Genomic DNA, 576,716 nt, shown 5'->3' with positions numbered 1-576,716 from the left:
TCTTGGGTCAACCTGACAGAGGTTATACTGGATTAGGAAACGTGCAATCAGGCAGATTAATTATTGATGTTGCAGTAAAGGCATCCCTGAATAGCAGTGATCATAATGTGATTGAATTACCAATTCAGTTTGGGGAAGAGAAGTATTTTAAATTTAACTGAAGACAGTCATGAGAGCATGAACATACAGCTGGCGAAAGTAAATTGGGAACTAGGTTCATGGATAGGTTGGTAGGGGTTGAGCGGCAGACATTTAAAAGATGTTTCACAATCGTCAGAAAATATATCTTGCAGTGAGAAATAAAGATTAAAGGAAAGGAACACTCCCTTGGCTAACTAAGAAAGTGCAAGGTAGAATCAGAATTAAAGAAAAAGTGAATAATCCCACAGAGGTAAGTGACAGGACAGAAGATTGACTAGAATTTAAAGAACAGGAAAAAAAGGACTGAAAAATTATGAAGGAAGTGGGGATTAAAGTGGGTAAGAGAGCTAGCTAGAAATTATTTTAAAAGATAATAAGAGTTTCTACGGATATTCAGAAAGGCAAAGTGATCTTTGGTCCTCGAGAGAGTGTGTGTGTGTAAGCCATGGTGATCAGTGCTGGAGCCTCAATTGTTTAAATACAATATCAAAGAATTTGATGAAGGGACAAATATATGTTTGCAAAATTTGCTGATAATACTAAGTTGTTAAAAATAACAATGTGAAGAATATACAAAGAGTCTGCAAAGGAAATAAATAGGTTAAGTGAATGGGCAAAAATTTGGAAGATGAAGTGTGAAAATGTGAATTTAACCACTTTAGCAGAAAGAATAGAAAAGCCATATATTAATTAAATGGAGAAAGTTTGAAGATAGCTGAGATACCAAAGGATGTCACTGTGCATGAATCATAAAATGTTAAGACTCAGATTCAGCAAATGATTAGGAGGGCAAATGGAATATTACTAAAGGAATGGAAGATTGAAGTAGGGATGTTTTGCTATAGTTGCATTGAGCATTAGTGAGGCCACACTGAGGATCAGATTTGATCTCCTTATTTAAGAGAGTGTATAAATGCTTTAGAAATCGTTCAGAAAAGGTTCACACCATTGATTCCTGGTTTGGGGGCTGTTACCTTTTGAAGAATGGTTGGACAGGCTGAGCATGTATTCATTGGAGTTGAGAAGAAACAGAGTTGATTTTATTGAAACATATAAGATCCTGAGGGGAGTTGACAGGGCAGATGCTGAATGATTAACCTTATGGGAGTCACTAAATCTAGTGTTTTGAACACAGTTTAAATGTGGGACTTTCCTTTTTTTAAGTCTCAGAAGAAGAATTAAGATGGAGGAGACAGCAGCTTAAGTCGTGTTCAGGCCCCTGGCCCATCCACTTTCTGTCAGCTGACTGGTTGCAACCCTTTTTTATTATTTCTTATTATTACTTCTTAATTTCATCTTATGTATCATATTCTTCTTTCTTCAGCTGAGGTGTGGCAGTTTCGGTTGGACCTTGGTACTTTTGACAGGCCCTGTCCTTGGCCGTTTCGAAGGACCCGTAATCTTTGGCCGTTTCAGCAGACCTCCAGTCCTCGGCGGTTTCAGCAGGCCCCTAGTCCTCAGCAGTTTCAATAGGCTCAGGTACTTAGCAGTTTCAACAGACCCTGGTCCTCGGCAGTTTCAACAGGGTCTGGTCCTTGGCAGTTTCAATGGATCCTCAGTCCTTAGCGGGTTCAACAAGCCCTAGTCCTCAGCAGTTGTACAGATTCCGGCCTTTGGCAGTGGTCAGTTCGTGAAACCAAGAGGCCATGGAATGAACAAAAGATGATATTTGTCTTAACCGTCTCTTTCTTATATATATTTATGTAACTAAATGATGCTGCTTTTGTGGCAACTTAAACATATTTTACTGTATCTTCACAAAAACAAATAATGATAAGTTTCTGTCATGATTTTTGGGACTCTATTTCCAAACAGCAGTGGAGACAGTATTGTTGAGTATTTTTAAGGCATATGGAGATACCTTCTTGATGAATAAAGAAGTCATGGTAATTGGGAGTAGCAGGAATGTAAGGTTGAGGCTCTGATTAGATCAGCCATGATCTTATTGAGTAGAGAAGACTCGAAAGACCAAATAGCCCACTCCTGCTCATAATTCACATATTTGTAAGCAATTCAAAATAGTTTCCAGAGTAAATGTTGTTCAAGTTTGAGTGGAGATTTGACTAAGTGCATAGAAAATGTATTTGTGAATTCCTCCTCTCAATTTCAACAGCAATAAACATGAAATAGTGAACATCCTTTTAAATAGCTCTGAGAATGACAGCAATGCCTCGTTCACTTGAAAACAGCTGATCACTGTTAGGTGTAGGTTGAAGCTCTAGGCATCAAAATGTTGTGCAGCCATTTTAATATGCATTAGCAAGCAGTTTAATTGTTAATGAGTCTTGAGTTGGTCACTCTACTTTCAGGCTGGTTCCAAGTACACTATTTGTTTTAGATTATTGTATGCATAAGCACAGTGCTTAAAAGATCTCGTTCAGTGGAACGGTCCCTACCTCTGGGTCAGACCGTCCAGGTTTAAATCCTACCTCAGGGTTTGGATGGCCTTAGAGGAATGTCACAATGTCAAACATTTTTTAACATAGCAGTTTGTAATTTTAATATTTCTGTTTCACATGCCTTCTCTTTTCCACTATTTTGTTTGTCATTCCCTTTTCTCTTCTTTCAAAATTTTTAAATTCAAATTATTTTTCCTTTTTCTTTAGGATCATAGGAGGAGAAGGCCATTCAGCCCCATGAGGCTGCTCTACCATTCTAGATCATGACTGATTATTTACTTCCACACCATTCTCTCTCACACTATCCCCCTGTCCCTTGATATCATTAGTATCTAGAAATCTATTGACCTCTGACTTGTACATACTCAACAACTGAGCTTCCACAGCCTTTGGGATAGAGAATTCCAAAGATTCACCATTTATCCTCATCTCAGTGTTGAACGGCTTACCTTATTTCTGAAAACACACCCCTGGTTCTACATTCTACATCAAGGGGAAGCATCCTTTCAGTATTCATTCTTTTCACTGGGCCTCAGTACACATAACAATAAATTCAATTCAATTCAAATTCAATTCTGTAAATCTCTGTGAGATTACATCTCATTCTTCTAGATTCCAGAGAAATCAGGCCAAATATCTTTAATATCTCCTCATCGGACAGTCCCACCATCCCAGAAATCAGTCTGTTGAACCTTGGCTGCCCACCCAAAAACATCCTTCCTTCGGTCAGGGGACCAGGACAGCACTCTATGTACTATCACACTAGTATTCTATATTATAATGCAAGACCTTTTTGCTTCTGTACTCAAAAGTCTTTAGTTATCTGTAATTCTTTAATTAAATCTTAAATTCATCCAATTTTATTTTGCATTTAAGAATAAATTTCACAGCATGCAAAATATTTACATTCCAATGAAAAACATTCTCAAGAGGAGGACTTTCAAGAAAAAATACCTGTATATAATTATGCAAAGGTGGGTGGCAGGTCAGAAGACTGGACAGAATATATTAATAAAAAGAATGACAAAACTATTAATCAGAAAGGAGCAATTAGTCTGAGAGAAAGCTATGTAGAAATATGAAAACAGATAGTAAGAGTTTTCATCGGTGTATAAAAAGGAAGAATTGCCAAAATGAACTTTGGAAGTGTAGAATGTGAGTCTGTATTAGTAATAGAAAATAAAGGGATGGCAGATGAATTGAACAACTATTTTGCTTTGGTCTTCACTGTAGAGAATATATATAATATCTTAGAAAGTTAAATCTCTTCATAGAAAGAGATGTAAATCAGGAAATGGAACAGAGGAAAATTAAAATCACCAGGGAAGTGGTAATGAGCAAATTGCTGGACTGTGCACAGACGTATTACTAGGGTCTTGATGGATTTCATCTTAGCATCTAAGCAGAAGTGGATTGTGAGATAGTAATGTGTTGGTTCTCATTTTTCAAAATTCCCCAAAATTTGGAAAAGTTTCCACTGGATTGGAAAATAATGAATGTAATTACTTTATTCAAAAGGGATTCAGAAGGCAGAAAACTACAGACCACTATTATAAGAAAAATGTTAAAATCTATTATTAAAGCCATCACAGTACTTACAAATGTTCATCATAATTAAGCAGAGCCAAGATGATTTGTGAAAGGGAAACTATGTTTAACTTATTGAAGAAGTGGCATGTGCAGTAGAAAAAGTGGAACTCATGGACGTACGGTATGTAATTTCCAGAAGGTATCTGATAAGGTGCCACATTGAAGGTTATTGCAGAAATTAAAGATTCATTATGCATGGGTAACATATTGACATGGCTAGAAGATTGCCTGGCTAACAAGAAGCAGACAGTGGGCATTATTAGAACTTTTTCTGGTTGGCAAGACATAGGGCAGCATGGTGGCTCAGTGGTTAGCACTGCTGCCTCACAGTGCCAGGAACCCAGGTTTGATTCCAGCCTCAGGCGACTGTGTGAAGTTTGCACATTCTCCCTGTGTCTGCGTGGGGTTCCTCTGAGTTCTCCAGGCTCCTCCCACAATCTGAAGATGTGCAGATTAGGTGAATTGGCCATGCTAAATTGCCTACAGTGTTTAGGGATGTGTAGGTTAGGTGCATTAGTCAGGGGTAAATGTAGAGTAATAGGATAGGGGGGAATGGGTCTGGGTGGGATATTCTTCAAAGGGTCAATGTGGACTTGCTGGGCCAAAGGGCCTGTTTTCACACTGCAGGGATTCTATGTCTATGTCTACGTAGCGAATGGTGTATCACAGGGGTTGGTGCTATGGCCACAATTTGTTACAATTTATATGAATGATTTAGATGAAGGGACAGATGTTATGGTTCCTAAATTGAGTTGTGAGTCTTTGGAATTTGGTTCCTCAAAAAGTAGTAGAAGCAGAAACTTTGAATATCTTTAAGGCAGATATTGATAGATTCTCGACAAGCATTGGCATAAAAAGGTTTTTTGGGTTGAAGAATGTGGAGTAAGCAAATCAGTTATGATCTTAATGAATAATGGAGCAGGCTTAGAGGCTGAGTGATCCACTCCTGCTTCTAATTCATCTGGTCGTAAGTTTGCAATCCCATATGAATACCATCCTTACTCAAGTCACAAAACAAAATGGATACGAGGGGCATGACTACTTTATGGGTCTTAAGAGATCTACAACAAAATCTGCAAGTCTACTCAGCAGGTTTGACAGCTGTAAAGACAGAAATTGAATTAACATTTCAGGTTAATAAACTCTGATAAAACACCATTAATCTGAAACATTAACTTTTGCATCTCCATCCACAGATGCTGTTAGACTTGGTGTGTATTTCCACAATTTCCTGTTTTTACTGCAGATTTCTAGCATCCACAATAGTTGGTTTCCAGAAGTTTATTAATATTTCTGTCTTCCATCAATCTGCAGCACGAAGGGACTGAGTATAGAGGCAAAGAGGTTCTTCTGCAACTGTACAGGGCCCTGGTGAGACCACACCTGGAGTACTGTGTGCAGTTCTGGTCTCCAAATTTGAGGAAAGACATTCTGGCTATTGAGGGAGTGCAGCGTAGGTTCATGAGGTCAATTCCTGGAATGGCGGGATTATCTTACACTGAAAGACTGGAGCGACTAGGCTTGTATACCCTTGAGTTTAGAAGACTGAGAGGGGATCTGATTGAGACATATAAGATTATTAAAGGATTGGACACTCTGGAGGCAGGAAACATGTTTGCGCTGATGGGTGAGTGTCGAACCAGAGGACACAGCTTAAAAATAAGGGGTAGGCCATTTAGGACAGAGATGAGAAGAAACTTCTTCACCCAGAGAGTGGTGGGTGTGTGGAATGCTCTGCCCCAGAGGGCAGTGGAGGCCCAGTCTCTGGATTCATTTAAGAAAGAGTTGGATAGAGCTCTCAAGGATAGTGGAATCAAGGGTTATGGAGATAAGGCAGGAACAGAATACTGATTAAGGATGATCAGCCATGATCATATTGAATGGTGGTGCAGGCTCGAAGAGCAGAATGGCCCACTGCTGCACCTATTGTCTATTGTCTAATGAAGTCAACAAGGAAAGTAAAAATAGCAATAAACTGAAGGTGATGACAGGAGCAAGCAAAGATTGAGTTTCCTACTGAACGAACTGTTCAGACTGCTGTAACCAAGAGTTCAAACCTCCCTTTATTAACTGTTTTACAATAGATATATAATAATGCTGACAATAGTCACTGGAATCCAGAACCTCGGGTTACTGTGCTGGGAACATAACATGATGACATTTGAGTTCAATAAATATCTGGAATAAAAGATTAACCTCTCGGCAACCATGTAATCATTGTCAATTGTTGGAAAAACAATCACAGAAGAAGAAAATCTGCCATCGTTACCTGGTCTGGCCTATATGTGACTCAAGACCAACAGCAATTGGGGAATTAGGAATGAAAAATAAATGCTGCCTAGTCTGCAACTTCCATATGCCATGAATGAATAATAATGGAAGGAAGAAATAAATAATTGAAAGAAAGCTTTCGCTCAATTGAGCAAGACTATGACCAAGCTGGAGAGAAAGAAGGTGCACTGATAATGGCTGGAATGGCTTGTCCCTTGCTTGGCCGGAATGATGTTCAATTTCCTTTAGTTATACATTTGTAACTGTCCTCAGTTTATATCTTCAAGCAAACTGCTGAGTGAACTATCCCACTCTTTTCACAACTCGCAGCAGTAGTAAGATCATGATTATTTATTCAATGTGTGAAAACCACAGTCCAACTCCATGATGCAGTATGCTGTTTCACTTTTCTGCCAATTTTCCCCTCGTCTTCTTTTTGTTATGCGCTCAATACCTGTAGTATCTCTCACTAGTACAGCTATCATTGTTAGTAAATTCATCAAGGTGAAGCAACAGGTTTCTTTCCGACCACAGTTTTCTATCTGCAGCTTCTGGAGAAAAGAAGAAATGGCAAATTCAAACATAAAGATTGTACATTAGTAATTATACTGAGACCACCTAAATATAGAGGGGCTAAAGTAGCCTGAAGCAGCCATTCTTCTGCCAACTCTGCCACAGTGCAAGTTGTACATTCATTATTCCACGAAGGAGAATCTTCAATTCTGAGGAACAATTAGGGAAGTTGGGACCATTTTCCTTGAAGATGAAAAGGCAAAGAGATTGATTAGAAGTTTTTTTAAAAAAAATCATGAGAGGTGTGGACAGAGTAGATGGGGGAAAATGTTCATCATGTAACATCCTTACCCAGTTGCAGGGTGACTCTCGACCCACAGTAATGGGACTGACCTTTAACTGTCTGGTGAAATACCTGGTAAAAACAATGACTGCAGATGCTGGAAACCAGATTTTGGATTAGCGGTGCTGGAAAAGCACAGCGGTTCAGGCAGCATCCGAGGAGCAGTAAAATCAACGTTTCGGGCAAAAGCCCTTCATCAGGAATACCTGCTCAGCAAGCCACTGATTTGGTGGCTGCTCACCACCGCTTGCTCAAGAGCAGTTAGGGATGGGATTTGCCAGCAACACCCACATCCCAAAAATTAGTAAAATGAATAACATCTACAATAATACACCCTTAAACTATAGCTGCAAGTGGCAACTTAAATTCATTGTGGGCTGATGTAAGGAAATGAATGAGTCAGAAACTAAGATAAAAAAATGATACCACACCTAACCTCAGAGTACCTCTGAATTGACCACACCCCCTCCTCACACCATCAATTATCACCTCATTCTCTCACAGCTTCGATGACCATTCCCACTAGTCTTCTATAAACCACGTGTTGCCTTTACTGTAAGTTGATAAGAGAGGATTCCACCTCAGAAAGGGACTGTGAAGTAATACTGGTTACAATTATATGTCCTACGTAGGATTACAGAACCATCACAGCTCAGAAGGCCATTTAGCCCATCGTGACTGAACCAGTTCCATTTCCTACTGTCAACTTCCTGCTCTTTCTCCATATCCCCACACATCACTTCTATCCAAACGTACTGCACTCTCTCTTTGTAAATGGTGGAGCAATTACAATGAAGGACACTTAGATATTATCATCTATTTGCCCACTTACCTCAACTACCTTGGTAAGCCAGAACATTTCTTCCTCATCCTTGCCTAAGTATTGGTCAAAAGGGAAACTGCATTCTCTATCTTCATTCATGCTGGTCTGGAATTGTACATGCTTTGTTCAAGATCACAGATATCAGATAGACGAGTCAATGCTTGTGGATGTGGTGTCAATGAAGTAGGCCATTTTGTCCTGTATGGTGCCAAGCTTTGTGAGTGCTATTAGCGAGTGGGGAATGCCCCAAGCAAGTGGTAGTATTCCATCACACACCTGGTTTATGCCTTGTAGATGATGAATAGGATTTCGGAAATCAGGAGGTGAGTTACTTGCCACAGTATTCCTAGCCTTTAACCTGATCTTGTCGCCACTGTGTTTCTGTGGTGTGTCCAGTTCAATTTCTGGTCAATGGTAACCTCAAGGATTGTTAAAGTGAAGATTTGAGACAGCCCAGGGAATCCCTTGTGGACTCAGACCTGTAAACCTCTCTCTTGGTTTGTCCCGGAGATCGTACTCTTTGGACGTCTGGAATAAAAAACCCTCTTACAGACAGATTAGTTTAACTTTAGTCATCCCCTTTATTTGCCAATAGCACCACTGTTACAACATAACACTGATTCCCAAAAGCTCGACTAACTAGGTTCTGATAACCTAGGAGAGCAGGGTACCAGCTCTTCAAGTGACCCACCAGACTATTCCGATGTACTGATACAAAGTGGCTTCCTTCATACAGAAGTTTTTAAAAAATTGCATGTTCTTAATTAGACAGATAACATTGAAAGACAATAATTTTGTAAGGGAAAAAAAGTTATTTGACAGGTCTGTGTACGCTTGACTAATCACTCCTACAGGCCCTAAGCCATTTATCAGGTGGGAAAAACATATCCAGCCAAGTTAGGCGCCGGCTCGTGCGATAAACTCCTATTGTAAAGAGATACCAGTCTGAGCTAATTGGAGAGTTCATAAGGTAACCTTGCACAGCTCACATGTCAGAACCAATTGTTTTACAAAATGGCTTCTTAGCAAGGAGGGAAAACTATTGATCATAAAATGGCTTCCTGACACATTATGCCAGAATCTCTTCAATGTTAGGCTTAGAATAATTTGTAAACCAGGAGCAAACTCCCGCTTTTTAAACACTGAATCATTTTGTACCTGAGGCTGAGATGTTACCGTAAGGTTGCATTTAAACTGACTCATATAATCTTGAATTAAACATGCTGTCTTTTCAGGGTTGTGATTCAAATTCAAATAAGACGTAAGATCTGATTAGTTAGAATTGACAGTGGGGCAATCTGTAAGGTAGGAAGAATGGTCTGCAAGAACAGGAAGTAAGTTAAAGCTTCATCAATATTACCTTTTACAGAGTTTGTATTTAATAACCGGTAATAGCTACCCAATATCATCATAAAGTCCCAAAATGAAATTAAATTCAATCCATAGCAGATAAGCACTAAAAGTTAATTTTCTACTGGCACCCACAGCCTCAGCATTAAAATGGTCTCTCTCTCTCTCTAGTGTCCTTTTGAACTCTCAAGTCATGGTTTTAACAGCAAAGATTTTTTTTCCTCTCTGTGTCTGCCCCACTTGCAAGGGGTAAAAAGAATCCATTATAATGGACAAGATCCAACCGTTAATTACAAAGCTTTTGATAATACAGAGGTTCGTTTCAGGGTCAGATTCAAAAACTGTCATTAATTTCACAAGGGAATGGCTGTGAATGTTATCACTTGGTGTCCTGTTCGCATAGATTCACCGATGCTAAGGCAAATGTTCTTAATTGCCTTACAGCATCCTGTTATCACTTGGTGAGCCTAGATGTCCCTATCTTCTGCATTCCTTGAGTTCCCCCCTTTTCCTGAGCCTTCCTGTCTATTTTCTAGTGCAGTAAATGTGTTCTATAATTCAACATTACATTTTAGTCTAAATGTTTAAAGACAAGTTTTAAAGCTATAGAATTTCTCAGGATGTTTACAGTGGGGGATTCAGTGATGGTGATAGCAGAGGAGTATCTTTTAAAGAAAATAGAGGTAAGTATTCGCAGCACAGAGAAGTACAGTGCAATGGAAAGATAGCAGGTGCTTGGGTGAGTCCTGAAACACCATATCAAAAGACCAATACAGTTACAATGGGTTGAATGGTCACCTTCTATACTGTAGACATTTTCGGTTGTTTCTTCCAGCACCACTAATCCAGTATTTTCGGTTGTTTGCCTGTTAGCCACTTACCACCATTTCAAGAGCTTAAAACTTAGTTGATCCAACAAAAAAAAAGCAAGAGGTCTGATTAAATCCAAATGTTCTAGAATCAAGAGTTTTCTCAAACTCCTACCTGTACCACAGACAAAAGACAGCCGTAACCCAGAACTGAACAATTGCGAATATAGTTATAGCAAGAGATTGGAAAACACCCCTGTGGCGTTCCAACTTATATTTAGCATGGAAAAAAGAAAATAAATCAGCTCTTGTTTTGTTGATTGAATTACATTTATTTGCTTCTATAGGAGCTTTTGTGACTGACAGATTTTGCTATTGTTTTCAGGGAAAAAAAATCTGTGCTTTATTTTTTCTTATCAGGGAAATTCTAAGCTGAAAAAAATTAAATTGCATATGAAAATTAATATTGCAAGACAAATGAGAAAGCAGCAGCATAGTGTCAATGTAACTGGGCTTCTGCAGTCCTCACTTTCTCCTCCTAATCCAGATCTAGGTTCATACTCTGAGGCCACAGGTTCAATCCCATTTGATGGAATTTAAATTCAATTAATACATTGAGAATATACAGGTAGTCTTAGTAGTGGTCATGATATAACTATTATCAATTGGTATAAAAACCTGTTTCGTTCACTAATGTCCTTCAGAGAGGGAATTCTGCTGTCACGGAGTCATAGAGACATAGAGATGTACAGCACAGAAACAGACTCTTGAGTCCAACTTGTCCATGCCGACCAAATATCCTAAACTAATCTAATTTGCCAGCACTTGGCCCAAATCCATCCCAATCCCTCCTATTCATATACCCATCCAGGTGCCTTTTAAATGTTGTAATTGTACCAGCCTCCAACACTTCCTCTGGCAGCTCATTCCATACACACACCATCCTCTGTGTGAAGAAGTTCCTCCTGAGGTCCCTCTTAAATCTTTCCTCTCTCACCCTAAACCTATGCCCTCTCGTTCTGAACACCCACACCCCAGGGAAAAGATAATGTCTATTGTGCCTTAGAATTGAGCCTTCCACTATCACCTGACGAAGGAGCGGCACTCTAAAAGCTAGTGTGCTTCCAATTAAACCTGTTGGACTATAACCTGGTGTTGTGTGATTTTTAATTTTGTACACCCCAGTCCAACACCGGCATCTCCAAATCATATCCTATCCATGCCCTTCATGATTTTATACACCTCCAAAAGGTCACCCCTCAACCTCCAACACTCCAGGGAAAACAGCCCGAGCCTATTCAGTCTCTCCCCATAGCTCAAACCTTCCAACCCTGGCAACATCCTTGTAAATCTTGTCTGAACTCTTTCAAGTGTCACCACATCCTTCCATTAGGAGGAGGCCAGAATTGCACACAATAGTCCAAAAATGGCCTAACCAATGTCCTGTATAGCTGCAACATGACCATCCAACTCCTACATCAATGCTCTGACCAATAAACCCTTACTGAGTGCATATAAGAATTAGCCATTTGGCCCCTCAATCCTGTCCCTCATTCAACAGGATCTGCCCCATGCCCCAACTCCTCTTTTGTACCAGCCCAGCTAAGCTATCAACTTCCCAATATTTCAAAAACATACCTCCTTCCTCTTTAATTAGTTTAATGTCCTCTTATTCTGTCTTCTAGTTCAAGATTCCCCTACCAGTGGAAACATCACTTCAACAACTACCATGTCACGCCCCCTCAGAATCTTGTATCTTTCAATCAGATCACCCCTCATTTATCTAAACTCAAATGAATGAAGACTTAGCCTGTTTAGCCGTTGCTGATAAATCAAACTTTGAGCCAAGTAAAATTCTTTGAAGAGCCTCCAATATCAATTTATCCTTTTTTAAAAGACCTATATGTGACCCTAACTGACTCATAACTGCCCTCTGAAATTGCCTGGCAAGCCACTCAATACAAGGACAATTAGGGATGGGCAGCAAATGGTGACCTTGCTGATAACACCCACATGACATTAAAGGATTAAATAAAAAGACTTAGAGACCCCCAGGCTAAGATTGTTAAATTGCAAAGGAAGGTTGGGTAAACATGGTTTGTATTCCCTTAGATATAAACAGTTGAGGGGTAATTGGATTAAAGTCGATAATCGGGGTAAATTCAGCCTTTTCTTGATGTATTCGACAGTTAATTTTCAGGTTGCGAGTGCCTGCAATTGACCCAGACATCTGGGGTTGTGATTAATACTTTTGGTCTGTGTGCAGCTGCAGAATTTATAAAACACTCATGCACCATTGAGTTGTCATAATCAATTAATTTAGCTACATTCTCTGCAGAGAAAAACATCTTTCAAAATGCATGTTTCCACTTAAACCACAGGGATTCTTAAACAGCCCAAGATAGCTACCAGTGAAATAAAATAATGGTCAAATTACAACGTCTGGCAAAAGAACAAAACAACAAACCTCACAAATAGGAGGTGATCCACATTAGATTTTGAAACTATTGAATAAATAACAAAGAGTAAAAGCAGAAAATTCTGGAAACACTCACTTTGTGAAATAGTAACCATGGAGAGAGAAACAGAATTAACATTGCAGGTCAATGACGCTGCATGAGAACTGGTAGAGAAAAAACATGACAGAGTACAGCCAGAAAAAGGAAGGGGTAATAGAGAAAGACAAGTGAAAGATCTGTGATCAGGCCAAGAACAGGAGTAATTAACTGGCAAAGAAGATACAGGTGCAGATCAGGGTGATAATGGATCATGGAAAGAAACTATGAAGTCTTTGTCTGATTTCTATGTGCAGTTTGACTTGATGTGTGTGAATCCCTTCCATAAGTACAACCATTTTTCAGATGAGTCAGCATGTGTAGAATGCAGAAAGTGAACAAAAGAAAAGGAGCCCATTGTGACCTGTTCCATCACTTAATTACCTGCTTTGGTTCCATTTCCCTTAATGCTTTTAGCTTACAAACATCAACACTAGATTTTAAACTTTCAGTTAACTTCCTACCAGAATTCCAGATTTCAAGAGAACAGACAAGTTGTAGTACTTGTTCAGGTGTTAGTCTTAGTCAGAATTGGAGAAAAAAATGAAGGACTAAACAGCACTTAAAAAGACGCATAATAAAAGAAAGAGTGAGTGGGTGAACACACAGACATGACAAAAAGATTTTTAAAATATTGTACTTCAACCGAAAACAGTGGCAATAACGTTAACAATTAATTAAGAGTTGATCCTTGTCAGGTCTGCTGATTTCTTTCCCAACAAAAACAGAAATTGCTGGAAAAGCTCAGCAGGTCTGGCAGCACCTGGAGAGAAAGCAAAGTTAATATTTCAGGTCGAGTGACCCTTCCGCAAAAATAAATTCTATGTTAAGTTCAATTTGAATATCTTGAATAATTATTTTTCACTTCTTCATAATTTTGAAAATTTAAAACAGGTCAGTCAGTATGTGCAGAGAGCAACCAGATGAAACAAAAGGTAATTTTCCTTCACAAAGTTCACAAACAGCTTTACTGTTTCCATTTCAGGCTTTCCATATACCAATTACTTCAGCTAATCATATATTCCCTGTGACTAACTTTTTGAATTATGTTCTGTATCAATATTTCTAATGACACTCTGAGTCTCACAACATCTCAAAATTAAAAATGTTAGTCCTTATCTTTAAATCTCTCCATGGCAAAGTTTCTTCCCAGCTCCATAATCTATAAACTCCTTTTTATGCCTCAAATCCCTTCCTCCCCTCACCTTCTGCTGGTGGCCTGCCATTCAGCCATCAATTACAATCCATGTCTCCACCTTCAAGTTCTGCCTGAATCCCACCATTTCAGTCACTAAATTGATTCTGGTTCAGTGTCTGTTTTCCTCAATTCTCTGTGAAACACCTTTAGAATATTTTCTATTACAATGGTTTATAAATGCAAATTGTCATTGAAATGGATTTTGAAAGTATTAACATCAGACTACAGCTCCACCCAGAGGGTACAAGAAGTCTTACTGAGAACAGACATACAGTAATTTAAACCTGAGCATACTTGTACACAGTGTAGCGTCTCTACCGCTAAGCCATGAATGACTCAGTACAAGAACCCTCTACTCCAGAGGTAATGTCACAGCATATCTGAACATTAAAATACCTATAATGTAATTCTTCTACCTTCCTGTTCACTGGGCAGCATGCGAATTGTATCCTCAATGTTTTATCCTATGCTTCCTGAGAGTGCAAATCCTTGCAGGATAATTATTCTAATATATTGGTAATATTACAACTTTCATTGTTCACTCAATGATGTATTCAAATTTTAATTTCACTTCCAATTGGTCGACTCAAACATGTTCTGTATAATTCAGTTATCACAAAGGAATGCTATGATTGGCTATGACCAAGTGCTTATACTTACAAGTGCTCATCCCAGCAAAACAATCTTTGTGAAATTTGTTTTTAAAACCATTGTCCATCACCTACTAGTGAGTATGGGAATACAGGAGAAGACAGGCTAATATGTAGCTAGTGGAAATGGTGTGGGCGGATGAGGGAATGGGGGCTTTGAGCTCCTGAAGCGTTGGGACCAGTTCAAAGACATGAGAAATCTGTTCCTGGTGGACAGGTTGCACTGCAAATGAGTTGGGACCAATATCCATTCAGAAAGGTTTGCCTTTGCTTTTGGAGAGTGTTTAAGCTATTTTGGCAGGAGGACAAGGCACGGCACGGTGGCACAGTGGTTACCATTGCTGTCTCACAGCGCCAGAGACCCGGGTTCAATTCCCGCCTCAGGCGACTGACTGTGTGGAGTTTGCACATACTTCCTGTGTCTGCGTGGGTTTCCTCCAGTCCAAAAGAAAATGTGCAGGTTAGGTGAATTGGCCAAGCTAAATTGCCCGTAGCATTAGGTGTAGGGGAATGGGTCTGGGTGGGTCGCGCTTCGGCAGGTCGGTGTGGACTTGTTGGGCCGAACGGCCTGTTTCCACACTGTAAGTAATCTAATCTAATACAGATTTCAGGATGAAACATTAGAGAGGAGAAGCAAGGTGCACAGAGGGTGGGAGAGACAATTAGTAAAAGAGTAATTCAGAAACAGGAGGAATCAAACGAGAGAAGTCATCAAGCAGTCTCAGATGGGTTTGGAGTAAATGTACTTAAATGCATATAAAGTGATAAATAAAGTTGGTAGACTGCAGACGCAAACCAACATGAGGTAATAATATAGTGACAATAACAGAGACCAGGCTCAGTCAAGGGGTGGAATGACAATTTCATGTTTATTCCTGGCTACAAGGTATTTCTGGAAAGATAGAATCATAGAATAAAGAATAGATATTCTTCCAACCAAAATGGATAACCTCATATTTATCCACATTAAATGCCATCTACTAAATTTTGGCTGGTTCACCTATCCTGATAAAAACAAGGACTGCAGGTGCTGGAAACCAGATTCTGGATTAGAGTGGTGCTGGAAAAGCACAGCATGTCAGGCAGCATCCGAGGAGCAGGAAAATCGACGTTTTGGGCAAAAGCCCTTCATCAGGAATAGTGGAAGGGCTTTTGCCCAAAACATTGATTTTCCTGCTCCTCGGATGCTGCCTGAACTGCTGTGCTTTTCCAGCACCACTCTAATCCAGAATCTGGTTCACCTAACCTATCCATGTAAATTTGTCAATTTCTTATTACCTCATTGCACCTACTTTAGTCTCATCTGAAAATTTGGCGATAGTACTTTCTACCCCTGCATCCACATTATTATACATAATGTAAATAGTTGGCACTCTGGGACCAAACACTGTGGTATCCCACCAGTTACATCTTACCAACCAGAAACAGACCCATTTACCCCAACTCAATTCTCTATCCAAGTTAATAAATTACCATGCCCCAATAAATATTTGCAGGTACTGGACATAAAGCAAGAATATTATGGTGAAGTTTATTGCATAGATTGAACTTTCAAAATGGCTTTGAGTGTTGCTAAGACTTTTCTGACAGTAGAATATTTAACAGTCAACTATTTGTAGTCTTTAACTAAGGTGAAACAGAGTTAGCAGATGTAGAAATAAAAGTGGGATCTTTTAAAGAAGAGATGCTCAAAGTAATTACCCAACATTTAGAATTAAAAGGGAAACCTGAACTTAGCCAGGATTAACTAAGATTCAACTAGAAATGAAATTGTTTGAATTGGAAGAAAAAGGGATGAGTAATGGAAACGGCAGAAAGAAATTAAAAGAGAATTGGAAATAATAGTTTGAAGTGGAACGTGAGGCGAGCGAAAGGCAAATAAAAGCCTGGAAATTGGAATAAAAATGTCAAGGAATTGAATATAAAAAGCTTGAAATCCAAAGCAATAAGGACTTACCTAAAGAAAAGCTGAAAGAAAGAAAGAATGGGTAGTAACTCAGAGGGTGATTCTGATTCTAATTGACCGTTAGTGCCAAAATCAAACAGAAACAGAAAATGTTGGAGAAATTCAGCAGGGCCTGGCAGCATCTAGGGACAGAGAAACAGAGTTAACACTTTGAGTTCAGTAACTCTTCTTCAAAATCCAGTTGCTGAATTTCTCTAGCAAGTTTAGATTAGGTTAAATTAGATTACTTACTTACAGTGTGGAAACAGGCCCTTCGGCCCAACAAGTCCACACTGACCCGTGGAAGCACAACCCACCCAGACCCATTCCCCTACATTTATCCCTTCACCTAACACTACGGGCAAGTTAACATGGCCAATTCACCTGACCTGCACATTTTTGGATTGTGGGAGGAAACCGGAGCACCCGGAGGAAACCCACACAGACACGGGGAGAATGCGCAAACTCCACACAGTCAGTTGCCTGAGGCGGGAATTGAAAGCGGGTCTCTGGTGCTGTGAGGCGGCAGTGCTAACCAATGTGCCACCTTGCCACCCATCCTGTTCTGTTCTGTTTTTGTTTCAGATTTCCAGCATCCACTACTTTTTTGTTTTAATTTAGAAGATATTTCAAGAGCAGTTAGGGATGGGATTTGCCAGCAACACCCACATCCCAAAAATTAATAGAAAGAGTAACTCCTGCAATAATACACCCTTAAAGTACAGCTGCACTTGGCAACTTAAATTTAAGTTTAGATCAGAGTGGTGCTGGAAGAGCACAGCAGTTCAGGCAGCATCCAAGTAGCTTCAAAATCAACGTTTTGGGCAAAAGCCTGCGATGGGCTTTTGCCCGAAACGTCGATTTCGAAGCTACTTGGATGCTGCCTGAACTGCTGTGCTCTTCCAGCACCAGTAATCCAGAAACTAATATATACAGGCAGAGAGATTTGCTAGAGCTGCTCGGGAGGATTTAAACTAGTAAGATGGGAGTGTGGGGGGGATGGAGGAGCCAGGGAGACAGTGAAGAAAGAGATCAATCTGAGACTGGTACAGTTGAGAAAAGAAGTGAATCAAACAGTCAGGGCAGGCAGGGACAAAGCAGAGAACAAGGTAGGACTGATAAATTCCCAATTCCTTCGTCTCCGCTGCATCTGCTCCCAGGAAGACCAGTTCTAATACCGAACAGCCCAGATGGCATCCTTCTTTTAAGACCGCAATTTCCCCCCCAGACGTGGTCAACGATGCTCTCCACCGCATCTCCTCCACTTCCCGCTCCTCCGCCCTTGAGCCCCGCCCCTCCAAACGCCACCAGGACAGAACCCCACTGGTCCTCACCTACCACCCCACCAACTTCCATATACATCGTATCATCCATCGTCATTTCCGCCAACTCCAAACGGACCCCACCACCAGGGATATATTTCCCATCCTACCCTATCAGCATTCCGAAAAGACCACTCCCTCATCAGGCCCACACCCCCCACCAATCCAACCTCCACTCCCAGCACCTTCCCCTGCAACCGCAAGAAATGCAAAATTTGCGCCCACACTTCCCCCCTTACTTCCCTCCAAGGCCCTAAGGGATCCTTCCATATCCACCAGATATTCACCTGCACCTCCACACACATCATTTACTGCATCCGCTGCACCCGATGTGGCCTCCTCTATATTGGGGAGACAGGCCGCCTACTTGCGGAACGTTTCAGAGAACACCTCTGGGACACCCGGACCAACCAACCCAACCACTCTGTGGCTCAACACTTCAACTCCCCCTCCCACTCCACCAAGGACATGCAGGTCCTTGGACTCCTCCACCGTCAGACAATAGCAACACGACGGTTGGAGGAAGACCGCCTCATCTTCCGCCTAGGAACCCTCCAACCACAAGGGATGAACTCAGATTTCTCCAGTTTCCTCATTTCCCCTCCCTCCACCTTGTCTCAGTCCCAACCCTCAAACTCAGCACCACTTTCCTAACCTGCAATCTTCTTCCTGACCTCTCTGCCCCCACCCCCACTCTGGCCTATCACCGTCACCTTATCATCCTCACCTTAACCTCCTTCCACCTATCGCATTTCCAACGCCCCTCCCCCAAGTCCCTCCTCCCTACCTTTTATCTTAGCCTGCTTGGCACACTTTCCTCATTCCTGAAGAAGGGCTCATGCCCGAAACATCGATTCTCCTGCCCCTTGGATGCTGCCTGACCTGCTGCACTTTTCGAGCAACACATTTTCAGGACTGATAAATTAAACTGCATTTATTTCAATGCAAGTGGCCTAACATGGAGGTCAGATGAACTCAGGGCATGGTTAGGAACATGGGACTGGGATATCATAAGTATTATAGAAATGTGGCTCAGGGATGGACAGGACTGGCAGCTTAATGTTCCAGGATACAAATGCTACAGGAAGGACAGAAAGAGAGGCAAGAGAGGAGGGGGAGTGGCATTTTTGATAAGGGCTAGCATTACAGCTGTACTGTGGGAGGATATTCCCGGAAATACATCCAGGGAAGTTATTTGGGTACAACTGAGAAATAAGAAAGGGATGATCCCCTTATTGGGATTGTATTTTCGACCTCCTAATAGTCAGGGGGAAATTGAGAAACAAATTTGTAAGGAGATTTCAGTTATCTATAATAATAGGGTGGTTATGGTAGGGGAGTTTAACTTTCCAAACATAGACCGGGACTGCCATAGTGTTAAGGGTTTAGATGGAGAGGAATTTGTTAAGTGTGTACAAGAAAATTTTCTGATTCAGTATCTGTGTGTACCTACTAGAGAAAGTGCAAAACTTGACTTACTCTTGGGAAATAAGGCAGAGCAGGTGACTGAGGTGTCAGTGGGGAGCACTTTGGGACCAGCGACCATAATTCTATTCGTTTTAAAATAGTGATGGAAAAGGATAGACCAGATCTAAAAGTTGAAGTTCTAAATTGGAGAAAAGCTAATTTTGATGGTATTAGGCAAGAACTTTCAAAAGCTGATTGGGGGCATATGTTCGCAGGTAAAGGAACAGCTGAAAAATGGGAAGCCTTCAGAAATGAGATAACGAGAGTCCAGAGAAAGTATATACCTATTAGGGTGACAGGGAAGGCTGGTAGGTATAGGGAATGCTGGATGACTAAAGAAATTGAGAGTTTGGTTAAGAAAAAGAAGGAAGCATATGTCAGATATAGATAGGATAGATAGAGTGAATCCTTATAAGAGTAAAAAGGCAGTAGGAGTATACTTAAGAGGGAAATCAGGAGGGCAAAAAGTGGATATGAGATAGCTTTGGTAAATAGAATTAAGGAGAATCCAAAGGGTTTTTACAAATACATTAAGGATAAAAGGGTAACTAGGGAGAGAATAGGGCCCGTCAAAGGCGGCCTTTGTGTGGAACTGCAGGAGATGGGGGAGATATTAGACGTGTATTTTGCATCAGTGTTTACTGTGGAAAAGGACATAGAAGATATAGAATGTAGGGAAATAGAGTGGGAGCAGCAGTGGGGGTAAGGCGAACCAGGAAGGCTACAGCTAAGGTAAGGAGATTTTTAAACATTACTTACCGGTCGTGGCCAGAGGTGTTTTCCCTCCAAAGTAGGAGCGGGAGCAGCTGCGGAAGTGACGCGGACCAGAGGGGCTGCCAGGAAGGAAAGTAAGTGACCATATATTAGCAAGGCAGCTAAACCTGAGGCACTACAAGTGTAGTGTCTCCCACCTGCCCTCCTCCTCTAACCAAGTTAATAAGGTACGGTCCATTTCTAAACTTATTTTATTGAATATAAGTTTATTGCTTAATTTTATAGCAATTGAATTAAGCTTTCTTGTTTAGTATTGTGTGGGCGTTCAGATTAGTGGGGTATGGATGCTAGGGCAGTTGCTTGCTCCTCCTGTAGAATGTGGCAGGTGAGAGACATGACACACGTCTCCACTGGCTACATCTGTGGGAAGTGCACCCAACACCAGCTCCTTGAAAACCGTGTTAGGGAATTGGAGCTGGAGCTGGATGAACTATGGATCATTCGGGAGGCTGAGGGGGTAATTGAGAGGAGTTACCGGCAGTTGGTCACTCCTGAGGCTCAGGATAAGGATAAATGGGTTACAGTCACGGGGAGGAAAGGGGACGGACAGACAGACAGTGCAGAGATCCCCTGTGGACATTCCCCTCAGCAATAAGTATATCATTTTGGATACAGCTGGGGGAAGGTGACCTACCAGAGGAAAGCCATAGTGGTCAGTGCTCTGGCACTGAGCCTGACACTGTGGCCCAGAAGGGAAGGAGGCAGAACAGAAAAGCGCTAGTGGTAGGAGACTCGATTGTTTGGAAAATTGAAGGAGATTTTATGGTCAGGATCGGGATTGGCGGAAGGTATGTTGCCTCCCTGGTGCCAGGGTCCGGGACGTCTCCGATCGGGTGTATAAGATTCTGAAAGGGGAGGTGAACAGCCAGCAATCGTGTTACAGATTGGCATCAATGATAGAGCCAGGAAAAGGATTGAGGATATAAAAAGTGATTTCAGGGAGTTAGAGTGGAAGCTGCAGAGCAGGACGAACAGAGTAGTGTTCTCGGGTTTAGTACCAGTGCCATGAGATAGCGAGGCGAGGAACAGGGAGGGGGCGCAGCTTTACACATGGTTGCGCAGCTGGTATAGGAGGGAGGGCTTCAGATATGTAGATAATTGGGATGCCTTTTGGGGAAGGTGGGATCTGTACAAGAAGGACGGGTTGCACCTGAACTAGAAAGGGACCAATGTCCTGGGTGGAAGGTTTGCTCAGGAGGTTGTTCAGGAGGGTTTAAACTAGAATGGCAGAGGGGTGGGAACCTGAGCTATATACCGGTGGTGAGAGTTGATGGAGATGAGGCAATAGCAGGAGGTAGCACAGGCAGCGGGAAGGAATTTCCTGGGAAAGAACCAAGAGATCGGTTAAAGTGTGTTTGCTTTAATGCAAGGAGTATCAGGAATAAAAGTGATGAGCTTAGAGTGTGGATCAGTACCTGGTGCTATGATGTTGTGGCCATAACAGAGACGTGGATTTCTCAGGGGCAGGAATGGTTGCTGGATGTTCCAGGGTTTAGAACATTTAAAAATAATAGGGAGGGGGGGGGGGGAGAGGAGGGGGGTGTAGCACTGCTAATCAGAGAGGGTATCACAGCTACAGAAGGAGGGTCTGCCTATTGAGTCAGTATGGGTGGAAATTAGGAACAGTAAGGGAGCAGTCACCTCATTAGGGGTTTACTACAGGCCCCCCAATAGCAGCAGGGAGATTGAAGAAAGCAAAGGTTGGCAGATTTTGGAAAAGTGTGAATGTGGTAGGGTTGTTGTAATGGGTGAATTTAACTTTCCCAACATTGATTGGAACCACCTTCGAGCAGATGTTGTGGAAGGAGCTGTTTTTGTAAGGTGTGTTCAGGAGGGTTTCCTAACTCAGTACGTTGACAGGCCGACGAGGGGAGAGACCATTTTGGATTTGGTGCTTGGCAATGAGCTGGGGCAGGTGTCAGATCTTGTGGTGGAAGAGCATTTTGGTGATAGTGACCACAACTGCCTCATATTCTACATAGCCATGGAGAAGGAGAGAAGCAGGCACAATTGGAGGATATTTAATTGGGGAAAAGGAAACTAAGATACTATCAGACGTGAGTTGGGAAGCATGGACTGGGAGCAACTGTTCCATGGAAAGGGCACGATAGACATGTGGAGACTGTTTATGGAACAGTTGTTGCGAGTGATGCATCAATGTGTCCCTCTGAGACAGGCAAGAAGGGGTAAGATAAAGGAACCTTGGATGATGAGAGCAGAGCAAAGCAAGAAGGCAGCTTACATAAGGTGGAGGAAGCAAGGGTCTTGCTCAGCTCTAGAGGATTACAGGCAGGCGAGGAAGGGGCTCAAAAATGGTCTGAGGAGAGCCAGGAGGGGGCACGAGAAAAGGCTTGGCAGGAAGGATTAGGGAGAATCCAAAGGCATTTTACACGTTTGTGAGAAACAAGAGAATGATCAAAGAAAGAGTAGGGCCGATCAGGGATAGCATAGGGAACTTGTGTATAGAGTCTGAGGAGGTAGGGGAAGCCCTAAATGAGTTTTTTTGCTTCTATCTTTACTAAAGAAAAGGACCTTGTAGTGAATGAAACCATTGAGGAGCAGGTAAGCATGCTGGAACAGATAGAGATTGAGGAAGCTGATGTGTTGAAAATTTTGACAAACATTAAGATTGACAAGTCGCCAGGGCCAGACCAGCTTTGTCCTCGGCTGCTTTGGGAAACGAGAAATGTGATTGCTTCGCCACTTGCGAATATCTCTGCATCCTCGCTCTCTACTGGAGTCCTACCTGAGGACTGGAGGAAGGCAAATGTAATTCCTCTCTTCAAGAAAGGAAATAGGGAAATCCCCGGCAATTACAGACCAGTCAGTCTGACATCTGTCATCTGCAAGGTGTTAGAAAGGATTCTGAGGGATAGGATTTATGACCATCTGGAAGAGCATGGCTTGATTAAAGGCAGTCAACACGGCTTTGTGAGGGGCAGGTCATGCCTCACAAATCTTACTGAGTTCTTTGAGGATGTTACTAGTCAAGTTGATGAGGGTCAAGCGGTGGATGTGGTGTATGTGGACTTCGGTGTTTCGGGCAAAAGCCAGGGCTTTTGCCCGAAACGTCGATTTCGCTGCTCGTTGGTTGCTGCCTGAACTGCTGTGCTCTTCCAGCACCACTAATCCAGTATTTGGTTTTCAGCATCTGCAGTCATTGTTTTTACCTTGTATATGGACTTCACCAAGGCATTTGATAAGGTTCCCCATGGTCGGCTCATTCAGAAGGTCAGGAGGAATGGGATACAGGGAAATTTAGCTGTCTGGATACAGAATTGGTTGGTCGACCCACATAGCGAGTGGTAGTGGAAGGAAAGTATTCTGCCTGGAGGTCAGTGGTGAGTGGTGTTCCACAGGGCTCTGTTCTTGGGCCTCTATTCTTTGACATTTTTATTAATGACTTGGATGAGGAGATTGGAGGATGGGTTAGCAAGTTTGCAGATGACACAAAGGTTGGAGGTGTCGTTGACAGTATAGAGGACTGTTGTAGGCTACAGCGTGACATTGAAAGGATGCAGAGATGGGCTGAGAGGTGGCAGATGGAGTTCAACCTGGATAAATGTGAAGTGATGCATTTTGGAAAGTCGAACTTGAAAGCTGAGTACAGGATTAAAGGCAGGATTCTTGGCAGTGTGGAGGAACAGCGGGATCTTGGTGTGGAGGAACAGCGGGATCTTGGTGTGCAGGTACATAGATCCCTTAAAATAGCCACCCAGGTGGACAGGGTTGTTAAGAAAGCATATGGTGTTTTGGCTTTCATTAACAGGGGGATTGAGTTTAAGAGCCATGAGATCTTGTTGCAGCTCTATAAAACTTTGGTTAGACCGCACTTGGAATGCTATGTCTAGTTCTAGTCACTCTATTATAGGAAAGATGTAGATGCTTTGGAGAGGGGTCAGAGGAGGTTTACCAGGATGCTGCCTGGAATGGAGGGCTTATCTTACGAAGAGAGGTTGACTGAGCTCTGACATTTTTCTTTGGAAAAAAGAAGGAAGAGAGGGGACCTAATTGAGGTGTACAAGATAATGAGAGGCCTAGATAGAGTTGATAGCCAGAAACTTTATCGCAGGGCAGAAATTGTTAACACGAGGGGTCATAGTTTTAAGCTGTTTGGCGGAAAGTATAGAGGGGATGTCAGAGGCAGATTCTTTATGCAGAGAGTTGTGAGAGCATGGAATGCGTTGCCAGCAGCAGTTGTGGAAGCGAGATCATTGGGGATATTGAAGAGACTGCTGGACATGCATATGGTCACAGAAATTTGAGGGTTCGTACATTAGGTTTACCTCACATAAGGATCAATGGTCGGCACAACATCATGGGCTGAAGGGCCTGTTCTGTGCTGTATTGTTCTATGTTCTATATTACAGAGGAGGAGGTGCTTGATATCTTGAAATGCATAGAGTGGATAAATCCTCAGGACATGATCAGGTGTACACTAGAACTCCGTGGGAAGCTAGGGAAGTGATTGCTGGGCCCCTTGCCGAGATAGTTGTATCATCGATAGTCACAGGTGAGGTGCCAGAATACTGGAGGTTGGCTAATGTGGTGCCACTGTTTAAGAAGGGCGGTAAAGACAAGCCAGGGAACTATAGAGCAGTGAGCCTGACATTGGTGATGGGCAAGTTGCTGGAGGGAATCCTGATGAATAGGATGTGGATGTAGATGTATCTGGAATGGCAAGGACTAATTAGGGAGAGTCAACATGGCTTTGTGTGTGGGAAATCATGTCTCACAAACTTGATTAAGTTTTTTGAACAAGTAACAAAGAGGATTGAATGAGGGCAGAGTAGTAGACATGATCTATATGAACTTCAGTATGGCATTTGACAAAGTTCCCCATGGAAAACTGGTTAGCAAGGGTAGATCTCATGGAATACAGGGAGAACTAGCTATTTGGATACAGAACTGGCTCAAAGGTAGAAGACCTTTAATAGAAGGTGGTGGTGGGAGGTTGTTTTTCAGACTGGAGGCCTGTGACCAGTGGAGTGCCACAAGGATCGGTGCTGGGTCCTCTACTTATTGTCATTTACAATAAATTATTTGGATATGAGCATAAGAGGGATAGTTAGTAAGTTTGCAGATGACACCAAAATTGGAGGTGCAGTGGACAGCGAAGACGGTTACCTCAGATTACAACGGGATCTTGATCAGATGGGCCCATGGGCTGAGAAGTGGCAGATGGAGTTTAATTTACATAAATGCGAGGTGCTGCATTTTCGGGAAAGCAAATCTTAGCAGGTCTTATACACTTAATGGTAAGGTCCTAGGGAGTGTTGCTGAACAAAGAGACCTTGGAGTGCAGGTTCATAGCTCCTTTAAAGTAGAGTCGCAGGTAGATAGGATAGTGAAGAAGGCATTTGGTATGCTTTCCTTTATTGAGAGTATTGAGTACAGGAGTTGGGAGGTCATGTTGTGGCTGCATAGGATATTGGTTAAGCTACTTTTAGAATATTGCTAGCAATTCTCATCTCCTTCCTATTGCAAGGATGTTGCCAGGGTTGGAGGATTTGAGCTATAGGGAGAGATTGAATAGGCTGGGGCTGGTTTCCCTGGAGTGTCGGAAGCTAAGGGGTGACTTTATAGGGGTTTATGAAATCATGAAGGCCATGTTATAGAGTCATAGAGATGTACAGCATGGAAACAGACCCTTTAGTCCAACCCGTCCATGCCGACCAGATATCCCAACCCAATCTAGTCCCACCTGCCAGCACCCAGCCTATATCCCTCCAAACCCTTCCTATTCATATACCCATCCAAATGCCTCTTAAATGTTGCAATTGTACCAGCCTCCACCACATCCTCTGGCAGCTCATTCAATACATGTACCACCCTCTGCGTACAAAGGTTGCCCCTTAGGTCTCTTTGATATCTTTCCCCTCTCACCCTAAACCTATGCCCTCTAGTTCTGGACTCCCCGACCCCAGGGAAAAGATTTTGTCTATTTATCCTATCCATGCCCCTTATAATTTTGTAAACCTCTATAAGGTCACCCCTCAGCCTCCAACACTCCAGGGAAAACAGCCCCAGCCTGTTCAGCCTCTCCCTGTAGCTCAGATCCTCCAACCCTGGCAACATCCTTGTAAATCTTTTCTGAACCCTTTCAAGTTTCACAACATCCTTCCAATAGGATGGAGACCAGAATTGCACGCGATATTCTGACAGTGGCCTCACCAATGTCCTGTACAGCCGCAACGTGACCTCCTAACTCCTGTACCAAACGCCTTCTTCACTATCCTATCTACCTGTGACTCCACTTTCAAGGAGCTAAGAACCTGCACTCCAAGGTCTCTTTGTTCAGCAACACTCCCTAGGACCTTACCATTAAGTGTATAAGTCATGCTAAGATTTGCTTTCTCAAAATGCAGCACCTCGCATTTATCTGAATTAAACTTCATCTGCCACTTCGCAGCCCATTGGCCCATCTGGTCCAGATCCTGTTGTAATCTGAGGTAACCCTCTTCGCTGTCCACTACACCTCCAATTTTGGTGTCATCTGCAAACTTACCAACTGTACCTCTTATGCTCGCATCTAAATCATTTATGTAAATGACAAAAAGTAGAGGGCCCAGCATCGATCCTTGTGGCACTCCACTGGTCACAGGCCTCCAGTCTGAAAAACAACCCTCCACCACCACCCTCTGTCTTCAACCTTTGAGCCAGTTCTGTCCAAATGGCTAGTTCTCCCTGTATTCCATGAGATCTAACCTTGCTAATCAGTCTCCCATGGGGAACCTTGTCGAACGCCTTACTGAAGTCCATATAGATCACATCTACTGCTCTGCCCTCATCAATCTTCTTTGTTACTTCTTCAAAAAACTCAATTAAGTTTGTGAGACATGATTTCCCACGCACAAAGCCATGTTGACTATCCCTAATCAGTCCTTGCCTTTCCAAATACATATACATCCTGTCCCTCAACTTGCCCACCACTGAGGTCAGGCTCACCGGTCTATAGTTCCCTGGCTTGTCTTTACCACCCTTCTTAAACAGTGGCACCACGTTTGCCAACCTCCAGTCTTCCGGCACCTCACCTGTGACTATCGATGATACAAATATCTCAGCAAGAGGCCCAGCAATCACTTCTCGAGCTTCCCACAGAGTTCTCGGGTACACCTGATCAGGTCCGAGGGATTTATCCACCTTTAACCATTTCAAGACATCCAGCACTTCCTCCTCTGTAATCTGGATATTTTGCAAGATCAGTCCTCAGCAAAGGACTCTCCTTCATCCCCCTCCGTCCATGCATCAATGAATTTAATACACGCTGTGACATCGAACATTTCTTCCGCCGCCTCCGCCTCCGAGCTTACTTTCACAATCAGGATTCCCGTCCACCTTCCGAGGACCCCTTCGCCCACCTCCATCCACCTGGACACCCGCGCTGGCCTATTACCTGCCCTCGACCTCTTCATTTCCAACTGCCACCGGGACATTAACCACCTCAACCTGTCTACCCCCCACCCCCACTCCAATCTCTCACCCTCACAACGCGCAGCCCTCCATCCCTCTGCTCCAATCCCAACCTCACCATCAAGCCAGCGGATAAAGGGGGCGCAGTGGTAGTCTAGCGCACTGACCTCTACACTGCTGAAGCCAAACGCCAACTCGAGGACACCTCTTCCTACCGCCCCCTCGACCATGACCCCACCCCCCATCACAAAACCATAATCTCCCAGACCATACAGAACCTCATCACCTCAGGAGATCTCCCACCCATAGCTTCCAACCTCATAGTCCGGGAACCCCGCACTGCCCAGTTCTACCTCCTTCCCAAGATCCACAAGCCTGACCACCCTGGCCGACGCACTGTCTCAGCATGCTCCTGCCCCACTGAACTCATCTCTACTTACCTCGACACTGTCCTATCCCCCCTAGTCCAGGAACTCCCCACATACGTTCGAGACACCACCCACACCCTCACCTCCTCCAAGACTTCCATTTCCCCGGCCCCCAACGCCTCATCTTCACCATGGATATCCAATCCCTCTACACCTCCATCCGCCAAGACCAGGGCCTCCAAGCCCTTCATTATTTCCTCTCCCGATGTCCCCAACAGTACCCTTCTACCGACACGAGAGTGTCGTTTGGCCGAACTGGTCCTCACCCTTAACAATTTCTCCTTTGAATCCTCCCACTTCCTCCAGACCAAAGGGGTAGCCACGTATGGGCCCCAGCTATGCCTGTCTCTTTGTTGGCTACGTAGAACAGTCGATCTTCCGTAATTACATCGGCACCACTCCCCACCTCTTCCTCCGCTACATTGATGACTGCATTGGCGCCACCTCATGCTCCCGCGAGGAGGTTGAGCAATTCATCAACTTCACCAACACATTCCACCCTGACCTTAAATTTACCTGGACCATCTCTGACACCTCCCTCCCATTCCTGGACCTCTCCATCTCCATTAATGACGACCGACTTGACACTGACATTTTTTACAAACCCACCGACTCCCACAGCTACCTGGATTACACCTCTTCCCACCCAACCTCCTGCAAAAATGCCATCCCGTATTCCCAATTCCTTCGCCTCCGCCACCTCCAAACAGACCCCACTCCCAGGGATATATTTCCCTCCCCACCCCTTTCCACCTTCCGCAAAGACCATTCCCTCTGCAACTACCTGGTCCGGTCCACGCCCCCCTACAACCCATCCTCCCATCCTGGCACTTTCCCCTGCCACCGCAGGAATTGCAAAACCTGCGCCCACACCTCCTCCTTCACCTCTATCCAAGGCCCTAAAGGAGCCTTCCACATCCATCAAAGTTTTATCTGCACATCCACCAATATCATTTATTGTATCCGTTGCTCCCGATGCGGTCTCCTCTACATTGGGGAGGCTGGACGCCTCCTAGCAGAGCGCTTTAGGGAACATCTCCGGGACACCCGCACCAATCAACCACACCGCCCCGTGGCCCAACATTTCAACTCCCCCTCCCACTCTGTCGAGGACATGGAGGTCCTGGGCCTCCTTCACCACCGCTCTCTCACCACCAGACGCTTGGAGGAAGAACGCCTCATCTTCCGCCTCGGAACACTTCAACCCCAGGGCATCAATGTGGACTTCAACAGTTTCCTCATTTCCCCTTCCCCCACCTCACCCCAGTTCCAAACTTCCAGCTCAGCACTGTCCCCATGACTTGTCCTACCTGCCTATCTTCTTTTCCATCTCTCCACTCCACCCTCTCCTCCTTGACCTATCACCTTCATCTCCTCCCCCACTCACCTACTGTAGTCCAAGCTACTTTCTCCCCACCCCCACCCTCCTCTAGCTTATCTCTCCACCCTTCAGGCTCTCAGCTTTTATTCCTGATGAAGGGCTTTTGCCTGAAATGTTGATTTTACTGCTCCTCGGATGCTGCCTGAACAGCTGTGCTCTTCCACCACCACCAGTCCAGAATTTTGCAAGATATCACCATCTATTTCCCTACAGACCTATCTTCCATATCCTTTTCCATAGTAAATACTGATGCAAAATATTCATTTAGTATCTCCCCCATTTTCTGTGGCTCCACACAAAGGCTGCCTTCCTGATCTTTGAGGGGCCCTATTCTCTCCCTAGTTACCCTTTTGTCCTTAATATATTTGTAAAAACCCTTTGGATTCTCCTTAATTCTATTTGCCAAAGCTATCTCATGTTCCTGTTTTGCCCTCCTGATTTCCCTCTTCAGTATACTCCTACTGCCTTTATACTCTTCTCAGGATTCCCTTGATCTATCCTGTCTATACGCGACATATGCTTCCTTCCTTTTCTTAACCAAACCCTCTATTTCTTTAGCCATCCAGTATTCCCTATACCTACCAGCCTTACCTTTCACCCTGACAGGAATATACTTTCTCTGGATTCTTGTTGTCTCATTTCTGAAGGCTTCCCATTTTCTAGCCGTTCCTTTACCTGCGAACATCTGCCCCCAATCAGCTTTCAAAAGTTCTTGCCTAATACCGTCAAAATTGGCCTTTCTCCAATTTAGAACTTCAACTTTTAGATCTGGTCTATCCTTTTTCATCACTATTTTAAAATGAATAGAATTATGGTCGCTGGCCCCAAAGTGCTCCCCCATTGACACCTCAGTCACCTGTCCTGCCTTATTTCCCAACAGTAGGTCAAGTTTTGCACCTTCTCTAGTAGGTACATCTACATACTGAATCAGAAAATTGTCTTGTAAACACTAAAGAAATTCCTCTTCATCTAAACCTTTAACATTATGGCAGTCCCAGTCGATGTTTGGAAAGTTAAAATCCCTTATTATAACTATCCTATTATTCTTACAGATAGCTGAGATCTCCTTACAAGTTTGTTTCTCAATTTCCCTCTGGCTATTGGGGGGTCTATATAACAACCCCAATAAGGTGATCTTCCCTTTCTTATTTCTCAGTTCCACCCAAATAACTTCCCTGGATGTATTTCCGGGAATATCCACCCTCAGCACAGCTGTAATGCTATCCCTTATCAAAAATGCCACTCCCCCTCCTCTCTTGCCTCCCTTTCTATCCTTCCTGGAGCATTTGTATCCTGGAACATTAAGCTGCCAGTCCTGCCCATCCTGGAGCCATGTTTCCGTAATTGCTATGATATCCCAGTCCCATGTTCCTAACCATGCCCTGAGTTCATCTGCCTTCCCTGTTAGGCCCCTTGCATTGAAATAAATGCAGTTTAATTTATTAGTCCTACTTTGTCCCTGCCTGCCCTGACTGTTTGACTCACTTCTGTTCTCAGCTCTACCCGTTTCAGATCAATCTCTTTCCTCACTATCTCCCTGGGTCCCACCCCCCCACCTTACTAGTTTAAATCCTTCCAAGCAGTTCTAGCAAATTTCCCTGCCAGTATATTAGTCCCCTTCCAATTCAGGTGCAATCCATCCTTCTTGTACAGGTAACTTCTACCCCAAAAGAGATTCCAATGATCCAAGAATATGAATCCTTCTCCCATACACCAGCTCCTCAGCCATGCATTCATCTGCTCTATCCTCCTATTCCTGCCCTCACTAGCTCGTAGCACTGAGACCTCCTTTTTAAATTCTGCCTAACTCTCTGTAATCTCCCTTCAGAATCTCAACAATTTCCCTTCCTATGTCGTTGGTTCCAATGTGGACATTGACCTCCTGCTGGCCCCTCTCCCCCGTGAGAACATTCTGCACCCTCTCTGAGACATCCTTGATCCTGGCACCAGGGAAACAACACACCATTCTGCTTTTTCTCTGCTGGCCACAGAAATGTCTATCTGTACCTCGGACTGCTGAATCCCCTAACACGATTGATCTCTTGGAAACCGACGTACCCCTCGTTGCATTAGAGCCAGTCTCAATACCAGAAACTTGGCTGTTCGTGCTATGTTCCCCTGAGAATCCATCACTCCCTACATTTTCCAAAACAGCATACCTGTTTGAAATGGGTATATCCACAAAAGACTCTTGCAACCGTTCCATCTTTCGAACATCATTTGGACTTCCCATGATTACAGGTGAAATTAAAACCTGTCAATCGCTACCAAGAAGCAAATCAACTTCATCGACAGATAATTTCTTAACTAACACTGTCTTTATGAAAGTCAAATTCCTTCTGGACTTTGTGCAATGGAACCAGGAAAAATGCTTCACTTATTCCACTTACCAGCTCTTTGGCTTCCATTGCACTCCCCAGATAGAATACCAGATCTTTCTCCAGCTTTGAGAAGCACCTTGCACCTTAATATTATTATGGGTTTAGCTACATCATTTAAAGAAGAAGAAATGAGCTTCCCTTTAGATAAAAAAACCTTCATATCTCTCATCTACCCTATTCAACTCACCTGAACTCATAGCAATTTTTACGTTCAGTCTTATGTTTGTAGTTAAAAATACAAATTTAATCCATTGTATTTTCCTTTTGCATTCCCTTTTCAGACTTTCCCTTACAAGTCCTAATACATTCCATGGACTTCCCTCACATATGAACAAGTTTGTCCCATCTTGGGTCATTCACAGGTATCCAACCCTTACCCTGGCTACACTTCGTTTCACTATCCCATTCTCTATCCCTCTTGAATTTATGGGGAGTGATGGAAAAAATGTTTTGTCTTATGGACCAGTGTCAGGAAGCAGGAAAAAAATGGAAAGGATATTCCCAATGACTGGGAAATCCAGGATTGGGGTCACATTCTAAGGATACCGGGCAGGCCATTTAGGACTGAGATGGGGAAAAGTTTCTTCACCCAGAGAGTGGAATTCTGTGCCACAGAAAGCAATTGAGGCAAAAACATTGAATGTTTTCTTGTAGTGGGAAATAATTCTTAATGCTGAAGGGATCAAAGCATATGGGCAAAAAACGGGAATGGGGGACTGAGTTGGATGATCAGCCATGATGATACCGAGTGGCAGAGTATACTTGAATGGCTGAACGGCCTCTTCATGCTCCTACTTTCTGTTACTATGTCAGAATGGGGAGCCATCCTCTCCTAGTGTCTGTGAAGGTGTCTGCTGCTTTGAACTTTAATGTGACTGGCTTTCCAGGGAGTGACAGGTAACCGTGCAAAGTCTCTCAGTTGTCTACCTACAAATGTATCAGGACAATGATTGATGCCATCTCTGCAGCATCACACCAGTTCATTTTGTTTTCCCATGGTGAGGTCAGTGCAGTAGCCAAGGTGATAGGACTTGGAAACATAGCTAGCTTGCCACAGGTGCAGAGTGCCATTGACTGTACATACACATTACACTCAGAGGGAAATTATGCAACATTTGTAGGACAGGCTTCTGTTCCATCAACGTTTAGGTGATCAGTGATCAATGGTAACACTTTCGGGAGCATGTGCTTGCTACCTTGCCAAGTGCCTTCATTGTGGAAAATCTTTCTGTATCTCTTGTGTTTGAGATCCAGGTGCCCAACAAGGGCTACCCACCGCAATCATGGCTGATGAACCATTATACGCCCCGCAATCTGAAGGAGAGCATAAATACAATGGCGCCTATGTTTTGACTAAGGCTGTGAGAAGCAGACAATAGGGCTGCTGAAAATGCAGGTCCGCTGCTTGGACCAGTTGGGGTGATGGACTTGAGGGGTGGAATTTCTGTAAAATAGCCCAGAGGTTGCTGCATTATTCACCATTTTACACAATTGAAGCAGGTAACGAGGCAACATGCTGGGTGCTAAGAACTGGGTGAACAGGAACAGTCTTCCAAAAATACAGATGAGGACATTGAACTGGTAGAAGCTCTCCTTGTCCATTACAAAGCTCAACTGATCAGGCAATACAAGCCAGAAAATACTTGACTGGCACCCAGTTCCAACAGATAAGAACTGGGTGCAGCAAATAATTGTGTCATTGGTCATGATAACATCTTTTTATTTGCACTGTAGAACAAACTACAGCCTCTGTTAGTTTTCTTTGTGTTCACTCTTGATGATTGCATGTAAAAACTTACCTTTGAAATTGTCTGAATATTAGCCTAACTGTGACAGTTTCCCCACTGAATATTAAGATGCTGGTCTCTAGTCATTGAGAACACAGTAATTGTGAATTAGAGAGGGTGAGAGGTACTAGAATCAGAAAAGCCATGTGGCCTGATGATTAGAGATAGCAACAGAGGCAAGAAGATGGATCTGCACATGCCAGGGAGTATCAACCATGCCAGCTATGTGCCATGAACAATGTGTCCTTGGGGCTGCTATTACTGGTGAGGTAAAAACAATGACTGCAGATGCTGGAAACCAGATTCTGGATTAGTGGTGCTGGAAGAGCACAGCTGTTCAGGCAGCATCCAAGAAGCTTCAAAATCGACGTTTCGGGCAAAAGCCCTTCATCAGGAATAAAGGCAGTGAGCCTGAAGCGTGGAGAGATAAGCTAGAGAAGGGTGGGGGTGGGGAGAAAGTAGCATAGAGTACAATGGATGAGTGGGGGAGGGGATGAAGGAGTCATGGAGGAGAGGGTGGAGTGGATAGGTGGAAAAGGAGATAGGCAGGTAGGACAAATCCAGACACGTCATGGGGACAGTTACTGAGCTGGAAGTTTGGAACTAGGGTGAGGTTGGGGAAGGGGAAATGAGGAAACTGTTGAAGTCCACATTAAAGCCCTGGGGTTGAAGTGTTCCGAGGCGGAAGATGAAGCGTTCTTCCTCCAGGCGTCTGGTGGTGAGGGAGCGGCGGTGAAGGAGGCCCAGGACCTCCATGTCCTTGGCAGAGTGGGAGGGGGAGTTGAAATGTTGGGCCACGGGGCGGTGTGGTTGATTGGTGCGGGTGTCCCGGAGATGTTCCCTAAAGCACTCTGCTGGGAGGTGCCCAGCCTCCCCAACGTAGAGGAGACCGCATCGGGAGCAACGGATACAATAAATGATATTAGTGGATGTGCAAGTAAAACTTTGATGGATGTGGAAGGCTCCTTTAGGGCATTTTATAGAGGTGAGGGAGGAGGTGTGGGCGCAGGTTTTACAGTTCCTGCGGTGGCAGGGGAAAGTGCCAGGATTGGAGGGTGGGTTGTTGGGGGGGGGCGTGGACCTGACCAGGTAGTCGCAGAGGGAACGGTCTTTGCGGAAGGCGTGGGGAGGGAAATATATCCCTGGGAGTGGGGTCTGTTTGGAGGTGGCAGAAATGTTGGTGGATGATTTGGTTTATGCTTCACAATACCAACACCTGGTCAGGTAGTTAGCCATAGTTTAAAGATGGAGCTGGTGCCAGGGATGCCAATCTATTCTGAGACAATTGATGAATGCCAAGCTCTTGCAGTTACAGGAAGATGGCAAATCAGGCTAGCTTTGCATGAGGAAGGCACCTTGAGGCATGGTAGGTAGTTAATGAGGTGGGTTTGGGATGATACAGCAAAAAACCTCACTAGGCATCATGGGGAGAAACACTCTGAAACTTGATGAAGTTGACACTTAGCCAAAATATCATAGAGTCTTAAAGTCATACAGCACGGAAACAGATCCAACTCATCAAAACTGACCAGGTTTCCTAAACTGAACTAGTCCCTTTTGCCTGTGTTTATCCCTCTAAACCCTTTCTATTCATGGACCTGTCCAAATGTCTTTTAAGTGTTATAACTGTACCCACCTCTACCACTTTTTCTGGCAACTCATTCCATACATGCATCACCCTCTGTGCCACTGGGGCCTCTTTTAAATCTTTTCCCTCTTACCTTAAGCCTTTGCCCTCTAATTCTGGACTTCCCTATCTTGGGAAAAAGATCATGGCTATTCATCTTATCTAAGCCCCTCATGATTTTATAAACCACTATAAAGTCACCCCTTAGCCTCCAACACTCCAGGAAAAAAAGTTCCAGCCTATCTAACTTATCCCTATAACGCAAATCCCGGCAACAATCTGAGTAATAGTAAATGAAAAAATAAAAGATTAGTTCAAGGAAAGCTGGGCAATTTAGGGGCAGCTGGGAGATCTTTTTTGTGGAGATGGACATTATGACTGGAAAATTACATTAATGTTTTATATCTGTCTTCACTACAGGATAAGAGTTGAGAAGTGTGGTGCTGGAAAAAAACAGCAGGTCACGCAGCATCCGAGGAGCAGGAGACTCGATGTTTTGGGCAAATGCCCTTCATCAGGAATGTGGGGGGACACTGAGAGATCAATAGGAGGGTGGGAGTGGGGCTGTGGGGGAAGGTAACTGGAAAGGTGACAGGTAGAACCACATGGGGGGGTGATTGTGATAGATCGGTGGGGAAGGTGGAGCAGATAGATGGGAAGGAAGATGGACAGATTGGACAGGTCAAGAGGATGGTGCTGAGTTGGAGGGTTGGATCTGAGATGGGGGGGGGGGGGGGAGGGGAGATTTGGAAACTAGTGAAGTCGACGTTGAAGCTATGTGTTTGAAAGGTCCCAAGGTGGAAGATGAGGCATTCTTCCTCCAGTCATTGAGTGACTTGGATTTGGCACTGGAGGAGCCCTAGGACTTGCATGTCCTTGGAGGAATGGGAGGGGGAGTTGAAGTGGTCAACCACAGGGTGATGGGATTGTTGGGTGCGTGTGTTCCAGAGGGTTTCCTGAAACACTCTGTGAGTTGACGTTCTGTCTCCTTGATGTAGAGGAGACCACAATGAAAGCAATGGACACAGTAGATGAGGTGGGTGGATGTTCAGGAAAATCTCTGCCAGCTGTGAAAAGGATAAGACCATTGGACTCAGGAACGTAAGTAGGGACATTCAGCCCAGCAAATCTGTTCTGCCTCTCAACGAGATTATGGCTTTCCGTTAATCCTCAACTCTCCTTTCCGGCCTTTTCATTATAATCCTTGAGTTCTTTACAGGTTAAAAAGCTGCCTTACTGCCTATTGCAGCAGCAAATGAGGAGACATGACTCTATGATTCTTAATATTGGATGGAAAAAAAATAGTTTAAGAAATCAAGTATCAAGTAACAGTGTGACCACTTCAGCACAGGTTTCACCCTCAGTTACTGAAGTGAACAGGACTGATGTTCCAATCCTGATATGGAGGACTGTATGATTAGAAATATTATACACCTGTGTAGACAAATGGGAGAATGATGATTCTGGTAACTACAGACCAATTCAGTCTAATGTTAAAACTTTCAGGCAATAATCCAGGGCATAATTAATGGACATCTCGAAAAGCTTGGGTTAATAAATGAATGCTAGAATGGATTTTTGAACGTATATTGTGTTTGACTAATTTTTAGTAAGTTCTTTGATGAGCTAACTGAATCCTAAACAAGGGAAAACACAATTTTTGGGGCAGGAGACAGCAGGTACTGAGCAGGTTGACCACAGGATATAAAGCACTCACTCTCTCCACCAGTAATTACCTCATGAAGGAGCAGTGCTCTGAAAGCTAATACTTCCAAATAAGCCAGTTGGACTATAACCTGGTGTTGTGTGATTTTTAACTTTGTCCACCCCAGTCCAACACTGGCAGCTCCACATCATCCCTGAACCACTGACATTCAGTAGCAACGGTGTGTACTATCTACAAGATGGACTGCAGAAATTCATCAAGGCTCCCTAGACAGTACCTTTCAAACCCAAACCCACTTCCATCTAGAAGAACAACAGCAGCAGGTATATAGGAATACAAGCCCTTGCACATTCCCTCCAAGCCACTCACCATCCTGACTTCGAAATATATCACCATTCCTTCACTGTTGCTGCATCAGAAACCTGGAATTCTCTCCCTAAGGGCATTGTGGGTCTACCTACAGCATATTGTCTGCAACAGCTTGCCTTCTTTGGGGGCAATAATTTTTTTTAGAAGTAAGCAGTGAATAAACTTATGTCATGTAGCATTTGTGGACATAGAAACACAACTAACATTTCAAGTCCAATAAATATTATTCAAATGAAGATGAAAATTTCCAGACCAAATTCTCCAGCACTTTCTGCAGCGTCTTTTTTAAAATATATGAGCAATAAATACTGGTCCAACCAACGTCAATTCTCTGCAGTGATCCCACTTTTTGCTCTTGGTGTCGTTGACCAAAGGACAGACATAGACCAGGGGATGGGAGCTGCTGGCCCTGAAATGGCGCCCATCTACCTGACAGCTCAGGTAGGGCCTGATACCACCTCCCGCTCCCTCGGGAGTCCTGTCCTGGCCTCGTGTACCCCATACCTTGCAGCAGGCCATAAACCCAAAGGGTATATGCTCAGTTGGTCATTACAGACAAACAGAAATTGTTGTTGTACTATCTTCATCGCAATTCTGCCTTCCCGGTGAAGGTCGGGCTTTTCCGACGAACGATTCGGGTGTTCCCGCTTAGGGTCGGCCATTTCCGGCAGGTGATTCGGCTGTTCCCGGGAGAGGCTCTGGTCCAGACTCGGTCATTTCCGGCAGGTGATTCGGCTGTTCCCGGGAGTGGTTCTGGTCCAGACTCGGTCATTTCCGGCAGGTGATTCGGGTGTTCCCGGGAGAGGCTCTGGTCCAGACTCGGCCATTTCCGGCAGGTGATTCGGGTGTTCCCGGGAGAGGCTCTGGTCCAGACTCGGCCATTTCCGGCAGGTGATTCGGGTGTTCCCGGGAGAGGCTCTGGTCCAGACTCGGCCATTTCCGGCAGGTGATTCGGCTGTTCCCGGGAGTGGTTCTGGTCCAGACTCGGCCATTTCCGGCAGGTGATTCGGGTGTTCCCGGGAGAGGCTCTGGTCCAGACTCGGTCATTTCCGGCAGGTGATTCGGGTGTTCCCGGGAGTGGCTCTGGTCCAGACTCGGTCATTTCCGGCAGGTGATTCGGGTGTTCCCGGGAGAGGCTCTGGTCCAGACTCGGCCATTTCCGGCAGGTGATTCGGCTGTTCCCGGGAGTGGTTCTGGTCCAGACTCGGCCATTTCCGGCAGGTGATTCGGGTGTTCCCGGGAGAGGCTCTGGTCCAGACTCGGTCATTTCCGGCAGGTGATTCGGGTGTTCCCGGGAGTGGCTCTGGTCCAGACTCGGTCATTTCCGGCAGGTGATTCGGGTGTTCCCGGGAGAGGCTCTGGTCCAGACTCGGCCATTTCCGGCAGGTGATTCGGGTGTTCCCGGCGGGATTTTGGTGTAACCTCGGCTGTTTCCGGACGGGTTCGGTCGGGCTCTGTGGAGGCGGGGTGGGAAGGTCTCTGATTGCTCCCCCTGTGTGATGTTTGCCTTGCTGTGTTAACGGGAGTATTGGTGAGGCTGGTGGACGGCGGGACATGTCGGCTCTCCTCGGCTGCACAGGTAAAAGTTGCCTCCTTCCTCAGTCGGTGTCGATTCACGCCCCTTCTCCCTCCTCCCGGCTGTTACTTGGCTGCGGCCTGTAACATGGCCAAAGCCTGGGCCTCGAGTACAGACCCTGCCGCTTCTCAATCCCCCCCCTCCCGTTCAGCAGTGCCATCATTTGAGGGTTAAAGCATCGGGAGAACTGTGTGTAAAGCGGGGAATAAAAGGCAATGAACATGATCCAGTAATTCTTTAATAAACTTCCTTCATGAAAAGCAACGATTGGAGATTTTAAAGCGATTTAAATGTTTTTGGAAGGAGGTAATGCTGGAATTGTTTGTATTTCGGTTATTTAAAACTTTAACTTTAATCAGAGCTGAAATTGAGAGGGAACAGATCGAATGTAAAGCTTGATAGTTGGCCAAAATAAAAGTAGACATCGGGTTGGCTTCAGGGCTGGGGCTAATTTTTCCGCCTTGATGTTGTTTACTGATAATGTATGACAAGATTGAGTAAAGACTGAAACTATGTACCTGGTCAGTATGTATGTTCATTATAATTAAACACGATGTAAATTGTTACTTTTTCGAGAAAAAGATTTCCCTTAAGTTTTGATTTTAAAAATAATACAGATTTAAGTCTGGAGTAATTTATTGTTTTCACGGATACTCTCGTTGGCTCTATGTGTTGTAACTTGGGGATTGAGTGCGTTTGTTGTTTGGTGGATGATCTGTAGCCTTGTTTATGTAAACAGCCATGAGTTTAAGAATTTTCCCTTCATTTGTTACAGTAGTTGATGTCCACTGCTGAGTTCCTATTTCGTGTGTGTATTTTAGTAGTACCTTGGTTCAAAGTAGCATGTATCTCATTCAGAAGGTTGACTTGAGGATTTGCATTTATGTTGTGTGTTAACATTCACCTGACATTTCAAGCATTTTGCAATCCATCTAATGCTTTAAGTGTAGTCAGTGTTGTACTGTAAGAAGTCACCAACATTGCAAGATGATTGTCTAAGGAATAATAATTATTCATCAGGTAATTGGGCATAACTGCTCTTTGAAATAACTCCTTGTATGCCTGACAGATCACATGGGGGCTCAGTTTATAGCATCGACTGAAGGCATTTGACAGTGTAGCACCCCCCCTCAATATTACAGTGGAGTGACAACCACTTTTTGTGCTCAAATCCTGAAGTCAGACTTGAAGCTAGAAATTTCAAACTTTGAGGTGAAAATGCTACCAGTTGCATTACAGCTTACTCATGAAGTGTTGCGTTGTTGCAGGTACCATCATCTCAAGTGAACTATTAAGCTCAGACTGGATGTATGTCAAAATCCTGAAATTTCCTCCAGCACTGTACTGTGGGTGACCATAAGATAAAGGGTTAGGGACAAAAAAAACTGCAGATGCTGGAATCTAAAATAAACAGGCCGGAGGATTGTAGAATGCAACAAACCAGGTAACATCAAGAGGTGGAGAAGTGGATGTTTCAGGTGTAACCCTTCTTCAGGACTGGGGATGGGTGTGGGGGGAGTTGCACATAAAGGGGGTGGTGGGGGCAGGGTGGTGAAGTGGGGACAGGTGAAAACAGGTAGAGAATACGACCTGGTTGGTCAATGGGAGGAATGAATCCAATTGGTGGCAAGGAGCAGTGGAAGAGATGAGGACGGGCTGGGAAGGGAGTTCAGGTATAGGGAGGGAGGTTATTTGAAATTGGAGAAACTCAGTGTTGAGTTCTCCAGCTGGAGGCTGCCCAGGTGGAAGATGAGGTTTTGTTCCTCCAAAGGGAGCTGTGATTTGTTGTGGCATGGAGGAGACCAAGGATGGTCATGTCGGAAAGGGAGTGAGAGGGGAAATTGAAATGGGTGGTGACTCGGTGGTCTGGGGGGTCAGCCCCTGCGGGCCTGGCTGTGATTCTCAGTGAACCATTCCCTAAGTTTACATTTGGTCTCCCCGATGTAGAGAAAACCATATTGGGAGCTCTGGATACAGTAAATAGGTTGGAGGAGAGGGTGGTGAACATCTGTCTCACCTGGAAGGACTGTTTGGGACCCTGGATGGAGGTGAGGTGAACCGGCAGATTTTGCATCTTTTCCAGTTGCAGGGGAAGGTACCTGGGGGTTCGGGGGTGTTGGTGAGGAAAATGGCATGAACCAAGGACTGTCGAAAGGAGCGGTCATTGTGGAAGGCAGAGAGGGGTGGGGAGGGGAAGATGTTCTTGGTGGTGGGGTCTGATTGGAGTTGGCAGAAGTGTTTAAGGATGATGCGTTGGATACGGAGACTGGTGGGGTGATAGGTGAGGACAAGGGGTCCTTTTGTTGTGTTGCGAAGGGGGTGTTTAGAGCACTGCAACAGGGGTAAGATGATATGGGCAGGGGTGAAATGTGGCGTAATATGATTTGCATAGGGGAGCCAAAGTTGTGGGGCAAAAAATCTGGGGAGGGGCAGGCAGTTTGTGGTGGGGAACAAAGCTATACTGGGTGGGCGCAAAGATTCACCAGCCCAACTACCCAGCCAACCTAATGCTTCGGTATGCTCCTGCCTCACTGACCTCCTCTTGCCCTACCTCGACTCCATCCTCTTCCTCCTTAGTACAGACACTTCCCACCTACATCCACGATACCAACCACACCCTCCATCTCTTCAGCAACTTCCAGTTCCCCTGACCCCAACGCTTTATCTTCACTGTGAACGTGCAGTCCTTATACACGTTTGTATCCCACAAGGATGGCCTCCAGGCCCTCCGCTTCTTTCTCTCCATCCAGTCCCCCTCTTCCATCTCGCTGAACTAGTCCTCATCCTCAATACTTTTCCTTTAACTCCTCCCATTTCCTCCAAATCAAGGGTGTGGCCATGGGCATCCGGATGGGCTCCAGGCACACTTGCCTGTTTCTTGGCTATGTCGAACAGTCCCGCTTCAGTACCTACACAGGCACTGTGCCCCACCTCTTCTGCCATTGCATTGATGACTGTATCAGTGCAGCATCCTGGACCCAGGCTGAACTGGAGCAGTTCATCAACTTCATCCACAATTTCCACCCTGCCCTCAAATTCACTTGGTCCATCTCTGACACCTCCCTCCCCTTTCTTGACCTCACCATTTCCATCTCCGGTTTACTACAAACCTACAGACTCACATAACTACCTGGACTACACCACATCCCACCTGGTATACTGCAAGAACTCCATCCTGTTCTCCCAATTCCTCTGCCTTCATCGCATCTGCTTGGACAAGGAGATATTCCGCTCGTTAGTGTCCCAGATGTCTGCCTATTTTGAACAAGGTGCTTTTCCTCCCTCTGTCATCCAGACGCCCTCTGCTGCACCACCTCCATTCCCCATTCCCCTGTTCTAAACCAATCCCCCGCCAATCATTATCACTAAAACTATCAGTCATTTGTTTCTGTTTGAGGACCTTGTGAAACCTTTCTGCTCTTTCATAATTGATCACTTGCCATTGGGGTTGATTAGCTTAGTCGGCTGGGTGGCTGGTTTGCAACGCAGAATAATGCCAATAACATGGGTTCAATTCCTGCACTGACTGAGGTTATCTTGAAGGACTGTCCTTTTCAACCTCTTTCCCTTGCCTCAGGCATGGTGACCCTCAGGTTAAACCACGACCAGTTGTTGCTTTCTAATGAGAGAGCAGCCCTATGGTCTGGGAGGATTATGGTGACTTTATTTTATTTTTAATGTTGCCATTATACCTTTGGCAGCTGTGCCTTTATCCCTCCCTAAACTGTCCTGCCTTTCTGCCCCTTTCTTAGAAAACTTAGAAATCATTTCAAAGCCTTCAAGGTTTTGTCCGATAATACTCCCGCAAAGCATTGTGGGACATTTGATTTGATAAACAGCAAGATATAAATGTGAGTTGTGAACGTTTACTGCCATGTTTGCCTACAGAACAAGATTTAATCTTACTAGCTTAATGAACTGTTAGGGATAAATTAGCCTTGGAGGGGGAGTATAATGTAGGTTTATAAAAATAATACCTAGACCTTGGGTTAAGTTATGAAGAGGGATTACACAAGTTAGGCATGTTTTCTACAAAATGTATATGGTTAAGGAGTGATCTGGTCAAGCCTTCAAGCTTTTAACAGGAAAAGACAGTAGTTAAAGATAAACTGTCTTCACTGCTTGGGGATTCTATAACTAGGGGGCATACTCTGAGAATTAGGGCTAGACACTTCAGGAGAGTTGTTCGTATGCACTTCTACACCCAAAGGTCAGTAGATTTTTAAACTGTCTTCACAAATGCCAGTTGATGCAGGACTAGTTGTTAATTTTAAATCTGAGATAGATGCATATTGTTAAGCAAAAGTATTAAGGGATGTAGGCCAAGGGCAGGTATGTGGAGTTGGGCTGCAGATCAGCCATGATCTTGTTGAATGGTGGAAAATGTTTGAGGGGCTGAATGGCTTCCTGTTCCAATGAAACACTATGATACTGCAGTATATAAAATATACTATATCACCTCAAGTTTTATAAAGTGTTATGTTAAATGAAAATTTCATGCAATGTATATTGAACTATGAAACCATAATAGTGAAATCACAGATTTTGGGTTGCTCAGAATTAGAGAACTTGAGTTGTATATTATTGGATCCAATGTTGAGATTGAAGAGATTAATAATTTTTAAAGTTAACTCTCGTGATGTGACATTGCTGTATACCATTTTGAGTGCCTTGCCAGGCCACTTTAAGAGCAGTTAAGAGTCATAGAGATGTACAGCACAGAAACAGACCCTTTGGTCCAACCTGTCCATGCCGACCAGATATCCCATCCCAATCTAGTCCCACCTGCCAGCACCCGGCCCAGATCCCTCCAAACCCTTCCTATTCATATATCCATCCAAAGGCCTCTTAAATGTTGCAATTGTACCAGCCTCCACCACATCCTCTGGCAGCTCATTCCATACATGTACCACACTCTGCGTGAAAACTTTGCCTCTCAGATATCTTTTATATCTTTTCCCCTCTCACCCTAAACCTATGCCCTCTAGTTCTGGACTCCCTCATCCCAGAGAAAATACTTTGTCTACTTATCCTATCCATGCCCCTCATAATTTTATAAACTCTATAACATCACCCCTCAGCCTCTGACACTCCAGGGAAAACAGCCCCAGCCTGTTCAGCCTCTTCCTATAGCTCAAACCCTTCAATCCTGGCAACATCCTTGTAAATCTTTTCTGAACCCTTTCAAGTTTCACAACATCAGAAAGGTGACCAGAATTGCATGCAATATTTCAACAGTGACCTCACCAATGTCCTGTACAGCCACAACATGACCTCCCAACTCCTGGACTCAATACTCTGACCAATAAAGGAAAGCATACCAAATGCCTTCTTCACTATCCTATCCACCTGCCACTCCACTTTCAAGGAGCTATGAAGCTGCACTCCAAGGTCTCTTTGTTCAGCAACACTCCCTAGGACCTTACCATTAAGTGTATAAATCCTGCTAAGTTTTGCTTTCCCAAAATGCAGCACCTCGCATTTATCTGAATTAAACTCCATCTGCCCATTAAACTTCTCAGCCCATTGGCCCATCTGGTCCAGATCATGTTGTAATCTTAGATAACCCTCTTCGCTGTCCATTAACCTCCAATTTTGGTGTCATCTGCAAAGTTACTAACTGTACCTCTTCTGCTCGTATCCAAATCATTTATGCAAATGACAAAACGTAGAGGGCCCAGCACCGATCCTTGTGGCACTCCACTGGTCACAGACCTCCAGTCTGAAAAACAACCCTCCACCATCACCCTCAGTCTTCAACCTTTGAGCCAGTTCTGTCCAAATGGCTAGTTCTCCCTTTATTCCATGAGATCTAACCTTGCTAATCAGTCTCCCATGGGGAACCTTGTCGAACACCATACCGAAGTCCATATAGATCACATCTACTGCTCTGTTCTCATCAATCTTCTTTGTTACTTCTTCAAAAAATTCAATCAAGTTTGTGAGACATGATTTCCCACGCACAAAGCCATGTTGACTATCCCGAATCAGTCCTTGCCTTTCCAAATACATGTACATCCTGTCCCTCGGGATTCCCTCCAACAACTTGCCCACCACCGAGGTCAGGCTCACTAGTCTATAGTTCCCTGGCTTGTCTTTACCGCCCTTCTTAAACAGTGCTACCACGTTTGCCAACCTCCAGTCTTCCGGCACCTCACCTGTGACTATCGATTATACAAATATCTCAGCAAGAGGCCCAGCAATCACTTGTCTAGTTTCCCACAGAGTTCTCGGGTACACCTGATCAGGTCCTGGGGATTTATCCACCTTTAACCATTTAAAGACATCCAGCACTTCCTCCTCTGTAATCTGGATATTTTGCATTGCTGTAGAGGTAACCCAAAGTTAGGCTCAAACCAGGTAAGATCAGCAGATTTCCTTTTGTAAAGGACCTCAATGAGCCAGTTGGGTTTATGTCAACAATCCAACAGTTTGATCACTTCTACTGATTCCGAATGTTTATTTCCAGAATTGATGACGTGAGTTCAAATTCTCAATCTTGTACCCTCTACTTTAATAAACTAGGCCTATGATCATCCTGTCTCATTAACACCAAGTTGCTTTTTCAGGTGATATCTTTAAAATCTATCATATACAAAATTGATTGAATAGTTAGTCTTTTCTTCCCCTGTAGTTTATTGGATCAAGTATGCTGAATATGTCTGACTTGCTGCAGAAATCACTGACTTGAACATCTAATTGATTTTGTGATTTCATGGGAGTTTCTTTCCCTTAATCTTGCCATAATAGTATAGTTGATGGCAGGAATTTACCCATGCTGTTTCTGCATAGGATTGTGTAAGCTGTACTACTGGATTAAAAGCAGTTTTAGGTATCTTGGATTTAGACGATTTTCCCCCCCTTTTCCTTTATTATACACAAGCAAAAGCCCGTTTCCATACATCCAGTCCCACCAGAATAAAGGTGGGACCCCTTTAAGTCATTGAACCTAAAAACAAAGGGAGGAAGACCTCTCATCAAAGATGATTCAGGAATCAAACAGCCAAATAAAACAATTGCAAATTTAATCATAGCTTTTATCCATTGCCTAATGGTATCTCCAGATTGACTAATTGTTACTGCAGACTTCTAATGACCTAATATCTCCTCAAACCACAAATCTGCCTCCCAAGAATCAGTCTGGTGAACCTTCACTGCATTTCATCTATGACAAGTATAGCTTTCTTCAGTTATGGTGACCAAATTCCAGTATTCCAGGTATGGTCTTACCAAAGCCCTGTATCGCTGCAGTAAGAACTCTTTGTCTTTGTACTCAAATCCTCTTGCAAGAAGACTAACTTAGTATTTGCTTTCTAACTGCTTGCTGCACCTGCATGCTTGCTTTCAGTGACTGGTGTACAAGGGCATTTGGGTATGTCAATGTTTCCCCAATCCATCACCAAGTAAATAATGCTCTGCCATTCTCTCTTACCTACCAAAGTGGGTAACTTCCCAGTTATAAGACCATAAGACCATAAGACATAGGAGTGGAAGTAAGGCCATTCGGCCCATCGAGTCCACTCCGCCAGTCAATCATGGCTGATGCGCATTTCAGCTCCACTTGCCAGCATTCTCCCCGTAGCCCTTAATTCCTCTAGACAACAAGAACCTATCAATCTCGGCCTTGAAGACATTTAGCGTCCCGGCTTCCACTGCACTCCTTGGCAATGAATTCCACAGGCCCACCACTCTCTGGCTGAAGAAATGTCTCCGCATTTCTGTTCTGAATTTACCCCCTCTAATTCTAAGGCTGTATCCACGGGTCCTAGTCTCCTCACCTAACGGAAACAATTTTCTAGCATCCACCTTTTCAAAGCCATGTATTATTTTGTACGTCTCTATTAGATCTCCCCTTAATCTTCTAAACTCCAACGAATACAATCCCAGTATCCTCAGCCGTTCCTCATATGCTAGACCTGTCATTCCAGGGATCATCCGTGTGAATCTCCGCTGGACACGTTCCAGTGCCAGTATGTCCTTCCTGAGGTGTGGGGACCAAAACTGGACACAGTACTCCAAATGGGGCTTAACCAGAGCTTTATAAAGTCTTAGTAGTACATCTCTGCTTTTATATTCCAACCCTCTTGAGATAAGAGACAACATTGCATTCGCTTTCTTAATCACAGACTCAACCTGCATGTTTACCTTTAGAGAATCCTCGACTAGCACTCCCAGATCCCTCTGTACTTTGGCTTTATTAATTTTCTCACCATTTAGAAAGTAGTCCATGCTTTTATTCTTTTTTTTTAATCCACAGTTAATCCATAGTATAGTGCATCGGTCATTATTTGCCAATTCATCCAATTTATCTAAGTCACTATGAAGCCTCTTTACTTTCTCCTCACTACCCTCAATCCTACCTGGTTTTGTATCATGAGCAAACTCGGAAAAATTATGTTTGCTTCCCTCATCCAAATAACTACAACCAAAGTTTGGGCGGCACGGTAACCCGGTGGTTAGCACGACTGCCTCACAGCGCCAGGGACCCGGGTTCGATTCCAGCCTCGGGCGACTATCTGTGTGGAGTTTGGGCATTCAACGTGTGTCTTTCCTCCAGCTGCTCCAGTTTCCTCCTACAGTCCAAAGATGTACAGGTTAGGGTGAATTGGCCATGCTAAAGTGCCCATAGTATTCGGGGATGTGTAGCTAGATGCATTAGTCAGCATAAATGTAGGGGAATGGTCTGAGTGGACTTTCTAGGCCAAAGGGCCTGTTTCTACACTTTAGGGATTCTATGATTCAAATACCTATCCCTGCAGTTCCCCACTGTAATTTGCCTTCCACTCTACAAAAGACCCATTTATTCCAACAGTTTTCTGTCTGCTAACAAATTTTCAATCCATGCCAGAATATTATCCCAATGTATATTTTTAATGGGACTTTTTCAGAAGCTTTCTGAAAGTCCAAATTCACCATATCCAATAGTTCTTTCTTTTCTCTCTGCTACACGTCGGGCATCCGTTATCCAAATCCAAAGACCAAGCAGACCTAAAAGACAAAGGACTTTTCAAAAGTGGGCCTGAATGGACCCACACAGATCCGTAGACATGCTGAGTTAGGGTCTTTTGGAAAGAAACTTTCATTGGACCGAACTGACCTAAAAGAAAAGGGTTTATTCAAAGGCTCAAACTCAGCGTGTCGTCAGGTCTGTTTGAGAAAATACTTTACTTTTGGGTTCATTCAGGCCTAGCAAAGTTGTTTTTTTTTCAAAACGCCCAAACAAACCCAATGGCCCTAAGTGGTAAGTGTAGCAATAAATAAAGCCAAAAAATAATAAGGTTAGAGATGATGGAAAACAAAGTTTGCTGGAAACCTGATGGTATCTGTAAAGGTAACATGAACCTGTTCCTCACAGACTAGGGTATAATCAAGCTTGAGTTAAGTGAATATTTTGCTTTTGGTTGCGAGATTATTAATAAAAGATCTTGACACATAAGTGTATCTGAATGTCAAAAATACTCTTCGTCTAAGGAACAATTGTGTTCCAACATGGGGTAAACCCCTCCTGCTTAATTTAAAACAGAAACACAGAAACGATTTATACTGTGCAGTAATCTGGGAAAATTCAAGAGGCCAAGAACTATTTAAATTAAAAATTAACAACATTATTTCTGAAGGTATAACAGAATAATTAGCTAACAGTTATTTACAGCTCCTTCCTCTAACCTATCTTTCACCTTTCTCTTCTTCCATACTAGTCCGTTAAAACCCCCCAATTTAAGATTTACCAAAACATCAAGTTTTCAAAACCAGCCAGATGTCGAATCTTCTCTTCCTTGGTCTTCTTTTCTTCTTCGGAATTTCTGTTCCACAGATCACTAATCGATAAAGAGAGCTGTTCTCCGGGCAGTCTGCAGATGCTGGTGGCTTGGCAGTTCTCCTTCAATTATTCAGGTTTTCCCAGTCTTATATCCCCAAAGCATCGGATTGTGTCATTGACTTTTAAGATTGTCAATATACTCAATTCAAACTTGATTGGAGTTTGGTATTTTTGGGCTATAATTTAAACTGATTGGTCGAATTTGAGTTTGTTTTTGTCATCTCCAGGCAACCCAGCTAATCCAGCTTTCGACCAAGTGTTAGATTGTTACCTTATTCAGAACACTTGGTGCTGTGTCAGGTCGTTCTGCTAGTGTTTAACTCTCTTAAAGGTACAGTTCACCCACATCTTCATAACAATTAGTCCTGGGGTTTTTAGATAAAGGGCTGCCAATCTGTAGTTACATCCTCAAATAAAGGTTGTGAAACATAATTTTCCCCTCATAAATTCATGCTGACTTCCTCTAATCCCACCCATATTTTCTCAGTATCCTGTTATCATATCCTGCCTAAGAACTTGAGGATTATCCCTACTATTGATGTTGAGCCAACCAGTCTGTGAGCCCATTCTTTTCTCTCTCCCTCCATTTTCAAATAGTGAGATTATACTGAGCACTAACTCCACCTTGCAAATTGCCAGACCTTTCGCTTCCATTAATTTCTCCAGTACATTTTTTTACTAATACTAGTTTCCTTTAATTCTTCCTTCTCAGTAGACTTGATTTGTTGATATTTTTAGGAAGTTGTTCATGTCTTTCTCTTGTGAAGACAGCATTAAAGTAGTTCTTTAATTACATGGTCATTTCAATGTTTTCTGTAACTAATCCTCCCTTTTTCAGTCTTAATGGGAGCTACATTTGCCTTTCTTTCTCTTTACATACTGATGAGCTTTTACAGTCTCCTTTTGCAGCATTGTTATTTTCCCCTCTTAATCTCTTGGCCCTCCTTTGCTGAATTCTAAACTATTCCTAATCCTCAGGTTTGGAACTGTTTCTAGCAACTTTATATGAGTCCTCTTTGAATCTAATGCATTCCTTAATTTCTTTTGTTTGCTGTGGTTGGACCACTTTTCTTCTCGTGTTTTTATGTTAGAAAGGAATGTACAAGTGTTGCAATGCATTTGTTCCTTAAATATTACCTATGATCTATTCATTGTCATGACACTTAATGAAGTTACCCAATCTTTCATAGCCAACTTCCCCCTGATACCTTCACTGTTTGCTTCATTAAGCTTTCGGACCCTATTTGTGTATTGGATACTTCACTTTATATCTCAGTGAAGAATTCTGTCATGTTCAAATGATTACTGTTCCCTAAAGTATCCTGAGCAAGATTATTAATTAACCCCTTCACATTGCATCATACATTAGTCTGCTATTTGCCTGTTCTTGTCTACATTCCAGGAATCTAGCCACCACTGTACTTGTGTTAATGTGGTTTGCCTAGTCTATATGTAAAGTAAAGTCAGCAATAATTACTGTAGTACTCTTGTTACATCTTGCTCTAATTTCTTGTTTAGAAGTCTCTAGACAAGTTTAACTAATGTTTTCCATCCTTGTTCCTTCTGAGCTCCACCTGGACTGATTCTACATGTAGATTTTAAGCCAATATCCTATCCCACTATTGTACTAATTTAATCTTTCACTAACAATGCTGCCCCCACATCCTTTCTCTTTTTGATTGTCTTTCCTAAATATTGAATACCTTTGGATATTTAGATCCCAGCTTTAGCCACCTTGCAGCCATGACTCTGTAACCACAATCCTATCCTATATGTTTGCACTACTTGCATTCAGAATTTGTCTAATTCATGTGCGGTTTATATTTGTCTTTTTAACATTTTATACATTTTTTTGTACTGCTGCCCTATTTGCTGTTGGCCCTTGTTTCATTTGCAATCCACTTGTACTTGCTGTTTTTCTATCTTTTATTTTTATATTTTTTGCTTTCTTCTGTGACTCAAGATCCCATCTCCCTGTCACTATAATCTAAACCCTCTCCCACTATTAGATACTATGAAGACATCGATCCCAGATCAGATGACATCCAGCTTATACAGGTGCCATTTTCCTCTGAATCATTCCCAATGCCTCGGGACTCTAAATTGCTGTCTCCATAAACCATAGAAATTTACAGTACAGAAAGAGACCATTCAGACCGCCATGTCTGCACTGGCTGAATAAACTAGCTGCCCATTATAATCCCACTTTCTGATACCTGATCTGTGGCATTCCACATTATAGCACTTCATGTGTAAACCCAGGTTCCTTTTAATTGTGTAGAAGGTTTCTGTCCTAACTACTGAACTGGGTGGTGAGTTGCAGATAGCTATCACCTTCTGGGTGAGTTTTTTTTCCTCAAACTCCCTCTAATCCCTTACCAATCACCTTAAATCAGTACACTCTGGTAAATGTTTTTAGGGAAAACAGGTCTTCCCTGCCCACTCTTTCTAAGCCAGTCAACTACTTGTTGATGGTCGAAGCCCCATTCGTAAGCAGCAACAACACCTTCCCTAACCCCCCCACCCCAAAAAAAACCCAACAGCCATGTAATGAGATCTTAAATGAGTGGCAGTCAGGTAATTTGCTTTTAAAATGCCCAACAATTAGAGAAGGCAATAAATGCTGGCATAATCAACAATGTCTTTATCCTGTGAATTAAGTTTTAAAAATCCTTCAACAATCTTTGCATTTTAACCTAGTCCTTTTCCACATTTCAGTCCATAATCAAACATACAGAAAAATAAAAATGTACAGTCATCCTCTTTACAAAACACAACAAATCAACGAAGATCTTATTGGAACAGCAAAGCCATCTCAAGGGACTGAATGGCCTACTCTCTCTCCTAATTGGTGTTATGTAATTTAGCAAGAAGATTAAAACAGCAGCGTATTGTCTAAATGGTGAGAGATTGCGGAGCTGTGGGATAAGGGTGTCTTTGTTCAGGGATTTCAAAAAGGCAGGTACAGTAAATAATTTGGCAAACTAATAGCATGTTTGTGTTTATTACAAGGGGAATTGAATGTACAAATAGGAAGATTATGCTTCATTTATACAGGACACTAGCAAGATCACATCTGGTGTAGTGTGTACAGTACTGATCTCGTTACTTAGGGAAGGATGAAAATGTGATGGAAACTGATCAGAGAAGGTTGACTAGACAGAACTGGAAAAGGCAGGTTGTCTTGTAAAGAAAGATTGGACAGGATTGGCTAGTAACGCTGCAGTTCAAATGAGTAAGAGCTGACTTGATTGGAGTATACAAAATCCTGAGTGAGCTCTTGTGGTGCAGCGAGCATGTCCCTACCTCTGAACCAGGAAGCTGGGGTCCAGCCCCACCTGTTCCAGATGTATGTAATAACATCTCTGAACCGGTTGGTTAGAAAATATCTACAAAATCTGAAGGGGCTTGACCGGATGTGTGTGGAGAAATGGAAGAATCTGGAAATATGAGTCACTGTTTAAAATTAAGCGATAGTGCAGTTGAGAAGGTAAGAAGAATTTTTTTTCTCTTGAGTCAGGAATCTTTCTCAATAAGTAGTTAAAGCAGCATGTTTGAATATTTTTATGATAGAAATGGATAGATTATTGTAAGTAAATGGATGAAATGGTAAGTGGTAATGTGATGTTGAAGCTTACAATCTGTGATGTTATTTAATGTCAGCACAGACTAAAGAAGCTACTCCCAATGTTCCCTCAAAGCTGTGCAAGCATGCAGCCACTTCAAACTTCCATGCACAGTGATCGCCATGACACGCTAATGCGGCAGTGACTTCTGGTCTGGAATCACTGCCAGGCATAGACCTTGTAGGCCTGCAAACAGAAAGAAATTAAAGGGAATCCTACCTGCTCCTAATTTGCATGTCAGTATGTATGCTTTTGTAACTTTATATTTTAAACCTTGTAATCAGGGTCTCTCTCTCCCACAGTACCAAAATTACCTTAACCAAAGTCAAAAATGGTTCCAATCATATTTTTTCCCTTATTAATTACTCTGCAACTGTTGCCCAACTTAATGGGTTTGCATTCAGTTATTCCACTCTTAGCTATTCCTTTAGAGCCAGAGAATCTCCAACAATGACTTTCAGTTCCAAGTTTGCATGATCACCTGTCAGAAATTCATAAAGGTTCAGTGTTGACCCATTCCTCATCGGAATGCAGTCCCTTGTGGGATGATTGTTGTGTTAGAAATAGCAGTATTACATTTGTAGAATTGCTAAACTGCTGACACTGTTTAAAATAGCTTTCTGACTGTAAAACGTTTTAGCAAGGTCCGTTTCTTGCAGCCCTGAAAAGGTGGTAGGGGAACCGCAGCAAACCTAATACAACAATGGTGATGGGTTGGCTGTTGGACCTAGTGACAATAAAGGATCAGTGATATTGGTCTAATAATTGGTCTCATTCATACCTAACGAATCTAATTTTCTGATCTCCTCCTTCTCACTGGTAAAAGTAGTTGGGCTGCATGCTGTTTTTAAATCAACTTGAATCTCTAAAAAGTATTTAACAAACAAATTGCTCATTGCTCAGAAATCTCTCATTGCTTCCCAGAAATGTAATCGGATAACAGTGAATGTTAAAACAGCAAAGGAGACATTGCATTGACGAGCTTACAGTGGAGCTTACAATCACAGAAAAGCCCTTATTTCCAGGGGGTTGGCATATAAGGGTAAAGAAGTCTTGCTGCAACTGTATGAGGTGCTGGTGAGACCACATCTGAAGCTCTGTGAGCAGTGTTTTTAAGGAAAGATATTATTTCATTGGAAGCAGTTCAGGAAAAATTTCCTAGGATAGTCCCTGGTGTGGAGGGATTGTCTTATGAGCAAAGGCTAAATAGACTTGGACTCTACTTACCGGACTTGCAGTGAATGTGAGGTGATCTTACTGACACTGGTCTTGGAGGGGTCTGGAGAAGGTTTATAAGAATGGTTCTGGGGATGAAAGCCTTGTCATATTACTGTGGATTTGTACTCCGATCTTGTGATAAGGGAGACCTGATTGATACTTGCAAAATGCTGAGAGGCCTAGATAGACTGAACACGGAGAAGGTGTTTCCACTACTCGAGACTTGGAGCCAAGGACACAACCTCAGAGTGAAGAGATGATCCTTTAGAATGGAGATGTGGGGGTGTTTCATCAGCAGAGGGTGGTTAATCCATGACAGTCATTACCACAGAGGGCTGTGGAGGTTATTTAAGGCAGAGATAAATAGGTTCTTGATTAGTAAGGGGATCAGAGGTCATGTGGGGAAGGCCGGAGAACGGGTTTGAGAAGCATTTTAGCCATAATCAAATGGTGGAGCAGACTCAGTGGGCCAAATGGTCTAATTGTGCTCCTGTATCTTGTTGTATTATGAAGCACAAGATTCTTAAAGGGCTTGACAGGGCAAATGCTGAGACAATGTTTCCCCTCATGGAAGACTCTGTGTCCTCCACACAGAGGACACAGTCTCACAACAATGGGGTGCAAACTTTAATATTGAAATCTATGTCAGACTCCTATTTTTAGACTTTAGTTCTGCCTTCAACACCATAGTTCAACCAAACTCAGAGACTTAAGACTCTGCTTCCCTCTGCAACTGGACCCTTGACTTCCTGATGCACAGACCACAATCAGTAAGTAAAAAGCGACAGCATCTCCCCAATAATCCTCAAACTGGTGCCCCACAGGCTGCATACTCAGCCCCTTATACACTCATTAGAGTGGTGGTGGAAAATGCGGTCTCCTGTACATTGGGGAGACTGGACACCTCCTAGCAGAGCGCTTTAGGGAACATCTCCAGGACACCCGCACCAATCAACCCCACCGCCCCGTGGCCCAACATTTCAACTCCCCCTCCCCCTCCCACTCTGCCAAGGACATGCAGGTCCTGGGCCACCTCCACCACCGTTCCCTCACCACCCGATACCTGGAGGAAGAACGCCTCATCTGCCACCTCGGAACACTTCAACCCCAGGGCATCAATGTGGACTTCATCAGTTTCCTCATTTCCCCTCCCCACCCCCCCCACCCCCCACCTTACCCCAGTTCCAGCCTTCCACCTCAGCACCACCCTCATCACCTGTCCTACCTGCCTATCTTCCTTTCCACCTATCCACTCCACCCTCCTCCCTGACCTATCACCTCCATCCCCTCCCCCACTCACCTATTGTACTCTATGCTACTTTCTCCCCACCCCCACCCTCCTCTCATTTATCTCTCCACCCTGCAGGCTCCTTGCCTCTATTCCTGATGAAGGGCTTTTGCCTGAAATGTTGATTTTTCTGCACCTCGGATGCTGCCTGACCTGTTGTGCTTTTCCAGCGCCACTCTAATCTAGACTCTGGTTTCCAGCATTTGCAGTCCTTGTTTTTGCCCTCATACACTTATGTCTGTGTGGCCACATTAAGCTCAAACTCCATTTACAAATTTGCTGATGACACTGCTGTAGTGGGTCAGATCTCAAGCAACAATGAGACAGAATACAGGAGAGCGGCATAGTGTAAAGACAACAATCTCTCCCTCAATGTCAGCAAAATGAAGGAGCTGGTCATTGACTTCAGGAACCAGAGTGGAGGACATGCCCCTGTCTGTATCAACATTGCTGAGGTGGACATGGTTGACAACTTCAAGCTCCTAGGAATAAATATCCCCAACAATATATCTTGGTCCATCCACATCAATGTCATGGTCAAGAAAACACAGTAACGCCTCTACTTCCTCTGGAGGCTAAGGAAATTCAGCATGTCCACATTAACTCATTTATTTTTGTAAATGCACCATGGAAAGTATCCCATCTGAATGCAGCTGCTCTACCCAAAAGTGCAAGAAATTAGAGCTGTGAACATAGCCTAGTCATAGAGATATACAGCACAGAAACAGGCCCTTCAGTCCACATCGTCCAGGCTGACCAGATATCCTAAATTAATCTAGTCTCATTTGCCAGCATTTGTCACATATCCCTCTAAACCCTATTCATATACCCATCCAGATGCTTTTAAATATTGTAATTGTACCAGCCTCCACCACTTCCTCTGGCAGCTCATACACACGTGAAAAAAATTGCCCCTTTGGCCCCTTTTTAAATCATTCCTCTCTCACTTTAAACCTGTGCCCTCTAATTCTGGATTCCCCATTGTAGGGAACAGACTTTCGATTATTTAGCCTATCCATGCCCCTCATGACCATATAAACCTCTATAAGGTTACCCCTCAGCCTCCGAAGCGCTAGGGAAAACAGCCCCAACCTGTTCACTCTCAATAGCTCAAACCCTCTAACCCTGGCATCATTCTTGTAAATCGTTTCTGAAGCTTTTCAAGTTTCACAACATCCTTCCGATAGGAGGGAGGCCAGAATTGCACACAATAATGAAAACCAAGTTTCCTTCTATTAACTCCATCTACACTTCCCACTACCTCAGGAAAGCAGTCAACCTCATCAAAGATCCCTCTTGCCCGGGTTGTACTCTCTTCCACCCTCTTTCGTTGGGCAGAAGATAAAGCTTGAAAACACATACCAGCAGATTTAAGAACCGCTTCTTCCCTGGTTATCAGACTTATGAGTGGACCTCTCATATCAGAGTTGATCTTTCTCTGCACTTTCTCGAGCTGTAACACTATATTCAGCACTCCGTTCTGTTACCCTGTGATGTAGTTATGTAAGGTACAATTTGCTTAGCATGAAAAACAATACTTTTCATTGTTTCCCGTTCCATGTGACAATAATAAATCGAATCAGACGAGGAATTTCTTGTCTCAGAAGGTGTCAGCATTTGAAATTTCACATTGCATCATTTCAGTGAGATTCAGTGTCACTGTGGCAGAAGTTCTGATCTGCTTTTCCTTAAATAACAGTCAGTTGATCATTGAGAGTATTAGAGTCGTACAGCACGGAAACAGATCCTTCAGTCCACTAGTCCATGCCAATTAGACATCCTAAACTGAACTTGTCCCGTTTGTCTGTGTTTGGCCCATATTCTTCTAAATGTTTCCTATTCATACACCTGTTGCAATTGTAATTGTACCATCCTCCACCACTTCCTCTGGCAGCTTGTTCCATATACGCATCATCTGTGTGTGAAACTGTTGCCACTCAGGTCCCTTTTAAATCTTTCCCCTGTCACCTTCAACCTATGCCCTCTAGTTTTGGACTCCCCTACCTTGGAAAAAGATGTTGGCCATCCATCTAATCCATGCCCCATGTGAGGTAGAGAACAGTGGTGAATGGATTTTAATTTGGACTGGAATGAACGAGATAGTGAGTTTCCTCTTTGTGGGGGGAGGGGGTGTTGATTAAGCTTTAAGATTCTTGCATTTTGAATGCAAAATGACCGAGATGTGGGTATTGGAGGACTAATTCAGAGTTGAAGAATGATACAAATATGATAACAGAACGACTGCAAAAATGTCTAATTTCATGATTTTTTTATTGTACTTCTTCAAGTGAAGTAACAACGCTCCAAAAGCTTGTGATTTCACACAAACCTGTTGGACAATAATCCGATATCATATGACTTCTGGCTCTGTCCACTCCAGTCCAACAGCGGCACCTCCACAGCATTGTCATACAGGGACTGAATTCTCTTCGAAGTGTAATTAATAGAAGTACCTCTATATAAAAAGCTGGTAAACAGAACTGAAGTGAATGCAATTCCAAGTGTGGCATATGTTAATTTAGCAATTGAGCCAGAACTGGAAATAGGAAAACAAACAGTGCATTGTCCTCTTAGTTTTGAAATTGAGCTGGTGAGACTGATAAAATTGCAATAATCCCTGTTAGAGCTAAGTATATTCTGAGTTGAGAAGGATGCTTAAAGGAAAGAATAGACATTCAGGTATGTCAAGTAACCGACTGGAAGGTAGCTCCAAGACTGACCCAGTTATATACACCTGACAAGTTTTGTTGTTTGTCTTTTGGTTGACCTTGCATTACAGTCTTGATCTAGCTTTGAGTCATTCCGTTTTTATACAGATAATTGCTGCATCTGTCAGTAAGTCCCAGTATGTTTTAATTTGTTTTATCATTTGTATTACATTACTCCACACCTATCCACCTGTACATTGTGATCTTGTTGACTATTTCAAACTAGTTTAATTTGCTTGGTGATTTTACATTTGATTTTAAACTTGTTATTACGCAGATTAAAGAAGGGTCGATTTTACTCTGGGACATAGGTTAATGCTAACAAGAATGGTACTTGTTGCCAATTCTTTGTTGCTCCTAAAGTTGGTAGTGGTCAGTCTTAGTCTTACTGAATCACTATATGTTCAAGGTATTACTACAATGCAAGGAATTTGACTGAGAAATAAAGAAGTGGAGCTGAATTGAATGATCTCAGATATCTGTACTGGTATCAATGTCAACTATCTTGGTTTTTTTCAGTTTTAGGATTGAGCAGTTTATGAAGAATTTGCTAAGTATAATGCTTTGAAATTCCAGACATAGAATTTCTATGAATGTTTTCATTTTGTGAATGCACATTGAAAAGTCAGCAGGAACCATAGCATTCGTGGAGTTCAAGATGCCACTGAAGCAAACAGTATGAAGCAGATGCTATAATTTTGCTCGAGATAATTAAATTAGATTCTGGGTATACAATTCACTGATTGATATGGTGATGAAGAAGGCGAGTGTGGTTTTGAGTACAAGGAGTAGCTTGAAATGCCTATTGTTTTTCTGCTGTGAATTTTTCTGTTGTGCGCCTTCCTTATAGATTTGTTTGCTTACATAGAAAAAAGATATGATTCAAATGTTCTTTTGAAACCTTTAATCTAGTGCTGATGCCTGATTCTTTTCTTTCAGACAGATGTTGAAGTGAGTGGGTCGTGTGCCACCTTTACACCATGTACTCTGAGTGGCGGTCTTTGCAACTCATCATCCAGAGTGACCGAGGTCACATGAGCGTTCTGCATAGCTATCCCAGCACCGTTGGTAAAGATGTAGCTAATGCTGTGGTCCGTCCTCTGGGGCAGGGACTGAACAGTTCTTCTGTAACTAGCAATGAAAGCATTCTAAAAACCGACAAAGAGGCAAGTCACGAGAAGATTGATCCATATGCTATAGTTAAAAATAAACATTTTGTCTGACTAAACACATTTTAAAAATACTGGATTAGTGGTGCTGGAAGAGCACAGCAGTTCAGGCAGCATCCAACGAGCAGCGAAATCGACGTTTCGGGCAAAAGCCCTTCATCAGGAGTTATTTTAAAAATATCCCAACCTATGTACATTAAGGCAAACTAGGGCAGGACTTATACAATTGATGGTAGGGCCCTGGTGGTTGAACAGAGGGACCTAGGAGTGCAAGTGTAAAGACCCTTGAAAGTAGCATCACAGATAGACAGGGTGGTGAAGAAGGCATGTGGCATGCTTGCCTTCATTGGTCAGAGCATTGAGTACAGGAATCGGGTATATCATGTTGCAACTGTGTAAGACATTGTTGGGACCACTTTTAGAATACTGCATACATTTCTAGTCACATTATAATAAAAAGGTTTTTGTTAAGCTAGAAAGGGTACAGAAAATATTTTCAAAGAAGTTGCTGAGACTGGAGGGTTTGAGCTATAGGGATAGGTTGGACAGAAGCCCTACAGTATGGAAGCAGGCCATTGGCCCATTGAGTCCACATTGACCCCCTGAAGAGCATCCTACCCAAACCCACCCCCAACCCTGCATTTCCCATAGCTAACTCACCTAGCCTGCATATCCATTTGCTGGGGTGTTTTTCCCCTGGAGTGTCAGAGGCAGGTGGATGACCTTATAGAATCGTGAGGGACATGAGTAAGGTGAATAGCTATGGTCTTTTTGCTGGAGTAGGGGAGTGCAAAACGAGAGGGCATAGGTTTAAGATGAGAGGGGAGAGATTTAAAAGGGACCCGAGGGGGTAATATTTACACATTGAGGATGATGCATGTATGGAGCTGCTAGAGGAATTGTTAGAGGTGGGTACACTTACAGCATTTTAAAAAAAATTTAGACAAGCACATGAATAGGGAGAGTTTAGAGGGATTTAAGTCAAATGCAGGCATATGGAACAAGTTCAGTTTATTGTACCTGGTTGACATGGAATAGATGGCTGAAGAGTCTGTTTCTGTGCTGTATGACTCTATTACTCTGTTAAAAGGTAGCAAGACTGTGACATGCTGTATTTCTGGATATAGGCTTGCTCGCTGAGCTTAAAAATGTGTTGCTGGAAAAGTGCAGCAGGTCAGGCAGCATCAAAGGAACAGGAGAATCAACGTTTCGGGCATAAGCCCTTCTTCAGGAATGAGGAGGGTGTGCCAAGCAGGCTAAGGTAAAAGGTAGGGAGGAGGGACTTGGGGGAGGGGCATTGGGAATACGATAGGTGGAAGGTGATAGGCCAGAGATTGCAGGTCAAGAAGGAGGTGATGAGTCTGAGGGTTGGGACTGAGAAAAGGTGGGGAGAGGGGAAATGAGAAAGCTGGAGAAATCTGCATTCATCCCTTGTGGTTGGAGGATTCCTAGGCAGAAGATGAGGCGCTCTTCCTCCAGGGGTCGTGTTGCCATGGTCTGGCGATGGAGGAGGCCAAGGACCTGCATGTCCTTGGTGGAGTGGGAGGGGGAGTTAAAGTGTTCAGCCACGGGGCAGTTGGGTTGGTTGGTCTGGGTGTCCCAGAGGTGTTCCCTGAAACGTTCCGCATGTAGGCGGCCTGTCTCCCCAATTTTTTCGAATACACTGTATAGGTGATTTTCCTCTACTCTTCACAGTTCCTCTGTGCTGCAGTGTGTGGTGGCTCATTGAAATAATGTTCTAATGCAGCTTTGTATTTGTGGATGTTGGGATGATTGCTTCTGTAGTTCAGTATTTGGTCTGTACGTGTTTTCCTGTAGATGTTGGTTTGAAGTTCCCCATTGGCTGTTTACTCTACTGCGACATCTAGGAATGGCAGTTTGTTGCAGTCTTCCTCCTCTTTAGTGAATTTTATGCCAGCAAGGGTATTATTGGTTTCTTGAAGGTTTCCTCTAAGTTGTTTTGTTTAGTGATGACAAAGGTGTCATCCACCTAGTGGACCCAAAGTATGGGTTGGATGGTTGGCAGAGCTGTTTGTTTGAGTCTCTGCATTACTGTCTCTGCTAAAAATCCTGATATCGGAACTCTATCCACAAATACTTTGACCTGGATCCCATTTACCATCCCCTGAGAAAAAGGACATGAAATGATATCACAGGAAACAACATCACCACAAAAAATGTCATCACCAACCCAAGGAAACCCAAATACATAAGTAGAAAGCGGGCTGTACCACCAGTGCTTCATCCGGAGGCTCACTGATGATGTTACCTAGTATGGTGACGAAACATCTGAAATTGAACCTCCCAGTTCAACGAGCAAACCTACATCCAGAACCTCAACCTAAGCTACAAATCTTCTCAAAACTCGCTAATGCTGTATTGCATTTATATATATGTAGATATTTATGAATGTATGAAATAGGTACAGAAGTCGACCTTGAGCCTGCTTCACCATTCAATAAGATCATAGCTGATCAGAGCATTGAAACTGTGAAAAGCCACTCTGCTCTTTTCTGCCATCCAATGGGCTCATGGCTGATCTGTGTCCTAACTCCATATACCTGCCTTTGACCCATGACCCTTTTTTTTTTGTTAAACAGAGAAATCATCTATTTCAGATTTTAAACCTGTTGACTCAAATTTCACGTTCCTACCTATCTCCTAATAACACTTGATTGCTTGCCAAGCAAGAATCTATCTACAACTGTCATAAAAATATTCAGTGACCCTAGCTCCAGTGTCTATTGTGGTTGAAAGTTCCAAAATTGTACAACTCTCTTAGAGAGAAAAGTATTCCTTTATCTCTAAAATTTTAAAACAATATTCTCAGTTCTGGATCAATAACCCAGAGGAAACAGCCTTTCCATTTTCACCTTGTTAATGCTATTTAAAATCATTTACTTGTCAATTGAGTCATGCTAACTTTTGTGACTCATGCACTGGAATACCCAAGTCCTCGAGTACCTCTAAATTCTACAGTCATTCTCCATTTAAGTAATACTGTGATTTTTCACATTTTCCCAAATTATAATCCATCTGCCTGATCTTCACCAAGTCACTCAACTTATCTATTTTTATCTGCCACTTTCTTGTGTCTTTTTTACAACATACTTTCCTGTCACTGGAGTCAGGGAAGTGTCTAGAGGACTGGAGAGTATCTAATATAACACTCCTGTTTAAGAAGGGAGGGAGGCAGAAGACAGGAAACTATAGGTTGTTGATAAGATATTAGTGTCCATGATTAAGGATGAGATGTGGAGTACTTGGAAGTGCCTGCTAAAACAGGGCTGAGATGGTATGGCTTCATCAAGGGGAACTCATCCCCAACAAATCTGTTAGAATTCTTTTTTGGAAGTCACGAGCAAGTTGGACAAAGGAGAATCAGTGGCCTTTGGTGAGGTGCAGAACAGGAGGTTGTCAAATACGGTAAGAGGCCATTCTGTTAAGAGCAACATACTGACATGGATAAAGGACTACCTGACTGGCAGAAGGCAGAGAATGGCGATAAGTGGGTCGATGTTGGAACCACAAATATTTACATTGTATAAATATGATCTTCACAAAGGAATTTAGGACTAACGTTTGCTGAGTTTGCAGATGACACGTAGGTGGAGGGGCGAGTAGTGTTGAGAAAGCCAGGAGGCTGCAGAAGGATAGGCTAGGAGAATGGGCAAAACAGTGGGGGACTGTGTGAGGTTATGTACTTTGGTGGAAAGGAGAGAGTTGTAGATTATTTTCTAAATGGGGAAAGGTTTCAGAAATCTGAAGCACAAAGGGTCTCATAAGGTGAACATGCAGGTTCTTTTGGCAGTTAGGAAGGAAAATGCAGTATTAGCATTCATTACAAGAGGATGTACTGCTGAGGCTCTGGCCAGGCCACAGTTAGAATATTGTAAGCAGTTTTGGACCCTGTATCTATGGAAGAATGTGTTGGCTTTGGAGGGGGTCTAGTGGAGATTTGCAACAACGATGCTGGGGATGAAGGGCTTGTCATTATGAGGAGCTGTTGAGAACTCTGGGTCTGTACTCAGAGTTTAGAAGGTTGAGGGAAAGATCTATTTTATTTATTTGTGGGATAAGGATTTCGCTGGCAGGGCCAGCAAGTATTGGCCAGCAAGTATTGCCCATCCTTAGTTGCCATGAGAAGATGGTTGTGAGCTGCCTTCTTAAACTGCAGTGACCCACAATGCTGCTGGGGAAGGAATTCCAGAATTTTGACCCAGCAACATTGAAGGAACGGTGATATATCTCCGAATCGGGATGGAGAGTGGCTTGGAGAGGAGCTTGGAGTTGGTGGTATTCCCAAGTATATTCTGCCTTTGTCCTTCTACGTGGAAATGGTCATGAGTTTGAAAAGGTTTCTGAATGAAGCTGGGTGAATACAGTGAACCTGGAGGCGATGATTCTATGGTAGTTCAGATTAGGATCAGAGTGAAGGGATGACCCTTTTAGAACTGAGATGGAGCGGCATTTCCTTAGCAAAGAGTGGGGAATCAGTGGAACTCATAGCTGCAGAGGGCTGTGGAGGCCAAGTCATTGACAGTATTGAAGACAAAGATACGTTCTTGATTAGTATGGGGAGAAGGCAGGGGAAAGGCGTTGAAAAATATGTCAACAAAAACAAAGAAAATTACAGCACAGGAACAGGCCCTTCGGCCCTCCAAGCCAACACCGAGCCAGATTCTCTTTCTAAACCTGTCACTTATTTTCGAAGGATCTGTATCCCTCTGTTTCCTGCCCATTCATGTATCTGTCTTGATACATCTGAAGTGACGCTATCATGCCTGCCTCTACCACCTCAGGCAATGTGTTCCAGGCCCCCCACCACCCTCTGTGTAAAGAACTTTTCACACATTTCTCCCCTAAACTTTTCCCTCTCACTTTAAACTCATGACCCCTAGTAATTGACCCCCACTCTGGGGAAAAAGCTTCTTGCTACTACCCTGTCTATACCTCTCATGATTTTGTAGATCTTAATCAGGTCCCCCTCAGCCTCCATCTTTCTAATGAGGATAGTCCTAATCTACCAACCTCTCCTCCTAGCTAGCACCTTCCAAACCAGGTAGCACCCTGGTGAACCTCCTCTGCACCCTCTCCAAAGCAGCCACATCCTTTTGGTAATGTGGCGACCATGATCGATTAGTGAAGTGGACGCAGTGGGCCAGTAACTGAATTCTGCCCCTGTTATCTTATGGTCTGTCTTGGTGTTGTCTGTGAATTTAGCTGCTTAAGATGTTTGGATGAAGCCCTAAATGTAGTTGTCACTGTTTAATAGATTGAAATATCTAGCAGCTATAATCACAAATAAAGCGTCTCAAGAAGAAAAACAGTCACCACACACCATGGACTTTAATGGACTTCGTGTCTCCCTGAAATTTTGGAAGGTCTCCATCTCAACTTTACAACACTTATGTGGCATTTTTGGGGTCAATTTCTGACAACAGTTGGAGAACTACCATCTTCCTGCTGGCTGACCAAAAATTGATTGATGTAAATTGACCAGACATGAGGCTGAATGGGGCCATTGAATTCTAACTGGGTGGCTCAGAAAAATGCTTATGAGCACGGACACTGATATTGTGCTTTACTCTCCTGGGCAGGTTAAATGGACTATGGAGGTCCTCTGTTATGGACTGACTCTGCCTCTGGATGGAGAAACAGTAAAGTTATGTGTGGATGTTTATACCGATTGGATTATGGCTTTGGTGGCTCGCCGTGACTCTATCCCTCAGCCCATTGTCAAAGAACCAAATTTATATGTGCAAACTATTCTCAAACACCTGCAGAATCTGTTTGTTCCTCGGTAAGTGTAAAAGACATTTTGCCTCTGTTGTAATATAAAACCAGCAGGAGTGGAACTACGTGGTTATGCATCCAGCCTTGTTTTCCTTTCCATATATTTCACTGGAGAAGAAATCAGCACAGGCTGAGATACTGGATACTCTTCAGCTCCTACCTATTTTATCCTCTTTTACTTTCAAGAAATCGTTTGGTATATTGAGATTATGGTTATTTTTAGCTTTTTGTTTGAATTTAATTTCAGGCTTTGAGTAGGCTCAAAGTCTACTGTTGTTCCGATATTCTATGTTCCTATGCTAAATCGTAGAAAAACCCCACATCAATCACCTCAAATATGTACTCCATTGAAGCATTCAATAAAAGCACAGAGCAGAATCAGCATGGAGTGAGGTCGTGGTATGGCAGCCAAGACATAATTTATATATCCCATAATTGTTTTCCTCAAATACAGACCAAATGGAAAAGTGATTTGGGTTGAATGGTCTTTTGTCATCTTTCTTCAATAAAAGCTCCATAAAATCCCATTTCTGTCACATTTAATTCAGCAGTATTTCTTTACTGCAATAAAATTCGGCGGTCAGTCCAGTGGTATTACATCCATGATAACAGATTACATGACCTTCCTGGCTACCTTGTTGAAGAGCTGAATTGCTAGAGACTTAAATGATATTTCTGCCCATATTTTTGGTCAGGGAATAATATGTGACAAGGGGAAAACAATAGTGAAACTTAATGTTATGACACACTCAGCATCGAGATTTAATAACAAAATCGACAATGGTTGAAAAATAAATTACATTGAATTGAGATATTGCACTTGTTCATCACACATTGTTTCGAAGAATTTTTTTATTTTAAACACCATTGTCTGTCTTTTGTTTTCAGACCAGACTACGCTCATAACCAGATCTCACTGTGCATGCGAGTTCTAGTAGCAGTCCAGAAATTAGCACGTGAATCTGTCAACATGTCAAGGGAAACATGGGAAGTTCTGTTGCTCTTCCTATTGCAAATTAATGACACACTTTTGGCAGCTCCAACAGTTCCAGGTTAGTATACAGGCAACAGCGATAATACTCTATGTTCATTCGTATTGTGTTCTTAATGAGGTTAAAATGTTTCAAGCTATTCCACAGCGGTCTTAATCAGACGTAAATTTGCGACTGTACCTCAAGGAGATATTAACGAAAGTAACTAAAAGATTGGTCAAAGAGAACAGGTCTTAATACGAGTCTTAGAGGAAAAAGAGCAGAGCAACGTAGTTTCGGGAGGAAATTTCAGAGCTTTATGGCCCAGGCATTTGAAGGCAAACCCACCAAAAGTAGAGTAGTGAAAACAGTCAAGTACAAGAGACCAGCTTTAGTGGAGCGCAATATTCTAAGAGGTATGTTGGGGGGTTAGAGGAAATTAGAGATTTTTCTCTCTTATTTCATAATTCCAGCATCCACAGTATTTTGCTTTTGCCAGGGTTTTTAAATTGCTGAACAACATTTTCAGTAGTTTAATATTTTATGAATACGTCTTAAGTAATCTGAAGCACTCTCTTTCTACATCATACTGTGATCAATTCTAATACACTGTTCAAAACTAGGCTACCATAAAGCTACCTAATTACCTTTAATTTTTAGTTCAGAAACCTCTTGATAAAGTTCTTCCAAAGTGGTTAGTTTACAAAATCATTGCACTGAAGATTGGTAAAATACTTGGCATAGTTTGATAATCTCGGGATATGCATTGGGTCATCTTGGGCTGTAGTGAGGAGAAATGCCTTTATACAGAAGGTGATGAATCAATGGACTTCTTTAACACTGAAGGGTGGAAGGAAGGTGACTGAATACATTTAAGAAAAAATTTTTTTTGTGGCTAAAGGTGTCAAGGTATATGGGGACAGAACAGGACTATGGTGTCTTTTAGTTCTCTTGAGGGATAGGGATGTCACTGGCTGGCCAGAATGCATTGCCTGTCTCTAGTTCTCCTTAATGTGGGGATGAGCTGCCTTCTTGAAACGCTGCAGTCCATTCGCTGTAGGTTGGCCCACAATGCTGTTGGGGACAGAATTCCAGGTTTTTCACCCAGCTACACTGAAAGAATGGTGATTAAATTTCCAAGTCAGGACAGTGAGTGGTTTGGAGGCAAATTGCAGGTGGTGGGTTTAGTACTTCTTAGTTTCAGACTCACTCATTTCCTCACGCTGGCCAACATTAAATTTAAGTTCCTATCACCTCCATCCCCACCCGCATTTACCTATTGTACTCTTTGCTACCTTCTCCCCAGCCCCAACCCCCCATTTATCTCTCCACCCTGATGGCTTTCTGCCTCTATACCTGATGAAGGGCTTATGCCCGAAACGTCGATTTTCCTGCTCCTCGGATGCTGCCTGACCTGCTGTGCTTTTCCGGCACCACTCTGATCTAAACTTAAATTTAAGTTGCCAAGTGCAGCTCTACTTTAAGGGTGTATTATTGCAGGAGTTATTCTTTCTATTAATTTTTAGGATGTGGGTGTTGCTGGCAAATCCCATCCCTAACTGCTCTTGAAATATCTTCTAAATTAAAACAAAAAGGTAGTGGATGCTAGAAATCTGAAACAAAAACAGAACTTGCTAGAGGAATTCAGCAATTGGGTTTTGAAGAAGAGTTACTGAACTCAAAGTATTAACTCTGTTTCTCTGTCCCTAGATGTTGCATGTAGACTTTCATTGACCTTCTAATGATTGAATGAGACTGGTTATTAACCAGCTTATACTGAATATACAGTCTTAGCGTCAAGATACTATATTTTAAACATTGTGTAGTCATGATAGTGAAATTTTGATTTAATGGTCACTACATTCAATCGGTTATTCCAAAATTACTGCATTTCATTCAGAAAACATATACATTTCTAAACAATCACTGTAATTGGAAATATGTTCTATTTTTGTAGTGTATTAATCACATACTCTTGCAATACAGTAAAAGAACATACAGCCCATCTTGCCTTTGTTGGCCTTGAGAAAGTTATACAAGTATTCCCAGCCTTTTGCTCCTTCCAAATAAACATGTAATTTTGATGCAGATCTAAAAGTAATTTGTATGCTAATTTGCTTATCTTTAGGAGGATTAGCAGAAAATCTTGCAGATAAGTTAATTGGTGTACTGTTTGAAGTTTGGTTCCTGGCTTGTACGCGATGTTTCCCGACACCACCGTATTGGAAGACTGCTCGAGAAATGTTGGCCAATTGGCGGCATCACCCAGCTGTGGTAGAACAGTGGAGTAAGGTCATATGTGCACTGACCTCGAGGTTAGTATATATAGACATGGCATGTTTGCAAAATCTACTTGGCAAAAGGGGTGGCATGGTAGCTCAATGATTAGCACTGCTGCTTCACAGTGCCAGGGACCTTCAGGAGACTGTTTGTGTGGAGTTTGCACATTCTCACTGTGTCTGTGTGGGTTTCCTCCAGGTGTTCCGGTTTCCTCCCACAGTCCAATGATACGCAGGTTAGGTGGATTAGCCACGCTAAAATTACTTATAGTATCCAGGGGTGTGCAGGTTAAGTGGATTAGCCGTGGCAAATGCAGGGTTACAGGGGTAGGGTAGGGGCAGGTCTGGATGGGATATTCTTTTGAGGGTTGGCGTAGACCTGATGGGCCAAATGCCCTGCTTCCACTCTGTTGCGATTCTGTGATTCTAAACCTTGGACAAAATTGTGATAGCAGCGAGCTTTTAATAAGCTGTATTCTTCATGCTCATGTACTTTTCAAAATCAGTGAACAATCATCCATATGCTTATTCAAGGACTGTTCAAATGCCCCTAATGTGGCTGAGTTAATTACATTGGCAGTCAGGGCAATCCACGCCCTTACCACTCTCTGAGTAAAGAACCTGCCTCTGACATCTGTCTTAAATCTATCACCCCTCAATCTACAGCTTTGCCCCCTCGTACAAGCAGCTGTCATCATCCTAGGAAAAAGACTCTCACTGTCCACCTTATCTAATCCTCTGATCATCTTTTATATCTCTATTAAATCCCCTCTTAGCCTTTTCTCCAATGAAAATAGACCCAAGTCCCTCAGCCTTTCCTCATAGGATGTTGCCTAGTCTGGAGCAAAGGTCTTATGTAATCTCCTCTGCACCTTTTCCAATGCTTCCACATCCTTCCTGTAATGGGGCTGTACACAATATTCCAAGTGCTGCCGCACTAGCATTTTGTATAGTTGCAGCATGATGTTGTGGCTCCGGAACTCAATCCCTCTACCAATGAAACCTAACACAACGTATGCCTTCTTAACAGCACTATCAACCTGGGTGGCAACTTTCAGGGATCTATGTACGCGGTCTCCAAGATCCCTCTGCATATCCACACTACCATGAATCTTTCCATTGATCCAGTATTCTGCCTTCCTTTATTCTTCCCAAAGTGAATCACCTCATATTTAGCTGCATTGAACTCTATTTGCCACCTTTCAGCCCAGTTCTGCAGCTTACCCAACTCTCCCTGCAACATTCTTCCACACTGTCCACCACTTCACCGACTTTAGTGTCATCTACAAACTTATTAACCCATCCACTTATGCCTGCATCCAAGTCATTTATAAAAATGACAAACAACAATGGTCCCAAAACAGATCCTTGCTGCACACCACTAGTAACTGCACTGCACCATCAACCACCACTCATTGCTTTCTTACAGAAAGCCAGTTTCTAATCCAAAATGCCAAACCACCCTCAATCCCATGCCTCTGCATTTTCTCCAACAGCCTGCCAGGTGGAACCTTATCAAAGGCTTCACTGAAGTCCATGTACACCACGTCAACTGCCCTACCCTCATCCACATGCTTGGTCGCCTTCTCAAAAAACTCAGGTTTGTGAGATGTGACCTGCTCTTGACGAATCCATATTGGCTATTTCCAATCAAGTTGTTGCTTGCTAGGTGATTATAAATCCTATCTCTTATAATCCTTTCCAAAGCTTTTCCTACAATAGATGTAAGGCTCACTGGTCTATAATTACCTGGGTTATCTCTACTGCCTTTCTTGAACAAAGGCACAACATTTGCAATCTTCCAGTCCTCTGGTATGCAACCTGTTTAAATAGCATTTATAGCAATTTCTCTCTCTAACAGGCTATTGCGGTTTACCTATGGTCCTTCATTCCCTCCATTCAAAGTTCCAGATGAAGATGCAATCCTGATTCCAGCAGAAATGGACAATGACTGTATTGCACAGACTTGGTTTCGTGTTCTGCACATGCTTAGGTAAGAATGAATAGCTTCTGTGAGCACTTAAGAGCAGTAAACATAGTGGCCTATCGTTTAGGCTGCTGATCCGTAATGATGCCTTGTGCACAGTCACTAATCTTCCTGTTAGATTGTGTTTATGTCTGATGAAATAGTCTCTTGGATTTTGTAATTTTAAAAGCATATTATCTTAGAATCTGCCATGCCTCAGTGCAGTAGTGTGCTAAGTCTCAAACCCCATTATTTCTGAATTCATCATAAAAGCTAGCTTTTATCAAAAAGTCTGCACGAATTCCTCAATTTCCCTGTCTGTTTAGTCCCAGGTTAACAGAAATCACGGACTAGGTTTCTGTACTTGAGAATTACTGCTTATTACAAGTAACTAGATTCAAGCTCTGGGTCGACAGTTAATGAAGAATTGACATATAAGTCTGCGAGTTAAAACACTGACTCCCCTTGTAAAACTCACTGCATACAGACAGACACAAAAACTTTGGTGTTGTGAGGAGAGGGAACACTGGAAAAACAGTCAATGCCCCCTCGTTGCAGGAATTACTGGGATAATCCTTTTGCTGTCTGGACTTGCTGTGTTTCAGTCCCTCTTTTTCATGTACTTTTCACTTCTTTGCAGGAGGTACAGTGCAACTAGTTCACAAATTATTGGTTAAAAACAGTAGTTTACATCTATTAGTGAGGGAAAATAAACTGGCATTCTTCAAACTTCAGGTATTTTCGACTGGAGAGACACAATGCAACTACTTCAGATGACCTAAGGTTTCTGACAATATCGTTAACACCCACAGGCTGCTCAGCTATCCAGGAGCTAACATTTAGTTGTCGGCAGGCAAATGGCCTTTGTCATCTGCAACTCCTCACAACTCGACAAATCAGTCAGCTAATTGTTGCCATCCAAATCTCATTTTGTACACACCCCTAGTGTCAGCCTGTCTGCAATCAGCCACTCCCACTGGTTAGATAAAGTAGCAGCGTAAACAACAATTCCAATGCATTTCTGTAACCTGCTTTTAAAAAATGCATTTTCAAAATAATACTCCTGTTAGTCCAGGATCTTAAATACATGCCAATGAAAGGTTACTGTGTTTACAATCTATTGGCAACACAGAGGAACCCTTCACCTCATTAGCTCTATTGGCTCCTCTTCTGTCTTTCAAAAAAACAAACCTGTCTTTTCCAAAACTGCTCCAAAACCTTCCTCTGCTTCTAATGCTTATCTAGGTTTTTTTCCTTCAAGATCTCTGCCTCAACTATTCATATTGACAAAGCATTCCATGTTCCAAGAACCTGTGAGTTAAAGTGATACCTCATCACAAATATCCCAATCCAAGGAAATCTACCTTGTCAAAAAAAATTGGTGATCATTGTAAATTTTATAATAAATTAGGAAACTAATTCGAATTCTGTGGATTGTGCTCTTGTTCAGAGTAAGTTAAATAAATCAGACCAATTTTACTCTACTGAAAATAAATTTTTAAAAAATGCCTTATTATTTCACTACAGCAATCCAGTGGATCTGAGTAACCCAGCCATAATAAGCACCACGCCAAAATTCCAGGAACAGCTGCTGAGTGTTAGTGGGATGGCACAGGAAATGATACAACATCCATGCCTCAAACAACTGCCTCAGATCTTCTTCCGAGCCATGCGTGGTATTAGCTGTCTGGTGGATGCCTTTCTCGGTAACTTCAGCTTTTGTAATGTTCTGTTTTAAATTATCTGAACACCATTCCTCAACTAAAACCAGGAACAGCTGGCCTTTTCCTGCAAATTTAGTAAGTGCTACCCCAAATTGTGTATAGCCTATGCTCTTTCACTTCAGTTCTCTGACAGTGGAACAATGTCTCTTTTTTTTCATACTCCTCTGTAATGGTGAACCAACATGTTGGTGTACCCAGGCGTGCATTGGAAAGTAATGTCTGCTCGTGATTTAGTTTGGTCCTGTATAATATTTCTACTTTGTGGAAGCATTATTAGAACATGTATTAATGTCCAATACTCCCATTTCGTAAAGGCACTGACATGCAATTCCTTGTTTTCTGTTGGTTCAGATATTTTAATGATTTGAGAAATTAAGGGGATCAAAGGTTTTGGGGAGAAGGAAGGAGAACGTGGTTGAGAAGCATACAAACCACGATCAAATAGTGGCGCTGACTCACAAAAGGCCTAATTCTGCTCCAGCATCTTATGGAGACCTCTTAGCTTTACTACTACCATTCCTGATCATGTCTGGTGTAAAGAGCCAGCAGACCGTACTGTGCATGCAATATTTTGATGTTTCTCTGTTTTCTGCTGTTTTAACAGTTTTCATCAAATGAAGCAGTTACATTTTCGGTACATAAAGTACTTTTTCTAATATTGTGTATCCAGCAATGAAAGTCCAGATGAGTAATTTACATTGCTGCAAAATATCTCATCATACCTCTTCTCAATGTGAACGACAATACAATTTCCCTAAGTGTTTGTAGTTTGGGGGTAGCACAGGGATGCCAGACATTAAACTAAAGCATTTTACATTTTAAATTCCAACTACTTGGTGTTTTACCCAAAAGAGAGTCTCCCTGGAGTTTGGGGAACAGAGGAATAGGCGTAGGCCATTCAGCCCGTTGAGTCTGTTCAACTCTTCAGTGGCTGATCTGTGGCCTAATTCCATATGCCTGCCTCTGGCCCAGATCTCTTAATCCCTCTGCTTAACACAAATGTATCTGTCTCATGTTTAAAATTAACAGCTAATCCTGCATCAGCTGCAGTTTGTGGAAGAGAGTTCCAAACCTCTATCACTCTCTGTGTAGAAGTGCTTCCTGACATCTTTCCTAAACAGTCTGGCCCAAATTTTAGATTATGTTCCCTAGTTCTAGAATCCCCAACCAGTGAAAATAGTTTCTCCTTATCTACCTTATCATTTCCTGATAATATCTTGAAAACTTCTGTTACAACATGGGGTAAATCCCTTGTTTAATTTAAAACAGCAACCCAGAAAAGATTTATCCCTTGCAGTAATCTGTGAAAATTTGAATGGCCAAGAACAACTAAAAAGTAAAAATTAACAACTTTATTTCTTAAAGTCTAACAGAATAATTAACTAACAGCTATTTACAACTCTTTCCTCTAACTATCTTTTACTTTCCTTTCTATAATACTAGGCCAAAAGAACCCCCAATTAAGATTTACAAAACGAAACTTCTTATCTCAAAACCTAGGCCGTTTTCAGTTTTCTCTGTATTCCTGTCATCTTTTCTTCTTAGGGATTTCTGTTTCACAGGTCACTGATCAATAAAGGTACCTTGAAGAGAGCTATTCTCAGGGTAGTGAGTAGGTGTCGTTAGCTTGACAGTTTTCCTCTCAACTGTTCAATTATCCCTGGTCTTATACCCCCAAAGCATCGAATTGTGTTATTGGCTTTTAAGATTGTCAATATGTTAAATTCAAACTGGATTGGTGTTTGGTATTTTTCTTGGGGTATAATTTAAACTGATTTGCCTAATTCAAATCTGTTTTTATCTCCTGGCAACTAGCTACCATAGCAACCCCAGTAGCTGGACCACACGTTTATATTGTATCTTATTGAGAACACTTGGTGCTGTCACTGCTAGCTTTTAACTCTCTTAAAGTACAGTACACCCACATCTTTATAACAGTTCTATCAATTAACCGTATAACCTTCTAAATTTTTATCAAAATTGAGATGAGTTTTGTTTTAACTGGGCAACTTTGCTGACTTCACTTACAGGGCTTACTCTGGAAAGTATCCCGTAAGTAGAAGGGGATCATGATTTCCGTGGGAACAGAATGTCACTCAGGGCAGCCTGAAACCTGGTATTATAAACCCTGGAGCAAATTGCATATTAAATTTACATAATAAACAGATTTAATGTGCAATCTGGTTAGCGATCAGTACCTTTTTTTTAATAGCTGACAAGATGTGAAATCCTAGATACTGGAAAATAAAGACGCGATTTCAAAGTTTTGAACAAACATCAGAAAACTTCGCTATACAAAGTTACAACAGAGGTACAATGTATCCAGTTAGAATTAACCTGAACTAGGATCATAGAATCCCTAAAGTGTGGAAGCAGGCTATTTGACTCATCGAGTTACATTGACTCTCCAAAGAGTGACCCCACCTCTCCAATCCCTGTAACCCTGCATTTTCCATGGCCAATCTACCTAATCTATACATCCTTGGACACTTGGCAATTTAACGTGACCAATCCATCTAACCTGCACATATTTGGGACTGCGGGAGGAAATCAGAGCACCTGGAAGAATCCCACACAGAAATAGGTAGAGCATTCAAACTCCACACGAGTTGTTGCCCAAGGGTAGAATTGAATCCAGGTCCCTGGCATTGTGAGGCAGGAGTGCTCACCACCAAGCCACTGTGTTGCCCATGGTCACCGATGTAACCAATTGTGTTGAACACCTGACCAAGCACATCAAATGCAGACAAGGCAGATCCAATAGATTTCTCAGCAATCCCTTCCCAGGATGTCTTTTTTTAACAAATCACCCAGTTCAGAGATGGCATTATGTACCTCTACAACAGGTGGAACTCACTGACATTATGGGTCATTAAATTTCATTTAAACTTTGCAAGATATTCTATTTCTTCTCTTTCAAAGACTTAGCTCGGACTGTTTTCGGAAGCCACTTTGTCATGGACGACCTCAACCACTGTGTATGTTCTTTGCAAGCATTATGCTCCTGGATTCTGGAAGTGTACTCTAGTGGTTACATGCACAGTTCCAACTCTCCAAGACAGTTTTGCGGCAATTATTTTTCCTGGGCTCCAAATCTATTCACCTACATGGGCATAAGTTGCTTGTGGTCTTTTCAACCATCACTGTTCAGTATGCTCAAGTATTAATTGCTCGCTCTCTTTTGAATCCCCTGCAGCTTTAGCACTGTTGTGTTTCATTGACTTAACCATGGGGGAGGTTCTCAAGACCAACAAGTGCGACTATGTCTGCACTGCACAAAGCTATCCCAGTGCACTTGGGACATTTCCCTGAACCCCAACTGTGCACATTCAGTGGCCTCAAGGCAGCCCTTTTCTGCACAAAACCTGGTTCTGGTGCTGTCTGTCTCAGGAAGGCAATAGCGTGACTGGACTAGTAATCAGGAGACTCGGTAATATTCTGGGGTCATGGATTCAACTTCCACAACCAGATGGTGGCATTTAAATTCAATAAATATCTGGACATAAAAGTCCAATGATGACTATTAAACCATTATCAAAGATTGTGAAAACATGTCTGTTTGTTAATGTCACTTAGGAAAGAGCATCTGCCATCCTAACTTGGTTTGGCCTATATGTGAGTCCATACCCACAGCAATGATTGATTTTTAATTACCCTCTGAAATAGCCTAGCAAGCCACTCAGTTGTATCGAAAATCTCAATAGGAATCAGAGCACTGAAGGAACAGCAATAGATTTCTGAGTCAAGGTGGTGAGTGATGTTGATATTCCTGTGTACCTGCTGCCCTTGTTCTTTGAAATGGTAATGGTCACGGATTTGGAATGTGTTATCTAAGGAGTCTTGGACTGAATGAGCCTTCTGAATAATAGCTTCTTGTGCTATTATATTTTCCTCGAGTAAGGAGTCCAAATTTATACGCTGTATTCGAGCAGTGCTCTCACCAATGTTCTGTACAATTGTAACAAAATAGCCCTACTTTTATATTCCAATCTTCTTGCCTTCCCTGTGCCTGATAACAGAACATTTCTGATCACCATGTTGAATAATGAATTTGTAATTCTGAATTTGTAATTACTTCTGGACATGGTCACTTTTCTTCAAGTATGCTTTTTCTTGGCTCTTGTCCTTTTATAACTGCAACAGAAACTCAGAATTATTTAGCTGCCACTTTGATTCGGTTTGAACAGTTTCATGTTTATAAGGTGCACTTCTGGCAGTTCCTAAGCTGTCAGATTTTAAGACTACTTGGTGAGTAGCTGAAAAAAATATGTTGTGTATTATTTCTGGTCAAGATTTAAGTTTTCGAAACTTTAGTATTGAACTTCACAATGAAAACTTTTGCATTTTTAAACAGTGCCATGCTTCTTTTTGTTCCATAGGCATTGCAAGGATCAATATCATTCGGGAAAGGTTACCCCCTTATGGTATAAAGTCTTGAGCATTTGGCACATTCCATCACTGATCAATACACTGAAACTGATAAGGGTTACCATTGCACTCCTTGTTTCTTGCCAATCTGATTCATTTTAACCACAAGATTTTTAAAGCTGCAGTATTCTGATTATTATTGCCATGCAGAAGCAAGCAACACTGCCATTTTGACATGCTTGTGTTTTCTTACCTAATCCTGCCATTGACAATTTTGAAACTTTTTGAAGGAATTCAAAATTAAGAGACATTACAATAAGTAAAATGTAGCATAACATGTCATCTAGTTCAAGTTGCAGGCTTCCTGCTTTAAGTGGAGCACACTTTAGCTCCGGTTTAAATTCTGTTGAGTGAAATACCAAACTGCTTAGTCTGCATGTATTTGGTATTTGCTACAATATCATCCCTTGTTACTTAGTGTACTTTGCCTCTTTAGAGAACTCCATCCTTCTGCTCCTCTGCCATCTCACTTGATTGACTAATATATTAAACAATATCACCATAAGGAGAATAAATGTCTAAAACATGCCTATGTTTCTGTCCATTTCTGTAGTCAGTATTTCAGTTTCCAAAGATGTTAGCTTGAGTAATGTAAATGATAAACTTTTAAGGAAATGCAAGATTGGGGGAAGAATTACAGACCATATTTGCAATTCCAAACGAAATTGGCTCATTGGAAATCATGGATTTTATTTCCAATTCATATCTTGTCATGCCACAAGTGTATTATCCATTTTCTCCCATAAGTCTAGCCATAAACCTGTACCTTACACTTTGTGTGTGGAAGTGAAATGGAGAGCAGTTGTATTATTTTCATTTTATTAAACATAGATCGTTCTTTAATTTGGCTGCTTATTCAAGTATTGATCCACCCATGCTGAACATAGGGAAACCTTGCACTTCTAAGTTACATATCATAAAAATTTGTAAGGGAGAGTAGGCTTTCAAGGAGTATTCCAACTCACCCAGATGAGTTGGGCTGAATGGTTTATTTCGATGCAGTAAAATTCTATGTAAGGTTAGAGCTTGCACAGCAAATGTTACAAATTTGTAACAATCCTATCTGACGGAGTGTCGATGACCAGCAACAGTCTGACTAATCCATTCAGTGCACATTCTTATCTCCAGTTTCCCAAATAGTTTTTACTTTGGTCTAAGGTGGAGTATAGAAAGCAGTTTTACAAATGTATTGCGAATCAATCTCTAAGAATACTGCATCTTTAAGTTGCTTCCACAAAAGGTAGCAATGCAGGATATCACTGATTTTTTTTTTCCCCTGATTTTCAATTTCTTCTTGTGTATAAATGAATGTTAATTGTTATAAACTGGTGCTGATTCTTATTTCACAGATCAATGGTATTGCTGACTAAGAACTGAGTGAAAGCTATTCCCATATGAAATCTTTGTCCCTTTAATAATTGAAGTTGCTACTGGTGAAGTGACATTACTTTCAACTTTATGATATTTTTGAAGTCAGTATTTCTCTCTCCAGTTTTCTCATACCTACACTTTCCTAAAGGCAGTGGGCCTGCAGGGTATGGGGCAGTTCACAACTCCTCCTGAATTTGAATTTTGACAATGAATATCGAAGGGTAATTTCATTGTTGGAAGGCATCACTGATACATGGAAAGGTGGAGGGAATAATGAAGCGAGCACCCAGTAGAAAATATGGAAACATGTTGTGACAAAAGGAAATTGGATTTTTGTTAAATTTTCAGAGCAATGGAATGGATGTATTTGGAGAGCTATTTCCAAGAGTCAACAAGGGTACAGAAGGCTTGGACCGTCACGATCATTCTAGTTTAAAGATTTACGCTTTCTCTTGATGCTCCTGTGCGGCTTTTAGAATGAGATTAAATTGGGGTGGTGTTTTGAAGCATGTGTGTGTGTAGCCATGGCATTGGGCAGAGAGTTTTGTTACCTCCACATCACACTTCACTAAGATCTGCTGTACGTCTAGGAGTAAACCATTAATCCTTCCTTGTCCAATCTACCATTCACTTAGGTCATGGCTGCGTTTTGCTTCAGTCCATTTGACCCACACCCCTTGATATGTTTCTGATACTTAATACTGTCAACCTCAATTTTGAAAGTTTTTTTTGAGCCCCCACTGTTCACAGCCTCCGGACAGGATTTACTTTTGTATGGAAAAAAATGCTTCCTGGGTTAAGATAAAATTTCTTTGTACTGTACTATTAAATTAGCTGTCAGTTCTAGAGTTTTCAGTCATTGAATCTCAGGGAATGCCAGCTGTGTTTCTGAAGCATAACCCTTAAAGGTCAGGAGCATTATAGCCAATCGATGTTTCCAAGACTAATATATATTAGCAGGTTTTGAGAAGATTTGTAACTCAAGTTGAGGTTCAGGATGTAAGTTTGCTTGCTGAGATGGAAGGTTCAGTTTCAGATGTTTTGTCACCATGACAGGTAACATTGTCAGTGATCCTCTGGTGGTATGGCCCACTTTTTATTTGAGTTAGGTTTCCTTGGGTTGGTGATTTCATTTCCTGTGGTGACAACATTTCCCATGATGTCGTCATTTCCAGTTCTTTTTCTCAGGGGATGGTAAATGGGATCCAGTCAATGTGTTTGTTGATAGAGTTCCAGTTGGAATGCCATGCTTCTAGGAATTCACGTGTCTGTCTGTCTGTCTCGTGCTAGGATGGATGTGTTGTCCCAGTCGAAATGGTGACCTTCCTCATCTGTATGTGAGGATACTAGTGAGAGTGGGTCAAGGACACCACTTCGACTGGGACAATGCATCCATCCTAGGACAAGCCAAACAGACACACGCATGAGAATTCCTAGAAGCATTACATTTAATACCTTTACCTAACAAAAATCTATTAATCTTAATTTTGAAATTTTCAATTGACCTCTTCAACCTTTTCCATGTTATAGGGGGTGGGTTTTTCAGATTTCCACCATCTCTTCTCAAAATCTTATCAACGTGAACAGTCTAGCTTTAGTTTTAAGCTTATGACCCTTGTTCTCAGTTCCCCCAAAGTAGTTTTATAACCATAATCCAACAACTCCCATAATCCTCTGTAAACGAGTGTAATTAGCTCTGGTGCCATTCTAGGGAATCTGTGCTGTGAAAGCTTCAGCATTAGTGTCTTTCCCTGTTTGTGGTGCCAAACTGAATTCTATACCTTAGATGAGGTCTCATTGCAACTGTGTACATGATTGCAGTACTACTCCTACCACATTATATTCTATTCCTTGAGCACAAAAGAAAATATTCTATTACGGTTTTAAATTTTGAGTAGCTGATGACTTATGACTCATCTGTCTGAAGAGGGTCCCCACCCCAACTCTGCATCCTGAAACTTTTAAAACTAACTCCCAAATTCAAAAGACAGACTGGGACATTTTTTCTAATCAATGTGATTCTGCTGTCAAACTGATGCACATGTATATTATCCCCTTTTGTAACAGCTCTCAGTTATCATTTTTCAAGGTTGAAAGGTCCAAGTTTATCAGTCTGTCATTTATCAATCTTCCACCAATTATTCAAGCTCCTGACGTTAGTAATCCACATCATGAAAGATTCAACAGAAGACAGACATTTGAAATCTCTTCGAATACATGGACCCATAAGATAAAGCACCAGAATGAAGCCATTCAACCCATCAAGTTTGCTCCTCATTTGATCATGGATGATATGTTTCTCAACCCCATTCTCCTGCCTTCTCCCTGTAACCCTTGATCCTCATCTTTTCCCTGTCTTAAATGCACGCAATTACTTAGCCTCCATAGCCATCTGGGTCTATAGATTCAATAGATTAACACCCTGTGGCTAAAAAAAATTCTCCTCATCTTAGTTCTGAAGGGTTGTTCCTTCAATCTTCTGTAGTGCCCTTAGGTCTACGTCTCTCCTACTATTTGAAACATCTTCTCACATCCATTCTCTCCGTGTCTCCCAGTATTCTGTAAGTTTCAATCAGATTCCCCCCCCCCCCCCCCCCACTCATCCTTCTAAATTCCATAGAGTACAGGCCCAGAGTCTTCACCTCTCCTCAGATGTCAAGTTCTTCACCACCAGGGTCATTCTTGTAAACCTCCACTGAACCCCCATCCAATTTCAACACATCCATCCTCAGATTTAGGGCACAAAACCCCACAAAAGATTCCAAATGTGGTCTGACCAGTGCCTTCTACAGCCTCAGCAGCGCACCTATGATCTTGTATTCTAGCCCTCTTGAAATGAATATGAATATTTCATTTGTCTTCCTTAAACTGCTAACTGAACCTGCATGTTTACCTTAAAAGAATCCTGAACTAGGATTCCCAAGTTCCTTTGTACTTCAGATTTTCAAAGTTTTCCCCATTTAGAAAATAGTCTACATCTCTATACTTGCTACTAAAATGTATAACCACGAGCTTTCCCACATTGTATTCTATCTGCCACTTCTTTGCCCGCTCTGCTAGCCTTTCCAAGTCCTTCTGCAGCCTCCTAACTTGCTTAACACTATCTGTCCGTCCAGTTATCTTTGTGTCACCTGCAAACCTAGCAACAATGCCCTCGGTTCCTTCGTCAAGATCGTTAATGTATAACGTTGTGGTGTCAACATATACTCTTGCCTTCTGCCAGTCAGCAAATCCCCTATCCATGCAAGTACCTTGTCCCTAACACCATGGGCAGTTACCTTATTTAGTGGCCTCCTGTGCAGCACCTTGTTAAGGGCCTTCTGGAAATCCTTTGTCTAACTTGCCTGTTAACTCAAAGAATTCGAACAGATTTGTCCCCTTGAAGAAGACATACTGACTCTGCCCTATTTTACCATGCACTTCCAAGTAAACTGCAATTCATCTTTAATAATGAAAGTCTTAAAAAATCTTAACAACAACTGAGGTTAGGCTAACCCCCTCTATAGTTTCCTGCCTTTTGCCTCCCTCCCTTCTCAAACAGGGGTGTTCCGTTAACCATTTTCCAGTCCTCTGGGACCCTCACTGACTCCAGTGATTCCTGAAAGGTCACCACCAATGTCACCACAATCTCCTCAGCTATCTTCTTTGGAACTCTGAGACTTAGTCCATCTGGACCAGGTGACTTATCCACCTTCAGACCTTTCAGTTTCCCCTGCACCACCACCTTAGTGATGGTCACTACACTCACCTTTGTGCCCTGACTCACTTGAAGTTGTAGTATGCTGCTAGTGTTGTCTACTGTGAAAACTGATGCAAAGTCCCTCTTCAGTTCCTCCATGATTTCTTTTGTTCCCATTGCTACTTTTGCAGCCTCATTTTCCAATGGTCCAAAGTCACAGTTCTCCCCCATTATTTTTTTTAGTTATTCTCTGCTGCATTTTAAAGACATCTGAATCCTCTGGCTTCCCACTAATCTTCATCACATTGGGACGCTAGGGACAAAAGAAAAAGCATTCAGTTTTTGAATGGGCCAAGTGTTCTACCTCATCTAAAATCATTGTGATCTTCTGTGTTCTGCCTCCAATGCTCGAATTCTTCTGCTCTGTGTGCCAATCTGAACAAGTTAAAAGGGAGCAAGTCTGACACAGTAATGCAGGGCTTGGGACAGGGTTTGGAAAATATGTGAAAAGGATTCATACCTTTCCAAGTATTAAACAAATTATACAACTAAGAGCCTGGTGTGTAGCCTGGTGTATAGCAGGAAGTATTGCAACCAATTTGCCCTAAACAGTTCTGTACTTTGAAATGACGAAGCAGTTTATAGTGATTGTAGCAGAAGACCCATACTGCCTAACTGGGGCATATGGACCTGCTCTCATGTAGCTTTAAAATCATTTCCACTTCACAGTGATACTGCAGCGACAGGATAACTCCGGAGTGTCTCTTTGGAGAGGAGTGGTGTAAGACCTGCCTAAGATTCAGTATGTAACTATCTGAGACCAATGACTGTATTAGATGTTAATTGTTGTGTACCGCATAGAATTTTTGAATTGTCGGCAGGTGCCCTTTGCATCCTCAGATCTCCATATAGTAGTTAACTTGAGAGATGAAGCGATTTTCCCCAGGCAGAATAGAACTAACATTAGGTCCTAAATTCGCACAAACTGTCTGCAAATAATGAATTACTTCCCTAATCAGATCTTCATGATGCTGCCATTGCTTAATTGAGGTTATAGCTCTGCACACTAACCATGTACAGTGCTTGAAATAAATTTATTAACAAAGGCAATTGTCACTTGTTGCATAAGTGAAACCAGCTATTTTAGTCAGCTCTTACTGTTGCTGTATTTTACAAACTGTCCTGTACTAAAAGTTTCCTCATCAAATTGTTACTAAACTGGTGGGCAGGAAGAGATTAATGATTAGCTTGAAGTTAATGCTGGTGCCATCTGCATCTGTACGTTTCTTTTGCAGGTATTTCCAGGCCTCGTTCTGACAGTGCTCCTCCTACTCCAGTCAACAGGCTAAACATGCCGCAGGCAAGCAATACCATGAACACAACCCCCCCTCACAGCAGGAGAATGCGTTCTGTCACTGTTACGAAAGCAACCGTTAAAACAAGTTCAGTAAGTTGGTGCCTGTTTCACTTTTTAATATGATCTGGTACCCATACCTCTGCATGCTGTATACCAGCACCTAACCTGCTGACAGAGACCTGCAATCTTGAAGAAAATATATTAACACTATCATGCCAATAGTTTCTGTTGTGTGTGTATATGTCTCCTGAAATTTCAGCGCTTTCTCATCCTAATCCAGCAGAATGGCAAGGAACAAGAAGCAAAGTTTAGGGAAGAACAGATTATTGTCCAGCTTGGTAAGGGTTTGCTGTAGTTTGGAGATGTGGAATTGGTTTATTTTTATGGAAATGATTGAATGTGGATAAACAAGGAATACTAATGGCGTTTGTTGATTCTTAGTGAATAAAGACTGAGACAAAAGATTGCAGAAGATGGCAAGAAGGAATGAGGAGATGGATGACAGTTACAGTTCAATGTATAGAAATGTGATACCATACTTTTGAAAGAAAGAAAGTGAAATACTGACTATTGCCTGAGCAGATGAAGAGATGCTTATTTTGTTTCAAGATTTTAGACTATAAGACACTGGAACATAAGACAATCACTTGGTCCATCAAGTCTGCCATGCCATTTAGTGCAATCAAGGCTGTCAGATCAGATCTGACGTTATAATCCTCAACTCCACTTTGCTGCCTTTCTCCTTACTGATTAAAAATCTGAGCTGTGAATACACTGAATAACAGAACCTCTACAACCCACTGTAGTAAAGAATTCCACAGATTTAATTCCCTGTGAGAGAAGAAATGCCTCTTCATCTCTGTCCTAACTGAGCTGCCCTGATTTTGTGGACTCGAGAGAAACAACCTTTCTGGATCTATCCTGTCAATTCCCCCAAGATTCTTGTATGTTTCAAAAAGGCCTCCTGTCATTCTTTTAATCTACAATGAATACAAGTCCTACCTACTCAACTGCTTCTCAGAAGAAAATCCCTCTATACCTGGAATCAATCCAGTGAACCTTCTCTGGACCTACCTCCAATGCCTGTAAATTTTCTGAGGAAGGGGCATTCGACCCAAAACATTAACTCTGATTTCTGTCCACAGATGCTGCCAGACCCGCTGAGCTTTTCCAGCAATTTATTTTTGTTTCTAGTAAATTTTCCTTGGCATAGGGATGAGGACTGATCGCAATATTCTAGGTGTGGTTTTGGAGTCCAGATGGTAAGGACCATGTGCAAGGCAAAATGCATTCTCAATTTTAAAATTGAAGCAAGGAAAGGACATTCGTTAGTCCACAGGTCACCCCAGCACTGGAGACATCTTTGAGCCATGAAGGAAATGACAAAGAATCACAAGTTACTTGAGAAGATTCTGAGAGATAGGATATATTTGCATTTGCAAAGGCAGGATTTGATTAGGAGTAGTCAGCATGGCTTTGTGCGTGGGACATCATGCCTCTCAAATTTGTTAGAGTACTTTAATGAAGTGACCAGGAAGGTTGACAAGGGGAGGGCAGTAGACGTACTCATATGGATTTCAGTGATGCTTTTGATAAGGTTCCACATGGTAGGCTGCTCTGGAAGGTTAGATCGCATGGAATCCAGGGGGCATTGGCAAATTGGATACATAATTGGCTTGATGGTCGGAAGCAGAGATTAATGGTGGGAGGATGCATGTTGGACCGGAGGCCTGTGACTAGTGGAGTGCCTCAGGGCACGGTGCTGGGCCCAATGCTAGTTGCTACCTCCTATCAAGGATTTGAATGAGAATGTACAAGGCATGGTTAGTAAGTTTCAGACGACCTTAAAATAGGTGGTATCGTAGACAGTGAGGAAATCTCTGAAAGTGAAATCACAGGTAGACTTAAGAAAAAGAGGTGTCGACCTGATGAAGTAGGTCAAGCATAAACAGCACATGATAGACAGAGCTAAGTGATCCCGCAACCAGCAGATCAGATCTATGTTCTGCAAACTCCACAAATATTCCCATCCTCAATGATGCTGAGTGTGAGAGGGGAGAGTGACAACTCTTGAAATCAAGGCCACATTCAACCTAGTGTGGCGTCAAGGAGCCCTAGCAAAACAGCAACTAATGGGAATTGAGTTCAAACTCTCTGCAGGTTGGAATCATACGTGGTACATAGGAAGATGGTTGTGGTTGTTAGAGATCAGTCATCTCCACTCCAGGACATCTCTGCAGGAGTTCCTCAGGGTTGTGTCCTAGTCCCAACCATCTTCAACTGCTTCAGCAATGACCCTCCCTCCATCATAAGGTCAGAAGTGGGGGTATTTGTTGGTGATTGTACAATATTCAGCACCGTTCTTGGTTCCTCATACACTGAAGCAATCCATCTTCAAATGTAAGAAGAAGTGGGCTTGGGCTGATTAGTGGTCAGTAACATTCATACCACACAAATGCCAGGCAATGATCATTTCCAAAAAGAGACTATCTAACCACAGCCCCTTGATATTCAATAGTATTTCCATCACTGAATCCCACACTATCAACATCATTGACCAGAGAGTCAACTGGTCTCGCCATGTAAATAGAGTAGCTACAAAAATAGATCAGAGGCGAGGAGTAATGTTGCAAATTACTCCCCTCCTGACTCCCAAAAGCATGTCCACTATTTACAAGGCACTTGAGCAGTGCAGAGACAACAACTACTGTATGGCTTACCTCTGATCTCTCAGAATCTCTTCACTATCTAAGGTTTAAATCATGCTGGTGATGGAGTTATCACTGCTACACATATGATAGAACTGTAAAGGTTTCAACACAGTGTCATCCAGGACAGGTCTGCTAGTGGTTGTACAATGTGCAATGTAGCAGCTGTGCTAAAGCATCTGCCAAATTTACTTGGATGACCATAAGATATAGGAGCAGAATTAGGCCATACAACCCATTTAGTCTGCTCCCCCATTTGTTTGTGGCTAATATGTTTCTCAACCGCATTCTTCCACCTTCTTCCTGTAATCTTTGATCCTCCTTACTAATCAAGAATCTATCTATTTATCTATCTTTGTCTTAAATACACTCAATAACTCCACAGCCCTCTGCAACAAAGAGTTCCACAGGTTTGCCACTTTGTGTCTGAAGGAATTCCTCCTTGTCTCAATTCTAAAGGGTTGTCCCTTCTCTGTGAGGCTTCCATGAAAAGCATGATTGCTGTGATCTTGCCTACTTTGGCATCTATGTACAGAAGGTAGCAAACATAAGTTTGCAAGGAGTCAGAAGAGAGATTTGTTAAATGAGAATAGGTCCAGAAGATGTAATGAGCAAAAGTGTTGGGGAAATAAGGAAAGAGAAATAAAGAAATGTAGATTAAAAAAATGTGAAGATACAGTGCAGAAAATTCAATCAATTTTTTTTTAAAAAGCATATCAACGATCTTAGAAAATGACATTGAAGAAATCAAGTTTTAGGGAATCAGCTAGTCTGCTTTTAGGAACAATTGGAAGAATTTACTGGCAGGGAAAGGGAGGGGTCGAATCACTGGCCTTCCAAAGTCTTAATGAAGAAAGAATGACTTTTTTGAATCCTAACCTAAGATTCTTATTGTCATCCCTTATAGATCCCTTTCTATTTTAATTACTTTTTGTTTCCTGTTTTGCCATGTTCTTGTGTCATCTAAGGTTTATGTATATACTTCTTCTAGGGGAGCACTGCACATCCTCCAAAAGTTACTCATCAGACATCCACCACTTCTCCACTGTCCAGCCCAAACCAGACCAGCTCAGAGCCAAGACCTCTACCTGCACCTACTCGTCCCAAGGTCAACAGTGTGCTGAATCTGTTTGGTCAGTGGTTGTTCGATGCAGGATTAGTTCACTGCAGACTGCACAATGGGATGAACAGAGATGGCAGTATGACAGGTAAGGCACCAAAAACCTTTCACTTCATTCTTGCCTCCTATCTACAAAGATACAGGACAAAATCTAACTAAAAAGTCATCTACAGTCTGTGTATTCTTAATTTAGTTTACAGTCCAGATTTATTAAACCCTAATCTAATTTAACATCAGTGTTTCCCTGAGTTTTTAATTTCTTTTTGCATATTTTTTTGCATGTTAATTGTCAAATTCATGGCTTTTACCTGGTTGCCAGTCTTTATATATGTAGTGCCCAGTCTTTCTCTCAAAACTTTGAATTTTAATTTTTAAAACAAAAACAGAAGAAAGCTGCTTATAACTGAAGCTAAAAAAAAACTAATCATCTTAGAGATATTATAACTACTGCTCTCCTTTGATTTGTTTCCATTTTTATTTCTATTATCTTGCAGCATCTTTTATCCAAATTCTTCTTTCTTATAAATCTTGTAAGTAGGAAAAGTAGATTCTATTTTAATTGCAGTCAGCCGTTTTATGATTTTTGCCATAAGCCATTCCTTTTCCTTATAATCGCTCCAGCTGTTTTTCTCTAACATCTGCCTCCTGTCATTGTTGCACTGTTTGGGGGCGATAACTTCATTCACCGTTCTGTGTTTCTCTTGAATGGGGGAGGAGTGTTGCCAAGCCTTGTAATCTGCTCTCTGCAGGTGCTTGTTTATATCCCATCATGCTCATTTCTCCTGCTATTTTGTGTCACGTCATAAACCTCTGAGACTGTGCACTAACTGTTTTAAAATATTTGATATGATTATATTTTTTGTTCTATTAAGTTCTATTTATAAAATTTTACTGTTCTGGGTTTTTTTTGGTTTGTAGATGTAATGCATGATTTGGTTCTATTTTGGCAATGTGACAATAAGATGGTTGCTTCTCACCAGCAACCCTCGTAAACTCTTCCTCACCTTAGGTATTACAACTCCAGCAGGACTGGATGTCCGACGGAAACCCTCGCAGATATCCACTGAAAATATGGTTGCCAATCCGCTCTTCGATGCAAATGAATTTCCAGATAACTATGAAGCAGGGAGAGCTGAGGCCTGTGGAACACTGTGCCGAATCTTCTGCAGTAAGAAAACGGGGGAAGAAATCCTTCCAGTGTACCTGTCCAGGTGCTGTTTCTATTTGCAAGTCGAATTCCATGCTATGACAACAAAAAGCCATAGTTTCTTCTTTAGTTGCAGTCAATTTTATTAGAATCAACCTGACTACAGTTATACGAACATACTCATTAGGAGCGGAAGTAGTCTGTCATGCCCCCCTCTGCCTGCTTCGCCCTTCAATGAGATTGTGGCTGTCCATTTTCCCATCTTTCCCCAATAAACAGGAAAGGAAATCATCTCTCTTCTCATTAAAAGTATTCAACAGCCCTGCTTTCTGAGGCAGAGTTCCAAAGTCATGCAACTCGCTGTTGGGGTAAAACAAGTTCTCCTTATCTCAGTTCTAAAAGGCTGACCCCTAGTTCTGGACTTACCACAAGGTGAAACATCTTTTCCTTATCCATCTTGTCAAGACCATTCATGATCTGCTATATATCAATTAAGTCACCTGTCACTCTTAGTTTCAACCTGTCCAACCTTTCCTCGAGAACTTGTCTATTCCAGATTTCAATCTAACTAAGCTCATCTGAGCTGTCTCTAAGGCATTTACATCCATCTTTAAGTAAGGAGATCAAACTGCACACCATGGAGACAAAAACAAAGTCAATGTTTTGAGTCCAGTCTGACCCATGAATTGTAGAGGTGGAGCTTCACTTTCTTACTTTTACACTTTGTGCCTCTAATTATAAACCCAAGGATCCTGCAAGCCTTAACAACTGTTTCAACTTGTCTAGAAACCTCAGAGAATCATGCATGTGAACCCCAAGGTCCCCTACTCCTGTCCTCCCCTCACAGTTGTACCATTCAGCTTTATTGTCTCTCCATGTTTCTTTGACCAAAATACTGTACCTTACATTTCTCCATATTGATCCATCTGTCAGGTAGGTCAGGTTTCTGCACACTTGGTCAGCTTGTAAATGTCCCTTCAACTTGCTCAGCATCATCCTCACAATTCCTCTTCAAGATGTGATCTCACCAGTGACCTGTATAACCAAAAGAAATCATTTGTGATCCCAAGAGATTGACTTATTAGAGTACAAGTTGTACCTCTGTAATCCAGAAGTTACAAGACTGGCAGGTTTGTGTGTCAGTGTCAGCACAGGAATTTTAAACGTTTCAAGAAAACACTATGCAACGTGCTCACGCTCCTTCTATATTTTCTTTCTAGATTCAATTTTTCTTGCTATAAATTATATTTTGAAACAACAAATATAGAAACTGGGAAAGGATAAAGCACCAACTGCACCAGAGCATTTGTTCCTCTGAGGTTGTAGCATTTAATGTTTTACATCTCACATATCCAATTGTTAACAACAAAATACACCTTTTTACTAAGGGTGTGTGGTGCTGGAAGAGCACAGCAGATCAGGCAGCATCCGAGGAGCAGAAGAGTCGATGTTTCAGACATAAGCCCTTCATCAGGAATGAGGCTTGTGGGCCATGGGGGTTGAGAGATAAATAGGAAGGGGGTGGAGCTGAGGGCAAAGATAGCTGGGAATGCGATAGGTAGATGAAGGTGGGGATGAAAGTGATAGGTCGGAGAGGAGGATGGAGCAGAAAGGCTGGAAGGAAGATGGACAGGTAGGTCTGTTCAAAAGGGCGGTGCTGAGTTGGAAGGTTGGGACTGAGATAAGGCCCCCACCTTATCACTGAGATAAATATAAGTGCAAACCAGGCATGTGTGCAATTATCTTGTGACTTAAAGAGCAATTTTGCATTGACCAATTATGCTGCTGCTTGTAAAAGATGAAAATTACTTAGAAGTTGATCAAAGCAAGCTTTTTGAAAGGTTTACACTGGCATAGCAAGAAACTCTTTTTGGGGAGAAGGGCACAGAGCATTGTGGGTTCATCTCGAAAACTAGAACTGGAACTATACTGAGATTGCCAAAATAGAGTGCTGAGTTAGGGAGGTACAATATGTATAGCCAAAACATAATATCCTTGCTTTTATATTTCAGTTTCTTCCATACTAAAGCAGCTCAGAATTCTGCAGTTGCTCTATAACAGTCTGCAACCTCCTTATGATGTCTTTGCAATATACTTTCTGATCTAACTTTGTTTCATCTGAGCATTTAGCTGCCGTGCTTTTGTTTTCCTCATTTAAGTCATTTATGTAAATCATAAAAAGCTGAGACCCAACATTTTCTCCTGCAAGACTTCACTCTTCACATTCTACCAATCAGGAAAAGACCCAGTTATGCACAATGTTTTCTGTCAGTCAGCCAATCTTGTATCCATGTTATTATGCAGGTGATTCTAAACTAGGGAGAATAGGAATTGAGAGGATGATGCTGAGCAAGTTGAAGGGACATTTACAAGCTGACCAAGTGTGCAGACACCTGACCTACCTGACAGATGGATCAATATGGAGAAATGTAAGGTACAGTATTTTGGTCAAAGAAACATGAAGAGACAATAAGGCTGAATGGTACAACTGTGAGGGGAGGACAGGAGTAGGGGACCTTGGGGTTCACATGCATGATTCTCTGAGGTTTCTAGACAAGTTGAAACAGTTGTTAAGGCTTGCAGGATCCTTGGGTTTATAATTAGAGGCACAAAGTGTAAAAGTAAGAAAGTGAAGCTCCACCTCTACAATTCATGGGTCAGAGTGGACTCAAAACATTAACTCTGTTTTTCTCTCTGTGGATGTTGCCAGACATGCTGAGGTTCTCCAGCATTCTGTGTATTTGTTCTTTGTAGGTTTGTGGCCACTCAGCAATCTGGAGAATGCTGCGCAAGGGACAAATAAATTGGGCATAGCCATCATTCCCTTTTAAGGTATGCATAAGAACATCAGTGTTTTAATGGCTGTGCAATGAAACAAGCCAACTGTGGAGAGCAAACAAATATTAAAGGGAACAAGGATTAACATAGTTACTTCAACCAGATTTTCAAAGCAGGATCTAGATTGCCAAGTTATTGATTTGAAATTTACTATTCAAAAGAAAATACCTGCTTTGGATTTACTCTTCCCTGTGCACTTAGCTAATTTATTTAGAGAACATTTGAATCATACAGAGTGGTAAATGCCCCAGGTTATTTTCAGTCTGCACTGAGTTAGCTAATTGTATTGAGCATGAGACCTGCTACAGTACTTCAAATGTAAGGAATGGTCAAGTTTAATTAGATGCTGTTTCTTCTGCCTCCCCGATGAGTCTGCTAGAAATGGCCCTGTGTGGATGTGAAGGAGGACATGAAGCTGGGGTGCCTTTACATAGGAATAATAAGAGAGAGGACAAAATCAGTTATTTGTTTGTAAACTTCAGTTAATTTGCTCATGGAATATGGTTGTCGCTGGCTTTTGTTCCCGTCCCCAATTGCTCTCGAGAAGGTGGGCATTTTGAACTGCTGCAGTCCATGCAATGTGGGTAAACCCACATTGCCATTAGGGGCTTCCAGAATTTTGACCTATTGACAGTGAAGGAATGGCAACATTTTTCCAAGTCAGAACGGTGAGTGGCTTGGAGGGGAACTTGAAGGCATTAGTGTTCCATGCATCTGCTGCCATTGTCCTTCTAGATGGAAGTAGACATGGTGTGGGAAGTGCTGTCTAAGGATCTCTGGTGAATTTCTGCAATGCATCTTGTAGCTATTAGACACTGGTGCCACTGAGTATTCAGTGGTGGATGGTTGTCAGTATGATGTCAATCAAGTGGGTTTTGTCTTGGGTAGTGCCAAGCTTCTTGATGTATTGTTGGAGTTGTGCCAGTCCAGGCAATTGGGAAGTATTCCATCGCTCTCTTGACTTGTACCTTGATGGTTGACAGACTTTGGGGAGTGAGAAGGTTACTTACTCACAACAGTGTTCCTAGCCTCTGACCTCTCTTGTAGCTGCTGTGTTTATATGGTGATATCAATTGAGTTTCTGGTCAATGGTAACCTCAAGGATGTTGATAGTGGGGGAATTCAGTGATAGTAACACTATTGAATGTCAAGGGACAGTGTTAGATTGTTCTCCTTTTGGAGATTATCTTTGCCTGGCATTTGTGGCATGAATATTACTTGCCACTTGTCAGCGCACACCTTGTCCAACTCTTTTAGTATTTGAACATGGACTGCTTCAGTATCTGAGGGTTGCAAATGTTTGCTGAACATTGTGCAATCATCAACAAACGTCTCCACTTCTGACCTTGTCATGGAGGGAAGGTCATTGATGAAGCAATTGAAGATGGTGGGTCTAAAACACTACCACAATGAGCTCCTGCAGAGATGTCCTGGAGTTGAGATGACGTATTTCCAACAACACTGACCACCATCTTACATGCTGGGTACCTGTCCAACCAGAAGAGAGTTTGCCCTTGATACCCATTGACTTTCTGGTTTTGCTTGGGCATCCTTGATGACTTCCACCTCACCTTTGGAATTCAGCTCTTTTGTCCATGTTTGATCCAAGGTTGTAATGATGTCAGGAGCAAAGTGGCTCTGGTGGTACGCAGACTGGGCATGACTGAGCCAGTTATTGCTGAGCAGGTGCTTCTTAATAGCAATGTTGATGGCCTTCCATCACTTTACTGCTGATCGAGTAGGCTGATGAAGCAATAAGGGTTGATGCAATAAGGCAATGATGAGGGTTGGATTTATCCTGCTTTTTATGTACAGGATGTTTGTAATTCTTCTGAGACATTATATGTGCAATACTTTATACCAGTTATGAGAAAACAAACACTATGTTTGCATGTTCTGCAACTTGCTTAATTAACAGTCCAGGAAACACTTACATCAAATATCTCTGACTAAATTGTTGTTCCACATAATTATAGAAACTATTAAAGCTATGCTTAATACATCAGTGTCAACCTGAGGTTTAAATGATATTAAGAAACCCTGGTAGTATGTTATCTGCATCTTCTCTGAGTATGTCTTGTGATTTATTGCTTGAACTTATTCAGAAATTGTCACTTTGTGTGCAAAACAAGTGTTAAATTTGGTCCTTGGGCAGCAAATATTGCTACACAGGGTAAGTGTTAACAGTCTGAGCTGCAGTGCAGCTAATCACTCTAAATAATCACTCTAATTACTCTAAATGTTTCACTCTAAATAAATTAAAGCCTGTTTAAGGAAAATGCCAGTGCAGTGCCATTTCAAAGTGTCATCTTGTGCTACAGTAATGATGCGATGTTGGTCATTCCTGCCTCTGACAATAGTCCATGAATTCCTAATGTTTGCTGCGTTGCCCAGTGGAGCCCTGTCCATTCATTTCTGTTTGTATCATGGCTGGAAACTTATTAATGATTTGGTTCTGCTAGACATTGAGACCAGATTACTCTGTAGGCTCAGTGAAGTTTAAAGAAATTTCCTATTATTAAACTGCAGAGGACCAATTATATACAGCTGTTCAAGGATATTTTCTCCACATTTTCAAGCAGGTGGTGTCAGATGAAACAGTTATAATGCCCACAAGTCTCATAAATTTTAACCCTGCTCAAGGCTAGGATTAAATACGTATGGCTTAATTGCACCAGACTGAAAGTGAGTAATTCTATGTTAGAACAGTACAATAATTGTTCACTATTTATAACAAACTTTTATAATCAACTTTAGAACCATGTGGTGTCTGCAGAGTGAGGACAGATTGATGCAGGTTTATTCCAGTCTAAAAATTTGAGTGTTACCAACATGAAAATTTGGGCAATGGTGACATTTTGTGATTAGCAGGTCACATTGCAGCTGGAAACCTCCAAGATGAAAAGGTCAGAGATTTGTTTGCAAACTGTATTCTCTTTATATTTGTGTCACATGTCATGCTCACACTCAGATTCTGGAAGAATTGCTGAAAGAATAGAGACAATAAATGTATTGGCAGTTAGGGAGGTGATGGTTTAGTGGTATTATCACACGACTATTAATCCAGTGACCCAGGTAATGTTCTGGGAACCTGGGTTCAAATCCCACCGTAACAAATGATGCAATTTGAAATTTAAAAGTATCTGGAATTAGGAGTCTAATTATGACCATGAAACCATTGTCAATTGCTTTTAAAAAAAGCCCATCTGGTTCACTAACATCCTTTGGGTAGGAAACTGCTGTCCTTACCTGTCTGGCCTACATATGACTCCAGACCCACAGCAAGGTGGTTAACTCTTAACTGCTCTCTAGGTAACTAGGGATAAGCAATAAATGCTGTCCTGACCAGTGACATGTCATGAATAATCAATAAATCCTACACTTCAGATGTATAAAACTGATCTATGATTTTATGCAAAAAGGCTAAATTGAAATGGCTGAATGTGTGGATTGAGGTTGAATGGTGTGCACTTTTGTACAGTTTGAATGTGAAAGTGAAAAGTAATATTTCCAAGTTTGCAGATGTAAGAAAACTAGCTGGAAGTGAGAGTTGTGAGAAGGATGCAAAGGAATTTCAAGAGAATTTGAAGATACTAAGTCAATGTACAAAAGAATGGCAGATGAAGTACCATGTAGAGAAATGTGAGCTTAACCATTTTGATGCGAGGAATAGTATTTCTTAATTGGTAAGAAACTGGGAAGTATTGAGCTTTAATGGGACTTAGGTGCCTTTGTTCATGACTCACTGAAGGTTAATCATTTAGGTACAACAAGCAGTTAAATTGGTAAATGGCATGTTGACCTTTTATTACAAGAGTGTTTGATTATAGGAGTAAATATGTCACCCTGCTGATATACAGAGCCTTGCTGGGACCCCACCTGGTGTATTGTAAGCATCCCCATAGAAAGACCTACTTGTTAGAGTGTGCAGTGAAGGCTCGCGCATCAGTCTAATTCCTGGGATGGAGGGGTTGTCCAATGAGGAAATAGTAAATTCATTGGCCCTTTGTTCTCTGGAGTTCAGCAGAAATTATTTAGTTCAAACATACACAATTCTTGTGGGGTGGATAGGAAAGTCTCTTGATTAAGGGCAAGCTGTTTAGAACTGAAATGAGGAATTCCTTCTCCCAGAGCATGGTGAATCTTTGCAGTTCTGTGCCCAAAGGCCTCAATATTTGAGTATGCTTAAGACTGAGTTAAGTAGATTTCTTTGTATCAAGGGACAGGGGAGGCAAAGAAGGAAAATTATGTTGAGGTAGAAGATCAGCCATGATCTCATTGAGTGACAGCGTACTCGTGAAGACTTAAATAACGACTTATTTCTTATTTGTAAAAACTGAATTAACAATAAAAGCTTGACAGATTATCACATCCATAAAGTTTAATTAACTTTAATTCAGCCCAGTTTCATCTTAAGAATATAAGACCATGAGATGCAGGAACAGGATTAGGCCTTTCGGTCCATTGAGCCTGCTCCACTCTTCGATCATGGCTGATGTGTTTGTCTACCTCATTTTCCTGCCTTCACCCTGTAACCCTTGATCCCTTTACTAATCAAGAAGCTATCTAGCCCCGTCTTAAATACATTCAATGTTTTGGCCTCTACGACATTCTGCAGCAGAGTTCCAAAGAAATCGCACCTTATGTGTTCTAAACAGTTGTTCATTCACTCTGAGGCTGTGCTTTTTGGTTCTAGTCTCTCCAACTAGTGAAAACATCTTCTCCACATCCACTGTATCCAGGCCTCTCGGTATTCTGTAAGGTTCAATCAATTCCCCCCTCATCCTTCTAAATTCCATGAAGTACATATTCAAAGGCCTCAACCACTCTTCATATGACAAGCCCTTAATCCGAGGGATCATTCTTATAAACCTACTTTGGAACCACTCCTATACCAACATGTCATTCCTTAGCTGTGAGTTCCAAAACTGCTCACAATATCCTAAAAGCGGTCTGACCAGAGCCTTGTACAGCCTCAGCAGTATATTCCTGCCCTTGTATTCTGGCCCCTTAAAATCAGTGCTAACATTGTATTTGCCTACTGGACTGCTAACTGAATCTGTGTTAACTGTAAGAGAATTTGAACTAGGATTCCCAAGTCCCTTTGTGCTTCAGACTTCCAAAGCCTTTCACCATTTAGAAGATACTGTACACCTCTGTTCTTCCTATCAAAGTGCAAAACCTCACACTTTCACACACTATATTCTATCTGCCAATTTTTTGCTCTCTCACTGAGCCTGTCCTTGTGCAACTTGCCCACCTCCTCAATCTGTCATTCTACCTATCCTTGTGTCATTTGCAAACTTAGCAACAGTATGCTCAGTTCTATCATCCAGATTGTTCATGTATAACATGAATAGTGGTGGCCCAAATACTGATCCCTGCAGAACTCCACTAGTCATTGGCTGCCATCCTGAAATATACCCCTCTATGCCCACTGTCTGCCTCCTGCCAGTCATCCAATCCTCTATCCATGCCAATACCTTACCCCTAACACCATGAGTTCTTATTTAACAGCATCCTTTGTGGCACCTTGTCAAAGGTGATGCTCAATCTCCATCTCAAAGCTCATCTACTTTCCATTCTGATTAAAATATTTTCAAAGACTTTCAGAGATCCACTGCATCACTGTTTGTGCGGGTTTTACTCGTTTCAGAGGTATTGTTTATATTTATACATGTGTAAAGGTGTTTTTGTGTCCAAGCTAATCCTTCTGTCCCCAACTGGAGAACAGAAGTTTATTTTTCCCCTACCTTGGGGGAAAAACATATCTGTCCTATTTGGGACCGATGATATAGTTGCTACATTTGCACCTGACCAATGGAGTATGATGTCAAGAATTTTAAAAATCAAAAGAACTGCATAGGTTGGAAATCAGAAACAAAAATAAAAATTGCAGAAAAACTCAGCAAGTCTGGCAAGATCTGTAGAGAGAGAGCACAGTTAACGTTTCAGGTCCAGTGACCCTTCAGAACTCAGAACGCTGCTTTCTCCCCACAAATGTTGTCAGACATGATGAAAATTGTGGATATGTCCCATTCTGGAAGGAAGTATAAAAAGAAGCGTAGAATCTAAATGGCAAACAATTGGAGCGTTCTAGAGATGCAGAGGGATCTGGGTGTCCTAGTTCACAAATAGCTCAAGTTTGGGAGGTGCAGGAAGTAATTAGGAAAGCTCATCAAATGTTGTAATTTACTGCAAGGAGAATGAAACACAAAGCTTAGGGAGGATACACTTCAGTTGTGCAGGATGTTGGTGTGATTGCATCTGAAGTGCTATGTATAGTATTGGTCTCCTTAGTTAAGGCAAGATGTGAATTGTGTTGGAATAAGTTCAGAAAAAGTTTACTGGATTAAACTCTTGAATGGGCAGGTTGGGCAAACTCGATATGTATCCACTGGGAGTGGAGAAGTGCAAGTGATTTCTTGAAAACTTAAGATTCTGGAGGATCTTAAAGTGGATGTAGGAAGGATATTTTCTCTTGAGAGAGAATCTGGAACTGGGAATCAATGTTTTAAAAATAAGTGACTGCCTATTTCAGACAGAGTTGAACATTTTTTTTCTCAGAATCATGAGTTTTTGGAACTCTCTTCCTCAGAAGGCAGTGGAGGTATTCTCTTCAAATATTTTGAAGGCAGAGGTAATAGATTCTTGATAAGCAAGGGGCGAAAGCTTGTCGTAGGTAGGAAGGGATATGGAATAATCAGAACAGCCACAATCTTATTGAATAGCAGAGTAGTCTTGAGGGGCCAAGTGGCCTACTCCTAATTCACGTGTATGTTCTCTGATATCTTCCATCTTAGTTTATATGTCTTGTAATATCTCATAGGGGTAGTGCACTGCAAGTCAAGCCTTACTATTCCCAGAGTTATCACAAAAGTTTAAAGTATTATCAAAGTGTACAAAGCCCACAATTTACATGCTAGATAGACCCAGCTTCTTGTACTTGACAAGAACTATATTACGAATAATAAATTTGAATCGCAAGTAAGCAACGCTGAACTGTTAACATGTACAGTACTTCTAGTTAAAACTCCCAACAGCCTTTTGAAGCCACTAGCTATACAAATACGCGCAGACGAAAATGTGTGCCAAGCGATACAGTTCAATAGCACCAGTCCTCAGGATTCAATGCAGTATTCTTTTTTTTGTTTTCCAAGTCCTTCAGTTGTCTGATCTTTTCCTTTAAATTCTTTAACTACTTTACAGGAGGTACAGACAGACTGGTTCCCAAATTATAAAATCTGAGTAAAAGCAACTGCAAACAGCAACTCGTGGGAGAAAATAAATTGTCTTTCTCCAGGCTTTAGATACAGGATCTGACCTTTCAGCATTCTGAAGGCTTCTGCCAGTGTCACAACCAAAATATTTAAGCTACCAAGGAGCCAATCAGTTAGTTGTTGTCAGGCTGATGGCCTTTGGTTTGTGAAGTTCTGACCAGTTGTGGATGTCAATCAGTAATCTGTTGCTGGTTGAAGTTCCCTTAGTGTACACCCTGGTGCCAGCCCGCCTGCAGACAGCTTCCCCAAACAGCTGCTTGAACAAAGCAACAATATCAATGTTGCACATGTTCAGCTACACGTTGTTAAAAGTACAAGAATTGCTTCCACAGTGCTTGGTTTTAAAACAAAAATACAGTCACTACCTTTAAACATTTTAAAAGACCTGGATCTTGGATGCTTTCTGTAATGTAACGAAGTTAATTTCTTTTGTCTTGTAAATGTAAGTCTTAACTTTTTGTGACTTTTTAGCAATCCATCCTAATATATCATCTTATTACTTGATGCAATGCTCAAACAGCCCAATGAATGAACAAGGTTAGAATAACTAGAAAAAAATTGTGAATTAAACAGATGCCCCTGTGATGCATTCTGATATTTGGCTAATTCTGAAATCCAATTTCACAAGTGAGAAAGTCTGAGTGGGAGGTAATTGTACACACACCCTCCTCCTTTTTTGTTCTATTGACTGTTGCTAATGACCCCATTCAGGATAAACACCTGATTGCTTCTCTGCGCCCTTACTCCTCAATTGACTTTGGCTTTCTTCAAAGCAAGATACCTTCATTGTCAATACCCAGTTAATTAGTCACTTTCAAATTACTTAGCCCTTTTGGTTGATAAACATCAGAGAAGTCGATCTTCCTTAATGTTAAATAAAAACTCAAAATACAGGAAACACTCAGTAGTTCTGTTAGCATCTCACCTACTTTCATAATTTGTTCTGATGAATAGATTTATAGTATTTCTGCGGAAAGAGCAATAAAATTTAGAGCGCATGTTTAAAATTCCTTTTTTATATCCAAGCCAAGAGCCATTCAGAGTTTGTTTGCCTACAATTTAACTTGATTTATTTTGATGAGGTGGCAGAAAATGGAAGTGTACAATGGCGAACACGTACTTCCAAAAGGCATTTGGCTCAGTGCCACAAAACAGGCTTGAATATAAAGTTAAAGGCCATGGAATGAAAGGGACAGTGATAACATGGATGCGAAATTGACAGAGTGACAGAGACAAAGAGGAGAAGTGAAAGGTTGTCTTTTTGAACTGGAGGAAGGTTTACACTGGGCTTCCCCAGGGTTCAGTGGTAGGACATGTGCTTGGGTGTGCAGGACACAATTTTAAAATGTGCAGATGATTTAAAATCTTGAAGTACTGTGAGCTGTGAGGAAGATCGTATTAGACTTTAAGTTGGTGGATTGGGTGGAAAAGTGATAAATTTAATGCAGAGAACTGTGAAATGATTCATTTTTTGATAGGAAGAATGAGGAGACACAAAATAACATTCAGGGTTAAATTCTAAGGTGTGCAGGAATAAAGACACTTGGGGCATATGGGTATAAATTATTGAAGGTGACAAGATTGGTTGAGAAAACAATTAATAAAGCAAATGGGTTCCTGCACTTTAAAAGTAGGGGCATGGAGTTTAAAAACAATGAAGTTTTGTTAAACTGGACAAAACACTGGATTGGCTTCAACTGGAACTATGTTTTTTGAATCCCTACTAGAAAGTATATGAAAGCATTAGAGAGATATGCTGAAAGATCCAAAAGAATGATTTCATGCTGAGAATCTTCAGTTACTTGGATAGTTTGGCTAAGAAGATCTGTTCTCCATGGAGATGAGATTAGAAGCAGATTGAGTAAAGGTGTTCAACGTCATGAGGGGTGTGGGTTGGGAGAAGAATTTTTGGAAGATCGAGGACCAAAGGATACTAGTCAAAGACAAGTAGCAAAAGAAGCAGAACCAACACAAACAGCCTATAAATGTAGAAAATAGGTACACAAGTAGGCCATTCAAGCCTTCAAGCCTGCTCCACCAATCAGTGATCATGGCTGAACATCCAACTCAGTCCCCTGTTCCAACTTTCTCCCAATACCCTTTGATCCCTTTAGCCCCAAAGAATTGTGTACATAACTCCTTCAAAGCATGCAATGTTTTGGCCTCAACGAGACAATTCCACAGGCTCTCCACTCTCTGAGTGAAGAAATTTCTCTTCATCTCTGTCTTAAATGGCCTGCCAGTATCATTCAATTGTTTTGCAGGGTTCTGGGCTTGCTAGTCACTGGGAACATCCTTCCTGTGTTTACCTTTTTTGTAATTCTGTTAGAATTTTATAGGTTTCTATGATTCCCCACCTCCCTCACCCCCTGAACCTCATTCTTCTAAACTCCAATGAATATAGTCCCAACCGATCAAGCCCCTCTTCGTAAGCAAGTCCTACAATTCTAGGAATTAGCTTTTTTTTGCATCATTGAGATTTGAAGTGTTCTACCTGAGAATATAGTAGAAACATTTTTCACCAGGGCTCTCAAATCAGCATTGGATAACTATCTGAAAAGTGGCAAGTTGCAGAACTACACCGAAAAGACAGGGGAGTGAAATTAGCTGAGTTTGACGTGCCAAGAGCCAAGATAGACCTAGATGGTCAAATGGTTTCCTTCTGTGCTGTAACCATTCTATGGATCTGTGCTGCTATCTTAGATGAATGAGCAAAAAAATTGGCAGAGGAATCAATACCAAAAACCTTAACAGACAACTGTGATGCTGGAAATCTAAAACAAGCAGGAATTGCTGAAGAAACTCAGCAGGTCCGGCTGCATCTACAGAGAGACAACAGACTATGCTTTCTCCAGCAATTTCCATTTTTTTACCAAAAAATTTATTTGCCTGTATTAACTATTAAACCTTGGAAAATATTGCTAAACTGTTACATGCAAATGCTTTACCCCTCATTTTACTTTGTAAATGGTAACAGATTGTATGTCTTTGTAAGTGGACACTTGTTTTGAAAGCATCTTCATATTGGGCAGTATAGTTTATAGGGTGAGAGGCAAAGGTTTGTGTCAGCTATTTGAACTGCTTTACCAATGATGGCCGTGCCTTCAGCTGCTGAGCCCTGATTCTGGCATTCCACAGCTTTATCTTCCTTTAAAGGAATACCTTTAAAGCTCCTCTTTGACCAATCTGTTAGTCACATGTAATCACATCTAGATTTGTGACTCATAGTTATACAGCATAACCACGCTGACCATGTTCCCAGACTAAACTAGTCCCACCTGCCTGCACTGGCCCATATCCCTTCAAACCTTTCCCATTTATGAACTTATCCAAATGTCTCTTAAATGTTGTAAGTGTACCTGCATCCACCACTTTCTCTGCCAATTCATTCCAAACACAAACCACTTGGTGTAAAACAAAGATTTCCTCTCATGTCTTTTTAAAATCTTTTTCCTCTTATCTCTAAACTATGTCCCCTAGTTTTGAATTTCCCCCACCTTCGGGAAAAGAACTTTAGTCATTCACTTTATCTGTGCCCATCGTGATTTTATAAACCTCAACCTCCTGAGTGCCAGTGAAAAAAGTCTCCAACTTGATGTGAACCTCTGTTAACTTTAAAGGTACTGTATACATTAAAAATGCTGATGTTGAACTTCTTGCACTTTTTAAAAAAAACTTTACAACTTTGGTTTTCAAGGTATTTGCCGCAACAGCTTCAGAAATGTTTTGTTTCTTGATCTTTGGATTTCAACCAAGACCCTCCTTTGTTGGCATCATAGTTTCTTGTTATATGGATTAGTTTAGTGTGTAATATGGATGAAAGTTAAGTCTTACATTCTATGCTAAACTCTAAGCATGTAACAATAGATTGGACTCCTGTGACCCAATGACAGTATCTCTCCTTTTGAGGCCAGGTTTCAAGTCCCATTGCTCCAGAGCTGTCTCATACATCTTGCTAGGTTAATTGAGAGTAAATGGAAGGGTGTAGAATTAATGTCCCTATCTTTGAGCCAGGAGGCCTGAGTTCAAGTCCCACGTGTTCCAAAGAGTTGTGATAATGTCCTTAATTAGTCTGTTTAGAAAATATTTGCAATAGTAAACTTTGACAATCCCAAGGCTAACCTTTGTGATTTAGAAGGCCATACTGTAATCATGAATTTACTGAAGCAATATTAAATGTAAAGGGACATAAATGGAAGGGCACAATTGTAGTTTCCCTACCTTTGAACCAGGAATTCTGGGTTCAAGTCCCACTTATTCCAGAGGTGTGCAATAACTCACTGAACAGGTTAATGAAAATAACTACAATGATTAAATCTGATCTCTGTTTCTACATTGATCATAGGCATCACAACTTCAACTCTGAAGTACAGACACATTGATGATTGCTCCCATATACTCCTATTTATTCTTGAACAATGCAATCAGGAGGGCAGCTTGGATATCTCAAAAAGCACAGTCCCCTCCCTTCTGGAATTTTAGAAATGCAACGTCTCTTCCTTCTGGGCGGCACGGTGGCACAGTGGTTAGCACTGCTGCCTCACAGCGCCAGAGACCCGGGTTCAATTCCCACCTCTGGCAACTGACTCTGTGGAGTTTGCACATTCTCCCCGTGTCTGCATGGGTTTCCTCCCACAATCCAAAAATGTGCAGGTTAGGTGAATTGGCTGTGCTAAATTGCCCGTCGTGTTAGGTGAAGGGGTAAATGTAGGGGAATGGGTCTGGGTGGGTTGTGCTTCGGCGGGTCAGTGTGGACTTGTTGGGCCGAAGGGCCTATTTCCACAATGTAAGTAATCTAATCTAATCTTCTCTTATTCACCTATCCTTCCATTAAAGAACAAAAACTGGCAATTCAGTTTGTAACAAGAGAACACTCATTGTATACCTACATCATGTTGCGTTAATTCAAATGTAATAATGCAGCTTTTCCCTGTCTGGTTGGTGCTGTGTAACCACAAATCTGTATCCAACAATCTGCTCTCAAAACTATTCACATTTTGACAGCGATGACAAATTCCACCATAGCAGCTAAGGCAATCCACAGAAGTCAAAACCATTTTTTTGTTATTATAAATGTCAATTGTCCATATTTCCTAATGTTAACTGAATCTTTAAAAAAAATCTGCACCTGCATCTTTATCAAAAACTGATCGTTCTTCCTTGGGGCAATACCCTAAATCAGCCACGTTTCATTGTAATATATCCAGGAGTATTTGAGGTATTGTTTACAAACAGAAAGAGTAATGAACAGACACCTGTCTATCTACAGCTTTAGTTAGTTTGTTTATTTAATTTTTGAGCCTGATATTCTAAAACACCCAACATTTAACTTATAGGAAGTATTTCCTGGGTATCCAGGTAAATAATATTCACTGAGTAAATCTCATCTATTCCAACCTTGCAGCACAATCTATAGTCCCTACATCCATGGATACTGTATATGATTTTTGTAGTAAAAAGGTTTACTTTGGGCCCATTTCATATAGTCTGAAGAGCATGCTCAAATGTAGATATTGTGTGACACACTTGTAATACCTACCTCTCTCTCTCCTCTGCCCCCACCCAATATGGGACAGCATTAATCATGAAATTCACTGGTGTAAATTCTGTTCCTCTACTTACATATCTTTTTCTACTTAATTTTAAAAGGTCTTTTGATCAAATTGGCGATCTACTTTCAAGATTATTTCTTATGTTCATTACATTTTCTGTTGGCTTTTAATTATTCTTACTTGGTCGCTTATAGTGACAACGCACCTGTAAATAATGATTTCCTTTACAAAAGTAAAATGCCCTCGCACAGCACTCTGATAATCAACCTGCTGCAAACTCAGCAGTTCACAAAGATGGCAACGAGGAATCGGCAATAAGTGCTGGCCTTGTCAGTGATGCCACATCCTGAGGGCGAATTTAGAAAGACTTGAACACACTGGATTCAAACCTTGTGTTTGGTGGCAGTGGCTGGAAACAGAGGATAGCTCAGCGATCAGAAAATGTAAGCTGCTGAGCAAAGCTACTACTTTAAGTCAATGCTATCAGTGCCTCCAAAGCCAACAGAGACATGCACTTCCCTTACTTGCTCCCCAGTGCAGGAGCTCCAGTGGTGGTGCTGTTGGTCATATATGACCTTGAAGCCATTTTTATACAAGGACAGAAGATTTTTTCTTTGGATGGAGAATGTTTTCAATGCTTCAAAACCATTTCAAAAAGACTGACAGAGATATTAACCAGAATTGAGTGAATGCAGCTGTCAGGAAAGATTGAACCAGCTGACTTTTGATCTGGTGCATGTTTAGGAACTGTTTCCACTTTACAGCTGAGTCCAGAACAAGGAAGCACAAATATAAAGATCAAGCAACAGATCAAGTATAACATCTTGAAGGAATTACTTTACATGTGATGCGAATGTGGACCTTGCTGCCATTGAAACTGATTGAAGCATTGACACACAATGGGAGTCTCAATATGCATGAAATATTTTCAAGAGACCATTAGATGTAGTTCTTAGGGTTAAAATGATCGAAGGATATGAGGCAAAAGCAGGAACAGCGTGCTGAGTGGGGTGATCAGCCATATCATATTGAATGGCTGAGCAAACAAGAAGGGCTGAATGGCCTACTCCTATTTTCTATGTTTCTTTGTGAAGATAAGAGTTATTTAGTGTGTGTGGAGATCTGTGTTGGATATAAAAATGCCTAACTGTACTAGATAAAAGGGTAAAATTCTTTTGAGTGAGCAAATTCTGACTGATTGCAGAACAAGATAAAGTATTTTTAATAATATGCAAGAAATGCCCTGTAGAATAGCTTGTGCCACCTGCTACCAAGGCAAGAAATAGGTAGAGAGAGGAGTTGAACATGTGACTACAGGGATGGTGCAGGAGGGAGGGTTTTGGATTCCTGAATAATTGGGGCTCTTTCTGGGGAAGGTGGGTCCTCTACAAACTGGGCGGTCTTCACATGAACTAGATGGGTACCAATATCCTTGGGGGGAAAATTTGCTAATGCTCTTTGGGTGGGTTTAAACTAATTCAGCAGGGGATGGGAACCTAAATTGGAGTTCAAGTAAACAGGAGGTTGAGAGTAGTGCAGTCAGAATAAAGGTGTCGAGGTCGCAAGACAGCACCAGCAAGCAGGAAGGTGGTTTCGGAGACATGGGTAGTTCCAGAGATGGAACAGGATAGCAAAGACGATCTTCAATAGGAGCGAGAGTGACAAGGTAGTTGTTATGGGGTCTTTAACTTTCCAAATATTGACTGGGAATATTATAGTTCAAGTACTTTAGATGGGTCAGTTTTTGTCCAATGTGTGCAGGAGGGTTTCCTGACATAATGTCATTGGGCCAACAAGGGGTGAGGCCACATTAGATTTGGTACTGGGTAATGAACCCGGCCAGGTGTTAGATTTGGAGGTAGGTGAGCACTTTGGTGCGATAGGGTTAGGGTTATCCTGAATGGTTGCAGGGTCCCAAGGCAGAATGAGAGGAGTTCTTCCTCCAGGCAACGGGTGGTAACAGTTTTGTGGTGGAGGAGGCCCAGGACCTGCATGTCCTTGATGGAATGGGAAGGGGAGTTGAAGTGTTCAGCCACGGGGCAGTGGGGTTGGTGGGTGCGGGTGTCCCAGAGATGTTCTCTGAAACAATCTGAAAGAAGGCGTCCTGTCTCCTCTATGTAGAGGAGACCACATCAGGTGCAATAGATATAGTAGATGACATTAGTAGAGGTACACGTAAACTTCTGACGGATGTGGAAGAATCGTTTTGGGTCCTGGATAGAGGTGAGGGGAGTGGTGTGGGTGCAGGATTTGCAATACCTGCGGTGGCAGGGGAAGGTGCCAGGAGTGGGCTAGTGCAAAGTACTGGGCTAATAATAAGATTTTCGGTCATATGGATGAGCAGTGAGATATGTGTTCAAGTACCTAGATCCTTGAAAGTTGTCACCCAGGTTGTTAAGAAAGCTCACGGTGTGTTAGCTTTTATTGGTAGAGGGATTGAGTTTCAAGACCAAGGTCATGCTACAGCTGTACAACACTCTGGTGCGGGGCCACACTTGGAGTATTGTGTACAGTTCTGGTCACCGCATTATAAGAAGGATGTGGAAGCTTTAGAAAGGAGGAGATTTACTCAGACGTTGCTTGGTATGGAGGGAAGATCTTATAAAGAAAGGCTAAGGGACTTGAGGCTGGTTTTATTCGAGAGAAGAAGGTTGAGAGGTGACTTAAGAGAGACGTACAAGATAATCAGAGGATTAATTGGGTGGACAGGGAGAGCCTTTTTCCTCGGATGACAATGGCTAGCACGAGGGGGAATGGCTTTAAATTGAGGGGTGGTAGATATAGGACAGATGTCAGAGGTGGTTTCTTTACTCAGAGTAGGAGCATGGAATGCACTGCCTGCAACAGTTGTAGACTCACCAACTTTAAGGGCATTTAAGTGGTCATGAGATAGACATATGAATGAAATGGAAAAGTGTAGGATGGGTATCAGATTGATTTCATAGGATGGCCCAACAGCAAGGGTTGAAGGGCCTGTACTGCGCTGTAATGTTCTATGTTCTAATTCTCTAACAGTAATTTTAAAAGATCAGTTAGTTGCACATTATTCACTTTGGCTTTCTGCAATCTCACAAAGACCTTCATCCCTTGACTGGGGTGGATTATCTGACTCGGGTGGATTATCATGTATTCTCCTCACAGTTGGCTGTCCAAAGAAATTAATCACTTTTTTTTTACCCCTGCTACACAACAAGCAAACTGTGAACCTCACCAACAGATCCATCATAGAGCCATGTGTGTGTGACCTGTAGTCCAGCAAGATTGTCATCGCACCAGCACTTTTCTCCATTTTCTATACTAGCGGAAGCAATCCCTTGACTTTTGCCCTGACAAGCCTCTTCAGAATCTTGTAGGTCTCCATGAGATCGCCCCTCATTCTTCTAAACTCCAGACATTATTGACCCACTTTACCCATTCCTTTATATAGGACAGTTTTGTTTTTTTTTAAATCTCAGAAAAGATGTCACTGCCCTAGAGGGGGTTCAACACAGGTTCATAAGACTTGTTCTTTGGCTGAGCGCACTACCCTGTAAAGAGAGTTTGAGTAAATCTGGTCTTTTGGATTTTGAGGAATGAGAAGTGATCTCAAAGAATAGATGCAGGTAAAATGTTTTCCCTAAAACTCTCTTAGAAATAAGAGAGTGTCATAATAGGTCTAATATGGGAGTTTTTGTTACTCCAAGGTTTGTGAATCTTTGAAATCCTCTGCCATAGTGGGTTGTGGGAGCTCAGCCTTTGAGTTAAGATAGAGGTTGACAAATTTCTGATTACCAGTGGCATACAGGGTTATTGGATGGGCTGTGTAAAACGTTTGATCAGCCATCATCATATTGAACTTCAGGGTGGACTTGATAAGCAAAATGGACTGCTTCTGTTCCCATGTTCCTGTCCCTTCATCCCAGGAACCAGTTTAGTGAACCATCATGTTGCTGAACAAAGAGATTTTTGAGTGCAGGTTCATAGCACCTTGAAAGTAGAGTCGCAGGTAGGTAGGATAGTAAAGAAGGCATTTGGTATACTTTCCTTTATTGGTCAGAGTATTGAGTACAGGAGTTGGAAGATCATGTTGCGGCTGTACAGGACATTGGTTAGGCCACTGTTGAAATATTGCAATTCTGGTCTCCTTCCTATCGGAAAGATGTTGTGAAACTGGAAAGAGTTCAGAAAAGATTTACAAGGATGTTGCCAGGGTTGGAGGATCTGTGCTACAGGGAGAGGCTGAACAGGCTGGGGCTGTTTTCCCTGGAGTGTCGGAGGCTGAGGGGTGACCTTATAGAGGTTTACAAAACTGAGGGGCATGGATAGGATAAATAGACAAAGTCTTTTCCCTGGGGTCAGGGAGTCCAGAACTAGAGGGCATAGGTTTAGGGTGAGAGGGGAAAGATATAAAAGAGACCTAAGGGGCAACTTTTTCACACAGAGGATGGTATGTGTATGGAATGAGCTGCCAGAGGAAGTGGTGGAGGCTGGTACAATTATAACATTTAAGAGGCATTTGGATGGTTATATGAATAGGAAGGGTTTGGAGGAATATGGGCTGGGTGCTGGAAGATGGGGCTAGATTGGGTTGGGATATCTGGTCGGCATAAATGGGTTGGACCGAAGGGCCTGTTTCCATGCTGTACACATCTCTATGACGCGTGGAGATCAAAACTGCATGCAGTATTCCAAATGAGGTCTCACCAAAATGTGCCAGTTGTACCATGAATTCAGCTTGCAATAAAAGCCAATGTGCCATTTGTCTTCGTTGTTGGTGGTACCTGCTGTCCAATATTTCTATATTCCTTGTACAAGCACACCATATCTCTTTGAACAGTATTACTTCAACATTTCTCAAGTTTAAAAAAAAGTGATTTTCCATTCTTGAGAGCACAGTAAATAGTTTTACCTTACTGTGCAATTCCATCCTGATTGGCATTTTTTTAGATTAGATTAGATACAGTATGGAAACAGGCCCTTCAGCCCAACAAGTCCACACCAACCCGCTGAAGCGCAACCCACTCAGACCCCATTCCCCTACATTTACCCCTTCACCTCACACTACAAGCAATTTAGCTCAGCCAATTCACCTAACCTTTACAAATTTGGACTGTGGGAGGAAACCGGAGCACCCGGAGGAAACCCACGCAGACACGGGGAGAATGTGCAAACTCCACACAGTCAGTCGCCTGAGGCAGGAATTGAACCTGGGTCGCTGGTGCTGTGAGGCAGCAGTGCCAACCACTGTGCCACCGTGCCACCCACAAACATTGTGCCCCGTGTGAGGATCGAACTCACGACCTTCAGATTATGAGACTGACACGCTGCTTACTGCGCTAACGAGGCTATCTACAGCAAATGATTGCAATAGTTCCAGAAGGCAGCTCACCACCACCTTCTCCAGGGGCAGTTAGGGATGGGTAATAAATGCTGGCCAGCCAGCCACACCCATGTCAGCAAACTTAGATAAATTATTCTCTGTCTAAATCGTTGATATAGATTCAAAATCCATGGCTCCAGCTGATCCTTGTGGCACACAACTGTTCATCCATCTTGAAAATGTCCCATTTATGCCCACACTATGCTTTCATGTTGTCTATATTACCTCCACTTCATGAACCCTTACCAATTAAATTTTTGTGTAGCACAATATTAAACATCTTTTGGAAATCCAGCCAAACTAGTGCTTGTTCCCTGTTAATCGATCCTACTAGATAAGTCTTTGGGGGAAAAAAATCACCAATATATCTGTCAGGCAGACTTCTCTTTAGCAAACTGTGCTATTTGCTTCAGTCATACTCAATGCATTGTTAAAACATCCTCAATTAGTCCAGATTTTTCACATTGACTGATATAGGCCAGTTAGCCTGACAGTTCTCAGTTTCCCCTCTCCTTTTTTGAAAAGAGGTGCAACATTTGCCATCTTCCATGCTGATGGTGTTATCAGCTTAGCGTACGTTCAGACTGCTTATCTAAAGCATGCACAGATAGTTAAACTTTAATGTTTTAAGACAGCAAACATATGGAAAGTATTATAAGTTGATAACTTTATTGGTTAAATAAGGAAAGTGCCTCTTAGCTGTTAAATTGAACGTATTGGATCGGAAAATGCTGATATCTGATTTTCTTATTCATGTGCAATGCAAAGTAAAGTGTTGCTCATTTTCTTTCAACTAGGTTCTATATGGTGCTGATCCAAGGCCTGCAGATAAATGATTACATTTGCCGCCCAGTTTTGGCTAGTATCATCCTGAACTCTCCGGCTTTGTTTTGCTCTGATCTGAAAGGCATCGATGTTTTAGTCCCCTATTTCATTTCTGCATTAGAGACAATATTGCCTGACCGGTAAGTTTACCTACTGTTCTTAAGGTAAGTTTACCTACTGTTCGAATTGTTCTGTTAACCAATTTTCTTCCTTATTCTGTAATTCCAGTAGCATAGAATATCCAATGGGACCTTGTCCAATGAGTAGTTAAAAATTTGAGAGCCTCATTTGAGTGTTGTCTATCTATTTGACCATATGACATCACCCTAAGTTCTAAACTTCCAGCTCAGCACTGTCCCCATGACTTGTCCGGACTTGTCCTACCTGCCTATCTCCTTTTCCACCTATCCACTCCACCCTCTCCTCCCTGACCTATCACCTTCATCCCGTCCCCCACTCACCCATTGTACTCTATGCTACTTTCTCCCCACCCCCACCCTCCTCTAGCTTATCTCTCCACGCTTCAGGCTCACTGCCTTTATTCCTGATGAAGGGCTTTTACCCGAAACGTCGATTTTGAAGCTTCTTGGATGCTGCCTGAACTGCTGTGCTCTTCCAGCACCACTAATCCAGAATCTGGTTTCCAGCATCTGCAGTCATTGTTTTTACCTGTATGACATCACAACCAAGTTTAATCTGCTGTTGTGAACACTGACTTTCTCCAGGGATCACTGGTTTCATAAGTAGAAAGAACCTTGGCCACAGGCTCCTTTAGTAGTACCCTGACACAGGTGACCTACCTGCCTAAACCAGCGGGACACCTTTATGGGTTCTAATAGCATTGTCTGTGTTTGTAAATGGAAGACGAATAATCTTTTGTGTTTTCTCTTTCTTTCTCTATTGTCAGAATGTAGACATTTCTAAATCTGCTTCCTGTTTGACGCAACAGGCAATATCGCTAGCCTGCTAATGCAGAAACTCAGCTCTGGGGATCTTGGTTCAAATCCATGGCAGATGGTGGAATTTCAATTCAATAAAGCATGTGCAATTAGGGGTCTAATGACGGCTATGAGCCCAATGTTGATTGTTGGAAATACCCATCTGATTCACTAAGACCTTTAGGGAAGGAAATCTGTCATCTTTACCTTGTCTAGACTCCATGTGACTCGTGACCCACAACAATGTGGTTGACTAAACTGACCTCTGGGCAATTAGGATGGGCAATAAATGCTGGACTAACCAGTGATTTTCACATCCTGTGAATACATATTTTTTAAAATACTCAATTTTTGAGATGCAATATACAAATGAATGCGTAAAGAGCAGAATGTTATTGGTCAAACATGAATCAGGAAACTGGATAATAACTTGACTCAGCCAGTCATGAGCACAACAGAGGACAGGCTAGTGGTACACTTTCTGTATCCTTAACGCCTCTCTGGAACCCAACAGGCATTACTCCAGGGTAGGATGGAATACGGTCTCTATTTGGCTGGATCAGTGCAGCTACAGTATTATTCAAGTTTGAAACCATACGGAAGAAAGCATCAGCTTGATAATATATCAGAGACGACAAAAACTGCAGATGCTGGAATCCAAAGTAGACAAGCAGGAGGCTGGAAGGTCACAGCAAGCCAGGCAGCATTGGAAGGTGGAGAAGTCGACGTTTCGGGTGTAACTCTTCTTCAAGAATGGAGGTGGGGGTTGGGGAAGCTACAGATATGAGAGGGTGGTTTTGGGTTGGGAGAGGGGTGGAATGGTGAGGTAAGTGATAGGTGAATGCAGGAGGTGGGTCTGACCTGATTGGTATATCATGCATTGTTCTAAATAGCCAGCACTTCCAGGTACTACAAAGGCAGTATGGCAGTATCATGTATCATCTGCAAGATGTACTATCACAATTCCCAACGGACTCATTGACATCCCCTTTGAAACCACGAAACATTTGGGGAGTAGATGCATCAGAACGCCACAAACTCAACATTCCCCTCTAGGTCACACAGAGGACATAATGTTGACCATTCATACATGATCATTATCAAAATCCTCGAATTTCGGACACTATGGAAGCACCTACACCCACAGCAGTTTAAGAAGGTAGCTCCCCACCACCTTCTCAAGGAAATGAAAAGGACTATCTCTTTTTTAATATGCAAATCCTGATTGCATTTGTTCAACTGCAATGTAACTCAATAATTTACGGGACTACTTTCTACTCCCCACTTCATAAAACTGCTTGATGTTGCATAGATTGGATGATTAGATAATGGCATGTTTCTGTGCTGCTCAATTCTATTTTAACTTGGATATTAAAATAATGCAGATTTTAAATTGTTTAATCAAGGCCAATCTTCCCTTTGTTGTGTTTGGTTTTAAAGATTTACAATTTTAGAATCTACCTTGTCAGAAACACTACAATATATCCTGTAGAGACTGGTTTAAGTGATTATTTCAAACCTAGCTATTGACTCTAAACTGGGAAATGTGGCAAACAGAATGGTAATGGCAGACTGAAGGAGGGCATAGACTGGTGAAATGGGAATACAAGTAGCAGATTAATTTGAATTCAAAGAAGTGTGAAGTGATTGGGCATTTGTTGACTAGAGCATTGGTGCATGGGGGTACCAGTTGATCTGCTGTTGGATCTCTTTGTCACTAGTGACTTTTGGAATATTCATTATGTCAGATTGATGTAAGATTTGTTTTGGCAATAGTTATGGACAGACCAACTCCTTGCACAGTCAATTAAAGAGATTAAGATGGCTTGCAAATCCCCATGCAGGGTAAGTGATGACATTGCAGTCATCCAAATACAAAAGTACTAGTGTACAGATCAGTGGCTCATTGCAAGGAAAAGGAGCCCAGGAATGGCACTGTGTATCAGTGACAGAGTATGAGTGACATACCACCAGCGAAGCCCCTGCATCCTCCGAATTCGTTGAATAAATATTAATATACTTGAAATCGGATCTACAAGCATTCCAGCCTCTTGCTAGCTCACACATTGTATTGTGAATAATGAACACTGAATATCTAATTAACAGGTATCAGAGAAGGAGTCAATGCATTTAATACTGACTCAAAATGTAGACATAGCTTCATTTGTACAGCAGTGTCGAAATATGTTTTGAAAAATCCAGTGTCTGAGCAATTGATTGTATTGTGTTTTTATTCCACCCCCTCTTTTGTAGAGAACTCTCAAAGTTCAAAGCATATGTAAATCCCACTGAACTTAGAAGAGCATCTATCCACATTCTGCTGTCAATGCTGCCTCTTCCCCATCACTTTGGGACAGTTAAAGCAGAGGTATGGTTCTTTATGCTTAAATGTTGTGAAGACTCCCTACTGGGTAGTGAAGAAAATAAAATGCCAACACAGATTTACTTCCTGATGAGTGGTACACAACAGGCTTTGAATTTTATTGGAGAGAAATGTTGCTTTTGAAATGTTTAACTTGTCTTTACTTCAGTTAAGTTGCCTGTAGAACCAACTTTAAGCAATAAGGAATTTCTAACAATGCAACATGACATTGAACCTCATGCAGAAGCTTCAGTTCTTGGGCAGAAAGGTTGCGTTAATTTTATACAAATTATGTTTATTGTTATATTCTTTTACCTTTTTAATGATTCCAGTTTGTACAGATCAGAAAGTTCCCAACTTTGATCCTCAGGCTTTGTTGCAGTAATTGACCTCAGCCAGACAGCGATTAGGAACCTGTAATTGCTCCTAGTTATGAAATAGAGACAGATTTCTGCTTCTGATTAACATAATCTCTGTTCTTTTTAAAAAAAGTATGGATGGGTAGGGCAGGACTGTCCTTGGCTGCAGTCTTCCCACAGAATGAAAGCTCGCAAAAACACTCTGACTGTTGGGGGGGAAAATATCTGACATTCCAGGAAGGTCAGTCAAGTTGCAGCCAGTGCGAAAAAGGCAGTGATAAAAATTCTGGAAAGGCAAGTTAAAATAAATAAAATTAATAGGATTGTTAGCAGAGCCCACATGCTTTTCTTTTTTTTTCTGTCTAGGTACTTTTGGAAGGAAAGTTCAGTAACGAAGATTCTTCATTACATGACAAGGCAGTTACCTTCCTCTCTCTGAAACTGCGGCTTGTCAATGTGTTAATTGGTGCCCTACAGACTGAAACCGATCCGAACAATACACAGATGATTTTAGGTTGGTAGGGATCCTATTTGGCTCATTACCAGATTTATAGCTGCTAAATATTTTAATCAGTTATCAAAAACATGTTTTCCTTTCAGGTGCCATGTTAAATATTGTTCAAGATTCTGCACTTTTAGAAGCAATTGGTTCTCAGACAGAGCTGGTGAGTTAATGAACAGCTGTGGTACATTTGAAACCTTTGAACGAGGCTTTTGTAGATGATAAAGTTTTCTTCTATAATTGCAAAATTTCTCCTTACTGAACATAACATTCCATCCTTTGGGACATTTGCATTCTCATCAGTTTAAATGCTTAAACCGGAAATGTTTGCATCTCTTGAATTCTGTGCTGTATATTTACAGAGTGTTGGTGATAGCACTCATGTGTCACTCAAGAGTCACAGTCGAAACAGCAGTGGTATCAGTATGACCAGCACGGGTAGCTCAGAGGCCACAACACCAGACAGTGAAAGACCAGCACAGGCTCTTCTGCGGGATTATGGTGAGATATGTGTGATATTACAAACTTATTCTGATTTTCCTGTTCACCTTGATGAACTCAGTCCTGTTAAAAGCAAGCTGTTGGTTACTCTGGTATGTAATTATTTTGAGTATATTCTGTTACAAGTATAGAGCACCCAATTACTGTGCTGTAGTTTCTAAGCAGTTATGGGAATAACTTTGTCAGCAAATTCCCTAAGCAACAGTTGTATTCAGGCATTATTTTGTGAAGTACCAACGGTCCAAGTGCTAACCAAGCACCCGGCCTTTGATACAAGGCTTAGAGGATTAATAAAAGTATGGGATTGCAATAACTGAAGGCAAGCAAAGAGATGTCAAAAGTCCAAACAATATAGTTTCAATAATCCATTCAGATCTTTACACACCTGTCATTTTTGTTGTCTTTTGATGGATGGGCTGAATGATGCTCATTGTTAGGAACAATACTGGATGAGGCTCCTGGAAATAACTGTTCCACTGACCACAAAGCTGAATTTTAGTCAGGCAAATTTCAGTATGCGGAAGGAGTTGCCTACTTATCTATCTTCTGTCATATTAAGAGGACAAAGCTGAAACGGAAGCTCTTTGCTTGATTCAGTTGCTCGATCCTTGGTAAAATCAAAGGTGTGATCCAGAACATACTGATAGGGTTGATAGTTCTGTGTCAGACAAGATGAGACCAAGTCCTATGCTAGAGGATTACATCAGTGCATTGTTGAGGATTTGTTGTAGTTTGTAGCTGAGAGATTAACTGTGGTGCCACCTATCCCCACTAGGAATATAAAAGCTGCCAATGCACTATTCAACGCAACAAAAGGAAAGTTCTCATGTCTTGTCTGTTAATTGGGTGCTGCATTTCCTACACTGTCACAGAGATGATGTTTTGGGAGGGATATCTTTCTGTGAATTATTTTGGATTGTCCTGAGATAATGAGACATGTTCCACTGGAAGGACTCCCTATCTAGTGTAGATTTAAATTCACTGGAAAAGAACAGTGTCAGTACATTATGTACTGTTTTATGAAGTACACTCTAAATAGATTTAAGGAGAGATGCTCCAATATCATCACTGAATTCAGTCCCTCCTGGTGTAGCTCCAGGTTTTCTGTTTGTGGAATGATTGTTTTTAAAGAAACCTTTTTACAACAACTAGTCATGTATTGATGCTCACAAGTGTGGGGATTGTCAGAATTACAACAAAGCATGTAGCTGCATCCCCAAGGACAATCGCTAATACTCTCTGGCCCAGTTGGCGTGATTCATATATCTAATTTTATTTTGTTTTCCTGAAATTCGCAAGTTGTTCAACCTTTTCAAATGAAGTCAATTGGAAGAAAAATGTCTGTTGTCTAAGTGTGTGATTTTGATCATCGAAGAGAATGGTTTAATTTTTAAATGTTTAAGTTGTCTTTGCTTCAGTATTATAGGGCCAACTGCATTGCCTGTAAAACTAACTTAAAGCAATGGGGAATTTCTAACAATTCAGCATGGCGTTGAACTGCATGCAGAAGCTTCATAATTACAATAAGTTCTTGGGCAGTAAGGTTGTGTGTAATCAGATGTGCAAAGCAGAATCACAATAAAAGAATTAACTTGAACAGTTGCAATGTATTGCATAGAGTTTGAAACCTGGTGATCTTGTGTCAGATCCTGCTCCTTAGGAACTTTATATGTAGCTCCACATTATGTACGTGGCTTTAACATATCTTTATGGTTTCAGAGAGATGGTGCACCGAGTTCTTTGCATGAAGCTGATTTACTTGTCAGTGCGAGAGGCACTTGCAGCTTGCTGCACTATTTGGGCCTTGTGGGCATTAAACTGTAATACAATGAAGAATAGAAATGGGGCCCAAGGGGTTCTGCAGTTCTGTTGGCAAATTGCTATGGATTTATTTAATTTGGAAAAGCATTTATGTGGATTCAACAGTAATTAAATCTTCCAGGGTGCCTCTGAGCTGTTGTAAGTTTGAGATTTGATGCACATTCATTGTGGTCTCTCAGTCATTTAAAGAATGCTACAAACTGAATCACTTCCGTAAATGTAGTGTCATTGTTGACAAAGCACAGCTGTAAATGTTTTATCTCAGAAGGACATTTTTAGAAATTGCAGCTGATGACTTTCAAAATTTTTTGCTTTAAATTTTCACCAAATCCTGAGAGGTATTGAGTTGAATATATATCAGTATGTTTCATTTTTTTTTAAAGAAAGCTGCAGTTTAGAAATGATTCTGTGAAGAGAGAGATTGAAAGAAAATGTGTCAATTGTTGTATAATCAAGTTTTGAGAAGATTTATTGGTCAGGTTGAGGTGCTGGATATAGGTTTACTCGCTGAGCTGGAAGATTCGTTTTCAGACATTTTGTCACCATACTAGGTAACATCTTCAGTGAGTCTCTGGTGAAACACTGGTGTTGTGACCTGCTTTCTATTTGTGTGTTTAGGTTTCCTTGGGTTGGTAGTGTCACTTCCTGTGGTGATGTAATTTCCTATTCTTTTTCTCAAAGGGTGGTAAATGGGGTCCAAGTCAATGTGTTTGTTTTTAATTCCAGTTGGAATGCCATACTTCTAGGAATTCTTGTGTGTGTTTCTGTTTGACTTGTCCTAGGATGGATGTGTTGTTCCAGTCAAAGTGGTGTCCTTCTTCATCTATATGTAAGGATACTAGTGAGAGAGGGTCATGTCTTTTTGTCTAGTTGATGTTAGAACATTTTTGAAGTCTGTGTTGGAGTGACCTTGCTTATCATAGTATGGAACTGTCCCACAGAGGTAAATCATTTGAGCATTTAGGATTATGTTTAAAACTGGTTTATGCTGAATGTTTTTTCATTATCAATAACAAAAGCAAATGCATTGTATCCAAGTTTGCCCTTTCACAAATCTGATAACAGGACAAGGAAGGCAATAAGAACTTCTGTCTTCTTGGCTGCACTCCATTAGCTAAATAACAAACTTTTCTTTTGTGCTGAAACCATTTTTCCCAATTTTTAATTGTTTTAGAAGCCACCGTTCTAGAGACAGCAAAAATATCAAAGGCCTAGAGAAAGCAACAATAATATGAAATTGGGTTAAAAATCTCCATCTAAAATCATATTTCATTGCACTGTATTTTACCTTTTGCTCCATTATTTAGTTGTATGCTGTTTTCCTCTTCCATTTGGTATTTGTATAGAGGCTGAGTTATTTTTATTGTCCCAAGCCTTTTCCCTTTCAAGAAACGTCTGCTAACTTAAAAGATGTAACCTTTTTATCTTTTATCGTTTTATTCATTTTTTTTAAATCAGTTTTTATTTTAATTAGCACTCTGTTTAACTTAAAAGTTTAGTGACATTTAAATGACACCCTAGGTAATAACATTAAATGTGGTATGGACCCCTGAAAGAGAACATGAACTATTCATTTTCCACATCTAAAACTTAACAGACTTGAAAGCTAACAATGCTCATTTTAAAACTATTAAAATTGCACTTGTGCTTTTCTGCAGATTCTGATCATGAATAATCTCCAGAAAACGCAAGTTTATCATGTTGGTAGTTGTTTAAATTCAGTGTAGACTGAACCCATAGCCTTGCCATCACACTGCTGTCAGCTTCCTTAGACCTGGCAAAGATGGATCTTATCCCTTGCACAGGAATTCCTACACCACACACTGGGTGGGGCTGAGAGAGCACTCTTGTGATGAGGCCATAGATACCAAGGCTGCCAAGTAACAATTGCAGCCCAAGCTAGCTTTATTGATTCTTTTAACGACGTAATGAAGAGAATTGATGAGGGCAGAGTGGTGGACATAAGCTATATGGACTTCAGTAAGGCGTTCGACAAGATTCCTCATGGTAGACTGGTTAACAAGGTTAGATCACATGGATTACAGGGAGAACTAGCCATTTGAATGCAGAACTGGCTTAAAGGTAGAAAACAGAGGGTCGTAGTGGAGGGGTTGCTTTTCATACTGGAGGTCTGTGACCAGTGGTGTGCCACAAGGTTTGGGAATAGAAGTTGGGAGGTTACGTGGCAGCTGTACAGGACATTGGTAAGGCTACTTTTGGAATACTGTGTGCAGTTCTAGTCTCCCTGCTACATGAATGATGTTGTGAAACTTGAAAGGGTTCAGAAAAGATTTACAAGAATGTTGCCAGGCTTCGAAGGTTTAAGCGATAAGAAGAGGCTGAATAGGCTGGGGCTATTTTCCCTGGAGCGTGGAGCTGAGGGGTGACCTTTTAGAGGTTTATAAAATCATGAGGGGCGTGGTTAGGGTAATTAGATAAGGTATTTTTCCCAGGGGAGTGGGAATCCAAAACTAGAGGGCATCGATTTAGGGTGAGAGGGGTAAAATTTAAAAGGGACCCAAGGGGCAACTTTTTCACGCAGAGGGCGGTGTGTGTATGGAATGAGCTGTCGGACGAAGTGGTGGAGGCTGGTACAATGACAACATTGAAAAGGCGTCTGCATGGGGTATATGAATAGGAAGGGTTTAGAGGGATATGGGCCAAGTGCTGGCTAATGGGGGCAGCACGGTGGCACAGTAGTTAGCACTGCTGCCTCACAGCGCCAGAGACCCGGGTTCAATTCCCACCTCAGGCGGATCTCTGTGTGGAGTTTGCACATTCTCCCCGTGTCTGCGTGGGTTTGCTCCGGGTGCTCCGGTTTCCTCCCACAATCCAAAAATGTGCAGGTCAGGTGAATTGGCCATGCTAAATTGCCCGTAGTGTTAGGTGAAGGGGTAAATGTAGGAGTACGGGTCTAGGTGGTATACGTTTTGGCGGGTCAGTGTGGACTTGTTGGGACGAAGGGCCTGTTTCCACACTGTAAGTAATCTAATCTAATTAGGTTAGGATGTCTAGCCAGGATGGATGATGTGGACTGAAGGCTCTGTTTCTGTGCTGTACATCTCTATGACTCTATGCACATAGACATGAATAGACTGGAGCCTCAAAGATGACCTGGAATCAATTAGATTAGTTTGGTGTGGACACCACCTCAAACCACACCAGAATGCAATTTGTAGCTCAACGCAAATGTATCAGTGAACAGACTTGGCCAAAAAGCACAGAGTTAGTGGCATATGTCTACGACGGATGTTCCTCAGGACCTTGCATTAAACCCACAGTCCTGCATTCTTCTGGTTTGCTCTTATTCCACATTATCTTTGCTTTAACAAAATCAAAGTGTACATTTCTCTCAATTTAAAAAGGAAGAGAGATTACATTTTTATAAAGCATGTTTTATAGCCTAAGGATATTCAAAAGAACTTGGCTTTGTGCATGGGAGATCATGCCTCATAAATTTGTTAGAGTTCTTTGGTGAAGTGACCAGGAAGATTGACAATAGAAAGATGGTAGACGTAGTCTATATGGATTTCAGTATGGCCTTTGATAAGTTCCACATGGTCAGCTGCTCTTGAAAGATAGATGGCATGGAATCCAGGAGGCACTGGCAAATTGGATACATAATTGCCCCGTTGGTAGGAAGCAGAGAGTAATAGTGGAAGGATGCTTGTCAGACTGGAGGCCTGTGACTAGCTGAGTACCTTGGGCCTATTACTCATTGTTCTCTATATCAATGAGTTGGAAGAGATTATAGAAGGCATGGTTAGTAAGGTTGCAGATGATACTAAAATAGGTGATATCATGGACAGTGAGGAAGATTATCGGAAATTGCAGCAGGACCTTGATCAGCTGGGGAAGTGGGCAGAGAAATGGCAAATGGAGTTTAATATAGATAAGTGTGACATCTTGCATTTTGGAAAGTCAAATCAAGGTAGGGGTTTCATGGTGAGTGGTACAGCCTTAAGGAGTGTAGTGGAACAGAGGGACCTTAGCGTTCAGGTGCACAGTTCTCTGAAAGTAGGGTCATAGACAGGGCAGTGAAAAAGACTTTTGGAACACAGACCTTCATTAGTCAAGGCATTGAGTATAGAAGTTGGGAAATTCTGTTGCAGTTATACTGGACATTGGTGAGGCTGCACTTTAAGTATTATGTTCAGTTTTGGTTCACATTGCTGTTAAACTGGAGGTTATTAAACTGGAAAGAGTGCAGAATGAATTTACAAGGATGTTGGCAAAACTCAAGGGTCTGAGTTATAGTGAGAGGTTAGACAAGGTAGGACTTTTTTTTCTTTAGAGCTTTGAAGACTGAGGAGGGGGAATCTTTATCGAAGTGTTTAAAATCACAAGAGGCATGAATAGGATGAATGTACTCAGTCTTTTTCCCAGGGTTGGATAAGAGAGGACTAGAGGGCATCAGTCTAAAGTAAGAGGGAAAGGATAAAAGGGAACCTGAGGGGCAACATTTTTACACCGAGGGTGGTACGCATATTAAATGAGCTGTCAACAGAAGTGGTTGAGGTGGGTACATTAACAACATTTAAAAGGCATTTGAATAAAAACATGGAAGGGAAAGGGTTAGAAGGATATGGGCCAAGTGCAGGGAAATGGAGTTAGCGTGGATAGACATTTTGGTCAGCATGGGCCAAAGGGCCTGCCTCAGTGCTCTATGACTCAATTACTCTATAACCTCCCAACCAGTGAGGAATTTCTGAAATATAGTTGTCATTGTTTTATAAGAAGCCATTCTCTATATAGCAAGCTTTCACAAACAGCAATAATAATTGCTTGATAATGTTTTGCACAATGTTAGTTGAGGGACAAATTCTGACCAGTGTGCACAAGATATCACTCACCCCTTTGAATTGGTGCTAACCCCTCTCCCCAATACTGTGCTAGATGGTCAACTGGATATCCGCCTCAGTGCCAACAACTTCATACCAGGTTCAGAAATATTTGAAACTGTCTAGTGATTGTTCTTGTGAAGGGCCTGTATCAGGTTTATTCACCTAATTTCCCCCCACACCCCCTCCACCATCTTGGCTGCCTTAGTTGAGAAAGTAGTTTGCATCAACTGTACTAAAGAAAGTGTCCAATTATGTGAGACTGACTTGTAGAATTCTGTGAATGCCAATCCCTTGTTGAATGTTTTCCTGAAAAATGCCTGAAATGACTGACCAACTGAAATAGTCATTTCATGTAACGTGTAAATAAACAGCATTGTAGTATTGCATGTTGAGTTAATTTTGTTCTTTGTTTTGTATGTCTCCCTTCCCAATAGGTTGTCCAGGTATTTGTGTCATGAAAACTGTTTGTCAAATTAAATTCATATGTCAATTGTGTTTATCACCATACAAATTAAATTTCCTGTTTTAAAGAGTACAAAGTATACACACATTTCAAATAATACTTTGTATTTGATTGGCACTTGATAAATCTACATCCCTTTAACTGTTTTACTTTGCTATTTCATTCCAAATTTTACATTCGTTCTACACTAGCTACATGTGGATTTCTTTTTGCCTTTCGTGGCTAACTTTTTTTTGGGGGTCTGGGCATTACTTACAGCCCCTTGTCCCAGATTTGTCAATCCTCTGCATCTGTGTGAAACAGAGGTTGAAGAACTTTTGTTGCACTAATTTAAATATTACCTCAACAAATAGAATCAAGATGTTTTTTGTTTGGAAAGAAGAAGAACATTTATTCATTCCTTTAACATCTTGGACCACAAATGGAATTGTACCAACGTTGCATACTTTTAATGAACATAGAACATAGAAAAATACAGCACAGTACAGGCCCTTTGGCCCTCGATGTTGCGCTGATCCAAGCCCACCTAACCTACACTAGCCCACTATCCTCCATATGTCTATCCAATGCCTGTTTAAATGCCCATAAAGAGGGAGAGTCCACCACTGCTACTAGCAGGGCATTCCATGAACTCACGACTCACCTATTTTTCTAATTACCTTGTTCAGAGATAGTATTAAGCACCTCCAAAGCAGGTGGTATTTGAGTCCCAGGGTTATTGGCACTATCACTGTGCCACAAGAGGGTCCCTAAATTATTCAGCGACCTTTCTCTATTTGTTCATGGGATCTAAATAGTGTTGGTTAAGCAAGCATTTGTTGCCTTTCCCTCATTGCCCTGGAGCAGATGATGGTGAGCTATCTCGTTGCACTGTTGCAGACCTTGAGGCTTGGAGACATCAACAATGCTGTCAGGGTTCAAGTTCCAGGATTTTGACCCAGTGACAGTGAAGAAATGGAGATTCAAGTCCAAATCAAAATGCCTAGGAAGCATAGGACACAAGTGATTATCATTTCTGACTCTCTTTATAAAATCTTTTTCATGAAATAGTATGGTGCTAAATACATGATGACTTAATTAAATTTGATTGGTTCTGGGCTCATTTTACTGTTAATTGACTATTGCTGGCTTTCTGTAGAACTGAAAGGCTGTTCAGATGTAATGTGTGACTTAAGGTGTTTCAATACAGATTCCATTGACTTTTATGAACCACAGGAATTCAAGTTGAAATATAAATGTCATTTTGTCTGTGTGTTCCCATGATTTGGTCATTAGCTGAATTCAGGTTTGAGAGTTCCTGGCATGAGATTTTAATCAACTTATTATGACACACCTCAGGGGTAAGTGAGGTTTGTGAACCTTCTGGCCCAGAGGTAGAGAGATTACCAGTGTACCACAAGACCTCCACCCCCCACCCCTTCTCCCTCAAGCAGTTCAAACGCAATGAAGGAGGACAAAATTGATCTGATTTTTCTGGGATGCATAGGGCAAAATCTGCTTGGACTCCTGTTTCTAATTAGTATCCCCCAACAAGGGTGCATATGTATATCTGTACATGCACTTGTACCAGAACTAGTTGAAAATACATAAGCATGCACGTGCACGTACTGGCTGTAGCTGGAAATGTGTGTATACATGTTTATGTGCTTATTGGTTTGTGCCTGGTCTAACTGGATGGTACTTATATCAGGCCTAACTGCGATTGCATTCCATCTGAATGCCCAAACGGCCTTTCCAAGTTGGTGTGAAAAATAAAACCTAAAGTGAGAGGGCAGCAAATGTTTTGCATCCATAAAAAATCAAGATATGCAACGATAAAACTTTCGCAATGTTCATCTCGTGCTATCCCTTCAACAAAAACAAAATTTGATCAGATCAGAATTCCCTGAGACTGCACCTTTCCATGGCAATTCCAACTGCAATTCCAGGAATAATTTGCTGCTGGGAACACACATCCTTTGCATGCTGTGTTTGAAGGCATTGCCTTCCTGTCCAAATCTTTCACATATGTGCAGTGTGAAATACTTACACCAAACTGGAATGTTTTTCACAAATGTTTGTCATCAACTGTTTGGAAGCATTTCCCACCATAGTGTGGGACTACATTGGATTCATTAACCTGCGCCCAGCATATCCATTTCCACCTATACAACCAAAACAGTCCCTTTGATATAAAGTTAAGCATTGGATTATGATAAAGTGACAACAATTAATCAAGGCTGAATGCCCTATTCCTAATTCTTGTGTGTATGGCACAACGTATAATGCCAGAGCCGACATCTCCCGTTTCAATCCGACACGCTTTGTTATAGTTGCCGACTGTGCGTGATACAATGCCCCATTGATAGAAGTCTGGTAGTAATGTAAACTAGCATGATCCACTGGATATCAAGATTTTCAAATCTCCCTTCTCCCTTTGAGAGTTCTGATACTGGTATATTTTTGATATATCCTTATTTAGAAAGGAACTTACTAACCATCAAGCAAAAGGGGGAATTTTAAATTTTAACATTGCAAGCCTTCCCACCATATCCCTGAAAATAAAGTTTTTAAAGCAAGTGTAGCCCTTCCATTGTAGAATTGTTTCTAAAACATATTGTCTTGATCTTTAAATCTGTTATGAAACACTTCAAAGATTTATTATTGATATATATCAGAAACATATATTCAAATTATCATGATCATTTGCTGTGTTGTTACTGAACAGTACCTTGATGGTTCTTCTACTTGTTCACACAAGTCTACATATAAACAATATACAATCACTGTCATTTAGGACAATTGTTTTACTTCCAATTCCCTATTATTATTGGGTAGAAAATGTCTGCTAGCATTCTGATTGGGATATTTGGTACATTTCATTGGAGCTGTCCAGTGAAAAGCATATAATAATTTAGCCAAAGTCTAATTTTTTTTGAATTGGTGCATTGTTGCAGTGGAGGAGTGCAGCTTGTAATTAGACTCCATGATGATCATCCTTTAGGCCATTTCATCCCATTCTACCAGTAACAGCCCAACAATCTGTTCAATATAGCTTAAATGCCTAATTCTGTTATGATGTTCTCCATAGTCAAATTTCCTTCTCAAAGACATAAATATTGGCCACCTGTGAAACTATGCCCCGAAGGAACAGGCAGATGAGTAAACTCCTTCATAGGAAATCTGAAGAGGAATAGTGGTTGTGAACAACTGCAAGATACCTTTTCTGGTCATAGCATCACTTCCATTGTAACTGGTCACATTGCTGAGAATAACAGTTTGTGTTTTGAAATTCCCAAAGATAAGAATTGTAATGCAAATCATGCAAGATCCGGATCAAATTTGAGGAGTGATTGGCTTCCTCCAGTTCCTATGTTCCTGCACTGAATTCTCACTTTATTTCTAGGAGCTAAGATTCTGTCAGACAATGATTATAGTGGAGTGTTTGGCCCATGATTTGGCTTAGGGACGGATCATTCTCATTATAAAACAAAGTCTTTTTATTATTAGTTTATTAGCCAGGCTCGTATCCTGGAACTGGGTGCCTATTCCCTTATTAATATGATTGTTGCTCAACTTTTGAAATACTTTATCTGTACCCTTCAATTTCCACAAAATTCCCCACCCCTTGTTTCACTGTTAACAACTCATTCCTACAGTATTAAATCATTCTATGTAATCGTTTAGGTGAAAAAGTGGGGGTAATTAATATGATTTTGGCCATCTTCAATCAGATGCATTTTCGGGCCTTTGAGCTCTTGAACACTGGATGGAAAAGCTTTTTTTTTTGTGACAAAAAGATTATGTTTATCCAAAACAGCCCTGCAAGTTGCATTTATCTTTCCATCTGTGCTATTTGATGCAAAATTGGTCTGTAAAATGTTACACTTTGTCCCACATTGTTGATATGAAGACTTGAGTTCTTTCATTCTAATACTGTTGTTAATGACTACCAAATCGACACAGCCTCATTGCTACTGGGATGGAGCAGTTTTCCTTTTTGATTGTTCTTTACTGCATGGGTGGTGAGTTTGTGCTTGTTTTGATTGCTTTGCTTGTAGTTACTAATGCCTAGTTGTTTTCCCTCCCCGTGGTGTGTGGTATTGGGGTTATATCATAGCTCTTCATACAGATACAGCATCGGGACTACTGATTCGCAGTATCCATTTGGTGACACAGCGACTGAACTCCCAATGGAGACAGGACATGAGCATCTCGTTGGCAGCACTTGAATTGCTCTCTGGGTTAGCCAAGGTACAGTGGTGCTTAAATTTTATTTTCATTTTATACTTAATTTAACAAACCAACTGAGTGTGGACACAGCTGACCACTCGAACATATTAAACAAGCTATTGTTATAAGTGGAAAGATTCAGAGAGTTGTTAGGTAAAAGGAGTCTTTTAGTTGAAGTGTCTTCAAATTGTAGAGAATTGCTGGTTATGATGTTGCTCTTTGAGATCCAAAAAATGAGAGGGTTTGAGTTGTGCAAAAAAAATTCAAGATAGTTTTCTGTTGATACTTCTCAAAATATGAGCAATAGGTAAAACTATCTTTTTAAGCTACTACTAATATGATGCTCCCATCAAGCCAAAGTGATGTTCTGCCTATCATACAAATGAGTAATATGTTAAATGAATTTCCATGCCGGTGAAATACTGGGTCTGTAGGTTGTACACTCAAAACATTCAAATAAGTTCTGCCCAGTTCACAAGATATCCACATTCTTACGGTGTCAAGAACATTTTCTTAAAACAAGGTTTTTCAGCACATTAAAATTGTGAGGTGATCCAGAATAGCACATCTCAGTAATGCACAATAGTTATATATCTGAATTCTGCATGTGATAAATTCCTTCAGATAATTTGCGCTGGTTTGCACAAATGATCATTTTGGATCTCTGGGAACATGAGGACTTTGAGCAGTTTTTAAATCCACCAATCTGTCATACACAAAAGATAAAAGGTGCATGTTTCAATTTGACTCAAATCCAGAAGGAAATCTGAGAGAAAATTGAAGACACAAAATAGAAATGTGATGAATGAATTCCTTTATAGGTCAGAAGGCAAAACTTAAGTTACTTTCTGTGGGCATCTAAAAGCTAGGGTGCCAGTCAAGTGGGCTGGCATGTTTATGGTGGCATTGAGTTTCACAATATTGCTAGAGCTGTTTTTGAAATCTAAATAAAGCAATTAAAATGAGCAAATGGACAGAATTCTCCTAAATTTTCCTAGGTGAGGAAGCAAGAAAGGGGGCGAAATCAAAATGCACTCAACTCAGCAACTGGAATCAGTTGGGTTAATTCAAAACAATATTGTTTCAGATCTTTTTGGAGAGAGGTTTGCAAGCCCCACATGGTGGCACCATGATGGAAAGTGGAGTGTGCTCCTTTCCTGATCACTCCTCACCATGACCCACTCTGAGAACTTGACTGACAGTAAAAATGGCTTCAGACAGGCTTCCCACCACAAGGTGAGCAGCAAATTTGAAGATTCAGCTGATAAAGGGACCATTTCACCAGGTTTAAATGACATTTTGCCGAAAGCCAGTATGACTGTGGGTTTGAGGGTTTATACAGGGTGTGTAGCTGTCTGGGTTTAGTGACGGGCCTCTCCTTTCTTGGGTCATCAGCCCCCTTGAAGTACCTTATTCAGCAGTTGCTGCCTGTGCAATCAAGAAGGACATCCTATCGCATGGCCATGCCAGTTACCAGCTGCTGCAGAGGATTAGGCTCATTCTCATTGCTTTTTCTAGATTTTAAAAAGCCTGAAGAAACATTTTTATTTACATAGATTTTCCTTTACAGCTTCACCAACTTCAGCCTCCTTTTGCTGATCTTTCTTGCAATCCTTTTCATGATCTCCAAAATGGATGTAAATGATTTGTTCTTTAAAACAGGTAAAAGTGAGCGTGGATTCAACAGACCGAAAGCGTGCAGTTAGTTCAGTGTGCAGTTACATTGTGCACCAGTGTAGCAGACCGGCTCCATTTCATTCCCGAGATCTACACTCTATGATTGTTGCAGCCTTCCAGTGTCTCTGTGTCTGGCTCTCAGAGCATCCGGATATGCTAAATGAAAAGGTATGTTTGGTTTGCATATCTTACTGTGGGCTTTAACAGTAGTTTGATGTGTTGAGTCTTTCCTGCCCTTCATTCTCCCCTTTCTCATCTCAGCTCTGCTTCTTCAAACCAACCATCATCATCTTGAGTTGGGGATTTGTTATTCAGTGTTACACTCGTAAGTTCAAAAGCCAAAAGATGTCCCAGATTTGCTAGAAAATCACAAGTGAAACTTCATCCTACTGTACAGTCGGAACAAAGATTAGAACTTTGACATTAGATGAAGGGAATAATCAAAGTAATGTGCCTTACATCAACACCCTTTACTGAAAATTTAATCTGGTCCATTTAAGAGATTGAGTGAGAAGTGCACGAGGTTGACTTAATTTAGGAAGACTGTCTCTTTCAGTCTAAGAATCTTCATGCTTCCTTAGGATTGTCTGATAGAGGTGCTGGAGATTGTTGAACTGGGAATCTCGGGGAGCAAGTCTAAAACCAGCGATCAGGAGGTGCGGTACAAGGGAGATAAAGAACCAAACCCTGCTTCAATGAGAGTAAAGGATGCTGCTGAGGCTACACTGACATGGTAAGACGTAGAATTAATTTGGGCAATATTGCCCTGAATTAACCAAAGTGATTCTCTGATATTCTTTCGAGAAGGAATGCCATCACCCTTCCTTAATCTCAGTCCCAAACTAGAACAGCACTCTGGCAAATAAAACTATGAAAATATGAAATATTCTATCAAGCCTTCTATCCAGTGGCTTGATGGGTGCAATGGGACCAGTATGTGCTGGTCTTGCCACTGACAACCACATTCTACATGAAAAATTTTCAAAGGAGAAAAATTTCATTTCGATTGATAAACATTGAGTGCTGCGTTTCCCAATATTACTGTATTCCCTACGCCAATTGAAGGGAATTAGACTGCTGTCTGAATAGGAAGAGGCTCGGGGGTTAAGTGGAGGAAACAGGACAATAGCAGTAAGTGAGATGTTGGATGAGAGAGTTGGCATAGTTGTGATGGGCTGAATGGCCACCTCCTACAACTGACACAATTTTGTGCTACATTAGTGACTGCACTTCAGAAACATTTTGTTAGTTGAGAAGTTCTTTGTGACATCCTAAGGAAAGACTAGGTTCAAATATAAATGCAAGTTCTTTCTGATTGTTGTTATTTTCTATGTCTTAATAGAAGAGCTAAAAATAGATGAGATCAGTCAGACCAAAGAGACCTGAATTTTGCTGACTATGCTGGCTGCTTAAGGTTAAGTTTTTTTATTAATGTAGATTTCTATTAACTTGTATGCTGCTTTTCAAATGGGTGTGTGTATATAAAGATATAATGGATATTATTGATTTTTTTTTTGTTTTAAGTATAATGCAGTTGCTCGGAGCATTCCCTTCTCCAAGTGGCCCTGCCTCACCATGCAGTCTTCTCAATGAAGAAACACTAATCAAGTACTCCAGGCTGACCTCAACCAGCAAGAACCATTTCCGGTACTTTGTCTTGGATAACAGCATCATCTTAGCAATGTTAGAGCAGCCACTGGGCAATGATCAGAGTGAGTTCACAATCTCTTTCTAATCCAGTGCTTTGTATTTATGATTTGCTAGGGAGCAGGGATTTCAGTTACTCAAAAACAATGCCTATTGCTCTTTGTAACTCAACCCTGACATTGGTAGAAGCTTAAAGATCTTTCTTTAAGACTATTTTAACCAACTTAGTCCAAACTCTTCAAGGTCTGAATTGGTTCATGGCCTTCTATGGGCCCACTGCACTGGAGAGCACAAGATCCAACTTCTATCTCAACTTTGTAATTATAAGAGACTGGTAGCACGGTGGCTCAGTGGTTAGCACTGCTGCCTCACAGCACCAGGATCCCAGGTTCGATTCCAGCCTTGGGCAACTGTCTGTGTGGAGTTTGCACATTCTCTCAGTGTCTGCGTGGGTTTCCTCCAGGTGCTCTGGTTTCTTCCCACTGTCCAAAGATGTGCAGGTCAGGTGAATTGGCCATGCTAAATTGCCCGTAGTGTGAGCTGCATTCGTCAGAAGGAAATGGATCTGGGTGGGTTACTCTTTGGAGGGTCGGTGTGGACTTGTTGGGCCAAAGGGCCTGTTTCCATACTGTAGGGAATCTTAAAAAAAAACTGTGGCAGCACAATGGAAGTCAATGTAGTAATATCCCTGGGTGCCAGTGCTCAGTCATGATTAACTCTTAACAGAATTTGTAATGAACCAATGCATAGAACATAGAAGAATACAGCGCATTACAGGCCCTTTGGCCCTCGATGTTGCGCCGATCTAAGCCCACCTAACCTACACTAGCCCACTATCCTCCATATGTCTATCCAATGCCCGTTTAAATGCCCATAAAGAGGGAGAATCCACCACTGCTACTGGCAGGGCATTCCATGAACTCATGACTCACTGAATAAAGAATCTACCCCTAACATCTGTCCTATACCTACCACCCCTTAATTTAAAGCTATGCCCCCTCGTAATAGCTGACTCCATACGTGGAAAAAGGTTCTCTTGGTCAACCCTATCTAAACCCCTAATCGTCTTGTACACCTCTATCAAATCACCCCTAAACCTTCTTTTCTCCAATGAAAACAGCCCCAAGTGCCTCGGCCTTTCCTCATACGATCTTCCTACCATACCAGACAACATCCTGGTAAACCTCCTCTGCACCCGTTCCAGTGCCTCCACATCCTTCCTATAGTATGGCGACCAAAACGTCACACTATACTCCAGATGCGGCAGCACCAGAGTCTTGTACAACTGCAACATGACCTCAGGACTCTGGAACTCAATTCCTCTACCAATAAAAGCCAGTACGCCATATGCCTTCTTCACTGCACCATTTACCTGGGTGGCAACTTTCAGAGATCAGTGTACATGGACACCAAGATCCCTCTGCTCATCCACACTACCAAGTATCCGACCATTAGCCCAGTACCCCATCTTTTTGTTACTCCTACCAAAGTGAATGACTTCACACTTAGCTACATTGAACTCCATTTGCCACCTTTCTGCCCAGATCTGCAGCTTATCTATATCCTGCTGTAACCTGCCACATCCTTCCTCACTGTCAACAACTCCACCGACTTTCGTATCATCCGCAAACTTGCTCACCCAACCTTCTAGCCCTTCCTCCAGGTCATTTATAAAAATGACAAACAGCAATGGTCCCAAAACAGATCCTTGCGGAACACCACTAGTAACTGCACTCCAAGATGAACCTTTTCCATCAACTACTACCCTCTGTCTTCTTCCAGAGAGCCAATTCCTAATCCAAACCTCCAACTCACCTCCGTATGTTTTGCAGTAGCCTACCATGGGGAACCTTATCAAACGCCTTACTAAAATCCATATACTCCACATCTACCACTTTACCCTCGTCCACCTCCTTAGTCACCTTCTCAAAGAATTCAGTAAGGTTTGTGAGGCACGACCTGCCCTTCACAAAACCATGCTGACTATCTTTGATCACATTATTCCTATCCAGATGTTCATAAATCCTATCCCTTACAATTCTCTCTAAGACTTTGCCCACAACAGAAGTGAGACTCACTGGCCTATAGTTACTAGGATTATCCCTACTCCCCTTCTTGAACAAGGGAACCACGTTTGCTAGCCTCCAGTCCTCTGGCACTATTCCTGTAGACAACGAGGACATAAAAATTGAGGCCAATGGCTCTGCAATCTCCTCCCTTGCTTCCCAGAGAATCCTAGGATAAATGCCATCAGGCCCAGGGGACTTATCTCTTTTCACCCTTTCCAGAATTTTCAACACCTCTTCCCTTCATACCTCAAAGCCGTCCATTCTAATTAATTGTGACTCAGTATTAACATCGGCAACAATGTCCTGTTCCTGAGTGAATACTGACGAAAAGTATTCATTCAGTGTCTCCCCAATCTCTTCAGCCTCCACACGCAATTTCCTTGACTGGATCTCTTCCTACCCTAGTCATTCTTTTACTCCTGACATACTTATAGGGTTTGGGTTTTGAGTTTTCCCTAATCCTACCAACTAAGGACTTTTCATGTCCCCTCCTTGCTGCTCTTAGCTCTCTCTTCAGATCCTTCCTGGCTATCTTATAACTCTCAAAGTCAAATATTGCAGTAAGACAATATTCGACTTAATAATTTCAGAGAGAGCAATTCCAAGAAAATAATGGTGGCTGTGCTCAAAAATAAAATCTGTGATGAAAGCAAAGACATACACTGGTCACAGTGTGAAAATGCAGATTAAGTGCAGACTTAATAAATGTAGCTCTAAATAGATATACAAGGAAACGAAGCAATGAAGGAATGAAAATCCTACTTTACTGAAACCATTGGGGGTGGGGGGGTGCGAATCTGAAAACTGCAAAAATCTAGCAGTCTCCTAGGATAGCAATAAGCACTGTTGTTGCTGCCAAATGCAGCAGTAAGCAGTTCTTTGAGCTTAACAGCGAGAGGATTAACACAGAAATAGATCCATTAAGGAGGCAACAGAGTTGAACTAAAAGCAGCGAACATTCCAAATGATTATTTTCTAGACCTGTGCATAAGGGAAGGTACTAATCATAAGAGAGAGATATTTTAGAACATAAGGAAAGAGTAAGAAAATGGAGCTAAGAGGTTGCTCTTTCTCTGAGACAGTGCTGTTGCAATGAGGTGTACAATTCTGTGGTTCCTTCCATTGCCACAGGCTTATCAACTCCATCCCTCCTCTCCACCCTGTCCTTGTTGCACAATTCCTTCTAAGTGCTGGTTTACTGTGTAGTCAGTCAAAAAGTGTGGTGCTGGAAAAGCACAGCAGGTCAGGCAGCATCCGAGCAGCAGGAGAGTCGACGTTTCAGGCATAAGCCCTTCATCAGGAATTCTGTAGTCAGCCAGTCTTAGCGATAGAAACCTGTGGCAGCTACCTTCACTGAGCTGAGCTCAGTAATTTTCATTTGCAACTTGATCTTGAAGTTCTAATTTCTGAGATCTGAATTGTGTCGTTGCCTTGTCTCTCAAGTCTTTTATCAAAACAGCTTGTTCGTTTTCAGAGTTTGAAAATGTGTTGCTGGAAAAGCGCAGCAGGTCAGGCAGCATCCAAGGAACAGGAAAATCGACGTTTTGGGCATGAGCCCTTCTTCAGGAATGAGGAAATTGTGTCCAGCGGGCTAAGATAAAAGGTAGGGAGGAGGGACTTGGGGGAGGGGTGTTGGAAATGCGATAGGTGGAGGGAGGTCAAGGTGAGGGTGATAGGACGGAGTGGGGGTGCGGGCGGAAAGGTCAGGAAGAAGATTACAGGTTAGGAAAGCGGTGCTGAGTTCGAGGGATTTGGCTGAGACAAGGTGGGGGGGGGTGGGGGAGGAGAAATGAGGAAACTGGAGAAGTCAGAGTTCATCCCTTGTGGTTGGAGGGTTCCTAGGCCGAAGATGAGGCGCTCTTCCTCCAACCGTCGTGTTGCTATGGTCTGGCGATGGAGGTCCGGGTGTCCCAGAGGACCAACCAACCCAACCACCCCGCGGCTCAACACTTCAATTCCCCCTCCCACTCCACCAAGGACATGCAGGTCCTTGGACTCCTACACCGTCAGACAATAGCAACACGACGGTTGGAGGAAGACCGCCTCATCTTCCACCTAGGAACCCTCCAACCACAAGGGATGAACTCGGTTTTCTCCAGTTTCCTCATTTCCTCTCCTCCCACCTTGTCTCAGTCAAATCCCTCGAAATCAGCACCGCCTTCCTAACCTGCAATCTTCTTCCTGACCTCTCCGCCCCCACCCCCACTCTGGCCTATCACCCTCACCTTGACCTCCTTCCACCTATCGCATTTCCAACGCCCCTCCCCCAAGTCCCTCCTCCCTACCTTTTATCTTAGCCTGCTGGACACACTTTCCTCATTCCTGAAGAAGGGCTCATGCCTGAAATGTCGATTCTCCTGCTCCTTGGATGCTGCCTGACCTGCTGCACTTTTCCAGCAACACATTTTCAGCTCTGATCTCCAGCATCTGCAGTCCTCACTTTCCCCTCGAACATTTTCAGAGTTTGCATTACACAAGCATCTGGCAGCTTTAAGCTAAACACACATTAAATGTTGAGAATCAAAAAAAGAAGAGTTTTTAACCTTCAGCTGCTTGCTGGGAATTGTTTTAGTGATTTATGTTGGTCATCTCTTCTGTCAGGGCAATGTCTCAGATATAATCGACTCTTGGGCTTTTGTGAATCAATGCTAGTCTTACCCTAAAACAGCTTGTAAGCATTGGCAGTGTGCTTGGAAGTTTTCTGATGCTGTCAGCTGCTCCAGTCACTGCTTTAGTCTCAGGGTGTCCCATACAGCAAGTAATTTGTAAATGTCAGTTCACCAGAAACTGTGGCCTTATAAAACTCAATATTCAGTCCACAACTCTATAAAAATGAAAGGGCATTAGGTTGTGTATCTAATTTCTGTCTTTAAAATAAAGTGGAAGAATAACTATAAATGTTGGAAATACACTGTCACTCCAACTGAGACAGAGAGAAAGAGATTTTAATCAGTAACAGAATCAAAGTTTACGGGGCAAAGGCAGGAAAATGGAGTTGAGGATTATTCGATCAGCCTTGATGTTACTGAATGGCAGAGCAGACTCAATGGGCTGGTTGGCCCTTTTTAGCCCCTACATCTTCTGGGACCTATGAGGAGAGAACGGGTTGCCTTTTTAGAAAATGCTTTCCCCCTCCCTATTGTGTTTATCATATAGCCCACAATGTTGAGGAATAGTACCAATATTTCAGAATACTAACGATGGGAAGCTAAGTGCAGCATGTGAAGGGGCGGGCAGCCAACTGGAGAAAGGAAAATTTCGCTAGTGGAAAATAATGTTTTACACAAGCGCTGCCTAACATTTTTTTGGGGAACGTCTTTTGGTTGCTTTCTCCACAGATCCTTGCCCTTCAGTTACTGTCCTGATCAGGGGAATGTCTGGGAGACATGCATGGACCATGCAACTGTATCATCAGCCGAGGGGGTCTCGAGCAAGCCAAAAGGTTTGAATTCAATGCAATAATACTAAATTACCTGATGCCTCAATGTTTTATTCCATGATCAGTCCAACTAAGATTTATGCTGTTACTGAAAAATCAAATTGACCTTTTAGGTAAAAGCAATTAAGTCAACAACTACTGTACTTCTGTTCATTTTGGAATTACAGGAACACTCCAGTATTAGCATATACTGAAGCTTCTGCGCGCACAGTAGGGCAGATGAGTTGCTAGTGGTGTCCTGTGCCAAAAGTGGCAACCAATTCAGTTCACTCTGCATGATATCAAGAATTGGTTGGAGGCGCTGTATACTGCAAAGGCAGAGGGCCCTGACAACACTTCAGCAATCCTACTGTAAACGTATGCTTGAGAATTGCTGCTCCCGTAGCAAAAGTCTTCCAGTACAGTTACAACACTGACATCTACTGACAATGTGGAAAATTGCCCAGTATGTCCTGTACACAAAATGCTGGTATGGATCGAGCTGCCAGAGGAAGTGGTGCACGCTGGTACAATTGCAGCATTTAAAAGGCATCTGGATAGGTATATGAATAGGAAGGGTTTGGAGGGATATGGGCCAAGTGTTGGCAGGTGGGCCTAGATTGGGTTGGGATATCTGGTCGGCATGGACGAGTTGGACTGAAGGTTCTGTTTCTGTGCTGTACATCTCTATGACTCAATGGCAAATCGAACCCAGCCAATTACCACCCCATCAGTCTTCTCTCGATCATCAGGAAACTGATGGAAGGTGTATCAACAGTGCTATCAAGCAGCACCTGCTCAGTGATGCCCAGTTTGGAGTCCCAAAGGGCTACTTAGCTCCTGACCTCATTACAGCCTTGGTTCAAACATGGACAAAAGAGCTGAATTCCAGAGGGGAGGGGAGAGTGACAGTCCTTGAAATCAAAGCTGTATTCAACTGAGTGTGGCATCAAGGAGCCCTGGCAAAACCCCCTGTGGTCAGTGGAAATTGCGGCAAGTTCTCCACGGGATGAAGTCATACCTGGCACTTAGGGAAGATGGTTATGGTTGTTAGAGATCAGTCATCTCAGCTCCAGGACAACAGGGTGGTGTCCTCAGCCTAGCCATCTTCAGCTGCTTCATCAATGATCTTCCCTCCATCATAAAGTCAGAAGTGGGATGTTCACTGATTATTGAGCAATATTCAGCACCATTCACATCTCCTCAGATACTGAAGCAGTCCATGTTTAGATGCAACAAGATCTGGACAGTATCCACATTTGGGCTGAAAGGTCGCAAGTAATATTTGAAAATATTTTGCAATGACCCCAATAAGAGACACAATCTAAGTATCACTTGTTAACATCCAATAGTGTTACCATCACTGAATCCCCTAATATCAACACTTTTGGGATTTCCATTGACCACTGCACTGACCACATTGACCACATCCACTGCACTCACCACATAGCACAGTGGCTACAACAGCAAGTCAGAGGCTAGGAATACTGCGGTGTGTAACTCACCACCTGACTCCCCAAAGCCTGTCCACTGTCTTCCATGCACAGGTCAGGAGTGTGATGGAATACTCCCCCCTTGCCTGGATGGTTGCAGCTCCAACCACACTCAAGAAGCTTGACACCATCCAGGACAAAGCAGCACATTTGATTGGCACCACATGCATAAATATTCACTCTCCCCACAGCTGATGCTCAGTAGCAACAGTGTGTACTATCTACAAGATGCACTGCAGAAATTCACCAAAGAACCTTTCCGAACCCATGACCACTTCATCCACAAAGTCAGGGTAGCGGATGCATGGAAACAAGTACCCCTCCAAGCCACTCACCATCCTAATTTGCAAATACATCACCGTTCCTTCACTGCCACTGGATCAGAATCCTGGAATTCCCTCTCTAATGGCACTATGAGTCAACCTACAACACATGGACTATAGAAGGCAGCTCACCACCACTTTCTCAAGGGCAACAAGGGATGGGCAATAAACACTGGCCAGCTGGTGATGCCAGTGTACCACAAGTAAATTTTTAAAAAAATCTTGTGTAAGTATTGCCAGAAATGGGATGTGGTTCCTTCTTCATTGAGTTGCACATGGAGTGATTGCGGCACTGAACTTGTAGATCTGATTTCACATGCTAGTGTAAAGGTGATACAGTGTCAGAACAGTTTGCAATTCAGTGTGTGTAACTTTAGAGCACCATCCATCAACTATAGATCTTTCAAAGCTGCCTGGAGGTAGTTTGGCCTGACAGGCATTCAATTTGCAAGAGCAATCCAGCGTTAATCCCAAAAACCCTCTGTCCTTCTCTGTTTCAGATATTTGCTTAAGTGTCTCCTAGTGACAAAGCCCTCCATGCAGCAACAATTCTCTGAACAACAAAGTCAATTGTTTATTCTCAATCGAGAATGTGGTGCTGGAAAAGCACAGCAGGTCAGGCAGCATCCAAGGAGCAGGAGAATCGATGTTTCAGGCATAAGCCCTCCATCAGGAATGAGGGTTGTGGGTCGGGGCTGTGAGATAAATGGGAGGGGGTGGGGAAGATAGCTGGGAAAGTGATAGGTGGATGAAGGTGAGGGAGAGGGTGATAGGTCAGGGGGAGGAGTGATGTATGGGTCCGGAGGGCGGTGCTGAGTTGGAGGCTTGGGGTTGGGGTAATGTGGGAGGGAGAGGAAATGAGGAGGAAGCTGTTGAAATCCATATTTATCCTGTGTGGTTGCAGGGCCCCAAGGCAGCATATGAGGCGTTCCTACTCCAGGAATTGGGTGGTAATGGTTTGGCGATGGAGGAGGCCCAGGACCTGCATGTACTTAACGGAGTGGGAGGGGAAGTTGAAATGTTCAGCCACAGGGCGGTGGGGTCGATGGGTGCGGGTGTCCCAGAGATGTTCTCTGAAAAGATCCGCAAGATGATGTCCTGTCTCCCTGATGTAGAGGAGATCACATCGGGAGCAACGGATACAGTAGATGACATTGGTAGAGGTACAGGTAAATTTCTGACGGGTGTGGAAGGATCCCTTGGGGCCTCAGACAGAGGTGAGGGGAGTGGTGTGGGCACAGATTTTGCACTTCGTGTGGTGGCAGGGAAAGGTGCCAGGAGTGGTGGGTGGGCTGATTGAGGGGGGGGGTGTTGACCTGATGAGGGAGTCACAGAGGGAATGGTCTTTTCAGAACGCTGATACGGGTGGGGAGGGAAATCTATCTCTGGTGGTTGGATCCGTTCAGAGTTGGCAGAAGTGGTGAAGAATGATGCGTTGTATGCGAAGGTTGGTGGGGTGTAAGTGAGGACTGGGGCGTTCCCAAAGCAACAAGGACAGAACCCCCCAGTCCTCACCTTCCACCCCACAACCTCCACATACAATGCATCATCCTTCGCCACTTCCGCCACCTCCAAATGGACCCTACCACCAGAAATAAATTTCCCTCCCTACCCCTATCAGCGTTCCGAAAAGACCATTCCCTCTGTGACTCCCTCGTCAGGTCCACTTATGCCCGAAGCGTCGATTCTCCTGCTCCTCGGATGCTGCCTGACCTGCTGTGCTTTCCCAGCACTACACTCTCGACAAATTAAAGATACGTTTGCATTAATTAACTTGCACATTGAGAACCCTTTTACTGTGCATAAGGGCTGGAACTGATCTGATCTGCGCCAGTGAAAAAGGAATAATCATCCTGTTGTCCTGCTTCTGATCATTATCAAGTCATTAAAGTTTGTGAGAAGATTTGTAACTCGGGTGCTCGTTGTTGTGGTTCTGTTCACCGAGCTGGGAATTTGTGTTGCAGACGTTTCGTCCCCTGTCTAGGTGACATCCTCAGTGCTTGGGAGCCTCCTGTGAAGCGCTTCTGTGCTGTTTCCTCCGGCATTTGTAGTGGTTTGAATCTGCCGCTTCCGGTTGTCAGTTCCAGCTGTCCGTTGCAGTGGTCGGTATATTGGGTCCAGGTTGATGTGCTTATTGATTGAATCAGTGGATGAGTGCCACGCCTCTAGGAATTCCCTGGCTGTTCTCTGTTTGGCTTGTCCTATAATAGTAGTGTTATCCCAGTTGAATTCATATTGCTTGTCATCTGCGTGTGTGGCTACTAAGGATAGCTGGTCATGTCGTTTTGTGGCTAGTTGGTGTTCATGGATGTGGATCGTTAGCTGTCTTCCTGTTTGTCCTATGTAGTGTTTTGTGCAGTCCTTGCATGGGATTTTGTACATTACATTGGTTTTGCTCATGCTGGGTATTGGGTCCTTCATTCTGGCTCACCCATCTCTGGACTCATAGCAGAAGCAGTAATGCAAAGAATAGAACGAAGAGTCTTACCGCAAATTCAACCCAAACTCTGGGTGAGATATGTGGATGACACCTTTGTAATCATTAAAAACACAGAAATAGAGAACACACACCGGATCATCAACGCCACACTCACAGGAATCCGATTCACTAGAGAGGAAGAAAAGGACAACCAACTCCCATTCCTAGACGTGATGGTACAGAGAACACCGAACGAAGAATTCACCACAAAGGTTTACAGGAAAGCCACACACACAGACCAAGTCCTAAACTACGAAAGCAACCACCCCAACACACACAAAAGAAGTTGCATCAAGACACTATTCAAAAGGGCCACAACACACTGCAGTACACCAGAACTGCAAAAAGAGGAAGAAGAATACCTTTACAATGTATTTGCCAAAAACAGATACCTCCGCAATTTCATCAACAGATGCCTAAGGGAAAGACAACGGAACGAGGACATGCCACAACCCAAAGGACTAGCCACACTACCATACATCAGGAGCATTTCCGAACTGACAGCCAGACTACTGCGACCACGAGGACTCATAACAGCACACAAACCAACAGCCACTCTCAGACAACAACTCACCAGGACGAAGGACCCGATACCCAGCATTAACAAAATCAATGTAGTGTACAAAATCCCATGCAAGGACTGCACAAAACACTACATAGGACAAACAGGAAGACAGCTAACGATCCGCATCCATGAACACCAACTAGCCACAAAACGACACGACCAGGTATCCTTTGTAGCCACACACGCAGATGACAGGCAATATGAATTCGAATGGGACAACACTATTATTATAGGACAAGCCAAACAGAGAACATCCAGGGAATTCCGAGAGGCATGGCACTCATCCACAGATTCAATCAATAAGCACATCGACCTGGACCCAATATACCGACCACTGCAGCGGACAGCTGGAACTGACAACCGGAAGCGACAGATTCAAACCACTACAAATGCTGGAGGAAAGATCACAGAAGCGCTTCACAGGAGGCTCCCAAGCACTGAGGATGTCACCTAGACAGGGGACGAAACGTCTGCAACACAAATTCCCAGCTCGGCGAACAGAGCCACAATATTATCAAGTCATTCCTATCGGAAAGTCTACATGTGGAAGGTGCACCATGGAATGAAATGTGATTAGACTGCTTTCTGCCAATCATAACTAGAACTGCAGCAAGGTAGGAGGAACGCATGCACAAAAACCGATTGTAATGTAACTGCAGTGTCATCCACAGGCATTTGTTCCTGAGCCTCATCCACCACCAAAGGATGACGTGGGAATCAAGTACAATGTCAAACATCGGCCATTCCCTGAGGAGGTGGACAAAATTCCATTTGTAAAGGCTGACCTGAGCATTCCTGATCTGCATGAGATTGTTACTGATCAGGTAAGAGTATTATCAGGCCACCAGTGAATTGATTCCAAACTCCCAAGTAGCCATTTAAATTATTTTAAATGTGGTGTGTCCATTGATGTTTTCATGAATTCAATTCCAAGTGTGGCTTTCCACGTTACATTGAGAATCTGGTCCTTGTGCCTGGCGTGTAACAAGCATCACTGTCTATCTAATATGGAGTTCCAGAGTCAACACACCTAAGACCGATATCCTTTACTGCCATAAAGGGGGATCCTCAAGTCACAGGCAATATGTGCATGCTTTAGAGTTCACAGTGCAGCGTTCCATTGTGTAGACTTCAAGGTGTAGGGGCTATACAGAGAACAGTGCCATGGTTATATCAAACCACGAATATAAAGGTTGCTGAAGTACATTCCTCTAAGCAATAGCCTATCCTGTATTTGTGCACTTGTATCTATTCTATTAAGCAAATAGTTATTTTTTTCTTCATTTTAGAATATTTATTTCCTTAGCTATGCATTAGCATTCCATCATAGAATCTCCACAGTATGGAAACAGGCCATTTGGCCCAATAAGTCCACACCGACCCTCTGAAGAGTAACCCATCCAGACCCATTCCCCTACCCTTATTACTCTGTTTCCCCTGACTAATGTACCTAACATACACATCTCTGAACACTCTGGGCAATTTAGCATGACCAGTCCACCTAACATACACCTCTTTGACTGTAGGTGGAAATCAGAGTACCCGGAGCAAACCTACGCAGATATGGGGAATGTGTAAACTCCATTCTTCGAGAAATTAGAGGATTGCTATGGAGTGCTTTATAAAATGTGTTTTTCTCAAATTTATGTAATGTGTGAACAAATCTGGATAAACGTGGCACTCCAGTCTCAGCAGCTTCTGATTGTGGTGGAATCCTGGTGCTCTGTAACCCTCCAAGATTTTAAATATTTTGCCTGAAAGAGTACTGCTGCCCTCTGGTGCTTATAACAGAGAAACATTAACAGTGTATCTGAGGTCTGACCGGTTCCACAAAATTCACAATGTGAAAATCTGATCATGGAGTAACATGCCAAATCTCACTTGATTATAATTAATTCCACATCACAGAAAGTGATTTAAGTAGCTGACAACAGGCTAAGCTGAAGCTGGTGAAACTTCCCAGTTACAAATTCTTTGATGCTATCAATGTTACATTTAGTTTCAATCTTCCTTTATCCCTGCTGTGTGTGTGTGTTTTGCTGAATGCTTGCTCTGCTATTTTCTGGGATATTAAGGCAGTTCTGTAGTTAGACTGAAGTGGGGCAGACTAAATGTAGGCAACTGCTTCCCTTCCATCAATAGAATTAGTGAGCTAGTTGTATTGGGGATTTTAACAAGCCAGACCTTTTATTGTGGTTTATCTCTGTGCCAACCCACAGATTATCAGATTTATTGAATTCAATTTCAACAGCTTGCCCTGTGAAATGTTAATCCTATAATCACTAAACAAGCCTATCTGGTACCTTATAATGCAGACTGAAACATCCACCCCACTGGCATGGCTTCATTTTTTCACACTCTCAGCCTCTATAAGCCTATTCGTAAGTAGCTTCACGTAACTAAAGGCAGAGTTTATCTGTTTTCTTTTATACAATTACAAATGAAGTTGTTTCCCTCTCGTTCATCCTTCCTTTAACTTGGGAAATTACACTGATTCTCGAGCCCCATTATTCCTGGGGTTGCCATAAAGGTTATTAATTCATTCCAAGCCCGAAAAATCCCCAAACTACCTGTCTGTTAGAAAACATTGACCGGGTTCCTGAACTTAAAATGAATTGTTATTCATTACAAATAAGTAAATTCTAATCACAAGCAGTTATGAAATTTTAACGAGTTAAATTCTAACTGCCTCTTAAAATCCTATACACACAGGCAGACGCAAATAAAAAATGTTTGTTTCCCTCCAGTCATAAAACTAAGCTGGGAAAAAACCCCTTCAACAGCACAAGTCCACAGGATTTGTTGAGCTTTCCTTTTGCTTGCCAAGACTTTGTTCTTCAATCTCATTTCTCCACATTCTTTCAATACTTTGCAGAAGGCACAGGGAGTTTAGTACACTGAGTGCACAGTCCCTCTGCTGGTTAAAGGCAACAGCTCTCAGCAAATAGTGGGAGAAAGTAACTGGCTTGCTTCTTGCTACTGTGCAGAGAGAGACGCTCACATGCAACCTGCCTTTCAATCCAAAGGCAGCTTTTCCATTTATTTTTTATTTTTATTTGAAATTGCAAGCTGTTCAACTACACCGAAACCAATCAGTTATCACCAAGCTAATGACCTTTAGTATCCATGTCTGGTCACCATTGCCCAAACCAATCATCGACATGTCAACCAAATCTCTCTCTCTCAGTGCGCATGCTCTAGCGCCATTCTGCCTACAAACATCTTCCCTCACTATTTGAAAAAAGAAGCAGTGTATAGACACCGTGCATAACAGGTTTCAGTAACTTAGTTTTAAAAATGCAACAATTCTTTCCAAAATGCTCGGATTTAAAACAGCCCTTTTTCCATTTTAGTCCATGATCAAAAATACAAAAGAAAGCTCTATACAACAGTGTGAGAAAATGATGCCTCCATTTGTGCCCTGTGCCCTTTTTAAAGCAGGATTCCAGCATTAGGCTTTTTGTAACCCAAGCTGATCTGCACTTAGGCTTGCTCGATAGTTTCCATTGCCTCTAGATTTATATTTTGGGTTGAACTCGTACTTGTTACCTGAACAGTCTTAGTGGAACCTCCTGCTTGTACAGTTTTCATATTTGACGTTTTAATTTGAATGTCATATTGTTTCAGAAAAATTCTGCTCTTAAAATGTGAAGATGAATCGCAATCTTCACTCGCCATAATGGCTCGGCTAATCCAGATCCCACTGTTACATTGAGAAAATCGGATGAATTTTATAGATAGGCTTGTTTTCTATTGTATCCTGTACGGATTCAGGAAGTGCTAAAGCACTGAACATTCACTAAAATGCATTTGAAGCGAAGTTGCTGTTGGAATCTAGGAAGATCTCTAGATGGTCCTTGTTTAAGCATGACCCAGGTTAGGAGAGGGAATGGACTCCCTCTTCTCCCCCAAGAAGTCACACAAGTATTTATTTTTCCTTTTAGCATGCAGCTTTCAAACTTAATTGAAATGAATTAACTAGATCACAATGTGGGAGCCAAATTACAAGGTTTTCTTGAGAGGAAGATAAACATAAATTTTATTACCTACTCATCCCAAAAAAAACGACGTCAATTACAGATAATCTCAAATGGGATGTGATAGAATGTTTAGTACAGACATGAAGGTAAAGGTGATTCCAGTTTAAAGTTCTTAAAGTTGTGCAGGAGTTAGATTTTAAACCTAATGTAAGCTGGTTGATTGTTGACTGGTATTCTGATGCTGGTTGTCCCAAGTGCTTAGGTACCAGCACTGACTTCAAGGCTGGGTAAGATTTCTTGCTTGCATGTAATTTTTCCCTGTCCTCCTCCTGCTGAAAAGTAGCTTTATACATATAGTTCAGTGTGTGCTCGTTAGTCTAGTACATTGCCTTAGTTTTATAACTAGCCAGTAATATTAGAAATGATAGCAAAGGTTTATTTCAATACATAAGAAACAAACGAAAGGCAAAAGTAGAAATTGGGCCACTCCAAATTGATGCAGGAAGGCTAATGATGGGAGACAAGGAAATAGCTGAAGAACTTAAATACTTTTTATCGGTCTTCACAGTGGAAGACATGAGTAATATCCCTACAATAATGGAGAGTCAAGGGTCAGAGTTGAATATGGTAGTCATTACAAAAGCAAAAGTGCTAGAAAAGCTAAACGGTCTAAAAATTGATAAATCGCCTAGCCCTAGAGTTCTGAGGGAGGTCGCTGAAGAAATAGCAGAGGCGTTGGTTGTAATCTTTCAAAAATCACTGGAGTCAGGGAAAGTCTCAGATGATTGGAAAGTCGCTGTTGTTAACACCCTTTTAACATCAAGAAAAGATCAAGACAAAAGATGGAAAATTATAGGCCGTTTAGCCTATTTATGTTTTTCTTCCTCTCAAGAAAACCTTGTAATTTGGTTGTAGGTAAAATTCTAGAATCCATCGCTAAGGATGAGATTTCTAAATTCTTGGAAGTGTCGGGTCAGATTAGAACAAGTCAGCATGGATTTAGCAAAGGGGAGGCCGTGCCTGATCAACCTGTTAGAATTCTTTGAAGAGGTAACAAGTAAGTTAGACCAGGGAAACCCAGTGAATATTATCCACTTAGACTTCCAAAAGGCCTTTGATGGTTGGAACGTAAAAGCAGCGATGTGCTACTGAGACATTATAAAGCTCTGGTTCGGCCCCATTTAGAATACTGTGTCCAATTCTGGGCCCCACACCTCAGGAAGGACGTACTGGAGCGTGTCCAGCAGACATTCACGTGGATGATCCCTGCAATGGTAGGCCTAACATACAGTGAACGGCTGAGGATCCTGGGATTGTATTCATTCGAGTTTAAAAGGTTGAGGGGAGATCGAATGTAAACTTACAAGATAATACTTGGCTTAGAAAGGGTGGATGCTGGGAAGTTGTTTCCTTTAGGTGGGGATACAAGGACTCATGGGCACAGCCTTAGAATTAGAGGGGGTCAATTTAAAACGAAAATTAGAAGACATATTTTCAGCCAGAGAGTGGTGAGCCTGTGGAATTCATTGCCACGGAGCGCAGTGGATGCTGGGACATTAAATGTCTTCAAGGCAGAGATTGACAAATTCTTGATCTCGCAAGGAATTAAGGGATTTGGGGAGAGTGCGGGTAAGAGGTGTTGAAATGCTCCTCAGCCATGATTGAATGGTGGAGTGGACTTGATAGGCTGAATGGCCTTCCACTCCTGTCTTATGGATGATCTGCAGGGAATTGCATCCCAATATGGAACTTTCCAAAAGTTGTGAATCAAATGGATGAGGGAAATCAGAGTTTGAGAGCCTTTCATAATGATGTTAATTTTGGTTCAAACTGGTGTTTGTTTACTGATCACTTCATGAGCTTGACTCAGGTGATGACAAATCAAATATATGCTATTTTTAGATCTCTGGCATGTCAATCAGATGATGGAAGTTAAATGTTGATTTGCATTTTTGCTATGATTATAATAATGCTAATAAATCTCCTGCAGCTGGAAGTTCAACATGAGAAGCTGAAGAAATTGATGGCCAAACAAATTCTCTATGAAAATGCACTGGAAAAGATCAGTGAAGAGAGACTGTCCAAGACCGTATTCCCTGATCCAGTGACTGAATGCATCCCCCCTCCTCCCGCACAGGAATTCCAGACTGCTCGCCTTCTCCTTTCACACTTTGGTTTCCTATCTTTGGAAGCACTGAAGGTAAGCTATCTCTTTATGAATCTTGTGGGAACCTTGTCATTTTTGATTACTATTTACATATTCTTTCTTCCTATTTCCAGCCGTGTATTGAGACATTCACTCACTCAAATCAGACTAATTCAGATTTGTTTTCAGTTGCAAGATTTTGACCATCAACACTGCATCCTGAATTTCGCAATAACAAAAAAACATCTAATTATACCACTGTGGACTTTTATGCATGACTGTTCAGCAAACCTTTTGCCATGCCCCTGAATTCTGTAACAATGTATAACTTTAAATTTAATTTTTGTTTTCTATTTACAATGTTAAAACGTGGGCGATATGGTTTTGTCTCATTTTTGAGTGAATATGTACTGGATGTGGATATGGGTCAAAAGCAGGCAAATGGGACTAGTTCAGTGGGGGGAACTTGGTCGGCATGGGCGAGTTGGACTGAAGAGTCTGTTTCCAGCTATATGTTTGTTAGTTGCTACCAAGCCGTGTGTAGGAGTTGAATCTCTTCTGTGGTTTGGTATTCTGATGGAAGTATGTCTCCGAAAAGCTTGAATTAAATAAGTGGTAGAATTTGCACACTGACGCAACCAAGAGATTACAAATCGGTTGAGTACAGTCTGGACTTAGTTGTATTTGACATTATAATGGTGCAATGTATGTGCAATGCATCTACCTCCGCCAACCAGCTGAGTGACATCCTGGGGGAGAGAAATGAACAGCAGAGGTAAGGAGTGAATCTTAGATCAATTTGAGAGAGAGATTCCTCTCCAAGTCCTGAAATTAATCAGACAATTTTAGAGAGAGCACAGTGAATGGTGACCCCATTACCCAGGTAGTTTGTAAAGATGATGATGTTAGATGCAGTCAGAAACCTGCTCAGCTCACATTTTGTATATTTTACATCAAATCTGCAAAAGTATGAGAAACCATGGGGTGGGTGAGTGAGGGAGAGGCTAGTGAGGGAAAGGGAGTGGCCAAGGCCTGGTGGCAGAGACTGGAATCCAAAGCCCCCACGCTAAATTAACAAGGCTATGAATTGACTATTGGGAGATGGCCCAGAACAGCAGGTAAAATCAGAATGGAAAAGCAAATGCACGCTGAGTAAGGCTGACAGTTTAGGGCTCCTCGCTTAAAATGGATCGGGGAAATTCACAAACCACTTGGGAGATTTCAAATTCCTTATTATTTAAAGTAAAAGCTAAACTTGCTTTAAAAGCCTGTTTTTGTACCTCACATCAGAGTAACCTGATCGTCGGATCATTAACTCTTCCCGAAAGCTGCTATCAGCTAATTTAGTTACGTTATAGTCATAGAGATATACAGCATGTAAACAGACCCTTTTGGTCCAATGCAACCATACCGACCAGATATCCTAAATTAATCTAGTCCCATTTGGCAACATTTGGCCCATATCCGTCTAAACCCTTCCAATTCATACACCCATCCAGATGCCTTGTAAATGCTGTAATTAAACCAGCCTCCACCACTTCCTCTGGCAGCTCATTCCATACAAGCACTACCCTCAGCATGAAAATGTTGACCCCCTGGGCCCCTTTTAAATCTTTCTGCTCTCACCATAACTCTATGTCCCCTAGTTTTAAACTCCCCTACCCTGGGATAAAGACCTTAGCTAGGCAAAAAGTGAGGACTGCAGATACTGGAAACCAGAATTTATAGATCAGAGTGGTGCTGGAAAAACACAGCAGATTAGGCAGCATCCAAGAAGCAGGAAAATTGACGTTTTGTTCCTGATGAAGAGCTTTTGCCCAAAACGTTGATTTTCCTGCTCCTTGGATGCTGCCTGACCTGTGCTTTTCCAGCATCACTCTGATCTGAACTAAAGACCTTGGCTATTCAGAGCTGAAAAATGTTTTGCTGGAAAAGTGCAGCTTCCAAGGAGCAGGAGAATCAACGTTTCGGGCATAAGCCCTTCTTCAGGCTTATGCCCGAAATGTCGAGTCTCCTGGTCCTTGGATGCTGCCTGACCTGCTGCACTTTTCCAGCAACACATTTTTCAGCTCTGATCTCCAGCATCTGCAGTCCTCACTTTCTCCACCTTGGCTATTCACCCTATCCTGCTCCTCATGATTTTCTAAACATTGTTCAGGTCACCCCTCAGCCTCCTACGCTCTAGGGAAAACAGCCCCAGCCTACTCAGCCTCTTCCTATAGCTCAACCCCTCCAACCCTGGCAACATCCTTGTAAATCTTTTCTAAACCCTTTCAGCTTCACCGCTATTGTCCATGTATGCACATAGTGCTGATTTTTGACCTAGAGAAACTGAAAGAACCATAATTATAATATAGTGGAATAGCTTGTGCATCAGTGCTTAAGGCTGTGAATGTCTAGGTGGTGAATTAGGTCTTTCAGGTGGGTGGCTGTTTCCTGGATGGTTGAGCTTTTTTTTGTATGTTTCTGGATCTGTACTCATTCAGGCAAATGGGGAGTATTACATCACACTTCAGTGTTGTGCTTTGTAGACGGTGAAGTTTTGGGGAGTCAGTGTGAGTGACATGCTGCCTAATTCCCTGCCTCTGACCTGCCCTTGTAGCTACAGTGTATTACTAGCTATTCCAGTTCAGTTTCTGGACCATGTAACCATCCCAGTAGATGAAATTCCCACATTTGCAGTATACAAAGTTTCAGCTCCCTAATTCTGTTGTGGTACCAGAGGAATTTTAAGCTGCATTTTTCTTTGAACTTACTGGTAACCTTCCAAAGGATCACCAAAAATCATTGGCTGAAAGTGACACTCTTCCCTTGTTCTTTCCTCACCAATAGTTGACCGTTTCAAGGCTAAATTTCCAGGTTGTGACATGCACCCTCAGTTCCTTGGACAACTGTTATGTGTATTTAGGGTCACGTCCCAGGGATTCTTGCAGGTGGTGAAGTGTACAGTGTTATCTATATAACTGATATCCTTAGGTCTGGTGTAATCTCAATAGTTTTCCTATCTGCTGGCACTTTGTTGTGATATAATTTTGTTAAAATGATAAGTTTTAATTTCAAATTCAGTTGTATATTTTGCTGGTTCCTGAAAGTCCATGGGTATAGCTTCCCCATTTGGACTGCAGCTGTTTACTATCACAACCACCTTGAGGACAATTGGGGATGGCCCATAAACATTATCCTTCCCACTGACATTCACTTCCTTATGAATAAATTAAAGGATAGTTGCTCATTACCCCAAGATGACTTGTACACTCCACTCTCCACTAACTACCCTAAGCATCATTTGTTATTCTGGTGTAATAATAGTCATTTATAATTGTGTTTGAACATTTTCCTAGGAGCCAGGTAATAGCTGCCGTCCTCCTAATCTTATTGCGCTGGACTCTACTCTTGCTGGATTTTTTGATGACATCGGCTACTTGGACTTGCTGCCCACCAGACCTTTTGAAACTGTCTTCATATTTTATATGAAACCTGGTCAGAAAACTAGCCAGGAGGTAAGGACCATTATTACCAATTTGCATACTGAATAAAGATAATAATTTCACTGTTTATTTAATATTTATTCTTCTATGGAATCTTCATTGCTTGTCCCTAACTGCTCTTGAACTCGGTGGCTGTTTCAGTGGGCAGTTAAGAGAGAGCCATATTATTGTGGATGTAAAGTCATAAGAAGGCCAGCCTAGGTAAGACAGCAGATTTATTTTCCCTAAAGAACTTTCTTAAAGCTGGGTTTTTACAACAATTGATAATATCATGGTAAACATTATGGAGACTAACTTTCAATTCCAGATTTATTAATTGAATTCAAATTCCACAAACTACCCTTGAACCCAAATAGAATGGGCCTCTGGATTACTAGTCCAGGGATACTACCACTATGCCACTATATCCAATTAGAGAGATGGAAACCGAAATAGTTTGTTGGCATTGAGATTAAATCCTTGCCTAAAATGTATGGCTATATCCGTTACTACTACTTGTACAGATGAACTGCCTGTATTCTATATGAGCATGCGGCCAGTGGCTACTTGGTCTCCATTCTGACTCCAGAATTGGTGTGAAATGCCTGTTCAGGCCACCCTTTTAAAAACCTGCAGTTCTTGTTTGCAATTCTGTTTGTAATAGGTGTGCGGCTGCCTAAACTTTCAGAGAAACAGGAGAAGCCATGGCTCATGTTGGGGGTGGCAGAAATTGTTGAAGAAAGAGTGCAGACAAAACAATCCTGAGGCTGAAGGATGTGGCTAATATTTAAGAGCTGAGGCGAATGGTTTACCTGGATGTAGGTTTGCTCGCTAAGCTGGAAGGTTTGGTTTCAGACATTTCATCACCATACCAGGTAACATCATCAGTGAGCCTCCGGATGAAGCACTGGTGGTATGGCCCACTTTTTATTTATGTTTAGGTTTCCTTCGGGTGGTGATGTCATTCCCTGTTCTTTTTTTCTCAGGGAGTGGTAAATGGGATCCAAGTCCGTGTGTTTGTTGATAGAGTTCCGGTTGGAATGCCATGCTTCTAGGAATCCTCGCGCGTGTCTCTGTTTGGCCGGGAAATTTCTCACCAAAAAACTTTATTCGCTAATGCAACAGACCATGAATGGACAGGCACAGTACAACAAGCCATAGACACAGAAAATGAAAAAAAAACTAGACCTGCAGAAAAAAACTAGACAAACTTAGACAAAATAACAACACAGAAGCATGGATAAAAAGCTTATCTGACCGACCCTTAACAGACACTGAATACACCATCTTAGTAAGAAGATTATATTACAACTTCTGGGATGCAGTCAAGAAAGACTTCTTAGCAGCATTAGAAACAGCACTGAAAGACAATGAACTTGCAGAAGAAACCCAGCAAACTATCAGACAAACAGTTGCACCAACATTAAACAGGGAAAAGGAAAGAAACACACTCAATACACAAGAAAGGAAAGCACGATAATGACTAATGAAAAATAAAAACATTGTTATCTTACCTGCATACCAAAGACACTTGATAGTCATTTTAAATCAAAGAGACTACATTGAAAAAGCGAATGCACTACTTACAGATACCAGCACTTACCAACAAGTAGCGATAGACCCGACCCCAGAACTAGACAACCGAATCACAACCCTACTCAAATAACTTCAGAAATCTGGAGAAATAAACAAAACCAACTTCCAAAAAATGAAGCCAGACAGATCCAACATACCACACTTCTTTGGATTACCCAAAATTCACAAACCAGAAACATCCCTCAGACCAGAAGTCTCGCTACATGGAACACCAACTTAGAGATTAGCCAAGGAGCTACACCAAAAACTAAAACACTTAGTAGAAGACCACGCGCACATCCACTCCACCCAAGAATTCCTGAAGACCATCAAAGATACCAAGATAGAAGAGGATGAAATAATGGTCTCCTTTGATGTAACACCCATCAACATTAACCTGGCCAAGGAAACAATAACTACACTATTAGAAGACCCAAAGACACATACGCCAAACACCACCAACTTCTTCAGCAAGGACAGTATCGTCAAGCTAGTGGACCTATGCCTTACCACCCACTTCACCTTCAACAACAAAACCTGGAGACAAACCAACAGAACGCCCATGGGGTCTCCGATATCGGGGTTCTTAGCAGAGGCAGTAATGCAGAGACTTGAACAAACAGCTCTGCCAACCTTTGTCATCACTAAACAAAACAAATCAGAGGAAACCTTCAAGACCATCAATAATTCCCTTACTGGCATAAAATTCACTAAAGAGGAGGAAAGCAACAACAAACTGCCATTCCTAGATGTCACAGTCGAGCGAACAGCCAATGGGTAACTTCAAACCAGTGTCGACAGGAAAACAACACGTACAGAACAAATATTGAGCTACAGAAGCAATCATCCCAACATCCACAAACTAAGCTGCACCAGAACATTATTTCAATGAGCCACCACACACTGCAGCACAGAGAACTATGAAGAGCAGAGGAAATACACCTATACAGTGTATTTGAAAAGAACACAGTCTGCCGATTTCTGAGTAACAAACCCAAACAAGCAGACAAAACACGTCCAGAAACCCTAACCATTCTCTGTTACATCAAAGATATCTCGGAAATGACTGCCAGACTACTCAGACCCCTTGGCATCATGGTAGCCCACAAACCCACCGACACACTAAAACAGCAGCTAATGAACTTGAAAGACCCTTTACAGACAATAAGCAAAACTATGTCATTTCCAAAATACCTTGCAAGAACTGTAACAAGGTAAAAACAATGACTGCAGATGCTGGAAACTGCTCCTCGGATGCTGCCTGAACTGCTGTGCTTTTCCAGCACCACTCTCATCAATAACTGTAACAAGCACTACGTTGGACAAACAGGCAGAAAACTTGCCACCAGGAGACATGAATAGCACCTAGCCACAAAACGACATGACCCACTCTCACTGGTAACTTTACATACGGATGAGGAAGGACACCACTTCAACTGGGACAACACAGCCATTTGGACAAGCCAAATAGAAAGATACACAATTCTTAGAAGCATGGCATTCCACCTGGAACTCTATCAACAAACACACTGACTTGGATCCCATTTACCACACTGAGAAAAAGAACAGTAAATGACATCACCCCAGGAAATGATGTCACCAACCCAAGGAAACCTAAACATATAAACAAGTACTGGGCCATACCACCAGTGCTTCATCCAGAGGCTCACTGATGATGTTACATAGTATAGTGGTGATACGTCTGAAACAGAATCTTCCAGCTCAGCAAGCAAAACTATATCCAGAACCTCAACCTGGCTACAAATCTTCTCAAAACTCGCTAACGATTTATCTGTCTGAATCATTTACAGTAATGCCTTGTAAACTAAAAATTGTGGTGAGCATTCTTGTTCTTATTCAGCAGGGCTGTTTGTGACAAACTTCCCAAATTAGGCTAAAAGGATAATTTTCAGCTCCTGGCTGGAATTAGTTTACAGTAATGCCTTGTAAACTAAAAATTGTGGTGAGCATTCTTGTTCTTATTCAGCAGGGCTGTTTGTGACAAACTTCCCAAATTAGGCTAAAAGGATAATTTTCAGCTCCTGGCTGGAATTAGTTTTTAGGCAGAGCAGTCGAGTCTTGAAATATCTGATTAATCTCATTGATGTGGCTACCTTTGCTCTTTGACTTGTTCAGCATGAAAACAATTTTTGTAAATTACAAATAGTGATTCATTGTATTGAGATGAGTAGCCAGTTTGTGATTATAAGTTCACAGTTACCAATTTCTTTCTTTAACATACAATTTACCATGCACCCAAACTGCAACTAACAGGCAATTGTCCTATAAAGATATTTATACACAAAGCTTGGTGCATATGAAGATACTAATGTAGGCTGGTAAACTGTCCTTGCTGAAAATGAAATAGCACAGAATGAAACCACATTGAACTTTGCAAAACTTGTAAAAGTCATGTTTGAAATATTACTGTGCATTTCAGCAAATCTCTTCAGCCAGTAACCAGACTGATGAATATAGTTAATCTCTGAACCTTCATAACATATTAAACATGTATAACGAAGCAACTTAGATGAGTGTGTCATGGGAGCTGAGTCATATGTGCCATTTGATGATCTTAACCTTGTATTCCACCTGCCATGAATGAGCACAGTAAAATGTTGTAATTTGATCTTAAAAATTATTGCAGTGAAATGGAAATCACTTCAACTTGAATAAGAAGATAAGCATGAGAATTTGGAACAGAAGGAAGCCATTGAGCCTGTTCCCGGATTCACTAGGATTATGGCTGATCTGTTCTTGGCTTCAACTCTATGTTCTTACCAGTTTCTAATAAATCTTGACTCACTTTTGTTTAAAATTCTACCCATCTCAGCCTTGCATATATTCAATAACTCCATCACCGCACATCTCTTGAGCAGAAAATTCCAAAAACTCATGACCCCCAGAAAAGAAATTCCTCCTTACTCCCATCTTAAACACTTTCTAATTGCTTTTCAGATTCTGAAGAACGTGGAATCCTCCAGTAAAGTGCAGTCTAATTTCTTGGAATTTCTCCTTTCGTTGGGATGGCCAGTGGATGTTGGAAAGCACCCAGGCTGGACAGGACACGTGTCAACCAGCTGGCTAATTAATGCATGCAATGGCAGTGAGGGAAAAGAACAAGGTATGTTGCCAAGATGACAAGAATATCCGCAATCTCGGGAAATCTAACAATATAAATACTGAAATCTGGAAATTACCTTTTGTCAGTGAACACCTGTAAAAGCTAATTTTGTACCATATGACCACATACCACATTAATGGGGAGGTGATGACCTGGTGGGATTACTGCTGGACTGTTAATCCAGAAACCTAGATAACATCTGGCGACCTGGGTTCGAATCCAATCATGACAGATGGTAGAATTTGAATTCAATAAACATCTGGAATTAAGAATCTAATGGGACCACGAATCCATTGCCGATTATTGGGAAAAACCCATCCAGTTCACTAATGTCATTTTAGGGAAGGAGACTGCCATCCTTACCTGGTCTGACCTACGTATGACTCCTACCTTTCCTCTGGGCAATTAGGGATGGGCAATAAATGCTGCCCAGCCAGTGACGCCCTCATCCCGTGAATGAATAAAGAAAACAATTAATATACTTCAAAAAGTATTCCAAAGGTGTTCAATTACGAGGAACCATTTTGAAATGTGGATTGTATTTTGTGAAAGGCAGTTGTGCAAAGAATGTTGGGATCAGTAACTAGATTTGTTTTGCTATTTGCAACTGTAGGCCATTCATTCTGCAGTCCCCCTACTGACTCCTAAAGGGTCTCCATTTAGACCTTTTCCCCTTCTCATTTCTGAATACTTTTTAATGTTTCTTTTACATGTTCAGTAATCATCAGTTGTCATTCCAAGTAATTCCGGATTCTCCTTTCACCCACTGAGAATGGAAATAGGAGGTCTTGCAGCCTCTCAAACTGGTCAGTAAACTTGTGCCTGATCTGTATCTTAATTCTACTGATCATTCTTAGTTCTGTAAGCCTTATTATGCTTATCTAATAAACATCTCAAAACTGAGATTGATAAATTTTTAAGAAACTACAAGACTGCAAATGCTGGAAATCAGAAACAAAAGCAGAAATTGCTGGAAAACCTCAGCAGAGCTGGCAGCATCTGTGGAGAGAAAGCAGTGTTAACATTTTCAGCGTCCAGTGACCCTTCCTCAGATCTGGCAGTTCTGGACCCAAAGCGTTGAACCTTTTCTATCTGCAGAAACTGCCAGACCTATTGATAAATTTTAATTTGGTTCCCACCGTTTTTGGTGTAGTGAGTTCCAGTTTTTCAGTACCATTTGTATGAAGAAGTGCTTCCCAACATTACCTGTGAAGGGCCTACTTTCGGTTCGTCAACAGCTGAAATACTCTTTGAGGGTGTAGATGGAGAAACATGCTTATCTGCTTAAATACCTCAATTGAATCATCCCATAATCTCCTAAAGGGAGAATACAAGTTCCGCCTTTACAGGGCAAAAAACCTTCATCTGAAAATCTCAGGACTAACTGTTTTTGGGTAAAGGATATTTTTGGGCCCATTATAGTTCATTTGGGTCCATTGGAAAATAGCTTCACTGAAACCTAAAAGCAATTCTTTTTCCTCAAAGGACCCAAACTGTCCTGTGGACAAAACGTTTGGGCATTTGGGTTTGTAGGTCTGTGTGGGTTAAGCAAAGTTTTTTTTTCAAAGGGCCCAAACTTAGCCTGTTTACAGATCCATTCCAAAAAGACCCTTGGTTTTTAGGTTTTTTGGTTTTCAGATGTACGGATAATGAATATCTGACCTAACAAACTGTCCCAATTCTCTCACAAGTCACACCATCCCTGTTTCTTACTGGGTCAGTCATATGCACTTCTCCATCAACTGAAATTGTGGTAGCGTCAACAACATAAGGGCTGCTAATAAAAGCAAAATATTATGATGCTGGAATGTAAACTACAATTTAGAGAAAATCAGGTCTGGTGGCACCTGTGAAGACAGAAACAGAATTATGTTTCCAGTCTGATATAACTGTTCCAAAGAAAAGTCAAAACTGCTTAGTTCTGAGGAAGGATCACTGGACCTAGAATATTAATTCTGATTTCTCTCTACAGATGCTGCCAGACCTGCTGAGCTTTTCCAGTAATTTTTGTTTTTGATTTCCAGCATCCGCAGATCTTTCAGTTTTTATTTAGTGGCTATGTGGAGTTAAGTTACAGATCAGTTGTGATCTCGAATAGGCTTGATGAGCTACATACTGTACTCCTGTTCCTGAAATACTAGTTTAGCCATACCGGTTATTTTGAGCAGGTCTTCTATGTTCCTCCTGACCTTTTCCATTCTTTTACTTGCAGAGGAAACAGTGGCACCAGCAGACACTGGAGGAGGTATTTTTAATGGAGAGAAGAAAGCACTGTATTATGCTGATGCCTTGACTGAGATTGCTTTTATCGTTCCCTCTTTCATGGAGTCATCCAGTAAGTCACAAATCGGGAAAACCCTTTCTCATCCGAACACAACTGTGTGTTTAGTTTGCTCTTCTATCACACTGCTTTATCCTTTCTCATATAGTATCTCTGTTAGCCATAGCAATATGCAGTGTGCTTCCACGGAGATTTCAGTTTTCAGTTATACATCCAGATTAATGAAGTTAAAACTCACACAACACCAGGTATAGTCCAACAAGTTTATTTGGAAGTACAAGCTTTCAGAGCACCGCTCCTCCATCAGGTAGCTAGCTCTCATTCCAGCATCATAATATTTTGCTTTTATTGGCAGCCCTGACGTTGTTGATGCTACCACAATTTCAGCTGATGGAGAAAGGTGGGATCGGGGACAGAGATCATTGTATTGTAAGGTTTTGAAATGGCTTTGATTAAACCAAAGAAGGAAGAATGAATTGGTGGAGCGCTTCATTAGGGCAAGCGCGGAGTTGGGCCAGAGAGACTGGAACCAAAGTTTGGCAGGAAAGACAGGAGCTGAACAACAGGCTACTTCAAACTGGAGATGGTTTGGACACAGTTGAGTTATATTTCAGCAAAAGGCAAAGGAAAGATAAACAAATCCAGAACTCCCTGCATGACCAAGGAGATAGAAATTAAGTTAAAAGAAAAGTATTAATGAAAGGTGTCAAGAAGTAAATAAAATTAAGAAACAAGCCTAATGCAGAAGATTCAGAAAAGAGGTGAGAAATCAAATAAGACAAGCAAAGAGGGATTATGAAAAAAGACTGGCCGCTAACACAAAAGGAAATCCCAAGGTACACAATAAACACAAGTACAGAGGAACATTGATTATCCGAAGGACACAAGCAGGAAGTATTTCATTCGTTGAATCAAATTCTGGATAATCGAATGCTGGATAACATAGTTTAGCCAAGCATTGGGACCTTACAATCTTGCTGAATAATCCAATAGATAGATAATCAAATGCCGAATAATAGAGGTACCTCTGTAGTAAAAGATGGTGAAAGGAGGAGTCAGGACCAAAAGGACATTTAGAATTGCAGGCAAGAAGCATGGCTGAGATGTTAAACAAAAGCCTTCCATCTGCCTTTACTTATAACGCAAATGCTATCCGGACCATGATGACTGAGGAGGAGGCTCTATCGCTGGAAACATTCAGAATTAATAAAGAATTGGTATTGGATAAGCTATCAAATTTCAGTGTTGATAAGGAGACAGGACCTGATGAGATGTATCCAAGGAGTAGAAATTGCACGGGCACTAGCAATTATTTTTGTCTTCACTGGTCTTGGGTGATGGCAAAAGATTGGAGATGTACAACATTACAAACTTTTTTTAAAAAGTTTGTAAAGATTGATCTGGAAATTACAGAGCTCTCAGTTTAACTTCAGTGGTGGGGAAGCTCCTATGAACAGTTATCCAGGACAGAATTAATAGTCATATGAAAAAATGTTGATTGATACAGAAGAGTCAGCCGTGGGTTTGTTGAGGGTAAATTGTATTCAACTAATTTCCTGGAGTTTTTTGAAAAGGCAACAGAGTGGGATGATGAAGGTCAACCTGTTGATGTCATGCACAAGGACTCCCAAAAGGCTTTTAATATAATGCCACACAACAGACATGTGAAGGGAGTTATAGCTCACGGAATAAAAGGGACAGTAGCAACATGGATACAGAATTGCCTGAGAGATTGGAAACAGTAATGATTAGTGAATATTTTTTGGACTGGAAGTTGGTTTGCAGTGAAGGAGCCCTTGCTTTTCCTGATTTGTAGATAAATGATCTAGATCTCGGTTTCAATTTTAATTGATGAGAATAAGATGACTTCTCAACATCTTTAATTGCAGTCTAATGTGTTTTTTTATCAGAAAAGCTAAATATCCATAACTTTGCTATGTACTTTTTTCCCTTCCCACCTGCGAAACAGGATATTTTTCATATGAGGCATGGTTCATCTGCACATTTCCAGTAGGGGCACTGGTTATAGTCAGTAGCAGGAACCCAAACTGTTTTTTGTTTCCTTTCCACTTCTTTTCAATTCACTGGAGGTCTAAAGTTCCTACTGCTTCCCAGGTGTAGAATGTCTAACTGCACAGCCACAGCGATTTGAGTCTGCACTAACTGTGGTTTGTAAGAATCAGGTGCCATTCTTAACTATTAGGGGACTCCGTGAAGCTCCATTATTTGTAAAGGCAAATCCTCTCAATTGAAGTAAACGTCTGTTGAGATACAGAATTGTTTTAGAAATGGTTTAGATCAAGATGCTCCCTGGAAAGCAATGCATTTCATTTGGAATTCAAGTTAAATATTCATGTAATTGTTAAATGTTTATTTAACAATTTGTAAATTAATATCAGGGCACTGGTTATCATAGTGCAATCATTTGAATCCATAATTTCCAGTCCTTCAGTTTTGCAGAAAACATTCATTTCTTTTTATTACATTTGTAGCTGACTCCTCAGAAAGTGGTCTCACATTCCAAGAAGCAGAGACACAGATGGACTTATTGCCAAGCCTCCTGAAACAAACCCCATTAACCTTGGAGCTCTTCCCAAACCATTCTGAAAACCTTAGCAACTCACAAAGGGTAAGGTTCTCTCAATATAACACCAGGTTGCATGTTTACTCTTAGAGTAATTGAGAAGATGGTTTCAGATTTGTATTTAAATGTGGAAGGGTGTGTACTCGTATGAACATCCATCCCAATCTCTTCTCTCTCACCCACCACCACCACCAAAAACAAATAAAGCACAGTCACTCCATTACGTTAGCAGGACTTCTTGATCATTCATCTTATTTATCTCCACTTTCCTAATTAAGAAACGCTGTATGTTATGGTATTATTCAGGTGAGATGTTAGACTGAAATGTGTGATTCCTTCCTCCTAATTTTAAGATTAAAGATTTTACAATGCTATTCATAAGAGACTTCTCTATGTAACCTGGCTAATATTTGTTCCTAAATTAAGGTCACTGAAAATTGGCCATTTAACTCCTAGATGTTTGTAAGATCAATTAGTGCAAACTTCCTGCCACCTTTTCTTGTACCTGGCAGTCCCCGCTCCTCAAAATAATTGTCATCATGAGTTAGTGTGAGCACTCTCTCTTGAATCAATGTTCTGGGTTTAAATGCTGATACTCCAGGTGCAGGGCTGAGGATGTGCTGCACAGTCATTGGTAGTATATTTCAGTTGTATTTGAAAGTGGATCTAAAATATCCCAAGGAATTCTGCACAGAAGAGTGGATCATGTCTTCCCCAGTGCATTGGGCAGTATATGTCCCTAGCCGACGTCACTAAAAGCTACTACCTCTCAAACTCTTCTCAAATATTCCTGGGATCATAATCTGTATTTTTTAATTCATTCATGGGGCGAGAGTCTCGCTAACTAGGCCAGCACTTATTGTCCATTCCTAAGAGTTAACCGCATTGCTATGGATTGGGAGTCACATGTAGACCAGACCAGGTAAGGATGGCAGATTCCTTCCCTAAAGGCCATTAGTGAAACAGATGGGTTTTTTTTTACCCCTAACAATTGACAATGGATTCATGGTCGTCATCAGACTCTTTATTTCCAGATTTTTACTGAATTCAACTTCCACCATCTCCTGTGCCTGGATTTGAACCCAGGGTGTCACCTGGGTTTCTGGATTAACAATCCAATGATCATACCACTAGCCGTCGCTTCCCCATGCAGATATATTGCTATGTTAGAACAATACAGCACAGAACAGGCCCTTCGGCCCTCGATGTTGCTCCAACCTGTGAACTAATCTAAAGTCATCCTCCTACACTATCCCATTATCATCCATGTGCTTATCCAAAGATTGTTTAAATCTCCCTAACGTGGCTGAGTTAACTACATTGGCAGGTAGGGAATTCCACACCCTTACCACTCTCCGAGTAAAGAACCTGCCTCTGACATCTGTCTTAAATCTATCACCCCTTGTACAAGCTGACATTGTTTTGTTTATGTTATGCAGTGACTTTGCTTGAAGAGCAGTTTATGTGAATGTAAAGTACTTTGGCAAGTCCCACACGATCTGAAGAATAGGGTATATAAATACCATTTTTGTTTTACTGTGAATCATTAAAGCTGCCACTCCATGTTACTGATGTTATTTTTTTCCTTCTAAAGCTGAGTCCCACACAGAAATCGAAGCGGTTGCCAATTGGGCGTACTGTCCCTCCACTGGGTCCTGAAACAAAGGTCATTGTTGTGTGGGTGGAACGCTTTGATGACATAGGTATGGTATATCTGAGAAGCTGCATTACCAAGTACTGCTTTGTATCGCTGGTCCCTTTTCGGTTATACTGTTTTGATTCACTACGGTTGTACTCAGGAAAAGATGTTCTAAATTTCACTATGAAAGGAATGTGCTTAATCTCCACTGCAAAATTCTAGTGTGGGTATCTGACCAGTCCTGTGTTATCTCTTGTGGAATTGAAGGAAATATGAAGCAACCAGGATGGCGAATTTGAGGGAGAAAATCAGCAGAGATCAAAGTAGGCTTGATCTCTGTTGTTGTGTTCTTGTAGATTCTCATGTTCTCACTTCCTGTCAAATAATGTGTGCCAAGTCCTGTCAACTTAAGATTTCTTCAAGCACTTTACAGCATTGCCCAAAATCTTTTCTGATATGGTTTAACATGTTTAATATTTAGTTATCTTTTTCTAGAGAATTTTCCTCTCCATGATCTTCTACCAGAGATCAGCACTGGAGTAGAGACCACTACAAATAGCAGCACCTCTCTCAGGTACTTTCCTTAACACTTCACCTTTGATTTTTCTTTATCAGAAGCTACAGAATTGACTCATACCTTTCTTTCTGCAGACTAGTTGAGACCCTCTTTCTCAATCAGATTTTGAGCAGGAGTTTCACTCGCTCTGTGCTAGGTCATGAAGGGTTTGTTACTTTGTATTGGAAACGTCATTCGGATATTAGAAAGTAAAACAGAAATTGCTGGAGAAATTCCACAGGTGTGGCAGCAGAAAGAAAGCAGAGTAAACATTTCAGGTCCATTTGTCCTTGGATTCGGAACATTGACTCTATTTTCTCTCCATGGATACTGCTAGACCTGCTACGTTTCTCCAGCAATTACTGCCTTTGTTTCAGATCTCCAGCATTCACGGTTATTTGTTTTTCATGAGGATATTATTTGGGGCTTACCTTTGCTACTCCTGGAAGCTGGCTATATCACATTTGTAGCTCAAAGGATGTATGTGCACTATTAAATGTTGTGCTAAAGCTCAGTCCTGCATAAGCACAATCATGAAGAGGATTTCTAGACCTTAATTTTACAGCTATTTTTGGGTGTGTCTCTGCTTTTTGTTCCCACTCTGGTTGCCCATTTGTTTGTTTGGATTGGATCTTTGACCTCTTTGCGTGTGTTAATGTACATTTTGCTCTCCCTACTATCTAAAGGTACCTTGCCTAAAACAGTTGCAATGTGAGTGTTCATTTAGACACTTCCATTGCTTTTGGAAACAGAGAATGAAAAACATGTTTGTATTCATGATTGAGACTAACTGATTTCACCAATGCCCATCTCTGAAATTTGAGGGGTCTGGGGCTGGAGTTATGATCACATTTTGCAATAGCACTGTGGCTCAGTGGTTAGCACTGTTGCCTCACAGCGGCAGGGACCCGAATTCCATTCCACCCGTGGGCAACTGTCTTGAGGCATTTGCATATTCTCCCTGATACAGTGTAGGCTTCCTCCAGATGGAGGGGTTATGTTTGCTACTTCCAATCCGATGGAACTTTTTTTTAATACAGGGAACTTGGAAAATTAACCCCAACACACCTACTACCTTATTAGTAAGCTTTAACAGCTTATATGAACAGGCCCTCTGAAATACGTAGCACACTTTCCTTACTCCCTTTAGTTTTAGACAGTTCCTTGAAGGCTTTATATGTTTTCAGTTTATGCACAAGCGTTCATTTCCTGAATCCCAAGAGGTGCCTCCCACATTCCAAAGATGTGTTGCTTAGGTGGATTGGCCATAGCAAATTGCCCATAGTATACAGGAATGTGCAGGCTAGTTGGATTAGCCATGGGAAATGCAGGGTTATAGGGACAAGGTAGGGGACGATGGGTCTGGGTGGGATACTCTTTGGAGACATTGGTGTGGTCTTGATGAGCTGATTGGCCTGCTTCCACACTGTAGGGATTTTATGATTAAAAAGAAAATCTGACCTGACGCACGATTTTATGGCTACCCATCTTCTCTATAAGTTATGTCTCCGAAGAGCGCAAACCGAACGAAGCATTTAATATTTCTCTGGTCTCGTTATTTAGGACCACCACGTCAGACAAGGATGTGCCGGTCATTTTTATCCACCCCCTGAAGACTGGTCTCTTCAGAATCAAAATTCAAGGGGCTACAGGGAAGTTCAGCATGGTGATTCCATTGGTCGATGGTATGGTAGTGAGTCGGCGGGCATTGGGTAAGGGCACCAATTGGCAGAGAATTAAATGTTCTATTTTATGTTTTGACTTCAGGTGAATGATTCTATGCCTACACAAATATAACAGCTCCTACCTTTAACCCAAATTGTTTTGAGTTATTCCCATTCACTTGTGTCCTGAAAAAAATAAGAAAGATGTTGACAATGTCAGTGTTGCAGAACCAGGGTAAATTTTCCTCAAGTCTCAGGTGCAGTGTTCATTTATGGCCTCTCACTCAATGTTTCCCATCTTTGCCATGGTTCACTTGATCAGTGCAATGAAGCAGAAAGTCCCAGGTTGCATTTATGTCGTTGAGATTGGCCAAAGGGAGATGCAATGGTCATTGGCAACAGATAAAATCCCAAAACAAGTTTCTTGCCAATTTTGTGTGTGATACTGCTTTGTGTGGCCTCGTTCTATCAGGACAGCACAGTAAATCACATTAGATGTGGGTATCTGTATTTCGATAATGAGCTGTGTTGCAACTGTACAATATCCCATCTAAGAAGTAATATAACTTAGGTTGCAGAAGACTACATTGATATACTTTCAGCTGTTGGTACCATCGACAGATCCTCCAGTACCAACATGCTGAGTGTTACCATTAACCAGAAAATGAACTGGATAGGCCACATTTCAATAGGTGGTCACCTGCAGCTGGAAGGATGAGTCCCCTGTGGTTCCACACTCACGTTGGGTTTCCATTTTGGAAGCTGATGTCAGGGTGAGGGATGTCACAGGGCATCCTGAAGGGGGAGGGTGCTAGGACAGAGTTCATTTTTCAAAATAATACCCATGATAGAAGTAGAATGAGGGATGAGGTCTTGCATCAAGGTGTGTAGATGAGGATAATGCAGTTGGTGTGGTTAATATGGATTTCAGCAAAACCTTTGACAGGGTCCCACATGGGAGACTGATTAAGAAGGTAAAGGTTCACAGGATCCAATATAGCTTGGCAAGTTGGATCCAAACTTGGTTTTGTGACTGGAGACAGAGGGTGGTGATAGAGGCAGTTTGTGTGACTGGAGGCCAATGTCCAGTGGTGGAGGTGAGAATGTAGAGGCGTTTGATAGTTTGTGGATGACACAAATATTGACAATGAGGAAGAAGGTCTTGGGTTACAGGAAGATATATCTGGGTTGGTCAAATGGGCAGATCAGTGGCAAATGGAATTTAACTGTGCGAAATGAGGCTTGAGGAATTTTCTTTTCACCTGAAGAGTGGTGGGGGTCTGGAATGCACTGCCTGGGAGGGTAGCTGAGGCAAGAAACCCATTAGTCTTTGATACTTTCAACTAAAGGAAGAAGAATACACTTGAAAGAAAATGACCAGTCCTTATTGACAATGCTTTGTGGTGTCTAATAATCACTAATTGAGAGAAATCAGTTTTTGGCAGGAGGAAGGCACGGCCCACCCCCCATCCATGTTGACTTTTGCGATAATCTCGAATCATCGATTCTAAAACCTTCCCTACGACTGACCTCAAACTGACTTACAGTTTCCTGCTCTCTGCCTGTCTCCCCCTTTGAAGGGAGGGGCTAGGTTTGCTACTTCCAATCCGATGGAACTTTTTCTTAATACAGGGAACTTGGAAAATTAACCCCAACGAATCTACTACCTCATTAGCAAGCTTTAACAGCTTATATGAACAGGCCATCTGAAATACGTAGCACACTTTCCTTACTCCCTTTAGTTTTGGACAGTTCCTTGAAGGCTTTATATGTTTTTAGTTTATGCACAAGCTTGCATTTCCTGAATCCCAAGCTTTACCAAAGGTGTCCTGAGCTCCCCTGCAGGGGTACTTTAAATCTCCAAGTATAACCCTGACTATCCAAGAGAAATACATTTAGATCAGAACAGCTCTTAAGTTGGTTTTGTCTCCATACACCAGCTTCCAGACACCTGGGACGCTCATATCTGATTTCAGTAGGAGCAGCTTATCGTATAAGTGGCCAGCTGCCTCCAGGAATTGCACGTGCATAGCCTATCCCAACCCTGTCCCCGTGTATATGTGAAATGCCCTGGTTTGGGGGCAGGACTCCAAATTCCCAATTTCTTTCAGTATTTTTGCCATAGTAGCAATGCACTCTGTTGTGGTGAAAATGGTCTACCTGAATACAGCTTCTCATCCCAAGCCTGTCCACTGAAACATATCTCTCTTGCTGTGAGTGTAAATGTCAGTAGGACCTTAAACGGACTATCCCGGCTGGTGCATGTTGTGAAGGTGAGAGGGGGCCTGACCTCTGGGCTGATCCCTGATATGTAAAGTTGAACACCAAAGCTGATTTGTGGTGTGGAAGGGGTCTGTTGGTGAAGTGTGGTGTACAACCAATAGATTTGACTGGATATCCACAGCGTCGAAAGAGGAGTCAGTCTAGGTTCATGGGCTCCCGTATGGAGAAGAGAGATTTGGGACAGATGCCACACTGATGAACAGATGGTGAGCAACAGCTGAAATCAGTTTCTGGGGAAGAGTGCAGTTGAAACTTATGAAGACAGCTGGATGTTGTCATGACAACATGTTGTCTTGTTGTCAGCTGGATGTGAGAAGTAGGGTTGGTATTAAGATTAGCTTTCGATGAATTTCTCTTTCCCTTGGTACAGTATTTTGGGTATAGAGCAGACGGCTGGAAGAAACAAACAAGTAACTTGAAACTGCTTTAGAGCATAAAACAGTACAGCACAGAACAGGCCCTTTGGCCCACTATATTGTGTCGAGGATTAATCCTAAACTAAAATAACTTACACACCCCTCAACTCACTGCTCTCCATGAGCATGTCCAGCAGTCGCTTAAATGTCCCCAAGGACTCTGCTTCCACCACCACAGCTGGCAACGCATTCACAACTCTCTGCGGAAAGTACCTACCTCTGACGTCCCCTCTACACCTTTATCCTAATATCTTAAAACTATATATGGATTTTAGTAAGGCGTTTGATAAGGTCCCCCATGGTAGGCTACTGCAGAAAATACAGAGATATGGCATAGAGGGTGAGTTGGAGGTTTGGATTAGGAATTGGCTCTCTGGAAGAAGACAGAGGGTAGTAGTTGATGGCAAAGGTTCATCTTGGAGTGCCGTCACTAGCGGTGTTCCGCAAGGATCTGTTTTGGGACCATTGCTGTTTGTCATTTTTATAAATGACCTGGAGGAAGGGTTAGAAGGTTGGGTGAGCAAGTTTGCGGATGATACGAAAGTCGGAGGAGTTGTAGACAGTGAGGAAGGATGTGGCAGGTTACAGCGGGATATAGAGAAGCTGCAGAGCTGGGCAGAAAGGTGGCAAATGGAGTTCAATGTAGCTAAGTGTGAAGTGATTCACTTTGGTAAGAGTAATAAAAAGATGGATTACTGGGCTAATGGTAGACTATTTGGTAGTGTGGAAGAGCAGAGGGATCTTGGTGTCCATGTCCACAGATCTCTGAAAGTTGCCACCCAGGTAAATAGTGCAGTGAAGAAGGCATATGGCGTACTGGCTTTTATTGGTAGAGGAATAGAGTTCCGGAGTCCTGAGGTCATGCTGCAGTTGTATAAGACTCTGGTGCGGCCGCATCTGGAATATTGTGTGCAGTTTTGGTCGCCATACTATAGGAAGGATGTGGAGGCACTGGAACGGGTGCAGAGGAAGTTTACCAGGATGTTGCCTGGTATGGTAGGAAGATCGTATGAGGAAAGGCTGAGGCACTTGGGGTTGTTTTCATTGGAGAAAAGAAGGTTTAGGGGTGATTTGATAGAGGTGTACAAGATGATTAGGGGGTTAGATAGGGTTGACAGTGAGAACCTTTTTCCACGTATGGAGTCAGCTATTACAAGGGGGCATAGCTTTAAATTAAGGGGGGGTAGATATAGGACTGATGTTAGGGGTAGGTTCTTCACTCAGCGAGTCGTAAGTTCATGGAATGCCCTGCCAGTAGCAGTAGTGGACTCTCCCTCTTTATGGGTATTTAAGCGGGCATTGGATAGGTATATGGAGGATAGTGGGTTAGTGTAGGTTAGGTGGGCTTTGATCGGCGCAACATCGAGGGCTGAAGGGCCTGTACTGCGCTGTATTCTTCTATGTTCTATGTTCTATGACCCCTCGTGCCAGTCAATCCTGCCCTGGGGAAAAGTCTCTGGCTATTGACTCTATCTATTCCTCTCATTACCTTGTATACCTCGATCAGGTCTCCTCTCTTCCTCCTTGTCTCGAGAGAGAAAAGTCCGAGCTTAGTCAACCTTTCTTCGTAAAGGTAAACATGCAGGCTGAGTCCATGATTAAGAAAGCGAATGCAATGTTGTCAATTATCTCAAGAGGGTTGGAATATAAAAACACCGTTGTGCTACTGAGACTTTATAAAGCTCTGGTTAGGCCCCATTTGGAGTACTGTGTCCAGTTTTGGTCCCCACACCTCAGGAAGGACATACTGGCACTGGAGCGTGTCCAGCAGAGATTCACACGGATGATCCCTGGAATGGTAGGTCTAACATACGAGGAACAGCTGAGGATCCTGGGATTGTATTCATTGGAGTTTAGAAGGTTGAGGGGAGATCTAATAGAAACTTACCAGATAATACATGGCTTGGAAAAGGTGGACACTAGGAAATTGTTTCCGTTAGGCGGGGAGACTAGGACCCGAGGACACAGCCTTAGAATTAGAGGGGGTAAATTCAGAACAGAAATGTGGAGACATTTCTTCAGCCAGAGAGTGGTGGGCCTGTGGAATTCATTGCCGCAGAGTGCAGTGGAGGCCGGGACGCTAAATGTCTTCAAGGCAGAGATTGATAAATTCTTGATGTCACAAGGAATTAAGGGCTATGGGGAGAATGCGGGTAAGTGGAGTTGAAATGCCCATCAGCCATGATTGAATGGCGGAGTGGACTCGATGGGCCGAATAGCCTTACTTCCACTCCTATGTCTTATGGTCTTATGATCTATGCACTTGAACACCAAAATCCCTCTGTTCTTCCACACTGCCAAGAATCCTGTCTTTAATCCTATATTCGAGTTTGACTTTCAAAAATGCATCACTTTGCATTTATCCAGATTGAACTCCATCTGCCATTTCTCAGCCCAACTCTGCATCCTGTCTATGTCGTGCTGCAGCCCTCTATACTATTAACGGTACCTCCAACCTTTGTGTCATCTGCAAATTTACTAACCCACCTCTCAACCTCCTCATCCAAGTCATTGATAAAAACTACAAAGAGTAGAGGCCCAAGGGCAGAGTCATACAGGACACTGCTCACCACTGACCTCCAGGCAGAATACTTTCCATCTACAACCACTCTCTGCCTTCTGTCAGCCAACCAATTCTGAATCCAGATAGTCAAATCTCCCTGTATCCCATACTTCCTGACTTTATGAATGAGCCTACCATGGGGAACCTTAAGAAATGCCATGCTGAAGTCCACATGCACCACATCCACTGCTTGACCGTCGTTGACCTGTTGTCACCACCTCAAATATCTCATTAAGATTTGTGAGGCATAACCTGCCCCTCACAAAGCCATGCTGACTACCTTTAATCACACTATGCTTTTCCAAATATTCATAAATCCTATCCCTCAGAATTCTTTCCAAAACCTTGCTGACCACAGACGAAAGACTGACTGGTCTGTAATTGCCAGGGATTTCCTTATTCCCCTTCTTGAAAAGAGGAACAACATTTGCCTCCTTCCAATCCTCCAGTATGACCCCCGTGGAGAGTGAGGAAGCAAAGATCTTTGCCAGCAACTTAGCAACCTCCTTTCTCGCTTCCCAGAGCAACCTGGGATAAATCTAGTCTGGCCCTGGGGACTTATCAATCTTAATGTTCCTAACATTTCCAGCACATCACCTTCATCAATCTTGATCTGTTCAACCCCATATCCCAGCTCCTTAAGGTTCTCATTGACAACAAGTCCCTTTCCTTCATGAAAACTGAAGCAAAAAACTCATTTAGGGCTTCCCCATCTGCTCAGACTCCACGCACAAGTTCCCTACACTATCCCTGATCAGCGCTACCTTCTCCCTAATCATTCTCTTATTCCTCACGTATGAGTGAAATGCCTTTGATACAGTAAAAGGGGCAGGCCTCAGATTTTGGGTGTCACAACATTAGGCTGGCATTTATTGCTGATCCTTGAGTATTTGGTTTGGACTGGAGACTGTACATACAGACTCCTCTCAAGTTAGATTGGGAAGTTCCACACTCAAAAGAATAATAGTGAATCAGTTGGATTTTTACAACCATCTAGTGGTTTTATCTTTTGTTTTAAACTGAGTATTTGGAGTAGAACGTAAGAGAGTCTTTGACTGAGGTGATCATTTCCAGACACTGGAAAGAGCAAGTGTGATGGGGTTACATGGCTTTTACTTGCAATGTATTCTTCAGTTGCACTTGTGCTTGGTGTGCAGTGCAGACTGCTCAGCATGGGGGCATCAGAGTAAATGGTTATGTGGAAAGAACGGAAGTTATGGTCCCCAATAAAATATAAAACCTTTTAATGACCTGTGTGATGTTTCTGCACCTTTTATTTCAGGGTTTTTGGTCCGCCAAACCATTATAAACATCTGCCGAAGGAAGAGGCTGGAGAGTGACTCCTACAACCCTCCTCATGTGAAGAGGAAGCAGAAGATAGTGGATATAGTCCACAAATACCGCAACAAGCTCCTGGAACCAGAGTTTTATACCTCACTGTTCCAGGAAGTGGGGCCAAAATCTCTGAACCCGTAGACACACTGAGATCTTTGCCGAGAGTATTTATAAGCTATTTTACTACTTAGTCAGGCACTTGGCTACTTGCGAATGTGATGTGATGCACCGACTGGTATCCAGAGCTCTGGAAAGCAGTATATCCCAGCTGGTTCTGTGTAAATGTGTATTAAGGACGTAATGTTGATTTTTGAGAAATATATAAAATCCATTTTATACTGAACTGCAAGACAGCCTTACTGAACATAATCGAATTTCTGTACAATACTTGAAATCTGTATTATGTAGTGTATCTTCGATCAACTGTGTGGCAAGGTGTGCAATAGTGCTGTACTCTTAGCTCCCAGACCTTGCACTGAATCCTACATGGATAGACAGTCATAGAGGAGGAGAGAGTTTGGGGTAGTCTCAATCCACATACTGGTGGGAATGATTCCACAGCACAAAACTGCCCTTACAGTACATAGTTAGCACTAAAACTATAAGGAATGGGGCTAGGGCTTTGAAGGACGGAGTTATCTTTTTCGTTTGTCAACCTTGGTCAGTGATTTTCATTGTTGAGACACCAAGATATGTTTAGTTGGAATCTTAGTCCCAAGTCATGTGTTTTTTCCTTGTTGGAACACAAGCACAATATTAGTGCAGTTATCAGTTTCACACCATCCCCAGCATTAGCACAGTACGCAGCACAAACAGAGGGCATCCACTTGCTTTTTAGTCTTCCTGATGTCCTCCGCCTGTGAATGTTTGTACTGAAATGACATTTATCAGTCTCTATGTTGATCCAAGAAAAATGAAAGGAATGTAGAAGGAGGTTAGCAATGTAAGGAATGGAGAAATATGAGGGAGTGAGGAATTGCACAGCTATGTCTGAACCAGTCTTTGTGGTCAGACTAATGATCGAACCCACAGAAGTTGAGTTTATATTTGGCAGTGGAATTGCTTTATTTTGTCTTGGATTTTTTTCCCCTTGTAGGACCTCACTACAATTCCCCCAAGTTTTCCTCTGTTCCTGTCAACTGAGAATGGGGTCAAATTTGCAATTTCTTTCTTCTCAAAAAAAACTAGATGATTAATTCATTGTCCACCTGTGCATTGGTAACTTACATTGGTTCTGCATTAGTCTTCTCATGATGTCTGGAAACTGTCCTTACTAATTCTGCCCTGAATCTAGATGCAAGAATTCCCCCTAGCCAATTAAACTGACTAAGGATAACTTAGTGTTCCTGGCCTGTGCGCTGGAAACCACTGACCTAGGCTGTAGTTCAAAATAAAGTTATCCTGAAAGTGCCCGCATTTGTTTTAAAGCCGTCCACACACCACGCAGAATTGTTTTTATTTTGTTCATTAATCACGAAGCATTTAAAATATTTTTACAGGTTTTATTTTTATACTTCATTGCTTTTGTCATTGCCATTTGGGGAAATAATGGTTATTTTTAAAACAGTGTCTTTGTTCCCAACACATTTGTCTGATTGATAAATGAGTCTCATTAGAAATCCTTACTCTGCAATCAATGATCAAACAAAGCAAATAATGTACCTTTAGTGAACAGAGATCAATGCCGTCAAACTCAAGATCTTGTACTGTACAGGATCAAAATATCAAGATTCTCCCATACCCTTCAATGTCCTTCATGTTTATTACACTTATTGGTGAGCAAGCACCTTCCTACATTAGTTTTATGCTTTATTCTAGTTGGGTGTTTTTAAAAGAAAATTAAAGACTATTTTAAAAAATAATTTAAATGTCATGATTAGATTTCTTTCCCTAAGCAATTTAAAAAGCTGATGCTCGTTGATGTGCTGATAGCCAGGTTCGTGAACCTCCGCAATTGAGGACAAAGCTGACTGATGAACCAACTTTGCTGAGTTAGTGATACATTGGAGAGGTGCTTGACACTGGAACTCTGTCCAGTCAAATCCCAGAAATCCTTTAAGGCAACCTCCAAACAGTATCAGTGTTTCAAGCGGTCAGCTTAATGACAACCTGATTTGGAGCAAGACCTCTGAGGTTAGTGCAAAGACTTAGCTAGTTGCACCTCAGCTGATGTAGGCCTCTTTGTGCATACTTAGTATCTGCCTCACTTGGTCTATGTTAACTGGGCCCAAAGGGTTTAACACCAAAACAAATGCTTTCCCAACAGTCAGCAGAAGCTACATTCATTTGGACTTCTCATGGTGATTGATTTCTGTGCAATTCAGACACTGGGAAACAGACTGGTGTAATTCCTTCCTCCTCTTCTGCAGTGTCTGTGTGACGAACATAGTGAGTTAAGCAACCCTTTTGATGGAGAGAGATAATGTTGGCAATACATGATTGCCAAGGAGTTTTAATACTTTCTGTTACATTTAAAAATTGCAGCATTCCCAATTTTTGTGTTGAATGCATTTGGTGGGCTAAGAGGGGGTGAAGTAAATGCTAGAGATTGAAGAGCTTAGAGAGATTCGACAGGTTATTGGCTGTTCTCACAGAATAGATATATTAAGTTTTAATTTTGTGCATGATGAGCAATTCTCTTTTTAATTACATGTCTTGCCTGCCAAAGTGGTGAGATATAGTTTGACTTGCGCCTTTTCCTTTTTACTCCTGTTCCTTACTGAGGCTGTTTCCTGGTTTTTGAATTCTGATCCGTTGAGATAAACCCATAGCAAAATCCTTCGATATGAAATCATAATTTATTAACAGAACATTCAAAACATGGGGAATTGCTTTGCTACTTCATACTTATATATACACACACACATACATACATACATACATACATACACACACACACACACACACACACACACACACACACAACTCAGGAAATTAAGGAAGACAAAGGAGAAGTTTATCAATTACAAGTGTTTGGTAAATCCAGAGGTATTAAAAAAAAATGAGCCCACGAGTTCCCAGATGTTAATGTCTAATAATAGCTTCCTCAGTGAGCTGTGCCCTGTAGACTTTACTGTTTGCAACGTAGGCATCTTTCCCATCAGCAAATTGGGGAACTAGTGATAGAGTATTCAAGGAAGGCTGCCAACTCAGCCTGGAGTCCTGCTTTTTTGCCTCGAGACATCCAGCAGCAACTCACTTAGAATTCCAGAATTGTATATTCAAGCAATTTAGCCAGATTTGATTTCAACACACAACAAGGGCAGATATTTGAGGAGCTGGGCGGACTGAAAGGTCATTAAGCTAGTGACAAGGTAACTGTTAAAGTATGTTTAGCACAGGTTCTTTTATCCAGAGCTATCTGGAAACAAGTGTCTCACCTCCATGCCCTTTGTCAGGTGACAATGCAGGGGTTTCAGAAGTCTCTGAAAGTATGAATCTGATTGACCTCTGCCATTTTGAGTACCAGAATGCTGTCAAAACAAACAACATTTAACCATGAAAATGTAGAAGTTTCTTGTCATACCCTCTAACTGTGACATACCCAAAGAGCTATTCTGAATGCACATGCTGCAAAACCCAGAGGTTGAGGTATTCAAATTGATTGGATAATGCACTATAACCTGCAGGTTCTCTCCAATGTTGATTGTTCAAAGTAGCCTGTTATCTGGCCAACTGTAAAGTTCAGTTTTCATTCCTGCATTTAAACTCATGATAATTTGAGTGATCTGTAACTAATAAAGGGATATACCAGGTTGAGTGCCCTGGTAATCGATCAGTGAGATTCTGATCCATACCTTCCTCTTCAAGGTTTTGTCTAACCACTCCTTGGACTTTCTATTCTTAAACTTTCTCCAGTGCAAACATTGAATATTCCATTCATCCACAATGCCATCCACTCCTCTTCCACCCCCCACGCCCCAATCACTCTCTCTCTCTTCCCTTCTAACACAGTTAAATGTAGAGGGTGGAATCCAATTATCTGCGTTTTACTTCATTGATGTTGGGAGTGCTATGCATTAATTTCCTGGTGAGTTTTCAAGGTTGCAACATTGACCTTACTTTAAAAGTGTTTCATTGTCTGAGGTACTTTGAGGTACTTTAAATTCATGAAAAGTGCTACATAAATGCATATCTCCCCACTGACAGTTGTCTGTATTGGTCGCCCTGGGGTTCCTGCAGTAGCACTGTGTTCATGTCAGTTTGGACTTCCACCACCCACAGACTATTCCTAGCAGACCAGTGAGATCTGTCTGTTCACAACCAAGCCATTGGTCCATATCTAGATTCTCACTTGTCCAGTTTTATTTTGTTCACACCTGAATTTATTTCCGATAGCTGTAACTGTCATCATCTTTAGTAAAGGAGTTTACTTGGGTAAGTAAAGGACTGAAATCTTGTCTGCATGTTTCTAGTAATTGTTTTTTTTAAGAGGTTTGAGGCACGGTAATCCGCAAAGACACTGACTCTGTTAAAGTGACATGGCTTCATATGAGAGGCTAGATTGGAGTGTTGGGCTGTTAGTTTTTGGGATATAGAATCCAAGTCAATGAGCACTGTCCCATTGGAGTTGGTGGATAGGATTCTCTTCCATCTTGCTACTCCTGATAACCAGGATCAACAAAATCCATTTCCATTGCAGGCAGCCCAAGTTAAATCAGTGAATTCAGCAAAAGCTTGGAATCTGACCTTGGACATCACTGGGCATGTGTTGTGTTCCAACTTCAGAGCTGTATTCCACTGTGCTGGGCTGCTGTTAGTAATACATACTGCAAATAATCAAATACAGTTTGTGCAGAGTATTGAAGAGCACATTTACAGTCCATTGTGCGCAGTCCATTTGTTCAATGGTAAAGGCAGTTTACTATAACACAACAGTTGTGTTCCTGTGCAACCCCACACTATATAAAATTGCACTGTGCAAGATCACCATAGAAAATCACTACCCATTCAATAGAAAGTTCGCGTTATCTAAAGTGTCCACAATGCATTAATCGTGATTATAGACAATTTGTGTAAACAAAATGTGTTCATTAAAATATTGAATCAGAGGTGGTTTACAGACTGGAAAACAGCCCCTTGATCCATCATGTATGCATCAGCTGCAGAAATAAGCTACCCCACCGAATTACACTTCACAACTTTTGGGTTATAGTATTCCTGCAGCTGGTGGGATTGGGAGAGATGAGGGATGACAGGGATTTTCTACTTGTACTGACAACTCCCCCCAATTCAGGACCAGTAATCTAGGACCAGCTCTCTTTATAATGTCATGCACCATGTGAGGAAGCATTCTCCCAACACTGGGTTTCATTTTCTGTCTTTTGTCTTTCATGCCGTGTGCCATTATTAGCTTGGCCAACTTTTGCACATTCCTAATTGCCCTTGACCGTTTTGGAAGCCAGTTCACCACAGTCATAGGTAGGCAGGCTTTTTACACCTAACGAACATTAGTGAAGCAGGTTGGTGTTTGTGATAATGGATATTCAATTAAAATTGTCAGGAGTGTTGCTAAAATTTATACTCTTTTTGAATTCCAGATTTATTGATCAAGTTGAAATTCGATTTACTGTGGTGGGATTTGAAACGTGTCCCTAGGTTTCTGAATCACTGTTGTTTTTATTCCTTTGTGGTATGTGGATGGTGCTGGCACCTCTGTTGTCTGTTGCTCTTCGGTTGAGTGGCTTCCTTGGCCATTTTAGTCCTTACCTCTAAAATTTCAGAGTCCAATTAAAAGTCAACCACATTGCTATGACCAGATAAGGACAGCAAATGTGACTTTCCCTAGAGGACATTAATGAGCCAGATACATATTTTTGACACAATTAGAAATTGCCATAAAATCTCAGCAGATCTGACAGCAGCAGCTGTGAGTGAAAGGGTTGATGTTTAGCAGTTCTGGATCCAAACGTTAACTTGTTTCTCTGCAGATGCTGCCAGACCTGCTGAGTTTTCCCAGCAATTTCTGTTTTTGTTTCTGATTTCCAGCATCTGCAGTTCTTTGTGTTTTCTCGTTCGGTAATTTTGACACTTGGTAAGGTTATCTGGTTGCTATTAGACAAGCTTTAAATTCCAGATTTTGAATTCATAATTCACCACCTGTAATGATAGGGCTCAAAGCCACGTCCCTAGAATAGTAGACTGGGTCTCTAACTAATTACATTACCAGCAAGCCAACTTCTTCCCCTCTTGACAAGGTATGAACCTGATTGTGCATGGTGAATGAAACAAGTCATTAGTATGCAATCATGTTTTCTGTATGTTGCTGGAGTGATGGGGATTTATATTTGCATTGTAGCGTTGGCAACTGCGCAGTGGACAGGTAGCCAGACTCCGAACCTCCCTGCATCCTCATACCACTCTTCATCTAAGGCTTTGAGATCCTCCTTCTAAAACAAAGTTTGACCGGCTGAATTTCCTTTTACAAAAATTGGTCCTAACTCATTGTCCTTTGTGGAGAGATGGCCCTGTAAATCAGTTCATGCTGGCCACACAATTTACCAATTCATAATTTCTGAGAAATTCACAGAAAATATTCACCATGACCACAGCCAAGAAAAAGATAACAAGACAGTGGCACTTCAGCTGAGTGTGTGATTCAGGATAGATTCACAGTTATTGCTGCTCTTCCAATTGCATTTGCCCTGGGCATCTTTAGAAAGTTGGTTTTTCTGGTGTTACATTTTATAATTCAAAAGTTGAGCTTGGTGTCCGAGAAAAACATTGTGCAATCATTGTGAAGTTGCACATCAAGGTAATCTGGTATGAAGGATAATTTAAAAGTTGTTGTATCTTCTGTAAATAAAGCTGACTTCAGCTGAGATGTACACTATCAAGGAGGGTTTGTGTAAATGGTGATCAGCACGTCAGGTTGTTTCTGTCTTCAGTACTTTATCTCTCTGCTTGCTAGGATCGGCAAAAAGCACCTGTTTGTATTTATGCCAATTCAATGTTATCAAAGAGAAATGTACTGATACTGAATGTATCTCATTATATTCAATAAATCATTGAGTTTCTTTACCCCATACCCTTAATGGAAAGGTCTGGTGCCCTTTCAGCTGATAGCCTTTTTTTGAGATCCAATTCCATATTAATTAGCAATGAGTGTAGATGACTGGTTTGATTGTGTAAGGTACCATGTATACAATCACTGTGGAAATCTAAAAGGGGAAGCCCTGGCAGATGATTTTAAACTTGCCTCACCCAGGGGTTGCTGGATATCAGCTGATGTGTGAATAGAGTCTTTGCAATTGGGAGTTGATTCTGAGAATCTTCCTGGTGTGTGTGGTCTGATCATATGCTTTGTCACCATCATTGTATCAAACAATCTCAGAGTACTCCATTGTGGGAATATCAGCACCACAGGACGGCAGTGGATCCCTCAGGTGACCTGGTACTGACTGTCGGGTATTGGGCATCAAGAGAAGGCAAGTATCTGGGAATGACTCTACTTCAACGAAACCCAGCAATTGATATTTATCAGTAAAACAGCAAAATAATTTGGGAATATTCCAATATAAGCTATTACATACATTCAATTTGTAAATGCAATCATTGAAACCCTCCCTGTTTTGCTTGTATACCTCAGCAAAATTGCATTTATTTTTGTTTTGCTACTGATTGAAGGTTGATCTGTTTGATTAAAGTGAGGAAGTTATATTTTTCTCTTCTGCTGAAGTTTTACTTGCGTCTTCTTCCTTCATTTCTTCAAAAGTCTTTTATTTTTCTCCAGGAGATGGCATTACCAGAAATGGGACACTGGGAATCATGATCCTTGCTCTAGAAGGTTGGCACAACTGGAGTTTCTCAGCCTTCTTTGGCCAACCTTATACAAAATTCAACTTTAACTGGACTAGTCGTTCTGGCCTTGCTGGTCAGTGCTAGTCACTGGCTCCACCTGCCTAACTTATTCAATATCAAATCCTTCATCTGTATTCAAATCACTTCTTGATTTCAGTTGACCACCATAAACTTCCCAGTTCTGGTTTACACTCTGGTTCACTCTTTCAGACTGTTCTCTTTAATTAATTCATGGGATGAGGGCCTCACTGGCCGGTCCAGTATTTATTGCCCATCCCTGATTGCCCAGAGGGCAGTTAAGTGCCAAACACATTGCTGTGGGTCTGGAGTCACATGTAGGCCTCACCAGGTAAGGATGGCAGTTACCTTCCCCAAAGGACATTAGTGATACAGATTTTTTTTTTTACTGATAATGGTTTTAGATCATAGAACAATACAGCACAGAACAGGCCTGTTGCGCCGACCTGTGAACTAATCTAAGCCCATCTCCCTACACTATCCCATCATCATCCATGTGCTTATCCAAGGATTGTTTAAGTGCCCCTAATGTGGCTGAGTTAACTACATTGGCAGGTAGGGAATTCCACACCCTTATCACTCTCTGAGTAAAGAACCTGCCTCTGACATCTGTCTTAAGTCCATCATCCCTCAATTTGTAGTTATGCCTCCTTGTACAAGCTGACGTCACCATCCTAGGAAAAAGACTTTCACTATCTACCCTATCTAATCCTCTGATCATCTTGTATGTCTCTATCAAATCCCCCCTTAGCCTTCTCTCCAATGAGAACAGACTCAAGTGTCTCAGCCTTTCTTCATAAAACCTTCCCTCCAGATTAGACAACCTCCTGGTAAATCTCCTCTGCACCTTTTCCAATGCTTCCACATCCTTCGTGGGGCAACCAGAACTGTACACAATATTCCAAGTGCTGGCGTACTCGCGTTTTGTATAGTTGCAGCATGACATTGTGGCTCTGGAACTCAGTTCCTCTACCAATAAAACCTAACACGCTGTAAGCCTTCTTAACAGCACTATTAACCTGGGTGGCAACTTCTAGGGATCTATGTACATGGACTCCAAGATCCATCTGCACATCCAAACAATCAAGAATCTTTCCATTGACTCAGTACTCTGCCTTCCTGTTATTCTTCCCAAAGTGAATCACCTCACATCTAGCTGCATTGAACTCCATTTGCCACCTCTCAGCCCAATTCTGCAGTTTACCCAAGTCCCCCTGCCACTTGTAACATTCTTCCACACTGTCCACTACTCCACTGACTTTAGTGTCATAAGGTTTTGTGGCCATCATTCAGTTCTCTTGAAAGAATTAAATTTCTTTCATCTGTTGAGGCAAGATCTGAATCCAGGTCCCCAAAATGTTAACTGAATAGTGAGTTCTGAGAAGATTTGTAGTTCACGTTGAGGTTCTGGATGTAGGTTTGCTTGCTGAGCTGGAAGGTTCATTTTCAGATGTTTTGTCACCGTACTAGGTAACAGCTTCAGTGAGTCTCCGGATGGAGCACTGGTGGTGTAGCCTGCTTTGTATTTATAGAAGCAATCATCCCAACATCCACAAATAAAACTGCACTAGAACGTTATTTCATGAGCCAACACACACTGCAGTGCAGAGGAAAATCACCTATAGTGTATTCAAAAAGAACGGGTACCCAATGAACACAGTCTGCCGATTTCTGAGCAACAAACCCAAACAAGCAGACAAAACACGTCCAGAAACCCTAACCATTCTCTGTTACATCAAAGACATCTCGGAAATGACTGCCAGACTACTCAGACCCCTTGGCATCATGGTAGCCCACAAACCCACCAACACACTAAAACAGCAGCTAATCAACTTGAAAGACCCTTTACAGACAGCAAGCAAAACTAATGTCATTTACAAAATATCTTGCAAGAGCATAGGTTTAGGGTGAAAGGGGAAAGATATAAAAGAGCCCTAAGGGGCAACTTTTTCACACAGAGGGTGGTATGTGTCTGGAATGAGCTGCCAGAGGATGTGGTGGAGGCTGGTACAGTTGCAACATTTAAGAGGCATTTGGATGGGTATATGAATAGGAAGGGTTTGGAGGGATATGGGCCGGGTCCTGGCAGGTGGGACTAGATTGGGTTGGGATATCTGGTCGGCATGGACGGGTTGGACCAAAGGGTCTGTTTCCATGCTGTACATCTCTATGACTCTATAACTGTAACAAATACTACATTGGACAAACAGACAGAAAACAAGCCACAAAATGGCATGACCCTCTCTCACTAGTATCCTTACATTCAGATGAGGTAGAACACCACTTTGATTGGGACAACACATTGGGATAAGCCAAACAGAGACACACCGAGAATTCCTAGAAGCATGGCATTCCAAGTGAAGCTCTATCAATAAACACATTGATTGGATCCCATTTACCACCCCCTGAGAAAAAGAACAGGAAATGACATCACCATAGGAAATGATGTCACCAATCCAAGGAAACCCAAACATATAAATAGAAAGTGGGCTATATTACCAATGCTTCATTCAGAGGCTCACTGAAGATGTTACATAGTGTAGTGATGAAATGTCTGGAAACAAACCTTCTAGCTCAGTGGGCAAACCTACATCCAGATGTTCTCTGGATTGATAGCTTAGGAGCAATGTCACTAGGTTATTATCTCCCCAGTGGGGAGGCTTTAGCATATTAGCTGGATATCTAGATAAATAGTCTAGCGATAGTCCCACTCCACCTTCCTGCCTCCCAGAATCCATGACTCCCTTGTCAATCGAATATCTAACACAGCTTGTAAGTATTAAATGACCCAGTCTTCACTGCTGTCTGGGAGAATTCCAAACACTAACATCCCTCTGATAGAACAGGTTCCTTCTTATCTCCACTTTAAACTAAACTGAAGACCCTGTGTCTGTAGTTCTACATTCTGCTACATGAGGAAGTGTCCTCTCAGCATCCACCCTCCAGCCACTTCAGCATCTCATGCGTTTAAAGGAGACCACTTTTCATTCCACTAAACATCCAGTGGGGAATTGGTCCAGCCTGCTCAACATTTTTTTAATCAGAAAGGCCCCTGATCCTGGGAATTAGCCAAGTGCACCTTCTCTGAACTACTTCCTGTGAAAGTTCACTCATTCTAACGGTGACAAGTCTATACTCTAATCCAGGAATAGTCTGATCGATTCCCTGTGTAGTTAGAGCAATACTTCCCTATTTTTAAATGCTATCTCCATTGCAATAAGTTCCAATATCCTATTTGCCTTCACATTAGTTTGCTGTACCTAATACTAATGACTATGATACATGTTGAAGGACATTCCAGATCTCTCTGTGATGTTGCATTTTGCAGTTTCTCCATTTAAGTAATGTTCTGCTTTGCTATTCTTCCTATCAAAATGAACTTCTCATTTTCCCCACATTGTTTCACCTGCCAAATCTTTACTGATTCACTTCACCCACTTAATTCACTCGACTATATTCAGAATCTAGGGAATTTGGGAGATTATAACCAATGTGTCGATTTTCTCTTGTAGCCTTTAAGGATGTAAGCCATCAGGTCCACAAGATTTGTCCTCTTTAAATCCCATACTTTTTTCTTCAGTTATTGTTTTAAGTTCCTTCAACCCCTTTGTCTCTTGGTATTTTAACTAGTCTTGAGATGTTTCCTATGTCTTCAATTGTGAAGGCAGATACAAAATGCTTGTTTAAAGTATTGCCATTTCCTTATTTCCCTTCATTAATTTCCCAGGCTCAGCCTCTAAGAGAAAAATGCTTACTTTCACTACTCTCTTCACTTTTATATACTTGCAGAAGCTTTTCCATTTCTTGCTAGTTTTCTCTCATACTTCAATTTCCTCTTTTTATAAGATTTTGTCATTCATCACTAATCTCTAAAATATCTCCAAATTCTGTCTAACATGAAACTTCACTGTATTGTGCACCTGTCCTTGCTGTTTGATGTGATCTTTAATATCCTTGGGAACAGCTTGCCTTAAGCTTATGAAATGTCTCCTTAACTGTCCACTATTGCTTCTCTATCATGTTACCATTTAACCTATTTACCTCGTCAACTTTAGTCATTTCTCTTTGCATGCTCTTGTAAAAGACTTATGTTTAACTTTAAGACATGAATTAAGGACATTTATTTCTCTCTCACTGTGAACGTCTCTTGCCTCGAGGAACCTTTAATGTGAAGCCCTTGGTTTTTCCTGTCTTGTTACACACTGCCATTTTCAAAGTACCCTATTCTGTCATATATTCCAGAACATATTATTCTAAGAAGCTGCCTGAAATACACTCCACTAACTCATTCTTCAGACTGTGTGCACCACTGATTTGTTCAGTTAATGTAAAGATTGAAGTCAGAGTAATATAGCATGGAGACAGGTCCTTTGGTCCAAACTGCTCACCATGGTGCCCATTCAGCTATAGTCCATATCCCTCTAAACCCTTCCCCATCCATGTCCCTACCCAAATGTTTCTATTGTACCTGCCTCAACTACTTTCTCTGGCAGCCCATTCCATATGCGCACCACTCTGTATGAAGAAGTTGCCCCTCAGGTCCTTCTTAAATCATTCCCCTGTCCCACCTTAAGCTGATGCCCTCCAGTTTTCAATAACTCATCTCTGGGAAAAAGATTATATGCATTCATCCTATCTATGGTAAAAACAATGACTGCAGATGCTGGAAACCAGATTCTGGATTAGTGATGCTGGAAGAACACAGCAGTTCAGGCAGCATCCGATGAAGGGCTTTTGCCCGAAACGTCGATTTTCCTGCTCCTCGGATGCTGCCTGAACTGCTGTGCTTTCCCAGCACCACTAATCCATTCATCCTATCTATGTCCTTCATGATTTTAAACACTTCAATAAGGTCACCCCTCATTCTCCTACATTCCAAGGAATGAAGTCCTATCTTGGCCAACCTCCCCCTATATCTCAGGCTGACTAGTCCTGGCAACATCCTCGTAAATCTTCTTTGCACTCTTTCCAGTTTAATTATGTCTTTCCTATAACACGGTGACCAAAACTGTACACAACACTCCCAAATGTGGCCTCACCATTGATTTATAGAAACGTAACATAACACCCCAACTCTTATACTCGGTGCCTTGACCAATGAAGGCTAGCGTGCTAATTGCCGCCTTCACCACCCTGTCTACCTGTGACACCCCTTTCAAAGAGCGATGTACTTTACTTCTAAGTCCCTCTGTTCCACAGCACTCCTCAGGACCTTACCATTTACTGTACAAGTCCTACCTTGGTTTGACCTTTCAAAATGCAACACTTCACACCTATCTGTATTGAATTGCATTTGCCAATCCTCAGCCCACTTCCCCATCTGATCAAGATCCCTCTAAGTTTTGATAACCTTCCTCGCTATCATTGATATCTCCTAACTTTATATCATCCACAAACTTAACAATCATGCCTTGTAGATTCACATCCAGCTCATTTATGTAACTAACAAAGGTCACCCATGGTTATTTCAGTGTGTTTCAAGTCCCAATTTGTCTTGATGCATGTTAAGTCCTCCCATGTAGTTATTGTCTGGGCCTAACGACTACGACCTTTACCCTTGTATTTCTTTTTTTTCTACCTGAATTGACTATGTTTTAGTCTTCTGAACGAAAATTGTTTCTCACTATATTCCAGATCTCATCTTAACAGAGCCACCCCAATCTTCTTTTGCCTTTCCTTCTGTTCTGAAATGTCCAATGTCATGAGATATTAATCTCTCAGCCTTGCTTGTTTCACAGCTGTATTTCCAATGGATATTGTATCATGCTCATTCCTTCCTATTTGTTCATCAATTCACCCATCGTATGTGCATTCGGGTGAAGACATTTAGATTGTGTCTTTTTACTGGTTGTCTCTGTTGTGACCTTGTGTGCTGGTGAATCCTTATCTTTATGTGCACTCTCCCTTCCTGTCACATTCTAATCAACCATCTCTCTGCCCTGCACTATTGCTTTATCTGTTCTCTTAAATATGCAGATCTCTTCTCATTCTGATCATTCTCACATGCCCAGACAGGCGCACTCTTTTTTTTAAAAAAAAGAGACTCTACGGTCTTAATTTAAAAACAAATGATGCTCCCAGTTCAGTTCAGATGAAGGGTGTGTCAGTGTTACAGTTCCCAATTCCCACAGTACCTTGGCCTGTGCCCATTTACCCCACATCAATTTTTGAGCCAAGTATTCAACTCTCTGTCCTCATTTGCTCCACACCAAATTGCATAAGACTCAGAAATACCAGCATAAGAGCCAGGAGCTGGAGTAGGCCATCGGATCCCTGGAAGAAAGTGAGGACTGCAGATGCTGGAGATCAGAACTGAAAAATGTGTTGCTGGAAAAGCGCAGCAGGTCAGGCAGCATCCAAGGGGCAGGAGAATCGACGTTTCGGGCATAAGCCCTTCCTGAAGAAGGGCTCATGCCTGAAACGTCGATTCTCCTGCTCCTTGAATGCTGCCTGACTTGCTGCGCTTTTCCAGCAACACATTTTTCAGCATCTGACCCCTGGAGCCTGCTTCACCATTCAACAAGATCTTGGCTGATCTTTTCAAGGAATCGTTTCAGCTCCACTTAGCCACACTTTCACCGTATCCCTTAATTTTTTGAACAGGAAAGGAATTATCTATCTTAGCTCTAAACACTTTCAATGAGAAGCCTCAACTACTTCCCTGGGCAGGGAATTCCACAGATTCACAACCATCTGGGTGAAGAAGTTCCTTCTCGATTCGGTCCTAAATCTGCTCCCCCTAATTTTGAGGCCATGCCCTTTTGTCCCCTTTTCCACCTACCAGTGGAAACATCTTCTCTACTTCTATCTTTCCTGTTCCCTTCATAATTGCTTATGTTTCAATAAGATCTGCCCTCGTTATTCTAAATTCCAATGAATATAACCCCAGTCTCCTCAGTCTCTTCTCATAAGCCAACCCCCTCAACTCCAGAATCAACCTAGTGACCCTCCTCTGCACCCCCTCCAGTGCCAGAACATTCTTTCTCAAGTAAGGAGACCAAAACTGCACACAGTACTCCAGATGTGGCTTCACCAGCACCCTGTACAGCTGTAACATAACCTCCCTGGTTTTAAACTCAATCCCTTTAGCAATGAAGGACAAAATTCCATTTACCTTCCTAATTACCTGTTGCACCTGCAGACCAACCTTCTGTGATTCATGTACAAGGACACCCAGGTCCCTCTGCACAGCAGCACGCTGCTACTTTTTAATCATTCAAATAACACTCCTTTTTACTGTTATTCTGAGCAAAGTGGTGACTTCACATTTATTAACATTGTACTCCATCTGCCAAACCTTTGCCCACTCAATTATATTATCTATGCCCCTTTGTAAAGTTTCACAGTCCTCTGCACACTTTGCCACTCATCTCAGTGTCATCCGCAAACTTTGACACACTACACCTGGTCCCCAACTCCAAATCATCAATATAAATTATAAACAATTGTCCCAACACTGATTCCTGAGGCACACGATTAGTCACTGAAAAGCATACATTTATCCCCAATCTTTGGAGCCATAGAGATGTACAGCACAGAAACAGACACTTCTGTCCAACCTGTCAATGCCAACAGATATCCTAGCCCAATCTCTTCGCACCTGCCAGCACTTGGCCCATATCCCTCCAAACCCTTCCTATTCATATACCCATCCAGATGCCCTTTAAATGTTGCAATTGTACTAGCCTCCACCACTTCCTCTGGCAGCTCATTGCATACACGTACCACCGTCTGTGTGAAAAAGTTGCCCCTTAGATCTCTTTTGTATTTTGCCCCTCTCATCCTAAACCTATGCCCTCTAGTTCTGGACTCCCCCACGCCAGGGAAAAGACTTTGTCTATTTATCCTATCCACGCCCCTCATAATTTTATAAACCTCTATAAGGTCAGCCCTCAGCCTCCAATGCTCCAGGGAAAACAGCCCCAGCCTGTTCAGCCTCTCCCTATAGCTCAAATCCTCCAATCCTGGCAACATCCTTGTAAATCTTTTTTGAACCCTTTCAAGTTTCACATCTTTCCGATAGGAAGAAGACCAGAATTGCAAGCTGTATTCCAACAGTGGCCTAATCAATGTCCAGTACAGCCGCAACATGACCTCCCAACTCTTGCACTCAATACTCTGACCAATAAAGGAAAGCATACCAAACACCTTCTTCACTATCCTATCCATCTGCGACTCCACTTTCAAGGAGCTATGAACCTGCACTCCAAGGTTTCTTTGTTCAGGAACACTCCCTAGGACCTTACCATGAAGAGTATAAGTCCTGCTCTGATTTGCAAATCCAAAATGCAGCATCTCACATTTATCTAAATTAAACTCCATCTGCCACTTCTCAGCCCATTGGCACATCTGGTCAAGATCCCATCGTAATCTGAGATAACCTTATTTGCTGTCCAGTACACCTCCAATTTTGGTGTCAATTGAAAACGTACTAACGACATCTCCTATGTTCACATCCAAATCATTTATATAAATGATGAAAAGTAGAGGGCCCAGCACCGATCCTTGTGGCACTCCACTTGTCACAGGCCTCCAGTCTGAAAAACAACCCTCCACCACCACCCTCTGTCTTCTACCTTTGAGCCAGTTCTGTATCCAAATGGCTAGTTCTCCCTGTATTCCATGAGAACTAACCTTGCTAATCAGTCTCCCATGGGGAACCTCGTTGAACGCCTTACTGAAGTCCATATAGATCGCATCTACTGCTCTGCCCTCATCAATCTTCTTTGTTACTTCTTCAAAAAACTCAATCAACTCCTTGTACCTGCCTTTGACCCATATCCATTAATACTCTTTCTTAATGAAAAGTTATGTATCTCAGATTTAAAATTAACAACTGATCCAACATCCACTGCCATTTGTGGGAGAGAATTCCAAACATCGCCCACCCTTTATGTGTAGCATTGCTTCCAAACATCTCTCCTGAACAGCTTGGTCCTAATTCTCAGACAATGCCCCTAGTTCCAGAATCTCCAATCAGTGGAATTGTTTTTCTTTATATACCCTATCTTATAGGGTACAACACCTCATCTTCCACCTGGGCAAGCTACAGCCTGGAGGACTCAACATTGAGTTTTCCAATTTTAAATAACCTCCCTTCCCAGCCCCTTCCCCTCCCCCCCCCCCCCCCCCTTTCCACTGCTCCCAACCACCAACTGGATTCATTCCTCCCATTGACCAACTAGGTTGTACCCTCTATCTGTGTTCACCTATCCCCATCTCACCACCCTTCCCCCACCCCCTATATCTGCAGCTCCCTCCATACCCACCCAGTCCTAAAGAAGGGTACCCCCAAAATGTCGATGTCTCCACTGCCTGATGCTACCTGGCTTGCTGTGTTCTCCCAGTCTCTTGCCTGTCTGTAGGGGATGGCTTCTTTAACATGTTTAAGGTGGAAGCTAGAGAACTGCAGCATCATGTGGTTACCTGAAGACAGACATAGGGTTCAACCGATAGAGTATCCCTGATTGTCCAGTACTTCTCTGGAGCAGAGAAACTGCACCATGTTCTTTGCAACCTTCAACATGTCATCAATGATGATGAGCATCCTGCCAAGATCATCCCTCGGCCTCCACTTCTTACCTTCAAACAACTGCCAAACCTTAAACAGACCATTGTTTGCATCGTTTACCCAGCCTTCAGGACAACATCGACCACAACACCACACAACCCTGCCACAGCAACCTCTGCAAGACATGTCAGATCATCAACGCGGATATCACCATGACATGTGGGGACACCACCCACCATGTACTCCGCCAGTGTTTGTCTACCTCATACGCTGCAGGCAAGGATGCCCCGAGGTATGGTACGTTGGTGAGACCAAGCAGACACTATAATTGATGAATGGACAACGTACAACAATTGCTGGACAGAGGTGTTCCCTCCCAGTTGGGCAAGTGTCCTCTAAAGCAGCCTTCGCAATACACAAGAACACTGAATCGCCGAGCAGAAACTGATAGCCACGTACCTATGAAGCAGCCTCAACTGTAATCCTGGGTTGGTGTTGCGCTACACGTGACCCCACCACACTGTTGTGTTCCTGCTTTCTCTCCATACCCATTGATCCTTTCAGCCTGAGGAACTACATCTATCTCCTTCTTGAAAACATTCAATGTTTTAGCCTCAACCACTTTCTGTGGTAGAGAATTCTACAGGCTCCCCACTCTCTGGGTGAAGACATTTCTCCTCATCTCAGTCCTACCCCCATCTCCTCAGGACTCCCTGCACATCAGGAACATTCTTCCTTCATCCACCCTGTCCAGTCCTGTCAGAGTTTGAGGTTTCTATGAGATTCTCCTCATTCTCCTGAATTACTGTGGATATAATCCTAAACTCAATGTCCCCATATATCAGTCCAGGAATCAGTCTGGTACATCTTTCCTGCACTCCCTCTAGAGCAAGAACATCTTCCCTCAGATAAGGAGACCAAAACTACATACATTACTCTTGAGTATGGTCTCACTAAGACCCTGTATATTTGCAGCAAAATATCCCTGCCCCTGTACTCGAATCCTCTCGCTGTAAAGGGCAATGTACCATTTTCCTCCTTCACCTCCTGCTGCATCTACACACTTACCTTCAGTAACTGGTGTAAATGAACACCCAGGTCTCATTATCATTCCCTTACCGAGTCTGTAACCACTCAGATAATCAACTACCTTCCTCCCAAAGTAGACTGAATCTGCCATGTAAATGCCCACTCCCTGTCCCTGTCCAAATCACACTGCACCGTCTCTGCCTCCTCCTCACAGCTCACCCTCCCGCCCAGCTTTGTCTAATATTACATTTAGTTCCCATTTCTGAATCATTGCTATATATTGGAGTACAGACACTGATTTCTGTGATACCTCACAACTTACTGCCAATCACTCTCTTCATCTCAGTAGAACATAGAACACAGAAAAGTACAGCACAGAACAGGACCTTTGGCCCACAATGTTGTGCTGAGGATTATCCCTAACCTAAAATAACTTAACCCACCCACCCCTCAACTCACCGCTCTCCATGTGCATGTCCAGCAGTCGCTTAAATGTCCCCAATGACTCTGCTTCCACCACCACCGCTGGCAACGCATTCCATGCATTCACAACTCTCTGCGTAAAGAACCTACCTCTGACATCCCCTCTGTACCTTTCTCCTAATATCTTAAAACTATGACCCCTCGTACCAGTTAATCCTGCCCTGGGGAAAAGTCTCTGGCTATTGACTCTATCCATGCCTCTCATTATCTTATGTACCTCGATCAGGTCTCCTCTCTTCCTCCTTCTCTCCAGAGAGAAGAGTCCAAGCTTATTCAACCTCTCTTCATAAAGCAAGCCCTCCAGTCCAGGCAGGATCCTGGTAAACCTTCTTTGCACCCTCTCCAAAGCCTCTGTATCTTTCCTATAGTAGGTTGGCCAGAACTGGACACAATATTCCAAGTGTGGTCTCACCAGGGACTTGTAGCAAAACCTCGTAGCTCTTAAGCTCGATCCCCCTGTTAATGAAAGACAAAACACCGTATGCTTTCTTAACAACCCTATCCACTTGAGGGGCAACTTTGAGGGATGTATGCACTTGAACACCAAAGTCCCTCTGTTCCTCCACACTGCCAAGAATCCTGTCTTTAATCCTATATTCAGCATTCGAGTTTGACCTTCCAAAATGCATCACTTTGCATTTATCCAGGTTAAACTCCATCTGCCATTTCTCAGCCCAGCTCTGCATCCTGTCGCGCTGCAGCCTGCAGTCGCCCTCAATACTATCAACAGAGGACTAGCCCCAGTCCCACATACTTTAATTGTCCCTCTCTTTCTCCCTCCCCCCCTTCCCTCTCTCCCTTCCCTCTCCCTCCCCCCCCCCCCTTTCCCCCTCTCTCTCTCTCTCTCTCTCTCTCTCTCTCAGTAAGCCATGCTGTACACTAACAGCTCCTGCCCAGTTTTATTGCCTGTTCTTCGCCAGGGTGCATGTTTGATTTGAACCTCTGGATCCAGATGTCAGCGTATTACTTGCTGTGAATTTTATTATCAATCCCAAACAAGTTATCGGCGTTATTGTAGCTCGTTAACCAGAGCTGAGTGTGAGATAAAAGCTGCAGCCAGGCCCAGAACCAGATTGGCTGAGACTGATCAGCTGTTTATAAAACACATTACCTGCTGCCCAAGGTCCCTGAATCATTTACAGATAATTGATAACTTTGGAAGGGCAGTTGCTCTGGAAAACATGGAAGGCCATTTGTACTCAGCAAGATCCCACAAACAACAATGAATAAAATGGCCCAATAAACTGTGTAAATATTTGCTGGGACTCTGGGGAGAGTTCTCCTGCTTTTTGTCCGGCTTCAGTCGGTTGAGGTGATAGTGTATTTCAGATGTTCTCTGGGTTCTTGCAGTAGCAAATACAGGCCCTGAGCAAAATCTTTCTTTTTATCCTCCCCTGGCTGTGGACCACAATGGCTGGGTCAATATTTATTACCCATCCCTAGTTATCCTTGAGAAAATGGGGGTGAGTTGCCTTCTTGAATCACTGCAGTCCACACGCTTGACCATCAATGCTGTAATCAAGGCAATTCCAGGATTTTGACCCAGCGACATTGTGCATCAGGTCCCAGTGGCACCACTGGCGAAAGTTAGAGGGCACTAGCAGGCAATATGTTAATGTGAGGAGGGAATCGTCCAGGTGAACAAGACCCTGCGTTGTCCCAAAGCTGGAAATTACTGCAGAACTCCCTCAATAAAAACTTACATTCACATAGCACTTCTGCACAACAAAACATCACAAGACTGAGGAAGGGTCACCAGACCTGAAACGTTAACTCTGATTTCTCTTCACAAATGCTGCCAAACCTGCTGAGCTTTTCCAGCATTTTCTGTTTTTGTTATCACAGGAGCATCATCGAAGGAACATAAGAAGGTTCTGGGTCAGGTGGCCAAAAGCTGGCCAATCCGGGCAATTAGCAAGGACGTTGATAGAGAGATGGAGAGGTTTAGTTGCTCTGAACACTGTTAGCTGTTAACAAACACAAAGCTTTCTCAGCTCTGAATAAGTTCTAACTAATTGCAGAAATAATCTTCCTAAAGTCCAGGATAGCTTTAAGTACCACAGCTATCCCCAACCCTGGGGCACCTCCCCAGCTCTATCCCCAACCCTGGGGCACCTCCCCAGCTCTATCCCCAACCCTGGGGCACCTCCCCCAGCTCTATCCCCAACCCTGGGGCACCTCCCCCAGCTCTATCCCCAACCCTGGGGCACCTCCCCCAGCTCTATCCCCAACCCTGGGGCACCTCCCCAGCTCTATCCCCAACCCTGGGGCACCTCCCCCAGCTCTATCCCCAACCCTGGGGCACCTCCCCAGCTCTATCCCCAACCCTGGGGCACCTCCCCCAGCTCTATCCCCAACCCTGGGGCACCTCCCCCAGCTCTATCCCCAACCCTGGGGCACCTCCCCAGCTCTATCCCCAACCCTGGGGCACCTCCCCCAGCTCTATCCCCAACCCTGGGGCATCTCCCCCAGCTCTATCCCCAACCCTGAGGCACCTCCCCCAGCTCTATCCCCAACCCTGGGGCACCTCCTGAGGATAGCGATTTAGCAGGTTTCCCATTTCACAGAAAACCCAGGCACCTCATGACGGTTGTGTCTAGAATTCCTTTCCTTGTAGATCGAGCTGTTCTGTTCACTTTAACAACTACCTGTGTTTTAATTTGCTGGGTCCAGTATTTCTCACAGTTAGTCTTCCTGCCAATACCCATTCTGTTGTAACCATTTTAATTGTGGGTTATTGTAACGGCTGCAAATGGACAGTTTTGGTTTCATTTTAATATAGAACCTCCTAGAGAGGTTCTGTATTTCCAGATTGTCTTATTGTGCTTGTGAGTGTGAACAAATAAGGGGACTTTTTGACACAGCTGGCAGAATTATGTGTGCTTATAAATAATTTGATCCAGCTGAGAGGCTTTTGGAACCAAGAAAGTCCCGTGGTTGCTATGGAGATCATTCCTGTGGGGGGAGCCATGCTCTGAACAAAATCTGTTGGATTAGAGTTTAAAATCAAGTCAGTGAGAGAAAAGCAGAGCTGTCGACTGACGCCACCAGGTTGTTGGTTTTAATGAAAGAACTCAGTTTTACGTGTTTGAGAGAGAAACAGTGTGTTCTAGTGAAATGGGTAGGACCAGCTAGTTCGATAATGAAATGGAACATTCAGCTCCCGACTAGGCCGAAGGTGAGTCCAAACGTGTCTGCTCTGTCATAGCATGTGTCATATCTTTGGGCCAGGAGATCACAGTGGTTGGAATACCTCATAGAGCTGAGCAGGACAAATTCAGAGCTATAACAAGATCAAAAAAATTCCGTTAAACCTTGATCCAATTCTGGAGTCAGTAATTCAAGGGATCTTGGAATCTAAAATAACTCCATAGAGACAGATATTCCCTCACCAAGTCACCCTTTATTTATAAATGAACAGGCTTTACTTTAGTACTGCCCCATTCAGAGCCAGCTCTCAGAGTGAACAGGACCCCTGACCCACCTGTTTGAATCTGTCAGCCAGGGCTCCCTGATTGGACCAGATTAAAAGCCCCAATCAGGGAACTCAGGTTCTATGGGATCCAGCTGACTGACCTTGTTACAATCACTACAGAGTCTATATCAGATCATAAGTAAATGGGACCACGGTGGAATTGAGCAACAGGATTCCACCCTACTTAACCGTATTCATTTGAAAGTAAGTGGCTACTTTTAACACTGAGACATTTCTGAAATGAGGAAGTTTGGTGATCACTGATATACAATATGTAACTAAAGTTTATTTAAAGTTCTGGCTAAAACGTTGAAAGTAGAATTGATAGCTGGAATTTTCAAAGGCAGAGATTATTGAAATTATAACTTCACACTTTAATCTCAAAGGACAAGATGCTGACACACATTAAACACCAAGTGAATTGTTTAACCTTTAATTAACTATGAACATCTGAAATAGAAGGGGGGCTGATCACTCACATCTTGTGCTTGTTCTGCTATCCAGTAAAGATACGGCTGATCTGTTTGTGCTTCGAATTCTATACTCCCGTCTTCTCCCTGATAATCCCTGATTCCCTGGCATCATGAAAATCCATCCAACTGTATCTTAAATGTATTCAGTGGCTTCCATCTTTCCCAACATCTGAGGAGTTCCAAAGGTGCACCCGTCTCTGAAAGAAAAAAAAATCCCTCACCTCTCTCCTGAAAATGTGATTTAGTTTTAAAACAGCATCCCCTGGTTCTGGACTGACTGCCCAAGAGGAAACTTCCTTCCCACATCCACCTTGTCCAGACATTCAGAATCTTAGACACTTCAATCCAGTCTCCCCTCACTCTTCAGAACTCCAGGGGAAACAAGCCCAGTCCACCCAACCTTTCCCCATCAGACAGCCCACTCACTCCAGGGACCAATTCTGATTATGGATGAATTTCAGGAATAACATTCCAATAGCAATTCTGTCCCAACTGGATGAATGGCAGGTACCTAAAGTCAAAGAGGCAGCAGTTTTGATAGATGCATGTGCTATTTCTAACAGACACCAGTGTGAGTAAGTCACCAACTGGAAATTTAGAATTAGAATTACAATTAGAATTAGCTTAATTGTCACATGTCCTTGCATGAGTACAGTGAAAAGTTTACAAGTTGCCAATTAATGGCACCATCTTGGGTGCAAGGTACCTAGTTACAGATTCTAGAGAACAAATTCTGAGGAAAGAAGTTAGAAAAGTAAAGAAATTAGAGAGTCCAGCATTACAGACCTATCGTAGTGTGTCTTAGGTACAACATCAACCCCAAAACTAGAGAAAGAGAAAGTTGAAAGGTACAGAGAAAGGACAGACGTGGGTCAAGTTAGCAAAAGTAATCATAGAATTCTAAAATCATTGAATGTGGCATTTTACAGAACAGAAAAATGCCATTTGACCTATTGTGTCAATATCAGCTCCCAAAAGAGCCACCAGCTAGTCCCACTCTCCAACCCTATCTCTGTAGCTGTCCATATATCTCCAGGTCTCTTTGAAGCCTCCGATGGAATCTGCTTTCACTCCTCTCCCAGGAAGCACATTCCAAATCTGAACAACTCTCTGAGATTTTGGTGTTCAAGTGCATACATCCCTCAAAGTTGCCCCCCAAGTGGATAGGGTTGTTAAGAAAGCATACGGTGTTTTGGCTTTCATTAACAGGAGGATCGAGTTTAAGGTGGGCGGCACGGTGGTAGTGGGCGGCACGGTGGCACAGTGGTTAGCACTGCTGCCACACAGCGCCAGAGACCCGGGTTCAATTCCCGCCTCAGGCGACTGACTGTGTGGAGTTTGCACGTTCTCCCCGTGTCTGCGTGGGTTTCCTCCGGGTGCTCCGGTTTCCTCCCACAGTCCAAAGATGTGCGGGTCAGGTGGATTGGCCATGCTAAATTGCCCGTAGTGTCGGTAAGGGGTAGACGTAGGGGTATGGGTAGGTTACGCTTCGGCGGGGCGGTGTGGACTTGTTGGGCCGAAGGGCCTGTTTCCACACTGTAAGTAATCTAAATCTAATCTAAAGAGCCACGAGGTTTTGCTGCAGCTCTACAAGTCCCTGGTGAGACCACACTTGGAATATTGTGTCCAGTTCTGGTCACCCTACTATAGGAAAGATACAGAGGCTTTGGAGAGGGTGCAAAGAAGGTTTAAGTGAGGACGGCAGATGCTGGAGATCAGAGCTGAAAATGTGTTGCTGGAAAAGCGCAGCAGGTCAGGCAGCATCCAAGGAGCAGGAAAATCGACGTTTCGGACATGAGCCCTTCTTTAGGAATGAGCCCTTCCTCATTCCTGAAGAATGGCTTATGCCCGAAATGTCGATTCTCCTGCTCCTTGGATGCTGCCTGACCTGCTGCGCTTTTCCAGCAACACATTTTCTGCAAAGAAGGTTTACCAGGATGCTGCCTGGACTGGAGGTTGACTAAGCTCGGACTTTTCTCACTGGAGACAAGGAGGAAGAGAGGAGACCTGATCGAGGTATACAAGGTAATGAGAGGAATAGATAGAGTCAATAGCCAGACACTTTTCCCCAGGGCAGGATTGACTGGCACGAGGGGTCATCATTTGAAGATATTAGGAGGAAGGATAAGAGGGGACGTCAGAGGTAGGTTCTTTACGCAGAGAGTTGTGAATGTATGGAATGTGTTTCCAGCGGTGGTGGTGGAAGTGAAGTTATTAGGGACATTGAAGCGACTGCTGGACATGCTCATGGATAGGTTATTTTATTTTAGATTAGGAATAATCCTCAGCACAACATTGTGGGCCGAAGGGCCTGTTCTGTGCTGTCCTGTTTTGTGTTCTATGTTCATAGCCCCTGATCTGAGCAAAAACATATCAGGAACAGCATGTGACTGTCGAGCCCTCATTCTGTACCTTTGTGAGGTCCTTTCATTCTCATTGTGGGCTAAGATGAGAAAAGGAGTGTTTTGAAAACAAAGACCTCAGTAACTAAGTATCCATCAACCTTGGCTATACTGAGGAGTCTCATGGTCATCATCACTGACATAATCTATCGAATAAAACTCATTTACATTCTGAGGCTGCAATGCTGGGATCGAAACGCATAACTCTTAATTAAAAGTCAAAAACATAACCATGACATGAAGATACTTTCGAGAATTAGAATGTTCTAGTACATTCTAGTAGGTTGGGCGTGTACACATTCAGGTGACAGGTGAGCCAGTGTGTCGATCTCACAGTTCAGTACACTGCAGGGAGCTGCTTTCAAAATATTACCCCCAACTGCAGATTCATACCCCAATGCAAACCTGAGACACCACCACAATGTCAGAGGGTCAGTGCTGAGGGAGTGGGCACTGTCAGAGGGTCAGTGCTGAGGGAGTGCTGCACTGTCAGAGGGTCAGTGCTGAGGGAGTGGGCACTGTCAGAGGGTCAGTGCTGAGGGAGTGCTGCACTGTCAGAGGGTCAGTGCTGAGGGAGTGTCACACTGTCAGAGGGTCAGTGCTGAGGGAGTGCTGCACTGTCAGAGGGTCAGTGCTGAGGGAGTGCTGCACTGTCAGAGGGTCAGTGCTGAGGGAGTGTCACACTGTCAGAGGGTCAGTGCTGAGGGAGTGCCGCACTGTCAGAGGGTCAGTGCTGAGGGAGTGTCACACTGTCAGAGGGTCAGTGCTGAGGGAGTGCCGCACTGTCAGAGGGTCAATACTGAGGGAGTGGGCACTGTCAGAGGGTCAGCGCTAAGGGGACACCACACTGTCAGTGGGTCAGTACTGGGGGAGTGCCACACTGTCGGAGGGTCAGTGCTAATGGGGTGGGCACTGTCAGAGGGTCAGTGCTGAGGGAGTGGGCACTGTCAGAGGGTCAGTGCTGAGGGAGTGGGCACTGTCAGAGGGTCAGTGCTGAAGGAGTGGGCACTGTCAGAGGGTCAGTGCTGAGGGAGTGCTGCACTGTCGGAGGGTCAGTGCTGAGGGAGGGGGCACTGTCGAAGGGTCAGTGCTGAGGGAGTGGGCACTGTCAGAGGGTCAGTGCTGAAGGAGTGGGCACTGTCAGAGGGTCAGTGCTGAGGGAGTGCTGCACTGTGGGAGGGTCAGTGCTGAGGGAGGGGGCACTGTCGGAGGGTCAGTGCTGAAGGAGTGGGCACTGTCAGCGGGTCAGTGCTGAGGGAGTGGGCACTGTCGGAGGGTCAGTGCTGAGGGAGTGCCGCACTGTCGGAGGGTCAGTGCTGAGGGAGTGGGCACTGTCAGAGGGTCAGTGCTGAGGGAGTGGGCACTGTCGGAGGGTCAGTGCTGAGGGAGTGGGCACTGTCGGAGGGTCAGTGCTGAGGGAGTGCTGCACTGTCGGAGGGTCAGTGCTGAGGGAGTGGGCACTGTCGGAGGGTCAATGCTAAGGAAGTGGGCATTGTCGGAGGGTCAATGCTAAGGGAGTGGGCACTGTCAGAGGCTCAGTGCTGGGGGACTGCCACACTGTTGGAGGGTCAGTGCTAATGGAGGGGGTACTGTCAGAGGGTCAGTGCTGAGGGAGTGGGCTCTGTCAGCGGGTGAGTTCTGAGGGAGTGGTCACTATCAGAGGCTCAGTGCTAAGCGAGCGGGCACTGTCGGAGGGTCAGTGCTGAGGGTGTGGGCACTGTCGGAGGGTCAGTGCTGAGGGAGTGGGCACTGTCAGAGGGTCAGTGCAGAGGGAGTGGGCACTGTCAGAGGGTCAGTGCAGAGGGAGTGGGCACTGTCAGAGGGTCAGTGCTGAGGGAGGGGCACTGTCAGATGGTCAGTGCTGAAGGAGTGCCACACTGTCAGAGAGTCAGTGCTGAGGGAGTGGGCACTGTCGGAGGGTCAGTGCTGAGGGAGTGGCACTGTCGGAGGGTCAGTGCTGAGGGAGGGGGCACCTTCGGAGGGTCAGTGCTGAGGGAGGGGCACTGGCGGAGGGTCAGTGCTGAGGGAGTGGGCAATGTCGGAGGGTCAGTGCTGAGGGAGGGGCACTGGCGGAGGGTCAGTGCTAAGGGAGTGGGCACTGTCGGAGGGTCAGTGCTGAGGGATTGGGCACTGTCAGAGGCTCAGTGCTGGGGGACTGCCACACTGTTGGAGGGTCAGTGCTGAGGGAGGGGGCACTGTCAGAGGGTCAGTGCTGAGGGAACACCGCACTGTCAGTGGGTCAGTGCTGGGGGAGTGCCACATTGTCGGAGGGTCATTGCTGAGGGAGTGCCGCACTGTCGGAGGATCAGTGCAGAGAGAGTGGGCACTGTCAGAGGGTCAGTGCTAGGGAACTGGCACATTGTTGGAGGGTCAGTGCTGAGGGAGGGGGCATTGTCGGAGGGTCAGTGCTGAGGGAGTGGGCACTGTCAGAAGGTCAGTGCTGAGGGAGTGTGCGCTGTTGGAGGATCAGTGTTGAGGGAGTGGGCACTGTCGGACTATCAGTTCTGAGGGAACACCGCACTGTCAGAGGGTCAGTTCTGTGGGAATGCCACACTGTTGGAGGGTCAGTGCTGAGGGACGGGCACTGTCGGAGGGTGAGTGCTGAGGGAGTGCGCACTGTCAGAGGGTCAGTACTGAGGGAGTGGGCACTGTCGGAGGGTCAGTGCTGCGGGACGGGCACTGTCGGAGGGTCAGTGCTGAGCAAGTGGGTACTGTCAGATGGTCAGTGCTGAGGGAGTGGGCATTGTTGGAGGGTCAGTGCTGAGGGAGTGCCGCACTGTCAGAGGGTCAGTGCTGAGGGAGAGGGCACTATCGGAGGGTCAGTGCTGAGGGACGGGCACTGTCGGAGGGTCAGTGCTGAGCGAGTGGGCACTGTCAGATGGTCAGTGCTGAGGGAGAGGGCACTATCAGAGGGTCAGTGCTGAAGGAGTGCCGCACTGTCAGAGGGTCAGTGCTGAGGGAGTGGGCATTGTTGGAGTACAATGATGAGGGAATGGCACTATCAGAGGGTCAGTGCTGAAGGAGTGCCGCACTGTCAGAGGGTCAGTGCTGAGGGAGTGGGCATTGTTGGAGTACAATGATGAGGGAATGGCACTGTCAGTGGGTCAGTGGTGAGGGAGTGCTGCACTGTCAGAGGCTCAGTGCTGGAGGACTGCCAAACTGTTGGAGGGTCAGTGCTGAGGGAGGGGGCACTGTCAGAAGGTCAGCGCTGAGGGAACACCGCACTGTCAGTGGGTAAGTGCTTGGGGAGTGCCACACTGTCGGAGGGTCAGTGCTAATGGAATGGGTACTGTCAGAGTGTCAGTGCTGAGGGAGTGGGCATTGTCGGAGGGTCAGTGCTGAGGGAGTGCCGCACTGTCAGAGGGTCAGTGCTGAAGGAGTGGGCACTGTCTGAGAACAGTGATGAGGGAATGGCACTGTCAGAGGGTCAGTGCTGAGGGAGTGCCGCACTGTCGGAGGGTCAGTGCTGAGGGAGGGTGCATTGTCGGAGGGTCACTGCTGGTTGATTGGGCACAGTCCGAGGGTCAGTGCTGAGGAGTGGGCACTGTCGGAGGGTCAGTGCTGAGGGAGTGGGCACTGTCAGAGGGTCAGTGGTGAGGGAGTGCCTCACTGTCGGAGGGTCAGTGCTGAGGGAGTGCCTCACTGTCGGAGGGTCAGTGCTGAGGGAGTGCCTCACTGTCAGAGGGTCAGTGCTGAGGGAGTGCTGCACTGTCGGATGGTCAGTGCTGGGGGAGTGCTGTGCTGTCAGAGGGTCAGTGCTGGGGGAGTGCTGCACTGTCGGAGGGTCAGTGCTGAGGGAGTGCTACACTGTTAGAGGGTTAGTGCTGTGGGGGTGCTGCACTGTCAGAGGGTCAGTGCTGAGGGGGTGCTGCACTGTCTGAGGGTCAGTGCTGAGGGAGTGGGCACTAGCGGAGGGTCAGTGCTGAGGGAGTGCCGCATTGTCAGAGGGTCAGTGCTGAGGGAGTGCCGCACTGTCAGAGGGTCAGTGCTGAGGGAGTGCCGCACTGTCAGAGGGTCAGTGCTGAGGGAGTGCCGCACTGTCAGAGGGTCAGTGCTGAGGGAGTGCCGCACTGTCAGAGGGTCAGTGCTGAGGGAGTGCTGCACTGTCGGAGGGTCAGTGCTGAGGGAGTGCTGCACTGTTAGAGGGTTAGTGCTGTGGGGGTGCTGCACTGTCAGAGGGTCAGTGCTGAGGGGGTGCTGCACTGTCTGAGGGTCAGTGCTGAGGGAGTGCTTCACTGTCAGAGGGTCAGTGCTGCTGTCTGGGCAAGTGCTGCTATCAGTGGGTAGTTATGAGATCTTCCTGCGTCTAAACTGACTGCTGTGATTCCAATGTTCTAAACATTTTTATGATCCCAGCTAATGTCAATACAGGGCTAATCAGATCCTAGAGTGGAACCAGGTTCATTACATCAGAAATATCATTTTATTTGCAATTAGATACTATGGAGATTTGTAATATTTAACATAATCACACACTGAAACAAGCAAAACCGCTACCAGCAGGTCTGTAAGAGGTAGGTGTGTAAGAGGTAGGTATGTAACAGCCAGGCATATAACATAGAGGGGTGTCACACTGTTGGTGTTTTTACAAGGTTAGTAAGCCTTGGAGTTTGTTTCCAGAGTCGGGGTAATAGGCCAGGCTCCAACTAGGCTGGGTTTGAAAGGTTTGTTGGGGCCCTTTTTGTTGACCCCTAACAGGTAATGTATCGGGCTAAGGCTTTCATGTCTTAAAAAAAACTGGTATAATCAAAGGGGAGTGGCCAGCTAGCTGTGTAGCTAGCATTCATTTAGATGAGAGTTTTTGATTCGGTTCAGCCCCAGTGTGTGTGAGGATAGGCTGTTGGTTCTCTCCCTCCCTCTGCCCTTCTGACTTCATAACCTGTCATCCTTTTGTTTCATTTATACTCTTTGTACTAAGGGCCCTGTTTATGGGGATTGTTACAAGTATTTTTGGACCAGCATCATTAAGTCAGGTTAGCCTGTCGGGTTTTCAGATAGGATAAGTTATCTAGTATTCTATTTTCTGTTCTTTGTCTTTCATTCCATAATTTTGTAAATAAATTCTGTTTCTTTAAAACTTGGCAGTTGAATCAGCTAATTCACTCCAGGAATATCCACCAAACATTTACCTAAACAAATAGCAAGGATACAGTCTGGGCTACCTGCTTAAGGATGTTTTGAGGGATCGGGACTCGTCCATGGCAGGTGTGTAAGAGGCAGGTGTGAAACAGGCAGGCGTGTAAGAGGCAGGCGTGTAAGAGGCAGGCGTGAAACAGGCAGGTGTGGGACAGGCACGTGTAAAACAGACAGGCGTGAAAGAGGCAGCTGTATAACGGGCAGGTGTACAAGAGGCAGGTGTACAAGACGCAGGTGTATAACAGGCAGGTGTATAACAGGCAGGCGGGAAACAGGCAGGTGTGGGACAGGCAGGTGTGGGACAGGCAGGTGTGGGACAGGCAGGCGTGGGACAGGCAGGCGTGTAAGAGACAGGTGTAAAACAGGCAGGTGTGTAAGAGGCAGGCGTGTAAGAGGCAGGCGTGAAACAAGCAGGTGTGGGACAGGCAGGTGTGGGACAGGCACGTGTAAAACAGACAGGCGTGAAAGAGGCAGCTGTATAACGGGCAGGTGTACAAGAGGCAGGTGTACAAGAAGCAGGTGTATAACAGGCAGGTGTATAACAGGCAGGTGTGGGACAGGCAGGCGTGGGACAGGCAGGCGTGTAAGAGACAGGTGTAAAACAGGCAGGTGTGTAAGAGGCAGGCGTGAAAGAGGCAACTGTATAACGGGCAGGTGTGTAAGAGGCAGGTGTATAACAGGCAGGTGTGTAAGAGGCAGGTGTATAAGACGCAGGTGTACAAGAGGCAGGTGTGAAACAGGCAGGTGTGTAAGAGGCAGGCGTGGGACAGGCAGGCGTGGGAAAGGCAGGCGTATAAGAGGCAGGCATGTAAGAGACAGGTGTAAAATAGGCAGGTGTACAAGAGGCAGGTGTACAAGAGGCAGGCTTGTAACAGGCAGGCGTGGGACAGGCAGGCGTGGGACAAGCAGGTGTGGGACAGGCAGGCGTGTAAGAGGCAGGTGTGCAAGAGACAGGTGTGAAACAGGCAGGCGTGAAAGAGGCAGCTGTATAATGGGCAGGTGTGTAAGAGGCAGGTGTATAACGGGCAGGTGTGTAAGAGGCAGGTGTATAAGACGCAGGTGTATAAGACGCAGGTGTATAAGAGGCAGGTGTATAAGAGGCAGGTGTGAAACAGGCAGGCGTGGGACAGGCAGATGTGTAAGAGTCAGGTGTGCAAGAGGCAGGCTTGTAACAGGCAGGCGTGGGACAGGCAGGCTTGTAACAGGCAGGCTTGTAACAGGCAGGCTTGTAACAGGCAGGCGTGGGACAGGCAGGCGTGTAAGAGGCAGGTGTGCAAGAGACAGGTGTAAAATAGGCAGGTGTACAAGAGGCAGGCTTGTGACAGGCAGGTGTGTAAGAGGCAGGCGTGTAAAAGGCAGGTGTATAAGAGCAGGTGTGGAACAGGTAGATGTGTAAGAGGCAGGTGTACAAGAGGCAGGTGTACAAGAGACAGGTGTGTAAAAGACAGGTATGGAACAGGTAGGTGTATAAGAGCAGGTGTGTAGGAGGCAGGTATGTAAGAGGCAGGTGTAGTGGACAGTGAAGAAGGTTACCTCAGATTACAACAGGATCTTGATCAGATGGGCCAATGGGCTGAGAAGTGGCAGATGGAGTTTAATTCAGATAAATGCAAGATGCTGCATTTTGGGAAAGCAAATCTTAGCAGGACTTATACACTTAATGGGAAGGTCCTAGGGAGTGTTGCTGAACAAAGAGACCTTGGAGTGTAGGTTCATAGCTCCTTGAAAGTGGAGTCGCAGGTAGAGAGGATAATGAAGAAGGTGTTTGGTATGCTTTCCTTTATTGGTCAGAGTATTGAGTACAGGAGTTGGGAGGTCATGTTGCAGCTGTACAGGACATTGGTTAGGCCACTGTTGGAATACTGTGTGCAATTCTGATCTCCTTCCTATTGGAAGGATGTTGTGAAACTTGAAAGGGTTCAGAGAAGATTTACAAGGATGTTGCCAGGGTTGGAGGATTTGAGCTATAGGGAGAGGCTGAACAGGCTGGGGCTGTTTTCCCTGAACGTCGGAGGCTGAGGGGTGACCTTATAGAGGTTTACAAAATCATGAGGGACATGGATAGGATAAGTAGACAAAGTCTTTTCCATGGGGTGGGGGAGTCCTGAACTAGAGGGCATAGGTTTAGGGTGAGATGGGAAAGATATAAAAGAAACCTAAAGGGCAACCTTTTCACACAGAAGGTGGTACGTGTATGGAATGAGCTGCCAGAGGATGTGGTGGAGGTTGGTACAATTACAGCATTTAAAAGGCATCTGGATGGGTATATGAATAGGAAGGGTTTGGAGGGATATGGGCTAGGTGCTGGCAGGCGGGACTAGATTGGGTTGGGATATCTGGACAGCATGGACAGGTTGGACCGAAGGGTCTGTTTCCATGCTGTATGTACTCTATGATTCTAAGTGTGTAACAAGTAGTTGTGTAAGAGACAGGTGTGTAATAGGCAGGTATATACAGGCAGGTGTGTAAGAGGCGGGCATGCTCAAGAGGTCAGTGTGGGGATTGGTTAGGATTGATTATATCCACAGAAATTCTGGAGAATGTGGAGAATCTCATAGAAACCTCTGAAACTCTGACAGGACTGGACAGGGTGGATGCAGGAAGAATGTTCCTGATGTGCAGGGAGCCCTGAGGAGATGGGGGTAGGACTGAGATGAGGAGAAATGTCTTCACCCAGAGAGTGGGGAGCCTGTAGAATTCTCTACCACAGAAAGTGGTTGAGGCTAAAACATTGAATGTTTTCAAGAAGGAGATAGATGTAGTTCCTCAGGCTGAAAGGATCAATGGGTATGGAGAGAAAGCAGGAACATTGGACTGTGTTGGATAATTGGCTGTGAGCGTACTGAATGATGGAGTAGGCTCAAAGGGGGCCAAATGGCCTCCTCCTCCTATTTTCTAAGTTTCTGTCACATGGTGACCATTTAACTAGAATAAACTCCAAAACAATAAACTCTGCTACAGACATCACATGTTCCTACTCCCCCTCACCCATAGCTTAGGTCGGGATGTTAGGGAGTTTCCAATGAACCAATGGTTCAGTCAGAATGGAGGAATTCCCCACTGGCCCTGTCTATATAAAGCTGGGGCTAATCACTCTGCTATACATGTCTATACCAAGAAATGTGTGAAAGTCTCATTGTCTTACTGAGTGCTGCTTGAGTGTACAGCATTTGTAACCAGAATTGGGAAATTGTGGAGGTGAGGGAAGGGCAGTCAGTGAGGAGGGGAAGTATAATTTATTTGATAAATAATAATGTGTATTTCACACAATGAAATGGCAGACCAGGTGATGCATCACAGCTGCAACATGTTGGAGCTGCTGGATACCGTTTCAAACCATCACGACCACATGGTGAGAAGTGACGATAGTTTGAGGAATTGTCACTGATAGATTTTCTGAGCTGGAAGCTGAGCTACAGACACTGCATTGCATAATGGAGGGGAACGTTAACCTGGATACCATGTCCCAGAAGAAGTCACCAGCCCCCAACTCAGACTAGCATCATCTGTTTTGGTCGGTGCTTATTGACAGGAGGATGTACCGATGAGGCAGGGGATCAAGCAGATTTTCTTTTCTGTTTTCTTGTTTTTGTAACTACATTCATAATCAGTGGGGGCAGGAGCAGACCAAAGCCCAAGAGCTGGGAGACGATTGAGGGATTAACTGAGAAGTAGCAGGGATAAGTAAAAGTCAGAGAATAAGCGAAGGAGACTAAAGTTAAGGTAAAGGGAGTATCCAGACGATTAAATAATCAGAAACGTCAGTAAGATGAAGGAAGTTTGAGTCCTAGCAGGTGAGGTCAGCTGAGTGGGATGTGTAACCTGTCACATGTGGGAGGTCATAGACCCCAGCAGCATCCAGGATAACAGCTTCTGCAGGAAATGCTCCCAACTGCACAGGCGTGAGCTCTCGGTGTTTCAGAGCTTGAGGGGGGATAGCTGGAGACATAGTGGCACATACTCAAGGCTGGGAGTTACGTGGATAACATATTTACAGGTGGGCACACTGCAGATCAAGGGTAAGGAGGGAAGAAGGGAATGGGTGACCAGCACACAGTCAGAGAGAGTCAGGCAGGGAGAGTAGGAAACCCTTGGGGTCCTATTCTCAACTTGCTTTTCCATTTTGGAAACTGAGGAGAGCACTGCTTCCTCAAGGGAGAGCAGTCTGAGCCAAGCTTCTGGCACCACAAGCAGCCTGACTTGTACAGGAGGGGAGTAAGAAGAAAACAGGAGTGACAGTGATGGGGTTCCACTTGTTAGGGGAACAGACCGGCCTTTCTGCAGCTACAGACATAACTCCAGGATAGTGCAATGTCTCTCTCTGGTGTCAGGGACAGGAGGTTACTTAGCATATTCAAGGCATCCTGTAGGGGAGGGTGCTAAGATAAAGGTTGTGGCACACACTGGTACCAACAGTATAGGTAGAATGAGGTCCTTACATTGAGAATTCTAAGAGCAAGACAGTAGCCTAAAGAGCAGGACCTCAAAGGTTGTAATCTCTGGATTACTTCCAGTGTCACGGGCGAGCATATACTGAAATAATTTGGCAGATGAACACGTGGCTCAAGAGCTGTTACAGGAGGGAGAGGTTTAGATTCCTGGATCACTGGGACAGTTCCTGGAGAAGGAAGGTGGGATCTATAGAAGCAGGATGGTCCGCACCTGAACCAGAATGGGACCAACATCCTTTCAGGTGGGTTTGCTGCTGCTATTGGGAGGAATTTAATGTAGTTCAGGAGGTGGAGGTGACAGTCTGTTAGGACAATATGGACACATCATACTTTAGTAAAGGAACCAAGGCAGTGAGTTCAGCCACGTTGGGTTTCAAAGGAGTTTAACATGAGGAGTATTAAAGGTAAGACAGAAGCGTTAAAGATTTGGATTAACACACACACAATAGAGATTTTGTTGGGATCACAGAGACATGGTTGAGGGAGAGCGAGGACCAGAAACTCAACTTTCCAGGGTACAGCATCATCAGGGGAGGGTGTAAAGAGGTGGCAATGTCACAATATTAATTGAGGGCCGAGTTACTGCAGTAAAGAGCAAAGATATTTCGGAAGGGTCATCAAGTGAGGCTTTGTGGGAGAATTTAGGAATGAAAGGGGGGCAGTCACACTGTTAGGGGTGTATTATAGCCCACCCCCAAAACAGTCAATGGGCAATGGAGGAGCAGATATGCAGTCAATTGACTGAGGTGTGGAAACACTATAATATATAATTACATAAAGTGCTATCAACTTCCCCAACATTAACTGGCGTTGTCATAGTGTAAAGGGTTTACAGCCCCTGAATAATTTCTTGAAATGTATTCAGGACAGCGTTTCCTATCAACATGTAGATGGTCCAACATGGGACAGTGCAGTGCAGGACCTCATTCTGGGGAGTGAAGCCCGACTTGAGGAGTTTGAGGTGACAAGGATGGAGCATTTTAGTGAGAGCGATCACAACAATGTGTGTTATAGATCATTACAGAAAAGGAGAAAGAGGTTCTGCAAGAAAAGGGTTTTGGATTGGGGAAAGGCAGATTTTATTAAAATATGGCAGGGTCTGCACAGATTAGACTGGGAACAGCGACCGGAGGGGGAAAGCACAACAGAATAGAGAGGGGCATTCAAAAAGGAATTGGGGAGAGGACACATCCAATATGTTCCCTTTAGGGTGAAATGCAGGAACAACAAGATCAGAGAGCTGTGAATGTCCAGGAATATTCAGGATTAGATAAGAAGGTAAACAGAGACAGGTATAACAGGTACAAGGGGAGCAAATGCACGGAAGTCTGACAGGAAGTACAGCGGGGATCTTCAGACAGTAATTAGGGAAACAAAGAGGAGGCATGAGAAAACACTGGTGTGAAAGAGTAGGGAGAATTTGTAAATGTTCTGTAAGTATGTCGAGGGGAAGAGGATAACCAGGAAGAGAGCCCATTGGAGATGAAGAGGGCAATGTGGGTGTGGATCCAGAGAACATTGGTCGGAGTTAAACAAGTACTTCCCATCTGTCTTCACATTGGAGGTACAGAATTCAGGAGCAGTTTAACATAGTGTGAGGAGGAATTGGAGGTTTTGGCGAGCTTAATGTGGATAAATCTCCCAGTCAGAGTGAGTTGTTCACCCTAGTTAAAGGGTCACTAACAAGGAGGCACACCTTCACGTGAAAGGCAGGAAGTTTAGAGGGATTTAAGGAATTTGTTTCTCTGCCAGAGGGTGGTGGGAATCTGGAATGCACTCCCTGGGAGGAGAGTTGAGGACAGAAACCTCACAACCTTTAAAAAATACTTGGATGAGCAACTAAAATCTCATAACATTCAGGCATTGGGTCTCATGTGGGCAGATGGGACTAGTGTAGGTTTAGAGTGGTTTAGTCAATGCAGACTCATGGGCCAGAGGGGCTCTTCATTACTGTATGATTCATGGAATACAATGGCAAAATGTTGAATAAATTCAATGGAAATGATAAGGTTATGGATGAGGTTAGTAATAAACATCGTGAGAATCCAAGTATCATGGGAAGAGACAGTGATTGAGTTTGCCAGAAGTTAGGTTGAGACTTGACAAATACAATTTTAATATCCAAATGTAAGGCTCTATATCTATATGGCTGCTGCATTTGTTTATAAACAGGTAAATTGTCAGCTCTAATAGAAATTCATATGTATGACCTGACAGCCATTAGTCTGAGGACTGGAGCGAGGCAAATGTAATTCCTCTCTTCATTGGGGATATTGAAGAGACTGCTGGATATGCATATGGTCACAGAATTTTGAGAGTTCGTACATTAGGTTTACCTTACATGAGGATCAATGGTCGGCACAACATTGTGGGCTGAAGGGCCTGTTCTGGGCTGTACTGTTCCATGTTCTATAAAGACTGGCCTACAAAGAAAATAATGCTGGAACGTAAATATCCATAGGTATCTTTCATTCAGGGAGGATAGAAACATGGGGAAGAAAACTGGTGGGGTAGCTCCATTCATTAAAGAGGCGTTAATATTATAGTGAGAGATAATCTTCTTCCTCAAGTTCAAGGAATGGAATCAGTCCAAGTGGAATAAAAAATAGCCAGGGATTGAAATGTCATTGGCAGCTGTTTATTGGCTACGAAACAGCAGTGAGAATATAACTTACAACACAAATCAAAAAATGATCGATTGTTTAACAAGGGTAATCAAGTAATAATGGGGAAATTCAATTTATGTATGGACTGGTTAAGCCTACGCCATAATGTTGTGGAGGTTTTTGAATTCTAGGATTACATGGGTGATGATTTTTCACAGCAGTTTATTAAGGAGTCAATCAGGGAATGGACTATTTTAGATCTAGGAATGTGCAATGATAAAGGGCTAATTGATACATTGTTGTAAAGGAATGTTTCAGAAAGAGTGACCATAATATAAGATTCTTACATTAAGCTTGAAAGTGCTTTTCAGTCAAAAACTAGGTTCTGAAATCTGAACAAAGAAAACTATGAAGCTATGAGGGACAAATTGACTATGGCGGATGAGGAAATGATATTAAAAGGTATGATGGCAGACAGGCAATAACTAACTAAAAAAATCATAGTTACAACTAAAATACATTTCTTTAAAGTGCACAAACCTAGCAGGGGAAGTATTCTAGCTGTGGCTAACAAAAGATTATATGAGATCAAAGGAAAGGGTCTATAAAGTTGCCAGAAAGGCAAGCCTGAGGATTGGGAGGATTTTAGAATTCAGTAAATGAAAACCAAGAGAAGCATTAAGAAACAAAAAAAAGCATATAAGATTAAACAATTGAGAAAAATAAAAACAGACTGCAAAAGCTTCTATAGGGATATGAAAATAAAAAGGTTAGCAATAACAGTGAGGGTCCACGACAAGCAGAGTCTGGAGAAATTAGAAAAGGCAAAAAACAAATGGCAGGAAAATTAAAAATAGAACTTCATGTCTGTCTTTGCAGGGGATAGTTTTAAAAACCTCCCAGACCATAATATAGAGTCTAGCACCTAGGGTAAATTAGGAACTGCAGGATACGGATGTTAATTTTAACTAGTACTTGAGGAATTACTTAAAGTAGGTAAGTCCCCTATGGCTGATGACCTACAGCTAGGGTGTTGAAAGAGGATGCTACAGAGATAGGAGATGGTTTGGTGCTTAACATCAATGAGAGAAAATGCTAGAATCTAGAATAAAGGATGCGATAACAAGACACTTAAAAATAATGGCAGGACTGAGCAGAATCAACGCAGATTTCTTGTGAGACAATCTAAATCTAAGGTTCTTATTTTAATAATGAGGGGTGCCCATTCAAGTGAGACATGAGGAAACACATTCTTCTCTCAGAAAGTTTCAAAACTTTGCAATTTCCTTTCTCAAAAGGCAATGGATGCAGAATCTTTAAAAAAAAATTAAGGCAGGAGTTAGATAGATTCTTGATTTCCAAGAGGATGAAATAATCTCATTTTGAATCAACCCTACTCAGACATATTACAGCACTCCTCCCAGACAGCTGAGGCTTAAACCCAAGTCTCCTGGCACACAAGCAAGGACACTACCACTGTACCATAAGAGCCTTTAAGAACATCAGGAATGCATAGAATTGTAGAGTTAATGTTCAAATCAGATCAGCCACAATCTTATTGAATGGCAGAGCAGGCTGTAAGGGCCGAATGGCCTCCTCCTGATCATTGTTGAAAGATGTTCCTAAGAGTTTTCTGATTTTTCCTTGCTGTTCCTCCACAGTCCTGCAAACCTTTTACATCTCATCAAGCAGGTTCTGAAGGTTATCACTGAATCTGCTCCCAGTCTCTTTTCAAAGCAGTATATTCCAGAATACATCTCACTGTGTAAACAAACTCCTCATCTTCCTGCTCACTGCTCACCTGCCTAGGCTTTTTTAACCAATTGTTTTAAACTTATGTCCCCTGGTTGCCACCTGTTCTCAATTGAAAAATAGTTTCTCTACATCTATTCTATTAAACTCCATAGAACTATCACATCATTTGAAAACCCTTTACATGTAAGCGGATCGTTTACAGCATTTGGCGGAGATCTTGATGGATTGGTCTTCAGACTAGTGGGTCAGCAAAGTCCCAGCATTGTGGGCAGGTCCATGGCTGTGAATCTCCACCACAGCATCAGGATTGATGTGCTCATCGTATGTTTATAAACAACACAGAAGGTTTCCTCAGCATTTCCATGAAGACTGTGACCTGTTGAAGCAAATCACAGCAGAAAATATTTTCCAGAGCTGTGGGTAACGTCACTGGAGTGATACCCAGAAACCTGGATTAATAATCTGAACAACACGAGGTTAAATCCAGGCATGACAATTTGAGAATTCAGACTCAGCTTATCAAATTAAAATGGAAACATGAAAAAAACTGATCTCAATAAAAGTAACCATGATGCTGCCTGATTCTCATAAAAACAATCTATTCATTAATGACCTTTAGGAAAGGAGGCTGTCACACTTAACTGGTCTAGATTGTTTTCATGTTTCCATTTTAATTTGATAAATTTGATAAGCTGAGTCTGAATTCTCAAATTGTCATGCCTGGATTTAACCTCGTGTTGTTCAGATTATTAACGGGATCCACAACCACCTGATGAAGGAGCGTCACTCCAAAAGCTAGTGCTGTTGGACTTTAACCTGGTGTTGTGTGATTTGTAACTTTATTCTCATTGTTTGTTTACTCCTACATCTCGCTCATGGTTTCTTCTCACAAGTCAGTGTTGTCAAAGCTGCAGAGAATCCTGCTCCTCATCATCCAGAGCAATACTCATCCTAATTGGGCCTAGACTTGAAACAAAAACAGAAAGTGCTGGAGAAACTCAGCAGGAGGCAGTGACTGTGGAGAGAGGAACATAGTCTTAATGACTCTTTGTCAGAACTGAAAATATCTAGGGAAGGATGATGTATTATGCTGATGACAGAGTGGGGGAGTGAATGGAGTACATGTGGGCGGCACGGTGGCACAATGGTTAGCACTGCTGCCTCACAGTGCCAGAGACCCGGGTTCAATTCCTGACTCAGGCGACTGACTGTGTGGAGTTTGCACATTCTCCCCGTGTCTGCGTGGGTTTCCTCCGGGTGCTCCGGTTTCCACGCACAGTCCAAAGATGTGCAGGTCAGGTGAATTGGCCATGCTAAATTGCCCATAGTGTTAGGTAAAGGGGTAAATGTAGGGGAATAGGTGGGTTGCGCTTCGGTGGGTCGGTGTGGACTTGTTGGGCCGAAGGGCCTGTTTCCACACTGTAAGTAATCTAATGAAGATGGGGCTCAGAGAGAAAGGGATACATAAACAAAGAGATTGCTGATGGTAAGCCAAGATAGAAATAAATGCTCAATTTTTCATTAACAAGGAGTCTACTCTAATTCTCTTGAATTCGATTTTTTTCACTCCAGATTTTTTCTTTAGTCACTCTTTGTGCTTTTGTTCTAACATGTCCAATCTTCTGGTCTGCCATGTATTCTCTTTTATTTTTCCATGGGTTATGGACATCACCACACCAGCACTTAACACCCATCCCTAATGACCCAGAGGGCAGTGAAGAGTGAACCCTATTGCTAAGGGTCTGGACTCACATGTAGTCCAGACCAGGTAAAGATGGCAGATTTCTTTCCCTAAAGGTCAATAATGAACCAACTAGGGAGATTTTACAACAATCAGCAGTTGTCAAATGGTCACTATGAGGCTGGCTTTTGTGAGTAATTACATGCTTTTTCTTCAAGTTTCATACTATCTTTCACATTTTTCAATTAACTACAGATGGTGGGTCCTCTAAGATTTTTTTCTTTTTGAAATGTATCTATCCTGTGTATTCTGAAATATTCCCTTAAATGTCCACCAGTGGACCTGTATTAATCTATCCCTTAACCTAGTGGTTAGCACTGCTGCCTCACAGCACCAGCGACCCAGGTTCAATTCATGCCTCAGGCGACTGACTGTGTGGAGTTTGCACGTTCTCCCCGTGTCTGCGTGGGTTTCCTCCGGGTGCTCCGGTTTCCTCCCACAGTCCAAAGATGTGCAGGTCAGGTGAATTGGCCATCCTAAATTGTCCGTAGTGTAGGTAAGGGGTAAATGTAGGGGTATGGGTGGGTTGCGCTTCAGCGGGGCGGTGTGGACTTGTTGGGCCGAAGGGCCTGTTTCCACACTGTAAGTAATCTAATCTAATCTAATCTCTAATTAACTAGTGCAAGTTTACACTAATCCCATGCTCCCATATTTGTCCTTATTTAAGTGTAAAAAAGTAGTCTTGGATCCATCCAGCTCTCTCAAACCAAATATCAAATTCATAGTCTGTGCCTTCATTATGATGTTGTCAGTAAATCCTAAACTCTCACACACATACCAGGTGTAGTATTGTCTGTTCCTGGATTGGCTTTGGAACATGTTACTCTAAGAAAATATCCTAAAAATATTTTATGAACTCGTCATTGAGGACACCTTTGTCTATCTAATTTTTCCAGACAACATGTACATTAACTTATTGCCTCACCTTTCTGACAAACTCCGAATCTGTATTTCTTTATACTCCATGTTTCCATGTGGATACCATCAGGGGTACAACTCCCACAAGTGTCTTCTTATTTCTCATCTCCACCCAAACTGCTCCTACATCCTAGGCAGTCACACCATCACCACTAATGCTCAGTGTGTACTATCTACATGATGCACTGCAGAAATTCCCCAAATATCCTTTGACAGCACCTTCCAAACTCATGACCACTTCCGTCTAGAAGAACAAGGGGAACAGATACATTGGAACACCACCCTCAGCGAGTTCCCCTCCAAGCCACTCACCATCCTGACTTAGAGTCATAGAGATGTACAGCATAGAAACAGACCTAGGGTGTAGGTTTGCTCGCTGAGCTGTAGGTTTGATATCCAGACGTATCATTACCTGGCTTGGTAACATCATCAGTGGCGACCTCCAAGTGAAGCGAAGCTGTTGTCTCCTGCTTTCTATTTATATCTTTCTCCTGGATGGGGTTCCTGGGGTTTGTGGTGATGTCATTTCCTGTTCGTTTTCTGAGGGGTTGATAGATGGCATCTTGATCTATGTGTTTGTTTATGGCGTTGTGGTTGGAGTGCCAGGCCTCTAGGAATTCTCTGGCATGTCTTTGCTTAGCCTGTCCCAGGATAGATGTGTTGTCCCAGTTGAAATGGTGTTTTTTTTCCTCCGTGTGTAGGGCTACGAGGGAGAGAGGGTCGTGTTTTTTTGTGGCTAGCTGGTGTTCGTGTATCCTGGTGGCTAACTTTCTTCCTGTTTGTCCTACGTAGTGTTTGTGGCAGTCCTTGCATGGAATTTTGTAGATGACGTGGTTTTGTCCATGGGTTGTACTGGGTCTTTTAAGTTTGTTAGTTTTTGTTTGAGAGTGTTGGTGGGTTTGTGTGCTACTAGGGTTCCGAGGGGTCTTAGTCGTCTGGCTGTCATTTCTGAAACTTCTTTGATGTATGGTAAGGTGGTTAGGGTTTCTGGCAGTCCGCAGATTCCTCAAGAACAAACCACAACAAGCAGACCAAACACAGCCAGAAACCCTAACCACCTTACCATACATCAAAGAAGAGGCCTGGCACTCCAACCACAACGCCATAAACAAGCACATAGATCTAGATACTGATGATGTTACCCAGCCAGGTAGTGAAACGTCTGGATATCAAACCTACAGATCAGTGAGTAAACCTAAACCCTAAACCTCAACCTGAGCTACAAACCTTCGCAAACCATGGAAACCGACCCTTCGGTCCAACCCGTCCATGCCGACCAGATATCCCAACCCAATCTAGTCCCACATGCCAGCACCCGGCCCATATCCCTCCAAATCCTTCCTTTTCACGTACCCATTTAAATGCCTCTTAAATGTTGCAATTATATCAGCCTCCACCACTTCCTCTGGCAGCTCATTCCAAACACGTACCACCCTCTGTGTGAAAGAGTTGCCCCTTAGGTCTCTTTTATATCTTTCCCCTCTCACCCTAAACCTATACCCTCTAGTTCTGGACTCCCCAAACCCGGGGAAAAGACTTTGCCTATTTAACCTATCCATGACCCTCATGATTTTGTAAACCTCTATAAGGTCACCCCTCAACTCCAACGCTCCAAGGAAAACAGCCCCTGCCTGTTCAGCCTCTCCCTGTAGCTCAAACCCTCCAACCCTGGCAACATCCTTGTAAATCTTTTCTCAACCCTTTCAAGTTTCACAACATCTTTCCGATAGGAAGGAGACCAGAATTGCATGCAATATTCCAACAGTGACCTAACCAATGTCCTGTACAGCCGCAACATGACCTCCCAACTCCTGTACTCGGTACTCTGACCAATAAAGGAAAGCATACCAAACGCCTTCTTCACTATCCTATCTACCTGCGACTCCACTTTCAAGGAGCTATGAACCTGCACTCCAAGGTCTCTTTATTCAGAAACACTCCCTAGGACCTTACCATTAAGTGTATAAGTCCTGCTAAGATTTGCTTTCCCAAAATGCAGCACCTTGCATTTATCTGAATTAAACTCCACTTCTCAGCCCATTGGCCCATCTGGTCCAGATCCTGTTGTAATCTGAGGTAACCCTCTTCGCTGTCCACTACACCTCCAATTTTGGTGTCATCTGCAAACTTACTAACTGTACCTCTTATGCTCACATCCAGATCATTTATATAAATGACAAAAAGTAGAGGGCCCAGCACTGATCCTTGTGGCAGTCCAGTGGTCACAGGCCTCCAGTCTGAAAAGCAACCCTCCACCACCACCCTCTGTCTTCTATCTTTAAGCCAGTTCTGTATCCAAATACAGTTCTCCCTGTATTCCATGAGATCTAACCTTGCTAATCAGTCTCCCATGAGGAACTTTGTCGAACGCCTTACTGAAGTCCATATTGATCACAGCTACCACCTTGCCCTCATCAATCCTCTTCGTTACTTGTTCAAAAACTCAATCAAGTTTAAAATCACACAACACTAGGTTATAGTCCAACAGGTTTAATTGGAAGCACTAGCTTTTGGAGCACTGCTCCTTCATCAGATGGTTGTGGAGTACACGATTGTAAGACACAGAATTTATAGCAAAAGTTTACAGTGTGATGTAACTGAAATTATACATTGAAAAATACGTTGATTGTTTATTAAGTCTCTCATCTGTTAGAATGATCATGATAGTTTCACTTCTTACATATGCAAATCACAAAACTTGTTTTAAAAGTCACATTCTCAAGTGAACTCAAGTGAACTCCCTTCACCTTTTCCGAGTTTCGTGTTCTTCCTAAATGTCAATGCCCTTCAAAATTCCAGTCCTAACCATTTTTTTTCTAATCATTTGTAGGATGTGTGTGTCATTTACTGGTCAGCATTTATTGCCTGTCCCTAGTTGCCCTTGAGATGGTGGAGGGTGAGCTTCCTTCTTGAACTGCTGCTGTTCCCCTCCTATGGGGTTGACCACAATGCCATGAGGGAGGGAATTCTAAGGGAGGGTTCTTATCTTGGAGGCAGTTACACACCTTAGAATGAGGCTTTTTGATTTGATTGGAGGTTGGGGATAGGAGGGGATAGGGAAGGGACTAAGTAGGAGTGTCAGCCTTTGTAATCATCCAAAAGGTTTGAGGTTCTTTCAGCTTGTCTGGTTGAGAGAGAGGGCTACGGGGGAAATGAGGTAACTGATCATTGCAAAGTGGTACAGAACTCTGTTCAACAAAAGGAATGTAGTTAGAGTAGGGGACACTATACTGAGGAGAACTGATACTGTTTCCTGCAGCAAAGAGCACGAGTCCAGGCAACTGGGCTGTCTGCCCAATGTCACAGCGAGAGAGGAACCTGCAGTGGGATGGGGAGGATCCAGTCACTGTGGTCCATGGAGGTACCAGAGGAGGTTCTGCATTGTCAGTCTGAGGGCCCAGGTGCCCCATTAAGAAGCAGATCCTCAAAGATTGTAATCTCTGCGTTACAATCCAGGCCACATGCAAATTGGCCGGGAACAAATTGGATTAAAGAGATGAATGCATGATTGAAAGACTGATGTGGGGGATGTGGATTTTGGTTTGTAGGGCACTTCTGAGGAAGGGTCACTGGATCCAAAACGTGAACTCTGATTTCTCTCAACATATGCTGTCAGACCTGCTGAGTTTCTCCAGCAAGTTCTGTTTAGTTTCTAGTTTGTAGGGCCCTGGCACCAGTCCTGGGGAAAGTGGGAGCTATATATTGGGATGGTCTAAACTTGAACCATGCTGAGAGCAGTGTCCCAGCAAGTACCCTAACTAGTGAAGTAGGTAGGGGTTTTAAACCTAATAATTGGGGCAGGGATTGAATTTTGGAAGCTATTGTAAATCCTAGAGACGAAGCAAGAGAGAAAGGTACAGGAAATGATAAGCAAACCAAGACAACAAGGAATAGGGAGTACAAATGAAAGGGTAAATAAATAGGTAAAGGTGGAAGTTACAAAAATCATCATAGTACAAATGTAAAGGCATTGTATCTGAGTGTTCCCCTCACTCAAAACAAAAACATGTATTAATGGCATAAATAGAAATAAATAGGATCTGATGGCTATTCTCGAGACATGACTGCGGGATGTCTTATTTTCCCCATCCTGGTGTACTATAGAGTCAAAGGTTTGGCCTTCAGCTATTAACATTGGAGATAAATGTATTGCAAATATATTTGTCTTAGTCCCTACTGGCATCCAGGATCTCCCACATTCTGCAATTGCCATGCATCATCGGCACTGTCATTAGTTAAATAATTAATTAATTATACGAGACATTGTTTATTTATCATCTATAACTGGTCACTTGTCCAATCAGCTCTTTGTTTCCAGCTGAATCTCCATTTGGTCACACCCCTTGGCTCCAGCTCATCTGCAAGCCATTCACTAGTGTCTGAACCAGCAGCTGTGTAAACATCCCTTATAATGAGGATCAGGTTCCTTTTACTTTCCAAAAACCACTGACCCACTGCAATGTGGTTGACTCTTAACTGCCTACTTGGATGGAAAAAGTGAGGACTACAGATCCTGGAGATCAGAGTCGAGTGTGGTGCTAGAAAAGCACAGCAGGTTAGGCAGCATCTGAGGAGCAGGACAATTGACGTTTCAGGCATAAGACCTTCATCAGGAATATGATGAAATCCTGATGAAGGGCTCATCCCCGAAACGTCGATTGTCCTGCTCCTCAGATGTGCCTGACCTGCTGTGCTTTTCTAGCAGCACACTCTTGACTCTGCTTCTGGAATGGGCAATAAATGTTGGCCCAGCAGTGATACCCTCATCCTATGAATGAATTTAAAAAACAGTCTTTACGTGTTAAAAAAATTAATGTCTCTGCCCACAACCACTTACTATACTAATTTGAACCCCTGAATCCCATAAAAACAATTGGAAGAATCCAACTAGAATAAGATAAATAATGAAATCACTAACTTCTTACTTTTCATCAATTAGAATCTCAGAATCCTCTAGATGCTGCTGACTGCCTCTCTCAGCTCCTCACATACCCTTCCTCTAGGTGCTGCTGAGTGTCTGTTTCAGGGTTACTCTGCCCTTCCTCTCCTCTGGAAGTGGGAAAGTGGAAAACGAGGGAATGTCAACACTCCCAATCCAATGGTGTAGCGAGGAATGAACAAACACCAGGAGGATGAACTTGGAGTCCAGGGATTGGGTCATGAGGCCTTCCAAAAGCAGAATGGTTGACTGCAAAACGATGAGATGGAAAGAGATCAAAACCCTAAATCAGCCCCCCTCCCCATTCCCCTTTCTGGTGTCACTGGCTCAGTGAGCAGATCTGGGATAAAGGAAATCCGGGGAGGCTGCAGGAGAACAGAAGTCAAGGAGCAACTTGTACACAAGTCAGGGTGTCCCAAAACATTTATAGCCAAGTCAATACTTTTCAGTTGTAGTCATGTTATAATGTAGGAAACGCAGAGGCAATCTGCATACTCCAAAACCCCATAAAGCAACATGATAATGCTTCTGTTTTTGAAACATAAGAACATGGGGTGGTGGTGGGAAGTGACTGAATCCAGGCATCACCTGGGAGTTCCTTCTATCAGGCCAAGAAACACCTCATTCCTTGGTTGTTCCTTGGTCCACAATGCCAGGCTTGCTGATATCTCTGCTTGCCCCCACTGGAGAAGCTTTCATGCTACCCTGACCACAAGAAGGTAATTGGCCAATGGCACCTGGTAGCAGTACAATCAAGGATTGAGTAAGGTTTGCCAGCATCATAACTCATTCCTGCTTGTAAACTGCCAGCCAACGGCTTCTGTCTTCCTGAAATATAGTTCAGCGATGAAGAGAAATTTCATAGGATAAGTGAAATTTCCTGCTCATTGAGGAACTGAACATCCACCAAACAACAAGAGGGATCAGAGGGAATGAGGAGTGGACAGAGTGATTAATGAACATCCCTCAGATAGAAGGGAATAAAGCTCTCACAAAAAGATACTCACTGAGTCATAGGAATTTTACAACTTGGAGCGAGCTCCTTCAGCACATCATGTCTGTGCCAGTTATCAAACATCTGTCAGTTCTAATCCCATTTCCCAGCATTTAGCCGTGTATGCTTATGTATTTCAAATATTTATTTCAATACTAGAATATAGAACATATAATAGAACAATTCAGGCCCTTCGGCCCTCAATATTGTGTCAAACTTTTATCCTACTCTAAAATCAGACTAACATACAGACCCTTCATTGTACTATCCTCCACGTGCCTATCTAAGAGTCGCTTACATATCCCTAATGTATCTGACTCTACTCCCACTGCTGGCAGTGCATTCCACACACCCATCACTCTCTGTGTATAGAACAGACCTCTGACATCTCCCCAAACCTTACTCTAATTACCTTAAAATTGTTCCCCCTTGTGATAGCCATTTCCCCCCTAGGAAAAGATCTCTGGCTATCCACTGTATCTATGCCTCTCATCATCTTGTACACCTCTATCAAGTTACCCCTCATCCTTCTTCACTGCAATGAGAAAAGCCCTAGCTCACTCAACCTTTCTTCATAAGACATACCCTCCAATTCAGGCAGCAGCCTGGTAAATCTCCTCTGCACCCTCTCTAGAGCTTCCACATCCTTCCTGTAATGAGGGAACCAGCAATGAACACAATATTCTAAGTGTGGTCTAACCAAGGCTCTGTAGAGCTGCAGTATAACCTCCCGCCTCTTAAACTCAATCCCCCTGCTAATGAAAGTCAACACACCATATGCCTTCATAACAACCCTATCAGCTTGGGTGGCAACTTTGAGAGATCTATGGACATAAACCCCAAGATCCTTCTGTTCTTCCACATTGCCAAGAATCCTAGCTTTAACCCTGCATTCTGCATTCTAATTCTGCATTCTAATTCGACCTTCCAAAATGAATCACTTCACACTTTTCCAGGTTGAACTCCACCTGCAACTTCTCAGCCCAGCTCTGTATCCTGTCAATGTCCCATTGCAACCTAAAACAGTCTTCAACACTATCCACAACTCCACCAACCTTTGTGTCATCGGCAAACTTACTAACCCAGCCTTCCATTTCCTCATCCAAGTCATTTATAAAAATCACAAAGAGCAGAGGTCCCAGAACTGATCCCTGCAGAAGGTCGCTGGTCACCAAGCTCCAGGCTGAATGCTTTCCATCTACTACCATCCTCTGTCTCAAATAACTTAAATAACTTGAGATCTCCAGCCTCCACCACCCTTTTAAAGCAGTGAGTTCCAGTTCAAAAGCTTCTGAGTGAAAGATTAAGACCATAAGACATAGGAGCAGAAATTAGGTCATTCGGCCAACTGAGTCTGCTCTGCCACTCAGTCATGGCTGATAGATTTTTCAGCACCATTTTCCCACTTACTCCCGTAACCTTTGATTCCCTTGGCAATCATAAACTTATCTATCTCTGTTTTAAATATACTCAATGACCTGGTCTCCACAGCCTTCTGTGGCAATGAATTCCACAGATTCACCACTCTCTGGCTGAAGAAGTTTCTCCTTATTTCTGTTGTAAAAAGTCTAAGGCTGTGCCCTCAGGTCCTAGTCTCTCCTGCCAATGGAACCATCTTCCAAACACCCACACTGTCCAGGCTATTCAGCATTCAGCATCTAAGTTTCAATTAGATCCCCCATCATCCTTCTAAATCCATCAAGTATAGTCCCAGAGTCCTCAAATGTTCCTCATTTGTTTAGCCTTTCATTCCCGGGATCATTCTCATGAATCTCCTGTGGATCCGTTCCAGGGCCAGTGCATCCATCCTGAGGTATGGGGCCCAAAATTGCTCACAATTTTCTAAATATGGTCTGAACACAGAGCCTTATAAGGCCTCAGAAGTACATCCATGCTTTCATATTGTAATCCTATCACGATGAACGACAACATTAGTGGGCGGCACGGTGGCACAGTGGTTAGCTCTGCTGCTTCACAGTGCCAGAGACCCAGGTTCATTTCCCGCCTCAGGCGACTGACTGTGTGGAGTTTGCACGTTCTCCCCGTGTCTGCGTGGGTTTCCTCCGGGTGCTCTGGTTTCCTCCCACAGTCCAAAGATGTGCAGGTCAGGTGAATTGGCCAGGCTAAATTGCTAGTGTTAGGTAAGGGGTAGATGTAGATGTAGATGTAGGGGTATGGGTGGGTTGCGCTTCGGCGGGGCGGTGTGGACTTGTTGGGCCGAAGGGCCTGTTTCCACACTATAAGTAATCTAATCTAAATCTAATCTAATCTAATCTAAACATTGTATTTGCCTTCCCAACACCTGGACAGATGCATGAGTAGGTGGGGAGCAGAGGGATACAGATGCTTAGGAATTGACCGACAGGCTTAGACAGTACATTTGGATCAGCTCAGGCTTGGAGAGCTGAAGGGCATGTTCCTGGGCTGTAAATTTCCTTTGTTCTTTGTTCTTTTGTTAACTATTGACTCAACCTTCAACCTTGGACTAGGATTCCCAAATCCCTTTGCACTTCAAATTTCTGAATTTTCTCCCCATTTAAAAACTAGTCTATGCCTCTATTCTTCCTACCAATGTGCATGACCTCACACTTCCCCATGCTGTATTTCACCTGCCACTTCTTTGCCCACTCTGCTAGGACATAGAATAGTACTGATGAAGGGCTTCTGCCCAAAACGTCAATTTTCCTGCTCCTCGGATGCTGCCTGACCTGCTGTGCTTTTCCAGCAACACATTCTTGACTCTAATCTCCAGCATCTGCAGTCCTCACTTTCGCATAGAGCAGTACAGCACAGGACAGGCCCTTCGGCCCACAATGTTGTGCTGAGCATTTATCTTAATCTAAGATCAACCAAACCTACACCCCCTGAATTTTACTGCCGTCCATGTGCTTGTTGAGCAGTCGCTTAAATGTCCCTAATGTCTCTGACTCTACTACCACCGCTGGCAGTGCATTCCACACACCCACCACCTATCTAAATCTTTCTGCAGCCTCATCACCTCCTCAATAACACATGCCCCTCTACCCATCTTTGTATCATGTGCAGACTTAGCCAGTATGCCCTCAGCTCCTTCATCTAGATTGTTAATGTATAAAGTAAAAGGTTGTGGTCCCAACACTGATCCTTGCGGAACTCCACTCATCACTGACTTCCATCCTGAGAAGGATACTTTTATCCTCTTCTGCCAGACAGCCAAGCTTCTGTGCATGCTCGCACCTTATCTCTAACACCATGGGCCCTTATCTTACTCAACAGCCTCCTGTGCAGCACCTTATCAAAGGCGTTCTGGAAGTCCATATAGTTAATATCCATTGGTTCTCCTTGGTCTAACCTGCTTGTTAAATCCTCAAAGAATTCTAACAGATCTGTCAGGCATGACCTCCCCTTGATGAAACCATGCTGACTTTGCCCATTTTACCATACACTTCTAAGTATTCAGAGATCTCATCCTTCACAATGGACTGTAAAACCTGACCAATGACTGAGGTCAGGCTAATTGGCCTATAATTTTCCATCTTTTGCCTTGCTTGCTTCTTAAACAGGAGGGTTATATAAGAGATTTTCCAGTTCTCTGGGACCCTCCCTGACTCCAGTCATGCCTGAAAGATCATTACTAAAGCCTCCACGATCTCTTCAGCTATCTCCTTCAGAACTTGAGGGTATTGTTTCCTCAAATTCCCCTCCATACCGCCTGCTCCTTCCATAAAACTGTGGTTTTTGGTTACTTACCCCTTTACTAAAGGGGAAGGTTTCTCCCTGTCTGTGTCCCTCAAATCTTTGTACACCTCCAACAGAACTCCCTTCTCTGCTCTAATGAAAACACTCCCACCCTATCCAGCCTACCTTCATCGCTAAAATGTTCCATCCCAGACAGCATCCTGATGGATTTCTCTCTGCATCCCATTCAGTGTAAGCACATCCACCCTATAGTGTGGTGCCCAGACTTGCACACAATACATCAGATGTTGTCTAATTACAATGTATTTTTAATCAATACCTTCAGAGACATTATTGCACACTGCTTTGTGCTGGTGGGATTTGAACTCAGGTTTCTTGGGAGTTTTTTTATTTTAGAGTCGTAGAGTCATAGAGATGTGCAGCATGGAAACAGACCCTTTGGTCCAACCCATCTATGCCGACCAGATATCCCAACCCAATCTAGTCCCACCTGCCAGCACCTGGCCCATATCCCTCCAAACCCTTCCTATTCATATACGCATCCAAATGCCTCTTAAATGTTGCAATTGTACCAGCCTCCACCACTTCCTCTGGCAGCTCATTCCAAACACGTTCCACTCTCAGTGTGAAAAAGTTGCCCCTTGGGTCTCTTTTATATCTTTCTCCTCTCACCCTAAACCTATTCCCTCTAGTTCTGGATTCCCTGACCCCAGGGAAAAGTCTTTGCCTAATTACCCTATCCATGCCCCTCAATTTTATAAACCTCTGTAAGGTCACCCCTCAGCCTCCGACGCTCCAAGGAAAACAGCCCCAGCCTGTTCAGCCTCTCCCTATAGCTCAAACCCTCCAACCCTGGCAACATCCTTGTAAATCTTTTCTCAACCCTTTCAAGTTTCACAACATCTTTCCGGTAGGAAAGAGACCAGAATTGCATGCAACATTCCAACAGTGGCCTAACCAATGTCCTGTACAGCCGCAACATGACCTCCCAACTCCTGTACTCAATACTCTGACCAATAAAGGAAAGTATACCAAACGCCTTCTTCACTATCCTATCTACCTGTGACTCCACTTTCAAGGAGCTATGAACCTGCACTCCAAGGTCTCTTTGTTCAGCAACACTCCCTAGGACCTTAAGATTAAGTGTATAAGTCCTGCTAAGATTTGCTTTCCCAAAATGCAGCACCTTTCATTTATCTGAATTAAACTCCATCTGCCACTTCTCAGCCCATTGGCCCATCTGGTCCAGATCCTGTTGTAATATGAGGTAACTCTCTTCGCTGTCCACTACACCTCCAATTTTGGTGTCATCTGCAAACTTACTAACTATATCTCTTATGCTCGCATCCAAATCATTTATGCAAATGACAAAAAGTAGAGGACCCAGTACTGATCCTTGTGGCGCTCCACTGGTCACAGGCCTCCAGTCTGAAAAACAACCCTCCACCACCACCCTCTGTCTTCTACCTTTGAGCCAGTTCTGTATCCAAATGGCTAGTTCTCCCTGTATTCCATGAGATCTAACCTTGCTGATCAGTCTTCCATGGGGAACCTTGTCGAACTCCTTACTGAAGTCCATATAGATCACATCTACTGCTCTGCCCTCATCAATCTTCTTTGTTACTTCTTCAAAAAACTGTATCAAGTTTGTGAGACATGATTTCCCATGCACAAAGCCATGTTGACTATCACTAATCAGTCCTTGCCTTTCCAAATACATGTACATCCTGTCCCTCAGGATTCCCTCCAACAACTTGCCCACCACCAAGGTCAGGCTCACTGGTCTATAGTTCCCTGGCTTGTCTTTACCGCCTTTCTTAAACAGTGGCACCACGTTTGCCTACCTCCAGTCTTCCAGCACCTCACCTGTGACTATCGATGATACAAATATCTCAGCAAGAGGCCCAGCAATCACTTCTCTAGCTTCCCACAGAGTTCTTGGGTACACCTGATCAGGTTCTAGGGATTTATCCACCTTTACCTAAATTTGGTTTTAAAGTATCTAACCTATTTTTCTAACCAACCTGTTCAGAGATGACATTACAGACCTCTGGAGCATGTAGGGACACTAACACTGCATTATAAGATTTTATACTAACTTGATCATAACCCCTATGCTCTTGCATTCAATGCCTTGACTAATAAAGGCAGGTAAAAGGCTCCTTTAGCTTATCTCTCCACGCTTCAGGCTCACTGCCTTTATTCCTGATGAAGGGCTTTTGCCCGAAACGTTGATTTCGCTGCTCGTTGGATGCTGCCTGAACTGCTGTGCTCTTCCAGCACCACTAATCTAATAAAGGCAGGTATCCCATTTGCCTTTTTAAGTACCTTATCTACCTGTTCTGCTGCCTTCAAGGATCTATGGACATGTACACCAATGTCCCTCTGATCCTCAGTACTTCCTAGGATCGTACAATTCAATGCGTACTCCCCTTGTTTTGTTAGTACTCCCAAAAGCGTGGCACCATAGCTCAGTGATTAGCGCTGCTGCCTCACAGTGCCAGGGATCCGGCTTCGATCCCAGCCTTGGGTCACTGTGTAGAGTTTGCACATTCTCCCCGTGTCTGTGAGGGTTTCTTCCCACAGTCCAAAGACGGGCAGGTTAGGTCAAATAGCCATGGTAGGTGTGGGGTTACAGGGATAGGGTAGGGGACTGGATCTGAGTGGGATGCTCCTTGGAGGGTCAGTGTGGAGTTGATGGGCTGAAAGGCCTGCTTCCATACTATAGGGATTTTATTCTAAAGTGCATCACCTCACACTTTTCAGAATTAAATTGTTTACCAGTGTTCAGTTCATCTGACCAGCCTATTTATATCATTCTGTAGTTTAAGATATTGTTCCTCTATATTTATTACACCATCAATTTTTGTTTCACCTGCAAACTTAGTGATCATCTCTTCTACAGTCTACACTGTGTTTTCTCCGTTCACCATTTTACCAACAAACACAGTAGAAGGTTAAAGTTCATATGCATCTACTTTGTGAATACGTGTTGAGATCACATGAGCAATGATGGTGTCTGTTACTCATGTTTATTTATTAAACAGGAATGCAATTAGTCTGCATTTCCAGTTGTCTCTGTGTAATGGGTATTGAATGCCTGACTTTGGTGGTGCAAAAGGCAAGGAATGTCTAGGTAAGAATATTTATCATAATTTAGTTCAGAATTAACAAATGGTTTAATATTTTCCACTGAGAGAGGTGTTGGAAAAGGTTAATATAAAGCAACAATGAAATATAACTAACATACTTACTTTTATTGCTTAATAAAATTCAATGTTAATTACAATCTACATCAAAATGTGGTTCTGTGCAAATTTGCCATTTTCTGAAGGATTATTGTTGCTGGGTCAAAATCCTGGAACTCTCTCTATTCACACTGTGGTGTTATTACACCCCAAGGCCTGCAGTGGTTCAAGAAGACTGCACAAGATCACCTTCAACATCCACTACCTTTATTACCAATGCATTGTAGCAGCGGTGTGTACCATCTACAAAATGTACTGCAGCAACTCACCAAGACTCCTTTGATAGCATCTTCCAAACCTTCAACCTCTTAAAGCCAACAGTTCAAGAAGACAGCTCATCCCCATCTTCTCAAGGGGAGTGATAAAGGATTGGGAAATAAATGCTAATCTTATTAGCAATGCCCAAATCCTGAAAATGTAAGTTAATAAATGTTATAAGTGCAGAGTAAATCCATAACTGAACTAAGCTGCAGGAGGCTCTCCACCCAGTTCTGAACACATTGCAAATTGTACCTTGGTAATTAGTAATTTAAAACACTCTGGGCATATGGAACGAGACCGATCCATAACTAGGTGGAAAAATATGAACCCTTGAGTATACAGCACCTTATTTTCTTGATGATAGTAGACAATGATGATATATTTTATCAACTGTGTCCAAAAGATCACCCTTCATGAGAATGTGCACTGTGAGTAACACCAGAATCTGACCCTGGAATCCTGTGTTTTCTACTTGCTATGGTTTAATAAATTCTGTTTGCAACGGGTTCCCTCAAGCATTGGGAGATCAATAAATGATCTGATTGAGGTGTTTAAAATGTTAAAAAGATCCAGTTGAGTATTCAGAGGGTAATTATTTCCTCATGTGAATGAACCAAGAATGAGGGGACATTATTCTAACATTAGTGCCAGAAGTTGAGGAGTTAGAGACGTTCTTTTGGATGCTGAAAGTTTGGACTCTCTTCTTTAAAATGCTGTTGATATTGGGAGTCAACTGAAATTTACAAGACTGGGATTGTAGATTTTTCTTGAAATAAAAGTGCCAAGGCATCAACTGGAGTTAGTTTGCAGATCCTCCATGATCTAATGGAATGGTGGGGCAAACTCAAGGGGCTAAATAGCTTTATCCTGTTCCTTTGGGAAGGTATGGAGTTTTTTGCTCTTCTCCCTAACCCATGAATATTAAAGCTAATTTACACTCAGTTCTTGTACAATCCTGATTTTGAGCAGTGGACTCAGCACAGAACAAGGTTTGGAGCATTCTGGACCAAGTTTCAAAATGACAGCCTTTTCATCTCCTGAACTTAGAACAGGTTTGTTGTCATGTGTACTCAAGTACAGCTATACAGGAGTACAGCGAAAAGTTTACAATGTTGCCCCCCCCAATACACCATCTTAGGTGTAAAGTACCTAGGTACAGATTTTAGATAAAAAATAGAGATAAAAAAGTTACATTACCTTACAGTTACAAATGAATTATAAGCTTGTTTCAAAAGAGTTTACTCTTAACTTTGGTCAGTAAACTTGTAGAGCCTGTTTCATTTGTTCCATTGACTGTACATGGAATATTAAGGTGACTTCTGGGGTGTGGTTAACTTGCATTTAATCTAGTCTGGTGAAAATATTAAATTGGTCAGTGTCTATTCTCAATAGTTTTAAACTCGATATGGAAGAAATGCCATGCTTATATATATATTTATTTCCAGTTGCATTTAACACAGAAAAGTATTGAAAGTAATATAATTTAAAATGTTTTACAGCACAAGGTATTGTATTGATGATGGTATCCTGAAATAATCAGAAAAATCCAAATATTAGATTATAATAGTAAGTCTACTCAAGGCTCTTGAAGCCTCTGTTCCCAAAGACAATTGTTCATGAATGTTCTCCAAAGACCATCGCTGCTAAATCAATGTTCACAACAAGGTTTATTTTGATAATAGGATGATTTTGTAAAATCACTGAACCCCGTACACAGAGTTACACCAGTGGGGTGAAATTGAAATGACATTATTAACATTCAAAAGATTAATTCAATTGTGTAAAACTCATTGGGTCAATATTTGTCATAGTGACACAAAGACACTTTCACAAAGCAAGGCAATAATAAAACAACAGGCAGAGGAATGCCAAGTACCCTATACTCTGATGCAGGCAGTTAATTTATGATACCTTGAGATTTCAATGTGTTCAACAACGGGTAGTGATGCTACAGCAACATCCTGTGCAAAGACAAATTAAATGAAATTGCAGGAAATAAAGCACTTTTCCAATTTGAACAGTATTCCTGGGTCACAGCAAGGTAATGTTCAGGGTAACATTTATTCAGCTCCAACATCAGACTAATCCATGCACCAGCAGTGTGACATCTTCCATTTGCCATCTGTCTGGTAACAAATCCCATAGTGTTCAGAGTCTCTGAGGGTGATCAGTACTCTGGATATATTTTCACTGAGGAGAAAGTGAGGTCTGCAGATGCTGGAGATCAGAGCTGAGAATGTGGTGCTGGAAATGCACAGCAGGTCAGGCAGCATCCAAGGAGCAGGAGAATCAATGTTTCAGGCAAAGGCCCTTCATCAGGAAATTCCTGATGAAGAGCTTTTGCCTGAAATGTTGATTCTTCATGGGAATTCTCCAAAGCCATTTCTCATAAAGTCTTGACAACCATCTGAAGAATGAAGACTTTGGATGGACATGTCCCGGAACCCAAAGATACAAATCACCAAGGTTAAGTATTCCAAAGTGCAGTCACCTTTTGAGCAGGTGAATTCAAATTCCACCATGAATTCATCAATCTACCTGTAATAAAACAATTTTACAGTACCTACCACAAGGTGTGGACATTTAAAGTGCTTTATAGCCAATGAAAACATTATATTGAATATGTATAAAGCAGCAAACCTATGTCCTGCATTCTCTCCTGGACAGTTATGGTAAAGATTGAACTATCTTGTTTAGAGACATTGGTTAGGGATAAATATTGGTCATTAGGGAGAATTATCTTGTGCTTCTTCAAATAGTGTCCCTTGTGAAACGTTGTTCCTACTTGAAAGGGCAGACAAAGCCTTGATTGAATGTCTCAGCTGATAAGTGGCAGCCCCCGATGGAATAGCATTTCCTCTGGGAAAGTCAGCCTTAACTCCGGCTGAAATCTGTGGAATTTAAAGCCAGGACTCAGAGGAAAGGCTGCTTCCTTGGGTCAAGACTGTTATGTTCATTAATGGATTAGCAGCAAAAGATATCCCATGAAATTCAAACTCCATGTAGGAGCAAATTACTGCAGGTGCTGGAATCTGTATTGAAAACTAAAAATGCTGGAAATCACAGTGGGTCAGGCAGCATCCATGGAGAGAGAGAGAGCAAGCTAACATTTCAGGTTGAGAACACCCTAGTTGGTTTGAGGTCAAGGTCCTTCCTAATCTACCTGCTCTGGCTCTCAGGTACTCTATTACCTAAAATGGTGCTGAGAGGCAAAATTATAAACTTTTCACTACACTCATTGAGTGCTCCTGATAACAAAGGCTATTCTATTCTATACATTTGAGATTTCAATCCCACACAGCACGCTGACTCTTCATTGACTTATGTCATTAGGAGTTGAGAGCAATGACTGACCCATTACTCTTGCCCACATTCCAAATAGGCATGAGCATATCCGGGACCAATGGCAGAATATGAATGAAAACAAATTAAATCAGCAGTAAGTTCTTTATCAGGAAGATAGTCATGAGATGTACAGCATGGAAACAGACTCTTCCATTCAACTCTACCTCACCTACCAGATATCCTAAACTATCTAGTCCCATTTGCCAGCACTTGGCCCATATCCCTCTAAACCCTTCCTATTCATATCCCCATTCACCTTTTAAATGTTGCAATTCTACCAGCCTCCACCACCTCCTCCGGCAGTTCATTCCATACATGCACCATTCTCTGCATGAACAAGTTGCCCCTTCAAGTCTCTTTTAAATCTTTCCCCTCTCATGTTAAAGCTATGCCCTTGAGTTTTGGACTCACGCACCCCTGGGAAAAGACCTTGTCTATTTATCCTATGTATGATCCTCATGATTTTAACCTGTATAAGGTCCCCACTTGGCCTCCAATGCTCCGGGGAAAATAGCCACAGCTTATTCTGCCTTTCCTTAAAGCTCAAACTCTCCAATTCCAGCAACGTTGTAAATCTTTTCTGAACCCTTTCAAGTATAACATCTTTCCTGACCAGTAAAAGCGAGCATACTAAACACCTTCTTTACCACTCAGTTGACATGCAACTCCACTTTCAAGGAACTATGAACGTGCACTCTTCAGTGTCTTTGTCTCAAGACGCCCCAGGACCCTATTTGAAGCAGCATGCAGAATATTTGATTTTCAACTGTCAAGGAAGGAGTGGTTTAGTGTCTGTGTTTCACCTGAAGGGTTTATTCGTTTTAACGTGAATAAAAGTATATTTGTGAGTTGCTGCTTGGGAACGTGGGGTGCAGCTAAGCTCAGACCATGTGGGGAAGGGGGAAAAGTGGATGTGAATATGGTTCTACACATGGAGCTGCTGGTGCTGCACCTTTTTAGTGGGGGCTGTGATATTAAACTTTCCAGAGCTTTCTGCAAAAAAAAACAAAACCGACAACAAAATGCAAGCATTCTCCTTACATCCGGGAAATGAAACATGAGCAGGACGTGGATATTGCAATGGGGATTTTGCTTTGTGTATGATGTCGCTGATCAATAAGAAGAGCCGACAGGAGCAGGGTTTGCAGAAATGGGGAAATGCAATGAATTTAATGGGTTTGTTTGCATTTTCTGCAAGTGCATGAGGAAGTGTGGTTTGCATTGATGGGTTATTTGCTCTTTGTTGTTGTGTGGACTGGATCAGAAAGCAAAGCCCGCACAATGGGAGCCCGGCAGCGGGGGGGGGGGGGGGGGGGGGGCCGCTGGCACCTCCTCCTGGCCCCCACTCCCCGCGCACCCTCCGGCGTGCCCCCGATCCCCTTCCCCACCTCCAACAGGCCCCTACCCCCCCTCGCCGCGCGCTCCCGCTCCCCGATCCTCACCCCCTCCCCCCGCCTCCTCCAACTCCGCGCTCCCGCCTCGTTCGGCCGCGCGCACGCTTTTACCCTGCTTTGCAACGGGAAGCGCCGCCCCACTCCCTCCACCCCTGACCCCTGTGAGTGACAGCGGCGGCCGACCAATGGGAATCCCGGGAGTGTTGACGGGCGCGCAGCCGGCCCAATAGGGTGTGTAAGTGTGTGTGTGGGGCGGGGCTATGCGGGGTGTTGGGCGGGACTATGTGGGGTATGGGGCGGGGCGGTCAGTGGGCTGTCCGGGCCGCTCTCTCTCTCTCTCTCTCTCTCTGTGTCTGTGTGTGTTGAGGGGGGGAGGGAGGGGGAGGGTTTCCGCTAGCAGCCTGCGCGCTGGAGCCTGTGCGAGCACCGTCGGCAGTAAAGTTCCCAAATAATAGCTGTTTGTATTTTGGCTGCAGCAGTGGCCATTTTAGGTAAGTAGTTGTGGTAACTTTGCTGTTCCAGTCAGTGCCGTCTCCCTCCTCACAGCATCTTTCTCCTCAGTTTACCTGTGAGGGAAACTATCACCTCGGGCTCTGGGCAATGGAAGTGGTTGGAAAGCAGAGGTAGACTTTTCTTCCCCTCGCCCTCTGTCTGAATCATCACCCCCACCTTTCCTTAATCCAAATGGAGTGTGAAATGATGGCTGAATCCTCCTTCCATCAGCTGGGCTCTGAACTACTCAGAGGTTTGAGGGTTTAAACCTACCACATTGCTTTCTCCCAATCCACAATTACTCGCCTCTAGTCTCAATCAGCTTTCCCCCTCTCAATTCCCTTATTTTCTCATTGCCCCATTCCCACTCTAGTTGCCCCATTCCTGCCCATCCCCACTCCCACTGCCCCATTCCCCCTCTTTCCCACTACTTCCATCATTTATTCTCCATCTTCCACTCTCATCACCCCATTTCCTTTTTGCTCATTCCTGTTGCCATATTAACACACTCCATACACTCCTTATCTCATTCCCATTCTTCCCCCATTCTAAATAAAAACTGAAAGAACTGTGGATGCTGTAAATCAATAACAAAAACAGAAGTTGCTGCAAAAGTTCAGCAGGTCTGGCAGCATCTGTGAAGAGAAATCCATATTAATATTTCAGTTAATATTCCTTCTGAGGAAGGGTCCCTGGACATGAAAGGTTAACTTTGATTTCTCTGCCACAGATGCTGCCAGACCTGCTGAGCTTTTCCAGCAACTTCTGTTTTTGCTTCCCCCAATCTGATTGCCCCATTCCCACTCTTTCTCTCTGTTGTCGCTGTATTCCTGCTCTCGTCTTCCCAGTCCTGTTCTGCCTGCTCGTGTCACCTGTTCCTCCTCTGTCCCATTCTCACTGTTCCCTGCTTTCCTTGTGCCACCCACCTATTCCGACTGTACCATGGTCTCATCTCCTTCTCTTGCTTCCCCTTCCTCCGTTCTTGTCCTCCCACTCTCGATACCCATCTCCCTCACCCCCCACTCCCTGGATTCTTCACGATCCGTCTTTGCTTCCACCAAAAGCCCACCCCTTTCTGTGGGGGAAGACTATTTCTGGGTCTGGAGCAATGAAGTAACATGAGCATCTTTGCTCTAATTACACAGGTTTACGTGGAAACAAACAAATTGCACTTTTTGCTTTTCAGAGGTTTATTTCCCTCAAAGAAAGAAAGCCATTAAATCGAGTGCATGGAGTGTATAAGATAAGGGGGAGTTGAATTTTGATAGTTGGGATATGGGTCGGGTGCTGACAGGTGGGACTAGTTTGGGTTGGGATATCTGGTCGGCATGGACAATTTGGACCGACTCTATGTCACCTCTATTTTCTCATGCATGTGGTAGTGGACTTCAGAGTCTTTTTTTTAAAACAACTCTCCTTTGTCACTTTGGTTCCATGTAGTTTCTTTGCGGAGTTGTCAAGGTATTTTGCATTGAAATTGTACATTAACTTGCAGTCTTAAATAAGAATGTATTTTTCTGTAAAAGGGGCATTTTTAAAAAGTGTAATACTCTTGTGCCTGGGATTGTACAGTTGGGATAAAATTTTGTGCCTGTGTCACTTGGTGACTTCACTGATTGAAGGGAGATGTAGTGTTTTGGATCTGTCTCTTACTGCTTTAAAGATTTAGAAACAGGGAAGAAGAATAATTCATTTGCACTAGGGATAAAGCTGGAGTTTGTATGTGGTTGTACAGGATATTCCACAGTTCATATATATTGCAGAGATTAATTTGCAAATAAAATTTTAGTTTAAGGGGGTAAGTTATATGAAATTTTACTAAATAAGAAATTTCTACAATTCTTTTGTGCTCTCATGGAAGATTACATATATTTTACTGATCAGCATAAGAGTTGATGAGTTTCTGAAAAGTTTATTTTATCTCCAAAATCTAGATTGATTTATAATTTAGGCACATTTTGAAATGCTTCCTAATATTTAAGCATTAGTAACTCTTGAGATTTGTTTAACTATCTATATTGTCAATTCATATGCTACTTTGATTTTTCAGATTGACATGTTGAGTAATATTTTGTTATTGGAAGTAAAGGTAAAATATTTCAGGGATTTCTCAGTTTTTCTTTTCCAAAAGCTAAAAATCCTATAAAAGCTTACTCATTAAATAAGGGAACACTCACCAGGCCAGGCAGCATATTTGGACAGAGAAGCAAAGTTAATATTTTGTCTTTATATTAAAATCTAGATGTTTAAAAAGTTATATTTTGTGCTTTTGAAAGCAAAGTATGATACATTTTTAGTATGACTTCAGAAAAATTTGCTGTTGCTTTGAATTTAGATATTTCTTTGACCTCCCTCCTCCCATCCCTTACCCCAACCCAACAGAAGTTGCAAACTCCTTTGACATATCAGTCCATGACCATTGTTGTCCCTTTAGTGCTTCACTGAAGTTGTTCTTCATTGCAAGGCAGGACCGTGTGTGTGCACTATTCAGCTGCAAAGGGTACCACAGCAAGTCTGATCCTGTCTCAATTTTGCATATGATTTTCAGCAAGGGTTCAGTGATCAAATACATGTACTCATCTTGATTTTAAATTTTATTTTGACTGCATCTGTTCATTTTCCCTGGCCTAACACACCCAAAATGATATTTGGAAACAGTTACATCTTTATTCTCAGTAAATATATTTGAAGGTTTCAGCCTGTCCTCAATACCTTTTGTTTATGGTGCTGCTTCATTACTTTGTTCCTTGCCAAGCAATGTGCATTCATGTAAGAGCTCAACATAGAGTAGTAAAATGCAAGTAAATTTTAAAAGCTTTTAAATACATCCCTTGTAAGGCTAATGTGGGCAGTAAGACTTTATTACAATGATGTGAGCATTCCTCTAGGTAAGTTTGTGCTGTGACATTCTAAGTACTCACCTCTTGCACTCATGCTACTCCTTGTGTGCAGTACGTGTTAGGTGAATGTGTGGTCAAGTTTGCTGTGATGCCCATTAAAGTCAAAAAGCATGTTTGCACTTCTGGCACAGTGGGCCACCCGGATCCTGAGATCTCCTTTGTCTGGTCCCAGCTTCAGCTTCAGCTTCCTGCATCTTGATTGTTCTGTCTTCTGGTGGACTGTCTCTGTTAATGTCAGATGACGATAAGATATCATGACTTAGAGTCATAGAGATGTATAGCATGAAAACAGATCCTTCGGTCCATGCCAGCCAGATATCCCAACCTAATCTGGTCCCATTTGCCAGCACTTGACCATATCCCTCTAAATCCTTCCTATTCACCTACACATCCAGATGCCTTTTAAATGCTGTAATTGTACCAGCCTCCATCACTTCCTCTGGCAGCTCATTCCATACACACACCATCCTCTGCTTGAAAAGGTTGCCCCTTAGGTCCCTTTTAAATCTTCTCCCTCTCACCTTAAACCTGTGCTCTCGGTTTTGGACTTGATGGGAATGCAGAACTCAGAGGAAGTGTCTTTACCTGGAGAATAGTGAAAGTGTGGAACTGGCTACCATAGGAAGTGGTTTGGCTGAACAGTTCGGATGCATTTAGGGGAAAGCTAGATAACCTGAGGAAGAAAAGAATAAAAGGAAAGACTGATATATGGGTGGGAGTAGGCTTGTTTGCAGCATAAACCTTGCCATCAACCTCTTGGGCCATGTGACCTGGTTTCTAACATGTAAATTCTGTGTAGTCCTGTAGACCCTCATCTGATCAAGCTGGTATGTTAGGGTATTAGTAGGATTGGTTATATTAGATACAGTTCAGCTTTTTATCAGTGCCTTGCGTAGCCTTAAGCAAAATTCCATCTGAAATCCAGCTTTAAAGTCCGTCCCACCTGCAGTACTGCATGCTGCTTCACAACATTGAATAGAAGTTATGCATTTTCATCTCATGGCGACCTTGATTCCTTTTGTAGAGGATGCTTTCTACATTCTGAGGACAGATGTAATGGTCAGGAATATTGAGCATATTTTCGGGCTTTTGGAGAACTGGCTCCAAGTACTCTGGATGTGTGGGGCAGTCTGTCAAAGGCTGACCAAGCAACAGTTAATGTTTCTGCAGTTGTGATGTTTGTTGTTAAGGTCAAATTTCTATGATAGGTGTCATGGTCAACATAAAGTGCGGCACATTCATGGTCCTGATTAGTTATTATTTACCTGGTTGACTTAAAAGATAGTTCAAGTCTCCAAGCCTGCAGGCGAAGTAGAGTGAAGCAAACGTATCATACAGCTATTGTTGTTGGCACTATGTATGATGGCTATATACTTTCAACAAGGTCCATAGTGTTGCAACTCCAAGAGAAGGAAATACATGAGTGAGCTAGAGAAGCTGGGTGAGTGCAGAGGGGGCCAGAGGAGATTCTGAGTTGTTCAGAAATGATAAAGGGTTTTGATTCAACAGAAGAAAATTCTTTTCACGGTCAAAGAGCTGTAACCAGAAGCTTCACTGTAATTGGCTACAAAAAAAACAGTATCTATATAATGCGTTAAGATCTCGAATATGTGACCTAAAAAGTATGTTGGGAGAAGATTTGGTAATAACTTTAAATTGGAATTGATGGTTTAGGACTAGAACAGAGAGAGTGAAAATAATTGGAAAATTTTCTAAGAGTTGGCACAGAAGTGATGGGCCAAACAGCATCTTTGTGCTTCAGATTCAGAAAAAATGGGGTAAAAAACATGAGAAAATGGGATATTTGAATGAAATTTTTATTTACTACATAAGAGTTATATTTTTCACAGCTGGCCTGGTATTCATATAATGTTCTAACTTTCAGGTGTCCGAGGATGAGAGTCCACTTAATGATGTCTTGTGGCCCGACCTCTCCGTACTACTGATTGTAGGTTGTTGTTGTCATTTTTCTTGGGGTTTTTCATCATCTGGTTATGGAGAATAGGAGGTGGGGAGAAAAAGTAAAGGAGCTATGTGATATAATTCTGCATTCAATACGTACACACTTTGGTAACCTTGAGCAGTCCTGGGGAGTTGAATGGAGTTTTATCTTGAAATAGTGGGCGGCACGGTGGCACAGTGGTTAGCACTGCTGCCTCACAGCGCCGGAGACCCGGGTTCAATTCCCGCCTCAGGCGACTGACTGTGTGGAGTTTGCACATTCTCCCCGTGTCTGCGTGGGTTTCCTCCGGGTGCTCCGGTTTCCTCCCACAATCCAAAAAAAAAATGTGCAGGTCAGGTGAATTGGCCATGCTAAATTGCCCGTAGCCTTAGGCAAGGGGTATATGTAGATGTACATGTAGGGGTATGGGTGGGTTACGCTTCGGCGGGGCGGTGTGGACTTGTTGGGCTGAAGGGCCTGTTTCCACACTGTAAGTAATCTAATCTAATCTAAACAGCAGCTCCCTCAAAAAACACAGAATCTTCGGTTGGGGTCTTGAGACTAATAGCCCAAATAAACTATCTCGGAAGTGAGAGAGCTTAAGAATGTTCTGGTGTTTGTGTTTGAGGTCTTCTAGATATGGAACTAGTTACTTAAATTATTTACTTTGTTTTAAAACCTTGACTGGGACCTATGGTTTTTATTTGATTAAATAAATGATATTGAAGTGTGAATGAATTAAAGGCTGAATTTCCATTACATTATTTTGAAGAACAAGATGTTCTCCCTGCTGTCCTGCAGCAATTTACACAGTGTAGTACAGTATAGAATTTACAGCACAGGAACAGTCCATTCAGTCCAACTGGTTCATACATCTCACATACCTCTTCCGATAGTCACTTTGTCAAGCTATCAGCCTATATTTTTAATTCACTTGTGGGATGTGGGTGTTGTTGTCTTGTACAGTTTTGGTCTTCCTCTTTCAGAAAAGGATGTGAATACACTGGAAGCAGTTCCATGAAAGTGGATTTGACTGATTGCTGGGATGTGGGGCTTTGTTTCATGAGGAACGTTGGACCAGCTGGACCTGTATCCAATGTAGGAAAATGAGAGGTGATGTGATTGAGATATACAAGATCCTGAGGGGAATGGATAGGCAGGATGGTCAATGGATGATTCCTCTTGATGGAGTCTAGAATTGGAGGATGCACTTTAAAGGTAAACAGTTTCCCATTTAAGATGGAATGAGGAGGAAATTTTCTTTGAGAATCCTGGGTTTTTAAGAATAGTGCTCCCAGAGAGTTGTAGTCGTTGACTTTTTAAAGACATGGGAGATGATTGATAGATTCTTGACCAACAAGGGAGTCAGAGGTTATTGAGAATAGGTTTGAATGTGGAGTTGAGGCCAAAATCAGATCAGCCATGATTTTGTTGAATGGCAGAACAGTTGAGAGAGGCTGAATCACCTACTCCTGATCTTAATTCATTTGTTCGTATTTAATGTAACTGTAAATTCTTTCTTGGGATGCAGATGATGAGGCAGGCTAGCTTACAGGTAGAACTCACTGAGTTCAAAGTGAGAATCTTATTATCATGGATTGGCAAAATAAATGGTCAATCATTCAATAATCTTAGCAGGACTTCTACACTTAATGGTAAGGTCCTAGGGAGTGTTGTTGAACAAAGAGACCTTGGAGTGCAGGTTCATAGTTCCTTGAAAGTGGAGTAATAGATAGATAGGAAAGTGAAGAAGACGTTTGGTATGCTTTCCTTTATTGGTCAGAGTATTGAGTACTGGAGTTGGGAGGTCATGTTGCGGCTGTACAGGACATTGGTTAGGCCACTGTTGGAATATTGCGTGCAGTTCTGGTCTCCTTCCTATCGGAAAGATGTTGTGAAACTTGAAAGGGTTGAGTAAAGATTTACAAGGATGTTGGGAGGGTTGGAGGATTTGAGCTGCAGGGAGAGGCTGAACAGGCTGGGGCTGTTTTCCCTGGAGCGTTGGAGGCCGAGGGGTGACCTTATAGAGGTTTACAAAATTGAGGGGCATGGAGAGGGTAAACAGGCAAAGTCTTGTCCCTGGGGTGGGGGAGTCCAGAACTAGAGGGCATAGGTTTAGGGTGAGAGGGGAAAGATATAAAAGAGACCTAAGGGGTAATGTTTTCACGCAGAGGGTGGTATGTGTATGGAATGAGCTGCCAGAAGTGGTGCAGGCTGGTACAATTGCAACATTTAAGAGGCATTTTGATGGGTATATGAATAGGAAGGGTTTGGAGGGATATCGGCCGGGTGCTGGCAGGTGGGACGAGATTGGGTTGGGATATCTGGTCGGCATGGGCGGGTTGGACCGAAGGGTCTGTTTCCATGCTGTACATCTCTATGACTTTATGAACTCATGGTTGATCTGTTCCTTTGTCTAATTATGTGCCATTGATCCATACCTCTTGACAACTTTATCCACCAAACTCTTAGTAATGTTGATCTTAAATTATGGCTAGCATCCGGAAACTTTAGGAGACAAATTTTAAATTTTGCATTTAGCAAGGGTGGCTGATTGGTTTTCTGTGCAGACTTAAACTTATCCTAATTTATAAAAGATTTGTAATATGCCAGTCTTGGGCATGTTTAAATGTGATAGAATATATACAATTAATTAAAAAATGATCATGTGCATTTCTGTAGAACCTTCCAAGCTGTCAGGATGTCTCAATATATTTTACAGTTAGAGAAGTGTGATCACTAGTGCAATTTAGGAAATGCATGACTGATTTTGCCCAACATATGGCAATGAAATAATTAGTGCAATTGAAACAAGGGGCAACCATTTCTCGATGGTGCCTGGAGATCTCTTAGACCATCGTGAGGGGTATACCAATGTGAGTTTAAATATCACTTTTGAAAGGCAGTATCTTTGACAATGTGGCATTCACTCAGAAATGTCAGCCGAGGTTATAGACTTAAATCTCTCGAGTGAGGCTTGAACCCGTTTCCTTATAACTCCTAGACAAGATTTTTAAAATCTGAAGCATCGCTGGTGCTAATTATCAGATAATTTAATCTGTTAAACATTTAATTCACATTACTCACAATTCATGTTATTATACTGTTTAACTTGAATTTTGTATGGTTCAGAAAAGGTTTTGGCATTTAGATTAGATTAGATTAGATTAGATTAGATTCCCTACAGTGTGGAAAGAGGCCCTTCGGCCCAACAAGTCCACACTGACCCTCCGAAGAGTACTCCACCCAGTCCCATTTCCCTCTGACTAAAGTACTTAACACTGTGGGCCAGTTAGCACGGCCAATTCACCTGATCTGCACATGTTTGGACAGTGGGAGGAATCCGGAGCACCCAGAGGAAACCCACACAGACAGTCGTCTGAGGCTGGAATTGAACCTGAGGCAGCAGTGCTAACCACTGAGCTACTGTGCCACCCCTTGAGCCACCATGCCGCCCCTTTTATTAACTGGAAGATTTGGGATTGTATATGGGGAACTTTACGTGACTATTGTTCCCCATCTGGGCCACCTTAGAGGGAGTTTGGCATGGTTACCTGCCCTGGGAGTGTTTTTTAGGGACGGTATCGAGGGCACATTACTTCTGGTTTAAAAGTGTGGATGGAGCTTTTCTCCTATCTAATCCTGCGATGTGCCTGTGGTGGGGGTGTTTGATGGGAATGGTGTAGAGGAAACTTTACACTCTCTAATCTTCTGCTGTATGTGCTCTAGGATTGTTTGAAGACAGCATAGACAACTTTGCGCTATTCCCATCAAAGACTCCAAAGACAGATATATATTGAGGTTAGATACAGTCTAGAAGGTATTTTACTCTGTATCTAACCTGTACTCTGTCATTAATCGATAGATAATGTTAAAAATATACAGTTTTTTTGCTTGTAGACATGGAGGATCAGGCTAAGATCTAATTGGGGTTTTGAAGGGGAATGTCAAGAGTGGTTTGCAAGATGTAAATTATTTGAGTAATTTAAGAATGGGCCCTCTTGTGTCCCTACCCCTGGGAGGCTAGAGTTCAAGTCCCACCTGCTCCAGATGTGTTTAATAAGATCTCTAAATAGGTTGATTAGAAAACATGGGTTAATTTTTAAAAAAATCTTAAAGCTAATCTGAAAGCTTGACTAAATCGTAACTGTAATCATTTCTTGGGATGCAAATTTTGAAATGTACACCATATTATATTTTGCTGGAAAAGCGCAGAAGGTCAGGCAGCATCCAAGGAGCAGGAGAATCGACGTTTCGGGCATGAGCCCTCCTTCAGGACTTATGTCCGAAATGTCGATTCTCCTGCTCCTTCGATGCTGCCTGACCTTCTGCGCTTTTCCAGCAACACATTTTTCAGCTCTGATCTCCAGCATCTGCAGTCCTCGGTTTCTCCTACCATATTATATTTTAAAGTGGTTTATAAATCATGAGGGGCAAGGATACGGTAAATAGACAAGGTCTTTTCCCTGGAATGGGCGAGTCCAAAACTAGAAGGCGTAGGTTTAAGGTGAGAGGGGAAAGGTTTAAAAGGAACCTAAGGGGCAACGTTTTCATGCAGAGGGTGGTACGTGTATGGAATGAGCTGCCAGAGGAAGTGGAGGATGCTGGTATAATTACAGCATTTAAAAGGCATTTGGATGATATATGAATAAGAAAGGTTGAGAGGGATATGGGCCAAATGTTGCCAAATGAGTCTAGATTTATCTAGGATATCTGGTTGGCATGGACGAGTTGGACTGAAGGGTCTGCTTCCGTGCTGTAGAACTCTTACACTATAACTGGACATTAAATTTTTCAGCTTGTTTTTCAGGGTGGAAGACACAGACTGAAGCAGTGTTTAACTACTTAAGTAGATTAAAAGTCTGATCCTAACAATTTCAAAACATGTTGTTCACAAAAATTTGAACTGTCATATAATTTGCATAGGTGTTGGAAACAGCATGGCAATGTAGAAATTTGGTGCTCAAATGAATTTGAATGAAATGATTTGATTGAGTAACTTGAATATAGTTTGAGTTTTCCACCTCTATTAATGACCATACACCTAGATCAAAAGAATATGGCCATTACATGAGACCTGTATTGACTAAATATACTGCCTGGCGCATATTGAATAGGGGAGTGATGTAAGGTGTGGAAATTATTTTTCAAGAAAGAGTTGAAGAGTTTTTCTGATCAATATTTCTCCCTAAGCACATTCATTCATTGTTGTTTGTGGAGTTTTCTCTGCAGACTTTCTGCTCTTTTTCTTACGTTACAGCAGTGAATATATTTGAAAAATACTTTATTGCTTATGAAATAGTTTCTGACATCCTGAGGTCACAAGTGGTACTGTATAAATGCAAATCTTTCTTTCTTTAGTTCTGCCAGCAGATTTAATTTTCTGGGCTGGGCTCAGAACTAGCCTCTGATTCTGTCAATAAAGGCTCCAGGAGCTGGAACACAAACACTTGGGCTTTTTATCAAGCAATAACACTTAAGCTTTTATTATGTTGTAACAACTGTAATGAAAATGTTGTCTGCGTAACTTGGTTGTACAAAGCCCAAATCTGCCTAGTTTTGCAGTTCACAGATGGAATTTATGGTTTTCGATTTCTTGTAAAACTTCATGAGAGGACAGAAACCTAATGTGTATCTCTTGTCTTCAAATAACTTTGGGAGTAGGCTAAGGGGCTCAGTTGGTCAATGTACTCTCTGTAGTATTTGGTTTAAAGTCAGACTTGATTTGCAGCACCTTGCTGGCCTTGGGAGCAACTCTCCTGTAGGCTCTGTTGTTATTGGTATACTGATACGATTAGATGGAGCATCGTGGCCACTTTGTGGTGCAGTGGTAGTTTCCCTAACCTTGGACCAGGGGGGCCTAGGTTCAAGTCCCACTCCAGAGATGTGTAATAATATCTGAGCAGGGTGATTAGAAAAAATGGCTATAAAAAGTAGATGAAGCATGGGGAGTTGTGGTAAATAAACACCAGTGTGGGACGTTTTGGCCAAATGACCTTGATTAACTGCTATTCTTTCTCCCCTCTGAGTGTATACCTGCAACATCACTGCCTATTTCCACCTTTGGCAATGCCTTGGCTCATCTGTTAAAATCCTTGTCCATATCTTTGGTAACTCTAGACTTGACCAATCTAATGTGCTCCTTGCTGGTCTTCCATCTTCACTGTTTATAAAAGGAACTTCATCCAATCATTACTCTGCTTCAGATACATGGATACTGGACATTGAAATCCCCTCCCTAAATTTCTCAATTCTCTCCCTACTTTTCCTCCTGAAAACCCTGCTTTATACCAGACATTTGGTTATCTGCCTTAATATTTCCTTACATGGATCAGTATTGACGTTTTTTTGATAATGATGCTATACTATGTAACTGCCATTTTGATGTTCTAGTTGAATATTTACATGTGAAGCTCATAAAGCAAATTTGATGTCAGGGAATTCTGGGACTAAAGAGGTATGAGTAACATTGAATCACTTGGATCTGTGGCTGAATGGAAGGGAGTTGATCATGGGAGGTAGGCTTTAAACAACTGCCCTTGGTGAGGTTAAACATGAACTGGTAAGGCTGAATGGCCTGATTCAGTTGAGTTATTTTGAAGTCTGGCAGAAAAGAGAATAACAGACAGGATAGGGGGAGTGAGAGGAGGGAAAAAACAACTAATACTGTGGGCAGAAAGCAATGAGAGCCACAAAATTCTAAGCTGAAGTTTGTTGCTTTTCAATAAAAGCAGTTTCCAATAATACATAGCTGTAGAAATCCTGAATATCCCTAAATATCTGAAAAGTTGTGGATGGTACTGAATAGTGTGCAATCATCAGCAAACATCCCCACATCTGACCTTAGGATGGAGCGGAGGTCATTGATGAAGCATTTGAACCTTTTTGGGTCTGAGGAGCTCCTTGCAGAGATGTCCTTGAGCTAAGAGTACTGGATTAAACTGTATCTCTGACTAATTCAATGGTTAATGTTTAGATGTTTAGTTCCTATCCTTTCTGACCGAGCATTTCAGATCATCATAACCTTGAGTCAAATAATTCTCTTCATGTCACTTGTAGCAGTTAGCCATTAATCAACGGTGTTTTTTGATTCCTCTGCAACTAGGAACAGTTTCTCCTTATTTGTTCCATAAAAGCCCTTCATCATTTCAAGAACGTCTATTAAATATTACCTTATCCATCTCTATTCCATGGAGACCAATCCCTGCATCTCAACTTTTCTACCTAACCATCCCTGGTATCATTCTAATAAATCTCCCTGTATATCCTCTGCAAGGCTTGATACGCTTCGAGTGTGGTAGATGGAGGTGGACAGAGTATTACAACTGAGGCCTAACCTATAAAGGCTTAGCATTCTAACACTGAGGGAGCTCTGCACTGTCTGAGGAAAGATGGTGTAAAGCCTTGTGTACCATTTCAAGACGATATGAAATATCCCAAAGCATTGTTCAAGGAAAAGCAGGGGAGTTCTCCCTGGTGTGCTGGCAAAGAATATAGACAGATGAACTGTTTATTTATGTGGGATATTTGCCAATGCAGAATACATCACAGCAGCCTTTGCACTTTAGAAAAGTGAGAAATTAGAATCAGTACCCTTTCAACCTTCTGCACCTTAAAGAAAGCAGCCCATGCTTATCCAGCCTCTCTTCATGGATGAAATGCTTCATTCCAAGCAGCATCCTGGTGAATCTCCTCAGTGCTTCCCCAACCACATCCTCCTTATAGCGTGGTGACCAGAACTGCACATAGTACTACAAAGTTCCGTACTGCTCCAACATAATCTCCCTCCTCTTATTGGTACCTTGACTGATAATGGCAAATGTCCCATTATTTTATAAATGATTGGGTTGTGGGGGTAGAAGGATGGGTTAGTAAATTTGCGGATGAAACTAAGGTAGGCAGCGTTTTAGGTAATGCCGAAAGATGTTGTGGGTTACAGAGGGACATGGAGAAAATGCAGAGCTGGGCTGAGAAGTGGCAAATGGAGTTTAATGCAGAAAAGTGTGAGGTAGTTCATTTGGAAGGAGTAAGAGGAATGCAGAGTACCCAGCTAATGGTAAAATTCTTGGTAGTGTAGATGATCAGAGATCTTGTGTCCTGGTGCATAAATCTCTGAAAGTTGCCACCCAGGTTGATAGGGTTGTTAAGAAGACATATGGTGTGTTGGAGTTTATTGGTAGGAGGATTGAGTTTTGGAACGATGAGGTCATGCTTCAGCTGTACAAGAGACTGGTGCGGCCGCACCTGGAGTATTGCGTGCAGTTGTGGTCATTGCATTATAGGAAGGATGTAGAAGCTTTGGAAAGGGTTCAGAGGAGATTTACTGAGATGTTGCCTGGGATAGAAGGAAGGTCTTGCAAGGAAAGGCTGAGGGAACTGAGGTTGTTTGCGTTGGAGAGAAAAAGGTTGAGAGGTGACTTAATCGAGACATATAAGATAATCAGAGGGTTAGATAGGGTGGACAGGGAGAGCTTTTTCCTCAGATGGTGAAGTTTAACATGAGGGGACATAGCTTTAAATTGAGGGGTGATAGATTTCGGACAGATATCAGGGGAAATTTCTTCACTCAGAGTAGTAGGGATGTGGAACGGCCTGCCTGCAACAGTAGTCGACTCGCCAATATTCAGGGGATTTAAATGGGCATTGGATATACATATGGATAGTAATAGAACGGTGTATGTTAGATGGGCATCAGATTAAATTCACAGGTTGGCGCAACACTGAGGGCCGAAGGACCTGTACTGTGCTGTAATGTTCTTTTAAAAAAAATGCTGCGCTAACTACCCTATTAAACTATCAAACCACTTACAGGGGTGTGTGACAACACCCCAAAATCTCCCTGTTCCTTTTGGGTAGAGTGGACATGAGTGAGATGTTACCTCTCGTAAGAAAGTCTAGGACCAGGAGAAACCATGACTAACACAACCTCAGAGGGAAGGGACAATCTTTTAGAACTGAGATGAGGAGGAATTTCTTCAGCAAGAGGGTGGTGAATCTGTGGAATCCATTGCCACAGAAGGCTTTGGAGGCCAAGTCATCGAGTGTATTTAAGAATTAGATAGGTTCTTGATTAATAAGAAGATCAAGGAGGCAGGAGAATGAGTTTGAGAAACATATTAACTATGATTGAATGGTGGAACAGACTCGATCAACCGAATGGCCTAATGCTCTTATATATCTTAAGGTCTTCCTAGTGTCTTGTCATTTATTGAGTACTGCCTTGTCTCTTTGGAGATGGTCATTGCCTGGCGTTAGTGTGGCACAAATGTTACTTGCCACTTGCCAGCCCACGCCTGGTAATTGAGTTGAACCAGGTGGTGCTCGAAAAATACAGCAGGTCAGGCAGCATCTGAGGAGCAGTAGAGTTGATGTTTCTGGCATATGTCCTTCATCACATTCATAGAACCCAACTTATTCAGACCCCAACTCTAACCGTGTCAACATTCTTGTAAATCTTTTTCTGAACGCTTTCAAGTTTCACAACGCTCTTCCTGTTAGTGGGGGGGGGTCATAATTGCATGCAGTATTCCAAAAGTGGCCTAAACAATGTCCTGTACAGCCGCAACATGACCTACCAACTCTTGCACTCTATGTACTGACCAATAAAGGCAAGCATACCAAACGCCGCCTTCATTATCCTATCTTTCTGCGACCCTATTTTCAATGAACTATGAACCTGCATGCCAAGGTCTGTTTGTTCAGCAATACTCCCCAGGATCTTGCCATTAAGTGTACAAGTCCTGCACTGATTTGTCTTTCCAAAATGCAGCATCTCTCATTTATCTAAATTAAATTCCATCAGCAACTCCTCAGCCCATTGTCATATCTAATCACGATCCTGTTGTACTCTGACATAACCACCTTCACTGTACACCACACCTCCAATTTTGGTGTCATCTACAAACTTACTAATCATGCCTCCTATATTCACATCCAAATCATTTATATAAATGCTGAAAAGCAATGGACCCAGCAGCGATCCTTGTGGCACTCCACTGGTCACAGGTCTTCAGTTCGAAAAGCAATCCTTCATCACCACCCTCTGTCTTCTATCTTCAAGCCAGTTCTGTATCCAAATGGCTAGTTCTTCCTGTATTCCATGTGATCTAACCTTGCTAACCAGTTTCCCATGAGGAACCTTGTCGAAGGCCTTACTGAAGTCCATATAGATCATGTCCACTTCTCTGCCTTCATCAATGCTCTTTGTTACTTCAAGTTTGTGAGTCATGATTTTCCACGTACAAAGCCATGTTGACTATCCCTAATCAATCCTTGCCTTTCCAAATGCATGTAAGCCCTGTCCCTCAGGATTCCCTCCAACAACTTGCCCACCACCTATGTCAGGCTCACCAGTCTGTAATTCCCAGCTTTTCCATACTACCTTTCTTAAGTAGTGGCACCACCATAGCCAACTTCCAGTCTTCAGTCACCTCACTTGTGGCTATCGATGATAGAAATATCTCAGCCAGTGTGGGATATGAACTCTGCATTGCAAACCAGCCGTCTAGCCAACTGAGGTGAAAGTGAGGTCTGCAGGTGCTGGAGATCAGAGTCAAGATTAGATTGGTGCTGGAAAAGCACAGCAGTTCGGGCAACATCCGAGGAGCAGTTTCCTGATAAAGGGCTTTTGCCTGAAACGTTGATTTTCCTCCCTGACCTGCTGTGCTTTTCCAGCACCACCCTAATCTTGGCCCAGTCAACTGAGTTAACGAACCATCGATCCATTGTTCATTTTGACCTGATAAAGGTCAACGTATTTATTACCATCATTATTGATTGTTCTTTATTGATCAAATATATGGTGCAGAACTGTGAAGTTACTTATTTTTATTGGAAAAATAGGTGAGAATATTTTTCAAATGGTGGGAAACTAGGAATATTTTGGTATTCAAAGGGATCTGGAGGGACTTAAAGAACAAAGAATTTTTACAGACCAGGAACAGGCCCTTCGGCCCTTCAAGCCTAAGCTAATCCAAATCTACTGTCTAAACTTGTCACCCAATTCCTAAGCATCTGTATCCCTCTGCTCCCCACCTTCTCATGCATCTGTCCAGATGCATCTTAAATTAATCTACTGTGCCTGCCTCTACCACCTCTGGTGGCAATCCGTTCCAAACGCCCACCACCCTCTGTGTGAAGTACTTACTGCGTGTATCCCCCTTAAACTTTCCACTCTCACCTTCAAACTGTGACTTCCCATGATTGATTCCTTTACCCTGGGAAAAAGCTTGTCTCTATCCACCTTGTCTATACCCTTCATGATTTTGTAAACCTCAATCAGGTCCCTCCTCAATCTCCATTTTTCTAATGTAAACAAACCTAACCTACTCAACCTCTCTTCATAGCTAGCACTTTCCATACCAGGCACCATCCTCGTAAATCTTCTCTGCACCCTCTCCAAAGCGTCCACATCCTTTTGGTAATGTAGTGACCAGAACAGTATTGTAAATGTGGCCGAACCAATGTCTTGTACAATTTTAACATGACTTGCCAGCTCTTACACTCAATACCCCATACAGTGAAGGCAAGCATACTATATACCTTCTTGACCACTCTATCCACCTGTGCAGCAACCTTCAGGGTACAATGGACCTGCACTCCCAGGTCTCTCTGCCTATCAACTTTTCCCAAGGCTTTTCCATTCATTGTATAATTTGCTCTAGAATTAGACTTGCCTAAATGCATCACCTCACATTTGTCTGGATTGAAATCCATCTGCCACTTTTCTGCCCAACTCTCCAGTCTATCTATATCCTCCTGTATTGTCTGACAGCCCCCTATGCTTTCTGCTGCTCCACCAATCTTTGTGTCATCTGCAAACTTGCTGATCATACCACCAGTGCCCTCTTCCAGATCGTTTATGTGTATCACAAACAACAGTGGCCCCAACACTGACCCCTGTGGAACATCACTGGGCACCTTTCTCCATTTCGAGAAACTCCCTTCAACTACTACTACTCTGTCTCCTGTTGCTCAACCAGTTCTTTATCCACCTAGCCAGAACACCCTGCACACCAGGTGACTTCACTTTCTCCATTAGTCTACCTTGGGGAACCTTATCAAACACCTTACTAAAGTCCATGTACATGACATCAACAGACCTTCCTTCATCTATCAACTGGGTCACTTCCTCAAAGAACTCTATGAAGTTGGTAAGGCACGATCTCCCCCGCATAAAACCATGTTGCCTATCACCAATAAGCCCATTATTTTCTAAATATAAATAGATCCTATCCCTCAGTACCTTTTCCAGCAACTTTCTCACCACTGACATCAGGCTCACTGATCTGTAGTTACCTGGAATATCCCCACTACCCTTGAATGAACCACTTCAAGCTTCCCTTTAATATTAATGATTAGGAGGAGCAACTAAACAACTATCTCTAGGGAAGTAATATTAGATAAACTAATGGGGCTAAAGGCAGATATGTGTCCTGCCCTGATGCTTTGCATCCTAGGATCCTAAAAGGTAGTTGCCAGTTGGTTGTAAATTTCAAAAATCCTTGGATTCTGGAGAAGTATCAGAGGATTGGAAAACTGCCAATGTGACACCCCTATTCAAAAAGGTGATGGGAAAAAGTGGGTAGCTATAGATTGGTTAGAGGTAAAGGGATTTATTCACAGGTAATCAGTGGAGTTCCGCAGGGGTCCGTGCTGGCATTGCAATTGTTTATAAGATATATTAATGTCTTAGAGGCAGGGAGTAAATGTACTGTCGCCAAATTTGCACACGATGCAACAATAGATGGAAAGGCAAGTTGTGAAGGGGTTACAGTTTACAGATAGGTAAAGTAAGTGTGCAAAAAGTTGGAGTATAACATGGGAAAATGTGAAGTTATTCAGTTTTTAAAAAATTCATTAATGGGATGAGGGCAATGTTGGCTAGGCCAGCATTCATGGCCCAGAGTGCAGTTAAGAGTCAACCACATTTCTGTGGGTTTGGAATCACATTTGGGTCAGACCAGATAAAGAGAGTGGTTTCCTTCCCTGAAGGACATTAGTGAACCAGGTGGACGTTTTTTTCCCTGACAATCGACAATGGATTCTAGATTTTTATTGAATTCAAATTTGACTCAGATTTATACAACATTACTTGGGTCTCTGGATTAATAGTCCAGCGATAATACCATGTGGCCATTGCCTCGCAATCTCCCTCTGGCAGGGAGAACAAAAGATCCAAAAGAAAAGAACAAAAGAGAAGTATTATTTAAATGGAGAAAAGCTGCAGAAAGCTGTCAAGCAAAGGCATTTGGGATCGTGTTGGCATTCGCGCACACAACACAGAAAGCTAGCACCGAGGTAAGGCGAATGGAATGTTGGCCCTTATTTCGTGGGAGTTGGAGTAGAAGAGTAGGGAAGAGTCGAAGAGTGTGGTGCTGGAAAAGCACAGCTGGTCAGGCAGCATCCGAGGAGCAAGAGAATCGATGGTTCAAGCATAGGCTGTTCATTAAGAAGAGCTAATGTTCAAAATATTGATTCTCCTGCTTCTCAGATGTTGCCTGACTGGCTGTGCTTTTCCAACACCACAGTCTTTGACGCTGACCTCCAGCATCTGCAGTGCTCACTTTCTCCCTGTAAGATTAGGGAAGTCTTACTGCAACTGCACACGATGTTGGTGAGACCACATTTGGAGTATTATGATCAGTTATGTTCCCTCTATTTAAGGAAGGATATTATTTCATTGGAGGCTGAAGATTCACTAGGATGTTTTTGGGTATGGAGGGAATGTCTTATGAGCAAAGATTCGAACAAAGAACAACACAGCACAGCCCTTCGGCCCTCCAAACCTGCACTGACACATTTTGCCCTTCCATGCTAAAACTGTCTTCACTTACAGGATCCATATCTCTCTATTCCCTTCCTATTTATGTATTCATCCAGGTGTTTCTTGAATGCTGCTATTGTGTCTGCTCCCACTACCACCTCTGGCAGTGTGTTCCAGGCACTCACCACCCTTTGTGTGAAAAACTTGCCTTGCACATCTCTTTTAAACTTCCCCCTCACACTTTGAACCTGTGTCCTCTAGTAATTGACCACTCCACCCTGGGAAAATGCCTCATACTTTCCACTCTATAAGATTGTGAATGGCATTGGTAAACTTCTGTTACGTTGCCCCTCAACCTTCTGCGTTTTAGTGAAAACAAACCCAGTCTACCCAACCTTTCTTCATAGCTAAAATCTCTCATACCAGGCAATATCCTGGTCAACCTTCTGTACCCTTCCCAAAGCATCCACATCCTTTTGATGGTGTAGTGACCAGAATTGTATGCAATATTCAAAGTTAGACCACACTTAGAATATTGGGACTCTATTCACTGGAGTTTGGAAGAATGAGAGATCATCTCATTGGTTCTTAAGGGACTTGATGGGATAAATGCTGAAAGGATGTCTTCCCTCATAGAAGACTCTAGGACCAGAGAACATAGTCTCAGAATAAAGAGGTGCCAATTTAAATCTAAGATGAGTAACTTCTTCTCTGAGGTGTGAACGTCTTTGGAAAGGACTCTTGCCACAGAGAGCTGGGGGTGCAGAGTTCTTGTGTATATGTAAGTCTGAGACAGAAAGATTCTTGATCAGATAGGGATTGAAGATTATGGGGAAAGGGAGAAAAATGGACTTGAGGAATGTTAGGTCAGCCATGATCATGTTGAATAGCAGAGCAAACTCAAGGGGCCAAATGCAAGGGAATTTGAAGTATGAGTGAAATCTCACTGAAATGTTTTAGGATCTTGATGAGATCACACCAGAGTAATGTGTGCAGTTTCAATCTGTTTACCTAAGGAAGGATTCATATGCCTCAGAGTGAATGCAGTGATGTTCAGAGATTGAGTAGGATAGTTTGATATCCCCTGCAGTTTGAAATGTGAGAGATTGTGGAGTCTGTACAATTTGTAAGGTGCTTTACTGGGTAAATTTCAGGTGGATACTCCTCTTGGCTGTGGAGTCTAAGCTGGAGGTCACAGGTTGTGTAAGGTTCAGCCATTAGGACTGAGATGGGGAGAAATACTCCACCCAAACAGAGCTGTGAACGCTTGCTTCATTGCTGAGAATATTCAAGACAGATTGGCAGATTTATGAATGGATTAGTGGTGCTGGAAGAGCACAGCAGTTCAGGCAGCATTCAAGGAGCAGCAAAGAGAAGTGGTGTGGTAATTAAGTTGAAAGGTCTTATTGAGCGAGGAAAAGGCTAAAAAGGCTGAATCCCCTACTGCAGCTCTTACTTCACCAGACAGCTTTCAGGCTTCTTCCTTGAAACTCATTTCAGGGGCTTCAAGTTCCCACGTTCTTTACTGACCAGAATTTGATTCAATATTTCAGTAGAGTGCTTTGTGCAAGCTTATTAATTCCTCGCTCCCCAAATCTGACGCCTGTGTGTTGGTCCAATTTAATGCCATTGTCCATTTGATGAAATTCTACGAGTCACTTTCTCCTTCATATTTGAAATTTTTTTATTGTGTGTGCCCTCCAAACTAATAGCCTAATCTCCTGTTGGATTTCATACTGAATTCTAAGTGTAGAATTGTGCTTCTGTGATCCACAAAGGCCATTATCTGAGTGAACTCAGTAGTTGCATCAGACGTGACTACATCCTCCTCATCTTGCCTCAAGTAGAGAAGTTTAAGGAGTGACCTAACTAAGCAGTTCAAAATGATCCAGGACGTTGATTAAGATATGTATTGCGAAACAATTTCCCCTCATGAGGAAAGTAGAAGTTCAAATATCCATGAACATGCACATATTACAAGCAGTAAGGAAGACCACCATTGATTTGTTGGAGTATGCAGTGAAGATGTTTTGCTGCAGCTATGTAGAGCTTTGGAAAAGACTCACCTACACACAGATTTCATCTCTTTTTACTTCAGGAAACATACATTTGTATGAGAGTAGATGCAGTGAAGATTGATTCCTGTGGTGGGACCATTGTCTTACAAGGAGAGAGAGCTGAATGGCCTGTTTTCTCTAGAGTTTAAAAGAATGAGCAATGATCTTAATGAGATGTATAATGTTTTTAGAGGGTTTAACAGCATAGATTCTGACAGATTGTTTCCCTGCCTAGTTCTGGAAGCAAAGCTTCCTGTTAGCTGCGTGGCCAATCAGAGGTTGTGCTCATGCTGATAAAATCATTCATTCATTCAGTGCACTTCAGGAAGTCACTGCTGCACGAGGAACTTGGAGGTATCATTTTAGGATAAGAGTTTGTCTGTTTAGGGCTGAGATGATAAACAGCTTTTTTTCGCACTGAAATGGTTGTGTGGTGTTGGAAAAATGCAAACTGTGGCTGCTCAGCGATTGAGGCATTTGGAGATTGCAATTGGTAAATTTTGTTGCACTGGTTTGCGCCATCCATGATCTTGTTGAATGGTGACGCTGGGGAAAAATGACAGTCACAAACCAAAGTCTTTCTGTTCCGTTCATCATTTCTAGATTTCTTCAAGTGCATCGTTAGTTCTGCCTTCCAAGATCTAACCTTACATTGTACCCATTCTATGTATCAGTATAGCTGTCTAGGCTTTCTTTGTCTTTTTGCTGCAAACTGGCATTTTATTTGGCTGTCTGCTGCTGTCAGCATGATTTTGGCTAGACTTCCAACATTTCTATAGGTACATGGAGAACACTCATGTTCACAAACCTTACTCCTTGTTATGTTAGTTATTGTTTAACATAGCAATTTACTATGTCAACATTATTATTCAATTCTGTTTTCAACTGTCACAATATTTGGCTCCAACACTAGGTGGCTCTGTGGGCAAGTTATCGAGTGTATTTCATTGATTGACCATTGCTATTGTATGGGAAATTTGCAATTGAATAACATTTCTTTATATATCTGCTAACTTTAACTGACAATTCATGTGATTCTATCATTGCAGAGACTAAGCTGGCTGTTTGAAAACTACATCATGAAAATACAGAAAAAAGAAAAACTGGTGAGTGTACCGATCTGATTTCCCCATTTCCTGTTTTATATCAGGAGTTAACAGTATGTTTTTATGAAATAGTCCTGCCTTCTGACTTTTTCCACTCCCTGGTTTCCACTGTGGCGTTGACTACATGCTGGTTAGTCTCCAGTGCCGCTTTCTTCACGTGTGTGCTTTGGCAGTCTGTGTCAGTTGCCTGCAGGGAAAGTGGGTGTTACGTCATGGACACACTCTATCCTATCCCGTTCACTTGACTGCTGTGCAAGCACTTTTGATAGGCAGCTGGAATCTGAGCCCAGGCCCTGGCTGAGGGAGTTTATTTTTTTTTCTGTGCTTGCTTTGTCTTTCCAAAGCAGAGCAGCAAAGGCCAGTTATGACTCAACTCACTAAGATCATGGAACGCAGTGCAGACTGGGAGTTTTCATGGTTCTTGTGTATTAATCTATCGACCTGAATAACATGAGATGGTAGATGCTAATTCAGGAGTAAACTTCGACAGGAATTTAAAAAACATCACAGGAATATGGGAAAAGATCAGAGGAGATGGACTAATTGATTGCTCTTTGAAATAGCAAGTGCTATTTGCTGAATGGCCTCCTGCATTCAATATTCTATGATTCTATAATTATCTGTGCTCTTAATTGCAGTTGTTGTCACGGCGTTTTAGGTTTCCCATGGTAACAACTTACAGTGGTATCTGACGGAGTACAGAATGTGATTTACAATGGATTGCTGCATTGTGCAGGGTTCAGATGTGAAGGTTCTTTGTTGTCTGTCTAATATATCAGACCACTACACAAAACATGTAAATATTTTTACCTTTTATATAAGGAGACCATGAAAGTGTGGTGTGAAATTGACAGGACAAGTTGATAAGGCAGTTTATTTTCTTTTAATATATAAGATCCTGGGCTTTATAACTAGAAGCAGAGAGTACAAAAGCAAAGAGGTAGTCTTGAACCTTTATAAAACATTAGTTAGGCCTTACCTGTATTATTAGTGTCTGACTGCCACACTCATGATGGAGTGTCAAGGCTTCAGAGAAGATGCAGAGGACATTTACTAATAAGGGACCAGAAACAGGGGGCCTCAGTTACGGACGAGTTACAGTTTACCATGGAGCATAGCTTTAAAGTGAGGAGCAGTAGATTCAGAGTGGATGTAAGGACATTTTTCTTTCACCCAGAAGGTGGTGGAAATCTGGAACTCACTGCTTATAAGGGCGGTAGAGGAAATATTCATTGCATGTAAGAAGTATTTAGATGTGCAGTTACAATATCAAGGCATACAAGGCTGTGGGCCAAGTGCTGGAAAATGGGATTAAAATACTTAAGTGGTTGTTTTTGACTGGTGCAGACTCAATGGGTCAAAGGGCCTCATCCTATACTGTAGACCTCTGTGGCTCTGAAAAGCTCGGAGAAGCTGAATTTGTACTTGCAGCAGATTTAAGAGAAGTGTTTAGAACAGTGAGGGGTTTTGACAAGAATGAATAAGCTGAAACTGGACAGGAGGAGGATTGATTAGCAGAGAACATACGTTTAAGATAATTGGCAAATGAGGATAAATAATTTTTAAGCAACAAGTTATTCTCATATTGAACGTGCTGATTTAAAAAGGAAATATATCTGGAGAGATCTGGGAAAGAGCAGAAAGTTGGCAAATTAAATAGTTCTTTCAAAGAAGCAGCTTAGTTATGGTAGGCCAAACAGGAGCCTCCTGTGCTGTGTCATTCTATCTATAAGAAAGATTTAGGCTTTTATAAAGGCTTATCAGGTTTCTGAAAGTTTGTTTTGTACAGTGACTTACTGTGTGTAACAACATATATATAAATCTTTTACAAAGTAGTGAGATGAGTCACCAGTTAAGGTTTGTTCATCGATCAGGGAATTACCTTGGTCTAGAGGACCTCCAATGCTTCTCTGAACATGGGGTCTTTAGCATCCAGTTGAAATAGTGTTGTTGGCAGATAGAGTTGTGTTTTTGACAGAGATGAAATGTTTTTGAGGGAAATAAAGATATATAACATGTATCTTGACAACACAGTAAGATTCTAGTATACTGTATCCAAGGCATATTGCAGAAGGACCTCTGTTAGTCCTGTGAGCACATTAACAATCTGTTGTACTTGCAGATGATCATCCTGTGAGATCTGTTCATTGGTAATTTCTGCATCTGGTGGACAAAGCTTGACAGCTTGGCTCCTGTCATCTCACCTGGTGTAGAAAAGTGTTGGTTCTAAAAGATAGCTAATGATCATTTGAACTCAGGTTGAATAACTCACAAAGCCCTGAGCCCTTGGCTTTTGAAAGAAATGAGAGGAGTTGGCACAGGATCTGGCCATATTTTTCTGTACATTACATTGTTGGCAGGAGAGTAGCTGAAGGACAAGAGGTGTAAATTAAGGGAGGGAATGGCCTTGAGGTAAAATCCCTGAACTGCTAAACCAGAGATCCAGGTAATGTTCTGGGACCCCATGTTCACATCCTGCCAAGGCAGAATTTGAATGGAATAAAAATCTGGAATTCAGAGTCTAATGATGACCATGAATCCATTGTCGATTATCAGAAAAATCCATCTGGGTCACTAATATCCATTAGGGAAGGAAACTGCCATCATTACCTGGTCTGAATGACATGTGACTCTAGACCAACAGCAATGTGATTGACTCTTAACTGCCCTCTGGACAATTAAGGAGGGGCAATAAATGCTGACCAGCCAGTGATGCCCATTAATGAAAAAAGAATCAGCTAACAACAGGATAGTTGGTCTAATGTCATCTCTGGCTAAACTCTTCAAAACTACATGCATGAGTTAATTGAGCATAAATTGATTTGTGCAAGGCAAGTTGTATTTGACAAATAAAATTAATATTATTATTTTTAGAGGTTGCCGATTAAATAAATGATGTGCTGTGTAAATTCAAGAGATTGGATGTAGTGTTTTGTAATGATCAGGGATCAATCATCAGGGAAATGGTAACAGAAACTCTAACAGCTTGAATAAAGTGTTGAATATAAGATTAGGGAGAAAGGGTCAGTGTAAACAGGTGTTGCTTGGCCTGCAGAGATGGAAGTGACATTCCCAGGAGCTGTTGATCTCCGCTTATGCATTAGTAATTTTGAGTTTGGTGTAAGCAGTGCAGTCACAGGATTCACTGTTAATACAGAAGTATGGGGTTTAGCAAACTGTGCAGTGAACTGTAGAAAGCATTTGGAGGATCAACAGCAATGGAATGGGCAGAAAGTTGTCATTTTTGTTATATCTGAGTAACACAGTTTGGGAAATTTAAATAAGGATTTGCAATTGATAGTGTTTTTCATAACTTCAAGATGTCTCAATGAACTTCCTAATTAGTAAAGTAATTTTGAAGATTGAATGCTATTATAATGTAAGAAATGCAGCAGACAGTTTACACACAGCACACTGTCTCAAACAGCAACAAGATAAATTAGATAACCAGGGGTTGGGTGGGGGGTGAGGGAAAACTGGGGAGGCCGCTGGGTTAAATTCCTGCGCTCTGTTCCACTCCTAGCCGGTTAGTGAAGGAACAATTCAAACCAAGTCTTTACTAAGCATATAGCAATGATGTATATCTGCTGACTATTGTAAATGTTTCTTTAAGTACTTCTTTAGATGTTTAGATGTGTTGCAGCGTGTTCAGGACAGGTGGGATCTCAACCTGAACCTTCTGGTATTTTGTCATGAAGCCTTAATATGTGTCTTTAAGTGTGAAAAAACAGTAAAGCCAAATTAAACTAAATTAAACCAAATAAACAAGTGACAGCCCCTTGGTATTTCTTACTAATTAACCTGTTCATCGATGTATTGAACCTATCTCAGAGGCAGGGCCACTACCACTACACCACGAGCACTCCACAGCTATTGGGCCCTCAGCGCTGTCCCCCCTCTGTCAGGGCAGGGGCCCTCAGCGCTGTTTTCCCTCTGTCAGGGCAGGGGCCCTCAGCGCTGTCCCCCCCCTCTGTCAGGGCAGGGGCCCTCAGCGCTGTCCCCCCCTCTGTCAGGGCAGGGGCCCTCAGCGCTGTCCCCCCCTCTGTCAGGGCAGGGGCCCTCAGCGCTGTCCCCCCCCCTCTGTCAGGGCAGGGGCCCTCAGCGCTGTCCCCCCTCTGTCAGGGCTGGGAATGCCTGACCCATTCCTGCGCTGTCATAATGCCCCAAATATCTGAGAATTTAATTGATTCTCTCTGTCTGTGACCTTTTAAGGGTTTGATGCCTTTTTATCTCCTCCAAACCTTGCTCCATTTTGTCAGCTGTATCCCCAGCTGCAAATGTGTGTACAGGTGATTAGCATCATAAATCCTTGTGAAAGTAACATGTGGGTAATGTGTTTTTATGGGTGACCTGCCTGTTACAGTGCCATACTAGCCAATGTTTTGTACCCCATAGCCTCCACTGATCCTCTTCACAATAAAATAACGGAGCTGTATTTATCTGCTGATCTTGTAATCTAATCAGGAAGGTAGCAATGGATTGTGTTCCCTGGAGCCTCCAGAGTTGCATCCTGTATTATTAGAAATGTTCTCATTTTTTTAGTTTTCCTAAAGTTTAATTTCCCAAAAGGTGTCAACCTTTGACTTCTGAACTGTAAAGGTCCCTTCACACATATCACAGCTAATCCCAGTTTTCACCTTAAAACCTACGTTGTAATGCACAAGGCTGGAAACAGAGGAGTTAAAAAAATTGCTTGTATTTCTGCAACACACTCCCTTACCATTTACCACTGGGAACTGTACCTTGAGAGGCTTCAATGCTGAGCTCTGCAATTCTGTCTCTAAACCTCTTGTTTCTTGTTCCTCTTTTGCTATGCTCTTAATATCTGCCACCTTCCTTCTGGTTACTCACTCTAAACATCTCTGGTGACTTAATGTCACGTTTGCCTTGCCTCCAGTGATGCAAGGGAAGTTTTCCTAACTTAAGGGTGCTGTATGATACCAGTTTATTTCACTAGGCCCTGGAACAAAGATCAATTATTCCAATTGTCAGCCTGCATGAACTCTGCTAAATCATCAGACTGTGAACTGACCTTTATATATAAACACAAAGAACTGCAGATGCTAAAAATCAAAAGCAAAAACAGAAATTGCTGGGAAAACTCAGTAGGTCTGGCAGCATCTATGGACAGAAATCAGAGTTAATGTTTCAGATCCAGTGACCTTTCCTCAGACTGACCTTTGGTCATTCCTGATCTGCACTGGTTAGTTTCACAAAAGAGAGTGAACGTACCGTCTGAATGAGATGTTAGGTGCATTTTTAACAGTGGAGAATAATTTTTTTAACATTTATCAGTGCTGGATTGTTCTGTAAATAACACCTAACTGGTAAAGTGTGTGTATGTTTTCTGGGAATTCAGTCAAAGACGACCAGGTTTTTGACGTCATATTTTAACCTGGAGATTTATATTTAGCTGTTGTAAGCACCTGCTGTTAATCTCTTCCCATCTTCTGCAAACCTGTGAGCTGCTGCAAAATAACCCTACCTGAACTATGAATATATGAGCAACAACTTGAATTTATATAGTATCTATTGCGAAGAACTTCACTGCATCATTATCAAACAGAAATTGACAGTAAACCATGAAATATTGTGGCAGGTGACAAAAACTCAGCAGTAGGTCTTATGCGTTGTCTTAAAGGAGAGAGCTGGACAGGTTTGGGAAGAGAATTTGACTTTACATGCATTCAAAAATACAAATTAGGAGTAGGCTATTCAACCTCTTGGGACTCAGCTGCTATTCTATAAGTTTATGACTGACTCTCAAATTATCAGCTCAGTCAGAATCTGGGAAAAACTCTTCACTAGTATGGAATCATACAAAGCTTGTAATAAAATGTTTATGCCAGGGCCACTCAACTCATTATAGCCTTGATTCAAGAAGAACTGAACTCAAGGGGATGTGAGAGTGACTGCCCTTGATGTCAGGGTCACCTTTGGCTGAATGTGGTGTCAAGAAGCCCCAGCAGAACTGGAGTTGATGGGAATTGGGAGGAAAGCTCTCTGCTGGTTGGAGCCATACTTGGCACATAAGAAGATGGTTGTGGTAGTTGGAGATCGGTCAGCTCCAGGGCATCTCTGAAGGAGTTCTTCACATAAGTGTCCTAGGCTCAACCGTCTTCAGCTGCATCGTCAATAACCTTGTCTCTTCCATAAGGTCACACGGGATGTTTGCTGATGAATGTACACTGTTAATCACGACTCTGATACTGAAGCAGTACCAAATGCAACAAGACCTGGACAGTATCTAAATTTAGGCTGACTTGGCAAGTAACATTTATGTCGTCTCTGAAATGAGAGAATTTGACCATTGTCCGTTGATATTGAATGGCATTGCCATTACTGAATTCACCAAGGTCAGCCTCCTGAGGGTTACTATTGCCAAGAAATTGAATGCCAGCCATATAATTACCATGGCTATCACAGCAGTTCAGAAGCTACAATTTCTGTGGCATGTTACTAACCTCCTGACTCCCCAAAGCTTGCTCACCAGCTACAAGGTACAATTCAGAAGTGGATGGAATGCTCTGTACTTATCTTCATGAGTGCAACTCCAAAAACACTTAAGAATCATGACACCATCCAGGACATTACTCATAGAAATTAGGAACAGCATTAGGCCATTTGGCCTTTCGGAGCCTGCTCCACTATTCATTGTGGTAATTGCATCATCGAACTCATAGCCTCTTCCTCCATTCCCTCATGTCCTTTGACCCCTTTCATCCCAAGTGTTGTATCTGACTCCTTCTTGAAACTATACAATGTTTTGTCCTCAGTTGCTCTCTGTAGTAACACATTTTACAGGTTTACCAATCTCTGGTTGAAGAAGTTTCTCTTCCTCTAAGTCCTAAATGGTTTACTCTGTATCCTTAAACTATGACCCCTGCTTTTGACTTCCCTGCCATTGGTAATATCCTTCCTGCTTAATCCTATTAGTATTTTATAGATTTATGAGATTCCCACCTCCTTATTTTACATTCCAGGAAATATAATCCTGATCTATTGAAGTTTCATCAAATATCACTCATCAAATCGTTGCAGTTCACCCTGGGTGCATTTTGAATGTTTGCTATTGCCTTTCCACCATCATCTGTCGAAGAAACATTCCCCAACCTAGCATAGCCAACTTGCACCTCATATCATCGTAGTTTCCTCTGTTTAGATTCAGGGTTCCAGTCTCTGAATCAACGATGTTACCCTCTATCTTGCTGAAGAATTCAATCATATTATGGTCACTTATCCCCAAGGTCAAAAATTGTGGTGCTGGAAAAGCACAGCAGGTCAGGAAGCATCCCGGGAGCAGGAGAGTTGACGTTTTGGGTTTAAGCTCTTCATCAGGAATGTGGAGGGTTTTGGGGATGGGCCTGGGAGAAGGTAGGTGGGAAGGGGATGCAGGTTGGGGGTGTGGTATTTGTGATAGGTTGGTGGGGAGTGTGGAGCAGATAGGTGGGAAGGAAGATGGATAGATCAAGATGATGGCGCTGAGTTGGAGGGTGGAATCTGGGATGAAGTTGGGGAAAGGGAGGTTTGGAAACTAGTGAAGACAGTGTTGACTCTGTGTGGTTGCTGAGTCCCAAGGCGGAAGATGAGGTGTTCTTCCTCCAGTTGGCGGGTGGTTTTGATTTGGTAATGGAGGAGACCCAGGACTTGAAGTGGTCGGCCATAGGGTGGTGGGGTTGTTTGGTGCATGTGTCCCAGAGATGTTCCTTGAAACGCTTCGTGAGTTGGCACCCTGTCTCCCCAATGTCGAGGAGACTACATCGAGAGCAATGGAGACAGTAGATGAGGTGGGTAGATGTGCAGGAAAATCTCTGCCAGATGTGAAAAGATCCTTTGGGTCCTTGGACAGAGATGAGCGGGGCGATATGGGCGCAGGCTTTACACCTCTTGTGGCATCAAGGGAAGGTGCCGGGTATGGAAGGTGGGTTGGTGGGGGCGCGTAGACCTAACAAAAAAGTCATGGAGTGAATAGTTTCTACGGAATGCAGGTAGGGTTAGGGAGGGAAATACATCTTTGGTAGTGGAGTCTGACTGAAGGTGGTGGAGGTGGTGAAGGATAATGCACTGTATCTGGAGATGAGTGGGGTGGAAGGTGAGGACTGAGGAATCTATCCTTGGATGGGTGAGGTTTGAGGGCCGAGATGCGGGAAGTGGAGGAGATGTGCTGGAGGGTATTGTTGAGTGCGTGGGAGGGGAAATTGCAGTCCCTGAAATAGGAGCTCATCTGGGATGTCATCTTAATGTTTCTTGTCCTGTTCCCACTATTATTTTCACTGTGTCCCTACTTGATCCTGGCCCTTGGTTTCTCTGGGTCACTTTTCTGATTCCCCTTTCTGAATTTTGTTCTTGACCTTGAATCCTGTTCCTCTGACTCCTTGCATAGGTCCCCTTTTCCTCTGCCGTTTTAATTTAAAGCCTCCCCAGCCACTGTCGGAAACACTGTCCCAGGACATCAGTTCCGGTTTTATTCGGGTGTAGCCCAGCCAATTTGTACTGATCCCACCTTTCCTCAGAACCAGTCCCCATGTCCCCAGGAATCTGATACCCTCCCCCTTATACCATTTCTTCAGCTACATATTCTTATGAAATATCCTGCTGTTTCCACTCTGACAGCATGTGGCACTGTTAGTAATCCCAACGTCACTACCTTTGAGGTCCTACTTTTCAGTTTATTTCCTAGCTTCCTATATTCTGCTTTTACAACCTCAACACTTTTTGTTAACCTCTGTAGTTGGTACCAACGCGAGCCGCGAACACTGACAATTCGCCCTCTCCCTCCACAATGTCCTGTGGTTGCACTGGGATTTCCTTGAGCCAAGCATCAAGGAGGAAATGTACCGTCCTGTAATCTCTGATGAAGAGTGATCTAGACATGAAACGTTAGCTTGCTGTGTCTCCATGGATGCTGCCTGACCTGCTGTGACTTCTGGCATTTTTTGTTCTTATCCTGTAGTCTCTCATTCCCTTCCCACCTGTGGAGTCATAGCCTGCAGTGTCACTGTAGTGATTGTAACAAGGTCAGCCAGGGGACTATGTTGAATTAGAGTTACATGACTGGGGCTGTTAATCTGATCCATTCACGGAGCCCTGGTAATAGATAGAAACAGGAGTGTCAGGTGTTCTGTTCACTTTTGAAGCTGGCTTTGAGGAAGCCGGACCAGTGTCAAATCCTATGCACGTGTAAATAAAAAGTGACTTGGTGACAGGATACCAGCCTCTGTGGAGTTATTTTAGTGACCACCTCTCTTTGTGCTAACAATGGCTCTTTCCATCTCATGGATGCTCCGTAATATCCCTATCTGCCAATCTAGCACAAAAACCCAGTCTTCCAGGAGCTGCAGCTGGAGACACTTCCTGCACACATGCTGGTGCTGTGCACTGGAAATATTCCCATCCTCCCACATAGAGCAAGAGGAGCACACTATAGCTTTGAGCTCACCCGCCGCATCTTATCACTTTTAAATAAAATCTTTTTGCTTAATATCAAATAACATTGTTTACTACATGGCCCTTATTCCCTGGGTCCTTGTTACTCTAGAATAATATATGCCTTACGAACTATATACCTTCTTAAGAAAAGGAGCAAAAAGCACATCTTCCATCTTGTAGTGAATTCTCACTGTGCTCCAAATTCCCAGAAGCATTCCCACACTCTGGGCTGTGTCTTAATCAGGATGGTTCCCAAGGTCTCATGTGGAGCTTACTGATCATGAGCCTCCAACAGTTCCTTTCTTAAAAAAGCACATCTTAAATATAGTATAACAAAGCAGCCCACTTGATTGGGATTACATTGTTAAACATTCTGTCCGTCCACCATCCCTTAGCAAAGCTGTGTCCCATCCAGGTGATGCACCCTCCTTATGCAGCAGCTGCTTATGTAATATTTTCCAAACACACAACCATTACAATAAGGACATGGGCAGCAGATAATGGTAGAGCATTTAGAAATGTATAATTTAGTCATACAGTTTCATGAATGGGGACATCACACTTGATAAATTTGATGCAGTTCTTTGAGAAGGTAACAAGCAGGAGAGAAAAAGGGGAAATCAGTGTATCTAATGTATTTGCATTTCAAAAAGCCATTTGGTAAGGTACAGCACATAAGGTAACTTAATAAGATAAGAGCCAATGGTGTTGGAGTTATATATTAGCCTAGATAAAAAAAATTGGCTATTGGATAGAAGAAAAGGTTTGAGGGCATCTTTTAACTTGTGGTGCACTACATAGGCATCAGTACTGAGGCCACAGTTATTTTCAGTGGAATGTTTTTAACTCATGGGCTGTGGGGATTGCCAGTTGGCCAGCATTTATTTCCTATCATTCATTGCCCTGGAGAAGGTGGGGGTGAACTGCCTTATTGAACCATTGCAGATTGACCCACAATGCCCTCAGAGTGAAGACAACGATTTTGACCCAGCCAGAGTGAAGGAATGGTGATATATTTCCAAGTCAGGATGGTGAGTAGCTTGGAGGTGTTCCCATGTATCTGCTGCCCTTGTCCTTCTCGATGGAAGTGCTTGTGGCTTTGGAAGGTGCTGTCTGAGGATCTTTGAATATATTTCTAACTTGAATAATGGAAGTGAACTTTCTACCACCAAGTTTGTGGATGACACAAAGTAGGTGGGAAGGCAAGTGGGCATGATGACAGAAAATGTCTGCAGAGGAATATAAACTGGTTCAGTGATTGAGCAATGGAATATAAGCTGAAAAAATGTGAGGCTATACATTCTAAGAGGAAGAGTAGAAGGCCTGTTATTTAAATGAAGAAATATTGCAGAAAGCTGCAGCGCCCAGACATTTGGGAGTCCTTGTGCAATAATTGTAAAAAGCTAGTATTCAAATTCAGCAGGTAATGGGGAGGCAAATGGAGAATTGGCCTTTATTTCAAAGGCAGTTTAATTTATTATGGTCACGTACCGAGATACAGTGAAAAGTATTGTGTTGCATGCTATCCAGGCAAACCATACCATACGTAAGTATAGGAGTAATAGAACAGAATGCAGAATTATAGTGTTTACAGCTACAGAGAAGGGCAGAGAAAGATCAACTTTAATATGAGAGATCAGTTGAAAACTCTGAATGAGGGGAAGAAGCTATTCTTAAATCTGTTGGAATGTGTTTTCAAACTTCTGTGGCTTCTACCCGATGGAAGAGACTGTAACTGGAGTGATTATATTGGCTGTTTTCCCAAGGCAGAAGGAAGTATAGACTGAGTCAATGGATGGAAAGCTGGCTTGAGTGATATTGGCCAAATGCTGGCAAATGGGGCTGGGTTAATTCAGAATATCAGGTCAGCATGGAGGAGCTGGACTGAAGGATCTGTTTCCATGCTGTACCTCTCTATGACAATAACCCTATGACTGGGCTGCATTCACAAATCTCTTTAATTTCTTGCAGTCTTGGGCAGAGCTGTTGAACCCAGATGGGATGCTTTCTATACAAAAGCAAATTACTGTGAATGCTGGAATCTGAAACCAAAAGAGAAAATGCTGGAAAATCAAAGCTTTGACAAAGGGTCAGTTAGACTTGAAACATCAGCTATTTTCTCTGCTTACAGATGCTGCCAGACCTGTTGAGATTTTCCAGCATTTTCTCTTTTGGTTTGGGATGCTTTCTATGGTGCATCTACAAAAAATAGAGGAGTCATTGTGGACATGCTGAATTTCCTTAGCCTCCTGAGGAAGTAGAGGCATTGGTGTGTTTTCTTGACCATAGCATCGATGTGGATGGACCAGGATAGATTGTTTGGGGCTATTTACTCCTAGGAGCTTGAAGCTCCCAACCACCTCCACCTCAGCAACGTTGATCCAGATAGGGGCGTGTCCACTGCACTTCCTGAAGTCGATGACCAGCTCCTTCATTTTGCTGGCATTGAGGGAGAGATTGTTGTCTTTACACCATGTCACTGTGCTCTTTATCTCTTTCCTTTATGCTGTCTTGTCATTAGTTAAGATCTACGGTGGTGTCATCAGCAAACATGTAAGTGGAGTTAGAGCAGACTTTGGCCACACAGTCGTGAGTGTATAAGGAGTATAATAAGAGGCTGAGTACTTAGTCTTGCAGGGCATCAGTGTTGATAATTATTGTGGAGGAGATGTGGTCGTCTATCCTTACTGATTACTGTTGAGCGTCAAAATAGGTAAAGTCTTACTAAAACTGTGCGTGGCACCCATCAGACCCCACCTGGAACACTGAACACTTCGCTCCCCTTATTTAAGGCAGCCCAGAAAAGGGGGATTTTCTCATGACAGGTTAATTAGGTTGTACTCCGACATATAGCATGAAAACAGACCCTTCAGTCCAACTCCAACATGCCGATCAGACATTCCCATCTGACCTAGTCCCATTTGTCAGCATTTGACCCATATCCCTTTAAACCCTTTCTTTGTATACCCATCCAGATAGCTTTTAAATGTTGTAATTATAACAGCCTGCACCACTTCCTCTGGTCGCTCATTCCATAGACAAACCAAATTCTGTGTGAAAAGGTTACCCCTTTAGTTATTGGGTTTAAAAAAAATGAGGACTGACATTATTGAAATGTATAAGACTTTTAGGAGGCTTTACAGGATAGATGCAGAGAGGTTGTTTTCCCCTTGTGAGGAGAGTCTAGAATCAGAGGGCATAATTTCAGAATGAGGTGTCTTCCATTTCAGATAAAAATGTGGAGAAAGTTTTTCCCCCAAGGGTAATGACTATGTAAAGCTGTTTACTGCAGAGGGCTACAGAGGTTAGGACATTAAGTATATTCAAAGCTGAGAGATTGTTCATCATTCAGAGAAATCAAGGTTGTGGGGGTAAAGCAGGAAGGTGGAATTGATGAGTATCAGATCAACCATGGTCTCATTGAATAGTGGAGCAAGCTCAATGGACCGAAAGGTTTACTTCTGCTCCAGTGTCTTATGGAAACACCACCATCCGCAAGTCTGCCTCCATGGCACTCCTCATCCTGGCTTGGAAATATATCATCATTCGTTCAGTGTTGCTGGGTTAAAATCCTAAAACTCATTCCGCAATGGCATTACGGGTGTACCTATCCAAATGTACTGCAGTCAGTTCATTACAGTTCATAGTTCCAAGAGCATAGAACATAGAACAGTATAGCACAGAACAGGCCCTTCAGCCCACAATGTTGTGCTGAGGATTATTCCTAACCTAAAATGAAATGAGCTGTCCATGTGCATGTCCAGCAGTTGCTTAAATGTCCCCAATGACTCTGCTTCCACCACCACCGCTAGCAACGCATTCCATGCATTTACAACTCTCTGCGCAAAGAACCTACCTCTGACGTCTCCACTATACCTTTCTCCTAATATCTTCAAAATATGACCCCTCGTGCCAGTCAATCCTGCCCTGGGGAAGTCTCTGGCTATTGACTCTATCCATGCCTCTCATTATCTTGTATACCTCGATCACCTCTCTTCCCCCCTCCTCTCCAGTGAGAAAAGTCCGAGCTTAGTCAACCTTTCTTCATAAGACAAGCCCTCCAGTCCAGGCAGCATCCTGGTAAACCTTCTTTACACCCTCTCCAAAGCCGCTGTATCTTTCCTACAGTAGGTTGACCAGAACTGGACGCAATTTTCCAAGTGTGGTCTCACCAGGGACTTGTAGAGCTGCAGCAAAACCTCGTGGCTCTTAAACTCGATCCTCCTGTTAATGAAAGCCAAAACACCGTATGCTTTCTTAACAACCCTATCCACTTGGGGGGCAACTTTGAGGGATGTATGCACTTGAACACCAAAATCCCTCTGTTCCTCCACACTGCCAAGAGTCCTGTCTTTAATCCTATATTCAGCATTCGAGTTCGACCTTCCAAAATGCATCACTTTGCATTTATCGAGGTTAAACTCCATCTGCCATTTCTCAGCCCAGCTCTGCATCCTGTCGCGCTGCAGCCTGCAATAGTCCTCAGTAGTATCAATGGCACCTCCAACCTTTGTGTCATTTGCAAATCTACTAACCTACCCCTCAATCTCCTCATCCATTCATTTATGAAAACTACAAATAGCAGAGGCCCAAGAACAGAGCCCTGTGGGACCCCACTCAACACTGTCCTCCAGGCAGAATATTTTCCATCCACAACCACTCTCTGCCTTCTGTCATCCGGCCAATTCTAAATCCAGACAGCCAGATCTCCCTGTATCCCATACTTCCTGACTTTATGAATGAGCCTACCATGGGGAACTTTATCAAATGCCTTGCTGAAGTCCATATACACTACATTCACTGTTCGACCTTTGTTGACCTGTCTCGTCACCTCCTCAAAGAACTCATTAAGATTTATGAGGCATGACGTACCCCTCACAAAGCCATGCTGACTACCTTTAATCACGCTATGTTTTTCCAAATAATCATAAATCCTGTCCCTCGGAATTCTTTTCAAAACCTTCCTGATCACAGACGTACAACTGACTGGTCTGTAATTGCCAGGGATTGCCGTATTCCCCTTCTTGAAAAGAGGAACAACATTTGTCTCCTTCCAATCCTCTGGTACGACTCTCATGGAGTGAGAGGAAGCAAAGATCTTTGCCAGCGGCTTAGCAACCTCCTTTCTTGTTTCCCAGAGCATCCTGGGATAAATCTGGTCTGGCCCTGGGGACTTATTAATCTTAATGTTTGCCAAAGTTTCCAGCACGTCAACTTCTTCAATCTTGATCTATTCAAGCCCATATCCCAGCTCCTCAAAGCTCTCATTCACAACAAGGTCCCTTTCCTTCGTGAAAACCAAAGCAAAAAACTACTTTAGGGCTTCCTCTATATGCCCAGACTCTAGGCACAAGTTCCCTCCGCTACCCCTGATCGGCCCCACCCTTTTTTTTTAGATTACTTACAGTGTGGAAACAGGCCCTTTGGCCCAACAAGTCCACACCGCCCCACCGAAGCGTAACGCACCCATACCCCTACATCTACCTCTTACCTAACACTACGGACAATTTAGCATGGCCAATTCACCTGACCTGCACATCTTTGGACTGTGGGAGGAAACCGGAGCACCCGGAGGAAACCCACGCAGACACGGGGAGAACGTGCAAACTCCACACAGTCAGTCGCCTTCTCCTTGATCATTCTCTTGTTCCTCATGTATGTGTGAAATGTCTTTGGTTTCTCCCTAATCCTTCCTACTAAGCCTTTCTCGTGCCCCCTCCTGGCTCTCCTCAGTCCATTTCTGCGCTCCTTTCAAGTAAGCCTGTAATCCTGCAAAAAAAGCTGTGCCAGATCCTTGCTTCCTCCACTTTACGTAAGCTGCCTTCTTCCTTTTGACGAGAAGCTCCTCTGTTCTTGTCATCCAAGGCTCCTTAATCTTACCCCTTCTTACCCGTCTCAGAGGGACAAATTCGTGCATCACTCGCAACAACTGCTCCTTAAATAGTCTTCACATGTCTGCTGTGCCCTTCCTGTGGAACAGTTGCTCCCAATCTGTACTTCCCAACACCTGTCTAAAGTATCATAGTTTTCTTTTTCCACAATTAAATATCTTCCCTTGGTAACTGCTCGTTTCCCTCTCCAAGGCTATGGTAAATGTGAGGCAGTTGTGGTCAATGTCACCAAAGTGCTCTCCCATCGCAAGATCTGACACCTGTCCTGGCTCATTGCCGAGCACCAAATCCAAAATGGCCCCTCTCCTTGTCGGCCTGTCTACATACTGAGTAAAGAAATTCTCCTGAGCACACCTGACAAAAACAGCTCCATCCAAACCATCTGCACGAAGGAGATTCCAGTCAATATTGGGAAAGTTGAAATCACCCATAACAACAACCCAAATACATCTGCATTTTTCCAAATTCTGCTGGCCTAGGAGTAGTTCAATCTCCCTCCTGTTATTAGATGATCTGTAGAAAACCCCCAATGAAGTGGCTTCTCCCTTTGCTGTTCCTAACTTCGACCCGTTCTGACTCAGTAGACAAACCTTCCTCAACGGCCTTCATTTCTGTAGCTGTGATGCACACTTTGATTAACAATGCTACACCCCCTCCTCTTTTTCCACCCTCCCTGTTCTTTTTAAATGTTCTAAACGCTGGAACATCTAGCAACCATTCTTGCCCCAGTGAAACCCACATCTCTGTTATGGCAACAACATCATAGTCCCAAGTACTGATCCATGCTCTAAGCTCGTCGCTCTTATTTCGGACGCCCCTTGCATTAAAGCAGACACCTTTAACCGATCCCTTTGTTTCTTCACAAGAAAAATCTTCCCGATAAATTCACTATATCCTGTCACTTCCCCATATCTAACTGGCCATTTGGCGATGTATTACAAGGATGGATGATAGTCCCAAAATAAGGTCTTGACTGTTTCTGACTGAGATGTGCAACTTCCTTCATAGAAAATGGATGTTCCATCTATCATGGCTGTGCCACCCATTCCCATCCCACTTGCATGATCCTGACCCATAGGCTCGCAGGTTGCAACCTTTCATGCATAGATCCAGGTTCTTTTTAACTGATTTGAGGTTTTTTTGCCTCAACCACCAAACTGCATAGTGAATCCTACACACCCACCACTATCTGGGTGAAAAGGCTTTTCTTCAAGACCTCTCTAATTCTTCTGCTGAAAATGTGTTGCTGGAAAAGTGCAGCAGGTCAGGCAGCATCCAAGGAGCAGGAGAATCGACGTTTTGGGCATGAGCCCTTCTTCAGGAATCATGTCCAAAACGTGGATGCTGCCTGACCTGCGCTTTTCCAGCAACACATTTTCAGCTCTGATCTCCAGCATCTGCAGTCCTCACTTTCTCCCCTCTAATTTCTCCTATCAGTCAAATTAAGTCTGTGCCCTCTGGTAATTGAGCTCTCATTGAAGGGAAACAGGTCTTTTCTGTTCACATTGTACAAACAACGCTTATTTTGAACATTTCAGTTAAGCCACCCCTCAGACTTTTCTGGTTTAAGGAAAACACCCGTGGCTTATTCAATCTTTCCTCATATGTGTACATAGAGTCAGAGCAATGTACAGCACAGAAACAGACCCTTCGATCCAACTTTCCATGCCAATCAGGTATCCTAAATAAATCTAGTCCCATTTGTCAGCATTTGGCCCGTGTCTTTTTAAACCCTTCCTGTTCACCTACCTATCCAGATGCCTTTTAAATGTTGTGATTGTACTAGCCTTCACCATTTCCTCTGACAGCTCATTTCATACACGCACCACCCTCTACATGAAAAAGTTGCCTCTTAGGTCCCTTTTAAATCTTTCTCTTCTCGCCTTAAACCTATGCCCTCTAGTTTGGACACCCCCATGCCTGAGAAAATACCTTGTCTATTTACCTTATCCATGCCCCTCATGATTTCATAAACCTCCATAAAGTTACCCCTCATCTCCAGGGAAAATAACCCCGGCCTATTCAGCCTTTCCATACATCTCCAACCCTTGGAAACGTCCTTGTAAATCTTTTCTGGACCCTTTCAAGTTTCATAACAGCTTTCCTATAGCAGAGAGACCAGAACTGCGCACAATATTTCAAAAGTGGCCGAACCAATGTCCTATGCAGCAGCAACATGATCTCCCAACTCTGATACTCAATGCACTGACCAATAAAGGCAAGCATACCAAATGCTTTTTTCACTATCTTATTCGCCTGTGACTCAACTTTCAAGGAGTTGTGAACCTGCACTCCAAAGTCTCTTTGTTCAGCAGCACTTCCCAGGACCTTACCATTAAGTGTACAAGCTCTCCCCTGATTTGCCTTTACAAAATGCAACACCTCACATTTGTCTAAATTAAACTCCATCTGCCACTCCTCGGTCCATTAGCCCATTTGATCAAGATCCTGTTGTACTCTGAGGTAACCACCTTTGTTGTCCACTGTATCTCCAATCTTCATCCAGCACTATGGGCTTTTTTACCTTATTAAGTTGCCAAAAAAGTTCACTTATCGAATGCCTTTTGGAAATCTTCTGGTTCCACTACCTATAACCTGCTTGTTACCTCCTCAAAATGCTGTAATAAATTTGTCTCATGATAGTCCCCTCATGAAACCATGCTGATGATTTCATTATGCATACATCAACCTCAGACTGTCCTCTCAAATGAAATCTGTGATGTGCACTGTATTGTAAATTGTGATCTGAGTGGTGGTGAAAATGAAAGCTTCCCTCTCTTCAGAACCATGAAGTCTGTTCAAGGTTCAATGTTAGGTAATTCCTTACCTTTGATCACGGAGGCATCTCTGAATTGTTTGGTGTAATAATATGAAACGCTTGGCAAGACCTCACCACCTGTGGTAAACTAAAGAGTGAACATTTGCAGGTTTGCAGGTCTAGCAGTTTCGTGTACCAATATATTGCTTTCATATCCATCTGGGATATTTATTTGAGGTTTGGTCCCTAAATTAAGTAGTCTGGTTCGCAAATTGCTTGCAACACAAAAAAAAATTACACTGTCAAGAACTAATTTCCACTGGCTGGAATTCAGGGAACTCATTTTCAAAAGCTGTGCAGAATACAATCGCCTCTTAAAAGTAGTCTCTTTACAACGGGAGAGTTTGAGGAGAGAGAGCAAGCGAGAAAGAGAGAAGCACCACACTTCTGACTTGTCAAGCATGGGATTAGCCCAAAGGAAAAAGAAACACTCGGTGGAGGATATGGCCAGGAGAGCTCTGCTTGCCCCTTGGGACCAATCATCTCTTTTTTTGAAAACATGTCTTGGTCATGGTTTAAAGGGAGGTGTAAGCAGCCCTGCATTTTAAAGAGGGATGTGTTGCTCAGATGCTGCAGTTGAAAGCAATCTCTTTCTGGCAGGTGGTGATTCTTAGATTCCTACCTTGCAGAAAAGGCCCTTCTGCCCATCAAGCCTGCACTGACATAACCATCACTAAAAGTGCACGAATACTAATTTCCTGCACATGTGCCATATCTAGAACGTTATGATATTTGAAGTGCACATCCAAACATTTTTTGATGATTGTAAGGTTTCAGGCCTCCACTACCTTTCCAGGCAGTGCATTCCAGATTTCCACCACTTGCTGAGTCAGAAGATTTTTTTTTCCTCATACCCCCTCTGAATCTTCTGCCCCTTACCCTTAAATTATAATCTCCCATAAGCAGGTTTTGAGAAGATTTGTGGCTCAGGTTGAGGTTCATAGAGATGTACAGCATGGAAATAGATCCTTTGGTCAAACTTGTCCATGCCAACCAGAAAGCCCAACCCAATCCAGTCTCACCTGCTAGCACTTGGCCCATATCCCTGCAGTAATGCAGAGACTAAAACAAACAGCTCTGCCAACCATCCAACCCAAACTTTGGGTCTGCTACGTGGATGAAACAAATTAGAGAAAACCTTCAAGACCATCAATAATACCCTTACTGGCATAAAATTCACTAAAGAGGAGGAAAACAATAACAAACTGCCATTCCCAGATGTGGCAGTAGAGCGAACAACCAATGGAGAACTTCAAACCAACATCTACAGGAAAACAACACATACAAACAAAGTACTGAACTACAGGAGCCATCATCCCAAGTTCCATAAGCGATGCTGCATTAGAACACTCTTTCAATGCGTCACCACAGAGTGCAGCACAGAGGAACTACAAAGAGCAGAGGAAAATCATCTATACAGTGTATTCAAAAAGAATGGGTACCCAAGGAACACAGTCTGCCGATTTCTGAGCAATAAACCCAAACAAGCAGACAAAACACGTCCAGAATCCCTAACCATTCTCTCTTACATCAAAGACATCTCGGAAATGACTGCCGGACTACTCAGACCCCTTGGCATCATGGTAGCCCACAAACCCACCAACACACTAAAACAGCAGCTAATGAACTTGAAAGACCCTTTACAGACAGCAAGCAAAACTAATGTCATTTTGAAAATACCTTGCAAGAACTGTTACAAACACTACATTGGACAAACAGACAGAAAACTACCCACCAGGATACATGAACATCAACCAGCCACAAAACAACATGACCCTCTCTCACTAGTATCCTCACATACAGATGAGGAAGGACATCACTTCGATTAGGACAACACATCCATCCTAGGACAAGCCAAATAGACATGCGTGAGAATTCCTAGAAGCATGGCATTCCAACCGGAACGCTATCAACAAAAACATTGACTTGGATCCCATTTACCACCCCTGAGAAAAAGAACAGGAAATGACATCACCAACCCAAGGAAACCTAGACACATAAATAAAATGTGGACCATACCACCAGTGCTTCATCCGGAGGCTCACTGATGTTACCTAGGTATGGTGATGAAACGTCTGAAAACAAACTTTCCAGCTCAGCGAGCAAACGTACATCCAGAACCTCAACCTGAGCTACAAATCTTCTCAAAACATCCCCTCCCCCCCCCAAATGTTCCAGTTACCTGGAAATCTGTCACATAGTTATTCAGAGGAAGGAGGCCTCTGTCTTTGATAATTGGTCACTATTCCACATACCAATCAGCGACTTGTTGATAAAAGCTCCATTTGTACTGTGAACCCTGACTCCAGCTTGTCTGCAACTAAGCTTTCTCCACTGCTTGTAAACAGCATTTTCAGTGGGTGTCAGTAACTTGCTTTTAAACAGTGAAGCAATCTTTCAACAGTATTTGGCTTTTAAGCCAGTCCTTTTCCCATTTTGGTTGACCAGTGGTGTGCTGCAAGTATCAGTGCTGGGTTCACTGCTTTTTATCATTTATATAAAGGATTGAATATGAATATAGGAGTTATGCTGAGTAAGTTTGCAGGTGATGCCAAAGTTGGTAGTGTAGTGGACAGTGAAAGAGGTTATCTCAGAGTACAGCAGGACCTTGATCAGATGGGCCAGTGGGCCAAGGAGTGGCAGATGGAGTTTAATTAAATAAAAGTGAAGTGTTGCATTTTGGTAAGGCACAGTAGGGCAGGATTTATCCCGTTCATGGTAAGGCCCTGGGAAGTGTTCTGAACAAAGACACCTAGGAATGGAGGTGCGTAGTTTCTTGAAAATGGAATCACTGTATATAGGGTGGTGAAGAAGGCATTTGGACAATGCATTAAGCGTAGGAGTTGAGACTATTTACCACCCCCTGAGAAAAAGAACAGGACCTGTATAGGACATCAGTGAGGCCATTTTTAAAATACCGTACAATTCTGGTCTCCCTTCTGTCGGAATGATGTTGTGAAACTTGGAAGGGTTCAGAAAAGATTTACAAGGATGTTGCTGGAGTTGAAGGGTTTGAGCTGTAGGGAGAGGCTGAATAGGCTGGGGCTTTTTTCCCTGGACCATCGATGGCTGAGGAGTGACCTTATAGAGGTTTATAAAATCATGAGGGGTATGGATCGCATGAATAGCCAAGGTCTTTTTCCCAGGGTAAAAGATTCCAAAACTAGAGGGCATAGGTTTAAGATGAGGGGAGAGATTTAAAAGGGACATGTTGAGCATCATTGAAAATGGCTTTGTCTTTACAAAAAACATTGGACAACCATTGCCATTTGTTTCCTGTCACTGAACCAATTTTGTATCTTATTCACCACATTCCTTTAAATCCCATGGACTTTCATTTTTCTGACTGGTAAACACTGAAAATAAGTGCTGGAGTAGGCCATTCAGCCCTTTGAACCTGCACCATATTCAATATGATCATGGCTGATCATGCTTTCTCAGTATCTCATTCCCACTTTCATCTATACCCCTTGATCCCTTTAGCAGCAAGGGTCATTTCCAGCTCCCTCTTGAATATGTCTAGTGAACTGGCCCCAACTTGTCCAAGCCCAAATACGCAACATCTAATGATTCACCATTGTTTTACTCTGCAGGTAACATCCTCAAAAAGTCCAGAAGGTTCATCAAGCATGGTTTACCTTTAGTAAATGAATGCTGATTAGGGCCAAGTCTGTGACCACTTGCCAAATGCTCAGTTATTATATACTTAATGATTGACTGCAGCATTTTCCCCACCACTGATGTCAGGCTAACCCACCTATAGTTCCCCGTTTTCTCCCTCCATTCTTTTATAAAGAGTGCTGATGCATTGACTACCCTCCAGTGCATTTCCAGAGTCTATACAATGCTGCAAAATGATCACCAATGCACCTGCTATTTGTAGGGCCACTTCCAAATGTACTTTGGGATGCAAAGCATCAGGCCGTAGGTGGATGATATCAGATGCCTTCCTAAAATCCAAATAGACATCATTCACTGCACCACCTTCGTCCCTATTACTTACCCAAAACGTTCAATTAAGTTAGAAAGACACAACTTTCCATAAACAAAACAATCCTGTCTCTCAGTATCGATTCTAGTAATTTGCTCAACATAGTGGCCAGGTTGACCAGCATATAATTATTTGGCCTATTCCTCTTGCTCTTTTTAAATAATGGTACAATGTTAGTGGATGTCCAGTCCCCTCTTACTAGTATGTATCCAGTGAGGATTGGAAAATAATCCCCCAAGCATCTGTGTTTCCTCCTCTTTTATGGCCTAGGAGACAATTTATTGGCACTGGGTGTTTGATCCACCTTCTTGGAAGTCAGTTCCTGTAGTATTTCCATTTATTTTAAAATAATGATGGAAAAGGATAGACCAGATCTAAAAGTTGAAGTTCTAAATTGGAGAAAGGCCAATTTTGACGGTATTAGGCAAGAACTTTCGAAAGCTGATTGGAGGCAGATGTTTGCAGGTAAAGGGACGGCTGGAAAATGGGAAGTCTTCAAAAATGTGATAACAAGAATCCAGAGAAAGTATATTCCTGTCAGGGTGAAAGGGAAGGCTGTAGGTATAGGGAATATTGGATGACGAAAGAAATTGAGGGTTTGGCTAAGAAAAAGAAGGAAGCATATGTCAGGTATAGACAAGATAAGATCGAGTGAATCCTTAGAAGAGTATAAAGGAAGTAGGAGTATACTTAAGAGGGAAATCAGGAGGGCAAAATGGGAACATAGGTAGCTTTGGCAAATAGAATTAAGGAGAATCCAAAGGGTTTTTACAAATATATTAAGGACAAAAGGGTAACTAGGGAGAGAATAGCGCCCCTCAAAGATCAGCAAGGTGGCCTTTGTGTGGAGCCACAGAAAATGGGGGAGATACTAAATGAATATTTTGCATCAGTATTTACTGTGGAAAAGGATATGGAAGATATAGACTGTAGGGAAATAGATGGTGACATCTTTCAAAATGTCCATATTACAGAGGAGGAAGTGTTGGATGTCTTGAAACAGTTAAAAGTGGATAAATCCCCAGGACCTGATCAGGTATACCTGAGAGCTCTGTGGGAAACTAGAGAAGTGATTGCTGGGCCTCTTGCTGAGATATTTGTATCATCGATAGTCACAGGTGAGGTGCCAGAAGACTGGAGGTTGGACCGAAGGGTCTGTTTCCATGCTGTACATCTCTATGACTCTTATTTTCTCTAAATTTCAATGATCTCTTTATGCAGAATGTCTGTATCGTTCCCCTCCTTTGTGAAGACAGAGGCAAAATACTGATTAAGGATAAAAGCAAAATGATATGGATGCTGAAAATCTGAAACAAAAACACACACATCTGGAAAAATGCAGCAGGTCCAGAAATGCCTATGGAGAGATGCACAAAGTTACTGTTTTGAATCCAGTGTCCTGAAGATTTGGACTGGAAATGATACTTTTGTTTCTCTCCCCACAGAACATGTCAAATGTGTGGCGTTTCTCCAGGTTTTCTGTTTTTCTTAAGTACTCTGTCCACATCTCTGCATTCATAGAGAAGTTACCTTGTACATCTCTGGGCTCAACCCTTTCCTTAGTCATCCTCTTGTCCTTAATGTATTTATAAGACATCTATGGATTTCCTTAATTTTACTGGCCAATACCTTTTTGCATGCTCTTTTTCCTTTCCTGATTTTCTTTCTCTTTTCTCCCCTGTACTTCCTTATACTCCTTTATGTTTCCAATAGTGGTACTTGTCTATTTTGCTGCTTTGTGTTTGCTTATGCATGTGGACTCCTAGGGGGCCTCGAGATTTGGTGATACCAATCTTTCTGTGTCTACACTGTGCCTGTAGAATCTCACTTTCCAATGCATCCCAGGGTTTGATACTGACTTCTTTCAGCTATTTTTGCCAGATCATCTCTCAACTTTGTGAAGTTGGCCTTCCCTTGATTTAGAACTTCTAATTCCTTTTATTTGTAGTTTTGTTAAGCCTTTGTCCCTTTCTGTAATGATATTACATCTGATTGTTTTAAGATCACCACCTCCAGAATGGTCACCCACTGCTACTTCATCCAACCACCAAGCTTCATTTCCTAAGGCTAAATGTAGAATTATCACATCTCTTTTTGAGCTTGTTACATGTTGGCTAAAAAGAAATTCTCGAATGCAGTTCAAGAATTCTTTGCTGTTTCACAATGTTTGTATCCCAGTTGACGTTTGGATAGTTGAATCTCTAACGATTGTTGCTCTGTTGTTTTCCCCTCATAGATTTGTCTACATTGTTTGCTCCTGTTCTCTTTCCCTTATCATTTGGGAGTTATAGTACATAGTTATCAGTGTGGCTGTTTTTTTTTGTTTCTGAGCTCAAACCATGAGGCCTCATTTGATGCTTTGTTTAATATATCACCGCTCCTCGCAGGTGTAATTGATTCTTTAACCAATAATACTACACAGTTACTTTCTTTAAATCCTCTTCAGTATCCTACCAAAAAAACATTCTAACAGGGATGTTGAACTGCCATCCTTGCCTGTCTTTCAACCACTGTAGCATTTACATCATGCTGTCACATGATTATCTGTACCCTCAGCTCATTGGCCTTATTCATCAAACACTTTGTGTTACATACTACGAATTTTGGGCTATGCTGTTTCTAACCTCCTGGCTTCTATGGCTTTCAGAGTCACTTGTTATGTTTTTGCCTCCTTTTTACTGATCTGAATTTGCTCCTGATTCTCTTTTATTCACTCGCAGTCTGGGCCAGCATTTATTCCCTGTCGCTAGTTGACCGTGAGAAGGTGGCGGTGAGCTGTCTTCTTAAACTGTTGGAGTCCATATGCTCTAAGTTGAGCCATAATGCCCTTAGGGAGAGAATTCCAGAATTTTGACCCAGCAGCAGTGAAGGAACGGCAAAATGTTTCCAAGTCAGTCTGGTGAGTGGCTCGGAGGGGAACTTGTAGGGATTGAGAGTTTAGAAGGTGCTATCTGAGAAACCTTAGTGAATTTCTGTGCTGCAACTTGTAGATGGTAAACACTGCTGTTACTGAGTATCAGTGTTGAAGGGAGTGCATATTTGTGGATGTGGTGCTAGTCGAGTGGGCTGCTTTGTCCTTGATGGTATAAGCTTTTTGTGTTGTTGGAGCTTCCCTCATTCAGGCAAGTGGGGAGTGCACCCTCTCACTCCTGACTTGTGTCTTATAGATAGTAGACAGGCTTTAGAAAGTCAGGACGTGAATTACTGGCTGCAATATTTCTAGCCTCTAACCTGCTCTTGTAGCACCGTTTACACGGCAAGTCCAGTTGAGTTCCTGGTCAGTGGTAACCCGGGGCTGTTGGTAGTGGGGGATTCAGTGATGGTAACACCATTTAAAGTCAGAGGATGGTGGTTAGTTTGCCTCTTATTGGGGGATAGTCAATCCCTGGTATTTATCTGGTGTGAATGTTATTTGACACTTGTCAGCCCAAGCCTGGGTGTTGTCCAGGTCTTGCTGCGTTTGAACATGGACTGCTTCAGTAACTGAAGAGTTATGAATGTCATTGAAGATTGTGAAATCATCGATGAACTCCCCCACTCCTAAAAGGAAGATTTATTGATGAAACAGCTGAAGATGGTTGGACTAGGACATTACGCTGAAGAACTCCTGTAGAGATGTCCTCACCTTCAACAACTATAACTATGTGACAGGTATGTCTCCAACCTGTGTAGAGTTTTTCCCCAATTCCCATTGACCCCAGTTTTGCTTTGACCCTTTGAGGCTCTGTCATGTATACCCAGTCTTTTTGCTGTTTCATCTATTCTGAATCTGTCCCATTTTGCATGCTGGTAATGTCACACAACATGTCGGATAGTATGCTTACTCAAAAGAACATCATCGCCATAAGAACTTTGTGGCAGTCACTCCTGTCAATACCGTTATGGACCGTTGCATATGCAACAGGTTGGTGAGGATCAAGTCTGGTAGATTTTCATTCTTGTTGGTTCCCATATGACCTGTTGTAGGCCCAGTGTGGCAGAAAATTCCTGATCACCTGGATTGGTGGTGGTACTATTGAGCTACTCTTGGTGATGAGCTTTGAAGTCCTCCAACCAGATTGCATTATGTCTCCTTGCCACCTCTGTGTCTTTCAAGTGCTATTAAACATAGAGAAATACTGATTTATCAGCTCAGAGAGGGCAATAGGTAAACATCAAATTTCCTTTCCCATGTTTGACCTGATACCATGAAACTTCATGGAATCTGCAGTCAATTTTGATTATTCATAGAGTACCTCCCTCCAAACTGGATACCACTGTGCCATCAACTCAGCTGCGTATGTCCTGCTGGTAGACGGGATGTACATAGTGATGGTTGTCTTGAATGTTTCTACAAGGTATGTTTGTTAGCCTATTGCTTGACTAGTCTGCGCAGCTGTCCTGCTGTTTGAGCTCGGCACCATATTTGAATCAGTGTTTTCAGAGTATTAACTTTGGCTTTTGAATTACTAGTCCAGTGCCATTACTGCATGCTGCATTCTCACTGACATTAAATCCCTTCATCAAGAGCAACCTTTTGGGATAAGTGGCTGTTGGAAGGTCAACGTAGGTGACCAGGTACGGGTTGATATCAGGTTTTGGTTTGATAACACTCAAGTCCAGCATTTCCTATTTGTGGAACTGAATAGGTCAAGAATGGCTGGCAGATCACCTCTGCAGACTGTAAATAATGCATTCCTCCTGTGGTTGTGAGGTAACTGATTTGAGTTTGTTAATGACTGTAGTACAACATTCTGACACGAGAGGCCCACAGTGAACTGTTGTGTTAGAGCTCCTCTAGTGGTTGTACACTGGCACTGCTCAATAAGCTGGTTTTAATCATTTCTCACAAGGCTGCTGGACTTTGGACTCTGATTCTCTTACACTTTGGTGTGTAGACACATAACTCCATAACAGATCCTGTGGTTTGGATTGGTGTCATTTTAGAGGATGAAGTAGAGACCTCATCGTAGAATCCCTACAGTGTGGAAAGAGGTCACTTGGCCCAACAAGTCCACAACTACTCTGCAAAGAGCATCCCACCCAGATGCTCCACTACCCTATCCCTGTAACCCTACATTTCCCATAGCTAATCCACCTAACCTGCACATCTTTGGACTATGGGAGGAAAGCGGAGCACCCAGAGGAAATTCACATAGACACTGGGAGAATACGCAAACTTCATACACCTCATTCATAAAGTCAGGAAGTATGGTATACAGGGAGATTTGGCTATCTGGATTCAGAATTGGTTGGCTGACAGAAGGCAGAGAGTGGTTGTAGATGGAAAGTATTCTACCTGGAGATCAGTGTTGAGTGGGGTCCCGCAGGACTCTGTTCTTGGGCCTCTGCTCTTTGTAGTTTTTATAAATGAATGGATGAGGAGGTTGAGGGGTGGGTTAGTAAATTTGCAGATGAAACAAAGGTTGGATGTGCTGTTGATTATTTCAAGGACTATTGCAGGCTACAGCGTGACATAGACAGGATGCAGAGCTGGGCTGAGAAATGGCAGATGGAGTTCAACCTGGATAAATGTGAAGTGATGCGTTTTGGAAGGTTGAACTCGAATGCTGAATATAGGATTAAAGACAGGACTCTTGGCAGTGTGGAGGAACAGAGGGATCTGGGTGTTCAAGTGCATACATCCCTCAAAATTGCCACCCAAGTAGGATAGGGTTGTTAAGAAAGCATATGGTGTTTTGGCTTTCATTAACAGGAGTTTTGCTGCAGCTCTACAAGTCCCTGGTGAGACCACACTTGGAATATTGTGTCCAGTTCTGGTCACCCTACTATAGGAAAGATACAGAGGCTTCGGAGAGGGTGCAAAGAAGGTTTATCAGGGTGCTGCCTGGACTGGAGGGCTTGCCTTATGAAGAAAGGTTGAATAAGCTCGGACTTTTCTCTCTCTGGAGAGGAGGAGGAAGAGAGGAGACCTGATCGAGGTACACAAGATAATGAATGGAATAGTTAGAGTCAATAGCCAGAAACTTTTCCCCAGGGCACGATTGACTGGCACGAGGGGTCATAGTTTTAAGATATTAGGAGAAAGGTGTAGAGGGGACTTCAAAGGTAGGTTCTTTATGCAGAGAGTTGTGAATGCATGGAATGCGTTGCCAGCGGTGGTGGTGGAAGCAGAGTCATTGGGGACATTTAAGCGACTGCTGGACATGCACATGGATAGCAGTGAGTTGAGGGGGTGTGTAGATTAAGTTATTATATTTTACATTAGGATTAAACCTTGGCACAACATTGTGGGCCTAAGGGCCTGTTCTGTGCTGTACTTTTCTATGTTCACACAGACAGGGAGCCTGGGATTGAACCTCGGTCTCTGGCTCTCTGAAGCAGCAGTGCTAACCACTGAGCCGCTGCTGCCCCTGATGGGCATTCATAAAAATAATGATGGTGGCAGGGACGAGACTCCCTTCCTTTTAAGGGTGGTAGAGGCTGAAACATTGAAGAAGTATTTTAATGTATACTTGCTATACCAAAGCATACAAAGATATCGGCCAAATGCAGGAAAATGGGAGGTTAGGTGGGGTTGGCAGTAGCCTGGTGGTGTTAACACTAGACTCATCTTTCTAAATTCCATTAAGCACAGACCCAGAATTTCAAGTGCTCCATGTATGCCAAGCTCTTTGTCTCTGGGATCAGTATTGTGAAACTTGTCTGGACGCTTCCGCCCGAGCCAGCACATTATCCTTAAGATGCAGGGCACAAAACTGCTCATACTATTCCGAATGCAGTCTAGCCAGATCTTTATGCAGCCTCAGCCATACATCTGGGTCAATGACTCAATGGAAAGATTCTTGATAATGTGGATGTGCAGAGGGAACTTGGAGTCCAAGTACATAGATCCCTGAAAGTTGCCATCCAGGTTGATAGTGCCATTAAGAAGGCATATGGTGTGTTTGGCGTTATTGGTAGAGAGATTGAGTTCTGGAGCCGTGATGACATGTTGCAACTATACAAAGCGCTAGTATGGCCACACTTGGAATATTGTGTACAGTTCTGGTCGCCATGTTTCAGGAAGGATGTGGAAGCATTGGGAAAGGTGCAGAGGAGATTTACCAGGATATTGCCAGGTCTGGGGGGAAGGCTGAGAGATTTGGGCCTTTTCTCATTGGAGAGAAGGAGGCTAAGAAGGGATTTGGTAGAGACATACAAGATGGTCAGAGGATTAGGTAAGGTAGATAGTGAAAACCTTTTTCCTAGGATGATGATGTTAGCTTGTACGAGGGGCATAGCTACAAGTTGAAGGGTGATAGATTTAAGACAGATGTCAGAGACAGGTTCTTTACTCAGTGGTAAGGGCGTGGAATGCCCTCCCTGCCAATGTAGTTAACTCAGCCACATTAGGGGCATTCAAACAATCCTTGGATGAGCATCTGGATGATGATGGGATAAGTGTAGGGGGATGCGTTTAGATTAGTTCACAGGTTGGTGAACATCGAGGGCCGAAGGGCCTGTTCTGCGCTATATTGTTCTTTGTTCTATCTCTGCTCTTGTATTCTAGCCGTTTTGAAATTTATGTTAACATTACATTGACCTTCCTAATTGCCAAATGAACCTGCCAGTTAACCTTAAGAGAATCCTGAACTAGGATTCCCAAGTCCCCTTGTGCTTCAGATTTCCAAAACTTTCCCCAATTTAGAAAATAGCTCATGCCCCTATTCTTCCGAACAAAGTGTATAACCTCACACTTTGCCACTTTGTATTCCATCTGCTACTTATTTGCCCACTCTCCCAGCCTGCCCCAGTCCTTCTGCAGCCTAGCCACTTCCTCAACACTATCTGTCCCCCCACCATCTTTATATCATCTGCAAACTTAGCAACAATGCCCTCAGTTCCTTCATTCAGATCATTAACATATAGCATGAATAGTTGTGGTTCTAAAGAGGGCCCCCTATGGAACTGCATTAGGAACTGGCTGCCACCCAGACCCCTTTATCTCCACTTTCTGGTAATCCATCAGTCCTCTATCTGTACCACAACCTTGCACCTGAACATCATGGACTCTTATCCATGTCAGCGGCCTTCTGGAAATCCAAATAGATTGCATTCACTGGCTCTTCTCAAAGAATTCTAACTGATTTGTCAGGCATGAGCTCCCCTTGATAAGCTGTGCTGACTCAGTCCTATTTCACCATGCACTCTCAAGTACTCTGAGAAAATAAGGACTGCAGGTGCTGAAGATCAGAGTCGAAGAGTGTGGTGCTGAAAAAGCACAGTTGGTCAGGCAGCATCTGAGGAGCAGAAAAGTTGACGATTAGGGTATAAGCCCTTCTTCAGGAATGCTTGATGAATGGTTTATGCCCAAACCATCGACTCTCCACCTTGAATGCTGCCTGACTGGCTGTGCTTTTCCAGCATCACACTCTTCAACTCCCAAGTACTCCTCAATTTCACCCTTAGTACTGGGCTCTAAGATGTCGCGATCAATCAAAGTCAGGCTAACCAGCCAATAGTTTCCTGTTCTCTCCCTCCCATCTTAAACAGAGGTGTTACGTGCCATTTTCCCATCCTTTGGAACACTCCCTGACTCCAGTAATTGCTGAAAGATCACCCAAAAGATGTTTCGACCATCTCCTCAGCTATCTCCTTCAGAACTCTGGGGTGTCCAGGTTATTTATCCATGTTCAGTCCTTTCAGCTTCCTCAGCAACGGCCACTACACTCAGCTTTGTCCTTATCTCTCTTGAGGTTCTGGTATGCTACTGGTATCTTTCGTTGTGAAAACTGATGTAAAGTACCTATTCACCATTGCTTTGTTATTACTTTATTGTACTCCGCTATTATTACTTCTCCAGCCTCCGTTTCCAGTGGTTCAATGTTGACTCTGGCTTCTCTTCCCATTTAGATAAGTAAAAATAATATTTGCAGTTGTGTTCTATATTATTTGCTCGCATACCCACCTATTTCTTCTCTTCTTATTGCTATTTTTGATATTTTCTAGTTTTAAAGGTTTCCCAATCCTTGTGATTCCTACTAAAATTGGCTTTTTCTTTTGCTTTACTACTGTCCCTGACTTCCCTTTGTCAGCCATGGCTGGTTCGTCCACCCTCCACCCCCCCGCCCAGTTTGCTGTTTCTTCTGTGGGATGAATTTTGTACCTGCTGAATTACTCCAAAAACTCCTGTCATTGCTGCTCCACTGTCTTCCCTTCTATTCAACTCCAGCCATATCCTCCCTCATGTCTTTGTAGTTGCTTTTGCTCAATTGTAATACAGTTACGTGATTCCAGCTTCTCCCTCTAAAACTGCAGGGTGAATCCTATCACATGAGAGCCACTGCCCTCTAGGGGTACCTTAATTTTAATCAAATCTGTCTCATTACACATAACCAAATTCAGTATTGCCTGTTCCCTAGTGGGCTCTACCACAAGCTGCTCCAAAAGACATCTTGTAGACATTCCACAAATTCCGTTTTTTAAAATTGTCGAATTGCTTCAAGTGGAAGCAGGCCATTTTACTCATCGAGTCAAGACTGATCCCATTCATCTACCCTGTTCGTGTAACCCTGCATTTCCTATGGCTAGCCTGGACACTGTGGGCAGTTTACCATTGCCAATCCAACTAACCTGCACATCTTTGGATTGTGGGAGGAACCCGGAGGAAACCCATGCAGATGGGGAGAATATGCAAACTTCATCCAATCACCCGAGGGTAGAATCGAACCTGATCTGTGGTACTGTGAGGCAGTAGTGCTACCCATTGTGCTGCCTGTTGAGGATGGGCAACCAATACTGGTCTCATAGACATTCCACAAATTCCTTTTCTTGAGATCTGCTGCCAACCTAATTTTCCCAGTGCACCTGCACATTGAAGTCCCCTGTGATTATTATAATAGTGTCTATCTTACACATCTTTTCTATTTCCTGATTTATTTTCTTCAAGTTCTCTCCACTGCTAGGAAGCCTGTACATAACCCCATCAGGATTTTTTTTTACCTTTTGTGGTTCCTCAACTCTACCCACACTGATTCTACGCCTTCTGACTTCTTGCTGTTACCTCAATTTAATTTCATGCAATACCACTCCATCTGCCCATCTGTCTCTGCTTTCCACAGGTTGTGTATTCTTGGATATTTAGTTCCCAGCCCTGATCCCTTTCATCCACATCTCTGATACCTACAGCATTGTACCTGCCAATTTCAATCTGTGCTACAAGCTCATTTACTTTGTTTCATACACTGTGTGTATTTAAGTACAACACCCTCAGTCCTGTATTGCCTGTCCCCTTTTCCATAGTTGTACCCTTACCTGCTGTGCCTGAAGGTAGGTTTCTGACCCTTTCCATACACTGTCGAATTACTTGTTCTGGAAACTAATAACCTCTGCTGAGTGCTCACCTTACTTTAACCTTTTCCGTAAATTTCCATGCAACTAAAACACTATTCCTCTTCGCTCCCTGCTCTTCCCCCCCCCCCCAAAAAAAACATGCACACGTGTTTAGTTTAAAACCCTGTTCACAGCCCTAGTTATTTGATTTGCCAGGACTCTGCTCCCCATATGATTCAGATGGAGCCCGTCCTATCAGAACAGGTCCCTCCTTCCCCAGTACTTCAAACCCATTTCTCCCACACCAATCTTTCAGCCACACATTTACCTCTTTAATCTTGTTGACCCTGTGCCAATTTGTTTGTGGTGCAGGTAGTAACCCAGCAACAGTTACCTTTCTGGTTCGGCTTTTTAATTTAGTCTGAGCTGCTCCTATTCCCTCAGCAGAATCTTTTTCCTCCTCCTGCCAATATCATTGGTACCTACATGGTCCACAATTGGATCTTCCCCCTCCCACTCCAAGATCCTCTGCAGCCCAGATCAGATATCCTGAACCAGGGCACTAAGTAGGCAGCACAGTATTTGGGACTCTCGATCCTGGCCACAGCGAACAGTGCCTATTCCCCTGACTATACTCTCCCTGATCACAAAATCATTTCTCTTTTCTCCCACCTCTTGAATGACTCCCTGTATGTTGTTGCTGCGGTCAGTTTGTTCATCCTCCCTGCAGCCCCTACTCTCTCCCCCACGGGGCAAGAATCTCAAACCTGTCAGACAAGCTCAAGAGCTGAGGCTCCTTCATCATTACCTCCCGGATCCCTCTACCTGCTTGGCTGGTAGTCGCAGCCTCCTGTCCCTGATCACTGACTGGATTTGAGGTAGTTAATGTAAGGGATGTAACTGCCTCCTGAAATACAGCATCCAAGTAACTCTTTCCCCCTCCCTGATGTGTGGCAGAGTTCGATGCTTAGACTGCAGCTCATGCATTTGGAGCCGGAGTTCCTCAGGCACTCAGCACTTATTCCAGCTGTGGTCACCCTGAACCCCAACGGGGTTCACCATCTCTCACATCATACAGGCTACGACATGTTGCCTGATCTGGCCTCCCTGTTTTAATTACTTAGTTCTTAACTGTGTTTTTACAAATTTTGTACTAGTCTTAGTTTGTTGCCTGTAAATATTTCCTCTATTTACCTTCAGTGTGAGTGTGACCAGCATATATAGTCAAGTTAGCAGCTGTCCCCAACCAGTGAACTTACAGTTTACCTGTGATGCCACTTTTTTGTGTTGGGCCCCGATCCTGGACTTCAGTTTATGTTGTTTAAAAAAAATAGCCTTACAAACTATGAACCAAAAAAAAGCAAGCATAAAACACCTCTTCTGCTCTGCACTGCATTCCCATGCTGCCTCCAGATTCCCCATTCAGTATACTCACTCTGGCTGTGTCTCACTCTGGATGGATCTCTCCTTCCTGACCGTGTGAAGCTTGCTTACGTGAGTTAGAATCTTTGCCAATAGTTCAACATTCTGTCTGAGAGTATTTTTTTTTACAAAGTACAGCTGGCTCCTGGAGCTGTTAGTTAGAGGAGGAGGAATGTATTGATAGTGTTTCTATCTTTAACTGTCTACAGGTGGCGTTTCTATGTGCATGAGTTTCAGATCCTGTGATTTCCAGGTTGGTGTACTTTGTTTGTGCCCATCAGGCCTGGATTGGTATTGTTATTCTCTTTAAATTAAAGTGAAATTTTCAAATGACTGCAAGTTGTGTTTAACTGCAGTTCTGGAGACATGGAGATTTTTCCAGCTTCCTCCTTTTCTAAAATGTTTATGTATTAATGCAGGGATGAAATTTCAATTCAATTTAAAACTGCTGATGGTGACCGTGAGCTCTTTGTCAATTGTGGGGAAAAACCCCACCTGGCTCACTCGTGTTCTTTCGGGAAGGAAATCTGCTATCCTCACGTGGTCTGGCCTATATGTGTCACTGGACCAATAGCAATGTGATTGACTCTCAACTGTCCTCTGCAATAGTCTAGCAAGCCATTCATTTGAATCAATTATTGCAAAGTCTCAACAAGGGAAATGAAACAGTGCAGACCACCTTGCATTGACTTAGGCACAAGAAAAGGCAATGTCAGAAAGAGCCCTGTCAACCTGGCAAAGACCTCCTTACTAACATTTGGGTTCTATTGCCTAAATTGGTCTCTCAGACTAGTCAAGCATCAGCCTGGCATGGTTTTACTCATGGAATCGTACTTTACAGACAATGACCGACTCTACCATTACAATCCCTGGATATCTCCACTGGCAGAGTTGGCAGGACAGTAGCATACAGTCGGAAAGAGTTGTCCTCAACATTGACTCCAGGTCTCATGAAGTCTAATGGTTTCAGGTTAAACAAGGACAAGAAAACCTGCTGATTATCACGTACCGTCCTCTCTTGGCTGATGGATCAGTACTCCGCCATGTTAAACAGCACTTAGAGGAAACCCTGAGAAGAGCAAGAGCACAAAATGTATTCTGGGTGTTGAATTTCAGTGTCTACCACCAACATTGGTTTGGCAGCAGCACTACTGATCAAGCTCGTTGGAAACTGAAGGACACAGCAGTTAGATTGGATCTGCGGCAGGTGGTCAGGGAATCAATGAGGGAAAAACATACATGACCTCAACCTCACTGGCTGCAGCCGCAAGGTATGAGTAACCACCGCACAATCCTTGTAGAGACAAAGTCCTACCTTCACCTTGAGAAGGCTCTCAATCAGGCTGTGTCTCTCTATCACCGTGCCAAATGGGGAAGACTTTGAACAGATCTAGCAACTCAAGACTGGGCATCGATGAGGTGCTATGGGGAAATCAAAAACTGCAGAATTGTACTCCACAATCTGCAATGAACCAACAAGCCAGGGAAACAACCCTGTAACGGCTTATGCTAGGACTAACACCAGGCATACCTAAAAGAGGTGTCAGTCTGGTGAAGCTTCCAAACAGGACTATCAGCATGCCAAACAGTATAAGCAGTAAGTGATAGACAGAGCTATGTCATTGCAGAACCAACGGATTAGATCTAAGCTCTGCAGTCCTGCCCCATCTAGTCTTCATTGGTGGACAACTAAATACTGAATGGAGGTGGAGGTGCCACAAACATCCCCATTGTCAATGATTTAAGAGTCCAACCCATCAGTGCAAAAAGATGAGACTGACGTGTTTGCAACAATCTTCAGCCAGAAGTGCCAAGTGGATGATCCACCTCGACCTCCTCCAGTGGTTCCCCCGCATTACAGATACCAGTCTTCAATTCAGTTTACATGATAGCAAGACATGGTTAGATGCACTGGATACTGCAAAACCTATGGGCCCTGATGACAATAGTAATGAACACTAATGTTCAAGAACTTGCACCTCCATTAGCCAGGCTCTTCCAGTGCAATTACAACACTAACATCTATTGACCAATTGCCACCCTAAGCATCCACTCTTGATCATGAATAAAGTGATGGAAGGTATCGTCAACAGTGCTGTCAAGATGCTCTCAAGCACAGCAGATGGGCAGATGGAGTGGTGTTGTGCTGTTAGCAAGAACTTAAAATGAGGCAACAGCAAGAAGTCAGAAGGCGTAGAATCAGTGTGGATAGAATTGAGGAACCACACTTGCTCAATGACGCCCAGTTTGGGTTTTGCCAGGGTCACTCAGCTCCTGCCCTCATTACAGCCTTAGTTCAAACATGGACAAAAGAGCTGACTTTCAGAGGGGAGGGGAGAGTGGCAGCCTTTAACATCAAGGCTGCATTTCATCAAGTGGGACATCAAGGATCCCTAGTAAAATTGGAATCACTGGGTATCAGGGCAAACTCTTGTTTGGTTGGAGTCATAAGTTCATGGTGGGTCTACCTGCAGGACATGGACTGCAGCAGTTTAAGAAGGCAGCTCACCACCACCACTGCAAGGCCAGCTCGCATTGGACAGTAAATGCTGGCCCAGCCAGTGATGTCCACATCCCGCAAGTGAATAAAAAAAGTACTTTGACAAGTATTCAAAGTTGACATTTCTGAGCCAAACAGGTACTTCACAAGGAGCTTTAACAATTCAAAGTCATCCACAGGTTGAAATTCTTAAATGAAGAATATAACCGGGAGGATCTCCTTGACTCTTGGACAATCTGTTTCTATGGGATCAATGTTATCTGTTTGAGAGGTGTTATCAATGAGAGGATCCCAGAATATTAAATGGATGTGTTAGGTGAACTCAGTTTATGGGAAGTTATTGAAAACATGAAGGTCTTTAGTCGAGTAAATAAGGATAAATTATTTCCACAGGCAGGAGAATTGGCAGCCAGAGGACACCGTTTTAAGGTGATTGCTAAAAGAACCAGACATTGTATACGGATTTTTTTAAATACAGTGCACAGTGTGATCAGGAATTCTCTGCCTGAAAGGGTGTTTTAAACAGATATGTGTTTATTATGGTCAAAAGGAAACTATAAAAATGTGCAAGACCAACAGATCAACTGTGTTGTTTGATTCTGTTAACAATTTTTACTTCTGTCTGTCTGTCCTGGACTTAAGGACTATTGACTTAAAATAGAAAACTTTCCCTATGTAGGCATCCAAAGGCTAGGTTGTTATGAGATGGGTTCTAGAGATTTCTGATGGGATGTGCTAGTTAGAGAGAACACAAGCAATAAAAAAGTTCTCGGTAATGGAGGAGGAAGGTTGTTTGTAAATGTCATCAAGAAAAGCAACAGATTTGGATTGACCACATTATGACACAACATAGGATATAGCAAAGTTAAAAATCACACAACACCAGGTTATAGTCCAACAGGTTTAATTGGAAGCACACTAGCTTTCGGAGCGACGCTCCTTCATCAGGTGACAATCACCTGATGAAGGAGCATTTCTCCGAAAGCTAGTGTGCTTCCAATTAAACCCGTTGGACTATAACCTGGTGTTGTGAGATTTTTAACTTTGTACACCCCAGTCCAACACCGGCATCTCCGAATTAGGATATAGCAGGTTTATTTGGGTAGAGAATGGCCTGTCTCTGGTGAGAGGGACCATTGCATCCCACTGGTTAGCCACTGTCCAACTTGAATTGGGCCTTCTGATGGGAAAGATGCTGACCTGCCACATTTGCATGGTTTTAGTGGGGCATATAGGCTTAGTCTTGGCTGAACAAGTGGATCAAATCCACCACATCAGCTGAGTAGAAAAGGTGTCAACTGGCAAAAATGCAAAACTGGTCATTGGTGTATTGCCTTGCAATATGGTGAACTTTAATTTGAGCAACAAGTTTTGCTTCATCACATAAAAAATCAAATGTGTGGAACTGACATACAAATAGTTGATAATGCTCAAGAGAGCTGTAATGGAAGTTAATCAGCTGAACATTGATATGGCTTCCCCACATTAGGTAAAGTATACCAAGACTGGATCACTCAAACATTTTTTTAATCTTACTGGCAGGGGAAGAGATTGGAAAAATAGTCTGTGCAAGCTGTAGGCTTCTCTGAGGAGTTTACTCTTGATGGTCAACCCACTTTCCTTATTAGATTCATGCAGCCCCTCACCCAGTTTTGAAACTTCCATCTTTGCATTTCTCAACTGGGACAAAGCCACTGAATTAGGTGAGTATCTACCTCTTAAACATAATGCTTCATTACAGAGATAGCACCAGTTCTATAAAGAACTTGATAGACCTGCAGAATTCATGATTTGAAAAAATTAAATGAAAATTAACAGACTACCTGAGCTTTACTGCTGCTGCAAGCATTGTGTAATTAGCACCTTCTCACAGAACAATATATGTCATGGGATGTCCTGAAGATAACTAAGTTTGGGGCATTGGTACCACACATCTGAGTGCACCTACATCTGCAACAGCACTGATTGTAACACAGATCAAATTCTGGTTTAGGATATGACCTTTGAAGTTTTTCCATTTAAATCAGAGAAGTCGTCTTTGTATTGATATCAGCCATGTTGTCTGTGCAGAGAGGAGTCAACAGTTCATCAGCTTAGTTAAACCGGTGCTCTGCAGCATTCCCAAATAGAGTGCAGCAATGAAATAGAATAGACTTCAAGACACCATCTACTATCCAACACTCTAATATAAGAAGCAAGACCAAAAGAAATCACTATCGTGGAACCTTAAACCAAAAGATCCTCTTTCGTGAATGTCAAGAGACTGGGCTGAGAAGACTCTAAAAACAGAATTGTTTGAAATAAAGTCCAACATGTTGAGGCAATATGCCCAGGACTGCTGGTTGCAGCATTGTCAGAATGTTTAGATGTTCTTTAACACACACAATGCTAGAGCATTTATTTTGGGGTCAAAAAAGCGGTAGGCTTGTGACTGAAAATTGCTTCATTGAAAACAAGGCAACAAAATATGTGAGTGGAGCACTGCCTTGAATTGTACTCCAGAGAGAAGAGCGTTCCCATGAAGCTGTGGACACCATAGAGATCTGCCTTCATCAAACAGCAACATATCAAACCCACAGTGGAGGTCATGGATGAAGCTGCTGGGGCTTACACCATACAGTCTGAAATCATTAAGTGCAGGTAACTAGTGCTTCTGCAGATCTGTCTCTGCTGAGGCAGAGAGCATTGCCCCAGGATATGCCTGAGTCAAAGATTCTGACTCTATCCAAGAGCAGTGACCACCATGCTTGCAACTGCTATTGAGACCGTTCATCATTGGAAAAATATTTGTCCTGTTTCCCTTGTCAGACCACATATCCTGGCTGAACGCATCTACTCTGAATCCCAGTGTGGTTTCAGAACAGTAAGATCCACATTCAGTCCAGCAGCTGCAAGAGAAATGCTGTGAAGAAAGGAGACTTACTATATATCACCTCTTCAATTTTATCAAGGCATTTGACCATGTGAGCATATAGAGTTTATTTAAGTTGGTAAAGAAAATTGGCTGCCCACTGAAGCTGCTTCTTGTGATTTCCTGTATTCAAGAGAATGTTTTAGGTAATGTCAATGTACTGGGTATGGTGGGGCATTTGTGGAACTCTGAGATCTTCAGTGATGTTGAATAGAATTGTGTTCCAAACCTAACTTTCTTTGACACGCTCTTTGCTCTTATAATATCCCACCTATCTACAAGCTTATCTACAAAGGGTGTTTACTTGCAAACCAGATTGGTCGAGAGCTGTCAGCCTTGCTCATCTGGGAATGATGTGAATTTCCTTCAAAAGTGAATGCATGTCAGAGAAAAAAATGCAAGGAGAGAAAACCTCAAACCAGCAACTTGTCCAAAGCCCAATTATCTGTGTAAGATATCCTTTTTCTGGGTGCTGATAGGCCTTTGTAACCTAGGTATCCACCAGAATCCAAGAAACACCACAGACATGGATGTGTTTGAACTCTGCGACAGAGATGACCAAGGAGCCAAGGGGGAAGAGTATTCCTTGTTGAGGATCACCTTCAGTAGCAACTGGAGAAAACACTCTCTTACACTTGGGAATAGATTTGATTGACCCGCAGCTTCAGGAAAGCAATTGGCATGGTCCAGGATGTTTCCATGTTGCTGTCTGTCAACATTGAGAATGTGGCACTGGAGATTGTTGATAGACTCACACAGCAAGGCTTCACAATCACTTGTGATCTGTCACTTGATGCTGAAGTCAACATACACAATGCAAAAGCTGCAGCAGCAGTTATTTCCCAGCTGAATAGGAGAGTGGAATAACAGCAACAAATGTGAGGTGCTGCAATTTGGTAAGACATATCAAGGAAGGACTTGTACACTTAATGGTAGGGTTTGGGGAGTGGTGCCAAGCAAAGAGACCGTGGGGTCACATTCATAGTTCCTTTGAAGGTGGAGTCACATGTAGACTGGTATGTGAAGAAGGCATTTGGTACGCTTGCCTTTATTGGTCCCTACACTAAGTATAGAAATTAGGATGTCGTATTACAGCTGTATAGGACATTGGTTTGGAAGTGAATATAGGAGGTATGGTTAGTAAATTTGCAGATGATACCAATTAGGTGGTGTAGTGGACAGTGAAAGATCATCTCAGAGTACAACAGGACCATGATCAGATGAGCCAATGGGGCGAGTTGTGGCAGTTGGAGTTTAATCTAGATAAATGTGACGTGTTGTATTTTGGAAAAGCAACTGGGGGCAGACTTATACAATTCATGGTAGTGCTCTGGGGAGTATTCAGAACAAAGACACTTCAGCATGGATGTGTGTAGATCCTTGAAAATGGAATCACTGTAGACATTTGATTTGTTTACCTTAATTGGACAGTGCATTGAGTATAGTAGTTGAGATGTCATGTTGAGACGGAACAGGACATTGATTAGGCCACTTTTTGAATACTGTGTGCAATTCTAGACTCCCTTCTTTAGGAAAGATGTTGTGAAACTTGGAATGGTGCAGTAAAAAATATACAGGGATGTTGCTGGGATTGGAGGGTTTGAACTATAGAGAGAGACTGAATAGATTGGGGCTATTTTCCCTGGAGCATCAGGGACTGAAGGGTGACCTTGCAGGCGTTTATAAAGTTGTGAGGCGCATGGAAAGGATGAATAGCCAAGATCTTTTTTCCCAGGGTAGGGGAGTCGAAAACTAGAGGGCATAGGTTTAAGGTGAGAGGAGAAGGATTTAAAAGGGACCCAAGGGGCAACTTTTTCATGCAGAGAGTAGTGCGTGTATGGAATGAGCTGCTAGAGGAAGTGATGGAGGTCGGTTTAACCACAACATTTAAAAGACATCTGGATGGGTACATGAATAGGAAGTGTTGAAGGGTAAAGGGCCAAATAGGGCTAGATCAGTTTTGGATATATGAGTTCAACTGAAGAGTCTTGTTTCTGTGCTGTGCAACTCTGACTTTATTACCTGACTGAGAGCACGAGCTGAGAGTTGATGAAACCTCCATTGTCCTTGCACTCATCCACAGTGATGAAACCTGGGCAAACAAATGCTGGGCAGGGGAATAGGGTGAACAATTTCTGTTTATATTGACTCAGATGCATTCTCTGTTCTCTTGGCAAGACAAGATCACTGACTGTGGGATCCTACTATTCCATCAGTTATGCTCTTTGCTTAGCTAATGTCTTTGCTGGCTTGCCAGCATTCTTTGGATCAAAGGCTCAGTAGATTCAAAGACCTTGTCAATTTCTTTAACCCAGGACAGGTTAATTAATTGCCAGGGAAACTGTTTGGGGCCTTGTCTATGCAGGAAATGGTTAGATCCTGTAATGGAAGATAGTATTCTTGGAGCATGAAATCAAACGGAATCAGATGTCTTTTTTAAAATCTGAATTTACCTTGATTTTTCTGTGTACTCTTGAGGTTTGAACAGATGACTTGGACATGCCAGGCTTCTGAATGAAAGTTCTGAAACTCCCTAACCTCATAGCAATATTAGGAATGCCTTCACCTCAATGACTCAAGGAGGAGCTAATAAGTGCCATTGCATCTGTATAATCAAACTTCCCTGATTATACAGAGTCATGCACCTTAGAAACAGGTCTTTCAGCTCACCGCGTGTATGCTGACATACAAACTATACGAATCCCATTTACCTTCACTTGGTCCATTGTCTAACTGTGCCCTGGTATTTTAAGTGTTCTTTGTCGATAACTAACCACAAACTGCCTTTAATTCGAAAACTTATTAAGAAATCTCACAATCAAATACTGAAACAATTATTTAAACTTTATTACATGCATCAACTAAAATAAGACCCATCAAGTAAGCAAGTAAAGTCCTACAACCCAATGGCTATTACCTGATTAATGGTGGAATTTAACTCAGATTTCAACAAACTGTCTGTCTCAAAAAGTGTGGTATTCAATCATTGTGTGTTGCTGATCTTCGAAATTCTGTTGCTGATTTGTTCTGGTGTTGGATTTTTATACAGATTTTTGTCCTTCCGGTCTGTGGTATGACCAAATTAATGATTTTTAAGATTCTTTCATCCACAATATTGTTATCTTATCAGAAGTAGCTTCATTGTTCCTTGTTAGATTTAGCGTTGACTGACTCTTTGAAGACACAGGGAGACAGTGAGGTTTTGCAGATGCTGGAGATCAGAGTTGAGGGTGTGTTGCAGGAAAAGCACAGCAGGTCAGGCAGCATCCAAGGAGCAGGAAAATCGACGTTTTGGGCTGGAGGTCTTCATCAGGAAAAATTCTGATAATTTCTACTGCTTTGCCCTTGTCTATCTTTTTGGTATGTCCTCAAAAAACTTAACCAAGTTTGAGGGACATGATTTCCCACACACACAAGTCATGCTGGCTATCCCTAATCTGTCCATGCCTCTCCAAAATCATGTGAATCTTGTTTCTCAGAATCCCCTCTGGCAACTTAGCCACCACTGATGTTAGACTCACAGGTCTATAGTTCACAAGTTTCTCCTTACTGTCCTCCTTAAATAAAGGCACAACACCTACAGACTGGAACAGTTTAGGGAAGCAGCTCGCCAACATTTTTTTGATGGCAATTGAGGATAGTCAACAAATACTGGTGTAGCCATTACGCCCAAATAATGTGAAAGCATTAATAACAAGTACATGCACACTGAAAGAACAGATATTTCCAACTCTGAATTATCTCACTTGAAAGTGAGCTTGCAGGTTGTGGTAGAATGTGCACGCTGCAGCTGTAGTAGCTGATGGTAGAGTGATGAATATTTGAGGTGAATTGGATGCCAATCAAGTAACCCTGGATGGTATCAGTCTTTTGACAAAGAATTGTTAGAACAACACGCAGAAAAATAGGACTTAAGAGTAAACTTGCTACACCATTCAGTAAGGTCATGGTTGGTCTGATTGTGGTCACAATTCCACCAACTTGTCCACTCATAGCTCTTATTGATTTAAATTCTGGCTATCTCTGCCTTTTGAATTGAAGGACCCAGCCTTCGCCATTGTTGAGAGAAGAGAATTCTCCAGACTAATTGTTGTCCTAGAGAGTAAAATTTTCACCTTTTTCTTAGAAGCGGTATCCTTTTATTCTTTAACTGTATCCCATAGTCCCAGTCTGTCCCACAAGAGGTTACATCCAGTTCTGAACAACCATCGTCATGGATTCCAAATGTTAGTTCCCTGGATTCATTGCCTTGAGAGCCAATACTAACTTTAGTTACTCTTTTCCTGTTTAAATACTTGTAGAATCTGTGCTATCATTTTTATTATTGGTTAGCTTTCTTTGTTGTTATACTTTCTCCCTGTATTATTTTTGATCATTCTTTGCTGATGCTTAAAATCTGACCAATCCTCTCATCCACCTGTAATTTTTGCAGATGTGTGAAGTGTTCCTTTCTGTTTGATGCGATCCTTAATTTCTTCAACCATGAAAAATGCATCCGAAGACCTTTTTTTCTCACTGATATAAATCTTTGCTCCAAGTTATTCATATCATGTTAAAAGTCTGCCATTGCATTTCTACTGTCCCACCTTTTAACCTAATTTCCCTCTTCACTAGTCTTAGACCCACACTTCTCCCCTTCAAACTGTTTGTGAAATTCTATCCTGTTATGATCATATCACCTGGGGGCTGTTTTACCTAGAGATGGGTTATTGCTTACTTCTGTCTCATTGTACATTATGTATTCTTGGATAGCTTGCTTTCTGTTTGGCTTTAGTACTTTTCGAAGAAATTATCCATAAAACACTGTATGAACTCATTGTCCAGTTGTCTTTCACCAATCAGATCTGCCTAATTTACAGAAAGATTGAAAGTACCCTTGATAATTATAGACCTTATACGCACCAATGATTTCTTCCTGTATGCTCTGACCACGGTATAACTCCTTTCTGAGGCCTATTAACAATTAACGCATTTAAGCTCTTTCTTTCCTATTTCTTACCTTTACCCAAATTGATTCTACATCTTGTTTCTTTGATTTAAGGTTATCTCATGCTACTGTACTCATGATTCCTTAACTAACAGAACTATCACACCACCTTTTCCGGGATTCTTGTCCTTTGGGAATGTCAGATACCTTTCAATATTCAAATTCAACCTTACTAACCTTGAAACCATGTCGCTGTAATGCCTATCAGGTGTACCTTGTTATTTCTATCAGCGCTAGCAATTCATCCCTTTTGTTATGAATGCGTCTGCATTCAAATCCTTTAACTCTGTCTTTTTCCCGTTTTTGTATTCTCTGGCCTTATCCACTAGTGCAGTGTTAAAATTGTATTCAATCCCTTCCTGCCAGACTCAATCAACCTGTTTGAACATGTTATGGCAGTCCTGCATCTTATGTCTTAGATTAGGTTAGATTCCTTACAGTGTGGAAACAGGCCCTTCTGCCCAACAAGTCCACACCGAACCTCGAAGAATAACCCACTCAGACCCATTCCCCTACCCCATATTTACCCCTGACTAATGCACCTAAAACTATTTAGCATGGCCAGTTTACCTGACCTACACATCTTTGGACTGTGGGAGGAAACTAGACACCTGGAGGAAACTAACACAGACATAGGGAGAATGTGCAAACTCCACACAGTAGCCCGAGGCGAGAATCAAACCTGGGTTCCTGGCGCTGTTTTGACATTTCTCTTCTCATTTTCCCTGGGAATAATGTGCAATGTCGACAAGCAGGAGGCTGGAAGATAGCCAGATTGACATTTCCATCTCCTGATGTTATGTTTCAGGTGTAACCCTTCTTCAGAACTAGGGGTGGGGGTAAGGGGAACTGCTAATAAAGGGAGGGATGTTGAGAGATGGACAAGGTGGTGAGGTAGGGATAGGTGAACACAGACATAGACATAGGCTATGACCTGGTTAGTCAATGGGAGGAATGAATCCAGTGGTAGCTGCAAGGAGGGATCAGTAAAAGGAATGGGAGGGAAGGGAAGGGCTGGAAAGGAAGTCGGGGGGTGGGAAGGGAGGTTATTTGAAATTGGAGAACTGAATGTTGAGTCCTCTGGGCTCGAGGCCCAGGTGGAAGATGAGGTGGTGTTCCTCCAATTTGCGGTCTGATTTACTGTAGAAATGGAGGAGGTTGGTGTACGGGCAGGTTTTACATCATTTACAGTTGCAGGGGAAGGTACCTGGGGGTTTTGTGAGGGGAAGGGTTTACTGGGGAGAGTGGCACGAACCAAGGATTGGCAAAGGCAACGGTTCTTGTGAAAGGCAGTGAGGAGTGGGGAGAGGAAAATGTTCTTGTTGATGGGGTCTGATTGGAATTGGCAGAAGTGTTTAAAGATGGTAGGTGAGGACAAGGGGACCCAGTCTTTGTTGCATTTGGAGTGGGGGAGTGGTTTAGACCAGTGGAGCGGAGACTGGAGGAGGCACAGTGGAGGGCTGTCAGGATGATGTTCGATAGCAGGATAAAGCAGATCTTCTGGAACAATTCCATTATCCTTGTATAATGCCTAAGCAGCAACTATGGAGCGTTGCACCAAGTGTGCAGGTGTTGTTTTACCTTTGTGGAATAAAGTTAAATGTTCTTGTGCCTTTGACTTCTTGGAATAACAGGACTTCAAATGCCCATGTGTTACTGAAAGAGCTTGTCAGATTGAGCCCTGTGTTTTTATTTAAATGGTGGTGTCATTGCTATTTGTACGCAATTTGGTTGCATTTCCACTTTTCAAAAAGTTCATTGTCAATGAAGTGCTCTGGGTTGTCTGAGATTGTGGCAAGATTATACTTGGCATGGACTGATTGGACTGAAGGGCCTGTTTCTGGGCTGTATGTGACTCTATAAGCTAGTTCTGTCTTTGTTCTTCCATTGTTCGATGGCTGTTTCTGAAAATCTTGCCAAATTTCCTTGATTTGAGTCAAGATATAAAATTCCATCTGCACCCTGCAGGGCTGAGGGAGTATCCCTTGTTTGTACAAAGTTGGCAAAGCATTTGGTGTCTATGAATCTTTGACTATATATAAATTTAAATCTGCATTCCATTCATCTGCGTGCATATATATATATATATATATATCTCAGGATCTTAGTACTCTGACCCTAAGTGAGGCCACATTTCTAAAAATAGTAATTTCCAAACTTCTAACCTCTCAATATTCAAAGACAACAATCCAGCAAATAGAAACAGGAATGCAAATATGGCTGTAGCCTTGGTTTTAAAAACTTCTGTTCCAAAGTTGAGTGGGTTTGAATGTGTACCTTGTGCTGGTGAATTTCATTCTGGATAGGCTTTTCAATTGTCAGTTACCAACAGCACCATCTCAAAATTATCTTACTATTTATTTGCTGAGATATTATTCTATTGCTACATGCTTAAAAACTGTCCTGCAAAATTAGCATATTCTTTTCATGTAACAGTTTTATTTGGAGGCTAGGATGCAGGGTTCAGGACTGTCTATATTTTTGTGGTCCCAAACAGGTATTTGAAAACGCCATTGTGTTAAAGACATGAAAAGTCTTTGAGTGGTCTGAAATGGTTGTTTTTATCCCAAAGTCACAAATTCTTGTTCCATCTGTTAACATGAGAAATTGGTACCCAGGATTATGAAATCAGGAACACGCTGTGGATGTTGGGGATCAGTAGAACGTTACAATACGAAAATCAACAGACTTTAGTCGGGTAAACATCAAGGAAATTAGTGGACGTGAGGTGAGTATTAGTGCCATTGACATCAAGACAGCATTTGACAGTATGATATCAAAGAGCTGTAGCAAAACTGAAGTCAGTGGGAATTGGTTAGTTGGGTGGAAGGGGTGGGGCATGCTCTGTGCTGGTTGAGTCATACCCGGCACGAAGGAAGATTGTGGTTGTTGGAGGTCAATCATTTCAGTCCCGGCACATCTCTGCAGGAGTTCCTCAGTACAGTGTCTGAGGCCCAATCTTCAGCAGCTACATTAATTACCTTCCCCCATCATAAGGTCAGAAGTGGGCTGCTTGCTGATGACTGCACAATGTTCTGCATCATTTGTAACTCCTCAGATACTGAAGCAAACTATGTCCAAATGCAGCAAGACCCAGACAATATCCAGGCTGAATTAGCCTAGATTTTAATTGGTCCTGAAATATCAAGCAATGGCCATCTCTAACAAGAAATAATCTAATCAGCTCCCTATAATATTCAATGCCATTAACATGGCAGGTCAGAGGCGAGGAATTCTGCAGCATGTATCTCACCACTTGTATTCCGAGTGCCTATGAACCATCTAAAAAGTGCAAGATAGGAGTGTGATGGAATGCTTTACATTTGCCTGGATAGGCTCAGTTCTACAACACTCAAAAAGCTCTGCCACTCAAGACAAGTCATGATTGGTACTACATCCACCACTTTCAACCTTAACTCTCTCCACTACTGAAAGAGTGGCTGCAGTGCCTACCCCCACCTATAAATTGCACTGCAGCAAATCATGCGGGCAGGTCCAACAGCATCTTCCAAAACTGCAACCTTTCCCAACTAGAGAAACAAAGACAGCAGATACATGGGAAATCTGTCACCTGCATGTTCCCCACCAAACTACGTGTTGCTCTGCCTTGGAATTATATTGCTGTTTCTTTGTTGTCACCAAGGTAGAATCCTGAGCGTCCCTTCCTTACAACACAAGAGACTGCAGGAGGTCAAGAAGGCAGCTCACCACCACCTTCTCAAGAGCATTTAGTTGTTGGCAATAAATGCTGGTTCAACCAGTGAAATCCACATCCCCTGAATAAATAAAATTAGACAGGTTCTAGGGGCTGAATTGTCTGATCTTGTTACCATACTCATTGCTGGAGATGGTATCATTACAATTAATTGCCAAATATCTAAAATACAGATGGTCTATCTGCATGCGCAGAAAAGTGAACGCTCACATTGATAGACTTGATTTTATTGGCCTAACCAGGTACTAGCTACTAGGAATTGAATTATAGGTAGAAAAAAGACCTCTCAAACGGTGACAATTATTTAGAACATTATGGGGAATGGACTAGATCAGCATGAGAGGCCAGGAGGCAGTATCTATTTCTATGAAAGTTTTGCTTATAATCACATGATAAACTTGTTGAGGTATTGGGGAAAAGTCACATTTTTAATCATTTTGTACCATTTTGCTAAATTAAATTTTATTCTTCTGTACACCACCCAGTAGGATTGACAGGTTCTATTTTATTGTGTCATCCAAAAAGACAACACATCCAACGGTGAAACATCTCCTCAGTTATTGCACTGAATATCATTTTCTGGAGTTAGAATCAAGGCCACAACTTTCTGATTCGGGGGCAACAGTACTTATTGCTGACCTAAATAACCTCAGATAGATGGTGTGTTAATGCTTTCTGGCTGCTTTCATTCCAGAAAAAAAATCACTGCGACTGCTCTTCAATTATTTATATATACTTAGCACAAGTTCTTAATTTTCTTGAAGGAAAATTAAGTTGAAAAAAAATTGATTCAAGTTATGACCATCTTCCTCAGACTATCTCAAAGGAGGGTGTTTCAGATGCCTTGGAATTCTCCAGCAAACTGATCTCTTTCTCTTGAAGACTCCATTTAAATGGGGATTTTCATTTATAACTAGAGCTCCCCTTAATCTGGAGTCTGTGTTTGAAGGGTAGAGGAAGCGGGCAGTGAAATGTTTTTTTTATTAAGGGGTTTGTTGAGTGAGCAGATCAAAGCCTGTTTGTGTTGAGCGGGAAGGTATTGATTTAAGTGCTGGGTCCTGCATTGATTCTCGTCCCCTACTGTGTATGCAGCGTAATGCTGCAGTATATCAGGAGGAGGAGAAAATGCAATTTGTGCAGTGATGTAGAGAGAGAGAGAGAGAGAGAGAGAGAAAGCATCAAGTGTTGACTGTGATGCAAACGTCTCGCTTTCCCTGCTGAAATAGAGACAGAGTCTGGCTAAGGATGGTTGGAAATGGCCTGCTTTTTAATGGGGGCAGACACTGCACTAGCTTACCCCGGTGAAGTTAGATATCAGGTGAGCATTGCTGTGTGAGTTGCAGTGGTGACCCGAGGTGTTCTTTGTGTGTATGTGTGTGTGTGCAAGAGAGAAAACGAGCCCCGGCAGCCTCACTCGGAGCGTAAGGCCCACTGGGCCTTCTAAACAAAAACAAATAGCAGGCTCCGTGAGCTATCTCCTCTCTGGAGGCTTGTTCAGTGCACTGAATGAAAGATTTCTTTCAAAACAGAGCTCCATTCTTCTAGAAGAGTTGGAGTGAATTTCCGGGTATCTGCTTTGTGTAGGGACAGTGACCTAATGAATAAGAAAGTGATCCATTTCATGATTTCCTTAACTGGCCACGTTTCTGTTGAGTCAGTGAGTATCTTCTAAGACATTGTTAGTGCTGTTGTTTTAAGTGTTTTGTAATTTGATGGTATTTGTATATAATCTAGGCCCTACACTGCCATGTGTGTGTTCAAATGTACTTTATGCTCAGCTTTTTCATATAGAGCCTTATTTTTTAATGTTTTCTTGGTTGTTAATTGTTAAGCTGTAGAATTGTGTGGGCCACATTTGAAACTTAAATGAGGCTTGTGTTTCTAGACTCTGAATCTATTCATGTTGTGATTGCTTGATAACTTGAGGGAGGGGTGGTGTCCTGTATTTCCTATATACAGTGAATATTGCAGTCCATGTCTAGGTGTCGGTTTTTTGTTTAAATGCATCAAAATTTTGACGTTAACATTCATATCCTTTCATTCAAACCCTCCATGAACTCCTTCCTGCTGGGTGTCTCCAGGCACTGGAATTTCCTCCTTAAACCTCTGCTCTTTTAGCTTTGCATTGTTTAACACCTTGGTCAGACTTATAGCCACCTGTTCCAAAAACTCCTATTATGGTTCATTATTATTTTGGTTTCAAGTTTTTGTCTGATCACAATGTTGTGGAATGCCTTTGACCATTTCACGATGTTAAAGGTGTTATATAAATGCAAGCTGTCCCATGTTGCAGTGGGAACTGATCAGATTCAAAGTCCTGATTGTTGACCGCAAGGCCTTTTCCTGAGTTTCCACGGTGTTAGTTTGGCTCAGTCAGCGACATTGTTACTTACAGGTCAGAAGTGAACAGGACCAAACCAGTGTAGTTTGATATTCAACAAGAACAGCTTGGAATTATATAGTGCTTTTAAAATAGTGAAATATTTTAAGGTGCTTTACTGAGGCATAATTAATGGATTATTAGCCGAGAATGGGAGATTTTTGGAGAGCGAGCCAAATGCTTGTCTAAAGAAGTCAATTTGAAGGAGGGTTTTTTGAATGTAAGTTTTGGTCTGATAAATTCATGCATCCTCACATGGGTTATAGAGGCATTATTTTGAAAAAAATTATTTAACCTATTTTCCTAGTCAGCCTGTTCAGAGATATTATTCTTCACCTCTGGAGCAGGTGAGACTTGAATCCTGGTCTCTTGGCTGGTGGGTAGGGATGCGACCACTGAACCACAAGAGACCCAATGAAAGAAGGTGTTAAAGATGGAGAGTGAGCTGAAAGTAATTGGGAAGGGAATTGTGTTTGGAACTGAAGTGGCTAGCAGTACCTACCACCATTAGTTGTGGACAGTTGTGGTGGGAAGATGCACGAAAATAAAGTTATAGGACAAATGAGTTCTAATGCGGGGAATTGTTCAGCAACAGGCAGTTGCATAAACAGAGGCTATTTTTGTGCAGTGGACAGGTGGTGGGATTGAGAGTGTTTGAACAGAGGATGGGAATTGAAAATTTGAGACGTGGAGGGAGTGGAATTTCAGAAGTAATAGGGCAGTGGGCTAGCAGGATTTGGGGGAGGGAAGGATGCACTGACAGACTGCAGAGGGGTGCATTGTTAAAGTTGCTGCTCAGATGAGTGATTAAACCAAGGCTCTGTTCAGTGGATGTTAAACAACTCCAGGCACAATTTGAAGAACATGTATGGTCAGCATTCCTCCTTGAACCACCAGCAATGCTGCTCCCAAAAGTCACAGCTGCCAACATTCAAGCTTCAAAAAAATAATGTTACTCATTGTCGGAATGTTCTCACCTGAGTCAGAAAGTCCAGGATTCAAGTTCCATTACAAAGAATGGAATATATAATCCAGGCTGATGGTCCCTCTGCGGTACTAGAACGGTATTATCTGAAGGTGCCATTTTTCAGGTGAGATGTTCAGCTGAGACCCATCTGTTCTTTCTGGCAGGCTTCAAAGACTGGTGACACTGTTTGCAGATGAGCAAGGAGTTTTCCTCCCTGTCCTGAACACTGTTTGTCCCTCCATCAGCATCACTAAAACGTATTACCTGGTTATGATCTGGCTCTCTGTAGGGCATGGCTGTACACAAATTGCCTCTTTGTATAATGATTACCCTTCAAAAATGCTTCATCGTCTATGAAATTCTTTGGGGCACTTGAGGTTGTGATAAATGTTATATAAACATATGCTGTTCTTAAGAATAAATACCACCAATACATTACCTTCCTTAAGATTTTTCTAACATACTGTCTTCCTGTGGATATTTTTAAACTAAGTAAGACCATTGACATCATGCATAAACTCCTTTGTCCCTCTGACAACTCTTGATCTAAGTCTATAGTTCTCAACCATTTTATTTCTGAGGCTCCCCAGTAGTCAAAGTTATTAAAATTCTTCAGATCACTCTGTCAAACAACACAATCATTTTTTGAATTGCCACATTCATAGAGTCATAGAGATGTACAGCATGGAAACAAACCCTTCAGTCCAACCCGTCCATGCTGACCAGATATCCCAATCCAATCTAGTCCCACCTGCCAGCATCCGGCCCATATCCTTGTAATACCCTTCCGATTCATATACCCATCCAAATGCCTCTTAAATGTTGCAATTGTACCAGCCTCCACCACATCCTCTGGCAGCTCATTCCTTACACGTACCATAATCTGCGTGAAAACGTTGCCCCTTAGGTCTCCTTTATATCTTTCCCCTCTCACCCTAAACCTATGCCCTCTCGTTCTGGACTCCCTGACCCCAGGGAAAAGACTTTGCCTGTTTACCCTCTCCATGCCCCTCAATTTTGTAAACCTCTATAAGGTCAACCCTCGGCCTCCAACGCTCCAGGGAAAACAGCCCCAGCCTGTTCAGCCTCTCCCTATAGCTCAAATCCTCCAACCCTGGCAACATCCTTGTAAATCTTTTCTCAACCCTTTCAAGTTTCACAACATCTTTCCGATAGGAAGGAGACCAGAATTGCATGCAATATTCCAACAGTGGTCTAACCAATGCCCTATACAGCTGCAACATGACCTCCCAACTCCTGTACTCAATTCTCTGACCAATAAAGGAAAGCATACCAAATGCCTCCTTCACTATCCTATCTACCTGTGACTCCACTTTCAAGGAGCTATGAACTGCACTCCAAGGTCTCTTTATTCAGCAAAACTCCCTAGGACCTTACCATTAAGAGTATAAGACCTGCTAAGATTTGCTTTTCCAAAATGCAGCACCTCATATTTATCTGAATGAAACTCCATCTGCCACTTCTCAGCCCATTGGCCCATCTGGTCCAGATCCTGTTGTAATCCGAGGTAACCCTCTTCGCTGTCCGCTACACCTCCAATTTTGGTGTCATCTGCAACCTTACTAACTATACCCCTCAAGCTCGCATCCAAATCATTTATGTAAATGACAAAAAGTAGAGGGCCCAGCACCGATCCTTGTGGCAGTCCACTGGTTACAGGCCTCCAGTCTGAAAACTAACCCTCCACCACCACCCTCTGCCTTCTACCTTCGAGCCAGTTCTGTCTCCAAATGGCTAGTTCTCCCTGTATTCCATGAGATCTACCCTTGCTAATCAGTCTCCCCATGGGGAACCACGTTGAATGCCTTACAGATCAGCAAATTTTCACATACTAAAATCCCATAAGAGAAAATTGGATGTCACCAATGGTGGGATTCTAAAATTGTGATTTAGGAGTTGTTCATCTATAGGAATATACGAAGGAGAGTAGGCCATTCAACCCCTTGAGCGTTTTCCGCCATTCACTGAGATCATGGCTGATCTGTGACTTACCACCAGGGATATATTTCCCTTTCCACCCCTATCAGCGTTCTGGAGAGACTCACTCACTCTGCGACTCCCTCGTCAGGTCCACACCCCCCACCAACCCACCCTCCACTCCCGACACCTTCCCCTGCAACTGCAAGAAGTGCAAAGCTTGCGCCCATACCTCCCCCCTCACCTCCCTCCAAGGCCCCAATGGATCCTTCCATATCAGTCGCAAATTAACCTGCACCTCCACACACATCATTTACTGTATCCACTGCACCCGATGTGGTCTCCTATACATTGGGGAGACAGGCCGCCTACTTGCAGAACGTTTCAGGGAACACCTCTGGGACACCCTGCACCAACCAACCCAACCGCCCCGTGCCTGAACACTTTAACTCCCCCTCCCACTCCACCAAGGACATGCATATCCTTGGCTTCCTCCATCGCCAGACCCAGACCACATGAAACCTGGAGGAAGAGCGCCTCATCTTCTGCCTAGGAACCCTCCAACCACACAGGATGAATGTAGATTTCTTCAGCTTCCTCATTTCCCCTCCCCTCACCTTATCTCAGTCCCAACCCCCGGATTCAGCGCTGCCCTCTTGACCCGCAATCCTCTTCCCGACCTCTCCGCTCCCACCCCCTCTCCGGCCTATCATCCTCACCCTCACCACCTTCCACCTGTCGTATTCCCAGCAGCCCCCCCCCCCACCCCCCCAAACCACCTTTTACTCAGCCCGCTTGGTACACCAGCCTCATTCCTGAAGAAGAGCTTATGCCCGAAACGTCGACTCTCCTGCTCCTCAGATGCTGCCTGGCCTGCTTTGCTTTTCCAGCACCACACTTTTCAACGCTGATCTGTGACCTAATCCTTATCCCAGCCTTGATTTCCAACTTAAAATTAACAATTAATCCGGCACCCATTGCCACTTCTGGATGCAACTTATTGTCTAGTTTCAGATTCTGTTCTTGTTATTTCCGTGCCTTTCCAACGAAACTTGACTAGCTTATCAATTATTTCTAGACTAGAAAGGGAGAAAGATAAATCATAAGCTAGTCAAACCTGGTGGCTCAAACTCTAAATTCACAAAAATAAGAAACCAACAATGTTGCATTTTTATGTAGAAATGGTATTTACTGGAGTTTAAATGTACTTTGATAAGATGCAGTATAGGAGACTAAAAACTAAGGTCAGAGGATAGCATTTGAATGAATAGCAAGCCTTCTACAAAATAGTAAACAGATTGAAGGCTTTTAGTCTGATTAGCAAATGGAGAAAGTGATGTTCCAAAGGGATTAACGCTGGGATCACTGGTTACAGATATCGGGTGGGATTTGAAAACAGGTTGGGAATCTTAACACCTAGTAACAAAAGCAAATTGCTGGCAGCATTCTAAAGAAGAATCATCGGACACAACATGTTAACTTTGCTTTTTCCCCATAGGTACTTCCAGACCTACTGAGTTTGATTAGCAATTTCTGTTTTTCTTTCAGATCTTCAGCATCTGGTGTCAGTAGATACAATTGCAAGACAACAAGTTTATATGGGTCAATTCCATTAAAAACATGGACAAATTTATGATAGAAATTTATGACAGTTTAATGTTTTATTTAGAATCTACTAATCTGATTGACCAATAGCTTTGGTACAGGGAGAGTAATGTTGGCTAACATTTGTCGACTTAATCCACTATCCAATGAGTTTTAGTCGAAAATGTGTGTTGGGTGAGGGTGGAACTTAGTTTTAATTTGCTTTCTAACACCCCAATCCCAATCATGTGTTCTTGCCGTATGTTTATTCATAAAGAATAAGCTCCAGGGTTGAAGGGTCATCGGATTGCTGTCATAAACAATCAGTGAAAGAGAAAAGAAATGGAGCAAACAAAATCATTCCTATGTACTAAAATAATGTCACTGCAGCGCCTAGTCACATTTTCTATCATAAATTTGTCCACGTTTTTAATGGAATCGACCCATATAAACTTCTTGTATTGCAATTGCATCTACTTGTCAATGGAGGAGCTCCAGTGCCACCAGTAGTAGCAGGGTGTCATTACAGTATGAGATGTTTACATAGGCAGTTTCCATTAAAAACATAGAAGTATGAATTCATAATGGAAATTAAAAATCAGTTTGTATGAAATCAGTATTATGTCTAAATGTTCAGTTTTAGTTATTTTATCCCCTGTAGCTCACTTCACTTGAAGCCTGCACTTGGTCTTAATACCCAGTGGGTAACATCATATAATTAGTGTTTAAATAAGAAAATTAAAGTTTAAAGTAATTAACTTGAATTAATGTTTAAAGGATTTAACTTTTTAAAAAAAAATTTCTGTTTTATTTTGCAGCCTTCCACTTCAAAGGCATCCAAGCATCCGCTGACGTCAGATGCCTCGCATGTTGATGGACACACAGCACAGCTCTCGCACACAAGCACCAAGGACCAACCAACCTTACTCAATCCAGCAAAAGCTCCAGAACCAGCTGGACCCTTGATTGAGACCAGCAGCAAGAGTGATGCTCAAGGTGCGCTGGCAGATGTGAACGTGGACCAAACACTAACCCTTTCCAAGGCCGAGGATGGAGGCACAAGGGTTAAGAAAAAAAGGAAGAAAAAAGAGCCAAAGGAAGAGGCAGGTAGTGAAACAGCAACCGGCGACAGTGCACCCAAACCAAAGAAGAAGAGAAAGGAGCCCAAAGGAGACAAGGAACCTAAAGAGGGCAAAGTGGCTAAGGAGCCAAAAGGTTCTAAAGGACCCAAGGGCATCAGAGAACCTAAAGGGGCCAAAGGGGCCAAAGAACCGAAGGAGCTTAAGGGTGCAAAGGAACCCAAGCAACCTAAAGAGCCAAAATGCAAATCCAACACTACCCCCAAAACTAAGAGCAGCAAGAAAGCCAGGTTTGGAGCTTTCATTGTATTGGTTCTTGCTCATTTGAGTTTTCCTGATGGGACTTGTTAATTCACAGGCTGTGGACATCTCTGGCAGCATTTATTGTACATCCCTAATTGTCCTTAGGTTGGCAGTGAGATACTTTCTTGATGGACTACAGTCCCAAGTGGTATCGGACTCCTGAGAGTTGTTGGGTACGAGCTCCAGGATTTTGACGTGGCACTAATGGAATGGTGATAGATTTCAGAGTCAGAATGTGTTACTCTGAGGTGGTGATATTCCCTTGCTGTTCCAACTGGGCGGAGTCTTAAGTTTCCGAGATGATGAAGCCTTGTTGAGGTGCTAAATGCATCCTTTAAATGATATGTCTACTGCCTTGTGTGCCTCTGGTAGAGCATTTATGGTCGTGCATTGGTGTCAATTTGGCAGGCAGTTTTAACTTGATTTGATTGGATTTTTTGTAGTCACATGTACTAAGTACAATGAAAAGCTTTGTTTTGCAAACAGTACAGGCAGATTGTAGCAAGCAAGGACATAGAGGTCAAAGGGTGCTTAGAGAGAGCGAGACATACAGGTTACAATGCACAGGAGGTGCGTAAAGCAAGCTCAACATTATTTGATAGAGAATCCATAATTAGTGTGGAGCCCCTTGACTACTTTCAGAGCTGGACTCGCCCAGACAAGTACAACAATTTAAACAAACGTAAAGTACTGAAGAAACTCAGCAAGCCTATGGATAGAGAAACAGAGTTAATGTTTCAAGTCCAATATGAGTCGTCTTCAGAACTGGTTTGTACAATGTAAAACATTTTCCAACGTGCCGTTGACTTACACCTTGTAGACAATGGACAGGCTTTGCAGGAGTCAGGAGATGAATCACTAATTGGAGAACATCTATCTTCTCACCTCCTCTTCTAACCATAATTATCTGGTTGGTCCAATTGGGTTTCTAGTCAATGATGATCTCCCCAGAATATTGATAGTGAGGGGATTTAATAGTGAGGTTTAATGACGATGGTAGGTAGTTAGGTTCTCTTGTTGCAAATTTAACTTGCAAGTCCTTAGCCCAAGTCTCTATGCTAGACAAATAGGAGGCTGGAAGAGTTCAGCAAGACAGGCAGCATCAGGAGGTGGAGGTGTCAAAGTTTCGGGGGCAACACTTCTTCAGGACTGTCGCTATGCTGTGCACGTCTTGTTGCTGGTGCTGATTCAGTAAAAGAGGAATTACAAATGGAACTGAACATTTTGCAAACATCCCCACTTTGTCCTTGGGGTAAGAATGTAATTGTGGTCAATCTTTAAGATTCTGTCCTAACCAGACCCTTTGATTGAGGTGTTTGACTTCGAACAACCATTACCATCTTTCTTTATGCTAGGTGTCATTCCAACCATCAGAAAATTTTCACTGATCTCTATTAATTTCAATTTTTCTGGGCTCCTTGATACCACCCTTGGTGAAATGAAGTCAGAGTCAGTCTGTGTCACTTTACCTCTGGAGTTAACTTTCTCATGTGAAGACTGTGGTGAAATTTGGAGCTAACTCTTCTGACAGAATGTCACGTGTATATCAGAGTAATTATGGCTTGGTAGCATATATGACCGCACTTTGAGACTAAGAAGATTAGTGGGAGTTTGTTAGAATGTCCTCCCAAACTAAAACAAATTGCTGGTAAAGCTCAGGTCTGGCAGCATCTGTGGAGAGAAATCAGAGTTAATGTTTCGGGTCCAATGGCCCTTCTTCTGAACTGACAGTGGCTCGGAAAAAAATGTTTTTTTTAAATGTAGAAGATAGGGTGGAGGGAGGGGATAAGGAGTAAACGATAGGTGGACATACTGCCCAAAGAGAGTGGATAATTATTAGCCTTGGAGAATGAATGGCTGCTAGTGGGGACAATGAGTGGCTAACAATGTGCAGTGTGTAATTGCTGTTCTTGTGGGTGTTGGGGTAACTGCATATGAGAGGGTGCCTCAAGCCTGTTGAACTCTGTATTGAATCTAGAAGGCTGTAGAGTTCCCAATTGGAAAATGAGGTATTGTTCTTCCAGCTTGCACCGCTTTGCTGGAGCACTGTAGGAAGTGTGAGACAGAGATGTTGGCCAGGAAGCAGGGTGGGCTGTTGAAGTGGCAGGCAACTGGAAGCTCAGGGTCTTTATTGCAGACAAAACATAGGTGTCATGCTTTGTTTCCCCAATGTAGAGGAGACCACATTGTGAGCAGCAAATGCAGTAGACTAGGTTGTGTGAGTTGCAGGTTCACTGCTAGATCTAGAAGCTAAGGACAAGGGGCACCCAGTTGCTTTTGTGGGAGGGAAGAGGGGGGTGGTGAGGGCTGATGTCAGACCCAGCTGACAGCCCTTGCAACAACAGTGCTGAGGAATGCTTGGTTGATAAAGAAGGTGGACGTTTTCAGAGGTCCCCTTGTCGAAGTTGGTATCATCAGAACAGAGACGGAGGAACAGGGAGAATGGAATAGAGTCTTTATAGAAAATAAAAATGTGAGGATGTATTGTCAAGTTAATTGTAGTTGTCGGTTGGTTTACAGTGGGTATTGGTGGCCACTCTGTCCCCAGATGTAGAAACCGAGATGTCGAGGAAGGGAATGGAGGAGTCAGAGATGGACCAGGTGAAGATGAGAGGAGGGTGGAAATTGGAAGTGAAATTGATAAATGAGAGAGAGAGGAGCAGCACCTATGATATTATCAATATGCCAGAGAATGAGTTGTGGGTGGGGGCTGGAATAGGACTGGAGCAAGGAATGTTCCATGTACCCTACAAAGAGACAGGCATAACTGGGGCCCATGTGAGTACCTCAGGTCACCCCTTTGACCTGAAGAAAGTGAGAGGAATTTTAAAAATTCGTTCAGAGTGAGGACAAACTCGATCAGGAGGGGGAGGAGGAGGGTGGCGGATCGGAACTGTTCAGGCCATTTTCTTTCAGCAAGAAACCAAGAGCCCTGAGACCATCCTGATGGGGGTTGGACAAGTAAAGGGATTAAATGTCCATGATGAAGAGCACGTGGCTGGAGCCTGCGAACTGGAAATTCTGAAACTGGTTTAAAGTTTCAGAGGAATCCTGGATGTAAGTGAGAAGGGACTGGACAAGGGGAGAAAAAAAACAGTTGAGGTATGAAGATGAGCTCTGTGGGGCAAGGGCAGGCAGAAGCAGACTGCCTGGGCAGTCCTTTTGTATTTAGTGACCTTTGTGAACACAGTAGCCTGTTGTTCTAAGGTGGGAATCATGGTCTGGGTGATAGGAGGAGGTGTCTACAAATTGGCACTTCGAACTAACAGATATTAGAAGAGCTCCTCATTTTCCATTTGACACCTATACAGCCTGCTGCATTCAATATCAAGTTCAATAATTTTAGAGCACGCGGCACCTTCTCCCAAGTCCTTACCCCAAACTCCACATACCAGGCCTTGTTATCACATGGTCTGCTATTACGCATTACCTATTGTTAGCCACTAATACTCAGTCTGTTAACATCCATTCATTTTCCTAAGCTAACCGTTATCCACTCCTTTGTCTTGCTAATTATTCTTCTGTCTCTTTGGGCTTGCATTCCACCTATCATTTATTCCTTACCCCCTCCTCCCATTCTGTCTTCTGCACAAAAACAGCTTTTTCCTAGCTACTATAAATTCTGAAGACAGGTCACTTGACCTGAAACGTTGACTGATTTCTCTCCACAGATGCTGCCAGACCTGAGCTTTTCTAGCAATTTCTGTTTTTGTTTCTGGTTTCCAGCATCAGCAGTTGCGGACACAGCTCTTTTGGTTTTTTTTATTGAGTGTTAGATTGTCCTATGACTCTAGTAAATGGCACTGCTTTAGCTGTACGAATTTGACGAGAGGCATAACTAGTTTTTGAGGACAAATTTTAGGATTGCAACAGGAATGCTGTCAGCTGATAACTTTGCTGTATCTGCTACCTTCTTTGATGTAATGTAGTGAATCACATTGGCTAAAGATTGGCTTCAATGATGGTGGACCTCAGGAGGAGGCAGAGATGGATCAGTAACTTGACATTTCTTCTGGTTGAGATTGTTTCCAAGTGTTTCAGCTTTGTGGATGGAGTTGTTCATGGAGCTTTTGCTGTTGTGTTTAATTTCTTACCATCATTCACCGTGCACAAGTAGATTTATTATTTGAGTTGGTTCTGTTGTCTGCAGATCCACTATGGCAACTGCATTTTTCCAGTCTTGACCATTCAGTCACTCGGCGCTCTACCAAGTTACTCTTTGTGTCAAACATAGAAGCCCTTCACCCAGAGTACATTATCTGTCCTTGTCACCCTCTTGGCTTCTTTCAAGCGATGCTTAACATGGAGAACTGATTTTTGTCAGCTGAGAGAAGCAGGGAGTTGGTAACTTACAGGAATTTTCCATGTTTAACTTGGTGACATGGATTGTGCAGTCAATACTGCGATTTCCGAGGGTCATAACCTCCTGACTTCTGATATTGCCAGTACCTGTGATGGATCTGTCCTTGGAGTGGAGCAGAATATAGGTAATATAGGTAATTGAGATGTCTGGGGACATTGGTGATGAATACAATTTGGAGAGTCTGACTGTGGTCTAGTTTATGGAGTAGATTTCCTATTTTGAAGCTAGACCTCAGATGTGGGTGGGTTGCTGGGCTTAGTGTCTTGGTCAATGTGCACTCCTGGCTAAGTTTTGGATAGTGTATCGGGTTATTTCTTGTACGTTTTTTCTTAAGAGGTTTTTCCTGTGATCTGTAAGATGTAGGAGCAGAAGCAGACTATTCAGCCCATTGAGCCTGCTCTGCCATTCAATGAGATCATGGCTGCCCTGATAATCCTCAACTCCATTTTCTTGATTTCTCCTCTTAACCTGTTTTCTTCACTGATTAAAATCTGTTAATTTCAGTCTTGAATACACTAAATCCCATCAGCTGTCTAGTGAGATTTGAGCCCATGTCCTCAGCGCATTAGATTCTATCTCTGTATTATTAATCTAGTGACATTACCACTACATTACCATCGTCCATTGAGCTCAACAATCAGAAATCACTTTGAATGTAGAGCAGAGAGCCAGACTACTTAATTCATATGGTTTGGAGAGGCCGGTGCTGGGGTGTACAAAGTTAAAAATCACACAACACCAGGTTATAGTCCAACAGGTTTAATTGGAAGCACACTAGCTTTCGGAGCGACGCCCTTCAACAGGTGATCACCTGATGAAGGGGCATCACTCCAAAACCTAGTGTACTTCCAATTAAACCTGTTGGACTATAACCTGGTGTTGTGTGATTTTTAACTTAATTCATATGGTATATTCAGGAACATCCTTCCACCTTCGGTCAACTGACCCTATCAGCATGTTCTTCTGTTTCTTACTCCCTTATGTCTTATCTGTTTTCTCCTTAAATACACCTCTGCCTTCCTCTGAACTGGTTCACGAGGTAGTGAGTTCCACATTCTCTCCTTTCTCTGGGTAAAAAAGTTCCCCTGAGTTCTGTATTTGACTAAGTAATGGTTGTTGTACATTTGTTTATCCTATTTTTGCTCTGTCCACATGTGAAACAACATCTCTGATCTTTAAAATTTTAAAGTCCTCTTAGACCACCACCTGCCTTCTGTTTTACAGAGAATTACATACAACATGTACACTATTTCCGGATTTATAGTTATAACGTCTCATTTGTGATAACATTATTGTTCATCCTTTTTGTATCAGCAATTACACCTCTAAAGTTTCCACACTTTCAGGACCAGAGATTTGCATACTATTCAAAGTTGAACAATTTTCTTAGACTATCTCTGCAAAAAATTTATTCTGCTTGTTCCTAAAATATTAATCTCCATCTTTTCACCTTCTGGCAATGATACCTGTTGTTGGAGTGCCATTAGCACAGTTCCACTGTGTTTTATTTCCCAAGCTGGAATTTTTGCTTCAATGTAGTTGTTGAGCAATAAAGCTTATTGTGTTTGGTAAGCAGGAAGGGAAGTTGTTGTAGTTAAATCAAATTCTGTCTTTATGTATTAACAGCAGCTCGACAATACTGTCTTGGTCTCGTCTTCCTTTTCTTTCAAATTTGCTAAAGTTAGCTGTAGAATCTTAGCTAGAGACAAAAAATTACAGATGCTGGGATCCAAAGTCAACAAAGAGGAGGCTGGAAGAACACAGCAGTTCAAGCAGCATCAGGAGGTGGAGAAATCAATGTTTCGGGTATAATCCTCCCTCACCCGAAACGTTGACTTTACCACCACCTGATGCCAGGCTTGCTGTGATTTTCCAGACTCCTCTTTGTCCAGCTGTAGAATCTTCACATCCAGACAGGCTGAGACTGGTTACCTCATTTCATGTAGCCAGAGTACAAGCTTCCTTTGAAGCTTCATTACCCCCTCCATAAGCTGAAGGTATTAATTTTCACTTGTTGGGTTGTGGTAGGGCTGATGGGACTGTCAGCCTGGGGAAGTTCAGCTTTACCTGAGCATTTTGTGGTATGAGAGACCTTGGCTTAAAAATGTGTTGCTGGAAAAGCGCAGCAGGTCAGGCAGCATCAAAGGAACAGGAGAACCGACGTTTTGGGCATAAGCCCTTCAGGAATGAGGAGGGTGTGCCAAGCAGGCTAAGATAAAAGGTAGGGAGGAGGGACTTTGGGGAGGGGCAGTGGGAATACGATAGGTGGAAGGAGGTTAAGGAAAGGGTGATAGGCCAGAGAGGGGGTGAAGGCGGAGAGGTCGGGAAGAAGATTGCAGGTCAAGAAGGCGGTGCTGAGTCTGAGGGTTGGGACTGAGATAAGGTGGGGGGAGGGGAAATGAGGAAGCTGGAGAAATCCGCATTTATCCCTTGTGGTTGGAGAGCTCCTAGGCCGAAGATGAGACGCTCTTCCTCCAGGCGTTGCCATGGTCTGGCGATGGAGGAGGCCAAGGACCTGCATGTCCTTGGCGGAGTGGGAGGGGGAGTTAGTGTTCACCACGGGGTGGTTGGGTTGGTTGGTCTGGGTGTCCCAGAGGTGTTCTCTGAAACATTCTGCAAGTAGGCAGCCTGTCTCCCCAAGGTATAGGAGGCCACATCGGGTGCAGCGGATGCAGTATATGATGTGTGTGGCGGTGTAGGTGAATTTGTGGCGGATATGGAGGGATATATTTCCCTCCCCACCCCTATCAGCATTCCAGAAAGACCACTCCCTTCGCGACTCCCTCGTCAGATCCACACCCCCCACCAACCCAGCCTCCACTCCTGGCACCTTCCCCTGCAACCGCAAGAAGTGCAAAGCTTGCGCCCACACCTTCCCCCCTCACTTCCCTCCAAGGCCCCAAGGGATACTTCCATATCCGTCAGAAATTCACCTGCACCTCCACACACATCATTTACTGCACCCGATGTGGCCTCCTCTACACTGGGGAGACGGGCCGCCTACTTGCGGAACATTTCAGAGAACATCTCTGGGACATCCACACCAACCAACCCAACCGCCCCGTGGCTGAACACTTTAACTCCCCCTCCCACTCCGCCAAGGACATGCAGGTCCTTGGCCTCCTCACTTTCTCCTATGATGAGACCTTGCACTTGTTCATGTTCAGACTTGGATTGACAGGGTCCTGCTGCAGACAGTCACCTACTATTTTTTTAACCAGAGGAGATGGGAAGGGGAATTGAGATTCCTGGCTGCAGTCTCCCAAATGAATCTTTAGAGTGTTCAGATGACATGATTGATCAAGCAAGAATGGAGCAGGGTTATATCACAGGAATATCACAGCTGATTTTATTCAGTGTCCAAGTGCTTGCTATTACCTTTGATAATTGGGGATTGATTGAGGGTAAAATCATCCAAGATTTGACTATCTTTTGATGCATGTATGCCATTGCTAATTTCTTTTGGGGTATATTCTTGGGTATTCATGTGTGTTAGTGGTACAGAAAATGGCCATCAGAGAAACCTTCAATATGCATTATTGCAGAATAAAATTGCAGTGCCACAGTTTAATTGTTACCAGTTGTGGTGATGCCCTCATTTATAGTCTGTATATTTTAACAAGACTTTTAAGCACAGGCTTGTAATTTCTTGGAATTTGATTCCAATCATTGCCACAGAAGAGTGTGGAGGCCAGGTCATTAAGTACATTTAAGACTAAGACAGATAGGTGCTTGAGGATGAAGAGTTACAGGGAGAAAAGAGGAGAATGGAATTGAGAAACTTATCAGCCATGATTGAATGGCATAACAGACTTGATGGGTTGAATGGCCTAATTTCTGCTCTTATGTCTTATGGTCTAAAGGTTAAGAACTGCAAATTTTAGATCCCTCTGGTCAGTGAATTTTCTCTCACTCCAATGGCAGCTCCTGATAGGTTACTCATACCTTCAATTCTCAGGTACAAATCCAGACATCAGGCATTGCCAGCTCAGGTAGTACCAGGAGGTTAGAGTAAACCAAACTTTTCTACTCCTGTATCTGGCCCGCTATTTATCTCAAACTGGAGCTGTGTGAAAATTCCCTGCCAGAGTTTTTATATTATAACTATTGTTAATTTGATCAAAGTTTGAGAGAAGATTTGTAGCTTGGGTGCTCGTTGTTGTGGTTCTGTTCGCCGAGCTGGGAATTTGTGTTGCAGACGTTTTGTCCCCTGTCTAGGTGACATCCTCAGTGTTTGGGAGCCTCCTGTGAAGCGCTTCTGTGACCTTTCCTCCTGCATTTATAGTGGTTTGAATCTGCCGCTTCCGGTTGTCAGTTCCAGCTGTCCGCTGCAGTGGCCGGTATATTGGGTCCAGGTCGATGTGCTTATTAATTGAATCTGTGGATGAGTGCCATGCCTCTAGGAATTCCCTGGCTGTTATCTGTTTGGCTTGTCCTATAATGGTAGTGTTGTCCCAGTCAAATTCATGTTGCTTGTCATCTGCGTGTGTGGCTACTAGGGATAGCTGGTCGTGTCGTTTCATGGCTAGTTGGTGTTCATGGATGCGGATCGTTAGCTGTCTTCCTGTTTGTCCTATGTAGTGTTTTGTGCAGTCCTCACATGGGGTTTTGTACATTACATTGGTTTTGCTCATGCTGGGTATCGGGTCCTTCGTCCTGGTGAGCTGTTGTCCGAGAGTGGCTGTTGGTTTGTGTGCTGTTATGAGTCCTCGTGGTCGCAGTAGTCTGGCTGTCAGTTCGGAAATGCTCTTGATGTATGGTAGTGTGGCTAGTCCTTTGGGTTGCGGCATGTCCTCGTTCCGTTGTCTTTCCCTTCGGCATCTGTTGATGAAATTGTGGAGGTATCTGTTTTTGGCGAATACATTGTAAAGGTGTTCTTCTTCCTCTTTTTGCAGTTCTGGTGTGCTGCAGTGTGTTGTGGCCCTTTTGAAGAGTGTCTTGATGCAACTTCGTTTGTGTGTGTTGGGGTGGTTGCTTTCATAGTTTAGGACTTGGTCTGTGTGTGTGCCTTTCCTGTAAACTTTTGTGGTGAATTCTCCGTTCGGTGTCCTCTGTACCATCACGTCCAGGAATGGGAGTTGGTTGTCCTTTTCTTCCTCTCGAGTGAATCGGATTCCTGTGAGTGTGGCGTTGATGATCCGGTGTGTGTTCTCTATTTGTGTTTTTAATGATTACAAAGGTGTCATCCACATATCTGACCCAGAGTTTGGGTTGAATTTGCGGTAAGACTGTTCGTTCTAACCTTTGCATTACCGCTTCTGCTATGAGTCCAGAGATGGGTGAGCCCATGGGTGTTCCGTTGATTTGTTCATATATTTGGTTATTGAATGTGAAGTGTGTTGTGAGGCACAAGTCCAGTAGTTTGAGTATGCCGTCTTTGTTGATTGGTTCACCGTCCTGTTGTCTGTTCTGTATGTCCAGCAGGTTGGCTATTATTTCTCTGGCTAGGGTTTTGTCAATAGAGGTGAACAGTGCCGTTACATTGAATGAGACCATAGTTTCTTCCTTGTCTATGTGTATATTTCTGATGATGTCCAAGAATTCCTGTGTTGACTGTATAGATTGTCTGGATCCACTGATCAGGTGTTTCAGTTTCTGCTGTAGTTCTTTAGCCAGTTTGTGTGATGGTGTCCCTGGTAGTGATACTATGGGTCTGAGTGGGATGTCTGGTTTGTGCACTTTAGGTAGTGTATAGAATCTGGGGGTGTTGTTGCTTTCAGGTTTCATTCTTTGTCAGTCAAACCTGGTTATCTGTCCGTTTTTTTTGTAGATTCCTCAGTGTGTTGTTTATCCTATTGGTGAGCTGTGGGGTGGGGTCAAACTCCCTCTGGTAGGTGTTGGTATCTGCAAGTAGTTGTTGCGCTTTTTGGATGTAGTCTGCTTTGTCCAGGATGACCGTCATTCTGCCTTTGTCTGCTGGGAGTATGATTATGTTCTTATCATTTCTGACTGATTTTAGTGCTTCCCTCTCCTTGGTGTTGAGGTTATGTGTTTGTCTTTTCCTTGTTATAAGAGGTACGATATTTTGTCTCACTGTTTGTTGTGTTTCTTCTGTCAGTCCATTGTTCCTGAGTGTACATTCTTGTGCTGCTAGGAAGTCTGCTGTCTTGGCGTCCCTGTGGTTGTAGTTGAGTCCCTTGGCCAGTATTGTTCTTTCCGTGTCTGTGAGCTGTCTGTGGGAGAGGTTTCTAACCCAAAAAACGAACAAGTCAACGGAACACCCATGGGCTCACCCATCTCTGGACTCCTAGTAGAAGGGGTAATGCAAAGATTAGAACAAACAGTCTTACCGCAAATTCAACCCAAACTCTGGGTCAGATATGTGGATGACACCTTTGTAATCATTAAAAACACAGAAATAGAGAACACACACCGGATCATCAACGCCACACTCACAGGAATCCGATTCACTAGAGAGGAAGTAAAGGACAACCAACTCCCATTCCTAGACGTGATGGTACAGAGAACACCGAACGAAGAATTCACCACAAAGGTATACAGGAAAGCCACACACACAGACCAAGTTCTAAACTATGAAAGCAACCACCCCAACACACACAAAAGAAGTTGCATCAAGACACTGTTCAAAAGGGCCACAACACACTGCAGTACACCAGAACTGCAAAAAGAGGAAGAAGAACACCTATACAATGTATTCGCCAAAAACAGATACCCGCGCAATTTCATCAACAGATGCCGAAGGGAAATACAATGGAACGAAGACGTGCCACAACCCAAAGGACTAGCCACACTACCATACATCAGGAGCATTTCCGAGCTGACAGCCAGACTACTGCGACCACTAGGACTCATAACAGCACACAAACCAATAGCCACTCTCAGACAACAACTCACCAGGACGAAGGACCCGATACCCAGCATTAACAAAACCAATGTAGTGTACAAAATCCCATGCAAGGACTGCACAAAACACTACATAGGACAAACAGGAAGACAGCTAACGATCTGCATCCATGAACACCAACTAGCCACGAAAAAACATGACCAGCTATCCTTAGTAGCCACACACGCAGATGTCAAGCAACATGAATTGGACTGGGACAACACTACTATTCTAGGACAAGCCAAACAGAGAACAGCCAGGGAATTCCGAGAGGCATGGCACTCATCCACAGATTCAATCAATAAGCACATCGACCTGGACCCAATATACCGACCACTTCAGCGGACAGCTGGAACTGACAACCGGAAGCAGCAGATTGAAACCACTACAAATGCTGGTGGAAAGGTCACAGAAGCGCTTCACAGGAGGCTCCCAAGCACTGAGGGTGTCACCTAGACAGGGGACGAAACGTCTGCAACACAAATTCCCAGCTCGGTGAACAGAACCACAACATTGTTAATTTGAGGATGGTGTCTACTTGAGGTTGAGTTTCTGCTGATCCCACCCCCCTATCTAAACCTGTTGCTTATTTTCTAAAGGTCTGTATCCCTCTGCTCCCTGCCCATTCATGTATCTGTCTTGATCCATCTTAAATGACGCTATTGTGTTCGCCTCTACCACCTCCACTGCAATACGTTCCAGGCACCCACCACCTCTGTGTAAAGACCTTTCCACGCATATCTCCCCAGAACCTTTCCCCTCTCACTTTGAGCTTGTGACCCCTAGGAATTCAGTCTCCCACTCTGGGGGGGAAAAAGCTTCTTGCTATCCATCCTGTCTATACTTCTCATAATTTTGTAGACCTCAAACAGGTCCCCCCTCAACCTCTGTCTGTTTAACAAGAATAATCCTAATCTACTCCAGTATCTGGCCCACTGTTTTATCTCAAACTGGAGCTGTGTGAAAATTCCCTGATGGATTTTTTTACATTACAATCTTGTTAATTTGCGGATGGTGTCTACTTGAGGTTGACTTTCTGCTTTGGGTCTTCATGTAACTGAACAGATAGACTCTAAACTGCAGACCTTGGGGCACATGGGGCAGCATGTACCATGAGATAGTGGGATCTGTAAGGGGAGGATTCTCTGCCTCCTCACTACCCTATCATTAAAATGTGACTCAAAGCATATTTCAGTTTGATGGGCAAGTTGTTGCATCCTAAGCAGTTGGTAAAAAGCTCCTTCCAGTCATTCATGTCAATGCTTCCATGCTTCAGGGAGAGCTTCAGACTGTCTTTGATGCATCCCCTGTAAACCACCTGCTCCTTACCTTCAATTTATGATCATTATTTTATATTTTTATATTTTATACATCTCAATCATATCCTCTCTGTCTTCACTCCTCCAAGGAAAATAATCCCAGTTTGCAAAATCCCTCATAGTAACTAAAATGCTCCAGTCCATGCAACATCCTCATAAATGTACTTTGCTCCCTCTCCAATGTAGTCGCATCCCTTCTAAAATGTCTACTTGAGGTTGAGTTTCTGCTGATCCCACCCCCCTATCTAAACCTGTTGCCTATTTTCTAAAGGTCTGTATCCCTCTGCTCCCTGCCCATTCATGTATCTGTCTTGATCCATCTTAAATGACACACAATACTCTAGCCATGGCTATTCAGAATTTACACAGTTTCTGCATAACCTCCCTACTCTTAAACTCTCTTCTTTGGTTAATAAAGAACCAAACATCCCCTTAACCACTTTGTCTACCTGTCCTGCTTTCTTAAGGCACAAGTGGACATGGACCCCAAGGTCCTTACGATCCTCGGTGCTTCCCAGGGGCCTCCTATTCATCATGTATTCTCTTGCCTTGTTTTCCTGCCCAAATGGATAAACTTATCCAGATTGCATTCTATTTGTTGCTGACCAGCTATCTGATCTAGCCTGTCTGTATCCTCTTGTCCTACAATAAAGTCACACTGACTTCGTTACCTAGTTCCTTACAGGCTTTAGTTACTATCTCCTGACTGTCTACTAATCTCTTCATTTGGTTCCCATCCCCCTGCCACATTCGTTCAAACCCTCCCCAACAGTGTTAGCAAAAGCACCCTCAAGGACATCAATTCCAGTCCGGCCCAGGTGTAGACCGTCCAATTTGTAATAGTCCCACCTCTCCCAGAACTGGTTCTAATGTCCCAAAAATCCCTCCTGCACCATCTATCAAGTCACGCATTAATCCTGCCTATTCTTTCACTTCTACTCTGACTAGCACGTATCACTACTACCTCTGAGATCCTGCTTTTCATCTTGGCTCCTAACTCCCTAAATTCTGCTTGCAAGACCTCATCCCATTTATTACCTTTGTCATCAGTGTCTATATGCACTATGACAACTGGTTATTCATCCTTCCCTTTCAGAATGCTCTGCAGCTGATCTGAGATATCTCTGACCTGTGCACCTGGGAAGCAACATACCATTCAGGAGTCTCATCTTCGACCACAAAACCGCCCACCTACTCCCCTTACAATTGAATCCCCTATGCCTCTGCCCCTTCTATTCTTTTCCTGCCCTTCTATACAGCAGAGACAGCTGCTGCCTTCCCCTGGTGAGCCATCTTTCCCAACAGTATCCAAAACGGAATACCTGTTTTGGAGGGAGATGACCGCAGGGGACCCTGCTCTTTCTCTGCCTTTTGATCACCCATTCCCTTTCTCCCTCTGCTATCCTGCTCACTATTTATCACCCTACCAATTTTTACATCATTTGCAAACTTAATGATCCTTAATTCAATATATATATATATATACCATTAATAGCACAGACCCCACCACTGATCCTTGTGAAACCCCAATAGACACAGGCTTCCAGTCATAAAACAAAACACCCTTCAACCAACACTGTATCCTTCCATTCAGCCAATTCTGGATCCAATTAGCCAAATTTCCTTGGATCCTATGGTCTCTTATCTTCACTAACAGTCTTCCATGCAGGACCTGATCAAAACCTCGCTGACGTACAAGTAGATTACATTAAATGCATTGCCTTAAATCAAGTTGCTCAGACATGAACTCTCCTCACAAAACCATGCTGACTGTTCTTGACTAATTCCTCCCTTTCTGTGTATTTCCATCTGTCCTCACCTTTACGAGGATGTTGCCTGGTATGGAAGGTGCTAGCTATGAAGAAAGGTTGAGTAGGTTAGGTTTATTTTCATTAGAAAAAGGAGATTGAGGGGGGAACCTGATTGAGGTTTATAAAATCATGAAGCTTATAGACAGAGTGGATAGAGACAAGCTTTTTCCCAGGGTGAAGGATTCAATAACGAGAGGTCACGCTTTCAGGGTGAGTGGTGGAAAGTTTAAGGGGGATACACGCGGCAAGTACTTCACACAGAGAGTGGTGAGTGTTTGGAACGCTTTGCCAGCAGAGGTGGTAGAGGCAGGCACGGTAGGTTCATTTAAGATGCGTCTGGATAAATGCATGAGTAGGTGGGGAGCAGAGGGATACAGATGTTTAGGAATTGACTGATAGGTTTAGACAGTACATTTGGATCGGCTCAGGCTTGGAGGGCCGAAGGGCCTGTTCGTGGGCTGTAAATTTTCATTGTTCTTTGTTCTCTTTGTACCACTGAGGTTAGACTGATCTGCCCAGTAGTTTCCTGGTTTATCCCTTGCTCCCTTCTGGAAAAACACTGCTGAATTGGCTTTCTTCCAGTCATCTTGCACCTCTACCTGTGACCAGAGAAGAATTGAAAATTATTGCCAGTTCCTGCTATTTCCTCCCTTGCCTCACTCAGCAGCCTGGAATACATTTTATCTGGCCCTGGGGATTTATTTACTACTAAACCTGTCAGGCCACTCTCCTCTGTCTATGCTAATTTTTTCAAGTGTACCATAGTTCTTCTCCCTGATTTCTATACCCACCTCGTCTCTCTCATGAGTGAACATGGACATAAAATTCATTTAGAACCCTTCCTAATTCCTCCAGCTCCATGCGCAAATTACTACTGTGGTTCTAATGGGACCCACTCTTTCCCTTGTTATTCTTTTACCCTTAATAGGAGAGCTCCCTGTTTGTTCTCCTTCTTTCCTTTTTAACTTGCTCCCTGCACATTGTGTACTCCTGTACTGCCTGACCATTGGACTATCTGAACCAAGATGTTTTCTGTGGTTAGTGAGCCTAGAACCTAAAGATGTAACCTCAGGATGGGGAAGGGGCTGAGTATTTAAGACGGAGATGAAAAGGAGTTTCATAACTTGGGTCTGTGATGGCTCAAGCATGTTCAAGACAGAAATCAATAGACCTCTAGAGTGTAATGACATTAGCAGACATGTGGAAAGGGCAGAAACTTGACATCGTGGTAGATGACCAGCCATGATCTATTTGAATGGCAGAGCAGAATCGACAGGCTGATTAGCTACTCTTATTCCCACGTCATTTTGGGATCTCTGGGATTTTTTAATTCATTCGTGGGACACCAGTGTCATTGGCTGGGCCAGCATTTAATGCCTGTGCCTAGTTGCACTTGAGAACATGGTGGTAAGCTGCCATCTTGAACAGCCACAGTTTATGTGGGTCTACCTACATCACAATGCCCTTGGGAGGGAATTCCAAAATTTTAACCCAGCAATACTGAAGCAAAGCTTTTTGAAAGCTACTGAATACTAAAATTAACTGAAAAGATCCAGACTTCGTGGTCCCTAAAAATGTTTGGCAGTCGACAATCCCCAAGTAGGGCATCACGAGTCTGCATAATTTACAAGGGATATGTGGGAGAGTGAGTTTGATAGGATGACTAATGGCTTGAGAGAAGGCAACCCTATTTGGTCGTGCTATGATGGTGCAGCCTGGTGATGCTCACAGTCTAAGCTCCATTATTGGTTTACATAGTCAGCAGTTTATAATTGAATATTTCCACATTGCTTTGGCACTAGATGATTGTCCCCTACTCCACATACAGGAAATGATGCTAATAGTTTGTTCTTGGATGAAACAGTGGTTTGAAAATTTCATTTTCAGTTATTTGAGAAGTTGGATCCCTGGATACACAGTCACATGAGGATTGAGAGTTGCTGGCTCTCTAGTTACTGTTTGCATTCCTCACATTCCAGCAAACCAGCAAAGAAAGGGGCTCTGATTATATTGCAGGATGGTTTGCCTAAACCCATTTCTTGGCTGCAGAACCTTAATTTAAACTGTGTCACACACTAAGGGGCAGTATTACCAATAATAAATGCAATTTATGCAATGTTCACAATCTCAGGATGTCCTTTGTGCAGCCAATGCAGTGTGATAATCATTGTTGTAAAGGAGTGAAACATAGCCAGTTTAGCACAACAAGCTTCTTTTAACAGCATTGAGGTAAATAGCCAGATGATCTGTTTTAGTGGCATCTTTTGAGTGATAAATACTGACCTAGGACTTGAGAGCAAACTTCCTTTCTTCAAAGTACTGCTATGGGATCTTTAACACATGCCCAAGAAGGCAGATGGTGCTTTAGTTTTCTGTTACATCAGAAAAAAGTACCTGTAACAGCATGGCATTCCCTCAGTACTGAACTGGAACGTCCATTTTTGGAGTGGACGTTGATCCAAGACCTTCTGACTTAGTGAGAGTGAGACTTTTGCCTTCGGTCCTGCAGACTAGTTAAGAAGCAACCTGGCATAATTATGCTGTCGATCTATGTTCCTTTAAATTCTCCCAGCTCTACATGGCAGGGTTTTTGTACTGCTCAGTCCCTTTTAAGGTTGTCTCATGGTCACGTATATCTTATCGGAGGCATTGGTTGTGTGGCCTGTTTGTTTCATAGAGCATAGACATAGAACAATACAGCACAGAACAGGCCCTTCGGCCCACAATGTTGTGCCAAACATTTGTCCTAGCTTAAGCACCTATCCATGTACCTATCCAATTGCCGCTTAAAGATCACCAATGATTCTGACTCTGCCACTCCCACAGGCAGTGCATTCCATGCCCCCACCACTCTCTGGGTAAAAAAACCTACCCCTGACATCCCCCATATACCTTCCACCCTTCACCTTAAATTTATGTCCCCGTGTAACACTCTGTAGTACCCGGGGAAAAAGTTTCTGCTTATCTACTCTATCTATTCCTCTGATCATCTTATAAATCTCTATCAAGTCACCCCTCATCCTTCGCCGTTCCAATGAGAAAAGGCCTAGCACTCTCAACCTATCCTCATACGACAGTTTCTACACAGTGACATCATCTGCACAATTTTTGGATTTGATTGTTCACAAATGTTCCCTGCATTGGCCAGCTTTAAAACCGGGTACATCCCTGTTTGGTCCCGCTGGCACAGTTCACAATCAGGTGGAAGTGCCCCGGGTCTCCTCGGACTTGAGCTTAGCCAATGGGCAGAGCTTATAAAGAATCCATTGCCACAATGTCAGGATTTCACTGCAGGAATTACTTAAAGAAGCTGTTCAGGTGAATTTTCTTTGGCTGCGCTGCTAATATTTACCATTTGGAGGTGTGGCAGAAATGGATCGGTAAAAGCCAATTTCTTAAGGTTTGCTTCTGATTGTATTAGTGTAGGGTAAGGAAACGGGAAGTTGGTTACAAAACTAAAGCGTCGAGTAGCGGTTTAGGGCATTACTATTTAAGGTAAATAATTTATCCAAAGAACAGCTGTATGCAATTTAAATGTTAAATGATTTTGTTTCTGCAATTGAAGGGGAATTGATGGCATAGTGTATTGTCACTACACTAGTAACAATAGTTAGTAAATGTCCCAAGGACTGAGGTTTGATTTCACCATGGCAGATAGCAGAATTTGAACTCAATAAAGTCAGGAATTGAAAGTCTGATGATGAATGTTAATCCATTATTAATTGTTATCAAAATCCATCTGCTTCACTGATGTCCTATAGGAAGAAAATGTGTGTCCTAACCTGTTGTGGCCTACATGTGACTCCAGAACATTGACAATGTTGTTTGTTCAGTCTTCTGAACTTATCGAGCAAACTCACTCCAAAAAGGCATGAAACTGAATAGACAATCAGGCATCAGCATAGCCACCAGAAGGTTGCTGGCAAACCCAGCCATGTTGACCTTGCCAAGTCATCGTTACAAACATTTGGGGCTCATGCCAAGAGTGAGAGTCTCACTTCTCAAACCAGTTAAGCAATAGCCTGACATAATCACACTGATGGAATCATACCTTACAAAACCATCACGGACCCAGTGATGTCCTACCTATTGGCAGGACAGACCCAGTAAAGATGGCAGCACAGTAATATATCCTGGCAGTCTTCAATCTTCACTTGGGACGTCATAACGTCTCATAGCATCAAATCAAACATGGGCATAGGAATCTAGTTGCCACTCTCAGTCCTCTGTCAGCTGATGAATTAGAATCATGTTGAACCTCACTTGGTGAAAGCACTGAGGAAGACTACTCTGGGTGGGGGAACTTCAATGTCCATCACCCCAATGTGGCTCAGTAGGTGCATTACTGCCCAAACTGGTCAAGTCCTAAAGGACATTGCTGCTAGACTGGGACTGCGGTACATGGTGAGGGGACCACCAGAGGTAAAAACATACTCAGTCTCATCCACACCAATCTGTCTGCTCTAGATTTGTCCATAGTCATGAGTTGGAGGTGCCAGTGTTGGACTGGGGTGGACAAAATTAAAAATCACGCAACACCAGGTTATAGTCCAACAGGTCTGATTGGAAGCACTGGCTTTCAGAGCGCTGCTCCTTCATCATATGGTTGTGGAGTATTCCTGGTGTTGTGTGATTTTTAACTCTGTCCATACTGATATCGGTAAGAGTGACCACCACAGAATCTGGAACAGTCATCCTGTAAGGGTGAAGAGGCAGAAACCATCATAAATTTTTAAGAAGTAATTAGATGTGCATGTGTGATGCCAAAGAATACAAGGCTATGAACCAAGTGTTGTAAAATGAGATTAGATTGTTTTTGACCAGCGCAGGTTCAGTGGACTGAGGGCCTTTTTTCTGACCAATGGACGTCTGACTCAATGGAAAAATTGGTGAAGCTGAGATTCTACTTAAAGCAGATTTAACATAGACGTTGAGAGTTACAAGAGGTTTTGATCAGTAAATAAGCTGAAACTGGTTCTACTCACAGGAGGATTGACACTAGGTTATTGTCCAACAAGTTTATTTGAATCACAAGCTTTTGGAGCACTGCCCCTTTGTCAAGTGAAGTGAAGAAAAACATACGGGCACAGACTTTATAGGAAGGAAGGTCAATGGGCAGAGAGATCCACCTACGTGCAGCTCCAACAACTCTCTAGAAGCTTGACAGCATCCAGGAGAAAGCAATTCACTTGATTGGTACCATAAACGTTGACTCCCCCCAGCACAAATGCTCAGTCGCAGCAATGTGTGCCAACTGCAAGATGCACTGCAGAAATTCACCAAGGCACCTTAGCACCTTGCAAAGGGCAGCAGATACTTGGGAAGACCACGACTTGCAAAATTTCCTCCAAACTATTCATGATCCTGGAAATCTGTCATAGTTCCCTAAGTGTCATTGGTTCAAAATCCTGAAACTCCCTCCCTAAAAGTATTGTGGCTCTACAATGTTAATAGATTAACGTTAAACATTCATCACTTTAAGTGGACAGAAGCAGTTCAAGAAGACAGCTATTGACTGAGTCCAATGAAGGTTCACCAGATTGATTCTTGGGATGGCAGGACTGACACATGATGAAAGGCTGCATCAACTTGGCTTATATTTGCTGGAATTTAGAAGCATATGGTGGGGGGGGGGGGGATCTTATAGGAACGGATAAAATGCTAATGGGACTGCTCAGGCTAGATGCAGGAAGAATGTTCCTGATGTTGGGGAAGTCCAGAACTAGGAGTCACAGTCTAAGAATAAGGGGTAAACCATTCAGGACTGAGATGATGAGGAATTTCATCACTCAGAGCTGTGAACCTGTGGCTGACTCCACCGATTTTCAAAGTATTTCTATTAATATACCCATCCAGATGCCTTTTTAATGTTGTAATTGTATCTGTCTTTACCACTTCTTTTCGCAGCTTGTTCAATGCACACACCCCTCTCTGTATGGGGAAAGCGTTATTCCTCAAGTCCCTTTTAAATTCTTCCCCTCTCAACTTAAACCTGTGCCCTCTAGTTTTGGACTCCCCCGCGCTGGGAAAAAGACCTTGGCTGTTCACCGTATCCAGGTCCCTCATGATTTTATAAACCACCTATAAGGTCATCCCCCAGCCTCTGACACTTAGGAGGGGAACAGTCTGTTCAGCCTTTCCCAATAGCTCAAACCCTCCAATTCCAGCAACCTTCTTATTAATCTTTTCTGCACACTCTCAAGTTTAACAACATCCTTTCTATAGAAGGGCGACCAGAATTGTAGACAGTATTCTAAAAGTGGCCTCACCAATGTCTTGTACAGCCGCAACATGAGGTTCCACCTCCTTTATTTAGTGCACTGACCAATGAAGGCAAGGATGCCAAATGCCACCTTCACCAGCCTATAAGACCATAAGACAAAGGAGCAGAAATTATGCCATTCAGGTCATCAAATGTGCTCGCCACTCAATCATGACTGATAAGTTTCTCAATCCCATTTTCCTGCTTGCTTCCAGTAACCCTTGATCCCCTTTATCATCAAGAACCTATCTATCTCCGTCTTAAATATACTCAATGATCTGGCCTTCACAGCCTTCTGTGGCAATGAATTCTATAGATTCCCTACTCTCTGGCTGAAGAAGTTTCTCCTTATCTCCATTCTAAAGGATCTTACCTTTACTCGAAGGCTGCCCTCAGGTCCTAGTCTCTCCTATCTGTAGAAACCTCTTCCCAACATCCACTCTGTCCAAGCCATTCAGTAGTCTGTACGTTTCAATTAGATCACCCCTCATCCATCTAAACTCTCACCAGGTGTAGACTTAGAGTCCTCGTATGTTCAGCTGTTCATTCTTGGGGCCATTCACCTGGGAATCTCCTCTGAATGTGCTCCAGGGCCCGTACATCCTTCCTGAGATATTGGACCCAAAACTGTGCACAATACTTCAAATGTGGCCTGGCCAGAGCCTTATAAACCCTCAGAAGTACATCTGTGCTTTTATATCCCTGTCTATCTATGACTCCACTTTCAAGAAACTATGCACCTGCACTCTTGCTGCTCTGTTCAGCAACACACCCCAGGGCCCTTCTATTTACTGTATAAATCTTGCTTTGATTTGCCTTACCAAGACGCAACACCTTACATTTATCTAAATTAAACTTCATCTGCCATTTGTCAGCACATTGACCCATCTGATTAAGGTCCGATTGTGATCTGAGATACCGTCCATTACGCCACCAATTTTGGTGTCATCTGTAAACTTACTAACGATACCTTCTATATTCATATCCAAATCCTTTATATAATGGGGCTCAGTGGTTAGCACTGCTGCCTCACAGCTCCAGAGACCCGGGTTCGATTTCTGCCTCAGGAGACTGTCCATGTGGAGTTTGTACATTCTCCCCGTGTCTGCATGAGTTTCCTTCCGCAATCCAAAAATGTGCAGGTTAGGCGATTTGGCCATGCTAAATTGCCCAGAATGTTCAGGGATGTGTAGGTTAGGTGCATTAGTCTGGGGTAAATAGAGAGTAGTAGGGGAATGGGTCTGGGAGGGTTATTCTTCTGAGGGTTGGTGTGAACTTGTTGGGCCGAAGGGCCTGTTTCCACACTGTAGAGATTCCAGGATTCTATGAAATGAAAAAAGCAGTGGACCCAGAACTAATCCTTGTGGCACATCACTGGTCACAAGCCTCCAATCCAAAAAGCAGCCCTCCATCACCATCCTCTGCCTCCTATGTTCAAGCCAATTTTGTAACCAATTGGCGAGCTCCCTCTGGATCCCACATGATCTAATCTTTTTAATCAGTCTGCCATGTTGAATCTTGTCAACACTTTGCTGAAGTCTAAACAAACAATGTCTACTGCTCTGACTTCATCAGTCTTCTTTATTATCTCTTCAAAAAACTCAATCAAGTTCGTGGGACACTATTTCCTATGTACAAAGCCATGCTGACTATCCATAATCGGTCCTTGCCTTTTGAAATGCATGAAAATCTCCATCCTTCAGAATTCCCTCCAACAACTTTACCCACTGACGTAAGACTACCAGTCTGTAGTTCCCTGGCTTTTCCTGACAGCCTTTCCTAAATAATGATGCCACATTAGCCAACCTCCAATCTTCTGGCACCTCATGCTCATCTAACGATGATACAAACATCTCAGCATGGGGCCCAGCAATCTTTTCCCTTGCTCTCTTAAAGTTGTGGAAACACCTGATTGCGTCCTGGGGATTCATCCACCTTTATGCGTTTTAAGACTTCCAGCACCAGCTCTTCTGTAATATGAACTCTTTTATGTAGTTCCTCAAGTTCCCAACGTTTCATGTCCTTCACCGTGGTAAATACTGATGCAAAATGTTTGTTCATTTAGTATCTCCCCCGTCTCCTGTGGTTCCATGCACAGATGGCCACGTTCATCTTTATTCTCTCCCTATTTAGTCTTTTGTCCTTAATGCATTTCTAGAATCTCTTTGGATTCTCCTTAACTCTATTTGCCAAAGCTATTTTATGTCCTCTTTTTGCCCTCCTGGTTTCCCTCTTGAATATACTCCTGCCCTTATACTCTTCTAGGGATTTATTCAAATCTAGCTGTTTCTACCTGATATATGCCGCCTCCTCTGCTTGACCAGAGCTTCAATTTCTCGAGTCATCCAGCATTTCCGAAATCCACGCGCCTTGCCCTTCACATTAACAGGAGCATTCGGTCTCTGAACACTTGTTATCTCAGGAGTTCTGCAAACTCTTTCCATTTAGATAGCAAACCAAACCAAATCAGTCTCTTAATCATTGAACCGTGAAACTAAAATATTCAATGACCCTCAAAATTGCTCATTTGTGCCTCACCAGATTTTATAAATAACAAATCTTTGACACAAACAAGTTAACAATTTTTAAAATTAAAAATGTAACTTTAGCAGAACTCAGACAAACTACAAAACACTCCAAATAGTATCTACAATGTAAGCCCCACTCTCGCCCCAATGGACAGACAGTTAAGAGATGAATTAAAAAACAAAATAAAACAATTGTAATTTGCCGGTTTGATATCTGTTTTAGTGATGAGTATTTGGTCTTCCATGAAATCCTTGGACCATGGTTTGCATAACAGATGCACAGGACTGTGTATCTTGCTTGAATTCCAAAGTCGCTGGTCAATGCAAACAGCTTTTGCAGACTTCTGGAAATTTTTATTTATATCATGCAGACTGGGGTTATTTTCTGAGAACTTTTAACACTTTTAACTGGCGAATAACTAGAGAGAGCATAACTTAAAAAAAAGTCCCCAGTCTGGATGCTTTCAAAATAGAGAACTACCTCCTGCCCAAAACTCAGTCACAGCCAGTTAACTCCGAATTCTGGTTTTATTTTCAGTATTGCCTGTGGTTGGCTGGCCAACGCCAGTCCTTCCTTGATTGACTGATTCAACGTCCAACCAACTGCTAGCACCTAAGCATAGCAACATCACGGTGCCTAATCACCTGCAGTGTCATTCGAGCAGTAATTAACCTGCGTTATCTTTCCAGATTGGTTCCCAACAGCAAGCATCCAAACTTGTGGTTTTTTTAAAAATATGCTGCTATTCAGAGTTAAATTCTCAACTTGAACTCTGCCTCAAACCAAAAATGACAAAAGTAGAATAAAAATAATGATGGTTTCAATATATCCTTCTTGTCAAAGCAGAAAAGTTCATATTATGAACGAAACAGAAACTGCCAGGTGCCTTGTCGATATCTCTCCTTGACCTGCGCTACCTAGAAGGAAAAGAGCACCTGCACGTTTCCTTCTCATTTACATAGAGTCAGAGAGATGTACAGCATGGAAACAGACCCTTCGGTCCAACCTGTCCACGCCGACCAGATGTCCCACCTGCCAGTAACCGAGCCATATCCCTCCAAACCCTTTCTATTCATATACCCATCCAAATGCCTCTTAGATGTTGCAATTGTACCAGCCTCCACCACTTCCTCTGGCAGCTCATTCCGTACACGTACCACCCTCTGTGTGAAAAAGTTGCCCCTTAGGTCTCTTTTATATCTTTCCACTCTCACCCTAAACCTATGCCCTCTAGTTCTGGACTCCCCGATCCCAGGGAAAAGACTTTGCCTATTTACCCTATCCATGCCCCTCAATTTTATAAACTTCTATAAGGTCACCCCTCAGCCTCTGACGTTTCAGGGAAAACAGCCCCAGCCTGTTCAGCCTCTCCCTATAGCTCAAATCCTCCAATCCTGGTAACATCCTTGTAAATCTTTTCTCAACCCTTTCAAGTTTCACAACATCTTTCCGATAGGAAGGAGACCAGAATTGCACGCAATATTCCAACAGTGGTCTAACCAATGCCCTATACAGCCGCAACATGACCTCCCAACTCCTGTACTCAATACTCTAACCAATAAAGGAAAGTATACCAAACGCCAACTTCACTATCCTATCTACCTGCGACTCCACTTTCAAGGAGCTATGAACCTGCACACCAAGGTCTCTTTGTTCAGCAACACTCCCTAGGACCTTACCATTAAGTGTATAAGTCCTGCTAAGATTTGCTTTCCCAAAATGCAGCACCTTGCATTTGTCTGAATTAAACTCCATCTGCGCATTGGCCCATCTGGTCCAGATCCTGTTGTAATCTGAGGTAACCCTCTTCGTTGTCCACTACATCTCCAGTTTTGGTGTCATCTGCAAACTTACCAACCTCTTATGCTTGCATCCAAATCATTTATGTAAATGACAAAAAGTAGAGGACCCAGCACCAATCCTTGTGGCACTCCACTTGTCACAGGCGTCCAGTCTGAAAATCAACCCTCCACCACCACCCTCTGTCTTCAACCTTTGAGCCAGTTCTGTATCCAAATGGCTAGTTCTCCCTGTATTCCATGAGATCTAACCTTGCTAATCAGTCTCCCATGGGGAACTTTGTCGAACGCCTTACTGAAGTCCATATAGATCACATCTACTGCTCTGCCCTCATCAATCTTCTTTTTTACTTCTTCAAAAAACTGTATCAAGTTTGTGAGACATGATTTCCCACGCACAAAGCCATATTGATTATCCCTAATCAGTCCTTGCCTTTCCAAATACCTGTACATCCTGTCCCTCAGGATTCCCTCCAACAACTTGCCCACCACCGAGGTCAGGCTCACCGGTCTATAGTTCCCTGGCTTGTCTTTACCACCCTTCTTAAACAGTGGCATCACGTTTGCCAACCCACAGTCTTTGGCACCTCACCTGTGACTATCGATGATACAAATACCTCAGCAAGAGGCCCAGCAATCACTTGTCTAGTTTCCCACAGAGTTCTCGGGTACACCTGATCAGGTCCTGGGGATTTATCCACCTTTTACTGTTTCAAGACATCCAGCACTTCCTCCTCTGTAATCTGGACATTTTCAAGATGTCACCATCTATTTTCCTACAGTCGATATTCTTTCCACTGTAAATAGTGATGCAAAATATTCATTTAGTTTCACCCCCATTTTCTGTGGTTCCACACACAGGCTGCCTTGCTGATCTTTGAGGGGCCCTATTCTCTCCCTAGTTACCCTACATACCACCTTAGCCGAAAAATATGTTGGCCTGTATTTTCTGATGACCAGATAGTTGTTCTCGCAGCCTAAATGGGAGTTGTGTACTGGGACTCTGGGATTCTTGACATTGCAGATTCTGAGGAAATTACTCTGAGGGAATGAAGATTCTGGTAGGCAGTTCCCCTGCGCACCGAACCCTACAAATGTATCCACTTAAATCAGTTAAGTAAATAGTTACTCAGAAAAAGTTGAACAGTTTCAAAAATTAACTCCTGGATAACTATTGAACAGACATACAGTTCAACTTAACAAACCTACATCTATACCTTCCCTGCACTCCTTATACCCTCTGGGCCCTGACCCAGTGTATCCTTTCTGCTGGACTGGGCACCATCCTCTCCCTACTAATCTGACTGCCATTCCTCTCAAACAACATCTGTTGTCGTTCCTTCATTATTGTTAGATCATAACCCTCGATGACTAAAAGTACTATGGATGTGTTTCACCCAAGTTAAAGTTTAAACATGACGCAACTCTCTTCAAAGGATAGTTAAGAATGGCCTTGTCATTGATGCCCTCATCCCAAGAACAATTCTTTCTTATTCTTATTACTTGCCGATTATATCTGTTGTTTGGCTCCAAGTTATTGAGGCCAGCCAAGTCTCTACTTTGAGCTAGAGTCTGGTCTCAGTTTGGTGTCAGCCGTGACGTGGATGGTATGAATGAAAATAAAATTGAAAACACCCTCATAATTGCACATCAGGTGCTTCCTAGGTTATGGAGAATTAAACAAGGTCCTCTCCTGATTACTGTTTCAGATTGTTAATGCTTTCAGCAAGTATAGGACACTTAAACAAGGGACACTGCACAAAGTTTTTGTACTGTCATGGTTAGAAATAATTCTGATGAACTTCGTCCAGTTTCAATGGGACAGGCAATATGGAACTAGATCAAGGGTGAAACGATTAGGAGAGAAGATTGGAAAAATGTGGAAGTATCTACATGTTTTAAAAACTGGTTCATTGTCAGAGATTGAGTTTGGATTTTGTGAGCAATAAATTGGAGTAAGAATTTTCTGATGACTTTATCAGACTCTTGCAGTTGGTGCCCTGAATCCCGCAACAAGGTTACTGTGTGTAATTTACTTTAGTTAATAAGCTTTTTGTATGAAGATAAGTAGCACACTCTGAAACAGAAACATCCAATGTACAGAGGAACCTCGATTATCTGAACAAGATGGGTGGGATGTATTTCATTTGGATAATTGATTATTTGGTTAATTGATTCAGTTGCTCTCCTCTGGGGCTCTGAGTTTTCTGAAGTTTTCTTTTACCTCGCTCTGCCTGCACCCTCTCTCAGGGTTTGTTTCTGAGCAGACACAAAGTTGAGTGTAAAGGACCTGCAGCAGTTCAACAGGATTGACGCAGCGCGCATTTGCTATGTCTTCTCCCTGTTCAGGAGACTAGGCAGCAGCACACCACGCGTGAGCCCATGCCCCAATGTGCCCTCACCTCCACCCACCGTGCTCACCCCTAACCCTGTCCAAACCTGCCCATGTCCGACCGTCTCACCCCGTCTGCCCCTGCACCCAGTCCGCCCCCAAACCCCATCCAACCCTGCCCCTGTCCTCCCCCCGAACCTGGTCTGCCCCAACACCGTCCAACTGCACCACCTAGTCTGCCCTCAGCTGCCCCCCCCCCCCCAAACCCTTCCAACCATGCCCCCCTGTTTGCCTCTGCCCCGACCCAACTGCTTTCCCTCCCCCCTCTGTTGATGTTGCCTCCTCCCATCCCCACCCTGTCTCCACCAGCAACCACCACCACCACCCCCCCCCCCCCCCCCCCCCCCCCACTCCTCCCACCTGGCAGTAAGGCTACTGCCGCCTTTGGGGAGGTGAGTCTCCAAATAGCGTGTGTGCGCACACATTTTTACTGCAACTTTTTGACAAGTTCCACCTTTGCCCCATACAGGACAATGTTGGAGAGATTATCTGGGGAAGGGTGGGGGGTGGGGTTTAGGCTACAGCCCTGTGTGTAACTCCAGGGAAGGTGGGGTGGGGAGAGAGAGAGAGGGCAGGCAGTCAGTGATGTGGAGATGGTGCCTGGTATCCCATCATGTCCAGGACTGGTCTCGGCAACATTTCAGTAAGCCAAGTTTGTTTTTAATCATTGGAAACAAAAGGCGCAATCGTGTTGGAAACAGCTCTTTGATTTAGTGTTTGTATCAAAACCTCCCGATTTCCTTCAGATAAACCGAAATTTGGATGATTGATATTCGGATAATAGAGGTTTCTCTGTATTGAAATTCTTAGATCTTTAAAACCTCTTTGTCCCCTTAACAATTTGTTGTCATCTGCTTGCAATCCACAATACTGTTGATTTTCCAGGACCTTTTTATTCAAACTGAAGGTACTGAGTATAATTCCAAGTAAAGTTCATAAAGATATTTTACTAAAGATCAGTCCCTATTAGTGAACACTGAGTATCAAGTTTTAATTAGTCATACTTAGGTCTTCTGAAATACGATTGTTGTGTTCTTGTGCAACCCTGCATTACAGAAAAATTGGGCTTAAAAAGTTGGTGCTGTAATTGTGTTACAGCCAACACATTTTAAAAGTTTGCGCTTTAGAAACTGTATTGTCATTTTGTCAATCACGTTATAGCGAATTTGCGTTAATGAAACGCGCGTTATAGCACAATGACTGATATAGATTACAGACTAGGTCCATGTTAGCGTTTATGCTCCACATCGTTCTCCTCCATTTCTGATCTGTTGTACATCTCCTGATTTTAATTTCTCTGCACTTTACTGCAAGCTGCCTCTTTCTTAATAATATCCAGAGTTTCATCCCCAAACCTTGCCTTCTTCCTGTGTGTTACTCCATGAAACTTAGCTCTATGAACAAGCTTTTGGTCCACCTGTCTTAATATTTGTGTGGCTGTCAAATCTTGGTGGATAACATTACTGTGAAGCATCTTGTGGCATTTTACTGTGTAAGGTGTTATAACAATGCGAGTTATTGCAAAGTGGACTTAGCTCAAACCATATTGACTAATTGAAACATGAAATGATGTGCACTGAAGAACGCCATTTGGCACCTCATTTTGGTGCAACTATTTGAAAGAGGCTAGAATACTAAGACTGAGCCATGGCCACTTTGAGATTCCAGAGCAGTACTGCATTATGCACAGAATCCATACTGTGTGGAAACAGGCCATTTGACCCATCAAGTCCACGTTGACCCTCTGAAAAGCAACTCACCCAGATCTGCCCTCCGACCCTATCCCTGTCATCCTGTATTTCCCATGGCTAACCCATCTAACCTGCACATCCCTAGACATTATGGGCAATTTAGCATGGTCAATCCATCTAGGCTGCACATCTTTGGACTGTGGGAGGAAACCGGAGCAGCCGGAGGAAACCCAAACAGATACAGGGAGAATGTGCAAACTCCACCCAGACAGTCACCCGGGTGGAATTGAACCCAGGTCTCTGGCGCTGTGAGGCAACAGTGCTAACCACTGAGTCACAGTGCTGACACAATGCAATTATTCCCAAGCCCTGGTTTGATTCTGGGTTATTCAGATATATTGTCTTTGCTTACACGCTATAAACTGTCTATGATTCTATTAAAACAAAGACTCACTAAGAATTTTTAACTTCTTTTGTAGCAAAGAGCAAGGCCCAACGCCAACTGAAAAGAAGAAGAAAGGTAAAAGGAAAAGTGTTGTTCCAGGGGATAATTCCGAACAAGAACAGTCTACAGCAAAAGCTTCACAGGGCACAGAAGAACTAACAGATGCACAGGTAAAGCTTTACCCAACACCCCAGAGACCCATTGACCAGACTTCTCCAGCTGAATTGAGAGGTTTATGGGTTCTGATGAAGTTTTGAATGCAAGACTGGCCATAAAGAGAAGTAATTAAAAACTTCTTTCCAGTCAGAATTTGAGAGCTTCAAAAGTAACTGCAAGGATTGGCAATTGTTGCATATTGGCATTTTGCAAAAGAAATGACAAATGTTAACTCAGAATGATGCTGGACCGCACACACTTCAGGAGTACTTACAAATTCCAGTGGTATTGTCTGGCTGGTGGACTGGCAAAGGCGCTGGCGTTGATTCACTGCTCTGTGCTTGTTATTTGGTGTCTTATGCAGTGTTTTCATGCCATAATTGGCTGACCTTGTTGCGTTAAGCAAAACTAAAAATCAGCCATTGTTTCTGTTCCTAGTGACTAGACAGTGAAGACTATCTAATGCTTCAAAGTAGACCAATGACCATACTCGGACTTAGTTGGGATTGTCCCTGATGATATCATCTGTTGTTACTAGCTCTCTAGATTATCCATCTAGCTGACTGGGGAAATCCCTAGGAACTGAAATGTACAGGGAGAGCACATGTGTCTAGTATCTTCCAATATTGTATGAACAGTGAACCCATAAACCTCTTAATGCATTTGGATTGACTTGACTTCATGAAATTTCCGTATCCTTGAATCGTGTATTCCTCAGAATTTTGTGTTTGAAGAAAATTCTGATGAAATATTAACCTGAGCATCATTTGTCCCCTTGAGTGGATGTAATAGATATTGTAATACAAATTTGAAGACGACCAAGGAAACCTCCTGTGTCCTGGCCAATATTTATAGTTCAACCAACATCACTAAGATTATCTGGTCAGTTATCTCATTGCCATTATTGGGATCTTGCTGTGTACAAATTGACTGTCTCATTTCCTGCAAAGTTGATTCCAGTTTAGAAACATTCTTAATTGGCTGAAAAACAGTTTGGGACAACCTGAGATCAAGGAAAGTGTTGAGTAGGAGAAATCATCTTTGCAAATTGAGAGGGAAAATCATCACCATTTCTGCTGCTGCACTCTGATTGTGAGATACAGAACACATTGGTGATGCTCATTTGTTTCCAACAAGCAGCTTCCTTGTGGACCCTGAGCAAATGTATTAGGAGGAGCTACAAGAACAGGGTTCAAAAGGGTAGAAGAAAGGAAGGCAATTTTAACCTGTTCTAGCATTTGGAAAATCCATAGGAGAGGGTTGAATTGATGGATTTTGCATCCTGTCTAACATTACTGATGTTCAGTGGAGGGTAAAATCAACGGCAGTAGAGTATTCCTTGAAGATGATTAGTGTTTAAATCAACATTGCTCCTTGTCAGTTTTCTGACTTGCAGCATGATTAAAATTGTCCCAATGGGTGGGTATAAAAATAGGTATTGTAGTTGATGAATGTGGACAGAATTATCCCTGAAATCTGTGTGCTGATGGATGTGATTGGTCCTGGTGAATTATGAAGTTATTGAAATCGCATTGATCCAAATATGGGCAAAATGTAGGTTCCTATTATTCTTTTGCTGATGTCACTCAAGCAAACTATATGCCACTAAGTCTTTAAGTTGGTTTTCCATTTGGTGACAATGGAAGAATAATTTATTATTTAACAGTAGACTGGATCTGTGAAACACAATATCAGAAACTATCTTTTCCTTTTGCAAGTTCGGTTATTCTAGCACTTTGTTTTATTTGGTTCTGGCAGTTCTATTTATTTTGTTATTTCTGTCCCAAATTCTTTGAAGGTATAACAATGCACGAAGTGCAGATGTGTGCCAGTGAAATGATGCATATGCTGTTTTTGTTTTGTAATGGTGATATTACAGTGATCCTTAGTTCAAATAATCTTCTGATGTAATGGGTATGCTTTAGATTTAGACACAGTTTACTGTATGTGAGAAAGCAAGACCCGGTGCTACAGTGAGCTGAGCCTTATATTGTAGGATTATGCTTCATTTTATGAAGAGCAAATTGAGTCAAACTGCAAAGTAAATGAATTTCATTATGATTCTAGGTATCTTCTATACCTGCTTCTAGATATTATCTTAAGGTTATTATTTTTATTAGATTCCCTACAGTGTGGAAACAGGCCTTCGGCCCAACCAGTCCACACCAACCCTCCGAAGAGTAACCCACCCAGACCCATTTCCCTTCGACTAATGCATCTAACCATATGGTCATTTTAGCATGGCCAATTCACCAGACCTGCTCATCTTTGGACTGTGGGAGGAAACCGGAGCACCCGGAGGAAACACACTCAGACACTGGGAGAATGTGCAAACTCTGCACAGACAGTTGCCAGAGGCTGGAATTGAACCTGGGATTCTGGTGCTGTGAGGCAGCAGTGCTAACCACTGAGCCACCATGCCATCCCTGAGAAGCATGCCTCCATGTAGGGAGAAAGTTGAGACTGGTGAATGCAAATTTTGACAAAACTGACATCCATGTTTGGATTTGAAATATTGCTTATCCTTTCATTGTGTAGAGTCACATAGCACAGAAACAGGCTCTTCGTTCAACCAGTCCATGCCGAACATAACCCCAAACTAAACCAGTCCCACCTGCCTGATCCTGGCACATTTCTCTCCAAACCTTTCCTGTTCCTGTACTTCGCAAATGTCTTTTAAGTGTTGTAATTGCGCCCACTTTGTGGGAATTTATACAAAAGGGTTTATAATTAGTATTCTTTAGGAAATGGGGAGGAGGGCACTGTTCTTGTCTTCCAACCCAGTTACCTTTTTGACAAACTGTAAAGGCAAGTGTAGTAGAAAACTCCAAAATGTAAAGGATGCCTTTCTGCTGCAGTCTGGATATACCTGTTGAAGCAGAAAGTATCCGACTTTACATTGAGACAGGTGGAATGATAAAACCCCTCTTTGAAACCTGGTGTTTGTGAGTTATCTTCGCATAACCCAATGATTTCGGTGTGTTGTCAGCCTCACTTGTATCCTGGAGGAAGAAGTCAGTTTCAGAACTCTAAGGCCTAGATTTTGACAAGGCTGTTGAATCCTAAACATGAGTTCCTGTTTCAAAGAGGACTTCTATTGATCTGTCAGACATCCCCTGCTATGAGAAACAAATGCAGAAATTGCTGGAAAAGCTCAGCAGGAACATCAGCATCTGTGGAGAGAAATCGAGAGTTAATATTTTGGGTCGAGTGACCCTTTGGAATCCCCTTGTGTTGACTTTTGTAATTTCACAGCTACCTCGTGTGGGCAGAGTTCTTATTGCACAATTTATTTAATGCCCCCAATCTGACTTGTCACGTTCCAAGAAAATAGAAGCAAATTAATGCGGATGCAGATCTGACAATATTTATGGAGAGAGAAACAGTTAAAATTTTGAGACTGGTATGAATTCTCTTAAGAGTTTTCTCGATTCCACTCCAGTCCCTCTTTCTGCATAGTTTTACAGATTTTTGTCTATTCAAATACTACTTTGCTGACTTCTGATACTGGTAAATAAGTGTTGATTTTTCCTCACTGATAATGAAGTTTTGCACAAAGGTTAAAATAAACTAGATTCTCAATTTCATGCCTTTGTTGTCAATGAAATAGTGTCTAGATTAGAGTGGTGCTGGAAAAGCACAGCAGGTCAGGCAGCATCTGAGAAGCAGGATCCTGCCTGACCTGCTATGCTTTTCCAGCACCACTCTAATATAGACCCTGGTTTCCAGCATCTGCTACCCTTGTTTTTACCTAGTCAATGAAATAGGGTCTATTAAAAGCAGCCCTTCCATTGAATAGCGCATCTGTTGCTCACTTCTCCAAAAAAACAAAGGAACTGCAGATGCTGAAAATCGGAAGCAAAAACAAAAGCAGAAATTGCTGGAAAAACTCAGCATGTATGGCATCAGTTGTGAAGAGAAATTAGAGTTAACGTTTCATAACCAACTGAAGAGATTTCGCCAAACCATGGTCTGAAATTTTCTGTCCTGAAACTTTCTGTCCCCTTACCCTGAGGTTATGTTCGGTGAGAATACTGAAAAATCTTAATAGGTCTAGCAGCACCTGTGGAGAGAGAAACCAAGTTAACATTTCAAGTCTGATATGACTCCTGTTCAGAACAGGCAGGATGAGTAGCTTCTCAGCATCTACCCTTTTTAAGTCCTTTCAGAATCCTAAATGTTTCAGTAAGGCCAAGTTTTATTATCCTTAACTGTTTATAGTATGTGGCCATTCTACTCGATCTCATAGGACAAACCTCATCCCAGAAATTAATCTTGTCAGCAGGTCAGGCAGCATCCAAGGGGCAGGAGAATCGACGTTTCAGGCATGAGCCCTTCATCAGGAATGGGGCTTGTGAGCCGGGGGCTGAGAGATAAATGGGAGGGGGTGGAGTTGGGGGGAAGGTGGTTAAGAAAGCGATAGCTGGATGAAGGTGAGGGAGAAGGTGATTGGTCAGAGGGGGGAGTGATGGGCAGGTCAGAAGGGTGGTGCCAAGTTAGAGGCTTGGGACTGGGATAATGTGGGGGAGGGGAAATGAGGAAGCTGTTGAATTCCACATTTATCCCGTGTGGTTGCAGGGTCCCAAGGTGGAATATGAGGCATTCCTCCTCCATCTGTTGGGTGGTAACGGTTTGGTGATGGAGGAGGCCCAGGACCTGCATGTCCTTGACAGAGTGGGTGGGGGAGTTGAAAAGTTTAGCCACAGGATGGTGGGATTGGTGGGTGCGGGTGTCCCAGAGATGTTCTCTGAAACAACCTGCAAGAAGGTGTCCTGTCTCCCCGATGTAGAGGAGGCCACACCGGGTGCAACGGACGTAGTAGATGACATTGGAGAGGTCCAGGTAAATTTCTGACTGATGTGGAAGGATCCCTTGGGGCCTTGGACGGAGATAGGGGGAGTGGTGTGGATGCAGGTTTTACACTTCCTGCGGTGGCAAGGTAAAGTGCCAGGAACATAGAACATTACAGTGCAGTACAGGCCCTCTGGCCCTCGATGTTGCACCGCCCTGTCATACTAATCTGAAGCCCATCCCACCTACACTATTCCATGTACGTCCATATGCCTGTCCAATGACGACTTAAATGCACTTAAACTTGGCGAACCTACTACCTTTGCAGGCAAAGCATTCCATACCCTTATTACTCTCTGTGTAAAGAAACTACCTCTGACATCTGTCTTATACCTATCTCCCCTCACTTTAAAGTTGTGTCCCCTCGTGTTTGCCGTCCCCATACTTGGAAAAAGGCTCTCCCTGACCACCCTATCTAACCCTCTGATTATCTTGTATGTCTCTATTAAGTCACCTCTCAACCTTCTTCTCTCTAACGAGAACAGCCTCAAGGCCCTCAGCCTTTCCTCGTAAGACATTCCTTCCATACCAGGCAACATCCTAGTAAATCTCCTCTGCACCCTTTCCAAAGCTTCCACATCCTTCTTATAATGCGGTGACCAGAACTGTACACAATACTCCAAGTGTGGTTGTACCAGAGCTTTGTACAACTGCAGCATAACCTCCTGGTTCCGGAACTCAATCCCTCTATTAATAAAGGCCAAAACACTGTATGCCTTCTTAACAACCCTGTCAATCTGGGTGGCAACTTTCAGGGATCTGTGTACATGGACACAGAGCTCTCTCTGCTCATCTGCATTCCCAAGAATTTTACCATTAGCCCAGTACTTTGCATTCCGATTACTCCGGCCAAAGTGTATCACCTCACACTTGTCCACATTAAACTCCATTTGCCACCTCTCAGCCCAGCTCTGCATCCTATCTATGTCTCTCTGCAACCTACTACATCTTTCATCACTATCCACAACTCCACCGACCTTAGTGTCTTCTGCAAATTTACGAACCCACCCTTCTAAGCCCTCATCCAGGTCATTTATAAAAATGACAAAAAGCAGTGGACCCAACACTGGCCCTTGCGGTACGCCGCTAGTAACTGGACACCAAGATGAACATGTTCCATCAACTACAACCCTCTGTTTTCTTTCAGCGAGCCAATTACTGATCCAAACTGCTGTGTCTCCCACAATCCCATTCCTCCACATTTTGTATAATAGCCTACTGTGGGGAACCTTATCGAACACCTTGCTGAAAACCATATACACCACATCAACCAGTTTACTCTCATCTACCTGTTTGGTCACTTTGTCAAAGAACTCAATAAGATTCGTTAGGCACGACGTACCCTTCACAAAACCGTGCTGACTGTCCCTGATCAGATTATTCTTTTCTAGATGGTTATAAATTCTATTTCTTATAACCTATTCCAACATTTACCAACAACTGACGTGAGACTCACTGGTCTGTAATTACCAGGGTTGTCTCTACTACCCTTTTTGAACAAGGGAACCACATTTGCTCTCCTCCGGTCCTCATGCTATCCTCCAGTCCTCAGGAGTGAGGTATGGGCTGGTGTGGGAGGCATGGACCTGACGAGGGAGTCGTGGAAAGAATGGTCTCTCTGGAACGCTGATAGGGGTGGGGACAGAAGTATATCTCTGGTGATGGGGTCTGTTTGGAGGTGGTGGAGGATGATGCATTGTATGCAGAGGTTGGTGATGGAAGGTGAGGACTGGGGGGGGTTCTGTCCTTGTTGCTTTGGGAGGGGTGGGGTTCAAGGGTGGTGGTGGGGTAAAGTGGAGGAGGTGCGCTGGAGGGCATCGTCACCCACGTGGGAAGGGAAGTTGCAATCTTGGAAGAAGATGGCCATCTGGGACTTTCTGATGTAGAATTGGGAATAGATGCGGTGGAGGCAGAGGTATTGGGAATAAGGGATGGCGTTTTTACAGCAGGTAGGATGGGAGGGGGTGTAGTCTCCGTCGCTGTAGGATTTGGTGGGCTTGTAATAGATGTCTGTGATTAGTCAGTCGCTGGAGGCGGTGATGAAGAGGTCCAGGAAGGGTAGGGAGGTGTCCAAGATGGTCCAGGTGAATTTGAGGTCGGGGTGGAAGGTATTGATAAAAGTTGATGAACTGTTCAACCTCTTCTTTTGTTGCAACACCATTTCATTTTGTTTTAATATGTTCCTCTTTAGTAATGTTATTTGCTCTATGTTTCTCATTTGATATAGGCCTTTGGTTTCTCTCTGTTCCTGGTATATTCTTTGTCTTCTCCTGTGCCAAAATGCTTAACTTATTTTTCTGCCATTTCTTTATTTTCTCTTTTGAGGCTGGGATAGAAGAAATTATAAGAAGAAATAAGTTTATTTTTGCTTCTCTCTCTTTTTGTATTTTAATGTTTTTATTCAGTCTGCTGCTGTTGGCTCTACTTTATTACCCCTTTGGTGCTCCATTTCAGTTATCTGAAACACTGCCTATCTTTGGGCCTACTGCTTTAAGTTTTCTCTTCTAACCTAATACCATCTTGACCTGTAGCCACAAACAAATTAGTTTTCCCATGGAGTTAGTTTGTCAGAAGAATGTGTTCATTGAGAATCATGCCATTTTAAAAAGAAGTCCATCATTGTTCAAGTGTACAGGTCGTTCTGCTAGAATATGCATAAATTGGCTATGATGCGATTCACCAGTTGTGGAAGTTGTTTGGATAATGCAAATTTTCTTCTGAACGGGTATAACTATTTTCTGTTAGTGGTCTTCTACAGCATAATTTTCTGTAGCGGCTTCCTATCGCGCTATTTTCTATATTGCAAGGTTGCAGAGGAACACAACTGTCGAATTATAACAGAACAACCCGTAGATATATTTTTAATCTCACTTTCCCACTCTACTTTTAGGCAACTTGACCTCCTTACCTCTATAATTGACCTCAAGTTAGTGCTCAAATATAACTTTCAAACTCAATATGTGAAATTCATCGGATTATGATAATTTCTCCCATACAAAGTGCCTTACTGAGATCGTTCATAAACCCTGTTCCATCACACACAATGCAATCTAAAACAGTCTCTCCCTAGTGTTGTAACATACTATGTGAGGGAATCATCTTGAATGTATTCCGTGAACTCATTCCTCCAAGCAATCTTGGTTGATTTTGATTAGTCCAGTCTATATTAACAGTATTGCATTTTCTTAGCTAAAAGCTCATTTTATTTGTTGATTGATAACCTATTGAATAGCATAAGAATTGTTAGACGGCCTGTGAACTATTCTAATTAGCATTTACTGCCCTTTTTTATCTCTTATCTCCATCTATAATTTGTTCTCTTTATCCGTACTGGCCATATGTCATCATTTGTTATTGGAGTTACTCCTCCTGTTCAAAAATGTCAAGGTCCTGATCTTGGTCACCATTCAGTCACCTTCCTGTAATGGCTGTTGGTCCAGATGGCTATTACCATCTTATGCTGCTTTTCTATCTCATTGTAAATCTTCATTATTCTGACAAAGAACTTTGACTTTTTGTAGTTTAAAATATGCTTCAATTTACTGTTTGACTAAGCTATTGGTTATCTCTTCAAACATCATATTGCCTGGTCTGATGGCAGTTTACTTTGATAGTCTTTCTATGCAGCACGTTGGTTAAGAATGCAGGTAAACTATTTAGGACTAAGATGAGGAGAAATTTCTTCACCCAGCGTGGTGAGCCTGAAGACTTTGTTACCACTGAAAGCAAGCTAAGCCAGAGCATTACATGATTTCAAGAAGGAATTGGACACTGCACAGGGGCCAAAAGCATCAATAGATATGGGGAAAGAGTGAGAACAGGAGTTGGGTGATCAGCCATAATCAGATTGAATGGCGGATCAGGCTCAGAGCGCCAAATGGCCTCCTTCTGCTCCTGTTTTCTATGTTTCTTTGTTTTACCATAGTATAGACACTACAAGCATTGAAGTTGGTGTTATCGTAATGTCATTCCAGTCCACATTGGTGCAGAAAATTTTCAGGTTAAATTTTAAAATTTGAAGCTTTCGATGGAGAAGGATCCGAGTGAGTTGTAGTGGTATTTTGACCCTTAGGAGCAAGAGTAAAGCATACAATCCTTCCAGCTTGTTCTCCCATTGACTGATTTACCCCATAACGCCACTTAACTACCTTGACTCCATATCCCTGAATATTTTAAACTAACAAAAACAAACTAGGTTTTTAAGTTATCAGTTGAGTATAAGATCTGCGTTTTAGTTGTAGCAGTGACTAGAAATAAGATCCATTTAAATGGAGTTATTTTGCTGAGGTATGTGGAAGTTTTTCATTTGTACACTTCATTTATTTTTGATTTTGGTGAAGTATATATTTGCTCATTGGTGATATTTTCCTTTTTTTTTCTGTATGTGTATTCCATATATATTGAGCATGCATATATGTGTATGGTAGTGGTTGTTATGAATGTCTGTACAGGATTCAACTTTGCATATGAAGAGCTGAAAATGTAGGGCTTTGATTTCAGGTTATGGTGAATTGTTTACTTTAGGTTGGTTTGATTATGTCTGTATGGGTTTACAAATAATGCTTTACCCTCTGAGAGGCTTTTGGAAGCATTAAACCTTGAGGTTGCTGTTGACATAATTATTCGGGTGAAGCTTTGCTCTAAATGAAAACTGGTGGATTTATGTTCTTAAAAATATAAGAAAGTAAGTTAACTAGGGCACAGATATTCAATGCCATGTGTTTAATCAAAGAACTCAGTTCTGCATATTCAAAGGAAAAGAAAGGGAGTTCGACAGAATTCTGTAGGTCTGTATATCTCTGTGCGAGAGAAGTATAACTGAAAAATTGGTACCATGTGAGTGACTGTGTCTGGTAGGTTGTGGTATGGACCGGGAGATCATATTGCTGGACTCTACCATGGATGCTGCTAATTTCTGTGTGTGTAATTAAGTTTACTGTAATGGCTTGTATTGTTTAGAAACATTACCTTACTGGTTCAGTGTATGCATTTGGTCAATAATGATTGTAATTGTTCTGTTCAGTTTGTATAGTAAAGAATTTTTAATGCTTCAAATTAATCCTGGAATCCTGCCATCGCATTCTTCCTCTGAGTTCTTCCATACATTCTTAAAATGATAATGAATTATCAAACCAAATCTAGCACAATGTGTTGTGAGATCACAACACATTGAAATCTGTAGTCAAAATTGTGAAGTTTCTTGCTTTAATTAGTAAGGCTCTTAATTGAGCTAAGGATGATAGAACAGGAAAAAGAGATTTTGAATGTTGGAATCTAAAATTGAATGACTTGAAATGGGACTATCTCAGAAAACAGTGCCAAGCTTGCTTTCACTTAGACTGAGTGTGAATTTCTGGGGTCACCTCTTTGTAATTATCTAAAGAGCAATATCATCACGAATGTCAGAAGTGTGGAAGGTGAAAGTTGGGATTGGAGTGAATGTGTAAGATGGCAATCAGCACACACTTTCTACTGTGTTGTACATGAGGAACACCGTTCAGATTGAAATCCACCAAGCTACTTGATAAGTTGGAGTGAAAATAATTCTAGAACCTGATGGTTGACAGTAGCGCTAAGCTCATCGACCATTTTAGCAGGTTTGAATAGAATTTGTCATGTTGCCACGACAGAAAGACAAACACTGACTGCTATAGCCTGACCTGTATCACTTGGCTTCTCATGTCTAGGTTATTGTATGTATCCCTAACATGCCTTAGTCTGATCTAAGAATTGTGAAGGTTTCGACCTTCAGTATATTGAAGAGGGTTACATTTGGAGATTAAACAGTAAATCCATTTTACTGTCTTGGTATGACTCTTGTCATGCCATAAATTGAATTGTAAGTTTGTAAACTATCAAGAAAGACTAAAGAGTTTTGAGACTGCTTTCTCTAGAAAAGCAATAATTGAGAGATGATTGGATAAAGGATGTAAAGGGTTTGAAAGGTTTTGATAGGTTACCTGTGTCTTTCCATTTGTGGTTGAGAAGTGGATGAGAACTAAACTGGGGGCAATAAATAGAAGTGCATCGCTTCAACCCCCACCAGGAGAATGCAGGAGAATCCTGATCCAGAGAACAGTGAGTATGTAGAATTCATTATAGCAATATGTAACTGAAGTGAATACTGTAGATGCATAATAAGCTAAATGAGCACCTGAAGAATAAAAAGATATGCTGATAGACTGAGGTGATGGAATCTGGGAGGATACTGATGTGGGTCAAGACTGGTACAGATCAATTGTGCTGATAACTTGTTGCTGTTCTGTACTTTCTATTAACTGCTAATGTAATTGATAAAATCCATGATCTCAGTAACATTAGTGAAGAGGAGACCAAGACAGCTGTCTTACTAATTGTACCAGGAGTGAAGATGTTTGCTTTGTTCTTAGATAATTGTCTCACTTTTGTTTTAGTTGTACAAATTTATAGTTGAAGGATATAGTCTGTTTTTGCAGCTTACTTAGGATATGCATTTAAGTGTAGCTATCTGTCAGTTGATTGGGGAGTTTGGTGCTAATAGTTGGAGTTTATCCAGTTTCAAGGGTGTGACTTTATTAATACGGAGTCCTTGACCCCATGAAAGTGTGTTGTGCTAAGGAAGTTAGTGAATGTGAACCAGAAACTTTGTTAAACTTGCCTGTGTTAACTTCCAAGCAACCTATTGTTATTGAAACACTGGCTGGGATAAACAAGCTGCTTGAAAAATTAGCCTTTGCTGTTTGAATTTGAGTAGCCTTTAAGAATAGAATATTGAGAGAAATAAAGGAGGAAGAGTACGTGTCCACCTGTAGACAGTTAGAGTTGCTGGTGAATTGCTGGAGTTGGTCGTTGTTGGACTTTTTAAATAGGATAGTTCTTTCCTTCAGCCAGCCAAAGCTTCAGTACAATTGGCCCTTGAAGACTGAAATATTCTAATATTTGTCCAGCCCTCCCGCCCAAACTATGTAGACTGTGTTTAGCGTAGTTGTGACAGTTTCTGAGATGCTGTCTTAATGACGCAAGTTTCTTGTTTGTTTGGTAGAAGCGACGATCAGGCCGTCAAGTAAAACGAAGGAAATACAATGAAGACTTGGACTTCAAAGTTGTCGATGATGCCGGTGAAACAATTGCTGTACTGGGAGCAGGGCGGATTTCTCCGAACTCTGGGTCCTCACAGAAAGGAAACCAGACGATGGTAAGATGTTACAGTAGGGAGCAGATAGGGTCATCACAAAACCATTGAATCTTTTGGCGAGGGTATGGGCCATCTTAGAATTCAAATCATTAGTGCACTGTGCAGTCTGAGAATCATAATGTCAGGAAGTGGAACCAAAAGCTGTATCGAATGGCTGATTCTAGTGATGACTGGGTTTAGTGATCCTTTCCAATGAGGAAATGTTGAGTTAGGAGGAAGACCGAGACTGAGCACACTTGTAGTTAAGGTTTTCTTTTGCATCAGACTGGAACTTGAAGCGGTTTTTAGATTGATTACCAGGAAGAGGAAAGATTATTGGAGGTATGTAGAGTTGAGGTTAAAGTCAAAAGAACTGTGGTCTGATTGAATAGCAGAGCAGGCTTGAGGGACCAAGTGGTCGCCTCTTGCTCCTTGATCATATGATCCATACCTTTGTTGATCAATGGCTTCAGGGATGAATAATTGGAGCAGGTGCTACAGATTGGTCTCCACTTTTGAACTCAAGTGATTCAGATGGTTTTAAACCCTTCAACTTCAACCTGTCAGTGTATGGCTTTGGTGTCCGTCTTTCTGTCTATTGTTGTGGAGTACTACATCAATGGCTCTATGCAGTGGTGCTCCTCATCACTGGAAGGCCTTTATCCAAAATCAGATGAGAAACTGATTTGTAAGGAAATCCAGAAAGTTTGATGGATTTCCCTGTCTCCTAAATAATAATAATGTGGTTACACTAAATTTGATGTTCATGTTTCTGGTGAAATTCGAGATCACTGTGTGTTGGTTCTTTGTGCTACATGAGAAATCATCAATAACGTTGACAGAAATTTCAGTCTGTTTATTCTCAACAGAAGAAATAGAACTGTTGTAAAAAGTTCAAGAAATCTGTCAAATTAGGTTTGATCATCTCAATTACTTTGATTCAGTTATCCAGATAATCTAAAGAGCATTGTATTAATGCATGCCACAACTCTGATTTACCTGGATGAGTCACATTTTGATGTTCCTGGAATGCTATTGACTGTGGTCAATAGTGGGTACTGTCAGTGCTACAATAATCCCAGCAAGGTCCTTCATATGTGAAGGGCATCTTACAAATCAATTTGCGTGTTTGAGTTTGGTTTGGAAGTCCTGTTCCTTGGAATGCATTGTAATGTTTCTGTATCTCTCACTCTCCGTCCTAATCAGTTTAGCAGTGTGTATTTTCAGTTGCCTAGACACTAAGTTCTGGATTTCCCCTCTATTTTGTTACAATATATATTAACATATTAGATGAGGGAACTGAACATACTATTGCCAGGTTTTCGGATGGCATAAAAATAGTTGGGAAGATGACAAAAAGTCTGCAGGACGATATAGGTAGGTTAGGAGTGGACCAAAACTTGGCAGATGGACTGTAACGTGGGGAGATGTGACACCATGCTCTTTGGAGGAAGAATAGAGGAGTTGAATATTAGATAGAGAAAGACTGCAGAAAGGTATGGCACAGGGATTTGGAATCCTTGTGCATAAATCACTAAATGCATTGAAATTCAGCAGCAAATAGGGAAAGTACACTGAGTATGGCTTTTATTTCAAAGGGGATTGAATATTAAAATTGTGTAGTTGTCTTAAAATTATGCAAGGCACTAGTTAGACCACAGCTAAAATACTGTAAACAGTTTTAGTCCCCTTATCTAAGGGAAGAAATACTCTCATTGGATGCAGTCTAGTAAAGATTCTCAAGGTTGATCCCGGATATGGAGGGATTGATTTATGGGAAGATGAGTAGTAGTTTGGGCTTTACTTATTTGAGTTCAGAACAATGTGAGGAATTCACTTTATTGAAGCCTTAAGGGGCATGACGGGGTAGATATGTGAGTTTGTTTCTTCTTGTGGGAGAGTTTAGATACAGAGGTCATAATCTCAGAGTATAAGGTCACTCATTAAAGCTAGAGATGATGAATTTCTTCTGAGTGTAGTGTATCTATGGAATTCTTTACTGCAGGGGACTGTCGAGGCTAGGTCATTAAGTATATCCAAGGCTTAAATAGACCGATTTTTAATCAAATAAGGAAATCAAGGATTACAGGGAAAAGTCAGGAAAGTCACGTTGAAGATTATCAGATCAGCCATGATCTCATTGAACGGCAGAGCAGACTTGATGGGCTGAATGGCCTCCTTTGGCTCCTCTGTCTTATAGTCCAAACCTCATTGGCTGTCTTCCTCTCCACTTTTAAACACTGATTAAGATCTACCTCTTCTTGGTTACTTGTTCTAATATCTCTGTATATGACTTGTCTATTGGGGGGGGGAAAGTGTTGCGTTAAGATAACGTCACTGAACTAGTTGTCCAGAGGCCAATGTTAATGCTCTGAGGAAAGGGGTTCAAATCCTATCAAGGCAGCTGGTGGAATTTAAATTCAGTTCATAAATTTGAAATTAATCTCAGTCATGATGACCATGAAACCATTGCTGATTGGCATAAAAGGTGATGTCCTTTAGGGAAAGAAATGTACAGACTTTACCACGTATGACTACCGACCCACAGTAATGTGATTAACTCTTAAGTGCCCTCTGAAATGGCCAGCAATCATCAGGGTTCAGATTAGGGATCTGCAACAATGCTGTCCTTGCAAGCAGCACCCACATATAAAGGAAGAAAAAGAAAGTGCTTGATTATGTTCTTGTGATATGCGTTGGCATGTTTTACTACGTTGAAAGTGTTATATAAGTGCATGTTATTTCTGCTTGGTGTAGGCTCTGCAATTGGGGATCCCATATATGTCATAGATTTTCGATCTGAAATTCAAATAAGGCCAACTGACTGAAGCAGCTGGATATTTTAGGATTTTAGCAGCATGTATTTGTAAATTAGAGGATAAAATGTTGGTATTAATTGGGCCATATGTATATTGATCACATGAGTGAGCCTCATTCATTCAGACTTTAGAAACTAGCATTGCCTGTTTGGAATGCAGTGGAGCTTTCAATCTGTATGTGTCTGTTGAAATGGTCAGAGTATTTAGTATTTTGTGCATGGGTGGTAGGATTAGAGACAGTGTTGCGTGTTTTTTGGTTTGAAGTTGTTGTGTTGCTACAACGGTTTGTGATAATGAAGTGAAGGGTCTTGGTTGCCAAAGGTGCAAAGAGATGTTGAGAGATAGCAAGCTTAGATTTTTCCTAAAAATATAGATTGCAGGAAGGTAGGAGAGCTGAACAAAGTAAGTTCTCTAATCCTGAGAAAGAAAGACAGGATGAGAAATAGATGTGCCTTAGTTTCATCAAAAGTAAGATGTTATGCACAAGGGCTGAGATGTGTTTAGATTTTTGAAGAGCAAGGGAGGGAGTTAAGAGGAAGAAAGCTGATGGAATGGAGATTCAGGGGAGGTTGGAAGCTGGCAGTTTCTTCTACTCAGCTGGAGGAGTGGAGGATTTATTGGTGTTGACTCAGTTATGGAAGCAATGTTTGAATTATAGAACCATATATTCATACAATAGAGGAGGAGGTCATTTTACTTTTTATGCCTGCATTGGCTCTTTGAAAGAACTGGTCAGTAAGCCCTATTCATCCTGTAGTTGATCTTAATTTCTGCAGATGATGCAATATTTGCTACAAGACTAATTTCCTCGTGAAAATGTATTACTAAATTTCCTTCCTCTACATTTTTAGGCAATGCATTCTCAGATTTGCGTCTTTTTAAAAAGCCTCTACTATCTGGTTCTTTTGTTAACTGTCTTTAAATTTGTGTAAAAGGTAAAATACTGCAGATGCTGGAGATAGAATATGATGGAGAACCTTAGGTCTGGTAGCACCTATACTAGGCTCAACGTTAACTGTGATTCTTTTTGTTCAGATGCTACAAGACCTGCTGTGTTTTCTCTAGCACTTTGTTTTTGAATCTATTCTTTCTGGTTACTGACCCTCCTGCAAGTGAAAGGTTTCACTTTGTTTACACTACCAAATCCCCTCATACTTTTCAATCCTCCCTTTAAATCTTCCTATAACCACTTTTATTATAAGGAAACCAATCCCAGTGTCCACATATACCTCAGGTCTTTCACATTTCATTTATTTCCCTTTCTAATTATGTCAAATTAAAACAGAAAATACTGTCAATACCAAAGAGGTCAGACAACATTCACCACCCAAATACAAACAATAATATTTCAAATCAATGATACTTCACCAGACCACACTAAATTAGGTGAAGCTTTGTTTTATGTTCATGAGTTATACTACTGGGTCAGGGTCACGGGGAATACTGTTTTTATTAACTCACAGGCTGTGATCATTGCTAGTTGGGTAGTTTTCCACATTTTCAGGTACATGCCTGTGTTGTAGCTGCTCTGAAATAGTCTAACTAGGGAATGGCAAATTTTGGAGCATAAGTCTTCAGTACTCTTGGCACAATGTTGTCAGGGTCCACAGCCTCTGCAGAATCCAGTTCCTTCAATGGTTTCTTGATGTCATGTGAACTGATTTGAATTTACTGAAGATTGTAGTGCTAGGCCTGTTAGAGGAAGCTGAGATGGACCATCCACTTGGCACTTCTGCCTGAAAATTGCTGTGAATGTCTCAGCATTACCTTTTGCACTAACATACTGGGCTTCACCATTATTGAAGATGGGGATGTTTGTGGTCTCTCAGTGAGTTGTTTATTTGGTCATCCCATTGACGAATGGATGTGGCAGGACCACAGAGGCTAGATGTGATCTATTAACTGTGGGCTCACTTAGCTCTGTCTATCACATGCTACCTTCACTGTTTGGCATAGGATCACCAGGTTGCTAGAAATACCTGGTGTTGCTCCTGACATGCCCTCCTGCACTCTCCATTGAACTAGGTTTGATCCCTTAGTTTGATGGTAATGGTTGCACTCAACTGTTTGGCTATGAAGTTGTAGATTGTTCTGGAATGCGATTTGGCTGCTTCTCATAGTCCAAAGCCTCTCATGAATGCCGAGTCTTGACTTGCTAGATCTGTTCAAAGTCCATCCCATTTACCACAGTGATAGTGTCACACAATACACAATACAGTGGAGGACATTTTCAGTGTGAAAACAGGACTTTGTCTCTACAAGGACTGTGTGGTGATCGTTCTCACCGATGCTGTCATGGGCAGATGCATCTGCAGCTGCTGGTTAGTGAGGATGACCATGTGTATGCTTTTCCCTCTTGTTGGTTTCCTTGCCACCTGCTGCAGATCCAGACTTTAGCAGTAATGTCCTTGAGGATTCAACTGGCTCGGTCACTCATGATGCTGTCGAGCCACTCTTGTGGACATTGAAGTCCCACCCCTAGTGTATGTTCTCCATCCTGGCAACCTTCCGTGCTTTCCTTAAATGTTTTTCAGCACAGCAGGGCACTGATTCATCAGCCGAGAGGTAGAAATCAGGTTTCTTTGCCCATATTTGATCAGATACCACTCAATAGAGGGCAAATAATGATCTGTTTATTTGATCATCACTTTGGCAAAAGATGTGCATTGTTTTAGAGAGTCATACAGTCCTACAACAGAGACAAATCCTTCGGCCCAAACTGGTCCATGCCAATCAAAATGTCCATCCACACTAACCCCATTTCCCTTCACTTGGCCCATTTCCTTCAAAACCTTTCCTATTCATATATTTGTCCAAACGCCTTTTAAATGTTGTTAATGTAACTGCCTCAACCGCTTCCCCAGGCAGCTCATTCCATATGTGTACCACCCTCTGGTTCCCATTTATCCTTTCCCCACTTATCTGAAACTGATGCCCTCTAGTCCTCGATTCCCCAACCCTGGGAAGAAGACTGAGTGCATTCACCCTCTCCATGCCTCTCATGATCTTATATACTTCTGTAAGATCCCCCTTGAGTCTTCTACGCTCTGAAAAAAAGGTCCTAGCTTGGCCAACCTCTCCCTAGAACTCAGTCCCTTGAATCATGACAGCATCTTTGTAAATTTCTTCTGCACTCTTTCCAGTTTATTAACATCCTTCCTATAGCGAGGTGCCCAAAACTAAACATGATACTCCTAAGTGTGGCCTCACTAACATCCTGTGTGACTGCAACATAACTTCCCAACTTCTGACTGATGAAGGCCAGTGTGCCAAAAGCCTTCCACACTGCCCTATCTACTTGTGACCGCCCACCCCCCCCCCCCCCCCCCCACCCCCTTTACGAGAACTGTGAACCTGACCTCCAAGATCCCTCTGTTCTATACACTCCTTAAGGGCCTACCATTCACCATGAAACTCCTAACTTTATTTGAATTTTCAAAATTATAAAATCTTAATGAAAGCTTTTATCTAAAGAAGCTGAATTTGGAAAGATCATTCATATTCCATCCATTGAGAGAAGAGGAAGGATTCCTTGAACAGGGCTGTGCAAAAGTTATGTAGGGATCTCGAAACATAACAAATATGACACCTCCCCTCGACCATAAATGTGAGTTCCTCTTCTTCTGCGGACACACCATTGAGTGAGATGCAGTATTAATTCACTTGAATGCTGTCAGTTTCTGTATGCTGTCCTTTATCCCTTGATTATGCAAAATTAAAGGAATTACCCAATTGAGTTTTAAAAGTGAAAGCAGTTTCTGGGTAATTGAGAAAATAATTTCTGTACAGGAAGAAAATTGGGAAGAGGGTGATAGATATTTACAACTGTTTCTCTCCCAATCGTCCCTTTCCCTCAAAGACTCTGGCTGTGGCATCAGTTGGAACTCTCAAAACTGAGATTAGTTGATTTTTGGTGGGGTTAGCCTGTTAGGGGATAAGGAGCAAAGGAAGTAAGTAGAGTGGAGATGAAGATCAGCCATGATTTTGTGGATAGTGGTGCAACTCAGAGGGATTGAATGGTCACCTACTGTAACTAATCTTTCTCCATTACTACCCAGATAATCCTTTACTGTAAAGTGAGATCACATCCCCTGCTGATATCATGGTGTATTTCCTCCACCTTTAGAAACCTGAACTCCACTAGAGGGGACTCTCCACTTACCTGTGCTCACTTAATATCTGTTTGCAGATGTTACTGACATAAAATACTGTGTTGGCTTCTTGGTTCTCTGTTGCCCTTCTATCCCTCACTTTCTCTACCTCCTTCTACACCCAGCATGTTCTCCCTGCTGCTCCCAAAGTGCCTCTTTGTCTGTCCCTATCACAGTTTGGTCTTTCCCCCCCCACTTCCTCCCTCTCTTGAGGCAATAAACCTGAACTCTTATCACCTTGAGAGCTTTGCTTTGCAGTTTCTATAACTTTGTTTGATTTTAGGTAAACAGCAAGCAAGTGACAACATACATTAAGCCGCTTTATTTCCAAGAAACAGCTTGGCTAAAAACTCCTTTTCAATCTGAGAATGTTTGAATAGTTTGAATTCTTTAATTGTTTTTCCAGCTAGTGTTTAAATATATAATGCTAACAATTGTCTGACATTATACTGTCATCTGTTGCAGGAGAATCCAGAGGAGGATGAATCTGCTGTCATTGAGAAGATACTGGCCATGCGCACTGTGCAGAAGGAGGTGAGACAACAATTATAATGCACCATGACAAAGCAGGTTATTGACTAGGACAGAAGCAACTTTATATATTCAACATGTATTTGTATACAAAATCCTGTTCCAAACCTTCCCTGTATATCCTTCATTTAAAAGATAATATCTGGTTTGAGGGGCTATTAAGTTGCCTGTAAATCTTGTTCCTATTATATGGCAATGTAAAGTGTGTATATATAACATACTTCAAGTTTGAGATGTGTAATTGGGTACCTTTGTGAAGGGTTCTTAATATTTAGGTCAGACAGTTCTTCTGGACCAGTGAACAAATCTGTGTCAGTGCAGGGATCACCCTGGAGTTTTAATAGAAAAGAGTTCTGGTTGGGCATCATTTTATGCAGCATGCGAATAGTGTCCTGACTAGTTTGGCCATCACTTGGACAGCAGTCAATGTTAATTCTCAACAAATAGATAAATTTTGATTGGTCAAGATGTTGCTATGGTGATGTAGCGGAGAATTGGCTGTCTCCATCACCCCTGTCTAAACTATGTAAAGAAATTGTTTGCAGCTGGTTTCAAATATCTCCGACATGTCTTTACGTTCTCAGAAGTATGCAAAGAGGAGATGGTTAATAGTCAATCCAATAGAGATGTGTTTCTCATGGTACCAACCATGGTAAACCATGCATCGAAGAATATCTTCACGCAGCTTAATAAGCTCCATCCTGCACTCAGGTTTACCATTTGAAATGAAGCAACCAAATGAACCGTGTGTCATAGAATCATACAGTATGGAAGAGACCCTTTGGTCCATTGAGTTTGCACTGACAAAACTACTCTAAATCTGTACTAATCCCACTTCCCATACCCTGGCCCTTAGCCTTGACTGTTGGGACATTTCAAGTGCTCATCCACATACTTTTTAACGGTTGTGAGGTTTCCACTTCAATTACCCTCTCAGGGAGTGCATTCTACACCTCAACCACATTATGATTTTTTTCCCCTCAAATCCTCTCTAAACCTCCTGCCTTTCACCTTAAAATTATGCCCCTTTCTTAATGACCCATTAAGGGGAACAGTTGCTTTCTATCCACCCTGTCTTTGCCCTTCATAATTTTACATACCTCAATCATGTCACCTTTTGATCTTCTTTGTACTAAAACAAAACAACGTGAGCTTATTCAGCCTTTTGTCATAGCTAAATTGTTCCAGCCCAGGCAAGAGCTTGATGAATCTCCTCTGCACCACCTCCAGTGCAATCACATCCTTCTTGTAGTGCAGAGACCAGAACTGCACACAGTAACCCAAGTTCTGTACAACTCCAACGTCACCACCTTGCTCTTACAATTGTACTGTAATTGAGAAAGGCAAGTGACTCTGATAATTTCGTAATCACCATGTTAACTGGTCCTGCTGCCTGCAGGGATGCTTGGACAAGCACTCCAAGATTCCTCTGTTCTGAATTTCCTAGTCTCCTACTATTTGACAAGTACTCCAAAGTCTTGTTAGTTCTTCAAAAGTGCATCCCTTGCACTTTTCTGGATTAAATTCCATCTAGAAGAAAGTGAGGACTGCAAATGCTGGAGATCAGAGTTGAAATGTTTGGTGCTGGAAAAGCACAGCAGGCCAGGCAGCATCTGAGGAGCAGGAGAGTCGATGTTTCGAGCACAAGCTCTTCATCAGGAATGAGGGGGTGGCCCAAGTGGGCTGCGAGATAAAGGAGAGGGGAGTGGGGCTTGGGGGAAGGTAGCTGGGAATACGACTGGTAAATGGAGGTGGGGGTGATGGTGTTAGGTCGGAAAGGAGGGTGGAACGGTTAGGTGGATAGGACAGTTCAAGGGGGCAGTGCCAAGTTGGAATGTTGGTTCTAGGATAAGATGGGGGAGGGGAAATGAACAAACTGGTGAAATCTGCATTAATCCAGTGTGGTTGGAGCGTCCCAAGGTGGAAGATAAGGCATTCTTCCTCCAGACTTCAGGTGGCGAGAGATTGGCAGTGGAGGAGGCCCAGGACTTTCACTTCTTGGCGGAGTGGGAGGGAGAGTTAGTATGCGGCCACAGGGCGGTGGGGTTGCTTAGTGTATGCGTCCCAGAGATGTTCTCTGAAATGATCCACAAGTTGGTGCCTTGTCTCCCCAGTGTAAAGGAGACCACATCGGGAGCAATGGACACAGTAGATAAATTGTGTGGAGGTACAGGTCATTTTTTTGCAAGGTTTGTAGCTCAGGTTGAGGTTTAGGGTGTAGGTTTGCTCGCTGAGCTGTAGGTTTGATATCCAGACGTTTCATTACCTGGCTCGGTAACATCATCAGTGGTGACGTCCAAGTGAAGCGAAGCTGTTGTCTCCTGCTTTCCATTTATGTTTGTCCTGGATGGGGTTCCTGGGGTTTGTGGTGATGTCATTTCCTGTTCGTTTTCTGAGCGGTTGATAGACGGTAATTCTTTCTGTTTTTGCAATTTTGGAAAATGTGTTTCATGGAATGTGTGTCACTGGCTGTTATTTATTATCCCGAAATTATCCTCAAGATGAGTGCCTCGCTTAGCCATTTCAGAGGACAGTACAGAGTCACCCATATTGCTGTGGGTTTGGAGTCAATGTAGGCCAGACCAAGTAAGGGTGATAGGTGGGAGGATGCCAGCTAAGGTTAGCAGACAGTAGTGAAACCAGATGGGATTTTATGACAATCAACAGCAGTTATGCGGTCCCATTGGACTGTTTTATTTTCAATCCAAATTTTTGCTGAACTTACAGTCCGTTATCTGCTATGATGGGATTCAAACCCACGTCTCAGAATCTTAGTCTGGAGCTCTAGATTGCTGTTCAAGTGTGCACACTGTGCCATCACCTCCCCATTATCAGAAAGTAGTGAAGGATGAAGGGATGTGGGGAAAAGCTTCCTTAATATTGCAGTAATTCATTTCTGCTAGCAGCTGTTGAAAACAACTAAATCTGTGAGGTTTAATAGAAAATTGGAAAAGATAATTTGGGAAATAAATGCTTTTGGGGACCAGGAAATGGATTTGAGTCTGGAACTTTCTGGAGTCACAATGGGTCGCATGGATGCTGCCTCTGCTGAAGTGTCAGGTTTTCTGAAAAGATGATTTGAGTCCTGTGGGAGAACAATTAAACAAGTTGTTTCAGCATCATTAACTTTAATTTTTATGTATTTTCACAGACTCCTGGTGGGAAGCCGCAAGAAGTTGAAGAATTCTATGTCAAATACAGAAATTAGTAAGTATTAATGGGAAGGAGGAAACAGGATGCTTTTCACTCCAGTTCTGTCACACTGACACATGTTCACTGTTTAGTGCAGAAGGTTTGTCTTGGACATTTTGACCATAGTCCCCTGTCAATCCAGGTCAATGGCACACTGCCTACACAGAGTTTTGTAGAGTCCCACAGTAGTTATGGTGAATGTAAGGTAGATGTTATCAAAAGTTTCATAAAGGAATAAGTCAGGTCACTGTTCAGCTGAACATGGAAATTGAGCTAAGGAGATGGTCGGAATCACATTTGAGACAGATTAGATCATTGTGGGACAGAAGGACCTTCCATCAATTGAGCATAGTCTGTGGTGGGACTATTGAATCTTGGGACTACAGAAAATAAAAAAAAATAATGCTTAAAGCACTCACTGGAGAATGAAGAAATGGGCAGTCCTTATGGGAAAGCAGTAGGGAAATACAGTCATTAGACAGTTCTTTTAACGAGCTGGTGAAGATACAATGGGTTGAATGGCATCTTCTTGATCCTGATCATGTTATAATCTTTGAAGAAACGTTGTACTTAATTTTATTTCTGTTCTGTGTTTACCATCCTCTAATGATGGCTTTCTTCTCGTATATATATATAGTCACTTTGCTGACTCAAAATGTTGGACCTCCCTCCCTAACAGCACTGAGAGTGTAACATTCCCCAAGACTTAACAGTTCAAGAAGGTGGCTCTCCACCACGTATTCAAGATCAACTAGAGTGGCGCAATAAATGCTGGCCCAGCCAGCGATGTCCACATCCTAACAATAAATAAGACATTGTTATAAAAGCTACAATGGGCTTTGCCTCCCCTGATATTTCTTGTTTCTTTGCATGAAAATCTTTATTCTAACCTTTGATCTTGCTCTTTTTTGTTGATCGTAAATGTATACGTTCCGATTACAGATTCAGGGACCAAAACACACATCCCTTTCGATCTCGTTGAAATCTCCATTGGATTTACTAATACCTTTGTTCATTAGATTCCAGATTAGACTCTTAGAGTCATTACAAGAGAGCAGGTGTAGACTGCTGGTCTTTCAAGCCTTTTTTGACATTTAATACAATAATGGCTGATTTTCAGCTTAATTGGAGTTTCCTGTTTGCTCTCAAAATGCCTTGGTTCCATGAGACTGAAACATCTGCCAGTCTGAAGCTTTAAATGCACTAAATGATAGTTTGACTGTGGCCTTCTATGGAGAGAACTCTGAAGACTTGTAATACTTTGATTTTTTTTTCCTTCATCTCAGTCCTAAGTGATCAGCCCTTATCCTAAGACTCTGCCCCCATGCTGTTGATTCCCAGCAAGGAAAAACAACCTGTTGGTGACAATCGTGTCATGTCCAGTCAGAATACTGTAAGTTTCAGTGGGACAACTTTTGATTCTCCTCAACTCCAGAGATTGTGTGCTCAATTTACTTAGCCTGATATCTTCATACAACCCTCCCATACCAGTGAATCTTTTTTTGTACCACCTCCAATGCACATTGGTATGTTTCTTTAAATATAGTGATCAAAGTGTACTCAGTGTACTCAGTGGCCTCACCAAAGCCCTGCACAATTGTAATCAGAATTCCTTACTCTTTTTGTACTCTAGTCCCTTTGCAATAAAGGTCAGCATGCTATTTGCCTCATCAAATGTTTGCAGTACCTGCATACAACTGCATTTTAACTTTGTTTCTCTGAGTATAGTCAAATCCGAGGCAACACCAACATTTACAAATTTAATGCATCTCAAAAAAAAAATCTGCAATACTATTAGAGCCGTGGAGTCTCAGAGATATACAGCACAGAAACAGTTCCTTTGGCCCAACTAGTCCATACCAAACAGATATCCCAATCTAATCTAATCCCATTGACCAGGACTTGGCCCATATCCCTCTAAACCCATATTCGTATACCCATCCAGATGCCTTTTAAATGTTGCAGTGGTGCCTACCATTTCCACTGGCAGCTCGTTCCATACATGTACCATCCTCTGCATGAAAAAAAAGTTGCCCCTTAGTTCTCTTTTATAGGTTTCCCCTCTCACCTAAACCTATGCCCTCTAGTAAGACTTTGTCTATTTATCCTATCCATGCCCTTCATGATTTTGTAAACCTCTATGAGGTCAGCCTTCGATGCTCCAGAGAAAACAGCCCCAGCCTGTTCAGCCTCTCCCTATAGCTCAAATCCTCTAACCCTGGCAACATACTTGTAAATCTTTTCTGAATCCTTTCAAGTTTCACAACATCCTTCCGATAGGAAGGAGACCAAAATTGCACGCAATATTTCAAAAATGGCCTAACCAATGTCCTGTACAGCTGCAACATGACCTCCCAACTCCTGTACTCAATCCTCTGACCAATAAAGGAAAGCATACGAAACGCCTTCTTCACTATCCTATCTACCTGCGACTCTACTTTCAAGGAGCTATCAACCTGCACTGTAAGGTCTCTTTGTTCAGCCACACTCCCTAGGACCTTACCATTAAGTGTATAAGTCCTGCTAAGATTTGCTTTCCTGAACTGCAGCATCTCTCATTTATCTAAATTAAGCTCCATCTGCCACTTCTCAGACCATTGGCCCATCTGATCAAAATCCTGTTGGAATCTGGGGTACCTTCTTTACTGCACCTCCAATTTTGGTGTCATCTGTAAACTTACTAACTATCCCTCTTATGCTCACATCCAAATCATTGATATAAATGACGATAAGCAGTGGACCCAGCACTGATCCTTGTGGCACTCCACTGGCCACAGGCCTCCAGTCTGAAAAACAACCCTCCACCACCACCCTCTGCCTTCTACCTTTGAGCCAGTTCTATATCCAAATAGCTAGTTCTCCCTGTATTCCGTGAGATCTAACCTTGCTAACCAGTCTCTCATGGAGAATCTTGTTGAATGCCTCACTGAAGTCCATATAGATCAAATTCACCACTCTGCCCTCATCAATCCTCTTTGTTACTTTTTAAAAAAACTCAGTCAAATTTGTGAGACATGATTTTCCACGCACAAAGCCATGTTGATTATCCCTGATCAGTCCTTGCCTTTCCAAATACATGTACGTCCTCTCCCTCAGGATTCCCTCCAACAACTTGCCCACCACTGACGTCAGGCTCACTGTCTCTAGTTCCTTGGCTTGTCCTTACCACCTTTCTTAAACAGTGGCACCATGTTAGCCAACCTCCAGTCTTCCGGCACCTCACCTATGACTATTGATGATACAAATATCTCAGCAATCACTTTCCTAACTTCCCACAGAGTTCTAGGGTACACCTGATCAGGTCCTGTGGATCTATCCACCTTTATGCGTTTCAAGACATCCAGTACTTCCTCCTCTGTAATATGGACATTTTTCAAGGTGTCACTATCTATTTCCCTACAGTCTATATCTTCCATGTCCTTTTCCACAGTAAACGCAGTGATGCAAAATACCCATTTAGTATCTCCCCATTTTCTGCGGTTCCACACAAAGGCCGCCTTGCTGATCTTTCTATTCTCTCCCTAGTTACCCTTTTGTCCTTAAGGTATTTGTAAAAACCCTTTGGATTCTCCTTAATTCTATTTGCCAAAGCTATCTCATGTCCCCTTTTTGCCCTGATTTCCCTCTTAAGTATACTCCTACTTCCTTTCACTCTTCTAAGAATTCACTTGATCTATCCTGTCTATACCTTGCATATGCTTCCTTCTTTTTCTTAACCAAACCCTCAATTTCTTTAGTCATCCAGCATTCCCTATACCTACCGGCCTTCCCTTTCACCCTGACAAGAATATACTTTCTCTGGATTCTCGTTATCTCATTTCTGAAGGCTTCCCATTTTTCAGCCGTCCCTTTACCTGCGAAATTCTGCCCCCAATCAGCGTTTGAAGATTCTTGCGTAATACCACCAAAGTTAGCCTTCCTCTGATTTAAACTTTAACTGTTAGGTCTATTCTTTTCCATCACTATTTTAAAACTAATAGAAATATGGTTGCTGGCCCCAAAGTGCTTCCCCCCACCCCCCACCCTTCCCCGACACCTCAGTCACCTGCCCTGCCTTATTTCCCAAGAGTTGTTTTGCTCTAGTAGGTACATCCACATACTGAATCAGAAAATTGTCTTGTACACACTTAACAAATTCCTCTTCACCTAAACTCTTAACACTATGACAGTCCCAGTCGATGTTTGGAAAGTTAAAATCCCCTACCATAACTACCCTATTTTTCTTACAGATAGCTGAGATCCCCTTACTAATTTGATTCTCAATTTCCCACTGGCTGTTAGGGGGTGTATAATTCAATCCCAATAAGGTGATCATCCTTTTTGTATTTCTCAGTTCCACCCAAATAACTTCCCTGGATGTATTTCCGGGAATATCCTCCCACAGTACAGCTGTAATGCTATCCCTTATCAAAAGTGCCACTCCCCCTCCTCTCTTGCCTCCCTTTCTGTCCTTCCTGTAGCATTTGTATCCTGGAACATTAAGCTAGCAGTCCTGTCCATGCCTGAGCCATGATTCTGTAATTGCTGTGATATCTCAGACCCATGTTCCTAACCATGCCTTGAGTCCATCTGCCTTCCCTGTTAGGCCCCTTGCATTGAAATAAGTGCAATTTAATTTATGAGACTTACCTTGTTCTCTGCTTTGTTCCTGACTGTTTAACTCGCTTGTAGTCTCAATTCTACCAGTGTCAGATTGATCTCTTTCCTTTGTATCTCCCTGGGGTCAGCAGCCCTCCAACCCTGCAACTAATTTAAATCCTCCTGACCATACTCTATCCAATCTCCCTGCCAGGTGCAATCAGACCTTCTTCTGCAGGTCACTTCTATTCCAGAATAAATTCCAATGATCCAAAAATGTGAATCCTTCTCCCATACACCAACTCCTCAGCCATGTAGTCATCTGCTCTGTCCTTCTATTCCTACCCTCACTAGCTCATAGCACTGGGAGTAATCCAGATATTGCTACCATCGAGGACCTCCTTTTTAAATTCCTGCGTCACTCTTTATATTCTCCCCTCAGAATCTCATCCTTTTCCCTTCCTATGTCATTGGTATCAATGTGTACAATGACCTTCTGCTGGTCCCTGTCCCCTTTGAGAACATTCTGCACCCTCTCTGGGGAATCCTTGATCTTGGCACCAGAGAGGCAGTACACCATTCTAATTTTTCGGTATTGGCTGCAGAAACATCTGTCTGTGCCTCTGTCTAAAGAGTCCCCTAACACAATCGATCACTTGGAACCCAACATATCCCTGAATAACCTCATGTTTCTCAAGCTTAAATTGCATGCGCTACCTTGCCCACTTACTTACCTTCTTTGTAGCCTTTATGTCCTCCTCACAGCTTGTATTCCTACCTAGCCATGTATGACCAGCAAACATGAGCGCATTAGGTGGATTGGCAGTGCCAAATTGCTCATAATGCCCAGGGATGTGTCGATTAAGTGGACTAATTGTGGGAATGTAGGGTTACAGGGGTAGGGGAGGTGGGTCTGGGTGGGATGCTCTTTGGAGGGTCACTGTGGACTCAATGGGCTGAATAGCCTGCTTCCAGTGATTCTACATATAAGTGTTTTTGTACTTGTTTGAGAGTATGGGTATCAGTGTTAAAGTTGGTGTTTATTGCTCATCCCTAACTGCACTGGAGAAGGCAGTGGTTAACTGCTGACTTAAACCACTACAGTCCTTGGGTGGAAGAATACCCAGTGCTGTTAGAAAGGGAGAGCCAGGATTTTAATCCAGTGACAGTGAAAGAACAGCGATAGAGTCTTAAGTCAGGATGCTGAGAGACCTGGAGAAGAACTTGCAGGTGGAGGTGTTCCATGTATCTACTGGCTTGATGGTAGAGGTCAGGGGTTTGGAAGGAACTGGTAGAAAGCCCTTGTGAGTTACTGTGGTGCATCTTACGCTGCTGCCATTGTATATTGGTGGTGAAAGATGTGGATATTCAAGATGGTGTATGCAGTGCCAATAAAATGGGCTGCTTCCTTCTGGATAAAGCAAAACTGAAGTGTTGGAGACAATAGGGAGTATTCCATCCTATTTTTGATTTAGAATCATAGAATACCTATAGTGCAGGTAGAGGCCATTTGGCACCAATCCTTTAAGGACCATCCCATCCAGACCCACACCCTCATCCTCACGGTGGCACAGTGGTTAGCACTGCTGCCTCGCAGCGCCGGAGACCCGGGTTCAATTCCCGCCTCAGGCGACTGACTGTGTGGAGTTTGCACGTTCTCCCCGTGTCTGCGTGGGTTTCCTCCGGGTGCTCCGGTTTCCTCCCACAGTCCAAAGATGTGCAGGTCAGGTGAATTGGCCGTGCTAAGTTGTCCGTAGTGTTAGGTAAGGGGTAGATGTAGATGTAGATGTAGGGGTATGGGTGGGTTACGCTTCGGCGGGGCGGTGTGGACTTGTTGGGCCGAAGGGCCTGTTTCCACGCTGTAAGTAATCTAATCTAATCTAATCTAATCTAATCTATATCCATAATCCCACATTACCATGGCTAACCCACCTAGCCTGCACAACCCTGGACATTATGGAGCAATTTAGCCTGGCCAATCCACCCTAGCCTACACATCTGTGGACTATTGAAGGAAACTGGAGCACCTGGTAGAAACTCACGCAAACACTGGGAGAATGTTCAAATTCCACACAGTCACTCAAGGTTGCAGTTGATCCCAGGGCCCTGGCACTGTGAGGCAGCAGTGTTAACCACTGAGCCACTTTGTACCTTATAATGATGGACAGGTGTTGTGGAAACTGGAAGTGAATTCATTGCAGAATTTGACAGATTTGACCCATTTCTAACCACAGTATTCCTGATGGAGGGCTTTTGCCTTTCCTGCTCCTTGGATGCTGCCAGACCTGCTGTGTTTTTCCAGCACCACACTCTCAACTCAAATCTCCAGTATTTGCACTCCTCATTTTTGCTTATAGTATTTATAAAGTTGGTCTAATTCAGCTTCTGGGGCAAGTCTTCTGTACTATTGCTGGAATGCTTTCTGGCCCTTTAGCCTTTGTATTAGCCATCGAATTCACCCATTTCTTAATCCCGTGGAGATTAAGAAATTATTAAATTTGCTGAAGACTCGTATCTTTGATAATGGTGACCTCCAGAAGGAACCAAGATCTCTCGTCTGCTCCACACTTCAAGCTAAAGATTGTTGCATGAGATTGCAAATTGTAGTTGAGTACAATTCTGTTGCTGCAAATGGCCCACTGTGCCTCATGGACACCTAGTTTGGAGTTGCTAGATCAGTTCAAAGTCTGTCCAATTTAGAGTGGTGGCCATCCCAGGTAACATGATGGGATAACTTCTTCAGAATTGCTGTAATTCGTACCTGTTATTGATGCACCTGAGGCAGCTAGATTGGTGAGGGTGAGATCAAGAAGATCTTTCCCACTTGTTGGTCTCTCTCACCACCTATCAGATCTGTTCTCACAGCTATGTCCTTCAGGGATAGAACATGTGAAACGTGTGTACACATTTTTTCAGTTTGCAAAGAACAGGGCCCTGCATATTGAATGTGCAGCTTCTAGTATACAGTGTAATTCAACTTAACAACTATCTACTGGCTCATTTATCAGGGCATTGTCTTCACCAGAGTCAACCTGCCTGATTTAAAATTTAACCAAAACTTGCCAAGCCTTTGGCTTGACTTTTGACGTCATTGTCTACAGGAATAGCGCCAGAAGACTGGAGGATAGCAAATTTTGTTCCCATGTTCAAGAAGGGGAGTAGAGACAACCCTGGAAATTATAGACCTCTGAGTCTTGCTTTGGTTATGGGTAAAGTGTTGGAAAAGGTTATAAGAGATAGGATTTATAATCATCTGGACAGGAATAAGTTGATTATGGATAGTCAACAGTTTTGTGAAGGGTAGGTCATGCCTCACAAACCTTATTGAGTTCTTTGAGAAGGTGACCGGTGGATGAGGGTAAAGCAGTTGATGTGGTGTAAATGGATTTCAGTAAGACTATTGCAGAAAATACAGCAGCATGGGATTGAGGGTGATTTAACAGTTTGGATCAGAAATTATCGAATTGAAAGAAGACAGAGGGTGGTGGTTGATGGGAAATATTCATCCTGGAGTTCAGTTACTAGTGGGATACTGCAAGGATCTGTTTTGGGTCCAATGTTTGTCATTTTTATAAACGATCTGGATGAGGGTGTACAAGGATGGGTTAGTAAATTTACAGATGACATTAAGGTCAGTGGAATTGTGAATAGTGATGAAGGATGTTGCAGGCTACTGAGAGACATAGATAAGCTGCAGATTTGGGCTGAGAAGTAGCAAATGGAGTTTAATGCGGAAAAGGATGAGGTGATTCACTTTGGAAGGAGTAACATGAATGCAGAGTACTGGGCTAATGGTAAGGTTCTTGGTAGTGTAGATGAGCAGAGAGATCTCTGTCTCCAGGTACATAGATCCTTGAAAGTTGCCACCCAGGTTGATAGGGTTGTTAAGAAGGCATACAATGTGTTAGCTTTTTTTGGGTTGGGGTACTGAGTTTTGGAGCCATGAGGTCATGTTGCAGCTGTACAAAACACTGGTGCGGTTGCACTTGGAGTTACATGCAGTTCTGGTCACCGCATTATAGGACGGATGTGGAGTCTTTGGAAAGGGTTCAGAGGAAATTTATTCGGATTTTGTCTGGTATGGAGGGAAGGTCTTAGGAAACGCTGAAGGACTTGAGGCTGTTTTCGTTTGTGAGAACAAGGTTGAGAGGTGACGTAATTGAGGCACATAAGATAATCAGAAGTTTAGATAGGGTGGATAGTGAGAGCCTTTTTCCTCAGATGGCTAGCACATGGGGGAAAAGCTTTAAACTGAGGGGTGATAGATCGAGGACAGATGTCAGAGGTAGTTTCTTTACTCAGAGAGTAGTAGGGGCGTAGAACCCACTGCCTGAAACTTTATTAGACTCGTCAACTTTAAGGGCATTTAAATGATCATTGGATAGGCATATGGATGAGAATGGAATAGTGTAGGTTAGATTGTCTTCAGATTGGTTTCTCAGGGCGGCACAACATCGAGAGCCAAAGGGCCTGTACTGCGCTGTAATGTTCTGTGTTCTACCTGTCCGTGAGAAAAGTTGTGTAGCAGAAGACCAAAGAAGAGACGACCCAAGAAAATCTACAGAGGAAAATCGACAAAGCTGACTGGTTTTGAAACGTGATTTTTTTAAAAAATAAATCTTAATTTTTTTTATCAGATCAGTGTTGTAGACTGGGGGATAAAAGGTAGGTTTAAGAGAAAGGAGTTGTAAATAGTTGTTGTTTTAATTTTCTCTGTTGGACTTAAAGAATAAAATTGTTAATTTTTACTTTAAATAGTGAAATCTAGGATAGTTCTTTGCCTCTCGAAATTTAACAGATTATGGTTCGAGGTGAGCTTCTCTGTCTGTCGGGTTTAAATTAGCAGAGGGGTTTACTCCATGTCATAACAGTTTGAAATTTTACATGACAAAATTCCATTAAATCTTCCTTCATATTAGATTCCAGCATTCTCCTGAAAATGACTGTCAGGCTAACTAGCCTGTGGTCCTGTTTTATTTTTCTCTCTTTCCTTTCTTGAATAATGAACGTTAGGTTGGCTCACTTCTAATCTATTCCAGAACTTAGGTCATTAAAAAAATATAACTAGTGCATCCACCTCCAACGGTCTCTTCTAGAACTCTAGGAGGCTGGCTGTCAGGTGGGATAATTTCTGATTTTAGTCCCTTCTATTTCTCCAATACTTTATTATCCACTTTAGTTTCCTCATTCTTCAGTCCCTTGGTTATCTTTGATTTTAGGTATATAATTTCTCATATTTAGAGAAGGCAGATACAAAGCATTTACCTAATATTGAACTAACCCAGCTTCATTGCACAATACATCTACAAAAGATTGGTTCCGAGTTGTCTTCACAAATGGAACTGTTTATTTGTTGATGGGATGTGGGTATCATTTGTGAGGCCAGCATTTATTGCTCATCTCTATTTGCCACCTTGAAACATTGCATTTTATGCCTTGTAGGAACACTCGCTATTTGTTCAGAGGGTGTTTCAGGATTTTTGACCCAGTGATAATGAAAGAACAATGATATGGTTCTAAGTCAGGATGGTGTGTGAATTGGAGGGGTGTGGTATCCTGATGTATCCCCTTGTCCCTCTATAAGGTAAGGATCATTGGTTTGGAAGGTGAAGTCAAAGGGGTGTTGTGAATTATTGCAGTGCACCTTATAAATGGTGCATGTTGATCCCATTGTGAGTCAGGGATGAATGGTGAAGTGATGCATAGGATGGCTCATCACATCACAAATTAAAACCTGTTTCCTGCAATGATATTAGTGAATGTGCTCTACATCCTCAATGGCCTTGTCAAACTTGGACCACATTGCTTTTGGACAGATGTCAATCTGTCCTCAATGCAGTCTAAGTGATTATTTTCTGATTTAATGTTGTTTAATTTTATTCTTTATTCCCTGTAAAGCTTTCTTACATTCTTGATTTTCTTCTCAGTTTTCTGAACTGGTTCACGTACATTTGAAGGGTGCACGTACATACACAGGCGTATGCATGTGCACATATGTAGTCGTCTCATGAGTGATGACCTTGTATTCCAGAAAATGTCTGTATATCTTTTTGAAAACCCATACGCACCATTCCCAATACACCAGTGAAGTCCGCTGCATTTCCTTAATGAATGCATGGTGTATTTGTGCATCCCACCATACAACTTCACATCAGTCAAATGTGATTTTCATTTTATAGCAGGTAGATAAGGTTCAAAGTTTGTGAGAAGATTTGTAGCTTGGGTGCTCGTTGTTGTGGTTCTGTTCGCTGAGCTGGGAATTTGTGTTGCAGACGTTTCGTCCCCTGTCTAGGTGACATCCTCAGTGCTTGGGAGCCTCCTGTGAAGCGCTTCTGTGATCTTTCCTCCAGCATTTGTAGTGGTTTGAATCTGCTGCTTCCGGTTGTCAGTTCCAGCTGTCCACTGCAGTGGCCGGTATATTGGGTCCAGGTCGATGTGTTTGTTGGTAGAATCTGTGGATGAGTGCCATGCCTCTAGGAATTCCCTGGCTGTTCTCTGTTTGGCTTGTCCTATAATAGTAGTGTTATCCCAGTCGAATTTATGTTGCTTGTCATCTGCGTGTGTGGCTACTAAGGATAGCTGGTCATGTCGTTTCGTGGCTAGTTGGTGTTCATGGATGCGGATCGTTAGCTGTCTTCCTGTTTGTCCTATGTAGTGTTTTGTGCAGTCCTTGCATGGGATTTTGTACACTACATTGGTTTTGCTCATGCTGGGTTTCGGGTCCTTCGTTCTGGTGAGTTGTTGTCTGAGAGTGGCTGTTGGTTTGTGTGCTGTTATGAGTCCTAGTGGTCGCAGTAGTCTGGCTGTCAGTTCAGAAATGCTCCTGATGTATGGTAGTGTGGCTAGTCCTTTGGGTTGCGGCATGTCCTTGTTCCGTTGTCTTTCCCTTAGGCATCTGTTGACGAAATTGCGGAGGTATTCGTTTTTGATGAATACATTGTTCTTCATGGTACAGAGAATTCGCCACAAAGGTATACAGGAAAGCCACACACACAGACCAAGTCCTAAACTACGAAAGCAACCACCCCAACACACACAAACGAAGTTGCATCAAGACACTATTCAAAAGGGCCACAACACACTGCAGTTCACCAGAACTGCAAAAAGAGGAAGAAGAACACCTTTACAATGTATTCGCCAAAAACGGATACCCGTGCAATTTCATCAACAGATTCCTAAGGGAAAGACAACAGAACAAGGACATGCCGCAACCCAAAGGACTAGCCACATTACCATACATCGACCTGGACCCAATACACCGGCCACTGCAATGGACAGCTGGAACTGATAACCAGAAGCGGCAGATTCAAACCACTATAAATGCCGGAGGAAGGATCAAAGAAGAGCTTCACAGGAGGCTCCCAAGCACTAAGGATGTCACCTAGACAGGGGACGAAATGTCTGCAACACAAATTCCCAGCTCGGCGAACGGTAGATAAGGTAGTTTAAAAAAAACCTTTGGCATGCTTGCCTTCGTTCAAAAGATGTGTGTGAGGCAAGTTTTTCTCACAAAGGGAGGCGAGTGCCTGGAATGTGTTGCCATAAGAGGTGGTGGGAGCAGGTACAATAGCAGCATTGAAGAAGCACCTGGACGAATACATGAATAGGAAAGGAATGGAGGGATGCGGATCCTGTAAGTGAAGACCGTTTTAGCACGGAAGGGCAGAATGTGGCGGCACAGACCTAGAGGGCCAAATGGCCTATTCCTGTGCTGTATTGTTCTTGTTGTTTTTTCTTGTTCTTCACTCTGACTGTCTTCATTAAACCCATGTTCTTAATGAAATTCCTGTCTTCATTTTGGTCTCTGGATGATTATCCATTACAAATACTAGGTAGACTGGCTTACTAGCTGATTCATTTCACAGGGTCTTTTCAAATGATGTCTTTTGCTTTGTAATATCACCAAGGCCTAGTGATTTGCATAGGTTTTTCCACTCCGACAACTCAGGACTACTGAAGGACAGAAACGCATTTCATTGATTCACCAAGATCTCCATAGCTTGCTAACGGATTTTTTAAAAATCACTTTGTGTTCTTGATTAATAGCTTCAAGGTATAAATGCTGAAATGAGATTTTTCCCTGGAAGGCAGTTACATTTGTACAATTTTTGGGAGTGAGTTAGTTGATCGCATTGCACCATTGGTAAGTGCTTATGCTGTAGAAACAGAGTCAATATCCATGTTGTGACATGCTGTTACAACTCCCTCAGAATGGTTTGGGCAAACCTTTACTGTTCTGTATGAGAACACGAGGGAGTTGTATTCACTGTTAGCCTTGACCTAGTGATAGAGCTAAAGGGAGGATATTATTAAGTTGCAGAGTTCAGAAAAGATTTACTAGGATGTTGCTGGGAATGGAGGGTTTGAGTTATAAAAATATGCTGAGATTTTTTTCACTGGAGTATAGGAAGTTGAGAGGTGACCTTATAGAGGTTTATAATATCAAGAGGGGCATAGATAAAGTGAATAGCCAAGATTTGCAGGTGCCGGTGTTGGATTACTTGGGTGGACAATGTTAAAAATCACACAACACCAAGTTATAGTCCAACAGGTTTATTTGGAAGCACGAGCTTTTGGAGTGACACTCCTTCATCAGGTGGTTTCGTTTCCCTGAGGTGAGGGAATTCAAAACTAGGGGGCATGTTTTTAATGTGAGGGGACAAATATTTAAAAAGGACAAGAGGCGCAATATTTTTTTTCAACACAAGAGAGCAGTTAGTGTGTGGAATGAACTGCCAGACAGAGTGATGGATCCAGGTACAGCTACAACATCAAAAAGACACTTTGATATGTGAATGGCTAGGATGGATTTGGAGGGATATGGGCCAAATGCAGGCAAGTGGGACTAGTTTAGTTTGGGATCTTGGTCAGCATGGACTAGTTGGATCCAAGGGTTTATTTCCCTGTGAAAGACCCTGTGAAATGAATCAGCTGGTAAGCCAGTCAACCTAGTATTTGTAATGGATAATCATCCAGAGATCAAAATTTAGAAAGGGATCTCATTAAGGACATGGATTAAATGAAGACAGGCAGGAGGGAGGAAGTGTTGGGTATTGTAAAAGGCATTATGGTGAACAAGGCCCCAGGCCTGATAGGATCTATCCCAGGTTACTGAGGGATGGGAGAGAGGAAATAGCTGGGGTTTTAACAGATATCTTTGCAGCATCCTTGAACACAGGAGAGGTCCCGGAGGACTGGAGGATTGCTAATGTTGTCCACTTGTTTAAGAAGGGTAGCAGGGATAATCCAGATGATTATAGACCGGTGAGCCTGATGTCAGTCGTAGGGATATAATCAACTAGGAGAAAGTGAGGACTGCAGATGCTGGAGATCAGAGTTGAAGAGTGTGGTGCTGGAAAAGTACAGCTGGTCAGGCAGCATCAGAGGAGCAGGCTAATCGATGTTTTGTACATAAGCCCTTCAGCAGGAATTCCTGATGAAAGGTTTATGCCTAAAAGGTCAATTCTCCTGCTTTTCCAGTGTCACATTCTTTGTCAGTGGGAGGGAAGCTGATGGAGAAGATACTGAGGCATAGGATCTATTCCCATTTGGAAGAAAATGGGCTTATCAGTAATGCGCAACATGGTATTGTGCAAGGAAGTTCATGTCTTACCAACTTAATAGAATTCTTTGAGGGAGTGACAAAGTTGATTGATGAGGGAAGGCTGTAGATGTTATATATACATGGACTTCAGTAAGGTGTTTGATAAGGTTCCCCATGGTAGGCTGATGGAGAAAGTGAAGTTGCGTGGGGTCCACGGTGTACTATCTGGATCAATAGAGAACTGGCTGGGCAACAGGAGACAAGAGTAGTAGTGGAAGGGAGTTTCTCAAAATGGAGAGCTGTGACCAGTGGTGTTCCACAGAGATCCGTGCTGGAACCACTGCTGTTTGTGATATACATAAATGATCTGGAGGAATGTATAGGTGGTCTGCTTAGCAAGTTTACAGATGACACTAAGAATGGTGGAGAAGCAGACAGTGAAGGGGATTGTCAGAGAATACAGATATAGATATAGAATATTGATAGATTGGCGAGTTGGGCACAGAAATGGCAGATGGATTTCAGTCCACGCAAATGCGAGGTGATGTATTTTGGAAGATCCAATTCAAGATTAAATGGAAAAGCCCTGGGGAAAATTGATGTGTAGAGAGTCTGGGTGTTCAGGTCCATTGCACCCTGAAGGTGGCAATGCAGGTCAGTAGAGTGGTCAAGAAGGCATACGGCATGCTTTCCTTCATCAGACAGGGTATTGAGTACAAGAGTTGGCAGGTCATGTTACAGTTGTATGAGACTTTGGTTCGGCCGCATTTGGAATACTGTGTACAGTTCTGGTTGCAACATTACCAAAAGGATGTGGATACTTTGGAGACAGTGCAGAGAAGGTTCACCAGGATGTTGCTTGGTCTGAAGGGCACTAGCTATGGTTAAGTAGTTTAAGCTTATTTTCATTAGAAAGTTGAGGGGGACCTGGTTGAGTCTGCAAAGTCATGAGAGGTATAGGCAGGGTGGATAGCGAGAATCTTTTTCCCAGAGTGGGCAACTCAATTATTTGGGGTCATGAGTTCAAGGTGAGAGGGCATAAGTTTAAGGGCGATTTGCGTGGAAGTTCTTTATTAGATTAAATTCCCTACAGTATGGAAACAGGCCCTTTGGCCCAACAAGTCACACCGACCCTCCTAAGAGTGACCCACCCAGAACCATTCCCCTACCCTGTATTTACCCCTAACTAACGCACCTAACGTCCACATGCCTGAACACTATGAGCCTTTTACCATGGCCAATTCACCTGACCTGCACATCTTTGGATTGTCGGAGGAAACTGGAGCATCCGGAGGAAATCTACACAGACTCAGGGAGAATGTGCAGACTCCACACAGACAGTCACACAAGGCTGGAATCAAACCTGGGTCCCTGGCGCTGTGAGGCAGCAGAGCTAACCACTGACTCACTGTGCCACCCTTATGCAGAGGGTGGTAGGTGGCTGGAATGTGTTGCCAGCGGAGTAGTAGAGACTGGCACGATAATGTCATTTAAGATGTGTCTAGACAGATACATGAATGGGCAGGGAGCAGAGAGATACAGATCCTTAGAAAATAAATGACAGGGTTAGATAGAGGATATTGATCAGCGCAGGCCTGGAGGGCCGAAAGGCCTACTCCTGTGCTGTATTGTTCTTTGTTCCATGCTGTTTGGCTGAGTCAAAAGGTCATGGGTCCAAGCCCTCACTTTCTCCAGTACTCCAATGCAGTACTGACGACGTTAGAGATGCAGCCTTCTTGATGTGATATTAAACAGTGTTCCCATTTGCAGCTTTGAGGAGACCAGTAAAAGCAGGAGAGTTTTACCGGTACTTATCCCTAAATCAGCATTATTAAAACAATTATCTGCCAAGCTTTGCTGTTTGTGGGATGTTGGCAATGTAGGTTCCTACTTACCCTAATGTCTACTCTTCATTGGCTTTAGAAAACATTAGAATATCCTCAGAGTTTGACTATATGAAGATAAGTTGCTTCATTGGTCAGCATACAGTAATTACGATCTTCCTTTACATTACAGCTCTTACCTGCACTGCAAATGGGCCACGGTGGAGGAGCTGGAGAAAGACAAAAGGATTCACCAGAAAATCAAACGTTTCAGGACCAAACGGGCCCAGATGAAAAATCTTTTTGTTGAGGTAAAGGGGTGGCAGAAGATTAGTTGTTTTTTTTTTAACAAGGCTATATGCTCAGAGTGCATTCAGATTATAGAATTACATCAATTTCCTTCATTCTGGAATGGATCTTTATTTGTTAGTAAAGGCTGTTAGCTGTATTTTTCAAGCAGAGGACCATCATTCATCTGCTCCCATAGCCATGTTTGATTGGTGATTTGAATATACTTCACATTCATAGATAAAGAGGATAATTCAGCTGATGGATAATGACATTGATCATATACCTTCGCAGAAGTCTTTGCGATCACAAGGCTGCTGACACTGCGGTCAAATTGCTGAAGGGAATGGCTTTTGCCATGGGTTTTTCATGAGACCATAAGACATAGGAGCAGAATTAGGCCATTCAGCCCATCGTGCCTGTTCTGCCTTTCCATCATGACTGATATGTTTCTCCACCCCTTTCTCCTGCTTTCTCCCTGTGACCCTTGATCCCCTTACTAATTGAAAATTTCCCGAAACACAAAACTGCAAGAATCAACAGATGCTGCAATCTGAAACAAAAACCAATATGGCTGAAAAACTCAGCAGGTTTGGCAGCATCTGTGGAGAGAAAACAGAGTTAATGTTTTGGCTCTGGTGACCCTTCTTCAGAACAGATGAAATAGAATTAGGTTTGTTGTCACGTGGACTCAAGTTATAAAAGAACAGGAGTACAGTGAAAAATGTACAATGTCAGCAGCAAACAGTGACATCTTAGGTACAGAGTATGTAGGTATAAATATTAGCTACAAAAATAGAGAAAATAAAAAAAAGGTTACTCTACTTTAAGCTATACTTAGTATAAGTTAGGAAACTAAGAAATAAAGCTAAAAAGAAAGACCTATTAGGGCTACCAAGTGGCCTGACCGGGTTCCCAGCTGTATTTCTGTCTGCCCCCCCCATTTGGGGCCTGCTGTCTCTCTCGCTCTCTCTCGCTCTGCCTCCCCCCCCCACCACCCGGGGCCTGCTGTCTCTCCCTCCTCCACCCCACGTGGGGCCTGCTGTGGGAGAAAAAAAGAGAAAAGAACTGGATGAGCTCTGGCTGGAATGTCCTTTGCCGCCGCCATTTTGGAAATCCTTGCCAGCTTGGAAGAGATTGGTATTTAAGCAGTGCCCACTATCCTTGTAATGTATAACGTGAATGGTTGTAGTTCCAACACTGAGCCCTGCAGAATTTCACTAGTCACCAGCTGCCATCCTGTAAAATACCCCTTTATACCTATTCTCTGCCTTTTGCCAGTCTGCCAATCCCCTATCCATGCCAGTACCTTACCTCTTAACACTATAGGCTTTTAGCAGCATCCTGTAACACACCTTATTAAAGGCCTTCTGGAAATTCAAATAGATCACATCCACTGACACTACTTTGTCTAAATTGCCTGTTACCACCTCAAATAATTCTAACAGATTTGTCAGGCATAACTTCCCCTTGACGAAGCCGTGGTGACTCAGCCCTATGTTACTGTGCACTTCCAAGTACTCCACAATCTTATCTTTAATAATGGACTCTGATAACATACCAACAACCAAGGCCAGGCTAACTGTTGTACAGTTTCCTGTCTTCTGCCTCCCTCCCTTTTAAACAAGGGTATTACATGAGCCTCTTTCCAGGCCTCTCGTATCTTCCCTGAATCCAGTCATTTGTGAAAAATCAGCACCAATGCCTCCACATACCTCCTTCAGAACTCTGGGGTATAGTCTACCCATTCTGGGTGACTTATCTGCCTTCAAACCTTTCAACTTGTTCAGCACCTTGTCCTCAGTGAAGGCCACTACACTCATCTCTGTCCCCTGACTCTCTTGAAGTTCTGGTTTGTTGCTGGTATAAAGGACCTATTCAGCTTTTCACTCTTTTTGCCCTGTGGCAATTTGTTGGTGGCCCAGGTAGTAATCCAGAGATTACCTTTTTGGTTCTGCTTTTTAATTTAGTCCCTAACTGCTCATGTTCCCTCAGCAGAACCTCTTTCTAGGTATATCATTGGCATCTACATGGACCATGACAAATGGATCTTTCCTGTTCCACTCTCAGTTTCTCTGCATCTCAGATGAGATATTCTGATCCTGGGTACCAGGCAGGCCACACAGACTTCGGAACTCTAGAACCTGGCTTCAGAACGATCTTTTCCCTTGACTGTACTATCCTGATTACAACTACATTTACCTTTTCTCCCCTCTCTTTACTGACTCCTAGTACCATGGTGCCATGGTCAGTTTGCTCATCCTCCCTCAGCCCCCACACTCATCCACACAGGGAGCAAGAACCTGAAACCTATTAAATAAGCTCAAGGGGTGAGGCTTCCTCAGCACTATCTCCAGCTCCCTCTACCTGCTTTGTCACGCTCTCCTGTCCCTGATGACTGACCAAATTTGAGGTAGTTCAGGGTAGTGACTGCCTCCTGAAACGCAGCATCCAGGTAACACTTGCCGTCCCTGATGTGTTTGTGTTTGAAGCTCAGACTCTGAGCTCACCAACTCTGAGCTGGAGCTCCTCTTACTACAGAGGTGGTCACTCTGAACCACAATGGAGTCCACAAGCTGTCAGATCGTGTGTTTGCATCGCCTTGCCCAACATCTCTGTTTTAATGACCTAGTTCTTAATTTGATTTTTAAAAAATTCCTGCTGCTGTTGTGGGTTGTAGCCTGCACATAGTTACCCTATTTACTTTAATCTGAAGTAAGCTATAATAGCCAAATTAGCAACTATAACCAAACTATGAACTTACAGTTTACCTGTGATGTCACTCTCTTGTGCTGGGTCCCTTATCCTGGATTTCAATTTATTCTGTTTTTAAAAAAAAACATACCAACTGTGAGCCAAGAAAAGCAGAAAGCACCTCGTTCCTCTTTGCACTGTCTTCCCACGCTGCCTCCAAATTTCCCAGTGATTTACCCACTCTGGCTGTATCTCATTCTGGATGGGATTTCTTCTTCCTGACTGTGTGGGGCTTATTGATTTTGAATATTGCTCCAACATTTCCTGTGGCCCTCTTCCCTCATTGTCTGGGTTTTCATACTTATTGGCTTCTGTTTGTATCAAGGCAGTTCAGACCAATTTACTATGTTTCTTCCCAAACACACTCATGGTCAGAAGTGCATCCCAGAGGTTAGTGATCTGAGAACTCCTTGATGTTTGTTTGAAATCTTTGAGTTGGAAGGTGTGTTAATTAACTAAAGAAGCCAGGACCTTCTCTTCACCTATCTCAATGTTTAAATAATAGACCTGTGAACCTTGGAATCACCTTGAGGTGTAATAGTTGATGCACATTATGGGGCAACTGGGAACTTGAAGGGTCATTGTCAGATTAGGAGCATCAAACATTTTTCACTAGATTTAATTTTTTTTCTTCGTTTATGGGGCCAGTAATACTTGGATCATGTTAAAAATTACACAACACCGAGTAATAGTCCAACAGGTTTATTTGGAAGCACTAGCTTTCGGAGCGCGGCTCCTCCTTCAGGTGGCTGTGGAGTAGAACCATAAGACATTGGATTTATAGCATAAGATTACAGTGTCATGCAGAAGGCATTGGAGGCCAAGTCTCTGGATACTTTCAAGAAAGAGATGGATAGAGCTCTTAAAGATAGTGGAATCAAGTGTTATGGGGATAAGGCAGGAACAGGATACTGATTGTGGATGATCTGCCATGATCATAATGAATGGTGGTGCTGGCTCAAAGGGCCGAATGGCCTACCCCTGCACCTATTGCCTATTGTCTATCTTCACTTTTAATTGTGAAGACTTTTAAAAAATTATTTGACAGTCTTTAATTGTGGTCAATCAAATTTTAAAAATTTGCTTTGAAAATATCCTCGTTCTTCACTCATCAGTGCATGTTGGAAGTGACTTTTTTTTAAAGATTACATACTTACTGCACCAATTAATTGGAACAGAAGCAAAAGCACAAAATAATCTCCCACAGAATATTACATGTGTGGTAATAGATGATGCTGAGATTCCTGGCTGGTTCTGCAGTCCCGCCTGCATTCTGGAATATTCTGCTCAAATTCACTGACGACAAACATTATCCACCTTCAAATTTCTCCCTTAAATTTTCCCTCTCCACCTCCTACATCTTTGATTGTTCTCTCTATCCTTTTTATTGTCCCTTCTGATAACTACATGGTGTGCATGCAGACTGGTGGAGCGCTACAAAGAAATTATTTCAAACTATCAGCTTAATCACAATTCATAAACGTGAGGCAATTTCATAGCGTCAAGAGTCTCCCTCATCTTTAAACAGAAAAATTGTCTCAATGGATTTAATCATTCATTCATTTCAGAGGAGAGCAGGTTTTGTTGTCAGTCATCAGCATAGTGTGGTCTGCCTCGGTTACCCCTCCCTCACTCCAGGGGCTGGGCAGTTACACTATGCCCTTCCAAGAAGGGGTGGTTGTTGTGGGGTTTTCCCCTGTTTCAAAAGCAGAGCAGGCTCAGTGCCTTCAGGAGTGAGAAATGGCGAACTGGAAAGAAATGAAGATTGAAGATACTATTGGGAGCTGCTTTCCTGCGATAACCTTCTGTTTATATTTGTTCAAAATTGTTGCTCGCCTTCACAGCTCATTCAACTATTCAAAAGCAACAGTTGAAGCAATGTGAACCTACTTCAGGTGAATTTGTAAGTGAGGACAAATTAATGCCAACTCCTGAAATGTTGAATCTTTATTCTATAAAGTAAATTAATAAACAACTACAACTACACGACCTGAATTTTTAACAAATTGTGTATTACAGGGCTACACCGATTATCCAAACAACATGGGCGGGGATATTTTGTTTGGATAATCAAATGTTTAAATCATCAAATATTCAGATAACCAAATGTTCGGATAAACCAGTTTACCCAAACATTGGGACCTTGGGATCTTGTTCAGATAATCCGACATTTGGATAATCAAAGTTGCCCTGTATTTTGATTTGAGAGTGTGGTGCTGGAAAATCACAGCTGGTCAGGCGCTGCCTGGTCTGCTGTGCTTTTCAAACACCACACACTGTACTCTAATCTGCAGTCCTCACTTTCACTTGTATTTTGGTTGCTTATCCTGAACCTAAACTGAATACATTGAACAGTGCACAGCAATATTTCTGCTCAATTAGCATTTGGTTAAAAAGGTAAGAAGTTGGAAAGTGACTAATCAGTTTCTCTGGATAGTGTAGTGGAGATGATGACCCATTAACAGTGACTGGACTAAATTCATATTCCAACAAAATCTTCTCTACATATCAATTGTGTTTTCTCCTAGCCGGATGAGGAACCATTTAATCCAGACTATGTTGAAGTAGACAGGATCCTGGATGTGGCACATACAATAGATGCTGAAACTTCAGAGGTTAGTAATGGCATTATCTTGGTTCCCTTTCCTGCTGCTTCAGACGTAATCTAATTGAGTATTCAAAATGGTAGATAGAGGGGAAATTATTTCCTCTGGTGGAGGAAACAAGAGACAACAAAGGACTTGTATCATGATATTGTTTGATATCGCTCCTGTGAAGTGACTTGAGATGCTATGTAAATGCAAGTTGTGTTAGCTGTAGAGTCTTTGAGAAAATGAAAAGCAAGAAAAACAGGACAGCCCACATTCTGGTTCAGTTCTACTACTCATGAAGGGAAATGGCACACCTCTTTGACAGCTGTTAAAAGCAGTATCTTAATTACTACAAAACATGCAGTAAATTCAAAGCTTCATTTTGCACCACACCTGTCATCACTTTTGTTTTGAATGAGGATATATACATTCAGAGAATTTAGAATATTTTTAATACTGTATCTTACATTGAAGTTTACAATAGAGACATTCTATGAAATATATTCTATTTGCCTTGAGAAAGTAATTGCTGTTTCCAAGTTCACAAAATGTACCAGTGAATCAACAACCATCCATTTATAATGAAATTACTACCCACTGTCTGAAATCAACTACAGTGATGGAAAATTCTTTCCTCACATGAAGTGACTTACTCTTGGTTCCTGCTCTGACTCAACCTCATAGACCCATCACGGAACGGAGTCCATTTAGCCATTATGCTCATGCTATCATTTTAAAGAGGTTTCCAGTTCCATTCTCCTGCTCTTTCCCCATCATGTATTTCTCCAGTTTCCTCTTGAATGTTATGTTGGGGCTGTTTCCACCACTGTTTTTGACCACGCATTCCAGATCACAACAATTCACTGTGTTTAAAACCAAAATTGTTTTCTACATGTCAAATCTGATTCTGTTACTGGTCCTTGTGCAGCTGGAACAGATTTATCTTCATTCACTGTCAAATACTTTTCTTCAAATTTTGAATACCTACATCAAATTATCAATAATTTTTACTTGTATAGCACCTTTGACATAAACAAACCCAAAACATTTCAGAGGAGTATGACGACTCCCCCAGAGGAGACGTGAACTTAGAGTTTTGTTGTTTAGAAACAAAATCGGGCAGTGATTTTAAGGACTGAAATTAATAGATTGTTATTGTGTAAGGAAATTTTCATTTAAAAACTGAAAGAACTGCAGATGCTGTAAATCGGAAGCAAAATAGAAGTTGCTGGAAAGGCTATTTTATTTACTTTGGGGGTATAGACATCACTGACTGGCCAGTATTTATTACCCATTCCTAGTTATCCTTGAGAAGGTGGTGATGAGCTAGCTTCTTAAACCACTGCAGGCTACTTGCTGTACATTGACCCACAATGCCCTTGGGGAAGGAATGCCAGGATTTTAACTCAACAACTGTGAAGTAACAGCAGTATACTTCCAAGTCGGGACGGTGAGTGGCTTGGAAGGGAACTTGCAGGGATGATGTTCCCATGTATCTGCTGCCCTTGACCTTCTAGATGGAGTGGTCCTGTGTTTGGGAGGTGCTGTCGAAGGATCTTTGGTGAATTTCTGCACTGCATCCTGTAGGTGGTACACACTGCTGCTACTGAGCATTGGTGGTGGAGGAAGTGGATGTTGTACCAGTCCAGCGGGATGCTTTGTCCTGGATGGTGTCAAGCTGCTTGAATGTTGTTGGAGTTGCCCCCATCCAGGCAAGTGATGAGTATTCCATCACACTCCTGACTTGTGCCTTGTAGGTGTGGACAGGCTTTGAAGTGTCAGGAGGTGAGTTACTCACTGCGTATTCCTAACTTCCAACCTGGTTTTGTAGCCATTGTGTTAATGTGACAAGTCAAATTGAATTTCTGGACAATGGTAACCCCAAGAATGTTCATTGTGGGGGATTCAGTGATGGTAAAATCATTGAGTGTCAGTTGACAGATCAGATCGTCTCTTATTAGAGATGGTCATTGCCTAGTATTTGTCATTGAAGGATTTGCCAAGCAGCTGGGTGAATGAACCTGAGGTACACATCAGTGATCCAGTACAATGGAGAATAGACCAGTGTTTAACATTTGATATTTTGTCTTCCAAGCCTGTGACTCATTACCTGGTGAAATGGTGTTCTCTACCCTACGAAGAAAGCACTTGGGAGCTAGTGGAAGACATTGACCCAGTCAAGATTCAGGAATATGAGGATTTGCAAATCATTCCCGAAGTCTCAAACTTGGTAATCATATTTGGCTTTATTATTTATACATGTGAATAATGTTTATTAACCAACCTAATCGCAGATGAGTTGTACTGAGCGGTGTGTGATATGGCCAACTTCTTTTGTAAAAAAATTAATTTCATTGAATCAGTGAAATGGAGAATCAATTTGTACTGGTTGCTTCTGGAAGTTGTCTTAAAAGGAATTTTTCATCATGAAACAGCATCTTATTAATATGCCAACAATCATATCTTTCAATGGCAAGTGGTAACTTGTTATTATGTGTTCCGTGATTATGTTTAAAAGATAATTTAGTGAACTGGGGAACAAAACATTCAAGCAATAAATGCACTCTGATCTGTGATGTTTCTTGATTTATAAATACTAATATTTATTAAAATGAGTATTGATAATCAGAGAGGAGCCTTTGATCTGTGGTTTCCAACACTCTTCACCTTTCAAGGCTGGCTTCCTTGCCCATGCCAGGCTCTGCTGTGGACTAATTCTTTGATATTGACTACTTGGATTAATTTATAACGGCATTAAGTAACGTGATTGCCAGGAGGGTCAAAGGTGAGCTATATACTGGGAGGACCAAGTTTCTGATGAAAAAAAATTTAGGAACACTGGCATGCAGGCCCAAGTGACTGATGCGGTGGCCCTGAGAGAGCAGGTGGGTTGGTGTGTTTGAGAATGGGGATGAAGATGCTGGTGAACCTGAGAATTTGGGAGCTGGGGAGGGTGCTGCAAGTGTAAGTTATAAATATGCAGGACAATCAGCATCCCAATGGCAAACAACCCAGAGCATGGGAATAATATTTTGCTTCTGTCTTTACGAGAGAAACGAACGTTGTAGTGAATGAAACCTTTGAAGAGCAGGTGTGCATGCTGGAATGGATAGAGATCGAGGAAGCTGATGTGCTGAAAATTTTGTCAAACATTAAAATTGACAAGTCGCCAGGGCCAGACCAGCTTTGTCCTCGGCTGCTTTAGGAAACGAGAAATGCAATTGCTTCGCCACTTGCGAAGATCTCTGTATCCTCGCTCTTCACTGGAGTCATACCTGAGGACTGGAGAGAGGCAAATGTAATTCCTCTCTTCAAGAAAGGAAATAGGGAAATCCCCGGCAATTACAGACCAGTCAGTCTCACGTCTGTCGTCTGCAAGGTGTTAGAAAGGATTCTGAGGGATAGGATTTATGACCATCTGGAAGAGCATGGCTTGATTAAATGCAGTCAACATAGCTTTCTGAGGGGCAAGTCATGCCTCACAAACCTTATCGTGTTCTTTGAGGATGTGACTCGAAAAGTTGATGAGGGTGGAGTTGTGGATGTGGTGTATATGGACTTCAGCAAGGCATTTGATAAGGTTCCCCATGGTAGGCTCATTCAGAAGGTCAGGAGGAATGGGATACGGGGGAACTTAGCTGTCTGGATACAGAATTGGCTGGCCAACAGAAGACAACGAGTGGTAGTAGAAGGAAAATATTCAGCCTGGAAGTCTGTGGTGAGTGGTGTTCCACAGGGCTCTGTCCTCGGGCCTCTACTGTTTGTAATTTTTATTAATGACTTGGATGAAGGGATTGAAGGATGGGTCAGCAAGTTTGCAGACAACACAAAGGTTGGAGGTGTCGTTGACAGTATAGAGGGCTGCTGTAGGCTGCAGCGGGACCTTGACAGGATGCAGAGATGGGCTGAGAGGTGGCAGATGGAGTTCAACCTGGATAAATGTGAAGTGATGCATTTTGGAAGGTCGAATTTGAAAGATGAGTACAGGATTAGGGATAGGATTCTTGGCAGTGTGGAGGAACAGAGGGATCTTGGGGTGCAGGTACATAGATCCCTTAAAATGGCCACCCAAGTGGACAGGGTTGTTAAGAAAGCATATGGTGTTTTGGCTTTCATTAACAGGGGGATTGAGTTTAAAAGTCGTGAGATCTTGTTGCAGCTCTATAAAACTTTGGTTAGACCGCACCTGGAATACTGCGTCCAGTTCTGGTCGCCCTATTATAGGAAAGATGTGGATGCTTTGGAGAGGGTTCAGAGGAGGTTTACCAGGATGCTGCCTGGACTGGAGGGCTTATATTATGAAGAGAGGTTGACTGAGCTCAGTTTTTCATTGGAGAAAAGGAGGAGGAGAGGGGACCTAATTGAGGTATACAAGGTAGAGTCGATAGCCAGAGACTATTTCCCAGGGCAGAAATAGCTAACACGAGGGGTCGTAGTTTTAAGCTGTTTGGAGGAAAGTATAGAGGGGATGTCAGAGGCAAGCTCTTGACACAGAGAGTTGTGAGAGCATGGAATGCGTTACCAGCAGCAGTTGTGGAAGCAAGGTCATTGGGGGCATTTAAGAGACTACTGGACATGCATATGGTCACAGAAATTTGAGGGTGCATACATGAGGATCAATGGTCAGCACAACGTCGTGGGTTGAAGGGCCTGTTCTGTGCTGTACTGTTCTATGTTCTCTGTTCAAATATTCAAATATGAATGATCCCTTAAAATCAGGGATGCTGGTTACCCTGCCTAGATGGACCGTGGTCTTTCTGTGACCAACCAGTTTCCTATTTTGCTGTTGGCTTGTGGAATGAGAATTCTGCTTTCTCACATACAGCTGCTAACATGCATAGTGTTACTTTCATTTCGGAGAACAATGGAACTGTTTATCACAGTGCTTTCCTCAATTCTTGACAGGATGCTTGTTCTGTGCACAGAAAGGTGATCCATGACACTTGTTTCGTATTATACTCCTCACACATGTACTTCCTTTACTCGAAACAGGAACGTCCTCCTGCTGAAACTTGGAAAAAACTGGAGCTGTCACGACCATACAAGGCAGACAATAAACTCAGGGAGTACCAGCTGGAAGGAATGAACTGGCTGCTCTTCAACTGGTACAACAGGTGAGTGTTGCACTGTTCCATTCATTCTAGAGGTTAAGGTTTGTACTTGAGAGCGAGCCCACAAATATCTATTTTAATCTAAACTCCTCACCCATTCATATTTTATTTTCAGGTTAGAGGGCTTCAAGTGTTTGGAAAGATGGAAAAGAATTTTCAGATTCGAGCATATGCTGATTGGGGCCAGTTTAGGTCACAAAGCACAGGGAGAAGCCTAATGCGAATGGGGTGCAGGCAGTGGAGGTTTGAATCAGTTGAAGTTTGTGGAGGGCAAAGTTTAGGACCCGAGTCAACTGAGTGTTAGAGAAGTTTAGAGGTAATAAAGTTCCAGCTGAACTGGGATGGGGCAGAGATTAACAATGTTGTAAAGTCAGTTCTCTTTGAGATTATGCAGAAACATTTGTACCATATAAGTTAATGGTCATTTCCAACAAGACTGAATCTTATTGTTCTCTTGGCATTCAAGTTGATATTCATTGCTGAATTTCCTACCAACGAAATGCTAGAGGGTTACCATCGAATTCAAATTTAACTGGACCAACCATGTGCTATGGCACCGTGAGTTTTTGAGAGACTGTGCATTCTGTAGTATGTAAGTTACTATTCACTTCCTAAGGATTGTCCATAAGGCTAAAATCAGGAGTGTGATGGAATACTCTCCACTTGCCTGAATGACGATATTCAAGATTCTCAAGGCACAGGCTCGATGGACTGAGGGCCTTTTTTTCTGTGCTGTAGACTGTATGACCATCCAGGAGAAAACAACAGCTTGATTGGCACCCCTTCTACTATCTTTCCCATTCACTGCCTCCACCACCACACTCAGGAGCAGCAGTGTGTACTGTCTACCAGATGCACTGCAGCAACTCAACAAAGCTCCTGCAACAGCACATACCAGACTCATGATCTCTGTTGCTTACAAAGGCAATATAAACTGCAGATGCTGGCAATCAAATAAGAAAATAAGCTGGGAGAGCTCAGCAGGACAGATAACACCTGTTGAGAGAAAGAGTTAACCTTTTCAGATTGATGACCTTTCATCGGAACTCTTATTTGGATTAGTAATTGAAGTTAACGCCAGTTCTCTCCACAGATGTGCTGCGTTTTTCCAGCTTTTATTATTTTTACATGTACCATCTAAAACTTAATCAACTTTGATAGCATGAAGAGGAATTTTTTAAAATGTTGTCAAAAAATGCAATATTTTATGAGCTACAGTGCTGTTATTCAAATACCAATCGTAATAAGAAAACATCGGAGATGGGTATATTTATTTCTGTAGATGTAAGAAAATATACAATAAGTTTTAAAAAAGAAACTAACTAATTGTCTTTCATCACAATGTGATTTCTGCTGTTGGATTTCTCTGGGGGTGTCGTTTAATTATCTGGAAGGCTGAAAAATAAGTTTGATCAAGCTTGAGAACAGAGCGAATCCATAATGAGCTGTAGGTTTCCATCCCCTGCCTGAGAACAATAAGGGCAGCAGATATATGGGAATATCACGAGCTAGAAGATCCCCTCCACGTGACTCACCATCCTGACTTGGAAATCTATATAATGTGGGAGGAAGGAATGTGGCTGTGAAGCCGCGGTCAGATCAGTCATGATCTTAAGGGTGGAGTAGGCTAGAAGGGTGCAATAGCCTACTCCAAATTCATATGTTTGTATTTATTCTATCATTCCTTCAATGTCACTGGGTCAAAGTCCTGGCAATCCCTCCCTAATGGCATTGTGGTTCAACCTACAGCAATGAACTGTAGCAGTTCAAGGTGGTCGCTCACCACTACCGTTGCAACAGCACTTGGAAATGGCCAAAAATGCTGGCGCTGTCATATTCTATGAACAACTAAAGGCGATAGTTGCCAATAATTGGTAACAAATTGCGCAAAGATTTCCATCATGTCTGCGGGAGAAACTGAGCTCAGTTTGCAGACCAATGAGTTTTTTGCAAGACTGAAAGCAACATCTAGTCTGCTGCTGCTATCCGTGTCAGCAGTTTGTCAGTAAGCAATTATGAGCAATGCAGAGTCGGAAAAAGTCATTGTTGCGCTCATGTGTCAGTTTGCAATAGTGTCCCCTCTCTCAGAGGTTTCTTGTGGGGAAGTGTGTATGGGGTTGGGGGTCAAATAATCCACCCCCATCCACCACCACCATCCTCCACCTTGCTGAGCTCATTCTCACTTGGAGCAACTTCTTCTTTAAACTCGTCTCCATTTCTTCACATCAAAGGTGTGGCCGTGGCTAGCTGCAGTCTTCCAGTTATGCCCGTCTCTTTATGTAGTATATGGAGCATTCATTATTCCACTACTGCTTAGGGCCCTCCCTACAACTTCCCTCTGCTACGTTGAAGATATCATCTGCACTGCATTCCCTTCTTGTCCAGAATTGGAAGAATTCATCAACGTCGCTTCCAGTTTCCAGCTCTTACCTTCACTGGTCTGTTTCGGACTCCTCCCTTCCATTCCTTGTTTCAGAAATAGTTTCAGAGGAATTGGAAAAAGATTGTATTGAGTTTCAAGCTAATTCTTGTTCCTCTGATCTGCTCACTGCCCTCCTTCCCTTACTCACTCACATATGCTCTCCAACTAGTTTTTAACATTTGTTTTCTTTTCCTTCTTATAACAGGTTTTTCAAACTTTTATATTTTTCAGGAAAAATTGCATTCTGGCGGATGAAATGGGTCTGGGGAAGACGATCCAATCAATTACATTTCTGTATGAAATATACCTGTTGGGAATCCGGGGGCCTTTCCTCATTATTGCACCTCTCTCCACGATAGCCAACTGGGAGCGAGAGTTTCGAACGTGGACAGAGGTGAACGTAATTGTGTATCACGGCAGTCAGATCAGTCGACAGATGATTCACCAGTACGAAATGCACTACAAGGATGCTGAGGTGAAGTCTTCAGACCTGTAGCTGAGTATCTGTATGTGTTTAGTTAAATATTTTCTAATTCGAGGCTCCTGATGCCATTGTAATCAAAAGGAGATGAAGTAAATGTTGAAACTCTGAAATTGAAACCAAGAGACTGAAAATCTCAGAGGTTTTGGTTTGAGACAAATTATCAGAAATTGAGTTGCAACCTGAAATATCAGCTGATCTCCAGATACTGATTTGCCTGTTTATTTCTAGAACTTTCTTCTTGTATGTCTGTGAAACATAGTTTAGCCTTGAATCTGTAAAACTTCTTATTGCCAAATATTCCTTTATAGCTGTCTCATCTATGTATGAGAGATGGCCCAGAATGAGAAATGTTAAAGTATTAGAAAGAAATTATCTGAAAACCAAACACAGATTGATTGAAAGTTTGTGAGAAGATTTGTAGCTCGGGTGCTCGTTGTTGTGGTTCTGTTCGCCGAGCTGGGAATTTGTGTTGCAGACGTTTCGTCCCCTGTCTAGGTGACATCCTCAGTGCTTGGGAGCCTGTCAGTTCCAGCTGTCCGCTGCAGTGGCCGGTATATTGGGTCCAGGTCGATGTGCTTGTTGTTTGAATCTGTGGATGAGTGCCATGTCTCTAGGAATTCCCTGGCTGTTCTGTGTTTGGCTTGTCCTATAATAGTAGTGTTGTCCCAGTCGAACTCATGTTGCTTGCATGAGTTCATGAGCCACTATGCTGAGTACAGTTCTGGGGCACTGTACTGTACAGTCTCTATCAAATTTTTGGATGGTTGCTGATCACTGGCCACGTTTTAAAACTATTCATAGCAGCAGGTTTGGGTGGTACTATCAGTTGCTGGCTTCTCTTAGAGTATGTAGTGAATGAAGTGAGTTGAGGAAAAGTTAACATAGAACAGTATAGCACAGGAACAGGCCCTTTGGCCCAGTACGTCTGGGCTGATCATGATGCCATCAGTCTGCACATGGTCCAGATCCCTCTATTCCCTGTCTGTTCATGTGTCTGCACAAATAGAACATAGAACAGTACAGTACAGCACAGAACAGGCCCTTCAGCCCACGATGTTGTGCTGACCACTGATTCTCATGTATGCACCCTCAAATTTCTGTGACCATATGCATGTCCAGTAGTCTCTTAAATGTCCCCAATGACCTCGCTTCCACAACTGCTGCTGGCAACGCATTCCATGCTCTCACAACTCTCTGTGTAAAGAACCCACCTCTGACATCCCCTCTATACTTTCCTCCAACCAGCTTAAAACTATGACCCCTCGTGTTAACCATTTCTGTCCTGGGAAATAGTCTCTGGCTATCGACTCTATCTATGCCTCTCATTATCTTGTATACCTCAATTAGGACCCCTCTCCTCCTCCTTTTCTCCAATGAAAAAAGTCCGAGCTCAATCAACCTCTCTTCATAATATAAGCCCTCCAGTCCAGGCAGCATCCTGGTTAACCTCCTCTGAATCCTCTCCATAGCATCCTCATCTTTCCTATAATAGGGCGACCAGAACTGGACGCAGTATTCCAAGTGCAGTCTAACCAAAGTTTTATAGAGCTGCAACAAGATCCCACGACTCTTAAACTCAACCCCTTACATTTTTACTATTGCATCTGCTTTCCCCTTTAGTGTGTTCCAGGCACCTCCCACTCTGTGTATTTAAAAAAAAATGCTTCACACATCTCCTTTCAGCATGGTCCCCTTCAGTTATAGAGTCATAGAGATGTACAGCATGGAAACATGCCCTTTGGTCCAACCCGTCCATGCCGACCAGATACCCCAACCCACTCTAGTCCCACCTGCCAGCACCTGGCCCATACCCCTCCAAACCCTTCCTATTCATGGTACCCATCCAAATGCCTTTTAAATGTTGTAATTGTACCAGCCTCCACCACATCCTCTGGCAGCTCATTCCATACACGTACCACCCTCTGTGTGAAAAAGTTGCCCCTTAGGTCTCTTTTATATTTTTCCCCTCTCACTCTAAACCTATGCCCTCTAGTTCTGGACTCCCCGACGCCAGGGAAAAGACTTTGCCTATTTACCCTCCCTAGGCAGCAACCCTCCCTAGGACCTTACCATTAAGTATACAAGTCCTGCTAAGATTTGCTTTCCCAAAATGCAGTGCCTTGCATTTATCTGAATTAAACTCCATCTGCCACTTCTCAGCCCATTGGCCCATCTGGTCAAGATTCTGTTGTAATCAGAGGTAACTCTCTTCGCTGTCCACTACGCCTCCAATTTTGGTGTCATCTGCAAACTTACTAACTGTACCTCTTATGCTCGCATCTAAATCATTTATGTAAATGACAAAAGTAGAGGGCCCAGGACCGATCCTTGTGGCACTCCACTGGTCACAGGCCTCCACCACCACCATCTGTCTTCTACCTTTGAGCCAGTTCTGTATCCAAATGGCTAGTTCTCCCTGTATTCCATGAGATCTAACCTTGCTAATCAGTCTCCCATGGGGAACCTTGTTGAATGCTTTACTAGATCACATCTACCGCTGTGCCCTCATCAGTCCTCTTTGTTATGTCCCTGGTATTTTATATTTCCATCCTGAAGAAAAGATTCCAACTATTTACCCTATCCATGCTTCTCATGATTGTTTTTACTTCTATTCTTCAAAGTCTCTGAAACTCCAGTGAAAACCTCATGTCTTCTATTTTAATTTTATAGGGAGCTCCAGTTCAGGGACTCTTCAAGTTCAATGTAATTATCACTACATTTGAAATGATTCTGGCTGACTGTCCTGAATTGCGAAAAATCCAGTGGAGTTGTGTGATTATCGATGAAGCCCACAGACTGAAGAACAGGAACTGTAAACTGCTTGAGGGTCTCAAACTCATGGCACTGGTAAGGATACGGATAATCTTATGTGCTCCAAGGATAATTGATGGAGCTGTAGGACATGGAACTTCGTGGAGTATGCCATTGGGCACTTTGGGCTTGCTCTGCCAATGTACAAGATCGTGGCTGAATATTTTCTGTTCTAGGTATCTTTCTGGACCCCAGAGCCCTTGATTCCTTTGTCTATCAAAATTCCTCTAATTCAGTCTCAACTAATTTGTGTAATCATACTCCACTGATTTTGGGGGAAGAGAATTCCACATATGAATGATCGAGAGAAAAAACTTCTCATCTTAAACTGTGCCCGAGTACCGCTGTCCCCTGCAACGTTCCTGTTTATACAGTCCAGTTGAATGGTTTCCTCTATGTTAATGCTGAGGGCAATTTGCTCATCTACCTCTTTAGTTTGTATATATTCAACACAGCAGTTTGCAATTATATAGCACACTTGACATTGTAAAATGTCCCACAGTATTCCAGAGGTATCTAATCAGGCAAAATCTGGCACCAAACTCTTTAGGGCAATGTTAGGACAGATCATCAAAAGCTTTTTAAGGAACTTTTTAAAGTTGAGGAAAAAGGTAAAGAGGTAGAGATTTAGGGAGAAACTTCTGGAACTAGGGGTTTTAGGCAGCTGAGGGATGACTGCCAACGATGAGGTAATTAAAATTGAGGATGTTTCTGATTTACAGGAGTGTAGATATCTCTGGTTGTTGGGCAAGAAAACATTACTGAGAATGAACACGGCCAAGGAGGTGTTGCCATCCTGTGAGCTAATGTAAGCTGGTGAGAATGGGATGAAGGGAGAATGGAGTAAAAGTACAGGTGTCAGAGTTTATCGAAAATGTGAAACGAAGCTTGCCTGGAAGATACTGGTGTAGTTGAGTCTGAAGATAACAAAGAGGAAGAGAAAAGAGAAGCTCTCTTTGTCTTGTATCTTGGAAATGGTTGCAGTTGGATAATTTAAGCTGGCTTCAGTGATGTAGTAAGATCCTCTGTGATTTTTTTTCCAGTGCAGACTGAAACTGACAGCTGCTGAAGTTTATAATGTTTAAGCTTTGGCTCTAGAAATGTTTTGAAAAGAGAAATCATTCAAAGAATTTGAAAGGAAGCAGAGGCTTATTGTGGACTGTTGTATCTTGGGAAAGTTCCTTGACTAAGTGTGTACTGATGTGTTTTGTATCCCTCACAATCTCCCATCTTCCTTGTCCCTATTCTTCCTCCCAATTTTAGGACCACAAAGTACTTTTGACTGGAACCCCTTTGCAAAACACAGTGGAAGAACTCTTCAGTTTGTTGAATTTTCTTGAACCAGGTCACTTTCCTTCTGAGGCTACCTTCCTGGAGGAGTTTGGAAACCTGAAGACTGATGAGCAGGTATGAGAGATCTGGTTTTGGTGATTGTTGACCATTATATTCCTCTGAGAGCACGTGCACGCACGCACACAGTCTTGTTCAACCCCATGAACCTGATTTGCTGTTCCCATAGATCATGACTCATCTGTATTTTAATCTCATCTACCTGCCTTATTTATGTAACCATCAATTTAGAAGTTAAGGAAACATCTATCAATGTCAGAGTGACATTTTTAATCGACATGTGCCATCTTCTCAACGATCTATCTTGGCCTCCTCCAGTGGTCCCCAGCATCTCTCATATAGTCTTCAGCCAATTCAATTCACTCGACATGATATCAAGAAATGGTTGGAGATACTGGAAAGTCTAGGGGCCCTAACAACATTTCAGCAATAGTACTGAAAACTTGTGATCCAGAATGTGCCACTCTCTCTCTTGCCAAGCTGTTCCAGTACAGTTACAATACTGGCATCTACCCAACAAAGTTGAAAATTGCCCAAGTATGCTCTTTACATAAGGAACAGCACAAATGCAACCCAGCCAATTACTGTCTCATCAGTCTACTCTCGATTGTCAGTTAAGTGATGGAAGGTGTCATCCACAGTGCTGTCAAGCAGTACCTGCTCAGTAATAACCTGCTCAGTGACACCCAGTTTGGATTCTGCCTGGTCTCTCAGCTCCAGACCTCATATAGCCTTGGTTCAAACATGGACGAAAGAGCTAAATTCCAGAGGTGAGAGTGACAGCCCTTGGCAACAAGGAGCCCTGGCAAAATTAGAATCTGGGGGCAAACTCTCCATTGGTTAGAGTCTTACCTGCTGCATTGGTAGGTGCTGGTGGTTGTTGGAGATCAGTCATCTCATCTGGGCTGACAAATAGCAAATAACATTTGTGCTCCACAAATGCCAGGCTATGACCATCACCAATAAGAGACAATCTAATCACTGCCCCTTGACATTCAGTGGTGTTACAGTCACTGAATCCCCTGCTATCAGCATGCTGGGGGGGTGGGGGGGGGGTTACCATTGACCAGAAACTCAAGTGGACTCACCACATAAACACTGGCTACAAGAGCATGCTAGGAATACTGCAATAAGTAACTCACTTCCTGATTCCCCAGGAATAGATGGGTGCCGCTCCAACAGCATTCAAGAAGGTTGACACCATCCAGGACAAAGCAACCCGCTTGATTGACAATGCATCCACTCCCTCCTCCACCGACACTCAACACTTTTCAAACCCACAACCACTTCCACCCAGAAGGACAAGGGCAGCAGATATATTGAGACACGACACCCCCTTCCCCACACATCCGACTCCCAACCCCTGTAAATTCCCCTCCAAACTACTCTCCATCCTGACTTGGAAATAAATCACTGTTCCCTCACTGTCACTGGGTCAAAATCCTGGAATTCCCTCCCCTCAGGGCACGGTGGGTCTGTCTGCCTACAGCATGGTTGCAATGGTTTAGGAAGGCAGCTCACCCCCACCTTCTCCAGCACATGTTGGCATAGCCAGTGACACCCACATCCACAAATGAACAAAAAAATGTTTTGGGCTGAGAATCCCAGATTTCTACCAATGTGTGCCTGTGTGATACCTTAATGGTCTGACTCTAATATTGAGTCATGAAGGCTGCAGGGTCCTCAGCTGCTGTGCTTTGCTTTTCCCTAGTTGGATTCAGTGTCAAGGTCAATAATCTGAGAACCTGAAAACCACCAGCTACATCTTTCACTCCAGACGTTGTCATGATACAAGCTGCTTTCAGCACAGCCAACCTATTTTCACCTATTTATCAGCTTTTCCCCTTCCATGGCTTGTCTTTGTTGATACCTGTGTTTGCCGCTCTCACACTAATACTTTTTTCCGCCCCCCATCCCCCTCTCTGTTTTTGTTTCAGCTTTGCAGCATCCACATTCTATGTTGTATTTGAAAGTCTGAAACCCAGATTTGAACTGCTACTTTAAACCGATGTCAGTGCTGTTGTCGAGCAGTTACCTTTTCTCCCAAGTACAGCTTTTGTCATTGTGGCTGTTCAAAAGTATCTGATCTAGTTTTAGCAAAAGATTACCACATAGTTCCACTTTACCTTCTAATTGTGGAACAAAAATGACTAATAATGAAAATCCTATTTGCTGGGGTTTTTTCCCCCAAATAAAACTAATTTTGTGGCACTCAATAAGATTTCTGGTCCTAATAAAGTATCAATGTTAAAATGAAAATACGCTAAACAGGCTGACTTTAAAGACAGACTCCCTGTACAGGCTTTTAGAACCCAGACCATCGTTACTAAATCAACACCCTATCCTGACTGTACTTTTTAAAGATGTGTAATCATGACTTTTTCCTGCATTCTGTCATTGTCCCTTGAATTGGTTTTCTCAGTTCCACTCATTGTTGATGCCGCTTGAAATTTTCTTCAGTTTCTTCAACTCAAATGGTAAATGGTCTTTGTGCGAATTTGAGATTCACCTCTTGTCCCAAACTGGCTTCTGCTGACTATATCCTTATCTTGGTCTTTTCCTCCTGTGACAGGTGAAGAAACTGCAGGCAGTGCTGAAACCCATGATGCTTCGAAGACTGAAGGATGATGTGGAAAAAAACCTGGCTCCGAAGGAGGAGACCATCATTGAGGTGGAACTAACCAACATTCAGAAAAAGTACTACAGGGCCATCCTTGAGAGAAACTTCTCCTTCTTAGCGAAAGGAGCTAACCAGGCCAACATGCCAAACCTGCTGAATACCATGATGGAACTGAGAAAGTGTTGTAACCATCCCTACCTGATCAATGGTGAGTTCAGTGGATTACACTCCATTTTATAGTATCAGTGTTTCTCATCTGCATGTTCAAGTCCTTCCATAACCTCAGCCCTTCCCATCTTCATAATCACCTCCCTCCTCTTAACCTTCCTGCGATCTTAGCGCAATTCCAATTCTGGTTTCTTTCTCTGGTCAGAAAGTTAATTAGAAAAATATCTATATCCTTGGATTGAAATAAATGGTGTTCTCACAAGCAAAGTGACTAGATTGGGGTGGCTAAGAAAGGTGATGATATTCCTAACTCCCTATGTAAGTGAGCAGTCAAATTCCATGATTTGATAATATTAAATAAAATTATCCTGTGTGTGCTTAAATTTATGCTAACAACCAATTTAAGATTGTCATTCAGGCCCACATTATGGCACACTTTCGTGTACTGCAAGTTGCAAATATAATAATACACAGGACCCTGTCCTTTGCAGATGGAAAAAACATTTATTCAAATTGTACCTGTTCCAACTTAACAACAAGGAGGACAGTCATTCTCTAGTTCATTCCTCAGGACAATATCTGATTAGTGAGACTTAGCTTTGTCTGGTTTAAATTTAAACAAAGGTTAGCAGTTACTTGTACTAAAATTTAACTGGTGCCTTCTCCATAATATGCCTCTTATGGAGTCCACTTACCAACCAGTCAGCCTGCTTTTCTTGCAAAGTGTAGAGTAAATAACGGAAAGTGAAGTGGAAAAGTTTGGAGAAGGAGAGAAAGTGTGATAGAAGTATGCACAGCTGATCAGAGTTCCTGGAGATATATAAAAAGGAAAAGAATTAAGAGTGAGCAATGGTCCTATGGAAAGTGAGTCTACAGGAATAAGAAGTGAAAATGAGTTGCCTGATGAATTGAACAAGTATTTTTCATTGGTCTTCATTCTCCAGGATGTACATACTCACCCAGAGATAGCTATAAATCACAAAATAGAAGTGAGGGTGAAGCTGAAGAAAATTACAGTCACCAGATAAGTGGTGCTGAGCAAAATGTTGGAGCTGCAGCCTAACAAGTCTCTGTGTCCTTTAGGACTAGTGAGATATTTGATGTGTTTGCTCTAATTTTCCAGAATTCAATGGATTCTAGAAAGGTTCTTTATAATTGACAAAAGCAAATGTAACTCCTTTATTCAAAAAGGGAGTGAGACAGAAAACAATAAACTAAAGGCCTGTTAGCTTAACACTTGTTTTGGGAAAAAATATTAGAAGCCATTATTAAAACAGATATTATAGCACAGCGTTTAGAACAATTCAGGATATTCAGATCGAGTCAACATGGTCCTGTGAAAAGAAAAACATGTTTAACCAATTTGTTGGAGTTCTTTAGAAGTAAGCTGTGCTGTGAAGAAACTGCTGGATGTACTGTACTTAGACTTTTGAAAAAGCATTTGATAAGGCAACATAAATTAGTTAATAAAATTATTTCAAAAAGTAAAGACTCATTGTGTAAGGGATTGACATTGATAGAAGATTAGTAGACAAAAAGGATAGAAGGCATGAATAGAACATTTTCATGGTAGGCGGGAAGTAATGAGTGGTAGGCCACAGGGATTAGTGTCAAGGCATCAATATTCGACAGTTTGTATAAATGATTTGGATGAAGGGACCAAAGGTAAGACTGCTAACTTTGGTGACATGCAGATAGGAAAGTAAATTGTAAGAAAGTATGAGGAATTTACAAAGGGATATAGATAGGTTAAGCTAGTTGGTAAATATAGAATCATTGAGATGTACAGACCCTTCAGTCCAATTCATCCATGTCCACCAGATATCCTAAATTAATCTAGTCCCATAATCCCTCTAAACCCTTCCTATTCAAATGTCCATCCACAAGCCTTTTAATTGTTGTAATTCTAATCGTTTCCACCACCACCTCTGGCAACACATTCCATACACGCACCACCTTCTATATGAAAAAATTGCCCCTCAGGTCTTTTTTAAATCTTTCCTCTCTCACCTTAAACTTATGCCCTCTAGCTTTGGACCCCACTACCCTGGGGGAAAGACTTTGACCATTCACTCTATCCATGTTCCTCATGATTTTATAATATCTGGCAAACAAGTATAATTTGTAAAAATGTGGAATTGTCCATTTAGCAAGAAGAATAAAAAAGAAGCCTGTTAACTAAATGGTGAGAGATTGCAGATCTCTGAGATGCAGAGGAATCTAGATGTTGTTGTGTATAAATTGCAAAAAGCTAGTATGCAGTTACAGTAGGTAATTAGGAAAGCTCATAAAATGTTCTCATTCATTGTAAGGGGAAGTGAACAATAAAATAGGGAAATTATACTTCAGTTGCACAGGGTGCTGGTGAGACTGCGCCTGGAGCACTATGTACAGTGTTGATCACTTTATTTAAGGAAGGAAATAAATGGAGGCAGTTCAGAGAAGGCTTACTATACTATTCCTGGACAGATTGTCATTATAAAGAAATGTTGGATTGTATCTGGTGAAGTTTAGAAGAGTAAGAGGTGATTTGATGAAAATATATAAGATCCTGAGTGGCTTTGCAGGATGCCTGTGGAAAGGATGGTTCCTCTTGGGAGAGAATTTAGAACTCGTGGCCATATTAAAATAAGGGTTCACCTTTTGAAGATTCAGATGGGAGAAATGGTTTACGCAATACTGCTTTCATATCCCCCAATGGGGTAAGAAATGGTTCTCGCTCCTGATTGCTTTAAAGAACTCTGGGGATGTGAGATGCTGTGAATGTCAGGAGACATTCAGATCTGGAGCAATTATGATGCTCATCAGGCAACATATCTACTAACATTAGCTGCCCATATGAGTAATGGTTACTTAGTTGAAGGTTAAGGAGAGATTTAACCAAGCTGTTCACAATCATTAGTGGAAATTGTTTGTGGGTGTTAACCAGAAGGCATAGTTTTAAGGTGATCAGCACAAGGACCAGAGAGCAGATGGTGTGAATTTTTCCTAAACCAAGTAAGGGTGATCTGGAAAGCACAACTTGAAAAGATGGTGGAAGCAGATTCAATGATCACGTTTCAAAGGGAATTGAATAATAGTTGAAAAGGAAATGGTTATAGAGGTTGCAGACAAAGTGCAAGGAAGTGAAATGAATTAAAATCTCTCACAATCACCCAGAACTTGTATTATGGTCTGAATTCTGAACTCAGTCCTGAGGAGTCTGTATGAGCCATTGCTTTCAGCAGAGAAGAGTGACTACTGTGGAAGAGAGAAGGAGCAAAAAGAAAAATGTGAATGTAGGATTAGATTCCTGGAGTAGATTTCTTTACCACAGTAAGGTGTTTAATCCGAATTTGGATTTTGATTCCTGGTAGGTGCCGAAGAGAAAATCTTGGATGAGTTCCGTGAAGTGCACAATCCTGATGCTCCTGATTTTCAGCTGCAGGCCATGATTCAAGCAGCGGGTAAATTGGTGCTGATCGACAAACTGTTGCCCAAACTGATTGCTGGTGGGCACAAGGTGCTGATCTTCTCTCAGATGGTGCGCTGCCTGGATATATTAGAAGATTACCTCATTCACAGACGGTGAGAACCTCTCTAAAAGCTGGGCCCAAGCTTTCACCTCTCTAATTGGCATTGCTTAAACATTTTAAAAATGGATACCATGAAGAATTATTCTGAACGGCTGGTGATCTAGACTAAAATGAATCCTTTTTCTTTAGTTTTGAAATTACAAGTGTTCTCCATTCTTTTCAAATATTGTGATAGTAGCTCCCTTCCTGATCTCGTGACTAAAGGCACTAAATGACTCTGATCAAATTTAATACCTAGTTTTAGAACATAGAACAATACAGCGCAGAACAGGCCCTTTGGCCCTCGATGTTGCACCGACCTGTGAACTATTCTCAGCTCATCCCCCTACACTATCCCAAAATCATCCATGTGCTTATCTAAGTATTGTTTAAATCTCCCTAATGTGGCTGAGTTAACTACATTAGCAAGGAGGGCATTCCACACCCTTATCACTCTCTGAGTAAAGAACCTGCCTCTGACATCTGTCTTAAATCTATCACCCCTCGATTTGTAGTTGTGCTTTCTCATACAAGCTGACGTCATCATCCTAGGAAAAAGACTTTCACTGTCTGTCCTATCTAATCCTCTGATCATCTTGTATGTCTCTGTCAAATCCCCCCTTAGCCTTCTTCTTTCCAATGAGAACTAGACTCAAGTCTCTCAGCCTTTCCTCATAAGACCTTCCCTCCAGACCAGGCAACATCCTGGTAAATCTCCCCTGCACCTTTTTCAATGCTTCCACATCCTTCCTGAAATATGGCTACCAGAACTGTACACAATATTCCAAGTGTGGCTGCACTAGTGTTTTGTATAGTTGCAGCATGACATTGCGGCTCTGGAACACAATCCCTTTACAAATGAAACCTAACACACTGTATGCCTTCTTAACAGCACTATTAACCTGGGTGGCAACTTTCAGGGATCTATGTACATGGACTCCAAGATCCCTCTGCACATCCACACTACCAAGAATCTTTCCATTGACCCAGTGCTCTGCCTTCCTGTTATTCTTCCCAAAGTGAATCACCTCACATTTAGCTGCATTGAACTCCATTTGACACCTCTCAGTTAATTCTGCAGTTTATCCAAGTCCCCCTGCAACCTGCAACATGCAACGTTCTTCCACAATGTCCACTAGTCCACCGACTTTAGTGTCGTCTGCAAATTTACTAATCCATCCACCTATGCCTGTGTCTAAAATGACAAGCAGCAGTGGTCCCAAAACAGATCCTTGTGGAACACCACGAGTAATGGGACTCCAGGCTGAATATTTTCTATCAACCACCACTCGCTGCCTTCTTTCAGAAAGCCAGTTTCTAATCCAAACTGCTAAATCACCTCAATTCCATGCCTCTGCATTTTCTCCAACACCCTACCGTGTGGAACCTTATCAAAGGCATTACTGAAGTCCATGTATACCACATCAACTGCCCTACCCTCATCCACATGCTTGGTCACCTTCTCAAAAAACTCAATGAGGTTTGTGAGACATGACCTGCCCTTGACGAAACCATGTTGACTATCTGAAATCAACTTGTTGCTTGCTAGGTGATTATAAATCTTATCTCTTATAATCCTTTCCAAAACCTTTCCTACAACAGAAGTAAGGCTCACTGGTCTATAATTACCTGGATCATCTCTACTGCCCTTCTTGAACATTTGCAATCCTCCAGCCCTCTGGTATCAAACCTGTAGACAATGATGACTCGAATATCAAAGCTAAAGGCTCTGCTATCTCCGCCTTAGCTTCCCACAGAAACCTCGGGTAAATCCCACCTGGCCCAGGGGACTTGTCTACTTTTACTCCTTCTAGGATTGATAACACCTGTTTGTAACTAACCTTGATCTTTTCTAGTCTAATATCTCGTACCTCATTCTTCTCCTCAACAATATTCTCCTTTTCCTGAGTGAAAACTGATGAGAAATGTTCGTTTAGCACCTCTCCAATCTCCACAGGGTCCATACACTTTCCCACTTCTGTCTTTGACTCGCCCTATTCCTACCCTAGTCATCCTTTTATTCCTCACGCACCTATAGAAAGCTTTAGGGTTCTCTTTTATTCTATTTGCTAAAGACCGCTCGTGTCCTCTCTTTGCTCTTCTTAACTCTCTCTTTAAATTCTTCCTAGCTGATCTGTAACTCTCCATCGCCTCATCTGAACCATCTTGCCTCATCAACACATAGCCTCCTTCTTCTTCGTAACGAGAGATGCAATTTCTGTAGTAAACCACAGTTCCCTGACCTTATCACTTCCTCCCTGCCTGACAGGGACATACCTATCCAGGACACACAATATCTGTTCCTTAAACCAGCTCCACATTTCCATTGTCTGCATTCCCTGCATTTTGCTACCCCATTCTATGCATCCTAATTCCTGCCTAATCGCATTATAATTGCCCTTCTCACATCTCTAACTCTTGACCTGTGGCATGTACCTATCCCTTTCCATCGCTAAACTAAACATAACTGAATTATGGTCACTCTCTCCAAAGTGCTCACCTACAACTAAATCAAACACCTGGCCTGGTTCATTACCAAGTACCAGATCCAGTGTGACCTCCCCTCTTGTCGGCCCTTCGACATACTGTGTCAGGAAACCCTCCTATACACATTGGACAAAAACTGATTCATCCGATGTACTAGAGCTATAACATTTCCAGTCAATGTTGGGGAAGTTAAAGTCCCCCATAATGACCACCCTGTTCCTTTCACTCCTACTCAGAATAGTTTTGTTAATCCTCTCTTCCACCTCTCTGAAACTCTGTGGAGGCCTATAAAAAACTCCAAGCAGGGTGACTTCTCCTCTCCTGTTTCTAACCTCAGCCCACACTACCTCAGAAGACGAGTCCTCATCAAAAATTCTCTCAGCCACTGTTATACTATCTTTGACTAACAAGGCCACGCCTCCCCCTCTTTTACCGCCTTGCTGTTTTTAATGAAAGATCTAAACCCTGGAACCTGCAACATCCATTCCTCACCCTGCTCTATCCATGTCTCCGAAATGGCCACAACATTGAAGTCCCAGGTACTTATACGTGCTGCAAGCTCAACTACCTTATTTTGGATACTTCTGGCTTTGAAGTGGACAGTCTTCAAACCACTTTGCTGTCTGCCTACACATTTCTGTGACCCTGAAATCTTGTCCCTGTCCTTCCTACTTTCATCCTCCTGTGCACTGGAACTACACCTCAGGTTCCCACCCCCCTACTGAGCTAGTTTAAACCCACCCGAATAGAACCAGCAAATTTCCCACCCAGGATATTAGTACCCCTCTGGTTCAAGTGAAGACCATCCTGTTTGTGGAGGTCCCACCTTCCCCAGAATGAGCCCCAATTATCCAAGAACCAGAAACCCTCCCTCCTGCACCATCCTTGCAACCACGTGTTTAGCTGATATCTCTCCCTATTCCTTACCTCCCTATCACATGGCACGGGTAGCAAATCGGAGATAACAATTCTGTTTGTTCTAGCTCTCAGCTTCGACACTAGCTCCCTGAAATCCTGCCTTACATCCCTATCCCTCTTTCCACCTATGTCATTGGTACCTACATGGACAACGACTTGAGTTTGGTCACACTCCCCCTTCAGAAACCTAAAGATACGATACATCACGGACTCTGGCACCTGGGAGGCAACACACCAACCGTGAGTCTCGTTCGCTCCCAACAAACCTTCTATCTGAGCCTCTAACTATCAAGTCCCCAATGACTAACACTCTCCTCCTTTCCCTCCTTCCCTTCTGTGCAACAGGGACAGGCTCTGTGCCAGAGACCTGGGCCCCACTGCATACCTCTGGTAAGTCGTCCCCCTTAACAGTATCCAAAATGGTATACATGTTTTTCAGGGGAACGACCACAGGGGATCCTCCACTGACTTTTTTTTTCCCCCTTTCGAACAGTCACCCAGCTTTCTTCACCTCACTACAATGAACGCTAGTCTTTTCTGGGCTAGAGGAAAGAACAATAATCAGCTGGTATCTATTCTCAATGACTGGCCAGTCATTCCCACTGGTTGTACATTGACCCAGCAATGATAAAGGAAATGATAAGTAGCCAAGTCAGAATGTTGCATGCTGCTCTTGCAGGAGCTGTTGAAGCAACCTTGGTAAGTTGCTGCAATACATTCATCCAGCTGTTGTTATAGACAGCACGTGGAATGAATCAAACACCTTCATTGATGTTCCATACTCATTAGTTTAAATATCCAGTCATTGTCTGTTTTAAATGTTTAGGTACACCTATGAACGCATTGATGGCAGAGTAAGGGGGAACCTGAGGCAGGCTGCAATCGACCGCTTTTCCAAACCAGACTCTGACCGCTTTGTGTTTCTGCTGTGCACCAGAGCCGGAGGCCTTGGTATCAATCTTACTGCAGCAGACACTTGTATCATCTTTGATTCGGATTGGAACCCACAGAATGACCTGCAGGTGAGTCTTACAGTGAGCAGCACAGTGCATGTTCCTTCACTGGTAGTGGTGATAATTGATCTGCTCTTGTACTCTGCTTCTAGTAATAATCCTCACAAAGCATTTTTTAAGCTTAATGTATCTCGCCTCTAAGTTAGTTGTGGTCTTTAAGGATTTCCAATAGATTTTCTTCCTGTAAATGCTTTAAAATAGTTGATAAAGGAGTTAAAAATCACACAACACCAGGTTATAGTCCAACAGGTTCATTTGGAAGCACCAGCTTTTGGAGCGCTGCTCCTTCAACACAACCACCTGATGAAGGAGCAGTGCTCTGAATGTTAGTACTTCCAATTAAACCTGTTGGACTATAACCTGGTGTTGTGTGATTTTTAACTTTGTACACCCCATCCAACACTGACTTCTCCAAATCTTGATAAAGGATGAATACTAATTGAGAATTCTTTGAATCACATGAACAAAAGAGAAATAATCAGACTAATTATTGTGAGGGATGAAGAGTTGTGATATGGGCTTGTTCGTGACAAGGCAAGTTGCTATTACTGTTTTACAGATTAAAATCAACAAGGAAAACAGAAAATGCTGGAAATACTCAGCTGGTCAGACAGCCTCTGTAGAGAAAGAAACCAAACTGATGTTTCAGGTTGATGACCTTTACCCAAACGGGAGAAACTAAAAGTTTAATAGGTTATAAGGAAGTAAAGAGCTCATAGAGTTCAGAAAATTGGGAACTCAAAGGTTATTGGGCCCTGTGGGCTGGGAGGGGCAGTTACATCACGTCTTGACAAGTTCTAGGTAGGGGTGATGGCATGTGTAGCCTCTTGGATTGGGGCATGTTGCTGTCACTTTGCGACATGACCAAGGTGGGCAGCAGCTCTGGAAAGGGATCTGATGTGTGTATGTAGGGGCCAGTGTTTCCTTATGCAAGCATTGAGAGTTTGCATGATCAGCATACAGATGCATGTCCATCCAGTTACAAAGGTTGCTTCTGCGCACACACATCAAAGATCCACAGAGTGGCAGGAAAAATGAGAGAGAATGTAGGTGTGGGCTCTCTGATGAGGACCTTGACAGAGGTGTGACATGGGAAGTCTGAAATGTAGACTCCTGTAGATCTAATATCTTTAAGGGATTTTAAGAGACTCTGAGCCTATCCATTGATGTAAGCCTTCCTTTGATCTCTAGCAATCAAACTGGGCAGGCTTATTGTCAAGCAGACTGCAGCACGGATCACATCACTCCTTTAATTTACTCTAATTTTAAAGCTCCAGTCCAAAACTCTAATAATCTTACGCTGGCCTGGAACAATATTTTTTTAAAGAAAAGTTCTGTTCCTGTAAATACAATGAAATGAAGAAATGTTAGAACAGAGGGTGACCCTACAGTTCTTGGTACTGTATGTTCCATCCATTGAATAACTTGTCTCACTTCCCCCATTGTATTTGGTGATTCAAAAGTTCTGTATATAGCAGATATCTACCACATAGACTCAGTCCTTTTCAACATTTCCAGGCTCAGGCCCGTTGTCACCGGATAGGACAGAATAAAGCAGTTCAGGTGTATCGACTAATAACTCGGAACTCATATGAGCGAGAGATGTTCGACAAAGCCAGTCTCAAGCTGGGTCTCGACAGAGCTGTGCTGCAAGCGATGAATCGCAAAGGAAACACTAATGGGGTAAGGTAACCTACTACATGACTGAAATCTCAACTTGCTCATGTTGTTTTGGTAAGCATTTGTGATATGCTTGCTGAGGTGGGACCGGTTCGGAGACTGGAATGGATTTCTGTTTCAAGGGCCTGTTATTCCAGGCCAAATACAGCATAGGCTAGACTTCTCACTTTGCTGTCCCCATCAAACACACTCAGAACAGGTACAGCATGGAGTTAGATGCAGAATAAAGTCCTCTCGAAACTGTCCCCATCAAAAACTCCAAGGACAGGTACAGCACGGAATTAGCTACAGAGGAACCTTGATTATCCAAACATCACAGGCAGGAAATATTTTGTCTGGATAATCGAGGTTCCACTGTACAGAGTAAAACCCTCTCAAAAACACTCGCAGAACATATGCAGAGTGTGAAAGCAGTTTCCCATTACCTTTTTGCTCAATACCTTACACTAAATTACATTATCACTGATTCCAGAGTAGTTTTGAGCTTCTGGGGTCAGCACATCCATTTACTTGTTCTCTTGGCCCCAGAAAATGAAGATATGGATGAGAAACATAAGCTAAAGAAAAGCTGCTTCTTGTAGCATTCTTCCACACCTGTTTCACCCTGTTTCTGGCTTTCAAATAGCTCCCTTGGGTAGTCAGGACCGTTTAAGTTTTTTTCACAGTATGTGGGTGTCTCTAGCAAAGCCAGCATCTAGATTGATGGCATTAATTGTGGTGTAGACATGCAGAGGGCTGTTAGCGAGGGAGTTCAAGGCTATCACCCTATGATGCTGAAGAAGTGATGAAATATGTCCAAATCAGGTTGCAGTAGGTTGTGACTATCACACTGGAAACCTTGGTGTCTCCCTGTGCAGGTGCAGCCATTGTCTAAGATCGAAGTGGAAGATTTGCTTCGTAAAGGAGCGTATGGAGCCCTGATGGACGAGGAAGATGAAGGATCAAAGTTTTGTGAAGAGGACATTGATCAGATATTACTTCGTCGAACTCGCACCATCACCATTGAATCAGAAGGGAAGGGGTCTACATTTGCAAAGGTTGGTAGCTGCTGTCTGTCACAGCTTTACACATCCCACTCAAAGCACTTGCTCCTTTTCTCTCAGAGGATGATTAAGCTACTCATGATCACAGTATGCCCTATTCATGGATTCTGCAGTTAGTGGCTTGTCAGCCAAGAAGTAGTAGTATGTTCTAACTGCTGGTGTTATTGGAAGAAATCACAGTCAACTGTTTGTGCTGCATCAGACGCATTGCACATCACATGACCTTTGAACCATGTAGAACAGAAAACGTGTTAAGTTTAATCTTGGTGTCTCGCTGTGCTGACTTCAACAGAGATGCCTAAGGGTTCTCTAATGTAGCTCTAACTTGTAGTTTGGAGATGGTGAGGAAGTAAGTCAGCCACAGTTCCAGCTCCTGATCTCAGCAATGATTTGTGCTGGGAAGTGCCCTGCAGTGGGTATTGGATGGATGGGCTCAGCTGCTATGTTCTCTCTCCAAATCCCCACCATTGAATGATTTGCTGACACTTACTGTGAGAGATATGGGGAGAAGATTTAATTATTATTTACTTGGGTAAACACTGTAGACATTTGAATCTTACCGCAGAAGTGGAGAAGTACTGCTCACAAGGAGGTAATTTGTCCCATCGCACCTGTGGCAACCAGTTGCCAGAATAATCCCAAACAAATCCACTGCCTCCCTCTCTCTATCCACTCCCTATGACATTGCATTTCATGCCCCAGCACCACTGTGTAAAGATAGTTCTCCTAAATGCCTCACTTAGTGATTTATTTTAAATTGTAGGCTCCTCACCAATAATTCTCCAATTAGGGAAAGTCATTTTAAACTGTTGTCATGAGGCAAGGGGCACATTGGGAAGAAAAACTTAAGATTGAAAACTTGGCTTAGTTCCTCCATTTAGTTAACAGATCAGAGCCTCAGTCATCTAATTTCAGGCACCACTTACAGAGAGCATTGGAGGCGTTCCTCAGACTGGACTCCTTGGGTCCCCCTTGTCAGAGTTTAAAATGGCTAACATTAGTCCCTGTTGCTGTGTAGTATGATTTAATCTAGGATGACTTTGAGATCCATAATATTGCTAGCATTGGTTCCCTAACCCATACCTCAGTGTTGAATCAGAACATACTCAGTGTGCTAATTGTGCATCTGCAAGTTCTGAATACACTATAGTGCCCTTGAGGCACTATACCATGACCCAAGCGTGTGCTAATTAATTCAGACCTCCTCAGGTTCAGGATCATGGTCAGTTTGTGGAGTTTTACGATAACCTTATGTTCAGCTCCTGTAGCCTGTAAAGATCTACTCCAGGAAGTGTTGTTTTGATCACCTCTACTGTGACTTGTTTCTGTTGCAGGCTAGTTTTGTGGCATCAGGGAACAGAACCGACATCTCTTTAGATGACCCCAACTTCTGGCAAAAATGGGCCAAAATTGCAGAGCTGGATATTGAGTCAAAGAATGGAAAAGTAAGTTGCTTCATTAAACGCGAAAGTACAGCAAATGTTGGAAACCTGAAATAAAAGCAAAGTGCTGGAGAAGTAGTCGGTGTGGCAGCATCTGAGGACAGAGAAACAGTCGTCGTTTCCGAAGAATAATCATATTGTATTTGAAATGTTAACTTGAAGAGAGAAAGGGTTACTGTTTCGTGTCCGGTATATTTCAGATGCTTCCTGACCTGCTGAGTGTCTCCAACACTTTGTGTTTATGTAAGTTGCTTCATTGCTTATCTTGGACATGCCATCATCTCAAAAGAAAATTTAAAAGTAAGGTGATTGAAATAGTAGCAGCTGAGGCCAGCCTCCAGCTGAATACTGATGTTCTGGACTAATCCTTCTGGTTAGTGTTATTCAACTTTCCTTTTTCATTCTCCCTGTCTTGATCAGTGATTCAATCACGTGAGACAGATTCTTCTCTGGCCTCAGCCATGCTGTGCCTTTTCCCCTCAGGAAAGAGCCAGACTCAGTCTAGACACAAAAGGAGTCAGAGGTTGATGGAAGTGGGAATGTGATGGGAAAATGGTTATGAACTTTTTCAATAATGTAATAGCTCATTGGAAAGAATGAGCTATTCATGTTTCTATTAAGTCTTTATTTTCAATGTAACTTATGTACCTCAGCCAGAACAGGGGTGGCAGTTGAGCATACCTTATTGTGGAACAGAATGAGAGTGGTGACACCTTGGTTAAGATGAAATTTATGGAATGTAGGTGAGAGAAAATGAGTGAGGAAAACATCAGAACATGAAGTAAAGTGAAACCTGTGAGGATGCTAAAAATTGGATGTGGAGTGGTGTGTCAATAGGAACAAGTGGTATTAATGACAGAATGTCAAGTTTAAAAGTTGAGAATCGAGCAAAGTAATTGTCAAACTGGGGATCCAAAGAGTCTTTGCAGGGTGTTCTGTATTATACTTGCTGTATGTTGTGTTAGAACAGTGACCATTTTAAGTAGTCAGTCAACATCCAGCACTAAGAGGCTTGTTCAGATTTGTTTGGTGCATTTACAGAGTGAAGAGGTGCAGATAAAAATCTCTATGCTAGTTGTAGCAAACGTCAAGTTTGTATGTTCTTTAGTTCTGATTGTAGCCTAGTAACTGGCCAGTGTAGAATACAGGAATGCTGCAATGGTGGGTTTGCATTGGGTGACACAATTCCTCTCTGCTTAAATGGGGAATAAATTGATTTGAGTTTGAGTAAAGAAAAGGTCTGACTTAGGTTTCTCCTGTGCCTTTCTCAGTGTGGCCATGGGTAAACCTGCAGCAATCACAGGCATATTCTGTTTGCAGCTCACTGTTTGCCTATCCCGTGTGCTCAACCAAAACGCACTCTGCACCAGGCACAACCATCTTTTTACCAGCAGCTATCACTATCTTGTAAAAAAAAGCTTTACCTAAGTAATCTTTACATGCACCATTTTAATATTATTAGAATTACAATCTGGATGTTGGGTTTGAGAAACCAATTATAAATCCACTTGAAAAGTGTTTGAAAATCAATGGTGTGGTAGAGCATCCAATTTGATTTTGCTGAGCCTGAATGAATTGGTGGCTGGTGGAGGTGTTGCTGGGAAGAAGAAAATGAAGTACTTGTCAAAGGGGGTAATGATGAGAGTGTGGTGCTAGAAAAGCACAGCAGGTAAGGCAGCATCCAAGGAGCAGGAGAATTACATCAATTTCCCTGCTCCTCGGATGCTGCCTGACCTGCTATGCTTTTCCAGCACCACAGTCTCGATTCTAATCTCCAGCATCTGCAGTCCTCACTTTTGCCAAAGGGAATAATGATGCACATCTCTCTCTGTCTGACAGGACAGTTTGGTGATTGACACACCACGTGTCAGGAAACAAACTAAACATTATAATTCGTTTGAGGATGACGAGTTGATGGAGTTCTCTGAGCTTGACAGTGATAGTGAAGATAAGCCTTCAAGATCTCGCCGTCTTCATGACAAGACCCGCCGATATCTCCGAGCAGAATGCTTTCGAGTGGAAAAGAACCTGCTGATATTTGGGTTAGTGTGCGCACAGGATTCTGCTAGGTGTTAATTGGATAAAAAGTGAAATAGTTTGAGTAAGAGAAATTGACTTTCAATTCCTTTCATGACTTCACAAAATGTACAGCCAATGAAGTATTTTGAAGTGTAATATAAGGCCCGCAGTAGTGTGATGATAATCAGATGTAATGTAGTAATCTTATTGATTGGGGTGATAAATATTCACCAGGATACAGGATATCTGCAATTAGAAATAGTAAAGTGGGGAAACTTACATCCACTGGATCAACTAAAAATGGATGGGACAGTAGAAGAGATTGGAAGAGAGAAGCAAATTTATGTCGTGAAACAGTCTTTGACATCTTTTAATATTTCATGGGCGAAGTGTGTAGCCGGCTGGGCCTGTATTTATCACCCTTTCCTCGTTACCCTGGAAATGTGGTCATGAGCTGCCTTCTTGAACCACTGCAATCCATCTGCTGTAGTTAGACCCATATTGTCCTTAAGGAATTCCAGGGTTTTGCCCCAGTCACAATGAAGGAATGGGAGGCTGGTGAGTGGCTTTATCCTGCTGCTTCCTGTGGTCAGACGGGTGAGGCCAACACAATGGTACACCAGAATAGAGAGGGATTTATAGGTACCGTTTAGTTACAAATTTGAACAAAAACACCTGGATTTAAGAGTCTACTGAGGACCATGAAACTATTGTCGATTGTTGAAAAAATATCATTCATCAATGGCCTTCAGGGAGGGAAATTACCATCCTCACCTGGTTTGGTGTACAAGTGACTCCAAAGGTGCAGCAATATGGTTGACTCTCAACTGCCCTCTCCAATGGCTTAGCAAACCACTCAGTTGTTGCAATCTCTACAAAGTCTTAACAAAGCAATGGAAGCTGACAGGTCACCAGGCATTGATCGAGGCATTGGGAAAAGACAACGGTAAAAACAGCCAAAGCGGCATGGTGGCTTGGTGGTTAGCACTGTTGCCTCTTAGCGCCAGGGACCCTGGTTCGATTCCAACCTTGGGTGACTGTGTGGAGTTTGCACATTCTCCCTGTGTCTGTATGGGTTTCCTCTGGGTGCTCCAGTTTCCTCCCACAATCCAAAAGATGTGCAGGTCAGGTGAATTGGCTATGCTAAATTGCCCATAGTATTTAGGGATGTGTAGGTGAGGTGCATTAGTCAGGGTTAAATGTAGAAAATGGGGAATGGATACTCTTCGGAGAGTCAGTGTGGATTTGTTGGGCCGAAGGACCTGTTTCCACACTGCAGGGATTCTAAATCCAAGCCCTGTTGACCCTGCAAAGTTCTCCTCCTCAATAACTGGAGCTAGTGCTGAGGTTGGAAGAGCTATTGCACGGACTGGCCAAGCAACAGCCTGACATAGTGATACTCTTAACAGAAATCATAAATCACAATGTCCCAGGCACCACCATTATCATTTACAAACGTGATGGGCCTTGACAACATTCTGGTAGTAGTCCTGAGCAATTATGCTCCAGAATTTATCCCTCCCCTAGCCAAGCTGTTCCAGTACAGTTACAACACTGGCATCTATCCAATAACTGGAAAAATTGCCCAAATATGTCCTGCATACAAAAGCTGGACAATTACTGCTCCATCAGTCTTTTCTTGATCATCAGTGAAGTGATGGAAGGTGTCATCAACAGAGCTATCAAGCAGCACCTGCTCAGCAATAACCTGCTCAGTGATGCCCAGTTTGTGTCCTGCCAGGGCCCATCAGCTCCTGACCTCATTATAGCCTTGGTTCAAGCATGAACAAAAAAGCTGAATTCCAGAGGGGAGGTGAGAGTCACAATCCTTGACATCAAGGCCACATTTAACAAGAGGATGGCATCAAGGAGCTGTAGCAAAGCTAGAGTTAATCAGTATCATAGGGTAAACTCACCACTGGTTAGAGTCATACCTGGCATGTAGGAAGATGGTTGTTGTTGTTGGGGGTCAGTCATGTCAGCTCCAGGACATCTCTACAGGAGTTCCTCAGGGTAGCGTCCTAGGCCCAACCACCTTCATCTGCTTCATCAATGATCTTCCCTCCATCATTCGGGCAGAAGTGGGGATGGTCACCGATGATTGCACAATGTTCAGCACATTCATGACTCCTCAGATACTGAAGCAATCCATGTTCAAATACAAGAGGATCTGGAGAATACCCAATCTTGGGCTCATAAGTGGCAAGTAACATTTGCACCACACAAATGCCAGGCAATGACCTTCACCAATAAGAGACTATCTAATCAGTGCCTCATGGCAGTCAATGGTGTTGCCATCACTGAATCCTCCCCTGTTAACATCCTGAGAGTTACCATTGCCCGGAAGCTCAACTGGACTCATCACATAAAACACGGTGGCTATAACAGCAGGTCAGAGACTAGAAATAGTATCTCGCCTCCTGGCTCACTAACATCTGTCCACCATCCACAAGACTCAAGTCAGGAGTGTAATGGAATACTCCCCACTTGCCTAGATGGGTGCAGCTCCAACGACACTCAAGAAGGTCAACACCATCCAGGACAAAGCAACCTGCTTGATTGGCACCACATCAACAAACATCTTCTCCCTCCACCACTGATACTCAGTAGCAGCAGTGTGTACTATCTCCAAGATGCACTCAGGAATTCACCAAAGATCCTTAGACGGCACCTTCTCGCCCATGACCATGGACAAGGGCAGCACATATGTGGGAACACCCATTCCCCTCCAAGCCACTCACCATCCTGACTTGGAAATATTTTACTGTTCCTTCAATGTCGTTAGGTCAAAATCCTGGAATTCCCTCTGCATAGCATTGTGGGTCAACCTACAGCACATGGACTGCAGTGGTTCAGAAAGGCAGCTCACCCCCACCTTCTCAACGGCAGCTAGGGATGGGTAACAAATGCTGGTCCAGCCAGCAGTGCCCATGTTGCATGAGCAGATTTTTAAAAATATCCACGAGAAGTAGGATGTGAGCTGGTGTTGCTCTCTGTTCACTTTCAGTTTGATGGCACATTAAACTCTCAAACTCTACTGGTTGTTGCATTTGTCCCTGTGACTCATGGTTTGAAGCCATTTGTCAGTGGGACTATTAACAAACATTAGTGAAGTGGACAAAAGGCCTAGAGTTCTTGACATGATTACAACTCTCTTACAATAGACTTTGTTAAAGGTGTTAACTCTGCTGACACTGGTTCCAGTAACTTTCAATCACTGACAGCACTTGTTTTGATCACTACAAATTAAACTTCAGCTCTTCATAGTCTCATTACTGTTTAATCACTGTTTGTAGACTTGATTTATGGTAGTACATTGTCACTGTCTCTCGTGATAGAACAGCAAGAGATGCCACCTGTCTCATTATTAAACAGTTGTAGGTCTAATTACAAATATTCTTTTAATTCAATGGATAATTGATATTCTAGAAAATAAATAAGTGGCTGTCCTGACCCTGCCTGCACACCCAAACCCATGCCTATTCCTTGATTCAAAATTTAGGTTCCATCGGGGAAATGGCTTTTCAGGAGATTACAGCTTCAGCCTCATGTTTCTACTTGCTAGAATTGTTTTTATTGGCAAGTTGTACGCAGCTACTTGAACAACGCTGTTGTGAAAGTGGTGGTGGAACACTCATCTTCCTGTTTTGCAGGTGGGGAAGATGGAAGGACATTCTTTCACATGGACGATTCAAATGGCACTTGACAGAGAAGGACATGGAGATTATTTGTCGAACTCTCCTGGTTTATTGCCTGAAGCACTACAAAGGCGATGAGAAAATTAAAAGCTTCATCTGGGATCTTATTACTCCCACAAAGGATGGACAAAATCAAGCATTACATAATCACTCGGGTATGTGAGAACCTGAGGCTAATTTAGTCCTGAGTCGTTAGTTGAGACCTCATTCCAATATCCGTTCTCTTGAACCTGTCTCAGGCACAATCAGCAGAAACTCAGATTGGTACTAGGACTGTTGGGGAGAAAAACTGAAGGGAAGGTTTTATATCTCAAGACACAAAGGTTGCTCAGATATGGAATCTTTCACCTCAATTCGAGGTGATACATTTGGGCTCTAAATAATCAAGAGTATGATTAACATGAGATTCTAATTGGTAATTCTGATTTGGAGCAAATATTAGCGTTAGCTGATGCAAATGATCTTTGTCTATGAATATGTGTACAATTTAAAAGCTTACCTAAATCCTCTGACTCCATCCATTGTTTTCTGTTTAATTCCTAATGGGTGCCACTTTTTTCTTGTTTATCCTCTTGCCCATAATGTACCTAAAAAATGTCTTTGGATTTTTCTTTATTTTGCCTACTGATGTTTATTCCTCAGTACCCCCTCTTCACTTTCTTAATTTATTTTTTAAATACCCCTCTGTACTTTTCACATACCCTAATGCTTCTTGACCATTTGACAAATTGAGTCATCAAAATCAGCCCTGGCTACATTATAGTGTGAGCGAGTTAGGCTGAATGATGTGAACTGTGAGATTTACTCAATTATACAGCAGATCAAGAGGGGAGATCACAAATATTGGGTCACTTGAGGCCAAAGGAGGCATTTGAAAACCGGATTGCTGAGCAGATGGTAGAAACAGGTGACATTGGTAAGAACTGTAGAATCTTACAGCACACCAAGCTTCTGCTGATTCTTTGAAGCATCTATTTATTCTGACTCTCTACAACCCTGTAGTTCTTTCTTTTCAAATGTTTATCCAGTTCCTTTTCGAAGTCTATAGATGGCTTTGCTTCCAGCACTCTTACATTGTAGAAACCCTTCCATTCATTTTAGAAATTTTAAATAAAAGCTAGAAATATGTAGTATTTAAGAAGAAAAAAATGGGTTCAGACTTGGTTGAAGATCCCTTGTCATAATATTGTGTTTGAATTCAGGGTGGGCAGCAGTAAAGGTGAAACTCCTGGAGCTGAAACGTAATTGATATTTTGGAATCAATGCATTCAGTAATGTAAGGCCTTAACTCTTTGCAGGGTTATCAGCACCTGTACCCAGGGGGCGGAAAGGCAAGAAGATAAAAACACCACTCTCCCAACCAGAGCTGAAGAACGCTGATTGGGTGGCCAGCTGTAACCCTGATGTGCTCTTCCATGATGATGGCTATAAGAAACACCTTAAACAACATTGCAACAAGTGAGTGCATAGTGGGCATAGTGTCTGAGCCAAGAAGGGTCAACTCAAAACCTTGCTTACAGCTATGAATTGAGTCAACAAAATATTTATTACACAGAGAAGGAGATGGTGTTTATTTTTAAAACTGAGTAGTTTCTTGGTTGTTCTGTCATCCTGTGGTACTAGACCTCACTCCTCAGTAACTCCCCTCCCCAACCTTGTACAGCACTGTTGTAGGTGAGACGCAGCATGTAAATGAGTGCATGATGCTTCATTTCTTTTTCTCGAGCTTGATTTTGTTTTATTCTGTACGGTTATTTCCAGGGTCTTACTGCGCGTACGAATGCTGTATTACCTTAAACAGGAAGTGCTAGGAGAAGCTGCTGACAAAGCTTTGGATGGTATTGATGCAAGGTATGTCATCTGACAGAACTGTGGCATTATGGATAAGTGTAAGGTCTGATGCTGAACCATATTGAATGAGAAGATCCCAATCTCAATTTGTTGTTTGGAAAGTGAAGTTCCTGGTTTTAACCATGATGAAGGGGAAACCAAATATGAAGGCTTAGAATTGGTCCCCAGTTCGAGGAGAGCATTGGATAAAGGTGGGGTTAGGCTTCACTATTTTTTTTCACCCTTTATATCTTTATGCAGCAAACCAGAATGTTTTTCTGTATTTAATCATGAGGGACTATGATTGAGCAAGTAAAGCAGAGATAGTTTTCAGTGGCAAGAGCAATAGTGGCTGTAGCAAACAAGGTTTAAGGTGATTTCCAATAGAAACATAGAAATGAAACAGCACAGAAAGGGGCCAATTGATTCATCTTGTCCATTCCAACCCAAAGACACTCAGGTGCCCTTCCTAATCCCATTTTCCTGCACACAGCCCATAGCCTGGCAGCTTATAGCACTTAAGATACAGATTCAGATACAACTTACAAGAGTTGAGTCCCTGCCTCCTCCACCAACTCAGGCAGCAAATTCCAGACCCCCCCCCATCCTCAGCTGGGAGAAAAGACTTTCCTCACGTACCCTCTAATCCTTCTGCCAGTTCATTTTAATCTGTGACCTTGGTTTTTGAACTTTCTGCCAAGAGAAACAGATTCTTCCTGTCTACTCTATCTCTACACCTCACAATTTTATATACCTCAATCAGCCTTCCCTGTTCCAAGGAAAACAACCTCAACCTTGCCCATCTCTCTTCATAGCAACAGTTGTTCAGTCCTGGCAACATTCTAGAAAATCCAAAGCAGTTATGTCCTTCCTGTTGGAGCCTCACCAGACTCTTATACAGTTTCATCAATATATCCATACTTTTGTATTCTGTCCCTCTGCCAATGAAGGAGAGCATTCTACATGCCTTCTTTACAACCTTATCTACCTATACTGTTGTCTTTATGGACATGTACACTTGCTAACCTTGATTTCTCACTTCATCTATGCCTCTCGGTATATACCCGTTTATTGTGTATTCCCCTTTTCTGTTTAATCTCCATAGATGCATTTACCTCCGATTTATCAGAGTTGAACTCCATCTGTTGCTTTCCTGCCCACTCCCCCAACCCATCAACATCAATCATATCCATGACATGGCCAATTTTTGTGTCATCTGCAAATTTCCATGTGTGCCACACGTTCAAGTCCAAATCACTAAAATGAGATTTGGTAGCAGGGCTACCAAAACCCAGCCCATGGAGCATCACTTGAAACAGCTTTCCATTTGCAAGGGCAACCATTACCGTTTGCTTCCTTTTACTAAGCCAACTTTAGATTCAATTCAGCACCTTACTGTGTATCCCATGGGTTTTTTCTTGTTGACCAGTCTGTCATGTGTCTTACTAAAATCCATGTAGACAACAGCTATTGCACTGCCCTCATTGATCCCCTATGTCACTTCCTCAAAGCATGACCTACCCTTAACAAAGCCCTGCTGGCTAACCCTGACGAGGGCTATGTCTTTCTAAGTGACAGTTTATCACATCTCTCAGGATTGATTCTAACAATTTACGTACCACTGAAGTAAGACTAACTCACTTAAATTGTTTGGATTTCCTTTCTCCCTTTTTAAACAATACAACCGTATTTGCATTTTCCCAGTTCTCCAGCTCCTCACCTGTGTCTAGTAAAGACTGGAAAATAATCCACAGGGCATCTGCTATTTCCTCCCTGACTTCCTTCAGCATCCTAGGGAGCAATGCATCTGGCCCTGGTGACTTATCCACTTTCAAGGTTTCCAACTCCCCTAACACTTCCTCTCTTGTTACGTTATTTTGTCCAATATTTCACATTGCTTCTCTTGGATTACGATATTCACACCTTCCCTTTCCTTTGTGAATACAGAGACAAAAAATGTTGTTTAAAATTCTTCCCATATCCTCTGCATCTTCACACAAATTCCCTTTACCTTTGATGGGTGCTCTTTAGAACAAGAGGGAAGATGATGCTTTTTTAACACCGTGAATTGTTGCAATCTGGAATATAAAACCTGACCAGATTGGTAGAAGTATAATCATAGTTTTCAGAAAGGAGCTGATTATGTGCTGGTAAAGAGAAAGGGATTGGCAGGGCTTTAGGGAAACCGAGGAGAGGGATGAATTGGAAAGGTCTTTTAAAGAGTCAGCACAGGCATAATATTTGAATGGCTTTGCTCTGTGTGGTAGCATTCTGTGAATCAGTGTGCAGTGCGAATGCACACACCCTTTGAACTGCCTGTTTACAGTCAGCAGCAAAAACGAGTTATTGAGGTTATAGATACTATAAGACTGGAAACCAGCAAGAAACAGTGACCTCGACAGGAAATTGATAGAAAGACAGAAATAGATGTATTGGAAGTGCCAAAGACGTTTAGCATTATTGCTGACGTTTATGCTGAAGTTACCATATCTACTTGTGTGTAGGTTGATCTTTTGGCCAAAGGTCTGGTAGTTTTCACATAACTCGTGCATAAGTTGACCCTAGGTTTTCAAGAGCCTCTTCCTGACTATCCCATAACATTTGTGGTATACACTGAGAAGAGTTTTTTGTTGTGAATATCAGTTTTTTGATGTAAAGTGTGTATTATATGTTATTAACAGCTTCTTGTGTTTTTTAAAAAATAAGTTATGATCAGTTATTTTTTGGCTTTTACTGCTCTTTTTTATTTCATGAATTGTGTGTTGTACAAATCCCCCTAGTAGATGGCCTGACCACCTGCTAGTATGTATATTTACTTTTGTCCATAGGTGTAGATCTACATGGATTTACGGTACTGGTAATTGGAATACGGTACGAGAGAACCGTAGCAGGCAGAATAGAGTCATAGAGATGTACAGATCCTTCGATCCAACCCGTCCATGCTGACTAGATATTCCAACCCAATCTAATCCTACCTGCCAGCACCCGGTCCATATCCCTCCAAACCCTTCCTATTCATATACCCATCCAAATGCCTCTTAAATGTTGCAATTGTACCAGCCTCCACCACTTCCTCTGGCAGCTCATTCCATACACGTACCACCCTCTGTGTGAAAAAGTTGCCCCTTAGGTCTCTTTTATATCTTTCCCTTTTCACTCTAAACCTATGCCCTCTAGTTCTGGACTCCCCCACCCCAGGGAAAAGACTTTGTTTATTTATCCTATCCATGCCCCTCATTTTATAAATCTCTATCAGGTCACCCCTCAGCCACCAACGCTCCAGGGAAAACAGCCCCAGCCTGTTCAGCCCCTCCCTATAGCTAAAATCCTTCAACCTTGACAACATCCTTGTAAATCTTTTCTGAACCATTTCAAGTTTCACAACATCTTTCTGGAAGGAAGGAGACCAGAATTGCATGCAATATTCCAACAGTGGCTAACCAATGTCCTGTACAGCTGCAACATGACCTCCCAACTCCAGTACTCAATACTCTGACCAATAAAGGAAAGCATACCAAACACCACCTTCACTGTACTACCTACCTGCAACTCTACTTTCAAGGAGCAATGAGCCTGCACTCCATGGTCTCTTTGTTCAGAAACACTCCCTAGGATCTTACCATTAAGTGTGTAAGTCCTGCGAAGATTTCCTTTGCCAAAATGCAGTACCTCACATTTATCTGAATTAAAGTCCATCTGCCACTTCTCAGCCCATTGGCCCATCTGATCAAGATCCTGTTGTAATCTGAGGTAACCTTCTTTGCTGTCCACTGCATCTCCAATTTTGGTGTCATCTGCATATTTACTATCTATACCTCTATGCTCACATCCAAACCATTTATATAAATGATGAAAAGTAGTGGACCCAGCACCAATTCTTGTGGCACTCCACTGGTCACAGGCCTCCAGTCTGAAAAACAACCCTCCACCATCACCCTCTGCCTTCTACCTTTGAGCCAGTTCTGTATCCAAATGGCTAGTTCTCCCTGTATTCCATGAGATCTACCCTTGCTAATCAGTCTCCCATGGGAACCTTGTTGAACGCCTTACTGATGTCCATATAGGTCACATCTATCACTCTACCCTCATCAACCCTTTTTGTTACTTGTCCAGCGATATATGAATTCAAACAGCAAAGGCAGTAACTGCGCAGGTTCTCTGCTGTGTCAATTAGCAGTGTGGATTCTCTCTCTCTCTCTCTCTCCCCTGCACTGACCTCACCATGTGCTGCCTTTGCCTGTTCCTCTCCCTTTTAAAAGTGCTGTTGTTTTGACTTTTCTTTTTCTCCAAAGTTCCAAAACAATGCAACAGCATATAAAACAATAATTGCTGCTCCTGGAATTCAAGGAAATCATCTCCAGCACCTAAAATATCTCAAAAAAGGAGCAGCCTGCTACAACCAGAAGTTTTCCCGTTGTCCATCTTGGATTACCCAGAATCCTTATTTTGTAGACAAAAGTGAGGTCTGCAGATGCTGGATATCAGAGTCGAGAGTGTGGTAATGGAAAAGCACAGCAGGTCAGGCAGCATCTGAGGAGCAGGAGAATTCACGTTTCAGGCCCTTCCTGGTGAAGGGCTTATGCCCGAAACGTTGATTCCCCTGCTCCTCAGAGGTTGCCTGACCTGCTGTGCTTTTCCAGCATCACACTCTCGGCAGTTATTTTGTAGAAAAATATTCAATAATGGCCATAATTGGTTTTTCCTTTGGTTTATTATTTTATATAGATGTCTGGCTCTTGTCCGTTTTTTGACTCCTGCCAAGCATGAATTTCCTCCCCTCGAAAACAATACCTTGTGTAATTTCAGCTTTAAAAAGGTCTTCAAAATTTGACCTATACACAAACATGTATAGTCTTTTAAGAGCAGACTAAAACCTATATGAGTCCTTGTATGAGTGTTGCAAACGCAGCAGTGAAGATTGATATTGGGACTAAAAAAATTATATTATGGGAGGAGAGTTTCATAAATGCGGCTTATATTTCCTTAAGATTAAAAGATTGAAAGGTGATCTAATTGAAGTAATTAAAAGGATTAAAATTTCATCAGGTAGATAGTGAAGTATTGTTCCTCTGGGAGACAGAATACGTGGGTTGAATCCTTCAAGAAGCACTTCTTCACACGGCTGCTGATGGAAACCTGGAACTGTCTCCACAAGAGCACTATTGAAGCCAGGGATAGGTCGGAGAGTGTCAGTTCACTGGAGTTAATAGGTTTTGTTGGATGAGTGTATTAAAGGATGTAGAGAACAGAAGGGTAAAAATGGGTTTGAGATACAAATCAACTGTGATCTAACTGTGTTTGTCTCTCTTGCTCCTTTTCTGATTCTCTCCCTCCTTCTCTGTCACTGCCCCCCTCTCTGTTCTGTCCTGCTGGCATTTTACCCTCTCTGCCCATCCCCTCCCGCTTCCTCATCCCCCTCTTTCTTAAACCACCCCATTCCCCTACACCTACCCATGGTATCTTCATCTACCCCTGGTGTGCAGTAAGCTGGATGTCTGGATTCCTGATGTGGACTACAATGATATGCCAGTCGACTGGTGGGGTGGAGACTCTGATAAGTCCCTGCTGATTGGAGTTTACAAGCATGGTAAGACTGTGTTTATGGTCCCCAGGAATGTGTCAGCATCGAGAGTTGTTCTTCAGGAATATGTTGTTTGTCCAGGTGGTTCCCAACAGTATCTCCAAATTTAATGTTGTTTTTCGGAAAGATTCATTATCAATATGGTGATCCCAGGGCCATGTCCATTTATTCAGGGAGTTCCCAGGAGTATGCCTGAGTTTAGAAGAGACAGTGTTGTAAATGAAGATGTCTTTAAGAATGAACATGCTCGAGAAGTTATAGCTGATGCTTATTGAATTATCTATTTGTAAAGCAGTTTTATGAACATATGATGGAGTAGTATACCATTCAGCCCTTCAAGCCTGGTCCACTGTTCAGTAAGACTATTGCTGATTTGTTTGTGTTTCAAATTACACATGCCCATCTACCCCGATAAACTTTGATTCCCTTTCCTAACAAGAGTCTATGTAACCTAAAAATATTCCATGGCCTGCCTTCCCCATCTTTGAGGCAGAATGTTCCAAAATCTCTCACCATCGGTGAAAAATAATTCCCTGACATCAGTCTTAAAACAGTGCCAGCCCAGTTCTGGACTGACCCACGATAGGAAACTTCCTTTCCATGTCCGACTTGTCATGATCTTACAAACTTCAGTTAAATCACTCTCATTCTGCTGAACTTAAATAGGCCACGGATTTCACAGGGGCAGGAATGGTTACTGGATGTTCCAGGGTTTAGATATTTTAAAAAGAACATGGAGGGGGGTAAAAGAGGAAGGGGAGTAGCATTGTTAATTAGAGAGGGCATCACAGCTGCAGAAAAGGGGGTTGTTGAGGAGGGTTTATCTACTGAGTCAGTATGGGTGGAAGTCAGTAACAAGAAAGGAACAGTCACTTAATTGGGTGTTTTTGATAGACCCCCCAATAGTAGCAGAGAGATGGAAGAACAGATTGGACAGCAGATCTTTGAAAGGTGCAAATGTAACAGTTGTTGTTATGGGTGACATCAACTTGCGCAATATTGATTGGAATCTCCGTGCACTTGGGCTGGATGGAGCCGATTTTGTCAGCTGTATCCAGAAAGGATTCTTGACTCACTATGTAGATAGGCCAATGGGGGAAGTCATATTGGATTTGGCAAAAAAACCAGGCCAGGTATCAGATCTCTCGGTGGGACAGCATTTCAGTGACAGTGACCACAACTGCCTCCCCTTTACCAGAGCCATGGAGAGGGATAGGAGCATATACAGTATGGGAAGATATTTAATTGGGAGAGGGGCAATTATAATGCTGTTAGACAGGAGCTGTGGAGTATAAATTGGGAACAATTGTTCTATGGGAAAGACTCAATAGAAATGTGGAGGCTGTTTAAGGAGCACTTGTGAGTATTGGATAGCTTTGTCCCACTGAGACAGGTAAAGAATGGTAAGGTGAAGGAGCTTTGGATGACGAGCAGAGGAGTTTCTTGTCAAATGGAAGAAGGAAGCTTTCTTAAGGTTGAGGAAACAAGGATTTGGCACAGCTTTAGAGGATTACAGGGTAGTTAGGAAAGAACTCAAAAATGGGCTGAGGACAGCTAGGAGGGGACACGGAGAAGTCTTGGTGGGAATGATTAGGGAAAACCCAAGGGCATTCTACACTTACGTGAGGGATAAGAGAATAATCAGATAGCATAGGGCCGATCAGGGATTGTGGAGGGAACTTGTGTCTGGAGTCTGAAAAGGTAGGGGATGCCCTAAATGAGTGTTTTGCTTCAGTATTCACTAGAGTGAGGGACCTTGTTGATAGTGAGGATACTGTGGACCAGGTTAATAGGCTTGAACAGATTGATATTAAGGAAGTGGATATGTTGGAAATTTTGGGAAGCATCAAGATAGATAAGTCCCCAGGGCCGGACCAGATATAACCAAGATTACTATGGGAATGAGATTGCTGCACCTCTGGCGATGATCTTTGTATCCTCACTCTCCACAGGAGTAGTACCGGATGATTGGAGAGGGGTGAATGTTGTTCCTCTGTTCAAGAAATGGAATAGAGAAATCCCTGGGAATTACAGACCAGTCAGTCTTATGTCTGTGGTAAGCAAGGTTCTGAAAAAGATTCTGAGAGATGGGATTGATGACTATTTAGAAAAACATAGTTTGATTAAAGATAGTCAGCGTGGCTTTGTGAGGGGCAGGTCATGCCTCACAAGCCTTATTGAATTATTTGAGGACCTGATGAGACAAGTTGATGAAGGTCGAACAGTGGATGCGGTGTTTATGGACTTCAGTAAGGCATTTGCTAAGGTTCCCCATGGTTGGCTCATTCAGAAAGTTAGGAGGTATGGGAGACTGAGAAATATGGCTGTCTGGATACAGAATTGGCTGGCCGAAAGAACACAGCAAGTGGTAGTGGATGGAAAGTATTCCATCTGGAGGTCAGTGACCAGTGGTGTTCCACAGGAATCTGTACTTGCGCCTCTGCTCTGTGTGGTTTTTATAAATGACTTGGATGAAGAAGTGGAAGTGTGGGTTAGCAAGTTTGCCAATGATACAGAGGTCAGTGGTGTTGTAGATAGTGTCAGGGGCTGTTGCAGGCTACAACAAGACATTGACAGGGTGTAGAGCTGGGCTGAGAAGTGGCAGATGGCGTTCAACCTGGATAAATGCTAAGTGATTCATTTTGGAAGGTCGAATTTGTATGCTGAATACAGGGTTAAAGACAGGATTCTTGGCAGTGTGGGGGAATAGAGGGATCTTGGGATCCATGTGCATAGATCCCTCAAAGTTGCTACCCAAGTTGATAGGGTTGTTAAGAATGCATATGGTGTTTTGGCTGTCATTAACAGGGGGATCGAGTTTAAGAGCTGCAAGGTTTTGCTGCAGCTCTATAAAACCTGGTTAGCCCACACTTGGAACATTGTGTCCAGTTCTGGTCGCCTCATTATAGGAAAGATGTAGATGCTTTCAGGTGGGTGCAGAGGAGATTTACCAGGATACTGTCTGGAATGGAGGGCTTGTTTTATGAAGAGAGGTTGAGTGAGCTAGGTCTTTTCACACTAGAGAGAAGGAGGAACCGAGGTGACTTGATAGAGGTGTACAAGGTAAGGAGAGGCATAGATTGAGTCGATAGCCAGAGACTTTTCCCCCAGGGCAGAAATGGCTGTCATGAGGGGTCATAATTTTAAAGTGATTGGAAGAAGGTTTGGGGAGATGTCAGAGGCAGGGTCTTTATGCAGAGAATGATGGGTATGTGGAGTGCACTGCCAGCAGTGGTAGTAGAGTCAGAGACATTAGGACATGTAAGCAGCTGCTGGACAAGCACATGGACTGTAGCAAATTGAGGGGTGTGTAGGTTGGGTTGATCTTAAATTAAGATAAGTGCTCAGCACAACATCATGGGCTGAAGGGCCTGTACTGTTCTATGTTCTATGAAACAAGCTTGGCCTGTCTGATCTTTCCTCATATCGAGTAAATCTCATCTGAACTGCCTTCAACATGTTTAAGTTCTTAAATAAGGAGATGAAAACTGCATACTATCCCCTGGATGTTCATACCCATGCCATATACAATTGAAACATGACATCTTTACTTTTATAAATGAAAACCAAAATTGCTGGAGAAACTCAGCAGGCCTGGCAGCATTGGTGGAGAGAGAAACAGAATTAAATTTTGAGTCCAGTATTCCTTTTATTTAATTTATTTTATCCTTTTATGTTTCCCTCATAAATAAAGGGTAGCATTCTATTACCCTTCTTAAATCACTTAATACACATGTAAGCTAATCTTTTGTAAATCCTGTACTTTGACATCTAGACCCCTGTGCACACTAGAATTCTGTAGCCATTCCCCTTTTAAATAATACGGTACATTTTTATTTTTCCTACCAAAGTGAGCAACTTCACATTTCACACGTTCTACTCCATCTGCCAAAGTTTTACCCACTCACTCAACCATCTGCTTTCATGTGCAATCTCCTTATGATTTTTTTTCACAGAATTGTTTTTTTAACCTATCTTTGTCATCAGCAAATTTAGCCACCATGCCTTCAATATCTTCTTGTAAATCATTGATGTAAATTGTAAAACGTTGACGGCTCAGACACATCTCTGTGGGACCCTACTTGTCACATACTGCCTATCTGTCGAAGAACCATTTATGCCACTGTGTTTTCTGTCAGCCAATCTTCTATCAGTGCTAATGTGTTACCCCATACACTCTAGAGCTCTTACTTTGTGCAATAAGCTTTTCTGTGGAACCAAGACAAATGCTTTCTGGAAATCCAAATACAGTGCATCAGGGGCTTCCTCTTTATACACAAAGCATGTTACCTCTTCAAAACATTCCAATCAATTGGTTAAACACCATTTCCCTTTCACCGAACCAGACTGACTCTTCCTGATCACATTGAGCTTTTTAAAAAGTATGGGAAATTGGTCAGGAAGGGGAATGAGCATTCTAGAGTTTGTATGGAAATATGAAATGCACATGATCAGTTGCAGACCCCTGCTTCGATAAACAGATTAGAAAAGAATAGAATCCCTACAATGTGGAAACAAGCCATTTGGCCCAGTGGGTCAACACTGACCCTCTGGAAAGCATCCCACCAAGACTCATCCCCCATCTTGCATTTCCATGGATAAGCTACCTAGCCTGCATATCCCTGAACACTATGGGCAATTTAGCATGGCCAATCCCCCTAAGCTGCACAGTTTTGAACTGAGAGGAAACTGGAATACCCGGCAGAAATGGGAAGAATATGCACATTCCAAACAGAGTTGCCAGAGGCTGGAATTGAACCCGGTTCCTTGGCACTGAGAGGCAAAAGTGCTAACCACTGAGCTGTAGTGGCATTAGTAGCTTTAACAACCAGGCATGTGTCAGGGTCTATGTGGGGCCATAGCAGTTTGATGTTGGGGTACCCCAATGTGCATCAGTATTTACATGGGTTCAATTTGTGTTTTAGTTTGGAAACCACTGACATAGTAGCAATGACTTAAAGAAATTCTTTAATAGTGAGCTAGAACTGTGTTCATAATGAAACTTGTTTGGATTGTCATTGTTGAACCAATTCCTAGTAAAATCATGTCATTGCTGTGACGACAGTTTCTTAGCCGAAACTGAGTACAAAAGACCCTTATGTATGTTTAGTAGATTAGGCCATACCTAGAAGTAGTGGAACTCCCCAGGCCTCAGCTGCTAAATGTACTGTTCGTTTCTAGTGTACTGCACAGCCCAGAAAAGACTAAGGAGTCAATCCCAGGTCTTGTTCTGTGGTTACCCTTGATAACTTTGTGTTGATGAGAAAGTGGGTAGGATTCAGCTGGTGTTCTTTCTTCAAGACTGCTCACCAGAAAAATGTATGAATTACAGACATATATCAGGTTAGGCAGCGTCTGGAGCGAGAAAAATAAAGTTTCAGCATGATGACCGTTGTCAGATTTCTATCACCTAGAGCTTATTGGTATTGTGTTTTAGGGCCCCTGCACTCTGTGATACAATATTTAAAACATTATTTATGATTACTGAGTCATTTGAACACTGTGCCAACTTGTCATGACCTAATGACATTTCTGTAAATGTGGTGTAGAGCCTCCTCAAGTTCATAGTCATGACAGCTTGCTGTGACCCAGCTGTTTTTGATTCTTTTCAGGTTATGAGCGCTACAACGCTATGAGAGCTGACCCAGCACTCTGCTTCCTCGAAAGGGTTGGCATGCCTGATGAAACCTCATTAGCAGCTGAGCAAGGAGGTGCCGACCTGTCATCAGACATAACTGAAGGGTAAAACGATGGCAGCTGTGGCGGGACAGCTTGGGGAAAGATGTTCGGCGGAAGGCACCCTAACTCCCTAATTCAAGCATTGAGCTTTCATTTCGATCATAGTCATCTTCAGCCCAACTAGTGCATACCAACCATATTCCCAAACTGAACCAGTCCTGCTTACCTGAGTTTGACCCAAATCCCTCCAAACCTTTCCTATTCATGTACTTACTCAAATGTGTTTTAAATGTTGTCACTGTACCTGCATCCACCACTTCCTTTGGCAGTTCATTCCACACGCCAACCACACTCTGTATTTAAAAAAAAGTTGCTCCTCATGTTTATTTTAAAACTTCCTCCTCTCACCTTAAAGATATGCCCTCTAGTTTTGAAGTCCCTCACCCGACAGAAGCGACATAGAACATAGAACATTACAGCCCAGTACAAGCCCTTTGGCCCTCGATGTTGTGCCGACCAGTCATACCAATCTGAAGCCCATTGAACCTACATGTCCATGTACGTCCACATGCCTGTCCAATGACAATTTAAATGCACTTAAACTTGGCGAATCTACTACCGTTGCATTCCATACTCTTACTACTTTCTGATTAAAGAAACTACCTCTGACATCTGTCCTATATCTATCACCCCTCAGTTTAAAGCTATGCCCCCTCGTGTTTGCCATCACCATACTTGGAAAAAGGCTCTCCCTGTCCACCCTATCTAACCCTCCGATTATCTTATGTCTCTATTAAGTCACCTCTCAACCTTCTTCTCTCCAATGAAAACAGCCTCAAGTCCCTCAGCCTTTCTTCATAAGACCTCCCCTCCATACCAGACAACATCCTAGTAAATCTCCTCTGCACTCTTTCCAAAGCTTCCACATCCTCCTTATAATGTGGTGACCAGAACTGTACACAATACTCCAAGTGTGGGCGCACCAGAGTTTTGTACAACTGCAGCATTACCTCATGGTTCCGGAACTTGATCCCTCCATCAATAAAAGCAAAAGCACTGTATGCCTTCTTAACAACCCTGTCAACCCTGACACTTAACTATTCACCCTATCCATGCTCCTCATGATTTATAACCTCTATAAGGTAATCTCTCAACCTCCGATGCTCGAGTGAAAATAAGCCCAGCCTGTCCAGTCCCTTGTCATAACTGACTCTCCAGCCCCTGGCAACATTCTGGTAAATCTCCTCTGCACACAATGCTGTAGCTCTGGCCTAACCAGTGATTTAAACAGTTCCAGTATAAACTTCTTGCTCTTAAGCTCTGTGTGTCTCAGCAAATAAAGACATATCCTATATGTCGCCTTAACCACTCTATCTACCTGCCCAGATAGCTTATGGGGCCAGAGTATGTGCACACCAAGCTCCCTCTGATCCTTGGTGCTTCCCAGGGTCCTACAGTCCTGACCACGCTGAGTGGAAACATTTATTCTCAGTTTTCTGGTTCTTTTGAGTCTATGATGTCTGGTAATTGACTTCATTCACCAGAAGAAATCCCTTTCTCATTCAAAACTTCTTTTTAATTTGAAAACCTCTGTTAGCTATCCTCAACCTTCTCTGTTCCAAGGTGAATAAACCTACCAATCATTTCTGATTGTTTCTCATGACTGAAGTCCCTCATCTAGGGTAAAATCCGAGTAAACATGTCCCATACACTTGCTTTTGTAATCAATGTCTTTGTTTATAAGTACATAAGAAATAGGAACAGGACTAAGCCATTCGGCCCCACCATTCTATGTCATCAAGACTGATCTGCCCAGGCGTCAACTCTTCAGCTTTGCTCTCAACTCCCTGCAATTTCAAAAGCCTATCTCTCTCTCTTCAAATGCTTTCAGTGTCTAGCCTCCACAACTCCCTGGAATAGAGGATTCCAGACATTCACTCCCCTCAGAGAAGAGATTCTTTTCAATCACATTTCCAAATGAATATCCCCTTATTTTGTAACAGTTTCCACAATTTGAAATTCCCCTACTAGTCGAAACATTTTATCAACATTTACCCTATCAGGCCCCCTCAGAATCTTCTAGGAGAAATTGAGGACTGCAGATGCTGGAGATCAGAGCTGAAAATGGGTCGCTAGAAAAGCGCAGCAGGTCAGGCAGCATCCAAGGTGCAGGAGAATTGATGTTTCGGGCAATGATTCCTGAAGAAGGGCTCATGCCCGAAATGTCGATTCTCCTGCTCCTTGGATGCTGCCTGACCTGCTGCGCTTTTCCAGCAACACATTTTCAGCCCCCTCAGAATCTTGTATGTTTAATATAATAACCCTTCATTCTCCTAAATTCAAATGTATAAATGGAACTTATAAACCCAGTTAACTATTTCTTCTGTTAACCACCAAACCAACTTGCATCTGCCACCTTTACGGATTTGTGTATATGAGCTCATTTGCATTGTTCAAAATCTTGCCATGTATGATATATCATCTTTCCATATTAATCCTTCTAAACTGCATCACCTCACACTTCATCACATTGAACTGTGTCTACCCCACACCTTGCCATTTCACTATCCTTCCTGTTATCCTAAAGGCTGTAACTATCTCAGCATGTCTTATCAGGTTACTTCATGAAGTTATGGAATGGTTACAGCACAGAAAGACATGAGTTACCTTGTATTCTTTCTCTGTGCCAGCTTTGTACATAAGCAACATAGCAACAGCCATTCCCCTGTCTGTTCCAGTACTCCTCAATTTTTTTTCTCTTCCAGTAATTAGCTTTCTGTTGAGTGATGGTTTAAAGGGATAATGAACAAAAGTGGGGAAAAAGGAATGAAAGCAGAAAATATTGGAAACGCACTTTGCTCATTCTTCACGACTCTTCCTTACCTCACCCAAAAGAGGAGAATCATATGTCCAAAACATCCATTTATTTTAAAAATACAAGTGCAGATTGTCCGAAACATTGAGGTGCAGGCTGCATGAGCACAGAATTTGGAGCATTTTGATACAGTTATATCTCTGCAGTCCACCTAGCCTGTACATCCCTGGACGCTGTGGGCAGTTTAGCATGGCCAATCCACCCTCACCTGTACAACTCTGGCCTTGGGAGGAAACCCACGCAGACATGTGAATTGAGGTCATAGTTTCTCTGGTGTTTTCTTGTCAGGGGGTGATAAATTGTTTACTATATTTCAGGGTTGACTTGTGTAAGGGAGATGACTCAGAGTTGAAGTCAGATGGACAATTCAAGGATGTGCCTGATGTAAGTATGATCCCTTGAAGTTGTTGGGTGTATGATTTTCTTCCTCAATCTGAGATCATCTTTTCTATGTCAATTAAGAATGGTCTCCCTCTACCTCTGAACCAACTTGCTTTTTTTGTTGGAGTATATTTCCATATCCAAAAGACCTCCCCAGAAATCATACTGTTTGCTCCAGTGTGTGGATGCTGACTAATTGACTGGCTGCCAATTGTAGCGGGTATTGAAGGCATCCACAAATGTTGCAACACGAGATCAGTCAATAGTGAGCAGGAGCTTTGCTTCATGATCTCCCAGGAGTATAGAAGCTAGCTGTAATAGTGTTGTTTTTTAAAAATTCATTGATGGGATGAGGGCATCGCTGGATAAATTGGCATTTATTGCCCAGGGGGGCAGTTAAGAGTCAACCACATTTGTGTGGGTCTGAAGTCACATGTAGGCCAGACCAGGTAAGGGTGGCAGTTTCCTTCCCTAAAGGGCATTAGTGAACCAGGTGGGTTTTTTCTAACAATTGACAGCGGATTCACAGTCGTCATTACACTCTTAATTCCTTACTTTATTGAATTCACATTCCACTATTTGCCATGGCAGGATTTGAACTCAAGTGCCCAGAACATTATTTGGGTCTCTGGATTAACAGTCCAGCGGTAACGCCACAAAGCCATCACCTACTGCTGTGGATAAGACCATATGATGTCGAGGTGGTCATTTACCCCTCAGACTTGTTTGCCTGTTTAATTGGATGTCAGATGAAATGGTATGTAGTTGTATGGCGAGATTGGAAGGCCATCTTAAGCATAGCAGCAATACCTGAGCAGGTATTAGCAATGATGCTCATGCTCACGTAATGCGAAGCTAACATTGGATTTGCAAAGTGAAGAACATTCACACAGAGATTAAACAGCAATGAATTATACTTCAAATACATTTGTCAGCCTTAACACCATATTTCATGATGCCCTCATCTGGCAAAATCTGTCAATCTTGGTCTTGAAGGCTCCAATTAATATTGAGCATCCAGAGCTTTTTGGGGACCAAGTTTTAGACTTGCACACTGCCTTTTCTGTGGCAAAGTGCTTCATGATTTCAGTCCATGACAGATATGCTCTGATTTTAAGATTATGCTTTTTTTATTTAGCATTTTAAATACCTCAGTTATAATATCCCTAGAGCCCACCAGGCAAGTGAACACTGGATGAGTCGAGAAACCCACCTCCTAATTTAATCCTTTCAGCCCTGGTATTGCTCTGGTGATTGTGTGCTATTCCCTCCAAAGCCAGTAGCATTTCTGAGGTGCAGTACCCAGGACTGAACATGGTGGGAACTTGAGACTTAAGAACAGGAGTGAGCAAATTAGCACGTCAAACCTGCTTCATTGTTCAGTAGCATTATAGCATATCTTGCAGTCTCCTGTCCATTTTCTTGTCAGCCCCATAACCCTTAACTCCCTTATCTGTCAGTAACTTTGATAGGCCAGCTCTCCACAATGCTTTTAATTCAGTTTGAAGACATTTGTGCAGTCTGCTTCGGTAGACACCCCTGCTAATGTATTCTACAGCTATATTATTCTGGAACAAACTTACACCTGAATTTTTGTATTAGTATTTAATCTCTTGATTTTGCTAGAACTATCCAGGAAATAAGTTTGTTGTTTCTTGCAGTTCTTTCTAACTTTGGGAAGACATCATAGATTTATAAATAATTGTTTGCAAACAAAAAGTTAGTCTCCAATTGACGTAAGGATGTGCCTGTTTGTGGCAGTTTGAGGTGGACTTCGATAAAACATTCAACTAGGTTCCTCATGATAAACTACTTAGCAAGGTTAAATCACATGGAATACAGGGAGAACTAGCCATTTGGATACTGAACTGGCTCAAAGATAGAGGACAGAGGATGATGGTGGAGCGTTGCTTTTCAGATTCTAGACCTGTGACCAGTCATTCACTACAAGGATCGGTGCTGGGTCCACTGCTTTTCGTCATTTATATAAATTATTTGGATATGAGAATAGAAGATATAGTTAGTAAGTTTGCAGATAACACCAGAATTGGTGATGTAGTGGACAGTGATAGTGGTTAGCTTTGAGTACAATGAGATCTTGATCAGATGGGCCAATGAGCCAAAGAGTGGCAGTTGGAGTTTAATTTCAATAAATGTGAGATGCTACATTTTGGGAAAGCAAATCAGGGCAGGATTTATACACTTAATGGTATCCTCCTGGGGAGTTTTGCTGAACAAAGATGTTGGAGTGCAGGTTCATAGCACCTTGAAAGTGGAGTCGCAGGTAGATAGGATAGTGAAGAAACGTTTTGTATGCTTTCTTTTATTGGTCAGAGTATTGAGAACATGAGTTGGGAGGTCATGTTTCGGCTGTATAGGACATTGGTTAGGCCATTGGTTTGGAATATTGCATGCATTTCTGGTCTCTATCCTATAGGAAGAATGTTGTGAAACTTGAAAGGGTTGAGAAAAGATTTACAAGGATGTTGCCAGGGTTGGAGGATTTGAGCTAAAGGGAGAGGCTGAACAGGCTGGGGCTGTTTTCCCTGGAGCATCGGAGGCTGAGGGGTGACATTTACAGAGGCTTATAAAACAATGAGGGGCATGCAGAGGGTAAATAGACAAGGTCTTTTCCCTGGGGTGGGGGAGTCCAGATGTGAGGATATAGGTTTAGAATGAGAGGGGAAAGACATAAAAGGGCCTAAGGGACCTTTTTTTTCATGCAAAGGATGGTGCATGTATGGAGTGAGTTGCCAGAGGAAGTGGTGGAGGTTGGTGCAATTACAACATTTAAAAAACATCTAGATGGGTATATGAATAGGAAGGGTTTAGAAGGATAGGGCCAAGTGGTGGCAAATAGGATTAGATTAATTTAGGATATCTGGTCGGCATGGACAAGTTGGACAGGAGGGTCTGTTTCCATGCTGTACATCTCTACGACTCTGTAACAGCCTGGTACAATGCTGCCAACCTTAGTAAATACATAAATTCAACTTCCCAGGTGATCAACTGCTGAATATTACATCTTGCCTGGATTGGCCTGACCAGTTTTCTTCAAAACCTTCAAAATTAGGAAATGTCTGTGACAGTGAAAGAACTGGTAGAGCAGCAGGCATTTGAGGATAGGGTAGCGTTTGTCATTAGTATAAGATAATGGTGATGACAAGAAGCTAGTGTTGTTTTACCCCTTCCCCATTCCTAAAATAAATTATGTTCTGACAGTTAATTAAATGTGTTGTCCTGCAGGAAGATGTAAACTCCTGCAATGAGTCGGGGATTATGGAGAAAGGTGAAGACTCTCATCTAGGTAAGAGATGTAAGCAGTGAATGAGTTGTGTTATAGTTGCATTGAGTGTCCACAGAATTGAGCCACTTGGCCCAATTGCTCTAATGCTCTGCTGTTGGTTCTTCAGGAAATCATTTCACCCTATCATTATGGCCTTCCTGTCTCATGTTTATCTAGATTTCTTAAAATAAACCATAATATTTGCCACAACCCCTCCCTGGTGTAGCAAGTTACTTAGTCTAACCACTCACCTGGTGAAGAACGTTCTCCTGATCTATTATTAGATTTCTGAGCATAAGATATCTTATTTATGATCCCTAGTTCTTGTTATTTATGTAATAAGGAATATAGTCTCTATCTGCACTATCAAAGCCTGGTGTAATCTTGCAGAATTGTATCAGATTCCCACCACCCTCTGGGTGAAAGAACATTCCCCAAATTCCCTCTAAAAGACCTGCTTTTTATCATTAAATTATGGCCTCTTGTTATTGATCCTTTGTCTAAGAGGAACAGCTGCTTTCTATCCATTCTGTTCTTAGCCCTGATAAGCTTATACATGTCAATCAGGTCCTCTCAGCTTTCTCTGCTCTAAAGAAAATAACCTGAACTAACCAGTCTCTCTCCAAAGCTGAGTCATGTGGTTATTCATCAGAACTGCTCCCAGACTTGCCAGCAATTTGTTTTTGTTTCCGATCTCCAACATCCACAATTCTTTGTTTTACTTTCCAGACAGCTAAACTGCTCCATCTCAGACAACATCCTTGTGAATCTCCTCTACACCCTGTCAGGTGCTATCACATACTTCCTATAGTGTGGTGACTAGAGACCTAACCAGAGTTCTGTTAGCATGTCCTGCTGCCTTTAGGGATCTGTGGACAAGTACCTCAAGATACCACTGTTTCCCAAGCTTTCGATTGTCCTCCCTTGAGTATTCCCTTGTCTTAATCTTTCTTCCGAGTGCATCCCTCACACTTACCAGAGTTAAATTTCATCTGGTATTGATCCCCCCCATCTGACTAATCTGTCTGTGTCCTCCTGCAAAGTAAAGCCTTCTTTCTCAACTGTCAACCACCTAGCCAATCTCTGCGTCATCCATAAACGTAATTGTCATCTCCCCCACATTTTCTTTCATGTCGTTTGTATGTACCGTCGACAATAAAGGACCCAACACATTCCCTTGTGGTAAACTACTGGACACTGGCATCCAGTCAATCAAATAGCCATTTACCACCACCCTCTGTCCTACCACTAAACCAATTTTGGATCCTATTCACCAAATTGCATGAGCTTCTACCTTCTTTATCTGTCTCCCATGTGGACCTTATCAATAGCTTTGCTGAAATCCCTATAACCTACATCAATTGCACTCCCCTCATCCACAGACCTCGCTACCACCTAAAAATTCCATAAGATTTGTTAGGTATGACCGCCTTCTGTCAAAACCATGCAGACTGTTCCTGATCAAACCTTGCCTGTCTGTGTGGAGATGAATTCTCTCCTTGAGAACTTCCTCCAAGTTTCCCAACTTCTGATTGAGATTCCCTGGTTTATCTCCACCTCCCACATAATTGGAAGCACATTAGCTATCCTCCAGTCATTTGGCATCTCCCCTGTTGCCAGAAAGGAATTTTAAAAATGTGTCAGAGCCCCTGTATTTATTTCCTCCCTTGCCTTCCACAGCAGCCTGGGATGCAACTCATCTGGACCGAGGGATTTGTCGACATATAAGGCCACCAAAACCACCTTGTTCCCAATATCAAGCTACTCAACGGCCTCATACTTCCCTCTTCCCAAATTCTGTACCGCATGTGCCTTCTCCTGAGTGAAGACAGATGTGAAATACTCATTTAACACTCTACCAGAGTCCTCTGGCTTCACACTGAGGTTGATCCCTATTGGGCCTTACTCTGTGACTGGTTACACTCTTCCCCTTGACATGTTTTTAGAATATTTTGATATTCTCCCCAATCTTACTCACCAGTGTTTTCTCATGCCCCCTTTTTGCTCCTCTAATTGCTTTCTTCAGTTCCCTACCTACACATTCTGTACTCCACTAAGGCCTCCATTGATATGCTCCCTTTGTACTTGTTATAGGTCTCTCTCATCCTTTTTTATCCAGCCGTGAATATTAATGAAGATCCAGGGTTCTCCGGGCTTCTTACCCCTACATTCCACCCTAAAGGAGACATGTTGGGCCTGTAGTCCTGACGATTACATTTGAATCTGCCCCGCCCCAACTGTTCTGTTGTGGATTTTCCTGGAAGTGGCTGCTCCCAATCTACTTTGATAAGATCCTGCTTTATTTTAAGAAAATCTCACTTCTCCTCATGCAAAACTCTATTTTTTCAAATTATCATTGTCCTTTTCCATAATGAACTTAGCAACCACAATGATTAGCAAGGTTAGATCTCATGGAATACAGGGAGAACTAGCCATTTGGATACAGAAGTGGCTCAAAGGTAGAAAAAGACAGAGGGTGATGGTGTTGGAATATTGCGTGCAATTCTGGTCTCCTTCCTATCGGAAATATGTTGTGAAACTTGAAAGGGTTCAGAAAAGATTTACAAGGATGTTGGCAAAGTTGGAGGATTTGAGGTACAGGGAGAGGCTGAACAGGCTGGGGCTGTTTTCCCCTGGAGCATCGGAGGCTGAGGGGTGACCTTATAGTGGTTTACAAAATTTGAGGGGCATGGATAGGATAAATAGGCGAAGTCTTTTCCCTGGGGTCGGGGGAGTCCAGAACTAGAGGGCATAGGTTTAGAGTGAGAGGGGAAAGATATAAAAGAGACCTAAGGGGCAAAGATATAAAAGAGACACAGAGGGTGGTACCTGTATGGAATGAGCTGCCAGAGGAAGTGGTGGAGGCTGGTACAATTGCAACATTTAAAAGACATTTGGATGGGTATATGAATAGGAAGGGTTTGGGCCAGGTACTGGCAGGTGGGACGAGGTTGGGTTGGGGTATCTGGTGGGTATGGACGGGTTGGACCGAAGGGTTTGTTTCCATGCTGTACATCTCTATGATTCTATGTTTTATCTCTAAAATGATCCCCAACACTCTCCTTGAAAACGTGTCCAACTTCATTTCCTACAATTACGTCCTGCACTGTACCATCCCTTGTTGGACCATCGACATGTTGATAGAAAAAGGTCTCCTAAATACATTTTAAAATATCAGCCCCCTCTAAACCCTTCACACTGAGTATACCAGGTAATGAAATCCACTAATATAATTGCCCTCTTATTGTTTTTACATACCCCAGAGAATTGTCTATATATCTGCTCTATTGCTTGTTGACTGTTTGGACACTCCTAGCTGTGTGACTGCTGTCTTTATATTCCTAAACTCTATCCACACAGCCTCATTTGATGACCCTTCGAAAATACCAGAACTTGGGTGCCATGGAGTTTCCAGGCTTTATTTCAAAATATAAACACGATGGTACATCATCCGTTCTTATTGCATTAACTGATTCCTTAATTAATAATGCAACACGACCACCTCTTTTACACCCTCCCCTGTCTTGCCTGATAACCCTGTGCACTGGATTGTTGAGTTCCCAGTCCTGGCCCTCCATGTGTTAATCCTAGCTTTTAACTCAATACTCCTCATGTTAAAATAGAGTCCATCCAGCCTCGCCAAACTCCTTTGAAACCCAACGTGGCTGAACTCACTGCCTTGGTTCCTTTACTAAAGTATGATGTGTCCATATTGTCCTAACAGACTGTCACCTCCACCTCCTGAACTACATTAAATTCCTCCCAATAGCAGCAGCAAACCCACCTGAAAGGATGTTGGTCCCATTCTGGTTCAGGTGCGGACCATCCTGCTTCTATAGATCCCACCTTCCTTCTCCAGGAACTGTCCCAGTGATCCAGGAATCTAAACCTCTCCCTCCTGTAACAGCTCTTGAGCCACGTGTTCATCTGCCAAATTATTTCAGTATATGCTCGCCCGTGACACTGGAAGTAATCCAGAGATTACAACCTTTGAGGTCCTGCTCTTTAGGCTACTGTCTTACTCTTGGAATTCTCAATGTAAGGACCTCATTCTACCTATACTGTTGGTACCAGTGTGTGCCACAACCTTTATCTTAGCACCCTCCCCTACAGGATGCCTTGAATATGCTAAGTAACCTCCTGTCCCTGACACCAGAGAGAGACATCGCACTATCCTGGAGTTATGTCTGAAGCTGCAGAAAGGCCGGTCTGTTCCCCTAACAAGTGGAACCCCATCACTGTCACTCCTGTTTTCTTCTTACTCCCCTCCTGTACAAGTCAGGCTGCTTGTGGTGCCAGAAGCTTGGCTCAGACTGCTCTCCCTTGAGGAAGCAGTGCTCTCCTCAGTTTCCAAAATGGAAAAGCAAGTTGAGAATAGGACCCCAAGGGTTTCCTACTCTCCCTGCCTGACTCTCTCTGACTGTGTGCTGGTCACCCATTCCCTTCTTCTCTCCTTACCCTTGATCTGTGGTGTGCCCACATAACTCTCAACAACATAAATTATCACTACTTACTTTGCCTCCATATCCTCCTGTTCCCATCTCCCTCATATATGGATCAAATCTCCCTCTTAAAGTGGATGGCATCTCGACTATGTGGTTTTGCACATTCTCCCTGTGTCTGCGTGGGTTTCCTTCAGATGCTCCAGTTTTGTCCCACAGTCCAGAGATGTGCAGCTCGGGTGAATTGGCCATGTTAAATCGCCCCAAGTGTTAGGTGCATTAGTCAGGGGTAAATATAGGGAGGCAAACAGGTCTGGGTGGTTTACTCTTCGGAGGGTCGGTGTGGACTTGTGGGCCGAAGGGCCTGTGTCCATGCTATAGGGAATCTAATCTAATCTAATCTTAAACTTGCAATTAAAAATATCTTTGGGAAAATCTCCTTCATTGTAGGTTGACATTTTGCCAGTTTGTGCTCTATACAGCTTTCTTTCTGTGCCAGTATTTTGCAGTTCCTTTCTGCGGTCTCTCATTATCCTCAGTATTGGAGCAATATGTTTAAAATTTAGCTTTAAGACTAAAGTAATTCTGATAACTGAGGTATGGAACTAAGCTGAATTGCCAGCACAGGTGTGATTGGCTGAATGGCCTCTTTTGCACTTTGAGATCGTATGCTCAAAATGTTAACCTGTGTGTTTCTCTAAAACATCAGGATTGTAATTACCTGGATTTTCTGCTCCATATTAGCTAACTCATTATCTCCAATGGTTTCTTTCTGATGAAGCCCAGGATAGTATGGACATTGACCGCCCACAATGGCCAGTTGCTTCAGTGCTCACCGCTCGGCTCCGACGTCTCATAACAGCTTACCAGCGCTGCAATCGCAAAGAGATGGTGAGGATGGAATCTTTAGCTCGCAATAACCGGCGTCGTTGGTATCCACAGGACGAGATCTGGGGAAGAGTACCAGAAATGGATATTGTTACCATGGATATCCAACAACGGTAAACAGTTGTGGATTTTAAAAACACAGATGATTCCTTACGTATAGTTGCCAAAGGCACATTTTACTGAAACTTTCATTTTGCATTCAAGAAGATATTTCACAAGAATGAGTTTAAGAAAAGACCAACATTTGTACTGCATTAAAGGAGAGTGTTGGACTCTCCAGTGGACTTCACCAGTTTCCTCATTCCCCCTCTCCCACATCCCCCCCCCCCACCTTACCCCAGTTCCAACCTTCCAGCTCAGCACTGTCCTCATAATCTGTCCTACCTGCCAATCTCCCTTCCCATCAATCCGCTCCACCCTTCTCTCTGACCTATCACCTCAATCCCCACCCCCATTCATCTATTGTCCTCTTTAGAGCCCTACTCCCCAGCTCTCCCCTGCCTCATTTATCTCTCCACCCCGGAGGCTTCCTGCCTCTATTCCCGAAACGTCAATTTTCCTGCTCCTCGGATGCTATGTGACCTGCTGTGCTTTTCCAGCACCACTTTGATCTAAATTCTGGTCAGTGTCTTTGCCTTGGAGAATGTACCTGTTTAATGTTACTTGACATTTAACTGCAAAGCTTTGTTTAAATTTTAAATGAGTCCCATTGACACTGTTTAATCAAGGCATTACCCTGAGAAATCAACTAGCTCACAAGTGTCACCATTTTTTTTTGAGTTGAAATAGGTGCTGTGTATGTAAGTGTTCTTTCTGTCTGCAAAGAACAGAGCCCTGTCTACTAATATGTTTAGTTTCCAGGAGATGAAAGAACACTGCAAAGCGAGCCCAATCTAAATTGGTTGTCAGCACAATTTTTCTCTTTGCTCATCATTTGCCAACTGATAGTACTCTCCACTCACGCAACATAAATGTTTGTTTTCTCTTTGAATTGGTTTCCTTGTGAAATGCTCTGATAAGTGCAAGATGAAAAATGTTGACAAAATGCTTCTTTTTTCAGTCTCATGTTTTCTGACTATTTATGAATTATTTACCAAGATTATGATTTGTCCGTAAAATCGAACACTGTTAGCACCACAAGCAGCATCCCAGAATCAACTGACCCCCTGCTTTCACTAAGGTACAACCTTTATTGGGTAATTGTGCACTGTTCGCTTCATCCCTTGTATTGCGATTTACAAAGTCACTTGAATACCTTTAATTTTTTTTATATATAAAAACAAAATTTTTAAAAAACACACTTTCTACCAGGAGCAGTGAAGTTATTTCTGAATCTGCTGCTGTTGCAGGAACTATACTTAGAGGGATATTTACACTGATTTAGTGTGGAATATTGGGATTTGGAGAAGCCATTTTCTCCCCTGTTTTCACTGGTCTTTCTTCGAAACATTGAGGACAGAAGAGCTCCTTCAGACCACCGAGCCTGGACCATCAAACTACACTAAATCTACATAGTCCTACATTCTAACACTTGACCTACTGATTTGATTGCTGTGACATTTCAAAAGCTCATCCGAGTACTTTTAAAACATTGTAAGGTTACCCGCCTCAATTACTCTCCCAGACAGTGCATTCCAGACCCTCACCACTCTGGTGAAAAAGTAGTTCATCAAATTCCCTCTAAGACTCCTGCTTTCCATCTTAAGTGTCCCCATAATACTGACCTTTCAACTAAGTGGAACAGCTGCTATCTATCCAGTCTGTCTATACCCCTTATAATTTTACACACCTCAATCAGGCCCTCCCATTAATCTTGTGTGTTCTGGAAAACAACCCGAGCTTATCCAATCTCTTTTTAGCTGAAATGCTCCTTCACAAGACTTGTGAATCTCCCCTGCACCTGCTGCAAGGCAATTATATCATTCCTCAAGTAGTTTCCTTACCACTGATGTGAGATTCACTGGCCTGTAATTCCACATTTATCTCTGCCTCCCTTCTTGAAAAATGGACCTGGCTCCTCCCCTGTAGCCAAAGAGGAATTATAATTTGGCTCATGACCCCAGTGATTTCCTCCTTCGTCTCCCACAGCAGCCAGGGGTACTGCTAATCCAGACCTGGAGATTTACCCACTTTTCAGCGTGCAAAATCCTCTAGTACTACTTCATTCCCAATGTCAAACCTCTTGGGAGTCTCACAGTCCCTCTGCCTGAATTCTGTAACTACATCCCCCTTTTCCAAACTGAAGATAGGTGTGAAGTACTTCTTTAACACTCAATTGAACTTTGGCTCCAGTACAGATTTCCCACTTGGTTGCTAATGGGCCCTACTCCTTCCCTGGTTATCCTCAACACTTGGGTATTCTTGTGAAATATCTTGGGATTCTCCTTAGTTTTACCCGCTAATGTTCATTTCATGACCCTCCTTTGCTTCCCTAATTGCTTTAAGCTTCCCCTCTCCATTCTATACTTCATGAGGACCCTTGTTGATTTGCTCCTTTTACCTGTTATGTGACCCTCCTTTTCCATTTTATCCGGTGCTGGGCTTGTTGTTGCTAAGTTTCACCCAAAAGGGAACATATTGGAACTGTACTCTCTCTAATACATTTTTGAATACCTCCCACTGTTCTGCTGTGGATTTACCCTCAGCTGTTCACAGTCTACTTTGGCCAGATCCTACCTTATTTGAACAAAATCTGTCTTCCTCACCAATCCAAAAACTCCTTTTTTTACAGGCCATCTTTTTCTTTTCCTTTACAAAACTTAAAACTTCAACATTTTGTGGTTGCTTTCAGTAAAATGCTCAGCCACTGTCATTTCACATCAAACTCCTTTCTGGCTTCACTCCCAGTACTGCACTGTCCCATGCTGGACCATCTACATGTTGATGGAAAAAGCTTTCTTTAATACATTTCAAGAAATCTGTCCCCAGCAAACCCTTTACACTATGACAATGCGAGTTAATACTAGGGAAGTTGAAATCCCCTAATATCATCACCCTGTTATTGGTTTTATACACCTTGGTAAATTTAGTACATACCTGCTTCTCCATTCCCTGCTGACTGTTTGGAGGCTTATAATACACTCCTAACAGTGTGATTGCACCTTTTTTATTCCTAACTTGAATCTACAAAGCCTCACTTGATGACCCTTCCAAGATATTGTCCCTCCTTACTGTAATAACTGACTCCTTTAAAGATATTCTGATGTGCTAATCCATACAGTAAGTGATAACCACAGAAGATTTTACATAAGGATTATGACCAAAGAACAGAATTAGGTCATTTAACCCATTGAATCTACTCCGCCATCCAATGAGATCATGGCTGATCTGATATTCCACAACTGCACTTTCTTTTCCTCTTAACCTTGATTCTCTTCCTGATTAAAAATCTTTCTATCTCAACCTTGAATGTAATGGATGGCTCAGTCTCTACAGCCCCATATGATAAAGAATTCCACAGATTCCGAACTTGAGAAGAAATTCCTCATTTGTCTAATTGGGCAACTTCTTACTCTGAGATGATGCCCTCTGGTCCTAGACTGTCCCATAAGGGGAAACAACCTTTCCACATCTATCCTGTCAAAGGTCCGAAGAATCTCTCTGCTGTAGCTTCCAAATCTCTGTTATGTCTTTTTTATAACCTTTCTCCATTTAAATAATATTCAGCTCCTCTATTCTTCCTGCTAAAGTACACAACCTCCTATTTGCCCACATTGTATTCCCTGTACCAAGTTATTGCCCACTCCTCATCCTGTCTATATCCCACTACAGGCTCTTTGTCTTCCCTTACCTTCCCACCTATCTCTGTGATATCCACAAACTTGGCAACAGTGCATTCACTTTTCTCATTCATATCATTTACAGGACTAAAGGAGGCCATTCAGAATCAGATGCATCTACTTCGCCCCATTCTGCCCTCATTTGGTAATTGCAAAATGGGGTGCTTCTTGCTCTTGTCCAGAATTATCAACTTGCATTTCTTGTTCCCATTTAGCTGGACAAGGAGGGAGCAGACAGATTTCTATCGTGTGGTTTCAACATTTGGCGTGGTGTATGATCCTGACCGGAAACAGTTTAACTGGAACCAGTTTCGCAGCTTTGCCAGGTTAGAAAGGAAAACAGATGGGAGCCTGGAAAGGTATTTTCGAAGCTTTATGGCTATGTGCCGGAGCGTGTGCCGTTTGCCTCTGAGGAAAGAAGGTGAGTTCTGTTCCATGGTGTCACATTTCAGTCAGTTCATGGTGCTAGGTCATGCAGCCAGCTACATTGATGCAAAAGGGAAGGCGTCCATGTTCCTTTCCTCCACTAATAGAAGCAAAATACTGCAGATGCTACAGACCTGAAATAAAAACAATGATTTAGAAACTCAGCAGGTCTGGCAGCACTTTAGGAGAGAGAAATGTTTCAAGCCCATCATTTGAAATACCATGAGTTCTGAAGGTGAGAGAGAGAGAGAGAGAGAGAGAGAGATGGGACTTGAAACATTATCTCCTGCTCCTCTCACCACAGACACTGCCAGATCTGCTGGATTTCTCAGGAACTATGTTTCCTTTCTACCCTGTGTTGAGTTGTCTGATGTCAGTTGGAGTAGTGATAGAGATCTACCGTTGACCATTATTGGCAAGTGGAGATGATAAGTCAGTTGTAGATCTTGTTTCCGATCATTATCAAGTCTTCTTTCTCAAAAGTGAACAGGTAGATATGGGGTTATCCGCACTTGTCAGCTGGTCCAGTAGGCTGTTCAGTTTTGCAAGTGGATGGAGGATAGTCTCATGGAGAGAGTGGATCATAACTTACCATGAGTTAATGCTTTAGAGGGAAAACCTGAGAGGGTGGAGAGAAATTCCATCTTTAAAAGCAGGTGGACTCTAATCCACATCCGAGTGAGAAGCTGAGCTCTGTGTGGAAGGTTTGTGTTTTTCCATAGTCTCTTTTCTGTTACAGCCCCATTAAATATTTGGATCCCCAGACTTTGCACTGGATGGGTGATTTGGTAGGCAGTTGCAGCTCAGTTTCTAATGTCTCTGGGTTCTTAGTTATACTGAATTGGTGCAAATATTGGAGTTGGGACATTAACTCAGTTCCTCTCTTTCCACAGATGTTTCCAGACCTGCTGAGGTTTTCCAGCACTTTCTATTTTGATTTCAAATCTGCAGAATCTAGTTATTTTGCTTGTACCTATTCCCTTTGCTGCTTCAATGAACGAGGAGAAAGTGAGGACAGCAGATGCTAAAGATCAGAGTCGAGAGTGTGGTGCTGGAAAAACAGGAGCTCAGGCAGCATCTGGGGAGCAGGGGAATCGATGTTTCAGGCAGGAGCCCTTTATCAGGAATTTTCCAACACCACACTCTTGACTTTGTCAGTGAACTATCCCTTTATTAATTACTTGGATGAGGGTACTGAATGCATTGTAGTCACTTTTGTTGACAATACAGTTAGAAAGCAAGTTGTGAGGAGGACATTGAGTTTGCAAAGAGACATAGATAGATTAAGTGAGCCAGAAATCAAAGAGAACAAAGAAAATTTACAGCCCAGGAACAGTCCATTTGGTCCTCCAAGCCTGAGCCAATCCAAATCTACTGTCTAAACCTGTTGCCCACTTCCTAAGCATCTGTATCCCTCTGCCCCCCACATACTCATGCATCTGTCCTGACACATTTTAAATGAATCTACCGTGCCTGCCTCTACCACCTCTGCTGGCAACACGTTCCAGATGCCCACCACTCTCTGTGTGAAGTACTTGCCGTGTGTATCGCCCTTAAACTTTCCACCTCTCACCTTGAAAGCATGACCTCTCGTTATTGAATCCTTTACCCTGGGAAAAAGCTTGCCTCTATCCACCCTGTCTATGCCCTTCATGATTTTATAAACCTCAATCAGGTCCGCCCTCAATCTCCTTTTTTCTAATGAAACCAAACCTAACCTACTCAACCTCTCTTCATAGCTGGCACCTTCCATACCAGGAAACATCCTTGTAAACCTTCTCTGCACTTTCTCCAAAGCGTCCACATCATTTTGGTAATGTGGTGACCAGAACTGTACACAGTATTGTAAATGTGGCCGAACCAATGTCTTGTACAATTTTAACATGACCTGCCAGCTCTTATACTCAATACCCCGTCCAATGAAGGTAAGCATACTATATGCCTTCTTGACCACTCTATCCACCTGTGCAGCAACCTTCAGGGTACAATGGACCTGCACTTCCAGATCTCTTTGACCATCAACTTTTCCCAAGACTCTTCCATTCATTGTATAATTCGCTCTAGAATTAGTCTTGCCTAAATGCGTCACTTGGCAGATGGAGTGTAATGTGGGAAACCGAGAGGCTGTCCACTTGCACATGAAGAATAGAAAAGCAGAACATTATTTAAATGGAGAGAGACGGCAGAATGTTGCAGTACAGGGGATCGGGTGTCACAGAGTTGTCAAGCTCCAGAATGAGACCACTTAGCTCATCATGTCTTCTCCAGCTCTTCAAGTGCACATCATCTCCTCGTGCCAATCTCCTGCCTTTTCCCCATTCACCTTTCAACCTGTTTCCATTCAAAAAAACCATGTCATGCCCTCTTGACTGCCTGAATTGAACCTCCTTCCCCTCGTACATTTCCAGACAATGCATTCCATGCACTCACTCTCAATCTGCGTCTTCTCGTTGGAGGGCTCTTCTCATTGGAGGGCTTTTCTCATTGGAGGGCTCTTCCTTTCATGAGCAGAGGCAGCCACTCATGATTTTGAAAACTTGTGTTAAAACTCCTTTTGCCTTTTGCCTTCCCAAGGAGTACAGTCCTTGGACTGGATGGGCTCAGGTCAGGGTGGAGCCCTGTACTCCGATTTGGGCCTTGACCAGGAGCAGCACTGGGACTGTAACTTCTGTCCCTTCCTGCATTGGAAGTAATAGGGGAGGCAATGGCCTAGTGGTATTATCACTGGACTGTTAATCCAAAGACCCAGGGAATGTTCTCACTCCCCACATTCAAATCCTGCCGTGGCAGATGGTGGAATTCAATAAAATTCTGAATTAGGAGTCCAGTGATGACCATGTAAGCATTGCTGATTGCTGGGAGAACCTACGCAAAAGTGAGGACTGCAAATGCTGGAGATCAGAGTCTAGATTAGAGTGGTGCTGGAAAAGCACAGCAGGTCAGACAACATCCAAGGAACAGGAAAATCAACATTTCAGGCAAAAACCTTTCATCAGGAAAACCTGTCTGGTTCACTATTGTTCTTGAGGGAAGGAAGCTGCCATCCTTACCTGATCCAGCCTACATGTGACTCCAGACTCATAGACTCTTATCTGCCGTCTGGACATTTAGGGACGGGCAACAAATGCTGGCATGGCCCGTGACACCTTCAAATGAATACGTTTTTAAAACATTCAGAGAACATTCATTCAACTGATACCTGGGATGAGGGGTCTCCTTTATGAATAAAATTTGCACAGGTTTGACCTGTATTCATTAGAGTTGAAACGAATGAGTGATAATCTTATTGACAAACCTAAGATTCTGATGGCCCGTGACAATGTAGATGCTGAAAGAATGTTTCCACTTGAAGGAATCCAGAACTAAAGACTCTGTTTAAAGTTAAAGTGTTTCCTATTATTGATGGAAAAGAATCGGAATTTCTTTTCTGTGGAATTCTCATCCTCAGAGAGCAGTGATGACTGCATAATTAAAGAAACTCAAAGCTGAATTTTGATTATCAAAAGAATTGAGGGTTACAATTTATGGATTGAAGGCCATAATCCGTTTAGTACAATCTTATTGAATGGTGAAACAGGCTTGAAAGCTCTAATGACCTATTCTGCCCAGTTCTTCTGTTGCTTCCAAATTAAGTCTGGACTGTTAGTGTGTTTTGAGAAGACTTGTAGCTCAGGTTGAGGTTCTGGATGTAGGTTTGTTTTCAGACCTTTCGTCACCGTATTAGGTAACATCCAGTGAGCCTCCAGATGAAGCACAAGTGGTATGGCCTGCTTTCTATTTATATGTTTAGGTTTCCTTGTGTTAGTGATGTCATTTCTTGTTGGAGATGTCATTTCCTGTTCTTTTTCTCAGCGGGTGATAAATAGGATCCAAGTCAATGTGTTTGTTGATAAGAGTTCCAGTTGGAATGCCATGCTTTTAGGAATTCTAGAAACCTTGCAAGAACTGTAACAAACACTACATTGGACAAACAGACAGACAAACTAGCCACAAAAAAAAAATGACCCTGTCTCACTAGTATCCTCACATACAGATGAGGAAGGACACCACTTTGACTGGGACAGCACATCCATCCTCGAACAAGCCAAACAGAGATATGCACGAAAATTCCTAGAAGCATGGCATTCCAACCGGAACTCTTATCAACAAACACATTGAGTTGGACCCCATTTACCCCTGAGAAAAAGAACAGAAAATGACATCACAGTGGGGAATGATGTAATCACAAGAAATGACATCACCAACCCAAGGAAACCTAAACACACAAATGGAAAGCGGACCATGCCACCAGGGCTTCATCTGGAGGCTCTCTGAAGATGTTACCTAGTATGGTGACAAAACATCTGAAACCAAACCTTCCAGCTCAGTGAGCAAACCTACACCTGAAGACTGTTTCAGCCCAAGTTTCTGTCTCTTATACATGGGCTCATGAGGACAACCTAGTGCAGTGAGTTTACAAAGCACGAGTACCTAACGGCCCATTTCTTTTACTGTTTCAGAGCCTTCAGACCCCAGCATTTTTGTTGAGCCCATCACAGAAGAACGTGCTTCAAGGACTCTATACCGGATTGAGCTGTTGCGGAAAGTTCGGGAGCAGGTACTCCGGAGCCCACAACTGAATGAACGGTTGAAACTGTGCCGCCCTAGTCTGTACTTGCCAGTGTGGTGGGAATGTGGCAAACATGATCGCGATCTGCTGATTGGTGCTGCCAAACATGGCCTCAGTCGGACAGACTACTATATCCTTAATGACCCTCAACTTTCTTTCCGTGAGGCCCACAGGAACTATGTACAGAATGGAAGCAGTTACTTCCAGAATGTCCCAGCACCTTACAGCCAATCCTCACTCAACCTCAGCCAATCTGCATCCCCTGCATCCACTGTACTGACTCTAGGAGAGAAAGACAATATTGAGCAGATGGATATGGAGCAAGAGAAGATGGAAGAGGCTTTAGAAGAGCCGAACCCAGAAGCAGGAGCCCTTGCTGTTTGCTTGGAAGTGAAGAATGAAGAGGATGCTGCTGATTCCACAAGGAGGTGTGATGCTACCCAAGCTAAAGCAAGGCCACCTGACCCAGTGGCTGCAAGGAATGAATGGGGGGCTACCAGTTGCATTCAGGCTGGATTTTTTAGTGTTCCAGATTCACACATGGAGTCTAAAGGAACAAGAGAGTTTGGTGGAAACTGCAGTGACAACAATGGGGGAGACAGTTTGCAAAATCCTATCCTTAAGTGCAGCTCTCCAATGGAAAACTTGCAGGCTGTGTGTGGTGATGCCAACCAAACTAGAATAAACTGTCTGAACTTTTTGCAGGTGAAATCCAATGGTATATTGGAATTGCAAACTATATCTGAGAAGATGGCAGACAGTGTAGTAGCACCTGTGTGTAGTGTGGCTGGAACCGAACCTGTGAAAGACACAGTACTTGGTGTGATTGCAAAACATGACCTTAAACAGTGCGAGATGCTTAAAGATGAAAATGGATGTTCAGAAGATAAGCAGTCAACAGAGATACTTGATCGTGAGAATGTAATGATTGAACATACCTATGACATGCAGGCTAAGTATCTGGCCATGGGTCATATGCAGACTGCTGCAAATGGCCTAGACAAACCACAAGTTGAAATCAACCAACTATCTGACCCAAACTCCCCACCTGCAACGCCCAAACATTCAGATGTCTCTGATGATTTGAAGCTGATGGAAGCTGTGCCAGGCTGTGAACAGCAAGCTGCAGCTGTGAATGAGAACAGCTCAACAAAGGAAGCTGGAAACATGACCAATGTACATCCTGAATCAGATCATGTACCATTTGAGGCAGTTGGTGTGAAATGTCTGCCCAGTGGTCTTCAGTCCTTCAGACCAGCCCATTCCATTGTGAAGATAGTGGATGGTGCACCAGGGTCACCATCAGATCAAGTAGATGTGGCCCCCATAAAGCAGGAGGTGACCTTCAGACATCTCCTGGAGGACTGCATCAAGGAACATGACAGTCCATGTGAAACGGAAGAGAAATCTGAGGAAGATAGCTCTCAACCTGAAGGTGGTTGGTATTCATTTTTCTTAAATGTTTCTGCAAACCTGCATGTATCAGGGATCCTTAAAGCACAAACTGCATGGGGGAGCGTCTCTTAAATTTACCTTTACCTTATACTGTTCTTTAATAATCGAATCCTTAAATGTCTGGAGATTGCACCAGTGAACATTTAGCTTGTGTTTTCAACCTGTTAACCATGAGAGCCATCATAGCTGTGCTTCATCCTGAACATGGGGATAGAAAGGCATGTTTAAAAGATATATTTGGAGCTAAAGGGCTTACATTGTGAGAGCAAATTGCACAGATTAGGCGTGAGTCTGGAAAATATAGGGTGACCTGTGAGAGGAGAAGCATCAGGCATTCCTAAAAGTAAGAAACCAACCCGGTGAAGTTACCAAACAGGACTGTTTGCATGCCAGGCCGCAGAAGCAGCAAGTGATGAATAGAGCTAAGCACTGTACTTCTGCCACATCCAGTTGTGAATCGTAGTGGACAATTAAACAACTCATTAGAGGAGGAGTTCCACAAATACCCCCTTCTAATATGATGGAAGGGCCCAACACATCAGTGCAAAAGATGAGGCTGAAGCATTTGCAGCAATCTTCAGCCAGAAGTGCCGTGTTGGTGATCCAGCTCGGCCTCCTCCAGTGGTCCCAGCATCACAGATGCCAGCCTTCAGCCAATTTGATTCACCCTTTAGAACTGAGATGAGGAAGCATTTCTTCACCCAGAAGGTGGTTAATCTGTGGAGCACATTGCTGCAGAAGGCTGTGGAGGCCAAGTCATTGAGTGTATTTAAGAATGGGGTAGACTCTTGGTTAGTAAGGGGGATTTTTAGCCAAAGCAAGAGGTGTGGAGATACATTGACTTTAGAAATTTTGAGCTAACATTTTGATTGTTTAAGGAAAAGTTGACATTCCTGCAGAAACATGACAAGTCTAGACCTACATTTCTCCTCCAATTAATATCAAGAGAAAACCTTTGGCCTGTCTATCTGAAACCCAATGCATTTCATTGAATTACTTCGAACTTACGCAGCCTAAACAGTTGCTGTCTTCCACTTGAGCTGCATTAAATCCCACGCACCTGAGCTGATCCTGTATCACTTTATACTCTACGTTATCCATCTGTAAATATTGATGTGATTTCTGTACTATCACAAACTTTTGCAGTGAATTCCATATCCTGCCAGTCACTGCAAGCAAAAGTGTTTTCCCTGCACTCTGTCCAAAAATTCATGCATTTAATCCTGTATTATCCACGTTCCTTTAAGTTAAATCCCAAAAATACAGGGAACTTTAGAGGTCGGTGCCTGGGTCAACCTGGCAGCGCCCTGAACCCGCTCCAATTTTCAATACCATAATTTTGATTTCTGGTCTCAATTTGCCTTCCTGCTTACGTGAATATATTCTCAATGATGGTGCATCCACTATTCATCGGCTAGACAGTTCCAAAGACTTGCAGTCTTCTGGGTGAATAAATTTCTTCACATCTTAGTCCCAAATAACTGGCTTCTTATTTAATTGTCCAGCTAGGGGGAAAGATCCCTCAGTGCCTACCTTGCCAAGCCCCTTCAGAATCTTGAATGTCTCAATAAGATCACCTCTCATTTCTCTAACCCCCAGAAGAGAGATTAAATTCGCTCAGCTTTTTATCGTAGGACAACCTTCTCATCTCATATCTGGGATGTAGGCATTGCTGGCTGGGCCAGCATTTATTGCCCGTCCCTAGTTGCCCTTGAGAAGGTGGTGTTGAGGTGTTTTCTTGAACCACTGCAGTCACCTGCTATGGGTAGACCCACAATCCCCTTAGGGAAGGAATTCCAGGATCTTTGACCCAGCAACATTGAAGTAATGGCAATAGCTTGGTGGTGCGGGGGAGTGGGGAGAGAATCTGAAAGTGATGGTGATCCCATGTATCTGCTGCCCTTGTCCTTCTAGTAGGGGTCCTTCAAGGGGTGGTGGTTAGATACTTCACTCTACTGTCTCTGTTGCAAGTGTATCCATTTTTAGATAAGGAGTCCAGATAGACTGAACAATTGTGGCAAGACTTGTGTATTCTTGCGCTCTAATCATCTTGCAATAAAGGCTAACATACTATTTGCCTTCCTAATTGCATGCTGTGTACCCTTGCATACTAACTTCCTGTATTCTTTGAATGAGTTCGCCAAAGATTCTCAATATCAACATTTTCAAATTTCGTATCTTTTCAAACATATTCTTTTTTTCTATACTTCGAGTTGATAACCTTACTTTTCCCACATTATATTCCACCTGTCACCTTGTTGCCACTCTCACACCACCTCTTTCATGTGTCTTTCTCACAGCTTATCACCTAACTATAGATTGTCAGCAAATGTAGATATATTCTTCTCTTTTTCCAAGTCTAATTCATTAATGTATTTTATGAAAGCTGAAGCCCCAGCACTGACCCTTGTGACATTTCACCAATTACAGACTATCAATTTTAAAATGCTCAATTTATCCCTACTCTGTTTCTTGACAATCAACTAATCCTGTATCCATGCTAATATATTATCCTTCCTTCCTTATTTTGTATGGTACATTATCTTTTGACAAGATAATAATACAGGGAGAAAGTGAGGACTGCAGATGCTGGAGATCAGAGCTGAAAATGTGTTGCTGGAAAAGCGCAGCAGGTCAAGCAGCATCCAAGGAACAGGAGAATCGACGTTTCGGGCATAAGCCCTTCTTCAGGAATAAGCCCTTTCCTGAAGAAGGGCTTATGCCCGAAACGTTGATTCTCCTGTTCCTTGGATGCTGCCTGACCTACTGCGCTTTTCCAGCAAGATAATAATACAGTCTGTTTCTGACCAGTGTCCCAATCGCTAATCCTGAACAGTTCTATCAATGTCATGTTTCCCTGCACTTAAAGCAGATAAAAAGTGTCATTGGAACACTTTTGAAGCCCTTCAATGTGTGAGGTATTTGTTAAAAATATTGTTTATGGGATTTGGGTAGCACTAGCAATGCAGCATATCTGTCTTTAGTTACCATAATGACATTAAAAATTAAATTGAAAACGCGGTAATATATCAGTCATTTCCCTGAAAAACATTGGTAAAATTGTTGGTCCTTAGTGATAGTTGAGCAATTGACAAAATTGAAACTTGCCACGATGAGGTTTGAAAGTGAAACCTCTAGCTTACTAAACTGTGATTATAAAAAAGCTAAAATTATACATCCCTGCCATTATTACAACAACAATGTTGATCTTCTCAGCTATCGCATTGAAGAATTTTGATGAGGAAAGTAATACGTCTACCAGCCTGGGTCAAGATGAAATCCAGGACAACCTCCTTCAGGATATCAGAGAGCCAACTATCGCTCAGCTACTTCAAGAGAAAACACTCTATTCTTCTGCAGAGTGGCCAAAGGTAGTTTGCAGACTAGGGACAGCTGCTTTATGGATGGACAACAGGCTGCTGGGAATAGGGGTTGTACTGTAATCTAGACAGTGCAAGAGTGGACTGTCAGTCAGAATGGCCAGCTTTCACATGAAATTTCAAATCTGTCTGCTCTCTTGGGTTAACCTAAAGATGCCATGGCCAAACTTTGAACCTCGAAGAGCTGTTGAGGTCCTCTTCGTGATCTGTTCAATATTTAGAACTCAACCAGAACCCTAAAATATATTGAGGAATTTATGCTCTTGCTGTCTTGGAGATGTTGCTATCTACGCATTAGCTGCACTGTCTCTGACTGTGTAGGAGACACAGCACTAATATTCCAGATGCCCAGGCTAATGCTCTATGGACACTGGTTCATGGTGGATTTTAAATTCATTTAATAAACCTGGAATTGAAAATTAGTCTCGGTAACGATGGCCATCATATTATTGTTATTGTAAAACCCACTTGCTTCACTGTGTATAAGGAAGGAAATTTGCTGCCCTTACCTTCCATGGCCACCGTGTGACTCCAGATCCACGTCAGTGTGGTTTAATTTTAGTTGTCCTTGCAAATAACCTCACAAACCATTTCATTCACGGGCAATTGGGGATGGTCAACAAATGCTGGCAATCACATCCTTGGAAAATAAACAAAAACAAGTACAATTCAAAAGTACTTCCTTGACTGTAGGGCAAATTTATTTGTTCTTCTGTTAGCTAGCTGCTTAACAACAATCTTAAATTGATAAAAAACAAATTATTTTCTTGCAATTAAGCTTTTTCTGCTTTTAACACCCTTAGGATCGAGTCATCATAAACCGCATTGACAATATCTGTCACGCCGTGTTAAAAGGGAAATGGCCATCAGCACAGCAGCAGAGCCTTGAACCTCAGAGTGGGATGTATTCCATGGCTACTCCGACAGAAACTCTGAACATGAGAAGCTGCCTGAGTGTTCCAGTGCAGGCCGCACACACCCTCAGCATTGCTGATGGCTCCTTATCTGCCCAACACCTTACAAAGGTACGCTATCACCACTCCAGAACTTGCCCGAGATAATCGATTAATTTGTGTCATTATTGAATTTCTGATGCAGATCACAGTTGGTGGGATGGTGGTGTTAAGGAGAGGAAGAAAACAGGAAATAAAACTGTATATTCCTTGAGTTGTTCATAGTGACATGAATATAAGGCCTAAGAGAATGTACAATGGGGCTACAGAATCATAACTTATATGGAATATCCTTCATTCCTGTTCCGGACCTTTAAATGTGATTTCTGATTTAGTTTCACTCCCATTATCTTTTATTGTAGCCCTTTAAATCTTTCCTCTTCTTATAACGTGCCATTTTCTGCTTTGACATATTTGTCCAAAGTTCACCTGTTTCCACAGCTCATTTGAGCCAGCACATTTCAGATCATCATTACTTACTGTATAGAAAGCCTTTTGATCCTGACCTGAGATCATGGACATGTTATGATGCATAAGGAGGCCATTAAGCCTGTTGTACCCACACCAGCTTTCCAAATGAGCATCATAATTTAATGCCATCCTCTACTCAATCCAATCCTTTCATGATTGTGAAAAAGTCAATCAGATCCTGTCTTCGCTGCCTTCTCTCCAGGAAGAATAGTCCCAACCCCTCAATCTGTTCTCATAGCTGAAGTTTCTCAAACCTGGAACCATTCTTGTAAATCTCTTCTGTAGCCTCTCCAATCAGTTTGCGTCCTTCCTAAAGTGTGGTGCCCAGAACTGTACTCCAGGTGAGGTCTAACTAGTATTTTACACGGGTTCAACACCTTTTGCTTGTCTCTATTAATAAACAAAGTCTACTTAGTGCTGTCTCCACCTGTCCTGTCATCTTCAATGATCTATGTACTTATGCGTCCGGGTCCCACTGCTCTTGTACCCTCAAACTACAGCACAGAAAAAGGCCCTTTGGCTTGTTGAATCCACACCAGTGAAATTTGAGTACCTAACTATTCTAATTCCATTTTACAGCACATGGTCCATTACCTCGTATGCCTTGGCATCACAAGTATGTGTCTAAATATTTCTTAAATGTTATGAGGGTTTCTGTCTCTACCACCCCCACAGACAGTGAGTTTGAGATTTCCACCACTATCTAGGTGAAAACATTTTTCCTCCTGCCCCTTACCTTAAATCTGTGCCATTCCAGTCATTGATCCCTCCACCAAGAGGAAATGTTCCTTCCTGTCTATTTTGTTAATGCCCCTCATAATCGTATACATCTCAACCATGTCACCCTTTCAATCTCCTCTGCTCCAAGGAAAGCAACCCCAATCTCTCCAAGTTCTCTTCACAACTAAAACTCTCCAGCCCAGGCACCATCCTGGTAAATCTTTTGTGCACCCTTTCCAGTGCTAACACATCCCTCCTATAATGTGGATTGCAGAACTGAACACAGTGCTGTAGCTGTGGCCTAACCAAAGGCCTGTACAGTTTCAGCATAGCCTCCTTGCACTTAAACTCTGCTTCATCTAATAAATATGATATGGTTATACTCCAATAGGTTTATTTGGAAGTACAAGCTTTCAGAGCACTGCTCCTTCATTGGGTAACTACCTGATGAAGGAGTAACGCTCCGAAAGCTTGTGCTTCCAAATAAGCCTGTTGGTTTATAACCTGGTGTTGTGATTTTTAACTTTGTCTAATAAAGGCAAGTATCCCAGTTGGCTTTTTAACCAGTTTATCCTACTACCATTAGGGACCAGTGTACGTGGAGCCCAGGCCCCCTGTTCCTCGGTGCTACCTTCATTATATATTCCCTTGTCTTGCTTACCCTGCTCACGTGCATCATCTCACTTATTTAGATTAAATTTATTTTCTTTGTTTAAACTTGTACTCTTTTGTCTCCCTATGTTCTTTCTACCAAAATGCATTACTGCACACTTCTCTACATTGAACTTCATCTGCCATCAATCTGTCCATTCCACCACTTTATCCAAATTTGTCGTCATCACAGTTTACAATTCTTCCAAGTTTTATATCGTCTCAAGTCTTTAAAATTGTTACCTGTGTACCAAGACCTAGGTCATAAATACGAATCAGGAATCTTTTATCTGAAAACCCTGGGACTGATTGGTTTTCAGAGAGAGGATAGTTTCAGTTTTTAGGTACATTTGCTGTTATTGGTCCATTCGGAGTCCATTCAGACCCTTTGGGGGAAAATCTTCATTTTTAGGTCCATATAGGTCCACTTTAGGTCTTTACAGTTTTCGGACATGTGGATAAAGGATACCCGATCTGTTATCAGTAAAAGCAAGAACCCCAATATTAACCAATGGCTCAATGTGATATGACACACATATGATTCCTTAAAAATATCCAAACTCCAAACTGTTCTCACATTACCCATGTTTACTTTATTGTATCTGCGGTTTAAAAGGGCGGCTTAGGACACATCTCATAGAGAGAACTCATACTCAATAAATTTCCATCAGTTGCCACATCCCACAAATTAATTTTCAGAAGTGTAAGAGAGAGGTCCTGCAGAATTGGACAATACAGAAAGAAGGCATAATGGACTATCTCAAAAGTTGTGGGGAATTTAATAAATTTAAAAATGGAGAAGATATCAGATCTTTAATTGCTATGTTCAGGGTCACAAGAAAGGCAGAAGTAGGCTGGAGGGATTCAAGCAGAAAATCAGCACATAGCAAAATTTGAAAACCCTGGAGTGGAAAAGGGCAGGAGCAGTGTCCACAGTTGGTCAATGTTTGAGGAAGGGGGCAAAATGACAAGAGTGCTAAATGAAGACACTGTTCGAGGGATGAGGAACAATGTGGCTTATAACATTGACTTTTAACAGGATCATGGGGGGAAAAAACTGCAAAGTGGTAGAGAATCAAATATCAAAAGGTTACACTCACATGGTGAGTAGAGATGATTTAATTCCATGGTGCATATGGTTATTAAAGTACTTTATATCCTTCCCCTTAAGCAATACTGAAGCATGATCCACTGGCAAGTGGAAGGGGAGGATAATCAGCTGGGACTGAAACTCAGCACTGGATTCTTAATTCCTGAAGGAAAATCCTACAATTATTTTTACCTCATTTAAGAAAATAAATCACAGTCCATTAAAACAAACATGGGAAATGTGAGTGGAGTTTGGAACAAGGAACAAGAAAAGACCTAAAGTGGATCTGAAAATGGATCTAAAAGTGAAGTTTTTTTCTCGAAGGGTCTAAATGGTTTGCTCAATCAATTCAGAGTAAGAAAGAGTTGATGTTAACGTGTGACTGGCATCATGACCAAGTTCAGACAGGGTCTATCCGACCGTGAAGGATATTTCACCTGTTGGTCTGTGCACGACTCTGTACAATTCTTGTGTATGATTTTACTTTGTGAACAATTTTGTTATGACTGTTACTGACACAGTGCAATTCTGTTTGGAAAACAGGAGAGTTTACTCACATTAACATTCCCAAGGGATCAGAGAAAGAGACGGCGAAAATATGAGTTTGAGACAGACCGAGGAGCAAAGAGGAAGAACATGGAAGAGGTTTCTCCATCTCTTACTCGCCCTCCTGTAATTTTAAACGGGTGGCAAGAGACTGCTATGGACCTCTCGAAGGCTTCTGAGGAGGCATCCAGTTCAGTGCCAGTCGTCATCAGTGCAAGCACACCAAAGCTGGGATCACTAGAGCCTTCGAGTGCTTTCAGGGCAGACATGGCTGGGGTCCTGCAGGCAGGCCTCGTCCACCCAGTCACTGGGCAGGTGATGAATGGCGCCTTTAGAGGAGATGACACGTCGAGGAGGAGACGAGGACGAAGGAAGAATGTTGAAGGAATTGACATCCTCTTTATGAAGGAAAAAAAGCCAGACAACTTGGTATGTAGAAAACAGTGGCATGGTGTGGTTGGTGCTACATAGCAGCAAGAGCCAATAGCAAAAGGAAATGAAGCCCTCTTGCACTGTGCAGCTTCTGATTGTGGCAAGCACTATGTGGCTGGCCTCCCTATTTCTGTATGAATTCATTTTGGGTTTGGGTGCTGAGCTTGAGATCTGCCAATGGAGTAATAGCCATGAGCTCCTTAAATGTAAAATTAATCATAACCAGAAAGAGGAACAGAGCATCAGAATCTCAGCAGGTCAGGCAGTGAAATGTAATAGATTTTAACTTTGAAAGTTAGAAATGTGGGGTAAGAGCAAAAGAACAGAAGCAGAGGTTAAGTGACAAAGTTGGTAGAGAAAGAGTAAAGGAGTGGCGATAGATGTTTGGGCAGTATATTAGCATGGATAGAGAATGGGCTAATAAAAGACAGAGTTGGGATAAGGGAGGTACTTTCAGAATGACAGCCTGTAACTAGTGCAGTGCTACAGGGACCAGTGCTGGGGCCATAATTATTTACTGTATATAAATAACTTGTATGAGGAAAGGGAATGTACCAAGATCAAGTTTGCAAATGACATAAAAGTAGGTGGGAGTGGTGAGGATGATATGAAGAGTCTACAGAGGGATATAGACAGGCTGAGTGAGTGGGCAAAACCTTGGCAGATGGAATATAATGTGGGGGAATATGAGGTTGAGAGTTTTGACTGGAGGAAAAGGGGAGTTGAACATTATTGAAGTGGAGAAAGACTAAGAAAGCTGCATCAGAGAGGGATTTGGGGACCTTTGTGCATAAATTACAAAAAGCTAGCACCTAAGTTCAACAACTAATAGGGAAGGCAATTGGAATGCTTGCCTCCTTTCTTCCAAAGGCAATGGAGTATTAAAAAAAGGGGAAGGCTTGTTACAGCTATACAGGGCACCAGTCAGACCACAGCTGGAATACTGTGAACAGTTTTGGTTCCTTTATCAATGGAAAGGGAGAATCTAGGACCAGAGGGTGTAATCTCTGCTTAAGGCATCCCTCACTCAAGACAGATGAGGTTTTTTCCTGAGGATAGTGAATCTATGGAATTCTTAACAATGAAAGACTGTACAGGTTGGGCCGTTATGTAAATGCAAGGTTGAGATAGACAGATTTTTAATCAGTACAAGAATCGAGTTATGGGGAAAAGGCTGGAAAGTGGAGTTGAGGATGATCAGATCAGCTATGAGCTAATTAAAGGTGGAGCAGACTCGATAGGCCAAATGACCACCTTCTGCTCTTACATTTTATAGACAAAAGAAACAAACGTCTGAAGGAGATGGAGTGAAAGTGATGAACATCAGCCATTTGAGAGCAAGAAATGGAAAAGAATGAGACTAAAGACAGAATTGCAAAGAACAGGGAGACAAAATAGAAACAGATTATGATCTGAAATTACTGAAGCAAATGTTAATTCCAGAAAGCTGTAATTTTGAATAATAGAAAGATGAGTGCTGTTTCCCAACCTTGCAATAAGTTTCAATCTGACACTGCAGGAGACTGAGGACAGAGAGGTCAGCCTGAGGGCAAGATGGAGAATTAAAGTGACAGCCCACTGAAAGTTCAGGGGAAGCTTGCAGACTGAACGATGGTGTTGTACGAAGTGATCACCTCATCTGCATTTAGTCTTCAATGTTGATAAAACCACAATTATGCAAAGCAGATATATTACTTTGAAAAAGTATGTGTGTATAATTGTTCCATCCAGATGAAGTGTTTGGAGTCTGACACAGTGGACTGATGGATAGTGAATGGGTTGGTTTTGCAGTTCCTGCACTTGAATGGGAAGGTGCTGAGGGAAGGGCAGGGAGTTTTGGGGATGAATTGAGAAGTGGACCAGACTGTCACAGATGAAATAATCCTTTTGGACTGTTGAAAGGAACGAGGAGGTAAAGATATGTTTCATGGTGGAATTATGTTAAGAGGTTGTGGAAATAATGGAAAGTGATCAGTTGATTTTAGAGGCTCGAGGGGCAGAAGCTGTGAACAAGGGAAACCGTTACATGGTTCTGGGATGCAGGGGAAAGTTGCAAGCACAATTATGGGAAAAAGAATGAACACAAATTTATCAATCAGTAAAAGATAGAGAAATCTTCAGTCGAAGAGAAAGGAAAATGTGTCAGAAACAGGTCATGGTAGAGATCAGAGCAGATGTATGGTGACAGATAAACTTAAGCAGTGTTGGGATCCTTTTAGGATTTGGTGGGCTTGTAGTCTGTTCATTTATGACCCATTCTCAAAACTGAGGGAGGGGAAAAAAGAAGAGTGGGTGTTTTCTTTGGATGGGAGAAGGGTGGAAATTTGCAGACATAACTTGGATCCATGCAGCTAACAATAGCAACCTTTTATTTAGAAGGAAGTGAGTGGAGTGAAAAGAGAAGTTGTTCAGTGCGCGGACAAATACAACCAGATGAAGGCGGCTGGTGGTAACTGGAAACTTGGGCCTCTGTTCAAGGGCAATTCATGGAACTCAAGACTGTCCCTGGTGAAGAGTTACGCCTGAAATAAACAGAGTCCTGATGAAAGGTTATGCCTGAAACATTGACTCTATTGCTCTTCAGATGCTACTGAACTGCTGTGCTTTTTCCAGCACCACACTTTTATCAACTTTAACTTCTTCAGCGTCTGCAGTCCTCACTATCTCCTGGTGAAGAGTGAAGGTGTAAGGAGTTTTGCTGCCCTTGACAAACATAGAGAACAGTGGAGGAATTCAGTAGGCCTGGCAGCACCTGTGGAGAAAGAAACATTTCAAGTCTGGTATGATTCTTCAGATCTCAGCATTAATTGTTTCTCTCCTCACAGATGATACCAGACCTGCTGAGTTTCTCCAGCATTCTGTATTTATTTCAGATTTCCAGCATCTTCAATATTTTTCCTTTCTACAAGTAGACTATTCAGGTCAGGAAACTGGAAACTGTTTAAGTGAGACAGTGTGCTGGAAAAATCTCAAATCTAGGTAACATGAGACTGGACAGTGGGATAGATTACAGTTTAGAATAAATCTGAAAGAGGACCCCTAACCATAGATGGCGAGGCAATAGTGTAGTGATATGGTCATTGAACTAGTCATTTGTTACCCTGGTGCAATTTTCTGGGGACATGGGTTCAAATCCAGCCTTGGCAGTCAGTGAAATTTGAATTCAACAAAAAGTTTGGAATAAAAAGCTCATCTAGTTGTTGATTATTCTGTTGAATTGATTGAACCCATCTGGTTCACTCATGTCCTTGAGGGAAGGAAATCTACCATCCTTACATGGTCTGCCGTAGTGTGACTCCAGACCCAAAGCAATGTGGCTCACTCTTAAGTGCCCTCTGGCCAATTAGGGATGGGTAATAAATGCTGGCCTGGCCATCGATGCCCACATCCCATAAACAAATTCTAAAAAGTAAGTAAATAAAGACAATAAAACACTGATTTAATAAATTCTTGTCATTTGTTCAGTCTTGGGAATGGGGCAATTTTCTGCACTCACTGTCAACTCCTCTTCTGTGAGGCTCTCCTTTACCATCTGAATGTACAGTTGCAGCATCTCAATGACTGACAGATTACTGCTGCTTTTGTGAGATTGCAAGTGAGTGATAGGTTCATCTTGGCTACTGGCTGTCGCTTGTATAGAATTCAGAAATAAATTTCTAATTGCCAGTTATGAGGACTTTTGTCACCCGAAGCAATTGGTGATGTGATAGAAATGTTTAAAATTATAAATGAATTACACAGAGTAGATAAAAACAGTCTTCCGAGTGTTTAAAAGGAGGAGGACCTGGGTATGAGCGAATGTAATAAATTTACAGTTGAACAGGAGAAACATTATTCACAGCATGGCTCAGGAGTGAAATTCATGGGTTATTGAGTAACACAGACACCATGTCACCATAAAAGTATAGATTAGGTCAAGGAATTGAAAGGAGTATAGAGAATTAGGAACACAGCAGACACCTGGCATTAAGTTACTGCTGATGGAAGCATAAGCATTAACGTGACTGGCTGAAGGGCTTATTTCTATACTGTGTTTTTATACAGTTCTGTTATTTACAATGTTTGAGCTAGAATGCATTGGGATAAAGTTCCAATGGGCAGAAGAATTTTGTATTTTATGTGCAAGGAAACTGTCCAAACCTTTTCCTTGCCTGGTCTGGTCCAGCTGCAGCCTTTCAGACTCTATAGCATTCAGTGAGGTAACAGCTCATCTGCATATTAACTTTGCTCTTCTGCCTTGACGTCACCTATCTTTTTATACAAAATCAGTCTCAGTTGTAAAGTTATAAATTAAACTATGATCTCCTGCTTTTTATGGGAGAATTATACCTTTCTAACATCCTTTAGTTGGTGAAATGTTTCTTCACTGCTCTCCTGAATGACCTGGCTCTGATTGTTTTTGAGAGTTGTAGCTCCTTGTCCTTGCTTGTCTCCAATGGGAAGATTTCTCCCTGTAAGCAGAGGAACCTGGGTTTATTTGTGGATAAGTTCCTACAGGTTGGAGGGAGAAGGCAAGAGAATATCACTAGGTGACATGCTCATTTAGAGAGTCCACGCATACACAAGGCACTGTAACAATTATATGGATTATGAATTCAGTCATGTACCTGATCAGTTGCTTTTGAGATCCTTGATATCTCAAGTCACCCATCCTGGGCTATGTCTATTATGGAACTGCATAGAATTTAAATATATTTGCATAAGTTGCTAACATATCTCTACTGTAAATTCTATCCACCAATGACAATACAATTCCTTAAGACCACTCAAATATTCATGCTGGAGAGATGTAAATCAGAAATATAAAAATAAAGACTGAATGCTTGTACTGTGGATTTTCCAAGTTCAGGAAAAAGATAAAGGCTTTAAAAAAGGGTAGACAGAAAGTTTACCAAGTTTCACCAGGGATGAGGAACTTGAGTTAAGAGGAGAGTTGGAGAAGCTGGGGTTTTCTGTCTCTGAGCAGAGAACGTTAGGAGAAAACTAAAAGTGGCAGAAATTGTTTTTCTGGCAAATGAGTAACTAACCACGAGTTAAATGATTTAAAGTAGTTCACTCGAGGAAATGGAGAAATAACTAATGTGCTCAATTATGAGTTGATGTTGAAGAAATTTGGCATCTTCTACTTGGGGCGGACAAGGTTCAGAACTGACTACATAGCAATTTCCAAATGATGAAATGTTTTAAAGTATTGATAAAGATTTTCTCCAGATCAATAATTAGAAGTCATTGATTTAAAATTATCAGCAAAAAATCTAGGAATAACATTAATATTATCAGTATGGAGAACTGCCAGGAGTTAGAATGAATTAGGAACTGAAAAGGTGGTGAATCCTGATCTTGAAAGGGGTATCCTAACTTTGTAAGATTGAGAATCTTACAAAGTTAGAAGAAACGAAGACGTGTGGGATGAGACATTTCGTAAGATAGGCCCAGTGAACTGAATTGAAAGGCCCTTGTATTGTACATTACTTTGATTCTGTTAGTAAGTCGGGGAACACGTGCCACACAAATACCAGGCACCTCCCATTTCCAAAAAAGAGAAGCCAAACTTCACCCCCTGACATTGGATGATGTCGCCTCTTAACTGAAGTTCGTCATCCCTGGTGAATTATGGTAAACTTCCGGTCTGCACCTTTTAAGGCCTTTACATCTTCCCTGAACTTGGGAATCCACAATGTAAGCATTCAGTCTAATGTCTGCTTATTCTGTTTGTGTTCCTGACATGTTGCTTTCTCTAGTATGAAAGTTTGAGTGTTTCTAATGTTGCGAAAAGGCTATTCCTTACTGGTGGAGAGAAATATAATCAACCCCTTGTCTTGATGAGTGCAGCTCCATTAACATTCAAGAATCTGAATATCACCGAGGTATCGACAGCTTGATTTGATTCCCCCTACCACAACTTCAGTGTTTATTCCCTCCACTATCAATGCCAAGTAGCAGCATTGTGTACCATCTATAGGATTCAGATCAGCAGCTCATTAATACTCCTTCAACAGCACCGTCTAAATTGTTGACCTCTACCATCTAGAAGGACAAGGGCAGCAGATACTTGGGAATACCATCACCTTCTCCTGCAAGTCACTCACCATCCTGCCTTGGAAAAATATCACTGTTCCTTCACTGTTACTGGTTCAGGATCCTGCAAGGCCCTCTGTAACAGCATTGTAGGTGTATCTAACTCCCATGTACTTCAGTTCAAAAAGGCAGCTCACCACTCACTACCTTAAGCAAAGCCCACATCTGGCAAATGAATATTTTTTTTTAAAAACTCTTGCCGCTCTCAGAACGCTTAATAATCCAGTGTCACACATTTAAGGCAACTGTTAGTTAACATGGTGAATTGTCCAACTTCCTTTAACACAGCAAGTTGTTGTGATCTGGAATGTGCTACTTGAAAGGGAAATGGAAGCCGGTTCAATGATAATCTTGAAAACTAGAAATTAGTCGAATTACTCAGAATTTCATCAGCAACAACAAAAGAGCAGGCCAGTTGGTTTAAGCCAGAGTTTATGCTTGAGCCTTCTCTCAGCCTATTTTGTCTAAACTGTACAATATATATTTCTGATCCTTTTTCTCCCTTGTATTTATCTAGCTCCCCTTAAATGCCATTCATCTCAGCCACTCCTTTTGGTCACGTGACACCTTCTAAATACCCTTTATCCAAAGAAGTTTCTCCTGAAATCCTGATTGGATTTATTGGTGACCCTCATATATTTATGGACCTAAATATTGGGCTGCCTTACACTACCTTCCTCTGTTTTAGCAATAAGTGAAAGGTTTAATCTATGAAGCTTGAGTGCTGTGGGAAAGAGCAGGGAGTTGGGGCATTAAATAGTTCCATCAAAGAGTCAGCGCAGGCACGTGGGGCAAGTGACCTCCTCCTGTGCTGTATGATTCTATGATTAGGGATTTTCTTTTTCATAAAGGAGGTGGACCTATCGAAGCAGCTTTTCTCTGGAGTGGCTCGCTCTGCCGACAGCATGTCCAACATGATGATTAAACTCCCCCAAGGCAAGCAGCGACTGCCAACTGAGGAAGAGCAGAAAAACAAGAGTCTGATCGAGTGGCTGAGGCAACATCCCACCTACACTATGGATGTGTCCAACCTGGCTCCTGTAAGTATACTGTCGGTCACACCACTTACATGCTTGCAGGCTGAAAGGGATTGTTTCTGGTGATGAAGCAGACAGCTGGAAAAATTGCAGCTGCTGGATTACCATTTGTTGCCTTTCATACCAGACAAAGCAGCCTGCACCACGTTAAAACACCCACTCCTTCCACTGCCAGTGCAGTGTGTATCATCCATTTGATGCATTGCAGCTATTCATCAAGGAGACTTTGCAGCAAATCCAAAGTCCACAACTTCAACTCTTTTGGGCACTCAATGGCAGCAGGCACAAGGAAACGTCCTCAATTCCAGCTCCATCTCCAAAGTGCACATCACCCAAACTAGACACAAATCTTTGTGTTCTCTTTGTTGCCAAATTAAAAAGCAGTTAAAATGCAATAGTCTGAGGATGGGATTGCCTGAATATTTTGCATACTTGACACTTGCATGTGACATATCTCACTCACTGTGGGAGAGCAGCTGTTGCCCATGAAGCTGACATAACCTTAAGAGGAGGGGGAGGGGAGGTAACAAAGAAATAACAGATCACTATTTTCCTCAGCTCTTCATCTACATGCCGAGGTATGTTATAGGGAGAACATCAGACACTAACCAGTAATTTTGGCCACTGAACAAATATAATGGTCAGAGGTACGTTCTGAGAAATAATTTGAAGGTGGGGAGAGAAATAGCAAACCAAAAGTTTAGGAATAGACTTAAGAGCTGAGGTGTTCTGGCTGAATGTTCTATTATAGAAGATGAAATAGAGAGATGTGGATGAAATACAGCAAAGACGGGCAGATATTTATGTGATAGTGTCATAGACACAGAAATGAGTGTGTGCAATGCATTCAAACACAGGCCCTTGCTGTTTGAGAGATGTTTATTAAAGTCTGCATAGCATCTTCTATCTGTCTGTCTCAATCTTTTTCTATCCACCCCTGCTCAAAGCTGCATTGTCTGATTATTCTGTTTTCGTGACAGAATTGTACAGCAATTTTACACGGCCTTTCAGAACGTCCCAAACAGAGGAGGCATCGGTGCAAGGACCCCAGTAAACTGGACATCAATACACTGACCGGGGAGGAGAGAGTCCCAGTTGTTCATAAGGGGAGTGGAAGAAAGGTAAGATCTTGTGGGGCTGAAGGTGGTATTCCACAGGATTCACCAGTTTGAATGGTTGCAAAGCCGCATAAAATGAAGATGAACTGTGATTGTTGGACCTGTAAATTAAAGCCACAATCTTCCTTGTGGCAGGTGTTGGAGCCTAAACACTTGATGTCCTTTTTTGGCTTCCTTCCTGGACACTGTCTATTGAAATGTGGAAGCATTGCTACCTGACTGAGTCTCTCCAGTGGAAAAATTGCAAATGCATGTTAACGAATGAATAGGAACAATTTCTTGACCTTTCATGAAGACTTGAAACCAATATGAAAATATGTTTCTGAATTTGTATTATTTGAATAAAACATTTCTTCGTTTCGCTGTCACGGGCATATTCAGAAGTTTCCCATTCTCCTGAATTCCATGAAGCATTAGCTTCAGCTCTGTGGTATATTCTGCTGCAGTTTAAGAATCCACATGATCCAGGTGATCCTTCAGTACAGCAATGAGGGAGGGCAGCTCACCACCACCTTCTCAAGGGCAATTAGAGATACGTGCTGGCCTATCCACCAATGCTCAAATCCCATGGATGAATGAAAAGGAGAGGCTCCCCTGTTGAAGTGCTATCTTTGGATAGAGTCCATGCTATTAGGGCAAGATGACAGGTCATTATTTCTTTCAGAAAGCAGTAAAGTGATGTGTTTAATGAATGGAATATGCACAATGGCAGTGAAGCTAGCCACAGAAGCATGGAAACAAGTCTATATCCCTCTTAAACCCTTCCCATCTATGTACCAATCCAAATGTTTTTTAACTTGTTTCTATTGTACCTGCCTCAACCACTTTCTCTGGCAGCCCATTCCATATGCGCACCACTCTCTTGTGTGAAGAAGTTGTTCCTCAGGTCCTTAAATCGTTCCCCTCTCTCACCTTAAACTGATGCCCTCCAGTTTTCAATAACCCATCCCTGGGAAAAAGATTATATACATTCATCCTATCTATGTCCTTCATGATTTTAAACACTTCAATAAAGGTCACCCCTCATTCTCCTACATTCCAAGGAATGAAGTCCTATCTTGGCCAACCTCCCCCTATATCTCAGGCTGACTAGTCCTGGCAACATCCTCGTAAATCTTCTTTGCACTCTTTCCAGTTTAATTATGTCTTTCCTATAACACGGTGACCAAAACTGTACACAACACTCCCAAATGTGGCCTCACCAATGATTTATAGAAACGTAACATAACACCCCAACTCTTATACTCTGTGCCTTGACCGATGAAGGCTAGCGTGCTAATTGCCGCCTTCACCACTCTGTCTACCTGTGACACCCCTTTCAAAGAGCGATGTACTTTACTTCTAGGTCCCTCTGTTCCACAGCACTCCTCAGGACCTTACCATTTACTGTACAAATCCTACCTTGGTTTGACTTTTCAAAATGCAACACTTCACACCTAAATGAATTGAATTACATTTGCCGATCCCCAACCCATTTCCCCATCTGATCAAGATCCCTCTAAGTTTTGATAACCTTCCTCACTATCAATGATACCTCCTAATTTTGTAAACTGCAAACTTATTAATCATGCCTTGTACATTCACATCCAGATAATTTCGGTAAATAACAAATAATAAACGTTCCTGTGGCACACCACAAATCAGAGGTCTCTAATCTGAGAAGCAACCTTCAAGCATCACCTTCTGCTTCCTGCCATCATCAATTTTGAACACAGTTAGCTAGCTTTCCCTTAATCCCATGTGACCTAACCTTCATGATTTAGCCTGCCATGTGGGATCTTATAGACATCCACTGCCCTACCCTCTTAGCTACCTCTTCGAAAAATTCTAAAAGATTTTTAAGACATGACTTCCTGAGCACAAATCCATTCTGGCTATCCCTAATCAAACATTGACTATCCAAATGTTGGTTGACCCTGTCCCTCAGTATCCTTTCCAACAATTTGTCTACCATTGATGTCAGGCTCACTGGCCTGTCGTTCCCTTGTTTTTCTTTGTTACCTTTCTTAAACAGTGGAACAACATTAGCCACCCTCCAGTCTTCCAGAATTTCACCAGTGGCGAAAGATGAAGCAAAAATCTCTGCAAGGGACTCTGCAATTTCTTCCCTCGCCTCCCACAACATCTGAAGATGGACTTGATCAGGCCCAGGGGACTTATCCACCTTTAATATGCTTTAAGGCTGCAAACACCTCCTCTCTGGTAATATGTATGCAGTCCAAAACACCACCACTTGTTTCCCTTATTTCCTTAGCATCCATGATTCTCTCCTCAGTAAACACTGAGGAGAAATATTCATTAAAACTCTGCCCCACCTCCTTTGGCTCAACACATAGACAGCCATTCTGATCATTAAGGGGACCTATTCTCTCCCTTGCCACCCTTTTACTCTTAATATAGCTATAGAACCTCTTGAGCTTATCTTTAACCTTATCTGCCAGATCCATTTCATAACCTTTTTCTGCTCTTTTGATTTCCCTCTTAAGTGTGCTCCTATATTTTTTATAGTCATCTAGAGATTCATTTGAGCCCAATAGCTCAAATGAAGATGTATGTCATCTTCTTTTTCCTAACCAGAGTGTCAATATCTCTCGTCAGCCAGTGATCCCTAAACCCACCAGCTTTTCTCTTCATGCTAACGGACATACTGGCCCTGGGTTCTTGATATCGCACTTTTAAAAGCCTCCCATTTGCCACTCATTCCTTTTCCATCAGACTCATCTCATCAACCTCTGCTAGATCCTGCCTAAAGGCCTCAAAATTGAGCCTGCTCCAGTTTAGATCCTTAACTTGTGGAACTATCCTATCTTTATTCATAACTCTCTTAGTTGCAACATTGTTATGGTCGCTGGACCGAAAGTGCTCTCTGACTGACACATGAGTCACTTACCCAATCTCATTTCCTAAGCGAAGGTCCAGTGTTGCACTCACCTGAGTAGGGCACTCTGCATATTGATTGAGGAAACTTTCTTTGACACATTTGACAAATTCCTCTGTGTACAAGCCTTTTACACTTTTGAGTGGCCCAGTCAATACAGGGGAAATTAAAATCTCCAACCAATGCTACTCTCTCATCCCTACAGGAATCTGCAATCTCTCTACACATCTGCTCCTTTAGTACCAGCTGGCTATTTGGGAGTCTGTAATACAATCCTCATTCCCCCCCCCTCCCCCCACCTTGTTCCTAAGTTTTAACCATATGGCCTCATTTGATGACCCCTGAAGAAAATGCTCTGTAAGCATTGTTATGTCCTCTCTTATCAAAAGGCCAACTCTCCCTCCCCATTTACTTATACTTCTTCCACATCTGTAGCTTCTGTCTCCTGGAGCATTGAGCTGTCAGTCCTGTCCTTCTCTCAACCATGTTTCTGTTATGGCGACAATATCCCAGTTCCCACAGCCAATCCATGCTCTGAGCTCAACTGTCTTATCAAGTCAGGCCTCATGTGTTGAAATAAATATACTTTAAACCAGAAGTCTTTTCTCTCCTTTTACTGTGCCCTGACTTTCCTGAACGGTAAACTTGCTGTCAATGGCTAATGTATTTTCCCCTGACTTCTCGATGGCCCCTCTCTTATTCAAAGTCCCACCCCCCCGCCAAATTAGTTTAAACCCTCTTGCGTAACACTAGCAAATCTGCCCAGTCCCCCTCCAGTTTAAGTGCAACCTGTTCCTCTTGTACAGGTCACCTCTACCCTCGAAGAGATCCCAATGATCCAAACAGTGAAAAACCTGTCCCCTGCACCAGCACCTCAGACTCGTAATCATCTGGCCTGTCTTCCTACTTCTATCCTTACTGTTGCGTGGTACTGGGAATAATCTGGAGGTCAGAGTCGAGAGTGCGGTGTTGGAAAAGCACAGCGGGTCAGGCAGCATCCAAGGAACAGGAGAATCAACCTTTCAGGCAAAAGCCCTTCTTCAGGAAGGTGTGTTAGAACATAGAACATAGAACAATACAGCACAGAACAGGCCCTTCGGCCCACGATGTTGTGCCGAACTTCTATCCTAGATTAAGCACCCATCCATGTACCTATCCAAATGCCGCTTAAAGGTCGCCAATGATTCTGACTCTACCACTCCCACGGGCAGCGCATTCCATGCCCCCACCACTCTCTGGGTAAAGAACCCACCCCTGACATCTCCCCTATACCTTCCACCCTTCACCTTAAATTTATGTCCCCTTGTAACACTCTGTTGTACCCGGGGGAAAAGTTTCTGACTGTCTACTCTATCTATTCCTCTGATCATCTTATAAACCTCTATCAAGTCACCCCTCATCCTTCGCCGTTCCAACGAGAACTCTCAACCTATCCTCGTACGACCTATTCTCCATTCCAGGCAACATCCTGGTAAATCTTCTCTGCACCCTCTCCAAAGCTTCCACATCTTTCCTAAAGTGAGGCGACCAGAACTGCACACAGTACTCCAAATGTGGCCTAACCAAAGTCCTGTACAGCTGCAACATCACTTCACGACTCTTGAATTCAATCCCTCTGCTAATGAACGATAATACACCATAGGCCTTCTTACAAACTCTATCCACCTGAGTGGCAACTTTCAAAGATCTATGTACATAGACCCCAAGATCCCTCTGTTCCTCCACCTGACTAAGAACCCTACCATTAACCCTGTATTCTGCATTCTTATTTGCTCTTCCAAAATGGACAACCTCACACTTGGCAGGGTTGAACTCCATCTGCCACTCCTCAGCCCAGCTCTGCATCATATCTAAGTCCCTTTGCAAATGACAAATGCCCTCCTCACTGTTCACAACTCCACCTATCTTCGTATCATCTGCGAATTTACTGACCCACCCTTCGACTCCCTCATCCAAGTCATTAATAAAAATTACAAACAGCAGAGGACCCAGAACTGATCCCTGCGAAACTCCACTTGTAACTGGGCACCAGGCTGAATATTTACCATCTACCACCACTCTCTGACTTCGACCGGTTAGCCAGTTTTCTATCCAATTGGCCAAATTTCCCTCTATCCCATGCCTCCTGACTTTCCGCATAAGCCTACCATGGGGAACCTTATCAAATGCCTTACTAAAATCCATGTGCACTACATCCACTGCTCTACCCTCATCCACATGCTTGGTCACCTCCTCGAAGAATTCAATAAGACTTGTAAGGCAAGACCTACCCTTCACAAATCCGTGCTGGCTGTCCCTAATCAAACAGTGTCTTTCCAGATACTCATAAATCCTATCCCTCAGTACCCTTTCCATTACTTTGCCTACTACAGAAGTAAGATTAACTGGCCTGTAATTCCCGGGGTTATCCCTATTCCCTTTTTTGAACAGGGGCACAACATTCGCTACTCTCCAGTCCCCTAGTACCACCCCCGTTGACAGTGAAGACAAGAAGATCATTGCCAACGGTACTGCAATTTCCTCTCTTGCTTCCCACATAATCCTAGGATATATCCCGTCAGGCCCGGAGGCCCGTGTTGCCTTGCAGTCCTCACTTTTGCATAATCCGCAGATCACTGCTGTTGAGATCCTGCTTTTTAAATTCTTACCCAACTCCTTATACTCATTTTGCACGACCCCATCTCTTTGTCTTCTAATATTATTTGCACCGATGTGCACAATGACCTCTGGCTGTTCACCCTCCCCCTTCAGAATGGTCTATAGCTGCTCAGAGATATCCTTGACTGTGGCACCCGGGAGACAACACACCATCCTGCTGTCTCTTCTGAAGGCACAGAATCTCCTGCCTGTCCCCCCTCACAACTGAGTCTCCTATCAGTATCACTCTGTCTGACAGCACCTTTTCCCTCTGAGCCAGTGATATTCTAGTTTTTTTTCCTTTGGAAAGGGGCAGAATGGTTAAGCTACATTTCAAATAAAATATTATCTTTTGCTCAGTAAATAACACACTCCCCTGAGTCAGAAAATTATGGGCTCCACTCCAACGATTGTACATGTATTCATGGCAGTCCTGGGGGAGTGCTGCACTATTGGAGGTGCCATGTTTTGGATGAAATATTATTCCAGAGCCCTGTTTATCTGTGCAGGTAAAGGGTTTCAGTGCACCAGTCAAAGCATTTTCTTCTGTGGCCAATATTCATTGTTCAATCACCATCTCAGAAAAGCAGATTTACTGGTCATTTGTCTCTTTTGGTGTTTGCTGTGCTTAAATCTAAAGTATCTAATAGCAATGATGATGGTTAAAAAAATTATTAGATAATTGTGAAGTGCTTTGGAACAATGTAATGAGCTTTATGTAAAAATGATTTATTTGTTAAAATCTTTCTGCTGTATTGTGGCTGTTCAGCTAGGAGGAGCTATGGCACCACTGATAAAGGAGCTGCCAAGGTGGCTCGATGCAAACCCAGAGTATGCTGTTGCACCAGAGTGGGCAGAAATTGTGAAACATTCGGTAAGTGCTCACAGTGTGTAGACTAACTCCTGGGCATCACATGCTATGTAGAAGGGAATTCATTTCTTTTTCTTTCTTGCTGTTGGGTACTCAAAATTTAGGCAGTTTGTAGGGTGTCATGCTGAGCCATTAGGAGCAAGAAGGTTTTAGTTTTGACTCTTAAGAGTTAAATCCTCCTGATTGGAGTCACGTTAACGACTCTTAAGGCTGTTCTTTAGTCAGATCCTGGGAGCTAAGCCATGGGAGTTCTGGAAAATTTGATGACGAGGGGATTAGGTTTGTCCTACACACATTACCCAAGTTCAAATGTAAAAGATTGCCAACTGGATCCTATTTTGGAAATTGCTTTCATTGTCTGTATGTATATTTTATAAAAAGAGAGAAGCCTTCAAACTGTACATTAGTGTGTGCCCAGCTCCAATCGGAATAATATCACAAGAGCATTTCAAACTCTTGTCTCTCCTCCATTGTTCCATTTGAATTATGACTGATTTGCATCTTGCCTATACTTGGGCTTTTATTCCATATTTCTCAATACACTTCATCCATCAAAAATCTAGTCACTCAATCTTAACAGGAAGAAAGTTACCATTAACCAAACTTTGTTTGGTGCCTCTGAGGATTGAGGCAGAACACTTCTTAAAATTGAGTGAAGCTGCTGATTTCCCTTAAATTGCTTTTAATTATGTCTCTTCAGGGCTTTCTGCCAGAGAGTAAGTTCAGCCGCATCCTGACTGAGCCTGTGGTGAAAGAGGCTGGTGGTAGAAAGAGGGGAAGGAGGCCAAGGAGTGAAATGGCGAAATCAGGTGGAGTTTTGACAGAGACAGCTACGGCAATGGGACCGATGTTCATGAATGGGCTCATTGCTGGGATGGACCTGGTGAGCCTGCAAAACCTCAGAAATATTCACAATCTTCAGCTGGCTGGGCTGATGGGATTCCCAGCTGGCTTTGCCGCAATTCCTTCTGGCGAGGATGGAAAGAGCAGTCTGAACATGTTGCCTATGATGCTCCCTGGCGTGACGGGGATGTCTCACGTGTTTGGAGTTGGGGGGTTGTTGAACAACCCCTCGGTGGTGACAAGTGCCAGCAGTTCGAGTTCATCTACCTTGACGACGAGCACTTCGTCAAAAGAGGATGTGGGCGGTGAACAGAAGGGTAATACTGCAGAGTCAATGAAACAACAGGAAGGATCTTCGACAGGAGATAAACCTGGTCCAAGTTCATCTTTCTCTGACTCTGGTGAAGCCAGAGTCACCACCAGCAATCCGTTGTCCTTCAACCCATTCCTGCTGCACAGCATGCCTGCTGGATTAATTTACCCATCTATGTTTCTTCCACATGGCATCGGTATGGCAATGCCTAGCTTTGCACAAGCTGGACACTCTGAAGCAGATGGCACCGAGAGCCCAAAAAAGAAAAGGAAGAAAGCCAAGGAGGAGACTGCACGTGATGGGACTGAAGCCAGCCCACAGCAAACAACTGCTGAAGAGAGCACAGGAAAATCGACAGACTCCACTGCCGTGCAGGACAGTTCTGGGCAGGAGACTGAAAAAGACTCTGTAGAGGGTACCCAGAATGCTGAGTAGAATTTGTATTTGCTTTTAGGTCAACTCTAGGTTTTCTTGATTTCCAAATTCAAACCATGTTTATGACCCTTTCCCTCCTGCCTGGTCTCTTTTGCCCCCAACCCCGTGCTGTGTGCGGCTTAGGAACATAAATATTAAATTCATCCATTGATTTCATTTTTAATGTTATGTTTTTAATTGGATAGCCACAATCTCCATGGCAGGGATTATAATTCAGTTTCTGTTGGAGGTTATGGTTGACTGATCTTTGGGGGAGAGGGAGAGGTGGGGAGGCCACAAGTGTGTTGGTTTTCCATGCACCATCCAAAAATATCATGCAAGGGGATTGGCAACAATGTATTCGATGCCTCTTGTTCTAGTTTTGTCAGTATTTCACCTTTTTTTTTGTAAAACAGAGCAGGGGGATTCTGTCAGCTTTACCCTCATTGACTGGTTAGATGGAAAGGGTTTATGTGCTTATCCTGCCTTTACACAGTACCAGTAGCCTGTTGGTGAGTTTGTTGTTAGGGGACACAGTGTGGCTGTGTGACACAGTTTATTAAATTCTATCAGGAGAGTGTATGTCGTACAGTAGCTGTTCCACTCTTAGTATGTCAGAACAAATCGAACCTATTGGGGATGGGGGTAATTAAAAATGACAACGATGCCTCTTCAGGATTAAACCCTTTGAATGGTTTGCAAATTAGGCTTCTAAAAGCTGCATAAAGCAAAGATTTTGGAACAGTTCCAAGCATTTTTGTTATGTCTGTGAGTTGCAAAACCACTAGTCATGCTTAATTCCTGAGATTGAACATAATATCACTAGCACCCTCATTGTGCCAACATGGTCCAGTGTCTGTTAAGATAATGTTTGTAACCCAGTGTCCAGATCATGTTTTTTAAGTCACAGAAATGTCAAAATACTGGTCCCCTGATTTACAAAGGTGAATTGATGCTGTGAAACTTGAGTTAAGATCCCATTGGGTTAGCTTTCACTGGTATTAGTTGAAGAACACCAGTTATGAAACTGAATTGAGATGGTTGCTGAATATGGCATCTTGCTTTATCCACTGTCAACATCAGTATTGGTACCAGTTCTATCCCTGTGTCTGCTCATCAAACCAATCCGCCAGCGATTCTGTGCTGGCTGACTATACATGCCACAGGTTTCATCTTGCTTTTCTCTCACCCTATTCAAAAAAATAATCAGTACTAATTTTAGTCCTTCCAAATTTTTAGGGCAGCATTTTAGAATTCAAAGCCTTAGCTTCTCAGAATGTGATGCCTAAAAATAAGTGAAGTATTGGGACATTAGTTCCCCTATAGTGAGAGGGGAGAAGATTCTGATTCCTACTGTAGTTTTTTTGTGTAATCATAAAGTTAAGTGTGCGCAGTAGGTTTGTGGAAGATGACCTTTTCCTGTTACAATATAACACTTAAGTTTTGGCGATTCTAATTTTGTTTTTATGAAGGCTTGGGAGACAGAATTATAATCCCCAGAAAGACTTTTTCAATTCTTTTAGCATTTAGTTTAGTTAAAATTTAGTGAACTGTATCAATAAATTGTTTTATAAAAAAACATGTTTTAAAAGAGGGTCACCATGGACCAACGTGCTTGTTCATTCATCCTGAATTCATATCCTAACCCAGTTCATTACCAGTTGGTCCATTGTTCCAAGGTGGATGGCAGTTTAAGTACAGTCTGTTAGCTTTGATAGGACACTCTACCAAGTAACGTTGACAATGGATGCATGCATCACATTAGTTATTACTTGACAAATTGCCCCATCTTCACCCCACACTCAATGTTTGCTAAAAAGATGCCAGATTGCAGAGTAATTGTGGCAGATCAACAGGTAAGGAGACCCTGTGTAGAAGTATCACAGTGGCAGTTTGTATTGAATTAAGTTTTTAACTTGCCCAGCAAATTTCCTCTTGCCCTTCCCTTCTATTTTCCTTAACATTTTTGACAATACAAGCTGACTGACGCAGCAGGTGAACACTCTAGCTTCAGTTAAACCAAGTGAAGTCCCCTGGAGCTGAGCATTACATCAGATCCTGACTGAACTTCAATATGAAGCTTTTAGTTGATGGTTTATTTCCAAAGGGAATATCAAGTCTCGAAGTATTCACAAAGTTTACTGTCCACTGAAGTTTTTTTTTAAAACAAGTGTTGATTTTCATTTTCTTTACTGTTACAACCTTACGTAAATTGTGGATTTGTACCAAGGTCCAAATGTTGAGTCATATATTTCGTTATTGCATTATTTATTCATCTGTTGTACGTCAATGTGTTTTTTTTATTATATATAATAATTATTCTGAATCACTAACTAAAAAATCCTGGCTCTTTTTTTTGTTTTAAATCTTGAAGATGAGCAAATGGTTTCTGAATTTTGCATGGCAAATTCATGTAAAGCTTATTTTTAATAATTTCCAAAGCTTTAATGAATGAACTTTTTGTCCCAATAGGTACTATGTTTATTGAGACAGTGTCCCATCTGTTAGTCTGCACCGAGTTATAGAGCATGGAAACGGACCTTTTGGCCTTACCACTCCACACTGAATGTGTTTCCAAACTAAACTAGTACCACCTGTCTGCATTGGCCCACATCCCTCCAAACCTTTCCTCTTCATGTATTTCTCCAAGTTTCTTTCAAACATTGTAGCTGTATCTGCATCCACCACTTTCTCTGGCAGTTCATTCCACGTATACTAACCACTGTCTGTGGGGAAAAAAAAAGAGTTGTCCCTCATGGTCCTTTCTTAATCTTTCTCCTCTCACCATAAAAATATGCCCCCTGGCTTTGAACTCCCCCACCTTGGGAAAAGACCTACACTATTCACCTTATCTATGCCTCTCATGATTTTATAAACTTCTATAAGGTCACCACTCAACCTCCTGCACTGCAGTGAAAAATGTCTTAGGCTATCCAGCCTATCTTTATAACTTAAACTTTCCATTCCTACCAACATCCTAGTAAATCTTTTCTGAACCCTTTCCAACTTAATCATATGCTTCCCATAACTGGGTGACCAGAACTGCACACAGTACTCCCAGAAGAGGCCTCATTTATGTCCTGTACAACATCAACATGTCGCCCCAACTCCTATACTCAAAGGTCTGCGCAGTGAAGGTGAGCATGCTAAACACCTTAACCACCCTGTCTATCTGTGATGTGAGTTCTGATAACCAGGAATTATTTTTTGAGAATAAAACTGCAACTATGTACAAGGTTGCCCTCAGTTTGTTATAGAGGTAAGCACACACCATGAATTGCCCCGCACACAGCAAAGGCTTCTGTTTGGTTACATTATGGCTATTTCATTATTGTCAAAATGAATCTGACATTACTTTGAATCCAGTGAAATGTTGCTGAAATGTTACCGAGGAATGGTAGCGGAGATGCAAAGTTCAATGCTTCTAATTTCAGGTGACTCCAGTATTGGCCAAATGTCCCCCCACCACCTCCAGCTGTGTGTTGTGTATGTATTTTTTATATATACATACAAAAACGCATGAGCACACTCTCTTACATTCACTCTTCCTCTCTCTCACTCACATTCTCTCTCTCTCTCTCTCTCTCTCTCTCTCTCTCTCTCTCTCCCCACCCAGCATCATATTGGAGTCTGCTACCCTCTTGTCCATCTGTTAGCCACAGACCTTACATCTATTCTTGCCCTCCTTTGAATCATTTTTTGAAAACAACCTGCCAATATCTGGCAAGTTATACTGAGCAAAGTTAAAGTAACCTAACACAATAGAGGGAATATGGACACCGCCAAGCACATAACACCTCATACTTACTGCTCAATCATCAGGAACAAGGCAAATTATCATTACTTAATGTTTTTAGATACTAATGGTATGAGTTTGGACTCCTTGAGGCATATCTTGACAACAAAGTTAAACGATATATTGTAGTTCTACTTTATGGCAGAATGAAATGTCAGTTCTGGGATAATACAATGAACGGACCTCTGTGAAAAAATGATGATTTTTGCAGTACTGTACATTTTTGGCTATTGTGAGGTTTGTTCTCTAGGAGATGCAGGTTTACAAATTTCAAGTGATGGTATATGGTAACATGAGGATTTCAGACTAATCTCCTCTGTTCCTAATCTGAGAGGCCGACATGTTCCTGTTCAGAAACTTCAAGCTGTACATTTCTTTTTTTAATTTATTCACAGTGGGGCTTCATTAAAGGCATTGCTGACCAAAGGACAGTTAAGAGCCTTGAGTCACATGTAGGCCAGACTGGGTAAGATTGACAGTTTCCTTTCCTAAAGGACCCAGTTGAGTTTTCCTGACACTCGACTCATGGTCATCATTAGACTCTTAATTCCAGCTTTTTATTGAATTAGAATTCCACCATCTGGCATCGTGGGATTTGAACCTGGGTCCCCTGAATATTACCTAGGTATCTGGATTACAGGGAGAAAGTATTATCCCAGAACTGCAAATGCTGGAGATGTGAGTCAAGAAGTGTGACACTAGAAAAGCATACCCAGTCAGGCAGCATCCAAGGAGCAGGAGAGTTGATGTTTCGAGCATAAGCCCTTCATCAAGAATGTCACTGTCTGTGCTTTTCGGCTGCCACACCTTTTGTATTTGGATTAAAAGTCTAGCAATAGGCTGTCACCTCCACAGTGACTTGGTTGGTCATTATTTTGCACCATCTCATAGCTTGCAGAAGGGTTCTAAGAAAGGTCTTGGAATAACTTTTGCACTTCAAGGATAGGAAGGAAATGCCAACATTAGTTCCTGTTGTCTACAAAAGATAAAAACAATTTGACTGTTATTTTGTTTCTCTGCTGTTGTAAGCTTCTTTGAACAACAAGAGTCAGTGACAACATTAGGACTGGACGGAGCAGTCTGTAACTGAGGAGTATAATTCATGGAGAAAATCCATTTATCACATTCCAACAATTCCTTTATTTATTTCATTGCAGTGCTGAGGGTGTGTTGTTTCAGATTAGATATTACTCTGAGTCCCATCTTTCTTTTCAGATGGATGCAGCAGATTCTATGAGGCTGTTTGAAGATGATGACCAGGAAAATCCCCTTAGTATCCTGGCCAATATCCATCGCTAATGCAATATCACTTTATAAAGAAAATATATGGGATCTTTTGCTCAAATTCACAATTGTTTTCCTACGTTTTTCTCTGCATGTCAAGCATTTTAGAAGTTAGGTTATAACTGGCACCTTTGTCTATGAAAGGTCTTTCTTTCTCCAAGCAGTTGCCTACCCAATTACAAGGTTGTCTCCAATTCAATGCTTTAATATTGTCTGCTAATCTCCAAAGTAGAACCTTATCAGGTATCTTCTGAAATGTTATATAGTATTTACAGCCAGATTAGTAAAACCTGGTCTGTTCTCAAATCCATGCACACACACTTTGATCAGCTTTGGAAAGAGAGGGAAAGAAAGACTTTCCTTTTGATAACACCTTTCACAATTTTGCGATGGCCCGAAGTGCATTTACACCAAGTACTTTTGAAATGTAGTCACAGTTGAAATGTAGCTGCTAATTTGCATGCAGTTAAGATTCCACAAACAGCAATATAATAATGACTAGGTAATCTGTTTTCATGATGTTGATTTGAGGGATAAATATTGGCCAGGACTTTGCGAAAACTCCCCTGTTCTTCAAATAGTGCCATGAGATCTTTTACATCTGCCTGATGGAGCACCTCTGTTTAACATCTCATCAGAAAATACAATACCCTTTTGTGTTGTGCTTTTGCAGGATTTCACTAAAATGTCATCTTAGTTTTTTTTTAAATGTTCATGTCCCTAGAATGGAACTTCAATCCACACCATTCCAAGTTAGGTGAAAATTATGCCACCTAACCCAACAGCTGTTAATCCAGAATCTTTCCTACAGTTGATGTTAAACTGCCTGGTCTTTGGATTTTTGGTTTGTCCCTTTTTAAATAATAATTGATCAATCCAAAAGGCATAAATCCTGAATCTGGAACATTTACATTTTGTCTTCTCTTCTGTTAATACCAGGTGTTAGGTGACATCATGCCTAGAGATTGGTGTGCCTTACGGCCCATTATGTGCTACGTTGTTTTTTAGAGGATCATACCAAATATTTCAAAACTTTCCGCATTTGGTCCCCCTGTCCAAATGCTAAGGTTAAAGCTTTTCAGCATGCTTTTGTATTGGGTCAGCCATGGATTAATTAGTAGCACGTTTGTACCTCAGTCAGAGGGTTGTAGGTTCAAGTTCTGGAGGAGCAGCTAAATCAAGGCTGACACTTCAGTACAATTTGGAGGGACTATTGTGCTGTCAGAGGAGTTATCTTTTAGATGAGACATTAAACTGTAGTTCTATCTGCTTTGTGCGGTAGGCCCCCTGTACTATTTCAGAGAGCAGACGAGTTCATAGAATCCCGACATTATGGAAGCAGGCTGTTAGGCCCATCAGGTCCACACCCACTTCGAAGAGCATTCCACCCAGATGCATCACCTACCCTAGCCCTGCAACCTTGCATTTCCCATGACTAATCCATCTAGCCTGCACATGCCTGAGCACTGTGGGCAATTTGGCATTGTCAATCCACCTAACCTGCACATCTTTGGGAGGAAACTGGAGCATCCAGAGGGCATTCCTGGCCAGTATATCCCACATTCTTCATCACAGAAAAGAGATAATCGGTCATTATCACTTTGCTTTTTGTGGGAGTATATGCTGTATGTATTTTCTATATTGCAACAATGACTACACTTCAAAAATTACTTTGTTAGCTGTGAACTGTTTTGGTTATGAAAGTCACTACACAAATAGAAGTTTTGTTTTAATATCTCCAATAAATTGTTTGATTGAAATATTCTTTAATGAGCAAAGATTCTCTAATGTTCTCTAAATTCCACTGTCCCTAGTTTCTGAACTAAGCAGTATTTAGTGTTAGCGGCAGTCCTTTGCTATTTCTTGTACTACTTAGTATATTCCTGTTATTGCCAGCAACACAACCCAGTCGCTTGTTATGGGCCTCCCTTTTTGTTGGTGTCTAGTAGTGTTGCACTGAGTGCTGTAATGTTAGGAGAATGTTGGGATCATGTTTTACTGGCACCAACATCGAGTCTGGAATGATAGAGCTAATGGCACTTCAATCACAAGCAGGTCCTAGTGAAATTCCAAAGAATGGGCCCATTAGTCAGGAGGAGTTTTGATGAGAAGTGATGTGATCACTTATAATGTAGAGGGAGGTCATCTAGCCCAAGAGGCACATGCCAATTCCCTGTGGAACAATCGGTCTTTCCTATTCCCCTCTTGTTCCTCATGTCCTACAAGTTTATTTTCTTCAAGTGCCCTTCTAATATTCTTTTATTTTACATTGATTGTTTCATATTCAGCAGTATGTTCTAAGTCATTACCACATGTTGCATATAAAACATTCTTCCACTTATCAGCTCGCGCTCTCTTGCCCAAAAATATAATTCTCTGCCAATGAGATCTTGAGCCATCAGCTAGTAGTAAATGCTTTTGTCAGCCTATGTTTTTTAATTTTGTAGGGAGTCAGTTGACTGGATGACTGGTTGTGATGCAGTATGATGTGGGTTCAATTCCTGGACCAGCTGAGATTACCATGAAGGACTCTCCTCAAACTTTTCCCTTGCTTGAGGCATGGTACTTGTCTGGTTAACCATCACCAATTGTCTCTCTGTAATGAGAGAGCAGACCTATGATCTAGGGAGTCTAACTCACCATTATTTAATTTTGTAGCCTCTATCCAATCTCTCCTCAATAACTTTTCTCCAAGGAGAACAACCTCAGCCTTTCCAACCATCACTGGACTTTTAATCCAGCCAGGTAACGTTCCGGGGACCCAGGTTCGAATCCTACCACAGTAGTTGGTGGAAATTGAATTCAATAAAAACCTGGAATTAAGAGTCAAATGATGACCATGAAAGCATTGTTGGAAAAACTAATGTTCAGTAATGTCCTTTGGGAAAGTGCCATCCTTACCTGGTCTGGTCTGCAAATGACTCCAGACCCAGAGCAAAATGGTTGACTGTCAACAGCCCTCTGGGCAATTAGGGATGGGCAATAAATGCTGCCATCCTGTGAATGAATAAAAAAAACCTCAAGGATCCTAATGCTGTCTTTAAAATGTTGTGACCAGAATTGCATTCAGTATTCTAGTTGTAGCCTAACCAGAGCTCTAGATAGATTCAGTGCTACTTCCTTCTTTTTATTCTCTATTTCTTTGTTTATGAAGTCCAGAATCCCATACACATTGCTTTCAATATGTGCTGTCAGTTTCAAAGATCAGTGTACACTGCCTTTCACTGTCTCTACTGCCAAAATGTATCAACTCTCACTTCTCTGTATCAAATTCTATCTAATTTGTCTGCTTATTCTAGCCTATTTATATGCTATTACATGTAAAACATATATCATCCTTGTTTGCTGCTCCAAGTTTAGTATCATTAGTATCATTTTTAATTTCTATATTCCAAGATTAACATCATTTCTTAAAGGCAAAAAAGTGGACTGACCACTGACCGTTGGGGAACATCATTATTTGTCTATTACCTGCTATAACTCTTGTTTCTGGTCCTTGAGCCAATGTGCAGTACTGGTGATACAAGAGCTTTGGAGTGGAATTGTTAGGTTTGAATGGTCTTTTCTGTTGCTTAAAAACATTTATCTGTTGGTTCATTTCTTGATGTCAGAATTTGCCAGTATTATTGGTTGGCTTGAGAAGCAAAAGTTAGTGATACGTCCAATCTCAATAACACAGCATAATGATGGCAATTGATGCTCAATTTGCTTTGAGAGCAGTCTTTTTGGTTTGAGCAGACCAACAGATGGGAATTAAGTCTCTTTCTAACATAACTTGTCTGCACAGTGCCCTGTGCAGACTTTACATTTCCTGCTACAAGACTTTCAACACTAAAAACTTTGCAAAGAGGAGAAACAGTGAAAACTCTCAAACCATTCCTGCTTGTAGACAGTTAGCCCTTTTAATTATTTGTGTGTAATGATGAGTGCATCTTGTGTTTTTAGATGAACAATGAATCTTGAGAATTTCATAGAGATGAACGCACTACAGGGAGCCGCTTTGAGTCAACCCTGAAGTCCTTTTACTTGAAACCAGCAGAAATCTTTCATAAAACCAATTGTATGAATCAGATCCATGTCGAAAGAGCACTTTTAAAAGTGTCATGCAATTCCAATTAATCTCTAAGTTAGTCCCATGATGTCAAGTTTCTTTTTGCTCTTTATTGACTAAAAGCTGATAAACATTAAGTACCTGGTAACAGAATCGAGGAGGTTGAACACATCAATAAGCTGAACCTGACCAGGGTGAATAAATTGTCTTTAAAGCTGTATGTGCAACATGAGGTTACATTTAACTACAAGGCAAGCTGTACATTATGGGTAAACGAGCACAAATTGAGAACAGTAAGAGATGGGCTACATATCACATGGTCAAATCGTTTGTAAATATACAAATATACTTGACACTCTATTTAAAATGCTGAGGGACTCTAGAGAATTATAGCAATAAATTAGAGAACTGTTATGTGTTGTATAAAGAAATTGTGAAGTATATTTCTGTTCCTCTGTTCATTTCAGTCAGCTTTATTTTATACTGAGGCCACCATAGAATAATGAGTAAAAAAAAATTAAAACTAGAACTGCTTAGATACTGAACGCTCTGTTACACAATGGCAGTGGAAAGTGAAACTAGACTGTATGTAGTTTCTTCTATTTATCCTTTTAATTTGAGTTTTACTTTTTTATGGTATACCTTTTGTGTAATTTATATTGATGTACAGACTATACAGGTCACTGAGAGCAGTTTCACTTTGAGAGACATTTTTAGTTTGTACCAATTTTCTTCAGATCAAATAGCAACATTAAAAGACAAGACCTATGTCGACAGATCCATTTAATCACAGATTTTAGATGTTCAGTGTTCATAAAAGGTTTGTGTGTTCTTGTTACCTTGTGCTAACAAAACCCAGAAATAGCTGGGAGATTCACAGTTTCTAATTGCACCCACGTATTAATGCAAGATGTGAAGCTGGAATGTAAATCTTCAGCGATTTTAAAAGCATTGAATATTGAACTGTGAAGTTCAAAATACATATGGATACAATTGCCCAGGAAATGTGTTTTTAAACATACCTGCTTCACCTCTTTCCGTCTGTCTGAGGTAGTGTTTACACTTCGAGTCTCAGCAACACACGGGTGTTCTATTTACCAAACGCTAACTGTGAAGTGGCAATGGATTTGGTTATCCAAAACTTTGATTTCTAACAGTGATATCTGTTTTTATTTCTCTCTTTCTGCACCACTAAAGTAATCCGCATCCCACATTCTGGAAGAGGCATTTGCTTCAGTGAATGCTAAAGGGGTCCTGCAGATCATACCAGCGAGTAACAGCATCATGATGTAGTTTGTTTATGATTGGATATTCCTTTTAGCCCTTTTTCCCCCTAGTCAAGCATTTCCAGTAGCCTGGCTTTAGGTACAAACTGTTCAGTGATGATTCAAGCACTGTGTTTTATTAACTTTTGTTTCCACTGTTGTTTCCATTGTGTCGGAAACAGAATAAAATTTAACTATCAATAAAAAAAATGGAAGTTGGTAAATTTTATATTTTTAGATGTCTTAAGTTTTGAATGATAGACCAGTATATTCTGTATGTGTTGTACTGCAGTTCTCAAGACCACACTGTTCCAGTTGTCAAAAATGGGTGCTCAGTTGCCTATTACCAAAAGACTATCTCCAAACTCTCATTCTGGAACTTCATAATGGTTACCAGCTATAATTGAGGAAGAGCTTTGTCTGATATCAGCCAAAGTTAATACATTGAATATCTTAAGTGTAAAATCTTTTTTCTGGTGTGCTTTGGGGAAAGGATGACCTAGATATTACTCGTCTTGCCATTTTGTGTGTGTGTTTGATGGTCCTAGTTGGTAAGCACTCTTGAACAAGGCCTTGGCCTGCATTGTTACTGCCCTGTTAGTTACATGACAAGAGTTCCCTAACAGGAAGGGGAACTGAACAATAATATTACTGTAACGGTTGCCCAATAGCTTAACTCGAGATGCTTGCATTCCTATTACTGAATGATTTTCACATCCACCAAGCAATACTTTTTCCCAGATTAATCCAGGACGTAAGTTGGAGCTGGCTTCCAAAACCAGGAGCAGCGTTGACGTTAAATTTGAAGAGTTCATAATGCAAGGCTTCTGTGGCTAAAAGAAGGCTTCTTCCTGTTGTGCTTTCCCCTGTCTACACTAATGGCATCCTGGCATGGATTCCCTCTGCTCTCAAACGTTTCATCCTGGTTCCTAATCTTAAAACGAAGCCTTAGAGGACGTGACATTGTTTTCAAATTTAGTTGTGATGCAATGCTGAGTACTGGATACCTCATTTATTTTGTATCAATATCCCCAAACCTACTGATATGATTGCTCTTGTATCTAAATACTGTACCTGATTTGTTGAAAGCCTCAATAAAATGTTAACAACCCGGCAGAGAGCGGTGTTGATGTCTGAGGTCATGCAAGAGTTTTCATCTCATTTGCTCAGTGGAAGAATCTGCTATTGAGGTGGGCTTTTCTTTTTTTTAAAAAAAATTGTGTTGAGACATATCTAGTTTCTTTCAGTTTTGTTTGTAAAAGGAACTAGCATCTATTTGTGGTTCAGCTTTTCCCCTGGACTTGCAGCTTCAGTTTTACCTGGCTAGGAGACATTTCCAGAGTTGGAAGGTAATGATTTTAGGAAACAATTATCCAACAAAGGGAATCTGTAGTTTAGCATAAATAATGATTGTTTTTGCTTCCGTCAGAGGAAGTGCCTGTTATTGTCATATTGTTAGGCTGGAAGTTAAGAATTCACAAACTTGTGTGAAATGTCAAAAGAAAGAATCCTCATTTAGTTCTCTAGTGCTTTGTGTTGAAGTATCTGCAAAAGTCTACCTGAGCAAGATGCATGATTTGAAAGTGTCCAACGTCTTGATTAATGACTCATTTTGATAAGCAAGACACACCTTTGCTCCAAAGTGTTGTCAGTTTCATCAAATGCTTTTACAGGATTTATGTAATGCTGGCCTGTGCCTTTAAATAGGAACAGGAGACCATTTAATCTTTTGAGACCTTGTTCAAATACACAATTATATCATGCCATAAACTATCTCAGCTTTACACATCTTTGATCCTTATCTCCTGATACCTCTAACTAATAAAAATCTATTGTTCTGAGCCAATATTGTTCCCAGTCACAATTCAATCAACACAACATTTACAGTCTGGAGGAAATAGTCCAGAGTCCTGCTACACCATGTCGTAGAAATCCTTCTTAATTTATTTCTTAACTGATTCAGCTTTAATTTTAACATTGTTGTTTTGTTCCTAATTCCTGTTGAGGAATTTTTTTCTGAGCTATTAAATACATCATTTTTATATTCAGCACTTTGCACTCCATTGACTTTAATACTGATTGTCAGTTTTGGAATTTAGGTATAATTAAGTTTGTCTGTGATAGTTAGCATGATGCGGAGGTGCCAGTGTTGGACTGGGGTGGACAAAGTTAAAAATCACAACACCAGGTTATAGCCCTGTTGGATTATAACCTGGTGTGTGATTTTTAACAGTTAGTGATGACAGTGGAGGCTAGACAGAATTGGGAAGAGGTGAGGCAATGCACAGTATGGGGCGTGAAAAGGTGCACTGATGCTATCGACTTAGCTTTTTGATTTACAGACAATTGGTCAATGGGAGCCTTCTCTGGATGGCCAAATATTTAATGCCATGCTACCTATTTTCCCCACTGCTGTATGTTGACACCGGTGGAATTCAGCATTTTGATCTCTCTTTATTTTCCATTGCTGAAAAGCAATAATTTGGGGAAGCAAACCGAATGCTGGAGAAACTCAGCAGGTTGGCAACATCTTTGAAGAGAGAAGTTCTCCTATGTACTTTGGACAACCTATAGCAGGCATTTCAGAATATGAGTGAATTAGCACCCAGTGTTGTGTTCACAAGATCCTCCAAATCAAGTGACAAGAAAGGCAGTACAACAGCAGAATGTGGCCTGCAGTGAGATGTTAAACACCAACTGCTCCTGGCAGGACTATAAAACAAAAAAACTGTGGATGCTGGAGACTGAAAACAAAACAAATTGTTGGAGAAACCCAGCAGGTCCGGCATCTGTGGAAGAAAATACATAATGTGTTGAGCCCAGTGACCCTTCCACAAATCCTCTTGGCAGGATGTCATTCATTAACCTGACGGACTCCTGAAGCAGCTGCTCTGATCTGAACTTATTTTTTTTTGCAGGGGTCTCCTGGGAGGGCAGTGGAAGTGGTTTTTTGGATGTGCAGAAAGCACCCCTATCAATTTGTGGAATCCATGGCTCCTTTTTGACTGAAATGGGGAAGGATCATTTGGAAGGGCACAAATGCATTGAGAACACGTGGATGTGAAGTTCAGGCATTGGTGAGAGCACACAAACTCCCAAACAACAATCTACCCAAAACTTCAACAAGCATCTGTTGTCCCTGTGTTAGAGTCTGCTAGTGCTTCCAGAAACTATTGAAAAGGAGTACGACCAAGTCATCCCCAGTTGTATTGTATATAATTCAGCTGTTTTTGGGAAATGAATGCTGCCAGTTGACCATCACTGAGATGGTGAGGGACACTGGGAGAGATGGTACAGGGTGAAGCCTGTTTGCTCCGCGGTGATCCGGCTGTGCGAACTATTTCCTCCGGACTTTTTGTGGAATGGGCGGAGTGATATAGTAGCGCATGCGCGAGTTTTGGCGCCACCGGCGCGTGGAATTGTGGGATTAGTGTCCGACTGCAGCCGCTTCAGATACGGAGAGACCCGGGGGGTGGGGCGGGGGGAGAGAGAGACCGAGACTGACACTGACCCGGGATAGAGAGAGAGAGTGTGACTGACCCGGGAGAGAGAGAGAGACTGTGTCTGACCCGGGAGAGAGAGAGAGAGACTGTGTCTGACCCGGGAGAGAGAGAGAGTGTGTCTGACCCGGGAGAGAGAGAGAGTGTGTCTGACCCGGGAGAGAGAGAGAGAGAGAGTGTGTCTGACCCGGGAGAGAGAGAGTGTGTCTGACCCGGGAGAGAGAGAGTGTGTCTGACCCGGGAGAGAGAGTGTGTCTGACCCGGGAGAGAGAGAGAGAGAGTGTGTCTGACCCGGGAGAGAGAGTGTGTCTGACCCGGGAGAGAGAGAGAGAGAGAGTGTGTCTGACCCGGGAGAGAGAGTGTGTCTGACCCGGGAGAGAGAGAGTGTGTCTGACCCGGGATAGAGAGAGTGTGTCTGACCCGGGATAGAGAGAGAGAGAGTGTGTCTGACCCGGGATAGAGAGAGTGTGACTGTGACTGACCCGGGATAGAGAGAGAGAGACTGTGACTGACCCGGGATAGAGAGAGAGAGACTGTGACTGACCCAGGATAGAGAGAGAGAGACTGTGACTGACCCGGGATAGAGAGAGAGAGACTGTGACTGACCCGGGATAGAGAGAGTGTGACTGTGACTGACCCGGGATAGAGAGAGAGACTGTGACTGACCCGGGATAGAGAGAGAGAGACTGTGACTGACCCGGGATAGAGAGAGAGAGACTGTGACTAACCCGGGATAGAGAGAGAGAGACTGTGACTGACCCGGGATAGAGAGAGAGAGACTGTGACTGACCCGGGATAGAGAGAGAGAGACTGTGACTGACCCGGGATAGAGAGAGAGAGACTGTGACTGACCCGGGATAGAGAGAGAGAGACTGTGACTGACCCGGGATAGAGAGAGAGAGACTGTGACTGACCCGGGATAGAGAGAGTGTGACTGTGACTGACCCGGGATAGAGTGAGAGACTGTGACTGACCCGGGATAGAGAGAGAGAGACTGTGACTGACCCGGGATAGAGAGAGAGAGACTGTGACTGACCCGGGATAGAGAGAGAGAGACTGTGACTGACCCGGGATAGAGAGAGAGAGACTGTGACTGACCCGGGATAGAGAGAGAGAGACTGTGACTGACCCGGGATAGAGAGAGAGAGACTGTGACTGACCCGGGATAGAGAGAGAGAGTGTGTGACTGACCCGGGATAGAGAGAGAGAGACTGTGACTGACCCGGGATAGAGAGAGAGAGACTGTGACTGACCCGGGATAGAGAGAGAGAGTGTGTGACTGACCCGGGATAGAGAGAGAGAGACTGTGACTGACCCGGGATAGAGAGAGAGAGTGTGTGACTGACCCGGGATAGAGAGAGAGAGACTGTGACTGACCCGGGATAGAGAGAGAGAGTGTGTGACTGACCCGGGATAGAGAGAGACTGTGACTGACCCGGGATAGAGAGAGAGAGTGTGTGACTGACCCGGGATAGAGAGAGAGAGACTGTGACTGACCCGGGATAGAGAGAGAGAGTGTGTGACTGACCCGGGATAGAGAGAGACTGTGACTGACCCGGGATAGAGAGAGAGAGAGAAAACTGACCCTGGCGAGGGGGAGAGAGGCGGCGCCATGCCCAGCGGAGAGAGCCGGGACGGCAGTGGGCAGTCACTCCGCGACAGCTTTGACAAGTTGTGTCAGGACCTGAATATGGACTTGGAGAGTGGGGCTGAGGCTTGGGAGAACCTTCAGAGGATCCGCCTCAACTACACCCTGGAGGTGAGGGAGGGTGGGGGTAGTCACAGATCCTCCCCACCCCCAGGGCACAGTCAATCTCGACTATACCTTGGAGCCGAGACGATAAGCTCTCGGAGCAAAATTAACCCTGTCAGCCTATCAAGCCTATTTGATTATGGCTGATACGTTTCTCAAACCCATTCCTGTGTTCTCCCTGTAACTTTTGATCCCCTTATTAACTACGAACCTATCCCTGTCTTAAAGGCCCTCCACAACCCACTGCAACAATGAGTACTTTGGCAGGAAGAATACAGGCCTAGACCACTTTCTAAATGGGGAAACACTTTGGTGTTCTGAAGTCCTACTTCATGATTCTGTTACGAGTAATATGCAGGTTCAGTTGTCAGTTAGGAAGACTAATGCAATGTCAGCACTGATTTCACCAGCGCTGTATAAGGCTCAGATCAGAATAAATTTGAAATAGTGAGAGCCATGTTGGGCCCCGTATCTACGGAAGACTGTTCTGGCCTTGAAAGGCATCTAGAGCAAGTTCACAAGAATAATCTGGGGATGAAAGGCTTTGGTTGAGGAATATGGGCATGACCTCAGACTGAAGAGTTGACCCTTTAGAACAGAGGAGGAATTTCTTCAGATAGAGAATCGTTAATCTGTGGAACTCATTGCTGTTTTTGATTCACAAGCGTAATGATTATGGGGAGAGAAGGTAGGCGACCTGGGGGTTGAGAAACGTCTCAGATATGTTCGAATGGTGGAGCAGATTTGATGGGCCAAAGAGCCTAATTCTGCTCCTGCATCTAATGGTCTAAAATGTTAACCATGTTTGTGCAGAATTGCTGGTGTCTATGGAATTTAAGTTTTTAAACTGCGAATTTAAATTCCTCTTGGTCGATTAATGCAGTACCATTACCACATCCAATAAATAGAACAGTTGAAAACACAATTTGTGGTCAGCTAGTATGTTGCTGATCGCTTGTATGATATGTGATGTCCTTTTGATTCGAGATGAAGTGGTGTTTCTACAGGTTAGTTTTTAAACACTGGATTAGTGGTGCTGGAAGAGCACAGCAGTTCAGGCAGCATCCAACGAGCAGCGAAATCAACGCCCTGAAGGGCTTTTGCCCGAAACGTTGATTTCGCTGCTCGTTGGATGCTGCCTGAGCTGCTGTGCTCTTCCAGCACCACTAATCCAGTATTTGATTTTCAGCATCTGCAGTCATTGTTTTTACCTAGTTTTTAAACACACTAGTTGTATGCTTCTGTTCTAGAACTTGTTTTATATTTGTACTTATTTCCAATTTGGTCACTGCAGGTTTCACTTGTTTCCTTTCAATTGATGAAGATTATTGCTGAGCAAAGATAGTTGCATAATAAACATCTTGAAAGGAAAAAATAAGTTTGAAGTCAATAAATTTTTTTCAATTTACAGTTAAACTCATCTTCCATTTGTAATTTCATTATATTGTGCTGTAAATTGGATTATTTTTATTTGTACCTGCCCATTTGCTACAAAATCAAAGTACAAGACATTTCACTGGATAGTGATACTAGCATGGATACCCAAATTATTAATTCTATGTTGATATTGCACCTGGGAAACTATTGTCTGTTGACCCAGTGAAGACCTAGATAGAGTGGAATAGGTTGTAGAATTTGAGGGTTAATTCAGTGATTTTAAATTAATTTTGCAGAGATCAGGGCTTTGGTGTGAGCACATTTGTGTATTGTATACATTTCTGGACTGCAGATTTAAGGACAAGTATATCTATCTCACTGAGTGCAACAAAGGTTTGCAAGATTGGATCCTAGAATGTGAAGATTCTCTGATGTGGCGACATTTTTAATGAGATTTCCCCTCATTGCATGGGATAAGTGTCACTATCAAATGTCAGCATTTTTGTTTATTTATTGCTGTTCAGGTGATGGTGAACTGCTGCAGTCCACCTAGTGTAAGTGCACACCATCATGTGGAAGGAAGAAGGAAAGTTCTTAGCACTTAACGCTGCCAAACTATCTGATTGTTACCCTAGACAGGCTAGAACTGGGAGTCTAATGTCAGGATAAGGCATTCTACTTAGAATCAAATTGCAAGGACAGATTACTTCACTCAGTTTGTGAATTTTCAGCAATCTCTACCCTAAAGACTACAGATGATTTGTCATTGGAAGACTGAGATAAATAAATCTCTGGACCCTGAAGAAATTGGGAATAAGGCAGAACAGTGGTGTTGATGTAATAATGCAGCTGCAATCTTATCGAATGGAGGAGTAGTCTCATGGGGCTGTATGGCTAACGACTGCTCCCATTTGGGAAATCTAGGTGAAGGTGTAAAAAGAACCTCTGTAATTTCAGATTAAAGAACAATTAAGTTAGAAATTCCATGGAAGGTGGCAGTAATAAGGAAAATCGACATATTGGGTGGCGGAGGCATTGCAAAGATAATCTTACTTCATTAAATTTGTTCCAATCTTTGCATTTTCAAAGTGTTAGCCCATTAAAGTTTTCAGTTTTACAGCAATTAGTTTGGCCAACCACCTGCACAGAGTATTCTAATCAGGGGCAGACAAGACTGTACGCAGGGGTTGGATGCATTTGTATGAGTCCATCGCTCCTACTTCCAGGGTACCTTGTGAATGGAAATGTGCCATCTGATGGCGACAAGATTAGACCTAGAATATTTGAATAGATTCACTGTCCAGATGCGCACATGAACAAAAGATGGTAGAATGAGATATATCAGGGCTTTCTGCATGAGTCAGAGTCTGGCAGAGTGTTGGGGTAAATTTTTAAAAAATATATTTTCCACGTTACGGCATTGATGAAATAAGACATTTAGTTTATTTTAAAAATCCATTTAAGAAGGTTCAATTGAGTTTGTTTCACAGTTGTAGAAATAGTCCAGGGTTGTCCATTAATAAGGGGCTAAATAAATTGAGCTTATACGTGTAAATTTTAGAAGATTGAGAGATATACAGGAGTCTGAACATAGTAAACATTGTTTCAGAGATTGTTTCCCCTGTCTGCAGACAAGGGTCCCGTTATTAAGACTTGAGATGAGGATGTTTGTGGTTCTGTCATTGAATATGTTCAAGATGTGGAGGTTTTGGTGTTGGACTGGGGTGGACACCAAGTTACAATTCAGCAGGTTTACTTGAAATCATAAGCTTTCGGTACGCTGCTCCTTCATCAGTTGATGTCATCTCACTTCACCTAATGAAGGAGTAGTGCTCTGAAAGCTTGTGATTTCAAATAAACCTGTTGGACTATAACCCGGTGTCTTCTGACTTGGAATATGTTCAAGGCTGAGACAGATTTTTGGTGTTTCAGGATCTCGCAATTTGGGGAGCAAGTGGAATTGTGAAGTTGAAATGAAATGAAAGGTTAGCCAAGACCATATTGAGTGATATGCCAGTCTGGACAGACTGGTCTGTTTTGTGTTCCTATTTTTAATGGACTTGATTCGTAATGTTCATTTCAGGGAGAAACTCTGCACTGGCTTGCTTGTGCCTTATATGTAGCCTGTCGAAAAAGCATCACGCCAACTGTCGGCAAGGGGACAATGGAAGGAAACGGTGTGTCACTGACAAGAATCCTGCGCTCATCAAAGTTAAGGTAACATCCTTTTTTGACAAGAGTTAGATGTAGGGAACAGGAGAAACATTTCCACTTGTATGGAAGTGAACTGCTTATTGACTAGCATGGAGCAGTATTGATCGTCATTCAAAAGACTTACTGCCCTGACTGATGAATTGGTACTCCATTCTGTTGTACAGTTTTAAAAAGGTGGTCTGTTTAAAATAGAATGCACTGTTTTTCAGATTGTAGTGGGAACTCTGTCTACATTCTAAATTTAGAAAGTACAGCTTATTAATATATCACATCCCTTTGAGTGCACAGATCATTGACTTTTTTTCTTCATTCATGGGAAATTAACATAGTTTGCTGGCCAGTGTTTATTGTCCATCCTTAGTTGCCTTTGAGAAGGTGGTGGTGAGCTGCCATCTTGAACTGCCATAGTCCATATGCAATGGGTTGACCCACAATGCTGATAGGGAGGGAATTCCAGGATTTTGATCCAGCAGTAGTGAAGGAATGGTGATATATTTCCAAATCCGGATTGTGAGTGATTTGGAGGAGAACCTGCAGGTGGTAGTGTTCCCATGTACCAGCTGTCCTTGTCCTTCTCAGTGGAAGTGGTCATGGGTTTGGAAGGTGCTGTCTGTGGATCTTTCTGCAGTGCACCTTGTAGCTTGTAGCAGCAGTGTGTACTGAGCATTGGTGGTGGAGGGAGTGAATATTTGTGGATGTGGTGCCAATCAAGCTGGCTGCTTTGTCATGGATGGTGTCAAGCTTCTTGAGTGTTGTTGAGTTTCATCCAGGCAAGTAGGCAGTATTCCATCACACTCCTGACTTGTCTTGTAAATGGTTTACAGGCTTTGAAAAGTCAGAAGATGAGTTATTCTCAGCAGTCTTCCTAATTTCAGATCGCTTCTGTAGCCACAGTATTTGTGTGGCAAGTCCAGTTGAGTTTCTGGTCAGTGGTAACACCAAGGAGGATGATAGTTGAGGATTCAGTGATAATGACACTATTGAATGTCAAGGGGTGGTGATTAGATTGCCTCTTATTGGAGATTGTCATTGCCTGGCATTTGTGGAATGCAAATGTTACTTGCCATTTGTCAGCCGAAGCCTGGATATTGTCCAGATATTATTGCATTTGAATATGGATTGCTTCAGTATCTGAGGAGTTGCAAATGGTACTGAACCTTGCACAATCATCAGTGAACATCCCATTTATGACTTTATGATGGAGGGAACGTTATGTTGGAGGGAAGATCGTTGAAGCAGCTGAAGATGGTTAAGAAACTCCTGAAATGACTGACCTCCAACAACCACAATCATCTTTCTAACTGCCAGGTATGACTGCAACTAGTGGAGAACTTTTTTCCCCAGTGCCCATTAATTCCAGTTTTACTCTGGCTCCTTGATGCTACACTCAGTTAAATATGCCCTTGATATCAAGAGTGGTCATTCACCTCATCAAACTGGGTGTCCCTGTGCAGGTTATTACTGAGCAGATGCTGCTTGATAGTACTCTTGATGAGACCTTCCAACACGTTACACATGATTGAATAGACTGATTGGGTTAGCAAGGTTAGATTTGCCCTGCTTTTTGTGTACAGGACAAACCTGAATAATCTTCCCTGTTGTCAGTTAAATGCCACTGTTGTAATTGATCTGAAAGAGCTTGCCTACGGCAGTGGAAAGTTCTGGGGCACAAATCTTCAATACTGTTGCTGGAATGTTATCAGGACTCAGTCTTTTGAGGTCACCTATTGTGCTGGAGTACAGTTCTGTTGATGGCCCAGATGCCTCATGGATGCCCAGTCTTGAGTTGTTTGTAGTCTTTGATTTAGCATGGTGTGTGTGCCACACAACATGATGGAGGGTATTTTCATTGTGAAGGTGGGACTCTGTCCACAAGGACAACAAATGGATTTTAATTTAGATAAATGTGAGACGCTGCATTTTAGAAAGGCAAATCAGGGCAGGACTTATAAGCTTAGTAGTATGGTCCTGGGAAATTTTGTTGAACAAAGACCTTGGACTGAAGGTTCATAGTTCCTTGAAAGTGGAGTTCCAGGTAGACAGGATAGTGAAGAGAAGGTGTTTGGTTTGCCTGCCTTTATTGGTCAGTGCATTGAGTATAAGAGTCGGGAGGTCATGTTGCAGCTGTACAGGGTGTTGATGAGGCCACTTTTGGAATATTCTGGTCTCCCTGCTATAGGAAGTATGCTGTCGGAAGGATGTTGTGAAACTTGAAAGGGTTCAGAAAAGATTTATAAGGATGTTGCCAAGCATTGGAGGGTTTGAGCTATAGGGTCAGGGTGGATAAGCTGGGACTTTTTCCCTGGAGCATTGGAGGCTGAGGGGTGACCTTGGAGGTTTATAAAATCATGAGGGGCATGGATAGGGTGAAAAGCCGTGGTCTTTTCCCCAGGGTGGTGGAATCCGGAATTAGAGGGAAACTTCCTCCTGACTGTATACCACTGTGCCACCACCTCTGCTGGGTCTGTCCTGCCTGTGGGACAAGACATACCCAGAAATGGTGATCTTGGTGTCTGGGGCATTGCCTGTCAAAGAATGTTGCTTGACTAGTCTATGAGACAGCTCTCCCAATTTTGGTACTGGCCACCAGATGGTAGTAAGGCCAGGGCTGTTGTGCTGTTGTTTACTCTGGTACCTTGGTCAATGCAGGGTGGTCTGTTAGGTTTGATTTCTTCCTTGAGACTCGTAGTGATTGATACACCTCACTGGCTTGTTCAGCCAATTCAGAGGGAAGTTGAGAGTGAACCACATTGGAGTCCATGTAAGAAGTTTTCCCTGGAAAGCATTAGTGAGCCCGATGGGATTTTCCAACAATCGACAGTGGTTGAGTGGTCTTCAGTAGATTCTTAATTCCAGATTTTTCTTTATTGAATTCAAATTCTACCATCTTTCATGGTGGGATTTGAACCCAGGTCACCAGAACATTAGCTGAGTTCCTGGACTTTTAGTCTATTGATAATACCACTGTGCCATCGCCTCCCTGTTAACATAGAACAGTACAGACCCTTCGGCCCTTGATGTTGTGCCGATCAAACTAACCTACACACTCTATGTTTTACTATCATCCACATGCCTATTCAAGAATTGCTTAAATGTCCCTAATGTATCTGACACTACTACCACTGTTGGGAGTGTATACTATGCACCCACCACACTCTGTAAAGAACCTAACTCTGACATCGCCCCTAAACCTCCTTACAGTCACCTTAAATTTCTACCCCCTCGTGACAGCCATTCTTCTCCTCCCCCCAGGAAAAAAGTATCTAATTATCCAGTCTATGCTTCTCATCATCTTGTACACCTATATCAAGTCGAGAGTGTGGTGCTGGAAAAGCACAGCAGGCCAGGCAGCATCTGAGGAGCAGGAGAATCAATGTTTCGGCCATAAGCCCTTCATCCTGCACCAAACTCTCGACACTGATCTCCAGCATCTGTAGTCTTAATTTTCTCCCACCTCTGTCAAGTCACCTGCCATCCTTCTTTGCTCCAGTGAGAAAAGCCCTAGCTCCCTCAACCTTTCTTTGTAAGACATGCCCTCGAGTCCAGGCAGCATCCTGGTAAATTAAACAACTTCAGATTGCACAGTATTTAGCTGAATTGTGCTGCTTTTAAAAACTACTTTCATAATCCTCATCCATTTTCAAAATACAACCATTTTCAGATAATTCTCATGAGTGTTGTTAATTTCTGTATTTTAATTTGAACAAAAGCTTTTCAAATAACATTCACTTAACATTTTAAGTCCTCATTACAAGAGTTACAAAATGCGTGGGAGTATATTTAAAATTGGTAGAAGTTATGTATATTGTGCTACCATGGACCAGACTACTATGGTACATCCAAAATGCAAACAAAAAACGTGCCGTGGTAAATTTTATTTGGAACTCCTTGAACTCTTCTAATAACCCCAGTAGTCAAAATTTGAAAGTTCTTTAAGGGGCAAAAGAGTAGAAGCTGAACACTTCTCATCTGTATCGTAGTTCATTTCATTTGTGATTGCCTTGAACCTTCACAATAAGTCTTACTTCTCCTCACATTGCTCCGCTTTCACTCTGTTTACAGCCTAATTCAGTTTTTTAGCAAGATGAAGAAATGGGCAGATATGGCCAATTTGTGCCAAGAATTCAGGGAACGCGTGGAACAGTTGGAAAGGAATTTTGAAGTCTCAACTGTAATTTTCAAAAAATTTGAACCTATATTTTTGGACATGTTTCAAAATCGTCATGAAGATCAGTCTCGCCTTCAAAGAAGCAGAAAGCAGCGGTATGTTATTTCTGTATATTAGGCATTTGGAGGTGATGAGCGCTGACTAAATTGCTCCAGCAAGGTTCCAATAAGAAGCAGACATGAGTTTAATTTGAGTGGGAACTTTTGTTTGCCTGAATTGGCAATGTTCCCTTAATGTATCCTTTTTTCTCGCATTCTACCAATTTATATCCATAATAAATCCAGAACAGGGTTAAAAAATGCTTTCCTAATGAATTTGTGACTTGACATAGTAAATAATTAAGTTGTGTATATCAGCACTTCCAACATTAACGTACATGTTAACCTGCATGAGCCATTCAGAGAACAGTGCTATAATTGACCTGTCTGCAGATAGTACTTTGGTTAAATCTAAGTGTTGTATTTGATGTCATTCTAGATGAACAGGTAGTTTGAAGTTGCTCCCAACATGAATAATGCCTGCTGGGGTAAATTATTGATGTCTGAAAGGTGTCAATGAAACTTTGCACCAGCCACAAATCAACACTTTTGGAGAGAGAATTAAGAAAAATTGCTAAAACAAAATTCAAAGAAGTAAAAGATATTCTGTTTATTGCGATTGTGCTCCTTGTCTTACAGGCGCCTTCCATGCAGCACATCTGATGCTTTTAGTTTTTGCTGGACCTTATTTGTATATACTAAAGGTAAGGGACATTGCTCTTCTGTTATCCATTTTATCATATATATTGGTTGCTAGCAATATAAAAGTTCGTGCCAGTATAGAGCCATACTATTCCCTGAATATTATTGTCACATCATTTCATTTCAGACTACTTTGTTTCAGATGTTAGCTTGGCTCAGTAGTAGTGTCTCTAGTTTCTGTCTGAAGATATAAGACTAAATTCCATTCCAAAAGCTTGAGCACGTGGGAATGTTGCCTCACAGCACCAGGGACCAGGTTCAATCCCAGCCTCGGGCAACTGTCTGTGTGCAGTTTGCACATTCTTCCCGTGTCTGCATGGGTTTCCTCCGGGTGCTCCGGTTTCCTCCCACAATCCAAAGATGTGCAGGTCAGATGAATTGGTCATACTAAATTGCTCATAATGTTAGGTGCATTTGTCAGAGGAAATTGGGTCTGGGTGGGTTACTCTTTGGAGGGTTGGTGTGGACTTGTGGGGTCAAAGGGCCTGTTTCCACATTGTAGGGAATCTAATCTAATCCAGTCTGAAGCCCTGCTTTTCCTATTGCATGAACCTTAGACATTTATCCCACAGGTCAAGGCCCTTTGACTCTCTTCTGCCTCTCCATACAATCAAAAGATACTGATTGTCCCTGCTCTTTTGTTTCTGCCAATAGCCTTTTATCTTCCTCTACTTGAAATAGTTATCCAGTTTTCTATTAACTCTGTCCCTGTTCATACAATGCTTTATAAGAAATTTCTCCTTTTTTCCCTTCATGTGGGCTCGTCGCTGACTCCTATCATATTGTGTGGTGGTATGACTAAGCTAACTGAGATTTGTTAGAGATCCCTTCCCACTAATTTGAGTCTTTTGAAAAGATGATAAAACATATTGAATTTGAAAAATCTAACAGCTCAAGACTGGGCATCCATCATCCATGTGGCATTGAGGGCCATCAGTAGAATTGCACTCAAGCACAAAAGATAAGGCTGAAGCATTTGGAGCAATCTTCAGCCAGAAATAAACCATCGATGATCCATCTCTGCCTCCTTAATGACCACTAGGTTTGGGGGTTGGATGGGTGAAATGACCTTTCAAGGGAAATAGTCAAGTTTGTAGTCCCACTGTTGACTGTGCTGCATAACAGGAAAGGAAAAAAATTGGGAGAGATTTAGTGATGGGAAGCTGACAGATCGGTTCTGTGGCAGCAAATGAGTTTCGAGTGGTATGTTGCCTCCCAGGTTTCAGGGTCAGGGGTGGCTCAGAGTGGCTGCAGGACATTCTGTAGGAGAAGGGAAAATGGCCATCAATCATGGGATGTTTAATACCAGTGACATAGATTAAAACAAAAGATCCTGCACCAGGAATTGAGAGAGTTAAGTAGTAGATTAAAGAGGAAGGAATACTACGGTTGTAATTTCTGGAATCATTCCAGTGCCATGCATGAATTAATATGTGAATAGGAAAATAGAACAGATGAATGTGTTGTTAAACACTGGCTTCACCTCAAGACTCTCAAGGCCAGGAGTTTACGTTGAGGTGCAAAATCTGCAGGCTCGTAGTCTGACATATTTTCCCATTGTCATTACCATCTAATCAAGATTTGTTATCAGTATCAGTTTAATGATCATTAGATTACTTGAATTTTAAAAATTTTTAATACCACCATCAGGCAAGTTATAGTCGAACGGGGTCTGGATTGCTAGTTCAGTGGAAATACAGGTATGCTGTTGCCACCACTTGAGGCAGAGAGGGTGAAGTACCGATTGATTAGAATACTGCTTAGTTTAAAGAACAATTTGGGGACTGTGTGCAAGACAGAAATAAATCCAGTCCAAATATTTAAAAGAATAAATATTTTTATATATGCAAAAGTTGATACTTGACCAAGATTAAGTAGCTCTTTATGGAGCTGGTACAGAATGGCTGAGCTCAGTGGCCTTTTTCTTTGCTTTATCATTCAAGGATATAGCACTTCAGGGTGACTGAAAACATCTCACAACAAATCAAGCGCTGTTGAAATGCTGTCAAGGCCCCAAAAACACCTGTGATTTAGATCATCTCTTCGTGGTGTTGTTTGAGGGATGACTATTGGCCATGGCATTGGAATAAGTTTTGCTTTTTCTCCCCCACTAATACTGGAATCATGTTAGACTTGTTCAATCAGGGGATGCTTCAGATTAATTTCTAACCTGGAAGATCCTCCTTAAATGCAGCTCCAATTGCTTAACACTCCCTTAGTTTTACCCAAAAGGACCAGCCTATATTATGTGTTGAAATTTTTAGTGTGGGACTTAAACTCTCAACCATCTGATTCTGACAAGGATAATTCCACCAAGCCAATACTAATGTTTAAAATTACAACATATACAAATGTAAAGATTACTTACCAATGATGAGAGGCTCTATACCAAGGGGCATTGGATTGCCTTACATTTTAGGTTATAGATTTTAAAAAACCAAAGAGTTAAGTCTTCACAGGATCGTGAGGCTGCATAATTTATTTTAAGGGTTACTGATTAAAGGAGAAATGATGAAAGAAGAATGAGTTATTGGAGAAGTTCAGGTCTGGCAGCATCTGGAGAGAGAAAGAGTTAACATTTGAATCCAGCGACCCTTCGTAAGAAATGTTTTTACTAAAGAGGCAATGATGGAATTTACAGCTAGATTAGATAGCTGGTTTGATGAAAGGAAATAAGAGAAGGGAACAGGGTGGGCACATGGAATTATTCTGAATGCACAAACTATCATTAAAGCTAACCACAGCTGACCCCTGACTTATATTATTTGACTGTTTTCCAGTCCAAGCCATGACCATTTACCCTAATACAAATGCAAAGTACAGTAAAGCTGACAGTCTTGAAATGAAAATGGGCAAGGCTGGAAACACTCAGCAAGTCTGACAGCATTTGTGGAAAGAGAAATGGTTAATGTGACTGATCTTAACCATGTGTAATTTTGTGCTTTTTAAGTGTGTTAAATTTGGGCCTATTAATTCAGCTGATAACCTTTTACCCAAATTAAGAGGTGTGAGGTTGTAGACCTAATGTTGTCCAAAGATATTTCCTGACTAGTGTCCCTAGCAGTTTATCAACAAAGTTTGTATAAATTGAGCTGCATTGTTCGTCCACGTGATTTCTGAATTTGTTTATCAAACAATGCACCTTATTCAAAAACAGAAATTGCTGGAGAAACTTAGCAGGCCTGGCAGCATCTACAGAGAGAGAAACTGTTTTCAAGTCAGTTTTTTTCAAGTAAAGTGACTTAAAAACAGAATAACATTTGAATTCCCGTTATCCATCCAAACATTCATTTCGAAACTTGCTGGATACAGAAATGAGAAAATTGTTTCATGTCGCAGGGAAATACTAATTATGAAACTCTCTCCAGTCTAAAGAATGAGTTCTGGTATTTAAATCCATGAAAATCAGAAATACCAGACATTTTCAGTCAGCAAGCAGCATCTGTAGAGAAAGAGAAATAATGATCTAGTGTTTCAGGTCAATCCTGTTTCTTTTTTGTGTATTGCAGGCAATTTCCGTATGATTGGAGATGACCTTGTAAATTCTTACCATCTCTTGCTTTGTTGCCTGGATCTCGTGTTTGGAAATGCTTTACTGTGTCCTAATAGAAAAGAACTGCTTAACCCAAATTTTGAAGGTAAGAGGTGATATTTTTGTCCCATGTATTTTACACAGCATGACATATATCTTTTGTGAAATGATGTGGCAGTAAATCCTAATCGAGAGTCTTCCATCACAGCAGTGCTGCCAGGACTTGCAAGCCATGCAATTTCCTTTTAATGTTTCGATCCCACTAAATTATTTTTTCCCAATGGGATTTTCTATGTACATTTCCCATTTGACTCACAACATTTAAAATATTTCAAAAATTGTGATTCAAATGAATGATGTTAGCAACTTAATGACATAATTTGGAGTTTCACAGCAACCAGTGTATATCATATATCATGACTCATCAAGATGAAGTTTAATTCTATTCAGGGCATCTGTTAAAGCTGTCCATACAATATCGCCGCCAAGGTCTGAGAGGCAGTAATCAGAGAGCTGTTACTGGTAGTTGACTATACTAGTTGTCTTCACCAAGAAAGACATCCAAATGAATTGCCAAGTACTGTCAAAAATTTTCAAATTTCAGTAATTTTCAAATCTGTGCATCTAATACTGATGCAGAGTCATATTGGAATCACCGAGTCCACTCTTTCTGTCTCTTCAGATCCTGGCAATCTGCTGAGTTCCTCCAGCACTTGTTTTATTTCAGATTTCCAAGACTCAAATTTTGTTTCAGCTAGCACCAATCGTGTGTTATGCAGTTCTAGATATAATCATGAATGATACCAGCTGTAGAAAGATTGTCATGCCTTGGGTTGTTTATTCTCCAGGAATGTCAAGATATCACTACATGCACCCAGAAATCTAGTTTCACTATGCTGACTCCATGAATGCTAGAAACTGTTTTTAGATTTTATATTTATACCAAAACTATCTGCCATTTCCTTTCCCCCCCACCTTTGTGTAAGGGGCAGAATACTGACTCTGCTGTAGGTGTAAAAATCTGCAATGCTTCCATGCAAGGTTCAGAAATCCATTGCAAGAATCCGATTGCAAGACAAATTGCAGCACTGATCTTCTCCATTGTGCTGGGCTCAACAACATGGAAACCACACCCCATAAAATTCAACTAGGCGACAAGTCATGTATGCTGCAAGGATGAGTTCACACTTTGTAAGTGAATTGTCATGATATACATCAAGGTGATTGGTATAAACAATACCAGGACACCCTAAAAGGAGAGTGCAAGCCTCTGCGTTGCTGATAACTTCTTTGGAAACTTTCCCTCTCTGTGACATACCCCGTCTCTATATCCCTCCCTCTCTTCCCTCTCTCTCTCCCTCCAACACAATATCGTTGTGAGTTGTGACAATGGAGGCAAGCATTATAATTGTTTTTAGTGTGCATTAAGCACAGACTTTGGCATAGACCTCACAATATTCAGTGTGTTCAGACAAGACCAGAAGTAACAGAGTTGCTGCAGACATTCCTTCAAGCACCCAGAAAGGCCCTTTCTTTGGATGGCCATGCTGATTTCACATCCAGTTGGTATTAATAGTTTTAAGCCATTTTCCACCTTCCTTTACATCCTTTCTGCTAGGCCAGAGCTCCCATCCCAGTTCAGGTGAACAACAATCCATCGTAACTGCAGTGAAGACACATGTTGGAATGTAATAAAACATCACTAAATTAACATTGTGGGCTTGAAAGAGTTAGGTTATGCATATGGATTATATAAATGTCGTTTGTATTCTGTTTGAGATATAAAAAAAACGAATTTAGTAGAGTAGATAGAGTGACAGTATTTGGCTAAACTTGAGCAATTTATCTGTAAATTGGAAGCCATTGTTTCAAACACCACCATCTGTTCAAGTGAAGTAAAGGTGGGACAACAAATGCTGACTTTATCAGAGGTGGAACCCACAAGAAACTGAATGTTCTGCACCAGTCCTTATATTGGAGTCCACATCCATTCTATATCTTAACTGTTTTTCATGTTAGAATATTTAATGTGGAACACTGTGTCTGAGAGTTATTTTTTCTTCAGGTTATAATATTTGTGTTTTAGCAGGTTTGCCACCAGAGTTTAACAGCCAGGACTATAAACCCCCAGTGCAACCTCCATGTATTATTGACAAGCTATGTGACTTGCATGATGGACTCACTGTAGAAGCAAAAGGCATCAAGGAGCACTACTGGAAACCTTATATTAAAAAGCTGTTTGAGAGAAAGGTAAACCAGGATGACAGTGAAATGAAGTACTGGTGATAACATATCATTTCATATACTATTCTGTAAACTCAGGAAAATTTCATTATATAGGAATGTACAAACCAGGGAGCATTTTTGTCTGATTCTGTTTGAAATACACTGTGGTGTACTTGGACTCTTATACCCTCCAATTGCTTCTCAGAAAAAGTGCTACCCAGCTTCTCTTGTGAATTTTTTGATGCTGTTGGCCTTCATTGTTTCCACGTGTTCGCTATAATCTGTATGTTGTAATTAAATGAGTTATTTATTCACTCTGTTCTGAGTTCATGTCCATTCCTTTATGGATTATTTACCTGCACCCAATAAATGTTTCAAGAGGCACATTATAACTACAGTTTTTCGATTGTAAATATTTCCGATCATTTGTTATAGTTTAGGTGACTATCGCCTGTATGTTTAGTCACCTCTTCCTCTATATCCTCACCACAGTGCAAAATTTAACATTGTCAGGGGCTTGGATAGGGTAAATAGACAAAGTCTTTTGCCTGGGGTAGGGGAGTCCAGAACTAGAGGTGTAGATTTAGGGTGAGAGGGGTAAGAAATAAAAGGGACCTAAGGGGCAACTTCTCACACCCATAGTGTGGTGCATGTATAGAATGAGCTGCCAGTGGAAGTGGTGGAGGCTGGTACAATTGCAGCATTTAAAAGTCATCTGGATGGGTATATGAAAAGGAAGGGTTTAGAGGGATGTGGGCCAAGTGCTGGCAAATGTGACTAGATTAGGTTAAGATATCTGGTCGGCATGTACGCTTTGGACTGTTTCCATGCTTTACATCTCTATGATTCTATAATGAGCTTATTTGGATATGAGAAGTTATTTGCGCGGTTTTATACTTTGTGTAGGTAAGAGCTTAGCAATAGCACTTAATGTCTTAATTTGTTCTGATGGCTATCCAATTTATTACCTCGCAACTTATACCCCACACACACTTTCCTTAAGTTAATTCTGTTTCATTTGCACAGCTGCCAAGAGAGTTTAATGCCCTCTAACATTGAGGTTTTGATTTCAGATTCTGAAAGGGAACAGTGAGCTCCTCGTAGGACTTCTGGATGTAAACAATTTTACAGACAACAAGTGAGTTAAAAGCTTGATTATGAATATGGAGCAACAATAGCAGATTAAAAGTGGACATTAGAAGTGGTATCGTCAGGAGTTGATCTTAGAATTGCTGCTTTTCTCAATATACAGCAATGATCTGGACTTGAGAATAGTTGGTGCAACTTGCAGCTGACAATAATGAGCAGTGTTAACAGAAAAGGGACTTAGATGATAATGATTAAGGCTTAACGTACTGGGGCGAGGTTCATTTGTATGTATCCTGCAGCAACTTCATGCAAAGGATTTCATTTAATTCACTTGATTATTGAAAGTATCACCTGTTGTTGTTTAATGTTTCAAATCTCTCATTTATATATGTAGAAATACCAGCAAATAAAAGATGTCCAGTGTAAGCCAGGCAAGCTAGTATGGGAAATGTGTTCATGAGGATTAGATTACTTACAGGCCCTTCGGCCCAACAAGTCCACACCGACCTGCCAAAGTGCAACTCGCCCAGACACATTCCCCTATATTTACCACTTAACCTAATACTACAGGCAATTTACTCTGGCCAAATCACCTAACCTGCACATTTTTGGATTGTGGGAGGAAACCGGAGCACCCAGAGGAAACCCACACAGACATGGAGAGAATGTGCAAATTCCACACAGTCAGTTGCTTGAGGCGGGAATTTGAACCCTTGTCTCTGGCGCTGTGAGGCAGCAGTGCTAACCACTGTGCCCATAAGGTTGAGGATGGTATAGGAAAAAAAAGATAGAATAAGGGGATGGGATGAAAATAACGTGGGAATGATTGGAAGGATGAAATGATGTGCGTAGGAGAATTTCATAGAATGGGGACACTGTAACAAAGCAGGGGAAAAAATGTAATGGCGTGTGAGGGCGGCAATGACGTTTAAAGTCACAAAATGGGTGAAAGAAATTATGGTATTGTTTCACTATATACGTCTAACCTGACAGCAAACAATTTTCAGATCTCTGCTAGTTAACAAATAGTACCCCAGCCCAAAGTAATGTTTTAAACTTTTTTTTTTCTCTATGATACTACTTATACCTAAGCTTTGTATCTCGGTACCTTTTTACATAAGATGGCGCTGTGTCTGTGGCGACATTGTACACCTTCTGCTGTACTTGAGTACATATGACAATAAAGTTTAAATCACTTATGGAAAATATCTGGAACAGCTGATACTTTTTTTTCTGAGGTGAAGTGCAAATGACTGTTTTTCTATCCAGTAAGTCTTATCAGGTACCCCAGTTCACCAAGTATATATCTCCAGCGCTTTGTTTTTTTTAACGTCAGTTCACCACCTCATTTAGGTCAGTGGGCACAAAAGCTTGCTATTGGAAATAGGATATTGCATGAGGGACAGAGTGATGAAGGGTTTGTGCCTGAAACGTCGATTCTCCTCCTTGGATGCTGTCGGACCTGCTGTGCTTTTCTAGTGCCACACTTCCTGACTCTGATCTCTAGCATCTGCAATCCTCACTTGCTCCTAGAGACTGGATGCACCAGGAGTCCACTAACATGCCAAATTGACATGATTGAACATATGCTATTTTGTAGCTTTATTACTAACTTCACAATCAAATTTTAGCTTTAGAATAATCAGTTCAGCCAGCTCCAGATGCACTGTTTCTATTCCCTCCTCTTCAAAATATACATTAGATGGTGCATTTTTCATGTATGCTTAGTATAACCTTGGCAGAACCAAGCCATAATTCTAGGTCCAATTATTGTGAAAAGTTGAGAGAGTGCCAAGCAGGGTGAACTGCAATTGCTTGCTTCAAATCAGAGACTTATATTCCAGCCTGCTAAGTTATAAAGTTTTGGAATGTTGGTTAAAAACCACTGCTCTTCTGATGGTGAACTGCTGTGTCACCTGAAGATTTGAGGGCATGTCAATTTGCATTAGAGCAAGCCACTAGAAGCAGAAAGGCAGCAGGTGAGACGAAAAGAAGATGCAACAAGAGTTTACATGGATTGACATTGTTCTTCGGGTGAACTACTGGTTCATAACAATGATGCTTGCTAGGAGCAATAGAGGAGAAGACAAACAAAAATATTTTACCTTTTTAAATGGATGTGTCTGAAGATTTATTTCCAGTTGTGTAGCTTCAGATGTTGAAAGTTAAAATATAACCAACAAAATATTGTTAGAAAGTAGCTTCGTATTTAATACTTACTGGAAAACTTGGTTTTTGAAGAATTGTGGAAAAATGAATTTATTTTCAGGATTTGTGGAAATACTTGGGGTGGTTTCTGCAAAAGAGGTTATTGAAAGGCCACTGTGAGCATCAAAGTTTTTTGTGACAAACTGCCTAGAAATTTCAACTAATGATTGGCCCTTGCTGGGGCTGTTTGAAGAGGGAGTGGATGTAGAGTGCATCGGTGCCTGGAATTAGTTGAGGAGCAAAAACAAAAAAGTCTGCAATCTGCTGATTACTTCCATTTCTGAAAAGAAAAGTTTTGTTGAGTTCATGGTGAAACTTCTCTGTCCTTGTTCTGAATGAATGAAGGAAGGACTTCTCAATGGAATATTTTCTGGGCAAAGACTCCAGAGACAACTGTGCATGATTTAGTGACTTGACTATATGTGCCAATACATCAGAGCAGCGGACTTCAGAAGATGATATGCTTTATCGTTTTGCCTTCAAGAATTAATTCATTAGTTCAAGGTTTTCTTCAGAAATTCAGGCTTTGACTCAAGATATTAGCTTGCTGTCTCTACAGCTTGCCTGACCAAGCTGTGATCTCCTTTTGTTTTCCGTTCAGATTCCAGCATCTGCTGTAACTTGCTTCTGCAGGAATTCATGGTTTTTTTCCCCCTGAAGTGGGTATGTTTGCATAGGGATATTTACAGTGGATAAGCATTTATCCTTCTATATTATTGACTGTCAGCCAATTATTGAACTTTCATTCAAGATATTGTGTTTAAAAAGAAACCCGGTGGATGCATTTTCTTTTCAGCCTAATATGGCTAAGATGTTTACTTGGTCATTTTGGTGTCTATTGAAAATTTTTCTGTTAATGTTGCAACCTGTGAAGTAGTAGGACTTTGCTACCCTTGGCTGTAGTATGGTAACTGAAACCTGAAGTTTCTGGAAAGTGGATATGTATTGAGAGCTTTAGCACAGTTAAAATGGATCAGTACTTGGGGCTATGATGTTGTGTCCATAACGGAGACGTGGGTTTCACAGGGGCAGGAATGGTTGCTAGAGGAGAGGGTGAGCCTTGCTAATCAGAGAGTGCATCACCGCTACAGAAACGAAGGTTGTTGAGGAGGGTTTATCTACTGAGTCAGTATGGGTGGAAGTTAGGAACAACAAGGGAGCAGCCACCTCATTGGGGGTTTTCTGCAGACTCCCTAATAGCAATAGAAAGATTGCAGATTTTGGAAAAATGCAGATAAAGTAGGGTTGTTTTTGTGTTATTTCAACTTTCCCAAGATTGACTGGAACCTCCTTTAGTGCAGATGGTTTGGATAGAGCTGTTTTTGTCAGGTGTGTTCAGGAGGGTTCCTTCTTCAGTATGTAGACAGGCCGATGAGGGGCAAAGCCATTTTGGTTTTGGAGCTCAGCAGTGAGCCAGGACAGGTGTCAGATCTCTCGGTGGGAGAACACTTTGGTGACAGTGACCACAGCTGTCTCGCATTTACCATAGCCTTGGAGAGGGAAAGGAGCAGTTACCAAGGGAAGATATTTAATTGGGGAAAAAGAAATTATGATGCTATCAGACAGGAGTTGGGAAATACAGACTGGGAGTAATTGTTCCACAGGAAGGGCACAGCAGACATGTGGAGACTGTTTAAGGAGCAGTTGTTGCAAATGATGCACGAATTTGTTCTTCTGAGACAGTTAAGAAGGGGTAAGATGAAGGAACCTTGGATGGCGAGAACAGAGGACCTTCTCGTCAAAAGGAAGAAGGCAGTTTATGTAAGGTGGAGGTAGCAAGGATCTAGCACCGCTTTAGAGGATTACAGGCTTGTTAGAAACGAGCTCAGAAATGGACTGAGGAGAGCCTGGAAGGGGCACGTAAAAGGCTTGGCAGGAAGGATTAGGGAGAACCCAAAGGCATTTCACTCATACATGAGGGATAAGAGAATGATCAGGGAGAAAGTAGGGCCGATCAGGGATAGCGTAGGGAACTTGTGCGTGGAGTCTGAGCAGATAGTGAAGCCCTAAATGAGTTTCTTTTTGCTTCAGTTTTCACGAAGGAAAGGGACCTTGTTGTGAATGAGAGCTTTGAGGAGCTAGGTATATGGGCTTGAACAGATTAAGATTGATGAAGTTGATGTACTGGAAACTTTGGCAAACATTAAGATTAATAAGTCCCCAGGGCCAGACCAGATTTATCCTAGGCTGCTCTGGGTAGCGAAAAAGGAGGTTGCTAAGCCGCTGGCAAAGATCTTTGCTTCCTCTCACTCCATGAGAGCCGTACCAGAGGATTGGAAGGAGGTGAATGTTGTTCCTCTTTTCAAGAAGGGGAATAGAGAAATCTCCGCATTTCCAGCATTTTCTCCTTTGGTTTCAGATTCCAGCATCTGCAGTAATTTGCTTTTATCCATTGTTAGATTAAGCTGTTGAGTCATCATTGAAACTTCATATTTTTTGTTAGCAAAGGTTAAGAATACTTGAAGTGGGAAAGTATTCTACTTCTCGCTCCCACTATTGTTATTACATATACCACATACACTATAGAAGTGCCTTACAAAGTTATTATAAAAAGAAAATGCTGGAGAAAGGTCTGGCAGCTTCTGGGAAAGAGAAATAGTCCAATGCTTCTAGTCCAGTATAACTCACCTTTGGAACTCTGTAGTCATACTTGAGTCAAGATGTTTACTATTTTAGTGTCATCGCAGATGCTGCCAGACCTGCTTAGTTTGTCCATGTTTTTATTTCACATTTCCAACTTATATGATGTTTTGCTTTTATACACAGTTAATATTCTTGTATACTTTCCTACTATACATGGATTTTTTTTTTCTTCCTTGATATGGATAAGTTGGGAGCACTGAAATAAGGAAACTATGGGTGGTTATGTGCTTTAGGCGCATGACCATTAGGAATTGGATTGAGACTGACCAGTTGCACTTTATATAAAATCATTAACCAACAAAATACATAAATCATTGCATTTAAGAGCGAGAAATTTGATTTATTCCAAGCTAGAGTTCAAAACAAAGATCAGGAATCCTCATTCCTTTTCCCCATTGCGCACCTTCTTTCTATGTGAGATAATCATGAATGATGCTGTGGTGATATAGAGTATAAAGTGGGAGTTTTGTCAGGGGTTAGGAGGAAGGGCTCCTTCAAACTTTTTCAGTCTCCTTTAGTTAGCTCTTCATTAAACAGAAGAAAACTGAGTACTGGCAAGTTAATCTAGCTGTAATAAATAAATAATAAAGTTGCAGGATGGTAGATCAATTCAGTCAAGTAAGGGGGCATTCTGCAGCTTGTGTGTGAAGTCATGGTTACAACGTTTCCCAGTCAGGCATATCTGCAGAAAGTGTCACCAGCAACGTAAGCTTGAACTCCAGGTTTTGGAAATGAGTAGAGTCTAGAGTTACAATTGTGCAACACTGAGGCAGAGGACTTACATGTTTAGCGTGGTCGAGATGTTCACATCACAGGTTACAGGCAGAGGGGGAATGGGTCGTCACCAACTGCTTCAAAAGCACAAGGCAAGTATTGCAAGGATTCTCTGAATTAAGCTTGCTTTAGTAATCAGTATTCCATTTTGAATACTGGTGCAGCTGGTGATTCTATGGAAGACTACAACCGTAGCCAAGTCACAGGTACCACAGGGGTTGGGGGATGAGATCCTGAAGGCAAATTTCAGGGAGCCAGGTAAGATGTTGAAAGGCAGGACCTCTAAAGCAGTAGTCACGGGATTACTTTTAGTCCCATGTACTATGGAGTATAGAAATAGGAGAGTCGAGCAATTGATCACAGCTGACAAGCTGGTGTAGGAGGGCGGGCCTCAGAATTCTAGAGCGTTGGGAATAGTTCTGAGAAAGCTGGGACCAAACAAACCAGACGGTCTACATCTTGCAGAATCTGGATAAATATTCTTATAGGGAAGTTTTTGGTATTTGCAGGAGAATGGGAACTTCCGGACAAATTCCAAGTAGTGAACGTAAGGCAGAAATTTAAAAAGCGACATTGAAAGACAGAGGAAGCAGAAGATACAAATATCGCAATGGGGCAGGAAGGGGTGATGTGGCCATTGAAATCTGCGAATATGATTATTTGAGTTCCTCATTCTACTTTTCTATCTATCCCTGATAACTTTGATTCCCTTGGCTAACACGAAATTATTTATTCACTCTCAAAGATTCTCTGCCTTTGACACCTTCTGAGACAGAGAACCCAAAAGTCTCTCAACCCTCTTTAAGAAAATAAATTCCCCTAATCTCTGACCAAAAAAGGGCAACCCCTAATTTTAACGGCCTTAAAAAGTGTACAGCACAGGACTTCAGCAGTATTAAAGGGTACATATGTGTGTACAGCTCATATGGAAACCTAAAGTCAGTGAGGTGCACACATGTGATAATGAGATGTTGCAATTAAAATGAAGCTATGCTTAAAGAGTTGCAAGGATAGCAGCACAGCATCCCTATGTATAGCTATTCCAGGTAGGGTAGAGAAGTGGGTAAGACAAGGTAGGAATATTGCTGGTTTAAGAATCAATTAGGGCTGTGTGGAGAGATGGTATACTAAATGAGGATTCAAACTAGGCCATTTGGGTTTATAGCAGAAAGAAAAAGGGTGCACCTGCACACTTGGACATGTCCTTTATCATGTCCAGATCCCAAAATATTGGGAAAGTGTTCGAGGAGCAAATATTGGGAAAGTGTTCGAGTTTATGTGTCAAAACAAGCGCAATAATAATTGAGGCACTGGATGTTGTCTGCTTGGATTTTATTTAGACACTTGATAGGGTCCCAAATGGCAGCCTAGTCAGAAAACTTAAAGCTGATGGGATGCAGGGAAATGTGACGCATTAAATCCAGAATTGACTCTGACCAGAAACAGAATAATGGTCGATGGATGGTTTTGCGACTGGAAAGGAGTTTCCAGTGGTTCTCCCCAGGATTCACTATTTGGTCCTTTGCTGTTTGTGCTGTATATTAGTGAGTTAAGCTTAAATGTGGGAGGCATAAAGAAAGTATAAGTTTGCAGCCGCTATCAAGAAAACAACCAGTATTTTAGTGAAAAGAAGTGTTGGCACCTGGAGATCATCTTACTGGTTGGTGAAGTGTGCAAAAAAGTGGCAAGTAGAGTTCAGTCTGAATAAATGCATAGTTATGCACTCTAATCAAAATCCCTTCAGTGTGTAAATAGGCCATTTGGCCCAAGTGGTGTCCTCACCAACCCTCTGAAGAGCCTCCCACCCAGATCCTTTCCCTGTAATCCACCTAGCCTGGGCAATTTCCTATGGCCAATCCACCTAACCTGCACATCTTTGGACTGTGGGAGGAAACCAGAGCACCAAGCAGAAACCCATACAGACAAAGGGAGAACATGCAAACTCCATACAAACAGTTGCACAAGGGTGAAATCAAACGTAGGTCCCTGGTGCTGTGAAGCGGCAGTGCTAACCACTGAGCCACTGTGCCACCCTGGGGAAGACAATCCAAGCAAGGGAGCATACAATAAATGGGAGAGTATTGAGTAGAGGAAATGAGACATTGGCGCTTGCAATTCTCTGAGATGGCAGAACAGGTAGATAAGGTGGTAAAGAAGGTGCATGGAATGGCTTCTTTCATTGAGCGAGGCTTTGAATATAAAAGCTGGAATGTAATGCTGGAATTGTATATTTTCTTTAAAAAATCTGGTTCATTCAGAGAAGACATCTTTGCTGTAGCTGGAGTACAGAGATATTAGTAATCATGTTGCGAGGGTTTGAAAATACAGCTGTGAAGAAATCTTGGATAGCCAAAAGTCTTTTCCTTAGAACAGGGATGTGGTGGTTGACTTAATTGAGATGTACAAAGTAATGAGGGGCTTAAATGGACTGAACAGGGAAAACCTGTTTCCCCAGCAAAGAGTTCAGTTGCCAGGAGTCACCGATTTAAGGTGATTGGTAAAACAACGAGAGGAGGTCTGAAGAAAAGCTTTTTAGCCCATGGGTGATGTCTGTTTGAAATTTGCTGCCAAGTTTGGAGTTTGAGGAGGAAACCTTCAACTCGTTCAAAAATAACGTGGATCTGTACATGAAGGAATGTAAGTTGCAAGATAACAGGCCAGGAGCTGGAATCTGGGATTACAATGGGTGATTGTTTTATTCGGCTAGTGCACATAAGAATGAACTGGTCACTTTCTGCGCCTGAATATTTCTCTTGTTGTATGGGTACTACCGAGAAATAGAGGTGCTGGGCTCGGTTGTAATGATTTTTTCTTGTCATTGTGCTTATTTGCTACAGCAAAGCAATAAACAAGGAATATGAAGAGTATGTCCTGACCGTGGGGGATTTTGATGAGCGGATATTTCTGGGAGAAGATGCCGATGAAGAAATAGGGACTCCTAGCAAGTCTGCAGTGGATGTTTCAGTTGGGAAACTGTCAGCAAGAATCCAAGTAGAGTGCAACCTTCAACAGCACTTTGAAAAAGTAATTAAACTTTCTTTAGTGCTTAACAATTGATGGCACTATTGACAAGTTTATCTATAGTTGTTAATATCTTCAACTTTTCTTGATGTTTCAGTCTCAGCTCTGAGTGAGTTGTACTGGTCTGTTTATTTTCTCTTAACCTTGTAATCAGTCAGACCTTCGTGGCCCACTCCAAAGATATGATTTCACTAACTAGGCTGATAATTCAGTGCAATATCAAAATGTAGCACTGGCAGTTAAGATGTTAACCAAGGGCCTGCCTGTTTGTGACCATGTGAAGTTCAAGTCCCAAAGTGTCAATGATAACTATAGTCTTTAGGTTGATGCTTTAAGATGTTGCTTATATTGGCATTTATCCTGCATATTTTAGGTGAGGGAATTAAATATTAATCTCTTCCTTGTGACGTTTTAATAGACAAAATCTTTAGCACCTTCAACACCCTTGACAGGAAGACGGTACTTGAAGGAGAAAGAACTGGTTGTAACACCAGTGTCGTCAGCCACACAGAGCGTGAGTCGTTTACAGACCATGGTAATGGGACTCAAAAATACCCCAAGTGAGCTTCTGCTGCAGGTTTTCAAGTGAGCAAAGAATATTTTTTTTAACTACCTTCATGGCTTTTTGTATTGTCACTTAAACTCCATAAAGATAGGATGCGTTTTCTTTTCCTCCGTTCTTAATTTTCTCATCTTCACTATTTGGAGTTAGCTTGTACAGTTCAGCATTCCGCAAAAGTGGAGAGGAAAGAACGCTGATGAGAGTCATTATCAAGATCCTCTGAGTCAGTTTCCAACCAGTATTCCATGCTAGACTCCCTGCTAGATTAAATAGTATTTCTGTGCATTCCTTCAGCATTCGTCTCCTAGCCACAGAGGCACTTGGCACTCATTAAAAGTGACAATCTCTTCTACATCCTTGTTGACTTTGCCAACCATCACCACTGGTGGTATTAAACTTGCCAGTCATCTTCCCAATCCAACCCTGCTCCTGCAGATTCTGCCAGTGAATCAGCTCTCACTGCTGCTGCATGCATCTCATTCTGGAATGCCCATTCATTTGTCTGATCGCATAGAACTTAAATATAGAGGAACCTCAATGATCTGACATTCGATTATCCAGCAAGATCATAAGGTCCCGATGCTTGGCTAAACTCTGTTATCCGGCATTTGATTATCCGACCAAATACTTCCTGCCCGTGTCATTTGGATAATCAAGGTTCCTCTGTATTGTGTTTTTTTTTAAAGTTGCCATAGCTGTTGGGCCAAACACAAGAATGCCAAATTGTGATAATACATACTGTGTAGCCGCACTGACAGAAAAGGCTTCCAAGTTGGAAGACCTTTTGCTAGCCCATCTTGCCATATCTATAACTTTTTACAGCTGTAAGTAAGGTGTGAAATTTGTAAATTAAACAAAATGACTGGGGTCTTTTTATGACGGAATTAAGTCTTACAACATTTCATGAAATGTGGATAAACACGTATCTGGTACAATGTGACATTACTTGATATTGCGCACACTTTTTTTTTCCCCCAAACCCTCCTTTAATTCATCTTTTGTGCAGGTTAACAATTATAAAGAATTATTCTCTGATTTCAGCTCCTGTTCACGGAACCCAGTTGAAGCTATAACAGCCCGCGTGAAAAAGATGGGTGAGACTTTCTGCCATCACTATGTACAACCAATGGAAAGCCAGGCTGGTTCTCATATAGGTGAGAAACACATCAAAGCTGATTAGCTTTGGTATTCCATTTTGAGAATGCCACAATTTGACAGACGAGGTATAATGTGGAAAAATGTGGCTTTGGGATTCCCAAAAAGGAACAGGAGTTGACCACTTGGTCCCTGCCAAGTTCACTCTGCCATTTGATAAGATCATGGCTGCTCTGATTGTGGCTGTACTTTCCTGTCTACCTTCTAAAATCTTTCCCTTCACTGCTCTCCGGGGACTAGAATTCCACAGATTAATAACCCATGAGAAAAGCATTTTATCCTTAACTCTGTCTCAAATAGGAGGCTCCTACTTTTATCTCCCATGTGTGGAAACACCCTTTCGGCATCCATCCTCTGAAATACATTCAGGATCTTATGTATTTAAACATTGCATCTTATTTATCTCAGCAAAAGTGGATTCAAACCCAGCCTGTCCAGCCTTTGCTTGAAGGAAGATTGTTTTCACCCAAGAATCAGTCAAGTGAACTTTTCTGGCCAGCTACAGTACTCCATCGTTACGTGAGGAACCAAAAGCATGAGACCAATGTGACTGCCACAGAACTTACCTAATTTTATATTTCATTTCATTTACAATAAACGTTTCTAACTGTCTCCTTTGTTTGCATACTAGCCATTCAGGAATCCTGTATCAGGAAAATGAGATCCATCTGTCCCATAAAGGCTTGAAGTCACTACTTTCTAATTTATTTTTCCTGCCAATATGAACAATTTCATATTGTTTTCCCTTATAATGTTTCATCTGCCAAATTTTTGTTTGCCCTCGAACCTATCTACGTTCCTCTGTAGATTCATCATGTTGTATTAACTTACTTTTCTGTTTGTCGTTGTCATCAGCAAATTCAACAGCAATGCATTCTATCCTTTCACTTAAGCATTAAATATAGATTGCAAGTTGTTGAATCCTTGTTGCTGTCCACTATTTTCAGCTTGCCAATCCCAAAAAAAGACTCAGTTGCACATATATTCTCCTTCCAATTAGTTAACCAATTCTTTGTGCGATGATGTTTCTTCCCTTCTGCTTTCACCTCTCAATTATAAGATACTTATTTGAGGCCCTTTTAAAAGTTTGTTATTCTAATTTCCAGCTATTTAGTGACAGTCCCCAACAGCTGTAACTAATGAATCAATCAACTTCTAGCTTTCCTGTGATGGCATCACCTTTTAATCATAAAATATTATTTTTGAAAGATTGTTATTAATACTTTGATCTGTCACAGGAACTGCTTCTACAATCTGTTGATAGCACACAATTCTAGACAGTAACATTTGTATAAAATATACCTTTCAGATCTGTAAAATTGCAGCTGCTTCGGTACTATTTCTTGTCCTGACTTTCAACGATTCCTGCATTTGAAAAGCGTGGGGGCTGCACGTGTACATGAAACTAAATCTCAGTATGACTCACTACCTTTGGGACATGAAGGGAAAAGATTGCAAGAAAATGGATTCAGATCCATTTTTTAAAAATTGACTTTATGAAGAAATCTTTGAAATTTTGCAGCATTCCGCAGGCTTATACTGAAGGCATAACACTGCAAACATGTAACTTTTCCTGCAGCTTCAGTATTGAGTTGTTCCTGTTCAGATCTAATGTTTAATAGGGATACTGGGTGCCTGAAGTACAATAAGTCTTTATTTAATGAATACAAAAGCAAATTACATCAAATCTGCAAAAGAATTCAGTTGTCCATTTCAAACATAATTTTAGCACACTTTGACAGATTGGCCCAACACATTTTTTTTGTTTTATTCATTCGTAGGCTGTAGGCATCACTGGCTAGGCCAGCATTTATTTCCCGTAGGCAGCTAAGAGTCAACCACAATGCTGTAGGGCTGGAGTCACATAGATCAGACGAGTAGATGGCTGCCGATTTCCTTCCCTGAAGGACATTAATGAAACAGATGGGTTTTTACGACAGTCACCAGTACTGTTAGGCCACACTTGTGTTGAATTCAAATCCCACCGTCTGCCATCAAATCCGTGATGCCTTATGCATCATGTTCCTTGGTGTCAAATAATCTCCTATGAAAAACCAGATTTAAAATGCAAGAATGATATGAATAAAATCTGTAAATTTTTAATGCTCCTTGCCACTAGGAGCTACACCAGCCAGAAAACAATCCCAACCTCTTTAAAGCTGTGCTTCCCAAACTTGTTTCCACTTTGACCCATTTCAAGGCTTGGAAAATTGTTACAACCCCTCGGTAAGAACTTTGAGAGCGAGGGTCTGTTGGAGCAGGGACAATTGTAATTTGGTCAGAACTCCATGGCACCCACCAAGAATTTTAGTTTGAGATGTCATTTGGGGTGCCAGCCCCAATTTTGGGAATCCCTGCTCTAAAAGGTATACAGTGCATGAGAAAGCAACATTCTATTTCCTTGAAATGCTCTGAGATGTTTGAAAATGAGACATTCCATACAATCCAAACTAATTTCCTCTAATTGTTGTCAATATAGCCATGTGTTTGCATGTCAGGCTTTTAGTCATTATTGCTCAGCTCATGTTTTAATAAATGTTCCCTTTATTTCATATTGACAGCCCACAGCAAAAGCATTGTGACAGTATGTGCCTACAAAAACTGAATGATGTTATGATCTCACTTTGTAATTGAATCGTTTTGAAATAGATTTTGCTATCCGGCGGCTGAGACTTGCTGAAATCTTGTATTGGAAAATCCTGGAGACAGTGATGCTGCAGGAAAATCGCCGAAACCCTGGGAAAGACATGACTGTGAGTAGCTGTTGCAGCTTGGAGAGAGAGATATCACTATTCTGCAACACAGTTCATTGGCTGATGTATTTAATTGAATTTTAATTCTCTAGGTTTTACTGGAGCAAGATATTTTCCATCGGTCTCTGATGGCTTGCTGCCTGGAGATAGTTCTCTCCTCTTATAGTTCCCAGCGTATATTCCCATGGATTATCACCATCCTGAATCTTAGTCCTTTTTACTTCTACAAGGTAAGTGAGGAATGTAAGATCCCAAGATAAATATTAATATGAATGCTCATTTAGGCAAGTTTTACTTTACCAGCATCTATTTTACATGTAGATAAGAATTTGTGTGAAGAGTTTTTTGATATTCAACTTACATCCGACATCCAGACTACTGTTTGGGGGCCTGTAGATAACTCCCAAGAGGGTCACTATCCCAACATGGCCACCCCATCCCCTCTGTCCATCAGTCTGTCCTTACGATAGCACGTGTAGCCTTGAATATTTATTTCCCAGGCCCTGTCCACTTGAAGCCACGTCTCAGTTATCCTCATATCTGCCAATTTCCAAAAGAGCCTCAAGCTCATCCATCTTATTTCTAATGCTTCATGCATTCATGTATAGTATTTTTAATTTGTTACTGCCCTCACCCTTCCCATCAACTCCTATTTCACTCAACGTTACAGCATGATTCCTTTTTGAGTTTTCTGCCTCAATGATACAGTTGTCTTTCTTGACTTCCCTTGTTCTAACTTTCCCTTCAGTTTCCTTCTTAAATATCCAATTTGTCCCGTCCCCCCCCCCCCCAACTACTTAGTTTAAACATAGCTGTGTTGCAGTAGCAAACCTGCCTGCCAGAATGCTGGTCCCTAATCTATTAAGGTGCAAACCGTCTCTCTTGTATAATTTATGCTTACCACAAAACATACCCCAGTGATCCAAGAATTTAAATCCTTGCTTCCTGCACCAGTTCCCCAGCCACACGTTCAAGTCCATTATCTCCCTGTTTCTGGTCTCACCACCCCGAGGAACTGGAAGCAAACGGAGATAACCACCCTGGACATCCTGCTTTTCAGCCTTCTTCCTAGTTCTCCGAAGTCCTACTCTAGTATGTTCCTCCTCTTCTTCCTGACATCATTTGTGCCGACATGTACCATCACCTCTGGCTCTTCGCCTTCGTCCTTGAGGATTTCCTGCACTTTTTCTGTGATGTCTTTAACCCTGGCACAAGGAAGGCAACACACCATCCTTAAGTCCCACCTGCTGCCACAAAAACCCCGGTCAGTTCCTCTCACTATGGAGTCCCCTATTACCACGGCTCTGTGCGATGTCCGACTCTTCCGCTCTGCCTCCACGCCAACTTTTGATTGACAGACCTGGCTGCCTCACAGACTGGCAGTGTCATCTATCTCTACTGTTTCCAAAAGATTCAACTTGTTCCTGACAGGTACTTCCCCCGGGGCCTCTTGCACCTGTCTCCTCTCTGCCTTCCTCATCGTCTGCTCTCTTCTGCTGTTCTCTGGTATGGTGTAATAACCTCGCTGAAGGTCTTTTCCAGAAAGATCTCGTTCTCTCGGATGAGCCCAAGGTCCTCGAGTTCTTTCATCAGTGCTGCAATATGCTCTGTTAGTAGCTGAACGTGCACACACTTTCCACAAGCCACACACACCAGAGTCGTTGACCTCCCACATCAAACACGTAGCACACTGAACCAGCTTGGCAGTCATGTCTTCACCCTCTTCAACTATGGTGCATTCACTTCACTCAACCTCCTTGTCAAAGACCCCTGAGCTAAAGCCTCACTCTTCAATCCACAGGAGCTTCCTTGGACTCTCTTTGTGGGGCAAGTCTGTTGACCTTTAATTTAAGTTAGAGGAGGAGGGTGGGAGGGATGCCCTACTTTGTAGGGCTTGGGGTCTAGAACACACCCACCCACTCAAATAACAATCACTTACCTTCCCGCCGGCTTTGCGCTCCGACTTCACTTCCCCCCCAGCTGCCGCCGCTCTCTGCTGCAAAAAGCAATCTTTAATCTGTTCAGGCAAGAAAACTCTGTCAAAGCTAAAGAGGTTCCTCTTTATATAAAGATGTCGCTTTCTAATTACATTATCACAACCCAAAGCTAATTTTAGCTTGAGCGAAATTGGGAAGCTCCTCTAATATCCTGCAACCCATCCTGTTTCAGAGAACAATCAACTGCACCTTCTCTGTTATGGAGCAGGGGCCAGACTACCTAATCACCTGGTGCACCTGGAGTTAAATTTGGTTCTGTATTCTGTTCCATGCTTTGTATCAGGGAATACTGTGCAATCTTGATTGGAAGCCTTTAGTTATCTCAGATATAAATATTGTACTCTAGAAAATATGCTGCTCCCTGTATATCATGTTCCTTAGCAACACTAGGCATTCACTCGACTGAGACTTCACTTGCTAAGACTTCAACTACTTGCAGATCAAGTATATGCATTGGCATAATGCAGTTTCTTGTGCTGACAAGTCAGCAGTGGACTTGATCTTTTCCATTTACCGGGTACAAGATATACATCTTCACTTTTGCAGATCTCACCAAAGCATTTGCCATTGTCAGCAAGGCAAAACGATACAATGTATTGAAAAAATGACTGCCATCAAAGCTGCTCTGTCTGCACCATTCATGAAAGTAAACTTGTTTGCAACTTCTTCCAAGAGAGGAATTGAGTGAAAGAGTGTTATGTCTGAGCTTGCATTTTGGTATATTCCTCTTCAAGCTCCTTCCATTATCTTCAGGGAAGGTAGTTTTCCTACAAGTGTACAATTTATGAAGACTGAAAGCAAAGATAAAAATACAGCATACTGATCAGAGAAATCTTCTAAACTGGAAATGAAACTCCACTATACACACTCAGATTTGTGTCTCCCTTATGGTAAGCACCAAGAAATCTATAATTAAGGGTAGGGCTTTGCTTCTCCACCCTTGATCTAAAATAATACTTCGCTGGAAGTAGTTAACAAATTCTCCAACTTGGATTCACAGTGACATACTAGTCCTTTGATAGAGATTTTGATGCATACACTGGGAGAACACAGCTGCACCTTTGACTCACAAAATGTGCTCGAAATAACATTAAGCTGACTTTTGGGACAAAATTGCTAATTTGAGCCTTTATCTTTGGCACCTCATCATGTAGCTGTTAAACATTGACAATTTACAGCTATTAAGAAAGGAAGCTTTACATTCTTCGTCTTTTCTGTTTGCAATGCATTGTGGGCATCCAAAAGACAAAATCATGAATGCAATGGTCCCCTCTTAAGCCACATGTAATGAGGGAGGTGGAGCCAGAAGATTAATCGGGCATCTGAAGCCCTGATTCAAGGGTCCTTTGCCATCAGGCCTGAAACATTGGCTCTCACACCTAGGTAGCGCTGGCTAACAACAGAAGAAAAAGACAACAACATCTTGTGGGCTGGAATGTACCACACTGACAACCATTGATTACAACGGCTTGGTAAACAAGTGCCAGCACCAAAATCAGCAAACTACAATGACATTTGGTTAACCACATTATATGTGGTACTTTTTGCAGAGTCTGTCGCTCACATATTAATTTCTTCAGCCGTCAACAAACGTATACTCATAGAAATAACCCCATCCACAACCGATTTGATTTGTGGCATTTATATCCTTTTTCAGAGATGTACGTTTGCCAGCAACAGTCCCAGAGAAGAGGATGTTTAGTTATTCATAATGTTCAAGATTGAAATCTATAGGTTTTTGAACAATAGCATTAATGGAACGGTGTGGGGTAAATTGGAATCAAGGTAGATGTTGATCCATGATATTAAATGGCAGTGAAGGCTTGAGGTCCTGCAGAGCCTGCTTTTATTTCTTATGTTAAAAGCAATCCGAATTGCAATACAAGCAGTAACATATGTGGAGGTATTCATTAAATTCAAAGTCAAATCAGCGATATAAGATGAAACAGTTCATTAAGTCTGATAGAATGTTCTATCCATTATATCTTGATGGTGCAGCATAATGAAAAGTGATACCCAGAATGAATAGTTAATCAGAAAAGAGCTAAGGTCAGTGACACCCATTATGGAACAACATTCTTTCAGGTGATAGAAGTGCTGATTCGGGCAGAGGACGGTCTTTCTCGTGACATGGTGAAGCATCTCAACAATATTGAAGAGCAAATTTTAGAGAGTCGAGCTTGGAGCCATGACTCAGCTCTTTGGAAAGCTTTGTTTGGAACAGACAGTAAGGTTCCAACATGTGAAGAGGTGGGTGCAGGTATTCTATACATTCATTTCACTTTATTTATTTCTTAAGTTATTTTCTTCTTGAGACGTGAGACCAAAGTTTGATGTTAACTTTCTGGAGCTGAATGGGGTGTGTTGGGGCAGGTGATCAGCTGATTTGCATATCTGTATGGCTTATTAATTTGGCCATTATACTCCAAAAATGTTTCCACTTCAGTAAGAGTTAAAACTTAGAAAAGGCTTCTTACTGGTCTGATAAAGGTTGATCATTTTTCATCATCTTTTAGTTGATTCAGAGGCAACAGGACCTGAGACACATGTTACTTCAGTCACCATGAAAATATGGAAGAGGTTCAAAAGAAACCTTTTGCAGCTTTTTTTGAGGATGTAACTAGCAGATAAGAGGAGACCGGTGGATATGGTATATTTAATTTTTTTAAAAGCTTTCAATAAGGTATTCATATAATTGGTAAACCGGGATGGCAGAATATATAGGCATGAATTGAGAACTGGTTAGCTGACTTGAAATGGAGAGCACAAATAAATGTCGTTTTCAGAATGGCAGGTGGTGACTGGTGAGATACCGCCAAGATCAGTGCTTGGGCTCCAACCATTCACATTTATATCAATGATTCAAGTGTAGAGATTAATATTCCCAAGTGTGCAGATGTCGCAAAATTAAGTGGAAGTTGTGAGGAGATTGCAAAGATGCTTCGTGGGAATTAGCAGAGGATAAATGAGTGGAATTCAATGTGAACAAATGCGAGGTCTTGCACTTTGGCAAAAAGAATAAAAGCACAGACTACTTTCTAAACGGTGAGAAAATTCGTAAAGCCAAAGTACAAAGGGATCTGGGAGTGCTAGTTGAGGATTCTCTAAAGGTCAACATGCAGATTGAGTCTGTGATTAAGAAAGCGAATGCAATGTTGTCACTTATCTCAAGAGGGTTGGAATATAAAAACACCATTGCGCTACTGAGACTTTATAAAGCTCTGGTTAGGCCCCATTTGGAGTACTGTGTCCAGTTTTGGTCCCCACACCTCAGGAAGGACATAATGGCACTGGAGCGTGTCCAGCGGAGATTCACACGGATAATCCCTGGAATGGTAGGTCTAACATATGAGGAACGGCTGAGGATCCTGGGATTGTATTCATTGGAGTTTAGAAGATTAAGGGGAGACTTAATAGAGACGTACAAGATAATACATGGCTTGGAAAGGGTGGATGCTAGGAAATTGTTTCTGTTAGGTGAGGAGACTAGGACCTGTGGACACAGCCTTAGAATTAGAGGGGGTAAATTCAGAACAGAAATGTGGAGACATTTCTTCAGCCAGAGTGTGGTGGACCTGTGGAATTCATTGCCGCAGAGTGCAGTGGAGGCCGGGACGCGAAATGTCTTCAAGGCAGAGATTGATAGATTCTTGTTGTCTCGGGGAATTAAGGGCTACGGGGAGAATGCGGGTAAGTGGAGTTGAAGTGCCCAGCAGCCATGATTGAATGGCGGAGTGGACTCGATGGGCCGAATGGCCTTACTTCCACTCCTATGTCTTATGGACAGAGGACAGCAACTTCGTAGATGGGAAGGAATTTGGATATACATGAGGTTATCTACTTTGGTAGGAAGAAATATCATAAGGCTAGAAGTATTAAATTTCAAGGGGGCATGGACATACATTTTCACGAGCAAGCAAGTAATTAAAGAAGGCAGATGGTGTCTTGACTTTTATTACAAGAGGATTTGACTATATGAGTAAAAATGTCACACTGCAGATATATAGAGCCTTGCTGAGACGCACTTGGCATACTGCGTACAGTTTTGGTATCATTACTGAAGAATAGTATGGAGGGATTGCAACATATGTTCCACAAACTAATTTGTTTTGCTCAAAAACTGCATGAATCCATGTAAGATTCTATAAATCCCTTGTTTAGAAATAGAATCAGCCTGAACATTGGGGCACAGATAGCCCCACACCTTCAATGCATTATCTGAGCTGACATGGCACCTGTTCTTAAAGTTCACTTAAGAATGTAACTTTAAAAAAAGTTCTGGGATTTACATATGAAAGAACTGAAACCAACATGGTCATTCTAAAAGATGAGAGACCTTAACAAACAGTCCAGGTCTTTTTCAACATTTAATTTCTGTTGCATCACACTGTAAACTTTTGCTATAAATTTTGTTATAAATAAGTCTTACAATCTTATACTCCACAACCACCTTATGAAGGAGCAGCATTCTAAATGCTAGTGCTTCCAAATAACTGTTAGACTATAACCTGGTGTTGTGTGATTTTTAACTTTGTACACCACAATCCAACACCAGTACCTCCAAATCAAAACTAATTTGTGGGATGGAGAGTTTGTCCTATAAGGAAAGGTTAAGTAGACTGAACCTTTATTGTCTGAAGTTTAGAAGAATGAGAGATGACCTCATTCAAAAATATTGAATACTTTCAGGGATTGGTAGGCTATCTGCAGGAAGGTGACTTCTCCAGCTCACGCACATATGCATGTCCAGAATCAGAGACACATATCTCAGTCTTACATTGCCATATACTGAGAGAGATGGAATTTCTTCAAGGGTGGTGAATCTTTGGAACACTGCTTCAGAGAACTGTGGAGGCTCAACTGTTTCCATAGATCCATTCCACTTTCCAGTGAACCCTTGAGTCAATCTCCATTACCACTGGTTGTTTCTCTCCTTGCAGGGCCCCTAGCAGAAATATTTGCATCATCTGTAACCACGGGTGAGGTGCCGGAAAATGGGAGAGTAGCTAATGTTATTCCTTTATTTAAGAAAGTCTGTAAGGAGAACCCTGGGAACTATATTTTTGCGAACCTGAAATCGGTGATCAGTAAGTGTTGGAAGTAATTCTGAAAGGTAGGACTTTTACATGCATTTGGCGAGGCAAAGACTGATTAGGAATAGTCAGCATGGCTTTGTGCGAGGGAAACCATGTCTCACAAACTTGATGAGTTTTTTGAGGAAGAATTCAAAATAATTGAGGGCAGAGCAGTAGACATTATTTACATAGACTTTAGTAAAACCTTCAACAAGGTTCCACGTGGTAGATTAGTTAGATCATATGGGATTCAAGGTGAGCTTTCCAATTGGATACAAAATTGACTTGACGATAGGAGACAATGTGGTGGTGGAGGGTTTTTTTGGACTGGCGGCCTGTGACCAATGGTATTCCACAGGGTCCACTTTTGTTTGTCACTAATATAAACAATTTGGATGAGAATATAGGAGGCATGGTTAGTAAGTTTGCAGATGACACCAGAATTAGAGTGGGCAGTAAAGAAGTTTATCTAAGATTACAAAAAGATGTTGACCAATTGGATCAATGGGCTCTGGAGTGGAAGATGGAGTTTAATTTAGACAAATGCAAGGTATTACATTTGGGTAAAATAAGTAAGGGCAAGACTTAACTGTTTGAAATTTGCATCACAAGTAGATAGGATGGTTGAGAAAGCACAGCAGGCCAGGCAGCATCCGAGGAGCAGGAGAATCGACGTTTCGGGCATAAGTCTGAAGAAGGGCTTATGCCCGAAACGTCGATTCTCCTGCTCCTTGGTTGCTTCCTGGCTTGCTGCGCTTTTCCAGCACACTTTTCAACTCTAGTTTCCAGCATCTGCAGTCCTCACTTTTTCCAGGGTGGTTGAGAAGGTATTTAACACACTTGTCTTCATTGCTCAGACCTTTTGAGTACAGGAGTTTGGGCATCACGTTGAGGTTATACAGGATGTTGGTGAGGCCTCTTCTGGAATTGGTTGGCTTATCATTTAAACCCTTGTTGAAAAGGGGTCTAATAGTTGCAATTCTCCAGCCATCTAGCATTAATCCAGAGTTTAAGGAAGTCATTGCAAGTGCCTCTACAATTTTCATTCACTTGCCACCGTGTCCTTGGATACTATCCAGTGCCTTTTCAACTTGAAATATAAATACTCATCCAATACAGTAACCTTTACAATTTTGAACACTTCTAATGACTGAATTTCCTCCTCTGTTATCATGGTCTGGTTCATATTGTCTTCCTTGTTAGAAAAATATATTTCTTTAATAATTCAAAATATTTGTTAAGTAGTTCAGCCATGCCCTCTTCATCTGTGGCACTCCTTTTTGATCAATAATTTGTCCTGTTCTTCCATAGAATCTCTACAGTGTGGAAACTGGCCATTTAGTCCAATGAGTCCACACCAACCCTCTGAAGAGCAACCCATTCAGATCCATCCCTGTACCCTATCCATGTGCCATCCATTTCCCATGGCTAACGCATCTAACCTACACATCCCTGAACACTGAGCAATTTAGCATGGCCAGTCCACCTAACTTGCACATCTTTGGACTCTAGGAGGAAACTGGAGGAAATGTGCCAGCTCCACACAGTCACCTGAGAATGGAATCACTTGCCTAGTTTCCTACAGAGTTCTGGGGCACACCTGATCAAGTCCTGGGGATTTAGCCACTTTTACATGTTTCAAGACATCCAGCACCTCATCCTTTGTAAACTGGATATGTTTCAAGATGTCGCCATCTATTTTCTCACATGCTATGTCTTCCATGTACTTGACAGTAAAAACTGATGCAAAATATTCATTTAGTATCATCCCCCATCTCCTGCAGCTCCACACAAAGGCCACCTTGCTGACCTTTGAGGGGCACTATTCACTCCCTAGTTACCCTTTTGTCCTTAACGTATTTGCAAAATCCCTTTGGATTCTCCTTAACATTGTTTGCCAAAGCACTCTCATGTCCCCTTTTTGCCCTCAGGATTTCCCTCCTAAGGATGCTCCTACTGTCTTTATACTTCCTTTTCTTAACCAAACTCTCAATCTCTCTAGTCATCCAGCGTTCCTTATACCTACCAGCCTTTTCTTTCATCCTGACTGGAATATACTGTCCCTGGATTCTTGTTATGTCATTTTTGAAGGCTTCTGATTTGCCAACCATCCCTTTACCTGTGAACATCTGTCTTCAATCAGTTTTTGAAAGTTCTTATCTAATACCGTCAAAATTAACCTTCCCTCAGTTTAGAACTTGAACTTTTAGATCCAATCTATCCTTTTTCATTACTATTTTAAAACAAATAGAATAATGGTTGCTGGCCCCAAAGTGCTTCCCCACTGATACCTCAGTCACCTGCCCTGCCTTATTTCCCAAGAGTAGGTCAAGTTTTACACTTCCTCTAGTAGGTACATCCACATACTGAATCCGAATTGTTTTTTCTGCACACTTAACAAATTCCTCTCCATCTAAATCCTTAATATAGACTGGGACTGCCATAGTGTTTGGAAAGTTAAACTCCCCTACCATAACCACCCTATACTTCTTACAGATAACTGAAATCTTTGAAGTATGTTTTTCAATTTCCCTCTGACTATTAGGGAGTCTGTAATACAACCCCAATAAGGTGATCATCTCCATCTTATTTCTCAGTTTCACCCAAATAACGTCCCTGGATATGATCCTCCCTAAGTACAGCAGTAATATTAACCCTCCCCCCAAACTCCCTTTCTATCCTTCATATAGCATTTGTATCCTGGAACATTAAACTGCTTGTCTTGTCCGTCCCTAAGCCACATCTCTGTAATTGCTATGATATCCCAGTCCCATGTTCCTAACTATGCCCTGAGTTCACCTGCCTTCCATGTTAGGCCTCTTGCATTGAAATAAATGCAGTTTAATTTATCAGTCCTATCTTGGTCTCTGCTTTGTCCCTGACTGTTTGACTCCCTTTTCCCAACTCTACTAGTCTCAGGTTGATCGGAGTTGTCCAACGTCACCTGAAGCTCGTCCCAAGCTCAGTTACTACAAGTTGTACCTTTAATTATTATATTGCACAGGTCCTGATTGTCAGTATTTTCCTATTGTTTGTGTACTCTATTAAATTGAGTGCTTATTTATACTTGAAGTGTACATGTATGTTGGAATTTTAACAGCATGAAAATTAATTATTTTCAGAAGGAGCACTAAAACTAATTGTGCTTTCAGGTGACTTTTCCTTCCAATTTTGAAACTGGTAATGGAGGTCCCACCCACCTGCCAATGATGCCATTGTCCCCTATAGTACACCCTCGAGTAAAGGAAGTCCGGACAGACATTGCTGGGACCTTTAACAAACGAGGTAGGTTCTCTGCTCACGCACTGTTTCCTCTCCTTTCAAAGCTGCTATTATTAACTCTTGCTCGATTGAAGACACATTCAAACTATTCATTCAAACCAGTAAACATTCCAGGTTCTGATGAAGAGTCACTGGGGTTGAAATATTAACTCTGCTTTCTCCCCAAAGACGTTGCCAGACCTCATGAGTTTTACCAGCGATTTAGGTTTTTATTTCAGGGATCAAACGTGTTTGTCACTTGCCATTTCCATACTAACTTCTCTCTTTATTTGCAAAACCTTTTCTTCTCTGTCTTGAGATGTTTGACTATTTCTGTTCAGCAGTGTCTTCACTTTAACCCATTAGATCGTGGCCATTAATTATTCTACTAATGGCTTTGTTCCTCAACATAGACCACCACAGGATAGGAATGGTCCCTTCAGACCACCGTGATGCCTGTGCTGACCATGATGCCATTCTACAGTAACTCCATCTGTCTGCACATGGTCCATATTCTTTTATTCTCTGCCTGTTGATGTGACTGTCTAAATGTCTCTTAAATGTTGTTACTGTATTTGTTTCTACCACTTTCCCTAGCAGCAGTTTAAAGGCATGTAGTATCTTATGTATAAAAACTTGCCTCACATATCTGCTTTAAACATTCCCCATCTCACCTTAAATCAATGACTCCTAGTGTATGACATTTCCACCCTGGGAAAAAGACTCCAACTATCCACCCTATCCATTGGTCTAATAATTTTATGCACTTTTATTAAATCAATCCCTAAGCCTCTGACAAGTTAGTGACAACAATTCAAATGTATCCAATCTCTACTTATATCTAATACACTTCAATCCAGGCACATTCTGGTAAACCTTTTCTGCATCTTCTCAAAAGCCTCCACATCCTCTTTATAGTTTAGTGACAAGAACTGCACACAATACTCCAGATGTGACCTGACTGAAGTTTTATTCAGTTTCAACATGACTTGCTAACTTCTATATTCAGTGCCCTGACTAGTGAAGGCAAACATACCATGCACCTTATTTCCCGCCTTATCCACTTGTGTTGCCGTTTTCAGGGCACTGTGGACTTGCACCACAAGATCTCCTCAATATCAGTGCTCCTAATGGTTGTGTCATTTACTGTATAATTTCCTTTTACTTTGATCCCTTAAAATATAACACCTCACATTTGTCTGAATTAAATTCCATCTGCACTTTCTGTCTCCAACTGATCTATGTTCTGCTGTATCCTTTGACAACCCTTCTCATTATCCACAACTCCTCCATTCTTTCGCAAACTTAGAAATCAGATTGAAAAGTCCTTTTTATGTACATCTAGATTACAAAAGCAAAGGTACTTGCAAAACACTACTGACCACAGACGACCAGTTGAAAAAGCACCTCTCCAGAACTACCTTCTGCCTTCTATGACTAAGCTAATTTTGTACCCACCTTACTAATCAACACTGATCCCATGTGACTTAATCTCCTGGACCAGCCTACCATGAAGGACCTAGTCAAATGCTTTAGTAAGGTCCATATAGACAACATTCGCTACATCACCCTCATATTCATCTCCAGAACCTGAAGAATCTGTCCTCAACTTGCCTTTCTTCCTTAGCTGCACACTGTGCCTTGATGACATTATTCCTAGAAGTAGGGTCTGATTCCACATGTAAGCCAATGATATTCTGTTCTACCTGTCAGTCATCACCACCTCCTTCAACTTATTCTCTGTCTCCATGCTTTCAGAAATCTTGAGATTTCAGTTTGACAGTGCTTGTATATTCCTTCCATCTTTACCCCAACATTAGGGACCATGGCCCCATGCTGTCCAATTCCTTCTGTAAACTTCTCTGCCCCTTCACTTCATTCGTCTCTGAAGATATTTCTTGAAATCCAGCTCTCTGATAAAGTTTTTGCTCGTGCCAGCTACTTTGTTTTGCCCAACTGCCCCTTTTTCCCATTTTATATAGAAATTAGGAACAATTGGTCCTTTGAGGCATTCACAATGATCACGAATAATCATTCAACTCTATACTCTACTCCCTGCTTTCTTCCCAGTACCTTACACTTCTGAGATAGCTTGGAGTGTTTTTATATCTTGAATGTGGAGTCTAAGCACAAGCTTTTGTTTGTCTTCTATGTTTGTGTGCTTAATAAGTGTATTTTGTGATTTAATTCACTAAAGCAAAATTAGATATCATCAGTGTTTAGCTTTGCATCTACTTTTAAATTACTGATCAAACTTCAGATTTCAGAAATAAAAAGCATTCTTGTTAGAAGTGCAAACATTGTGCAGTCTCTATTGTCAATTGAAAGTTGTAACTTCTGCTGAAAAGGAATTACACAAACCACAAACACTTAACCAAACCTTTTCAATTTAAGGCAGTTAATCACCAAAGGATTTCTACCTGCATGTCCTTAATTTGGTTCAGGTTATGAACTTTACATTTCAGCACCCGTTTCAAGAGAGTATCACTGTGACTGCCTCCTAACAGCAACCTAGTTCACATATACATCTCCTGTATGCTGGCTCCATTCCCAAAACCCATGAAATGAGTTGGATTGTCAAGTGCAAAGCAAATTCAAAGTTCACTGTTGCTTTTAAATGCAAGAGCTCCAAGAGATGCATCAGAAGTAGAAGCAAGTGTAAGCCATGTGATCCCTTGAGTCTGCCATGCCTTTCACTGCTATCATGTTTGGTCCTGTGTCTCAACTCCACTTTCCACTTCTGCTGTCCGTCATTTCCCAAGAAACCAAGCCTCTGGCTTTCTCAGCCTTAAATATATTTAATAATGAAATATTTTAAAATATTTAAGGTAAAGAATTCCAAAGACTCATAACTCTCCTTAGAACATAGAACAATACAGCACAGAACAGGCCCTTCGGCCCACGATGTTGTGCCGCACTTCTATCCTAGATTAAGCACCCATCCATGTACCTATCCAAATGCCGCTTAAAGGTCGCCAATGAATCTGACTCTACCACTCCCTCGGGCAGCGCATTCCATGCCCCCACCACTCTCTGGGTAAAGAACCCACCCCTGACATCTCCCCTATACCTTCCACCCTTCACCTTAAATTTATGTCCCCTTGTAACACTCTGTTGTACCCGGGGGAAAAGTTTCTGACTGTCTACTCTATCTATTCCTCTGATCATCTTATAAACCTCTATCAAGTCACCCCTCATCCTTCGCCGTTCCAACGAGAAAAGGCCGAGAACTCTCAACCTATCCTCGTACGACCTACTCTCCATTCCAGGCAACATCCTGGTAAATCTTCTCTGCACCCTCTCCTTATGTAGGTCTTAAATGAATAACTCATTATCTTGAGGCTTATCCCCCATGTTTCACATTCCACAGACACAGCTTCCATGTCTCTACTATGTCGAGTCTTTTTGGAAGCTTATATGTTTCAGTGGAAGCACCTTTCATTCTCAGACAGTATACAACCCATTTAATGGTCCGTCATGGTAAGACAGCCGTCCATTCCAAGAGCCAGCCAGTGAGCTTTTGATACACTGACTGCTATGCAAGTATATCCTTCCTCGAATATGGCGATCAGAACTATGTACAGTTTTCCAGATGTGGTCTCACCAAGAGCCTTTCTTGTCATAAGGCTTAATTCTTGTTTTTTGCAGTAAAAGCCAACATGCCGTTTGCCTTCCTAATTGTTTGCTATATCTGCATTCTAACCTTGTGAGCCTTGTATGAGTTGAGAGTGTGGTGCTGGAAAACCACAGCAGATCAGGCAGCGTCGGAAGAGCAGGAGAATCGATGTTTCGGGCATAAGCCCTGCGTCAGGAATGTGGGCTGGGGGGGCTGAGAGATAAATGGGTGGGGGGTGGGGTTGGGGGAAAGGAAGCTGAGAATGAAATAGAGAGAAAGTGGTGGAGAAGGTGAAAGGTTGGATAGGAGGGTGGAGCGGATAGATGGGAAAGGTGATGGACAGGTCAAGAGGGCAGTACCTTGGGACTGGGATAATGTTGAGGGTGGGGGGAAATGAGGAAACTGATGAAATCCACATTGATCCCGTGTGGTTGCAGGGTCTCACAGCAGAATATGAGGCGTTCTTCTTCCTTCATGTGTCACAAGGGTTTGGTGATGGATGAGGCCCAGGGGCTGCGTGTCCTTGGCGGAGTGGGAAGAGGAGTTAAAGTGTTCAGACATGGGAAGGTGGGGTTGGTATGTGTGGGTGTGCCAGAGATGTTCTGTGAAACAATCCGCAAGATAGCGTCCTGTCTCCCCAATGTAGAGGAGACCACATCAGGTGCAACGGATACAGTGGATGACATTGGTGGAGGTATAGGTGAACTTCTGTCGGATGTTGAAGGATCCTTTGGGGCTTTGGATGAACGTGAAGGGGGAGGTGTGGGCGCAGGTTTTGCACTTTCTGTGGTGGCAGGGGAAGGTGCTGGGTGTAAGGCGTGGGCTGATGGGGGTCATGGGTCTGATGAGGGAGTCGCGGAGGGAATGGTCTCTCCAGAATGCTGATAGGGATGGGGACAGAAGTATATTTCTGGTGGTGGGGTCCGTTTGTAGGTGGTAGAGGGTGGCAGAGGTTGGTGGGGTGGAAGGTGAGTATCAGGGGGGTTTTGCCCTTGGAAGGGGTGGGGTTCAAGAGCAGATGTGTGGGAAGTGGCGCACATGTGCTAGAGGGTATTGTCAACCAGGTGGGAGGAGCAGGGGGAATTGCAGTCTGGTCCATCTGGGATTTTCTAAGGTGGAATTGGTCATCCTGGGAACAGATGAGGCGAAGGAATTGGGAATAAGGAATGGTGTTTTTACAGGAGGTATGGTGGACACCACTCTGTCAAATCTGATTTGCAGTCCTCACTTTCTCCTTCCTTGTGTGAATACATCTGTAGTTTAATACACTTTCAAAAAAAGTGGATAACAAACTACAAGCAGCTATACACGGAAATGATGTCTTACTTATGACACAAGTAGAAGGACATAATTGGTTTGATGCTTCTTGTTGCTTACTGTATACCAATTCATGTCTTTCTAGATATTCCTCCTCCGGCATCACCTCTATCTGTTCACGATCGATTCACCTCGCCCTCTGCAGGGAGTGCTAAAAGGAGACTCTTTGGTGATGACAGTACGTTGGATGCCCATGTCAATATTGCTCAGAATAATGTTAGCCAATCGCCTGGACTAAGGATCATCCAGACACAAAGTATAACCAACGAAAACATGACCCTGTCTCCTGGGCAAACTGTTGTAACCATGGCAACAGCTACTGTAACAGCTACCAACGGTCAAACACTAACTATACCTGTACAAGGTTAGTCTCTGTGTATCTACATTATTTCTGCTTGATCTGCAATTTTGACTACACCAACAGGAAATGGAAAGAACATTTCAATGATGCTGAGATGGTAAAAATTTTCCAAAGAGAATCTCAGTACCTATGTTATTGAAGTGGAATTTTGTTTGCTGTTTATTTTTCAGGTATTGCAAATGAAACTGGGGGCATCACATTCATCCCAGTCCACATGAATGTATCCCAGCAATCACAGGTTGCAGAAGAAACTGTACAAGTCCCACTCTCTGCCCAGACTTTAATCAATTCTTCAGCCAAACAGTTGGGAATTGGAACAGCGCGGGAGCCTCAGGTACCAATCAATAAACCAAAGAAGACTGGCTCATTGGCATTATTTTTCCGAAAGGTGAGTTTCCAAATCCAATGCTATTTACTGCAATTTTGTTATAGATGGGATTCTACCTTAAAGGTATTCCAGATCTGCACACTGAAATAGGAGCATGAGACTGAGCTTGGTGGACTTGCATTTCCAGTTCTGAGTTCCAACTTGTGCCTGGGTGCTCCTGCACCACAGACTGCACCCTGGGAAACTTGTGCTTTGAAAGTCAAAATCAGCTGAATACTAGAAGGGCCAAAGACTGGGTGTGTACTGAAGAATTTTGCATGTAGAATCTTCACCCTCAACGAAAGGTTGCAATGTACAAGTTACTATCATTTTCACACAAATGCCCTGAATTCTTATTCTGTTGAAATGTAGAAAGTGGGAGCAGGAGTAAGTTAATTGGCCCTGTTCTGCCATTCAGTATGATCATGGCTGATGTTTCAACTCAAAAGCTTGTCCTGCTTTGACCCTAATTTCTTAATTAACAATTTGCAATTTTGTCTTAAGACTCAGCCAAGAGTTGAAGAGAATATCTAATTGGGCAGAGACCTAGTGCAAAAACTAATAACTGGAATCTTGCTATAGCTGCAGTGATTTTAACCTAGGTGCCTCAGTCCCTTTGCCATAGAGAGTAAAACAAAAATGAAAGCTCCAATATAAAATCCTATAAATTTATATGTCTAGCAATGATGATATATTTTAATGAAATTCGCTTAGAGTCTTTTCTGGCATTTTAGTATTGAGGCTGTGCCCTACAATTCCATAGCTACATAGATATTCCTCACTCACTGGCCCTCAGCTTATGGTTCCTTTGCTAAGCTAATATAAAACTAAGGTGCGTTGTTCCCATAGTCCTTTACTTTGTTCTGCTTCAAATATTTATCAACTTGTCCCTTAAAAGATCTAGTACTCCCTACCTACAGGGCAAGCTCCATCAAAGCTCTGTGAAGAAATTACTCTTAATCTTCTTGGTAATTTTAATTGACGACCTTTTGTGATTAACCTTGCAACCAAAACAAAGTTTATTTTTTCAAATGTTCCTGTTGGATTGCTGTATCCTCTTAAAAATGCCTGTTAAAGCCCCCTTGCTCTCTTCAGTGGAAATAGCCCTATTAAGTTTGACATAATCACCCATTGCTATCGCCTTAAAACCATGGGAGTGTTGGGGTGTCCTCACGTCCCACCTAATCCTTCTGCCACTTAGGTTGAACCTATGACTCTGTTTTTTGAATTCTCAGCCAAGGGACACCGGTTCCTTCTGTCTACTCTATCTCTACCCCATACAATTTTGTATACCTCAACCATGTCACCCCTCAGCCTCCTCTGTTCCAAGGAAAGCAACCCAACCTCTCCAACCTAACATTGTAGCTACAGCTCTCCAGCTCTGGCAATATGGTAGTAAATCTTCTCTGCAGTCTCTCCATAACAATTACATCCTTCCTCTCAAGGGATGACCAGAACTCTGTACACTACTGCAATTGTGGCGTCACCAGTGTCTCATATAGTTTCTTCATTATACTCCTACTAACCCATTGATAGAGTTCCAGTTGGAGTGTCATGCTTCTAGGAATTCTTGGTGCCTGTCTTTCAAGTTCATTACCTGCTGGTTTAGAGTATTGGTGAATTCGAGGGCTACCATGATGCCAAGAGGTCTAGGTAGTCTGGCAGTCATTTCTGAGATGACTTTGATGTTGGGGATCACCACAGAAATGACATCACCAACCCAAGGAAACCGAAACACGTAAATAAAAAGCGGGTCATACCACCAGTTGTTCACCGGAGGCTCACCGATGATGTTACCTAGTATGGTGAAGAAACATCTGAAGACGAATCTTCCAGCTCAGCAAGCAAACTTATATCCTCAATTCACATTTCTTTCTCTCTCTGAGCCTCAGTCTTAATCATATTAAATTGCATTTGATACCTGACTCTCTGTTCTACTAGGCAAGCCATTAAATAGCTATCACATCAATATTGTTTTTTGAGAAGTGAAATGTTTACTTTCTATTTCTCTGTCTTCATTAATATCTAGAAATATAAAAATATTTTCGTTCCAGGTATATCATCTAGCCAGTGTCCGTCTGCGTGACTTGTGTCTAAAACTGGATGTGTCTGCAGAGCTTCGAAGGAAGATTTGGACTTGCTTTGAGTATTCTTTGGTGAATTGTACTGATCTGATGACTGACCGGCACCTTGATCAGCTCCTCCTCTGTGCTGTCTACATAATGGCGAAGGTATGATGTTTGCTCACTACTTTGCTGAAATGCTGAGCTACTCGCTGCTTGTTGAGCCAGGTTTGCTGGAGATACGTCTTGGGCTTTTGGAAAATCTGTGACGTTATGGTGTTCCATAAAATTTCACCGAAGTTCTTCTGTGCCCCACGCAACCATCAGAGGCCATTTTATCAGTCATCTGTCCAACTATGATTGTCTCTGAATGTATTACATCTCCATCTAACTCACTCTGTAACAAATGGGCAGATATCATGAAACATACTAAAACAGTGTTTTCTTTATTTTGTATCATTGTTTCAAGCTGGAGTTTGTCATAAAGCTGGTCCTTTTTTCTAAAAGCTATTCTTTTTCTCAAGGTTACTGTGTCCTTGGCTTTTCTTAGAGGGGTTGTAAACAGCTCATGGTTCCAATTACACTGGTTTGGTGCAGAGGTAAAAGGGTACTGAGAGGCCTTTTTGTTTATGTGTAAGCAGATAAGCCTTCAGGCCAAAGTGGTCATGTTTTAGAAGTGACCTGTACAATGAAATGGGAGTGGTCAACTCTCTAGCTGAGCAGTTCAGCAGTGGACTGTGTGAACAGGCTGCAAAGCTCTCTCTCCTTCTGTCTTCTAACTTCAACCTGTCAGCATTTGTTCCATTTTTGCTGTCTTTTAAGGGGGTTTGCTTATTAGTTACAGCATACTTAAGACTAGTTTGAGTAGACTGAGTTCTTTAGGGGTTCTTTATTCTGTTCTCTGTGTTTCATTGTGTAATTTTGTGAATAATTTTTTTGTCTGTTTTAAAACCTGGTAGTCAACCTAGCTAACTTACTGCGGGTAATTTTCACTGTACACTTACCAAATCAAATTGCAAAGTTATGGTCTGGGCTGCCTGCTTAAGAAGGTTTTGAGTGGTCTGGCCTAGTCCATTACAGATTGAGGGCGGTTTGTGAGATTTTAAACAGCAAGTGGTAGGTGCTAGTCTCTTTTATTTCGGGTGTTGGTTTGGTTGGTAGACGAAGCTTGGGATAGTAATGGCTCTTTCGGTCACCAAAAGTTGACTGGAAGTTTTGCAAAACGTGAATAAGACCAAGCTGCAGGAATTAGCAGACCAGCTGGGATTGGCCCTGCCTGCGTCTGTGAGGAAAGGAGAGATAATTACAGCGGTAGCTCAGCATTTAAACTTGCTGGAGAAACCATCAGAATCTATAGAGATGGCAGGAATTCAATTGCAAATGAAACAGCTTGAGTTAGAGGCGAGAGATAAGGAAAGGGCAGCAAAAATGAAACCGTTTGAGTTATGATTAAAAGCAGAAGAGAGGGAGAAAGAGTAGAAGAAGAGAAAGAAAAGAGCAGCAGAACAGAGAAAAAGAGAGCGTTTGAACTTCAAAAACTGACCTTTAGAAAGGAAAGTCAGCTTAAAAGGCTGGAGATAAAGGTGGAAGGTAACCTTAGCGAGGAAGTAGTGTGAACTCATGTTGAAGAAGTGAGAGTTAAAATGGCAAGGTTAGCAGCTGAAATGGCTGATGATTCTGAGCTGCTCCATAAAACACGGTTTGGCTTCACAAATCAATTTCAGTTCATGAGGGATAGAAATTGGGGCAAAGAGAAATCCTCATGTGGAAAGGGAGAGATCGCTCTCAGTGAAGATCATAAGCATAACTTACTACAGGGTAAAAAAAAAGTAACACTTGAGGGGGACAAAAAAGTTAAAAAGCTCCAATGTTTTCATTGTAATAAAGTGGGCCACATAAAATCAGTGTTCGTAGGCTAGGAGAAAGCCAGATGTTGGAAAACCGGACAAGCCTGGGAGTTTTGTTGGACTGGTACCGGGAAGCACAAGGGAAGTTAGACAACTGCCTCAGAGTGTACAAGATGATTAGAGGTTGGTTAAGGAAGAAGTGCCAGATCTGCTTAAAAAATGTACATGCAAGGGTAAAGTTTATTCACAAAGGCCAGGAATAGCAAGTAAAGAGGTTACAATATTAAGGGACACTGGATCCTCTGTCCGTCATGTTGAAGGATGAGGAGATATGTACTCCTGAGGAACTGTTGCCAGAAAAGGTGATGGTAACAGGAATTCATGGTGAGACAAAAAGCACTCAATTATGTAAAGTGAGGCTAGAGAGCCCAGAGAAGAGTGGAGAAATTGTGGTAGGAGTATTGGACAAACTCTCAGCTCTGGGAATGCAGTTTATCCTTGCAAGTGATATCGCTCATTCACCGGTAGACATGCTGCCTACTTTAGTTGAAAAGCCAGTGAAGACACAGGCAACTGAAGAAATGAAGTATGTTTATCCAGGAATTTTCCCAGATTGTGTGATCACGGCAAGGACAGGTTGTTCCGAGGTTGAAGATGAGGCATTCTTCCTCCAGGCGTCTGGTGGTGAGGGAGCGGCGGTGAAGAGGCCCAAGACCTCCATGTCCTCGGCGGAGTTGAAATGTTGGGCCACGGGGCGGTGTGGTTGGTTGGTGCGGGTGTCCCGGAGATGTTCCCTAAAGCGCTCTGCAAGGAGGCGCCCAGTCTCCCCAATGTAGAGGAGACCGCATCGGGAGCAACGGATACAATAAATAATATTAGTGGATGTACAGGTAAATTGATGGATGTGGAAGGCTCCTTTAGGGCCTTGGATAGAGGTGTGGGCGCAGGATTTACAGTTCCTGCGGTGGCAGGGGAAGGTGTCAGGTGGGTTGTGGGGGGGGCGTGGACCTGACCAGGTAGTCACTGAGGGAATGGTCTTTGCAGAAGGTGGAAAGGGGTGGGGAGGGAAATATATCCCTGGTGGTAGGGTCATTTTGGAGGTGGCGTAAATGTCGGCGGATGATTTGGTTTTTGTGAAGGTTGGTAGGGTGGAAGGTGAGCACCAGGGGCGTTCTGTCCTTGTTACGGTTGGAGGGGTGGGGTCTGAGGGTGGAGGTGTGGGATGTGGACGAGATGCGTTGGAGAGCATCTTTAACCACATGGGAAGGGAAATTGCGGTCTCTAAAGAAGGAGGCCATCTGGTGTGTTCTATGGTAGAACTGGTCCTCCTGGGAGTAGATTCGGCAGAGGCAGAGGAGTTGGGAATACAGGATGGCATTTTTGCAAGAGGTAGGGTGGGAAGAGGTGTAATCCAGGTAGCTGTGGGAGTCGGTGGGTTTGTAAAAAAAAAAAATGTCAGTGTCAAGTCGGTTATCATTAATGGAGATGGAGAGGTCCAGGAAGGGGAGGGAGGTGTCAGAAATGGTCGAGGTAAATTTAAGGTCAGGGTGGAATGTGTTGGTGAAGTTGATGAATTGCTCAACCTCCTCGCGGGAGCACGAGGTGGCACCAATGCAGTAATCAATGTAACGGAGGAAGAGGTGGGGAGTGGTGCCGGTGTAATTACGGAAGATCAACTGTTCTACATAGCCAACAAAGAGACAGGCATAGCTGGGGCCCATACGTGTGCCCTTTGGTCTGGAGGAAGTGGGAGGATCCGAAGGAGAAATTGTTAAGGGTGAGGACCAGTTCGGCCAAACGAATGAGAGTGTCGGTGGAAGGGTACTGTTGGGGACGTCTGGAGAGGAAAAAACGGAGGGCTTGGAGGCCCTGGTCATGGCGGATGGAGGTGTAGAGGGATTGGATATCCATGGTGAAGATGAGGCGTTGGGGGCCGGGGAAATGGAAGTCTTAGAGGAGGTGGGGGGCGTGGGTGGTGTCTCGAACGTATGTGGGAAGTTCCTGGACATGGGGGGCTAGGATAGTGTCGAGGTAGGTAGAGATGAGTTCAGTGGGGCAAGAGCATGCTGAGACAATGCGTCGGCCAGGTTGGTCAGGCTTGTGGATCTTGGGAAGGAGGTAGAACCGGGCAGTGCGGGGTTCCCAGATTATGAGGTTGGAAGCTGTGGGTGGGAGATCTCCTGAGGTGATGAGGTTCATTATGGTCTGGGAGATGATGGTTTGGTGATGGGGGGGGTGGGGTCATGGTCGAGGAGGCAGTAGGAAGAGATGTCCTCGAGTTGGCGTTTGGCTTCAGCGGTGTAGAGGTCAGTGCGCCAGACTACCACTGCGCCCTCTTTATCCGCTGGCTTGATGGTGAGGTTGGGATTGGAGCAGAGGGATTGGAGGGCTGCGCGTCGCAAGGGTGAGGGGTTGGGGTGGGGGGTGTGGTAGACAGGTTGAAGCGGTTAATGTCCCGGCGGCAGTTAGAAATGAAGAGGTCGAGGGCAGGTAATAGGCCAGCGCGGGGTGTCCAGGTGGATGCAGTGTGTTGGAGGTGGGTGAAGGGGTCCTCGGAAGGTGCGCGGGAATCCTGATTGTGAAAGTAATCTCTGAGGCGGAGGCGGCGTGTATTAAATTCATTGATGCATGGATGGAGGGGGATGAAGGTGAGTCCTTTGCTGAGGACTGATCGTTCGTCCTCAGTGAGGGGGAGGTCTGGAGGGATGGTGAAAACTCGGCAGGACTGGGACCTGGGATCTGGTGTGGGTGTGGAGCTGGGAGTGGGGCGGAACCTGTAACTGGAGTGGGTGTGGTGGCCATTTGGCCCTTTGAACCAGCACCAACGTTCATTATGGTCATGGCAGATCATCCACAATCAGTATCCTGTTCCTGCCTTATCCCCATAACACTTGATTCAACTATTTGTAAGAGCTCTATCCATCTCTTTCTTGAAAATTTCCAGAGACTTGGCCTCCGCTGCCTTCTGGGGCAGAGCATTTCATATATCCATCACTCTGAGTGAAGAAGTTTCTCCTCAACTGTGTTATAAATGGCCTATCCATTATTTTTAAACTGTGTCCTCTGGTTCTGGGCTCACCCATCAGTGGAAACATGCTTCCTCCCTCCAGAGTGTCCAATCCTTTAATAATCTTATACGTCTCAATCAGATCCCCTCTCATCCTTCTAAACTCAAGGGTATACAAGCCGATTGGCTCCAATCTTTCAACATATGATAGTCCCGCCATTCCAGGAATTGACCTCGTGAACCTATGCTGTACTCCCTCAATAGTCAGAATGTCTTTCCTCAAATTTGGAGACCAAAACTGTACACAATACTCCAGGTGCGGTCTCACCAGGGCCCTGTACAGCTACAGAAGAACCTCTTTGCTCCTTTATTCAATTCCTCTTGTTATGAAGGCCAGCGTGCCATTAGCTTTCTTCACTACCTGCTGTACCTGCATGCTTGCTTTCATTGACTAATGTACAAGAACACCTAGATCTCATTGTACTGCCCCTTTACCTAACTTGACTCCATTTAGATAGTAATCTGTCTTCCTGTTCTTGCCACCAAAGTGGATAAGCACACATTTATCCACATTAGACTGCATCTGCCATGCATCCGTCCACTCACCTAGCCTGTCCAAGTCGCCCTGTATTCTCATAACATCCTCTTCACATTTCACCCTGCCACCCAGCTTTGTGTCATCAGCAAATTTGCTGATATTACTTTTAATACCTTCATCTATATCATTAATGTATATTGTAAACAGCTGCGGTCCCAGCACCGAACCTTGCGTTACCCCAATGGTCACCGCCTGCCGTTCCGAAAGGGACCCGTTTATCACTACCATCAGTGTCCCTGACCTCCCACACAGTGCACTAAATCAGTTTGGCAGTCATGTCTTCACTCTCTTCAACTGTGGCGTAATCTCCTCACTCAGCCACTTTGCCGAAGACTCCTGAGCCAGACACTCAACGTTTTGCACCAGGCAATTCCCTCAACCCCTTTTTTTTTGCTGCAAGTCTGTGGACTCTTTAATTAGGTTAGAGGAGGAGGGTTGGAAGGAGGACCTGGGGCCTAGTACAAACCTACATAAATAGCATTCACTAACCTTCTCAACAGCCTCTGTGCTCCAACCTCGCTTCTACCCAACTCCTGCAGCGCTCTGCTGCAAAAACGACCATTGGCTTCGAGGTATGTACTTAAATAGCACTCACTAATCTTCCCAACAACGTCTATGCTCCGACCTCGCTTCCACCCAGATCCCGCCGCTCACTGCTGCAAATAATGTCTTAATGAGGAAATGGAGACCATCACACATTGAAGCAGATAAGAAATGGGCAGAGATTCATTAAATTGTTTTGCCAGTAGGGTATAGAAAGGGGGTGCTGCGAGTAGTGCATGAGTTATCACTTTGAGGTCATTTAGGGATGAAGAAAACACAGGCTTAAATACAAACACATTTTTACTGGCCTGGACTACACAAGGATGTAGTTGAATTTTGCCGGACACGTCATACATGTCAGCTAATCAGAAAACCACAGGCAGTAATAAAACCTGCATCTTTAATACCTATTCCAGCATTTGAGGAACCTTTCATAAGAGTCTTGATTGATTGTGTAGGTCCCCTACTTGAAACGAAAAGTGGGAGTAAGTATTTATTAACAATAATGGATATATTGACCAGATTTCCAGAGGCAGTACCATTATGCAATATCACAGCAAAAAGGGTTGCAGAAGAATTACTTAATTTTTTTTACTACATACGGACTACCAATCGAGATCCAGTCAGATCAAGGATCAAACTTCACATCCGAACTATTCAAGGAGGTTATGGATAACTTGGGAATAAACCAATTCAAATCTACTGCATACCATCTACAATCACAGGGAGCGCTAGAGAGAGATGGCATCAAACACTGAAGACCATGTTGAGGGCTTATGGTCAGGTTTATTCAGATGATTGGGTAAGGAAGTTCTGTTTGTACGTTTTGCGATCGGAGATGCACCAAACGAATTGACCAGATTCAGTCCATTTGAATTAAATCTTTGGGCATGAAGTAAGAAGACCGTTAAAATTGATTAAGGAGGAATTAATAAGTCAGAATTCAGAAACCACCCATTTGGACTTTGTGTCAAATTTTAGAGAATGATTAAATAGAGCTGGAGAGTTGGCTAGACAGCATTTAAAAGTATCACAGCATACAGGAAACAGGAAGTGGATAAGAAATCACAAATTCCAATTTTGCAATTGGGGACAAGGTGTTACTTCTTATAACAGGTGAGCCTTTAAAAGTAAGGTTTAGTGGACCGTATCAAATAGAAGTAAAATTGAGTGAGGTGAACTACTTGATAAGGAAGAAATCTGTGTGTCATGTTAATATGCTCAAAAGGTATTTTGACAGGGAAGGAAAGCAAGAGGAGAAGGTGTTAAAGATTACAGCACAGAAGGAAGAACCAAGTTCAGAGGATTCTGAATTGGAAATTCCTCAAATCAAATTGGACAATGAGGGAGTTGTCAAAAATTGGGATAAATTATTGAGTTGCCTTCTACAAGAAAATCACAATGACCTTTAAAGAGTTATTACTATCACATCAGGGGATATGTGGAAATAATCTGGAAGTGCTAACCTAATTGTGCATGATGTAGAGATAGGAGATGCTGTTCTGATTAAGCAACATCCTTATAGGCATAACTCTCTAAAGTTGGCACAGGTTCAGAAGGAGATAGAGTGCATGCTCCAAGATGGCATAATTGAAGTGAGTTACAGTGACTGGAGCTCACCCATAGTCATGGTGCCACAACCAGATGGTACCCAGCAGTTATGTGTGGACTATCACAAAGTCAACGCCATTACAAAGACTGATACATATCCAATTCCACGGTTGGAGGACTGTGTTGAAAAAGTGAGACAAGCAACTTGCATTTCCAAGTTGGACTTGCTCAGAAGTTATTGGCAAGTACCTCTGTCAGACAGAGCAAAGGTAATTTCGGCTTTCGTAATGCTAAATGGGCTATATCAGTTCAAAGTCATGCCATTTGGTATGAAAAAGACTCCAGCCACATTTCAGAAACTGATTAATAAGGTCATTACTGGGTTACCCAATTGTGGTGTTTACGTTAATGATCTGGTGATTTTTAGTCACTGATGGGAGGAACATTTACAGCATTTATCGGACTTGTTTGATCGACTTTGGAAGGCAGATTTGGTGGTAAACCGAGCTAGCTAAAAGTGAATTTGCCAAAGCCTAGGTCACTGCTGGGCCATGTTATTGGACATGGACAAATGGCCCCACGGGATGCAAAAATGAAAGTAATTGGGGAATTTCCCAATCAGTCAATGAAAAGACCAGTACTATGGTTCCTGGGATTGAATGGATTTTACCAAAAGTTTGTGCCGAACTTTAGCAATTTGGCACTCACCAAATTGTTAAAAAAGGGCATGACGTTTCAGTGGACTATCAAAAGGCATTTGACAGCCTAAAAACTGTTAACCAGTGCCCCAATATTAGCCATACCTGATTACATAAAGTCTATCCAGGTGGTTTTCGATGCTAATGATGTGGGTGTTGGTGCGGTGCTCCTGCAGGAGGATGACGAGGGAATAGAAAGACCCATCGGGTATTTTTCCAGTAAGTAGAACATTCATCAACAGAAATATTCAATGGTGGAAAAAGAGACTTTATGCTTGCTGTTGGCATTACAACATTTCAGTGTTTATGTTACCAGCAATGCATCTGCATCATATACACTGATCATAACCCATTGACATTTGTGGAAAACTTTGCGGACAAAAGTGCCAAACTGTTGCAATGGAGAATTGTTGTTGCAGCCATTCAATTTCACAAACATGGGTTCGCCACATGTTTGCATATGTATAGTTAGTGTAACGTATATGTTTTAGACAACTAACCAGTTTGTTTTTGAAGGGTTTTAAAAATGAAGCCACCTTTTGATATTGATGGGTTTTTTTAAGGGGGTCCCTTTTTTTCTAAAAGCTGTTTCTATTCTCAAGGATATCGTGTCCTTGGTATTATTTCAGAGTGGTCAAAAATCCCTCCTGCCTCTGAGGTGAATAGTTTGATACAGATGAAAAAGGATTTGGAGAGGCCTTTTGTCTATATGTAAACAGATGAGACTTCAGGCCAAAATGGTCATGTTTTAGAAGTGACCTGTATAATGAAAGGGCAGTGGTCAACTTCCTAGCTGAGCTTTTCAGCCCTGAACAAGATCGAAGTTCAGCAGTGGACTGTGGGAACAGGCTTCAAAAATTCTCCTTCTGCCCTTATAACCTTGATCTGTCAGCATTTGTTCCATTTTTACTATCTTTTAAGGTGGTTTGCTTATTGGGAGTGTTGTGTATATTCGGAACAGCATAATTAAGACTATTTTGAATAGACTGAGTTCTTTAGGGATTCTTTATTCTGGTCTTTGTGTTTCATTGTGTAATTTTGTGAATATATTTTTGTCTGTTTTAAAACCTGGTAGTCAACCTAGCTAACTGGATAATTTTCACTGTACATTTACCAAAACAAATTGCAAAGTTATGGTCTGGGCTGCCTGCTTAAGAATATTTTGAGTGGTCTGGCCTAGTCCATAACAAGTTCTATAAAGACACCATGGTGGTATGACAGGACAGCAAAGTTTTTAGATTCTTACTTCCTGGGACAAACCTTCAAGGTGAAACTGTACCAGTATTTTAAAAATAAGAGGCTGAATTGATCTAGCTTCTTGGAAATGATTGGGAGCTAATGTAGAAAAATAGAGAGAGAACATGTCGGGACAGCTGCTAGTCACCAAACAAATTTCCCAGGAATAGCTTGGTAATAGAACAGGACCCATTGGCTGACGCTAGCTATCCAATTGAGGGTGTTAAGAAGGCTGTTTACATCAACTGTGCACGACAGTTACTATTTTATAAAAGGTGCAGGGTCTGTGTGCTTGAGTAGCTCACCTGCAGTGAGGGAAGAAGTCAGCCAGAAGTAATTGTTGCCTGTAACTGACAGGAAAGGAAGAGGTGTTGTGTTTTCAAACAAGAAGACTGCCATCAGAAGGAAGTGCAATTTGAAGGGCTTGCTGTATGCTAGGGGTTCTCTGGAGATGAGTAACTTGAAGCTTTTTCCCCCAAGAACTCCTGAAACCAGGTCATGAAAAGCTTTGAAGGGAGTTGACGGTTTAGGGTTGAAGGCTACAGAGGTAAAAAAAAATTGCCTTCTCCACTAATAAAAGAAAAATGGGGGAGCTGAAGGTGTCGTGGTATTGTCATTAGACTATTAATCCAGATAATGTTCTGGGCACTTGGGTTCAAATCCCAGATGGTGGAATTTGAGTTCAATAAAGAAACTGGAATTAAGAATCGAATGATGACTGTGCAACCATTGTTGATGGTCATGAAAACCCCTCTGGTTCACTAATGTCTTTAGGGAAGGAAATCCTCCATCCTCGCCTGATCTGACCTATGTGACTCCAGACCCATGCAATGTGGTTGACTCTTCACTGCCTTCTGGGAAATTAGAGATGGGCAATAAATGCAGGCCTAACTAGAAGTGCCCTCATCCTGTGAGTAAATTTTTAAAAGTAGAATGGAACCTCTGAAAAATGGAACCTCTGGAAAAAGCAGGCAGAGGGATACCAGCAGCCCAGTGTAATGCTGGCCGAGACACTTGAATTGCACAAACAGCCATTGAGCAAATTTGAAGAAGGTGCTACAGGCAATGCCTGAGCTTTCTAGACCTTTCGGAGCACTAAAATGTTAAGAGAAAGCATCTGTCAAAACAAATGGTCATTAATCTCAATACACACTGCAGGAGAAGTTAAGGTTGTAGTGATGTGGAAATAAGGATGACTGTTATTCACAACACTTTTTTTTTCTAAAGATCAGCTGTGAATATTCTGAGATATCTCAATCTGGTTACATAGCAGCGGATTGTGTAAGGTTTCAGACCAAATCAAACCCAGTAGGATGTCTGCTTAAATATCACATCAGGATTTGTCAACTTCATGTGTGATGGCTCACACGCATATGGCCAATGAGGCTCCCTTAGAGTATGTAGGTGTCCTTATCAACAGTATGGGGTTCCACCTCCTGAATGTACAAGATGCATATGATCATCACAAAAATGTCCGCTAAGTTGCTCGAAAGCCAACTTTCCATCCTGAAACATTGTCAACAACCTCAGTTATTCAGTTCACTGCACAAGAAAGCCTTTGTGGATCATCCTGGATGATGAAAAGCACCCACTGAGGGCTTGACTGCATCCCCGGTGCAGATTATAGAACATCAAACAGTACAGCACAGAATTGTGTCCTTAAGCTCTCAACGTTGTGCCAAACATGATACCAAATTAAACTAATCCCTCTGCCTGCCTTTGGTCCATATCCCTCCATTCCTTGCATATTCATGTGCTTGTCTAAAAGTCCCTTAAATGCCCCTATTGTATCTGCCTCCTTCAGTACCCTTGACAATAGATACAGAGAAGATTCACAATGATGTGGCCTAGGGTGGAGCAGTTTATCTGTGAAGTGAGGCTGGATAAGTTTGCGTTTTTTTCTTTAGAACAGAGAAGGCTGAGAGGAGACCTGATTGAAATGTATGAGATTGAGGGGCATGGAAAGGACGGATAGAAAGCAGTTCTTCCCCTTCATTGAAAGGTCATTAACAAGGGGACATATTTGTAAAGTTGAAAGGCAGGAGGCATAGAAGGAATCTGAGGAAGCCATTTTTCCCCAGAGTGGTTGGGGGTCTGGGTTTTGAGTGAGAAACCACCTTTAAAAAGAAGAAACTAAAAGAATTACAGATGCTGTAAATCAGAAACAAAAACAAAAGTTGTTGGAAAAGTTAGCAGGTCTGGCAGCATCTGTGAAGAGAAATCAGAGTTAACATTTCAGGTCCAGTAATCCTTCCTCAGACCCAGAACCTTACAGATCAGAATGGGACCCCCTGAGCTCATTGCTCATTCCATTCCAGATGAATTCTAGGAAAATATCAAATTAGATACTTCCAACAAAGCCTTTGGCCCCGCACCATTGGCGAAGGTGATTGCCTAGTGGTATTATCACTAGACTATTAATCCAGAAACTCATCTCATTTTCTGGGACCTGAATCCCATGGCAGGATTTGAACCCAAGGTGGAACTTGAATTCAAGAGAAAAATATCTAGAATTAAGAATCTACTAATGACGATGAAATCAGTTTTGGAAAAATCCCATCTAATTCACCAATGTCCTACAGGGAAGGAAATCTGTCATTCTCACCTAGTCTGGTTTATATATGACACAGCCAATGTGGATGACTCTTAGTTGCCCTCTGAAATGACCTAGCAAGCCATTCAGTTGTACCAATCACTACAAAGTCTGGACGGATCAATGACATCTCCTAGGCACCGGAAAAGACAACAGTAGAAACAGCCCTGTCAACCCTGCAAAGTGCTCCTTGCTAACCTCTGGGAGCTAGTGCCAAAATTGGGATAGTTGTCTCACAGATTTGTCAAACAACAGCCTGACATTGTCTGTAAGGTATGATTTCATGTGTATGACTATATCCCAAATACCACCATCATCATCCCCGGGTACATCATGTTCCACCGGCAGGACAGACCCAGTAGAGGTAATGGCACTTGGTATATAGTCAGGAGGGAGTTGTCCTGGGAGTCCTCAACATCGACTCCTGACCCCATTAAATGGCTTCTGGTTAAATATGGGCAAGAAAACGTCCTGCTGATTACCATATAGTGCCCTCCCTCAGCTGATAAATCGATGCTCCCCCATGTTGAACAACACTTGGAGGAAGCACTGAGGATGGCATGGGCACAAAACGTACTTTGGGTGGGGGATTTCAACATCCACCACCAAGAGTGGCTCAGCGGTCGAGACAGTAGAATGCAGTTGCTAGACAGGATCTTGGCAGGTGGTGAGGGAACCAACGAGGGAAAAATATTTTATAGCATCCTTAACAATCCGCTCACTGCATGTGCATTTGTCCATGACAGTATCGGTAAGAGCAACCACTGCATAGTATTTGTGGAGACGAGGTCAGGCCTTCACATTGAGAACCTCCATCATTTTGTGTGGCACTATCACTGTGCTAAATGGACAGACTTTGAATGGATCTAGCAACTAAAGACTGGGCATCCATGAAGTGCTGTGAGCCATCAACAGCAGCTGAATTGTACTCCAGCACAACTGCAACTTCATTGCCCAGCATATCAACTACTCAACCATTATCATCAAGCCAGGGGATTAAGTCTGATTCAATGGACAGTGTATAGGGCACGCCAGGAACAGCACGAGGCATACCTAAAAATGAGGTGTCAACCTGTTGAAGCTACCAAATAGGACTATTTGTATATTAAACAGTATAAGCAGCAAGTAATAGACAGAGGTAAGTGATCCCACAACCAACAAATTAGATCTAAGCTCAGCAATCCAGTCACTTCCAGACAATTAAACAACTCACTGAAGGAGGAGGATCCACAAATATTCCCATCCTCGATGGAAGAGCCCAATATGTCAATGCGATAGATAAAGCCGAAGCTTTTGCAGCAATCTTCAGCCAGAAGTGCCGAGTGGATGATCCATCTAGGCAACCTCCAGTGGTCCCCAGCATCACAGATACGAGTCTTCAGCCAATTCTATTCACGCCGTGTGAACAATATCAAGAAACAGTTGGAGACACCGGATACTGCAAAGGCTACAAGCCATGACAACATTCTGACAATAGTACTGAAGACTTGTGCTCCAGAACTAACCACTCCCCTAGCCAAGCTGTTCTGGTACACTTAAAACACTGGCGTCTTCCCGACAATGTGGAAAGTTGTCCAAGTATGTTCTGTACACAAAAAGCAGGACAAATCCAACGCAGCCAATTACAGCCCCATCAGTCTACTCTCAATCGTCGGTAAAGTGATAGAAAATGTCATCATCAGTGCTATCAAGCAGCACCTACTCACTGACACCCAGTTTGGGCTTCGCCAGGGCCACTCAGCTTCTGACCTTCTTTACAGCCTTGGTTCAAACATGGACAAAAAAGCTAAATTCCAGAGGGGAGGGGAGAGGGACAGCCCTTGACATCTAGGCTGCATTTGATCGATTGTGTCACCAAGGAGCCCTGGGGAAAACTCTCTGTTGGTTGGAGTCATACCTGGCACATAGGAAGATGGTCATGGTTGTTTGAGGTCAGGCATCTCAGCTCTGGGACATCTCTCAGGAGTCCCTCAGGGTGGTATCCCAGGCCCAACTGTCTTCAGCTGCTTCATTAATGACCTGCCCACCATTGTAAAGTCAGAAGTGGGGATATTCGCCAATGTAATTTTCTGTGTATTCTGCTACCATTAAATAACAGAACCACCCAACATCATTTCCTAACTAGGAGAAAGTGAGGACTGCAGATGCTGGAGAATCAGAATCGATGAAGCATGGCACTGGAAAAAGCACAGCAGATCAGACAGCATCTGAGGAGCAAGAGAGTTGACATTTTAGGCATAAGCCTTCTTCAGAACTCTATCTTTTCCTAACTGTACCCTTCTGTTCAGATACTAATCCATATATTCCTGTCTTTTTAATGGTCATTGTGATGTTATTGTTGACTCTGTCTTTACAGGTTACTAAGGAGGATAGATCTTTCACAGATATAATGAAATGTTACAGAAGTCAACCCCAAGCCAACAGTAGTGTGAGTTTGCATTCTTTTTATTCTTTGTGCATGTTGTTCATAATTTGCTGTTCATAGGGCTGAAGTTTTACTGGTTGATTTCCTGCGGATACCTCCTTGGTGTAATAATTTTGAAATATTTTTGTTTAGGTGTACAGAAGTGTTCTTCTTAAAGGAGGGAAATGGTCAAGGATGACTGGTCTTGATGCGCATAATGGGGAAGATGTAATCATGGAAGATCAAGGTGAATCGCATACTAACCTGAGAGAACTCCATTGTTCTGAATGAGTTTTCAGAACTTTTCTGAGTTAGTGACTGGTTCGCATTTAACAGGACACATTTGACAGGTTCTTATAAATACGTTCAGTGACTGACTTCTTGAGTAAAGAAAAAGAAGTCAAAATGTATCATTTATCAAGCCAGGCTTCACTCTAGAGTGTGACTTTTGCAGTATTATCATCAGTCCAGTTCATAAAGTACTGTGTACAATATTAGTCTCCTTCTTAAAGGAAGGACGTGAATGCAGCTGAGGGAAGGTTTGCCAGACTGGATGGGTTGTCTTTTGAGAAAAGTTTGGACTTGTATGTGCTGGAGTTCATAAAAAGAGGAAACATAATTGAAACATAGATCTTAAGGGTTTTGACAAAATAGAAGTGCAAAGGATGTTTCCTCTTTTGGGAGAATCCAGACTTAGAGATGTGTAAAAATGGAGGTGGTCATCCATGTTAAGGCAGGAGCGAGTATTTTTTCTCAAATGGTCATGAAGTTTTATAACTCAGATGGTACAAGCCCATATTGTTCAAAATTTTCAAGGCAGAGGTTCATAGACTCAAGAGGTTTGTGAAGGTTTGTAGCTCAGGTTGAGGTTTAGGGTGTAGGTTTGCTCGCTGAGCTGTAGGTTTGATATCCAGATGTATCATTACCTGGCTAGGTAACATCATCAGTGGCAAACTCCAAGTGAAGTGAAGCTGTTATCTCCTGCTTTCTATTTATATCTTTCTCCTGGATGGGATTCCTGGGGTTTGTGGTGATGTCATTTCCTATTCATTTTCTGAGGGGTTGATAGATGGCATCTAGATCTATGTGTTTGTTTATGGCGTAGTGGTTGGAGTGCCAGGCCTCTAGGAATTCTCTGGCATGTCTTTGCTTAGCCTGTCCCAGGATAGATGTGTTGACCCAGTCGAAATGGTGTTTTTTTTTTCATCTGTATGTAGGGCTATGAGGGAGAGGGGGTTGTGTCTTTTTGTGGCTAGCTGGTGTTCATGTATCCTGGTGGCTAACTTTCTTCCTGTTTGTCCTACGTAGTGTTTGTGGCAGTCCTTGCATGGAATTTTGTAGATGACGTTGGTTTTGTCCATTGGTTGTACTGGGTCTTTTAAGTTTGTTAGTTTTTGTTTGAGAGTCTTGGTGGGTTTGTGTGCTACTAGGATTCCGAGGGGTCTTAGTAGTCTGGCTGTCATTTCTGAAACTTCTTTGATGTATGGTAAGGTGGTTAGGGTTTCTTGCTGTGTTTGGTCTGCTTGTCGTGGTTTGTTCTTGAGGAATCTGCGCGCTATGTTTTTTGAGTATCCGTTCTTCTTGAATACGTCATATAGGTGGTTCTCCTCTGTTTTTCAAAGTTCGTCTGTGCTGCAGTGTGTGGTGGATCGTTGGAATAGTGTTCTGATACAGTTTCGTAGTTCTCCCTTGTCTTTCTTTCTACTGTGACTTCCAGAAATGCGAGTTTGTTGTCAGTTTCTTCCTCCTTAGTGAACTTTATGCCTGTGAGGGTGTTGTTGCTGATGTTACATCTCTCTTCTATCTTGTTTCGTTTTGTGATGACAAAGGTGTCATTAGATTAGATTAGATTACAGTGTGGAAACAGGCCCTTCGGCCCAACAAGTCCACACCGACCCACCGAAGCGTGACCCGCCCATACATTTACCCCTTACCTAACACTACGGGCAATTTAGCATAGCCAATTCACCTGACCTGCACATCTTTGGACTGTGGGAGGAAACCAGAGCACCCGGAGGAAACCCACGCAGACACAGGGAGAACGTGCAAACTCCACACAGTCAGTCGCCCGAGGCTGGAATTGAACCCGGGTCTCTGGCGCTGTGAGGCAGCAGTGCTAACCACTGAGCCACCGTGCCACCCCGTGTCATCTATGTAGCGAACCCAGATTTTTGGTTTGATGATTGGTAGGACTGTTTGTTCTAGCCTTTGCATTACCGCTCCTGCTGTGAATCCTGATAGCGGAGATCCCATGGTAAGCCGTTGATTTGTTTGTAGACATTGTTGAAAGTGAAGTGGGTGGTGAGGCACAGGTCCACTAGCTTCATGATGTTTTCGTTGGTAATGGTGGTTGGTGTGTGTGTGAGAGAGAAAGATGGTCTGTTCTAAAAGTGTGGTGAGTGTTTCCTTTGCTAGGTCGGTGTTGATGGAGGTGAACAGTGCTGTTACATTGAATGAGATCATTGCTTCATCTTCCTCTATTTTAGTGTTTTTAGGAATTCCTGGGTGAAGTGAATGGAGTGCTGTGACTCTTCTACTAGGTACTTCAGTCTTGCGTGTAGTTCTTTGGCCAGTCTGTAAGTTGGTGTTCCGGGTAGTGAGACTATAGGTCTGAGGGGAGCCCCTGGTTTATGGATTTTTCAGTTCATAGACTGTTAATTAAAATGGGGCTGGAAAGTTATTAAGGGTGTATATATTATATCAGCCATGATCTAATTGAATAACAGACCAAAATGGAGCAGCCTATTTCTGCTCCTCCATATTATTGATGGGGATATGGAGTAAAGATATCAACCATGATCCTGTTGAATGGTGGAGCAGGCTTGTGGGACTGAATGGCCCCCTCCACCTCCTAATTGTTATGTTGTGAAAATTGTTATCATACAATAATGGTACTTGATTTAGGTTGTTATGATAAAATGGAGATTTCAGTTGTACATGTATAATGGTCAGGCACCGCAGCTCAGTTTTGAGATGTTGATTCTCTGTCATCCTTTCTCTCCCCAGTCTTCACTGTCCTCATTGCTGCAAGTTACTTTGCCAGTAGAGTAAATGATTGATGCAAGAAATGAAATCTTTTCAGGCGTATTCTTAGGAGTGAAAGTAGAGCACGTTGCTAGGGCAGAAGCAAGGGTCCATTATTCTCTCTATTAGTCACTACCCTTCTGACCCGGGCGCTTTGAAAATGATCAAGCAATATAATCCCCAATACTGGGTTTCTTTTACCTTGAGAAATATAAAATAAATTGAAATTACACTACTTATACATTGTTATTGTTTTTGTTTTCACTGAGAATGAAATAAGAAAAATAAGCGTTATGCAGAAATTAAAATCTGAGAATAACAATTTTTCTTTTTATTTTGTCCCACTTCTAGTGCTAAGTGGTGATCGTCCAAAAAATAGCATTGTACGTTATCCTGGCAAAGCAAGCAGTCCTTCATTGTCTCCTGCCAAAGTGTCCAGGTGTCCTGTAACTCTTCAGGAGGAGAGGGGTGACCTTATTAAGTTCTATAATACAGTCTATGTGAACAGGATTAAAGAATTTGCACTGAAGTACTCCAGTGTAAAACTGGAATGTGGGGTAAGTAAACATGAGTGAGATTGTTGTTGATCACCATTTCTAAAGTAAACGTACAAAATGTTTTCATAAGACAAATTCCATTCCAATTTGATTAGATTCTTGCATTGTTGTATAACTAGTGTTTGGAGATTACATGCTGCAAAACTGTATTTCACAAGTTGCAACTTGTATCTTTGAAGTCTGCTCAAGAAGTCAGGTCATGTTTCAGTTGAGGTATACCTGAACTTTGATTTTATGGAATTTACAGTTAAGCTTGGGTTCAGGAAAAAGAAACAGGATAGGACTATGTCCAGCAAGTGTGTCAATTTGGATAGGGATAGGTTTAGGCATGTGTCTTTGTACACTTGAAGGTTCATCCATTAGTACTGGGAATGGGAATAAATTACTGAAGTACATCTGGTCCCTATAGCTTGTGGATCAAAAAGGAGTTGTTATCTTGACAGGGAAAAAAGTATTGTTTCAGCTGTTCCATTGTTTTCCAAGGTATGATAGTGATGCTTTGTCAGGTTAAATAGTTTGGGCATTTGTGTAAGTGTTACAGGAAACAGGCTTACACATGGATCATATCTGTTTATATGGTAGCAGAGAGCCATATGTGGTAATAGAGGTCCTTTCTGATCTGATTGGATGAGCCTTTCCTTTCAAGGGTAAGAAACCGGAGTTATTATTGTTTAGGAGTTCTAAGCCTGCCCTCTGGGCAAAAGCGAGAGTTGGGTGGACTCAGAAGAAAGTAGCATGTATAGCACAAAAGGGGAGAAATTACTACAATGTGTGCAGAAGAACTTTGGAACAGTGTACATTTCCATTCCTACCAGGAATGAAGCTATGCGGGATCTGGTCTAAGGAAATGAAGAAGGCCAATGTGAAGAACATCAGAGTGAGGGACCGTTCGGGCAGTAGCCATTATAATATAAAGTTCAATGTTAAATTGGAAAAGGATAAAAATCAGTGAAGGAATAAAACCTGGAAAAAGATAGATTTTAGGGGTCTAAACGTTGAACTGAAGCAAGTTGACTGAAAATGCACTTTGTTTGGATAAAACATGCATTAAAAAGGGATGCTTTCAAAAGAGAATTGAATGGTGCTCAATCTAGGTACACTCATGAGAAATTAATATGGGGTATCCAAAACTAGAGTACACTAGTTGACTAAGGATATTGATGATATAGAAATCAAAAAGAGTACCTCAAATGCAGGAGAGAGGCTAAGACTGGAATAAAGAAGGCTAAGAGGAAATATGAGGAAAGGATGGCAGGCTGTGATAAAACAAACATTAAGTATTCTTCACACATATTAATCGTAATTCTGGAAATGGTAATTAATTCTGGATTCAGAATTGGCTGGCTGACAGAAGGCAGTGAGTAGTTGTAGATGGGAAATATTCTGCCTGAAGGTCAGTGTTGAGGGGAGTCCCGCAGGGCTCTGTTCTTGGGCCTCTGCTCTTTGTAGTTTTTATAAATGACTTGGATGAGGAGGTTGAGGGCTGGTTTAGTAGATTTGCAGATGACACAAAGGTTGGAGATGTCGTCGATAGTATAAAGGGCTACTGCACGCTGCAGTGCGACATAGACAGGATGCAGAGCTGGGCTGAGAAATGGCAGATGGAGTTCAGCCTGGATAAGTGCAAAGTGATGCATTTTGGAAGGTCGAACTCGAATGCTGAATATAGGAATAAAGACAGGATTCTTGGCAGTGTGGAGGAACAGAGTGATCTGGGTGTGCAAGTATATAGATCCCTCAAAGTTGCCACCCAAGTGGATAGGGTTGTTAAGAAAGCATATGGTGTTTTGGCTTTCATTAACAGGGGAATCGAGTTTAAGAGTCGCGAGGTTTTGCTGCAGCTCTACAAGTCCCTGGTGAGACCACACTTGGAATTTTGTGTCCAGTTCTGGTCAACCTACTATAGGAAAAATACAGAGGCTTTGGAGACGGTGCAAAGAAGGTTTACCAGGATACTGCCCGGACTGGAGGTTTTGCCTTATGAAGAAAGGTTGAATAAGCTCGGACTTTTCTCTCTGGAGAGAAGAGGAAGAGAGGAGACCTGATAGAGGTGTACAAAATAATGAGAGGAATAGATAGAGTCAATAGCCAGAGTCTTTTCCCCAGGGCAGTATTGACTGGTGCGAGAAGTCATAGTTTGAAGATATTAGGAGGAAGGTATAAAGGAGACATCAGAGAGTTGTGAATGCATGGAATGTGTTGCCAGCTGTGATGGTGGAAGCAGAGTCATGGGGGACATTTAAGCGACTGCTGGACATGGACATGTACATGGATAGCAATGAGTTGAGGGGTGCGTAGGTTAAGTTACTATATTTTACAGTAGGATTAAATCTCGGCACAACATTGTGGGCCAAAGGGCCTGTTCTGTGCTGTACCTGTCTATGTTCTATGACTCTGAGAGATGCTACAACACTACAAATCAATGGTCAGACCACATTTGGAGCAATGTGTTCAGTCTAGGCACCTTATTTCAGGAAGGATGTTAAAACCCTGGAGAGCGTTCAAAGGAGATTTAGTAGAATAATGCCAGGAATGAATGATTTTAGATACAAGGAAAAATTAGAGAGATTGGCTTATTCTCCTGGGTAGGAGAAGATTGAGGCTGGAAGAACACAGCAAGCCAGGCAGCATCACGAGGTGGAGAAGTCAGTGTTTCGGTGTCACCCTTCTTCAGGACTGGAGGTCCGTGTAAGGGAAGCTGCAGAAAAAGGCAGGTGTTGGGAGAGTGTTTTGGGTGAGGAGAGTGTCGGAGTGGTGAGGTAGCATAGATGAACATAGGTAGAGGGTACAATCTGGTTGGTTGATGGGAGGAATGAATCTGGTTGGCAGCTAGAAGGAAGGGTCGATCAGAGGAATGGAAGGGAGGGGGATGGGCTAGAAAGGGAATCTGGGGATGGGAAGGGAGGTTATTTGAAATCTGAGAACTCGATGTTAAGTTCTCTCGGCTCTAGGCTGCCCAGGCGGAAGATGAGTGTTGTTCCTCCACTTTGCGGTCTGATTCACAGTGGCAATGGAGGAGGCCAAGGATGGTCATGTCAGGAAGGGAGTGGGGAAGGAGAATTAAAATGGGCAGTGACTGGGAGGTCAGTTCAACCTGTGCAGGCCCGGCTGAGATGCTTAGCGAAATGTGCCTTGAGTTTATGTTTGGTGTCATCGCTGTAGAGAAGACCATTTCAGGAGCACCGGATACAGTAAACCAGGTTGGAGGAGAGGCAGGTGAATCTCTGTCTCACCTGGAAGGACTGTTTGGCATTGGATGGAGGTGAGGGGAATGATGTGCCAACAGGTTTTGCATCTTTTCCGATTGCAGGGAAAGGAACCTGGGGGTTCAGGGGTGTTGGTGGGGGGCAGTGGCACAAACCAAAGGTTGGCAAAAGGAGCAGTCTTTGTGGAAGGCAGAGAGGGGTGGGGAGGAGAAGATGTTTTTAGTGGTAAGGTCTAATTGGAGTTGGCGGAAGTGTTTAAGGATGATACGTTGGATGTGGAGACTGGTGGGATGGTAGCTGAGAACAAGGATGACACTGTCTTTATTGTGTTTGGTTGGGGGGGGCACGGTTTAGAGCAGTAGAGCGGGGAATGGAGGAGGTGTGGTGGAGGGCTGGCTGGATGATGGTGGAAAATTCCAGCATGTGCAGGTTTTTGTCTCTTATTCTTCTTGGAGCAGAGAAGACTAAGAGGTAACCTAATTGAAGTGTTCAAAATTATGAACAATTTTCACTGGGTAAAGAAGGATGTTCTGTTTCTGTTAATTGGTATGTCAGTAACTAAGGTCACAATTTCAAGCTAGGAGTGTGAGATGAGGAACAATGTCTTTACTCGGAGTTGTTCGGATTCTGAATGCGCTGCCTGGGTGAGTGGTGGAGGCAGATTCCATAGGAGGTTTCAGAAGAGAGCTGGATATATATTTGAAAGTGAATTTAGCGGGCTACGGAAATAGGGCTGGAGAATGGGATGAGCTAGGTGACTCTTTCAGCAGTTGGCATGGACAGTGGGCCGAATGGCCTCTTTTCATATTATAAAATTCTATGATTCTGCCGAAATGGCTGTATTCATTAGAGGCACTCACCTTCCTTCTCTGCAGCCAACATAGCCTCTCAAACTTAACACCACTCAGGCCCCACCAATAGTCTGGGCTTAAGTACTTGCTCTTCTTCAGGGATAGGCTGTGGCCACTGTTGAAGCCTGGCACTGCTGGGACTATGGCAACTTTCTAAGGTGGGACTTGCCAGAGGTACAGACACCATACGAAGCATTAAGTGGCTTCAGGCAATCACTATCATTATGGATCAGTTCCCCTCCACCTCTTTGGATCGTGAGTTGGGAAATAGGCCATCAGAAAACTCCTATCCCACATGATTTACTTGTGTATCAAGTCTGTCTGAGTGCTGACTGAGCTGACCATAAATTACACCGAGTTTGGTCTAATTGTTGAGCTGATTTACTTCAAGTTAAGGTGAACAGGCAGAACCATAGTTGTTGATTAAATTCACAAATAGTCATAAGTGCTAGATGAGAAAAGTTCCATTTGGGTGCACACTTGAGTAACTTAAATGGATAAGCTCCTCGACATCCTAACTTTTTAATCCATGTTTTGGAGACTCTGCCTGAACTGCAATTTGCATTTCAAAGCCTAGATTGATTTTTTAAGATGTCTGACACCTTTATTCTTGAGCATTTACAGCCAGAGAGAAATCAAAAACCTTCCAACATAACGCACACGCTGACAATTTGATTACTAGCTCAGTTCTATGAGGAGATACATCACAGTTAGCTCCATAACTGTCTATTGTCTCTGACTCCTTTTTTGCTTTAAAGCCTTGCTCTGACCTTTGAAATACAGATTATTAGAGAGTAAGTTTTCCAATTTCTTCCTGTGGAAAAACGATCAGAAAAAGACAATGATATCCTGGGTATTATTTAAGAAAGGTGGCTATTGATGGCAGAGTAATAGCCAAAGCTAGACTTCTCACTTTGCTGGTGCTCCATTACAGCCTTGCCAGTATGATTTCATCATCTGGCATGTTTGGTAAGGCACTACGAGGCAAGTGTTAACTGCTAAGGCCAACAACTCATTTAAAACTCAAGGAAGAGGGAAGAGTTGCAGATACAGTCACATAAATGGGTTAACTCCAGGAAAGGTAAGAGTTAGTGCAGGAGTCTTCTGTGGCTATCCTCATTTCAAGCAAGTATGCTGTTTTGGAAAATGTAGAGGGTGGTGGATTCTCAGGGGAACGTAGCACAAACAGCCAAGTTACTGGTATTGAGACTGGCTCTAATACAATGAGGGGTACATCAGGTTCCAAGAGATCGATTGTGTTAGGGGACTCTCCAGTCCGAGGTGCAGGCAAACGTTTCAGTGGCCAGCAGTAAATAATCTGAATGGTATGTTGCTTCTCTGGTGCCAGGATTAAGGATGCCTCAGAGAGGGTGCAGAATGCACTCAAGGGGAAGAGGGGCCAGCAAGAGGTCATTGTACACATTGGAACCAACAACATAGGAAGGGAAAAGGTTGAGATTCTGAAGGGAGATTATGGAGAGTTAGGCAGGAATTTAAAAAGGAGGTACTCGAGAGCAGTAATATCTGGATTACTCTTGGTGCTACGAGCTAGTGAGGGCAGGAATAAGAGGACAGAGGAGATGAGTGCATGGCTGAGGAGCTGGTGTATGGGAGAAGAATTCACATTTTTTGGATCATTGGAATCTCATTTAGGGTAAAAGTGATCTGTACAAGAAGGGCAGATTGCACCTAAATTGGAAGGGGATTAATATACTGGCAGGGAGATTTACTAGAGCTGCTCAGGATGATTTAAGCTCGTGGGGGAGAGGGACTCAGGGAGATAATGAGGAAAGATCAATCTGAGACTGGTACAGTTGAGAAAAGAAGTGAGTCAAACAGTCAGGGCAGGCAGGGACAAAGCAGAGAGCAAGGTAGGACTGATAAATTAAACTGCATTTATTCCATGGCAAGGGGCTAACAGGGAAGGCAGATGAGCTCAGGGCATGGTTAGGAACATGGGACTGGGATATCATAGCAATTACAGAAATGTGGCTCAGGGATGGACATGACTGGCAGCTTAATGTTCCACGATAAAAATGCTACAGGAAACATAGAAAGGGAGGCAAGAGAGGAGGGGGAGTGGCATTTTTGATAAGGACTAGCATTACAGCTGTACTGTGGGAGGATATTCCCAGAAATACATCCAGGGAAGTTATTTGGGTGAAACTGAGAAATAAGAAAAGGATGATCACCTTATTGGGATTGTATTATAGACCCCCTAGTGGTCAGAGGGAAATTGAGAAACAAATTTTTAAGGAGATCTCTGTTATCTATAAGAATAATAGGGTGGTTATGGTAGGGGGATTTTAACTTTCCAAACATAGCCTGGGACTGCCATAGTGTTAAAGGTTCAGATGAAGAGGAATTTAAATGAGTACAAGAAAATTTTCTGATTCGGTATATGGATTTACCTTCTAGAGAAGGTGCAAAACTTGACCGACTATTGGGAAATAAGGCAGGGCAGGTGACTGAGGTGTCAATGGGGGAGCACTTTGGGGCCAGCGACCATAATTCTATTAGATTTAAAATAGTGATGGAAAAGGATAGACCAGATCTAAAAGTTGAAGTCCTAAATTGGAGAAAGGCCAATTTTGACGGTATTAAGCAAGAACTGTCAAAGGCTGATTGGGGGCTGATGTTCGCAGGTAAAAAGACAGCTGAAAAATGGGAAGCCTTCAGAAATGAGATAACGAGAGTCCAGTGACAGTATATTCCTGTTAGGATGAAAGAAAAGGCTGGTAGGTATAGGGAATGCTGGATGACGAAAGAAATTGAAGGTTAGGTTAAGAAAAGGAACGATGTATATGTCAGGTACAGACAGGAGAGATTGAGTGAATCCTTAGAGTACAAAAGCAGTAGGAGTATACTTAAGAGGGAAATCAGGAGGGCAAAAAGAGGACATGAGATAGCTTTGGTAAATAGAGTTAAGGAGAATCCAAAGGGTTTTTTACAAATACATTAAGGACAAAAGAGTAACTATGGAGAGAATAGGGCCCCTCAAAGATTAGCAAGGCGGCCTTTGTCTTGAGCCGCACAAAACGGGGGCGATACTGAATGAGTATTTTGCATCAGTATTTACTTTGGAAAAGGACATAGAAGATATAGATGGTGACATCTTGAAAAATGTCCATATTACAGAGGAGGAAGTGCTGGATGCCTTGAAAATGCATAAAGGTGGGTAAATCCTGAGGACCTGGTCAGGTGTACCCTAAACTCTGCTGGAAGCTAGGGAAGGATTGCTGGGCCTCTTGCTGAGATGTTTATATCATCGATAGTCACAGGTGAACTGCCAGAAGACTGGAGATTGGCTAACGTGGTGCCACTGGTTAAGAAAGATGGTAAGCACAAGCCAGGGCAGTATAGACCAGTGAGCCTGACGTCAGTGGTGGGCAAGTTGTTGGAGGGATTGCTGCGGGACAAGATGTACATGTATTTGGAAAGGTAATGACTGATTTGGGATAGTCAACATGGCTTTGTGCATGGGAAATCATGTCTCACAAATGTGATCGAGTTTTTTGAAGATGTAACAAGATTGAGGGCAGAGCAGTAGATGTGATCTATATGGACTTCAGTAAGGTGTTCAAAAAAGTTCCCATGGGAGACTGGTTAGCAAGGTTAGATCTCACGGAATACAGGGAGAACTAGCCAATTGGATACAGAACTGGCTCAAAGATAGAAGACAGAGGGTGGTGGTGGAGGGTTGTTTTTCAGACTGGAGGCCTGTGACCATTGGAGTGCCACAAGGATCGGTGCTACGTACACTACTTTTCATCATTTACGTAAATGATTTGGATATGAACATAGGAGATATAGTTAGTAATTTTGCAGTTGACACTAAAATTGGAGGTGTAGTGGACAGGTGAGGAAGGTTACCTCAGATTACAATGGGATCTTGATCAGATGGGCCAATGGGCTGAGAAGTGACAGATGGAGTTTAATTTAGATAAATGCGAGGTGCTGCATTTGGAGAAAGCAAATCCTAGCAGGACTTATCCACTTAACAGTAAGGTCCTAGAGAGTGTTGCTGAACAAAGAGACCTTAAAGTGCAGGTTCATAGCTCCTTGAAAGTGGAGTCACAGCTAGATAGGATAGTGAAGAAAGCATTTGGTATGCTTTCCTTTATTGGTCAGAGTATTGGGTACAGGGGTTGGGAGGTTACGTTGCAGCTGTACGGGACATTGGTTAGTCTACTTCTCGAATATTGATGCAGTTCTGGTCTCCTTCCTATCAGAAAGATGTTGTGAAACTTGAAAGGGTTCTGAAAAGATTTACAAGGATGTTGCCAAGCTTGGAGGATTTGAGCTATAAGGAGAGGTTTAGTAGACTGGAGCTGTTTTCCCTGGAGTGTCAGAGGCTGAGGGGTGACCTTATAGAGGTTTATAAAATCATGAGGGGCATGGATAGGATCAATAGACAAGGTCTTTTCCCTGGGGCGGGGGAGTCTAGAACTAGAGGGCATAGGTTTAGGCTGAGATACAAAAGAGACCTAAGGGGCAACTTTTTCACCCTAAGGGGCAACTTTTTCACCCTAAGGGGCAGAGGGTGGAACGTGTTTGGAATGAGCTGCCAGAGATAGTGGTGGAGGCTGGTACAATTGCACCATTTAAAAGGCATTTGGATGGGTATATGAATTGGAAGGGTTTGTTGGGATAAGGGCCGGGTGCTGGCAAGTGGGCCTAGATTGGGTTGGGATATCTGGTCGGCATGGGTGGGTTGGACTGAAGGGTCTGTTTCCGTGCTGTACACCTCTATGACTCTAAGTGTAAGCGGTAACCTATTTGCATTTTTCTTACCATGAAGAATTCCGAAGGAGATACCAGTGCTTAAGAAAAGTTATCATCTGCTGTGTTCATTTTAATCTGCTTATATCCACTCGGGTAGTACCTGGAAAAAGCTGATTTGGCTGCTAATATGGTAAATCTGTCCATCGAGAATTCCATCTGTATAATTTTTTTGTCCATGTGTATCATAACATTGCGTAGACTCCAGGTGTAATTTTCTCATTGTCAGATTTAGAATTGGTTATTAACTGGTCTTTAAAATGCCTGTGTAGAGATTGGTGACTGTCTTCCAGTATTACATCCAGTTTTGAATGTTGCCTTGACAGGTGGAAGCACCGCCACTATCTCCTTTTCCAAATGTTAAATCCCACCCTGTATCACCACGTCGAATATCACAGAGACATGCAGTCTACATTTCTCCTCACAAGAATGGCACCTCCCTAACACCACGTACAGCAATGATGTACAGGTTTAACCGAAGCCCATCAAAGGTGAGCCGCATGCTATTAAATTATTGATCGTATTTGTGTTCAGTTCTTTTAGGTAGTTTAATGCTAGTTTTATAACATTTCAATGATTAACGTCTTAACAAAAGAGTAACTTAATTAATAGTATCATTTTATCCTTTAAAGCAGTTATTGCTTAAAGAGTAACGCTTTACAAATCTTCCTTGTGGAAAAGTAGTCAAAATGTCCAGAATATTGAATTAGATTAATTGATGGAAGTTATTAAGGATGTTTCTGAAGCCATCGATTGAAGATATGCTGAGAAATGTACGTTTTAGTTATTTTCCCATCTTTTATTTGCATCAGTCAGTTGTGCCACTGTGTGTGGCAGTCTATAACATATACCTTTAGTGATTTGTATGCCATTCCTGTCTCAAATATAAGAAGCTAATGGTGGTTCATCCAGTTTCATAAGTGACAGAATGATAACTGATCAAATTTGATGCAGATATGAGTGTGGTGTTGCACAGAGAAAAATAAGCCACATATACAAAGGAACCTAGATTTTCTGAACAACGTGGACAGGGAGTATTTTATTTGGATAATCGAATGCCAGATAACAGTTTAGCCAAGCATCGGGACCTTGCGATCTTGTCCGGATAATCACATAAATTCACATAATTGAATGCCAGATAATCGAGGCTCCTCTGTACTTCATAAATGGTGTTGACTATTTACAGGTAAAGTTGTAAAGAGCTTAGGTCTTTAAACTTTGTTCTCCGTGCTCAAGTAATGAATAGCAACAATGGAGCTAATAGGATATCAAAATATGTAAGTCTAAATGGCGACCAGACTATATAAACATTGGAGAGGCGATGGTATCGTGGCTTTATCACTGGACTATTAATCCAGAGACAGAAGTAATGTTCTGGGGACCCGGGTTTGAATCCTGCCATGGCATTCAGTAAAAGTAATTGTCAATTGTTGGAAAAACCCATCTGGTTTAGGGAAGAAAACTCATCATTACCTGGTCTGGCCTACATAGAACATTAGAGCACAGTACAAGCCCTTCGGCCCTCAATGTTGCGCCGACCTGTGAAATTAATCGGATGCCCATCTGATTTACACTATTCCATTATTATCCATATGTATGTCCAATGCCCATTTAAATGCCCTTAACGTCGGCGAGTTTACTACTGTTGCAGGTAGGCCGTTTCATGCCCCCACTACTCTGTGAAGAAACTACCCTGATATCTGTCCTAAATCTATCACCCCTCAATTTAAAGCAATGTCCCCTCGTGTTAGCCTTCACCATCTCACTGTCCACCCCTGTCTAACCCTCTAATTATCTTATTTATCTCCATTAAGTCACCTCTCAACCTTATCTTCAATGCAAACAGCCTCAGCCTTTCCTCGTAAGACCTTCCTTCCATACCAGACAACATCCTAGTAAATCTCCTCTGAATCCTTTACAAAGCTTCCACGTCCTTCCTATAATGCAGTGACCAGAACTGCACACAATACTCCAGGTGTGGCCTTACGATTGTCTTGTACAGCTGAAGCATGACTTCATGTTTCCGCAACACAATCCCCCTACCACTAAATGCCAGCACACTATATGCCTTATTAATAACCCTATCAACCTGGGTGGCAACTTTCAGGGATTTATGCACCTGGACACCAAGATCTTTTTGTTCATCTGCACCGCCAAGAATTTTACCATTAGCCCAGCACTCTGCATTCCTGCTACTTCTTCCAAAGTGAACTACCTCACACTTATCCGTATTAAAGTCCATTTGCCACTTCTCAGTTCAGCTCTGCATCTTATCCATGTCCCTCTGTAACCCACAACACCCTTCAGCACTACCAACAACTCTGCCTACCATAGTATCATCCACAAATTTACTAATCCATTCTTCTACGTCCACCTCCAGGTCATTTACAAAAATGACAAACAGCAGTAGCTCCAAATCAGATCCTTTTGGCACATCACTGGTAACTGAGCTCCAGGATGAACATTTCCCATCAATCACCATCATGTGATTTCAGATCCGCAGTAATGTGATTGTTTCTTAACTGCCCTCTGCGCAATTAGAAATGGGCAATAAATGCTTTCATCTGTGAATGTTTTTTTTAATATAAACTCCTTTAGGAGCAAATATTGGGAATTTTTTCTAGTTGTGTTCACCAAGATGCAACGAGAAATTTAATCATTGGGGGCATGATATCTTCTTTCATTCTGACCCCTTGAGCCCAATTTCAATCACTTTTAACTTAAGTAGCCATGTTTTCAGCTCCGAATTTGTTTCGCAAACCCTTCTCCCCATATTTGTGGTCTATAGGAAATTTGCTGACCTAGTGACATTATCGCTGGTTTGTTAATCTGGAGACCCAGGCAATTATCTGGGGACCAAGGTTCAAATCCTGCCATGGCAGAATGTAGAATTTGAATTCAGTAAAAAAAAATCTGGAATTAAGGAACTAATGATAACTGTGAAAAAGTTGGGAAAAACCTATCTGGCTCAGTAATGCCCTTTAGGGAAGGGAACTGAAATCCTGGCCTGACTTACATATGGCTCCAGACCCACTGCAACATGGTTGACTCTTAACTGCCCTCAGGGTCATTAGAGGATGGGAAATAAATCCTGGCCTAGCCAGCAACACTCCCTGTGTCAAAATGAAGGTTTAAAAATAAGAAACTGGGGGATGCTGAACTATTGAATGTTTTTAAAGAAATTAATCAAGAGTTTGAAGTAAACCCTTGGAAATTACATCAGAAGTTTAGTGTGGGCTGTGTTTCATCTTCTGCTTACAATAAGTCACATGACTGATAAAAGTAAAAAAAAATTAACAAATCTTTTGGGGAGGTAAGAGATGACGTTTGTTACCCTTAATTCCTGTCTTTGGAAGACGCTATATGGGACCCTGTGCTGATGGTCCCCTTGAAGGGGGTATATGTTTACAGTGAGGAGCAGGTGATTTGCAGGAGGTATGAGAATTTTGTTTTTGCCTCAGAGGGTGGTGGAGGCAGGTGGCCTCACAACATTTAAGGTGCATTTAAAGTGTTGGGCATAGTAATCTGAGGACCAAGTGGAGATAAATGGGATTAGTGTAGCTTGGTGTTTGTTGATCAGCATAGATATGGTAGGCTGAAGGGTCTACTTTACTTCCTAATCCTTTCTCAACTTGGTTTGTGTTTCACAAACATAGGGAATATTAAGAAAGAAAATGTTTAAAAACTGCAATCTCTTTTTCCCTGTCTTGTTGGAAGTATTTGAAAATCTGATGAATATTTTGACTACCTTGTAAGCTTTCAGAAGCTGTGCAGTGACCACTGTCCAAAGATATGGATCAAATTTGGTTGTCGTTTAACCGGAAGTGTTTGGAAGGTTAGCCTGCTGCAGTTTTGTCAACAAGAAACCAGTGGACTGTGAAAACTCACTCATATTCTATCAGTTTTTCAGATATTGGCCACAAAATGTGTTTTGTTTTGTCCTGTTTGAACTGTCTGATTTATTGTGGCTGTGTCTGCCTAGGAGATAAAGTTCTGTTTCTGATAATAGCTTAGCTGTTTTGAATTTCCTTGAGTTTTCCCAGTTTGTTTTAAGGATGAGTTTTGTTTCATAATGTACGGATTATTTGGAGTTTATTCAGAAAGCCTGGTGAGCTGTCTCTTATACTGGATAACAGTACAAAAAGGAAATAATTGATTGTTTTGGTGATTAAATCAAAACATTTTCAGGGTGACCGCTGTATTCACGGAGGATACGTTCCAAGACCTACCGGGGATGGAGCAAACCCAATCATTTCAATGGGAAATTTACCTCCCTAGCAACCCCCTGGGCCCTGGTTCTGGAATGTTTCAGGCCGCGGTAACCGGGCCTCCAGATGTGGAAGTTGTCCTGTATATTAATTGTCCTGTATAATTAGTGGAGATTAATTACCAGCAAATTCCTCTCATCACAATCTTAACACTTTACGTACGCTCTGGCAAGCCTAGTTCTTTAGTTAAAGCTCACCCATCCCAATGTCTCTTTATTTGGCCCAATGTTGGGTTTTATTTAAAATGTTTGTGTAGTACTGCATAAATGCAAGTTATTTCTTATCGTCCAAGAAATCAATGCTGTAATGAGGGAACTGTAGGAAAATTTGAATAAATGAAGTATGGCCAATGGCTTTTATCATCCATTATCATCTTGGGGTGACACGGTGGCTCAGTGGTTAGCACTGCTGTCTCACAGCACCAGGGTCCCAGGTTCAATTCCAGCCTCTGGTGACTGTGTGGAGTTTGCACATTCTCCCTGTGTCTGCGTGGGTTCCCTCCGGTTTCCTCCCATAGTCCAAAGATGTGCAGATCAGGTGAATTGGCCATGCTAAATTGCCCATAGTGTTACGTGCATTAGTCAGAGGGAAATGGGTCTTCAGAGGGTCGGTGTGGACTGGTTGGGCCATAGGGCCTGTTTTCATACTGTAGGGAATCTAATCTAGTAATCCAAGGCATATATACTAAATTTATCTTAGACAAGAAAGTTTTGGGCTCTGTGCATTTGCTTCAGATTTTTCAGCCAGAGAAAGGGAACACTTTCTGTTCCTACTCTCTTACCACTTTGTGCATGTATATCTCTGTGTGCATATTAGAATGCTGACGTAGATTGAAAGCAAGTCAGTTGTGGTGGTTTGCTCATCTCTGGATCACATGGAAAATGACTATTCAATAACCTAGTACATGGCCCAATTCACCTGTGAAACTGCAGCTTCCTCTTGGGAGGAGAAATAAGACAACAAACTGGAGGGAAGCGATAACATATCTGCACACTGAAAGTCAGAATTATAAAAATTCTATTTGTAATTTAATCACTGATTCATTTTCTATTTTTGTACTGAAAATTTCACAGAATCTCAGAGACATCAACTGCATGATCAAACAAGGGGAGAGGCTGAGCAGAAAACGAGCATTCACCATGGAAAGTGACAGCGAGTCTCCAGCAAAACGTCTCTGCCAAGAAAATGATGACATTTTGTTAAAACGATTACAGGATGTTGTCAGCGAGCGGGCAAACCGTTGAAATTAGTGCCATGCACAATAATGCTTCTGCTTCAGGTTTATTACGTAGAATTCCTAGAATCAGACATATCTAGAATATAGAGTATAATTATGTGTGGAAAACCTAGAATCCTTCCCACATTCAACTGTCAGGTTGACACATGCCCACCAAACTGACCACTGTGAACGTTTTTCCCTGCTCCCCCCCCCCCCCCCCCCCCCCGAAAAAAACCTGTTATCCAGAAAAGCCTGTTAATTGAGAACAGACTCAAATATGCATCATCACTTGGTACTAAAGGGATGAAATGATTTATCTCCTTATCAGTAATCAAAAATCTGACACTCTAGACATGCTGCGAGTGGTGTTGTTAGTGAAAAGCAGGGTATCAGCATTTCATCTTGCTGCCATTTTTACAGTTGACTGAGGTAATGCTTTGACCTTGTGTGCAGCTAAATAATATGTTCAGATGTTGGGAAGAAAGCCTTTAGGATATTTGCAGCTGAATTTGGCTGGTAAGTTTTCAGTGATTTATTTGGATTTAGATTGCCAGCTGTTATAAGTACAAGGAAGTTTCAAAGAGCTATCAGTTTTTAATTGTGTAGTTTTCATGCGAAGGGCATCAAGCAAATAAAATGCGTGTGTGGCAGCCTCTCAACAAAGTTCTGTAACTCCCCAAAACCTGATGGCTTTAAATTCCTGTAGAGTGGAATGTACCTGTAATCTCTGTCCCTTCTAGCTGCATCCCTTATAGTTACAGTGTTCCAATTCACTTATGGAACTGATTGACACTGATTCTTGAAGCCTACTTGCATACAATGAACACAGTCACAGTAATCTCCTGTATGTAGCTCAGAAGGCCCCTTACAAAGTGGATTAGTGGAATCCTAGAGTCTTTTGTGAGAGTTTTGTGCTTGTTAAGTGGAAAAATCTTAGTGCTGAAAGGTGAACCATCTTCCAGGTTAGATGAGGCTCTACTGCAGGGTTTTGCTCTATCCTCTTTGTCCAGAATTGCTTCAGCACCAATCTCAAAAGAGCACCTTACTTGCATCAATATGACAGTTTCTCATTTGAGACTTCCTTCCTGTTGTACTAGTCGGTGACATCAGCTGTAAAGAGCCTTATTGCCATCATGACACTGACCGATAATTTTAAGATTGGTGGGAGTAAACCACTCATCCCAGTTTACCCAGAGATTGTAAGCTTTACTGAGAATTTGTTATTTTTTGGATCCTCTTCAGTCTGAAGCTGTATAAGCCATAGAAATTACAATTTATTTGAGTCATGATATTTGAGTTTTCATGAACTTGTTTTTTGCTGAGTTTCTGCCTGAAGAGAGATTGTGAAGGATGATCTTTTCCAGAAACCTTTTGCCTTACCAGGTTTTTGGGCTAGGCTGTTGCCCATTTTATCCTGTCTTAGTGAGAATAGTGAATTTTCCTATTTGCCTTTACACTTTTAAATGCATATCTCTATCCTTGTGGATTTTGGCATATGCAGTGGTAAATATTTTAAAATCGTAACCATAGATGCCGGAACCCCCACACATCTCAAGGATGATATTTATGTTGTGCAGAAACCATTAACTAATTACATCATTTTTCATTTCATAGATGTGGCAATCACTTTCTCTCAGTGATTCTACTCTTTTACTAATGAAGCATTATCTCCGGTAAACCAAGTGGTGTGGTGGACAAGACATTGTTTTCTTTTTAACCTGGTACTTTTATCCAGGAATATGCGGAACTTCCTGTCTGACGTACTAAAGAATCTGATTAGTGAGTCTGTCACAGAAGCTGGACTAGATTTTTAAAAAGGCCATGCTATTTCTTGCACATCCCAACATGTGGGAAATATTAAGTGTCACACTGAAGCTGCAATATTGAACAAACTAGAGAGAGCTTTATTATTTATTAAGCTAAAGCTATAATAGACCTGGAATGCCTGATGGTAGTAAACATAAAACTTCAAATTACTAACTCTGCTCCCTCGCCCACCTACCAACCAACTTGCACCATGCATTTGAAAGATTCTGATGTTTTGTCATTATTCCTCAGATACTCTGATTTTATATATATTTATAGGGCCCTGCAGCTTTTTAGGTATTCTTGCCAGTAACCAGTGCTCCATCATGGAGGGTTCCCTGAAGATTTTGGGCACTCCCTGCAACGCCTTTGTGCTCTTCATTATTGTAGTAAGCTGCAATGCTTTAAAATGTATTGTGTAGCATCTACACACTTCTTTCTCTCCTTTCTGCATACATTTTCTGTTGTTAAAAAGAGGATGGGAATTGTTAATTATCATGTAAATTTGTATAGAACTTAATTTTAGATTATCCCTTGCATTAATATTCTACTTTCAATGTTTTATGTATGGAACTGAGAGATAGTTTGAGTTTTTAAGCGTGAAAGTGTGTTAAGAAAATTATCAATTCTGATTCTTTTTCTCGCCCAGGATTTTAAATGTTTTTAGGAGCTTATTTTATTTCTTTGAGCATTAACAGGTAGCTTACCACTTCCAGCTGTGTCCTGAGACCAGACTTAATATGGAGGAGGGGGAAACAGGTAGGGAAGTGCTGTTCCCACTTCTGTCAACTCCTGGGAGCAAAATCTCTGCTACTCAGCAACTCAACTTTAAACATTCCATTCTTGTGAGACAGCTCATTGTTTAGTAATGAGTTCCTTTACACCACTTTTACCTCCAGGTCAGAGATGGGCAATGAGGAAAACATTCAGGAAGCCGGTTACATGTTAGCAACATCCTCAATTCTGAGGGTTTTTCTGTGTCATAAAAGATTGAAACCCTAGTGGAACAGAATGAATGACACTTTGCACTGTTCTGTCAGCATCTGCAGCAGATTGGGAACAGTCCCATTGAAATTCTACCTCTCAATCTCCAGAAAGTTGGATCGCAAATAGTAAAATTCCCCAGTTATTAGGCAAATTCTTCCAGTTCTGCTTCATGTTGCTAACATATAGCTTCCAGAGGGACTGTTCCCCTCTTCCTCAAACACATCATGAACTGAGAAATTTTCCCAGTTGCACCCCCACCCCCCACCTCCAGCCAGAATTGACTGCTTGTTGTGATGTGCTGGACTGCCAGTGAGAATAAGTGGTTGAACCATGAGCAGAAAGTGTTTTTTGTTGAAACATCTTGTGATAACTTTAAAGTTTTCTATCTTCTATAAAGTGTACTTTTTATCTTGTGATAATGAAGTGACACTGCAGTTTAAGTATATCCTTTTTTGGACTTTGTTTTAATAAAATAAAACATTTGCAGGATCTTTTTATATTCTGTTAGATTTGACTCCGTTCGGCTGTTGCACTGATGTTTCACATGGTTTGGTGTCTTTTTATACACCAATTACTCTTTCTCCTCGTGCCATCAGCAATGATTCAGTAACACTCCTACAGTGGTGTCAGAAAGTCATGGTTCAAGTCCCACACTCCAGAGACCTGAGCACGATTCATGCTGCAGTATTGAGTGAGTGACACTGAGTAGTGTATTTTTTGGAAGAGACATTACACTTGTTACAAAACCAGAGAGATGTTTTTTTTTAGTGACCAACAGAAATACCCCATGAACATTATTTCATGTTTTAAGACTTTACTGCCATAACCACACTAAGATCAACATAGTTCCCTCAACTGTTTGATCTGATACATAGATCTAAACAAAATATATTTGATCGCAAATTAAATCTGACTTGGATTTTACAACATTTTTTCAGTGCAGCACAATTCTGGCAGATGTGTAGCTCTGCGGAACAATTCCAAAGCACCTTTCAGCTCTCCAGCAGTTTCAGTTCTCCTCACCACGTTACACTGAAATTTCCAGTGACCTTCGAAGATCATTCCATTCGGCTCAAGTTCCCCAATCTAGTTTTCCAGACTTGCTTGGCAAGTTGATAAGTTTATGCTAGAGTCTTGAAAGAAGGACTGAGTTTCGGAGCCACAAGGTCATGTTGCAGCTGTACAAAACTATGGTGCAGCTGCACTTGGAGTGTTGCATACTGTTCTGGCCAACGCAATATAAGAATGATGTGGAAGCTTTGGAAAGGGTTCAGCGGTGATTTACCAGCATGATGCCTGCTATGGAGGGAAGGTCTTATGAGAAAAGTCTGAGGGAATGGAGACTGTTTTCATTAGAGAGAAGGTTGAGAGGTGACTTAATTAAGACAAAAAAGATAATCAGAGAGTTAGATTAGATGGACAGCGAGAGCCTTTTTCCTCAGATGGTGATGGCAAGCACAAAGGAATATAGCTTTAAATTGAGGGGTGATAGATGTAGGACAGATGTCTGAGGTAGTTTCTTTACTCAGTGGTAGAGACGCACTGCCTGCAACAGTAGAAGAATCATCAACTTTAATGGCATTTAAGTGGTCATTGGATAAACATATGGATGAAAATGGAATAGTGTAGGATAGACAGGCTTCAGGTTGGTTCCACAGGTCGGTGCAATGTCTAAGACCGAAGGGCCTGTACTGCGCTGTAATGTTCTGTTTTTGCTTGCCAACTGAATTACATGGATATATTTGATCTGGGATGTTTGTAATGACTGTGCTATTCCTTTTTTAAGAACATTCTATTTAACATTTTAATTATAAGTAATTTAAAAATATTAACCATCTTGTCAGTTACATTGTTGATGATTCACTGAGACCCTTTGAGTTCTCGTGGATGTAAAGATCCTGAGATACAGTTTAGAAGAAGAGCTAAGGTCTCTCCCATATCCTGGCCAGTGTTTATTCCTCAGTCAGCATCATGTGCACATGTGTCTGTCAATACCTGCAGGCAACTGAGAATTTGCCTGAAGTGGAGCACAAACCCACAGTTTTCTGAAGCAGGAGTGAAAGTTCATCTAGATAGAGTAATAACATAAAAGTTTATAGCTACTTCTGGAATTTAAAACCTCGTGTCAAATTAATGCACATTTAAACACAGTTGTAAATGAACCTCCCTGGGGGAGACTAATAATTTCTGTTAGGACTTTTAGGAAATACAAAGAAAGAAGGAATGTTTATTTCCTTTTGTCATTACTGTATTTTACAGCCAGTTAATATCCTGAAGAAGGGCTCATGCCCGAAACGTCGATTCTCCTACTCCTTGGATGCTGCCTGACCTGCTGCGCTTTTCCAGCAACACATTTTCAGCTCCAAAGAAATGTAGCCATTTTTGTAAATAGAATTGGCATTTTGCACACAAGGACCCTGGTGCGCCGCTGGTGTAGTGGTATCATGCAAGATTCCCATTCTTGTGACCCGGGTTCGATTCCCGGGTGGCGCACTGTGACTGTTTTGTGGGCGGCACGGTGGCACAGTGGTTAGCACTGCTGCCTCGCAGCGCCAGAGACCCGGGTTCAATTCCCGCCTCAGGCGACTGACTGTGTGGAGTTTGCACATTCTCCCTGTGTCTGCGTGGGTTTCCTCCGGGTGCTCTGGTTTCCTCCCACAGTCCAAAGATGTGCAGGTCAGGTGAATTGGCCATGCTAAATTGCCCGTAGTGTTAGGTAAGGGGTAGATGTAGATGTAGATGTAGATGTAGGGGTATGGTTGGGTTACGCTTCGGCGGGGCGGTGTGGACTTGTTGGGCCGAAGGGCCTGTTTCCACGCTGTAAGTAATCTAATCTAATCTAAAATGGCTTTTAATAAATAAGTTAGCTGTTTGAGATGATTGTTCAAAGGTTGCTTGTTTTATTTGTCCACCGTGTACTGAGTGAATCCTGATAATTCATTAACTGAGGAATGGAAAGTGCTTTATTCAAGTACATTCTTCAAATTTTCTATCTCTGGGTGCTCCAGTTTCCTCCCACAGTCAAAAGATGTGCAGGTCAGGTGAATTGGCCAAGCTAAATTGCCCATCGTGTTAGGTGCATTAGTCAGAGGGAAATGGGACTGGGTGGGTTACTCTTCGGAGGGTCTGTTTCCACACTAGGAAATCGAAGTACTGAGGGAATACACTTGCTTTAAAAAAAGTAAGGTTTCTCCACAAGATGGTGCTGTGTAGCCCTAAGTGCTTTAATAACATAAGAAATGTACTGAGATTAGATATCAAATGTTCTAATACAGTGGGATGATTTCAAGGATTACTTTGGATTCTGATATACTTGTAAACTAGAGTTATGTTAATTGTGAAAATTATCCTGATCCTTTTCAAGGAAATTGGTAAATGGTAAGATTGTACACAATTTGGCATTATATATAAAACTTGCTGCACTCTAAAGATAAGCATTGTGGAACTGTCATGGTACTGATGCAGATCTGAAACCTGGAATAGAAACAATACTGGGGATTAGAAGTGGCTCTTAATTACCTGGGATCAGCAAACTAGATCTTTTCTAGTTCTAATCAATATCTGCATGGGCTCAATCTCAGCAAGCTTATAGTCATACAGCATGGAAACAGACACTTCGGTTCAACTTGTCCATGCTGACCATGTTTCCAAACTGAACTACTCACTTGTCTGCATTTGGCCATATCACTCCAAATCTTTCCTATTCATGTACTTATCCAGATATCTTTTAAATGTTGTAACGGTACCTGCATCCACCACTTCCATTAGCAGTTCATGGCACACAGGAATCACACTGTGTAAAAATGTTACCTCTTATGTTCTTTTCAAATCTTTCTCCTCTCGCCTTAAAAATATGCCCTTTAGTTTTGAACTTCCCCGCCCAAGGGAAAAGACTTGCTATTCATCTTATCTATGCCCCTCATGATTTTGTAAAGGTTTATAAGTTCTATAGGACCCCTCAAAGACCTATTCTCCAGTGAAAAATGTTCTAGCCTTCCCAGTCTCTCCTCATAACCCAAATCCTCCGTTCCCAGAAATATCCTGGCATATCTTTTCTGAACTCTCTCCAATTTAATAACCTTCCTAATAGCAGGGCAACCAGAACTGCACACGTACTCCAAATGTCACTAATGTCCTGTACAATGTCAACATGATGTTCCAACTCCTATACTCAAAGGTCTCTCCTACTAATGGAAATATCTACCCAACATTCACTCTGTCCAGGCCATTCAGTATTCTGTATGTTATCATTAGATTCCACCCCTCATCCACCTAAACTCCATTTGAGTATAGACCCAATTCTAGCAGATTTGTCAAGTATGACCTCCCCTTAATGAACCTATGCTGACTTTGCCCTACTTTACAATACGCTTCCAAGTATTCAGAAATCTCATCCTTCACATTGGATTCCAGGATTTTGCCCACAACTGACGTTAGGCTAATCGGTCTGTAATTGTGTGTCTTTTGCCTTACTCTCTTTGTAAACATGGTTGTCGTGTTAGCGATTTTCCAGTCTACTGGGACCCTCCCTGATTCTAGCAAATCCTAGAAGAACGGCACTAATGCCTCTACTATCTCTTCAGCTGTCTCACTTAGAACTCTGGGGTGTAGTCCATCAGATCCAGGTGATTTATTCACTTTCAGACCATTACATTTTTCTCGCACCTCCTTGGTGATGGCCACTATTCTCAGCTCTGCTCTCACTGTCTTGAATTTTTGGGATATTACTTGTGTCTTACACTTTCTGAAGATTGATGCAAAATAATTATTCAGTTCCTCAGCTGTTTACTTATTCCCCACTACTATCTCTCCAGCATCATTTTCCATTGGCCCAATGTCTATTTTTGCCTCTCTTGTCCTTTATATATCTAAAGGAACTCTTAGTCTTCCTTTGTATTCCTGGCTAACTTGGCCTCATTTTTTTTTTTTTTGTTGCCCTCTGGTCTTTGTAAGCTTCCCAATCCTCTGGTTTCCCACTGCCCTTCGTCACATTATATGCTTTCTCTTTCGCTTTTATACTATCCCTGACTTTCCTAGTTGGGAAGAACAGTTGCCTCATTCTCCCTGTACCATGCTTCTTTTTCCTTGGGATGAATCTCTGCTGTGTCTCCTGAATTACTCCCAGAAAACCCTACCATTGCTGTTCCACTGTCTTTCCTGCTAGGCTCCTGTTCCTGTCAATTCTACCCAGCTTCTCCCTCTGTAGTTTGTCTGACCTCAGTGGTGGGAAAGATGCTGGAGTCAATTATAAAGGATGAAGTTACGACACATCTGGATAGCAGTAACAGGATAGGTCAGAGTCAGCATGGAATTATGAAGGGGAAATCATGCTTGTCTAATCTTCTGGAATTTTTTGAGGATGTAACTGAAGATGGGCAAGGAAGATCCAGTAGATGTAGTGTACCTGGACTTTCAGAAAGCCTTTGATAAAGTCCCACATAGGAGGTTAGTGAGCAAAATTTGGGCGCATGGTATTGGGGCAAAGTACTGACTTGGATTGAAAATTGGTTGGCTGACAGGAAACAACGAGTAGTGATAAATGGCTCCATTTCGGAATGGCAGGTGGGTACCACGGGGATCAGTGCTGGGACCGCAGCTTTTTACAATATATATTAATGATATAGAAGATGGTATTAATAGTAGCATTAGCAAATTTGCTGATGATACAAAGCTGGGTGGCAGGGTTAAATGTGAGGAGGATGTTAGGAGATTACAGGGTAACCTGGACAGGTTAGGTGAGTGGACAGATGCAGTTTAATGTGGATAAATGTGTGGTTATCCATTTTGGTGGCAAGAACAGGAAGGCAGATTACTACCTAAATGGAGTCAAGTTAGGTAAAGGGGCAGTACAAAGAGATCTGGGTGTTCTTGTACATCAGTCAATGAAGCTGAAAATGTGTTACTGGAAAAGCACAGCAGGTCAGGCAGCATCCAAGGAGCAGGAGAATCGACATTTCGGGCATGAGCCCTTCTTCAGGAATGAGGAAAGTGTGCCAAGCAGGCTAAGATAAAAGGTAGGGAGGAGGGACTTGGGGGAGGAGTGTTGGAAATGCAATAGGTGGAAGGAGGTTAAGGTGAGGGTGATAGGCCAGGGTGGGACGGAGAGGTCAGGAAGAAGATTGCAGGTTAGGAAGGTCCTCACTTTTTCCCACCAATCAATGAAGGCAAGCATGCAGGTACAACAGGTAGTGAAGAAAGCTAATAGCATGCTGGCCTTCATAACGAGGGATTGAGTATAGAAGCAAAGAGTTTTTCTGCAGCTGTACAGGGCCCTGGTGAGACCGCACCCTGGAATATTGTGTGCAGTTCTGCTCTCCAAATTTGCGGAAAGACATTCTGGCTATTGAGGGAATGCAGCATAGGTTCACGAGGTCAATTTCTGGAATGGTGGGACTATGTTATGTTGAAAGATTGGAGCGACTGGGCTTATATGCCCTTGAGTTTAGAAGACTGAGAGTGGATCTGATTGAGACGTATAAGATTATTAAAGGATTGGACGCTCTGGAGGCAGGAAACATGTTTTCGCTGATGGGTGAGTGCCGAACCAGAGGACACAGCTTAAAAATAAGGAGTAGGCCACTGAGAACAGAGTTGAGGAGAAACTGGTTCACCCAGAGAGTG

The 576,716-nt window shown here is 42.4% G+C and overlaps 3 protein-coding genes and 2 non-coding genes across 23 annotated transcripts; 4 read left to right on the top strand and 1 right to left on the bottom strand.

Moving 5' to 3' along the window:
* The first annotated feature begins 38,640 nt into the window (after window positions 1–38,640).
* On the top strand, window positions 38,641–171,227 carry ralgapb (Ral GTPase activating protein non-catalytic subunit beta). Of its 11 annotated transcripts, none has more exons than XM_072556116.1 (31): window positions 38,641–38,781; window positions 58,378–58,604; window positions 64,208–64,410; window positions 65,292–65,455; window positions 67,503–67,689; window positions 69,515–69,646; window positions 71,147–71,325; window positions 82,117–82,268; window positions 85,878–86,094; window positions 86,501–86,536; window positions 87,031–87,217; window positions 108,980–109,147; window positions 112,199–112,313; window positions 113,033–113,180; window positions 113,267–113,331; window positions 113,531–113,669; window positions 124,897–125,030; window positions 126,672–126,854; window positions 127,268–127,419; window positions 128,211–128,398; window positions 133,741–133,844; window positions 139,340–139,504; window positions 144,651–144,860; window positions 148,148–148,306; window positions 152,807–152,972; window positions 155,185–155,307; window positions 157,746–157,882; window positions 159,432–159,540; window positions 159,972–160,050; window positions 161,596–161,744; window positions 168,241–171,227. In XM_072556116.1, exons 2-31 carry the CDS (start codon window positions 58,419–58,421, stop codon window positions 168,432–168,434), a joined length of 4,530 nt encoding a protein of 1,509 aa, XP_072412217.1. In that variant the 5' UTR covers window positions 38,641–38,781; window positions 58,378–58,418; the 3' UTR covers window positions 168,435–171,227. The 11 variants fall into 11 exon arrangements, 10 of the variants coding, with proteins under 10 accessions (XP_072412217.1, XP_072412216.1, XP_072412215.1 ...); XM_072556115.1 differs by having other exon boundaries at window positions 87,016–87,217; window positions 124,909–125,030; XM_072556114.1 differs by having other exon boundaries at window positions 87,016–87,217; window positions 139,352–139,504.
* trnam-cau (transfer RNA methionine (anticodon CAU)) lies at window positions 108,076–108,148 on the bottom strand. Its single transcript has one exon. It is a non-coding gene; the product is annotated as a tRNA-Met (tRNA).
* Window positions 171,228–228,334: 57,107 nt separating the features above from the next.
* chd6 (chromodomain helicase DNA binding protein 6) lies at window positions 228,335–484,259 on the top strand. Of its 6 annotated transcripts, none has more exons than XM_072556107.1 (39): window positions 228,335–228,441; window positions 233,228–233,290; window positions 250,156–250,212; window positions 305,818–306,368; window positions 335,871–336,006; window positions 347,865–348,017; window positions 355,432–355,500; window positions 358,649–358,704; window positions 374,828–374,945; window positions 380,205–380,291; window positions 382,363–382,497; window positions 385,260–385,381; window positions 388,032–388,275; window positions 390,955–391,131; window positions 392,359–392,502; window positions 395,018–395,273; window positions 398,590–398,800; window positions 403,019–403,214; window positions 404,724–404,888; window positions 405,743–405,922; window positions 407,263–407,373; window positions 409,210–409,412; window positions 413,043–413,242; window positions 414,386–414,545; window positions 414,849–414,938; window positions 420,401–420,504; window positions 426,111–426,240; window positions 429,370–429,436; window positions 432,680–432,740; window positions 437,943–438,162; window positions 442,044–442,249; window positions 446,754–448,301; window positions 451,535–451,689; window positions 452,502–452,723; window positions 456,127–456,558; window positions 463,491–463,679; window positions 464,657–464,797; window positions 471,079–471,183; window positions 471,881–484,259. In XM_072556107.1, the coding sequence occupies exons 3-39, from the start codon at window positions 250,186–250,188 to the stop codon at window positions 472,769–472,771; spliced, it is 8,262 nt and encodes a 2,753-aa protein (XP_072412208.1). In that variant the 5' UTR covers window positions 228,335–228,441; window positions 233,228–233,290; window positions 250,156–250,185; the 3' UTR covers window positions 472,772–484,259. The 6 variants fall into 6 exon arrangements, with proteins under 6 accessions (XP_072412208.1, XP_072412210.1, XP_072412209.1 ...); XM_072556109.1 differs by having other exon boundaries at window positions 233,228–233,294; XM_072556108.1 differs by lacking the exon at window positions 233,228–233,290.
* A 2,308-nt stretch (window positions 484,260–486,567) lies between these two features.
* On the top strand, window positions 486,568–570,584 carry rbl1 (retinoblastoma-like 1 (p107)). 4 transcript variants are annotated; one of them, XM_072556101.1, is made up of 22 exons: window positions 486,569–488,405; window positions 491,860–491,993; window positions 496,053–496,253; window positions 496,836–496,900; window positions 500,408–500,536; window positions 502,520–502,680; window positions 503,730–503,794; window positions 512,208–512,394; window positions 512,810–512,976; window positions 513,995–514,107; window positions 516,758–516,861; window positions 516,954–517,091; window positions 520,944–521,108; window positions 527,086–527,218; window positions 532,213–532,491; window positions 532,659–532,876; window positions 534,910–535,086; window positions 549,348–549,419; window positions 549,549–549,642; window positions 552,771–552,976; window positions 562,142–562,306; window positions 567,157–567,517. In XM_072556101.1, the coding sequence occupies exons 1-22, from the start codon at window positions 488,259–488,261 to the stop codon at window positions 567,325–567,327; spliced, it is 3,291 nt and encodes a 1,096-aa protein (XP_072412202.1). In that variant the 5' UTR covers window positions 486,569–488,258; the 3' UTR covers window positions 567,328–567,517. The 4 variants fall into 4 exon arrangements, with proteins under 4 accessions (XP_072412204.1, XP_072412202.1, XP_072412201.1 ...); XM_072556100.1 differs by having other exon boundaries at window positions 502,517–502,680; XM_072556103.1 differs by lacking the exon at window positions 520,944–521,108 and having other exon boundaries at window positions 486,568–488,405; window positions 502,517–502,680; window positions 567,157–570,584.
* Window positions 570,585–572,517: 1,933 nt separating this feature from the next.
* Window positions 572,518–572,588, top strand: trnag-ccc (transfer RNA glycine (anticodon CCC)). Its single transcript has one exon. It is a non-coding gene; the product is annotated as a tRNA-Gly (tRNA).
* The last annotated feature ends 4,128 nt before the right edge of the window (window positions 572,589–576,716 follow it).

This window comes from Chiloscyllium punctatum, chromosome 37 (assembly GCF_047496795.1).
Source record: "Chiloscyllium punctatum isolate Juve2018m chromosome 37, sChiPun1.3, whole genome shotgun sequence".
In the NCBI taxonomy this organism is placed as follows: Eukaryota; Metazoa; Chordata; class Chondrichthyes; order Orectolobiformes; family Hemiscylliidae; genus Chiloscyllium; species Chiloscyllium punctatum.
The sequence above is the reverse complement of the archived record's forward strand: the minus strand, read 5'-3'. Positions and strand labels throughout refer to the sequence as shown.

What these genes read in the sequence shown, in the direction of transcription:
- ralgapb (XM_072556111.1), top strand. Translation starts at nt 58,419, where the DNA reads ATGTACTCTGAGTGGCGGTCTTTGCAACTCATCATCCAGAGTGACCGA. An exon ending in TTCTAAAAACCGACAAAGAG is followed by an intron (nt 58,605 to 64,207) that starts GCAAGTCACGAG and finishes TCTCCTGGGCAG; the next exon opens with GTTAAATGGACTATGGAGGT. An exon ending in TCTTCTTTCTTATAAATCTT is followed by an intron (nt 86,537 to 87,015) that starts GTAAGTAGGAAA and finishes TCCTCACCTTAG; the next exon opens with GTATTACAACTCCAGCAGGA.
- chd6 (XM_072556105.1), top strand. Translation starts at nt 299,386, where the DNA reads ATGGCCTGCTTTTTAATGGGGGCAGACACTGCACTAGCTTACCCCGGT. An exon ending in ACCTGAAGACTGATGAGCAG is followed by an intron (nt 392,503 to 395,017) that starts GTATGAGAGATC and finishes CTCCTGTGACAG; the next exon opens with GTGAAGAAACTGCAGGCAGT. An exon ending in CAGAAATTGTGAAACATTCG is followed by an intron (nt 471,184 to 471,880) that starts GTAAGTGCTCAC and finishes ATGTCTCTTCAG; the next exon opens with GGCTTTCTGCCAGAGAGTAA.
- rbl1 (XM_072556100.1), top strand. Translation starts at nt 488,259, where the DNA reads ATGCCCAGCGGAGAGAGCCGGGACGGCAGTGGGCAGTCACTCCGCGAC. An exon ending in CTTATTTGTATATACTAAAG is followed by an intron (nt 496,901 to 500,407) that starts GTAAGGGACATT and finishes TGTGTATTGCAG; the next exon opens with GCAATTTCCGTATGATTGGA. An exon ending in ACCCTGGGAAAGACATGACT is followed by an intron (nt 516,862 to 516,953) that starts GTGAGTAGCTGT and finishes TTAATTCTCTAG; the next exon opens with GTTTTACTGGAGCAAGATAT.